General features: G+C 40.1%; 4 protein-coding genes and 1 long non-coding RNA gene across 5 annotated transcripts; 3 read left to right on the top strand and 2 right to left on the bottom strand.

Annotated features, from left to right (window-relative positions):
- The first annotated feature begins 152,348 nt into the window (after positions 1-152,348).
- Positions 152,349-156,416, top strand: RPL34 (ribosomal protein L34). The gene is made up of 5 exons (XM_051616886.1): positions 152,349-152,423; positions 153,205-153,278; positions 153,374-153,473; positions 154,603-154,706; positions 156,290-156,416. The coding sequence occupies exons 2-5, from the start codon at positions 153,214-153,216 to the stop codon at positions 156,372-156,374; spliced, it is 354 nt and encodes a 117-aa protein (XP_051472846.1). The 5' UTR covers positions 152,349-152,423; positions 153,205-153,213; the 3' UTR covers positions 156,375-156,416.
- Positions 156,417-158,922: 2,506 nt separating this feature from the next.
- OSTC (oligosaccharyltransferase complex non-catalytic subunit) lies at positions 158,923-162,699 on the top strand. The gene is made up of 4 exons (XM_051616885.1): positions 158,923-159,205; positions 159,444-159,537; positions 161,107-161,304; positions 162,034-162,699. Exons 1-4 carry the CDS (start codon positions 159,067-159,069, stop codon positions 162,050-162,052), a joined length of 450 nt encoding a protein of 149 aa, XP_051472845.1. The 5' UTR covers positions 158,923-159,066; the 3' UTR covers positions 162,053-162,699.
- A 7,199-nt stretch (positions 162,700-169,898) lies between these two features.
- On the top strand, positions 169,899-205,202 carry LOC127383653 (uncharacterized). The gene is made up of 4 exons (XR_007889251.1): positions 169,899-170,106; positions 190,884-191,032; positions 193,694-202,174; positions 204,106-205,202. It is a non-coding gene; the product is annotated as an uncharacterized LOC127383653 (long non-coding RNA).
- On the bottom strand, positions 195,704-210,091 carry ETNPPL (ethanolamine-phosphate phospho-lyase). Its single transcript, XM_051616872.1, has 13 exons — positions 209,917-210,091; positions 207,980-208,098; positions 207,671-207,830; positions 206,721-206,795; positions 204,997-205,090; positions 203,890-204,006; positions 202,073-202,155; positions 201,330-201,555; positions 200,329-200,483; positions 199,391-199,480; positions 199,051-199,181; positions 198,125-198,192; positions 195,704-197,292 (listed from the first exon to the last, which is right to left on the bottom strand). The coding sequence occupies exons 1-13, from the start codon at positions 209,970-209,972 to the stop codon at positions 197,161-197,163; spliced, it is 1,506 nt and encodes a 501-aa protein (XP_051472832.1). The 5' UTR covers positions 209,973-210,091; the 3' UTR covers positions 195,704-197,160.
- A 5,811-nt stretch (positions 210,092-215,902) lies between these two features.
- Positions 215,903-538,689, bottom strand: COL25A1 (collagen type XXV alpha 1 chain). The gene is made up of 37 exons (XM_051616887.1): positions 538,330-538,689; positions 537,684-537,753; positions 376,307-376,351; positions 369,834-369,841; positions 343,669-343,686; positions 324,052-324,078; positions 323,860-323,886; positions 311,374-311,445; positions 310,400-310,507; positions 306,499-306,534; positions 295,874-295,900; positions 293,099-293,143; positions 282,144-282,197; positions 280,564-280,590; positions 278,156-278,200; positions 273,468-273,500; positions 273,268-273,303; positions 269,285-269,329; positions 255,805-255,867; positions 254,995-255,063; positions 254,054-254,098; positions 252,088-252,132; positions 251,465-251,542; positions 248,524-248,547; positions 247,026-247,070; positions 245,386-245,430; positions 245,016-245,096; positions 244,224-244,286; positions 242,442-242,492; positions 242,061-242,087; positions 237,042-237,095; positions 231,862-231,915; positions 230,655-230,681; positions 229,868-229,921; positions 224,741-224,818; positions 222,345-222,383; positions 215,903-221,617 (listed from the first exon to the last, which is right to left on the bottom strand). Exons 1-37 carry the CDS (start codon positions 538,687-538,689, stop codon positions 221,615-221,617), a joined length of 2,028 nt encoding a protein of 675 aa, XP_051472847.1. The 3' UTR covers positions 215,903-221,614.
- Positions 538,690-576,716: the final 38,027 nt, after the last annotated feature.

Below are 576,716 nucleotides of genomic sequence, written 5' to 3'. Positions count from 1 at the left end.
CAGTTAAAAAGTAATTAAAAAAAAAATAAAATAAGCCAAACTACAAATGATAAGTTAAAGGTAAGCAAAATAAGCTATCCTGACTAGAGTGTTCTGTTTTTCTTTTTTTCCTTGGAAAACTAAAGCAATTGAAAATTCTTTCTGTCATTTAGATGCACAGCAAAAGTAAGTTTGAAATATCAACATTTCCCCTGGAATGAGAACACTGCCAGCTCTGGCATGTTCCCTTTGGTGATCAAAGCCCTTGGGATGGATGGAGATGACATAAAGAAAACCTGGTTTGTTCGTTTAAATGCAGTAGGTGGGGAGAATGAGAGAGCAGAGTGTTGTAGGGAGTAGGACTCAAACAGAAAATGAGCAGTAAAGATCTGTTCATAAACGCCTGTTACTAGCAGTGAGCATTAACACAGTAGCAGCACTTAAAGGCTTCTGTTATTTATTGTTATTCCAATAGCATACAAAGAGACCGTTCAGATAGACACCAGAAAATAAGCACAAGAAGACGCAGACCTTGTCTCTAAAGCAATAAAGCTTTTGTTTTACAAAGGGACGACCCACGGTTTATTGCAAAAACATCTTCTTCTTGATTGTCCTATTCTAATATTTCAACACACCCTAATGAAAACACAGCATGGCACTCCAATGCCATGCTATACCATGTTGTCATGTATTTTATGGCAGTTTGTGCTTTCCAGCATGTTTCTGCAGCCTCTTCCCTTGGTTTATTGTCACCTCTGGCCAGCCAGCTGCTCTGAGGGAGGGTGCCACAAAGGTGACTGACAGGGTTCAGGTGACAGCCTTTGCAAACGCATACACATCAGCCTAAACAACTGCTCAGCCTGGAGAGTGGCCACAGTCCTACACCCTGAGTGGTACACATTTTACAGAAAGAAAAGCTAGGAAATAATTTGGAAATATTGTAGAAAATGGTTTAAATGGTCTTTTCATCTCTTTGGGTTGGAAAGGCAGAAGAAAATTATGACTAATATATTTTTAAGAATTAGAAAAAAATTACCTAACCCCACATACCTGGAATATCAGAACATTGCCATTTAAGGCTGTTATTTCAAAAGAGCTTATGGAAGTGTGGCACCCCGAACTGCTCCTATCCCCCCTGAAATGCATATTAATTTGCTATCACCTTCCACATGAGGGATCAAAACTCTTCAGCTGTCACTGGCTTTCCCTGGGAGTTTGGTGACTGTTAAAAAAATCCCAGCTCAAACGTCCTAGCTGTCACTCTCCTTTCAGGGGGAATTGAGTGCCTATTGTGAAAATTCCAGGCTGAATAGTCTGATAACTCCTGGCTTTCGGGGTGAGAAGCAAGCACTGTGCATCCTACCCGAAAGCCAGTGGGAATCTCTCTTTTCAAGTGCAGAGGGCTTTGACATTTTCCCTTGGTTACATCCCCCAAGCTGGATGAAGTAAGACCTATCTGAAGCTTGTGATGGCTTTCTAGGGGAAACTACGTCTGGGCAAGAGAAAGCAGTATTTGATCTGGCTGTAGCGATCCATTTCGATTCAGTAGTTACTGTTCCAAAGGTGCCCAAAAAATTGGCACTGGCAAAAAGTAGGTCTCCTGAGCTGGACTAAGGGGTGAAGATAGCTGGGGCAGTCACAAACATGTATGGCGATATATTCCCAGCCCATTTTGGTACCACTGTCACACAGATGCCTTTCTCTTTATGAGACAAAAAGCCCTGCTGTGTGTTATTTTGTCCAAAATGACCACAACGAGGCCTGTATGAGTCAGCAGAGAGCACCCCCGCCCGCGGGCAGTGGGCAACAGTTGTCACTTGCAGAAATCCAGTGATGAGACTTACCGTGTGTTGGGGTATGCTTGCAGGGGTGTAGGTGGTGGTGCACACCCTGCCCCCTGCGCGCGTGCCTGCAGATGGGATGGACAGCAGCAACGGGAGGGACTGCTTGTGGAAGAAACAAATCATCTTTACTCTAACAGCTCCAGATCTGTGTTTTATTTAAAAGAAATAATACTGCTGTATCAAATAAACAAACCAGCCCTGCTTGCCAGTGCTCTCAGAGCGATGGTAATTACATAGATTTTTGGTTGGTCCTGTCATATTTACTCCACTAAGTTGATTAACCTATGTAATGAGCACAGGACTGTGACCAAGACTGACCCCACATCAAAGGCTGGTATTGCTGCTGTGTGCTGACCTGAATTTTAATTGTTCACTAGGTTTTGTAATTAAACCACAAATGTGCTAAAGAAGAGATTAGGCATTTTAGCTGGCAGTGTATGTATTTTCCCAGGTGTGCCAATTGTGTACCCTATAAAACGTCTGATGCCTGCCTCAATATGCAAGTGTCTAATGAAATGACACTTCACAGATACCTGGTCTCTTTTTTTTTTTTTTTCTTTCTATCTTAAAATGGGGAACAAATGTAATTTATATGCTAAAACTTTTCTATGTACTTTACTGTGCATCACCAAAGCTCTTGCATAAAGGTATATAAATAAATAACCAATGAATACATTAGGACTTCAAGTGCCTGTGAAGTTCCCACAGGCTTACACACTCAGTCCTCAGAGTCCAAAAAAGCTACTGCAGACAGATGTATTTCCCTTCTTCAGGATCATCAGTGTACATCTGTTGCTTCAGCCAGTGGCTATGCCAGACTCGAGAGAAAACACGTTGCTCCTTAAATGAAGACAACCATCAGAAATAATGAGAACATTTGGAAAGCTACACATGCCTCAGTTTTGTTTGAAAGACACTTCACTTTTGGAAGCTCTCACAACATAAAAGAGAGGAACTGAGCTGCCTTGTTCCACACGACCCCTCCTCTCTTATTTTGCTGGAGAAAAACATGTGTTTTTCCAGCATCTGCTGCCTTGTACCTCACACGAGCAGTCCAGTGTCTCATTGGCACAGATCCCTGCTTTGCTTTTGACCATGCAGAGGAGACAGAACTAGAATGAAGTGGGTTAATCCAGAGTTGGGTGGGTTGTGCTTGAAGGGAACTGGGAAGGAGAGCCATCTTTCATTCAGAACATGTTGTTTGAAACATATGGGAAGAATTAAGAGCTACATTTTCATCTTGATGAGCTGGGACTTGGGAGCATATCTTATGAGATTTATGCAAGACCGTGAATTTAGTCTGAAACTATTCTTCTTTGGTGTGCTTGTACTTCTTCCATCTTCGTGTGATTTAGTCCTCTTGTGATCTACCAGTGATGGGTGTTGTCAGGACTCAAAAATGTTTGGTGACTCTTTGAGTTTGATTGTGAGCAGGGAGAGTGGCTGCAGGAAGAGCAAAGCCCAGATTTCTTTCCTACAGGAAGACTGTTTTGCATAAAGAATAATGAGGGCAAGACGAGAAAATGTGTCAAGTTTGGGGATTATCAATGTCTGAGATACAGGCTATTTGTCTCACACCTTTGATAGCCAGAGTTCTAACATGGGCAATTTGTCTGCTGATACTTTGGGGAAAAAAAAATTTGTATGTGGTTCTTAATTTACTGGGATGGTGAGACAGTCCTAGACTTCTTTTTTTAATTAAAGAAAAAACCAAACCAGAACATCCTGCAGACTAAAGAACACCCACCTGGCACTGAACAGCGTCCTGTAGACACTGGTCTTAATGTAATATTCATAACATACTCTCCAGGGACAATCTCTGCTTCATTTTTCTTCCCTGTGTGCTGCTCAGGAATCCCAAAGGCATCTCTGGAAAGATTTTCCTTTCAGCAGGGAAATTGTTTATTCAGCCATGTAGTTGAGTTCACCAACTGGATGCTTTTTTAACTTTGCTGTGTGTTTCTGTATGCTTTCATCCACTCTGAGAGTCTCAACAGAGCATTGCTTGGGTTTGAACTTCTCTGCCTGTTTGCCAGTTCAGGTCACTCTCAGGCACAAGACTTTGCAACATATTTTGCCTGGTCTTGCTAGGAGGGTAATTTCTGCATGCTGGTGTTTGTAAGAGCTCTGATTTATGTCATACTGGCATCAGTGCACTGACATTTCTTTTACCATTAGTAGAAAAATATTTGCAATAGTTATTCATCCATTTAAGCATGTGACCAGCCTTGAAAAAACAGTGAGAACTCTTAAATGCTGACTTCTGGACGTTATGAAGGATGATACCTTCATGATCAGACCAGAACAGGCACAGGAGCCTTGCTGCCTTGCTCAGGAGCACCCTCCCCTTCACAGAACATGCTGCACCTGAAGCCTGCCGGGTCTGGCCTTCTCGGACATACTTGCAAGGACTGAGCATTAAGTCAAATGCCTGTTAGCTAAAGAAAATAATGTAGCCCTGCTGAAAATACTGATGTGGTGTATTGTGTAAGAGTGCCTGCATGCACTTAAAAGAGAAAAGACCTCCAACTTTTCCTCCTCTGTCTTAAGCTTGCAATGACAAAAGCCCATGCAGTGCATAATGATGCCTCCAAACAAAATTATATAAATGTGCTAAAAAACAGTATCTGCTTTCCAGAAATCTCAAGCTCTATGAAATAGGTTTTGACTCATAAATTGAGACAATAGGACTCAAATAATTTTAAATGGGGTAACCCAAGATTGAAATCCTGATAAGGAAGTCATAAACAATTACTGAAGTATCATTTTAAGGTAAATATCTTAATTTAAAATAAGTCTGCATACTTATTTGAAAGATGTAATTTCAAGAGAGAATAACCAGTTTGAAATTAATTTAATTTATTAACAATTAAAAATTATAACACAAGTGGAGGGAGGTTGGAGGTGAAATATTGAGTTTCCTTTGATAGGTAGAGTAATTATGAAGTATGCTTTTGAAGTTCAAGAAGAGAGCCTTAGGACACAACATTTTTTAAAGTAAAAATTGGCTTGCACTCTGTTCAAGTGATTTATTTTGCACTAAGAAATGGGTGTGAGACATGATGTGATTTAAAATGTCATCCCTTGATGGAACTGCTTGAGGGTGACATCAATTTTTTCTTTTTTTCTTTTTTTTTTTCTCTCCTTTTATTTAGATATTTGGCTGCCTGATTTCTAAAGTTTTCTATCTTAGGAAATCTACTGAAATTGTGTAGAATCTTTTTAAAAAAACAAATCACCAACATCCCCACCTCCCCTCAAATGAAACTTTCCCCTAAAGTCCAGGAAGCTAAAAGCTAGGCTCTGGAGGGAGCCACTGGGAAGGAATACATTTTTCAGCTGCATATATGTATGTCATCTGTGTTGTTTACCTGGTGGCCAACTTTGAGGACTTTGTATGTGCCACCAAACAAATACATGTAACACATGTTGTAGGAACATTGCTTGTCTTCAAAACCAGGTTGTCCCACACATCCCTGGACAAGAAGGACTGCTTCCTCTCTGTCCTCTCTATGTGCCTTTTTGCAGGAATGCTTCTAAAAGCTGGGGCTGGACTTGCCACCGCTTAGTTTTTCTTACAAGCAACACATTATGCGATACATGTGGTAGCTAGTCAAAAGGATGACTTTGGTGACATGGCTCTGGGGATGCCTCATAGCAGGGGGCCTTCAGGAAAGCTGGGGAGGGACTTTTTACTAGGGCATGTAGTGAAAGGACAAGGGGCAATGGATTAAAACTGGAAGAGTGAAGATTTAGGTTAGACATTAGGAGGAAATTCTTCACTATGAGAGTGATGAGGCATTGGAACAGGTTGCCCAGGGAAGTTGTGGAAGCCCCCTCCCTGAAGTGTTCAAGGGCAGGTTGAACAGGGCACTGAGCAACCTGCTCTAGTGGGAGGTGTCCCTGCCCATGTGGGGGGGTTTGATCTACATGATTTTTAAGGTCCCTTCCAACCCTAGCCATTCTAGGAGTCTATGATTCTATGTTTGCTTGTACTGGGCTTTACTGGCAGGAGGAGGGGAAGCTGGCTGTTGTGGTGATGGGCCCTGAGGACAGAGGTAGTGCTACAGACAAAAATACATCCTTGCTTACCTCTGCAGTTCTACCTCTTGTAAAGCTTTTGCTTAACCTCTGTGGCATTTTTTATATGCCTGGTGATTTTTATCATAGATCACACAACTTCTGCTCAAAGCCCTTGCTATTGGAGGTAAGGGATTTATGTGAGAATCTCATAGATTTAACATAATGGTGAATCTCATGATGTTTTGCCTACTGCTAGCTGAATAGATCTTGTGGGTCCTGGATGGCAGATGCATCTGGACATGCAGTAGCTCTGTTAAGCAGCTGTAGGGGAGATCCACTTGTGCTTGCTACCTGCAGAAATTCCAGTCAAATTTTATTTTTTTTTTGAAAGAAGAATGCAGGGGTTTGCCCTTTGAGTTTCACACAGAACTGGAAAGCCCTGAGATGTGGCTTCTCTCTCTGAGCTCCACCAGCTCTGCAGGGCTGAGCAACTGAAAAAAAGGGGAATGTATTTCATCACTAGCATGAATAAATTACAATTGAATACAAGCAGGGCACAGATCTGCCAAGTAAGAGAAGCCACATTTTTCCTTGTCACTTTTCAAATAAAATTGCCATCTAATCTAAAATACAGCAGTCTTGCTGAAAGTCTGTGAATTCTCTTTATACAAGGAGCTGTAGCAAAGTTTGTAGCCAGACTTGTTAAAAAAACACAGACGTTAAAAATAGCGGTGCAGTCAGGGAGAAGGATCCAGCTCTAAATGGGTGGCCCAGTTTGCTCTCAAATACAAGTATTGTAAACAAAAATCAACCCTTTTCAGGCTGCTGATGATAGCTTTTTCTCTTGCCATGGGGAAATGTTGGCCCTTCCCTATCATCTGACAACTCTCAACTATTTTTGTGGCCTTTGTGCATGAAAGGTCTGCATCAACAAAGTACCAGAATAATTTTTGATGGTGAGCAGCACATCATTGAGAAGGTGTTTCTAATGGAGGAGAAGGAGTAGCTTTTTGCAAAAGATTGGGAAGGTTTCGCCAGTATCTTTGCATGGAACTTGCTACAGTTTTATTCTGGGTCTTCTGCAGGACTTGCTGTTGCTCTGGTGAGTAGACCGAATTGCTGCAGCAATGGGAGATGGACTTGCTCCTGGTCACATTCTGACAGCCATGAGGCCTGCAGGAATTACACAGCCCTGTGTTTTGGATGGAGCAATTCTGGAAGATTCATCCCAGCTGTGTCTCACACCAGGTGGCAAAACAAACTATAAAGGGCTGAGGGGCTGAGATTGTGGGTTGGGATATTGCATGGTGGAGAAAGTTGAGGCTTTAAAGGAAGAAGGGGTAAGCTGTATCTAAGCTATTATAATTCTGTTATTATGAGTTGTGGATTTTTTTTTTTTTTCTGAAATGTGTGATTGAAGAACTGAGGCAAGCTCTCAGTGTTTTCTGACTTGTGCTGATTGTCAGCCTTGCTAGAACCTGTGCTGTTTTACTCTGCAGGCCTTGTGTATGTCAGGGAGATCTAGTCACCTATGAAGCAGGAGCATAATTTTGATTGGTCTCATGTAAGTTTCTTCTGAGATAACTTTTTATCTTGTTTTTAAACTCTAAGCCTTTTGGGATTGGGTTTTTCCCTTTTGTGGACCTTGGTACTAGGCAGAGATGTTATTGGAGGCAGACTGTAAAAAGTGTTTTAAAATGGCTGGATGTGAGAACTAAAGAATGAAAAAGCATTCCTTTATTCTTGTTCTTTAAAATGTCATCAGTCCACAGAAAGCTGTAGATATGTCTTCTGTTGGTAACTCCTATTTTATGTGTTCTTATGAGAGCAACAATATCTACTGCTTTCCTTAAGCCTAGGTTCCTAATGGTTCACACACTTCTGATACAGTGTGAGGGATAAAACCAAAATATGTACTTGTTGCCCAAGATGTATTTGATAGTATTGTAGCCTGTGTTGTCCCACTGCTGAATCAGCTCCTACAAGAGGCTTGGAAAGCTGTTGCAAAGCTGGGTAGCACACAGCTAAACCATAAAATCTTAAACAGATGTAAAGCAATGTACAAATGACACCTACTAACTAGAAATTGCTACAGATAAAAGAGATTTGGCAGCTGAATCACAAAATATTATTCAGAGTAAATACTTACACCAACTTAATAGCCTAGAAACAGTTCCACCACTTGAACTGTCTTCAGAAATATCAACTTATTTGAAAGAGTGGGTTGCTGTTAAAATAGTAATGAATACAGTCTTGTCAAATCCAGTCTTGTCCTTTCTCATTTGTATCCTTCAGGTTTTCTGTGGTGGGGTTTCTTGGTGTCTTCTTTTTTGGTGTGATTTGATAAAGCACTATGCAATTTTTAGTCTGAAACTCACACTTAAATACCTCTGGGTTCAGAATAGCAATTCAACCTGTTCTTAAAGCTTGCTGCCTGTGGCTGGTGTCCACCACTGCCAGCAGCAAGACCCAGCACAGGCAACGATGTGCTTGCTGTCTCTTGGCTAGTAAGATGCTGAAGTAAGGAGGCAGTAACCCTGCTGTTGTGTTTCTTGCATGTAAATAAGCAATTTGGTGCAAGTCCTAATGGTTTGCATTGTGATGGAGAGATCAGATAGCTGCTGCTGCTGTCCAGCAGGCAATTTTAGCAAGTTGTGGCTGGTGACCTGGTCCTTGCAAGGGACAGGCTGCCAGCACTGGAGGAAGCAGAGGTGTGTCATGAGCCAGGGGGTTTCCTTGTGTCATTCTCTTGCTCAGTACCTAATAACATGAGCACCTATGTAAGTGCTGTTTCTCAGCTTCCTCCATTTTGGTTGTGGGTTGTGCTTGAGCCACCAACACCAGCCCTGGGAAAGGTGATGGATGGCACAGGATGTTTGGGTCCTCTATGCTGGTGTTGCTGTTGCCTTTCTTTGTTTATGGGTCCCCTGCTCTGGTGGGGCACAGGTGGCAGGGCTGGGCAGCCATACCATCTGGGTGGTCATTTCCCTGGTGTTGGAGTCATTGCCCTGTTTTGCCAGCTGTGATGATTTAAAAGAACTCCCTCATCACTGATAAGTATGCAAGCTGGTGATACTATTGTGTATGGCTGAGGGTTAGCAGTATGAGAGCTTTAAATACTGGTACTGTACCTGATGCTGGAACAATTTCAGCTACTTTAGCAAAAATTATCCAGGAAAGATTTCCTAGTCCTTCCCAGAGGAGAGTGAGCCTATTAAAATGAATGACTAAGAACCTGCCATGTTGCTGGCATAAGCCATTTGCATATTTAGCTAATGAAAATCTTCTTGTTTTAATTTTGGTTTCTGCTGCCTTGCAAGCTCAGTGCCTTGCTCTGCAGTTCAGGAACTGCTGGGCATGCACTGCAAGGGAGCTCCTTGCTTCTGGCTGAGCTAAAATAATTCTCTAGAAATGAGAGTAGTGATGCAAAATATGGCAAGTTTGTGATCATCACTCTGCTCCCTTAATCACTGTCTGTGTGATACTTGGCTTAGCCTTCCTACACCTCAACTCTTGTTCCCTGTTGAAAAATAGATGTGAGACACAGCGGTTGTGTGAGTCTACTAAAAATTGCCTTTTGTTAGTACAGTGGTGTTATGGTCTAAGGTATACTTGCAAGTAAATATAATATAGCTTCTGTATATTAATATCCAGAAAGTTTGGCAGTGGGTTTCGCTAAAGCTCTTCCTATGATTCTGAAGAAAAAGTAGAAAGAATGTAAGTCCTTAGATAAAAGTAACAGACACTATAATTGCAACAAAATTAACTACATTCTGCTTATCCTGGGTCTCCTTCAGTGGTTATAGAGAGGTCACCTGCTGAGATTTATGCTGCCTAGCCTGGGCTGCTTCTGCTATGGGTGCTGGCTGAATGCTGTGTGGAGTTCAGTGTATGATTTCCAAAGCACTGCTCCTTTACATACAGCAGATATTCCTTGGTCACTATTATTGCTTCATGAATAGTGGTTCAGGTTCTCTGTATCAATATAGAAGACTATTATGCAGTAACTTTTGAATTTCATGCTCATAAACACTGTGAAAGTCTACCAGCACTTACAGCTTCATGAGAAAATTGTATATTTCTTCTGTTAAGTGTAGCCAGTGCTCAGAATCTCTAAGGACCAGGTTTGTACTTCTGAAATAATAGCCAGGTTTAAAACAACAAACTCCTTAGGCTGAAAACCTCATTAATTGGTTGACAATTGGTTGAACATGAGCCAGCAGTGTGCCCAGGTGACCTGGAAGGCCAAAGGCATCCTGGCTTACATCAGGAATAGTGTGGCCAGCAAGACTAGGGATATGATTCTCCCCCTGTACACAGCACTGGGGAGGCCTCACCTCGAGTTCTGTGTGCAGTTCTGGGCCCCTCACTTCAAGAAGGATATTGAGGTGCTGGAGCAGGTCCAGAGGAGAGCAAGAAGGCTGGTGAAGGGACTAGAGGGAAAATCTTATAGGGGTAGGCTGAGGGAGCTGGGGTTGCTTAGCCTGGAGAAGAGGAGACCCAGGGAGGACTTATCACTCTCTATAACTGCCTGAAGGGAGGCTGTAGTCAGGTGGGGGCTGGGCTCTTTTTCCAGGCAACTAGCAACAAAACAAGAAGGCATGGCCTCAAGCTGCTCCAGGTTTAGGTTGGATATTAGGAAGTACTTCCTCACAGAAAGGGTGATTAGACGTTGGAATGGACTTCCCAGGGAAGTGGTGGAGGCACTGTCCCTGGATGTGTTCAGGCAAAAGCTGGATGTGGCACTTAGTGCCATAGTCTAGCTGATGTGGTGGTGTTGGTCATAGCCTGGACTTGATGATCTTAAAGGTCTTTTCCAGCCTTGGTGGTTCTGTGAATACTACTTGACCTAATTTTTTTACTGAAGAGCACTGTCAAATCTTAAAGACGAAAAAAGCCCATGGTATACCAGTCACAAGTAGGATGACTCCATGAATATGTGTAGCCCAGCTGCTGAGCTGTTGGTGCAGCTTCTCTCAAGGAGAGCTCCAAAGCCACATGGTGTCTCTGGGTTCTGGATTCTGTACTGGGACCTCTGTATTAAAACTGGTACAGAGTGACAGCTCCCTATTGGATATACATCTGAAGAGCCACAAGAGTGCGAGTCATTCCAGCAAGGCTGTGGAATAAATTAAACTCAGTAAATTGGCTCCAGATAAGTCTATTTTGGACTAAGGAACATGAAGAACTTGTGTGGTGTATTAAAACCTCCTATTTCTTTTCCAAACCCTGTCTCTTTACAGGAAGCTGCCATCACAGTTATAGAAATATGGAGCTAGAGGCTGGCAAGTTTTGAATGGCAAAATAATACTGGATCACATTTTGCACTGAGAGCTATTAGCCTCCTGGGCATATTATTTAACAGCTGGGAGACATGTAGTGGGATCTAAAAGCTATGTTATATTTCATTTAGCTGTAGAAAACTGTCTTTAAATAAGTGGCAGCATGCATTTTGATTTTTTATTATATGTGGCCCAAGATTGTGGAAGAGGTAGACATGGTCTAGTTGTTTAAACCTCAAAATATGTTTTAAATATTTCATTTCCATGCATCCAAAGTAAAGATTAGTTATTCAAAACATTTATATTTGCAAAAAAACCAACAACCCCAGTATGACAAAATAAATACTTATAAATAATTTAAAGCATATTTGGAGGCTTTTAATGTTGCAAAATAGTCTCTAACAGTGTTAAAACATCAATAAATATGATTTAATAATTTGTTGTATATTTAATACATAAGGATGCTATTGAGTAGAAAGAAAAAGATTTAATTAAAAGTTTGGCAAAGGGGGGATGACTTCACAAAGCCAGCTTCTAAATTTACACCTCTTTTGTGAAAGGCATGCACAATTACATGAGAAGAAATGGTGCTTGTTAAGAATCCCTAATTAGTGCTCCAGTGCAGGTGCAAACCAGTGCTTCATAATCTGATAAAGCTGTGTCAGGCAGCTTCAGAGTGGACACTGGGAAGCAATTCTTTACAGAGAGGGTGGTCAGACACTGGAACAGGCTTCCTTGAGAGGCGGTCAATGCCCCAAGCCTATCAGTGTGTAAAAGACATTTGGACAATTCTTAGTAGTAGGCTTTAATATTTGGTTGGCCCTGAAGTGGTCAGGCAGTTGGGCTAGGTGGTTGTTGTAGATCCCTTCCAGCTGGACTATTCCATATCAAGTGAGAAATGTTTGCTGAAGCTTTCCAGGCTATTAAGACCAAGAAGTGCAAAGTGTATTTTAAAATGGGTGGACGAAACTAAAGGACAATTTCTCTGCCTGCAGAGGTTTTGGCTGGTTACTATACATGCCAATAACATTCTGCATCTCTGCAGAAAGTGAAGGGATGTGATTTTAAGAACATGTTGGGCTGTGATAGAGAGAAGCCCCACTAAGCTCAGTCATCCATTGGAATAAGGACTGGACCACCTACTAGGAGAAGAAATAAAGGCAGTACTTCTCCAGCACTACCCTTCTTGGGAGCTGGGCAGCTGGCTGCAGTCCCTGTGCCCACTTCTGTTCTCTACCCCTGGCAGCAGTGCATGCCAGGGTCCCACTGCCAAGGAGTTCGAGTTCCAGGCCTGCGTCTTACCTACTGATGCAAACAAAAGGTGAGGTATAATTCTTGCTCTGTACCAAAAGGGGCAGGTTGGTTGCCCTTGCTTGGGCAGAGTTTCTGCAGACTTCACCTGATGCTTCCTTGGAATAAGGAGAGCAGAGAATGCACCAAAAAAAATGTAGACAGTAAACATTTGGTGTCACTTTAGTCTCACTTGTAATATAATTAAGCTGCCTGCCTGTGAAATGTTCCTTTCCTGTAGTAAAATAGCTGTTATTCAACATCCACTTCAGATACTGAAGTTCCCTTCTGAAGTGAGATCAGTCCATGCAAAAGTAAATATAAATGGACATAATAGCTTTGCAGTCTGTAGATTTTTGACCTGTTTTTGACTGTATGCCTGTTACATACTGTCATAATGCAATTGCCTTCCTTGGAAATAGTTGCTGATTGCAGTAATTTGAAGGCTTGTCTACATACAGTATGTTTAATAACTGAATTAGGGTGTGAATGTAAATAATGTTAGCTTTACTTCAAGTCTCCATGTGGATACTCTTGCTCAGAGTGCCTTCATAGAGTTTGGGCTAATCCACATGCAAAGTTAATTAGCATCTTAATCTCTTCTGTGCTAACTTTTTTGTGGTTGGCAGGCTAAATCAATATTGCTCCCAATACCTGTAAGCTCACAAATCACCTGTCTCTTTCATTCATTCCTATTATGAAGCATTGTGATTATATATTCAGTGTTTCTGAATTATTCTCAGCCTGGAATTCCCCAGCTAGAAGTTAAATGCTTCATCTTGTGCTCTGTGTTATGATGAAGGTACCCACACACATGTGAAACTCTTAGGTCTCAACAGTGAAGTTTAGGTGAGCATCTATCTTTCATTCTATCAAATGCTATTTTGCATGCTTTTATGAAAAGGGTAATGCAACACAGAATGCTGTACATGGGTTCTTCCAGCTCTGAATTAGTCTCTTTTATCTGTCTCTGACCACAACAGATGTTGGCAGCCTTTCTAGTCCATATCCTTAAGTCAGACTAAGAATATCAGTTCCGCTTAGAGAAGCTGTAAGGGAAAAAATTAACCCTTTTGGGAGGCTTTTTCCTATTTTATTTTCTTTTTAAAAAAGAGCTCTTAGCTTAATTTAAAGGAAAAAAAAGTCAGCAAATGTCCAAAGCAACATACGTCTTTGGGGTGTCCTCATTTTGAATTTCATAGAAGCACTCCTTGTTCTTTGCTTTTTTTTTGTGAACTTCTCTCTTTCTGTGGACACAGAGGTTAAAAAGATCACTGTGAATGTTTCTAATATACAGTTAGCAAAGGAATTTGCATGGAATGGCAGCAGTGCTGTAAAATGCTTGAGTATAATCTTAAGCATAAGCGGTACTGGCCATCTCTGTAGAAAAGTAGCCCCTCCTGCCCATCTCCAACCATCAGTTTATTCTGTTGCACTGATTATGGTATGGAACATTATTTCAAAGGCTTGAAGAGAAGCAGCCTATGTTTCCCTATAGGCAGAATTAACAAAAGCTTAATATACTTAGATTCTCTTCAGAATGACCTTGGGCTGTTTGCTTTAATCTCAAAGCTCAAACAAAAGTAAGCAAAACAAAGCTGTGAATCTATAATTAGAAATAACTACAAATGTGCTGATATTTTATTCCTGTGTTTTACTTTAAAAAGCTTATCTGAAAGTCATAATAAAAGAAAACATTTTCATGCTCTAATAATTGGAGAAGTGTCCATTATATCTCCACAAAATCCTTGCTGCCTGTTCACTGCTGTGCTCTCTCTGAGATGACCAGCTATTGGAAGGACCCTGGCAATGGCAGAACTGAGCCAGCACTCTTCTTACCTTTCTCCTGCTGCCTATAACAGAGCTCTGCACAGCCTGATGAGTAGCTAGTTACATGTCTTCAGGGGAGAGGTCTGCAAGGATCTCATTTTACTGACTGACACGGACTGCAGAAGCACACACAGCTTGCTCATATCCTTTGTGGAGCTGGAAGTGGAGCCACCTTTTTTCTCTTTTCCTTTTTTTTTTCTTTCACCACACAGAGACGCCGTCACATGTGTTCAGAGGCTGATGAGCTGAAAAGATCTGGAAGCCACATGTGACCAGCAGAGTGAGCATCAGCCTAGCAGAGGGTTTCAGTGGGAGATGACTTTTGGGAAAGTTCCCACAGAAATACCATTGTAGTGTTTCTGTCCTTGCAGGGCCTGATTTCATTTATTTTGAGGCTACTTTACATGTCACTGGCACTGCAAAAATATCATAAAGCTTATATACAATCACATCAGAGCTCTCTGGCATTGCCAGGAGGGTGCCAAAGTGCTGCTTGTGTCAGGTAGATCTGGCTGACCGTGTTTATTTGTCCAGTAGCTTCTGCTGAGTCACAGCACCTGCCTCCCAGCCAGGAAAGGGAAGGGCTTGTTTTCATTAGGGGACATCAATGCTATTAGGTGGCTGCAGAGCATTGAGGCACAGAGTTGTACTGAGGAGGGGTCACAGAAGGTTTTCTGGAAGGCCACATGTTAGTATAATGAGCAACACAGTCAGAAAGATATCTTCAATAATATAACACAACAGTATATCCTTAAGGCTTAATCTCTCCAGGGGAGAAAGTGGGGGCTGATCTTTTCTTTCCCATGAGAACAGAAGTAAAAGACTTCAGGAAGCAGGAGTGGCTGCACAAGCAGTCAAGACTCCAGCCAGTTTGCTCATGGAAGTGTGGGCATCACCTTCTCTGAGGGCAGGCCCAGTTCCAGGCATAACATCAACATGTAAGGGACAGACAGTGCAATGGCTGACTGTGGTGAATGAGGGCTTTGGAGTCTACCTAGGAGACTTTTTTTTTTGGTGGGAATTGATCTTTCATGCTCCATGTGTGATTTAAACAGTAACCTATTCTACAATTACTATGAGATGATGTTAACTTATTTTAGAGTACACCAGGCCAGTTGGTGAATATTGTCTAATAATTAATAGTCGGAGGGTTTCTTTGTTGCTTCTGCTAATGTGACCTTCCTCTTTGCAGGATTATTGGTCTTTTAAGTGGGATCCAACAACTTTCCTCAAAAGAGTGGAAAACTAGATTCAGACAAGAAATGCATTGAAAATATATTTAACCTAAATTTGCCAGTGTTACAGAACGTGAAGGGATAACAGTGTTTCTCTCCTTCAAATTAACATGCACATGATTAATTGTATTATTTATTCATAGCTAAATAATGTATAAAGCTCTGTCTTTATTAATCTCCATAGCAATTCAGCAGTGAATTATTTTTAGATGTTACACATGGTCTCTGCTTAGTCTTAATTTCTTTATTTCATCAATGTGTACTTTTGCATATATATATATATATAAATTCTACTGTACTGGAATTCTAATGATTATTCCTTTTATGCTTGATAAAGGTCTAGTACTCATTAAACAATATGGAAAAATAATTTGAAGATGGGCTAAATGGCACAAATAAGAGCAACACCAATGACTTCCCATAGTGGAATGGTTTTCCTAAAAACTCCTAAAAGCATCCCGAACTGCTTCCTCCTTCCTAAGAATATGAAAGCCCCATTTTCCCCAGGTTTATATTGCAGTGTGGGACAGTTATACAAAATATAACTTGAATGAAGATGGATTAAATCCCAGAAGCATTGGAGAGACAGCCTGTGATACTTAAAACTTGCCTAAGAATAACACTTAAGTATAGGAAAGGTGTGAAGGAATTAATTGGGTACTCAGAAGGTACTCTTGTCTCTGTAAATGCACTTTTCTCAGTTGCCCAGTCTAATGTAAGCCTGAAGTTGACACATTTATCCAAAATTACTTTTATATTATCTTTGTGCCAATCAGCACCAGTCCATTTTTGTGGAGCAGGCTATTGTCAGATAACCAGGACACCACTGGTGCTCTACTCCACTGGTTGTGAGCAAGTGTGTGAATATTCAGAGGTCTGTGAATCTGAAAAAAGGAAAGCTTGGCCCATCATCCAGGAGGCAAAGATTTAGACTTGAAAAGTGCCCATCCAGCTCATGTCAATGTCCTTGAGCACTGGCATAGTGTTGGAAGAATACAGCACTCAAGCTGCTGGGTGCTTGGTTGTCTTCCCACGGGTTCATTTTGGAAATTAAGGGCTCTGTTAATACTGGTGTATGTTTACATGAGTTGTCAGGTTATGTCACAATCACAGATCATATTGCTTCTGCTAAGAAGGCTGTGGGTAAAATACACAAGCTCAGACTTTCTCTAGGTTTGTTCTGCTCTCTGGATTTTTTAAAACAAGTTTCCATGTGGAATAGTCCCAAGGTTAAACTCTGTTACTAACCTCCTGTGACAACTAAACAGTGTCATGAAATAGCTACTGAGACTTTGAAGGAAAAAAACTCTGCATTTGTTCAGCCAGAGCAGGGTTTTTTGTTTTGGTCTTTTAATTGTTTGTTATCATGATTCTCAGTGGTGTGGGGCTACAAAATAGTGTTTCAATCTGTTTGCTAGCTTTGAGCTATGCAGAGCTCTCTTAGGATCATAGAACAGTTAAGGTTGGAAGGGCCCTTAAAGATCATCTGGTTCCAACCTCCCTGCCATGAGCAGGGACACCTCACACAAGACCAGGCTGCACAAAGCCTCATCCAACCTGGCCTTAAACACCTCCAGGGAGGGGGGCATCAACAACCTCCCCAGGCAACATATTCCAGCACCTTACTACCCTCATGGTGAAGAACTTATTCCTGATGTCTAACCTAAATCTCCCCTCTTTAAGTTTAAAACCATTACCCCTTGCCCTACCCTCTCTGGTGAAAAGCCCCTCCCCAGCTTTCCTGTAGGCCCCTTCAGGTATTGGAAGGCTGCTATAAGGTCTCCCTGGAGCCTCCTCCAGCCCTCTGTTCATCTTCATGGCCCTTCTCTGGACTCTCTCCAACAGCTCCATGTCTTTCCTGTGCTGAGGGCACCAGAACTGTAGGCAATGTTTCAGGTGGGGTCTCACCAGAGTAGAGGGGCAGAATCCCCTCCCTGGCCCTGCTGGCCACACTTCTTTTGATGCAGCCCAGGACACAACTGGCTCTCTGGGCTCCAGTGCACACTGATGGCTCATGTTGAGCTTCTCATCTACTGCCATCCCTGCATAATATTCCTTTCTTACCTGCAGATTTTATTCTGGGATATGTCTAATATAACAATTCATTTTACCTCCAATGCCTGCTGTTGCAGAAAAATGTAGTCTTTTCTGTTATTTGGTTCTCAGTGAATGTTTAAGGATAAGCTCTAGAGCATCCCTGAGACTGTCCATCTAAGAGCTTTGGCTGCATTTGGCCTCTTGAATCTTCAGACTGTAATTCCTCTCTGCCATGGTCATCATCTTTCATTTCAAGTCTTGAATGTCATCTCCATCTCGTTGAAAAATAGGGTTGGAAGAGAATAGCAACTCCCCTTTCCTATTTCATTGCCATCTGACATTTTAGCTACAGATGGTGGCCAACTAATGATGAACATCCTGTTCCCTTCTGCTGCAGGAAGTCCACAAAAGAGAAATAAGAGCACAGATGCAAGGGGAGCCTGCTGGGCTCCTGATCAGGGCTGCCTGCCTTCCTACTCTTGAAGCTGCAAGAAGCAGCACTGTGCTGAGTTCCCATAAACTTGGAGTGGTGCAGAAGCTGCTGTGTAACTTCTGATGCTTCTTGGGTACTTGCAATGGGAATGCATGTGACTTTTTTTTAACTAAGTGCTGCAGTTTTCTGAGGTTGGCCATTTTAGTCCATGGTTTGAAATTTTATATGGCTTTGTTTGGAAACCATATCTCTGCTCAGATATGGCTTTTCTACTGAGCTAGTATTAATAAAAATGGAACAGGTCTTCAGAACAACAACATTCTTCAGCTTGGAGAAGAAAGTCCTGCAGATTTCTACTCCTAGTATTCCTCTGTCTTGCCTGGGTGAATGGAGGAAAGAAATAAGGAGGCTCTAAACTGTTACTGACCAGCTTTTGCCTGAGAAGATACTACTTTAGGAGTATCAGCTATAGAGAAAGCATGAGCTATTTGGTCTCTTGTGACAGGAAAACTCTGAACTCTCCAAATAAATTCACAGTTTAACCCACTCCTGTACTTCTTTAAAGGATACTGAGCAGAACTTGAAGCTGTCTGGACTGGATGTGCTGAACTGCCTTCACCTACCCTTTGCTCTACTTCTGGCAACTTGGAAGCTTGTGTCTGTGCAGTTTCAGGAATACTGATTCTCAGAAGTGACAGAGCCTTAATAATAGTCTTCAAAAAAGAACTTGGGTAGACAGGTAAAAAATTGTAGCCTGAGTATTTTTTCTCCTACCTGCAACAATACTAGAAATGCCTGCTGCAAAAAAAAAACACCTTAAAAACTAGGGATAAACTGAAATTATATTTAGGAAGCTGTATGTTGCAAGCATGTAGATCTAAACCCAGGGTATTTCTACTATTAGCAATAGATATTCTGGCTACCCAAGAACTCCTTAAGGCTAGAAAGGAGCAAGATGATGGATGTTAAAGTAGTGTCATTTTTAGGCCTTTTTCACAATAAGTGGCTCTTTCTTGCCATTTGGGAGCTACAAGGCAGGATTAATGGTAACTAATGCATTGTAGGCTGAGACAACAAGTAGTTTCAGTAAGCAATTTTTAAAGTCTCTCCAACATTATCTGATATGGTAAATACATAGGATTACATGATTGCATGACCTGATTTGTTGGCATGAATATGGGTTACTATCTTTACCTTAAAGTAGCACATTCTTTAAAATAACAAAAAAGTCTTCCAATGTCTATCCTCAAGCATTCAGTATGTACTGTGTTTCACAATATTTGCTATATATTGTGCTTTACATGTGCTTTCTCTCTGGTGAAGTTTATGAACAGTTAGACATTTTACAAGTATCTGGCTGTATATACATTACTGTTGGTGATCCTTCCATTATATTAATTTTACTCAAGGTCACAGGGGAAGCATTGTTTCAATGCCTTGGGAAAAAGTTGTAAAACTTATAATAGAGTTGCTTTATAAAACAACAGCTGCAAATACTTTTTCTCCAACTGCCTTTTTGTCTCCTGCTTTTGACACTTTCTGCAGAAAATTAGTGATGTTTGAAAATGAAAACATTGTAATCCTATAATATACCTGAGCTCAGAAGTTACATTTAGCAATCTTGATTGAAGTTAAGACCCTTCTTTTCCCTACAAAAATATGAAAGTAGAGGAAAAATGATGGAAATAAATATTCTAGGCAAAATTTGCAAATAATCAAGATCATTGTGGAAAGAATGCCACAGAAAATGTGGCCTTTAGAAATGCACAGAAATTTAGAAAATACAGCTATTAAAACAAACAAGAAGTGGACTAATTATAGTTGTGGGGCAGCTATTCTGTGAGAATTGCAAAAATGAGGATAATGGTCCACACTCAGGGGAGAGAAGTGGAGACAGGATGCTCAGTTGGCAAGTCAGGCGAATAATGATACTTCAGCATGTCTAATTGTCTAATACTGCAGTGTGTATAAACTAGGGCAAGTTGTGTATTATACAAATTAAAATCAACCCAAGGCTGTCCTCTTTTTTGTATGAGCTCTGTTCTACTGCAGGAGAGTTGGCTTTGATGGGAATTGTTTTCTGCATTGCTCGCTGCTTGGCTCCAGCAGTATGGAAGCAGAGGTGTCATTCAGACAGTTTGGAAAGATGCAGTTGCATCAGCTCTCTTACTGTGAAAGACTTTCTACAACTTCATCTTTGGATCGTCTCCAACAGTGCCTCTGCCTTGCCTTCAGAGATTTAAGTTGGCAAGTGCTCAGTGTTGCTCTAAGTTGTGTCTTTGGATGCAAACTGATGGTTTTCCTTGTGACCTTCCAAGCTGGTGTGTGGAGTGCTGTGCACAGGATGTGCTAAGGGGAGCAGGAGCAGTCTTGAAGCAGGGAGACTTTGCATCATCTGGCTTCAGGCATTGGAAGTGCTTTGATTAGGAGCTTCATCTCCCTGTAGTAAATGCAGAGATAGGCTCCTCAGCAGAGAGACTCTGGAGTATCTAGGCTTGAAGCCCTACCTCTTTCAGAATTTTTTTGCTGAGTTTTGGAATTGCAGCATCTGTAACATGCCTCCTAAAGATATTAAGACCTGAAAAACACTTTTTTTGTGAAACTACATGGACAGACAGGCCCTAACACTTTGCAGAGGGGAAGAGAGAAATAATGGAAGGTTACAAAGTGGAAAAAATTGCAAATAGCAGAGGAAAGGTAGCTTGGGAATTTGTTTTCCCCGTACTACAATGTGCTGCATTCTGAACTCAGCAAGTTATATTGCAAAAATGGAAGATGGTCAGCTCTTCTTGTCAGTTGCCTCCATGAATATTTATCTCTATTAAATGTTGTCTGCTTTTTCCTTCCCACATCCCTTGAATCTATCTTTTAATCTTAATTCAGTTCCAGGGTTTTGGTAATGTTTAACTATCTTGTTGAAGCTCTTAATTTAATCCATATGTCGTCTTTGAGTGGTAGTTAAAGCTGACTAATAAGAAAGAAGTTAAACTGAACTATTTTTTCTGTAGTGGGAAGGGCTTGAGGCTTTTGTCCCATCATATGTATTCCTAGACTGGGTTATCTGGAGTCCAGCTCTGTTCCAAGCTTTTCCTTGCACAGGCTCACGTGGGATGCTGTGAGCCTCCTGCATCTCAGGGACTGAAACCATTTTGGCTCTAGTCTTAGCAAACATTTTTTGGCTCTAGTCTTAGCAAACATTGTTTGATTTTTGGCCAATGTAACTGAAATCTGTGCAGAAATTAATGTATGTTAATATGATAGTGTCAAAGGAAAGGAGTCAGTAGAGAATCCACGTGTGGGATACAAATAACAGAAGCAAGCAGGTGTCTCTTCTTGGTAGCAGCATGTGTGGTGTGTTTTGTCATCCTCACATAAAAAAAAGAAAAAAAGACCCCAAACTCTACCTTGAAGAGAAGAATTTTTCAAATGTTTCTACAGGGCTTAAGTTCCTATGCTTGGACGGACTAAGATTAAACTCCTGGTTTTGCTCCCCCTGCAAGAGAGCAAGTTTTTTTTTTTTCATCTTTGTAGTGTCAGGCTCTTTCTAGTTCTGTTTGGGACTAGGGGAATGAATGGGAAAATGCCGAAACTTGTGAGAGGGCCTGAACCTGAGAGGTTGCCTGGTTCAGGCTTAGAGCTCCCCAGATGAGAGTTATTAAGCTAGCAAATTGGAGAGTGTTTATCAGAAGTAACCAGACTTTGAAATGCTCAAAGTTATCCTGTCAGGAGCTGAAGGTCACAAGTCAGATGCTCTGTCAGGTTTCCTTGCAACATGCTTTCAAAGGTGAGAACCAGCACTTTACAAACTGCCAGCATGAACATCTTTCATATAATGCGGGCTAATATCTGCATATGTAGTTGTATGCATATATTTCTAATTACCAAAACTCCTTCCACAGTTGTAGCATAAAAAGCAAACCACAAAACCAAATCTTCAAACACCCCAATATAACGCTATAGATCTCAGCACTGAGACTGCAATGGACTTTGGAGAGTTTGAAAACCTTATCTGGATTTATATTTTGTCTGTAACACACATGGCTATTACAGCCACAAGTTCAGTACACCCATGCCTTTTAGTAGTTATGGAAGAAATACCCAGAGACAGATTTGTATAATTAAAATCCTGATTACTGAGGGGATCTGCATGTGATGAGGCAAGAAATGGTGGCTAATATCTGATGTTATCTGACAAAAAAGAGAGCCCTGAAGCTTGAATTTGTTTAATGCTCATTTGGCTTCCCATGTATGAATGATAACGATCATCTTTTGACAAGTACTGCTGATGATAGTGAATGAGAGCAGGAGTGTTACTTGTTTTGGTTTGCATCACTCAGCATGACATTTAAAAGCAGAGAAAGGAATTTGTTTCAAAACTTTCAAGGAGAATTTTTGGAGTCAAGCTTCTTGAGCTTCAGCTTCCCTCTTCTGTAGCATTAGGTACTTACAGGAGCTGACCAGCTGTGGGCCCAGCATCATCACCTGCTTGTAGGCATCTCCTCCAGTGCTGCTGAAGGACATCTCTGTAGCTGGTGCTTGTTTGGGTATGTGCCTACAAAAAAGGCTGTACAATGCGTTTGATTTCTGGAACAACGGACACTGGATTTGATGACCTAAAAATCCCTCTGACACCTAGATATGGTTGTATCTTGTCAGCCTTTCCCATTATTTGGAAACTTTATAAAGAAAAATACCAAAATTACTTTATTCCCTCTGAAATTTCAGTGCTTATGAAAATCACATCCATAGAGACCACTAGTTAGATACTAACAAAGAATTCTTGCCTTTAATTAAATTGTAAGTATTTCTTGGTAGTGATTACAGTTAGAATTTTTTCCACTAAGTACAATACCACTGGTTCACACTGGAGCTTTTTGAAATGTATCTCTACCTAGAAGGACAAAGAGTGTGCTCTGATCAGTGAACTTTTGATTTGCAGATACTCTATTTAACAGAGATTAGCGTTTCTATGATTTTAAAGATTCAGCTGTCATACTTAATTTACTTCTAAACCTCACCTTTCTTTTTATCCTGAGGGCATTATAGAAGGAGTTTCTTGTTAAATTTATCTTGGAGTTATCCAAACTGAGGAAAGAATACCCACAGTTGCCATGAGAGGTGTGGAAAACATGGAGATAATTCAAGCCTTATTGAGGGGGAAGGGGCAAGAAAAAGAATGAAGATAAACAGTTCTACCATGTATGTCAAGAGGGCATCCCAACTTGAGGAGGATATTGTGTAGGCTGAAACTAGGATCCCAGTGCCTGTGGGGTGGGTATGATGTGCAAGAGCTCCCTTGTGAGCAGTCCCCTAGTCCTGCTTATCTACTCTCTGTGCAAATCCCCTCCTGTCCTAGCACAAAAGGGGACCTGCTCGTGGTCTTTGATCAAGATGACAGCATTGCTTACCCGAGGAGCACATGTGGTGCCATATAATGGAGCATGTGCATCCTTATAAGGTTGCTTGGTAAGAGTTGCATCACAATCCTTTCAGTCTCTGGCTAGGGAATGATTGAGGTGGGATCCAGTAAATACCTCTGAGTAGTACACACCTAGCCACATGTTGAGGAAGGTGTCCTGATGCAGACCTCACGTAACCATCAGAGGCAGTCTGTCTCAACAAAATTTCCACCTCAAATATAGGCCAGGCACTAAATTCAGTACTGATGCTAATAGAACCTTAACATTTTGGTTTATTCCGTCCTCAAAAAACCCCTGTGTTGTGAATTTGTAAATGCAAGATAAAAAATCATTTTGCTTTAATAATTTTGCAAGAAACAGATTGCGAACAGCGTAATTACCTATTCTGCTTAGGTTTTCATAGATGGGACTGTTCCTAATTCACTGAACTCATATTTCTGTCTAGCTCACAAAGAGAAGAAGTGAAAAATCTTTTTCCTAGCAGGACAGTCGGGATTACAAGCAAATATCCCACAACTCCCCAGTGGGAACACTGTCCTGCAGACAAACAGCGCCCTAAACATGTCAGGTCTGAAACCATCTGTTTCTTGCTTGAAAATGCCTCACCATGGGCTGAAGGGCAGAAGCTAGAGGTTACTTGCTTCAATTAGGGCTCATGGAATGAGGCACACTAGCCAGACAACTTCTGCTCTAACGCTCTACCACATAAAAAGGAAAACAAGAAGATTTAAACATCTACTTAATAAGTCCAGCAATATGAGAAACTTGTAGCCGTAGCCAGCTTTAGACAATTCAAGGTTACCTGCTACAAGGTGCCATGAAACCTAAATAGCTGGAGCAAAATTTCCCTGATAGGGAAGGAGTGGGGGTTGTCTTCCTTCAGCTAAAAGACTTAGTTCTTATGGAAGTGTTAACTTCTCTAGTGTCCTGTGAAGTACTGATCCAGTGGGTATGGTGTCTTGGAGGGCTGATCCCCAGTATTAATTCCTGTAATATTTTTTTTCCCCAGTACCTGAAATGGCCAAGTAACTTTAAAGAGCTCTGGGTGGCAGTTGCTACAATTGTTTCAAATTTGGTGTTTGTGTTTTCCTCGTGATATTTTCCCACTTCCTAAATGCTCCTTTAAAGTGTTTCTCATAGGTTCTCTAGTTGTCTACAGGTCATAATGCCCTAAACTAGTTAAAATAAATGCTATCCTAGCCTGCAGTATTACCATATGTAACCTTGCCTGTAAAGTAAATTAACAGAAATAGACTACTACTTCCCACTTATTGAAAGCTTCTGCATCTTGTTAGACAATTTCAGAAAGGCATCTATCATGTTAATAATTTTAGTTATTCATATCAACTTTCTCAATTTTTGCTTCACTTCATTCAAATACTTGCAGAAATCTTTCTTCTAACCTTCCTCCAGCTTGTATCAACTTATTTTTCCTTTTATCCTTTTTCATTTTTTTATAGATTTTTTTTTTCCCCCTTGCAAACCTTAACTGGCTCTGCCTCCTCATTTAGTTTCTTCCTCCTCCTCCATTTCCAATACAGATTAGTCTTTGTCCTTGGAGATTTGAGTGGTCCCATGTGAGCACTCATCAGTTGCTACTGCTGCTTTGCTGACATGAGCGTTGCAGTGTGCAGAATGGGAGAGTCAGCAATGCTTGGACCTTGATTATGAGAAGACCCTCCCCCCTCCCACTTAAAACCTCCCTTGCATACACTGGAGGGGTGGGGAAGCACATGGTAGAGTTGATGTATTAATACATGTACAATAGCACCAATTGCCTGAAGGAGTAAGACAAAAAACAACAAAAACCAAACCAAAACCCTGAACACCTAACTTGAGAACAAAATTAATTTTAAAATGTAGGTCATATGCTAATACAGCTCCCAGCATAACCTGTGTAGCACCACCAAGCACAACACAGGAGCGGATTGTGCCTTCTTTTTGCTTGCTTGCTGTATTTGCTGCTTTATGACTGTATACAGCTAAATTAGCTGTCAGACACTGGCCACATTTAAGAGATTCCTTCATCTGAAAGTCAATAACAGTGTTTTATATTATTCTGTGGTAGGGACTGTCAATACTGTGCCTTCATTGCTGGTGACCAAAGGAGAGGAAAGGAAGGATTTCTCCCATGATCATGTCACCCAGAGGGCAGGATGTGTTATGGGGTATGTTTGCTGTCCTGGCTATCTTGTGCTTTACAGGCCTTGTGCCCAGATGTTCTGGCCAGGGGGATGGAGAGTTTAGACCTACCAGCAGAAGCAGGTTGTCCTTTGTGGCCACCTCTATATGCGGGTGGACTTATGCATGAATTACTTGATTTACACACACAGAGTAGGCCCAGGGCTTCCTAGTAAAGCTGGCTGTCCCTTTGCCTGCATACCCTTCACAGTTTGTCTATGTATGAAGTTCCTGACTGTTGGATGACTGTTGAGCTCTGCTGGGATGGTTTTTCTACTGCTATTGAAGTTGTATCTTTGCCACATGGTTCAGACCAATGCAAAGTTCAGGACATTTAAATGGAGGCTGTGACAGATTTAGAGCTGCACAGTAAGAACTTATGAATACCATATGCTGACTGGGGTTATTGGGCTGTTTACTGCATGGAGATATAGTTTAATTTAATACAGGGGGATGGAGAGAAATAGGCAAGAGAAAAAGATGCCAGATAAGCTTCTTGTAAAAAAAAAAAAGTTGAGTAAAAAGGGTAATGCCAAAACAAGAAAGAGGCAGAGTTTATCAAGAACAAACAAGGAAGCAAATGCTGAAGTGGAAATTAAAAAAAGTGTCTTAAAGATGATGGTTGGCTGTTTGAACCCCTAGAGCACCCACCTGCTAGAAGGCTGAATATGGGTGTCTGAGCTTACCTGTGCTAGTATCTAATGGAAGAAAATCAATCCACAGTGCTTTTTGTAGTTGCTTCAGAACTTTAAAACTTCCCTCTTCAAAAAGCTACTGATTAAAAAAAAAAAAAAACAAAAACCCTGCCCAACCAAAAAACCCTCACAGATTGTTTTAAGAAGACTATCTGGCTGATCACTGTCTAGTTGCAATTTGACTTTCATGGAAGAACTGGGAACTGGACCTGGTAAATGAAAGCAAAGGCTTTATCAACTTCTTCCACCCAGTACAGCAAGCGTATCAGAATAATGCAGGTTGCCCATACTTGTGGCACTGGGCTGCAAGCTGCTCGGTGACCTGATATCCCAGGAACTGTGGAGATGTGGCTCCTGCTGTGTGTGTAAGAGCTGGATTTCTTGGCAGACCTGTATGGCCCACCTTGACCTCTGTTTGGAGCTGGAGGTGTTTGTTACTATCACTAGCATGTTACAGCTGGCAAAGTGGTAGGGGCTTGGAGCAACCTGGTCTAGTGGGAGGGGTGTCCCTGCCCATGCAGGGGGGTTGGAACTAGGTGATCTTTAAGATCCCTTCTTACCCAAACCATTACATGAAAGGAGCATTCTAGAAGGCACAACTGAGTTAATGTAAGCATTGCTGAACGCAGCAGAATCAAGAAATGCTGCCCTGAGATGACATAAGCAGGCCCCTTGGGGAAAGAGCAGAAAATTGGTGGAGGTGTTATACACAGTTATAACACAGGTTACCATTAGAGGAAGGAGTAATTAAATTTTGTGATTCAAGTGCCAAGGGCAGACAACCATTTTGTTGGGCTGCTTCTAGTAAAGAGGGGTATGTGGCTCCTGGCAGAAAGCATGTGAGGGGAGCATGAGAATTCCAGCATTTCCTTTTTGCTACTGCCAAAAGCAATTGCTGCACTTATTTATTTGTGAAGGCTGGCTGGCTGGATAAGGTGGTAGCATGATGTGTTCAGAAATGGCTTAGATGTTGTGCACCTGAATGGTCAATCTACTGAAGAAGCAGCTGTCCACTTAAGTGTCTACTTAATTATATAGTGCCAGTTTGTCCTATGTTTTAACAGTTGTGCCAGCATTAATTATCTGATTTTTTTTTTGTTCATAAGACATTGGTCTAGGCAGGTATGTGGTATGTAAGATAGCAGTGAGGAAAAATGTAAATACCCATTACTAGTTAAATTATAAGTGGGCATCATGATTTTGAAAATACTGTAGCTTGTCCCTGTCTAGTAGACTTGCAGTAAAGGTATGCCTGCTGTGGAGAAGGGCTGGAACCCTTGTTCTCCTGATTAATTGGGAAGAGACACTGTCACCTTGCCAATGGACTGTCCAGTGGAGAGGTGCAATGCTCACATTGGTTGCCATGGAGAGGATGGCAACTGGCTGTAGCACAGCATGCTTTGGTCTGCTAGTCCTCAGCTGATTGGGTGGTTGCCACATCTGCTGTGGTACAGCCCTCTGACCAAGACATTTCATGTCTCCGCTAAACTTCCATACCCTCAACTCTTGCATGAAATGACACATTTTCCATCCCCTTTAGCTGCTTTTGTCTTTCCCCTCTGCTTTTATCTTTTGTTTGGTTTTGGGTTTGTTTTTCTTTTTTCAAAGTAGGCAAAGCAACAATTTTTTCTTGTCTACCAGCATCACAAGAACCCACAACCGAAACATTCAGCCAGTGTTACTGATTCCCACACACCTATGTTTTTCTATACATCTTTGCTCTCTTTCTTAGAGGCACAGCTTCCCATGTCCTCTGAAGAGAAAGCATGCAGAACAAGGAGGTCTTTCCTTGGCTGACTTTTTGAATTTGACTCCTGCCTCTAGCTCAGCTGAGCTAGAGGCTTTGGTAGTTCCCTCAATCCAGCTTTGCCCTGCTCATGTCTTTTAAAGGGCCTGCTCGCTTACAGCACTCTGGTGACATGGGGAAGTGCTATTGCCTTTCTTTGTTTGACTAAATATAGCCCAAATGAGGTTTAATTACTTACTCCAAGGATAGCAGCATGGACAGCAAATAACTGAGTCTGATCTGTCATAAGTAAAAAGCGACTTGCCTTTTTCCCTGAGTAACCCAAGACAAAATTTGGGCAAGATAATTTTAAAAAGCATTAAATAAGATGCTACATGAGGCTATCATGTCATACCTTTGTGTATAATTCTGCGAGTTGTTTTTTTTCAGACTTCTTAGTTTAAATGTGCATTGTCAGTTTTGCTCATCCATTTCTTACATCTGCGGGTGTTCACTTTTGTCTGCTCAAATCGGGTATTTAAATGTCAAAACCCCTGATATGATCATGTTTTGGTTCATCTTCTCCATGTTGAGGTAACTGCAGGGGCCTCCGATTATTAAGTAATGGGAATTAACAAGACAAAAGCAAACAGTTGTTCAAAGGGGTTGTACTTGGAAACCATAATTAGAGGGCATGAAGCCATTAAAGAGTAAAAGCCTGCCTGCCTGGGGCTGGCAGGAAAAACTGGCCTTTACAGCTACAAGCCCAGCCAGTTTCTCTAATCTCTGCAGTTTTGTTTTTACAGAGACACAGTAGGAGTAGTCCATTTTTTTTCATAGGCAAGACTTGGACACTTTTTTCCCCCATACCCAATTGAAATACTTTATGCAAATCTACTTTTGTGTCTTAGAAATATATCCATGTGCCACTTTGCTTCTTTCTGATACCTACTCTGGCTGAGATTTGTGAAAGTGCTCATTTAAAAAAAACCCTTGCATTTCATTGTTAAAATTCATGCACATAGATAAAGCATAATATGCCTAACCCATAAAAGTTTTTAATTGCATATGAGCAGCACTGCACCTCAGAGGGCTGGTGACTTCTCAATTTTAAAACACATTCTGCATAACACTCTTCAGAATGAATGTTGCAGGCCTCTTTGTTGCTTTCAAAGAGTGTGACCAGAGAAAGAAGGAAAAAAACCATAATTCTGTAGGTTTAAAAAACCCACCCTAAAATAGTATCCCTAATGAAATGAAGAGAAACTGTTCTGGTGGTGGTATAACACAAATCATAGTGTCACTTTTTTGATGAAAGTGACGCTTTTGGTGAAAAGGATGTCTGTTGGGTCTGGCTGGGATAGAGTTAATTTTCTTTGTAGTAGAAAATGGTGCTATGTTTTGGATCTGTGACCAAGACAGTGTTGATGACACACAGATGTTTTGGGCACTGTTGAGCAACGCTTACACAATATCAAAGCCCTTTCTCCTTGTACTACCCCACTAGTTGAGTAGGCTGTAGATGCACAAGATGTTGTGAGGAGATACAGCCAGGACAGCTGATCCCAACTGACTAGAGGGGTATCCCCACATTATGTGACAACATGCTCAGTAATAAAAGCTAGGGGAGAGGAGGAGGAAGGGGGGACATTAAGTTATCATGTTAATCTTCTAAAATAACTGTTAGGTGTGATGGAGCCCTTCTTTCCTGGAGATGGCTGAACACCTGCCTGCTGACAGGAAATGGCGAGTGAATCTCTTATTTTGCTTGTGTGCGCAGCCTTTGCTTTACCTGTAAACTATCTTTATCTTAACCCATGGTTTTCACACTTACCTTTCTGATTTTCTTCCCCCATCCAACTTGAGGAGGTATGGGGAGAAGTGAGTGGCTGTGTGAGATTCAGCTGCCTAACAGGGCTAATGCACATTAGGGTGGAAGAGTAGGTGTCGAGTACTTGGCAGCCTGACTGGTCTGAGACTATGAAGTCAAATTTCACCCATGGCTTCATGTTTTGCAAGACTGCTTCTTTAAGACAGCTGGAGAAAGTGCAGAAGGTGAGGTGGGAGCATGAGGGAATGGAAGATAGTTTTGGATAAGAGACTGCTGAGTACAGTTTCTAGAGGAATACTCTGGAGCCAAAGGAGCTTGTGTTTGAGTCATTAGGATGCTCTTCAAAGAGGTCAGTATAAGTGTCCTTACAGTCCTCCCCTTGCCAAAGGAAAAGAAGCTAATCCAAGGTATTGCAAAAAGGTGTCCTTTCTTCCTGTGATGTCAGTAATCCACAGGGCTTTTGGATGGCAGTCATTTGCTGAGAGCTGAGTGTATGGTGAGCTCTTGGTCATCTTATCAATTCTTTACACCTTGTGTTTTCTCCTGCTGCCTTGTGCCAAGATTTACATGCAGAATCTCCAAAGGCTATGCCACTGCTCTAGTGATTTTATTTAAATAAAATGCATTCAGAATTTCTGAGGGTCAGAAATCACTCCTATTGAAGGTTCTTGTGGGATTAAGATTGGACCCTTTGTTAGGGCCTGACCAAAGAAGCTGTTAGCCTGGTCCAAGAAATCTAATGTCTGCTACAGTATCAAGTCTAAGTGCTTGTACTGGATAAGGAGGGCTGCCTGGAGAGTGTTAAGTTACTAACTATGCTAAGTGGTTGCAGTCCTGGGATGACTATTTCTAAAATGCATAGCAGAATGAATTATAGCACATGATTGAAAAGACTGAATTAGGTAAACCTCCTTTGATGGCAAAATGACTTCAAATACATGCCTTTTTCTTACTCCTCTTCACAACTAGTGTGTAGGCTATGATCTCCACTCACCCTGCAGGGTCACTTCACCACCTTGCTGCTTGCCATGTGTTGTTAAGTTTCCTTTCAGGTGCCCTTGCACTATTGTGCATTAGAGATTCACGAGCAAAATCCAACAAGTGCTGCTCAAGATCTTCAAATGACAGGCAGATAGCTATTAGCAGTAATCCTCTGATTTTCCAAAGAGCTGTTTGACAAGGGTGTGTGCAGGACAGGAAGCACTTGACAGGATTCAGATCACACTCAAATCCCTCCATTACAAACAAAGGAAATGGAGGCCTTCCATCATCATCTCCAGCACTGGTGCAGACTGCCTGTCCTGGGAGGCAATCTCTTCACTGGGATATGTGATGGGGGACAGTCTCCAGCATCTGCCTAAAAGGCCACCCTGGAGTTTGGAGAGCAATAGACACTGAAAATCATGGTCAGGTCACAAGTCTGCAGCCAACAGCCCCTGATACAGCACCAAGATGAGTACTGCATGAAGCTGTATGGGTTCTGTGGTCCCCTGCACCCCCACCTCCCCTTTTCTCTTGTCTGTCTCTGATGGATGGCCAAGAGGTAGCACTCCTGCCAGTGTTAAAAGAAGAGTGATCCCTACTCGGTCATCAGAGCACCTTCATGTCCTGCAGGGTTACCTAAAGCCATTGGCAGCCTCAGGAAAAGGGGAAGGGGTTTCTTAGCTTGAGAGACTCTGCACCTTTTGATTTGAGGCAGCATGGGTTAATGTTATTTCTAGAGGACTAAGAACAGGTGACCCTGCCGAGGTAATGTAAGTGGGACTGACAGTGGGGAGATGCCTGGGAAGTAAAGCTTTAATGTCTGGAAAGCAGGTAGCTAACTGGCATGTCCATGTCTGACCATCAAAATATCTCCCTTCTGATGCTGTCTGACTGGTGTGTTGCACCTCATGGCTGTAGGAAGGATTAATTACTGCTTAAAATACAGTGCTTCAAAACTGACATGTCAAGTAAGAGTTTGCTCTGTTCTGGCTTTTGTATGTAATAAACTTCACAATGCTTCTTAAAAATAAACTACAAGCTATGTATCTTCTTTAAAAATTGTTTAATCTGTACCTTTAATAGACATAAAAGGGAAGAAGTTGGCCTAGTAGGTTGGTTGTGGTGAAGATGCACTTTGTGTTGCATATGTATAACTCAGTGTACGGGAGGAATGACAATTTGAAGGAGTCTGATCGTGGTTCAGCTGATGTCATTGAAGCTGCAGATTATAAACCAAATCAGGATTTGTCTTGCTGCAGCCTTCTTTGAATCCAAACTTCCTTGATCCATAGTTGTAGCTGATTTATAGTTAGTTAGTGACTCCATAATTCCAACCTTTTCTGCCAAAACCCATCAGCCTTCCCCATGAAGATCTAAGCTTTTATTTGGGAAGGAAATAATTTAGTTAATTTGCTGAATAAGTATGTGGTAGAGTTTTGTGGGTAAGCCTAAGGGAGAAGATTAAAATCACAAGACACATTTGAACATCAGCTGGTTGTATGAAATACAAGACAATGAAAGTCAAGACAATGACAACAGCAATTTAATAGTTTGTTTAAAAATCTTTAGCATTTTGCTACAAAAATGTGTAGTGGTCTAAGATTTGACATGCTTGTGTGTATGATGGGGTACTATGGTTTGGCTTACACCAAGCCCTGGAACTAAACATAAATGGCAACTGGAAGAGCATTGCTTGCTCTTGGATGGTCTTCCCTTGTTTGTTATCTAATGATCAGTTTAGCTATTGCCACGTGAACTCTTAATGTTGCAAATACTTTTTCTCAAGAAAATCTGCACTCAACATTGACATTAAAGGATCCTTTTTAAATGCTGGCAATAACCATGTAATAAATCCTTGCTTTCCAAAAAGTTGATTACTGTCAACTTCTGAATGCTCTGCTGGCATTGTCTATCCCCTAACACTTAGAACTGTTGACCATAACCTGATATTTCAGACATGAAAATTTGCCTATGAAAGCTTCACCAGACCACATATCTGATTTGAGTAGCTAGCAGGTTTCACCATCCCTTGAAGAAAATCCCAGTCTGAGAACAATGCAGGAAAAGACATGAGGGTTCAGGGTCTCCAAGGAGGAGTGTTATGTGACCCCACCCTATTTCTTATACTGCACAGTTTGATTTAAAACCAAACAAATCTATAAAATATTTTCTGGATAGAAATGGCTAGTTCAGTTAGTGTTACTTTATGTAAATCTAGGTGTTTCTGATCATGAAGTGACCAGCAGCATAGAAACAAGGCTGAAGCTAGAAGAATGGACAGGCAGGTCCCAGGTATGTGAATCATAGAATGCCTCAGGTTGAGAGAAACCTTAAAGGTCATGTAAGGTCTTCCCAGAACTTTCTCCAGGCTGAACAACCCCAACTCTCTCAGCCTGTCTTCAGAGGAGAGGTGCTCCAGACCTCTGATCATATTCCTGGCCCTTCTCTGAACTTTCTCCATGAGCTCCATGTCCTTCTGGTGTTGGGGTCTCCAGAACTGGACACAGAGCTCTGGGTGGAGTGTCATGAGAGTGGAGTAGAGGGGGCGAATCGCCTCCCTTGACCTTCTGGTCACATTTCTTTTGATGCAGCCCAGGACACAGTTGGCTTTCTGGGCTACAAGTGCACATTGCCAGCTTGTGTTGAACTTCTCATCAGCTATCACCCCCTAGGTCCTTCTCCTCCAGGATGTTCTCAATCAATTTTCCACTCAACCTGTATTTGTGCTTGGGAATGCCCTGACCCAGGTGCAGGACCTAGCACTAGGCCTGGTTGGTTGAACATCCTGTGGTTTGTAGGGGTCCACCTCTTAAGCCTGTCAAGATCTCTCAGAATGGCCTCCCTTCCCTCTAGTGTGTTGACCTCACCACACACTTTGGTGTTGTCAGCAGACTTGCTGAGGGTGCACTCAATTCCACTGTCCACCCTGCTGACAAAGATGTTAAACAGTGCTAGTCTTAATACTGACCCTTGAAGAATGCCACTTGTGACTGGTCTCCACTTGGACATCAAGCCATTGACTGCAATGCCAGTTCCTTATCCAGTGAGTGATCCGTCAAGCCCATGCCACTTAAAGACAAGGTGGTTGTGTGGGAAGGGTGTTGAAAGCTTTGCATGGGTCCAGGTAGATAATGCTGGTTACTCTTCCTTTGTTCAGCAATGCTCTGACCCCATTCTAGAAGGCTACTGGATTTTTTCAGGCATGATTTGCCCCTAGTGAAGCAATGCTGGTTGCTAGTAATCATCTGCTAATTTTTCCATCTGCCTTAACAGAGCCTTCAGGAGGATCTGTTCCATCGTCTTGCTGGGTACAGAGGTTCACACTTAGCATTTCCCTGCCTTCTGGGCTTGCTTTGCCAATAGCTATATGGTTTTGTCACTGGACACCACTGACTCAGCTTTGTCTTGTTTGTATTCATAGAGTCTTCTGTGAAATATCCCAATCCAGCCTCACAGATGCTACAAAAAAAAACAAAGGCAAATTGTTCTGGTGGTCTAGGAAAAGTAACTCTTCTGAAGGAGAGAAATGAACTTTCCTGTATTTGTAAAATTAAAAAGGTAAAGAAAAGGGGGCTTTGAATAGCTTCAAGGATGGTCTTTTGTATTTGGCCTGTCTGTTTACAGGTGATTCTGTACCAAACTGGAAGCATTCTTGAGGTTATCCTGGCAGTGTAGGATTTGGATTAGTGACCTTTAGGCCTGTTAAAACATGAATAGAAGTTGAGACCAAAACTTTTGTTGGAATTGCTAGTAATAACAGTGCCTCCATATCTGTGGAGTCTGTTTAAAGGAATATGATGAAAGGAAAAAAGCTAAACATGCAGTTGCTGCCCCTTAGTGCTTTTGGATATCGCAAGTTCAGCACAAAAATCACAAACAGACAAAATAAAAAAACTGAAAGGCCTGGTTCTGGAGTGTTTCATTTAGGGATCTCAAAACTATGTTTCCTTGTATGTGGTATTGCAAACTCTGTGTTCAAAGCAATGTAAGCTCTTAGATTAGTTCATAGGTAATGTGGCCACCTTTCTGTTGCCTTCCTGAAAACTTTAGAATAAAGGAAGGGTGAAACCTTTTTTAAGCAGAGGAGGACTTTTACAGAATCCTGTAAGAAAAGGCAGTAAGACTTTAAACACAGGACTTGAGATAAAATAAGTTTGCAGTGCCAAGTTATATTTTCTGCCTCATCTTTGACCACAGGGTAGGTTCATTTCACCTGCCTGGGATGGGGAAGCTGAAACAAGATGCAGTGATGTTGTTCCTCCCAGGATCACAGTATGAGGACAAACCCCTTTGTTCCCCACTCTGACCCCATTGCATTGGCCACTGAACTAATGGAGTCTACTGGGTTTAGCTTCATGGTGCTTACAGTTCACTGCTATGAATCTCTTTGGGGTTTTTATCTTGGTTCTTACAGTGCTTGTTGTGGTTTAAACTATCAAGATTCAGAGTGCCTGTGAGTGGCATTTTGCAACTGGAAGGTGTTTTCCATTTCCATTTTGTTCATAGCCCTTGAATTAAGTCACCATGGAAAAATGCCAAATAATACACCCTTTTTTGGCAAATAAATGTAAAAAACTTGATGCCTCAAGCATATTACATGCTTTTCAGGAAATTCCCAGACTCTTACAACAAAGAGACAGCCAGGCACTGTATCAGCTCTTCAGAGCAGATCAAAATTGCAGTTACTTGCAGGAGTTGTGGAACTGAATGCCAGAGCTCCCCTCTTTCAGCACTGCTCACATGCACTCCTTTCAATCTGAGATATATTCTGTGGCCACTAATTGTCTTTAAGGGGCATTATTGTATGAACCAGATATCCATAGCAATTTCAAAATGCTGAGAAGAAAAATAAAGTGCATCTCTGTAAGTTACCTCAAGCTGGAGAGCCCAAGTGTAACACATTACTGAGGCACTATTGCATATTTCTTTAGCAATAAAAGCACTTTTTATATTGGAATACTTTTGTGTTTGGAGTGAATAGGTAACTTCCATCTCACAGCAAGGAATTTAGGAGCTGGGCGCTCCCTATTATACAAAGACTGCTTGAATTGTTTCTATAAGCATGTGCAGGTAAACCTAACTGCATTTTGATGAAAAGTGTTTTATGTGGGATCAGGCTGTGTGAAGCAGAACTGCCCTAGACAAAAGGCTGAGCCTAGAAGATGCATGATTATATAAATTGCTTAGGCTCTAGCAGAAGGATGTAAATTACATTTCATTGCATCAGCCTTCAGTGCTTGTCTGGCATGCCAGTGAAAAGTCGTGGGGTAACTGGGTTTCCATCCTGATGTGCTGCAGCATACAGTCAGGACTGAACAGTGTGCACATGTACAACATCCCGAGGAAAAATGAGGATGTTTTGGCCTTGCATGTCTCTGTTCTCTTCCCCTCATTTACCTCATATTACAGTCTGAAGGGTGGGATTCTCCCCAGGGAGACATAAGGCCTTTTGTGGTGTACCAGGACAGGCATCTCTTACATAGGCTTCAAACCAAGTTAAACTCCACATCTGAACAGCTATGATTTTTTGGGAAAAAAAAAATTGAGCCAAATCTGGACTTTGCAATTTGAGGCCCTAGGACAGCTTAGAGCAAAAGTTGAACGTGTACTGTGACTCATGCTTTGGGTGTGGGTTGCTGACTCTTTTACTGTGACTGAAAAGAGGAAAAAAAAAGCTAGGGGCAGAACTCCTAACCTCATCCTTATATTTTATTCACAGATAAAGTCCTGATCAGAAGCTCAGTGGAGCTGATTACAGTAGGATCAGTGGACTTTGGTTCATGTCACAATTGCAGGCAACCATTGCATGCTGACCTGCAGTAGCAAGGCACATCCCTGAATGCCACCTTTGTTTCATGCCAGGGAGACTTTTTGGGAAACAGAAGTTATTGCATGCATGACACAAATCCATTTGAAAACTAACTCCAGTAACTTATTTTATTGCTTCAGTGCCCTCTGGATTTCCTAGAGCAAGTTTTTCTTCCCTTATGAATAAAAGAGGTGCCTGGATGCCCCAGACTGTATTTTTTCCCACAGTCAAAGGTTTAATTCAAGATGGAATGATCTTCTGTTTATCTTCCTGCTTATCCATACCTTACTTTATGTGACTGGAAACTGGGGTATTGTATGGTGATGTGGGAGTGCAAGTTCCTTCTTCCTTAGAATTTCAACTTTTATTGTGTATTTGGATTGTATATTCCTTTTTTCAGGCTGCATTTTCCCTGCCACAGCTTTTTGAAGACACTGGTAAAATTTGGATGCTTGGCACTTCTTGTAATGTGTAACTTTGTCAGATAAATGTGAGCCTCCTCTAGAGTCTAATGATGTAAAAGAAGGCAACTGTGAAAGGGATGCCAAGTTCAGTGCATAAACAGCAGTAGTTTTGATGGCAGAGTCTGTGGTGGCAACCCTTTGTGGGAGTCCTATGTGTGTCCTTAGAACCCCCCAATCTGAGAGTACAAAATTATCTTTAACAGAGCCTTTTTTTCAATAAGCTGAGAACTGAGTTACTGATATATACTTATGTGTACTGATATATACTTATGTGATGAGGAATGTAAATTTATACCTTGAAGACTTAATTGGGCAATGTAGAAAAAATGCTCAGGAAGGCTCTGAAAAACTTTCCTTTTCCCTCACCTTTTACTCTTACTTATTTGATAGTCTGTGGAGCACCACCTTTCAGTTATCCATCAAGGAATGCCTAAAAGTTTGAGACTTCTTCTAGGACTTGAAGTCTGGAAAGCATTTTATGACTCCAAAGTCAGATTCTGCTGTTACTCAGTATTCCTGTAGGAGCCATAGGTGATTTATGTGGCCTCTGTCCTAAAGACATTGCAATCTAAATTGAACTCTACAAGACAAGATGCTGAGGAAGATAACACCAAGCAAGGAAATGGAGGAGGAATCTGCTGGACAAGTTTATGGACTGTTTGGAAAGCACTATTATGCAGCATGTCAAAAACTTTTTGCAATTTAGTGATTAGCCTGTTATTATGTTTATTATTATTTTATATTATTAACATATTATTATGTTATTATGTTTATTATTATTTGCATTTTAGTGATTAGCAGTGATTAGCCTGTTATTATGTGGAACAGTGTTGTGGGTTATGGAACTGTAGGAAATAGTCTTAAGGAAGGGGCTGCATGAAGCCTGTGGGAGCAGAGCCATAATAATCAGCCTGTGTGCTATTGAAATAGATATCCTATTTGACTAGAAAGCCTGAAATTTTTTTTTAGTTGCACTGAAATGGAGCAATGCACTGCTCAGAAGCATTTGAATCTAAGATGAACATGTGAAGTACCCAAAAAACAAGAGTTTTCTCTTCTAGTTGCTTTTGAATTTAACCATAAGCTAAATAAGAAAAGACTCTGCCTCCTCCTGTTCCATAAACATCAGCTTATACTCAAAATAAGCTTTTCTCTAGGTTAAAAAAAAAGAATTACAATTTTTATTTTTTACTATTATTTATTTTGTTTACTCTTTCTGCTCTGGGTTTCTGAAAATGTTCTGAATCTTGAAAGACTTTTCCCCCCCCCCCCCCCCCCCGGACCCTTTGGTCCTTTGCTTCTTTTTACCACATTCCCTACTGCAGCTCAGACTTTCTGTAGCAATTACAAGCTTTTGTTCTCCCATGCTTTTGGACTGATGTCCTTGAGAGCTCCAAGCCCACTAAATGGTATTTCTTGAGCAAACTGCTAGTTTGTTCCTTGCTCAGAATACCAAGAATTATCAGCGCTGTGCTGACAAGTTACAAGACAAGATCAGTCTTTTAAATGAAGATAGAGTTCAATTTAATGTTGTCTTGTGTCTATCTGAAAAAAAAATTATGTATACATTTCTATTTTATTAAGCATGTATTGCCACGTACTTCATGCTTGTGAAGCAGTAGTTTTCAACCAGGGAAATATCACTGGATATAATTTTAAAAATAACCTTTTTAATTTGAAAAAGATGATGCATTTAGAAATACATGAAAATAATTAGCTTTAAAAAAATGTCTCTCCAGCCTGATATCAACAATGTCCTGTCCAAATTACACCTATAAAGAGACTCAAAGAGACTTCCTAAAGCAGCAATAAGAGCATAATGCTCCACAGGTTAAATGAGAAGTTAGGATGGTTTATCTACCTTGCTCTCATCTGCCCAAAGCTTTGATTTTAACAGGAAATGCTGCTGGAGGAAGGAATATCTTACCTAATAGTAATGTAAAAATTCAAAATGTGAGAATGTTCCTATTATATTTTGATGACAAAAGCAGAGTTTATGGTTGACTTCCAATGGAAACTTTCGTTTACCCCAAAGTAAGTACCAGCATAAGAGTCTGAAATAATTTTCTGGTTCAAGCAAGTTGGCTTTCCATTATTTATTGGATGATATTACTATTCTTTTTCATGGTTAAATCCAGTTTGGGCTTCTGGGCTGAGTGTGCCAGTTTTGGCTAATCTGACACATTCATTTTACTGCATCGTAAAATATAGAAAAGTATGCCCCTGGCCAGTAGTGCTGGACTCCATCAGAGATCCTGCAAAGCCAGGATGGCTTTCCTAGGGAATGCAGCCCAGGGTAGGGAAAGGGGAAGGAGGATGGAGAGAGGGGGAAAAGTGGCCTCAAAGCAACTTCATGCCTGCTACTACTGCAGCTTTTGTGGGAACCATGATGTTTTGTGTCCTGGTGAGATAGCCCAGAGTAGTCTTGAAGAGTGTGAGCTGTGTCCCTGATTCTGCCCCTCTGACCTCAGGTATGCTTTTGTGCTGAGGCTTTGTGGGAACTTGCACAAGAGGCCACTGGCTGTACTGTGCAGTGCTCACCCAAGGGAATCGGCAGTCGCAGACACAATCACAGAATGGTTTGGGTTGGAAGGGACCTTAAAGATCATCTAGTTCCAACCTCCTTGCCACAGACAGGGATACCTTCCACTAGACCAGGTTGCTCAGTGCCCCATCCAACCTGACCTTGAACATTTCTAGGGATGGGCCTTCCACATCTTCCTTGGCAACCTGTTCCAGTGTCTCACCATGTTTAAAGGGAAGAATTTCCTCCTAATGTCTAACCTAAATCACCTCTCTTCCAGTTTTAGTCCATTATCCCTTCTCCTCTCACTACACACTCTTGTAAAAAGTCCCTCCCCAGCTTTCCTGTAGGCTCCTTCAGGTATTGGAAGGCTGCTATGAGGTCCCCCTGGAGCCTTCTCTTTTCCAGGCTGAAGAAGGCTGGCCACAGGCAGGCTCTGGGACAAGCCCAGCTAAACACAGCACCCTATTTTCCGAGCTGTCTCTGAGCTCTCTGCTGAGGTGATACAGCAGATGTTGCTCAAACATGGTGATTGTTTGCCCTACTTATGGGAATAATTCAGTCATTTAGAGCTAGATTGGGAAAATTTAGAGAAAGGAGCTACATCATGTCACCTGATGTAGGTTTTTTTTTTGTGGAAACTGTGCTGTTTGCTAGGGGCATAAGCCAGTAAGCCATGCTGCATCTCTCCCTAGGTATGTGGATGGTGGAGTGAACATGTCTCATTCTCATACCAAACCCTAGGTTTTTGGAATGTGTAGTAAAATGCCCAGGGCCATTGAAATGCCATGGATTGCCTCTGTGCCTCTGTCTGTGAGGCTGGTGAGCTCTGTGGTGAGCTGCAGGCCAGAGCACCAACATCCCATGACAGCATAGCTGCATCCTCACCTGGGTTTTCTTTTGAGGTGTTGGAGGGGCTGTGTGCACCACAGTCTCATCAGCATCCACAGGAGAATGTGAATCTGCAGCTGGGAAGTCCTCTCAGGATCCCTAGCATTGTCAGACCCCCTGAGACCAGAGTCTGACTGACTTCATTATATCATCCTCTGCAGAGCCTTGTAGATGTAGGAAGGAACCACGCACTGATCCTGCAGCATGAAATATGAGCACAGCTGGGGGTTTTTCCTCTTCCTACTGCTTCTGCTTGGAGTCAAAGCAACATTGTCCTAACTCATAATTTATGGCTGTTCTTTATAGCAATAAAAAAAAATTGGAAAGCAGCTTTCTGGCACCACTTATTGAAGTTCTCTTTCTCTTAACACAGTCAAATGATTCATAATTAAAAAGAGTAGTGTACTTTACTTGCTCTGTTCTACAGAGTTCTGTTCTACAGAAACTCATTAAGGACCATGCATCCAAGTGTACTGTTTTATGTAAACAAGACCTCTGAGAGAGATATAGATGTCCGATAAAGATGAAAAGGAAAACAGACTAACACCAGGCCACATTAATAATGGCCATGTCATGTTCTTAGAAAACAAAAGTCATCCACTGTGCAATTATTGCACATTTCACAGCAGGATAGGGGCAAGGTAAAGAACAGATATGTATATGGAAAGGTCAGCTATAGATTTTAGATCTGAATGATTTAGTTGCAGCTACACTTGAAACTGCATGGTTTTCATTCTGCAATGAAATGGGACAGTCTGTTATGTTCCCAAGTGCTTAAGACTGATATTTTATGTGTATTATTTACTGAGACCTTCAGGGTGCAGTTTTATTTCACACTGAACTCATCTAACCTTCAACAAATGAAGCAGACAGGATTTGTCTTTTTATGTCGAGGTAGGGATTATTGATGTGTTTAGCTGTGGCCTCTGCTGTTAATAAAGTATTTTAACTAAATTGATAGTTCAAGTTTAAAACTTTTCCTCTGGCTGTGTGCCCTGATGGTGCTGTGTGGATGGTTTGAGCTCTCTGAAGTAGTTTAGATTTTCTCTCTGAGAGGTAGAGGCTTTGACCTCCTCAGCTTTGCAACCCTGATGTGTTCTCTGTGGTTTTTGGAGGGAGCAGCCCTCATGAGCTGAAATAAAATCTTGTTCTCCTCCCTTCAGTTTTGTGTTTTGTTTTTTTTTTTACACATACTCTGATTCTTGGTTTTGGAATTCAGAAACCAGAAAATGTTTGTAAGAAAAAAATGCAGGTAGGTATTGCTAGGGGAGGCTTTCAATCCAGTTTTATGGAATGGAGAGAATGAGGCTTTCCCTGTGTATTAACTCCCTTGGTTTGCTTAAGTCAAATCCCCAAGCTCCACAACTTGTGGAAGATCATCAAACTTGCATAACTTGAAGTAGCCAGGTCTAAAGACCTTAAACACCTGTATCCTATATGGTTAGGCATATACAGTTTCATATATACTAATAATTAGATAATATCTGTACATGCATATATACACATGCACATAGTAAAACACTGCACTTTTTTCTAGTAAAAAGTAGAGTTTGAGGCTTGTCTGGGAAGATATGTGACTTCCACAATATGACTTGCTCTATTCCAAATTAAGCAGGATTTAACTTAAAATATGTTACTAACAGCAGTTTGCATTACCCACATAAACTGATGTGAAGGTCAGACACTTCCACCAGTCTAGATAAACATGCCAGCAGTATACTAGCTTGAATTTTAACAGTGATGGTTTAAAAGGCACAGTTTACATAAATATTTGTACTAGGGAACTTATATGAACTGAACCATATTAACTTTTTCCATAGATAATCATACAGACTCAGTGAATCATAGGCTGTGGGCACTTATGCTATGCCTTTCACTAACAACAGTTCTCCTGGGTATCATAATAGGCTTGGTTACCACCAACACTGAAAAAAAAGTTTCAGCCTCTTTGAATCTCTCTTTAAGACTAAACTTGCAGAGATGTTTTCTGAATAAGCTGTTAGTTTCTTCTCTGTTCTGTTTACCACAGAGTTAGTGGCTGTGGCTGATGCTGTGTATTCACGATCAAGAGTTTCCAGAACTCAGTCTTTATGTACGCAATCCCAACTTGTACTCTTCAAAATAATAAGGAAACCTCATTAGACCATCTGGGCTGTTAAAATAAAGGCACATAGAATATAACCATAACTGGTAGATTAACCAGGGCCTTTCAGTGCCCTTCCAGGGTAAAGGACCTGTTCTTCTAGGTCACTTGGGGAATTTAATTGAGCTTGCTTGCTTCAAATTTTTCTTAAGCTCTTTTTCTGTCCATTCAGTTTTTGACAGTCTCTGTAGAAGTGACTGTGGTGCTTCATGAAAATATTTTCTGCTGTAAGTACTAATCTCTTTTTCTGCACCTCTGTGGTCAGAGGCTAATGGTTACAGCAGTGACAAAAGATTATCATTAAAACTTAAACAGTGTCTGCTTATCCCCTGGACCCAAGCGGGTTCAAATTCCCAAAAGACACTCTTTCAAGGAGTCCTCTGTTTTCAGTCTGGATCTCAGAATAGCTATTTAAGAATTGCCCAGTAAACAACTTTTGGTTAGGAATCATAGCAGAAGGCTTACCTGCAGCCCATGTATTTTATGCTGTTGAAGATGCATAAGCAGTGCATTCTCAGCTGCTATACAAATGTTTCGTAAAAACCCAGTAGCTCTCCACTGCTGCCTCTGAAGGACACTCAAGGAGAGAGTGAGCTGTTGCTGGAGTGTTAACTTGAGTGGGTTGAGCAGAGATAAGATAAAATTTGCTTAGTAGAAAAGGACTGTGCTGGTGCTAAGTGATTAGTGGAAGGTTCTGCTTTAAACAAAATGCGTCCCTCAGTTTGTGCTTGCACAGTTTACATGTAAAACTATATTTTCTAGCTGCTGGCCTTCAAAGCAAGCAAGATGTTGAACAATGTTCCTCCTTTCGCTCCCAAGAAGTCTGACTCAAGGAGATGCGCATCAGGTAAGCACACTGAACCAGGACAAGCCACTTTCTTCTCCCAGTGATCCCCATGCCAAATTTCTCAAGTGGCTGAGAGCTATTAGGATTGTACCTAGGAGAGCCAAGGAAGGGGAAGCAGTGGGTGCAGTTCACCAGCAGGAGATGATTGTGGCCTCTTGCTGCCAAAGCAGGAAAGGAGGGGATGAAAAGTATATGCTGAAGAAACTTAGCAATGCTGGCCTGTGCCTTCCCTGCTAATTCACTTTCTTTTACAGCTGCAATTTTTGACTGGCATGGGAGTTACATGATTGCTGAGCTTTGTTCCTGGCCATATGATTCATCCTCAGTCTGAGAGTGCACTTGAGCTGCTTGCAAACTCTGGATATTCAAAAGGCAGTGCTTGACAATCCTTGCACTAACCTGTATCTGTGCTTAGGAGACTCATAATGCAGGAGCCATCTCAATGGAGACAAATTAAGCCAATGATCAGTGTACTTGAAAATCTTCCTTAGTCCCTGATGTATTTGCTTTTCACTGCTCTAAAATGTGGCTGACACAGAGATGTTTCTAATGTCTTCTTCCCTTTCCCCCCCCATTTTTATTCTTCTCTCTTCTTCTGTTTCTGTCTTCATGCTGCCTAATTGTCAATGGTATACAGCTTTTTGGCCTAAGCTTGATGAATTGGATCATGAGGATTTGGTTTGTTTATTGAATATCTATGACCTAAATATTTTTAGGGGGAATCTACAGATAAATTATCCACAACAAAATTATTGGAGATAATGGGTTGCCGTTATTTCAATGCAAGGGTATTATGGAATGTAATTGTAAAATTATAAATTTCCCCTGCTGAATTTTTGCAGACATAGTCAAGTGGGTTCCTGGAAAGATTGAGAGTTGAAGTACACAACTCCTGTTCAAATTGAAACCGAAAACAAAAAAAAAAGTTTATTGGTGTTTTGTTTCTTAATTATTTGCAAAGATTAAGGCAGCTTGAAGTGACCAAAATGCCAATATTTTCTAATAGAAGAGTTGAAGCAGGCCATGTATCTTTCGTAAGTATCTCCAGAGGATTTACTTCAATCACAAATCAAATGTAACTGAAAGAAATGCTGCTTGCCCATAAGATCCAACCACAATGGAGTTAACAATGAATTGATTTTATGCTAAACTGTGTTACATCCCAAACCGGCAGCAGAATTCATAAACCACTTCTACAATGGGAAACATTAATGCAGCTGCCTGAATAGGATTTTCCTCTCTCTGTGGATGGAGCAGGGTGTACCTTTCAAAATACAGGGACTCTACTTTCACCAAACAAATTGCCATTTTTTTTGCAAGTTTGAATGCCAGAAAAATCACTTAGGGAAGAAAGGCCAACAGGTCATGCAGTGGCAGCAGAAGGGCCTTCTGTAAATACTGAAAGGCACTTGGTACAAATTCCGTATCAGAAGAAATGCACTGGTGGTAGCTCTTATGGTAGCCCTTGTCCTCTTTCCCAGCCCCTCTCTGCTCCCCAGTGCACTAAAATCCAAAGTCTGCTGCAGGTTTGACAGCTGTGTTGCTGCTAATCTTGCAGATTTTAAAATAAAAATGGGAAAGTAGAGGATAATTGGTCAATTGGTAGCCAGGAGATGGTACTTGCTTGAGAGACATGCAGATGATGCTTTTCTCTACTGGTGCAAAAACCCCAACAAATGTTCTGAAAGAACAAGCATCACCTAGGGTGAGAATGTATGTGCGGGTGTGTGTGTGATGTGCCTGGTAGGGCTTTCTACCCCCTCTTGCAAAGCACAGGCCTTAATGAGTTCCAGGGGGACAGTGGCTTGTCAATCACAATATACTTTTCAAGTAGTAGTCATCTCTGCCCCATCACAGAACCACAAGGCATGAAATAATTAGAAAGCCCAGAGTAACTGCTCTGTTTTACAAGAGCAAAATCCTTGTGTGGATCATTTACATAAACTTGTCACTTCCCATTATGGTTCTAATGCAAGCTGGGTAATAATCATGGGACCAGGAGAGGGGAGGTCAAGGTATGATGCTCCTCCATGTTTGAAGCACAAGGTACGCATGTGCCCAGCTTTCCATCCCCCACTGAATTAATGTAAAGTATCTTTTATTTTCCATTAAATAAGAACTATTCATGCTGCTATGGTAGCAGACCATGTGCAGCCTCCTCTTCTTAAGAGAGAAAAAAGGCTTTTGCGTCAAGCCATTGTTAGGGGAGAATTCACTTTGAGGAGCATTTCAAAGCTGATCCGATTGGGGAAGGAATAATGTTAAATATTTGGTATGAAATATTTATAAGATGCACAGATGAACATTTGACAAAGTAGCCTGGAAAATACTCTCATCTTTGACAATTTTAGCTCTTTCTCTCTGAGGGAGAGGGTGGAGAGAAGGTGTGTGCTGGTGAGAATTGTGTGTGTGTATGTATAAATATATCTGAACACAGGCATACACACATGCAGGGGCAGACACACTTGCATACAAACGCCTGAATGGGTTGATGGGATTTAAGGCAATCTGCATCTGAATGCTGCTCTCCAAAGATGGAAGCAATCAGGGCTTGCTGAAGTCTGTTTTAATCATCATGAAGGGGAGAGCTCAGCACTAACGCCTGTCACCAGGGGCATCCACAGAGCAATGGAGGTGATAGCTGCTGCTGCTGCTGTTTTCCAGCAACCATTTTGTTGGTGTTCTTCACAACTGTCGTAGGGTACCACTTGCATTTCTGCCACAAGAAAACAAGCCTCTCTGCTTTTTGCATGGATTAACCTTCCCACATGCATCCCTGCATGGCTGTTTCATTTTATTTTTAAAAGTGCGTACAACTAGAGATGAGCAAAGAGCAGTTTTGCTTATATTTTTTTTTAACCTTTTAATCTCCTTTGGGTAAAACAAAACAAATATTTCATTTTTTCCACAGGTATGAGAGAGGTTTCAGAAAAATGGGTTATCAACTCATTCTCAGTCCTTATGATGAGATAAAGAGAGAATGTAATGGCTCACTCTTTATGGCAGCCACAGTGAAATGCATGGAATAGCATATATTAAATAACCAGGATAAAGGAAACCATGTGATCTGCTTTCCTTGTAAGGGGATCTAATAGCTGTCTCTTAGAAACCTTGTTTCCTTTTCCTCCTTTTATTTTTTTTTTTTTTGGGGGGGGTGGGATTTGCCATGTCTCTCATTTGCCTGCCCCACTTATACCAGCTGCAGGCTGTTGTTCTCTGGTGTAAATGCCTGTCTGGTTTAGGTTGTAAACATGTTGAAGCAAGACCTTTGGTTGTCTATAAAGATTCTTTTTACACATGCAGTGCTATACACATTAATTAATAGCAATGGTGTTGATGAGCTAAAAGGCAATATGTTTCTCTTCCTGTGGGCTGAGGATTCACTCTCCCTTTAAAAATTGCTAGGTGAAATGCCCCAGGCAGGCTCCATGTATTGCACAACATGTTTTTATGTGAGCCGGCAGCTCAATAGAAAGGCAGCATAGTTTGCCCTCATCTGCCAGCTTTTGTCATTGAGTGGAAGTGTGAGGCCTGGTGAGAGGTAGGATATGAACTGTGTCCAGACTCAGTTCCTTATCTCCGAGATCACCAAGAGGGAGAGCATTGTTGATGGATTTAAATCAGCTTTTTCTCCCCTTGTGCACAACAAAAGTCTAAATCCCTTTTTAGGCCAGATTGCTCCATTTCGCTGCATGGGCTAGGCAGATTGGAAACGTGTTTGTCACTCAGCTTTTCTCCCAACCTAATCAGTAGACACTGGGGTGGTGGGATTTCAGTGCTCAGTGTATCACCCTTTAATCTATGGAGCTGGCCTTTAAAAGCTGCTGATGCTGTTGCTCCTATGTGTGAGCTGCTGCTGTCTTTCATTTCTGAAGACAGATATAAAAATAATGTTAACCACGAGTGTAAGCAGAGGGTTTAGCAGGGATTTGAATCTAAAATGTGATACTTAACACTGGCCAACTTGATTTGGTCCAGCAGAGCTGAACTCCTTATTCTGTTATAATAAAGTGTGTTGTATATGGAGAGGATTGCAGTGGGATTTACTGCCTCTGTGTTCTAGTTCTGCTGCTGAATGGGCCTAAATGGTGAGTAACCATAGGACACAGGGAGCTATGGTTGGGAGAACGTGGCTCGGCAGACCTGTCTGCAGGTTTCAAAGGTCTCTCTGGCAACACCACAAGCTTACCACTGTCTTTGCATTTGCTGAAGTCCATAGCATGCCAACTTCATCTGTGCCTGATACAGCTGTCCTACAGGGACACATCACAGCAAGCAGGTGTGAAGAAGCAGGTTAGCTTTTGTGAGTCTGCAGAGCTCAGCAGGATGATACGAGGGAGAGTTATGCGATAGGTGTGATGAAGGATGTTAAAAGCTTTAAAAGAATGTGGGCTCTTCAGGGCAAAAGCTGCAGCTCTGTTTACACAAACAAGTCTGTATCTACATGGTACATACACATGTCTCTGTTGTGCTAAGCACAGCCTGAACCAGTTATTGACTGAGGACTCTAGAAAACTACAAGGTTATTCCTTCCAGCTAAGATGTATTTCATTGACACAGTAACATTTCCAATTTTTCTGCCACCAAAATATGCTGTGAATAAACTACCTCACATCCCCTTGAACCACATCTGTATTGTTCTGTGGTAGTGAAAGGTACTGGCAACATGCAGAATTGCATCTACCAGCCCCGTATGTTATCCTGTATGGCCCACGAGAAGCTGAGGAATGGAAGGAATGTGGGACTGGGCACTTGGGAGGCAAGAGTGATTAAGAAGTTCAGTCCAAATATTCAAACTTAACACTTTGCTGGGAGGAGGAAGCTGGCTGTTTTTTCAGGAAACCACTGAGTTCCTTGACAGATGGAGAGGAAGGCTTGCTGTCTCTCCTACCAATCTGGCATTTCAGAGTCTCACCAGCCTGCCCCTGGTGGTGTCAGGTTCCTGCCTGGAGCTCCCAGTTTCCTGAAAGGAAAGCAAATTTTTTTCATTTTTCTCCTCTTTTCATCATTTGAAATACAAAAGAATTTTGAATCAAAGTTCCATTTTTCAGCAAGCTTGAGTTCATTTTTTTTTTTTTAGTGGGTGTAAACTGTGGCAAATTGTTTTGTTTGAGCACTGAGTAACTCCTTTCAGTTTTGGCTAGCCAAGATCAGCAAGAGAAATACCAGTCTTCTCAGACACGCTCTTTTATTTTTGGGAAAGGACACACTTTTTTTTTTTTTCCCAAGACTTTCCAGTTTCTTTCTATTCCTAGAAGAGCTGGAGGGCTATAAAAGCAAATTTTCCTTTGTTTTTGTCCTGGTACTGATTGTCCCAGCTTCTATTCCTGCCTGGATTAACAACTGAGAATGTTTTCAGCAACTTTCAGAATCCAAGTCCAAAACTTCTAGTGAGTATGACATTGTCAATACCTACAGCAAGAGCCTTTAGCCTGGTTAGGAATAAATAATGATCTTTTTGAAGATGTTCCAGTTGGTGAATCTAGAAGTGGAGACTGAGGATTTCACTGTCTGGCTGAATTAGTCAGTAGCAGAAAATAATTGAGATAGATCTTAGGTAGGATATCTGTGCAGCAGGAGCAGATGGGAGGCCATGATGAAGATGCTCAAAATAAGAGACAAAATGGGAAGGGGTAACCTGTGTCTCTCAAAAATAGAAAATATTTTTTTCCAACATGACAGTTGAAAACCTGAACACAGTATAAATAGTGGTGCAAGTCCAACTGGCTGGTGGGACAGAGGTTTAACCCAATTCCTGGTGAACTGTGTGCAAGCACTCCATATGAGGACTGCAAGATGCTGAGCACCTGACTCCAGCAGGGGGAAGGAGGGAAAATGGGTGGTCTTCTAGCTGATCTCCCTCTTTTAAAGCAAACTGCACATACACACATGTATAAACATTTTTCTATATAGCCGATTTAATTAAACAAAATTCCTTACAAGCTGAGACTGCACAAGACAAGATTCAATCAAGAACTCCTGCTTTTTTCAATTCCCATGTTCAAACAGAAGTCCCTAGGAAAGGAGGACTTGATATTCCACACAGAAAAGTGTTGGGTTTTCAAGCAGGTTGTTTACAGAAGGTTTTAGTTAAATCATCTCACTGATTAACAGAGATTTGGGCTATGCCTGTGTGAATCACTGATGTTACAGGTTAAGTTGATAACTAAATGGGAAAAACCAGAAAACTAATTCAGCTCAGTTTAACTGAAAGTTTTAACACAAGTTTAACTTCAGATGAGTAATTTTTTTTCCTACTAGAATGGATTTTTCTTATTCAGGACAAAATACATTTTGGTTTATAGCACTTCTAAGGAGAGGAAATGGCAAAGTAGGTGCAGTCCCTTTCATCCAAGAACTCAGTGAGTAGGGCCCTTATTCTGTATGTGGGAGGCCAGGATTACATTCCTTCCTCACTGTGAGGACATCTGAATTGATACCACTCAGATATTAGGTCTTTATTTAGGAGAAGGAGAGAGACGTTCTTAACTCCTCTTGTTCTGCTTTTTGGAGGCCATGGAGAGAATAATTTTGTGGCTTAATGCACTCACCAAGGAGAATGAGTTCTATGCTCCAAGCTGTGTTACACTGGCTTTCTAACTTAGGAGTGAGAACAGCTTCTGGAGCAGGGGCTGCAGTCCTTTTCTGTTTCCCCCATGACTCGTCTAACCATTTTGTGCTGAAATTACTTTGCACACTGAGCCCTGATGAGCCATTTATTCTATGTAAAATATAACAGGGTGAGTAGGAGACCCTGAGACAGCCTGACCCCAGGCAGACAGCCTGGAAGGTAGGTTAACACCTGGCAGACACTGGCTCATACTTTGTCCAGGCTAAGGCAGAGATGGGACTCAGCTCTGCCACAGCCCAGCCTAGCAGCTCTCCTGCTACTGAGGAAGACTTATAAATCTAGCAACAACTTTCTTTTCTCTCTCTCTCTCACGTTTTTTCTTTTTTTTTTTTTTTTTTTCTTTTTTTCTCAGACAGAGTTCAAAATTTTGGCCTGATGTTAAAAATAGCTACAGAAAGATAAGAAACCACAGCTAGCAAAAAAACCTTTTGCCTGGTCCTTTTCTTGACCTCCTAGTCACAACTACAACTTGAAAAAGAGTAACTGATGGCAACCTGGATTACTCGGTTACTTGTGTGCTTGAGAAAGGAAAACTGAACTTTAGTGACACCCTTTTGTTGGATCAGATTAGTATACTAAAAAACATTGTGACTATAAAATGAATGTAGAAGATAAAAGGTAAATGAACTTTCCAACAATAGGAGCACTTTTTACTTTATTTCACTTGTTTCTGTAGTTGAATCCTGGGGCAGAGCTACAAGAAGCAGTGCAGGCAGCATGATATTTGCAATAGAACATTGTTAATCAAAGAAAAATATCTCAAACATAGTACTAATATATAGGGACAGTTTCCTTCCATCTAGAGACTGAAAGGAAGGAGGGACAAAACACCTAAATTGTAGTAAGTGCAATCCTCTGTAGTCAAAAGGCTTACCTAGATGAAAAAGACCTCACTACTTTAAACTGTGTTTTATTTATTTTCTTGCCTTCTTACTCTCCTTGAATGCAAACCACTGAAAATCAGGTGAATTTTATAACTTTTTCCCTTCTTTTGTGTGGTAAGACTTCCTCTGCTTTCACATGAATGCTTATCCTGCTTTCTTCTCAAGAATAGGTCCCTTCCAGAGTCACTGCCATCTAAAGATTCCCTAGCTGAGATTGATGCCAAAATAAACTGCTCGAGGTCCCACCTCCCAAGACTCTCAGGAATCCCAGCAGAGACTGATGAGTTAGATTTGGCACCCATTTTGTATTTTAAATATATTATTTTTCCCCTCTGGGTCATGGATATTTAGACAGATGTGTTTAGAGATTTGCAAAAATTAAGGGAATGACAAGGTTAGCTTTATGTTATCAAAGTGACCAAAAAAGTGACTAAGTTATCAGGCCCCAGCTGTTCTAGGCTGTGATGGAGTTTTTGTTCTTTCTGTTAGTAAGAGATTCTGTTCAGCAGAGGTGTTAAAACCCTTATGGCCTGAATTCTTGCCAGTGTCATTCCTCTATAATAATACTTGGTACATTTGTGTTGCCCGAGATGCTAAAGCATTTGCTCAGGCCTTGGGAGAGACTGAACTGGGCATCTGATGCCACTCATGGTGGCTGCACCTTCATCTCTGCACTTCTGCTGGAAGCCAAGCTCTTTTCCTGAGCAGAGGTGTGACTGGCTTCTGTGGCTGCCAGAGAAGGAAAGCCTTTTAATTGAAGTGTTACACCTGAATGACTGTTAACTGTGCAGGAGGAAAAAAAAAAAAAAAGAGAGAAAAAAAATATCTCATGGGCCCAACGAATAACGAATGAGTCTCACTACTGAGAAGCAGCAAGCAAAGCATGTCACCTTCTCTTGTTTGCTTTGGCAGAGCTGGAGTGCTCATAAGAGACGAAGCTGCTACAACTTGCCTCCCCTGCTCCCAGAGCTGTGCAGCCTCTGCTGCCAAAAGCACTCTTCTTCCACAGTGGCAGGTAAGTCTCTGCCAAAAAACAAAATGCAAACCTCCTAACAAGCAGCTGAGGGTGGGGATTCCAGATAGAGACAAATCTATGTCCCTCAGGAGATCTGGAGCAAACCGATCAGTATAAGAAGTATTTCACTGCTAATTAAGTCCTGATCCTTTGGCTTCACTTAAAACAGTTTGAGAGTATATGAAGTTTGAGAGCAGGTGCTGACTAGCTTGAAAGCACTGGTCCATCAAATCAGGTAAGGTTTTTATATTCAGAAACTCCCCTAAAAGGGAGACTGTAACTCACTAAGTGATAGATATATCCAGGCGCTTTCAAGTATAATGCATTACTGACAGAGTTATAATGCTTCTGACTTTTATTGCCCCAAACACTTGCAAAAATCCCCTGTGCTCTGAAAAATCTTCCTCTGTCTCATGTTCTGTCCTCTTAATTTGTGTGTATGGAATGAATGCCGAAGGAGGCATAGCCAGGTGCAGTTCAGAAATCCCAGGAGTAGTTTTTTCTGCTCTTCCCATCTTGGTTTGGAATCCAAATCCAAACAGAAAAGTATGATTTTATAGGAGATGCCACTTCGATTTCATTGTCCTCAAAACTTTCAAAGGTTAAGAGCAGAGGACGGTCAGATGCAAAGTACATCCTCTTCCCAGGTGCCAGAATGTTAGTGTTCACTTTGCATGAGTAGCTCTTAGGTTTTCCCGACTGACCAGAATGAAAAAGGCCCAGAAATGTGCAAGTGAAAAATAAATTAGCTGTGTATGCAGTGGGGAACTGAGATGGAGAGGTCATTAAAAACTGGGTATGTTTTTTTTGTATCTGAAAAGCTTATTTCTTAATGATCTCTGAGACAGAGAAAACAACAAAGCAGGTTAGAATAAATAACAAGCTGCACCCTGCCTCCCTACTGATATGGTTGCCTGAGGACAGACTGCAGAGTGGTACATACTTACAACAGCTTGCAGTATGCCCAGCTCCAGTTGATCCCAATCATAAGTTCCCTTAAAATCATGGGAGAAAGTGATATTTTTCTCATAATTTTATAACTGAAATTTAGGTCTCTAACACTCACTTAAAAAAAACCCAAACCAACATTCCACTGTCATAGTACTGCATTTATAGGGCCAAAATGATTCTGTACCTACCTCACTGGTTGAATGAGAGGGATATTTAAAACACAAATACATTTTCAGAAACATTGGTCAGTCTTTTACTATTCCTTGTTGCGTTGTCAGTGTTCTGGAAGTGACTGAGAACTCTTCAAATTTTTTTTGCATGCCTTCAAATTTCTGCTGCTCATACTGAGAATCAGAACCTGCTAGTGTACTGGTGGTCGATAATGGTAGGTCGATTTTCTTCATTGTAGTAATGTTTTAAGTAATGTTTAAGTAAGGACTTCCCTCAAGTGTTGTGGTGGTATAGCTGCCAGCTTCTTCCAGCCTGGTGGAATTTGGCAGGCAGCTGACAGTTAAAAAATGTATTTGGAAAGAGGAAAGGAGCAGCACAAGGATGTTTTCTTCCTAGATATCATGCCTTGTCATGAGAAATCTCTGCATGGCTTTCTCTGTCCCTCCCATTGCTGTGTAGTGCCCTTCTGTGGCTCAAGGTGTGTGGTTCTCTCAACTCCTTATGAGGTTTTTCACACTACGGGCTCTTGACCAGTTAACACTAGGCTAATGGACCAGCTGCTGCCTAAATTAATAGCATTGTATACATGTAACTGGAGGCAAAATTTCACCCTGCAAGAGATAACTAAGCTTAGCCCAACGTGCCTTGTATTGTGCAGCAGATCCATGTTCTTTAAGCTCCACTAGTAATGTGTCATTCACCCAAAACATTTGCACTGATTTTGTAATCAGAGGATTCTTAGTGCCTGTGCTGCAATCATAGCTCCTTATGACTTGAGTGAAGTAGTCTTCCTAACTGGACAAACTTAGTAAAAGGATTTCATTTTCTATTGACAGATTTGCTGTCAACCATCCACTAATGAGTTATGAAAGCTATATTATACCTGCTGAAGAGTATTTCACTGAGTTTAAACACCATAAGTAAAAAGAGTTGCCCAGTGTGTTGCATGGTTGAAAAGTGGTAGAAGTGTAGTGTGACAGAAATTATTATATAGGGGTGCATACCCTGAGTATCCCTTTTTACATCACACAAAAAACATGGCATCAGTGCAGGTTCATTGTTATCTAGTATCTCAGATACAAAACTGTGTGGTTTTCTGAAGAAATTTGGCCTATGTAGTTTGCAAGGTCCTGTGGAAGGCTCTTGAGAACCTCTTCCATGTGGACCACAACAGTGCAGGCCCAGTGTCGCTGAGAGGATTAACCTGTTGTTTTCAGCAGGGGAAGAAAAAAAGTAAACTAAGCAGAACATCCATCAATACTATGCCATCAGTTCTGGTGCTTATACCTTCCATTTGCCCTTGATTTGAAACACTGGTTGATTGTTAATGGATGTGAGCCCAGAAACAGAAGTTGAGAAAGAAATAAAAACATAGAATTGTGGCTCTCCAGTTAAAATGTGTTTGTGATGTCAGTTCTCCAGATCCAGCAGTGAGGATGAAGGATGTTTAACATTTGTCTCTATGGGTTTAGTTTTGGGGTGGAAGGACTTGAGCGTAAGACTGCAGTGGAGAAATGTGCACTTTCTGACCTGGCTCCTTTGAGGTAGGGCCCAATTATTTCTAGCTGCAGAGCTTCATTGCCTCCTTTCTTGAGGCCCTTTTTGCCAGGTGAAGCTAGTATGAAAGGTCACAGAGCAAGAGAGAGGCTTGATGCTGCCTTGTAGAAACCTAAAATGCATGTGTTAGGAGATCAAAACTTCATGTGCAACAACTGAAACAGGGAAAGTCACCTGGCAAGCTCCATGAAGGCATCTTCTGAACGTGGTCAGCCAGCCCAGTGTGTCCCTTCAACACTGCCACCGTACAGCCAGTACCCTATGGCACATTGCACTATTTTTTTTTTCTGGTTGCCACAGTCCCTGTTGGGATCTCATTTAAGTTAGTGAGGCTGTTTTACTGAGAAAGGGGTGAGAATAGGGCATTAAGTTTGCTTAATCTTTTCCTCCATTCCTTCGTTCGGCGGAGCTTGGTTGAATAGGTGAATTGGTGCCACTGGCTCTGTTGCTTTCTGAAGTGGTTAGTGCATGAGTCAAAGTTTTATCATGTTTAAAATTAACCCATTGAGCCTAGACTGCAGTCACACCAAGAGGCTCAGCCAGTGCCCTGTCAGATATTGGTAGCAGAAAAAGCATGCGGCCTTTGTGCTCACACGTCCCTCAGTTAAAAAACCATTCTCACTTGAATTCACTGAATTGTCTTCTACACTGTGTTCTCCTGCATGAGTCTGGAAAGAAATTATGCATCCAAATTAGTGTTAGAGGCCACTGTGTCTTTTCCAGCCAGTACTACCTGAGTCTTTTGACACTAATCAGGATGTGGGTAATTTCCTGTGAAGGTGGAAGAATTGTGAGATACTCTTCAGGTACCAAGAAATAGTATTTAAACCACTATTGTTCTTATTCCACCAAACTTTTAGAACATTGCTTGAAGCTGGTGTGCTGGAGGAAGCCAGCTAAAATCAGCTAAATGGTCCCTCATCTTAACTGCAGTCACTTCCTTGAAAGAGAAGAAAAATCCATATGTTAATGTACTGCTGTCAGTTTTTGGAGGAGCCAAAGAAGGCCAGTAGCAACGTTAAAGCAGTCAGCACTCTCCTCACCTCTGTCTTCCGGCCCCTCTCTGGGTTGGATATGCAGCACCTCCAAGATATGGCAAATGTCCAGTTGCATGTCCCCACGTCTGAGCTTGGAGCTACCAGCTGGCAGTGGAAGCTGCCCTGTGCCCTCCGGGTGGTTACAACCAGTGGCTTTGAAGTTCTGCCCTGCAGCTATCTCCTGTTGCACACAGCTTGTGATACATGAGTCTGTGTCCTGCAGCTGTTGCCATTTAAGCCAGCAGGCATTTGAAGCAATGCTGGCCACCCTGGGGAAAGGGGCAAGAGTTGAACAAAGTGTTCATCTTCAATTAAACTATTGGGATGCCAGTGCAGAGTCTGATTCCCTGCCTCTTTCTTCGTCTAAAACTAGTCTCACATCTGAGATTTTTAATAGGAAAGAGCAGAAGCAGTTAAGGTCTGCTAGTTAGTATAGGTTTGAACCAGAGGGGAAAATCAGTAATGCTGTTAACTGGTTTGTAAGTGGGACAAGCTGACTTTTAGGTAGTGAGTTCAGTACTCTCCAGCTCCCCTACAGACTGCTGTCTTCAGTTTGAAATTTTGCTGCTGAATATGTTAGAGGAAGCCAACAAGATAATACCCAGGCAGCTAACCCAGCAGAAGGGTTTTAAAATATTTCCTTGCAGTGAGCCAAAATCAGCTTCAGTTTAAGTGCAATTCCCACTAAACCCAGTTCTGAAACTGCTGCTGAAGGCTGGTTGAAATCAGTGTTCCAGATCTTCACCTTGCATTGCACTCTCTGGGTTGTCTTCACCAAAAAAGACTTCACTGTGCAAAACACAAGTGAGAGGAAAGTATTAACCACGTGGTTGCTGCACCCATTTAGTCCTTGGCTGAATTTGCTCAAGTATATATTTTTTTTGGTCTTTCTTGTGTATCTAGTATGCCTGCCTGTTTTGAGCCACAACAAAAGCAGTAACAACAGACTTTGACACCTGTGTTTCCTCCAGCTGTGAGTCTCATCTTTTTTCTGCAAACCACTTTATCTGCTTCAGAATGTGGGACCAGTTCTCAGAATTACAAATGCTGCTCTGCAACAAATGGTCTCTTCGTTTGCTTTATCTGTACTAGTGTGTGCTTCTTGGTCTTCAACTGTTTCTATGAACCTTACATGCTGCAGGGTATGCCCTTGACTTATGGAGTGAGTTTGATACAAATTGCATAACAAAACAATTTACAGTGCAGGCTCACATGTTTAAATCCATGGTTATGTTCTTAAGGATCTGACTTCTTTCTCTCCCTTACCAGCTGTCCTCCCTTAGTGCCTAGTGTTGATAACAGCCCTGCTGAGAAAGCAAATGGCAGAAAACAAATTGCTTCTTAAAAAAAAAAGAAAAAAAAAAAAAAAAGAAAAAAAAAGGGGGGGTGGTGGGACTGAAGAAAGAAAAAGGAAAAGAGGGTCAGAAAAAGTTACTCTAAAATGCAAACTGCTGTTAAACCTAAGTAACTAGACTGGCAATCTCTGATAAGTCTAGAATAATTGCCACCAAAATGAGTGGAAAATGTCATTGTCATTCACAGCAGAAGAGCAGCAGAGGAATTTATGGTATGAAAGTTGTCTGTCTTCTAGGGCATCTGTATGCACCATGTGCTAGGCCACTTGGCAGGCCAGGAGATTACATAAAAAAAAAAACAGTCTTGGAAAGCCTGCCGTTTGTTTAATATATCAGAAATGCTATTCTTCCATATCAGAGCAGTAGCTCTGTATTAGAATTTTTAATACATGATAGGGAATATACCGAGAATAAATGGAAGCTGCCCTGCTCCCATTTAATGAACCTTCAAAAGAACACTGGGATAGAATAAAAAAAATATAGTGGACTGTAGCATGAGATTAACTTAAGGCCCATGCTTTACTCTGAAACAAGTCATTAATGTTTACAAGAAAATTAGACAACCCAAATAAAATCACATCATACAGACTTTATCTGCTATATTACAGCAGGAAAAAAATAGTACAGGTAGAAGAAAAATCATTTCAATGCTCCAGAGGAAGCAACCAACAATCCAGGAATGTGGGATGTAGTTAAAACCTCTTGGACAGCTTTGAAAATCTTACCCTTAGTTTCTAACACTCAACCAAATTTAGGTCAGCCTGATCCACCTACTTCCTGCCAATGGGTTTGAGTGAGGCATTCTGTCTGTGTAGACACATTTCCCAACTTACATAACTAATTACATTCATTTATTTTAGTTTAGTTAAAACAGGAATAATTTTACATCGCAAATTAGTTGTCACTATTTTTGGGGTTTTATTTTGTGTTCACATTTCAGTCAGCTGGAAAGGTCAAATAGACTTGTTCATTTCCCATTTTGATTGTAGTTGTTTTTCAGGCCACTTCCTGTTCAAGTTCTTATGCACACTACATTTATCTTTTTATTTATACTCTATGTTTTCAACAATATAATTTAAGCCATGTCTAATCCTGCAAGTTTCTTTTGTGCCATCTGTGGACTGCTAGACTTTCCTGTCTCTTTCATAATTATCTGGAGCTTTTAGCATGCATTGGAAGCTTCAAATGTGCAAAAGGGTTCACTATTCTGCTTGGGATTTTTTCATTTGGCAATTGTCTAATTTTTTGTCGGATAAAAAGTTGTTATTTTATAGCCCAAAATCCAACTTAAAAATATGAACAGATAGCAGGTGATTGAATTTGAAGAACTGCTGCATCATTGTTTTGGGTATTAATAGGTAGCCTGGGACTAGTTTAAGCCAGTCCTTAAAAGTCTTTGTTCTAGCAAATTAAAAAAGGGTGATTCTGCTTTGAATAACTCCTCAGTCTACTCTAAGCCTTTCCTTTCCATATTTTGACCAAAAAGAGCCCAAACTTTGTAAGTATACTTAGTTTACCCTGGCATATTTGTGCATAGATAATAAAAAACTCATTCCTAACCTTGCTGCATCTTCTTACTTTGCCATATAAAGTGCAGAACACCTACCAGACCCAAAAATATATTGGTAAAGGCCTGATGGTCTTTATGTGACAATGTATTAAATGGTTCTTCCCACAACTAACAATATGAATTAACTCATCAAAAGACATCAAGAGGAAATTATTTGCATGTTGGATGTGTGGGCAATCTTGTACTTTTAGAAAAAAAAAAAAAGAGTATTAGTTCATGTATTTTAACAAACATGACAAATTTATTATCCCATTAAACCCAGTCTCAGCCTACACAATTTCATGTACTCTGTGATAGTGCTGCATATGCTTTTAAAAGCTATTCATAAGCAGCTTACTTCCTTTTACTTTAGTTATTTCACATTATGAAAAATTCTGCTGTCTTCATATAGAATCTCAAGTAACATGATCAGGAAAATATTTTGAGTTTGTTTTTTTGAACCGTTTGAATGAAAGTGTTATTTTTCTTTCCATAGACCTCTGCACCAGAATAATAAATATACACACAAAAATTCTTCCTGCTTTATATGTGATTAAAGCAATTCTTACAGAAGTGCATGAGCTTTCATCTTGTTTGAATTTTGTAGGATTTTTCTGTAAGGACAAGATGTCTGTAAAATATTAGGTTACCAAGAAGGGGAATTTTCTGCTTGAACTGTTTTCTGTCAGAGCTAGTTCAGATACATTGGGCAATGAAACTATCTATTGTAAATTACTGTTTTTGCATATGTTTGTCTCTGACTTCTCAGCTGGTCCTGCCCATCTCTAATGGGCAGTGGCATTGAGAGCTGTGCACTTGCCTCTGGGTCTATCATGAGGCTTGGCTGGAGCTGGACCTTCTGAGAATTGGCACAGCACACTTTCACACGCTGCAAAAATAATTTCTTGTGCTAATCCCTCGTGGCATTTACATATTACACAAGACCCTCTTTATGGAAGAAAAAACTAACATTTTCCCATGACCATCGTTAATGTACTGTAAATCTGTGAATTGTTGGATCCGTGAGCCACATCTCAGGACACTTTGTCTTCCAGAAAAAAGACTTGATATAGCAGTATGCTGTGTATCTGAGAGGAAAACTTGGGTGTGGTTGAAACATTAGTTTTGGCTAGAGAGGTCTGAGTTAAAATTTATGCTCATCTACTGACTGCTGTGTGACTAGTTGTTTAGGGCATTATATAAACACAAACCCAAAATAGGTCCTCTTGTGATAGACACAAAATTCAAGAGTTTAAGAGCATCTGTCCTGGGTCAGCCTAAGGGTCTGTTGAGCCCTCTATCCAAGGAGATGCACAGGGAAGACTAAAAATAAGGAAAGAAATATACTTCCTCCAAGTGCTCTTCCAGTTCCAAACATTTTATAAACCTGATATGTCGGTATGTTGTGGTATGTTTGTTTGTTTGTTTGTTTTATATTTAATAATACAGAGTCTCTGAAGATCTGATTTCTTTCTGATCCCAAGGTAGAAGTGGGATCCCAAGTGATTCCTCACTTGTGCTCATCCTTGTTACCCTTGTCTGAGCTGTTAAACCTTCTTTTTTATTATTATTTTTTTGCAATGAGGGGATAGCACAGTATGAGCACATAAAGTGTGAGCAAACCACAAATATATAGATGACATACATAATGACATAATGACAGTCTTTGCTAGTAACTGTGGCAAGACCTGATAGTCTGTTTTCTTGGGTGTTTTGTTTTTCTGCTGTTCCTGAGTGCTGAACTGATGTTTAGGGAAGGCAGTCCACGGTATTTTCAACCCAAGCAGAAAAGCCCTAGACCCGGTGTGGGCAATAGGATAGAGCAGAACTCATTGCAACCTAATGTAGCAAATTAATGCCTGTTCTCTAATATATGAATTGGTTATTTAGCAGATAAATTTTCTTAAATCTCTATTGAATGCATGTAGTTTAATAAAAGTATTTTTGTGGGTGGATTTGACTAGGAAAGGTTGTGTGCATGGAAGGAATGGTTAAGAGGAGGAGCAAGAACACAGTGGTGAAGCAGGTAGAAATGGAACTGATGTAGACTAATGGAATGAGCAAAACTCATAAGGATTAGAATATGTCCCTAGTCAGCAGCTATTAGAGAAAGTCCTGTCACAGCTTGAGAAAAATCTTCTGAACATCCTATGCCTTGACTACTTATGCCATTGCTCCTACAGGATGAAGGAACTTCTTTTTGTGTTTGTTTTCCCAGTTTATATTCAGAAACACTTGGTAGGGTTGAGAGATGGAGCTCAACTTCTCATATCAGGACTGGGGAGCAGTGGGGAGCAGAGGTGCCTGCAGAGTCTGGTTTTGCCTGTCTTCCATGTGTTTTTATACAGCCATCTCTGCCTTGGTTGGTTCTGAAGCTGGTTTTTTTTGGGTTTTTTTGTGGTTTTTTTTTTCTGAGACTGCAAAAGGCATCCCCTCTCTGTTGCATGAATCTTGCTTATTTACAAAAATTATGCAAGGTTCTCCTCTGCTCAAGGAGGGTAGAAGTAGTAAGAAGAGTTCCTGTGTCCTTTAACAGTATGTGTTCCAGGGGATATTTTTCTATTTTTTTCTTTCTTTCTCAGAACCAAATGACCAACAGTTTTGGCTGCCCATTCAGGAGTGGAGCCACTCTGAAATCCTGTCCTCTTTTTACCTCTGCATAAGCAGGATGAGTAACAGTGTGGATTTTCTCCATGGGATTGTAGATGCATAAATTACTAGGTGTTTAAATATTTTGATAACAGGTTACCAGATTAGCATAAAAACTAGTGAGATTATTGTATTTTTGTTTCTTTTTTTTTTTTTCTTAAGCTCTCGTTTTTTATCTTTGTCCCTACTCATGCACCAGGATTTGTGTGCCTATAGGCTTCTTAAACCTAATGTGGTGATCAGTGGAAATGAACCCCTATCAGATGAATGCTTCTCATCTACTGTGGTGACAAGTTTCTGAGCTTAGCTCAAACCAGCTTTGCTTAAGACACAGATGAGGAAAATTCCACAGCATAATCCACATTCATGGCTCTGATGGAAAGGCTATAAATTTCCAGGAGAGGAACGTTAACAGACTAAAGAAGGGCTAATTAATGATGCATGTGTTTGTCCATGTCCTCAGTCACTGTTAAAATGCTTATGGTACATCTATGCACAGATGCTCAGAGTTACTGTGGAAGTAATGCAGGCTTCCACAGCAATGTTCCTGGGCTCCCTGTTCATGGCAATCCTCTTCTTTAGGAACCTTGTGCAGAAAACCACCAAGACAGCTAGATGCTGACTTTGACTGATCCTTCTGAGCTGTTTTTGATCAAACACAATCTTAAGCCCACAGCCAGGAGTCTTTTTCAAAAACCAGAGGTCTCTCTTAGAAGTAAAGGTCCCCTGAGCTAAACTAGAAATCTGTCTTCTAGTAGAAAAAGCCAAAAACTCAGGCAATTTTACCTCTTCCTTGAAATCTTATCCTTAGAGCAGGAGTGATTGCAGCTAAGGAACACAACCTTGCAGAGTACTCAACTGAAAGTGTGTAAAAATACATGCCTGTATGTTTTTTTTTCTCCTCCTTCTTCAGTTTAACAATAACCCAGCATATGACTCCCTTAGTTGGCAGACTGCTTGCAAAAAGTCTGCCATTTCTGTTGCTGACATATCTCTTGCTTTTTACTCCTCCAGACTGTGGAGTGTATTTAATTACATTTTGAAACTTCAGTATGAAGTTTAGGAAAAAATAAAGTTCATGGGGAGAAAAAGGAATCCTTTTAAAGTCAGCTTCATTGGCTATCAGGCTATTAAAATGAGGGTCACTTTGCCCAGACTAAAATAACTGGATCTCCCTAATTGCATTTTATTTGAATTATTTCTTTTTTCAAACGTGTTATGCTTGTTAGTGATTTAATATGACTGGAAGCACAAATTAATTATACCTGGTAGCTAATTGTAGGAAAGTTGTGGCTATCAATGTTTATGCTGGGCTTTTTGGTATCTACCTTTAGTTGACATGGTTGGATCAGTTCCCTCCCAGTCATGAATGAACATTTGCTGCTGAAGTGTTCCCATGCTAATTGGATTAATTTTAGCATATTCATGGAAGAAGGACATCACTGCCTACCCTCAATCTTAAGCCAGCTGAATAAGCCAAGGCTAGGTTGTTTTTTCCCCTGCTTAAGTAGTGAATGAACTAGACAGACAGAAAATTCAGCACAAGTTTGCTTATCCCAAATGGTTTGGGGGCATCCAGGGTATTTGAAGAGATGGAGGTAAAGGCAATCAAATAATTGACTGGGAAAGTGACTCTTCCTGGGGCCCTAACCTTTAAGAATTTCAGTTAAGCATTTCTCAGCTAAATGGGATGGTAATTGGATAAACAGGATGGTAAATGTTTGGGTTTGGATATGGACAGAACTCAGCACATGCCTGTATGTTTTTCTCTTTATGTTTATAGCATCCCATGCAGCTTTCGTGTCCTCTTTGACACCCCTCAACTGCATTACATCCCATGGTGCAAATTCACCCCAGCTTTGGCATCCTGGACTCTCCTTTCTCCCCATTTTATTAACTACCACATCAGGTGTGGTGCAATTAAATGTTCCCATGGGGATGTAAGGGGCTGTGTTTCCCTGTTACCAGCATTTTGTGTCATGCTCAGCCCCTGCACACTGACTCTGGGAACATGGGCAGCTGATGTGGTGTGATGCTGACTCCCTTGTAGGCAAGAGGTAGTTTTTCTCCTGGTAGTGCTACATCCTGAGAGTGCCCTCCGAGTCATATCCTTTTCAGGGGATTGCTTTTCTTTTCCCAGTTCTCCTAACAATACGGGTGGGTCATCCCTTACTGGAAACTACTCAGTTGAGAAATCCTCCTCTCTGCATTTGTCATCTGAACTGAATTGTGGAACAAGCCTTGCAGTAGGAAGCCCTTTAGTCAGAGATGTGACTCTCTTGGCTTTTTTTGACAGACGAATTGGCTGCAGGAATGCTTTTCCTTTGGAGACAGCAAGTTGCTGAGGGCTCATGCATAGTTTTTGTGCTGCAATCTGGTATCATGAGGAAGCTGGAGACCAAGGCACAGGGTTCAGGCAGTGCTGTAGCACAAGAGCAGTGGCTCCATAAACTCTGTACTGCAGAGACTCTTGTTGCTCCCACAGCAGGATGTTTGGCTGGGAAAGCCTCATCATGCAGCAATATTTGGATGCTCAGCACTCAGACAAGGCAGTGTTGGGATTAGAAAACCTCATCCCAGAAACTAGCTGTGAAAATACCAGGATTTTGTGTTATCACTCAGGCCTACCTTTTCAATGGTGAAGGCAGTTGGATGAAAGTTGTATTTTCTTGCTTCCTGATGTCTTTGAGGATACAAGACCTTTAGGCCAGTGGAAGAAAAGAAGGAAACGGATCCAGTTTTTGGTTCTGTGTCTCTTAGAGTTATCTTTGACACCGTAAGATAAATACTAACAGCCACAAAAGTTCATCTGTCCTCCTCCCACTGTGGTGGATGTTGCCAGAAGTCCTAGAGGATACAAAGATACATTCTGAATGATTTTGTAAAGCTCAGCAATGAAACAGTTGCCAAATCATAGCTTCCAGCCTCCTCAAATCCCAGCACAGCAAATCTGACATCTTTCTGTTTACATGTGCGTATGCACATGGTTGATGCCTGTGCAGCTTCTCCAGTGTGTCCAAAGGCACCGTGCATTCACTCCAGGAGATTCGAGTGCCTTCTGTGATTTGTGTCCCTCTGAGCTCCTGGGATGCATCAGATGCTTGTGTGATATGGAGTAGATTTTTACATGGTTGGTGGCCATTTGTCTGAGGTTTCCAGATGTTCCAGATGCTAATTGTCTGGACATCTGGTGGAATATTGCCCAAAGCAGTTGACTGAAAAGTCTTTTACATGATTAATTAATGTAGTGTGTGTAAAATTTTTCCTGTGCAAAGAGTACCCAGAAAGAAAAGTTATTAGCAAAGGCAACTGAATTAGAACTTCAGTTCTAATTTGTGCATCTTGCAGACCTTCATTTGCACTTTTCTTATATCAATGCTACTGTTTTATCAACATGCAGTAATAAGTATTCAGCAAGTGTGTGTACTTGTATTTACATTATATGTTTTGTGACGTTTTCAAGGGGTTTTTTTTGTATTTCAAACTTAGCCGCTTCCTTGACACCAGAGCACTTCTTGTACTTTTGGAGACATTTAAACTTTGTGTTGTGAAGTTTGGGCCCACCCATTTATGTCAGGTTGAACATACTGAGAAAAACTGTCACACCCAAACATCAGAGATGAGTTTATAGACTTTTTCCAAGGCTGCTTTTTCTAGGAGAAATCTTTAGATCAGATGCTAAGGGTATGACGTTCTATCTGTGTGCTGTTTACAAAGGATGATTTGAAGCTTTTTTGTAGTTATCTGCCTAGTGAAGTGTTCTGCAACTTTGCATTTGGAAGCATGTGGTAACTGGAATAGTTACTCTGTCCATCTCATTTCTGCTTTACACCAGTTAAGATATTTAGGAACAATGCGAAGGAGCACCAGAGATTCTCACTGATTACCTTTGCAGCAGACACAGGACTCGAAGAACTAAGGAGGCCAGTGACAGACACAGACACACAGAATCACACAGAATCTGCATGAATTGATAAGCTAAGGAAAGTTTAATTTTTTGAATGTTTATATGATCAAGGTGGGATGGAACATGAGGAGACAAACATTAAGGCTATGATGACAGAATAGGAGACTGTGCCTGAGAAACAGTGAGTGCAGAACACAATGGAAAATGTTTAGATAGCAGAAAGCAGTTTCCCAGTGTAGCACCGTCCCTTTAACTTAATAACATCCTTTTAAGATGTTAACCATTGTTGGAGATACGAGAAAGGAAACTTAAATACAAAGACAGAATGTCACAGCAGATATAAGTTGGAATTCTCTGCAGTAAGGACAGAGTGTCACATTCTGTCATTAGGAATCCAAAGAAACCAATGATAAGTCAGAGTCAACTCGGGGAAGAGACATGATTGCTCAAGGAGAAAAAAATTGTGTAGAGTGTGCAGGAAATCTGAAACTCACTTGCTCTAGGTTACCTAAAGGTAAGTAGTAAGAATAACATTGGTCAGAGTCTGCCAGGACCTAAAGTAGTACAATGTTCGGAAATAGACTCTTCTGTCTGGGAAACGATTGAGTTGTCAGAAATTGAAGCAAATCACATTTTAACTAGGGAAAAGGTGTGCGTTTCTAACAGAAAGGGTAATTAAGCATTGGAATATGTATTCTTCATTGGGAAACATCTAAAACCGATGCATTCTTAAATTTATTTATTTATTTTTAAAAGCTGGCACCAGTCCCTTGGAAGCAAAACTGAAGTGAGCATTGTTGCATGAGAAATGGGACCCATTCCAATTTTACAGGAATGCTTATTCAGCTGAGCTACTTTAGTTTGATCAGCATTGTATAAAATAAGAAGATTTTGTTGTAGCAGCTTCTTTACGTTTTCTACTGTCTTAAAAAGGAATCTGTAATTATTTAATGAATTAATGTTGTTTGGTACCTGTGAGTATTTTGTGCTGTGAAGCTTTGATATCTGGAACTATGATAGGGTTTCAATGAGAACCCTACTATGAAGTTTGGTTCAGGTGTGTCCTCTGTGTGTTGTGACCAGTGTTGCCCACTAGTTCTTCAGCCAGGAGGAAAGATTATTGCTGGTGTAATTTGTTGGAAGATTGTTACGCGATTCTGATGTGTAGAAAAGAGAAAAAATTTCACTGAAAAATCCTACCCTACATTATTCTGAAGTACTTTGTATTCCAAAGTAGCTGTATTTATGGCAGATGTTTAGTAAGGGGTCATTCATAGTTTTGTTTTGGGAGGTCAAGAAAGGGTAATCTAGACACAGGACCTACTAACAACCAGGTTTAAAATTTGTTGGGTTTTTTTTGTTTGTTTTGGTTTTTGTTGTTGCTGGGGTTTTTTTTGTGCAGTTAACATGGTTTTCATGATAGAGCTACCAAAATAAATAAATGGAAAATTTAGAACTGTCTAATAAAAGCTCAAAATTTCATCTTATGAAGAAACTTCTCAAAAATCTCCCTTTAAAAGTTACTACCTGTACATTGTTTTAATGTGCATTTTAAACCATAGCTTTGCCTTATGCTCAGTCATGACTAATTCTTCACAGTCTGCATATAGGAACAGAAATCATACATTGTCTTTTAGGTGGCTGTAAAAAGGCATTGGAAAGGAGCTGTGAACATAAGGAAGAACCATGTTTTCTGTGCTTTAATCTGTTACACTTTCAGAGTTTATAAGCAAACAAATGCTTTTTCTTGTGTGATGGCCTTGAAAATTCAGTCTGGATCAGAAAATGAAACAGCTTTTTCTCTTTTGACCTTGCCTTATTCTCCTGTTGCTCCTTTGTCCAAATGGGAGAGGAAGAGGTAATAAAGTTGGTTTTCTTCCTGTTTTCTTCTAATGTAATTAGAAGTTCTTCTAACTGAAATTGTCAGTTATCGGTATTTTTTGCCTTGTGAACCGTTACTATTTACAGTTTGCTTTCATCTTCCCTTTTCTAGGACTGTATTTTCCAGCACTGTAAAGGCAACATGCAGTGGGACACGCTCTGGTCTCTGCTCCTGAGGGCTATGGGGTGACTGTCCACAGTGGGAACCTTGTTGTCACCCTGGGAACATTTGTCAAGGTTACTTCTGTGACCACCAGGGTTAGCAAGGTGTTGCTGTCCTAGACTGAAGAAGAGAGCACCTCATAACTAAGGGACTTTAGGGAGGATGGGTTGAAAGAAGACATCAGATATCACAACATTCGTAACAAAACGGTTGCAGGTGGAACATGTTGTTTACTCTCACCCCAGCAACTGGCTGAAGCTGGTAAGGACTGTGATTTCTGTTGGGGGAAAAAAGGCTGTTTAGCCTTGCTCAGGTTGAGGTAAAACTGGTACTTTTTTCTGCTCACCATCTTTAGCCTGTGTATATGGGTGTCGATGTTCTTTGCAGACATTCTTGCTCCCCCATTTTGGCGTGTTGCTGAGTGTGCTTTGCTCCCCAGTGACAATGCAAGTGCTCCTGGGGCTGGTTGTGCTTCAGCCATCATCACAAGGAGGGAATGGCTTCATTCCATCAACAAAAGAGAGGTAATAGCATGCCTCTGACTTCAGCTCCATGGTGCTGTTCAAATGAATGCGTGCTTTTGCATTGATATACCTGCCCATCAGATAGGATCCACCAGGTCTGGACTTGACCTATTGTTCTACCAACAATATAGTCAATTCAGTAGCTAATGCAAGCATAGGATGAAAGCTGAAAATAAACACCTCTGCCAGATCCAGTACATGTTTTAGTGCTCTGCCAGCTACCAAGGGACCATACTTGAGAGTCAGGAGTTTTGGGAGTTGCCACAATATTACTTGGTACCAAAGGTCAGGTATTTTAATCTTTCATGATAATAAAACTACACTTGCCATGATAAGAACAAAGGGAGAGAATTTTGCCCCAGTAAATGAGCTTAAAAATGGTAGAGTTCAACTCACTGGTGGCACCTGAATGCACAGCAAGAGATTAAATTAAAATTTTAGTATATACTGTTGAATCCACATGAATGAAGACAAAAACAAAAGCAGGCAAAAATAAAATAACTATCAGATGGAAAGTACTTAAGGCTAGATTTACATGATGTTTCAAAGCATGAATTGTAAGATGTGTTTAAAATATGACTGTTCCTTTATTCTCAGCATGTGGGTTAGACTTTGAATATGGAACAAGAATTTAGCCTTCTTCAGAAGCTGCATTCTTAACAAATTATTCTTGAAATGAAGCTGTTTAATGAAACTGCTTTTTAGCTGTATAAAACTATGCATTATTAATAGATGGCCATATATAATACAGTATAACACTCTTCAAGGTAACAAAAGTTCTGCTAGCTCATTCCTGTGTGGTTTTGAACTTTACCACTTTATAACGGGCTAGAAATGGTCTTTGCTGGAGATGAGAGCCAAGTAGAGAGCCCAGCTCTGCTGGCCCAGCCTCAGCTCTGGAAAGTTGGGGGTGTTTTGCAGACAGCAGGTGGGCGAGCGAGGCGTACACTGCAGGGCAGATTGCACAGCTGGAAGGTGTGGAATTCCCCTCCAAAGGATCGGCATGGCTTTGAAAATGCATTCAGCACTGAAATAAAAGAGATTTTCGATATGGGGGGGATGGGGTTTGATTAATTTCAAATTAACTCTTTTTGTGTGTGTTTTGCCTTCATCTCCTTCTCTTTTTCCTGTTTCTCACCTCCTTTTTCCCAAGAAATGGTTTTCAAGAGAGAATACAGGGAATGTTTTCATCTTTAAAGTGTGGTACTGGAGTTCCAATAAACTCTTGACTGCAGCCTCCTTCCCTGTAAATGTAGAGCATGCTGAAAGCTGGTGTTTCTGGAATGTTAGATTCTGGAAGCACCATGTTTTCTCAGTATCTGTTAGGAAATGTATCAATTAATTATTTTATTCTCAGAGTGCTTGCAATAGATTTCTATGACTAATTAGTTTTCATTGTATATTTTTGTGGATGGAGACAACAGAGTGCACAAATTAGGAAGAATGGCTGCATGGTATTTAATGCTCCACTGCTCTAGAGAGACTTGCAGGTTTGCAACACCTTGCAGGATTTGTCACAATATAAATGCTATGTAGTGATATGATTTAATAATTCATTGGCTGAATGAATTAATATACTGAGATTTTAGTGCCAGTTTTCTTTTCTTACTTTTTTGAACCAAATTATCATTATCAACACTTCAAATGTCAGTTAAGACCTCAGCAGGTGCCCTCTCCAATTTTTTGGAAAATGCCATAGCTTTCTACCCATCAGAAACTGCAGTAGATGCTAGCTAGTGATGATAGGCCATGTGGAAACTGCCAAGTGCTGCCAAGCACTTTCAGAAGTTCTTCTTTTATTTTGCAACACCGGACCTTTCTCTGCTCCTACTCATCAGTGTGAATAGTTTCATGCCAGGGAAAGTCAGCCAAAAAAAATATTTCTCTTTTGCATCTGATAAAAATTTTATTGCTGTATCAAGCTCCAAATAAAACTCCTACTCCACAAGCAATTCCTGAAAAACAGAAATTACTTTGGGTTCGAATAATACCCCCAAACTATTACAACTGCCAACTGAAAAAGGAACAGATAATTAGGAGATAACAACAGACAGCACAAAGCCAACAGAGGAAAAACTGGAACACAGCTAGACAGCAACACTGGCCATCTAATCCATTAACAGCCTCCTATAATTATGTTTTGCTTTTGCATTAGATTGGTATAAGCACAAAAAGACATTACTGAAGTTTTAATCTCCAACAAAAGAAATCTCCTCCTGACTAACAGCACGCAGCACACACAAGAAATGTGACTTCAATTAGCACTACCGTAAATTTTAATTTAGCACTTGGTAGGAGCATTCAGCAAAGTATGTAAGAAATAGGGGCTGATGTTCCATTAAAGACATTCCATACAATTATCCCATTGATCCCTTGATTCATATTTGTTGGGTGAATTTGTGGGGAAGGATTTAGGGATTTAAAGCTCATACAAAATACCAGAAGACTCCCCCCTGCCCCTAAGTCATCTGCACGTTTTTCTTCAGCTGTGCTTTGCCTGTTATTGAGGTGTCACTGTCACCTTCGAGGTGCCTGGGGACTCAGCTGCCCTTTGTCTGTGTAGGTTGGGATGTGATGGCCAGCAGTGGTGCAGGTTCCCAGGTGAATAAGACCATGTCCAGCCAAGCACACTGTCCACTGCAAGTGGAAAGCACCTACAACCAGCCCAGCATCCTCTTTGCAGGTGCTGCTGTTTACTGCCTATGAGGTCAGGTTTTTGTCCCATGGACACCTTTTTGAGCATGATGGGGATGACCCCAGGTACACCAGAGCATGCTCATTGCATTTTACACATTAGCTTGAAAACCTAACAACAGCCCAATGAGTTAATAGCCTTAAGAGTTAGCAATGGGCTGTGTCTTTCAGGACTACCCTGTGCCAGGACTTCTCGTTGGTACCACACAGAGAGGACTCACCAAGTCTCCAGTATCTGTGCACTTGGCTCTTCTTTTTCACAGGATTACCTTGTGTGAGTGGCATACTGGTTTAGTTCTACCTGCAGCTGTGATTTGGGTTTTGCACATTAGAGCACTAAGAACTTTGTTGTTGTTTAAAATTATTCCCTGTTGGCAGCACTTATTTGTCTTTAAACTGCAGATGCCCACGTTTATGCAATTTACATTGCTTAAAATGTCCCTATTATTTGTTTTTAAAAAATTCTAGCAGGTTTGACGGAGTATATCCTGTGATTTATGGTACAGCCCTGTGCTATGCCATTTTAGTGAGAATCTTGAAACAGGCCCTGTGTTTTTTTTTTCCCTTTTGCTGTTTGTTCTGCTCTTTAATTACATTCATATCAGCTACTTTGAAGTTAATGAGACTGTTGGGATATGTAAAAGAGAATCTTGTATTGATTCCAGTCCTAATACCTTATCTTTGCATCTTTCTCTTCCTGCATGTAATGTGTTCTGACTGAGTCACAGCTGCTGAAATGTTGTGATGGGTACAGTAGCTTTGGCCTGACCTAGGGCTTTATTGTACAATCCAAAAGAGGAAACAGATAAACACAAAATGCCATTTTGCCTTCTCATTTGCTCATTAATCCTGTAACGAGTATAATTGGTTAAAGTTACTGGGTTCCATACACATCCTAGGTTGTTTATTTTTTTTCCTACTTCTTTATAAACAACCCATCTCCTGGCTTCTTGTCTTCCTCCCTTGCTCAGAAAAAAAGAAAAAGCTACATAGAACATGGCAGCTGATAATTAGAGGTTGGGATATATATCAGCCTATGCTAAGATTCAAGGCCAAGTTAGGACTTGAGTTTAGGTAAGCTGCAAGCAAAGTTTAATTGTTCTTGTGCCCATTGGCTAGAGCCAGGTTCTTGGATAATGTCAGAACATGATAGAAGACAGTCTGCTGATGTGAATGGTACAAGCCTTCCAGCACCAACTGCTTACATGACTGCTTTTGTACCTGGAAAAGAACTGTGTAATTGTAGCTAAGCCATCAGATTTCATCTGGCTTTTTTTCAGCCTAACTGGGTAAATAATCACTTTGTGGTTTTGGAGCTGTTTCCAGACTTGAACCCTCCACATAAGTTCGGGTTCCCCTGTTCCACTGCCAGGTGGAAATCCCTGCAGAAATGTTATTGAGTAACTTTTACTTTATTCCAACTGCTTTTTATTGGTTTTGTTTGGCAACCCAGAAATGCCAGGGATCAGGAGCTCAGCAGGCATCCATTCCACTCCACAACCCTATCAACCAACAGAAGCTAGGGAAAATTAGCCATATATTTTTAAATGGAAGTCTTAGTATGCTGCCTTTCAATTTTATGTGGCTTCTACCCATGCATACTCATTTTAAAAGACTTCCCTATTACATTAATCTCCCATTTACAATTAAAACCGTGATTTGCACTTGTGACACCAGACTATTAGGAGCTATGTGAAAAGCCCATTTGGGCAGCAAAGCATCCTAGTGTTCAGCTTGGTTTTAGTTTCCTTGGCTTTACCAAATTCACCCTGTGGTAGTCAGGTTCCTTTCTTGAATCTTCCAGTGGCATTTTCAGCTTTACTTCTTTGTCTCTTCTGCACTGAAAATTTGCACTTTGTCATAGTTCAAGAGGGTACCTCAAAATTACTTGCAGATGAGGACAACCTACTTAACAGTGAATGGTAAGAGGGACAGTGTGTTAATAATTGGGTTAAAAATTAAGTGCAAAAATCACCTGCTCTCAACATGAACATGTAGTTTGACTTTGATTACATCTACAAGAACAATTGCAGGAGTTAGTCTATTGCCTTGCGATGTGGGAGATGTGCTTTAAGTTCTCTGTTTGTAGCCTGGTCAGCTCCAGGAGTGATGCTACCAGTTAATTGCATTAAAATTTTGTCTTGCATGAGGATGTTGCCCCCACCCACCCAGGGTGCCTGAGCTGCTGGGCTACAGCTTCAAGGAAGAAGTTACTGACTTGCAGCTGAGTCTGGTTATGGGGGTATTATTATATATATATACACATTCACCAAACGTATTTGGCTGATACAATGCTCCAATGATTTCCTTTACTGCAGATTTCTGTGAAATCATTGTAATTGCTAAAACTCTGTAGCTTCCTATAAAAAAAAAAATCTGCTCTTCATAGTCCTATTCATCCATTTATTTATTTTTTATTTAAAATAAGATTATGCCTACTGCAGCTCCATCTGTAAGAAGTGTCTTGATATATCCTTTTAAAAAGAGATTATCTAATCTATTTATCTTTTCCTAAATTCAAGCCTTTCCTACACCATTTTGCAGTAAAAATGTATTTTAACACAGAAGTGAAATCCGTAAGTACAAAACATTGTTTTATTCTGTAAAATTACATTGTCAAGCAATGACAGAATAAAATTTCCCCAGATAGAAATGCAGCAAAGGCCAGATTTATTTTTATTCTAAAATATGGATTTTACGTATCATTAATCATATTTTTGTTATGTAGTGGCAGGAAGCTAGCCTCAAAGTCTAAAATAAAGTATACTTCATTGTTACAGGGAAATCCACTCATCACCTGAACTGCTTAGAATTTTGATTCCCATACAATGAATATGAGGCACTTCAGGCAAGAAAAATTATGACATAATTGGCAGAAGTCCCATCTCCAGATGGAGGAACTTCTAAGACTGACACATTAGCCTCACATAATTTATGTTATGAGAGAAATAAAATAAGTGAACCCTCCTCTGATTACTCCACCCAGAAGCAAGGTTTAAGCAGGCATGTTATTTGAATTAAACCCAAATTATTCTCTGAAGTCTTCAGCGAATTCAGAAATCCGCGTTCTGGAAGATACACAAAGGGCAATTTCTGCAGTTAAGCCTAAGCTGTAGGACCTAAGAGCCCTTTGCAGTCATTATGGATTTGCTTCTGCTCCTCCAACTATATCTTAAAGATTTACATGGCTCATGCTCTTCTAATATCTGAATGCCTACCAGTCCCTATTTATACTTACAACACTTCTGTATAGTAGAAGGCAATTATTTCTCAGATGGAGAATGGTAGGGCAGAATAATGAACTAACTTGTTTGTGAGAGGGAACAGAACCTGTATCTCCAGTACTAGAGCCTACTCTCTCCTTTAGGCAGCAGCTCTTCTGGCTTATGCAGAGCTTGAGCTGTGTAAGACCAGCCTGCCAGTGTGTGGGGATGCAGACCACTGTGAACCAAGCCAGCTGGATGTGTCTGTGCAAAATTATATGCTTACCAATGCTGGAGATGGCAGGCAGGATGAATGTTTAGACTAACTAGGAATTGTGACAATGGTTTCATGAAATGTTCCGTTCACATATGCCATCTCTTGGGAATCACTTGAAAAATGTCAATGCTCAATTTTAATCCCATCTCTGATTCTCCTTGGTCACAGAGAATACAAACTGAAGATGAAGAAGCATGAATATGAAGCCACTAAGGGTTGGGAAGCATCTTTTGATAAGTGTGGGTTTTCTAATCTTCTGTCTTCTGTAAAGGCTGCATTTGGTTTTGTCAAGGCACAGTCATTGGAGAACACTGTGTTATATATTTTCCACTAGTACTCCATATTGCTGAACTTGGATGCCAGTGTTCCTTATGCTTAGGTAGTAGGGCAAATTTCCATGGCAATCATGAAATAAGGGCTTAGCTAATTTTGAAAGAGTTAAGTTAATAGCTTGCCTTGGTATCCATGCAGATATAAAAAGAGGTTGCTCTTTCAGTACATGTTGCTCCCTACAGCAGACACTAATATTGGGTGGAAGGCCAGAAGTTGTCCCCCAAAGTCTATTTGCCTGCTGCCAACATGGCAGTCTTGCTGTTGAGTACAGTCATTAGACTTAAAAAGAAATTTCCTTGTTCCTGCTCACTGGTCTCTGAAGTATCAAGAGTTTAAATCTATTTATGAACGTCCAAACTAAAGGTGTGACATGCTTTGTTTGAAAAGTGGCAGGAAGCTGGCATTCTGCCTTTCTCTCTATTCCCAGCTTTTATGTGGTAAAGAGACTTATGGGCTTTTCAGTTGCTGTGTTTTTTTAATTATTATTCTGTTTTGTGTTTTTTTGGTTTGGGGTTTTTTTTTTATTATTTAATTTGTGCTCTTACCTGAAGTGTGGCACTTTGGATTGGAGGGTGGGAGGGGTTAATGAGATGTCTTTGGTATGTCCTGCTCTGGTAGCCTTCACATCAGCTGTAAATTATGTGCTTGTCTGCAGCCTTCCTAGCATGATTCACATGTCACTGCAGCACAAGAGCACTGGTACTCACCCAACCCCTGTTCCTGTATCCTCTCTCTGACATTGACTGTCATGCAAATCTCAGAAGCTATTTCAGATTCTGAGGATGTTTTTTTCACACTATCAGCCAGTCCCATAAGTGGAATGAGGAATAGAAAGTAGAGCCAAGGTCTTCTGAGTCTGAGCCTGATATGAGAAAGAGGAAAGGAGGAGAAGAATGGACACAATTAGAGGGGTGCTCCTCTGACTAATAAGGGTTTTAACAACTACTTTGGGAACCATCTGTGATTTTAACAGCCAGTTCCACTCTTCTGTACTGAACTGCCTCCAGAAAGCTTTGGTAAACTCCTTTACAGAGACATTTATGGGATAACTAGACAGCAGATTATTTTTGCTAACCCCACGATTTAGAAGTTGGTTTATGCCCTAAAAATTGGAAGTCTTGTACTCCCTCCAACAGTCTGTTTACTCTAATAATGATATTTAATTTTTACCTCTTGCTGTTGTGATTCTTCTCAGCCACACAGCTCTCTGGTCTCTTTTTGAAAAAGGTGCTTAGCTCTTGGTCTCTTGGAGAATACAGTTGGAACATTCTGTTTCTTTAGGGATCCAGTTGATGCAGAATTTTCTAAAAACAGAGTTTATTTCACTTTAACTAATGATTGGTTATCACCAAAGCTGCTCAAATCTTCTCTCATCTTTCTACTTATTTCAGTAATTTTATTTTCATAACATAACTCAGAAAGAAGGGCTTTGAAAGGTATGAGCTAATGATCTGGCGAGTCAAGTCTTCTGAAAGTTTGGTCTCTGTTGTCATATAGTGCTAGTCTGGAAGATACAGTAACACCTAGGGGTCCTATTGTCCAATGCTGTTGTTATTCCAACAAGTGCTTTCTGAAAGGTCCTCTGATGTTAGGAAAGGACAACTTTGAAGTCGGTTCTTTAAATTTAATTCCATGTTTATAGAATTAAACTGTGGTCTGAAATAGGCAATATAATTATCTATTAAATTCTGATGTTCAACTACCTGTAAAAGTTAATCCTGTATTCAATTAGAAAATATGTTTCTACCTGGTAATAATGATGAGAAGTGTGAGCTAGCCAGAAATGTATGAAGCACACACTAGGTTGATGGTGCAAGACTGAGGTCAGAGTTTCAGGAGTTATTCACATACACTGTGAACCTACTCGCTGCTGATCTGAACAGGATGTAAGTGAAGCAGGTTGCAAGTCTTGACTCCATAATGTGAAGAGAAGGGCACAAGGCCCTTGCAAGGTCCTATACACCTCAGTCCAGTGCTGGGTAATGACTCATGAAATGTAACAAGACTGGGTGATTTATCCCAAGGTCTTTGCTGTAACCCAGCGAGGTAGCCCTCATTCAGTAGGTTTGATACCACGGCAAGTTGGTCTTTTAAAAGAGGAAACATGCCAGCCTTGGTCAGAGAATGCATGTGTGTCCTGCTGGTGGTTTTCTGCAGCTTCTATAAGGTGGAGTGTGTTATTGCGGGTTGCTCTTTTATCCAACGTTAATTGGGTCAGCTCTGTGCAATCCCCCAAAGATACTGTGACTCATGTTTGTGTTCTCACTGTAGCTCAGTTTAAAATAGGTTGGAGTCCGATTCTCCTAACTGTTAGCCTCTCTGGACACGTTAAAGCCTGAATGGGATCAAGTACCCAGTACAAGTATGACTCCTGTCTACAGGAACCCTCATACTGACTGCTTGAATGGAAGATCCTTAGGTTTCTCATATCTACATTCCTGCAGTGCCTTTTGTTTTCTCCTCTCTACTCTTTTTTTTTTTTTTTTTTTCCCATTTCATTTCTTGTAACTCTAAAGCTGGTAATGCACACACTGAAAACTACCAAGAGACCTCTTGTGTGCCTCATTAAGACAACGCTTAAAACTTCTTTGAGGTTAGTTGAAAGTCTGATCAACATGGCCCCTCAGAAAACAGCAGGATTTTTTTTAAAATCATTTTGCGTTCATGCTTAGGCACCTAGGCTGTTTTTTAATTCTTATGTCTGTCTGTCATTTGGTATTTTACTTTGCTTAAAATTGATGAAAAGCAGTTTTATGTATGGCAAAATGTATAGAATTCTTATGTACAGTAAAAACTAAATTTATGGGTAGTAGAGAGAGACTTAGAGTACAAGGAATATGGAGATTCAGTGCTGTATGTGAACTAGTTTGTTGGGTTTTGGAGGACAAAGCTGCTACCTGCTCCTTTCAGAAAGGAGTCACACCTGTTTCATTCAAAAGTTCAAAATGAGTGATGCATCATCTGTACTTCCCTGCAAGTGAAAGACCTACGAGAAAGAAAATCTACATACAGTGTTCTTGGCACTTCTATAACACATTATTTCTTCAGAAGTTCTGTACAAACATTGATTCTTTAATCTTATTGCTTTGCCAGGGTCACTTGACCCTTTGCTTTCAGTTCTAGAGCTGCTGCTCTTATTGAATTGAACTGCCAAACACTCAAGACTTAAAACACCCCATGGAAATAACATCCAGTGAACCATCAACCTGTTGGAGGAAGATACAGATTGTGTAATATTTAGGGGGTAATTAGAACCACACAAAACTGTATGTAATTGCTCTAACAACTAAGAGGAGATAAAAAGACAATGGAATGAAAAATTGTTTTCTGTTTGCTCTCTGGGATTATACTATTGATGGTCATTTATTTTCAGGAGGCTGATTTTGTTAGAAAATCTATTCAAAGGGCACAGCTGGCAACAGCTGTCTGCAGTACGAAGTATCTGTTTTAGTGCCTTTAATCCTGTGGTGTCTTAAGTTAAAACCATTACACATTCAAAGTGTATTTTTTGCATTCAGGCTATAAAGAGTAGTTAGCATCTCAGCAGAATGGCTGTTATTTATGCTATTATGTTATTTATGTTATGTTATGTTATTGTTGTCCTCCTCCATGCTGGACAGACTGTATTGTGCCAGATGTGCCCTGAATGAGAGCAAAAAGCTCAAAAAGCACTTAGTTGTCAAGCCACTACTGCTTTGTTTGCAGTGCCTCGATAATAATCTCAAGGCAGTTGTATCAGCTCCTTCCACAAAGACATGTGGTGTTAGATCAAAATCTGCTGTCAGATTGCTGCAGTTTCCCCAAGGAGTTTTAAATGTGAATGTTCGTACTCTAAAAACACGGGCTATGCTGAAGATCCTTGATCTGTCTCAACCAAGTACAAACTCATCAGGGCAGAGGGAATGATAATGGCTCCTTCACACATTGCCTGTGCTGACAAGAAAGAGGAAGGTTCTGTGGTGCTGGCCTCTGTGGTTGGGGCTAATTTGACAATTAGTGACTTTTTACCAGCCTTGCCAGCACTCTGGGCTGAGCTCTCCCTCTTCCTGGGGTTAGAAGGAGGCACTCTCTGATCTCAGAGCAACCCTCAGGAAATGGCTTAGTGAAGGCAAAGAGGCCTCAATGAATTTCCATCTTAGAGAAGACTCTGAAATCAATACCCTGGCCCAAATGAATAGAGCTATTCACTTTGCTGAGGAGTGGGTGGGGAGAGGCTGGGATCTGAAAGACCTGCCAGATTTTGCAAAGGTCCTTTGGTGTGTGTCTAACAGCCTTGGTCACCCTCTTCCATGGCAGGGAGGTACTAGTGAGGCATCCTCCCTGACTCGTAGCTGCTCTCTTGCTGCCTCTCTAATTATAAATTGATACCTGCTTTTTCTTTATAATCTCATCTGAAGCTGACTTTGCCTTCATCACTGACATTCTGCTGACCTTTTAGCCTCTTGTCTCCTTTCCCTCGCCCCCTCACTTGACTTACAAGACCAGAGCAGCACTCCCACTCACTGAAAGAGCCTTGCTCCTGTTTTCCCAAAACACTGGTCCTTCTCTGATCCGTTTGAGCACCGCTTTCTCTCTCACCTCTCAATTTCTTTCAACAAAGCATATTTACCCTCTGCCCCTTGCCTCACCCTGCCCTCTTGAGACCTCCAATCCATTAATGTCTATCACTTTTTTGTCACTCTCAGCATCCTCTCCCTGCTGTCTGCTCTCTTAAGTGACCTCAGCTATTGCTTCCCTCCACTTCAGTCTTGCCTTGATCCTCAGCTCTTTCTTCACTGCCTCCTCAGAAAATGCACCCCGTGAACCCACTCAGCCCAGCTTCACAGCAACAGCCATCACCACATTGTGCTTGTCATTTCCCAATTTGTTTTGCTTCCTCCTCCCTATGCATACCCTGGCCACCACTTAAATTCAGGAAACACTTTCCTTGAACTGTGTCTCCTTCAGATCCTGTTCTGAAATCTCCTTGTGTTTTGATATGAGCAACATATAAGATAGAAAGCATATGCTGTTCTTCTAAACGTCTTTGTACATTTTATTCTTCCTTGCCCTTTTTTATCTGTCAATTATTTGGCGTGTTCCCTCATATTTGAGTAAAATATTCTTGTTGTAACACAAAAAAGTAAGAGTGCATGGATCCATCCAGACATGAGAGCTGAACCCTTTACATGTTTTCTTGCTGTCTGAACAGGAAGAAGATGCTATACTTTTTCTCCTTCTAGGAAACAGTCTCCTCAGTTTGCTGATCTGTATATTGATCTGACCATGTACAGCGACTGCTGGTGGGGATCCCACCCTGATTTTCCTCTAAATTCACTCCAAGCTGCAATTTCCATAAATACCTTCTGTGCTCAGCACAGTTTTGCTCAAGAATGTGTTTCAAAGGCTCTGTGTAGTCTTATCCACATTAGCAAGTGAATTAATACTGCCAGCAGCTGATGATTTCTGAAGAGGGAGGACACAGCAGGGCATCGCTGTCTATAATGTCTCCAATTGGTTATCATTTTAGTACCCTTGTTACCAAATTTGCTAACAGTATTTAGCAATGACTCTGGGAAACAAATGCAGTTTTCTCTGCTTGTAATAGGTTTATTCAGAAGTGCATCAGCAAGCTAGAAAGGGTTAATAAGGGCTTGTCTACCTCCAAAAACGGTGGCGGCAGCCCATGTGGGATGGGGCAGAGGGTAGAAGGCAGGAGGGTGTTTTGCTCCAGTCCCTCTGAGATGCAGCTCTGCAAGAGGACAACCTGCTCAGGGCAGGTGCAGGGGCTGTGGTGTGGGAGGCCACCTCTTGTCCTCACCATAGCTAGCTTCAAACACTCTCTGGTAATCAGTGCAGGGAAGCTGTGGGTGCTCCATCCCTGGAAGTGTGCAAGGCCAGATCAGATGGAGCTTTGAGCAACCTGTTCTAGTGGGAGGTGTCCTTGCCTATGATTGGAACTAGATGATCTTCAAAAGTCCTTTACAACTCAAAACATTCCATTATTACTTGCTCCCTCTTCTGGGTTTTATACCACTTCCATTTTATTTACTATTAAACAAATGTGTGTAGGATTTATATCTGTTTTTAGATTTATTCAGAACCTTGAGTTTTTTGATAGCTATTTCCCAGAGACCTGTCATTAACTTTCAACCTGGAGTCGGTTCATCACTTAATTATTTTTTCCCTTCTAAAAAAAATCCTGTCCAAAAAACTGCTTAGAGCAATAAGACCGGAAGAACATTCCTCCATTTAGCTGAGCTTTGGTTACAGTATTTGCTAGGAACATTAAGCTGAGTTGGCATGGAAAAAAAAATAATATTAAATTAAATTATACTTTTTATGCAATTATAAATTTGAAAAAAATTCTCTTTTTCTACTGTTGAGGCTGGAAAAGTGAACAGCTAGAAATAATGCTGATTACAAGCACTGTAGAATAAGCTGAAAAGCTCCAGGAGGAGGTCTTGATTAAAGAGAGCATTAAGCTCCAAGGAAAATGGAGACTGGGAAAAATCTTTCAAAACTTGAGAATGTTTGCCTTTATAGAAGGGAAAGAAGATGGACGATGCTTGAACTATGCCTGAAATAAAAGTGCCTTTACCCTTCTGATTAATTTTTTAAATTTTTCCTGAAATACTGTGATTGTGCTTAAGCATATATTTGCTTTTGAAACCTGACTAGTTTTAGGAGTTTCCCTGTCTTAATTACAGGAGATTTGTGCTAAGTTTCTCGTATCATACTCCTGTAGTATATAAAAAAAGAAAGCTGGAGCAAATGTTTCTAACTTCTCCACCCAGGAATTGAGGAATCTCTCAAACTAGTAAAACATTTCAAACAAAGCAAGAGAAACTAGTTTCAAAATTAGGAGACTTAAATATTTCCCTTTCCAAAGCCACTCCTTCTGAAGATGCTGGTCCACCTTTTCCCTTGTTGAGGCTTCATTATAGTTGTGGCTTTGGCAGTTCTATCATTGCACCCACTTTTCTTCTTGATGCACAATATCTTGAAGAGCTGGAAATAACTGAGAGTACAGAAGACCACAGGAAGGTCAAGCCTTCCTACCCAAATCTCGGTACTATCTGCTTCTCCATTTGATGCCTGGTATAAAGCAAGCTTTTTGAACAGCCTGGCCTTCCTTGTACTTGACTGTGTGGTCCCATTGGAGTCCCACCAGGGACTGCAGGCTTGAACCTCCTTTTTCCTACATGGGCTGCACCTGTCTGTACCTCAGGCAGCATTTTGCTCTTCTGCTCTATGCTTTAGGTGGTTTGCCATACACGTTTGTATCACTAAAGAAATGCAGCAACTGTCAGTAAAGATGTGATATCTCATTGCTGGTAGCCCTTGCTTCTTCTTGCTTGTGTGATTAAAGGGTTTCCCCTCCCTGTCCTCCCTGTAGACTTTCTCTGCTACTGCTGCTTTCAGCTGTGAGGGCCTCCTGTAGGATGTGTCCCAGCCCAGAGTGTAGCAGTTTCTTTTTGAGTGAGTCCAGCTTCCTCACTGCCCTGAAAGCAGAGCATCTCCCCATCCCTCCTGCCTGCCAAGCAAGAGCACCAGCCAAAATGTGCACTGGAGCAAAGAGGAAACCCCTGTGCATTGACCAGAAGAAGCACAGGCTGTAAGTCTCCACCCTCTGAATTAGTATTCTTACCAAAAAATCAAAACACAAAATAACCCAAAAGACCCTGGAACCTCCTTCAAGTTCTGCTTTCTGTGTATTAGGTAGGCATATTTGGAGAGAGGAAAAAAAACACACCAAAAAAATTATCTTTGGGTGTCAGTGAGTGGCAGCTTAACTGAAATATTCTTAGTACTCCAGACAATGAAGATAGTGCTTACACTTTGATCAGCACCTTTTAATCTATCCTATGATAAATTAAAAATATTTGTCTTCTTCATCTCCAGCTACTGGAGTTGGATGCAGTCTGGTGCCCAGATGACATAAGTCTGGTGTCCTGTCAACTTTGAGGAAGTTTGGCTCCAAGACTACTTTGCTGTAACAGTCAAGAGAGTCGAAGAACAATACAGACTTTGGATGCATTTCATTTTGATGTCTGGAGATCCAACAAACTAGTCATGACTGCTAATGTGACCAGTTTGTAGGGAAATTGTCCCATATGCTGACTGTATATCTGACATCCAAATCTACTCAGTGGCATCAAAGGGTTATCTGGAAGGAAACAAGAAAGGAAGTAAATCTGAAAACAGCTCTGAAACTTGTACAAAACATCTGAAAGGGTTTGGCCCTCTTGTGAACTGCTGACAGTTTTGTCACCGCAGTCTGTATGAAAGCCGTCATAAACAGTGAAGGAAAGTGAATAACTAAGGCCAAAGTAGAAAACAGTTTGCCTAGATCTAATGAACTGAAAATGGAAAAAAATAATTGCCGCAAGGACATCTGCACAATTTGCATTGACCGTACCAAGGACAGAACAGAATGGCACATAATGAAGGAAGAAAGAGCAACTTCATAGGCAGATTATCTGTCTTCCCTTAAGAGAAATATTAGTGACATCAGTGCATCTACACTTGAGTGACATTGTTTCCCAATAATAAGATAGGAGTAGTTTCACAGGATCTTTGTCATGAGTGTGTTGTAAAGACTGAATGGAGAATAGCAAAGCCTTACTTAGCCATCCTGGAAGGCATATATTAGCTTGATTGGAGAGTACAAAGGAATTAAGGTCTGGGAAAAATATGCTAATTGTGTGTGGCTGAATTACAAGAAAAACTATGTACATTTGTCCATTGCACAACAAATTATGAGAGAAAGCAGCAACCTGAATATTCTTCAGAAACTTTTTTTAGTTTTGAGGAGAGGACAGGGACTATCTAGGGTCCTCAGACATTAGTTGCTCTTGTTGTTGTTGTAGACTATCTCTGTTAACTTCTTCTGGTCCATAAATGGCTGCGTAGCATAGGTTTACTTACACTCACTCAAAATGATGTCAAATTGATCTGATTTCCTCCTAAGAAGTGATAATATGCCTTAAGATGATGTTAAGAGTGAAATGGGGTGTGCCCTCAGGCTGTTTTAAATACCCCGGCTCATCGGGGGGGAAGTCGCAGAAGCATCCTGGCAGCTGGCAGTCGCCGTGATGGCATCGCCTCCCAGCATCGGGCAAAACTGTTCTCAGGGAATGATTCCCTGGCCAATGGAAGAATATGTATAAAGACCATGTATAAAAATGAGTCCCGTTCTGCTTGATGGCTTCTGTTACTAACAGCAGGCAGTTAGGCAATGGAGTAGAGAGAGTAGAAGCAGCAAGCCAGAGAGGGAGAGTGAGCACTTCAGAGGCAAGCTTTGGGGTCCCAAATGATCTTGACCAGTCAATGAATTCTGCAAACATCATGATCATAGAATCACAGAGTCATTTGGTTTGGAAAGGACCTTAATGATCAACTGATTTCAACTCCCCTGCATGGGCAGGGTTGCTCAGGTCCCACTAGACCAGGTTGCTCCAAGCACCACCTAACCTGTCCTTGAACACTTCCATGGATAGGGCAGCCACAACTTCCCTGGGCAACTTGTTCCAGTGTCTCACCACCCTCACAGGAAATAATTTCTTCCAAATGTCTAACCTAAATCTACCCTCTTCCAGTTTTAATCCATTATCCCTTGTCCTCTCACTACAAGCCATCTGGATGGCTGAGTTCAGAAGGTGTTAGGTCCCTAACCCTGTGGTTACTAGTGCATATTGTAGCTGCTTTGGGCTGTATTCTCAGAATAACTTAGGAACTCAATTTCAGCTGAAACTGGTGGGAGTTTGACTCCTAAATACTTTTCAAGAATCTGGATTTCAGCACCTCGTCTGCAAAACGCAGATGATGATACTTCCCTCCCTCACAAGTGTGCTGTTAGCATAAATACGTTAGAGATTGTAAAGAACTGAGATGCTCCAATAATGAGGATCATATAAATACTTTAGATAAAGCTATTACTCTTTCCTCCTCATACCTCTCTACATTTCAAATGAGACTAAAATTAATCCAATATAGCTTTCTCATCCCTACAGTATTTTTATTCAGGCATTTACATGCTTTGCATGGCTGGTTTTGGCACTTTTCTCCTTTAGGGCATGGCACGGAGTAGCACTGTCTGAGAATTGTGGATAAAATGAGACAGGAAAGCTGAACATGTGGATGCCAAGGTTTCCTCTCAACAATAAGCACTGGAAAAGTCCCAGAACTTTCTCATCTTACATTTCACAGTCTGTTTTTTTTTATGACTTCATAGAATATCTTGAGTTGGAAGGGACCCATAAGGATCATTGGGTCCAATTCCCAACTTGTGATAAATAATCCAATTGCAGGATTCCCCTTCCCAAATTACTTCCAATTAAATCGCTAATAGCTACCATTTGGGAGTATGCATATACTCTTGTAAGCATTGTTGCCTAAATCCTTGTTAGTAGGAAGCCTCATCTTAGGCTGCAAGAAATACAGACATATAACAGAAACATGCAGGTGCATCTCCTTCAATTATACAGGGAAAGGTTCAAACAGTTCCATGTGTGGCTCTTCAGGAGGGTTTGAATCAGCAGAGAACACTCAGTTATCTAGTGAGAAGATCTAGTGAAGGGAACTAAATGGCTGGGCAGAAAGTCTGTCTTAAATATTTCCAGAATGAGACCAGATAGATAAATATTCAATAAATGAATGAAAGAATCTGTTCAAAGCCAAGAGAAAATGCAATGAGAAGAGAAGCCCAAATCCATCTCTTCGTTCAAGATCAGAAGAGTAGGAAGCTGGACTTGAACATTTTGAAGTACATTTTGAATTATAGTACAGTTCAAATTTTTATCCCAATGTCAGTTCCTCAACTGCTGTAGGATGGGTGATGGACCTTGCTATAAAACAGCAGTGTCAGTTTTTGGTAGGGGACTTGCATAGTAGCATGACAAAATTATTTTACTACTTACGTGTCTTCTGTTCACAACAGTTAACATCAGAAGCAAGGTGACCAATGGTGACCGATGGTAGTGCTACCAGAGTCCTGTCCTCTGTGGCCCTTTGGCACTTTCTGTTCCACTCAAGGGAAAAAGGTCAGACTGAAGGAGAGAAGAATTTTGTGCACCGATTTTGGCAGCAGGAGAGCAAGTGGAATGGCTGGACGTACTTGAATCTGGAGCCAGAGGGAGCAAAAAGGAAGTAGTGTCTGTTTGCTGCATGACTGAAGTGGTATTGCCTGCAATACTGGAGCAGGAAACGAGGTGTGTGTTGGACAGAAAAGTAGATATTTGTGGTGTTTTGGTTTCCAAGAGGGATAAGAATTGAGACTTTATAAAACTGGAGAAAGCATTGGGGTGCTTTGATGTGGAAGTGGTTCTGGTCTGTAGTGGAACTGGTGTGTTTTGTAGTTTCCAAAATCAGCTTTAGTAAATATATATTTTGGGGTGGCCTGTGGAGAAAAGCATCTTCAGGAATTTAATGTTGAAGGAGAGAGAAGACTGTGAGTACTCTAGAAATGAACCTGGGTTGCTAGAGCAGTTTCTGTGCCTGTGACTGGGCTCACTGTTAATACAGCAGCAGGCAGACACCCAAGCAGAGTGTTCATGGGCTTTATCTTAATACCCTACCACACTCTGATCCTGTTCCTCTGAAGTCTCTTTGAGTCCAGCAGAAGCAGATCCAGCCACAAGTGAGCAAGCAGCAGACCACCTGACAGAAGAAGCTACCCAAAGATTGTAGGTCTTGCCCATGCTGGCAGGATATATGGATAGCAAAGCATTGCCCACGTGCTGCTTGAAGTTGTTTGCAACCAGATGTGCTCTAGTACTGTTTGTCTGCATAAGGCAGCTGAGGCTGCAGCCTTCTGGGAAAGCGTTCTAATTCATTGTTGCTATAAATCCAAGACGCTTACTGTGATCTCAGGCTGTATCCCATTCATTGCCCTTACTGCACAAGAAATCCAAGCAGAACTTTGCAAGAAACACCTGCATGGCTTTTTCCAGCGGGTGCCAGTGTTTTAACAGAGTATGCAATGGCCATGAACAGTTAAAGATCAGGGACATACAGGCTGAGACGGATTGCAAATTCTTTGTTACTTTAAATGGGTTTAAAAAGCAAAAATACAATCTTTCAACAGATGGTCCCATTGATCATTAGTGTCAGACATGCTCAGAGTACTACAAACCAATGTACTAGGCTGTATTTATTTTTTAATAAGTCTGTGCAAGGAACAGAGATAAGAGAGCTAGGAAAAAAAGTTGGAAGCATTGCAGAGGCTGGCATATATTTTCTGAAGGAAGCTTAGGGAACTTCCCTCATATAAGATTCCACAGAACTCCTCATTTGATAAATGTTTCTTCCTTAAATGCAATTTTTTTATCACCTCTGGTTTTGAGGCTGGGACACATCTGAAGGCTGTGCCTGAGTGTTTGTGAATGCTTTTTATGCTTTCCTACTATATGATTGTGAAATGTCTGAGTGTGCTTTGATTTGCATTATTTCTTTTCTGTCTTTCTTCTCATCCTAATTTTCATCTCAATCTTATCCTGAAAAATTAAATAATTTTATTTTTTTTAGCAGCAAAGCAGCTGCCTATTTGGAGCAAAAGATTACTTTTTTAGCTGTGTCCTCTTTGCAGCATCCCCCAGACCAGACTCCCTGACAGGTCCCCCTGTGCTGGCACTGGAGCCTGCCTGGGTGCAGAGGGACACTGGGATTAATGGCAGTGCCAGGGAAAGGAGGCTGTGGCCAGGGCCCCCTTGGCACCGCTGCAGCACTGCAGGCTGTGCCACATGCAGAGCACCTGTGTCAGGAGGCACAAGGCAACCAGCAAAGAGCCCGCAGAGCAAAGGCACAGGTTCCTGCTGCTAAATACTGTGTCCTTATGCTCTGTGTGCCTCTTCAGGAACCTGGCAGCTCAGGCTTAGTGTTCAGCTTGTCTTTTGTCCTGCCACTGTAGTAGGACAATTTCTGCCAGGGTCTGTAGCCTCCCCTGCCACACCAGGACCCAACACTCAACCCCAGATGAAGTGAGGGCTTGCTCTCCCACCCCGTGGGGAGCAGGGAGCTACCTGGGGGGGCTGTGTGCCCCTCCATGTTGTGAGGGAGTTAGCAGAGCTGAAGGAGCTGCACAGGGCAAACCCATTCTGCGGCTTCTGAGGGTCTGCATTGGCAAGCACAAGCTGTCCTCCAACCCTCATCCAGTTGTGGCTATGCTGGACAGGCCACAGGTCCTCCTGAATTGCCTGAGTCATTCCCCACCTGCTGTCATGTTGTGTTTGGTCGTAGTCCCTGTGTCTTACAGGGGAGTCAGGGCTAGCTGTTCTTGTGCTCTCTTACCCTGAAACATATGGTTTGGTGAAAACCAACAGAGTGGCTGAAGCTGACTGAAAGTGCCCTGTGGCCTTGAAGCATGGGTGCAGGTGAGGACACTTAAGAAGGGGACTTGTTTGTTGGGTCTGTGCTTGGGGAATATTTAATAGACAGTAATAGGCTGTTCTTTAGTCTGTAAGGCTGGAGAGTGTGTGTCCCTCATTGATGCAAACCCTGACTCTGACAAGCTGGGTGGTCTTAGTGGAGACTTTTAACCTCTCAACACTTCTGCTTCCCCTGTGTATAAAATAGAGATAGTAATAATTAACTGTTTCACAGAGGTACTGTGTTGTCATGTCTGTAGAGTGCTTTGTGCTTTGAAGGGGTAAAGTACTTAGCGCTACTGAAGCTTTTCAAATGCAGCTGTATTTCATTGTGTGCATAAGAGAGACTGATATATTGGTTTAAAAACATATTTGAAACTCTTAATAATTAGGAAGTCAGGCAATGGCAATTAATGCTTTCAGACATGGTGTTACTGCTCTTCTCCAAACTATAGCTCATTTAAAATGCTAACCCTATAATTTATTAGCAATATTTAATACCTCAGTGACCAAAAAACTTAGTGTTTTATTACCACTGATTAGCATACTTTTGATGTTCTGCCCAGTGTTACACAATCCAAAACAAATTACTCTCAGGAAGCTGGATATTATATAAATACAGAAAAGCAATAAATAATGCATTGGAGAAACATTTTTCTGTAGGTTCTTACATGCCACAATCTCTTCAAACGACTTAGACTTCTTAGGCAATTTCTCAGTCCTACAGGAGCATTTGCACCAAAGAACACACTTCACACCATGCTGGCTACTGCCCTTGCTGCTAGTTTGCTGTTTTTTCCTGGCATCCTGTCAGCTTCTGGTAGGACATGCTACTCATGCCTTACCAGAGGAAACCTGGAGTTGCTTGGTCAGAGTGTCTTCAGTTATGATAGTCTTCTTAATAAGCTACAGATGTTGAAGAAACAGAAAGACTTTTGTTTGTATTTTAGAATGCTTTTTCCTCTCCTCTCAATCTGGCATGAAGAAAAAGAAGAAAATCTTTACAGATGCATTTATTTTTGGTTCTCTTGGGTAGGAGTAGGTGTTGAGGAGAGGGAGAGCTGATTTACTTAGGAATTATGACCTGTTCAGAATCAGATTTTTTCAGATTTGATGGTGTATCTGTGATGGGTAGCTGTTGAAAACCACAGTCTGTCTGGTTAGATTTTCACTGACTATGCCCAGAACTTCTCTGCAAATATTGATGGTTTCAGACATCCAGCTAGGACTAAAAAAATCTAAAAGAGGTATCGTAGAGCTGGTTTATACCTGTTCAGTCCCACAGTTGTCATTTTTCTGACAGATTTTGTGGTCAATATTAGATGTTCCCATTGTGGACTTTCATGGAATGGTTGTGTCCCAGGGAGGATTAATGTGCAACTTGAGACTATGTATTAATAAGGAAGATAGAAACCTAATCCCTCTCTATGTGTACCAGTGATGAGACTGTAGCCCCTGATAGAGCAGACAAGCAGCAGTCACCTTCCTGTGAAATTCCCACAACCTGCTCAGACTAAGAGGACATGTTCTTGCTGGGGTCTTTGTTCCACCTCTCCTAAGATCAGAGTTCAGGTCAATAGTGTCTGCCTTCATCAGTGCTGAGAGCTAGAAGGTGCAACTTGTAGAAAATGTAGATTTTGCTTTTGTTTGAAGTTGTCTTTTTATTGAGGGAATGAAGGTCTGTGGCAGTATGGATTTGTTCTGAGGAGCCTTTGCTATGGACCAGGTGGATACTGCCCAGACACAAAAAAAAATGTTTTGTGATCCTGAGGAATTTACCATTTGAGTTTGTTGTGTAAAAGTGGGAAACAAGGAAGATGACATAGTAAAAGGATGAACTGAGTTTCTAGCTACTGTAATCCAGCCCTGACTCAAGCATGGTGACCTGCTAAATGGCTCCTTTCACACTTTTGCTCAGCCATATCGTATTTGGAAAAAGCATCAACCTCAAAAACGTACTGACTACACACCCTCCCTTTTTCTTAACACTTACTCTTGCACCTAAGGTATTCTATTAAGAGGAGGTTTAGTCATTAGCCAAATTGAGTTAAAAATGGATGTTTTGTTTCAGTGGATGACTTATAATTGGGTTAGGTCAAACAAAACTGTACATTTTTCTTCTTTTGGTATCAAAATGATAAAAACCATGCTAGTGTCAACCAGGACAATTTATTTCAGCTGCAAACAAAAGGATTTGTTTCAGTTTTGGGCTATTTATCTTTCTTTCCTAGTCTTGCATAGCTCACCTTTAAATGAAAATGGCATTGCACAATGACAATTTTTAATTATTTTTTTTTAATGTTGAAAAAACAACTGTTGGCATGATTGAAATGAAAGTGTGAAACTTGTCAAGTTTAGATCCCTGACTTTTGAACAAAACACAATTTTTTAATTATTTACTAACAGAAAGGTTGCCTACCTGTTCCTAAGCCATCTGATAAACTATTTCCAACACCAAACCAATGCCTGACCCAGCACCTAAGCAACTCCCTCTTCAAGGAGCTTTCTGGCAGATTAATGCATGAGATCAGAAAACAGTTTTGGAATCCTGGTACAGACTACTTACTTACTTACATCTTAAGGTTTTCACTTCTTCCTTCATATTGTAGCAATATAAAACAGAGTTTTGTTTTGTCACCAGAGAAAAGGGTTACATTTCTGTCTTGCTGTGTGTGAACTAGAGACCAGATGCTGCTAACCCAGTCTTGCAGTCTTCATACATAAAACCTAACACTCACACGAATGTAGGTAATTTCAACCTACCTTTTCCAGCCCTGAAGTTGACAAAATCTAGGAGTTTTTGTTGCAGCCAGTGCTAAGGTAGAGGACATTCAGTTCTTCCTCAAACTCTCCCCTACCCTATCAGAGAGATTTTTCTCTGTAACACTCTTTTTGTGAACATCTGTTAATTTCTCTTAGAAATATCAAGAATAAGGTTGTGAAAACACCAATTAAAAATTCACAAAGAATTGCTAGTGACTTGTTTAGCATTCGTTAAGGCAGATGAGAGATTTGGGCACCAAAAGATAAAAGGACTTTGACACTGTGATTTATATGTTAAGAAGCCTCCCACCTCCCCCATTCTCTTTAATTTTTTTTTTAACTCCCCTTAGTCCTACTGCCCTGCAGCATTGCTTTTTGAGAGAGGCTAAAGCAACTTTGTATTTTCTCATGAGTGCATGTCAGTACCTGTTTGTCATTTCTACATCTGGCTTAAGTGCAGTCAGGTGATGCATAACTTTGTGCACAGCTTTTTTTTTTTTTCCATCCTAGTCTACTAACCTGGAAAGCCATGTGAGTAGCCCTGAAATAGCAAATAATGCAATATTAGACAAGATGGTGAGAGGAAATAAGATTGTCCTTTCATAACAGTTTGGTGATGAATTACAATCCCTGCTGCTGTTATCTGTATTTATACCCATCCATGTAGACTAAGCACACCGACAGGTTATACTGGAGTGGCTTGTTCTTCCATCCTTCTGCCACCTTTGTGTCTTTTTCACTCCTGGTACCTTAGACTAGGGTGCTCAAATTGCAGTCTTTGGGCCATGAGAATTCCCTCAGGCAAGTATTCCAGAAAAGTGTCAGCTGCCCATACTGTGTAGCTCTAGGCTTTTTTAATCATCTGATGACATTGGCTACTGTCAAAGTCAGGCCACTAGTCAGGTGTGGTAGGGCTGTTTGTATGCGCCTAAGTAGAAGATGCAGATAGAGTAACTTCCTAACGTGTCTTTCTAAAACTCAGTGCAGTACCAGGAATGGTGTCTGGCTTCTGATCTGGAGGTGCCTGCTCCAGATGCTCCAAGGCCCCGTGGCGGGTGCAGTTTTTACTCTGAGACTGACTTGGCTTCATCAAGGGCAAATTGCGCCTAACAAATTTGGTGGCTTTTTACAATGGGGTCACAGCATCCGACAAGGGGGGAGCAACTGATGTCATCTACCTGGACTTCTGCAAAGCATTTGTCACTGTCCCACATGACATCCTGGTCTCTAAATTGGAGACACGTGGATTTGATGGATGGACCACTTGGTGGTTAAGGAACTGGCTGGCTGGTCACATTCAAAGAGTAGTGGTGAATGGCTCAAGGTCCAAATGGAGACCAATGATGAGTGGAGTTCCTCAGGGATTGGCACTGGGACTGGTGCTGTGAAACATCTTTGTTGGCAACACAGGCAGTGGAACTGAGTGCACCCTCAGCAAGTTTGCTGACAACACCAAGCTCTGCGGTGTGCCTGACACACTTGAGGGAAGGGAGGCCATCCAGAGGGACCTGGACAGACTTGTGAGGACAAGGGGTAATAGTTTTAACTGGAAAGAGGGTAGATTTAGGTTAGACATAAAGAAAAAAATCTTCAGTATGAGAGTGGTAAGACACTGGAACAGGTTGCCCAGTGAGGCTCTGGATGCCCCCTGCCTGGAATTGTTCAAGGCCAGACTGGATGGGGCTCTGAGCAACCTGGTTTAGTGGGAGGTGTCCCTGCACATGCAGGGGCATTTGAACTTGATGATGTTTAAGGTCCCTTCCTACCAAACCATTCTATGTTTCTATGATAATTCTATGAATGTATAGGTTTTCCTTGGTAGTCTGCTTCCTCATGATGCTACTGCCCCAAGGACGTGTCAAGAGGGCCCCAATCCTGGCCTTAGCTTGGGGCAAAGCTTCCTTGCCTGTGAGAGACAAAACAAAGTCAGATGTTTTCCTGTTTCAGTTATTCAAGGTAAAAGTTGTATGTGGGCTGCCTTTTATGCATAAGAGCAAAAAGGCTGCTGTTTGTTTTTTGCACCTATCTATAGGGATCTTACTAATGGTTTACTTGCCCTCCTCCACCCAAATGAGTCATGTGGGAAGTCGCTTGGGAGAGTCAGGAGCAAACCAGGTGCTGACGTTATCTGTTCTGGATATCTCTTATATACAAATATAAACAGAACGAGGTTCTCCTTGAGTGATGCTGGTGAGCAAATTAGCTTTGAACTGTCAGCCCATTTGTGAGAGAAACATGACTGTTCCTTCCAAATATGCCTTGGCAGTATTGTTAAGGATGCATTTTATGAGTGAATCTTATGCCATAGCCTATATATAACACAGACTTGGCTTTCCAGAAGCCTCTTCTTACAGGCAATGGGCTGCAGGCTATCATCTCCCAGGTGCATTGCTTAATGCTAATCTTACAAAATGCAATGTTCACACATGCTTGACACATCCCTGTGTGCAAAAAAAAAAAAAATACCCCTGAATCCAAACAAATACCTGTAAACAGTGGCAAAAAAGAAAAAGAAAAAAAAAAAAGAAGTTAATTTGTCATCTGCAGCCTCAGTGCAATTACAGAGTACAAGTCAGACAGAGTGAAAATAATCCTGAAGTCCCAACCACCAGGGAATCTTGAGCTCAAGCCAAGTCTCCTTCCTGTGGCCGCCTTCATTGTCTGTGTTCGAGTATAAGACTGAGCATTGTTAAAAGACCTTCTGAGAGACAAATGTTGTTTTTTTTTCAAAACCTGCCGTAGTCTTGCAAAATGTCATACTTCAGGAAGCTTGAGCTGCTACCCGGAATTACCATCCTTCACTGCATTTTTTAAGGAAGACGTTTTGATACCATTTTGTAGATAAGCAACCGTTCCATCTCATTTGGTTTACAGTGCCACACAGACTGCTCACATCTGCCCAGTATTTTGCAGCCTTTTTAGGCAGTATTTTAAACCAGATCTTGCAACATGCAATGCAGGAAGTCAGAGTACCATCATTCTAGTTTTGCTGTAACTGGTAATACTTTTAACAAGGGGCTTCCTCAAATGAGGTTTCCAGACGTAGTCTGGGATAAACCTTGTGGGCAGGGCATCTATATCCCCATGGAGAAGGAGGGGCTTGGGCAATGTACTGGTTTGTTTTCCCATTCAAATAGAAATGCTGCTTCATCACCCATTTAAAGAAAGAAACTGCACCACCCAGTGTATAACCTTTGCTGAAAATATTCCTGCTCTGCTTTCAGAAGATGATGGAGTATGTTGATACCAGAGTGCTTGGCTTGGCTGAATCAATATGGCAACATAACAGATGTCAAGAAATGAGAGGCGGCTTCTTTCATTGAGTATGAACACCTCTTTTGCAAAAGGATACTGAAGTAGCCTTTTTGTGATTTCCTGGGCTAAATCTCCTCTGACATAGTTGACTAAGCAACTTCAGAGAGGGGATGAGTATCAGCGGCGTAAAGGAGGTTCCCCACTGAGTTTTGGGCAAATTATGCCAGTATATTCCATGTCTCATGTAGTAATTCTCATGGAGCTCAGTTCTTCACAGCAGTGTGTTTTCAACACAGGGAACCATTTTCAGCCTATTTTATAACACTTTTCCACAAGCACAGTATCTTCAAGTACCTACTTCACTCAGAAAGGTACAAAATGGATATGAGGGTTACTGAGTCAAAATGGTTGCATTATCCCTATTCATTAGTGAGGTGAGCCATTGTTAAAACCTGCAGCTTTCCAAGCTCAATTAAGTTGTAATGCTGTAAAACAAAAGTTTGCAATGGGGCAAACTTATTCAGCTCAGATCCAGACAAAACTGACAGTGGGTAGTCAGCAGCCTGCCCATATTTAATTACACTATCCTCTGCCTGCAGTGTCCCACAGGCCTCTGGGGGCAATCCAGGGCCATATTTATCTTGTTTATATTTGCTTGTAATTTTTCATGTCTGGTTGAAGTTTAGGGAAATCATTATGTTTAAAATGCCACAGCTTTGGAAAATTCATGTTTTAGACTCTGTGCCAAGGCTTTTAGGAGTTGCACTTTGGTGAAGCAACCATGGAAGACAATGTGGAATAGGTTCCTGTCATTTACACCAAGGCAGATGCAGCAGGTTTTGTTCCCTTAATCATCAGGTCTTGTTTTTATGTGGCCTCAATGGATCTACACCTTGAAGCGCAAATGATGTGAGAAAAGGATCACTTTAGATGTATGTAGGCTCAAGGGAAAGGTGGATGGCTTATGAATCCTACAGGTGTAATAGACCAATGGGGACAATTCCCACCAGAGAAAAGGTGTTACCACTGGCCCCAGCTATCTGTCCTTCTTGGTCTTCATCTGCTCCTGAATCACCCACCCCAAGAACTGTTAAAATTAAGAGCACTGATGAGGGATTTCTGGTGATCACCACATTCAGATCATGTTGGCTCCTTTGTGATGAAAACTGCAGGATTTTGGTAATGGATTCCTGCACTGCTGAGTTACCTGTGTGGACAGGATTGAACCAAGAGCTGGGGGTGGTAACATGGACAGATACTGCAGGCTAACTTGTCAGTGAGACCTGTAATAAGGAAGGAAAGGGAAAGAATTATTGTTTTGAGTTGTAAGTCAGCCATAGTCATCTGGAGTCTGTCTCCCAATGAGTATTTATTGGTCCTTCATGGTCGACTCAGCAGAGAAATTCAAGACTAGACTTACGTATATGCTGGAGTCTTTTTTTCTCTGAACATGGGATCTCCAAAGGTAAAGCAACAGTGTCTCTCAGTAAGTAGCCATTTTTAATCTCTGATTAATGATACCATTGAAACTTGAAAGAAATCATGTGTGGTTAAGTATTGCTCCGATGTGCAAGGTGCATTATCATCCATTATTCTGAACATACAATTTTAAAAATGAAAGTTGGGGAAATGTTGATTTTTACTTTCCTTCCTAGACATTTTGAAGCTACATTTTCTGGTATGGGTTCAATAGATGTATCTGTGAAAATGTCTTCCTTCTGCATGTTCAAACCCAGTTACAGAGTGCATGAACTTGCATGCAGAATCACCCAAATCATGTACTCCGGTGTGCTGCTCTGTGGTTGTCACCTGTGCTCTGTGTCTGCAAAAACTGCAGAATACTTGAAAGATGTGTCTTCTTGTAGTGCCCATACTAGTCTTGCTCTATTTCTGTCCTTTCATAGGTTAAATTGTCAAAAGGTCTAAATAAACTAGGTAAAGGCAATTCCTGGCAGATTGTTATGTATCTGGATAACTAAAGCTGTGGTAGAAGGAAAAGAGCTTCTGAAAAAAGTTTGCCAAAATGAAGGCTTCTAAGTTTTCAACTGGAATTTGCCTCCAAACAGGTCTTGAAAATGAAGATCTATAATGATTCTGAAATAATGTTTCCAAAACTGCACATAATTTTTTTTACTAATAGCCTGAGGGAGAGAAATTCAAGAATCCTTTTCCGGGTTTCTCAGATTACCTGAATTTCACCATACATAATAGGGAAATTATTTTGTATTAAATATAAAAGGTGATTTTCAACAATTAGGACTTGTTATAGCTTTATTATGCTATAACTTTAATTTTTTTTTTTGCTTGTGTATGAGTAAGAATTCCATACCTCTTATTCTTAGACGAAGAACTTTGATGTTGCTAGTAATGTGTATTCTAGTGCCATAGCCCCTCATGATGTGTGCCAGGATCAGGGCATTATTTGTTGGTGCAAAAGAAACACTTATAAAAATCTGGTCTCAGCTTTACTTGATGCCTGCCCACTACTTTGTGTTCATCTTTCTTTGTTATGGCACTGTCCCTTGTGTAGAGAATCAGCTTGGGCTGAATTACATGTCAGTCTTCTGGGCAGGCTTCAGGAGGACTCAGTGCTCAGTTGTAAGCGGGCTGTCATTGACTTCAAAGTGAGCCTGTGGTCAGCCAGAACTAAGTTTATTTAGAGTTAAGCGTGATGGGGTGTCCCACTAACAGTTGTACAGAGTATTTGTTTAACAAATTAATTAATTAATTGATATTAATTATTCCCTCCTCTTTGAAAAAAAAATAAACATAAAACCCAGAACAGACTGTTGGGATGTGCATGTCCTTTCTCTGGAAGAACTGCACCTGCAAACCTTGAAAAGGCTATAGGTCTGCTGGTGCTTTCAAACTCTGCCCAGGTACTGCACCACCAATACTACATACAGAGAGACAGGACATGTGCTGGCAAAATGGGAGGGCGGCAATAAAACAAAAGTGCCAAGAGTAAACTCACCTCCTTGAAAAGGTGAAAAGTGGATATAAACCATATTGCACAAATTAATCTTCCATAGGCCAGGTTGGATAGGACTTGGAGCAACCTGGTCTAGTGGAAGGTGTTCCTGCCCATGGCAGGGGTCTTGGAACTAGATGATCCCTTTCAAACCAAACCATTCTGTGACTCTATGGTTCTATGACTACTTTTTGCTTCTGAATGGAATATTTCCAGCTGCCCTTCAGTCCATTTGTTTATCTTTTGTGATCTTACACTGTTTGTGTTCATCAGCTGATAAAGCTTTCCAGATTTCAAAACAAACTTCTTAGAACCTCACTGCAGAGGAAGCTGACTGTCTAGAAAGGATTTGGGATCTTATTTTAGTTATCCAAAGGTCAGCAGGCAGAGAACAATTTCTACAGCTTTGAAGTAATGTTTGCACATGCTCTTTTGTCCTTAGGGATACACATACATCTTTGGTGCAGAAATACTCCAGCTGAGTTGATATGAGCTAACTGGAGGCAGGACAGTATACAGTAGAGTTATACCACATCTGGCTCTGTTGGTCGTATTTTATCATAATTATGTCTACTAGGCCTGAGCTAGTGAGGCTCAAGATCTGATGAGAGGAGAGTGTCTGGCTGTGGCTCCTGTGTATCAGAGCTGAAGTGCATGGAGGAGTGCACACACAGTCAATCAGGTTTAGCTGAATCTACAAAGTAAGCCTTGAGTTCGGGCATGCACTTAGGTCCTGAAACAGCTGGTGTGCTCCAGCAACTGCTCTGTGGCAACAACACCTGTATCCAAAAGCTGCTGAAGGGGTGTGTTACTCTGAGGGGGATGTAGAAAATCTAGAAAGCCTGGAGAAATAACTAAGTTCTCAAAGTCTTTCTTGACAAGATTTCCAGGATCAAAAAAATTAATGTATCCAGCAGAACAGTATATTTCATCCTAGCTTCTTGGGCTATGCTGCATCTGCACCTCCATTTAGATGGTGGGAGTCAGGTTTGACTGGAGCATAAGCCTAGAGATCAGGGTGAACTATTTAGTACCTCTGCATGTCATTGCTTTTCTGTGCTGGTCAGGTATCTGCAGTAATCCCTGTCACTTGAGAAGCTGAGTGCTAAGTCAGAGAGACACTTTTGAAACTCTACCTGAAGCTCACAGCTGTTACACTGATTAAAATATTATGGGCTGGATTTTGTTCTTCCTCTTAGTGTGCTCTGTTTTCCCTCCTTTAATCTGCTATAGATTTGCAGCAAGGGTCTGTTTTTATGCCCAGTTCTCCAGCTGGGATGAATAAAACAAACAGAGGTCAACTGACTAATTCAAGCCCAAACAGTGCACCAGCCCTTCAGCTAGGGCTTTAGAATGAGCTTAATGATTTTTAACTCCTTGCTGTAGGCTGGCTGTCAGGTCCAGCAAGCTGCTGGGGACAACAACTGGCCCCTTGCTTGGTGTTGAAACCATCATAGTCCAAATTACTGTAAGCCCCAGGAAAAGTCTTCGTGCTGGCGTGTGGATGTGCATAGCTCACAATTCTGCGTATACCTATTCTATAAATCTATCTATACAGGCATCAGCATTTAGGAGGAATGCTGCCTGCCATTAGTCATCAAAAAAGCCTGTATATGTGGTGAATGTATGACTGATCCTTGAAACTGAGGTGGGTAACTGCAGGAGGTTGTGACACATTCAGAAAGAAAATAGATACTACCTGATAAGCTGTTCTTTGAACCTGCAAAGGCCTGTGATAGGAGCAAGGAGGTAGAAATAAAGCTGAGAGGGCATGGTAGTCAGCTGAATTAAGCAGATGTTGTTTGAATTAGAGCTAGGAAAAAAATTCCCTGAACATCACCTAGCCTCTATCCCTTCTGGAGAAGCCCAGCGCTTTAGATTTTTCCATACTCTTCTATATATGGTTATCTGGAGGGGATGGAGATGGACAAAAGCATCTTTCCCTTGCAGTCCTACTTGTTCCTTACATGGGGAGGGCTGCCTTCTCCTCTCAGTTTGCTCAGCCCTCCAAGGGGGATGAGAAGCAGCTAGAAGGCTGTCTTCTCCCAGTCTGACCAGCTGCAAGGGGAGACAGACAATCCTTTACCAGGATTAATAGCTGTGAGGCCTTGGAAGGGAAAATGCCGCAGCAAGAGGGCCTTCTTCATGACACCCACCAGAGGGTTGTGTCTAAGTGGCACAACCTTGTCCGTAGCAACTTGTCTGCTTTAGTTTTATGTCACTCAACAATAGAGTTTCCACTGTTTCCCTTGCGAGACTCAAAAGAAAGCAGGTCTTACAGACCAGATAACCCTTCCTTATTCATGTGGAATAATCCCACTAAGAAGTCATTCATGGGTAAAGCAAAGAGAAGCTGTCCCTAAAACAGCTTTCTGCATGTGTTTGAGCCAGTGGATTCCTGCATGTACACTGTTGTGTTTGTGGAGAAGAACACACAGGCTTGGAGCTGCCTGGGCTATGTGAATGTAACTTCTGAGCAATATGAGCAAAACATCACGACAAACAGGCCCTCCTGTGTCTTTCTGGGTTCTGCTTGAATGAAGAAGTACAGAAACAGGTCATGGCATGAATTCTGTTTCCACAAACAAGGAACAGCACCCCCCACATACAACATAACAAACTAGTAGGTGTTCAGACTGCATGAAACCGTGAAGCCCTCTGTGCATGTTTTTAGGTGGTATAATTATGTCTGAAGGAAACAAATATAACTCCTCTGTGGTCTCTGCTCTTTCCTCTTAGGAGTGGTGAGGTCTGTGACTCATTATGAACCCCAAGCAAGAAAGAATTATTGCACAGTTGAGTAAAGACTTTGCTGAGCTTGGACTCTCAGGTTGTGAATGCAATAATAGTCCCAGGCTCTGGAAGGCATTTCAGAACTGGAAGACAGGTGTCTTGTCAACCAGTTGACACAGCAGCTCCAACTTGTCCTTTGGCTATCTGCACTTGCAATGCGTCAAGTGCTGTGGCCTTGATAACAGAAAAAGCTGCCTTTGGCAGAGCTCTGTAGCTTTGAGCAAATACGCTCTCATAATGCAAAAGAATGCCAGGTAGATGATGTCAGAGATTAATCCAAAACCTGTTCCTGCTTGTATTGCAATCCTTTGGATAGATTGGGGTTGCAACGAGTGAGGCATGGTTTGATAACTTGTCCAGTGGGACAGTGTCAGAGGCCTGTGTGCAATAGTTAGATGAGGAGTGACATGCAGAACAATGAGGAACCCCGCAAGCCTCTTCAGCCAGTCTTCCTTAATAAGAGCTTGAAAGGATTAAATCTTTGGCTGGTTGCACCTTACATTCAACCAAACCATGTGCTTGGAGACAGCACAGCATGATAGTGACAGCTCAAATTAGTGCGCTTTTGGTGAAGCTCTTAAAATTGCCAGAATTGAAAGGAGATCCTAGGGTCAGATGTGGCAGTACCCAAAAGTCTGTTAAGTTTCATATTTGAGAAAGAGCAGAGACAAACAGTTGTACTAGCTGTTTGTGAGGAGTGCAAAATCACGTCAAGCCTTGTCTAGATAAAGTTCAAAAGTTTTTTTTTATTTCCTAGATATTGATCAGTATGGAATTTCGATATGGGTTTTTTGGTGCATTTTGAAAACAAATACTATTGGAGTTTTGGGTTATGTCAAGGGTATTGTCAAATGATTAACTCCTTTAGGACTTTCTCAGCTGGTATCAGTTCTGGGCATCAGATATAACATCAGGGTAGAACTTTGATGCCCGCATTTTCTTGAACATGATGTATTAAGATAGCAAAAGTGTTGGCCACTCTGCTTGAGAATGACAGGGTTGTGTCCCCATGCACAAAAGGCTCTTTACTGGGTGTCTGTGAAGTAAATTGTACTTTGGAAGGAGATACAAAAATTTCCTTCCGTCTCCCCCTCATCTTGCCATCTCCAGTGGAGGGAATTTCTCAGCATGCTGCTGAAATCTCATTGTTCGGCTTTATGATGCAGTGTGATAGGCAACACAGGTGACAATGGCCTTGTTAGCTTGCTGATTTTGTTGTGAAGCTGAAATCTGTGTCCAGTGACTATTGATGTAGTAGGCAAGGGATGTGCCTTCAGCAATACTGCAATTTCACTGTATTTCTGCATGCTAGGCAAAGTGGGAATGATGAGCAATGTTATGATGACAAATGTCTTAGTCCCACACAACTACAAAGGGAATAGTCTGTTTCTGATTGGGGCTGTCTATCTAGTTGGCTTCAAGATGATATAAAAGTCATGCATAAGAATCCCATAATACAGCTTGAAATCCTCAGCCTGTCCCAGAGTTGTCATCTGAAATTGCAGGAGGGCACGTTCATTTATATCCAGCAGTGACAGATCTTTTATTGCAAGTGCTTGCTGGTTGAAGACTCAGTTCACCTCTCAGTGGCTCCAGAAGTCTTTCTGCTTGTCCCTATTCCTCAGCAGGATCCAAACCTGATGAACAGAAATTTGATGGCATATTTATGGAAAGATTGCACAGACTTGAAGTGGCAAGTAAACATAACTTTTTAATTGTCAGTACCATGAGTTACAGCAGTGAATGAATGGCTGTCCTGCATTCCCTTAGCAGTTACTGGATCAAGATAGAGAGGAAGGAACAGGATACAATATTTTTTTTTCTTTGGTGTAAACAAGAAGCAGGGCATCCCTGACAGATAGACATTGATGCCACACAAAACTTAGGTGCTCTTATAATGCATAAAAACCATATATGTTCACCTGAGGGCAATCTGGAAAGACTCTGCACCAGAAAATTGATTATGGCCTCTTTGAAACTAGAGCAATTCAAGTGTGAGCCTGCTTGAAACGCCTGTTGGAAACTTCTTTCTGTCTAGAAACATGTAGAGATAATTTGTCACATTGATCTTTGCCATCAAGAGCCATAGGCTAGAGAGGGATATTTTAACCTCTCACCTTCCAAAGGCAAACTCAAGGGCAAGGAGGGAGCCACCAGGTTCAGCATTTTCCATGAATGAAAGAGGAACATACTGTGGGCTTCTGTTACCTTACTTCCACCACAAAACTGGGTTGGAGCAAAAGCAGAAAAATCTCTGCATATAAATGTGGTTTGGTTCCTGCCTGGCACAGGACAACAATCCAGCAAACATATGGCCACCAATCTATTTATCTTCAAGCAGTGCGAGAAGATCCATTAAACAGAAGGAAAAGCTACTGTGAAAACACAGGTGGTGTGCAACCACCACATCTGGGCATGCATTTCATGGGGAAAAGCACAGGAGGGACTTAACTCACTGAGTCTCTAGACTGCCTAACCATCTCTGTGTACTGATAAATTGGTGTACAGGAAAAGTGTGGGGGATGATGCCAACAGAGAAATAGGAACAGAAAAAGCACATGCTTTATTTATGCAGAAAGAGTAGGCTCTCAAAGCTACAAAACAGGCTAATTGTTTAATTTAATGGGAAATTGTGGGAGAAAATGCTTATCGAGGTAAATTGCCAATGGGAGAACAAATTTAGAATTTTTTTACTAAACTGCCTTGCAAATTTGGCTGATGCTGCAATACAGCTTTGGAACCTGATTTGAAGATACCCGTTTTTCTTGACCTGAAAGAAGTTACCAGACAATACCTAAAGTGCCTGAAGAAAAGCCTTATGGAAGCTTGTGTGCATTCATTTTGGGCAGTGTGGTTTTATTTCTTTTTACAACAGGATGCGACAGCCGGTTCAGGTCTGCACCTGAGAGCTGTCAGGTGCTCTCCCTCCAGATACCCACAGAGTAATTTCTTCAGCTTTTCTGCCTGATGTATTTCCCAAATGGTAGACAACTGTGATTAGGTGGGGTAGAAGTTTCTGCCTCCCACACTCCTGTGAGATTTTTGTATTAAAGGAAGATGTGGCAGGAATGTTCCCAGTAGCTCACTGTAATGATTTTTATCCAGTGTCTAATGGTATTTGTTTATTCCAAGCAGTATTACTTTCATCTGCTTGAAGGGTGTAACAAAACTGCTTACAATTATTGCGGGATCATCTACCCTGATTAGCTCTTGGCAGGTAGGGCTGCCCATTGTCACCCTCTGCCTCAACCATCCCCCCCATAAACAGTACAACACTTAATCATTAAAGCCACAAGACATATCTCACATTACTTATATAAGACGGTACTTTCCATTTTCGTTTACCTCAGGCAAATTAAACAGGCCCCCTTGAAACAGTGACAAGAAGAGTTATAGGAGTTTAGCACCAGACACCAATTACAATTTGAGAACTAAATGCCATAATTAACAAGACATATACTTTAATCTAAAACAACTGAAGTATGTGGCTGGATAAAGAAAAAAGGTAAGGGTAAGCTCTGTAATTATAATAAATCGGTGTGCTGAGGAAGTGTGTACCTTTGAGGTATATTCTTTTATGCTGCAATTAACTTTCAAGTGTTTTGCTGAATATCACCCCCTTCCACACACACATACCAAAACTTCCCTGAACCCTCATTTTCCCCAGCCCTCTGAATAAGTATTTATTTCCACTTTTTCTCCTATCTGTGGATGATAGGTGTGCCAATAGCTCTGCATGGCAGGTATGTCCCAAGCTATGGGCTTCTCAAATATTCCATGATGGCCCATTTCTGCCTTCAGGAATGGCAGTGGGAGCAGTATTTGTGCACACTGTTCAGCACAGAGCTGGGGCAGTGCTGAGTGCTTGCGCCAAAGAAATACAATTTCTCACTAATACATAAGCCATGTATTTGTATACTTGGCTTTACACTACTATATGATAAACAAAAATAATGCTCCTTCTATTTTTCCTTCAATATATTTAAAGGACAGCCAAATGCATCCTTTCAAGAGCCTTATTTATACAAAACTCTGCTTTTTTCATATTTCTGCCATCTGCAGTAGATTTTTAGGATGTATTAATAATAAACTATCTTGAATTTCTCCATGCTCTTGCTGGCAAATATAAGAGAGAATTCCTTTGCTTTTTAAGACAGAACAGTATTTAGAAAGTTAGGTGCCAGAACTAGGCAAGTGAAAAGGAAAGGAGAAGAGGTTGTTAAGAGTGGAGCTTTGTGAGTATAAGATGAATGTGTCAAGGTTAAAGTTTCCTCTTATCCCAGAGTAAGGAAGGAAAGCTACAGCTAATAAAGTCCATCCATGCAGTTTTATTCACTTGTGTGCACTTTACTGAAGGAATAGGTACAGTCAGGAGACCAATTACAAGTAACTTGTCTGATTCCTTTAATCCTTACATTTCCATATCTGATAAAAAAAATAATAATATTTTTCTATTGCATCTAAGGACAGATAAACCCCTAAATTTGTGTGCAATGCATTGTTTTCTGTTATTGACATGCAACCTCCTCTTTTATTCTGAATATTTTCAGTTCCTCTGGCTATCAGTTTCTTGCGACTACACAGGGGTCTGCACTTGTGTTTGTTCAGCATTGTTTTTTGATGGTTTTACATGTTTGGGGAAAATCAGGACCATAGAGCTCAATTCTATTAGAGAGCCCCTGCTTTAGATTTGAATTTGGCAATCCTCACTGAAACCAGTGCCTGAAAACTGGAAGGACAAACACACACACAGCAGCAGACAGACCGGTCCCTTAGTATTTCTGGTTATGCAAATATGCTTCTGTTTTCAAAATACCGTAGTGTTTTCTAAAATTTTGGAAATTAGTTGTGGTACAGCTGCATCCACAGTTTCAGCTACAGACAATCTGAAACAGCATGAAAGACTTGGAGGGTTTAGAGTAAAAGCAGGGGAGAATGCTACATTGCTGACGATCCACCTTTGAGTGATCATCTGTCTGGGAGTGATGCAGGACAAACCGAGTGGGGTCCCTCTGCTCACCCACGGCCATTTCAGCTATTACTGGTCATAGAGAAATGCAATGAATGGTCCAGAAGCTCAAAGTAATTTATTCAGCACTTTGATGAAGGGCAGAGAAGTTTAAAAACAGAATAACCACAATTTAAGGGAGTTTGAGTGCCAAAGTCTGCAAAAGTTTTAGTGTATGTGTTAGTCTTTGGACATAGATAGAGACTTGGTGAAGAAGTTCCTGTCTTGATGGTAAAAAGATGGAGCAGTTAATTGATCCTCTCATTCATCAAAGTTATATAACCTCTGCTACGAAGACAGGCCAAAAGAGTTGGGGCTGTTCAGCCTGGAGAAGAGAAGGCTCCTGGGAGACCTTATAGCAGCCTTCCAGTACCTGAAGGGAGCCTACAGGAAAGCTGATGAGGGGCTTTTCACAAGAGCTTGTAGTGAGAGGACAAAGGATAACAGCTTAAAATTGGAAGAGGTCAGATTTAGGTTAGACATCAGGAATAAATTCTTCACCATGAGGGTAGTAAGGTGCTGGAATATGTTGCCTGGGGAGGTTGTGCAAGCCCCATCCCTGGAGGTATTTAAGGCCAGGTTGGATGTGGCTTTGTGCAGCCTGGTCTAGTGTGAGGTGCCCCTGCTTATAGCAGGGAGGTTGGAACCTGATGGTCTTTAAGGTCCCTTCCAACCTTAATGGTTCTGGCTAAGGATGTATAATATCACTCTCCATTTTAGAAATTTGCTCTTTTTCTGCCTTTCGTTGGTCTTTTGAATGGTCTCTTCATTTATGTTTAATTCTATCCAAACCTAATTATTAGCCTATATTATCTTCTCAGTAGTGCAGCATGAGTGAACATGACAGTTACTTCTGGCATTCAGTGTGGTAGAACATGTATTTTATTCTCTTAGTCATTACGCTCCAGATGCAAGAAATGCCCCACATCAATGAATTGAGCTTCAGCATAAGTCTGCTGTGCAGGTGCTAACTCTGCAAGCTCTTTCTGCTCCTTATCACTCAGTCCCTCCCTGTTGTTCTTTCACTCTGAGGCTGCGTGTCTAATGCTGAGAGCGATGAGAATAAAGTGGGTGACTGTGAGACAGCAAACCCTGAAGTCTGACTGTTGTGCTGCTGGTGATAAGATGTAAGCCAAGATTGTGTAACTCATCCAGCAAAGAAGTCTAGCTGCGAGTGAGATACTCTGAGCAAAGCTCACAGGGTTTGATTCTGTCCCCAGATAGGGAGAGCCTGAGCCACGAGGAGTACCTTATCAGATCAACCACCTGATTTTACAAGATTTGCAAAAAGATGTGCCCTTAAGCTAAGGCAGATGCTGAGCACTGGGTATGCATTGCACTTTCATTCAGCGATGGTGTAATTTCTTAATACTTTACACTGTCACCTGGAAACTGTGCCTCATGTTGGAAGGACTCATGGTAGTGCCACACCAGCCTGTGTATCTGACTGGACTCTGTTGAGAATTACCTAAATGTTGTAAATTAGTGAGAAAAAGCCAGAGGGGTCTTTTTGGATGGCCAAGAAGAAGTCCAAGGTGCGAGAAGATTTGTAGCCACCTTGCAGTCATGCAGTGGCTAGCTGTCTGCTCTGGGCTGATGTATGTAGCACAACTTGCTTTACATGGCCAGGAGCAGAGAATAAATGATTATTTAAGTGACGTGTGTATGGAGATGAGAAGCAATAAATGCCATTTAAAGCTCTTGCACTGTGATTTGCTCAAATGTCTGAAAAATCACTCTCTCCTGATATTTACTTGCTTTTTTTGCCATTTCTATTTGCATTATCGTATTATCCCAAAAGTACCATGAGTTTGGTCCACTGGTTGAATCAGGTTTGCAGGAATTGTCAGCACTACTGATCTTACTCATTTGTATGAGATCATTGAACGTCTTTGTTAAGTATCTATCCTCTTTACTGTTCCTTTTTGATTTTCAGACTTCTGTGACAAAAATAAACCATTCCCTGACTTGGTATTACTAGGATAGGAGAATGTTACTGAAGCCTGTTGACTGGTCACTCTTTGTATGCTTATGTTTCTAGTGTGTGTTTTGCATTTAGAGAGAAAAGTTTGTAGAGGAAAAAAAAAAAAAAAAAAAGCACATGGCTGAATTTGTAGCCTGCTCTGTTACTTGTGGGAATACATCTGGTATGACTGTGGCTGAAAGTTTCAAAATCATGTAGTGGATCTGTCACTTTTGGAAGATATGTGCCTACATATGTGTGACTGGCTTGAAGTTCACATACCACATCTTGAAGCATTTGCAAAAGGCAGCAGAGCTGGAGCTCCTGGTCACTCCTGTCCTTCTACGTCATCTCTTGACAAAGGTGCCTAGGAACCCAAGCCACTGTTGAAAGTGGATTGAGCATCTAAAGCCAGTTAGATGTCTTCACTCCCTGTTGAGTAACCAGGCAACAAAGTTTGAGTGGTCCAGATCTGGACCTGAGGCAATAATTCTCTGCAAATGTTTCTTTGTTACTGTATCTTTGCTGCTTCTGCCCTTGCTCTTAAGCACCTGAGTTGCTTCTCTATGCTGGACAACATCAGGATGATTTCCTAGTCCACTGGATCCATTGTGGGGGATCTTATGAAAGGGCACTGGCATGCTCATGCAATTTTTGTCTCCCTTGCAGAGGTTGTGATTCTAGAGCAGCCAGCTTTAAAGTGTCTACAGGTTACAGTTTTTTGAATAAGATTTAGTTGTATAAATCATTATATGCACTTGAAAATGTTGGCTTTTGCTCTTGTCAGAATTCCCAGGATATTTTTAAATTTAGCATGATTTCTTTCCTTGGCATGCATAGAATACTTGCCTATATCTCTTCATTTATCTGTATTTATACATATGCTACAAATAAAGGCAGATTTTTGAGGGCAAACACAGTAAAATATTGCCTGAGGATTTAAGCTGAGATTGTCATATGTTGCTTGCAGGCTCTGGACAATATTGCTTGAACAAAGGAACTCTTTTAATCCAAAAAGGTTTGTTTACTGTAATGACTCTCAAACCAAATCAATATTTGTTTTATTAACCTGTTGGGTGGATTCAGTTAAAAGTCTTACTGTAGTTTGTTTGAAGTGGTTTGTACTTGGAAGCTCTGTGAGAGGTAAACAATGCTGAGAGTCACAGCAACAGTGGCCTATTGTATTGAGCTATTCCCTTTTGTACAGAGACTGTTGACCACTTGTGTTGTTTTTTAGGATATCAGCATATGCTTCTTTCCTGACATAACCTCCAGCATTCAAAAATCCCAAAGTTTAGTAAATATTTATCAAGAGATACTTTTAAAATGTATTTCTCACAAGTGTGTGCTGGCTCTGCTGCACAGTTTTCTTCCCTATTAATATCATGGTGCTAATGCATGAGGAGGTGAACAGAATCATTGTTAATGAACATCAAGAGCAGTGCAGCTGCACCTGATTACATTAAATCACATGATGACGTACCATTTTTGACATATACAGCTTCTCTTTATTGTAAATTAATCACCCTAAGAATCTATTTTCATTAGTTAGAACATTAGTGTTTTGCCTCTTTATGTTTTGCATCATTTAGAGTCATCATGGGCTGAGCTGTTTATTTACATAATTAGCTCCATATGCCTTCACTATGTTCAACATCTGGTTGCAACTATGCAGGACTTCTCTCCCTTTAAGAAGCTGTGCTGGCTGTGAAAGCAAGCCTGGGAGATCTCCTCTGGGCATCTTCATGAGCCTATAATCTTCACCACCTTGAGAGGCAATGTGGCAGCCACTTTGGACTTAAAACATGCCTTTCCTCTTTCATCGGGATAAAAAAAGAAGAGAGCCATGCCTGCAGTTGCTGGCGGTTGCCGTGCTCACCAATGCAAGGTTGCACAGAGAGGACCAAGCCATTCTGCAAAACCCCGGTATTGTCTTAGTTGCAAGGGAGCAGCCTTCTCAAAAGCTGAGTGTGGCCTCAATTCGTAATGATTTGGAGGCATCTGTAGTCCTGCCAGACTTTCATGCTCAAAAATCCAGAGCTACCCTCCAACATAATGTGAGGTTGATGGCAAGATCATGCGATTGAAAAAAAAATATCCGTTCTGGATTCTTTTATTCACCCTTTGATGTTCAAGCCCTTGGTGGTTCCCCTTTCCAAGCTTTTGTCTGGCAATTAGAACACTAGAAACTTTGCTTTAAATGAAAGCTGAGAATAATCTGAAATTACATGATCCCCAGGACCTATAGCTTTGACCTTCCCCTATAGCCCAGATTTGAATATTGCAGCATTTGAAATCCCAGTTTGTGGTCACTTTTTGGTTGTCTCCATCAGTGCTGCTGTGGGTGTGCCTCATAAAGCAGCCACCCCACTCCTCTGATCCTCCATCTGCTCCTCAGCTGATCATCAAGTGGATGAAGCCTACGTGCTCTGAGCCGGGGCAAGGAAGCACCAAGCACAGGAATAAAGCAGCAGTGGGTTTGTAGCTCAGCAGGAAGGAAAATTGCAGACCTATATGTGGAAAACGTGTGAAAGGGAAATATTAAAAAGGGGGCAGGCCTTCAAAATAGTGAAGGGTGCTTAAAGACTCGTTAGTCAGGGGACAGAAAATTCCCCTTGTAGCTGTTGCTTCCCTCTGATTTTATATTCTGCTTCATGAAAATAATAGCTGTAAGCACCCCAGTTCTGCAAGACATATTGGTGGTTAGAAAGGGAACTCAGGACAGCCAGGAGAGCTGTGCCAGTCATCCTGTCAGCAGCAGAGCACTGCTGTCTTATTTACCAATTTTATTCCCCAAACCCTCAGGGATTAGGGAAGAATTACTGCCCCTTTCCAAAGGATACCAACACCCAGACAGATTGAAGACCTTGCTCAAGGTTGCACACAGAGTCTCTACTTAGCCTGGCAAATGAATTTAAGCCTCCTGAGTCCTAACCCAGAGCCCTTTCCACTAGAGCAATGGTAACTAATCTGAGACCATGGACAGTACATGGTGAAAGAGGGCTCTCAGCAGGACTGGCCCGCAGAGGCAGCAGCACATGGCCAGGGTGGTGGGTGCTGGCCCAGGCTGGCCAGAGCGGGCTCCCAGCTGCAGGGTGAGGTGAGCTAGTGCTGGGGTGGTTCTCTTTGCTCTCCTCACCCCCCACCCTCCTGAGGGTGGTAAAGTGGTGGAAATTGCAGAGAGCCACCATGTTCGGCCTTTAGATTTTGCCCAGGGTTTCCCATCCACTGCCCTGTTGAATGGTCTCAGCCAGGCACTCGGGACACAGCTAATACCTGAGCCATGTTCTCACTTGACATTGCAATGAAAGGGAAGCATGATACCCACCAAAAGAAAACTTAGGAGTGTGGCCAGAAAGCAGCTGGGGATAAGTTTAGGTACAGTCTTTATGTCTTGTAGCTCTGCCCTGAAAAGAGTTTAATATGCAGTTAGTAAATAGTAAGTTTACTTACTGTCTCTGACTACAGTGAAATTACAAGGTGTACATTTCTTCTTCTCCTCCTCCTCCAACATGTGCCTCATCCCTCAGTTTCCAACCTGATCTTCTTTTGCTCCCCAGGATTAGTTCCCCTGCACCCTTGCAGTGATGTTGCAGGCTTGGCTGATGCCCTGCTACAAACGTCCACAAAAAAGCATCCTGCTCATGGGCGTTATGTTTCACACTGTGCAAGAGAGCCCACTCTAACAGCTTTAAGCAATTTGTAATTGCCCTCAGGCTCTGCCCCTTCCAGTGTTTGCCACCCCAGTGACTACAATAAGGCATACCAAGCATGATCTATGGTACTCACTGGCCAGAAGACATTGTCCTGGGCAAAGTATTACTGTTGGTCATGGGCCATCCCACATCTACTCACAGAGAGAACACTACAGTGGACTGTGGCATTAAATCCTCTCTTTGCAATTATACTGAATGCCGTTCATTTTGGGCAATGCACAAGAATGGTTTTTGTTATTCATTACCAAGTCCTCTGAGGATTTGCCTTTTTTTTCTCTTTCTTCTGGTGATTGTTCTAAACCCCTTGAATCTTTAATTAGAATGAAAAATTGCTTTATTGCTCAAGAGTCTCAACAATATAGCAGTTTGGATGAAATGCTCACAGCCCAGACACAGCTCAGCATGCTCCCTTCTACACTCTTCTCACCCCACCACTCCCCCATGTGCTACACATACGTGACCACTTTTCTTGCCCCCCATAAATAAACTCAGTGTCAAGGCTTCCACAAAGCCATGCAACCCCCACTGCATCTCCAGCTACCTTCTCCATCTCCAGTTTGCTCCTGTTTCTTTGCAATTGCTCCCTGTGTTCTCTCTTCTTAGCCCTCCTCTCTCTAATGCCTCCCACACTGGTGTCCTGACACTGAGGTCCTGACCCTGTGACTGCCACTGTGGCAAAACAGCACAGAACTTATTCTCGCTGCCTGGGTTTTCTCCTCCTGGCTGGAGCAATAAGAAGAGCATCCCTTGAATGTTGTCGTGGACTTTCAGAAACAAACCATTTTCTCATAGACTTGAGCTTAGTGTTTTGAGCCTCCACATAAATTAGTCATTTAACAAAATAGTAAGCTTTACTTAAAGCATATTTTTTTTCCTTTTTGACAAAATTTATTTCAGTAGCTCTATCATTTCAACATCCTGCCATTAGAAGAGTTCTAAAGCAGATGCTAGTCCCTGAGTCCATAGGTTGTTTAGCTCTTCTCCCATGGCACACAAGGATTGCTCATTTACTTTATTTTTTTTTTTTTTTTTTTTTTTAAGGAACAGAAAATCGTTGAAACAAAGATTACTTTATTCCTGATCTCCTCTTTCTCAATATTTTTGTCCAGGGCTTAAATGGGAATGATATTCAAAAAAAGGAGAACAAAAAAAGAAGTGTGATTGAGTACAAGCTCCTGTTTAAACAGGGCACGTTTCAGGCTGCCAAGAGGGCTTTTACAGAACTAAGTATAAACATCTTAACTGAATAGGAAAATTGACTTAATACCTTGACATAGCCTTTTTAATTATTTATTTTTACAAGGGACTATTCATGTGTGTGCATGATTTCTTAGCCTTAAGTAAGTGACAGGCTTTTTTGCATCTATATAAACGTTCAGGTTAGTGTGCTCAGGGCATTGATTTTACAGGTGATAACGAATCACCCACTTGTTGCAAAAGGGCAAGTAGGATGCCTGGTTCTTAATTTATTTATTATTTTTTTAACGTATAATCCATGTGTTTCAAAAGCTGCTTTGTTGTTGAAGAGATGGCCAGAAAAAAAAAGGGCTCAGCAGCTCCTATTTCCCGCAAGGCGGCCTTTACCGCCTCGGCATCCAGCAGACAGATGAGTCTGCTTGTGGTGTTTACCCACTTTGGCTCGTGTTTGCCTAATATAAATGAAAGGGATTGTGTTACCATCGGGCCGGCATTCCGGAGGAAACCCTTGCAGTGCCGCAGCCGGGGGGGTGAGGGGTGCCGGCTGCCGCCCCGGCCGGGGCCTCTGCCTCCCTCCTGCCCCTCCTAGAGGGACCCGCCGCGGGCTGCGGAGTTCGGGGTGTCGGGGGCACCGGTGGTCTTGCAAAAAAGCGTGGGCTCGTCCACTGTAGTTTTTCCAGCGCTGGTATCCGCTCTGCTTTGCCCAGGGAGATGGAGAGAGAAGGGCCGGCGAGCGCTGCCTCCCGGCTCTTGCTGCTGTTCTGCAGGAGCCGGGGAAAGCGCTGAGCTTATTTTTGCTTTGGCTTTCCCCATCTGCGTAACACGTGCCGTGGTTGAGGAAGGTTAATAGGAGGCATAAATAATCCCTAAGCAAAGGCAAAAGGCCAAGAAATCCTGAGTTCAGATCTTCCGATAAAGTTCTGCTACTTGACGTCTGAATGGCTCTGGGCTCCGGCGCGGCTTCACTGCCCGGCCCGGTGTGCGCCCTGCCCGCAGCCAGGGTGTTTGTTTAGGGATAAAAAGTAACACTTGGCAGGTGAGAAGGGGTGATGCGGGAAACGGATTGGGGAAGGACGGTCCTGTGCCAGAGCAGGTAGATTACTTAAAGATGGGAGGGAGCAGCTCGCTTGGCTTGTGACAGGACAGGACTAGGAACACGCTCAGGGCTATGACTCCAGAAATAAAGGTGCTTCAAAGCAGAAACTGTTTCAAAACTGAAGAGGGATTTCCCTCTGCATTAACTGAAGGGGAATAATGCCTGAAATAATTTGTAGAATATAACCTGGCTGACAGATCTAAGCTGGAGTTGCTTTGGCTTTTCTTGTTCTGGGCAAGAGGCAGAACTGCCCTGTAGCCTCTTTGGGGATGTTTGATATGGGCCATGTGCCCAGCATCCCATAATAGGAGTGCACAAATTTGTCATGCTGATGTTCCAGCAGAAAGCTGCTGATTTCAAAGAAAACCCATATTCGCTGTGTATTTGCATAAGGCAGAGCTCAGAGACCTTCTGGTGAGCAAAAGTAGAAAGGTCTTTCCCCTAAACACAAGCAGCACTCGCTAGTCAACTGGTGTGTTGAATTTTAGTCATAGCTCAAAGAGGCTTTCCCAGTGAACCAAGTCAGCCTGTTAATATTGTGGAGTTGCCTTCTAATAGACTAGTTATAACTGCATCCTGGGTTAAATATATTCCAAGGCCTTTAGGAGATGATTAAAAACTTGTAGAAAACCACCACCTTAAACTGCAATTCTGCCACTTTTCTGTCCTAAGAAGGGAACAACAATTCAGAATTTTTTTTCTAAGTCTCATAAAATTTGAGGTTTTGGTGTGTATTGTTAGAAACAAGGGTGTAAGTTTAACTACTGAACAGATACAGTTGTGAACAAGTCAAACTTCCCCACAGATATGCCTTAGCTCTCACCTACCCTCTGAGGCAGGCTCCATGCTGGGTCCCTGCTGTGTTGGCAGTTATCCTGCCTGGTAGCATCAGCTGCCACCTGAGATGCACACCTATCCAAATTCAGCTTTTAGAGGTCACCAAGCAGACTTGAGAAATGAATGTTGTTTGGTCTTCGTTTCACTGCTGGATTATGTCTCAAATAGCTCTCAGATTTGTGCCTTGATCTAACAGGGCACCCCAGCAGGCAACACCTTCCTCAGCACAGTCTTGTGTTAGAGAGTCAGGCAAATAAACTGGTTGTAATTTCTGGAGGCAGCAAACTCGCTGACGTCACTAAGTTTCTCATATGTTTGGGGACCTTGCCTGATTCTGTCCCACAGACATTATCTGTTCCCTGATCTCTTATTTCTTTGTAAATTCAGTAGTAGTTTGGGAGTTGTAAATTGTCAGAATTTCTACCAAATCACATCTACCCTGGATTAGTGATCTGTGTTTTTGCAAATCTTGCTGAGGGTGAAATTTGAATCTGAGCAGCAGCCAAACAGGGCATCTGTGAAGAAATTTACATACTGTTATATTTCTGTAGTTCTACACTCTATGTAAATAATATTTGCCTCCTGGCATCTTCCACACAGAACTGATTTCCTCCCTGTGGTTTCTTGCCAGAATCTTGGCCATTTCAATAATTGAGACTCACACTGAGACCTCAGAAATGTTAATACCCAAAAGCACTAAAATCACAGAACACTGCATGATTATGACTATTCTAAAAACAGTATTAAGAATCAAATGCGACATATCTAGAGAAACATCATATTTTCTTGCCCCAGCTCTGCACTCCTTCATCACACAACATATGAAAACTGGAACAACACCTGCTTAGCTAATTTGTACTCTGGATGAAGGTGGAGCTCCTTGGCCAGTACAACTGTTCCAGCTCCATTTTGCCCAGAATCAAAATAAGGGGATCAGGGGATGCATCAGAGTGGTGAGAAGGTAGGTTCATCACCAGATTCACCAGTCTATATGTGATGCTAAATATGTCATAACCCACAGCCAGCTAGTATAGTGCTCCTCTAGCTTAGTTCAGGAAATAGCAGCAACCTGAGAGTCAGAAATTTATAACCAGCTCCCTGAGGGTCTCTTTAATCTTGATCCAGGAGGGAATGCGTCTCCAGTCTTTATCAGCAGGATCTTCCCAGGCAAGGTCTGATTCTTGTCTCTGTGAGTGCCATATCAATGAAATCATATGTACATCTAGGCAGCTAAATAGAACAGGGCCAGGGAGCAAGCTGGACAACAGATTGCCTTTGCTGCCTAATTATTAGCACACTCCTGACACGAGCCAAGCAAAAGTGTACATGGGGACTATTCCCAACTGTAACTATGGGAAACACAGTGCCATTTGACTCCTTCCTGCTTCTGTGGTTTGCTTCTCTCCCCCCATCCACAACAGTGTCCTCCCAGGCTTTGCACCCTCAGGAGGCCCTCTTATGCCTACCTACCCCAGGGCATGCAACATATAACCTCAGCAGCATCTTGCTATGAAATCTGGTAAGCTGCAACACATTATTGCACACACTTTGAACTTAAATAAACACGTGAAAAAATAGTAATTGTGTATTAGACTGCAGGGCATCTGTGGAGCCTATGAAAGACTCTGGCAAGTGCTAAACCATGTGGTTAGGCCATAAAAGGTCCCTGGCTCTGTTTTATTAGCTTTATAGGCAAAGGTGCTGGCATTAAAAATTGTGTTACTATGTTTAGCATGCTCCAGACAATGTAAAAACTCAAAGAACCGTGTCATCCACAAAAAAATAAAATAAAAATTAAAAAAAAATCAACCCATCACCATGTCCAAAAACAGAGAGAAGGGTTGGACAGTATCAGTGTCTCTCTTTTTTTGCACAATATTTCATATTCTCTCCTGTATTAGCTACCCTGGTAGATGTCCTTCTGTTTTCAGAGGAAAAGATATTTTATTCCTTAAATGCATAAATCACAATATTATCTCTCTATCTTGATGAACTATGTTTTCTAATGAACACATGCATGTCCATATTAATTGACGCTCATTGAAGGGGAATTTAGTCCTCATATTTTGAAGCTGAACTGAAAGGCATTAATAATTCATTTTCATTATCAATTTAGTTTTGCAGGAAAAAAATTTAGAGATAGGAGCTGCTTTGCTTTCTTCATGTCTTTTTGGAAAAGACACTATTTATGTGTGATATGCAATGAGATAAAGGGAGTGAGTGTTTAGAGAATGAAGATATATCGGGTACCTAGACAGACTTGAATGGCTTTGAATTATAGCACTACAAACCCAAATCAAATCCACTGACTTTTAGTGAAGCTGCTTCGGTTTTACAGGGCTCATTTTTTCTGGGCTGTTAGAGGACAGACCAGAGGGTGATGAGAAAACCCAACACATTGTGTCATATCTCAGCCGCATCTGTCTGAAAGGGAAGATATATGTGCTTAAAAGCTTATTTCTAAAACTTAGCTGGTTTTGGTCAGCACAGCAATACGGAGGTGTCTGATGGACCCATTGTGCCCATTTGTTTGTGTGTTTGTTCTCTGCCAGCTGCAGCAGGAGCTCATGCATCAGGCAGAGGTTCATGTCCCTCAGTTGTGCACGCCACGCTCCTGCCTGCCTGTTGATGGGGACGGCAGCTGGGGTGAGGTGCTGCCCTAGCAGGGAGCTTAGAGAGACCCTTCACCTGTGCAGCCTGAACAGGTGAGGCACCGAGCAGAGCGAAGGCATAACAAGAAAAGCAGGGGATGTGAGATGGAGCCACACCTCCAGTTCTATCCATGGGGTCTGTGTCCACATCCCACCAAACATGAGTGAGATAGGGAGATCCCACCCTGGCAGGTGTGTTAAGATGGGCAGCATGTTATATTGCCACAGGGTCAGTCAGGAGGATACTTGGGCTGGATCTACTTAATTTTCAAAGTGTTTAAAAGGGGCTGATGGTAGAAAGATTTTTATGGTGGCCTCCTTCCATCCCATTCAAGATTAACCTGGCCTGTTGAGCTCTGGGGGGTAGCAGATGCTGCTCTTTGTGTGACTTCCCAGAGTGCGGGAGTCTTGCTGGGGTTCTCTGGATGGGGGGTGAGAAGTGTGTTGTCTTGCTGTAATATGATCTTCTTCTTCTTCCAGTGGTTCTTTGTGCTAGATTCACATAAAGCAGTGAACAACTGGCCCTCATTATTTTTATAAATCCCCCTGCATGATCAGATCATACTACCAGAATCATTTCAGTCTTCTATTAACTGGTTTATTTCTTCAAAAGGGATTTAATTTTTCTGTGGTTCCACTGTATTTTCTATGTATCTTCTGGAGATAAAATAAATCAATTCTGTGAACAAGTTGCTTCTTTCAAGAGCTCTTCCCTTGTTTAAGTGGGCTCCAGTGTATTGAGAGCTGAGATGGATGCTGCTATGTTAACATTTCAAAACATATTCCTTGGATGTTTCTCTACATTACCTAGGTTTAGGGAATCGCCATAGAGGTATATTTGCTGCCAGATGAGTCAGAATTCTTTAAACATGTCTGTCTGGATCAGAAGGTTTTACTTCAAATTATGAAAGCTGTGCAAGCCTTCATCTTTGAACAGCCCCTGCCCCTGCAGTTCCCTTTCTAGTTCATTCTTGAAGCACTTTATCCTTTCAGGTCTTCTCCTGCTCCAGTGCCTTTGAGAGGGTGTTTTCTTTGCTTCCTCCAACTGGAATTGAAGGCAGTGAGTCTTTCCATGAAAGACTTGGTGCAGACCTTTAAAATCAGTGGAAACCTGTTCTTCCATTGGCTTTGCTAGATGTGTTATTGCCCATGCCCCACCTACCACCCTTCAAGGGAATTAGTTTCAGGGTTTTTCCCTTCTGAATCCCCAGTAAATTTGTAATGACTGGATGTCACCTCTCTGCCTGTGCTTTTGGCCTGCCCAATTTCTTTATAACCTTGTTCTTCAGAACTGGAGTCTCCTTATCCAAGGAATTGAAAACAGTAGATTGAAAGAGTGATTTGGGGAAAGATTCCCTTTGTTAGGTGTTGCATCCATGGTTACCTCAAAAATATACCAACTAAATCACAGGCATGAGTAGAAGAAAGAAATATTAATAGAAGAGTGATTATATGTGCTGAGAAGTCTCTCTCTTCCTCCTGAGGGCTGTAAACTGAAACTCATTTGAAATTCTTCAGTAGCTTGTCGACAGCAGAAATAAGCCCTCAGACCCAACACCGACAGAGCCCCACACTGTTGTGGGCTTGCAATTGCAGCAGCTCTCCTTTGTCTGAGGTGGGCTTTCCTCTGTCTACAGGAGCATAACATCTCCCTGAGCATGGAGGTGTTTAGTGCATAATTGTTACCTAGTTTCTTTTTATTTTTTCCACATCCTCTGAACTCTTACGCTGTCAGAAAAGATACCATCAGTTACCCCTTTACACCCACCCACATTGGTTTGTTTCTGTAGCAAGTAGTATAATTGATAATGTCTGTAGAGATGCACATACAGGTATGAAGACCAAAAGAGTAAACAGATGTCAAGCATAATTATGATGTACATGTGTGCATGTCTTCATTTGTACAGAAAAAAAACAGCTTGGAAAATATTTCAGTTGTGGTCTTAATCCAACTTTACTTCACCAGCCTCAGGTTTTCGCTGAGCCACTTATCTCTCATTCTACATCACCTCAAAACAGGGATTTCCCATGTTGCTTTTTACAATGCTAGCAGTGCTAGTCAAATGGAAATAGGTGCTGCTGATGCAGCCATATGGAACAGCATGACCTGGGATTGCTTGTGTTTGGCTGCAGGCAACCTTGGTTTACCTTTATGAGAAAGTCTAGAGGAAAGCAAAATCGTTAAGAGTATTAGTCTGCAAGTACAGCAAGGTGAGCTCTGCAGTACTGAAGGCACACAAGAGTAGAAATTCAGCTGATGTTACTACTCCCAAAGTTGTTCATTAAGGCTTTGTTACATTAACATCTTTTCCGAAATATAGAGTGTTTCAAATTGCAGGCAGGACAGTATGAGCAGCAGGAGTGGTACCTAATTAGACCAGGTGGATGCTCAACTCTATTTCATTAGTATAGATTTTGCCACAATATTTCATCTGGTTAAATTCCACACAATAGAAGGCTAAATGTAGTTTTTAATTTTCATTCTCAGCAAACTGATGGGGTACGGTTTGATAGGAATCTGTCTCAGAGACTGTCCTGGGCACATGCACCTTGTCTATCTCCAACAGTTTGTGCTGTCAGTGACATGTTTCTTTCCTGACATAATCATTATGTCAAAATTGGTATAAACCAGGTTCTTACCTCTTCTTTGGGTCACATTGGTCTGTACTTGGAGGGGAACTCTTACTGCTCATGTAGAGTCATCCAGACTAGCACAGAACAGCTCAGAAATTAGTGTCAAACTGTTATGTTACTAATATGCAGAGCCAGAAGGACTGATATATCTGTGGATGTGTGATAATTTTTGATTGTGCTTTCTGTTGAAAAGGTGTTTCACATCTAAGAAGGTTATTTGCTCTCGCAAAACCTCACTTCTAGAAAAAAGTTTTGTATCACCAAAAATATAATAAAATTTAAAGGAACTGAGTGACAAAATTGTCACGCTCAAGAAATCTAGGAAGAAGCCACAACAACATTATCACCCTGTGATTATTCCCATTTGCAGCAAAGTCAACTAAATAGTTAATTGTCCAGCAAATAGTTAATAGTCCACCAAATGTCTTCCTTCCTTGGGAGCAAAGCACTCACTGTGCCACCTTTTGCAGCTTCCTCAAATGTGATCTCACCCCACTGTATGAGTTCAAAGTGCTAATAAGGAGAGAGGCAGATGAGGCATTCATCTTTTACCATATCCCAAGGGGTCTGGAGCATTTGGCCATGTAACACTTGCAGCCTATATGATTTTGGGGGTTGGGATGCCCTCATTGTTTGGGAATGGGGCTGCCCCATTTGTTCTTCCTCACCAGGATGTGAGTGACTGGCAGCTTGTACAGGTTTTGGCATCTTTTTGGAACTGCAGGCTTCCTCCAGCACAGCTTTCCATGAAGATGTGGAATGCCACAGCCTGAGGTGTTTGCCACCACAGTGGTCCCTCTGTTGATGTCCTTCAGAAATGGCTTCCTGCATGCAGAGCATTATCCATATTCTCCTGGAACCTGGAAGCTTGGAGAAAAGCAAGCACAGAAAATTTAGTAACTGCCTCCTGAGATACACACAAATTTACCACTTTCATAGATTTATGGTCAAAAATCAATGTTAACTGGTACTTATATTACTTTTAATTTACTATATTCACCCTGTGTAATTACTTTTGCTTGCTGCTGCTGCTAAATAGTCTTTTATATTGCTTTTTATTTGGCACAGGAAAAACACACAAACTCCTGAGCTAAAAACATTGAAACATTCTGAGAAGAAACAGACTAATGGAGGACCTCACTTCCACCTAGAAATGTTGTGTCACCAAAATTACTGTAAAATTTAAGGGAATCAGCTTTTCAGTTTGCTTACGCTCTTCACATTAGAAACCCAAGAGGTATTTATGCTACAAAAGTTCAGGCACCTACCTGAGCTGCTTAACTGAGGAAATGTGGCTCCCTCTGTAGTCAGTGAAGAGAGAATCATCTCCAGATAGGAGTTCCAGCCCAAGAGATCAAAATTGGCTTATTATTTTTCCAGAAAGAATTAGTCATCCTGCACCATAAATACACGCTGAAGGTTTTTCAATTTGCTAATGCTTTCATGCATCTTCCACTTACTTATTTTCTCACTCATTGAAGAAAATCTTTACAAAAACATTCAGGAATCAGAGAAGCTTGCACACAGGATTTTTCATGTGTTCTAAGTTCCAGGTCATGTATAAAGCTTCCTCTTTAGAGAATTTGGATTAATTACTCAAACTTACAGAAGAGTCAACACTGGTGTCTGAAACTGAGCCTTCTATCTAGCTTCACAGTCAATTAATGCAAAGACCCCACAAAGTCGGCTCATCCGTGCTATTATATATTATATATATATGGGATTTCTGGCAACGGTTTCACACACTGTTCTTTAGCTTTTTCCACATCTTCTGCTGATTTGGCATATACATATCAGCCTTTACAATACACACAGAAGAAAATTTGAATATTGATGAGGTTTTCTTCTGCTTTAAATGCAAAGGGCTTTGTGCCACATGGAAGCCTGCTTTCCCTCTCTCTTTCTAACATGTTACTTTACACAGAAGTTAAATGACTTTTTCTTTTCCCTAAGTGATGAATGTGACCAAAAGGTTTGAGACCCTATAAATCAAGCAAGGATGCTTTTAAGTTGTCATCTACCTTTTGCAGTGTGAGTTAGGAAAAAAAATATTATCTTCCATGACAATGTGGATACAGCTGGTAGGACTGGAAATGTAATGAAAAAGTGTAGCACCTGTCTACCTTGCTCTGGGGCCAAGCACAAGTCTTCTGAGTTTGCTCTTACGTGAGCAGGGCGTGGGAATTCCTCATCCACTGAATAATCAGCATTGCTCTCAGAAGGTTCTTCTTTCTTCCTCTGAGATACACACACACACAGGAACAAATTGGTCTTATAAGCTACTAGGATCTATTTTGAGGTTAGAAGATATTTTCACTATTTTAACAAGAAATGGAAGCAAAAATTCCTAACATGTCTTTGGAAAATGTCAGGGTTTTTAAAACTAGTAAAAGTAAGGGGGTTTTTTTCTCCCTCTGGAAATTGTTTCTAGTTTTTATAGATATATAAAAAATATATATATAAAGCAGAATTTTTCATAAGATCTGTCTCTATCCAGAGATTTGTTTGTTTGTTTGTTATTTTCTTTACTTGTCAGTCTGATTTGGTTTCTGGTTGTTCATTTCAACAAATCACAAAAGTGCATACAATGAGCCCTGCCATTCTTCTCATTTTGTCTGTAATATAACTGACTTAAGTATGGCTATTTGATAGTGTGGTTAAATTGAGTGGAGATGACATATCCTTCTTTCAACAGATGTCAACTTCGCAGCTTAACTCTATTGTGTTTTACTAAATAAAATCAGCATTGCTGATTCATAATTTTTAGCCAAGTCCAAACAAATCTCCCATTTATCCTATCTGAAATTGGGATTTTAAGATCATTATTCATTAATAGGAATGCTTAACGTTAATACAATGTTTTACTGTTTCACTATTATCAGTACTTTGGAAGGTTTTTTTTGAATAGAGTTTATAATTTAAGAACCAAGTTGCCCATCTTCCAACATACTTTAAACTTTGTTTTATAAATGACTACAAACTTATTGAGAATTAAAAAAAAGGGCATCAGGAGCTAATACCATAGATGAGAAGGATAAAAGCAGAAACCCAGCAGCAAATACTCTGCCTGTTTGAGCCAGAGATTTGAAACTTTCCCCAGCTTGTGGGTAATATCACATTTCCCCCTCCCCTGTCCCCACCCTCCTGCTGAGATCAAAAGACAATATTCCTGCCTCTTTGTAAGCACTGTGCCATCTGCACGGCTCCATTTGTAGAAGCAAAGTCCGACTCATCCTCTGTTTCCTCACTTAGATGTATGATACAGTCTGTACTGCCAGAGATCTGATGTGGTAGGAGCAGTTTTCTTGTGTGTGAACCCAACAAATTGAAACCTGCCCTCTGTGCTCAGTCCTGGTTGAAACAGCTTCCCACAAAGTCAAGCATCAAGATCACAATCAGAGTTTGGAGGCAAAATATGAGCAATGAATGCTTATTTTTTTAAAATGCCACAACTCTAGTGGACTAAAATGCTGTATATTCAGTATTTGTGGCCTGACATAGTTGTCTGCTTTTGTATTACTCTGAGGAAAGGTAAGATATGTAGGAAGCAACAAGAAATATTCTTCAGATGGTGGCCTCTCCATCACCATCCAAATACTGTTGAAAACCCAGCTGGCTGGGGTCTAGCTGTCCCTGGTGGCCTGGCCACCACCGCTTGTTCTAGTGCAGCATGACAAAGAAAAGCTTCCCGTGGGTATTTCCAGCTCCATCAGTAGTGCTGAGAGGACAGAGGATGCCCCTCTCAAACTGTTAGGGGCCAAATCAGCTGGAGGAAAGAATTTTTAAAAGGAAGTAAAAATGGTCATTGACAACTGGGTAGAAAAATTTTCTGAGGTGGCCAAAAGCCAAAACTGCACTTTTGGAAAAGAAGATTCTACTGGCAAAATAGGCAAAATAAGATGTGAGAGACGAGTTTAAAAACCCCAAGAAAGTTCATAGCAATCTGTAAAGTTTAGAAGCTAGAAATTTAGGAAATACAGGGGAAAAGGGATTCTTTCTAGAATAAACATGTCTGGCTGGGACAACACAGGAATGTGTCTTAGGGATCAAATTAATGTTAATATATTAAAACAATTTCTAATAACACATTAAAAAATGGTAGAAAATATTTTACGTATGTGTTGGGAGTATCCAGACAAAATTTCACTTGGGTGTTGGGAAGATCCAGGTGATGTCACCAGCTGTGAATGAAACACTTTTCACTCCAACAGTAGCTCAGGAGAAATTAGTGTTAGGTAGGGAGTCCGAATGTGGACATTTTCAGTCTGCAGGTCTTGTCACTCTGCTATGTTGGTGAATGCAGGGCATCTCTCCATGCTTTCTAATGCTGTGGGTCAGCATTTGTTTATGCGTGATCCCTTCCTGTTGTCATTTGGACTTTTGGAGGACTTCCCATGACATTGCAGGCTCTCAGGTCAGATATTCTCTTTACCTCAGGGGTTACTTGTCTTCTAATTGCCTTGATAAATCAATTACATTTCTAACTTCAAGTTCTAAATTTTGCCCTTTACTACTTCCAAGACGAAAGGTGAAAACCTTGAGACCTCTCTAAGCCACATTTCTTCCTGTGACCTCCGTATCACGCTACAGGTTTTGTATCTCTTTGAATTACAGGGAATATATATCCACCTCTCGGAAAGTATCCTGAAAGTATGGACGTCAATAAAAACAAGACATCCAGGTCACAGTGGAACAATCCTGTCTGAGACCATGCAGTAGATCTCCAAGGGTATGAAGCTGGCTGTGGGACAATGAGGTACGTTCACTATCACTGCATAGCAGAAATGGAGCAGTCTGTTGTTCTTTGCAAAGACTGAGGAGCAAGACCACAAATTGTCAGGAGGTGACTCTAGCCAGCAACAGCTCCAGGCAGGTCTGGAGGTGGGCTGTGAGGAGCTGTAGTCCCCTTCCACTGTGCCCAGCCATGCTCTGCTCTGACTCAGCTCTCCTGAACCAGGCCCTAAGCTCTACTAGTTCTCACTGCTCTTCCCAGAAGAAGAGGTGTGAATGGTGAGAGGATAAGTGCACCTACACTTCAGATGAGCTGTTTGTACATCCTAGTCCTATATAGCCATGCATGAGGACCACTATGTAACTGCAGATAGATGTACTTTCCATGCACCCCTATTGCAGAGATGCATCTTCCACCGTCCACCACTCCAAGAAGACAAAGTCTTGGGTGCAACTTGCTACCTTTCCCCAAGCCTGGCTGAGACAAATCCCTCCCTCTGAACCCTGCCAGAGCAGAGAAAGCATCACTACTGTATATATATGTGCAGTGACTGACCCATATACTCCCCAGAGTTCTTTATGCAGTCATGCCCTGATGCACACTGGGCCTGTGTTTGGTTTATGCAATCAACAAATTAAAAAGAGGAAGTTCGTCAGTAGGGTTGTACAAATTGTCCCTTGACTCAGCAGGGACAAAAATAAGCTGCATCCATTTGAAGAGACTGTACAAACTGTCAGTATTTTCCCACCCCTGTTCATAAAGCTCTTGCAAGTGTAGCATATTCAGGTGTCAGGAAAAACTGCCATAAGGTCTTTACAACACAGACAAGAGAAAAACTGATCTAAGGCATGGTGGTTTGGTTTAGTTCTCTGCTTCACATGCCTGGCTGCAGCCAGAGATACCAGAGCCACTGAGAAGAAACCAGTTTCTTCATAAGAAGCGGGACCTGCTACTGCTGCACAGCCCTTCATGTAAAACTCAGAGTGCCTCTTTCCAATCAGATGAAGATGCCTGCTTGTGCAACGAAAATCTCAAAGTGGCCTCACCTTTACAGGCTGCTATTTTGTTTTGCGGATGGATGGATGGATGGATGGCAAAGGGAATGAGATTAACAAGCAGTCACCAAAAACCTGCTCCTATGTCCTGCACATGAAACTTCTCCTGGTTTACCAGTACAGAGCTGGAGATGTTAATGTAGCAATGCAGTAAGATAATTTATTAAAGAGCACAGTCCCTGCCTGCAGAGCTGTGGCCAGAAGCAGCGTGCTCTGCTGCGGAAGCCTCCTGAGAAGCACACTCAGGTCTAAATCCTGCAGGACCCAGAACTGGCTCCTTCCCAAGTCTCTCTTTTGAAGCAGAGCTACTGTGCAGGACATCACCACCTGTGGAGAGGACCACTGTGGCCCACACCCAGTACTTGGTCATGAGCCACCACACATTCACACACTGTAGGATTTGGGTTTTTTAAATGGCATTTTAAAAGTGTGTCAACAGGGCTTCTGAGCCTCTAGGATGCATTGAGTTATATTTTCAGCTAATTCAAATGGAAAACTTGAATGTTTTTTGCTCTTAAAGGAAACTCCTGTGTAATCCAACATCTGGCTTTTTAAGAGATTACCCCTCTGTGGATGACTCTTTCTTGGGTTTTGATGCTTTACATTCATGTAGCTCCACCAACATCAGCAGAGTCCTCTCTCTTCGCCCAGGGGAAGGAAGAACAGGACCCAGCCTGTTCTTCCCAAGAAGCAGAGCAGGAAGCTGGTATACTAAAGCTCTGGCTCTGTATATTTCCTGAGCCAGCTGGAAACAAAATCATACACACAAGTTATTTAGCTGGAGGTGAGCTATGAAGCTGAAAAAAAAGAAACAAAAAAGTTGTGGAGGGAAGGAAATAAGATAGCAGGTGGTGGCTTTTGTAACAGCAGATCTATATTTTAGGATTTGTTTAGGTGTGTATTACAATCAGAAAACAAATGTCTCTGCTCTTGGCTGGTCTAGTTGCTCTGGTAGAGAGCGTTTGATAGCTTTGGCTCAGTGAATGGATTGCTTGGCTTTGGGGCAGGGTATAGGCAAAGCAGATGTAGGTCTGTCCCCATATACCCTGCAAGCCTACCCCACATCATTCTGATGTGACTAGAGAAGGGCATTTTTGGGAGCACAAGCCACATGGCTGTCTGCAAGCCTTGCTGCTTGCTGTGTATGCATGTGAATCCTTCAGATGAGTAACAGCTGAAAGGGTTTGGTTCTCTTCCCGTTAAAGAACTGCAAAAAATGTATTGATTTCAGCACAGGAGGATTGGACTCTTAGCCTCCAAGAGGATATTTAATATATTCCGTTACTAGCATCTTAATGGGATACAGCTACACTGTGCTGCACACGGAGCTGCGTATGATACAGCTCCCTCGGGCTGCTTGACAATATGCTCTCCACTTCAGAGACTAGTACATAAATACAATTCACATGCTCTGTCTTTAGTCATGCCACAGTTTCGTCAACCACATCACATTTTTCTGCCTCGGGCCGCGGTGTGTGCTGTTAACACGTCTCTGGACTCAGGTCAGTGAACAGAGGGTCAGCATTGCATTGCCTCTGTTTTCATGGGACTTCCCTGTCTTTTTTTGTCATGCAGTTAACTTACCTCATTCCATCCCTCTTTTTGTTGTTGTTGTTGTTGTTGTTTTTTTCCCTACGACAGGACATATAATGTTACTCCACCCTTTAGCTCAAGTAGGCACCAGAAGGAGAAGGAGTACACAGTGTCAAGGCCTTACCTCTAGTACTGTATTCTGCTAAACCATGCTGATTTCCAGCTGCTAAAGGTTTAGCCCATGACAATTAGTCTCCTTGGCTTGATATTTTTACCCTGAACTGAAGTGTAACAGAGCACAATCCAGAAGGCCAAAATCCTTCTCTCTTAGAAGACTCTAAAGCTATATTTAATGTAAATACAATGTAATTTGTGCAACTCATTCTACTTTATTTTTGAGTAGATGTAAAAAATGCTGAAATTTAGGGAAAACCAATACCTCTCTAGCATATGGCTGTTCTGAATAAGAAAGATCTACTCCCTCAAATTGCCAGCAAATCTACTCATCTTTCTCATTATTTTTTTCCAGAAGAGTTTAAACCTATGTTTCCTTGGAACTGATAAACATACATTGAAGTCTCAACTGACCTTTGAACTCTTAAAAATTAACAGGGAAAAAAGCTTTGGCCATGTTTTCAGAAATATTTTCCCTAGCCATAGAGCTGGTCTACATATTTTCAATATTTCATATGAAATGTCATAGAAAATGGAGGTGGGGGAACAACCATCAGTACCTTTTTTTGTATTTAGCTAACACCCAACACACTGTAGTCAGAGAGGCTGGGTGGTGTATCAGGTTGGGGGATCTTCGCTGCTCCACATCTCTATGGGCAATTTTTCTCCCAGGATGCCAGCATTACCCTGAGATTTCCTTCCCTCTCTGGCCTGATTTCACTGTAGCCTAATGTATACAGCAATGGAAGAGATGAAAGCTGACCAAGGGCACACAGAAGGCAGTACAGCTGTAACTGCAAATCCCTTTTCCTCAGTTCTTGTTGACTGACCCCACCCCTTAGAAAAGCTTTTGTCTAAGAAAAGCAAAATCAACATAAGACTATGTAGATGCATGGCTTGCTTTGTCTCCAGCAGCAGCAATAGCTGGATGAACAGAAAGACTGCTCGGCTTCCTGTATTTTCTGGATTCAAAATGGAGAGTACTTTTCAATAACAGTTACTTCTTTCCTCTCAGAAGCACTCCATCATAAAGCAAGAGTAGCTAAATAGAAATCACAATTACGTCTCTTTCTAGTCTCTTTTGTAAGAATGTAGTGGCACTTACTTCTAACACCTGAGCATTCATTGCCATCATTGTGAATCTTTTAAATCAAAGGAGAATGAGAATTGTTAATGGCAAAAGGGAGAAAGGGCTTATCTCTGAAAAGTTGCTTTCTCCACATCAAATCAAAATGTGAGAGGCAAATTGGTCTTCAAAACATGCAGCTGAAAGGAGCTTAGAAGTAGGCATACACTGACAGCCAGATTCTGGCCTCCAAATACAGTTTTTTATGTATTATACAGATTAAGATGGTCATCATATCCCTCTCTATTTAGTACTCCATTGTGTTTCTTCCTGGGGTGGGGGGTTAGATGAACTTCATTTGTCTGTGAGACTCATAAAAGATGTTGATACTGAAGTAGGTACTGGCGCTACTGCTAGGTCTTCATGCTGCTCCTTTAGGTACATGTGATTCACAGGGAGGGAAAGAGTGGCCAACAGAGCTTCAAGTGACCACTCCTAGCCCCATCCTTCTCTGCAGCTGCTAGCCTGGTTTGGATAGCTGCATGGGGGGAACTGTACATGCTGGGACAGCCATCCCTTTTACCTGTGGGCTGCTGTACTGCCTTGGGTAGCTGCATCCTCAGCTTCTCTACCACCACATGGCTCATTCTGGCCAGGCGACTGTATGTTTTAAATCTTAATTTCCTTCATCAGTGCCATGCCTAATGAAGGCTTTTAGACCCCTCTCCTGCTGTGTGTCTCATCCCTGGTGCAAAGTCAGACGATGTCCTCATGTGAATACTGGACAGCACAGTAGTTTTAGTTTATAAGCAACAGAATAACTTTATTACAGCCCATGCTGTCCTGATGTCTCTTTCTGCACAGACTGCTCAGCATAAAGTGTAAGCCTCTCTTTCTGCTCCAGGCACTGTGTGATCTGATTATAGCCATGCAGTACCACGTCCCACTCCCAGGGGATTGCTGATGGTCCCACAGTTGTTACTTCAGTCCCTGAAAGCTTTGGTTTTCAAATGGCACACATAGACTTGCGAGAAACAAAGGGAGAAAATGCCACAGAATACTGTGGAGTAAACAAGATCTGGTTTGCAGAGGCTGGCCAGGGACAGCTCGGCAGAGGCATTTCCTAAAGTCACAAATGTTCTTCGCTGCCTCTGTGCTTGCTTCCTGAAAGACTGAAGTTTTTCCATGGACTCCAGATGTAAGACAATAGGTCAGTATAATTAAATACCTAAAGCAAAAGCATATCAAAACTACTAAGTTGTATAGTTAACACCAAGAGTTAGGCTTCATCTGTCAAAAGTGTCATTTGGATACAAATCCACAGAAAAGTCTCCTCTGCCAGGCAGGTCAGGTTTTAGGTTCTTAATTATTGAGGTCCTCGTGTAGATCAGGCATCATGTGTGAGAAAGATAAGAGGTCACTTTGCTTTTGGTACAATATGATTGCACTGTCATTTTAATGATCAGATGTTGCTTGTGGAAAGATTGCATTCTCAGTCTTGTCCCAGTAATACAATATTCATAAAACTCAGCAAAAAAAAAAGTACCCCGATATACCATAAAAACCACATAGGATGTGGCATTTTGTGTAAAACAGCAGGATGGGGTAAGAAAAACCTCAGTACTAATTCTGAAAAGGGGGCACTTGCTTCCTCAAGATGCCCTGCTGAATCAGTGGACATTTTTTTGCATGAACAGCTGCTCACTGGTGTGAGCACGGGCTGCAGGATTTGGTCAGTTAGTATCAACGGAGCTTTGATAAAAATAAGGCCCAGATAGAATCTTTAATATATCCCATGGGCACCCTTTCTCATTATTTTATCTATGTGTGATTGAAAGGAAACTCATATAGAAACAAAGAGACTGACGTGCCACATCATGACATTAGTACAGTGCTACATTTTGTGGCCCATGTTCAATGCAGCCCTCGAGTGATCTGTTCCAATAATGCAGATAACAGCTAGTAGGATGATTCACCCATCAAGCAATAACGAGCAGCCATTGCATCACCTTCTGTTGTTTATTGTACCCTGAGGCTTTTCAGAATACAGTTGCCTTGATAAAAAGATAAAAGAAAAGAACATAAAACTTGGGTGAAAGAAAAATCTTATTAAAATGAATCTACTTCTCATCTCCTCTCTCTCTGTTCCCTTTAAAGTTATTTTTAATAGGGCCAGACTCTTTGATAGTGGGCAAGTGCTTGTATGAGAACCATTACTGGTGGAGCAACACCTCTGAATGGCTGATTTAGTCAATGAATAGATAAGGTATGAAGAATGTACGACAGGTAAGAGGAAAGTCCATCCCAGGAGTGAGAGACAGGTACATTATGGGCCAAATTCTGAAAACTTTCTTCCATCTACTTGGAATTTCCAGAGGTCAGTAAGAACTCTGCCAGCATAAGAGAGCTGAGTAAAACCTGAGTGATCCCCTAGGCTTTGAAGCTATAATGTTTATGTCTCATGCTCCTCACAGAGTTCATAATGAGCATTAATTAAATACACCTCAGGGCTCCCTATGCAAGAGCAAAATACTCTTACTCCCATTAAAAAGCAAGGAAACATATCCATGTACAGCAGAGCTTGGAAGTTCCTCTAGCTCTGGATCCTATTTCAAAGGACCTTGAGTTCCCAACTGGACATCCAGGGAGATGTGCATCAGATTTAGCTGTGATGTTGATCCTGTGGCTCGATTTTCAGGAGTGCTAACCTCCTCCAGCTCCCTGTATCTTCAGGCAGAGATGTCAGTGCTTAGAGATCCACATGCCAAGATTCTGTTTAGCTTTAAGAGCGTCAGGCAGAACAGTAATCTGTTTAGTAGACAGTCAGTTCAAGAAGATGTTGAAGATAGAGTGTGTACTTCATCTGTGTGGGGTAGGCACTAAGTGCTAACTTAGTAGTAAATATACCTGAATGATTAACCTCGGAGATCACCAACAGAAAGCCCTCCGTAGTAACCAAAGAAATAATTCAACAAATTCAGTCAAGTAATTAAATACGTTGTTCTGAGTGCAAAATGAGGTGTCAGATTTTACTGTGGGATGCAGTGTTAAACCTTCACAGCTTTCTAGTGTGAGTGGTGAAAGACTCTTACAGAATGCCCCACTGGATGTGGCATCACACGCCAGAGCATACAAAGAAGCAATGATGTATTTTATTATCTGTGAGCCTTGTGCTGAAATACTTACAGAAACAAAACTCCTCCAACACCATCATAGGACCATCTGCCTAGATAAGTTCTTCTGATCAAATGATACTTGAATTGCCTATCAGCTGTTTCAGAACCAGTACCCACAAGAACCTTGATAATGGTGAAAATTCAGAAGGTGGGGAGTTTCTACTGAACAGTAACAAGTTATCATGGTTCATACTCTCTTTTGCTGCTGCTGAACAGACTCTGCATGTGACAAGAATCTGCTTGTGAGCAGGCAGGAGGACTTAGGCTCTTTGTATGTCACGCAATGGCACTAGCAGTGCTCTGTGTGGAAGCTCGATGTTGCAGTTTAGGACAACAACCAGCACTGATCTCAGTGTCACGTGAAGAAGGGAGAGAGTAATGTTGAGCTCTTTTAAAGAACAAAATGGAAAAAGCACCACACATTTTTTTCCTAGAACAGGCTACCCATGAGCTGTCAGTCCTGCAATAGCAGGCAAGTGTTTACACACAGATCCCTGACACCATAAGCCTTGGAGACTATCCTACAAATAACCTAAAGCAAATCACTGCCACTTTGTGTGCAGGCTCCCTTCATCCTACGGTGTAGCTCCAGCAGCATGAGTGCACACAGTCATAAGAATTTCATGCTGATACTCATTCATTTATTTCTATCCCTCCTAAAAACTTACAGAGCTAAATCAATCTCCTCCTTTCCCTAGATTAAATCCAATTTACAGTACTCCTGCTTTGCTGAAATACTTATGGTTTCTCCAAGTTTTCTGTGGTACACTTGAAAGCAAAGTTTGGTTTACAATTAGCGAGATTTTCAATGTAGTGTTATTTTTTTAATCCAGATTATGACATAAAAATCTCACATTTTCTTATTGTCAGCTATCCAAAGTAAGGGAAAATTTATAAACTTTTGCCCCATGTCTAAGACAAGACTTTCTTTATGGCAAAGTGACCGGCAGGAGGAAATTAGCCAGACAGTCTGAGTGACGACCTGGGGGGGTGATGGAAGCCCCTCTGGGACAATGCTTTTTCCTGTTTCTGGAAGTCCCTCCTATTTCCACATTGGCTTCTGCATCCGGTACTGTACCAGGATTCTCTTTCACATCAAAGCATCTCTCCCCAGGCTACACATGTAGGGGCACAGCCTTAGTTTCTATGGGAAATAGTTTTATCCCAAAGGAAAGGGAAAGAAATGTTTGGTTTGAATATTATTAATACTCCCCCTTATGTTTAAGGCGCTCTGTTGTTGCACTTTCTCTGGTCCTTTGGGACATCAACATGCTCTTTACCACACTCAAGCTTATTTTCTTAGTTGAGGTGTTTAAAAGGGGCTGTGGTGGAATTTTGCTCCCATCCACATTGGTTAAACAAACATCAGGCTGAAAGCTTGCTACATTAATTGCACCAAATTCCTCTTTGCTAGCCTCACCCTTAGGATGAGCTGGTCCCAGTTCTACCATGCAAAAGAACTCCATGACGGAGACAACGTGGAGATTCTGCCTCTCTCCTAAAGTCATTAGAAGCACCCAAGAAGCCAATGTATGGATAATTAAGATGCAGCTGATCTTAGTGGAGGAGGGAATACACAAACTTGTCTGGCAGTTGAAGTCGAGGAGGTTTCCTCAATAAAGAGCTCTAATCAGAGATGAGCTGCTGACTCTGTATTTTGCAGAGTATTTTGTGCAACCTCAAGCAGACCACAAAAGGAAAGAAATCTCTGGAAATTACACTGGTCTTGAGTTGAGTGCTCCTCTTGAGTAAACAACCTACCAGCTAAAGTTGCAAGCTTCATGATCGCAGTTATCCCAGCTTAAGGATATTGAGGTGATGAGGTTTGTACCTGACACGGATTAATAAAACTGATGAACTTTTGAGTGCATAAACCCTTTTTCAACCTTAGTGGGAAGACAACAGAGTGTTTCATATTTGTCTGTGAGTGTGGGACCAGTCAAAGCTACACAAGTGCTTGCTGGTAGCCATGACTGATGCCAGGGAGGAAACACCCACTTACTTCCGTGGTGGTCAATTAAACCAAGCCTGGGCACTCTAACCACACAGACTTCTTATCCCAAATACATCCAAAACTTATGTAATTTGGTCGGTCAAATACTCACTTTTTGAAGTCTCCTGAATTTGTTTGTTATTCCACTGTTGCTGCCCTGAGTTCTTCCCCAATTTTCCTCAGTTGGCATTTAATCTCTTTGGGTAGGTTACCCATGTCTTCAGGGTCACTGGGTGTCTTTCTACACCAGGCTCTTTGATTCTGCCTCTATTCGGGGGCTGGTTAGTCTTTTAATTATTTGAAATGTTTTGAATGCTGACTTTAATTGCATCGCCTCTTAAAAGGCACTTCTGCAAGGGTTGCTAACTGCAAGGCACCTGACTGCTGGAGTAGCCATACTACTAGGTGGATAGGGTATGAAGGAAAATAGGTGTGTGTTTTAGAAAGGTAACAACCACTGAAGTGTAAAATTGACCTACCACCCTCAAGAATGCTAGGCTGTTGTTGTTTGGTTTATTTTATATCCATTTAGTGGTACTAACAGAAGCTAAAATCCTTACTGCTACCAGGGAGAAATGCTGAATCTGGAAATAGATCTGTAACATCTCAGTTAGAAGTGTGGCATTTTCCTTGGGGACAGATTGTCAGCCATGGCCAAGCAGAGCCAAGCAGGGCCAAGCAGAATTGAGGATGTAGATGAATTTGAGACTGTCCAGAAGAAAGCAACAGGAATGATAAAAGGTTTATAAAACATAAGTGATGAGGAAACCCTGCAGAAACTGAGTTTGTTTAGTCTAGAGGAAAAAGACTATGGGGGAAAACATATGAGTTTTCCAATATGTAAACAATTGCTTTAAGGAGGACAGCCATCATTTGTTCTTCATGGCCACTGTGATAAGGACAAAAATAAATCAACATATTTTGCAGCAAAGAAATTTTAAGCTATACTTTGGGAATTAGGTTTTCTCTGGATGTTGAGCCCCTGCACTGGCAGATTTGAGAACAGGTTAGACCAACACCTTACAGGGAAGGGGTGACTAACCTGATCTTGGCCTACGGGAAGCTGTGGGACAGAGATTCTTTCCAGGCCTTATGTCTTTATAAATTTACGAAGGAGGACTTTGAAAGGAAATGGTTTTGGCTGGGTAAACATGTAGTTGCATTTTCTAACTGGTCACTGCAGTCACCTTGATGCCACTTCAACATAAACTGTTTTCTTTCTGGCATCTGTATACTGATATGATCATTTTGGGAACAGTATTTTAAAGACACACAGCTCTGTTTAGCAGATGCTCTCATTCCTCCTCTTTTTTCAGCCTCTTAACTTTCCTCCATGAGGCAGAAAATTCTTCTTTGGGAAATATTTGTTGGTCTCCCTCTTTCAGGATTTGGAGGAGCCTTTTTCAGCCTCTCCCACTGGTTTGAAGGAAATCCTCAATCAGCAATTGCAACCAATTCCTGCCTTTCCAACAGGGAAAACAGCTGATGGTGCCATAGCGTGGGATAACACGGTTGCATATTTTAGGAATCATCACCCCTTAGGCCAATTGCTCTGGGCCCTCACTGCCACCTTGAGGAAGTTTTCAATGCACGTTTGTCTGATGCGGCTGTATCGGGCTCCTCATCGACGGATTCGTGGTTCCTTTTGCAAGAGCAGTAGGAGAGTGGGATTTGCTGTGCCTGTGTAACAGCAGGGTTACATTTCAGCTGGGAAGAGGTGCTTTCTGGCCCAGCCAGGTGATAGCCCAAGGACAAAGTGGAAGAGGAGCTGAAAATCCGGAATTTAAAAACCACCAGAAAATTGCAAGGCTGATAGGTTTAGGCAGCAGAGGAGGTTAAACAGGGAACCTTCAGAAAATGTCCTCTTGTGTTTTTACCTTAGAAGCATTTTCCAGGGAAAGGTAATTAATTTATAATTAATTGCTAATGTATGTATTGTTATCAGTATTAATTTCAGTTGACAAGGTAATATACAAAGTTAGTAAGTGTGAGGCATTGTGTGTAAAGCACCTCCAGGTTCATTGCTGTGCCAAATAGGTTGATCAAGAGCCAATGTTGCAACATGTAGCATCAGGGGACCCATTACAGCCTGTCTTCCAGAGAGGACAAGAGTCCTGGAGGCAGAACTGCCATCAGCATAGGAGGCAGAACCAGGCAGCCTTGAGCAGGCTGTGGGGAAGACAGTGTACTTCTGAGATTAAATCCTATCTGTGTCTTAATAGAGACAACTCCTCTCCACAGTATCTTTCAGCATCCTGTTAATTAACTAAAAAAAAAAAAAAAAAAAAAGGATTAGGATAAATTTTTACAAATAAATAAATTAAAGAGAAAGTAACTTCTGCCAAAAAATGAACTTTCATGTTCAGCTTCTGCTTGAAACTAACTTCCCAGGAGCCAACTTTCTCAAGGAATAGCATCTTATCAGATTAAGGACAGAATGAACAAGAAAGATAAGTACTTTGTTATGAAAGCCATCTCCTTTTATCAAGACCTTCTCCCACAGCTTTTAATGCTCACTGAGTTACCTCTGATCTCTTGGCATCTCTATATTTTCCCACCTGTCTGTCAGCCTCCTCTGAGGGTATTTTCCTTCTTGAAGCTAAACTTTGCAACACAACTAAAAGAAAGCAAACAGAAATGGCTTCAATCACTCTCATTGCTTAAAAATTCATAATAATTTCTATAGCCAAAGGCAGAAAAGCTAATTATTTACTGTCTCAACCAGTCTTACCACCTCCTGGGAAAACATGCTATTGAGCTGGCTGTGCTGATGCATCTGCAGAAAGTAGCTCTCATCACTGGGACCCAAGTGTACTAGCATCACCAGTGGGAGTTTTTCAGCTTTGAACAGAGCTGCTGCAGCAGGTTAGCTATAAGGCAGACAAGCTCAGCCACTGGGGAAGGGGAAGACAGCAATGTCTTGCTTCTCTCCCTAGTGAACCTTCTGGTCGTCTTGATATTGGCATTTACAGAAGAGTGAGCTATGCAGGGAAAGATTGTAATTTGGTTTTGGGCTTTTTTTTTAAGTGTGGCTCATGTAAGCCGGGTACATAGGATACTATGGAAAAAGAGGACCAGAAGAATTCTGGCAGATGCAGGCGAATACCCCGTCCAAAAAGCCTTCCCCGAGTGGTAGCTCTGCCTTTCTGTGTATTTGCTTGTTTGCTTTTCATGGAAAAGTGCCCAGTTGTGGTGATTGCTGTGAGAGATTTAGAGGATTAGGACTCACTCTCACTCTACCCCACCTTATGTTGCTGTCAGATCCCATGGGAAGCTCTTCTATATCGACATCCTGTTCCTCATCTTTTCGAAGCAACTCTTTCCCTCTCCTTCTTATCCGTCTTCCAAGGGTCTTTCATAATCTGCCTCTAAATTGAGTTGAGATCCAACATTTTTTACTTCTGCATAACATGTTCTGGACCAAAAAGACCTTCCCCTTGAAACCTCTAATTCTTTGAACACTCCCATCCAAATTCATAACAGATTCTTCCTCCCAGTCCTTCTCTTTGAGCAGATTCTTGCTTTTTGTTGTTAACTGGAGTAGATTTGCTGCATTTCTCAGTCAATACTGAGGAACAGCAACTGTGAATATACAGCCTACACTGAGGTAGCAGTGTGGGCTACCTCAGGTGCTGTCTGCTGTTCTGCATGAGAAGGAGAAGAGGCAGAAGACTACAATAAGTAAGAACTTACCTGATCTCCAGCAAGCTTTAAGTACTATAGCTGATTTAAAAGGCCTGGGCCTTTCCTGATGTGAGTGGTGAGGATCTAACCAAAGATGGCACAGCCAGTGATGACAGATCAGGCGTGACACGGTGATAGTACAGAGAGGGTAATGTGACCATCAGTCAGCACTGGAGCTTTGTGTAGCAGAACTAGGAGAAGCATCAGCTCTGAGGCAGCAGCGATGGGAAGTGCCTTGGCAAGGCAGGGAATGAAGCTGTGGGAGCAAATTGGGAGATGGGGAAGAGGACACTGAGATGCCAAACATATCTATGTCCAGTCTCAATGCCTTGCTATCCCTGCCCTGAGCACAGCAGTCACCCTGCCAAGGCCAAATGCTACTACTGCCAAGGCTCCCACCTGCTTCCAAGGGGCAGTACCATCTCCTCCCAGTGCCCCACTGGGGTAGTTGGCTCTCAGAGCTGGGGCTGAAGCCAGCAGAGTTCACCAGCTGTAAGCCAAACCTCTAGGAAGTTGAAGACTGCTACTATTTCTGGCAAAATAATTATACTGATACATGCATGAGGAAGTTTCTACCTTTTAATTTGTTTTCACTGACAGAATTTAGTGCTTCTTTCCCAGGGCAGCTACGAGCTAATATTCTGCCATCACAAAGCAATGCCACAATTTTTCCCTTGTGAAGACACAGGACTAGTGACTTTCCCTCTCCAGGAGAACCCTATCTTCCCTTCTTCCCATGCTTTCTCTCACCCACCCACCCAGCACAATTTGATGGTGTGTTGATTGAGTAAATGGTACAGAAGGATGCTAACATCTGGGTGTTGGCAGTTTATCTCCCAGATGGCCAACACTCTTGCTTCCTTCTTTTTCAAGATAAAAGGGTCAATTTTAAAGCCAGTTAAAAGAATATTAGAGAACACAACAAAGTGAATAGATCAACAGCTACATCTTCATCCTCTACTGCCCTCTATTGAGGATGGATCCATCTGCAGAAGAAAATGTAAATGCAGTTTTTCACAACATAATACAATTCAGTTTAGAATTTTAACCTCACAAAATAATAACCTTTTTTTAGCCTGTATGTTCAGTTCAGAACACATTTTCAGGTGCAAAGCTTGTCAGTGTGCTTTTTGATATATTTACTGTATGCATTATTTGCATGTTCCATACATGAAGGCAAAATAGTCATGGATTAACCATCCAATTCCCTGCATATGCTTAGGGAGAAGCTGTTATATTAATAACCAAACTAATAACTGCCCTGTTATGATAAACCAAAATAGCCCATCTGAGACATGCCAGGTGGAAGCTGCCCTGTAAGTTCCACATACAATGTGTCCCACATACAATATGGCAAAGGTGCTTTACTTTCACCTCAAATGAGAGGTGAAATCAGCTCAAATGTCAGTGGATGAAAGAGCAATTAGCAATTATACTAGTCATGCTTGGAAACTATAAGAACAGCACATTTGTCTAATAAAAAAAGAACTCAGAAGAAAATCTGCCTCTTGACTTCAAAAACACTCTCTGGCAATGTGATCCCTTGGCAGTATCATTCCTTCTTTGGCAATATTTGTGGAAAAATGTAGAGGAACGGAACGAGTTATAGCAAGGCTAAGAGGAAAAAAAATAGAAAAGACTATAATGTCCTGTATTTTTTCTACCACTTATCATCTGAAGATCTCTGAAGGCTTTGCAAGTAATTGTTTACAAAGTTGTTATGTGCAGGTAATTATCTCAAAGATCACAATGGACAAGCAAAGATTGAATTGCTTTTGTTTTACAGAGAGGGAAATTAAAAAAAAAAAAAAAAGTCTGAAATGTTGCAATCTGAGGTGCCTAAAACTAGGATTCTCCAGTCTTCTCTTGTCCTTTCTAAATAAAAATTCTGGTATTCAGAGGTGTGTAGCACTTTCAGCTACATAAGGGACAGCAGGGGATTCACACTGGTAAGCTCCATGAACTAACATTTTCTGAACTGAAAGTGCCCCACCGTAACATCTTCTCAATTGTGGAGTTTAATGTTGAAAAATTATGTGTTCTGGATTATGCTGTGTGGATTTAAGTATGAATTTTCAAGAAAATGCCACCTACTCTGGATGCTGATTCTAAATAAGAGTGAAAGAAAGAGCCCTTTTCTTGGCTTTCCTCATGTCCACACTATTTTGCTAGGTGCCCACTGATGTTTCTAAGTGATGTCCTGCCCCTGACAGCTAAACTGTGTCATGCTACCCCCTGCAAAATTTACTTTCCCCTGCCTTGTCTAAAAAATTGTATAATTTTTACTGAAGTTGGATTTTCCTGACAATCTTCTGCGTCCTGGTTCTACGAAATGTCAGGTTTACATTCCAGCAACATTAGTCCTTCAGTGCAAATCTGAGCTCCCTGAACAGGGAGCTGAGATCTTAAAAAACAGGGCACTCTGCTACTAGAGCTTTCATGGCATTGCATAAAAGCAATAATCTGTCCCTTGCTAAGCAAGGATTCTCTCCCACAGACCATCAATGTGGTTTCCAGCTGCATATTAATTGGAAACTGCTTGGAGTAAAAAAGTATGTAGATGTTTCAAATTGCAGCTGTTCCCATGCACTGGCAAGGTGCAGAGAGTTCTTTTCCCACAGTCCAGCCCTCCAAGGAGAAACCTCAAGCTGATTGCAGATCTCAAGCATTGAAATTCTGTGGCATCAGGGTAGTATCAGCTGGACCGAGGTGGAGCCACATACCTCTCCTCACTAGAAGGAGCAGTGTGCCTGTCTTCTCTTCAGCAAAGGACTGCCTGCTGGGTGCTCTCCTGGTTTTTAGTCTCCAGTGAAGAATCTCCTTCTCTCTGCCAGCTGCAGTTGAAAGAACATGTATTCTGTATTGTTTCTGCCAGATAAACGTCTTTAATGTCCCCAAAACTGATGCTGATGACATCCATCAGGTATGTGAGTCAAAGAACACCTAGAAGAAATCCAGAAACACAGATGAGCACAGAAATTAAATTGAAAAGCTGCAAAGGCTGTGCACAAAGACTGCTTCAGGGCCTTACAGATTCTCTCTAGAAACTGAGAGTTTGCCCATACAGAAAATTACAAGGACCCTGGAGAAATGATGGCTAGTAGATGGGCTTTGCATTGCTCTTACTGGGAATGGTCCAACAGCAGCTTATACTTGGTAAGTTTATCACAACAGCTTTCTCCCTACGCAAGGGCTAGCAGCTTGGGTAACATTCACCCTCAAGGACCACTCACAGAGCAAATCTAGGAAGATTTTACTCATAAAAAACCCACTCTGGCATCTCCTCACTTAGGAGATAGTAGGTACAAGCAATGAGAGAAAGGGCCTGGATGGATTGTATGCTAAGTGGAAAGCTGTTTGGCAGACTTGCTATCTGTGCTGATCTCCCTTGCAAACTCATCCTTGGAATCTCTTAAGAAAAAAATAACATTTATAAAACACCAGAGCAAGTTTATCTGTTGCATAAGCAAGCCTCATTCCATGCATATCATTATAACAGTGGATCCAGTTGATGATCTACAGCAGTTTAGTAATCAGAAAAATTTTTACACCGCTCTGAGATAAAAGCTCTCTCTGGTCTGAAATTAAAGGAATTGACTGACAGTATCTCTACAATAAATAAATAATATAAAAGGACAAAGAGTCATATGGGATAGTTATTATTACTATTAAAATAGTCAGCAGATTAATTTTAATTCAATGTAAATGCAGGTTTTGTGGAAGGGAAAGTACATAGCTAAATGCTATGTAGCAGTTTTCCATTGCTACAGGGACTTCACTGCAATATAGTTAAAGCCCCAACCTATATTTCAGCAGGGCTGAAAGCCTGTTAGTGCTCTGAAATGATGAAAGCAAATGAAATTGAATAGCAAACAAAAAAAAGTTCAGACTTGATCAGTGATGATGAGGGAACTCCAACTGGGTTCTCTTGGGAGCAATGATCAAGAATTAAAGTCTTGATTTTTTTTAAGCTAACAAATGAAGCTTTTTTATTCTACTTAAATGGGATAAGAAAAGCCCTATTAAAGAGAGCTAACAGTAGTACTAATCTGCAAGCCACATCCCTGTTGGCCCCAGTAGGAAACAAAAAAAAAAAAAAAAAGGCTTCTAAAAATGTTTAACAAAAGCCACACAAAATGAGGGGAGCAAGAGATAACTCCAAGATGTGCAACTTTGTCTCTGTGAAGGAAGAAAAGTCTGTTTTTTGAACTACAGGAAGAGGCAGGAGTGTGGGGTGCAGCTCTCATGCCTCATGCTCCAGCCTCCAGAGTTTATGGTCTGCAGAGGGGCTCTTGCCAGGTATATCAAGGTGGCCTGCGCTTGGGCTTTTGCACTTCTTTTTTCTATTTGACTAAGGACTTGATCCCCCAGGCACCTGCCTTACCAGGATTACTTGCATTTTTGGCATGATGATCTCAGCAGGTGGCTCTGGGGGGGCAGTGTGCCCATTCCTGGGCAAGCCCCAACACTGGCCCTCTCTGCTGTCACACTGGCAGCCTTTAATGTCTGCTCATCTCATCTCCATATAAGTATTGTTTAGGCACTGAATTTGGCCAGTTGTGAGATTACTGCACCATCTGTAATCTATGCTTTCCTGATTCACTGGCTGGCTGACTTGCTGGCTAAGGGGATCTTTCAGCAGTCCTGCTGTATCTCCTCCCATGTGCATGTGCTCTTGGTGGCACCATTCAGCATCACTGCCTTGGCTCTAGCTGGCAGGGAGAGCAATAGCTGTGAAGATGTGTCAACACCACTGGATGCCAACATGTGGAGGCAACCTGAATGCATGCCCAGGGCTCCTCAGGGATTAAGATGTGGCTGCTAAACCTCAGGGCTGTTTCTGCATCACTGTGATGACCTGTGCTGGCTGGAATAGTGACAAAGTAATGCCTTAAGGACATCTTCACAGAGCTGATGGACTAATCCCTCAGCAAGGGAGGACAGAAAGTATGACTGAGATGAGGCGGCAGAAGATCCCTTGGAATATGTATAACAAAGTTAGGTAGGAATCACTGATACGAGAATTGAGGATAAAATATTCTCATTAGTCCAAGATGTAGAGAAGATGGGGTGGGGTGTGTGCAGGGAAGAAGGATAAAACTTGGCCCTGTTGTAAAACTACACAAAACAATAGTTGCACTGAAGGAGTTGCACCATTACCCTTTTTTTCTTGCGGAGCAAGCCTGCCCGTGACTGGGTAACCAAAATACAATTTCCTCCTCATCTCAGTTCAGTGTTTAAATGCTAGTCATCAGGAAGAGCTCTTCATATGCAGATTAGAACTCTGAGTCCATTTAGTCTCAAGAAGAGAAGGCTCAAGAGGAACCTTATAAGTCTGTACAAATACTGAGCAGAGGAAGTAAAGAACACAGAGCCAGAAATACAGGAAATTCAAATTTAAAATAAGATAAAAACTATTTACTATGAAGCTGATCAAACACTGGAACAAGTTGCTCAAAGAGGTTGTGAAGTTGCCATTCCTGAAGATACTCAAAACCCAGCTCAACACAGTCCTGGGCAAGTTGCTACATCTGACCCTGCTTTTGAGCAGAGGAGTTGGACTGGATGAGCTCCAGAGGTCCCTTCCAGCCATTTATCTCTTTTCATCCAAACTCTTTTCATCCAGACTCAGACTGCAAACTCTTGAGGAGATCAATACAGATATTAAACTACCTCCACCAAAGACATGGGAGATATCCCATGAAGATGCATGCTCTTACATAAAAGTCACAAATTCTCCAAGTCCTACATTTTAAGGTAAACATTTGTCCCTAAAAATACAAGCAACAAAGGGCTTCAAGAGTTGCTGTTAATGATTGCATCAAACAGAGCAGTGATGAATTTAAGGCCAAAACTGGGCCCTTTAAGGGACTCTCAGAACTTTTAGCTGCTACACACAAAACCCATTACTACAGAATTCTGACACTGAATAATCAAGTAATTAATTCAGGTTATACTGGGTCAGAGTTTTAACAGTGATTGCAATGACAGCATGATGAGGTCCTTTGAGTTGGGCTATATTTTTCAAAGAACCAAACCTGATTCCTAACACTAGGAAGTATGCTCAAATTGCATGGCTGTATATTTTAAATAGAAATTCCTTTTAATAACCTGGATTTAATGCATTTTACAATGTATTTATTATCTCACACTGTGATATTTTGTAACTTAGATTTTCAGCTAACGAGTAGCTCATCTAATGAAAATAATGATTTTTTTATGCTGTACTACATGGAAACTTAAAGTATTTCAATTAAACAAACCACCTCATTAGTGTGCCTTGATAATATAGTTGAGTTTTCTTTGATATGGTCAGAAATATCTAGCATGCTTTTGGGATGCAATCAAACTCTCCAATAAACTTGTTGCTAAAGAGAGCTGCCTAGCACCATGTATTTCTTGAGCAGTCAAATGACCTAGTTTAGAAGTGTTTGAAGCCATTTTAAACTCTGGAAGGAGAGCAAATTAACCTTGTTTGACAAGTAGTTTTCAATTTGTGTTCCAGCACTCTTCCACACTCTCCCATCTCCAGTGCAGTAGCATGGCCTTATTTCATCCTTCCTGTTACATATTATTTATAGTTAATGCTAAGCTTTGAGAAGCACCTTTCACCTGCTGTACAGACCCTGGGAGGAGACACTATCATTGCACTCAAAATGTGTCTCAAGTCACAGGGCTGCTTATCTGAGGTCTGCTTCACTCTCCATACTCTATAAAGAACAAAAAGAAAATCATGGCCATTGTTGCCTTTCACTTTGATTTCTTCAGCCTGTTCCCTTGGATGGCATGTTCAAATGAATATTGTAAAAACAGCAGAGAAATCTGCAACAGAAACCCAGCTTTTGGTTGAGCCAAGACCAAAGAGAGCTATGTCTTTGCTTCAGAAGATTTCTGTGACTGTAGCTAATTCTTGTTGGGATGTGGGGTCAGACCTTTGGCTATTATAAATCAACATAGCTCTGTTCAGGGAGCTGGTTTTTATCAGATGAAGATCTGGATTCACATTCCCATCGTTTCTCTGAGAATGAGCATTTCTGGGTAACGTTCTTTCTATCAGGCTAGGGTACATTAAAGCTACAGTGAGGTGCTGTCTGTTAGGCTCTCCCCTTGGAAAATTTGGTTCAAATCTAACTCACATCATAGGCAAAGTGAGCTTCAGGAAATCTCTCTGATTATTGAAAACTGTCAGCTGCATTGGACCATATGTTAAACACAAGATAGCTTCGCCTTCTAGATATATTCACAATGAAGTAAAAGCAGACTCAAAGGCGTTTGCTAAGTGCAGCTTAGTCCCTGTGCTAGCTTACCTAGGGTAACCTTTCCTTTCACTCTAGTCCCTAGTCAATTCTTTAAAATGGGATCTTATTGTGCTTTTAAAACAGTGTTAAAACCACATTAGACAACAAACAAAGAAGCTGCTCACACAACAAACTTAACCAGTGAACTGTAATGCATTTGGGAAGCTACATGATATCTCCCATCTGCATTTCTGTCTTCCTCAGCAGCAAAACTAGAGTGGACCGTGTTGCTTTTGTTTCTGATCAAGTTAATTTTTGATGCCTTCTGCTCTCAGCTCAAAGATAAAATACTTGACTTCAGCCTGTTGCAAGGAAATATTTACACCAAAAATGCAAGCTCCCATCCACCTACGCCTGCCTGTTACAAACCCCTACCTTCTAAGCTTAATGTAAGTTGGCAGTGTCCCTTTAATCAAAATTTAATGCATTTCTTCAACCTCCTCAAAGCACTTAAAATCTAGAGACTTTAGAAGGGAGAGAATCATTAGCACTGCCATCCTTTGCTTCCCGATGAGTGGGAAGTTTGACCATGGGGTGTTATACAAATGTGGGTATTGTGCTGCTTTTCACAGAGCCCTGTTTTGGGATTCATGTCGCTCTCCACAGTGCTATTTCAGGATCAGTCTATCAGGCTTTTGCTCTTTTGCTGCTCACAAGGAGGAGGGTGCAGAGCAATCTAAAAATCTGCTCAAGAACAAGATGCAGCCAAGACTTTTCTTCAGAAGTTCAGAGGAGATCCCTTCCTGCAGCTGCCAGCTCTGTATACACAGGTACTAAAATTCACACCTGAGTATGTCAGAAATACTGCATTCAGCTGTCTCAGCTGTCACAGGCATATCTGCTGAGAGGAATCAGGCAATTTATCTGGGATGTTCAGAAAAGCTTGGTTCCCTTCAGTCATTCACATTCCTGGACCTGAGAGAATCCTGGCTAGCAGCTTGGCAGCTGAGCACTCAGAAAGCTGGCTGTGAGCCCCTCAGAAAATTTGGCCTTGAATCTGCAAATATGCAACTCAGAAACCCCCATAAGGTGCAGCCAGCCTGATCCCAAGCATAAGCCAAGTTCATCACAGCTTCATGAAAAAATAACACCTTCTGGGGTTTTTGCAATGCACAGCAAAGTACAGAGTTGCAGAAATGTTTTGTAGGCAGCTTTCTATGCAATAACCTGCTACTCTGCAGGCACAGCTACCTAACATTGACCCAAGTGGGTTTTTTTTCAGTACAGTCTTGTTGCTATCAAGCAGTGTGATACGTTTTACATTTTAATATGCTCCACTGTTTTCCTCTCGAAGCACTTTTTCTTCCAAATTCCCTTCAACCACGGCAATCTTGTGTTATATGGCATTATTTCTTTGTAGTAAAACTTCATAAATACAAATGTATAAGGTACATCTAGGCCTTACTATTTTTTTTTTCTGTTAAACTCTGGTAAAAGTGTATTTGGAAAAAAAAAGACATTTTAATGTGTCCCTGATTTTTAATGTACAGTTTATGTTGTGTCTAGGGAGGACTATCCAAAGCCTCATATGCATGCATGTACTCCCTCTCTCTCTCCCTCTGCTCCTCTCCCTTTTGCATTTAAAGTGTCTGTAATGTGCTGGACTTCTACCTTTAGAGAATTTGGTTCAAATCTCAGTTATCATTGTAAGCCAAATTAAATTTCACAAAATCATTCTACTTATTAAAAGTATTTGCCTAATCTTTAGTATGTTATCGCATGGTCATTACCAGTATGTTACAGCTACAGCTTTTAAAATACATTCATGGCAGGGCAATCCAAAGGAATTGTTACCTTCCTGTCCTCTTGCAGAAGGAAGGCATTCATGGAGAAGCAGGCTAGGGAGGTAGAGGGAGAGGGCAGAAGACAGCTCTTTTCATAGACTTAGCACTGAGACATGGGCACACTTAACTGAAGGGGGAAGGGGAGATGCTTTCTTCTGTCTTCATATGATGAAAATAAAAACTGATCAGGGTGGATTTTTGTTGTCCTCTGGGCATTAAAATCTTAAATGCAAAATGCATGACTTATTATATCTAGCCAACTCTTAGGGGTAAATAGGCAGTATGGGGAATTAGTTGTTGTTAATTGGACTTCTGAGCTGAATTCCCAGGTTGCTGTGCTGCAAGCACACCCCTTTTGTTTTAATATTGAAATAGGGAGAAGCCAGCTCTGTTATGGATTCAATCCAGTATAGAAAAAAAGAGCATGCTAAATCATGATCATCCAAATACTCAGTTGCATTTGTTGAATGTAAATATTTTAGGGTTATTTTCTCCTTAGAAAGAGAAGGTATAGAAGAAGCTCTAGAAGGTATTTGCTTTTCCATTGACCATTTTGAAACTGTAAGACAAATCTTCCAGTAGCATAAATTTCCTAATTATTCTGTAACTTCTGAAGATACAGCTTGCTGTTTCTCAAGCCATCGTGTAAATATATCAAACATTTTGTATGAAATCTGGGGCACTCAATCCTTCCGCTGGTGAACTGAACTCTTCAGAATTGCCTGGCAGTGAGTGAAGTTTCAGCAATAAGATTGTATTACAAACAAAAAGTGCGATCTTGATAATTTTATTTTGGTTGTTCTATCAACATCACGTGCACCACCTCTTCTTTAGAAAGTTTTAATAACAATCACCAAATAAAATCAAAGATCTCTCACGGTTTCAAGAGACCTTGAAAAAAATAGGTTTTGCTTCAGGCTTTTGTTCTAGGAGCCAGTCCAGCCTGCACATGCTGAAAAAGTGGTAGAGTAGCAATCCCTGGAGCAGAGGCCACAGGTCACACATCTCCTTTAACACCCTGCTGCAGCTGGTCCTTCTTGCACAGCCAGTTGCCACTGGTACTATCCAAAAGGTAACAGAAAAACCCAGGCTAGCCTTGCATGTTGCCATCAGCAAAACATCACAAAGAAATATTCCTAGTGCTCCTGAAGTACTCAGAAAATAACCTAGGGAGAGGTTTAAATTAATTATAAAGCCCTTAGAGAGTCTAAGCAGCAAAATCTTCCTGTACCTCTTCCTGTATCTTTAAATCATGAACATAAATATAATTTTTTTTAAGTTACACTGATGCATGATTGACCTTTCATTATTCTTTACCTCTCCCCTCACCCCAATATGGTCAGTATTTGCAATGGTAGGTAGCCCTTCCTATTTTAAAAAACAAAGCAACAGCACAATGTCCAAAACACCAGATCCCTTTGACACTTAACCTCTCACTCAATAGTTTGGTCTCAGTGAATCCTAAGTTTTATTGCCACTTGGACTGGACATGTCATCCAGCCTATATCTTTCTCACCTGTTCACAGAATCCATGTCAATTTATGGCAGATATTTTTGAGCCATATCTTGTGATGAGCAGCTATTCGTGGTATTTGGTGTTTACTATTCTTCCAAAACTTCTGCAAATAAAGAATTGCACTCTAATTCTCTTCACAGAATTACCGACATTTTATTAAGTAGTAACATTAATTACTCTTATTTTAAAACTAGGAAAGCTGAACTTCCACCAGTTAGGACTGGCACTTCAGAAACTAGCTTTTCAAGGTGTTTGGGAGGTCATGCTGAGCCACCCAAAGACACTACATTACAGACACCCCAAATCATGGTGGCCAACATCAGTGCCACACAGCTGATTGCACTGCCCTTAAAGAAGTGATTTACCCAAGTCTGCCACAGACAGCCGTGTCTGCAAGAGTGCTCTTCCCCTTTGGTCCTGGGCACAGGACACCAGGAGGCACATCCTCCTCCTCCAGCAGGAGAAATGAGGCCGAACCGCCTGCCTGCCTGTTGAGGGAAGGAGCAGCGAGGTGACGATCCTGAGTGGCTCCAGAGTCATCTCCAGTGTGAGACTTCTGGAGGTGCGAGGTGCCTACAGCATTATGCATGCTGCTGGGAAAAGACCGCCTCCCTGCCCTTGATGCCTGGTTGGCCAGAGGCTTGGACGTGAGCAGCAGACAGGATTTACCTTGCATTGGACACCGAGGATGAAACACTCTTCAGAACCTGAAGGGCTGCGCGAAGCGCCACGCTGTAGATGGGTGGACCAACATCACTCTGCTGCAGGGCCAGGGATGCCTGCTGCATCCCAGGGGCCGGGTGACAAGCAGCCGTGAGCTGCCACCATGCAGAATTCACATCTGAGCTGCGTGATCTGCCCACGGCTCAGCACCCTGCTCCGTCTTAAACACTCCCCGCAGCGGCAGCGGGAGCACGCACAAAGCCTGGCTAATTAGGCGTTGTACAGGAAGGACAGACTCCATCCCAAGTGAGATGGAGGATTGCATGTCTCCTCCAGATGGTGGGGGTATTATCTCTCTTTTTTCTTTTTTTTTTTTTTTTTTCCCCTCAGGCAGGAGAAAGTAAGCAGGTGTGAGTATGGGGCCTACCTGTGTTGGTTTTAATCAGCAACTTTAGGCAAACTCAGTGTTCTCATCAGAAAAGGGGAAAAATAAACAGCTGAGCACTGTGATTCATTTACACTTCAAATATACTTTGAGTTGGTTATTCCTCAATTAATCAAATAGCTGGTGTATCCCTAAAGTAGTATAAAGTGACACGCTGTGTGAAATCAATTTTCCCTTCCAAAATCATTAAATTCAGTAGCCTGTGACTACATCCCTGCTAATTCTAGTACCAGTCCTTTCATCCTCCATTAACTTTGGCACGCCTAACAGGCTGTCAAAAATAATTTCCCAGAACGTAAATAATTCAGAAATTAAAAATTAATAAATAATAACAGAGAGCTACTGGGAGATAGACTGGGTCAATTAGTCAGCTCTGCATTCTGTTTCTTCACAGCAGGGGGGGCAGCCACATTCGTTACTAGAATCTTTCCTCCGATTCCTAGGTCTGATTTACAGCTCTTCATTACTGGATCCAGTCAGACACAATTACCTCCATCACTATCTCAGTTCCTAACTTCAAAGAAACACACATTTTCTTGTCTGCTTTTTTTCTCCTTGCAGCAGCCTCAGCTTGACGTCCCTGGAATTTCTTCCACGCAGACTAATTAATAAGACTTTGACTTATCATATTCACTTCTCTTCTTTGATGTCCTACCTTAGTCAATCATCCTATTTAATTAGAATTTCAATGATAACTTTACTTATCTCATGGCTAGATGTAAATTAAAATAACGGGATTTTAATTCTCTTTCTTATGGGGTTATGACATTTCTGACAGAAAAAGTTTCAACCCAAATATGATGTTATGTACTTCCTATGCTAGGAGTGCATTCCACTAAATTGTTTTTCCCTTTGCTACAAAATAATTTTGCTTGTTTAACAAGCTCCACTGAAAGGGAAATGAACTACAGTTTCTTGTAACATAATTTGCATAGGTCCATGTTGTGGAACATTACATTGATATAAATTAATATAATCAGATTGTGACACATGCTACATAGTTGAGGAAAGAGAATTGGATTTTTAAGAAAAAACATAGCTCTGGAGAGACAGTGGACCACAGGACCTCTTCTTCTTTCCACCCTTTCTGGCAGTTGCTAGTACTTTTCCAAGGTTTCTCACTTCCTTCCCTCATTTACAGACCTAATCCTGCTGGTTGTATCCAAGTAGCACCTAGGGTGGATTCTGATTTTGGTGAGACATTTCTAAAACACAGATCCATCTGCTGTCCAAAGAAATGGTATTGTGGCTGCAGCTTAAAAGGAGCAGAATATCCCTCAGCTGTCACTTTTTTTTCCTCTCTGCAATACCCAGTACATGCTGGCACACAGGCCCTCTGTCCTTCCCATGTCTGTTAGAATTTGCTGTTCAAGGTCAGTAAACAACAAGAGAATATGAGTGAAAAGAATCTCTCGGTTTTTAATTGAAGCTTATGTATGATGCAGGACAGCACTAGGAAGATTCATGAAGAGATGCTGATGGTGCAGCAGAGTCCTTGTGGGGCCTGGAAGATCCCTGGAAGTGGGGCAAGTGGGCAAGAAAGCAAAGGGGGATGCTTTCCAATGGTCTTACTCCTTTGGACACTCTCGCTCTCACTCTGGTGGAACTTCCCATGTGACCAAGAAAATGGCTGTGCACAGAGATAAGGACTTACAGGAAAAAAAAAAAAAAAAAAAAAGAGAGGCAAGGAGGGGACTAGGTGGAAAAGAAGGCAAGGATGGTCAGTATTTCAAAAACTGGTCTCAAACTGTGCACAAAGCATTCTTCTGGTGCAGTAAACAGCATACAGTGACAACTTGCTGGCCAGTGCAAAATGCACCACATTACTAATCTGCCACCAGAGATTATTATCTTCCTGGTCATCTTTGGTGGAAAAGAGGTTTCCATTTTTATACTGCCAATAAGCAAATACACCCTGGAGGCCAACCTCCAGTTTTCTTAAAGGAAAAAGCCCATGACCTCAGGCCCTATGCTTCCACTGACATCCTAGTCAGAGTAAAAAGGGCATTTATAGGACACCATTCTCACTTTTCCAAGTCGATGGGTTGTGGATTCAATAATCCATCCTCTTTGTTGTATTCCAAGACAGAAGAAAGTGCAGAAAGAGTTAATGAGATATGTTGGACATGGAAGATAACTGCTCCCGAAAGTGACAGTTCAGCCCTGTGAAGAGGCAGGAGTAGCAGAAAACATGAGAGAATCATTTGACTAGCACTAATCTGTACAAAATGGGCTTAGCAAGCTCCTGCTTCAAATCTTATCTCCACATTAGATAGCATTAAACCAGTTGTCATAAAACTAACATTTTTAGATGCTCTGGTGAACTGTTTGCCTGACAGCCCTGTTCCTCTCACAAAAAAAAAAAAAAAAAAAAGAGCTGAAAAAGTTTGAAAAACTAGGCCAGTGCACTGGCAGAAGCAAACCACTGGAATGTAATTGACAGCTGCTAAAATTTACACCAGTTGAGTTTAGAGCCCAAATCAGGTAATTTAAAGAAACATACTGATACTGGTATTCACAAATATAATAGTAACCTGTTGCACTGACAACATCTCAACTAAACTATTCCATCATAATTTAATAGTGTTGTCCTTTAACAATTGGATTCTGTTATACTTTTATACTTAGGCATGATTATTTAATCTAATTTAATTGGCTTTCTTATTCCCCTCAGGGTTCTGGGCCTAGAAAGTTCATTTTAAACACTCTAATTGCTCTGAAATTTACTTGTCGTCTGAAATACGCTCCTATTTTAAATATACCCTAAAATCTAGATCATACTTATTTTCGCTTCTTTCATGAATTAGAAAAATTCTGGTGCCCATAATTTGCACTTTAAAAGAGTCAATAATTAACCAAAATAATAATTATAGGTTGAAAACAGGGAGGATGCAGTACAATGAACTGCAAGTTACAAACCCATAAACAAGGCCAGGAGCACACATCAAAGCTTTCTGAGCACCCTCCACTCTCCAAAAGCAAAGCTCAAGCCGCTAATGATGGCAGCAGCATCCTACATATTTAATGTGTGGGTCCCTGGTTATCGCTGCGGAACATCGCCCAGGCCAGCAGGGAGCAGGAGCACTTTGGGGCTTACAGAGGGGCCCAGTCCTGTGCTCCATGCGGAGCGATTTCCCAGCAATGCAACAGGAAGACCTGGCCTGTACCAGCCCATGTCAGTTGCGGCAGCGGCCACAACGCCTTCACACTGTGAGAGTCGTGGATCGGTTTGGGTTGGAAGGGATGATGGACTCAGGCTGGCAGAGTGAGACCACCACTGGCAGCAGGGGCTGGGGAGCCGAAGGGACAGAACCATGTGCTTTCGAATCTCTTGCTCTTCAGTGTGGCAGTGCCGTGTGGCAGGGCGGGAGCGGGACACGTTAGGGAGGCCACAAGTCGATAGCAGGGGGACTCCCTGTCACCAACCAGCTGCCAATTCCAGAGCAGAAGGGTCAGCTCTGCTTGTCAATGTGATCCTCAGCTTGGCAGGGACCTGCAGACATCTGGGAGAAGTGTAATCCAGTGGGGCTCCTTACAGCAAGCATTCCTTCTCTCCTTCCTACAAAAGCTGTGCTTAATACAATTGCAAGGGGATGATGGGGAAGCTTTGGTGTGTTTATTTTTTAATAACCATAAATTTGGCAGATCTGACATCATTTGAATGCTGCTTCTGGCTGCTGAGAAGCCATCTTATGCTCCCTTAGCTCTTGATGTTTCCTTTCTCTTCTTTTCTCAGGGATCTACCAGAGACTACTACACATGAAAATCAGAAAACAGGACCCAGCTGAAAAAGCTTGTAAGATGCCAGCTGCTGAACGTGTGGAGGGTGTGCTGAGGGAAAGATCAACTCGCTTGGGGTCTGGTGGACCTTGGACCTGACCTGCAGAGAATGCTTCATGCCCTCGTATCTCCGCCCGAACGCCTGCCCTGGAGCACGTGAGGCAGCGAGTGTGTGCCTTGGTAGACAGGCGGGAGGATTTGGTTTCCGAGGCTCCCGGTGCAGGAGGTGTTGGGCAAGTGTCCTGTGCTGCTCTCTGCAGAGCCCAGCCTTCAGGCTGGGGGCCACGCTTCGGTGCTCGGGGCATCTTTGAACAACCGAACACTGCAACAAGAGGGGGTGCACCCTCCCCAGGCTGAGGCTGGCAGGAGGGGGGGCAGTGTCGCCAAGGGGGACCAGCCTTTGCACCCTCCCCAGGCTGAGGCTGGCAGGATGGGGGGCAGTGTCGCCAAGGGGGACCAGCCTTTTCCCGCCTAGGTTTTGTGTGCGACTGCTCTGCTTCCAGGTGTGTTTTCCGCTGGGTTGGGATTGAAAAGCGTGTTTGAGTGATTTGTCAATCACAGCTTAGAGCAGCAGGCTGAGAACTGCGCCTGCAGCGACTCAACTACCACAATGCAGAGCAGAACGTTCTTTCTGAGGAAAGAAGCTGGTGTTCTAGGAAAAAGGCTTTCCAGTGAAACATACAAAAATGCTTAAGTGTGTGTGGGACAGCATGTGCGCAGAACCCCTGGGAGCAGTGAAGCAGCTGCGGCGGGGAGGATCTTGTCGCGCGGATTTACCGCGTCCCGCCCGCGGCTCCGGCACCTCCTTCCCCCGCCCCGCCGCGCGGCCGCTCCCCTCCTGCCGCTGGGCGGTGCCCACTGCCGTACAACATGGCGCCACACCTGCGTCGCCGCCGCCGTACAACATGGTGGCGCCCCAGCATCACGCTTGCCCAGAGACGAGTGACAGCGCGCAGGCGCGGCTATTCCTTCCGGGTTCCACAGCGCCAGTATTTCAACGTTGACCCAGGCGTTAACGCTTTCTCTTCCGGGATCGGCGGCGCAGGTATGGCGGCGGGTGGCTGCGGGCCGCCGGCGCCCATCCGCGCCCATCCGCGTCCATCCGCGCCCTGGCGGGGGGTGCGGGCGGCCAGCGGGCCGGGGGGATGTGGGGAGGGCACGGCGGCGCCGCTGCTTGCGCTCGGACCGGCGGCGGGGCAGAGCTGCGCCGTGGGGAAGCTGGGCCTCCCGAGGCCTCGGGCCGGCACCCCGGGCCGCGGCGCTGGGCCTTGCCCCGGGCAGCGCCTGAGGAGTGCAGCCCCGCCGGCTGGCGGGGTCCCGGGGGCCTCCTTGGGGCGTAGCTCCCTGCGCCGCTGTGGGTTCCGCTGCGCTCCGCGCGTCCTGCTGGGCCCGGAGAGGCCTCTGGTCGCGGCCCGTGGTGTGGCTGATGCAGTTGGTTGCCGGATGAGATAGGTAGCGTTTGTTTCAGCCCAGTTCTCAGCGAAAACGCAGCTGGGAAAGCTCTGAGCAGTTTTCCAGGGCATCGTGACATCGTACAGGCAAGACCAGGAATTTGAACGGCGTACAAGTTAGTTTGGATGAATCTTCGTTGCAAATCGCATTCCAGCCGCTGTAACGTGTTGGGGGTCGTTTGTTTGTTCGTTTGTTTGTTTCAATGTGTTGGCTGTAACTGCTGAGGAAGTGCTGCAGTTTTGTCAGTTGCAATACGGAATCAGCAGCTGATGATTGGGATCTGGCCCAGTCAGTGCCGGTGATGCTGTACTAGGTGAACTGCTGTGGGGACACTGAGCCCTAATCTAGTGCTGCTTGGCTTTTCACTGATTTAGGTGTACAAAATGGTTCAGCGCCTGACCTACCGCCGCAGGTTGTCCTACAACACAGCTTCCAACAAGACCAGACTGTAAGTAAGATCGTTTCTAAGAAAGCTTATTTTTAAGGAAGCCAGGTTGAAGTTTTGATTGTTGCATTAAATGAGTATTTTTCTGGCTTAATTAGGTCCCGAACACCCGGGAACAGGATTGTTTACCTTTACACCAAGAAAGTGGGAAAGGCACCGAAGTCGGCATGTGGTATATGCCCAGGAAGACTTCGTGGTGTAAGTATTAATCTCCCTGGCATAAGTTTTTGTTGTTTTTTTTTTTCAGTACAAAGAGCTTTTTTAAGTAGTATAATATGCCTGTTTATTGATGGATTCTTGTTGGAAAAAATTTTTAAATTAAAATATTCTCGGGGCTGTTCAGCCTGGAGAAGAGGAGGCTCCAAAGAGACCTCATAGCACCTTCCAGTACCTGAAAGGGGCCTACAGGAAAGTTGGGGAGGGGCTTTTCATCAGAGAAGATAGTGATAAGACAAGGGCTAATCGTTTTAAACTGAAAGAGGGGAGATTTAGCTTAGACTTTAGGAAGAAATTCTTCACTATAAGGGTGGTGAGGAACTGGAATGAGTTGCCCAGGGAGGTTGTTGATGCCCCGTCCCTGGCGGTTTTTAAGGCCAGGTTGGATGAGGTTTTGTGCAACGTGGTGTAGTGGTAGGGTTCCCTGCTCCTGGCAGGGGGGTTGGAATTTGATGATCTTAAGGTCCCTTCCAACCTTAATGTTTCTATGATCCCATTTGTAACATTTAACTGGTAAAACAAGCTTTGAAAACTTAACAGGCAGGTGCTTTTTTAATGCTTGTGGTTTTCATTGCTGTTTTATCTGAATCCTCTTGTTCTGTAAGATGTAACTGCCTGTAATTTTTAGAGCCAGACTGAGGTGACTCTTCAGCAGGTGTAGAAGTAAATGGGACCCAGTAGGTAGGCTTTAAAAGGAAAAACTTGAGCCAAGTTCAATTTTTGGCTGTATAAAAAAGCAGTTAATGTTTTCAACATGACATTTTTCTCTGAAGTGTTTTCTTGGTGTAACACCACTGTTCTTAACAGCGATGGGAATGCTTGATTAGTGTCAGATCTTTGGGCAGTTATTTGGAAAAACAGTATTTTTCTTAGATTTTTGGTTTTTTAACCAATCTTTTGGTGAGCCTCTGGGGTAGAATGGAAGGATCAGCTTAGGAATGCTGAAGATGGCACGTACAAGAAGCTGCAACTTAAGTCACTTGTTTGCATCTTGGAATAGTCAATTTCAGGGTGTTCCTGGTTTTTTAAACTGTCCAAGTGAATGTCCTTGAGATGCTTGTTACCTAAAGTTACTGTTGCATGATGCACTTCTCCTTCTTGCATTTGGCAGGTCCGTGCTGTGCGTCCTAAAGTTCTTATGAGGCTGTCAAAAACAAAGAAGCACGTTAGCAGAGCCTATGGGGGTTCCATGTGTGCCAAGTGTGTCCGTGACAGGTAAGCTTACAGAAAGTTTATTCTCAAGGTACTTTCTACAACGTTTTTACGTCTAGCTGTGTTTTCATAATGAGGACCAAAATTTGGAAGACTCTTGCCTGACATTAGGGTGGTAAACTGGAGGGGATGAGCATGGGGCACATAAGCAGCGATCCTTACGACTTTGTCCCCTGGATTTGAGCTACTTACTGCCTATGAAGCACTTGTTCTTCATTATTTTGCATTGCACTGTTGCTTTGGTGCTAAACAGTCTGCTCATTCTGGATTTTTATAGTTTATATTAAAAGAATTTTCTCCTCTGTTATCCTGTCTTGTCTAATGCAAAGGTATTAGTGTAAGATCAGTTGAGCTTTTGGTTTCTTTTTTGGTGTTTTGGGGTTAAAGGTATTAATTCTTGCATAATAAGCATATTTATTGTGGTTAAGCTTTAAGTTGGCCTTTGATGGGTCTTACTGAATTTGGTTTTATTGAGTAACAACTCCACATTAGACTTCCTTGGCAAGTTTGAGGGGAAAAAAATGTATGTTACAAAGAGTATATTATCCTATGAATGGCAATCAAAGCAGATCTCTGGATTTAGCAATCTAATGCCAGTTTTTTTCATCTGTAGTGCAAATTGTGCCAGTGGTTTTTGGGGTTGTTTTTTTTTGCTTGTGTGAGTTAAATCACATGAGGTGTAACTGGAGACAGGTTGCAGATCTGTAGCATAACTTTTCTCTGTTAAAACCCAGTTTTTTTCTGAGTGTTTTCCCAAGCACTTTGTGAGCTTGGTAGGTTGTTTTTAATACGTGAGTATGCCTTACTCTTACTGAAACAAAAAACAGTCACCTCCTTCTATGTAATTGGCAGGCTTTCTGTTGCATCTATTCATCTTTGTTGGGTTTTGTGTGCTGTGACAGTAGCCTTGTATTGCAGATGCCTATGAAGTGGCTTTTTAATGTTTCAGGGGAGAAGAGTGGGTGGTATATTTTTGCTTTTAACTTGAAATCATCAAATGGGCTGTTGATGTATGAGTACTATCACATGGGTCCATCTGCATGGTGGCCCTACATGTCTTCCAGAAGTATTTGTCTTTAGGCATGACTTGACCTGCCAGGGTTTTCTCTGTTGAAGTGCAAAGAAGCTTTAGTCTTGAGAGCTGCACTTGTTTGGATAACTGGGCTCATGTGAAGTTTTCTGTACTTCTGAGGAAGAGAACTGACTGCAGCTGGCCACATCAGTTCTGACTTTAGGAACAGCTAAGTTGGCTTGCCAGTGAGAGGTTTTGCTGTTTGCCTTTGAAGTTGGTGAAGGTGGTACCTTTTCCTGTGCTCAGCCATCAGGCATTACCTTGCTTGCCTGACAGCCACTCATGCTAAATTCACAGGCAGGTTTGGCCTTCTTCCCCAATCCTCTACATTCATAGAGTGCCACCCTCCCTGTCTTCTGATGCTGACATCATCAGTCATTTCTCTTTTTACCTACTTGTGGAACTAACACCACATGTGTAATGAACATGGGAGACAGCAAAACTAATTGTAACCAGTTTTGTGTTTTCACTTAAGTGGATACATGTCCTAAAGTTGTTGTTTTTTCCTTTCCAGAATCAAACGAGCTTTTCTTATTGAGGAGCAGAAGATTGTTGTGAAAGTGCTGAAGGCACAGGCACAGAGCCAGAAGTCAAAGTGAATTTATTTGTAGTTTCATCCTAATAAATGAAAGCTCCACTTCTCTTGTGTCCTGTCATTCCATGTGGTAGTCCAAGCTGGCAGGAGCTGCGTCTCACAGCTCATATAATGCGGAATTAGGTTTTGGTGCAACAAACCCTCTAAGTCAGGATGCCGATCTCTGGGCTGCCTGCAGACAGGGGAGTCAAGGAGGCGGAAGAGGTCTGGTTAAACAACTCCAAGGTCTGTCTCACAATCCTGTCGGAGGGACTGAAGTAACTTTGAGCAACGTGAGGGTTTTTTTCATGGCAACAGCTGTGTGTAAAGCCATCAGAGGACATCGCTCAGAAGAAAGCTAGGAATCTGGAAGAAGAAAAGCAAACCGCTACATGTTGATCTCCTGGAAGGAAGCTGCATTGGCTGTATGTGTTTGTTGGTTACAGATAGGATACAAGCAGAGCTCCAGGGCACAGGCAGAACAGACCTTTAATGGCTCCCAGAATTAGGCTCTTGTGCAGTAGTTTAGGCCTCTGGTATTGAAACTTGAGCCAGAGTTCTGTTGCCTCATCACTGAGGAGGTACTGGTAATGTTCAAAGCAACCGTAAAAGGTGGAAATGGGATTGTTTTGCTGCTTTACTTAAGTCTGTAGCATAGAGGATGGCAAATGGATCTCTAAGGCTGCCCAGGATAATTCTTGCACTACCTGTAGGGGCAGGGCATTCCTCATACCCAGCTCTGAATTTGGAACTACTACTGATGAGAAGTGGGTGTCTGTACTAATAACTTTTTTTAAAAAAGTAGTGAGCTCTACCACCAGAATAAGGAAGGAGGAGAAATAATTCCTGAGCATGCAGATTTACTGGGAGCAGTGAGAGAGCTGTTTGAAGATGTTTCTAAGATCTCTTGAGACTGCTCAGGCTGTGGGTCTGAAACTTGTGCAAATTCCTCCTGATTGAATCCTCTCCCTGCCTGCCCCCGAACCTCATCAGGGCTGTGGGGTCAGCCAAGAAGACAGATGGCAGAAGACTGAGTTGACAAGCAGACTTCTGGTGGCAGTGGAGCTGGTGCGCTGGGGGTCAGCTGCTTGCAAACTGACTGCTGTGGTGGTTGCGCCTTCAGGGTTTGGTGACCAGAGATGGCTGTGATCTGGGATACCTAACACCACACAGGGTGAAAGGAGCTGTTCCTTGCCAAGAAGTTCACCACAGCGTCCCAAGTCATTAGAGTGAAAATACTCTCAAAAAGTGGAAGTATTGCAGCTAACTCTGGCAGCATTAAGTATGAAATGTTTCTTTCTCCTCAGGCTGGGTTATGCTAAAACTTGTTCCAAAGGCTGTGGCTAATTAAAGGATGTTCTAAGAGTAATGCTAGTACCCTGACATTTTTAGGTGCTGTTGGTTCACAAGGTCAAAATTTTATTAGTTGTCTTACTGTGCTAGTACAAACTTCAGTACTTTGGCATGCTGGAAAAATGGTTTTAAAGCAGAAGGGGGAAGTAGGGCAGGCATGTCTGACCCGCCCCAAAAGTGCTCTTGGTTTACACTCAAAGCTGTGAGATCAGTTTTTCTTGGGTCTTTTGAAAAGGAGGCAAGATGGAAGGGGAATACTTCTGGAATAATTAGGAGAAACGTCGTAAACATCTGTTGATGGGCAAGTCACACTGAGAGGGAGACTTCCAAAAAGCAGAGCTAGGACTGAAAAGGGTGAATTTATAATGACAGGGTTGCCCTTAAAGGCAGCTGAGGCATGAGTCGGGAGAAGGGGTACCACTTGGGTGGGCAGAAGTAAAAGGAATCGGGCAAAGTATTAGTGAAGTGATAGTAAGGCCCTTAATATTTTTTTTTCCAGCGATGCTGGAAGCAGGCAGCTGCACCGAGGGCGGGGGACAGCACCCTCCGGGCTGCCCCTGAGGGGAGGGCACGTTCCCCGGAGTGAGCACTTCTAACGCCCTCACACCACCCGCTGGCAGGGGCCGGAATTCAGGTGCTGCCCCTCTCCCGTGCTAGATCGTGCCTGCTGAAAGACGTCAGCCTTCCTGGGGACGGGTGTTGCCTCTCACTGCTGTTCTGTGTTTCCTTCGCTTGCTGGTTCGTTTGCTTTCCGGGCCCGTGGCTGGCCGAGCGGGAGACCGAGCCTCGGGCAGGGACCGCTGGGGAGGGCGGGCACGGCTGGGAGGGCGGGCACGGCGGGAGGGCAGGGCCCTGCCCCTTGCGGAGCGGGAGGCCCCGGACGAGCCTCCGCGCGGGGCCCGGGGAGGGGCGCGTGCCCGCAGGGCCGGGCGGCACCGGAAGCCCCGCCCCCGGCCACGTGGCTGCCCGGCCCCGCCCCCAGCGCGCGCTGTCACCCGGCACCGACACGTCAGGGCTGCTGGGTCCTGGCCGATGTGTAAGACCCCGGGGAAGTGGAGGGCTGCAGCTCCAGGTGTCTGTGTGCAGAAAAAAAAAAAAAAAAAGCTTTTGCTTTATTTTTTTGTCATTTCTGTCTGGTCTTCAGTTTTTCGGGTGGTTTCGTTCAAATGGGCTTTTAAAAAGTGGCTTATTTGCCCCTGTCAGGACGCGGCAGCCGATTTCCGTTTCCGCCTTCGTGTCCGGCGGCAAAGGGCGGCAGCGGCGGGGCCAGCCGGGCAGGGAGCCGGGCCGCGGCGTGTGCGCCGCACCGCACCGGGCCGCACCGCACCGGGCCGCACCGCACCGGGCCGCACCGCACCGCCGCCATGGAGACGCTGTTCCGCCTGCCCTTTGCCGTGCTCGAGTGCCCCAACATCAAGCTGAAGCGGCCGAGCTGGGTGCACATGCCCTCGGCCATGACGGTGTATGCGCTGGTGGTGGTCTCGTACTTCCTCATCACCGGAGGTGAGGCTGGGGCGGGCGGCGGGAGCGGGAGGCCCCGCTGGCGCTGTAGCCCGTCCCCTGTGGGGCGCGCTGCTGGCCCCTGCCCGGTCACGGAGCCACTGCCGCTGCTGGCCCCTTGTCCGGCTCCAGGTCGCTCGTCAGGCGCGGCCCGCGGCCAGCTCGGAGCGTCCCGGCGTCGCTGAAGTACTCGCCGTTTGCTGCTGTGAGCCACGGGCGATGCTTGCTCTTCTCCCCGCAGGGATTATCTACGACGTGATTGTGGAACCTCCCAGCGTGGGGTCGATGACAGACGAACACGGGCATCAGAGGCCGGTGGCCTTCCTGGCGTACAGGTAGGAGCAGGGCTCTGCCCCCGCCAGCCAGGAGCTGCAAGCGAGTAAACCCGTCCTACCGAGCCGTGTGTCTGTTTGATTGAGCTCTCTGTGCAAGGCAGGCTCTGTTCTGTAGTTGTCCTTGGTTTGCAGATAAAAAACCCACACATTAACATCACTGGAAGTGGGAAAACTCAGCCCTTCCAAAGCTTTTAACAATGAACAGCCTGGTGAGAAAAAAATGTAGATCTGGCAGTACTGATCTCTCTTCCAAGCCCATGCTGCTAAAGTTGAGTTCTACAGTGGGTGTGGATACCTTTGGTCATTTTGTAGCAGCATACATAATGCTTGTCAGACTTTCAGCTCTGGCGTTTTAGACTTAATGCAATTGCAATTCTTGTGTCTGAGGATGGGGAAAATAGTTATAAGCATGTAACAAGTGTCTTCTTTGAGCCTTTTGCTTCTATTATTGAAAATAAGCTAGAGATTGCTTAGTTGCCAATTGGTCTACATAGTGTTAAATCTACATTTGTTACTTTGGGGGGCGTGTTTTGGGGTGTTTTTTTGTTTTGTTTTTCTTTTGGCGTGAAAACAAATAATGTTCTTTGTTAAATACCAAAAATGTTCCTTGAATCTGTGTGGTCTGTGGCATTCTTCATGTACAGATTTTGCCTTGGACTAGGTGTAATCCATGTCTTGGACTGGCTGGAACTGCTGCAGTGTAGATGAGTTGGACTGCTGGAGGGAGTTGTTAGCATTTTAGTGTAATTCAGTGAAAACGAGACAGTAACGATAATCTTCATTTCTGTATTAGCATCCATGTTAGCTTCATCCATGCCATGTCTATGAATTGCTAGTGTTGCTAATTAACAAGGATAGGAGAAAGGTTCAGTGACTGTGGGAAGCAGGAGACGCATGATCCAGGTGCAATATTCTGTCGAAGCCTTGGCTTCTCCCCTCTCAGCACAAGCTTTGTAAGCAGGAAATCGAGCAGCGTGGACTGACAGGGAGCCCTTTCAGGCTGGATCCCCCCTGTGTGTTGGCTCAGGGAGCTGACAGCAAAACACACAGCCAGCAAGAGCTGCTCTGGTGTGTGCTCACCCAGTACATGTGCTTCGTGTGCTGATACAGTAGTGCTTTGAGTGGGTTTTATACTGAAATGAGGATTTAGGCACTGCTGCCTAAACCTTAGGGTGGAAATAGGACTTGGAAAACTTAGTGGCCTTGGGGGATCACGGTTCTGTGCCTCATGTCACCTATGAAAGCAGGTGCTACTTTGGATATTTCTGCAAACTTGCTTAGTAGCTGTTAGTATACACTGCTACATGTAAAACCAGTAGTACACTGTACTGGTCACCTTGCAGACTGTCAGTTCCAGAGATAAGTTACATGTTCAAGCCTTGATGCAATTGCACACCATCAGTTTCCATACCTATTTTTTTGTTAGAAAGTCAGGCATCAAAGTCCATCATCCTGTGTATTTGTATAGGTAAAGCAGGCTGAGTAGATAGAGTTTGAAATGTAAGTAGTTTCTTTAGAACAAATATTTTTCTGACCCTCTCCCCCCCTCTTTTTTTTTTTCCCCTTTAGAGTAAATGGGCAATACATAATGGAAGGGCTCGCATCCAGCTTCCTCTTCACAATGGGCGGCCTTGGATTCATAATTCTGGATCGATCCAATGCACCAAATATCCCCAAGCTGAATAGGTTTCTTTTGCTCTTTATTGGTTTTGTCAGTGTGCTTTTGAGCTTCTTCATGGCCAGAGTTTTCATGAGGATGAAATTACCGTAAGTGATTTAATTACTTTTTCAGCTTTTCTTTTATGGCTCGTGTGTGCTTGTTAAATGTAAGAGTAACAGAAAGTACAATGAACTATGCTAAAGATCTGCAGCTTGGCCATAAGGTATTGACTTAACATTCCTCCTTTCTTAAGTGTTTTTTTAACCTCTGCAGATTAATGTAGAATTTTGTTCCGTAAGACAGAAGTGGTGGGTTCCCTGGCAGCAGGTATCTGGACAGGGACCTGGTCTATATTTTCTTCCTTTGTCGATGCTGTATATTTACTTGTTTCATTGAGTACATGTGTCTTAACAGTTCTTTTTCTTAAACCCATTAAAGAAAGGGGATTCAGAAAAATGGAAGAGACAAAGAGACTAGAGTTTTGTTGAGTGCCAGAAAATGTTTGGTTATACTGAGTATCTTCTTAACACTGGTAGTTCATATAAAGGGTACAAATAAAGAACCATTTATAGCGTGTAACCTGGGCTTCAAAAATTCCAATTACCAAAGCTGGATTGAGAAAAGGGTTATCCATTTTCAGTGTTCACTAAAGATCAGCTGAGGAAGGAATGTGTAGTTAGGCTGGCCAGTTTCTACCTTGGACAGGATTAATTGTTTTAAATAGCCTTGACCAGCAGAGTTTGTGGAAGTCTGAACTTTTTAAGACCATTCTTGATTTTTGAGGAGCGCTGCCTGTGTCTGCTAACTTTTTTCCTAACCTATATTTTTTTTTGCAGGGGTTACTTGATGGGTTAGTACCTCTTGTGATGTATGAAAGCCCGAGCCGAATTTAGTTCTCTTCACAAAGCATTTAAGAAGAAGCAGCAAGAAATGAATTCCATAGTCACCGTCAACAGGAAGGAGACCTGGCCATGAAAAACAGCTAGGGAAAGAGTGCTTTCTCTGCAGACAAACTCTAACTACCAATGGCTGATTTGTGGCTTTGAAGCAATGTTTTCTCATTTCTGTTTTAGAGCTTTCAAAAAGAACAAGTTACCTAGCTGTGGGGTTTTTTTATATCCCAACCTAGTATGAAATAGAGAACCTCTCTGTAGCTCTACCTGAAATGAGTGTTAGCCATTGGCTTGACATATTTTGTTGCAGGTCTGTCTCCTCTTCCCTGTGTGGGACAGTTACATGCGTGAATCACAGAAGAAACACCTGAAACATTTATTTCAAAGTTATAATTAGAAAATCATTAACTTTGGGTGCTTTCCAGTCAAAAATACTATGTGTCTGAAATTATTTCAAAGGCACCTTTTGCCTTGATATTAATGGCCCTTTGTGAGCAAATCCAGACATGCACTGAGACAGGCAAACTGTGTGAACGTGCATTTCTTTTGGAAAAAGTGTATGAAAGGAGCCAAATAAAACTTATTTTCTATAAAATTATTTTAATTTGATGCAGTTTGTGAAGCTTTTTTCTTGTGTACATGGCCTGTTCTACATCCAGGCTTGAGATGCCATACCATAGTATGACCATATAATTTCAATTTTATTTGTCATTATTTTTTTACATATATAAAAGACAAGAAACCTCACGTTTTCCATGAACTTGCACTGTGTTCAAATGGCATAATGTTCTCAGTAGCCAAGAAGACTGACTTTGGAAGCTGCTGGTATTTTGTGTGAGAGCTGAGGCTCCAACTTATTTTGTCTTCACTTTGAAAGTTACCATCACATTTCTTTGAGGTAACGTGTTGCATTCTGGGAGAAGGAAAGATCCCTTTAAACCTCCATAAATAATCTTTTTTGCAAGCCATATCTGTTTGCAAGCCAGCACTTGTGTCTGTTGATGGCGAGACTTCAGCCAGCCACCTGCAGAATGCCTCGTCTGCCTTTTCATCCTGGCTGGGTGGTCCAGAACAGACTCCCAACAGGATTCCTGCCTCGTTGTCCTTTCCCCTCATCCGCACCCGTAAGAACTCGACCCTCCCATCGCTATCATCGAGCTCTGCACAACGGGAGCGCTCCCCGGCAGGCCAGCGGTGCCCGCTGCCAGGACGGCGGAGGCCGGGGGTGGGACGGGATTCCACCTCCCCCAGGTTCCGAAAGCAACCCCCCCCCGCCCCGGTGGTTCCAGCCGCGGTCCATCAGAACGCGGCCGCGCACTGGGAGCCGTGCAGCGGGCGGCTGATAGCACGGGAGGGCGCTCCGTGTCCCGGTGTGCGGAAAGAAACCTGCGAGCCCGCGGCTTGTCTTGGGAATCCTGTGTAGGAGAAAAGAGCCTCGGCGTGCAAAGAGGCTGGGGGCTACGTCCCATCGCGACCCGGCCACAGGTGGGGACGGCACCAGGACCTGGCAGCGAGGGGACAGAGAGGTCCCCGAGGCACGGGGGATGCCTCTGGGATAGATGAGCCCCAGCCCCACAGCAGGAGGAGAAGGGAGTCAGTCTCGTCCCCCCGGGCCAAGGAGGAGTCTCTGGGGCCGCCGGAGGCGTCTTGGGAAGGGGGCAGTCTGGGGTTTGGAGGGTGACATTTGGGCGCCCTACGTCACCCAGCCTTGCCCCCACAGTGTCGAGGGGGATGGTGTTGGGACAGGGTGGGAGCAAAGAGCCCCCTGAGCACGGCCATCTTTGCCTCCCCCCCCTGGCAGGGCAGCCCTAGGGTGCGAGGGGTCCCCTTCACCCCTTTCCTCACTGCACCCACTTCCCTCCCTCCCTGCAGGATGGTGGACAGTTGACCCCTCAGCCAGCCCAAGGAGGAAGCCTGGTGGGAGAACAGAGCTTCCCTGACTCCCAGCTCTGGGCCAGGGCCATCCGAGAAGTGCAAGGTCCAGCCACCAAAGAGGGGTGAGTGTGTGGGCAGCATGGGCAGGGACTGCCCACCCTGCCCTGCCCTGTCCCAGGCTCACATCCACCAGCCAGGCTGGATCAGGGCTCCCAGAGCACAGCAGCCATGGACCCAGCCCCGCCTCAGCATCCCTGGACAGGAACCCTCCCTGCCCCTGGTTCCAGTGCATCCCTCACTTGGGCATGCTGGGGCCCCCTGCCCGTGCTGCCCTCCAGCAGTGGGAGGACAGCAGTGTCCCAGCCTTGAGCCAGGGCAGGTGACATCCCCAGGAACTGGGCAGAGGGCTCAGGTTTTCCCCCATGTCTCCCCCCTAGCCCTGCCTGAGCTCCCTCAGAGAGATCTGTGCTGCTCCCCCTTGGCTGCACCTGGGGAAGAAGATATCCTGGATGTCACCGAAGCCTTCCTCAGGGACAGAACAGAGGTACCTATGGCCCCTTCTGCAAGGCTGTGCCTCAGTCTCCCAGCTGGTCTTTCTGCCCCTTTCCCCTGCTTGGAAGGTGCTCGGGGCTGTGCTGGTCCCACCCAGGTGTCTCTCACCCTCGATGCTCTCTGTCCATCTGTCTCCTCTCTATCTGTCCTCTGTCTGGCAGCAAGAGGTGCAGAAGCTGAAGTTTCTGGACTCCCTCTACACCATGTGCTGCACCATCAGCAAGTACTCCAGTGTGTGGGACTCGCTTTACATCTGCAAGGAGGAGGTACTGGAGATCATTGGGGTGAGGGGATGACCAGGCTGAGGCAAGGGCAGCAGCACAGCCCTGGGGGCAGGAGAGGGCTTGGCCAGGCAAGTGGGGTGCCAATGAACACCTGTCCATCCTTGGAGATGCTCCAAAGACACCTGGGTGGCCTAGCCTGAGCCATGACTTGGACTCAATGAAGTTTGCAGGCTCTTCGGCCTGCCTGTGGCTCCGTGATGGGCACAGCCCTTCCTGCCTTGGGACCTCTGCTTGGACTTCTGCTGGAGCTTGGGACCTCTGGGTGCTGAGTGGGAAGGGGGTGCCAGGATGGGGGCACCTGGGCTCTGCCAGCCCTACAAGCTCTTGCTGGGTGAGGGAGAGTGCCCCATCCTGACCCATCCCACCCCACTGTGCTCCCCAGGGGCTGCTGAAAGATAAGCCCACTGACCACCTGGACACCACAGTGTCAAGCTGGAAAGGACTTTGACACTTCCTAGTTCATCCTTCTCTCTCAAGCCAGGATCATAATCTGTTGGCTTTGACATACTTGTATAACCTGCTGTTGGAAATTTTTTTCTTTTTTGTTTGTCCCATCACTATGCAGAGTAGTCCATACCTTTGCTTCAATACTGTTCCTTCAGAAGACTTAATGTCTTCCTTTACAATACTTGATACTTTACCTGCTGTGACGAGCCATGGTTAAATGGTCAGGATGGAACATGCACACGGCTCTTTCCTTATTGGAAAGCTTTAACTTTCGGGACCAAGGGGTCGCATGTGGCGTTCACCTCTCGCAGAAGAACAACCACTGCGGGGCTGTGTCTTAGGGTGAAAACTTGGGAGAACCACCCCTCGCCATGCCCACAAATCTAGATTGACATGGATTTTTAAGGTTCTTGAAATAAATGGTTTATTTTGGGGAATTTCGACAGTTTTAGGGGACAAAGGTTTAGGAAGAGCAAATCAGTAATGAAGGAAAATATCAGTAACCGGGAACACCCTTAACAGCAATATTTAAACACACCCATATTTACTATGTGAAAGTGGAGGAGGAAAAGGGGAGGGGAACAAGAACTTTTCCCCTTAAGGGAACCTGTGTGCATGTTTGGTGGGAATGGGATAACTTTTAAGGAGAGATCAAAACCACACCACCTTACAATTATCTCAAGATGGTCTGATGTTACCAGCTGGTACAGGCAACTTCTGCCCCAGGCATGAACGTAGGTTTTACGTGCCGGGAAAAGTGGTTGCACTGCAATTGGTTGCAGGAACTGGCGCTTTCTTCCACTGTGCAGTGTCGCTCAGTGATGACAGGCAGGAGCGGGCAGGATCGCAGCCGCAATCCAGGGAAGGGTACAGCAAGATCTCTCATGCACCATGTCCGTGGTCTCCTGCAGCAGGTAAAATCTTTGGCGAGCTCTCCCACCACAGCGACTTCGGCGAATCTTCCTCAGCAAAACTCCTCACGAATCGGCAGCCAAAACTTCCAGCAAACTCCATCAACCCAGCCCAAAACTCCAGCACGAGGGGCCCACAGACACTGTATTTCATAGTCTGAAGTCCTGCCTTCTTGCTAGTGTTCTGCTGTCTTTCCCTTATTTGCATGAGCACCTGTCCTGTCAGAGGACTGTATCCAGCAGGAGGGCTCAGGGGGGTTGCTCGGCAGGAGCAACTTGTAACATCGTTGCCTTCCCCCCACACACCTTTGGGGCTGTCAGTCAAAAGACTGGTTTGTCCTTGGTGTCCTTGTGACAGCAAGGCAGGCATTTTAAGTTCGTTCAGGCCGCTGTTCCAAAAGGCATAGTTAAGTTCCTTTGTGGGGGGAGAGGCGTCGATCCCCACCCCTGCTTTTCAAATTTTTCTGTAAAGTTCAGAGCGTCATTCTAGCTTCTTACTTTGGAGGGCAACATCAAACAACACTTCCCTTGTATGTACAGGTGGAACCGATTAATGCATGTGGAGCATGACCTAAAGACATCTCTTTTCTGGGGCAAATCATGATGCCTATGGTGGCTAGTGAGTGTTCTAGGACTAAGAAAGAGCCTGGACACAACATGGACCCCATGGTTCATGTTCAGAACTATGGGTTGAGACTAAAATACTTAACACTTCTTAGACACTCATACTAGGAAGTATTAATGTGGAATTTAGGCACCTCTTTTTGTAACACACTAGTTGTACATGATCTTTGTCAGATTTGTATTAAGTCTAAGTACTACAAAATACAGATTATTTGGCTTGGAATCTTGTTACAAGCATGACAAGTGGAGGCAAGTTACTTGGTACATCTGCTGCCTGATCTGTTCCTGTGAACACTGCTGTTGTACCTTTCCACATATTGTTGAGATTTGGCCTATCCTCAGGACCTTTCTGCACCACCTGCCTTCTAAGGTATAAAGCTGTCATAAGGAGCCTGGACCTCAACAGCCAATTCTGTTATGAATCAACTGGTGAACAACAAAGTATTCGCAGTAAAAGCAGTGGACAAAGACAGTTCTAGATCTGTGGTGGACATGCTAGATGCGTCGGTTTCTCCAGTAATAAATATGTCAAGACATCTCCTAGGGAAAGGCTGTGCAGCTGAGCAATCAAGGATGGCCTTAGCAGCAGCTGGCAGGATGGATACTAAGCAAGCAAACGGTGAGTATGAGCACGTCCTGCTGAGCTGATGCAGCAGTTCCCACGCCATTGGTGGTTTTGTTTCTTTATGCCTGTTGGCAACACAATGTCCTGAAGTCATCTACTGTCAGACACAGAACTGGGCAGATAGAACAGCAACGCAGCATCCTTGAACCTCAAAACTTTCTTAGGGTTTCAAGAGTTTACACGATTCACTTAAAAGTGATCAAGGAGATGTTTGCTTGTGAAATGCTGTCTGTAAAGGAAGTTCTACAAGATAAAAATAACTTTCCAAGCAAGTCTGTTAACAAAAAAGGTAATTAAATGAATGCTAACTTTTAGATTGAACAAGAATTTTCAGTATTCCAGCCTTCAACCATGATCTCGCTGGTTAACCATAGTTAATACCAATAAGAAACATGCATAGTTTTTATTATGTTGTCAGGTTTTTACAGTTAAACACATGCTGCCCTGCAGGTGGCATTACAGACAAAACGAGAAAAAGAAAAATCATTGGCTTTGTCTTAAATGAAAGCTATTTGAAAATTTGGTAGTAGAGAGTTACACATTTGCTAGGACTGAAACTTTTCCTGTGTTTTCTTTCCAGTGCCCTTTTTCTTTCCTGAGGTATTTTTTGTTTGGTTGTTTGGGGGGGGGTTGTGTTTTGTGGGTTTTTTGTTTGTTGTGTTTTTTTTTTTACTTTAGCTACTTTTACATGCTAATAGTTTATGAGCAGCAAATTAAGGAGGAATTATCCTGGTTTATATTTTTCAAAGTGAAGAAATGCAGTTGTCTCTAAAATTCAAAAAGATGATCTGTAACAGCTAGTTATTATCCGCATGTGTTTGGAAGGAAGTGGTGCACTGAATTGTCTTACTATTTCTGTTAGAAACCTCCCTTGGGCACTGGAAATTGAATGGATTTGCTATAGGTGAAATCCTGTCTGTCTCTGTAACATTAGTTAGTGCGGTTGCATTTCTATACAGACCCACTTCTGGTTTGTGGGTGCCTGGGTGTTGTTTTGTTGTTGCTCTGTGTGACCTCGGGCAGTGACACTGGCTGTGACAACTGATCTTTCAGCCTCGTTAGCCTAACAAGCTGTCCAGGCTCAGCAAACCATTAATTCAAGTCAGATGTATTCTTAACAATGAGGGAACTTAACCTATTGCCTTAGTCTTCCAGAAGAGTGGATACTCTGCTGATATATTAGCTTAAAATTTAAACAACAAAAAAAGTAATGTTGACTCATATATATTAAGTGTTGGCTGTATGTGGATTGTAGGCAGACCACAATAGTATACCTAAGTGTTTGACAGAAGTTTTAAACTTCCATTGATTAAAAAAAATAAATTATTATTTAGTATTTGTTTGTTTATGGCTCTTCAGGATAGTAGAGGAAAAATGATTTTTTAATTTTTAATGTTGTTGTATTTTGAGAGGGAAAACAAAGAAGCTAGAAATACAGTGTGCAGATATCCTTAAAACAGTATTGTAGTAAGAATCTTCTCTGCATAATTTGAGTAGAATTCTGAAAGCAAGACTTACATCTTCATGAAATACAGCAATCAAAAACTAGTCCCTTGTTCTGTGGGCTTGCTTCTTGTCAACTGGCCTTTCGTATATATGAAAAATATCTATCTATGAAAAATATAGAACATAGATATGAAAAATTCACTGCACCAAATTATTAATGCATTCTCAGTATTCCTCTAAAATTTAGTTGATCCCTAACTGTAATTTCCAGCTAATGCAGCACCAAATCATTGCTCCAAGAGCACAGGAGACACTGGGCTTATTGCAATTGCAGGGTCAGCGATTTTGTCTGCTGGAAATACTAAGTTTGGGCTTTGTGCAAATGAAAGCATCTCGAGATTAAACCTGTGAAAGTAAAATAATTTTGTTTGACTTAACGTTTTGTTACACTTAAATTGCCTTAAATATTTTTCCTGCCTCTTAGCTTTTGTTGCCTCAGATCCAGACAGCAAACCTTGAAGACGGCCAACAGAGCGCACCAAGTGTTCCCACTCATCTCTTCACAAAACGGAGGCTCAGACGAAGCCCCTTACACCACCAGAAAGTGATGTTGTCTACATGACTCACTAGTATGAGAAAGTTCATGGTCACCTTAATCAGAAAGATGCGGTCACTGTATTTTGAGCGGTATTACCCTGTACAACTCGATCAAGCCTTGTTTAATCTGAAAAACCGATAACACGAACAATCGGGCCGTCCCGGAGAGCTGCAAACCGGGGAGTTCCTTTCCGTCTAGAACTTCAAGAGAAGAGAGAATCGCGCTGGGCGTTTCTTCTAAGGCCCTGGCACGGCCAGGGAAGCCAGCAGGACGGAGCCCACGAGCCGCTCTCCGCACGGCAGCTGCGGGGTGGCCCCCGCCGCCCTCCGGCCCCGCTCCCGCCCGGCCCCGCCGCCCCCCGGCCCCCCCGCCCCCCGGCCCCGCCGCCCCGCGCCAGCGGCGGGAGTGGGAGGCAGGGCCCCTGGCTGACAGACAGGGTCGCCAGCCAATAGGACACAAGCATCCGGGGGAGCCTGGGCACGACGACCAATGGGTGACTGCGGCTTGGCCCCGGCCAGGCTATAAAAGGAGGCCCTCGGCGGCGTGTCCTGCGTCTTCCTTCAGCAGCTCTTCGGGGTGTGGTGGCAGCCTTTCCCTTGGGGCTGGCACCCTGGAGGACTTCGCGGGCGGTGCACCCTCACCTCTCCTTTGTGGGTGAGTACCTTTTCTGGCTGTGTCGTTGAGTGAGCCCTGGTGTCTGTCGAGGGTGCTGGGGAGTTCTGACTGAGTGGCCGCCCTGTTCGCTGGGTGGGGGCCTCTGCCCCGCCTGCGGACTCGTGGCTCGCCTTGCTGTGTCGGGGTGTTCGGCTGCCCCGTCGCGGAGGGGCCCCCGCCTGTCAGCTGCCCCTGCCTGTCTCGTGGGCGCCTCGGCGACCCCGAAAGGCTTCAAGGTGGCGGGGAGCGCTGCTGGGTGGCGATGAGGCGCGGGCGTCCCGGGGGGAGCCCGGCGTGTTCCTGAGGGACGGGCCGCCGGGCGACCAGTCGGTTACGTCCCGAGTGGCTTCTTGGGCGGGGGGCGCGAGGCCCGAGGAGCCGGAGCAGCCGGTTCCCGTCCGGGTAGAAGGGCTGTCGGGGCTCGCGGGAGGGTTCGGAGTCCGCCTGAGAATCCTGGCGGGCGGAGAGGCGGGGTCTCGGCGGCCCGGCAGGCCCAGCCCCGGGGGCGCGGGGCGCGCTGCCATGGTTACCGCGCTGCCATGGTTACCGCGCCGCGCGCTGCCCCGGTAGCCGCGCCGGGCCCCGGCGGCAGGAGCCGCCCCGTGAGCGGCCGCCGGGGCGGGGCGGGGCGGGGCGTCCCCGAGCGCTGTTGGCGCCAGCAGGGGCCGCGCCGGCTCGGGGTTCGCAGCTTGGCGCTCTCTCCGGCGGCTCCAGGCACGGCGGGCGGGGGCGGGCCGGGCTTGCACCGGTGTCCCCGCCTTCCCGAGCAGCCAGCAGCGGTGTGCCCGCCACAGGTTTAATCTCTCGCCCCTCTATTGCCACATCATTGCCCGTTTGTAAGCTTAGACCCAGAAAACCGAAGACCGGTGATGCATCTTCTGGGCTTTTGTTTTAGAGCAGGCATTGCCCTCGCCCCGGTCCGCCTCAGCCCTCCCGCCGCTGCTTCAGAAAGCCTGCTCAGCAGCTGAATGGAGGTTTTTTGAAGGACTTGCATATTTCAGGATTAGCATACTGAGTGCTTTTTAAGTCCTTCAAGCTGTTCGGGAAGGTTAAGGGACAAGTAAGTTGATGATTATGTTTGCTTGTGTATGTTCTGCTGATTGAAAAAGAACTTCTGTGTCTGATTTCAGGGTAAGGCAAGGATCAGGAGCAAGTTCTGGTAGCCAGAGATGAGCGAGCATCCTAAGTGGCATCTACACAAACAGAGCAGTGAGTTGCAGGAGTCCATCCATGATGGCAAAGCAGCGGACAGCATGTCTCCTGGGCAACAGGCATGCCCTGAGGTTGAGAAGCCATTTACACTATCACTGAAAAGCTTTACATTCAAGTTATTGCAGATGTTAAACGTTGTCAGAAAGGAAATGGGGGAGGGAGGAGGAAAGAACAGGCATGTCTGAAGTTGAAAATCCTTCTCCTCCTCCAAACCCCATTGATAACCCCTTTGGGGGTTTTTGTTTCCAGCTGATAGAAAATCTCTAGCACTTAATCTGAAATGGTGAAGCTCATTATCAAGTATGCCTACACCAGGACAGTACAGGTCATGGCTGACAACACTGAAAATTGGCTGAAGAGCAGCAGACAAGTTCAGCATCAAGGGCATGGTTGAGCTGTGTGGCAAGTTACAATCCCAGCTATGCTTGGAAAGTTGTATCGACATCTGGAGATTCACAGATAATTACTGTTGTGCCAAGCTGCAGTAAGTAGCCTCTGTGTTGACCCTTCATCCCACCAAGGAGATGACTGGAGTTTCAAGACCTCATGTCAGCGACCTATGTGGATACCCCTTGAGCAGCAGTCAGATGTATAAACAGCAGGAAGGGAATATATTCACTTATTCTAAAATAAAAGCAGTTTAATTTTTGTTGTAGAACCCAGGCTGGTCTCCCTCTGCCAGAGCTAGGCAAGGGTGCTGCTGCCTGCTCAAACCCAGCACTGGAATATCTCACATGAGGGTGCAGACTGACAGGAGGACACAGCATCAAGAGCAGCTCTGGCTGCAGACCATGGCTTTCTCCAGCTCAGGCACATGTGGGCCTGGAGAAAAAGAGGGTCAGGGGAGACCTAACTGCTGTCTACAACTGCCTGAAGAGAGGTTGTAGTGTGGTGGGGATTTGTCTCTTCTCCCAAATAACAATCAGTAGGACACAAGGAAATGGCTTCAGGTTGTGCCAGGGGAGGTTTAGATTAGATACTAGCGAATGCTTCTTCACTGATAGGGTTATCAAGCACTAACAGCCCATCCAGGGAAGGCTGCCTGCATCCCCAGCATGGGTTTCTGAAAGAATGCAGGCACCGCTGGCACAGACACATTTTTGAGAGGAAGGGGGTAACGACTCAGGGGGTTTAGTAGGGTTTGGGAGGGTCTGGAGGGCCCCTGGCAAGGGGGCTGTGGAGGTCCTAGGGGTCCCAGGGGGAGCTGGAGGGCATCGGCATGTTATTTAAAAATAATGCTCCAATAACATTTAACAAGCTTTGGGTTTGATGTACCAGTTGGGGAAGTTACTGTTCCACCATACCACATAAGAATGACTCTACTATATTATTGTCTTTCAGCAGCTGCCATCCTACATTTCTTTACTGTCATTCTAGACTTCTGAGTTCCAGGGCACTGCTGCTGGTTTTGGTTGCCCTCTTTCTAACTGCTGTGGTATTTCTGTCTTCAAAGGGTATTATTATTTATCGGTCTTCTCAGCTCATCCACTTCCATATTCCTCCTCCTCTGGTACCTGCATCAAAACCTATCACTTAGCCCCACCAGCTACTTGGTGATCTATCAGCCTTGCTCCGCTGGGTTTTTATACCTCTGTTGCTTCTACTCTGACTGCACGTCCTTTAATTTTCCCTGCTGACCACTGTCTGACCTATGTCACCCTGCACTGACTCCACACTTCATTAGCTCTTGACATACATGGCAAAGCTCAACTTCCTGGCTTCTCTCACCCTTTCAGCCTCTCACATCCTCTAGTTGTTCCTTTGACTATTGCAGTTTTCTCTTAGCTGTCTCATATCTTCATCTTTGCTGTTCTACACTCCACACCATCTGTTGTGCTGCTGCCTGCTTGACTCATCCTGAATACAATAAAAATCCTTCTGCATCCCCAAACATTACAATAGGAAGCTAACAAAGGCACTCCTGTATCCAAAATCTACATCAACAGCAGTCAAGCCAAGATCTTTATGGAATTCGGGTACATAATTTTTGTTTAAATCAATAGAAGTTAACTGCCAAATACATTGAAGAATCCTGCCAAAATTTCATTGGAACTCTAAGAAAAGGAGGCAGTTGTTTCCTGGAGCTGGATTTAAAAACACCTCTGCAGGGATAACCTGAAAGTTCTGAAGTTTCTTAGTGAGCAAGTAGTTTTGTTGTGTTGTGGTTTTTTTTCTGCACATGCAATTACTGAGTGTTTTATGAGCATAGGCAACATATGGTCTGTACCCAATGGAACAAACTAAGAAAAATCTGTCAAAAATACTGAGATTCATATACACAGTAGACAAGGCAATAAATATGAAAGCTCATAAAACTAGGGAAGTGGAATGTTCCATCAGACCTTTTTTAAAAGGCACGTAATGCTTAAAGCCACTGCTACTTAACAAAATTATTAAAAAAACTAGATTCAAATAGTCATTTGGTTTCATAGCTTAAGCAGGAAAAATTTTAGATGTATGAAGTTTTTCCCTTCTAATGTTTTAAAAGGCAGTAGAAATACACAGTATTTTCTTGTTTCATCTACTAGCTGGATGAACCCAGGCTATACTCCAGTGAAAACATTGGAGACAGACTGGTGCAAAGAGGGAAATCAGGCCTGTAGTGTTTTTGGCTGTGTCCATGAGTTGTGTTTAGCTGCAGCTTGTTTACTAAACTGACTAAACAAGCCTTTTTACCTACTTTTGATGGTCAGCTTAAAATACTGCTTCTGGACAGCTACATTTGAAAAACAGATGTCTTTTGCTAAACATTGTAAATAGTATCTGGAGTGGACTAATGAAATTATTTCTACCATTGATAGTTCCAGCATCGTTATTAGCTGCTATTCTTAACCTTTTCTTTTTCAGCCTTGACACCTTTTAATTTTACATTATCTTTAGTCGTGTTAAATCCTTGACTCACCACTGGGTGGCAGTCCTTGCAATGCTATTCACTCTGGAAAGTGGGTTTAAATGTAATGTACTGAAAATACATACTCTGTAGATTAACATGTACATTAAGTGATGGTGGTAGGTATATTTGGATCAGTTTTTCTTCTTGCTTAAGTATAATTATGTGAATGAGTTTCTGTAGATTTCTTTCACTTAAATTCATTTTCCAGTTGAAACTTCAAGGCTTGAAAACATACAAGAGGATAACAACTTGAACTTCTATGGCACACTCCAGCCAAAACTTTCAAAGCACTTTAATACAGACTAGGTCAATTAAGAAATCTGTGTGTGTTTGTGTGTGTGTGTGTATGTGTATATATATATATATATATATGTAAGTATATACTGACTATAGAGATAGCTCTTAAAAGGGAAAAAAATCTGGAGTCTTAAAAAGTTGTGTGAATTACTCAGAATTACAGTGTATACAATGTATAGAGGTAAAAAAAACCACCTTAGTCTTATTGAACATCCACTGTATGTCTGATGATGGTAAAGGAATTAAATGGCTAATTAGCTAATTGATTAATGACTATTTAAATGGCTAAAATACAGTAGTGTGGAGATAACAACTACTTACTATTGAAATTATGACTGCTGTCCATAAACTAGAATTACAAGTCAGAACATAGATTTCAGAGGTGGAGAAAAACATGTGGACTGCACCAGGATTCCTTAGTGTATGGTTATAAACTAGCGTGAGTTTACTACCACAAGGTTTTAGAAAAATTTGCACCAAAACCTGGAGCTCTCCCTGCTGGCATCTGTCTTGAGTATAATGTGAAAAAGTGTTGGTGCACCCCCATGAAATGCTGCAAACTGTAAGCTGCATTTACCTAAGTTAGTAGGGATTTCACCCTTGTGTATTTTAAGGCAACTGGAGTCTCTTGTTTTGCTTGGATAGAAATAGAATTGACAGCTTATTACAAATTAGGCTTGTAGATGTCTCTTGAACAGTGAAAGGGAGATAAATGAAAATAGGAAGAATGCGTGCATCAGTGCCTGTAGAAAGGACCCCTTTAAATACCCTTTACAGATGCCTGCATCTGAGCGTTTCAAAGCATTAACGTCTGTCACACAGATGGCTGGTTTTATGCCCCTTTTACAGATGGGGTGTTGAGACAGTACAGTGACAAGCTTAAAGTTATGTAGCAGCTTAATAGCAGAGCTAGGAATAAAATTTAGATCTAATTGTCAGGTCTGCACCCTGCCAACAGCATTAGAAACTATCAGTTCAGCAGCAGGCATTCACTAGTTTTTACCTTTTTAAAAAAAATTATTATTCTAGATATTTTCAGAGTAGGAATAACTTTTTAAATGCTTTTGTCAAAGGACAATTTCTATAGAAAACAAACGTTGCAGCAGCATTTTATTGTAAGTTTAAGCACAATACTTCCCTTGCTTGCTAGTTTATTGGCAAGCTCTGGCTCTTCCATTTCCTGAAATGTAGACACTTTCACTACAAGATCATTCCTGGTGTCTCCTTCACCCTGCTTTATATCTCATCTATTATTGAAGTGGCTACTCCTGGCTCTCTTTGTGCTAAAGTGTTTGTCCATTGTGCTAAACTTTTTTCCCTTGACAAATTTTTAAAGGAGCCTTGCCACTCCTGTTAGCCCTTTTGCTTGTGACCCATAAACTTATGCTGAAATACAACATTATTCTTTTCCAAGCACACACTCCTTTAAAACTGCCTCTGGTGCCTTCAAAGTGAGAGGATCAGAGTTCAGCCCTGGTGTTGAGACCAGCCCAACAGTGCCTTTCCTTATCCTTTCTGCTGCCCATCTGTTTGCAGCCATCTGCTGCGTCTCACCCAAGTGTAATTTCTAAGCTCCTTGGGGCAACGGCAGCCTCTGTCCCTGCCACACCTTGTCCACGTACAGGACTCCGTGGCGCTTCAGTTACACTCACAGTAGGTTTTGCGTTAATTAAATTTTATCATGAGAAACCCTACCACCAAATTCCTGACCAACCGTACTGTTTCTCTCTGTCAGATTGAAGTTTCAGATTACTTCCTTTCTAAAGCTCTCTTTGCAACTCTTCCACAGTTTTCCACGTCTGGCTTTTTGTTCCTTTCCCTCCACCCTCCTTCCCAGCTTTCTGCTCACAGGGAAGTGCTGGTGCCCTCATTAGTGTGGCCCAGTTCTTTGCGTTTCCGAGGCCTTTATTCAAACCCCTGGCCAGTGACTTTCTCCTTGTTTATTTTGAGCTTTCCTCTGCCTGGGAGCATGCCCTGACACACCCTCCGCTCCTGCCCAATCGTTTCCCATGCTGACGCAATCTGTTTTTTTGCTCCGCTGCCTGTCCTGAGGTAACCTCTCTCACTGTTCTCACACGGTCACATCCTCCAGTTGGAGCTGCGTGCTTGTCGTTGATGAGTTTTTGTCTCATCAGAAATGGTGAGGACAAGGAAAAATGGCAGGAATTTAATTATTTAGTACTTAACTGCAGGGGAGGCAGGGTGTTCGGTTATTGCTGGTGCTTCTTCCACTTCCTAGGCTGAGAAAAATACCCCTAAAGAGAAAATATCCAACAGGGTAAGGAAGACCTGTTGTTCATTAAGGATTAATTTGGAGTACAGTCTAAAGCTTTGTTCCTGACTGAGGTACAAGCTTCCTTATGTTGTGAACACACATGAGTCCAGGCTTTTGGGTTGGCTTGCTGTACAGACACCCATGGCGCAGCTGTGACTGGTATCCAGAAATTGCGCATTTGCCCAAGTTTTGGAGATTAAGGTTTTCCTTTTGTATAGAGAGTGTTTATAGACTTCCCCAGTACACACAGTGGAACCATATTTGTGCTTTGAAATCTAGGTGGTGATCTATGAGTTGCTGTGTTACCTTAATAAATTGACAAGAAATTATATCTGTGTGAAAAGTCTTCTGTATTCTCTTGTGTTCATTTATGAAATTGAATTGCACATAGATCAAGTCTTAGTGGATGAAAGGAGGTTGCTGTAACTCATGCCTGCTTAGCCATAATGTAACATGGTTAGAAAACATTTTATTAAAGGCATTTTGTAACTAAGACTCCCCTGTCCTGTACGTGCTTATCTGTCTCATAGTGGGGGCTTGAAAGGGACTTACAGGGAGATTTGTACTATGTGTGCACTGAGGAAACATCCATTGATCATAAGGAGCACACTGTGGGTTCACATACAAGCTTTAAGGCAGCTTGATGCTAATTGTCCTCCACATAACCTGTGACATTATGGCTTTTGATTCACATTTCAGATCTGTATTTTCTTTTTAATTACACAGTGTACTTTCTGGAGCTACCGTCTATTAAAAAATATAGCATTTAGATTAAAAATATATGGTCATTGCTTGCTCTGTGGTAATACTTGGAGGAGAAACTTGCATTGGGTTTCATTGTGTTGGCTCTGCAAACCCACACAGATGGCATTGCTGGGCTAGAATTGCTCACAGTATGTTAGTAGGGAGGGAAGAGGAAACTGGTGATGGGAGTTCCTCCCCCAGAGAGAGGAGAGAGCTGTCCTCTCCACCCTGAATTCTCAGGTGGACTTGTATACATGGCAGAATTGAAACACTTTGGTCACTGCCAGAAGGTTGTTTCTGATACGTTTCTGAGCGTGGTGGGGGGGTACTTTAATCTACCTTCTAAGAAACGATCCCACACTCAGGGCTCATTTATAAACCTCTCCACATTGGGGGGGGGGGGGGAAGTCGCGAAAATATCCTGACAGCCGGTAGCTCTTGGTACCGGCCCGCGACAGAGTCACACCATACACTTCACATATTTTCTTACAACCTTGAGAAGTACCTGCCAAGTTTAATTCTTCCCTGTTTCTGCAGTTTGGGAGGATGACTTCTTTGCTTATTTTCTTCTGGAGCCTCATTGCTCCACATTTTACTTAGATAGATTGCCCTCTTGGGACCTGAGGAAAAGTTCCCTGGTGGGAATTGCTTCTGGGTGGACTACTTATGTCTATGAAAACTGGATGTTTTGTACCCCGTGAGCACAGATGTGTTGTAAAGCCAGACAGTCTGAGAAATATAATTGCACTGCACTTATTTGATGACTATGAGTACACATGGTTGTGATTATGCTTATTAATGCAGTATTTTTTTTTTTGCTGATGAAAGACAGGAAGTGTACTATCTTGGTCCAAGATCTTTCATATGATTACAATTCACCCTTAGTAAAACCCAAGAGTGACCACTAGGATAGCAGAGGATGTGGGTTACTTTGAATAGCCTCTATGCCACATAGCCGTTTGTCTATATGGCTGTGGATGTTGTAGGTGCAAAGGGTTAATCTAGACCTAAATGGATTATACATCTGCAGGAAGGCAGGCATTACTTAACCTAATTACTGAAGTATTTAGTCAGCCAGTTCAGGCACTAAACCACATTTTTCTCCCAAGTTCAAAAGAGGACATCAAGTATAGGACAGAAGCAGAACTATGGCTTCATGAGAAAAAGTCTGCTGACTGGCTGAACCAGTCTTATCTGCTGTAACTAACAGAGAAGACAGGAGACTGATAAAACCCCAGGAGAAGGGCAGGAGATGACAAAGATACTTACCTTCTTCGCTGGTGAAGGAGGGTTAGCAATAACTGGAGGTGCTGTTTGAAGAGAAGTGCACCCTGTGCTGTGGAAGATGCAAAAAACTCTGAGGAGGGGACTCCCTTAAGTCAACAGAGATGGAGTCTTGCAGTTGTGTTTTAGATGCATGAGGTAGCAATGCTAGGTATGTCTCACATGGTGCAGAGCTACCAGGTGGATGCTGACATGCATTAGGCTGTCCACACACCACAAGACAGGGCCATGCAGAGATGCTGGATGGAGTGCTGGAAGCAGCAGAGGTGCATTAGCTTGGTGCCATAGTGATACAGAAATTTGGGATTTGCTAAGGCGCTAACGTCCACCGTACTGTCCTGCTTCAAGGCCTAAAAATAAGTAACTTGGTAATATCTAGATCTTCACTGTGCTGTGTGGACATAGCCTGTGTCTTTCTTTTCATTTGTGAGTAAAGTGGTTGAGTTGGAGCATGTCCTTTTGACAAAATGGGTGTGGGAAAATGGGAAGGTGGAGTTCCGGCGAAGGTGTGTATGGACTGTGGAGGAGTCTTGAGGACCCTGACAGATGGAAAGAAAGAACAGCATTGCTGGAGTCTGGATGATGTTTTCAGGCCAGATGTAGTGTCCCTCTATGAAATGTTCTCCCAGCCAGAGAAGTAGGAGGCAGAATTGAGGTCCAATACCAAAATATGCTGACTGGTCACAGAATGACCTCTGTCAGTGTTCTCATTATTTTCCTCTATTTTTTAATGAGCTTCATTTTGTTGTTACCTCCTTGTCCTGTTTTAAGCTTTGCAAGAGAAGTTAGATTCTTATGCAAATTCCCATTGATACCAATGAAAGCCAGCAGTGTGTGTCCGGGAGATCTTGACCAAATGTGAGTTTTCCCTGCAATGTCATTCAGCTCGGGGTTTACCCAAGAAACTTGCTCTTTCCTTCTAGTATAAAAATATGAGGTACATTCAGTTGCTGGCAGCATGACAGCAGTAAGCCTTTAAAAGAAGGATAGGGACTTTGCAGATGAGCTCAGGAAGCTCTTGCTGCTCATAAGGGATTAAGTGGCAGTGATTTTGAAAGAAGCTGATGGGAGCTCCGGCAGAGCAGGTGGGGTGAAGAAATGTGAAGTTAGACGCGGAGAGAGAAATGGGAGGGAGGAAAAGCAGTCGTATGCTGGGATTTGTAGGTGGTGACAAGAAAACTATATTTGCAGTGACAGTAGATAGTGAACTAGTGGGACATCTGTCATCCTTATTTTCAGCTCTATGGAAAATACTGTTAGGGCTTCAAAGTCATATTGCCTTTTGAAAATGAAATGATCAAATAGCATGTTTCAGGGGGGATCACTGTCTGCCTTAATCCCATGCATGCTCTTTGCCTTTTGCCCTTGGTTTGTTAATTCACTCAGCTGTTTTGTGCACACTTATCAGACATGTAAGAGCCAGGCCAGCATTTCTCATCCTTATCAAGGATGATACTTTGAGCTCTAAAGAAGTCACATACGTGGGTAAAAGGCTTGCAATTTGTACTATTTATTAGCTACTGTTTTCCAAAGCATGCAAATCAGTGGAGCTTTATAACCCTGTTGTAAGTAGAAAAAACCAGACTTCTAACTAAGAGACAGCACCTGCAATGAAATACATATTATGAAACCATGAGCATGTTCTGTTATCACAGGACACTGTTGGGAAATGCATTAACTGTTAATGACCAGTTAACTGGCAGGTCAGGCAGACAAGCCAAGGAGTGAATCTATAGGTCTGTTATGTCTTATAGCAACTCTATGGCTGCTCAGGTGGGAAGCTAACATAAATCAACAAGGTTTTGTTATGTGCTTCCCCTGCTGCCATCTACTTTCTAATGATTTGGGAAAGAGCGTATTTTGGTCTCTGCAGATACTGGAATGGTCAGCAGTTACTCTCATGAATACTTAATCAAAGCAAACAAGTCTTCTCAGTTAATATGTATATGCTCCCTGTCTTGGCATCCACATTAAAAAAAAAAAATAAGTGCTGTGAAATCTGACTGTGACACACAGGGAAAATAGCAGTTGGTTGTATTTCAAGTATCTACTGACGGGCTATGGCTTGATGGCAGAGGACCCTAATTCCTCAGAGAGAGGCTGAATGAAAAACAAGGCTAATGCTTAGAAGTAAAGCGCTTAGGAAAAGTATTATCAACACATTAAAATACCTGCAAGTCAAAATATGTCTGTTTTGCTTCTTAGCAAATTATGCGTAAAAGTTTTCAAAATTTGTGTTGCCTTGAGTATAATTGGATGTGTTTTGGAGGTGGAGGGAAAGCAAGGTGTAGAGATGTGTGCTAGAAGGAATGCAAGTCTTCTCCACTGAGCTTTCCAGAACTGTGAAAATCTGGGGTAATGTAAGAGACCACAGTCTGAAAAAGTGAAAAGATAGAAGGATTTCTAGGCATACCCGATAAAACTCTACTTTTGGCAAATGGTAAAAGTAAAGTTTGAGCCAATCTAACAGCGTGCTGCTTTTTTTAGTTAAACTCTGCATTTTTCTGAACCCTCAGCAAGTTTATTCGAGCCAAAACAGCAGAAGACTAAACTGTGAAAAAAGATTAATTTTCTGCTGACTAGACTTCCTGACCTGGTTCTTCATAGCATCAGATGGGTGCTTGTGCTGGCTAAGGGAAGGGTGGGAAGATGCAGCCAGGGGTCAGAGGAGGTGGAACTCTCCTTTTGAGCAGCAGCTAACCATTCACTAAGGCACAGTTTTACAGGGTGTCAAAGCCAAAATTAACTCAAACACTATGCAGAAAGGAGATTCAAAATAATGCTTTTGTAGCTAGAGGACAGGAACTTCCTTGATCTTTTTCTGAGGATTGTGTTCACTTCTATGAGTTTTTGCACATGAAAAGGAACATAGAAGTTTAATATTCCAGATTGAGATAATCAACCAACAATTGAAATAAAAATAAAACCCACCATCTTTTGGAAGTGAAATGAGGGGGAAACCAAAACATGAATTCACTTGCACATTAGAAATCAGGAGAAAGGGTGCAAATCTGTTATTTTGCTTTTAGGTAGGCTGAAAGATTTCAAAGAAAAAATCCCCAGAGCCCAGAAATTGTCAACCTTCCACCAAGTGTTTTTATTTTCTGAATTGAGCCACCAAACACTGGCAGTCAGTTCTTCATTTCCAGTTTGAACTTGCCGTTGGCATGTAGGTAAAACTTCAAGGGGTTTAGTTGAAGGCACTCTAGGTGGGCGTGACAAACTATTCAAATATCTTCCCATTTGTCATGTGATTCCTTTCTGGATATCTTTTGGGGGTGAGGCATGTGTGTGGGGGGCGTGATGTAGGGGGGCACAGTGGGTAAGGAATTGCATTTACTTGTTAACTGGATGTGGTGACTTCCACAAGTGGATTGATTCATCTGTCTTTACTAGACAAAATACCCAAGAAGTTCACTAAGTATTTTGCCTGAATAAGGACTGGAGAAAGGGGCCCAGAATGTGATTTCAGTCCCTGGGTCACCTGTGGATCAGTCACCCAAAGGCTTAAATGCAAAGTCCCTTCATGGCCCCACATGTATCCAGGGCAGTTTCAGAAACATCTAATGCTATCCCAGCCTCATGGGGACCCAACTTTTAATTGCTGCTATTTAAGCTGAGGTAATTCATGGTCCTTTCCTGTCTCTGCTGAGAAGTTCACCAGGCATGTCATGAAAGGTTATCAGTGTAACCCAACCGGCAGCCATCGTGGGATAAAACCAGTCAATTTCAAGTAGAAGGACAAAAGGTCAGAGCACTGCAAACCCAATACTGCCACCAGCATCTTGGGTTACGGTCCAGGGGAAGGAGGGGGATGAAGCATAGGCTAGTAAACACTCAGTCAGCTCTCAAAAATAGAAAGTGACATGGATCCTAAAGGGAGAAATATGAAGCTACAGTATAGTACATATTCACCTGCCATTATCACTTACATATGCTAAGAGGGAGGGCAGCTGGCTCCCAACTCCTCTCCAAAGCAGAGATATATTTTTACATAAAGTTAATGCATTAAATTTAAATTACTTTGGCAGCAGGAGAGACTCTGGAACCTGCATGAACATTTTGGAAATGCTTCACTTTGGGTAACAGTATTTCATAGTCTCTTGGGTTGAATCAGTGTTGTTCCAGCTGTTCACACTCAGGTAAAACTGAGCAGGAAAATTATAAAGTTCTCTTTTTGAAACAGACTTAATCAATTTGAACATCCTTTTGGTTAAACTACTGCACATTTCCTTTTTATTTGGTGCACTTCAGAAAGCAGCTCTTTGAAAGACTGTCTTCAATCTACATTCTTTGCTTAGGAAGCCTCTAAGTGGAACATGGTTCATTATGAGTGCAATATCCTTGGTACCATCTTTGATTCATTGGTATCTCCTGTACTGCATTATCTGCATAATTCAATATAAGACAACACCTTATGGTACTGCTGACTGATAAAAGCATAGGGGAAAGATTCTAGCTGTGAGATTTACACTGCTATTGCAAATTGTCTTGGAAATAAATCATGCAGGCATAGATTGTAATGCAGCAGTTGTAAGGATAGAAAGTTTCATTTTACTTTTGACAAGAAAGTAGCAGATGCCAAAGTAGGGACATGGACCAAAAGACTCTATCAACTGTTAATCTGTATAAACCAGAGTCCTATTAATCTCTTCTGAGTCAGCACAGTGTGCTGGATTAGCTGGAGTGCCAGGTCCTGCTTTGCCTCTCAGTGCATGTCAACATTGGCCAAGCCATAAAAAAACATGTTCTGTTTCACAAATACCACCAAGGCTTTCAAAACGTTTGAAATCTCTAATCAGACATGACTCTGTTGAAACCTCTGCTTGCAGAGTGAAAAGGTCAGTCTCTCTATGTAAGTTTTTCTCTCTTATGTACACTGGACTTGCAAAATCTGGTAAAAAACATTGAAACTGATAGTTCAAACAAATGTGTTTAGTTTGACAAAGCAATTTCTGAAGCAAAATCAATTAGTTAAACAGCCCCAGTGTAGTTCTAGCCTAGTAATTCAGAATAAGGCAGTTAGAGGGATGGGTCTCTCACTCAATGACTCCTGCATAGAATAGGATGTTTGTAGTCACTCCATCTCACCACATCTCAATCTCACGTGGCCCTGGAGCTGGCTGCATGGTTTTGGAACTGTTTTGATCAGAAACTTTATTGGCATTTTGTTCCTGTGTAAGGGCTGTTCATACATTTCTGCCCTGTATTGTGTGGAACTGTTTATTTCTTTTCAGCCAAGCTATGGACTTTTGCTCTTTTGATAAGTACATTCCTAGTGCCTGGAAATAGTGTGGTGTCTTGCTGCTACCAATATGTTCCTGTGTATCTGGGAAAATTCCTGGGTATGTTTATAGGACACCTGCTATGAATCTGAATAAAGAGTGAATGAAGCTTTCCTGTCTTAAAACCAGGCTGGTTTAGATAACCTAAACCAAATCACAGTAATTCTCTTTTAAGTGCTTTTATGTTTGATTATCTCCTTGTAAAGTATATCCAATGTAATGCAGAGTAAACAGTACTGAATTTGGCTTCCAGGGGACATGCAGACATACTATGCAAGTGATATAATCTAGTAAACCATGATACTTGTATGTGTATGCCATGCCAGCCTCTAGAAACACAATTATCTCTTCTTATTTTAGCATCCATGACCAAAGCACTGATCATGCTTCATCAGTGTAGTAAAGATTGCTTGCTATTTACCAATATTCTTTTTTATATTTTATTAACAGTCAATTGTCATAGGAACCATAAGCCTGGACCAGGCTTTCATTGTTCCTGCTGCTATAACACTAAACACCAAAATGACAGTCCCCCAGAAACTTTCAGTGAAAGTAAATACAGCAATTCACTAGTGACACGCAGCCTCTTTATATTATACTGACAAACCCAAAGGAAATTCACAAGAGCAAAGGACCAGAAAAGACAGGATTACCTGGATTGATTTATTAATGCATTCAGGCTTTCATCATGCCTGCAATGTCTAGCTGATCCGGAATATTTATTTGAAAGAGCTGGAAAATAAAGGGAGTTGGGCTGGACACACAACTGAGAAAGGAACTGGAGTCAGCCTTGGTCACAGTACATACAGCTTTGAGTAGGTAGAAGACGTCGGTATAGTTTGGAAACTGGGATTGGAAAGTTAAGCTGGATGTCAGTAAAAAGTAATTCTGTACCTCAGAACCCACCGTATAACAAAGGCTACATTCAAATATTTGTTTTAAAAAAGGAAAGGGAAAGAGGGAGAGATCAGTCTGGGGTAAGCGTGACAAAATGGGCATTTTAAGTAGCAAGATGAGCAGTCAATACAAAACATGTCCTGATAGAAAGCCACATATTGCAATTTATTTATGTATTTATAGCTCTGCTCCACAATAATTTCAACCTTTTCCACACTGCTTAGTAATTTCCTCAGTCACTGGAGACCCTTTAAATAGTGTATTGAGCATTTTTGCCTTTTTGTATTCTTATTGACTAAACTACCTGGTAGTGTTAATAGTAACTAACTACAAACAAATGATTACTCATAGTTGATGTCATATGTCCTACCAGGTCACTCAAGGTTCAGTAAGAAATTAAACTTTAAACAAAAAAAACCCTGCAATAGCTAAATGCAGCAAACCAACTACATGATAGTTTATGGGGATGCTGTTGCTCTCAAAGACTAAGTCATGCTCTCAGCACTTCTGAAGGGTATATCTACTGGCCACCCCTACCTCTGCCCTCTCATTAGTCTGAATCATACACGAGCTGGGAAAAAAGACAGCTTTTGTGATCACAGATTTTGTGAAATTCATGCAAGTGAATGAGAGGGATCAAAAGCTTGTTGCCCTGAAGTGCACAGGCAAGTCACTGAACCCTTGCAGTCCCAAGACAGTTCAAGAAAATCTGAATTTGGGAGGGGAAAAGCAAAGAGCAATGTCAGTAATCTTAGATGGTTCGTTTCAGATTTTACTAGCTGTGTAAATATGTGCTAAAAAAAAAAAGATTTCTGCATTAATTTTGGAAATTCAAATGATACGTAGTTTTTCTTGCACATCCTTCTAGGTTTGTTTTCCCTATGCTTGGGAGCTTTGCAGTACAAAAACACAGAAGTCATGCACTTCCCCAGAGCTTCAAAAATCCTCTCCATCTTCCAGTCTGACATCATTCCTATCACGCAGCCAATGCACAGTCACTAATTCTATAAGCCTACTAGGATGTTATATCACCTCCTATGAAAGCCTTCAATGAAGGTGACTCAACTAACACAGTAAGCAGGTCATCTCATTGCATAATTTGCTTTATAGTAAAATTAGATATGGGCTCAACCAACCAATTTTTCATTGATATACATTTTTCTGAGACTCAGTTTCACTTAAGGAATTCAAAAAATATTGTTTCTGACCTAACTTGTAAATTTCCATGTTAAGTTAGACAGACGATTGCAGATGGATTTAAGGCTTGTGTTTTAAATCTTAGAAGAAGAAATGAAAGTAGTAAAAGATATAAGAGGCCAAAGAACCTAATCCTTTTGTACTAAAATATAAAAAGTTCTAACCATTTGTCATCTACTGTCATGACCTGGAATAGCTCACATTGGTGCATTCAACCTAACTTACTGAAAATGGTGTCTTTCCTGCACTACTTCCATAACCATATACAGAAAAGTCTGGAAAAAAGCTGTAGGCAACATCATGCAACACATTGTGAGAACAATCTAATAGCATAGACAGCTGAGCTGTTATACCCAAAAAATGTTTGCAGGCACTGCTAGCCATAGATGGAGCCTAAAGTTATCTGACCTTATTTTCAGAGCTGTGTTGTATCTGCATTGTTTGTGACAGAGAATGTGGTAATTTATCTTGAAAAAATTTCTTCTCCCTAACAGCTTCCCATAAATGAAACAACCTTCCAGGAGGGATATGTTTGGGAAACGCTATAGCAAAGAGCAGAGGCTCCTAAACCCACATCCCCTTCCCTGGAACTAAAGGCAGGGAAGGATGTACGCCATGGGCACTGTCAGGCCTGTTGGCCCCATAGCTACCTGCAAGGCTGTCTTGTTTTGGTGGGAACTGTTGCTTTGGTGGAACAATTTTGGGGTTTTTTTTTAGAGCAGAGACAGTTGGGTTTTTACAGAACTAGGCACAGAGAGCCCCTGTCAGTCTGACATCTTCTCTGGACTGAGGGCTTTATAGGGAGGGAGGCATCTGTCCTATTGGCTTTTTTGTCTCCTTGAGCACATCTATGAAGAGCTTTCAGCAGCAAGAAGATACAAGTTTGCCTGACAAGCCACATGCTTCAGAGCAGTGGAGTGCTATAAAGCAGGGTGATGCCAGGTGAATAGGGTGCCTGCAAACAGAGAGTAATATTTGGTTACATTGAACAGTGCTAGGAGGTGGTTAATGCTGTGTGATGCAGAAGACAACTGACTCTACAGCAGCCTCTACGTGGATTTGGTAGGAGGTGTGTTGGGTTTAAGAAGTGAAGCTTAGCCTGATAAGGGTATTTTTCCTTTGCCAAGCTTATAGTAGGTCTGTGCAACAGCAGTTCCAAGTTTAACAGGTGAAGCAATGCATGTTGGATAAGTTCTTCACCCAGAAATTTATTTTAAACTTTACAGTTTGACATGTGTTCCTTGAAAGTGTATTTCACCAGAAATTGTTACTTTGGCCATGTCCATGAAGCAAGATGATTTTTTCTGAAAGATGTTTTCTGAAGTGGCTTCACTGAAAGCCACTGAACATACCCTTAAAGTAAAAGAAATAAATATACCAATACGTTACTGATTCTTTAGAAAAAGCTGCTGATTATTTTAGGCCTTAAATAGTAATTTTTGATCATTGGTTTTGGTCATGGTTGGCAAAGAATTAAACAAGTAGATTTTACAGAATGGCCATGCATGATACAAATGAATACTTACAAACCAGCTAACTTGACAGTGAAGCCTTCCCCAGCCAAGGAATATGGTACCTTTTGAGGATTTGCTATAATTTTATTTTTCCTTATTTTACTCATGATGAATTTTGAGAGGGGATTGGTTTGAACTACAGTATAGCCTGATGTCTGTACAGCATTTAACATGGGGTTTCTTGTAGTTTAAACAATCTGCTCAAACTCTGTTTTCAGCCCACTGGGTTTATAACCTTCATAAAGGAAGCATAAAGAGAACAGTCAAAGACAATCCTACGTGTCCCAGTTTGCCCAGACTGTAGCCATCACTAGCTTCATTACTACGGATTCATCCTTCAGTGTACATTAGGGCTGAGACCTGAAGCAGCAGCAGAATGAAGTTTCCTGTGCATTTTGCATCAGTTTTCAAATCAATGTTGAGTTTGTCATTGACGTATCAATGGCATGCACACCTTCCTAGTCAAAGGATGAATTCTGGCACCAATTCCTCTAGTTAATCCTTTTAGAAGTGCTTAAACATCAATGCTAGTATTTGGCTCTGCATGCATGATTTCTGGGCAACTACTCAAAACTTACTAAGCAATAATCTTTTTGTTTAATCATTCACTGCAAACATGTTACATAAAATGAACTGATAACAGAGTCATGAGACCTTTTTTCCACTAGTATTGTACAAATGATGAGACTTCGACATGTTTTTGAAAGCTAGGCAGTGCAGAATTAAATCTGCTGCTGCGAGAAACAAGAACTTTTTCAAATCAGTGGAATTAGATCCCAAGTGACTAGTGTATTTCTTCCATTGTGAAATAGATCACCTTTTTGGAAAACCCAGGTTTTCCAAACTGAAGGATTATATTGTTTGTTTCAGTAACGGGTAGGGCAAGGCAGATGTGATGCACCATTAGAAGATACATAGGCTTTTATGGGGCCAGGCTAAGAGGATGCACTTGCATGCTGCCAAAAAACTTCAACCAGTTCAAGAACACCATAATTCCATACCCAATGGGAGAGTCTCCTGGGTCTGAGATGAGGCAATGCTGCTGCTATAAGGCCCTCAGCAAGTACGTACTAGGTGCTGGATTGTAGTACCCTCTAGACAGGCACTGGCAGGAGAGCCATAGGGAAATGCATTGGCACTGCTATGTGTTCTGCTGACTGGCAAGAGATCTCTCCTGACTGTCCTTGTGTTGTGCACTTAGAAGGTGCTTCAAGTTGTGTGATTCTTCTTTTATTTCCTATTTCCCTCTTGCTTAAGACAACCTAGTGCCCATGGAATGGAATGTATCATCATTTTCTCCCTGCATGCTCATGCTGTTTGTGCTTATGGTTCATTTGCCACAAACCTTCCTGCTTGAGCAGCCTGTTGCAAGCTGTGTTCAGTGGGAGCCAAAAACAATGTTTGCTTTGCAGGGAGACATTATGAATGAAGCAGTATTAATTTAGAGAAGGCAAAAAAATACAGCAAACGAAAATGCAGGTATGACTGGCTGACCACTCTGCAAAAATGAATGCTGTATTTGGGCAAGCTTTTGCGTTGTTTATTGTGTAAGTATAAAGCAGTTAATTCAATAGAAACCAGTCTGGAAAAACAGGAAAGAAAGAATAGACTGTCTTGATGTAATTCATCATTCAGCAAGCACAGGAGGATTGTTACCGGACATATCAGAGCTGCCACCTTTGACTTTCAGCCCTCCAGCTATAGACCTAGGAGCCTGCCTTGAAACAAGGCAGGAGAGCAGTCTGAAAATGGACCTAGGGTTATTGACTCCAACCATTAACCTAACTCTTCCAAGTCTGGTGCTAAACCATGTCCCTAAGCACTACATCTACACATCTTTTAAATATCTTCAGAAATGGTGATTCACCCACCTCCCTGGTAAGTACCTCAACTAGTTCCTCATCCTTGATAACTATGTTTTCCCCTGCATCCAATAAAGGATAGAGATTCTCCTTATTCCTCCTTTTCTTGGTAACAGATTTGCAGAAGGATAGGGGAAGATAGTTGTTCCTCATTCTTTTCAGGTGCTTTTTGGGCGGAGTGTGAGAGGGAAAGTGAGCACAGAGGTAATTTCTATCTAGGGAAGTTTGAAGATAGTAGGTGTGTTGGTCAATGTTCCCTTAGACACAGTAGTTTTGCTTCTAAATGCTGAAAAAGAGATGTTTTGGTTTTTTTTCAGAAAGCTAGGTAATCCATGTGAACCACTGGCCTCAAGCACCTGCGCAGCAGAACTGTGAGTGCCTGAACTCCATGCAACACGTAACATCGGTGCTGCTGGAGAGACTTCAGGCCGCGTGCTGAGCAGCTTCACCTCAGGAAAGCTCAAGGCCACGAAGGCTGACACCTAAGATACTGCACTGCCATGTTTTGGGAGGGTAGCCAGCCCTGTTGTGGGGATGGCACATAAAATTCCCAAGTGCTGTGTAGCTTTTGACAATTTTCCTGTCCATACAGTTAAATAGACCTGGCTATTTTTTGTTTACAGGTATTCTGGAGGTCTTTAACATTTTGAGGGTCTCCTGGGCATTTTTGGTTGCAAGTTTTTCCACAAGAGCTCATTTCTAACAGTAGTAAATTTATAGGGAAATGAGGTTAATCCACAGAACATGTTTTGGTGCAAAGAGTTACTCGATTTGAAGAATTAGCATGCAATGAGGACCTGGACTTGTGAGACTTTTTGTTTGTTTTGTGAATGTAGTCTGCTTTGTCAACCACTCTTTTAAAGCTCTGTGTTTTTCAGGATTTGTAGTTAGATGGTATTTTCTTTTATTTCTATCAGTGGTCTATGAATATCTTACTGTCTTTTCTTTTTCCTTGCTGCCTGTGGAAATATCTTTGCCCATGGCAGCAGTATGCTGAGGTATTCTTAATGGGTTCACCTGCAATAACTAGTCTCTACCTAAGACCTGCCCCTCCTTTGAAAAATTTATTTTGTTCATCTCAAAAATAAGTCAAACAGTGATTCCCTCTGTTTCGTATTACATTTATTGAAATACAGCAATTGCCTCACAGATTAATCGCTTTGGGATGTGTCTGTACACACGTTTCTACCTTTTTTTGCATATATAAAAAGATACATATAGATACGTATGTACACCCTACCCTGTATGCATAATGTACATACACACATTATTCCTCAAAAAAAAGCCTTTGTAAACAGCTGCTATTTGTTGTTCTAGACTGTTCTTCAGGAATGTGGAACAGCAAGTTTATACAGAAGACAGTGTTGTCAATAGCTGGCAAACCTTGGAGGGACAAGGAGGAAGATGTTTGGCAACATTATGAACACTGGAAGACAAAATACAGTGAACAGAAAATTTATCTGGAGGTGGGTACCAAGCAGTACCTGAAGGTTTATGCTGCTTTGGCTTTGGCTGGAGGGGGAAATCTTTGCAATATGAAGTGTTCTCTTAGCACACTTTCCAGTGTGCCTCATCCCCCTGCTCTCGAAACCAAACTGGAGAAAGATTTGTAGTTTAGGTTAGGTGTAGTAAGAAGAGGACTCTTGTGGGGATGCAGGGAATAAGTAAGTACAGGCAGGAAGGAAAGGTCTTCTGAACTTCAAATGAAGCCATGACTGTTTGTGGGCAAATATTTTCATACAGTGCTCAGAGGTAACTCTGCAACCTCTCTTGTGAGTTGGGAAGTAGCTTAACATACTTTAGACAAAATAGTGAAGATGCAGTCCTTACTGGTAGATGTTTATTATACTTGCATATCTGTGTCAGAAAAAAAACTTTCTTACATCAAATCTAGCTTACGCTGGAGCTCACTCTTTTTTTCAGTGGAGTTTTGCCACCTGTAACACTGCCCACATTTAGCTGTGAGTTAAGAAAGCAGCATTAAATGCCATGCATAAGTTGGAAGGGAATCTGGTCCTGTCTCACAGAGGCTTGTAGGTCTGATCTGTACTATAATGCTGTACTTCAATGGTGAATGCACAAAATATAGTCTGTTCTTATAGTCTGATTTATTATCTGTATGATCTCTGTCTTGCCTAATAGAGAGCAGAATAAAGCTAAATTAATTGAGAGCCAATTTTAAGTACTGTGAACAGAAATCTTTGTTCTGAAGAGCAAGCCACTGGAGCATGTAAGCAGGGCATTTTCCAGATGAACACCTTTCCTGACTTATTTTGTGACTAGAAAGAAGAAACATAGGAATGGAGACCAAAAGCTTTCTTTTTGCTTAAAATAAGTGCCCTGATAAAAGCTGAAAGTTTATTTCCAGATCTTTAGGCTTCTGGGGAGATGCTAGCCAGGCTGCTTGTTTCCCCATTGTTCTCTGGTTGCGTCTTTGCCTTGCTTCATGATAGTTCATATAAACAACTCTCTGACTTCATCCTGCACATCTTGGGGCTTTATTTCTTGATGAAACCACATGCAAGTAGGGAATAAAATAAGGTATCTGCAAATAAGTAAATTGAGCTAACTGTACTTTGTAACTTGCAGTCTTATATAATCAGGATTGTGCCTGATAAGGTGAATAACCTTTACAAACCATAACAAAGGTTATTACATCTGCATTTATACGTGGAAGTAAATACAGACATAAAGATGTTAAGTCACTTGCTGAGCCATGTAATGAATCAGTAGCTAAGCTGAAGCCAGGAATCCTTTTCCCGGCTTTCATGCAACCACAAGACTTTCTGCCTTGTTGATCATTAAAGACTTTTAGCAACCTTCAGTGAGCTGTGCCAAAACATATTTATTCATGTTCTTCCCCTTCCTTTAATTTATTTTTTTACTCCATATTGTTGCAAATGTATGTTATTGTGCTGTTGGAGCAGTGTTTACCCTAGCATGCATGAATGGCTGCGAGCAGGGGCAAGAGAGACTGGAAGTTGTTCTGCTGAGTGCAAATTTGCCTAGGTCTGTGACTCTCAGTGAAGGTGAGTGCTTTAAACTTTTTGTGCTTTGTATCTAGGGTCTTAATTTAGGCCCAAATAGCAACATGAAGAGTTGTCCTGTGTAAACTTCTCTCTTATGGCCTTTATAAGATAGCCTGCATCTCTGGAAGTAGAAGCCTACAGAGATGACCTGACACGACACAGTCCAGTCACACCACAAGGCAGTGGGAAATGCAAAAACATGACTTGCCTTTTCTAATTCTGAACCACAGGCACCAACAAAATCAAATGTTACAGGTGGAAAAATACAAATGTGTATGGGTATCAGAGACAGGAAAATCCCTTCACGGTCATTTGGCTTTGTCTTCCCTTGCATAATCCTTCTGCTAGAGCTTGGTTAGCAGCAGCACAGGCCAAGGCCAGGTTGAAAAGGGACCCTGCTAGAACACTTGCTCAAGGCACCACTGAGTAACCTGGAAAATTAAACTAACCTTTCTGCTGCTAGGATCTAATTTGTTCTGCTTGCAAGCATTAGTCACTTGTGGTTTTTTGCTAAATTATTTTATTAAATGGAGAAAAAACCAACAAGGTAGATCAAACATGCTTCTATACAATATGCTTATATGCATATACACAGTACATCACTGTACAATATACCAAATACTCTTTCATTTACATCCTGGCTCCTTACTTTGCCTTCTCTAGTATACTACTGAATGCAGCTTCTTCAACACGTTCTGGTTTTTCACCTCTTAGCTTGGAATACCTGCAGCACTGGGAACTTACTATCCAAGAGATACCTGCACAAATTCTTCTATCCCATTTTGCAAGACATATTCAAACAGCCTTCTCCACTTAGAAATTTTCTTATGAGTGTTTTTGACTTCTTTTTCTAGGCTCTACTGTTTGCATGTTGGTGCTGAAAGCTGTACTTTAATATGAAGGTGTTCCAGGCCCAGTCAGGCATTTGACACAGACTTTAATCATATTAGAAATGAAATTTTGTCTCTGTTTTATGATTATTTTTTTTTCCCAGAAATGCCTTGCACATTGCAATGAAACATGTAAAATAAGTGTTTCAGGCTTATCTTTTTTATCCTCTTCATTAATCTCCTTTTTTTTTTTTTTTTTTTTTACCAGATATCATCAGACCTGGCTTCTTCTGTGTGTGTGTTAGTTTGCAGACACCAAGCTTAACACCTGTGAAGATTATAAATGTAGTATCTGATAAGACTCTGTTGTATGTCTAAGAAACCATGCATCTAAAAAGCAACAGATAAACTATAATACCGCTGCTTAATTCTTCTACTCAGTATATTCCTATTGCAGTGTGTAATGAAGCTGAGGTTTTTCTCCACAGCTGTGAACATGCAGCATGCTCTGTTTCTCTGGCAGTTCAGCGGTGTAGTATTGACATGGCAACTTTTGATTCTGACTCTCCTCCCCAGAACTGTACTGTCTACAGCACAGCTTTCTGACTCCACACAGGTTTAATCCTGCTTGCTTTTATATAGGGGAATTAACTGGTGGTGGGTTCAGGCTCTCACAGTGTCACACTTCCATCATTATTTGCAGCAAGAACCAGCCTTTTTCCTTTCTTGTAACCAGTCTGTTAGCTTAAAAGTCCTAAGCGTGCAATATGGAAGTGATTGAAACAGTGGTTAAACTATGAGAATGCTAAAAAATTACCTTGATTCAGCTTTCAGCGGGATAATTAGTTAGAGTAAGGATAAAAGTGACCAACTCCAGTGTGTGATGCCCACTTGGGATACAGTTCTGCATTTCCCATACCCCACTGTCTCTTCCTTCTCCTGCACGTCTTGTGCACGCTCAGGCCTCCATGGGCCTGCTTCTTAGCCTTGCAGAAAACTGATGGGGAAAAAAACGCATGGTCTTATTTTTTTCTGCCAGGTTGGTGAGTTGAGCTGGCTCTCTGAGGTGTCTGACAAATCTAAGGTCTAGAGCAAACGTTTAACCATATATGGCTTAAAAACAGGAATTGCACAGCCAGGACAGGTAGAAAGAATAAAAAGGAAAACAGAATTGGAAAGGGCAAAAAAGCCTTCCCTGTTCAATGGAGGGAATACATTGATCATGTCAGCTGACTAGAAGTGCTCTCTCTGTGTTATTTCTCCTTACATCCTTTTGTTAGCCTTTTCCAATTAGTAAGCCCTTTGCAGCAGGGCTTGTGCATAATATTGCAGATGGACTGAGATACTGCAAGAACAGCAATGATGATACAGTAAGAGTTATATTAAGTCCAGCTCAGCTTCTGGTAACTGTTGGCTTGATTCTTTTATTTAAGTGATAGAGGGTTTTTCCCCAGTGTGTATCACAGAAGTGATAGCATCCCTTGGTTAAAGAAAACGTCTCAATTGTTCTAGGTAATTTGCACCTTGCATAATGAGCAGAACTAATAGGCAGAAAGTTTCCTGACTTGTGAAGCGGAAACTGGGTGAAAAACACTAGTAGAATGCAGCAATGGTTGTTCCATGCATTTCAAGCATGTGCAGAAGCAACACACAGGCAGGATGTAGGGACGTAGGTACAGGCCCTTGTGTTTATAAAGTCATAAACTTCACTCTGCCCGGTTTAGGCTAGTTATTTTTTTTTTTTCTTTTAGCTCTTTGACATACTTTCGAAAATGAAATATTAATGACCTGCCACAACACTCAGTGCCATAGTATAGACTGGTGGGCTGTGTGCATTTGAGCTTAACCCTTCCAATAAATCACAAAAGCATTTTCTTGCCAGAAGTGCATGCTACTGCTGCTGCATGTGGCAGGTGAGGCATAATATAAGAAGCCCCACTAAATACAGGGAGCAACCTAAGCTGTGCCGTTGGACACATACCAAATTAGGTTGACCTAGGTCTCTGTGTAGTTTCCTGTTGGAAAAGACCTGTGGCATCTCTGCCAGTGCAGGGTTAGCAGGGGCTGCCTTGTGGCATCTGAGATAACATCTAGCTTGGAGGGTAAGGGCTGCTAACAGCTGAAGGCCATGCAGGGCTTTGGGGAAATGCAGCCCAGACAATTCTGCTTCAGCATGGAGACAACCCCTAGCACTAACTGTAGTTACTTCCCTCATTAAATAGCTGCTACTGAAGAATCAAATTAAAACAAAAAAAACTCTTTGTGGAGGACATCATAATTACATATAAGAGATTTATTTTTAGGGAAGAATTATTCAAGGATCATGAAACAGAAAATAAGCCAGCTTGAGGATGGTGGAAGACATTACACTGGAAACATCAGTATTAATACAGTGATTGTGGAAAACAAGAAATTATATAAGGTGCTCAGTTTTCAGTCATATCAGTAGGGTCATTAGCAGCAATTACAAAACAACAGAACTTAGGGTATTAAAACTGAAGAGAAAATATATTTTGTCTTTTTTTTTTTCCTGAAGTACAAACTATTTGTAAAGCCCTCAGGGTCTTCCATACCATGGAGTTATGCATATATTAAAAAAGAGAAGCAGGCTTGTGTGCTCTTGTTGCAATTTAACAATGACAAGGAGGAAAGTCTGTCTGAAGTATCTGCAGATAGGCAGTGGCTGCAAAGTGGTTGCATGCATGTTTTCTGCAGTGGTCCTCTCATTTTAGTGATCAAATGTTAGCATAACCATTTATGTGCCAGGATCCTGTGCAACTGGTATGCAACTCTTCATCACCACTGACAAAAAGTAAAACAGCTCTGCTATAACAGGATTAGGCAGTAATTCCCACGACTGTCAAAGCAACTGGAATCCATGGGAATGCAAACTGGGCTGCCCCTGGGAACCTCGTTTTGAGAGACCCACAGGTTGAATTATATCAATCAGTGTGTCTGAAGTTATATATACTCTTCTTGCCTATTTTTTGGACTAGAGAGGGTTCAATATATAAACTTTTGGGAAAAAATAATAAAATTTTACTTTATATAAATAGTTATCTATAAAAGTTACTTTATCCATAGCAAATTAGGATCCAGATTAATTTTCTCTTACCATCAAGTGAGAATACCCTGTATAAACATTGTGTCTCTACACACACAGTGGTAGACTCCTGGTAGAGCGTCGTTGACATTAACAAAGCTACACCAATTTACATCACCTGGGAATATGGTCCATAGGACCTAAGTTACACTGGAAGATAATGATTTCTCTCTCAAGCATTGTTTTGTGAACTCAGCCATTAAAACATGGGAATGAATTAACATCTCAATATTACATATTGAAATTTAAAATATTCTAAAATAGCACATTAAGCATATAATTTTAAAATTATTATGATTGGCATTTGCTTGTATGGTGGTTAAGCAATTCAGATTCTGTGCAATACAAGCAAATCCACAGATTTCACTGAGTTTGTATACCTATGTCAAGCCTACCATCAGCACCAAGGTATTTGTGTATCATTTGTCCACATCTAGATTTCAAGCCACATGGTGCACTTCTCATGTTTCTGAAAAGGTATTTGAAACTTCTACTGAAGCTAACAGGAATTCAGCCAGTTTATGGAAGGTAGGACTAGGCTTCAAATAGATCCTAGGACTTGGACTGTTGCACTCTTCATCTCAAAAGCAAGCTGGACACAAATTCAGACTGAATGAGGAAGATTTTGCTGTTCATGTTCTTATTCTTTTACTTGGCATGGAGCGTTTTTTAGAATAAAGCCCATTTTCTTGTCTGCAGGCAGATCCATTCATATGGCCGATGCTTTCATTTGTACCTTCTGGTTGAGACCCCTCTTCAGTTGTCTGCAACAGAAATGAAGTGTCAGTGAAAGCACATGTGTCTTTCAACAGGCAGCCATTCCACTTGGATTCCCATTAGGTTAGGTAGCTCTGCCTGACTCTCCTCTCTTAGTGGCACAACTTCTTAGCTTTGAAAGAAATTCTACCATAGGTGCACAAATGTCTAAGAGAAGGTGTGCATCCCAAATCTAGTATAATCTAGATAGCAAATAATCCTGCCTTAATTACTACATCCCTAGACAGCTGAGCTATTGCCTTCCCATAATTTGCAGCATGACTGAAAAACTCACCAAGGAACACGTTTTTAAGGGTGTTAGGAATAATACATGATTTATCAAAAGCTGTGGCTGCAACCTAAGTAGTCCTAATTTGGATGCATGCCATCCATTCATACTGAAAGAGCTATGGTGGAAATGAAATTCTCGGAACTATCCAAAAACTTGGATACTTTCCAGGCTGAAGGCTTGCTCAGAAAGCCAAATATCCACCAGTAGCACACAGCAACACCTAGAACTAGTAAAATGGTTGATTGCTGAGATAAAATGTTTTTTCTGCCCGAAGTCGCATTGCTGTTTGCACACAAGGTAGACAAGGTGAGGGGCTTGTCTATAAGACACTTTTCATTGGTCTGTATTACTCACCTCTGTCTAGATTTGCCCCAGTAACACAGTCCCCTCAGGATTTCTAGTGGTGTATTATGGTCTGAGCTCAGTTTCAAGGCACAGAACCACTCACACCACCAAAAATGAAGGCATGCTCTACCAAAGTAATTTATATTTACTTTGCCAAGCAAGTATCTGAATAAGAAAAATTAAAAAAAACCAACCAAACATACTTTTCTTTTACACTGTACATTTGTAGATGCATTATTTTCTGTCTTCATTCCAGTTGCCTCTTCCATTTCTAAAAAAGTAATAAAAAATTAAAAAGAACCAGATGTAAGTAAGCAGTCAATTTAACAGCTGGCTGAAATAAAAAATACCTAATCAGCTGTTCCTCTGAGCATTCATGACTGAAAAATGATTAATTCCTCCTAAAACATTTTTCTGAGCAAACATGATGAATGTATCAGGATTGTGTAGCCTGGGGGTATTTAGAGAAAATAATGAAATGAGCAGTAGCAGGGAGGTTCAGATAGATCTTTCAGAGCTGAATTCTGCCTTTGTCCAGCAGGTTTGTGCTAGTCTAAGTCCAGTTGTTATAATCTTAGGAGATGGGAGCATTCAATGTAGAATGGGCTTGGAGAGTCCTTATGGTAATAGTACCCGACTTTTTTTATCCCTGGATTGGTCCCCAGGCAGAAGATAAATAGAGCCTGAAAACCTTTAGGCTAAATTTCAGTCAGACAATCATGTTCCAGTATGCCAGTTAAAAAAAGAAAAAAAAAAAACAAAAACACAAAGGTAGAGCATATTATGGAAAAATTCACCAGTATTTCAGCAGTCTGTTTTAGGCCTGTGCTGAATAAATGTGCTCATTCCTTAACATCCAGCATATGTGACCAAAAATGAGTAGTAACACAGTCTGTGAGAGAAAAGATAAAGAGCAGTATTTTGCCTGCGTTCTGGATGAAGTACATATGGGGCTTTTTACTTATTTATGATAATTCTCATTAAGAACAAGTTTGGACAAGTGGTAAGAAATGTAATTGATTACATTCTCTTGCATGTAGTGGCCTAGATGATGGTAGCTGGTGTTTCTAATGGGTCATCTGGAACTGAACGAAAAAGAGTGTCCCTTTGAGTACTAAAGCATACGTACCTGTGAGAAGTGCATCAATTGTCTCCACTGCATGTTTTGCATCTTCCATTGTGAAACACATTGGTGGTTTAAATTTTAGTATATTTCTATGGGGTCCATCTGCACTAAGAAGGATGTGATGCTCTTTCAGCCTGTAGAAAGAGGAAACATCTGTATTAGACACAGATATAAAACTGTATTTGTTAGTGTCAGACCCTACAGGCTGAATTAGAATTTGAAACTTCTTTTTCTAGTACTATGTTATTGAGAGCTTCACAAATTTAAACTGAAAGTAATGACTAACTGCTGGGAAATATCAGGAGAGTCTGATAACTGCACATAAGTTTCAAAAAACATTTACTTGTAAATAAGGTGAAGGGCTTCAGCTGTGGCTGGTGTTCGCGTTTGTTGGTCTTTCACCAGATCCACTCCAACAAACAAGCCAACACCCCTGGAGTAGAGAAAAAAATAGACAAATGAAATCCAATGTCAGTAACCCAAACCTTCTGCTGTAAATGCAAGAACCATTTCTAACAACTGCAATTCCCTTCCCTGGGGTGCAAGCAGGAAAGGAGCAGAAAAAAAGAGGAGCCTTAGCTCTTCAGTCATCTTTTTGCACTGGTGACTTCAGACAATCAAGTGAGATAACAGATATTTCTGGATAAATAAGTGTAGCTGGCTCATTAAGGCTATGTGGCCACTTAAATAATGAATAAATTGTAAAATTATTTAATTGTAACATAAATAATTTAGTAAATTTTATTATTTATAAATTTAATAATTTTAAAATAGAAAAATAATTTTATTTCTTTTTTATCATGCAAACCTCAAGCCAAGGAGCTGTGGAAGACAATTAACTGAAAACAAGAACTAAAAAAACCCCACAGCCCAAAAGCACCCCACAAAACCTAAAGGTGGTCATAATGGTAGTAACATGAGATGAGGAAAACCCACACTAACATTGCCAAATGAAAGGGACCAGAGACTGGAATAAGGTCACCATCACCCCAACAGTGTGCTGACAACTGGGCTATTGCACGGTGATGGCTCTTCTTCCTACGCTTGCCCAGAGCTTTTCTAGTGGCTAAGCTTATACCTAACTATGCAGATGGATGGCTAACTTTTTAAAAAAATATATAGCCTTATGTGGCCTTACATGATCAGTTTTGGGTAGCCAATTTTAAAAAACAGCCTAGCATAATCATGAGATAATGTTTCTTTGTTCCCCTCACCCCAAACTTGTTGATTTTTCTAGAACAGTTATTTTTCTTCTCTGAAACACTGCTGTATGGCACCCACCTGATGTCTCCTACTAAGGGATGTTTCTCCTTTTGCTGAGCTAGCAACTCCAGGAGATAATTTCCTACACGTGTAGCATTTCCTTGGAGATCTTCTTTTTCTATTATATCCAGCACAGCCAAACCAATAGCACAAGACACTGGATTACCTCCAAACTGATAGTAAAGACAAAGAGGAAAAAAAAAAACCAAACATCAGAAACATTCATCTGTGTCTATCCATGTAGTTTTTCACTTGCCCTCTCTGGCTTGGCATGTCATGAGGAAAGCTTGAAGAGGTGTGGCTTTTGTGCCATGCAGGCTGTGGCGCACCATCCTCCACACTTAGCACAGTGTAAGAGGCTCAAGGGAGGGGCTCCCCCTTCATCTGCTTCAGGTTCCAATAATTTGAAGATTTCACAGCTGAAGTGTTCAAGATGCTCTCACTGGTTGCTGATTGCATGCACAGGCAAAATGATCCTGTGAAGAGCAGTGACAGATCTGGTATGTCTTGAACTGGAGGGTTTAAGCTCCATTGAAAGTGTGTGTGTGTGTGTGTGTGTGGGGAGGATTCATGGTAGCTGGGAAGATGACTCAGTCACAGTAGTAGAAAGAGGACTCATTAAACAAGAATGCAGCTCCTCTGCAGCTCCAATGCTTCCTGCTAAAGGGTCACTGTTTTGTTTTGCCCCGACAGCACACAGAGCCTATCCTAGAGAATGAAGTTGTGCATGGTGAACATTTCAAAGGGGAGAGCGAGAAGTAAGAAAGAATGTATCTGTATGGATGTGAGCTGAAATGAATGACTTGTCAGAGAGCTAGTGCTTGTCCATATTAAGATACACCAATTGGTACAAAGCATATTTCAAAGTCTCTCTCCTTGCTTCTAGATCAGACTGTGGTTGACTCGAGCTTTTAGTAATGTGATACAGTGAAGGATGCAGATGTTAGCTGAACCACCTGAAGAGATTCTAAACGCTAAATGCAGAAGAAAAAAAGGCAAACCTTCACCTATGAACTTACTGTATTGAAATATTCCAGTCCAGAGGCACCAAAACTTTCAGCAATTTCTCTTGTTGTGACCACACAAGACATAGGGTGGCCATTGCCAATGGGCTTTCCCATGGTGACAATGTCAGGCACAAAGTCTTCACCTTGTAGCTGGAATGCCCAAAAATGTTTCCCAACTCTGCCAAAGCCAACCTGGACCTCATCAGCTATGAACACTCCACCCGCCGCATGCACATACCTGAAAACAAATAGAATAGCTTGAATAACTACTGCTGCAGTACACGTTTTGGGTAGGCAATCTAGGACAAGGGAGTTTTGGTTACAGAAAGTCTCCAGTATGAGACCAGATTAGGGAAGAAGAAAGAATGTGTGTGCTGAAACACAGCTATAGCTATTTTAATTGATTTTTTTTTAGTTTGTTAAATATTAAGGAAAAAAAAGGTGTTTTGATGCAAAATAGGGGTACTGTAATGGTACCACAGGTTTATACGTGTGACGGTTCAGCTTCACCTTCTGTCAAATTTCTGGCCTGAGGATTAAAGACAGAAAAGGAAAGACAATTATCCAGCTAAACACAATTAGTCAGCTGATGTTCCATAAAAGATGGAAGCAGAATCATACTCTTCAAAAAGTAGACCCACAGATAGCCAAGAACAAGAGAGGGTGACAGCTGAATTGATTGGAGAAGCCCATCATGAAAAACCTGTTTCTTTGGTTAATTTTCCAGTTATGCCCTTTTGAAATGAGGTACATACTCTGCCACTTTCTGGAAAAAGCCCACAGGTGGAATTACTTGGCCTCCACAGCTCTGCATGGATTCGGCTATGAAGGCAGCAATCTACAAAAAACAAACTCAGGTGAGCGCTGTGTTCATCTACTTGGCCTTTGCACAAACATCTAACAGTCTAGAAACAGTTTAAATGTGTGTCTTAATTTAATCACACAATGGGTTGGACAACTGAGAGCTCTTGAGAACTGCTGTTGCTAAAGAATTTATTAATGTTGTAATCTGGGATGCCCAAATCTGCAGTAGCCAGGGCCACCTTTGCAATCTGATGAGAATACAAGGAACTCCATTAAACTCCGGTCCTGTAGCTCATGAAGTGGAAGACACTGGTGTCAGTGGATGTTGGATCAGGCTTCTGGGAGCTCTGTAAATTTATTTACAAATTTCACTTTACAGGAGACACACAAGAGTGTCTGACATCATTATCCCCAAGAGGTTAACGAAACTTGCTTAATGCCAGGGTAATCGGTATACGTGGTGATCAGCTTTTTTACTTAGTCCTCAACACCAGGCAGAGATGGGCAGAAGCTGAGCTGTAAGATGAGCTGAGGCTACGGTTTGGGCACCCCTGCCTAATGCAATTAACTACACAAGAAAAATGTCAGCACGAGGCACTTGACAAAAGAGGGGAAAAATTCTACAGGTGAAATAATTCCAGTTGCTAGGAATGAAAAAGAAAGTTATTTCAAGTCAGGAAGGGTAAGAGCAGCGGATCAGATACACTGGAACATCAAAACGTGTTTCTTGTCAACAGCAGAAATCTACGCAGCAGAGATACGATATTACCCCAAAGTCTCAGCATAAGTCTGCTATTTAAGGGATTGCATCCCCACACCACTTGTGAACCCCTCCCTGAGCATCAAGAGGTCTCTCTGGGCTGGTGCAGTCTTCCTGGAAACAAGGCCGAGCAGTAAGGTGTAAAGAACCATACACTATATTTGAAGAGGCATGCTACGGCCAAAGAGTACGAAGCTTCCCATAGCATGTGAGGCTTAGCCTTTAGCACAACTTGTTCTGCCACAGGTCTATGTCACCAAAACCTAAGAAATATGCAAAAGAAAGGAAACAAGGGAAGAAAAAAACAAAACTATCCGTTAGTAGAGAATAAAAAAGGTTGATGAAGAAACTACAAGAAGAGTGATGTAAGTCCATTAGACTAGAAGGGAACATGTTCCAAACTCCACTCAAGTCTTCTGTGACTTCAGTGGGCTTTGAATCAAGCCCCACATGTCTTAAATACGTCTCAAAATGTAATGCCATCATACAAAACATTAACAAACATTTTAGGTAAACTTGTTCAGAAATTGTCTCTTTTTATCAAGGTCATAGAGTATATGAAAGGTTCAGTTTTTGAGATGACTCCAAAGTTAGCTTAAGCTCCTAGACTCAGAAATGCCATATCAAGATTTTATCTAGTATATTTTCTCTACCTCCTGGAGACTTTATACATATCCTTGCTAGAATTTGTGATGTAGTTTCTCAGCTAACCTCAGAGTTGCCCTAAAATATTTACAATCTTTTTAATGCATAAAATAGGAAGTGAAACTGCTTTGGTTGTATTTGCTTATTTACAACTGCGTTATTGATCCTTTCCTTGATGCCTAGAAAAATTATAAGAGCATCAGGTAGAAAAATTGTGCATTTTGAACACAGAACCCACCACAGAAAAATGAAGGGCAGGGGGAAGCAAAGGAAACTGAGTAAAGAAACATGTCCTTAGTCACCTGTTTCATGCCCCCAAGCCACACTTAAAACCTCAGCATTTCTAGAGCACAAAACACATACCTTGCGTCCATTCCTATGTGCTTCTTCAATAATCTTTTTCACCTCTTCGGCATAAGCACTTGCTGGATCTGGGTGGTCTTCCCTATATTTCCCTCTGTAGATATCTGGAGAAGGAGCCTGAAATGAGCAATAATTTATTTAATTTTTAAAAGCTTACCCGTCTATGAAACATTTACTTTCTTTTCTGTTACTCTGTGTTCTTGTCTTTCCACACAGATAGATAATAGAAGTTATTACAGCCTGAATTTCTGCATGGAATTGCAAAAACGCTTACAGGCACTTAAACTCAATCCAGTCCTGTGATGTGTCCAACACTAGTGGATCCAATTGCTGAAAGAGCCATCATCTACCTCACCACCTTTCAAGACCCTCCTGCCTCTTCCCCAAGACACAATACTAAGTCCTAATCCATCATCTTATTTCAGATACTTGCAGAAAGATCCATTTCTGCAACTGGAGAATGGGGTTTTCCAGTCTGTCCCTTCCCTTCCAGCATCCTAATAATGGTATGCATCTGTATGACCTTCAAGTTTCTACAAAGAATGTTTGGAGAATTTGAGGAAATAAGGGAAAGGATTAAAAGGTGGATACTTCTTTGGCAGTGTGAACAACGCAAAGAGGTCTAGATAGGAAAGACCTGCTTGCTGTATGTCTCTGGGCTGGGAATGATTTCTGTATTTGTAAGCTATCTAAGTTCAGGCTGAAATATCAAATAGTACCCCACGCAGCTGGACACCCACAAGCTCTGTACCCAGATCTGCGTGAATTTGTGGGCTCTGCCTTTCCACTTTTTGGAAGTAAACCCAAAAGTCCTGCTTATCTTCAGCCAAATGAACACACAGATATTGGCGATTTATTCAAACTGTAACTATACAGTGCAGTGACTCACGAAGCTTGAAACAGTATGAAGGAAATCAGCCTCACAGCTGAATACCCTCTCAGAAATCCAAAAGCAAACAATTTTGCTCTATTTAATTCAGTGACAAACAGCCAAGTGTATGTACTCTAGCATCAGCAAAACAGAAGTATATTTACACCAGAAGATGGTAATTCAATATGCTGTGTAACACACATAGAAATGACAAAAAGCAAAAAAACCACACTTACCACATGCACATACTCCTTCTTGCTGTCCTTTCCCAGCTGATTAAATTTATAGGGACTGATGTCAATCAGAGATGTAACATGGCCATGGTAAGCACTGCATGAGTGTTAAATATCGAAGTCACTTTTAACCGAATGTATTGAAGAGCTAAATTTACAACTGTGCCCATAAATAAACCAGAATAAGCAACTGTATCTGCAACACAGTAGCACTGTTTGTGAAGGGATCTTGTTTTAATTTACTCAGTCTTTCTATCGAAGGCAGTATGAAATTGCTGTTGACTTTCATTCACCAGTAAGACTTGAACTAGGGGGATTTTTCTCTTGCATAAAATCAAGTGCCAACATGGGGACAGACCAAGATGATGTCCCCTGGATCGCACAGACCCTAAGGTGACTGCCTAAGCAGCCTTACGTAGCAGGTGAAGGGTGGCTCCAGCTCCCTCATTTCCAACCTGTGAGCCCCACTCTGGCCAACCCGAGATTTGCAAGCTGGACCCCCAACACCATTGCCAAGATCCTCAAGAGTGTGTACTGCATTGGAAGGTGGGGATCCTATGCAGCCGCAGCACACTGCTACCTGCTCTGAAGGCCCTACAGTCTGGACTGTTTGACTCAAGCCACTCTCAGAAGGATGAGTATTGTTTGAAAACAAAAGCTTTATATTGCAGAGTGTGCCAAAGCTGCTTACTGCTGAAGCCAAATTGATTTAGAAATGAGGAAACTGAACCTTTTGAACCTAAAGCGTGTAGCAGCTTCATTCAAGGAATAAGCATTTTCGTTCAGCCATAAACTTGAAGCGAAGGGAACCTCAAGCCAAGTCAAAGACGTCACAATCTCATAGTAGCACATAGATAAGAAAGACAGATTTTTTTTTAACTCCATTGTATTCTTTACACCTTTCTAATAGCCAGTCAACAAAATCTGCCAATGGACACAAAGAAAGGATGGAAAGCCCACTCTGATTGAGATGGTAGCCAATCTCAGCCACACGAGTCAAGGAGGGCTAACAGGGATCTGAGCACAGCTGAGTCAAAAGTTTTGTGCTGTTCAGATCAAGAAACATGCTCTTGCAGTTGCTCTAGCTGGATTTTCTAATCACAACCTGGGAAGAAGATCCAGCCCTAGTGCAGTGTAACTAACCCTACAGCTGCATCTGGGATAGGGAAACACAGAGATGTGGTCGTCCATCTTCCCCAAGGCTGACGGCCCTCTCAGTGCCTCCTGATTTTGGACCTGCTTGGTTTTGTGTGCATATTTGTATATACCGGAGGAGAGATGAATCAGTGCAGCACTGTTGCAGAGCTACAGGATCCTTCTTCTTGACCATTGAGTATTTATTTGTACAAAAAGAAATGTGTCCAGCAGAGCGTGACAAACAGAAAACCCTTTTCCAGAGCAGCCCAGTGGCCAGACCACTCATTGATTTTTCAAACCAACATTCAAGTCTCTGGTTTGAATAGTTCTGGGAGGGTGTGTGGGAAATGCCCTGTAACAGGCAATTGACCTTCTAGGGTCACTAAAAAAACTTATTTTTCAGAGATCCTCAAAACTTGTGTTTATCAAAATGCAGAAGAGGGATTTCCTAACATGTTCTAGTACAAAAGCAACAAAGCTTTTCTTTCAGCAGGCAGTGGAGTACAAACAGCAGGGGGTTGCTGCAAAGCCTTCTGAAGTAATGGCAGGAGTTGCTGGCTGCATTCACATAAACTATTCTATGTACTTACTTTTCAAGGGTGATCACATCTTGGTGCCCGTGGTACTGCCGAGCCAGTCGTAAAGCAAGATCATTTGCTTCAGACCTGCATAATAACAGATACAGCCCAAAATAATGAGGAAGCACTTCCAATTAAAATGGTCTTCTGACAGAGAAGAGGCACAGGACTAATGGATATAATAAATCAGCACAGAAAGCTCTGTTACAATACAGATTACAATGCTAAGGTTGAGACTGTAAATGCCATGTAAGGGGGCAAAGAAAAAAAACAGCTCTTCGTATAAACAGCAAACAAAGAGATGCTTTCTTTTCCTCCCCCGGTTTGCTGGTAGACATTTACCGCCTCTTGGTACAAATGGGACCATTTTGCAGCTGAGAGCACAACGCAGACACAAACCCTTGAAAAACAACAGTTCTCCCGCCCAGTCTCCCACCCTCCATGATGGCTCCATCCTCCCCAGTGTTTGTACCATCAGGCAGCAGAGGAAGCTGACCTGCTCCCTGGATGAAGACTCAAACTTGCAGCCTGACTTGTAGCAGCCACACTGCTCCCAAGTCCCTGCAGTTTTTCTGTTCTGGCAATGTAAGTGGTCACAGACTAGAAGGACCACCTAATGAGGACTAGTTGTTTCCGAAGGCATATGGCAATGTATAGATAGCATTCACCAATCTGTACATAATGTTCACCAATCTGCAGTCTAATTTGCTTTTCTTGCTCCCCCCTCCCCCCCATTTTTGCACGGGATTCAGCAGACCAGTTTCATCTTTTGGCTGTCTTGCATTGAGCCATCACACTAAACATGACAGCTGCAGATAAGAAGGATTCTATGATCAGTACTAGAAATACTATTGTTGCTTATTACTGAGACCTACTTGATAAGATTTAGAGCAAGCTGTTCTGAGTGTCCATCTCAAAGAGGAGCAAAATAGTCATAATGGAAAACAAATATTCAGACATACCCAGAGTTAACAAAATAGCAAACAGAGAGTTTCTCGGGCAGGGTGGCAGTAAGACGCTGTGCGTACTGAACAAGGTTGTCATGCAGGAACCGGGAATTAGTGTTGAGAAGTTCCATCTGTTTTGTTGCAGCCTTTATCACATATGGATGACTGTGGCCAACTACAGAACAGAATAATTAATTACTAGGAAGCAGTCAGTTATTGAACCACACAAGAGAAGCACTGTGAATGTCATCACTTGGAAGAAGCCTGTTCTGATCCCTGTTAGAAATGAAGGAATAGAAGCAGTCTTAACAGCTGAATCCTTACCATGTGCAACGTTGTTGATACAGTCCAAGTATTTTTCTCCTTTCTCATCGAACATATATTGGCCCTGAGCACGCACTATCTTCAGAGGGTCCTTGGCAAAGAAAACTTTGCAGGAAGGCCTAAAAAAATTAATTATAAAAGAACACCATTTTAGGCTTCCCAGTTGTTCCTCCTCCTTTGAGTGTTGAGAGAGCTGATTTTTCGCAGTTCCAGAGGCAACTACCTCCCTCTGCAAAGAGCTTGTGAGTGTGGTTCAGATGGTGGTCAAGTGGGGCTCTTGCAGAAATTAAAAACAGCCCCTGTGCACCTCCCTAGGCACAGCAGGAACAGAAGTAGGCCTTTAATAAGGGCGTTTTCAAAGCCTGACTGTCTGCAAGTGGTCTCACAGGAACACAGTGACTGCAAGTCATTCCAGGTCCTTATATGTCCTGCTGCGTTTCTAGGTTGTAGCTCTGTTTGTTTACATGCCTTACGAACATGTATGGCCAATTAACTTGCTGGGAATAAAACTAAGTTGCTAAGCATTCTTTTATACTATAGCCAAAAATTCATTACGCAATGGATGACTGTACCGTATAGAGGTCATATTCAAGAACAAAACATTAATGCCTTGCAGGCTTTATTTTCAGAGGTGCTGAGCAGGTCCTAAAAATCTCAGTATCTCATCCTGACTGATTTGGATAAAATCTTTAAAAGTGGCTTTTTTAGAAGCACTGGCTTCCAGAATAACTCAGGCTCCTTGTAAAGTTATCCAAAGTACTCTCTACTCCTTCCCCCTCTTTCCCCCCCTTGGAGAACATGTCAGCTATGTAATTATGTTGAATGATATTACTGAGCACAAGGAAAGTTTGCTGAACTTTTAATTATGTTTATATGGCCTCAGATAAACACAGTCTTTTCCAGATAACTCAGATAGTGCTGCTAATGCAACCCTATTGTCAGCTATATATTATGAGCTTGTAAAGCCCAAATGTGACTCCTAGAAAATGAAGTTGTTTACCCTCTTCTAGTTTCTAGCCCTGATGCACAAATCTTTTTTTACATCTTTGGCTGTTCCTCTGGTACACTTTATAAACAGTGCACATCATTATCCTTGGCCATGTCTTGACTACAGGTTTTTCTTCTGTTAGGTATCGGTACTTCATGTGATTTTTTTTTTTTTTTCCACCCAGCACAGACCAATCTTATAATCCCTGCACAGGCATGAGTCCCTTAACATTGAGCTGGCCCCTACAGATAAGTTTGTGCACACAGTTTATGAAGCCATGACTTTTTTGAATTTTTAGTTTTCTATACTTTGCACACATTTAGGATGCAGTCAGCAAACAGCCAATGCTGGTTTTAACAACCTGGACTTATTTTTCACTTGGCACCACATACTGAAGAAGGAGACAATCGTGTAATATTGCAATACAGTGGGGTCAGGTGCACACAGCCAGGACTATTGCTCAGGTCACAACTGCAGGCAGCCGTCCTGAATTTCCCCCAGTTTGACACGGCTTATGAAATCTCTTCAGCTACATTTAACAAACATGCCAAGTTTTTAAGGACTGCGGCTGATTCACAAAAAAAACCCCAATCCCGCACAGCAGGATTTGAGGATGGGTACCACACTCCGGTGGCCGCCTTGCTCTTTATCAGTTTGAAAAGCGCAGGAGCGCTGGATGTGCCGCGCTCTAGCGAAGTGGCCCGAAGGTCTGGGAAGCTGAAGGGCTGACGGGTCGTGTCCTATCCCCTCAGCCCCCTGCCGTGGGGACCTTCTGCCGCCCGGGGCCGTGCTCGCTGCCCCCCGGGGCTTGCGGCGGGGCCGGGGGATACTGCCCAGCCCTGACCCCCGCTACTCCCCCCAGGGCAGAGCTGAGCGGCTCCGGCCAGATGCTCTCACCGCCGGAGACCCTCTCCATCCCGCGCCCCGCTCCCGGCTCCGCCGCCCCTACCCGATGTGCTTTCTCCGCAGGGCGAGGGTCTCCGCCTTGCTGTAGCGCTCCTCCATCTTGCTGGCAAAGCACGGGTCGGGTCGGGTCGGGTCAGGTCAGGTCAGGTGAGGTCGGCACGGCACGACTCGGTACAGCACAACTCGGTACAGCACGACTCAGCCGGCCGGGCTCTGCCCGCCTCTTATGCCGGCGCTGGTCCCCGCCAAACCCCTCCTCCCTCCTTCCCTCCCTCCTTCCTACCTCCCTCCTTCCCAGGCGGGACGGCCCCGCCGCCCGCCCCGGAGTTTTCTTTTAGGCGACTGGTGTTCACTGCTCGGCGAAGGCTCAGCCGGGGTGCCTCGGCTCTTTTCAGTATTTTTAAGGGTGCAAAACTTGGAGAGCAGCCGGCTGGCAGGAGGAGGACGGCGGGAGAGCGGGCGGCCGTCAGGCTCCGAGAGGCCAGTGTGCCGTGCCGGGTGCTCGCTTCGCGGTCAAAGCATTTCTGCTGCAGACACCCTTGGGGAGGGGTGGGGTCGGGGGTGGGTTACCAAGGGATTGATTTAGTCAAAATTAGGGTCATAATTCAAGGATCTTCACAGATCCTTATTTCCTAGAACCTGTTTGTAAGTGTAGGCTGAGATACATACTTGTATACATCCATCAAAACCAGTACTAATATTTCTGGTAAAGCAAGGACAAACTGTAAGAGCTATGGTTTTCTACATTTCCATAAACCTAGGTAGAAAATGGTTCCAGCCCTGGTGCTTGGATGAGTTTGGTACGCCCTTTTTCAGCCTAGGCAGGACCTAAGTATAACTGGCCCTAGGATTTCTTTCTAATTAAATACAGTGCCAATATAAAAGTGATTTGCTTGAATGTAGTATTCCTTCATGGTTACCCTTGGTAACCATCTCACTGGACATCAAAACCCGTAAGAAGAGGAGGAGATGATTTCCTGAGGGAGAAGGGCAGAATTCACCTCAAGAGGCATCGCTTTTCAAAACTGCGATGCAGCTGGTGGAGCACCTCAGCTTTACCCTTTCCCTGCTACAGATGCACCCACTCCTTGTCTGGAGGCTGCTCCTTGAGCTGCATGGGCAGACAGCAGCAAAAGCAGCACCCATGTCCCTGCTTTCCCATATGTAGCTCTTCTGTGCCACCTGCAGTGCTATGCTTGGAAGATTTTTCAGACATCATATGTAAAGCCACACAATTTCCTGTGCTGCTGCTACTTGTCTTTTCTAGATCAGTATCCAGTAAGTCATCCCAAAATTTGCAGATGGAAGAAATACACTTCCTGATTTTTGTAAATTTTTTTTTTAATCTCTGCCAGTAAGTCACCTTTTTGTGTCCCTAGTCAATAATTTATTTTCCTACAGGTGTTTTCTTGAGCTTTTTCAGTGTTAATTTTGAAGCTGCACAGTTTTCACATTCCTGCATTCCAACTCCTTTGGAAGCCTTGCCTTACCAGCTAACAAAACAGCTGTGTAGCAGAAGTGGCAAAAAGCACCAGCAGCTACACCTCCATATCCCAGAAAAGACAGCAGCTGCCAGTCTTCAGTGTGTCTTCAGTGTCTGGTCCAGGCAGAAGGCATGGACTGAAAAGATAGGATGGAGTTGTCAAAGCTGTCAGCTAAGGCCAGTACTGCACAGGCAGCAGTGGGTCTTAACAAGACAACAGGCATTTAGATCTGCTAACATCCAAACTGAGCCTGTCAGGAATGCTATCTGCAATGCTCTTCCATTTTCCCTGAATCTCTGAAAGCTGGGGAATGGCATTTAGCACAAAGTTAGTTCAAATTGTACACATTACATACTGGACCTAATTGCAATCCCTTCGTAACAGTAATGTAAAGAAAGGCTGGAGAGCAGACAGTAAATCATGAATCATGACTGGCTGCACATGAATCTTTGAGTCCAAAGGCAAATGCCTTTGGAGTGATGATTTTCCTGGTCCATCTGGTGCCTGCTCTCTGTCCATCTGAGAACAGCCTTCTCTGTCCTCCAAAGCTACTGGGCATGCCAGTGCTGGAACCTTTCAGCTGTTTATGCTGACCTGCCTGGTCTTGCTTATCCAGAAGTCCTGGACCACAGACAGATTTAAGGGCTATGCAAGTTACTGTGCTTCTACTCCTTTACAAATTTGCATTTATAAGAAGAAGAAAGCTCATTTACAGCTAGATTAACAATTGCTAACTTGATCAGGAAAGCTCAGAGTAGCAGGTGAAGTAGCTTGTTGGAATGGGGCGGTTGTTTCTCTGTTCCTTCACAGCCATGGAAAGACACTTAAGAATAAAATATCCCTCCCTCTTGGCTTACAGTTCTTGCACACTTTCTTGATTCTGTCAGCAGGAACAAGCCTGCCAAGTCTCATGTGTATAGCACAGGAGGTCTCTTCCCAACGGGTTGCCCGGCCCCTCCCTGCACCCTGATTAGCAGAGACCCTACCTGAGACACAGGGCTTTCTAGCAACTTGCCACTTGTCTTTTTTAGTCCTCTCTAATTCCTACTTGCCGTCATAACACTGTGGAGTATAACACTGGCAGCTATTTTCCCATGATACAGAGAATTATTAAAATAATTTGTTTTGGTTTTGTTTGTTTTTATTTCTATTTTTGTTTGGTTTTGTTTGTTTTGGTTTTTTTTGTTTATTTTGGTTGTGGGGTTTAGGTTGTTTTTTGGGTTTTTTTTAAAATATTGTTAGTTCATTTTAAAACACACTTCTTTCTCCATCCTTCTCCATTTGCTTTCTGAACATCTTAATTGATTTTTTTTTTCCCCCACACTTATTTCAGGTCTTTGTCCTGGCAGCGAACCAGCAAGCAGCAGCCTGGCTGCCTATATGAATGATGAAAAGGAGTAAATACTTCTAAGAGCTATTAAAAATATCCAAGTAAGCTGTATTTAAATTTGTAAGGAGTTTTTATACCTCTGAAAAACAATGCATTGCTAGTGCATCCTGAGAAGCAAACCTATTATACAGATGGCCAGTGGAAAATGACTGGCAAAAAAGATCTTTTCAGTACAGAAAGATAAAGATGGACAAACTGCACCCACCTGCCCCTCCACAGTGAGAGCCAGCTGCTGGGTATTTAATCTGGAAGGGGAATGGACTTGCCCAAGAGTTGATGGGACGATCAGGCCTCTGAGTCATTTTAGCACAGGGTGTGTTAATTGGGTACAGACAGTTCAAGGGGAAGGCAGAAAAGAGCAAGATTATGTTACTAACTGAGCTCCATGGCAGCATTGCTTTCACAGAGCCATTTGCATGCTAGTTGAGTCCTGAATAAATTTTACAGAGCATGGTTTCCATGCAGAATGCACCAGATCCAGATTTTAAAATGGCAGACTTATTCTATACTCATCCTTCTGACACAAGCTAATTGATATGCTAGTGAGAATCGATATTTTTTATATTTTTCCCATATTTTTTATCAGTTCTATAGCAACCAGAATCAATTACCTCACAACAGTCTTAATATGCCAAAGAGAACAGAGTTCCTAAAAACTTGCAAGAAGTTGCCAGGTACTTGTTTGCTCCAGGAAGGAGCAGCCAGATAAAGGAGATGCCAGTGAAAGCACGTGGCTGCTCACTGTAGGTGTGGACACTTGGAAAACTCATTACAGCTCTAATCTGCACATAGAAAAATAATCAGGGTATTTATTAGTTTTTGAACATTCTGTCTTGGCATAAGTACATGAGAAACCTGTTATTTATGTGATAGGAGCTGTGTTCACCTTTGATCTCTGAGTACAACTATACTAGGAGACTGTGATCTCTCTGAGGAGTCGTGAACACTACAGGTCATGTATGTATATTTGTACGCATGCATATATATAACACATCTATGCATATACTTCTATATACGTGCATGTAGACATATATATACATACACATGTGGAACATCCAAGCTCTAAGTTTTGAGCAAGAATCCAAAACCCGCTTTATTTTCCTCCTGTGGCCAGGAGAAGGGGGAGGAGAATGCCCCGTGAGTACTCCCTCTGGAAACTAGCAGAAGCCAAGAGAAGACTAGTTAGTAACCCTGGGAAGACAGAAAGACACTGCTTGCAGGAACATGACCTAAATGTTTTGGCATTCCCTTGTTTGTTTTCTTCTAATATTTTTTTGTGTGCAGTTACTACTTGCTGGAACATGAATACTTTGTCAGCTCTATGTTTTGTTTTGTTTTGTTTTTAAACATTTCTTTGGGTGGGCTTATTATAATTGAACCACTAGGTGAAGCTGTATGAGATGAGGACATAAAAGGCCTCTTTGCTGGGTTGTTTTGTTTTGTTTTTTCCACTTGTGTAGACTCCTTGTTACAAATGGGTAAGGATTAGAAGGTTTAGCAGGCCCACAAAGCAGAGTTGGATGTGAGTAAAGGCCTTTAAGTATTTAATTAAAAGCTCAAAGAAAATAATAATAATAATAAAAAACGAGAGGGAAAAGTGGCAGGCATTTCACATGCAGCCCTCCGTGTGCTTTGGCATATCATAAAATTAGAAAGAAGGCATTGGGATAGTAGGGAACACCAGAGGAAAGTCACGTGCCAGAGTGCAGTAGGATGGGAAGGCTGTAGGACATTGCTTTGACTTTAGAGGGAGTGTGTACTGAACAGTAAGAGGGAGACAGCAAAAGCACTGGATGGGAAGCCCATGGACAGTTAGCACTAGGAGCAGCCAGAGCACACTGGTTGTTACCGTACTGGTCAAGACAATACCAAAAATACGTCCATGGCAGGCAAAATGCTCATGGTGCCTCAGCTAACAGCAGAGCAGCTGTGGCACTGAGTGGAAAACAGGAGGGAATTGTCCGGCAGGAAAGCTGCAGCAGCATCTAGGATTGCCTTCACTCCTCTATGAAGGGAGATGAAAGGAGAAAGCTGGAGGGAAGAAAAAGCCAAGCGGGATGACAGGAAAAGCGAGGGCTTTGCCTGGCTCAGCCTTGTCTGGCCAGGGCTTATTGCCCCCCAGGCTCTGCCTGCAGTGTGGCAGAGCCCCCTCTGCACCCAATGTTGTCTCACCAGGTGCTTCCTCGGGGATGCTGGGCACATTAAGCTGTAAGTACCTCCTCTGAGAAAGGGAGCAAAGCTATTTTTAGTCCCCTCAAGAGTATAAAACAGAGCTAGATAAGATTAATGGGCATTTATGAAGATTATCATGAGCTAAGAGTAGAGGTCAAACACCCATGGTGCTTGTTCTCTTTTAGCCCAGTGTCTACATTTTTGAGGTGAAGGAAGGGGAAACAATGTGGAGTGTTTTGTTTGTCTGAAATATTTTGGGATTTAGAAAACCCAAACATTTAAATAATGCTTTGAAGATATTACAGCTGGTGCCCAGTGTTTTATTTTTTTAAAAAAGCCCTTTGTCCAAGGAGACTCCTGCAAAAACGTGCTTGAAAATATACCAGTTTGCAATAAATATATGCTCCATCTTTTTTGAAAAAACTGGATTTGTGGTAAAACAGACATTCACATTTTCTACCTTGCACTGTTGCTCATAACACTGTGCCCATGAACAGAATGATTTCTCAGGAGTTCAGATTTATTTTTTTCCTTCAGTATTATAGAAAGGGGAAACTGGTGATTTTCAGCTTTGTTTCCTTGGATCCTAGGATCCCTGTGGGCTTACCTAAGCAATAGTTTTAACTTCTTTTTAACACACAGGTCCTTGCAGATTCTCCAGAGCAAGGAAAGGCTCCCTTCCGCTCCCTTCCCTTCCCTTCCCTTCCCTTCCCTTCCCTTCCCTTCCCTTCCCTTCCCTTCCTTTCCCATTTTTTTGTTTGTTTGTTTTTAATTGCACACTGTAGGGAAAGATAACATGTTGCAAAGGCCCTAATTTTTCTGTGAATGTGAAAACACCAACACAACCTGCATGAGATTTCAAACTCTAGATTGGTACAACACAGAAAATGCTTTTCCCAATTGAGACAGACTAGAACAACTTTTTGCACCAACATTAAGAACTTTATATCTATGCAAAATCAGCACCAATGGTTGGATTAATATTTTAATAATTACACACTTTGTACATTATGAAAATAAATCATAAATAGTGTAAAAATAATTCTGAAGATCAACTTCTCACAAGCAAGAAACAAAACCTGAAGTACAAAACTGAAGGAAAACAAAACAGTATTCAAATGAAAACCAAGGAGAAATTTTAATAATAAAAACAAAAGCATGCTGTTTGATTGAGTTCAATTAAGTCAGGACCAGAGGCCACAAGAAAGTGGTAATTAATAACAAATTAAAATGGGTGATTAAAACCTTGCAATTCTTTACTCATCAAAAGAGGTCTCATGAAATATTTACAGTGCTGACACACAAAATATTTCTAGTGTTGATAATATGATACTGACCCATGTGATTTTCCCCCCAAGCAATGTAATCCTTGCCAAATTACTTTGTATTTGGATTTTATTTGTATTTTTATCTCCTCTACTGCATTTATGAGACCATTTGCAATACAAAAATAACAGCACATATAGATGAACTTAAAAAAGTAAAAAATGCAAATAAAAATATATTTTTTCCAAAGGAAAAAGTCAGATACATACATCTTAGTAACATTTTTAAAGTAGTGTGATATTTGCCCAAACATGTACAATAATATAAGAATATCCACATATATGTTAACAATATGTAAAACATTCTTCCACCAACCCAACTCTTCATAATACTTAAGAGAAGTGTGCAAGTACCAATGGTATCTGGGAAATTAATACAATTTCTTTTTAAATAGAAATAAGTAAAACACTAACGGTCCCAGGTTAAGTTAAGGCCCCCTGTTTTCCAAAGAAAATTCAATTTTCAAGCAGCATTGATAATCGGATGCATTTAAAAACAAAACGAAACAAAAACAACACTCCAAATCCTTTTTTAAAATACAAACTCCACTTGTTTTGTGGAGTATCTTTTTAAAATTCTGTCAGAAATGATGGTGGCAGGCACTTGTAGCATTTAATGAATCCAACCACCATGTGAAATACTTCAATAACAGAGGATGCAAGAAAACCTTCATTTGTACATTACAGCAACATTCAGATCCGTAAGAGCAAGTCGCAGAAAGGAAAAAAATAATAACAACCACCAGGTGCTAGTTTTAACTCTGGTCACTGAAATAAAATACTTTTTTTGCAATGACTAAAAATTAGACTTTCTTTTCACCACTGTCTTTGCAGATACTAGTATTTTGTGTGATTCTTTAGTAAGCCAATTTAGGTGTCTCATTAGATAAAATGCAGAGATGTAAAAATGTAATTCAAGATGGTCAAGCAGCAGAGATCAGGACATTTGAAAGGAAAGGTCAGCTTCTGCATACCTTGAACATCTTAATCACATTCAATAGACTCAGAGTATCTCTGCAGCTTTTCCTCACTGGAGTGGTCCTGGTTTAGGCTAGGATCTAAAGGTTCCCACCACCGAAGGTGGTATTTGCCGTGTTACTAAGCGCAATAGCTGTATCCTTCCTCTTCATGTCTCAAAGTGCTTGGCAATGGAAGGATGCATCACTCTCCCCATTTCATTTCTATGGAAGGGGAGGCACAGCCAAGTGAAGAGCTCTGCATGGTTGAGCCCAGGTTTACAATTCCAGTTCTGTGCAAGTCAGCAGAACAGCTCCCCCTAAACTTCAGTGGGGATCCACGATCTGAAAAACATCTCCTGATGTGTCCCCTGGCCTTACACAGCTCCACCTTCCCACAAGGACCAAAGGCCTGATTGTCTCATTTGATCATTCTGAATGCATTCATAATACTGCCACGGTAGACTTAACAAAATTTACAAATAGCTAGACGAAGAGTGTCATTCTGCCTTGCTACACTATTAGAACATGACATCAAAGTCAGCAATAAATAAAAATACCAATAAAAAACCATTGTATCATTGTTCAATTAATTAAAGTTTCATGCTTTACCTCAGGAAAAAACAAAATGGTGTCCAAAGCATCCTGAAAGTAAGGTTCCCCATAGCTAATCTATGAATATGAAGACAAGGATCATGTATGTCAGACATATTCCATACAGTGCTGAAAAGACTTGCTGCTTCTGTAGCAGGACTTTTGCACAATGTGGTTGTAATACACTGGAGTAACAGATGATTACAAAACTTGGTATGAAACAAATACTGAAAGCTCTCAAAGAAACAAGAATTAATAATACCCGAAAAAGTCAGGGATCTAGAAGCTGTGTAGACCAATACCACTACACATGTCTACAACTGAAAAGACTGGTAGAGGAACTACTGTTCCTGCCACAAACTAAACAAAACAAATAATATCTATTTGGAGGAATGCTACTAAAATATAAAACAGCACACAGGGGGTTCAAACTGGTTTGCCATCAAAAGAGAAAAGATATACTAGCACCAAAAATAGTTGCTTTTTAAACAAAATAAAGATGTTGCAAGTCTTCATGGGGTGCTTTTCTAGATGAAATATTAAACCTAACTTTTTTTTTCTTATACTGAATATGCAACCTTTCTAAATACTGTTGGGTTTCATTTAAAGCCAATCTTTGAGATGCAAATATATTACACAAATATTAATGTAAAATCTAAGTATCTAGTTTAGCAAGTTAAATAGTTTATATGCTGGTCACCCATGGTCATTTAAATAAAATGAACCTTTTAGATTATTGAACAATACAGAGCTGTAAAAAAAGTTAAATTAGATTATTTGGGAAAAAATGGGATTCCTACCTGGTGGAAGTTAAAGAAAAATATTACAAGATAGAAAATAAAGTGAATAAGGGTGCTGAAGTGTTTCTTCAGCAGGGTTTTAGTGTCAGGAAGTTAAACAAGAATTAAATTTGGACTAACACTTAACAGTAATGTCTGTAATTATTTCCTGAATGAAGAAACCATGAACCAAGGTTCTGCTAGCTTTATTGAGGCATGTAGAAATGGACGTTGTGAGGACATTTTAAAAATATATACAATTTAAAAAAACATCAAAGTGACAGCATACATTTAACAGCTCTTTATCTTGTTGCTGTTTCTTAAAATGAGTTGTGTTTGTGGACACTCTCAATATGGGATTGCTAAAATATTTAGCCAAATAATAAATATCCTATTTGATTTTTCACTTGTTTGCTCTGAGGGATATTAGAGCATATTTTATCTTACTGTGTGACTGCCACTATTTGGTATTTTATTAAAATGTTTAACTTCTAGTCTTCACAGCTCTAATATACCTAGCCAAATTCTGCCCAGACAGGACACAGGTATAAGAGACTCTCTCATGTTAACAGGGCAGCTTGGTCCTCAGCCTGTTGTTTTTTTGAGATAGTGCTTCTTAAACATGCAGAGTAAAACTGGCAATTCAAAAGGCTTTAATGCTTCTCCTCTTGTCCTCTTTCTGGAAAATCCCTCACTCATATTACTGCTGTAGCACTCCAGTTACTAATACTTTTTATTAAGTCTGTGCCACGTGAAGGCTTTTATTACTGTAGTTGTGAATATTCAGATGGGTCGATACTTGCATTACTGAAAATGTAAGCAAAGAAAAATGTTTTTCCTTGTATGTCTGAGTGTCTGCTTCTTTCTGGTGAAAATATGGAATTGAGCAGTAAATGTATATACTTTTTCAGTGTCAGAATTTTTTTTATTAGTAAGTTTTTATTACTAGTTGGAGACCACTAAATTAATCTCTAATTTTTAAAATTTGTGTAAACTTTTCTGCTATGAAAAGCTGTTTTTTTCTTTGACATATCAAAATGACAATAAAGATTTAGCAAAGTGAAAGGTCGCATTATAGAGGCATCTCCATTGATCTGAGGTTGTGAAGCAATGTGAAAAAGTGCAACCACAGCCAGTCCCCACTTTCACATGATTTAGAAATCAATGAGCAAGGAAAAACGTGCATTCCAAGATGGGCACATAGATGGAGACAGGCTGTCTTCCTCAACTTTTAGTTTTGGTCTACATATGAAAGACATGTCTCAGAAAAGTAATTGAAACAGTTTGTGATGATCCTGCAATACACTAGGAACAGAAGTCATATGCACATAATTTTCATCTGCCAAATATGGCACAATTTCTCATAAACTAGTCTCTCTGACTACTAACTACAGTGCACCATATGAAGACTCAAAACTGGAAAAAATACTTTGTGGCAAAATCTACAAATGTGCATAAATGAAATCTTCCTAGCAATAAAAAAGTGGAGAAGCAAAACTTTGCCAATGTTTCTCTAGAAACTCAGTCATCTGAACGGAAATAGAGAAATACTGACACTTCTAACAGGTTTGTGCGATAACAAGCGTGCAGTGTTAATCACACAGACTTGTTTTCTCCCCTATGTTTTTTGAGTAATAATGTCCACTAAGGTCACTACAACAGTAGAAAAAGAACAAGACAAATAAACCAGCCTGTGATACACAAAAATAAACTCTTTTCTTTTTTAGACTTACAGGCTTCAAAGACTCTGAAATAAAAATGGTTAATACTGAAACAAGATGAACACGTGGCTTTTGAAGTATTTTCTTCAATGCCATCATCACAAATGTTGAACAGGTTACTGAAATGCATCCTTTATGGCAATAGTTACGGGAAAAGGAAACAAAATTAACCATAGCTTCCAAAATTCTGCAGGGAAGTTCAGCTAGTTTTATGTAATTTAAACTGAATCACCTGGAAACCACACCATGGTACATACATCTGGTCAGTTCTGTTCTCCTCCTCCTCTGGAGGATGTTCCAATTCATCCTTGCCTCAAGAATGCTTTTTCCTCCAGCAGTCCCAAAATACAATATGCAGAGCACATACTCTGTCCATCCTTGAGTAAGGTTGAGAAGCTTCTAGTCTCAGGTGGTGTCTGCCATCAAATGATCCCTGCAGCACCTCTGTAACCTTTCCAAACAACCCACAGAGAAGTCTGGTTTCTTCTTCAAACTTCTTTCCTTCTTGATTAGGGACTTGACAGGGCCCATCGTGAATGTCTTCACGATTGTGAGCAGTGCAAGGCAAACTGATGCTGATTAACAGGCAGGACCCTCTTTGATCAAAGGGGCCAGGTGACCTGCAGGACTGGAAGCCATCCACCTGCAGCTGGAACTCTATTCCCCAAAAATTCAAGGCCTCCTTCTATTCTTCTCTGGTTTATCTCTTTTTAGCAATAAGCCATGGTGTGACCCCCTTGAGATGACAAAAGGAAACGACTCAGAAGCTGGAATCAAAGGTCACTGTGAGCAGCCATTTAGCATGTGACGTGATCACACAACAAGCATGTTTGGCACACAAACTCATGCTTTTAGTCCATACAAGCAGATATGGTGGCATGAATCAGTGAAGTGCTTAAGATGGACATGGAAGCCAAGTCAGTAAACTCCAACGGCAGCTGGCACAGTACATTTCATAGCATTTTGCTCATATTTGGTCACAATTTCTTGTAAACTAGTCCATGGCACTCATTGTCCATGCATGTCCACAAGCCAAAATATAAGAATTTACAGAAATAATCAGATTTCTATCACTGATTGTTTTATCGAGATTCCTCTCTCACTAGAGAAAGAATCTTTGCAGGTTTACTCTGCAGTTGTATACCATCTAACTGCAGATGTAAGTGAAAAAAAGATGTACACATGGACTACTGCAAACAAGTAGAAGCAGCTACATGTAAACATATCTCAGACTCATAAAATCAAATGTTCAGTTTTCAACTATAAATACAAAAAGTGGAGCACTATGTACACAACTTCATGCTTGTAAGGTTAGATTCATCACTGCAGAGACAAAAAAAAAAAAAAGATACAGATTAATCAAATTAGTAAACTGGTATTTCAGATTTCTATTCCAAATACATAGATTCATCGGAGTTGCAAATACAGATAGTTATTTCCTCAGCATCAGCTGTTCTTCAGAGTTAAATGCATCCAAAATGTCACACATGCTTTATGTTTCCTAATATATTAGAAGCCAGTATCCCTCCACCCACATTATTTTGAAAACTGTGTTTTTAAATCTCATACTACCTCAGTTAAATCTTAACTAAAATGACATTGCCAGTTAACATTAGCACACAGCATAACAACCAGGAGAATGTATTGAAGAACAGAAAGCTAAGGCAAAGAGAAGGGCACGATGCACTGTTCATCTAGGCATCCCAGAAAAATAGTATCACAGTAGATAAAAATGCCACATCCATGAGTTTTTATAAGGAATGGGATGCAGTGATCGCATGCAGAAACCAAAGGATGCATGACTTTTCATATAAAAGAAAAAAGTCTTGGACTTTTCAGAAATCTAATGCCAAGTGTTTCTACAGTACTGCCTCAATGGGTTATTATTTCTACATGTATTAGAAGCTCATCACACCAACTGCTGTCATGGAGAGGTCTTGTTTTGTGTTGCTGCATAAATCTGTCCAAGAGGATCTGAAGTAAACCCTGATACTGTTCTGTGTGCCAAGGACATACTGTCCCTGGAAAAAAAAAGCTCTGTCCATCCTACCTTTTGCCAACAGCCAGGCATTGGTAATCCGTCGGGACCCTGTTTCAAGGGAAAGAAAACAAACAAACAAAAAATAATAAAAAGAAATAGTTAAATTTGAGAGGATAGATAGTCCATAAATATCTGTTAGCACAGATGAAACAGCTCTGACTTTTTATATAATAAGTAGCTACCAATTCCTAACTTATTTCCTCTCTTGTTCTCAAGGTGAAGAAAAAGCCAAAGAAGAGAAGGTTTATACTGTAAATACATACGTGCACCTCTCTGCCATAAAGATTTGTTTTCCCCTAGATCATTACAACATCTTCATCAGTTTCTTACGGCTGTTAGAACTCAGGCTGCACATGATTTTAAATATAATCTGTTATTCATAACAATCTGTAGCTGAATGTACAAGATCAATGAGCAGAAAAATATTATCACTTTTATCTGGAGTATATTTTGGTTTATGGGCTCCTAGTACAAAGTTAACCCAACGATAAGATAGCAAGACTCAAATCTTGAGTAGGATCTTTCCTGTTCACTTTCATTCTTAGCTTTTGAAAGAAGCAGCAAAAACTTTAGGCCTGAACATACCTCAGGTGACAGTGGAAGAAACTGTTGTGGGATCAGGGCAACACGGCAGCACTGGCCATTTCATCATTTGGATAATGCAACTATTTACTTTGTTCTTACGTTAGTGAGAGTCACTCAACTTCTTTCACCACCCTATGTTCACATATCTCCATGCATCAGATCAGATTAGATCAGAGCAAGATCAGAGCTAACTTTTGCCTACAGTCTTACTGATTTTTGTGGAACTAATTCCAATTTACATGGTTATACAGGGCTTATCCAGAGAGTTACATGCTCAGAATTAGGAGCACGTGTCATGTCACCAGACTATAGGTGAGAAGAAAAAAACATCAGGCCTTGACATTTTTTAGAATATAGAATAACAATAGTTACTATGTGAAAACAGTGATTAATGAAAATTTTTGCATGTGCTTATATGTAATCTGATAGGAATTACTTGCTGCCTAAAGCAAGAAACAGTGCTGTTTGCTTAGCAGCTTATTCCAGTAATCACCTATCAAAAGAGTATTTTCCATCCATCAATGATTGTCAGTGAATCTCCAGATATAAATGATAATACAGAGCCAAAGAAACATTTTTAAATTACAAAAGCATGCTTGATTATCCCCAACAAAATATGATATATGGTTACCATTACTCAAAAGCAAACAAAATGGACTATGGAATAATCTTAATGGGCTATGTATTTAAGATTAAAATCCACTGACTTCAAATTAGAAATGCTATAGTTGAAATAAAATCTATTTAATTTAAGATTCATCTTAGAGAACCATGCTTAACCACCAAACAATATCAGAGCATGCAGATCAATTTTTACAGTGAACAATTATAAAGAAAATTTTCCTTGCATCTTCAGGAAATGTGTATGTTTTGGGTTTTTTTGTTTGTTTGGTTTGTTTTTTTTTAATGGAAAAGGAATTTAAACTTACTGTGCCTTTAAATAAAAATCACTGTTGCCAGATTGGTACAAGGGAGAGGGTCAACAAGGAGCATTTTAGTACAGGTGGGAACTTGAATTCATGCTAACATAGGGTGGGGAGTGTTGTGTGTATTCCAGGAAGGTAAGTTCCAAGGGTAAGACCATTAAATTGAAGACGTTAAATAACAAAGACAGTGAGGGTTTGGGCTGCAGACTGTTATCTTCTTACAAACCTCAGGTAAGCTCTTCATTTCCAGATCTGTTTGAATACTATTTGATGAGCAGACCAGACACCAAAAATATTACTTGTGAAAGGTCTGGAAGATTGGGCTCCAGCTTGGCTTACTGGAAACCTATGACTTTATTTTTAGAAATAATATTTACAAGATTCTGTATGTGACTCACATTTTGGCCAAATCCTGAAAACATGCACCCAAGACTGTATGGATTTGAAAAAAAAAAATAATCCTAGATGGAGAGTAGCCGTGGGACAGGCTAGGGTGAAAAACTGAGCCAGTGCAGACAGAAGTCATCAGACTTGATTAGAAGTGGACACTGCCGGACTTCTACAAAGACGCGTTCAGGGTGAGTAAGGCAATAGGGTTTTTTTGTGAGGAAAATAAACAAACGATTCTCAGGGAAAATGGAGGAAGGAAACAAACTTTTAAACTGCCATGTGATGTGGGAGCAAACTGCTTAGAGTTAGGTGTGAGGTGTCAGCAAAAATATGTGTCGTCTCATTGCGGTTATGATCACTGAAGCAGCTGGTTCGTTCATGCACATGCACGTGTTATGTGAGTAATGTAAAGTCAGCTCAGAAAAACATTACTTTACATTGAGAATGGCTGACTACAAACAAAGGAACCGCATGCAGGGTTGGTAGGAAAGAGAAATACTGTACCAATTGGCAAGGGGCATCCAGCCCATCCAGGCCAGGCTGGCCTGGCTCCCCTTTTTCCCCCTTAATTCCACGGAATCCCTGTTTGTAAAGATTAACTTGCAATGTTACTGTCAAGGAAATGCCTTTGGTATTGACTTATCTGGAGCGAACAAATAACAAGAGAGAGGCAAGAGGAGCAAGCTGACCACTGTGGTATGGTTTCAACCTACAGGACACTGACTTTGGCACATCCCAAATTTAGTTCCTTTCCTACATGTTTGACAGAAAATAATGAAAAAAGCCTACCAACAAAACACACAAATTTAACAGAATCATAGAATGGTTCAGGTTGGAAGGGACCTTTAAAGGTCGGACTCCCCAAATCCCCCGCAGTGAGCAGCCTGAAGGTCTTCAGTATGGTGCTTTAAGCCAAATTAGGAGGGTGAAAAACAAAGTCTGCTCCAGAATTTACCAGAACTTGAGATATGGCTGCATTAACAAAGGGCAACAGGTGACACAGTAGCTGGTGCTTGTTCCTCTCTCCTTGTTTCTTATTCCATCACTCTACAGCAGGACAACTGATTGTCCAGTACACAAGTGAGACGTACCAATGGGCAAGGTGCATCTAATCCAGGAGCACCCTGTTCTCCTTTCTCCCCTTTAGGCCCCTTTTTGCCTTTCTTTCCCTTTTCCCCCTGTGGATACAATGGTTTGGATAAAACAAGTTTCATTCTTTTGGGAAAAAAAATAGAGAAAGATTGGTTTAAAAGTTTGGATTTTTCTTTTTAAGCCAATGGAGAGCTGAAAGGACACTTACCACTGTGTTCTGGTTTGGATGGTGCGATGTGGAAAAATAAATTATATGATCACTATCAAGAACTGCAATCAGTAGGTATTAGTTTGTGTTGGTATTTCGTATCAGTATTATGAATGTTTTGAATCCTAGAACAGGGCTTGAAATCATTGATGTCTTGAGACAGAGGCAAATCTGCAAATCCCCCCAGTCCACAGTCCGAAGTAACAGGTCTTCTGTTTGCTCTAAGTGGTAGTATGGAAGAGCACATGCACACTAAGCTGAATTTGTCAACTTCCCTAGGGCGTTTGTCACTAGTCAGGTGTAACTGCAACAGCAGAATACCTCAGGATAGTTTCTCTAAAAAAGACCTATGGCACGAATGCTTCACAGGGACAGCTAGTCTCTGGGAAATTCTATCAGGTCCCATGGTGTCACGTCAAGAGTGAACTTGGCCTGCTGCTGAACTGACCCTTTGCCTTCTGGAAGGGTTTGGGACAAATCTTGTACTCAGACTTGTCCACAGAAAACAACAGATGTCACTGATAGTGCACTCCTGTCACTCAAAATACAACACGACCATTTCAAACCCTGTTACAGGAATCAAAACATCCAAACTGCTTGATGGAAAGGTACTAGAAAATTTCAATGATATAATAATGTCTTGGTATCATAAACTAATCACAAGTGACAATTAGATTCTTTGTTTCTCTATTCCAACATTTACTGCAGGCAATGCTTCATCTGCTTAACTTACCAAAATTCAGTCCTTTGATTTCACACTGAGTTTTCTTTTTAAATGAAAAACTTCTAATGTTTTAATTCCTCATAGAATTGACTCCCCTCCACAAAGCTACCTGCAAAGATGACCTCACCTTCAAGCAGTATAAGATGTTTGGAGAGTTCATTTTATAATTGATTTCACACCAGTTGATCACAATGGTAAATGAGTTTCAGGTTTGCTCTCAATTTCACAAAAATCAAAAAAGGTTCCATTAAAAAAAAAAATGAAACAAATTGGACTAGGATTGTAAAAAAAGGGATAGGAAGGATGAGCACATCAGGAATATCACAAGAGAAATGGGAAAAATAGTCATAGGAAAATTAGTATGACATTGGAGAACCAGCAAGCGAGGTTGTGGCTATTGGGAGGATTTAATTTGTGAGGAAAAGGGTAAAAAAGACAGAGGAATTGTAAGGAATGAAGGTAGAAGGAGAAGGAAGGAATGCCCCTTTGGAAAGACAGATGGATTTTGGTGAAGCATAGTAAATAGATATTTAAGCTGTTCCACACCAGCACATAAAACCTTAATCCATTAACAAGAAAAAAAACTATTTTTACACAATTAAAGAACAATTAGCTATATCATATTTAAAAAAAAAAGGAAGGAAAGCACATTATTAATTTAATATCATCGCATACTTGACACATTCAAATTAAAAAATCTTCTCCATGAGCAAAACATACTGCATTCAAGACACCATAGCAGCAAAGTTTCTTGTCTATCTTTTCTGTGTGCCAAAAAGTTGCAGGATAGTATTTAGGAAAACAGCAACCCAAATATTACCCTTCTTTACCAAATTACAAGACTGCAATAGAAAAAAAACCCCACGAGTCAGGAACTTCAAGTTGGCTCAGGTTGCATCTTAAAACTACAAATACAACAGCATAGCATAGAAGGCAAACACCTTCAGGGTCAAATCCCATGTTACTTGTGCTTGATACAACACCAATATATTTGCTGTGAGTGTGTGCAACCACAGAGTGCAGACAGACTCCAAAAGTTATTCTGAAAACGAAGAAGTTTGGCTTCTGACTCTTTTTTATATCTTTAGCAATTGTATTTCTCTAACTTGTCATGTTACAAGTTAGCAGATTTAAACTTCCTGCGCAGCAAACCTAGGTCTTATTCAAACTACTGCCATCTGTGTAGAGAATAGTCTGGGTTTCCCGAGTACTTAACTACTTTTTCCATGGACTGAGTTGTTCTCTTTTAATCTTCACCTCCTTACCCTGAACTATAGAGATCCACAGGAGATACACAGAATCTACATCTGATGAAAATTAAAATAAATAAATAAATTCCTTCCTGTCCTTCCTCAGTGCCTAGAGAAATACAAATTTGTGGCATTTCTGTAACACCATTATGGCTGCAACAAGCTCCAGTCCTCAGATTTTCACCAGGAGAAGAGGATGATGCCTTTCCAGCCACTGTTGTGACGCATCACATCACACTCCTCTGTCAATATTTATAACAAGAGACACAACTGCACATTTGGGATCAGGGACTTCTTCCCCACTTTCCCCACAACAGAGTCTCTACTTTTTGTTAAAGGTGATTCCTTTTCAAAAGGATTTTTTTTTTTTCTATTAATGTAACTTGAAAATACAAAATTAATTGTACAAACCTTTTTTATGCTGGGTGCTCCTGGACTATAATTATATATGAGTTATTACAGCTAGAACACTTAAAAAAAAATTTTTACAGCCAAGTTAAGCAGACATTATAATGCAAACACTGACTTGTTTTCACTGTAGCAGAACATGCTAAAAAAAAAAAAATCAGTCTAGGACTCATCTCAAACTGAAGAAGAAAAGAGTTATTGCCTGCCTATCATAGCATGTCTGTGAAGAAACAACAAACTTGCTAATGTCAACTTCTGTGATGTCAGTCTAACAGCCAATACTCTAAGGAATATTTAAAAATCAAGATATCATGGGCTGGGCCCTCAACTTGTAAACAGGCTTATCTCTATTGAAATGAGTGCTGTTACACAAGTTTCCTCATAGATAATTAGTAATTTACATAAGGAAAAAGATCTGAACTGAGAAATAATGAAATCTTCTGTTCTCTAGTTTAACCTCCCATCGTGAGCAAGATGACTCCTGACCCTAGATCAGGTGAAACCAGACCAAGTCCAGCCCTGGTCCCTCCATGGGCAGAGATTCAGCCATGTCTCTGGGTAAACTGTCCTTGTGCCGTGCTGCCCTCTTAGTGAACAAGGTTTTCCTAATAGCCACTCAACCTCCTAGGAGCAGCATGTGATGTGGTTTGGTGTCTTGTCATTTGCCATTCCCCACAAGAGTTTTGCTATATCATCTTTGTATCTCCCCTTCATGTAGTTTGGCCACCTCTGTTAGACTAAGTCAGTCCTCCTCCTTCAACATCTATCGGTTGCATGTGCCCCAGGTCCCTGCCAGCATGGTAGACTTCTTCCCCTCCAATTCCTCATGTTTTTCTTGAACTGGGGGGCTCAAAATACCATCTGCAGTATTAAGGAACCTCACAAGGATTGATTAGAGAGGGGTAATAATTAATTTTAAATTTCTGTACACAACCCCACTAATATATCCCAGTTTGAGAATATACTATTAAGCTCATTCTCTTTGGCACTTACTGTAATTCCCACTTAGCACAGACTGGCCATTTTGCCAGTCTTCTATCAGAGCCAGTAGTTATCAGTTACACCTTTCTACTGGTAACTGCTCTCAAAAAGAAAAGCTGTTTGCTTGTGACAGACAGACCCATAGTCTTCACCAGCAAGCAAGAAGAGCTCACCATTCATTGTGATTACTCTGACAGGTCAGACACTGCCCTTAAAATATTAATAGAGTACCTGCTTATGCAACAATTGTTCCGCAAAACCAGTACCTTACCAGTGATTTCTGAGCTCAAAAAAAGCAATGTAACAAGGGACTGAAGGGAAGGGTACGTGTCATAGTACCTTTACCAATGCATTTAGTCCTGAATTCATGTTTACTAAACATATTTCCAAGCCACTGTGTCTGGATGGTGAAAATGAGGTTAGGCTGTCTCTGTCAACTTCACTGTCTACTTGGTTTATCAGAATGGTAGCATATATGATTTAATTTCAAGCCACTACTTAATTGTAAATAAGACATTGCCAAAAATTAAAATGTAAACAGTTCCTGTCCTTACCCATTTGGTGTGGGACAGGTAGTGTGTAAAGGCATGGTACACTAGGATCAAGAGTTATACTGCATATACTGCCAAGGAACAGAGTTGCAGTCTTCAGCATAAAATTACCGCCACAATGACACATTTCAGTGATGTCTGCACTAAAAATTTTGGACTGACAAGGATTTCTGACAAGCATAGGATGAACTGGAGAAAATGAGCCTAAAAACAAGCTGTGTTTTGGGACCTGTTTATGTTCCTAGTTCTGTGCATAAGTTTTCCTGGCTTCTCATGTTTTTGCTTGCTTAGCATGTGACCTGCCTTTTGGCACACAGTAAAAACTGAGATGAGTTTTAATGGGACAATTTATAGCATAAAGACAGCAGAGCTGACTAAGCTGAGGAATCAAGCAACAGTTAGTAACACTATGGTCACCTTTTCTCCCTTTTCTCCTATATCACCCTTTTCTCCTCGAGGACCAGGGAAGCCCTATAAAAACAAAATGGACAAAGATAGGTCGACTTTTATTCACATGCAGGTTAAGTTTTCAAATACTCTTGAAAAACCAGAAAGAAAAAAAAGAAAGATTTCAATACATGCTTTGTATGTATCTGCATATTATGTGTGCAAACGTGCATGCACACAAGAGCATGTGAGAGAAGTAAGTCACAGTGTTTGATTGAGTCATTTGCCAGCAACAGAAAGAAATCATAGCACTCAAAACGGCAATAGTCCATGCTATGTAGCACATGAACAATTTGGAAAAGACTCCTACAAGTTAGGGATTTTGGTGTAGGACTAGAGGAAAGGGCTTTTAGTTTTAGCATGCCAAAGAAAGAGCCTGTATTTCAAAATGTATCACTTTCAGGTTATGGAATTTAATTTGATGAATTTACTTAGCCAAATATTAGTGACTTCTTGTTCTTCTACAACTGAGCCACAATTCTATTTTCTAACCAAACACAGTTCTTCAGCCTATTGACTTCCAAAGGACCAACTACTTGCATTACTAAGCACTGTACCTGGTGGGGCCTGCCAATAAGGGCTGTACTTTGCATAATCTTTGTCCTCTTTATCACAGAGAAAGAGCAAATGCAGCACTTAGCAAGTCTCTGTAAGTACTCCATGCAAACTAAATGGAAATGAAGGTGTGACACTCAGTAAGCTGTTTCTTTTAAGGTGCTTACCTACCAAGAGTGTATTGGTCATACATATTACTTACATCAAGGCCAGGCTCGCCATCTTTGCCCTGCCAAAGAACCATATAAACTACATTAGTGTCCCTAAGTTGTGATGCCAATGGCCACCTTGATGTCCAGCTGCTGTGCTCCCTCCATGCAGGGGCAGCCCATGTTGCTGAGGCTGCACACTCAGCATTGCTGTTAGTGAAGGACATTTCTGTCAGTGTTTAACATTTCCAGCAACTGATAACTTGACTGTAAAATTCTGCTAGACTGTAAAATTTTGTTTGCATGCAGATTCCAGGAGCAAGCTAAAAATACAGAAAAGCCTATCATTTTTCATTTTTGGTTCACAGGAAATGGAAACAGAAATTGGATGTTTATTTTTTTAACTTGCAAAACTGACCCTCAGATAAATGTGCGCTGCAAGATAATTTAACACTCCACACAGCCTGCAAACTGTTCCCAGCCATTGACTCCCGATCCAATTAAACCACGAGTCTGTATTCCATCTTAAATTGATTCATCAAACAGATTAGACTGAAGCGGGTACAGAAACATTGCAAGTCTCTTGCAGAGGCTGGTTGTGCCAGGCCGAGCACATCTACATGGCTTTCCTTGTGTCAAAGTACGGAACACATGTTTGTATGTACATACCCGACCTCAGTCACAAGCAAAGTAAACTTAGTAAGTAAACTGATTATATTTGAGCTATCCTCATTAGGCCAAAGGAAATTCTCACTCATATTTTAGAAGCAGATAATATAATTTAAATGGTTGTATTTAAGGCATACCATCTCCACTTATCAATAATGAACTTCTCAAATCGCTTCTGAGCACACAGCATGGAAATGAAAACAAAACTGGTCTCTGAAGTGTCAAACAAAGCAAAACCATAATGGTCAAGTAGCCTTGCAACTTGGAAATCCAAGCAGCTTATTGACATTAAGAAAATCACAGCTTTCCATGGTTCATCCTGAACTCGCATGCCCCCCAGGCAGCTGATGGCCACAGGCGGCAGAAACAGGAGCACTAACATTATAGATTTCCCCTCTCTTACTGGTTCATGTCAGGTGTTTCGTTGCTTTTGCATGACTGTCTGTCTGTCTGTCTGTCTATCTATCTATCTATCTAATCTTTGCCTTTACCTAGTCATTGTATTGCTAGGTGAAAAGCAGTCATGAAGCACACAAAGTTTAATCAAGGAGTGATGAAAAGCACAAGGTGTACAAACCACATGCAACTTACAGGCAAGCCATATGGTCCTCTGGGTCCAGGGTCACCTACAGTTCCCTTTTCACCCTAAGAAAAGATTACAGATCAAGCAAACAAAAACACTGTCTGTCTTAGAAATGATCTCTACTAAGTGCTTTAGGCTAAAGTTTATGCATTCCAAATCATTTGAGTGAAAAATATCCGAGCTCATTTATTTCTATCAAACAGTAAAAAGGGCAAAGAGAAGGTGTTTGTTACTTTCTAGGCAAAATTACTTTTCAGGCACATGATAGTATTTTTTTTTCTTTTTCTTTTCTTTTTCTTTTTTTTAAAATCCATTAGTAACTGAAAATAGTTTTCAAACTGAAATTGCACTGATTTCAATTTCAAGCCAGTAGCAGCTGCAACATTGCACTCAGTACAAATCCGATGTTGCAATGAAAACTGAGGATATACAGCATCAAGCTGCAGCACAGCAGCTGAGATATGATACAGTGACAAACAGTAATGTGTCTATCAAAACTTGTGTTTAAGCAGGCAACACTATTAACAGTGACACTGAGAAGATTATCCCATGCACTGTACTGTGTTGCTAACTGCTCTGTTGGATTCTAGATTAGTGATGTAAATACCCTGGTTTAATAAATCAAAATTATATTGATATGCAAGACAAACAAGTTCAGAGATGACTCCAGAAGTTTGAAATCATTGTGCACTAAAATCCACAGAAAAATTACCACTTTCAAGTGGAATGCTACCAAAATAATCCTGCAAGCTTAATATAGAGCAAACTTTTCCAAAAGAATGAAATTTCAGGATGAAAAATTTCAGGCTGACAGTAGGAACCATCTTTACTCTCCAATTGTTCTTTATCAAGCTTGATATGGAGTTATGCTTCCAGAGTCAGCCAATGTCAGCCCATTAGCTGGGCAAGAACAGCCCTCTGTGAGCTTGTTAGGGAGGCAGGCTGGTACCGGCGTGTGGGCAGCAGTCTTGTTTCAAACTTCTGAATAAAACCCAGAAAAAGAGCCATACTCTCTTGAAAGGACTAAACTGCTCAATAAAAGATAAGATAAAAATAAATGTCCTGGCTTCCTCTAGTTTTCAAAGCTCCTACTCTGGATTTGTTACATAGGGTTACTTGGATCCCTTCTTCATCTCCTTTCCTTAACGTAACCTCATGCTAAAAGAGGGTAAGATTTGGACTAGATACATGGAAGAAATCTTTTACGATGGGGGTGGTGAACAGGTTGCCCAGCGAGGTGGCAGATGCCTCATCCCTGGAAACATTCAAGGTCAGGCTGGATGGGGGTCTGAACAATCTCATCTAGTTGAAGATGTCCCTGCTCATTACAGGGAGATTCAACTAGATAACCTTTAAAGGTCCCTTCCAAACCAAATTTCTGCAGCTCTCTGATTCTGTAATGCAAGTCTTCATGCAAGACTCCTGGCATACAGAAGTGCTGTATTTCATCCTAGCAACTGCTGCACTGAAGCTCTTGGGATAATTCCATGTACAAGATCCTCTAAAAATCTGAGTTATTTACTACTCATTATTAATTCATTACTCTATTATTAAAAGCACAATACAGAAATGTAGATGGTGTGCTTAACTAACAGTGGAGATCATCAGTAATAGATGATTTTAAAAACATTAAATCCCTTGCAGCTTTAAAACTTTCTGCTCAGAACAAACTAATGTACTGACTTACGTATATAACACCTACAAAACTGTTTGATCAATACTTGAAATATGTCAAGATTAGTTAAATGTATTATTTTAAAATCTCCAACAGAAAAGACAACTGTACAAAATCCCCTCAAGACGAGCCAGTAATGTTGCTAAACATATCGTAGATATAAAGATACTGAATGTATCAGTCTAGGAAATAACCTCATCTATTATGTAAGAATATACTTAAAGAAATATCTCTCAGTTCTTTTCTGCCTCCAATACAAAGCACATGCTGAAATGTGTCTGGAATATCAGATGAGGTCCTGAATGTTTATAGATCATAAAAGATGTATAGACTGCCATGGACACACTGCCCTCAGCGATCATGCTTAAAGCATTTCCTTCAGACATTTACAAACTTCAGGAAGGTTTGTGGTACCTTTTTGTAAGACAATTCACCAGTGCCCAAAGATCAGAAACCACAGCCTTTGTTTTTGCCTCATATTTCACTTCAGTCTCCTGAATAATGGGTAAATATGAGCTACCATTTGCATTAATAAAGCTGCATAATTGGTGTCTCCATTAAAACTGATGTGGAGATACTATAACACTGTCATGCTGACAAACATTTTAACCAAATTCAATAGAATGCATTTTCCCTCCCAGTACAGAACATGTGTAGTGATGATGATGATTCAGTGTTGCAGACACTACACAACACATCTGAAAAGCAAAAGCAAGCTCGAAACCAGGTCTTTGCCATCAAGGCAAGAGTTTCAGGAAATCAGCATTTCATTACTTTTGTCTTTCATCATCTTTTACATGGACAAGAAGTTGGATACATGTTATGCCTGTCATTACCCCTCAGGTTTACATGTCCTCCTTCACCAGCTGTAGTTTAAATGTCTATCTGTTTACCCATGTTCTCTATTTTCTCTCAGGAAAATATGTGAGATCAATAGGTACACAGCCAGATTCAGAAGCCTATTATGATCAACTTGTCCATTTAATGAAAATGGTCTCTGTAGAAGCTGTCTAAGAACCTAGATAAATGGTATTTGCAATAGTTGAAGAATTTATTAAGGACTGTAAGACACCAGCCTAATAAAACTATATCAATCCACTCTATTAATTACCATTTCTGTTTCTACTAAAAGAAGTGTACAAAACCACAGTGTTGTAATGTTCACCAGTATCATACTTCTGGAATTGTTAAATCCTGTGTTAGCTTTTAATGATCAATAAGTAGTTTAAAGTTTAGAGAGAAAATGACACAGTTAAGTTCACACGCTGAGTTAATAGTGCATTTGTTCTAAAATTCACATTTTCCTATTTTCTAGTGACATGCACTATTTTCCCAGTATAACCTCTTACCATCTAAGTAAGTTTTGTATAAAGACTGCCTGGTGTTTTCTGTTTTAATTAAATAGTTCAATTGGAAACAAACCAGCCAGCCCTCATTTGCACAGCAGTCTGTTCTACTGAAGAAAAGTTATTCAGCATGACCTCAAATGCAGCCTGTGCAACAATGAATTCATGACTTCTATAGAAGAAATCACTAGGCTTTAGTTTGATTATATTTGCTTTCCTTAACTTTTAAGAAGACAAATATATAGTGACCAGCATTTTACATGTATTCTTTTAAAGTGAGATTGTTTTACCAAATTTTAAATAATGTGGATTCAAGAACATGTTTATGTTTCATGTTAGGAATCCCTGGTGCCCTTCTAGGTTAATATTGGCTCGATGTTTTTCTTATCAGTGTGGGCAAAATGTGATCCTGTCCAGTGATAGTGAGCAGTGGCACTATGCACCATGTTTAATTAAAAGGCAAAATCTGAAATCTGCAGGCAAAACCTTTTTCCTCCTGCTTTCACATAAACAAATTCAACAGTTGCAAATGCAAGTTGTAAAACTACATTTAAAACACATGATTTGTTACTTAGATAATGAGACATATATCAAAGCCAAACACCTGTTAGATAGCTATACTACAAACAACTTCTCCCAAACAATATTGAATAATTAAATGAACAATTACAGCAATAATCTTGCCAGTTGATTGCTTGAAAAAAACACACCCTCCCATCTTTCTTGTAAACTTCCATTAATTTAGAAACACAGAAAATGGTGGGTGTGCAGGAATTTCTTGCACACCATAGTTTCTATATTTTTGCAAATCTGTCCCTCTGTGTTCATGCAACTATTGAACCAATTTACACCAGAGAAGTTCCTGTCCCCTTTGTCACTACTACTTGTCAAAAGCCATGGTAGGGAATATTCTAGATGCAGCTGTACAACTTATTATGACCTTGAGTACTTTCATAAGAAAAAACAATTATAGCTATCTTTCATACCTTGGATGAATAGTTTATATTATAGCAAATTGCTTTTGAAAGAAATTTCAACAGGTAGTATACACACATATCCTTCAAAATAAAATCTCACAATGCAAGAATAAAATGTACAGTATTTATATATGCTTCTACGTGTCTATTTCGTCTAAATTATTTCCTGAAGTTCGGAAGACGATATTCAACTATCTTTTTATAGAGATTATAAGAAAACCAGTTCTGTCCTAGTTGAAAAAAAAGTATGTAATACCCTAGGGAAAAAAAGAAAAACACTCAAGTCCTTCAGACAGTTAACCAGCCTGAGTGGTAACCGCAGTCTACTGTTCCTGTTTTGGACTACGCTGCATGTCTTGTATTAATTTCTCAGCACAGAGCTCTGTAAAAATGAATCATCAAGCCACGCATACCTTTCTCAGATGTACTGCTGTTAAAGCTAGCTGGGCCTGTGCCATATGGCAGCGTCCTTAATGCAGCAAGTCTGAAGTCATTTTAGCACAGCTATTTTGTTAAAGGGAGAAATTCAAAGAGACAAAATTCTGTGCTGACAACTCCTTGGTGGTTTTAGTTAGCATGAAGTATCATCTTTTGTTTTGTTTTACAAGTTGGTGGTTGCATTATTAAAGATGACAGGCTCACAGGTAAATATTAAGGTCTCTATCCTATTTCCACAGGAGAAAATTTATGGTCAATATTTAAAATTAGATAGGGGAAATCCTACCTTCTAAGCATAAAAAAATGGAAGACAAGACGTTTGGGATTTTTTTCAAGATAAAAACATTTAAATGCAAAGAAGTGAGTTTGTTTGGTTTGTTGTTTTTTTTTCCATTGCATAAGTATATAATCAGATCACACTACCCCAGTTTGTTCTCTTGATCCATTTAAACCAAATAATGCAATCAACCAAAATAATGTCCTGTGCAGCACCATGAACTTGAAAGTGCTGTAAGTTTCTTCCTGATTAGTCATTACAAAATACCAGCTCCTCTTAAGTAAATGAGTTACAAGATCAATTCTTAAACTTCATGTGTGTAACTAGAACAGATTTACAGTTCTGGGCTGATCCTTAAACAGATGAGATTCTGTTCTGTTACGTAACACTTAGGCACACTATATAAGTAGCCATATGACATTTTGCCATTGCAGCAGCTGCCTTTTAAAGAGAAACACATGGAACTTAGACTTACTCTTTCTCCTTTAGGACCTGCAGGGCCATGGGGACCAACTGGGCCATCTACACCCTAGGAAAGGAAATCAAGAGGGTAAGAGAGAGGTCCTGTTCTTACAAGTCTGTAGTTTTAATAGTCAAGAACTAACATGGAATCAGTCTTCACCAGCTGAAAATGCAGACTTAATTGCAATAGGACTTCACCAAGCAAATCCACTTGGCTTTCCAAACTCACCTATAAGCTCTCATATTATGAGGTAACCCATCTTTCTTCTAGTTGAACTTTATTCACAGAAATAATCAGATTTACAAAGATTTTCAATTTGTTGAAAGAATAAGAGTGAATAAGAGCGAAAGAAAACAAACAAAAACCAGAAAAACAACTTTGATAATTTTTTGAATTGAAATGTCAACCTGTAAAGTGGACATACCTACTGCAGTGATCAATGGTAGTCTTACAGAAGCCTTCAGATACATAACTCCACTCATCTTTCACTTTATCAATTTCTTTATCATAAAACCCAAATAATTTAACATTTCTCTTCAATTCAAGAATGCCTGGAGCAGAACCCCAGCATGTCTGCATCCATTCAACTGATTCCATATTAGCATTAAACAAGGCTGGTTTCCTATGTAAACCGAATCCCTAACCTTCCTCAGGAAAACCAGGGCAGCTATCCAACCAAAAACCAAACTGCCTTTTTAAGATTCAGAGCTCCTTCTGCAGAGAATTATTCTCCTTCCCCCACATATTGCCCTAAGAGCCTGCTCAAAGCCCCATCCTATACAGCACAGAAAATGCCTGTGGCATTTGGTCTTCCTTCCTCCATGCCATGTGTAAGCATGGCCAGTGGAGCTGCTGGAGAGGACATGGACTTGGTAATGAAGAGTGACACAGAAAGACGAGGGACTCACCCGGGGTCCTGGCTTTCCGTCTAAGCCAGATGCTCCCTGTGTGGTTAGGTGGAAGCATGGATGATGGGTGCAACACGAATGACAAGAACGTGAGATTAGTAAGTGGTGCTGATGAATAAACATAATTCAAACATACAGTACAAGTTGTGACAGGGTTCTGGACTGGGTATCACATTACTACAGCTTGTTAGTTAAAAATTCACATAAAACATCAAGAGCCTGATTCTGTTCTCACATTAGAGTAGCATCACTGACCCACCCCTGCCTTAACATCACAGTATCACAGTGTATCAGACCAGAAAAATGTCAAACTACAGGAGTGCTACAAACACCAGATGTTAGGGTGTTTTTGAGCCTTAACACGCAAATATTTACTTTGTAATTTACTTGCGTGCTCTCTAATTTGTAAATAATGACAATACTGAATAATATACTACACAAAGAAACATGCATGTTAACCACGATAGGAAATGATAGTTCAAGAATACTGTATTATGCAGCCAACAAAATCTGTATCCTGACTACAATGGCCTCATTCAATCTACAAGAGCCCAGGCTACAATCACATTTCCTGTTTTCCCAGTATCCTCCCAGTTCAGAGCACAGTCAAGGGCTGGAACTGGGCAGCACCCGGCACTTCGGGCTATTTGCTTCAGCATCATCGGGGACGGGAGGACCTCTGGTGGATTTTGTGCGAATAACAGAGCAGCAAAAGGTCTGCTCGACTCCCCGAGAACTGCTGGCAGTTTGAGCTACGGAGACCAAAACTCTTTGGGACATAGGGAATACTCGAAGAAACACTCCAAACAAAACAAAAACAAAACAAAACAAAACAAAACATCCCTCCTCAACGGTGAAAATTTGCCATTTTTAGAAAGTCAAGTCAAATCTCTATAAAATTGAAATCTAGTGGCAAATATTGATCTGGGTTAGAAAAAAATTTCTGGCAGAACAAAAACTTTTTTATTTCCTTTAATCATTTTCTGGGGGCTGGTTCAGACCTCCAAAGCTCCCTCTCTATAAAGCTGTAAGTGGCAACTTGAATTTTTTTAAAAAAATATTATTTTTTAATAAATTAAAGTTTTCAGTGTAGCTGACCTGTACAGAGGCCTCCACACAATTATTGAAAATATTTATCAGAGGGTTTTGAGTTCCTTTGGGGCAACTAAGTATTTCCCCTCCATTTTACTGTTAACAATGTAATCACATGAAGCAATCCTCACAAAGAAAATAAGGGGGAGGAGGGAAAGAACTTTTTGTGAGGAAAAAATAAAACTACTTAAGAGTGCTTTCAAACACACAAAGTAAGCACACAAAGTATTTTCTCAACCTAAATTTTAAGAACCATAATGTTTTTCTCCAGGAACATTTATTTTAAGGTACTCCGTTTCTTTGTAAGCCAAAATTTATGCCAAGCAACTCAGAATGAAAACTTTCTAAAGAACAAGGCAAAAATAACAATCCACCATCCCTAATGATGAGGAAAAAAACCGCAAAACATTCCCTAAACCAATTTTTAACTTTCCTCAGTTAGACCTCTTCTCTTTAACTGTAGAAGTGCAAATAGAAGAAGAATAACTGAAAAGACGAGGGAAAAGGGAAGATTCCTTTTTAACACAAACACCATATAACACTTAATATGACTAATGTAATGGGGGTGATGGCATCCCTGTGACATGGAACACTTTCCACTGACACATAAAAAAATCTGACAGGACTGGTTGTTACAGGACATTACTTTGGATGACAGCACAGATTTGGGGTAACACGAAACAAGACTGATGCTGTGTTCTAACATGGTATGTTCAGTGTATGCTGTTGAGTAAACCAGAGTTGATCATCAGGAGCAGAAAGAGAAGTTTGTGATTTGCACTGAGATTGAATAGTTGGGTTTGTTGTTGTTTTTTTTACTTACTGGAAGACCAAGGGGCCCTCTGTCACCCTTTTGACCTGGTTCACCCTTCAATCCTTTAAGACCTTTTAACCCTGGTTCACCCTAAATGTAAAAGTACAAATGCTAGATTTTTGGTGCTATAACGGGTGCTTAAGCTGGGATAAAAGAAGCCTGTCTCAGAAATGGCTGCAAGTTCCAGTTTGACACAGTATCAACCTTCTCAGCCTGCTGGCAATTTACATGTACAATTTACATAACACAGTATGGGGTAAAAGCACTTGGGAGGTGACAGCTGGAGTTTTAAAATCTGTGTGAAAAAAGTTACAGAAAACTTATGAGTAGCAGATTCTTTTGAATCGTTTCCTAATAATTATCACTACAGTTAGATGGTTTGAATTAAATGTGAGTTTCAGGGGTTTTTAGAACTTCCTCAAATCCCATGAACCACTCATTACAGATAATTCAAACTGAAAGAAAACTTACAGAAAAATAAAACTCAAAACTGCAGGTTTCTACAGTGGGATCTCCTGAAAAGCACATTTTTTTTAAGGCAGCAGTATTTTTTCTTATGGCAAAATGGAATTTGCAGCACAATCTTACATAAAGATATTTTAAACCTTTAAGCATACGTAATTAAACATAAACACATTAAAAGAAGCAATATAGGTTATACAATGCCAACCCATTTGGGAGGTCCTGGTTTCTGTGTTCATAAAGAGAAGTTTAAACAATGTAAGAAAAAGCACTTGCCTTGTGATTGCTAAATTATGGATAGGCTGTTACATTATACGTCACCAAGAAGACAATGTTGCGCTTGGAGCTGCCAATAAATCATTCTTGCATCATGAAAAACTACCTCAGGTGAGGGTTGCCCAAAAGTCAAAAAGACTACTGACCACGCCTGCCTCTTAGGAAACAGAAATATGGGGGTATTTCATTCAGGCTGCTCCTTATGGCCTTGTTCCTAGGTTTCCCTCTGATGTATTATATGTTACCTTATACCATAGTCATATTTAACAAAAATTAATCCGAATAGTATCTAGTCTGCTGCTTTAAGTATATCAAGACATCATTTGCCTGCTTTGCACCCTGCCCAGGTAGCTATTTTTTTGTTCTTCAATTTGACTTCACGTAACTTTCGGAGCAGTAGCACTGAAAATGCTAAGTTTTGGAAACAGACTTGATAAATCTGACAGAAGCCCAAGTCTCAGGCCAAAAGCCTGAAGAAGGCAGAGCTGATGCTAGGATGGAAGAGACTTGACTTCAAAAAATTATTTATGACTCAAGCTTCTTGCACCAAGGTAAAACAATCAATCTCATAAAGATTCAAACCTGTGATTTTGTGTCTCAGGCATTGAAAAAAACAAAACAAAACGAAAAATTAAACAAAAAAACCCCTCCTTCTCTTAACTTGTTTTTTGAGAAAGGTGCATGTGATTAGGGAGCTACAGTGATTAAAATGATTGTGCCTGATGACACCACTGGCCCTAATGAATGCTGTGATAGTGTCACACTGAATTTTAGCCTGCTGGTCATTACTGAATTAAAGCACAAATTAAAATATTCCAACTCTGCCAAAATCCCCTTTCCTCCTCTGAGCTGTTTTCATGGGCTTAGAGAGTTCCTACAGTGGATCTTCATGTACTATACTGTGGAAAACGTTCAAATAATATTACAGACCTGCCTGACCAGGGATTCCAGGTTGGAAAACATGACAATACATATATGAGCTTATGATGGGGAATTTGCATGATGTGTGTAGGAACTGGTCAGCAAAGCACACGGCACCTAAGAAGGTGGAAAGGCCGTTCATATTGGAAGAAGCAGGAGATGCAAGAGAGCATAAATGAAGAAGAGTTTATTTGACTCAATTTCTGGACCATATAAAACACTTCTCTGATCAAAAGTAATTCCAATTGCCAGTGCTATTGTGAGTAACTTGCCCATGAATAGGAAACAAAATAATTTAGTGCCACATGACAAACAGTAATATAAAAAATGAGTTCAGAACAATGCTCAGGAGAAATACTACTCAGAACCAATCACAGACAATTCTAAAAGCTTTTAAGCTATCTGTTAAAATTAAAATCTGCTTTAAGGTTTAAGAATATCAGAAACATTTATTAAATGAGACATAAGACAAAACACAGCTGCATGCATTAAAAAAAAAAAAGCACAATACTTTGCAGACATCAAGAACATGACTATTCAAGACAGCCACTAATTTACCTTTGGGCCAGGCAGTCCATGAGGTCCCTGAAAATAAAGATGCCATTCTTCAGTATGAAAATATGCCATAAATTTTTAAGTGTTTGTTGCTTTATAGGGGTGCAAACTGCACCTGTATTTTTGGCCTCACAAATGAAACGCAGCTGCCAATAAAGCAACTGTAAACACCTGAGTGAGAGAATGGACGAGATCACTAGAGTATTAACACTAACATAGGCAGGTGCAATTTGTTTCTCTATGAATTTTAAGACATGCAGAAAAGGTCCTAAACTAGTTCCCTCTGTAATGATCACACACTCTCATACCTCTTCTCTTAAGAAGGCATTAAAATGAGGTCAGGGCTTAAGCCCTTTCTAGCCCCACTCTTGCTCCCAAGCTTACCATAGGGCCTGGAGGACCATGTGGCCCTGGTGGTCCAGGTGGTCCTATCATCTACAGATAAAAAACATTGTCATTAAATCATGCAGAGTAAAGAACTCACTCACAAATACCAAAAGTCAGACTGATCCTTCTTCTGTTGGAAAGCACTGACAAACAGCAATGCAAGAGTGCACACTGACAGCATATCTAGAGGGGGTTTTAGGAATGAGAATTATTTTGATTTGAAAGACAGAGTACCTGAAGTGTAGATTAGCCTGTGTTTTATGGCAGCGTGTCTGTCCCTGATTCTTACTCCTAGGGCCTAAGATACACTTTTAGATGCTATGGGGAAAAAAAAAAATATCTATCTAAAACAAACATTACTGAGCAGGGATGTTAGAACCTTCAGTATTTTATGGCATGTGCTCCTTAGTTATCTCTGTACTACAGAACCTACAGAAACAGAAGATGATGTGTGATTTTATTCCTCCCCAATACTAAATTCAAGGTGGGGTTTGGCATATTTTCCAAACTGCTCTCTGTCTCTACTTTTATTTAATTTAGCCCACCGATACCAATAATTCCTTAAAGTCATTAAAATATGTAATCAGGTTGCTCAGCATACAGTGCATGCATATTCTATGCTGGTTTTCTGTGTTCCTAACAAATCCATGGAAGATAATTTTATGATGATCTTTACAGTTTAATATCACCTCTCTTCCTGGGTTTAATCCCAAAGGGCTGTTATTTTATCCTGCAAGGTGGCAGCAGGGATGCTAAATCAGGTCTCCAGACTTGTGCCCAACCCCTCTTTTGCAGTAGCTGTTGGTGATGGCAATAGTGGCAAGAAAGAGCTTTGAAATGTACAGAGAGATTCCTGTATCTGTGAAATCTCCCCAAATCTGAAAGCCTTGTTTCAAGTGAAAACAAGCAGAACAAGATGAGTTAATGAATTAATTTGTAACAAATTAAATTTCATTTTAGATAAAGAGACTTGGAGATGCAGCATGCTTAGCATGTTCTGTGATGGCAGAGGGTAACCTCTTGGACTCTGCAGAGCTATGGCTCCAAATAACCAGGGCATGTCACCACTGACAAAGCAGTGGTAGTAGTTCACTTCTGCTCTGGGGTTTCCCAACTTACTGTGCCTTTACAATGTTAATCACCCAAATCATAAAGATACTGTGTGGGGAGGGTTTTCGTCTGGTTTGGGGTGGTGTTTTCGTAGTTGCTATTTATTTATTTATTGACTAACTTGCTTATTTTTGTTTTAAATGTCTTTAATGCCTTTACAATGCTTTGAAAAATCAGAAGAATGTCTGGTCCCATAAAACTAGTCTCTATCCTGGGTCACATGTCACTATTCCTGACATTACTGAAGTCAGTGTAGTTTGGTTCTCACTGGGCTTTCTGAGATCCTCAGAGTACCAGGTGGAGACAGTGAGTTTGGTTTGTTGCCTTTTTTCATTGGTTTTATCTCTCTATTTTATCTTGCAACGCATTTATATTTGGATTCATTATAGAACCAGAAAGCTTTCATTGGGGTAAGCAGGTCTGTTGTTCCTAGTGACAGAATAGGATTATATCTTGAATTTCTTGAACAGTATTTAGACCAAAGGTACATCCATTGTCAAAAGGGCAAGTAATTATTCAAAGAAGAGAAATATTTTGAAAAGTCAAGTGTCAGAACCATCCAGGATGTCAGAAAAGATCAGTTGTGAATATGAAGTATTGTTCAGAATCAAAAGCTGGAGGACCCTTGCTGGACTACTGTGTTCACTGCAGCACCACACTGAGACTTACTGAAGGACCTTGGGCACCAGGCAAACCAACTTCTCCCTTTTCGCCTTTCATACCATTGGCTCCCTACAAAATTATTACAAAACAACATTTATAAACGACAATCAACCTAGAAAAGATAACATTTATTTGCAAATAGTTATAAATTTTTAAAATTATAACACAGCACACATATAACAATTACTTTTTAAAAAAGTGTTGGTGTTACTTTATTAATAACTGTTAACAAATGTAAAGGTGTGCATTTATATTGTCAGCTATCAATTGTGGCATTATATTTATGACAAGTCCTTAAGTTGGCACTTATATAATTATATATTGCACTATGGATACATATTTTGAATTGTTTCTGTTTTACTGAGCAATTTCATTTCTACATATACATGTAGATAGGAATGGGATTAATAGATCCTGTAAATACTAATGCATTTCCTCTCCCTCCTCAATCTAAGTCATCTGAAATTTCTGACAAGTGTTTAAAACATAGCTCCTTTCTCCTACAAGCTAAGTTTGCCCAGGTTGTGCTGTACATTGCAAGAGAGGTACAAATCTGATCAGCATGCCAGCTACATCTCTTCCCAAAGCAAAATTGTGTTTGACCATAAGTGGAATGAAAAGCTCTAACAATCTTACACCTCCTCCTAGATTAGCTGCAGAACAATCTCACAATTTTCCTCCCCAGTGCTTTCTGTCCCACTTGCAATTTATCAGCACTGTTGGAAATTCTTAATAGTGGGAGAGAGAGAAAAAAACTACAAGTATTTTAGATAAAATTAATTCGTTTTTCATACTCACTGGCAGGCCAGGCAGTCCAATTCCTCCCTTTTCTCCAGGCATTCCAGGATCACCTGTATCTCCTTTTGAGCCTTTAGGACCCTAAAAAATTTACTTATTCAGTGAGTTATGTGTAAAAAACATTATTCTTCCTAATAAGCAGAATTAAGTTACTCTGTGGATTGACCTTTGTTATTGATACATAGAAACACAGGCATTATTAGACTGCAGAGTATGCAGCAACACAATAATAATCTTTATTAATTACTATAATCATGTTATTAATTAGAATATGAAATCTAAGCTACAACCTGGGATCACAGAAATAATCTCCTTAAATAACCTATGGTTGCTCCCATGGTCCAAACTACAGTATTTACATATAATGTACCTGCTCCCCATCAGCTCCTGGAGTTCCTGGGGATCCTGGTTCACCCTGCAAAAGACAAGATGTAACTGGGTTATCCCAATTGTCCCAAGTATTAGAAAAAAGAGGCAGTGATAAACGAACTAAACTGATTAGTAATGTCTGAGACTAGTAAGTTGCCATAATTAACAACAAAACCAGAGAATATTAAGAACAGCATATACACAATACAACATGTTGAATAAAAAGCACTGCTGATTAGGCCAGTACACAAATTTTGGGTTATATAAAGGCCAGACAAACACACAAGAAGAAAATTAAAGAAGAAGAAACCCCAGAAACTGAGTGGAAGACCCCAGTCCCATGGAAGCTTTGCTAGTTACTGTAATAAATACGGAATTATGGCTCTCAATATATAGAGAGTAGAGAGACTTCATGTTTTCTTTCCCTGGATAATACAAACTTCCCAGTGAAAGTGTTCACATTCACAACATTGTCCTGTGCATCAGGTTCTGGATAGCATTCTCCAAGGGAACAAGTTACATTGATGGGTAGAGACTGTGATATTGGAAATAAACTCCTGTAAGGTTCAATTCTGCTTTATGTCATTTATTTGGAATGGGAATGCTCACCCATATGAAAAAACATAATGTCCATTCTCCACCTCCTCTGTGTTTTAGAACATGCTCCAGGCTGCAGAAATACTGGGTAGATCCTAATGCAGAAAGACATTTCTGCACACTTAACCATGTATTCCACTAGCAATTTTCAAGCAGAAGACTGAACCTGGTTTCTCACAATTTCTCAAAACAATTAACATGTATAATGTGATGTATTTCCACATAATACCTTAAATGAACCCTAAGATTGAAATATCTGGTATTGTCACTGAAGAAACAAGTCTTTACTCTTGGAAAAGCTTAGAGTCACTGGCAGAAGGTAAAATAAATAAAGTATTTAAGAAACAGAAGGGTTATTTCAAATAATTTAAAACCAATGTAAGGAGGGTCCACTAAATGCTACACTTTTTTTTTTTTTAGAAGTTTTTAAAGCACATTTATTTTTTAAATTTTATAGAGTGGTGCAGCATATGGTATTCATTGTCTCTGTGTGGGCTGCTCACTAGCAGTTCTGGTACTAGGTGTAGCACCAGCCAGGTGGAATCAGTAGGCTTGGGTTTGCAGCCTGGCTCCTGCCCACGTGAGTGTTTTAAAGTTTCCTGACATCCGAAAATACTGTGCTCAGCTGGGTGGGCACAGCTGTAACACAAACCTGCTTTCATGGGCATTCGTACTCTGGCCAGTCTCCCACAGTTTTGTCCCCACCCAGGCAGAGGTGAGGCAGAGGAGCCACTCTGGTTGTGCAGGAACTTTGCAAAGCCCTAGGGAACAGCTGCAGTGCAGTTCCATGTGGAAGATGCTGCCGCCCTGTTTCAGGACTCGCTAGTTTTGCTGGTTCTCAGATGAGCATCTGTATGTGGCAACTAAACCAAGCACCTCATCTGGGAAGCCAGATTTTAAAAGGCTGGGACACAAAGTTTGAAACGTGTCATATTTGGTAAAATTACAGTTAAATATGAACATGCACAAGTGTATGCACATCAGTTAAACAAGCAGAAAATACCTCCACCCTTAAAACACAATGGGTAAAATAAGGACAATCACCTTTGGCCCTTGCAGCCCTTGGGGTCCTGGTGGTCCTGGTGGCCCCTAAACAGAAACATACAAAGCTCTCAGCTTTTGAATACATTCCTGCAGGACTTGCCATGTAAACACAGGCTGACTGTTAATATAGCTACCATAACAAAATGGGTTAGATTTTAACACAAGGGGAACCAAGACGAGTTATGCACAAGTTTTTAATCTGTGACAACTATTGAGAAACAAAAGGGTGCCACAAAAAACAGTGTTAAAAAAACAGTGCATTTCATATTTTTAAATGAAGTCCTGCAGCTCCCATTGATGAAATGGCAAAACTCATCTTAATGGCGGAGAGACCAAAGCTCACCTCAGCCACATTTGTCAGCCCTCATATTCTGATTCAAAACAATCCAAGCTCAGGAGCAATCTTCAACTGATTGCAAAGAGGATTCTGCTAAAAGGTGCTAAGTGCATTTGGGGACACCCAATGATTTGTGAAGTTGCCATGGAATAAGTTGTAGCCATTTCTTTAATTTCTAACTCAGGTTGTGGACACAGTGTCACATATAAGATATTGGTCTGGATGCTGCACAGTGTGGATGCTTAAAAATAACAAAACAAAAAACCCTTCTAATATTACAGAGAGACTGTTTGTACAGATGGGAAAACAGGACTAACAACAATCTTGCAGAGAAGAACTTGAAAAAAAAAAAAAAGGAAGAAAGTAACTTGCTTGCACCAAGTCTACATCTTTAAGGGAAGGTTGACCCTCCAACACTACGAGCATCTCCTAGCCGGTGTCAGTATTCCCAAGAATTGTGTCTGGCCTGATGTGGCTAAACCTCCCATAGAAATGGTATGGAGTAAGAGCAGCAGCGAATTCAGTTGTCTGCACATTCTGGGTAGAGGTGCTGGAAAATTTATTTCTGAGTTTTGACAATATTGGGCAAGAGAATTCCTCAACTTTGGCTTTTGTACTTAGCTTTACTTATTTATAGTTAATTGGACAGACCTTTCTCTCAGAAAATAATTTGCATCTGGTCTGAAAACTCACAAATGAAATTTCTTCACAAGCCAATTGGAAGGAATTGAATGTCTGCCCTGAAAATAAGGCTGATATTAGAAAATTGCTTGGTACTCAAATCCTGCTTCATTTTTTCTCTTCGCTCCCATGTAGACACACACACATGGGAACATACACCAAAAAGTCCAATGCAGCTATTTGCCTGGACTGTGATATGTACCCACAGAAATTCTGAGTTCTGTATTTTCCTGGTCTCTTACTTAAGTGAACTGAAATTTTGCCATTAATTCAGCAGGAGCAGAACTGGTTCCACTGCTGAATGGCTTTCAACAATGGATTCTCTGGTATGAGGATGCAGAGCAAATAAATAAATACATGTGATGATGACCAGGACTGACATCCAATGAAGACATGGCCCTGAACTGGCAGAATTATGAACATGCAACAACAAAAAGGAGAAGTTCTACAACACACAGTAAGTTATGCAATATGAATTACCGTGACAGTCAGGGTGGCGATCCTCTGTTGGCAAAATACATTAACAAGAAATATCATTATCAGAATTTAACTAGGATATAAATTATTCTGCTTGCTACAATTACCATCTTCACAAAACCTATGCTGCACTGAAAACACATCATGCCTGCAAAAAATAAACCATGTTATTTTTAACTCTCGGTGTTTCACTAGCTGCTTGGCTTCTGTGGGTATCAGGGTTTTACACAGATGAAGACTGCAGGTTCTCATACAGTTTAAGAGATCAAAGAAATTATAATTAAATAGCAAAATAATAGCTAAAGTATAAACCCCCTTTTTTTATTCATTTTAAGAAAACATGATCAGTCGGCATGCTAAATAGAATAAACAGCTTGCTGTATGTTTTGCAATCTCTGCAGGTTTTGCACCAATGTTTAATTAACAATTCCTAGAGTGGCGATAAAAAAAACTTAAGTTCTAAATACAAAACTGCTGGTCCACAAACCCAGCTATATATACTACAATTCTGATATAAGTGTTTGGGAAGTCAGAAGACATTTTCATCATAGAAGGAGGCAAAATATCTTGACCCGCCAAAGAAGAATCTAAAAGCAAGTGAAAAAGTGTTTAAAAGGCTTGTCGATGTTTTTAAACAGAGCAAAAACCCCAAATACTGCTCCTTGCACATGCTTTGCTATTGACTGTGAAGAACCCACTAGCCTACATGGAACAAGAAACATCCAGCTTTTCTAATTGTTTTCCTATATGCAGACAAATATTTACAAATCTTCTGATTTAAGCTTTAAAAGAATCTTCATTTGCCAGAGCAATACATACTGTTACCAAGAATCTGGAACCTGCTCAGCACAAAGTACTTGAAAAATGTTTTTTAACACGTCTTTAATATATTGATGTCCTTTGCATTTTAACATATTAATGGAAATACATCAAGAACTGTAAAAATACTGAAAAATTTAGTTTGTCTAGATATGAAAACATAAAATAACCATTGCAAATTATGTTTGCATGTTCACGCTAATGGGTTCCTTTTCAGCAGCATATTCACATTCTAATATCAGATCCTGGAGTTCCTACAAAGGTTAAACTTTTGCAACTAGTGCCTTTTGACTTAGGAAATTCTACAGAATAGGTCTGAACAGTAGTTCTGATAGAGACATGAATTTCATATCTGATCTTCCAAGTGAAAGCCACACACACACAGGAGGGGCCTTGCTTGAACTATGATGATAATCTTAAGATTGCAATTTTCAGTGCTGATGGACTGAGATGTCTTATTCTCCACTGACACATGAGATTGAGTAGGAGGCACTAGGCAAAGTAACTAAGTTTTTCTGAAGCTTCTAGGCTGCTTGATGATTTATTACTAAATTGTAAAAAAGCAGACAGGCAGCCCAGATCTTGCAGACTCTTGTCAGCTTCTTAAATCAGCAGGCCCAAATTCTGTGCAAGTTCACAGCTCAGTGCTGAGCATTGAAAGTCCTCATTTGCTTCTACAGGAGAGCTGCAAATCTCAAAGCCCTCAAGAATTTGGCACCAGGAGACTCAGGAATGGGTGCTTGCCATCTGAAAGGACTGAGCTGGATTTGGCAAGGATATTTTCAACTGATCCTATATAATCTTACTTACACCATCCTTGCACAGCCATTCCCATTAATATCAATTATTTGTTGCCCTGGATCAGGAGGTGATGACACTTGAAATTATTTACAATGGGATAAGGGCCTCCTAATCTGTCTCAATCACTGCAATAGGCTTTAGTCCCTTTTTAAGACTCCTTTATGTGCTGCTGCTTTTCTGAAAAAGCTTGAAAGTAACACTGGTGCCAGAGTTAAGATACAAAGGCAGAATACAGGAGATACAGGGGTTAAAGCCCTTGGTAAATCGATGTCTGGTAATATATTATACATTAATTTCAGGCTACTTCAGGCATCTAACTCAGAGAGTGATTTAAAAGACTGCAAGTTGCGTGTTTGAATTCCCTTAAAAGTAAACCAAATGAGACAGATACAATGCAGAGCCTCACAGCATGCCTATGTAGACTTCCCCAGAGATATCACTCACAATGAAAGACTGGACTTAGCCTTGACAACATGTCTGGCCAGACATATATCCACTCCCACTGAATAAAGGCAAGAAAAAAAGTTCAGCAGCTTCAGCGAGAAAATTGTCAGATGCATAATGAGGGAAATTCAGTCTTCAGTTGCACATAAGCAAACTATTCACTTTGGTGGAGTCATACTGCCCAGAATTTGCATCTGAGTATATTGCAATGTAAATACCTTGACTGCAATGACATATGTCACCTTGGTACTTAGCTTCTATGCAAACACTCATTCACTCTTTTTGTAACCTCGCTTCAATTCTCCACACTTTTCTGCACACCAGTCAAAGTAAGTTTTCTGGAAATTAATAAGTGGGAAGACTGATGCGTGGTCTATTTAATGTACTCAAGTTGCTGATTGAATCCACAGCTTGCTAATGGAACCATGTGACGTGGCTTCCAAATCTCAAATATTCCTCTCTTTGCATTTTATAGGAAGAGGAGGAGGAAACGGTGGAAAAAAAGAAATGTCAACACTATACTACATGAACTGAAAAGCAGACACTTCTGTTGAAGCTACGTATGTGGTTTATTACATGAATTCAGTACTAAGCACCAGAGTCAGCAATGAATCAGGTTTATCCTCGTTAGATGATATCAATGCTCTCCAGGGGAACCAAAACTAATTCACTCAGCTAAACTGTATCAGGGAAACAGTTTGTTTAACACCAAACAGCAAACCTGGTTTCCAAATATAGAAAGAGATTTCTGATTAATAAGCTCAGCAAGTCTTTGAACACAAAATGTTTTCAATGCCTACACAAAAGAGAAATACAATGACGTCAAACTGCTTTTTCCCAGACCAGACTAAGCCATTCCAGCCTCATTATGTTCGCATACCTGCAGAGCTTCATGGATATTGCCATTATAATTGATTATCTCTGTTGCACCTTGATCGCCCTTCTGTCCAGGTGGTCCCTGTAATATATTTTCCATAAAAATTTTGACACTACTCCAGACTACTCCAGACACTTAACTATGGACACATGCTTTGACTTGATTATGCTGTGTTGGAATCTTCTTGTACTTACAACATGTTATGATAAAACCACAAAAGTTAACATCAAACTAAAGTTTGTTTCTAAAGGATAGCCATTTTTTAAAAAGGATAAATATAAACATGTGAGTTGATACACAGTGACTTGTGCTGCAGCGGGAAAGCAAATATATGAAACTGCTGTCGTTAGACTTTTAAGCAGTTCCTATACTGTAGTTCTGTATTGGCTGTGAACAATGTCAGAAAATTGAACATGTAACATCCTTCCCAGGAGTTGTGACCAGGAGGTTGCTTCAAAGAGTAGGGAGGGCTCTTATTGGTGTTAAAGGCCAGTTGGCAAGACACCTTCCTTCAGAGTCAAGTGCCCAATTTACCTGTTTACCTGGAGCTGCTGCTACAATTTTAATTCATAGTGTGGACTGAATCTAAGAGCACAAAACAGAGCTGAAACAAGAAGTAGACTTACCCGTGGACCTGCAGATCCTGTGTCACCTGTGTCACCTGTGTCACCCTATGTAAAAACAGTATTTGAAAACATATATGCCACTTGCTAATATATCAAGCAGTTCTTCCCTTTAAAATATATTTACCTTAAATAAATATTTTTTAAAGGCCTCTCATTATAAACAGAATGTGGAGCTAAAATTCCCTCAAAATCTGTATAATAGTACAGTTGATGGATGCATTTGTTTCTGTGTGAGTTGTTATGCAGTGTTGTATTGGGTTGGAATAAGAAATCCCAAAGAACTAATAGAAGACAAATTACCAACTAAGTATTTAGAAAACCTTCCCTATTCTTACTGGCACTATTACCAAAAGTTTTAAAAGAAAGTCAGAGATATGAATTCACTCTGTCTGAAAACATCCAACATCTTCTTCAAAGGTATTTCAAAGTGTATAAACTTCTTTGTGTGATCATGACTCCACTTTCTCAACTTCCCTGCTCTAACTAGTTGCCTCCCCTACAGACACAACATTACTGTCAGCATTAGAGTTCCTCTATTCCCTTACAGTGACAGGGTTAAGATCTTTACCATCTTTCACACAGCTTTTTCTTCCTGGCTATTAGTTAAATGTTTCAAGCGATGGAGGGAATTTCAAACATGTATGCATCCTTAACCCAACATCTTGTGACTGTGATTCATCTCATTTCACAGCACTTTCACAGCAAGATTTTATATTTTTGTATTACTCAAAATCAATTTGGGTAAGAAGAGCAACTTTTGCTCCTGTTGAAATCTATAAAACTTTGGTACAAGTCAGGGAAGAGAGATTAATTCACCAGTGATAATAGCAAACACAGAAAACTTTCATGGGGCTAATGAAGGAATATGGACAGCAGGCTGGTGGCAGCAGCTAGCAACTTGCTCAAAAATGAGGTTCTCAACCACCAGATGGTTGAAGACTTTTAGTCAGATATGCAGATAAAATTAAATTATTTTTTTTTTAAATTGAAAAAAAGGGAAATAATAATCTTTATCTTTTTGGTGCATTTAGAAGGTACCCAAGTACTGTATGCAAATGAGAGGCTGATTTACTCTTCTACTCTCATTCTGATGCTTAATCCTTTCCTCAGCTCCTTCACTTTCCAGTGTTTCTTTTTGTTGAGAATTAATTAAGTTGTGGCACTTACTTAATAATATCCTTAAGCACTGTGAATGGGCTGCTCTTCAAGGACCTCACATGTACAGCAAACAGTACCCTACCAGCCTACATTGTCTCATCACCGTTCTGACAGTTGACTCAATAACCACCTAAACAAATCTATTTTCATTTTGCTCTGGCTCCATAATATAACATGAAGGAGTTCAGTAAGCACAGTATTTGCACAGTGGATGAAATAATAGAAAATATGATAAGTGGGTGAAATAATAGAAAAGCATATAATTTATCTCTCCCTACATCTATGTGAACCAATTTTATCTATATAGAGATGGATGGATAGATAGGTAGATACAACCAAAGCAGCTTTTTAAAGCAGTAATGTAACCTACAAGTCTTGCCTTTGTATGGCCATCATATCTCAGCCCGCAGTCCATGGAATTCTCCTGATTTCTAACTCACCAAAGTGTGCATACACAAACTTGTGAAAACCAATTCAATCTCCACAGGCATAGTCAGGTGTTGGTTCCTGGCATGTGGGAGAACTAACCCACAACAGTTACACAGAGAGAAACCAAGTTGCATGAGGAAGAGCAGAGTAAAATAGATGTTATAACAGAAAAAGAACTAGAATCACAGTGTTTAAATTGCCCAGGATTAAACTCTAAAAGCTAAAACTGAATATCAGGTTTCACTTCTAAAGAACACTGCACACGGTTACAGGTTCTTTTAAGGAGGTAAGTGAAGTTTCTGTGAAATATTACAAATAATTGATCCTAAAAAATAATTGTATTAATTACTCCACTAAAGACAGTTTCTTTATTACTAACCTTTGACCCTTTTGGACCTCTAGATCCAGGTTCACCTGTTTTCCCCTGTTTGAAGGAAGATAGACAGGAGAAAAATTATAGAGAAATGAGAGTGCAGAGAAAAAGAAATCAGTAATGACTGACTACAGTATGGAACAGCAGAATCACTTCATTTTGTATGACCAAGACAATGAAATCTGTAAAGGCAGTGAATTTACTAGCACCCAGAGTAACATATTCTGTAACATCAGCAGGCAAAGGCCACAGGTTCCATCCTTCCAAAAGAAAAGTAATATTGTTATTAGTAAAGAGTAGACATCATTAACACTGGTTTGCAGGAATGACCTATGTCTTTCCATAGCTCCTGAGAAATTATAGCTAAGCAATAGAGAAGTTAGTTAAATATCCTAAAATAATGAGATTAACATAAAGTGCTTCCACAACTTTTTTTTCCCCAACACTTCAGGTGAATACAAACTAACTGGCCAAGAAGAACAGAATCTGCCCTATCGTTTTCAAGTTGTAAAAGGAAAGGAAAACTTGATGGTATTGACACAGTAGAAAATATTAAGACAATGCTAAAATGTGGTTAGGATGATCTCTTTCTTACAGAGTTAGAAAACAGCATGGAAATGGATTTTCTCTGCATTTAATAGCTACACTGGTCAAAGAGTTCAAACTTCAACGCTGAATGTTAAGGACCTGGAGGTCAGCTGGAATGAATTAGGCCAACTCCATGATCGTGTATACAGGTAGTTCCTTTACTTTATAGAACAAATAAGAGTCCGTGAACAGCCGTGAACACAAAAATGCCATTGTCTTCTGGACAGAGCTGGAGTTTTTCAACAGCATTTTCATTTGAAAGCCCACTCGCCAAGTTTTTGTTCTATTTTTCAGCAGGAAAAGATGTGGTCATAGGTATAAAAACAAATAAATAATTTCCAAAGTAAAATTAGACTGACCTTTGGTCCAGGAACTCCAGGTTCACCTCGCTCACCCTTCCCAACAGGGCCTGCTTCTCCTCTGTCACCCTATTGCAACAGATACTCATAGATCACAAAATATTGGGCAAGCTTCAACACACCACCAACTCAGCACAACCAAAGAAACCAAACCATCAGAAGAAAACATTTTCAAGGCCATCTATGCCTTGCAATGGGTTGGGGGACCCTCCTCTGAGTAAATACCATCTTCTCAAAGGCAAATGAAGAGGGCTTTACAATGGAAATGGGATTTGCAAGGTATTTTTTTCCCTATTCTGAAAGGACTGGAATAAAAACTCCCAAGCTGTGAAACTGTTTGTAGGATTCATACTATTCTAACTTTGACATATAATGGCTAAAAAAGTCCCATAGGAAGAGAGAAAAACCCCCATGTATCATGGAGTTGTATTTTCAGAGTCTGGTTTGTAGTATCAAAGTTTTAATACCTGCACAAAATCTCAAGCTTTTTTTCTAAAGAAAAACATTTATGACAATACAGTTTTGTCATATACATTCATGTATATTCTGCCTCTTGAACAAATAATTTTTGGGATACTAACATGAACAAAGGCAATGAATGAACTTAAGTTATGAATGGATACAACATCTGCCTTCACATTGTTTGAGGCATTAGTACAAAGGCGTATATATCTAGCACTGGTCCATGAGCTATGATTTTGTACATTTTCCTCCATTAGTACAGTCTCAGTCTCTGCCATCTGCTGAGGAAGTTTAATCTGACATTGGCTCTAAAGGCTTCACACCAGAGTGTTGGCCAATTACCCTTACCTTCGTTCCTGGCAGCCCTGGCAACCCAGGTTCTCCTTGTGGACCAATGAAACCTGGTTCACCCTTTATAAAAATACAATTGGAGAGGAAAGTTAGATTATTTATTTAGCAGCATGTAACTACAGCAACACAAGTTTCTTTTGGACAGGATTTACCTTGTATTGCTTACAGCTTTCCAGCTGTGATGCAAGCTACACAGACACACTTTTCATTATGGGTAACTTTCATTAGTGCAAGTTCTTGTAGCAAGCCATCACACAGGGCATGAAATGCAAATGAAGCAGAAGGTGCCAAACCTAGTCTTTATGAGGTTAAGGACTGTTAATATGAAACCTGGACTACAAAATAATATACCAAATTAATATCAAAGCAAGTCTGAAGGCAAGAGGGATGTTTTGAACAATTCCTAAATTTAAAAGGCAACAGTTCATTTCAGTCAAGTGTTATAAGGTAGATTTCTACTGCTGCATGTGAAAGGATGGGCAGACAAGGATGAGGGTATGAAAAAGCAATGACAAATGGAGAGGCCAGATGGTACGGTTACAATGTGCTTCAAGGGAGGTACTTGGCTGCATCATCCCCCAAAAGAAGATCAAAACCAATCTTTCAAATCAGAGACTTCCAGCACCATGGTACTGTTCCTCCTCATTCTGACAGTAAAATACTTCAGTTCTCTGCACCAAGACAACTTTTCTGGCTGTGAACAGCTGGGAAAGAGCCACAGCTCTCCTCATTCCCTTTCTGTTCCACCCATTTCTTGCCCATTCATTTGTACAAACATAACAGACAAAGAGCAGAAGTCAAGCTGAGTTTCAGCAGAAGCAACATTAGGCAGAGGAGTAAGGACATATTTTATTACCTATCTCCATGCATGAAGGGGGATAATAGAAGATTAATAAACCATATGTTTTCCTTCACAAACATGTCATAATCCTCTACTGATATAATTTCTGACACCATATAGAGACAGTGAGCATAAGCATTTGGATAATATTTCTCTTGACCTGTTTGCCTCCATAGAAATACAGGTATGCTGCATGGGGCAAGTAAATTAGGAAGCATTCTTGCACATTCATCTGCACTTGTATCAACAATCCATCACTAACTGTTCAAAGCAAAGAAGGTCTCTAGCACATCTATAATCAGAGTAATCTTCCCTGTGGCTGTATCAAGGGCCATAGCAATCTTTCAGTGACCTCAACTCAGATGGCAAAAAATACAACTAAATAATGAGTTTTCTCACATGAAGTTCCAGTTGGCCTTGCTTCAAAATATGATAACAAAGGAATACTAAGACAAAAATGTCACAGAGAAACATGTTTGGTTTTTTTTTCTGTCATAAGAAAATAACCCTACAGTTTATGTAAGTCTTTGTATCAGTGCTCACCAGCAAAAGTATATTAAAGTTGTAATTGCAGTTGGAAGCACTTCACTGTCAGTAAATGAAGAACCATGCAGCTTCAATAATTTGTTTTAGAACAAAAAGGTATTCAACAGCCTCAAATTGTTTCAATACTGACATTACCAGGGCTAATTTCTTGGCCAGCTAATTATGACTTCGAGGCAAAAGAAACATGCAGTGACTACAGAATTCAGTCTTTTCAGTCATAAGGCTTCAAACTGTCATTCAGAGGTTGATGCACAGCTTTTGAGTCAAATTCTTGCACTTCGCTCAGGCCTCTACCAGTTGCACACCACAGGAAAACTCCTGGCCAAAGTCCAAAAAGAAGTCTTACCTTCCCTCAGAGTCTCTAAAGAGACAAGAAAAAGGTGCTTTGCAGTAGCTAGTGGAATTGATACTGGAAGAAACTGGTGGTTTAATTAGCATAAATAGAATACAGATCTTACAGGACCCAGAGCTTTACAACATTATCAAATGTGAAGTGGAAGAAGTGGTGCGTCAGCAGAGACCAGGAACTGACTGGGTGAGTAGCAGCTCTGCTGACCAAGATGTGGTGGTTATGGTGGATGCCAAGTTGAACATAGAATCATAGAATCATAGAATCATAGGGGTTGGAAGGGACCTCGAAAGATCATCTAGTCCGACCCCCCCGCCAGAGCAGGGTCACCCAGAGCACATCACACAGGAAGGCGTCCAGGCGGGTTTTGAATGTCTCCAGAGAAGGAGACTCCACAACCTCTCTGGGCAGCCTGTTCCAGTGCTCTGTCACTCTCATAGTAAAAAAATTTTTTCTGATATTGACCTTAAACCTCCTATGCTCCAATTTGTATCCATTACTCCTTGTCCTATCACTGGTCATCACTGAAAAAAGCTTAACTCCATCTTCTTGACACTCACCCTTTACGTATTTGTAAACATTGATGAGGTCCCCCCTCAGTCTCCTTTTCTCCAAACTAAAGAGACCCAGCTCCCTCAGCGTTTCCTCATAAGGGAGATGTTCCACTCCCTTAATCATCTCTGTGGCTCTGCGCTGGACTCTTTCCAGCACTTCCCTGTCCTTCTTGAACTGAGGGGCCCAGAACTGGACACAATACTCCAGATGCGGCCTCACCAATGCAGAATAAAGAGGTAGGAGAACCTCTCTTGACTTACTAACCACACCCTTTCTAATGCACCCCAGGATGCCATTGGCCTTCTTAGCCACAAGGGCACATTGCTGGCTCATGGTCATCCTCCTGTCTACCAGGACCCCCAGGTCCCTTTCACCTACACTGCTCTCCAGCAGGTCAGCCCCCAACCTGTACTGGTGCATGGCGTTTTTCTTCCCCAAATGCAAAACTCTACACTTGCCCTTGTTGAACTTCATCAGGTTTTTCGCCGCCCAAGTCTCCAGCCTGTCTAAGTCCCTCTGAATGGCAGCACAGCCTTCTGGTGTGTCAGCCACTCCTCCCAGCTTGGTGTCATCAGCAAACTTGCTGAGGGTACATTCTGTACCCTCATCCAGGTCATTGATGAAGATGTTGAACAACACCGGTCCCAGTACTGACCCCTGAGGGACTCCACTAGTCACAGGCCTCCAACTAGATTCTGCCCCATTGACTACAACTCTCTGACTTCTTCCTTTCAACATGATCCAACAGTGCATACTTATCATGCATGAAATCAACTGCAGTAGTTAAGACCTGGCTATATTAAACAAAAAAATAAAAACATGCAGCGCTCCCTCTATCTCATGCTAGTGAGGCCCAGTAAGTTAAAAGACAGATCTGTTTTGCCATCTGAACTAAACTTCTACATAAAAAGATAACATGTTTGGATGATTTGAAATTAAGCCATGTCCTCCCTAATATTTCAAATCTCTTGAGTAGAACCACAGCATATGGCATTAACTAACATGCTCACTGAGTATACTCCTGCACTAATCAAAGTTAGTGGAGGTAATGCATGTATCCAATCTGGCATTTCTGTCTTGGTTACTCAGAAAAGAAACTTTTGCCTGAGAAGTGATGCCCATTACTTGTACCTGCTGTATCCTGCAACTGTATTCTGCAAATATTGCTGGCTTCTTGCTTTACGTTATCCTTTATGCCACTCAAGGAGCAAAAAAGAAATGAGAATCTATCAAAATTAACACTACCAATGACATGTGAAATGTAAACAAGAAGTTTCCTCTCAGTAAGGCGTGCTGATGACCCTGTTAGGCAAAGGCAAGAGAGAGACCCTTCTGATTAGTCCATCAAACAAACACAATGCCAGAGCCATGGAGGAATGCTGTTAGGAAATCAAGGAAAAGGGCACATAGCTGCAGGAAAGCAATAGTAAGGTCTTGCTTGGGACTGCACTTTGATTTGACAACATTGTAGCTCTTGGATTCACTGAAGCATTTTGTGATCTGAAGTCTCTTGTTTCAATGATCTCAGAATTTGTTCCAAACTACAGTGAAATGCTGGGAGGAACACAAGGAATCAGAGTAGCCAAGATTTATAATACTTTTCTAAGCATCTCACTACAATTCCTTACAATAAAAACATTTTACCTGGTAAGAATCTACCACAAGCTTCTTTGCCTGCTAAAGCAGGGGCAGGGAACACAAAAAACAGAAAGAAACGTAAACCAGGTAGGTTTTGAAAGAAAAGTAAGGACTCCCCATTTGAAATGCTGTTTTGCAGCTGTATAGAAAGGCATCAGCAAAGAAGGGCTCTCTGTGCTTTTTAGTTTAACTCTTTAGTAATGAGACCTTAGTAATGAGACTTAACCTAGTAATGAGACTTAACTTAGTAAGGAGACTACCTAGTAATGAGACTTAACTCATAGTAATGAGACCACTGCTTAGAAACCACCACATTGCACAGGACATCAAGAAGAGGAATTCCAGCATTCAAACTTCATCTGCTGTTAAGGCCTGGAGCAATCTGTATCAATCTTACAACACAGGCAACTTGATATTAAAAAAAAAAAAAGTAAAATCAACAAGATTGTGAAATGCTCTGTTTTACAGGAGTGATTTGTTATCTTTTTGAGAAGCCATTTTTTATGGCTTGATATGTTAATATTTTAAGAGACTAAGAGACTGTCTCTATGTGCATTCATTTTCACTCTCAAATGCTTGTGAATGGTAGAAATACTAGTGGGTCAGACAGCAAATGATATACTACTTTTCAGAAACACTATTAATGTTAATTTTCACCTCTTACCATAAAATGTCTGAATCAGAAAAGGGCCCTGTAATGGCATGCTGTACAGCTAGCATAATGTGAGCTGCATTAAAATTTAATAAAGGAAAAGCCACCTTGTCATTTACTTCACAGGACAGTCAGATTTTTATGAGGATTATTATCTAGACATATTCATAGCTGGTTTCCATGATGATCAAAGCTTTTATGGGCTGGGGCACAGGCTAGCTTTGATATTAGAAGTTAACCCTAAGACACTCTGTTTCACTGCTGCTGCCTTCTTTTAAATTTTATAGAACCTTTAATTGGCTAAAAGGTGAACCTTCACTTAAAGAATGTGCAACAGTTGAAATCTCATTAGCGATGCTAATTTTTGTTTTAAACACCTCTAAATTGGCAAATGTTTATTAATACTGTAGTTCTAATACCGTATTCAGAATTAGCCTTCAATGTGCAGCTGAGACACACAGCAACACAATTATTTGAAACTTTATTCTCACAGGCAGGCCTAGTCCAATTCCAATGCCTGAAATACACAGCTCTGTGCTGACACAAGCAATCAACATGGAACAGCAGTTGCTGCATACACTGTCTTCCCACAAAAGGCTCTTCCTTCTATAATTATTCTTCTAATGAATATAACACACATTTTCCCACCCAGATCAATGTTTGCCTGAAAAGAAAACCTGCACTGCAAAACAGCACACAAACTATCAACTTTTCTGTAACAATGAAAAAAATTTGCTTCCATTTCTTAATGACAGACAGCTATTCTGGTCTGGTAAATAAAAATATTTTAAATAATTAATAAAATGTCATATTTTATTGTTGCTAAAACCATAAAACACAAGAGGCAGTAGAGTAGCAGCCACCTTCCTTTTACAGTAGATTATTGCATCATTTTCTCTATGCTGTAGAAATGAGACTAAATGACCCTTTAGACCCTGAATTTGCAAGGAATGATGTCATTTCAATCCTTACCTAGAGCTATGTACTAGAACTAGCCAGAGAAGTTTAAATGTCAAACTCCTTCCTTTATTACACAGTTCATTGGTCCTGAAATACTCTGTGCAGTGTCTGCCCCACTGCTGGGACCACAGCAGTTCTGTGCCCCAGGGGCTGACTCGCAGGCCTGCCATGGATCCAGGACATAAGGCACCTTTCCTTGGAATTCACTTGCAAGTCTGAACATACCAAGGCCAGGACTTCCATGTGCACACTCCTGGGTTGGCAAACCATGCCAAAGCATCCAGAACTTAAGTAGAGGACTCCGGTAATGTGTGTCCACCCCACAGTTTCCATACATGGAAAACTGAGCTGTGTGGGCTGGAAGGGAACCCTGACATGCTCCAACATACAACTTGGGGGTAGGCTTGGAGCTTCCAAACTCCTGCCTGTATGTCTAGAGGTTCTCTAAGAATCTCTTCATCTGGCATGGCACAGCCTGCAAACTCGTCAAGTCGCAGACCCTGGGAGAGCCCACAGTGTCCTTTCTGACAAGCACTGACACAGAAGGGTCCTCATTTTAATCACATCAAGAGATCAACGTATGCTTGTCTTAAATGCTACCCCGACTCACAGGCGTATTTAAAACAAAAAAAAAAAATGATGGCCTTTCCTAGCCTAACACTACTGAACCATGCAAGGTAGAGATATGTAGAACAATAGCTAGCAAAAAAAAACAAAACCCAAGGCATTCTGGAGAACAGATATGAAACTATAATAAATTGGATTTGGTTCACTGGTGCCTGTGTTGATTTTCCAGAAATTGCCACCTGCTGCCCTCAGGCTTTGTTTCCAAGATTGTTTTCTAACCAAAACAGTGCAACTTTTCCATGCTGGAGAGGAGTAAGGGCCAAATTCTTGGGAGTCTACAACAGAGAAGTAAGTCCAGGGCAATTGATGAAGCCGTGCTTGCTCGTGCCCTGCCTATGTCTGAAGCACTCAGGTCCACTGACATGATTTCTCAAACTCAGCCAGCCTTCGGCTACAGAAGCCAGAGAGAACGCCTTAACACTTTTCTTGCTAACAAGGGCACTGAAGGGACTTTATATATAGCCTGATGTCCATGGGAATTTTGCTCTTGGGAGGACTACAGTATTCAGCTCATAAGAAGGAAATGAGCAAGGTAAAAGGAAACCTGATAAAAAAACTTCACCCCATTTTATAAAGCCTGTGTCAAGGCTTTTCATTCCCATTCAGAATTGGCTCCAGAAATGGCCAGTTAAAACAGGTTGTCTGGCTCACTCATCGCATTTGAAACAATATCTTTACTCCTTAATCAGTCCCTAAACTTAGAATAAACAATTCTGGTTTAGAATTGCTGAAATGCATGTTTAGCCTTTATGATTCATTTAGAGTTAGAGAAGTAAAACCTTACAACCTGGCTAAAACCCTGAAGCTTCACAACAAGCTCTGCTTTGTACGACATTTATTTCTTTTTAGTGAGCATAAATTTCTCATTGCTTTTAAGTTCTGCCTGCTTAGAAGTTATGGTGCTTTGGAAGGGTGCTAAAAGAACCAGTAATAAATCTGATTAATTCTGCATGCATTAGTCATATCAAGGACTTCTTACTTAAAGACTAAATATAATTCATATCAGCATTTTTGAGGATTAGAATAAAAACACTTGTTGTAATAAGCGCCCCATTTTTAATTCTTTGTAATGACTGAAATGCTAAACTATGAAGAATCTGGCCCCAAATTGTACCCTTTGGAAAACAGTCAGATGACAAACCTAAGGAATTTTTGCTGCGACTCTGAGAGGTAAAGAACTTCATTGCATGCATTAATTTCTGACCATCTAAAATTGTGTGTCTGAGGCATAGAAATGCTTTCAGACTACTGATGTCAAGTCTTCTTTGTGGATGACTAAATACTTGATTTATAATTATGGCACAAGATTGGACTCTCAGATTATTCACGTGTTTTCAAAATTTTTTATTTGGACTGATTTTTCTTTTTTTTTTTTTTACAAAGCAAAATTAAACTATGCTTTAAAATTGTGATAGATCCTGAGAAATAGATCCTTTTAAGTTCAGTCTTCCAACTAGTAATAACTTTAGAGAAAACAACATCCTCTGTTTCAGTTACTGTTTAAGCCTTTTCCAGGGAAGAGAATGAGAGATTTCATGATTTGGAGGGGATAGTTTCTGATGGATTAATAAGAAATGCATATATCTCAAAGAACGCCCCAGTAAACACTCCTGATGTGCATACCATCCAATGTTAATGATTATTTCATTTTCTGGCCTTGATTCTCAAAATTAGTTCTGGGAAATTACATGTCTGCCCTATGCAAGTGATTACTGCCATAACATATGGAAAACAGACAGCTAGGTTAGGTATGTAACTGCATACATACAGATACATGTCTGTATATATATTCTTCCACTCTGGAAACCGAATACTGAAAACTAGTTGCACAGTTGTCTAATTTTTTTATTTTATATTTTACCTAGATTTTATTATTTTTTGGATCAATTCCCATTTTCACTCAGAACATATATCCTTATATTCTACTTTTCAGCATTTGACCTGTGCTACACTGCACGTTTTCCTCTACTCAGGCAGACTACCCACTCTGAAGAACACTGTGTGTGAGTGCTCAAAGGTTGGAAATCAGTTCATGCTTGAATATTTCAAAATATGTACCAGCCAAGGCAAGTGCATATCAGAGAGAAACCTACATTTCTATGAAGCGGGAGGTTTAGGTTGGATATTAGAAAGAATTTCTTTGCTGAAGGAGTGGTTGGACAGTGGAACAAGCTGCCCAGGGAGGTGGTGGAGTCACCATCCCTGAAGTATTTAAAAGAAATATAGATATAGTGCTTAGTGACATGATATAAGCACTGAAGGGGTAGATTAAGTTATGGTAGGGGGATTCATGTTATGGTTGGACTTGATCTTCAAGGTCCTTTCCAACCAGGATGATTCTATGATTCCTACCATTTTCAATTGCTGCAAGTACCACATTCAGCATATCTTTGTATCCAGGATTCAGAGATGCCTGTCAGAAGATCAGCTGGTTCCTTCCAGCTCCTGAGTTCAGGCTAGAAAGAGTTATGAATATAGTGACCTATAGGATAAAGAACTGAAGCCTGAGCAAGGTTATCTGAGTCCTGGAAAAAATGGAAAAAGAGAGATATGGGCCCTGCAGGTTTCCTGGTAACAGTCACTAACAAGGAAGAAAAATAATAAGAATGGAACTATGGAAAAGGAAAAATGCATTAGGAAAATGTGCTCAGCCTTCCTAGGAGCTCCTGGGGAAAAAGCAAAGTTTAAAGAACTTTCCTATACACAACAAACAACCTTAGTGATACTCACAAGCTTTGTTTCAGCATTTGTTTTTAAAACAGAAGGAGAAATGTCAGAAATGCTAAAAAAGCGCCAGATCCTGCATAAAGTGCTGCTACCAAGAAGTAGCTTGTGTTCTCTGAAGGCTTCCCATTGCAGTGATGAAGCTGAAGACTGTACTGCCCAAATGGCAGAAAATGCAACAGAATGGATTTGAGAGCTGTCTGACATGACAATTAATCAGGGTACACATCATTTCCATTAAAGTGAGTGCTGCTTTGTATGTATCATCCCATGAAAGTTATGAGATATATTAAGTTAATGTTTCATAGAAAGTATTCTGTGTCTGCCTGGTGTCAGTTGGGGGATATCAGAGCGATGAGTTAATATTCTGTGTTTAGATCTCTTACTCGCTTTCTGAGTGACATGGTAGAACACATTCAGGGGCTCATTAAGTTTCCAGTCATTCCTAAACAGCAACAGGTGCTTGAGAAACGTTTCTCCAGCATGTCGCAGATAGCTTCATCACTGCTTTGGAAATAACTGACTGCACTTGTGTTTCCTCCATGGCACCAACTGACAATGAGGAGAGAATGAAAAAGAACAGGAAGAACTCCCAAAACATCCGCATGTGCATAGTGAAGGGGTCTAGAAAGTAGGCAATGAAAGACCCTGCTGCATACTCTGAATTTGGAGATGATACTTGCATTTCCTTCCAATGTTGCAGTTCCTTCAGTCTCCAGTATCACATTTAACCAAGCTCTAACAGGTTCCCAGGAACATTGATTAATTAATTGAAATGACATTATAAGAAGCTGAAACTTTGCCAGTGACTAGTATTTATTAATCCTTTAAGTAGTTTGGCTACATGTTCAAGTAGACTGCACTGGATGCCTTGGGAAGCTTCTTCAACCATGAGAAGACAAGATGTAGCTAGAAATACACGGTCCACTGCCTGGCATGACATTTATGTTTTCACAGGCTGGTTTAGCATTTGTAAAGATTGCTATCATTGTGCACAGTTACCTAAAACATTTAATAATACAGGCTACCACTGTGGAGAGACTCATTCACAAAAAAACAAATTTGTAGTTCAACTAACAGATTTTAAGAAAATGAGACTTCAGTTCCTTACACAATAGCTGAAGGATAAATATTTAAGACCAGAACTACATCCAAGAGTTTCCTATGCATAGAATATCCCTGTATCTTAATCTTCTTTTCTTTACACAGAAGTATTAAAAGATACTAAAGGAAATTCTTTCAAAATTAGGCAACATGGAGTAATCTCTTGCCTCTTTCTTCTCATCTGTCTCAAAGACGCCTGTATGTATCAGAACATCAGAATCCAACAATTCCAAAGCGGTTTAGAACATAAAAGCTTTGGAAACATGATCCTCAGATAACTAGTTTGTTAATCTTAAATCACTTCTGTGATTTGAGTTACTGTATATCAAATGGATGTGAACTTTTGCTATTTATTTATCTAATTTCCAGAATATATATTGTCTCCATTCCTTGACTACTTGGCCAGTTGAACACAGGTTTCAGCTATAACCATTCATCCACAGGAATGAATCCATTTCAGATGCACTTGTCACCTAGGGCTAACCTTTCAAACCTGCTTGGGAAATGTGCTTTACTGGTAATTTGGGGCAAAAGACAGAAAACAAATAGAATGTGTTAATTTCTACGACATCCTAGGAAGACAACATTTTTGAGAATGCTCTGTAATTCCAATTATGAAAGACTGAGGAAAAATAAAAAAGTGTGGTGAGAACCCCAAAGCTTCTTAGTTGCAAGAGACCTCAACAAAAAAATTTGTAGAAGACTCTTGAGTGTGTATGTGCATGGCTGCATAATGTAACAGAAACTGAAGAGAACAGTACTGCGGAAGATATTAATAGTATTAAAATAATACCATCAATACAAGAATATTTAGTTTTTCCTACTGGGAGAAAGATTAAAGGGACACTGTCCTGTATTGAACCCCATCACTTTCTTCTACCTGCCACTGCTAGCCTTATGCTTGCGTTGCCAGATGTCCATCTCACCAAGTTTGGGAATAGCCTGCAAAATCCCTGCTGGCAGCTACTGTGCTGGCATGCAAATACATGAGAAGCCTGTAATCCCTTTAAGTGTTGGGAAAACCTTTCCTTATGGAAATGTCTTACATGTTGTAAGAAGTTCCTAGGTGTTCTCATGACAGTGTGTGAGGTTTCTACTGCATTTGTTGCATTATGCCTCCACTGCATATCACTATTAAGACAGAATAGCAAAGACGTATCTCAGAAATGTTTTAAAGTCCTGCTGGGAACAGACCCCAGAAACCCTCAAAAATGTAACAAACAACAAGGAAAAATTGGGGGGGGGGAAGAAAAAAAAAAGAAAAAGAAAAAAATGTCACTACTTCAAGCAAGATTCCTTTCAAGTTTGTGCAGCAACACCAAGATAGCACCAACAGACTGCAAGTGCAGACAACTGGATTTCCTCCATGCTCAAGTTTCTCATCCAGGCACTGTTATTTCAAAGTAGCTTTCAACCAACATCAGCACACTGGAAGTTTGTTTCTCCATAAGATGTCAATGAGGTTCGTGGAAACTTACGAGATTATTTTACCATGGCAATACATAAATCTTTACTAAAACAGAGAGTGACAAAAGGGGCTAAACTATTGCTTTTTCTTTGCTGATGAACACCTATATTCTTAACTCCAGCCACTCTCTCGTTTCTGGTACCACATCTCATGCCACAGACATAGTCTCTGCAACAGAGAAATCTAGGATTTTTTTCTTTTTTCCTACAAACTCCTTAATTAAACAGTTTACAAATGCCTTGAATCAAACAGCACCCATTCTGTAAACCTGCTATGACCAGACCTGCTCTGCTCTTGTCTACACATGTCCTGCTGGCTTCCTTGTCACCATCTAGCCTCTTCAATGCAGAATTGTACTAGATGGAATTTCTTCACTGATTCATCACTAGTCTCCCTCCGGCCTTGATTTCTAATAGAAGCTAGCAGTCACCTAAAGGAGAAACATTTGACAAAATTGTTCCACTGTATTCTACAGGCAATTGTACTGTTTTCCCACTGTATCCACTAAATTGTAAAACAAATTTTCACTGGGTAAAACTCCCACACTTCATCCATTTTTCATATCACATCTTGCCTTTCAGATGAATCTGAAAACTGCCCTTCTGAGCCATTCTTACCACCAACAAAATAGGCTTAACAACAATAATTTTCCCAGAGCAGAATCTTGGATTTAAGCTTTTTTATTTACTTGCTGATAGTATGCATGGACATGCACAGTTTGTATAAACATGGACTCTCCAAAGATCGTTTGTAACTCCAACTGGTTTTGGCAAGTGGCCCTAGAATGTTGGCACTGACCTCCAACTGAGTTACCTCTTTGCTCACTATTAAACAGAATAGGGATTGCTTTCAAAGGTCCTTAAAAAAATACAGTTCCATCACACAAAGGGCTCAGCTCTTACATGATCTTCGCTAGTCAATATCAGGTTTATTCTTGCAGAAAATGAACAACCTCCCTGGGAACTATATTTTCAGGTATTAAAACACAAACTTTACTATGTACATTCAATTCCTCCCATAATTCACTAGAAACACAGAAGGGACATTTTGCTTCAATGTTGCAGCAGTTCCCGGGTCCTTTGAGAAAACCACTGCCAATGTTACATTCCAATGAGATAAATCTCAAATCCTTCCAAAATGGACAAGAGCTTGGCCTCTGGCTCATTCCACTTGTTATTGGAGAAATGATATAAACTATATCCTGATGTATGCACAGGCCCATGCTGGAATGAAGAAAAAAAAAAATCTCAAAGAGATTTTGTTTTCTGAAAGAGCAGTCCTTACCACGAAGAAGAAACAACCACAGTAATCTGCACTCCCTCAGAATAAGTGAATCCACTCACTGTGTGCAGCATTACACTGTTACAGCTCAAACTGCGCAAGTGTCTGCAACTCCCAGTGCAGCCACTTAGGCTAGAACTAAATCAACCACACGTCTTTTGTATCAGCTTACCTAAAGATCCCAGACAAACTGGAAGCCAGGGACTAAACCAGGTATTAGGTCAGGGGCTGTAGCTAATACTGAATAGACTCTTGTTAAAACATTTTGACTTGTCAGTGGAAATCAACGCTGTGTAATGGAGCACAGAGTACTTCTGTTGACAGAGCCAGTTCTCCACAGCCTGTACATAACTAATGCAGTTCTCTGGCTGGAGGCTTGGTAAATTTGGTAGACTGTTGCTACTGGAAAGCACCCATCAAAGTGGAAATGAAGTAAAACTTTCATGACAAGCTTCTTCCATTAATTAAAAATGTAAGAAACTACTATATTAGGTTATTTTTAAAGCACTAGAATGCAATGTTCTACTTCACATTTTAATGTAAGATACACCGCTTACTCATGGATACTAAATCAGTTTTCCAAATGAAACCCCTCTGTGACAATCCCCAGTTCAATACCAGAGACTCAGAAGAAGATACAGCACAAGCACAGTAAGTCCATTTGAGCCACATTCTTGCAGTTACCACCTTTGTGGTGTCCCCCCAGTAAAACAGAGACTACAGTTTATTTACCTTTATCCCAGGGAGTCCAGGAAGCCCAGGAAGACCTGGTTCACCCTATACAGGAAAATTACATAATATTACAGACATTATTCAGTTATGTTCACTATCCCGTTAACACTCCTGTATATTCTGTAGCAAAATAAAAGAGCATAGATGACTGCTAGTCAGTTCAAACAGGACTCATATTTTCAAAATGAGTGACTTAAATGCACAATTAGTAAGAGTCATGTTAAAAACTTAAGTATCTTCTGGGAACCTTGGATATGAAGATGACAATGATGTTGAAAATCCATGTCAGAAAAGCCAAAAATGAATTCACTTTGGCCTTCATCAAAAGTGAAGGAAAGAAGCAGCATTGGTTCATTTTACATACTGCCATTTCAGTTTCATACTTATGACAGATGTTCAAATCTCTTATATTTTCAACTCTGAGCTAGGTATTGTGCTGTGTAACTGTCTGGTCTAGTTACCAAGCAATTCAGAAAAGCTTGGTTTAAATCGTGTAATTCAAGCAGGACTGCCTAATTACAAGTGAGCCATCATTTTTATAGAGCTATCCATAGCAACATTTCAAATTGAAATTTTTCTGTGAATTTACATAGTGTCATGAAGGGTAGTAGGAATGTAATCTATTGCTTTGCTCAGAAACACCTTTCTCATTTGAAATTGCAATGAAAAGACCTATTGTACTGCATTTGCATGGGTAATTTTGTAACAGGAATTGAAAACTGAATGTATTAATTTTGAAATGAAGTTGATATTAGTCTAAGACAAGGATGACAACATTTGCACAAATGGTCATTTTGAGATATCAGCTAAATGGAAAGATGTTGTCTAGGGAAATAAAGATGATGGAAAAAAAAAAAAAAGAGTAGTAACATGTGAAGAAAACATTCTTTTAAAGGCTGGATATTTTATTTTAATACAGAGATGGATTCTGACCAGTACCTTGTATCTGAATATTCCCTAAACTTTCTGGAAGCTCAGGTCTGAACTCTGAAGCCAACTTTTACTTTCACACTGAGTTGAACTATATACCAGATTTTGTACACTCCTGAGCTCTACAGTAATCCTGTTTTTAGCTCTGTGGCTTGGGCTGGCTCATGCAGCTTGTGCTATTAAAACATTTTATATGCATGTGTATATGCACACAGACATCTTCAGACAGTCACATATACGTGTTTATACATACACAAACATAAACACGTATACATAATACAGATGTTCATCAAACTACAGTACCCCAAGACTGTCTTTGAGGCATTAATATTAAATAGACTAGAAGCAATAAGAACAAAATTACATTGTGCCACAAACTGAAAAACACAACAGAGGGTTTGGAAATCACTTTACCAAATTCAGTGATTTTTAAATGTTATAGAAGGATCTGATAACAGCTTCTGTGTCCATTTCACTTTCTCCAAAATTTAACTGTTCACGTTGCCTAAAAGCACAGGAAAGATTCCAGTTTCAAAATATTAACTATAGAATTAGATGAAAGAATAGACGCTAAGATACTATTTTCAGTAGTCACTATTATTTCTTGATATGTTGCTTAACACTTTTGAAAGCAGAAAATGGGTTGTCACTCTTGCAACAGAATAATCCTTTAGAAGGCCTTCACTGCACTCATGCCTGACAAAATGCTCCAAAACCCTACTCTCTTGTCTTTAGATTACTTGAGTAGCCATAAATACCACACTACAACTGTGATCTTTTCTCATCTAATTGTGGAAGAACTACATTTTTCTTCTAAGCACAGTTTTGAATAATTATAACTGATAATCGATTAGTATGGCTGCAGTAGGTCACTGTTTAGTCTTGGGACAGAGCTAACCCACGTAGACCCACACATAACAAGCAGAAAGGATCCAGCAAAACCAGTTCAGAATCACAGTAATCTGAAACAATTAAAATGCCTCTCAAAGATACATTAAATGTGAAGCACAGTGAAATCACCAATACTTCACTAGAATATGTATTGTAGATTAATGCATAATAATTTCTTTTCTAGACCTTTCCTGATACTGAGTATGATCTATAGGAAGAATGATTTTTTAAGAAACCAAGGCTTGATACTGACTCCATTTCATCATGCTCAGGTTGGCAGGGCAGGTTGTTCTATCACCTCTATAATACATATGGTCCACAACAGCCTTGTCAGGCCTTTGAAATACTGTCACATTTCATTTCATGTAAATACTATTCAGGTGGGCAACTCAGTATTTATCTGTTGTTAGAAGATGGATAAAGAATAACTGGAAGAAGAGGAAGAAGTAAAATATAAGGAAGGAGGAAAGATACAGGAAGGAAATAGGAATGGGACACAGCAGGGGCAAAAGAACTGAGATTATGTACAAGGCAGAGACACGTCTCCAGTTGAAAAAAGGGTTTCCCACCACCTGTGGTGGAGTGAATTAGTCCCTGCTAAGCAGAGGGCAGAACAGCAGACATGGGGTACCTGGCTGAAGGAGGCACTCTGAATTGTGGGAGCTGCTGGTTTGGGATGGGGACACAGTTGTGGCATACTGGAAGCTTGTGAGGTGAAGTAGAAAGAACACATTAAGTGCCCTTTGGTGTGAACAACAAGCTGAGACTATGGAGGGTCTGAATGGTGTATCTTTCACTTACCTATGTTACCTAAATTAAATCAAACCTGATGCCTGGGGATGGAGATCCAGGAGCCTGCTGATAAATCACTGCTAGTTTTGTGTCCATGACAGTCAGTTAATGAGAGTAGGAATCCTGACAGGTTCTTAAGTGTATTTTGTAGTTTATTACCCAAGCAAAGCATACACTGCAGAATGCACACACTGAATGAATCTGTGGATTAAATGGCTTTAAGCTGCTTTGATTACCTTTCCTAATTAAATCTGCATTTTATTAAAGAACTGCATTTGCAACCATACGAGTCTTTGTTTATTCTGTTATAATCAATGACAGTTGTAATTTCTCAGAAAAATCCTTCTTATTTTATTTTGTACTTATATGCATTTTGGAGTTCCGCTTAGTTACCAGATGTTCTTGAGTATTAAAAAATGGTTGTACTGCCAATCACCAGATAGAATTTTAGCTCTTGGCTGGCTGGCTGGAATACCTGATAGCTCAATTGACAGCTAGACTCTGCTCCACTCTGGCAGCAATGGGTAATTTTCAGTATTATAAGAGGCAAGAATGGTGCTGAAGGCTCCTGAGGGAATCCAAGTACAGCAAAACAAAAATATGGTTGCCCCATCATCTCTTCTTTTTGTTCTTTCACCAGCTCTCCTAGCAGGACCTGCCTCCTACCCTCATGAAAGGCAGCTGATGGCACAGCATTCACTGTGTTTGATTTACTGCGGATTCAAGGAGGAAGTGCCCCAACTTCAGAGGGCATCGTGCAGAACAGAGTCATTACATTTCCTGCTGGACCTTTACTTGGATAAGCAGCCTCAGCTACGCAGCACCCAGGGGAATTTCTTCCCCTGGAAGGAAGAACAGAGCGGCAGCAGAAGAACATTACCTGGTCTATGTCCTTCCAAACATACCATGTGCCTCTGACAGTTTGATTCCCCTGAAAGATCTCTGTGAATGGGATTCTAGTCAACACTGATTTTCTTCCTAATGAGATGTAATAATTCACCATAGTCTGAAGGTTAATATTTAGTCAAACATGCAAGGTTTACTTGTGATCACTTAAGGAGCAGAGCCGTTCTTTGTTAGTCTCATCAGCTGCAATTGGGCAAGCTTTCAATGCCAGAAGTCTGCTATGGCTAGAAGAGGAGGTGGGTTGTTAGAATATTGCTTTTCATGCTAGTTAGTATCATCATTCCTGTGCTTTTAAAAACTACAATATGGTCATACACCAAACGCGCTCAAGCCTTTGGCTGTTAAATTGCATTGCCTTGGGATCATCCTAGCAGGGATAAGTCCCACTGGTAACATCTGTGTAACATTGTTTACCACAAATCCAACAGAGAGGAAAAGGAAAACCAAACACTTCCAGCTAATACCTTTTGTCCAGGCCGTCCAGATTCACCAGGTTCACCCTAAAATAAAAGAGATGAAAGAAATGAGATTCCAGAAAATGAATTAAAAATAGAGCTGGGAAAAACTATAACGTTAAGGGTACCCAAAATGTCAATGGCACTACAAATTAACACAGATCAACTACCTCTCTTTCCCCTGTAAAACTGCTTTAAAACTAAATTACCTTAATTCCTGCAGCAGAAGAACCAGGGTCACCCTGATGCAAAATCCAAAAGAAATAATCACACTTATTACATACACAGTCTTTCAGGAAACACGCATAACAAAATATGCAAGAGTATAGCAAGACTATATAGCAAAATAACCATATAGCATGATTACCTGTTCTCTGTGCTGCTACATAGGAATTTACTCAAAGAATTAAATCAGTGTGATGCAGAAAAGGAACAGTATTGTTTTCAAGAACACGCAGAAGATTAAGTTTCACTCATCCAAACAGCATAATAGTTAATCTCAAATTTCACAACTAATAATGTAGAAGTAATAATTGCAGACTTTGTATAAATGTGCTTCATCAAGCCAGAAGATGGAATGTTTTTGACATGGCTAAATAGCTGATATGCATTAAAAACAATTTACTGCCATTTATAAATAATATGGGTAATCTTTTTGACCTAATTCTACAGATGGCAAGTGCCAGGTCTCAACTGACAAAGCTTTTAGTGCTAATGAAGGTTAGCCTTGGAAAAAACCCCCAGTGACCTATGCATTTATCCCCATTACCACAGGTCATAGCTTTATTTCTACAGCTCTTCAGCATATTTAAGCTGATAGTTTAATGCAGTTGTGTTACACATCACATGATGAGAGTGCTGCAGTAATTTATGTATTCAGGAAAGGTCTCTGTTCTGAAGAGGCATCTAGCACTCAAAAAGATGATCGTGTTCTGTTGTGTTGACTGGATTTGTTAGGAAGTTAGGAAGGGCAAAGGGTCAGTGAGTGACATGGCCAAGGAAGCCAATAGCCCCAGTTTTGTACAACTGTCACAGGATCAATAAAATTCTTGTACAGTCACTTTATTGCCTTTTTTTTTTTTTTTTCTTAAATGCCACACCAAACAAAAATGGAAAAACCTAAACTAAGGAAAAGTTTGCTAGTCACACTACAGGCTGTTGAAGATGGCTATAGTGCTTATATTTCTATTACTATTCATTATTCAGAATAAATTGTGATTGTTCGTGGAAAGCAACACAGTGGCAACTTCCAGCTCCCCAACAGCCTGCTAGTGATTTACACAGGTTATCAGAGGAGCCAGTACTGCAGCCCATGCTAAAGATGCTTAAGTACACTATAAACATTTAATGTCCTCTGCATTAAAATACAAACAGGGGATACCCGTTCCTGATGGTTTGATGAAGCCAGAGGAAGTGTTCTGTGAATGTTATAGTTTTAAAGTTAGTTTGGGTATGGGGTCTTTTTGGTACTAGTCTCCTAAAAATAAATGGTACCACATAACATGCTCTTTGAAGAAAAGGGGTAGATTTCCTGTACAGAGTTACTGCAGCTCACTCTTGTGTGAAAAAAACCAAACAAACAACAAAACAACAAAATAAACAAAAAATCAGTTTTATGAAGGATTGATTCATGTCTGGAAACCTGAGCTGCCTCATTTTGACAGACATGCATGAGTGATACTGCTGATACCCCTTACAAGTATGTACAACTGCACAGCCTCAAGGACTTTTTATAGCTATAAAGTGGCAAAGCAACTGGTAAGAGACATTCACCAGTTAAACATTTTAAAAGGTAATGATGGATATGGAGAAGATATGACACATTTACAATCCACTTTCTTGAAATAATTAAAATTAATAGGGGATTTTAAAAAAAAAGTGGTACAGCATGTTCTCAGTTCTCTGATGAGTCAGACAGTTTAGAAATGAAGAAACTTTAGCAGGGGAACATGCACATAGAATGAAGAAGCTTGGTAGCTTTTAGGGACCAAGGCTACAGTAGAAGAGTAGAAGAACTCAGTTTGGCATTGACACTGTCTTCATAGTAGGATGATTCAGCAAAGATGGTTTCTTTCTTAAGTCACAGGTCAAAAAGTAGGCCCCCAAGTCTGTATTTCTGAGAGCCACCAGGTACAGCAGTTCAGAAAACAAAGCTACATTAACTGCACAAATAGCAACCCATTATTGAACTAAGTCTAAGGCTATTGTTACCTACTGCTCTCTCACCATATAGATGTAAATTTAGTATTCATTTCACAGAAACATTATTTAAGCTTTTAAAGATTTTTTTATGATTTGTGAACTGTGAATTAAACTTTGAGTGCTCATCTGGTAGTGAAGTTCCATAACACATCACATGCCTCAAGCTTCCAGAGCTACCCAAATACAAGACACAAGTTATGTAGTAGGGAAAAACTATAACAGAAAATAGGTATAAGTATAATACATCCATCAGGCTGGCTGTGCAATTTGCTAGAACCTGATTTCATCTGCTTCTTTTAAGACAACAAACAGTTTTTTATGTTAATCTCCTGGCCCATAGAAAGCACCCAGTGGAAAATATAGAAGGAATGCTACTTTGAAACCCTTCATTGTAGCAGGGTTTATAGTTAAGGTAAGTTTAACTGCCTCCTCTAGATGACAATGACATCGGTAAGGGAACTGCAGAAACATTACAGAAAAAATATAAATAAGAAATACAGAAAAAAAGTCAAGGCTACTTTGTAAACATGTTAATAAAATGTGGCTGAATTAGTAATTCTAATTTCCTCTAACACTTACATGAGAAGGGATTGATGAGCAAACTCATGCTGACTTTATACAAAATGATCATAGAGCAAAAACTTTCCCTTCTACTGAAGAGCAGAAAGAATACAATCCTTGTTAAGTAGTACAAAAGTAATGTAGTAACACCAAGTTTGATGCTTACTCTTAATTTATCTGTCAAAAGGTTTCCTACAAAGTGCTGTTTGCAGAGCTATCTACCAGAAATGTTAAGCTGCAGCTCTCCTAGAAGATCTGGATCTTTTTTTCTGAGTGGCAGGGAAAATGGAGGAAAAATAATGAAAGTCAACAAAGTCACAATTCTGCTCACTCTGTTCTAAAAATTTGCGCAGTGGACTCTAGCCTGTTACAGTTAATGCAATGTACTCCACACCAACAGCATATTTTTTCATGTCACCACCCCACCTCTGAAACTTACATGAAACCTGGAAGAGATGGAAGACTCCTTTATTACAAAGATCAATGAGTTTATCACTTTTTTTTTCAGATACAGCAATGTAAGTGTCCTGATGACTTATACTTTCCACAAACTGAATCAAACTAGATCGAAAAACTGTTCAAAGTTCACATAGCAATATTTAAAACATTTTAAGTGGAAAGAAAGTATTTACCCTTGAAAAGAGGGAGAGAACTTTGTATTTCCTTAAACAAGCTGGGGAACGTGCAAACTATGGACTGCAGAGCAGTGTAGGTATTCTAGTGCATGTTAGCTGGCATCAATTGATAATAACTGATTAAGAAGAAAAGCAACAAGTGAAGCTGCATTAGCCAGAGAGATTATTAACTCCGCATTTACTTGTTCCAGGGCTATCTATCTATCTGACTATCTAACTGAACAACAATGTCATACTTGCTAAGAGTTTATATTCTTGAATCATATAAAACTGGATCAAGATGCTGTTACGGGCATACGTTGTCTAAGTAACTAAATAAGGTTTTTCAGACTTTAATCTGGGTTAATAAGCATGACTGCAAATGAAGTATTATTTAAATAAACTCTGGGAATCAAGTAACTTGAATATTCTTAAATCTAATTTAATCTATCTCTATTTTTAATTGCTGATTTTAGAATATGCCCCATAAAATGCTTGTGTTCTTGAAAGCATAGCTTTACCGTATCCAAATGGATAGGACCTGAGAGATTTACATGTATTCCTTACCAGCTTGACAAATCTGTCATAAATTTCTCCTTCCATTAAACTGATGTGATTGTGTTATGCAATTACACATATGAGTACAAAAAGAATTTTTTATGCTTTTGCTCAAGTGTAGTCACTGAAATGAATGTTTTAGAAGCATGTGAGTTCCAACGTGATGGCCACAAGAGATCATTATGACAGACTCTTCTTCCTGTGGAACATGGAACACAGGTTTTGCTCTGACTGCTGAAGACTATGACTTGGATAAGCAATGCACATTTCAAAACTCAAGTTCAATTATTGTTTGGGGTTCTTTTGTTTGTTTGGGGTTTTCTTTGCAGTGACACAGCACGAGTCTCACATAAAATAAATCAATCAAAACTAAGTAAAATACATTTTTGACAGTATCTACTTTTTACTAACTTCTGTGACATGCTAGTATTTCACAGCAATGAACTAACAAGGTATTAAGTAAGGTTATTGCTGATGTCACCTGGCAAAAAGCTTTAAAATGTAGTCTATATCTTGAACTCTCCACTTAGAGGTAAGTTACCTATCACCATACTAGATTTGTTTGGTCCCTCTCTTGGAGAGGAACAGAGAAGGGGAAACATGAAAGGATATATCAGAAATAGCTATAACTCAGCAGACGTGGTTCCAGTAGTCTGGCAGACTGTGACCAAAGTTTCTGTATGATGTGAATTTCAGTAGGAGTGCTAATTAGAGACATGCTGATGTATTCTGCACCAAAGCTGCTGCTGTGTAAAGTTAGGAATTTTATCCTTAATTGGATGGAACAGTGATGTTTTTTCTGCTGTTCATAAAAACAAACTCAGTCAAGTCACTCAAAATCTTTCAAAAAAAAACAACAAACACCAGTTTAAAATGCATTTTTTTTCTCATTATCATTATCTGGTTATCCTGTAAGCAGACCTAAAGCACACATCTTTTTTCTCTCTTAGTAAGCAGTGTACCTTTTCTCCTGTGTCACCCTTAGGTCCATTTTCTCCAGCATCACCCTATAATTAAAATACATACTATATTTTAATGATTTTATGTAAGAGCACAGCATGCAGAGAAGAGTCAGCATTCCAAAATTATTAGTAACCTAACGTTGTTAATCAAGTAGTCAATCTTTCTATGACATGGTGAAGAAGCGTGGTTTATATCGATGCTATGTCTTCCATACTCTTCACTATAACTGTAAACCCTTTCAGAAGTGCTCAAAAAGCCCCCACAAACTATCAAATAACTATCTTCCTGTTGATGTAGTCTACAGACTTCCCCAGTTCACTGTGGTTTAGCAATGAATTAATGATTTCATGATGATTCAGCATTTTAAATTACCACTATGTACGACTTTTTCCAACATGGAGGCATTCACCTAAATGCATCTAATCAAATTTGGGTGACAGTTACACAATTACAATAGTTTTTGTCAGGATTCTCAAGTAAATTATGGCATATACTCTCTGAGTCCAAATTCCTTCATGAATGATTCATAAACTAAAAAAAGCTTCACTGAATACCACTCCTCCAAAGACCTACCAAAATGATAGTTATTTCTATATACATTCTGTAAATTGTTGTTAAAAAAAGTTATATTCAGATAACACTTTTTCATAGTTGGGTAGACATTTTTCTACCTTAAAAAAAACTTGGTAAAGAAACATTTCAAAAGATTTTCTATAAAAAACCCTGTTTCCATTTATAGTCATATAATCCAGATTACACCAAAAAGTCTTTGTTATACATGAGACTATAGGCCAAAAAAAATTCCTGTGGGACTTGAAGTTCATGTAAAATGGAAGAAATATTTAAAATGCCAAAAATATTTATAAATGTTAAAGGTAAGTAGGCTAAAAACATTCTAGCAGGCCTTGGTTGGTAGCAGTATTAAAATAACTTTTATTAAGTATCTATCGTATTGCTCTGAAAACCTTAATGTAAAATTCATTCAAAGGACTTATAACAGGGACTATTTTGTATATCACAGTCACTGACACAATGGGAACTAGCTAACAATCTAGCAGCACTTTTAACTAAGGACTTGAAGAAACATGGAAACACAAAACAGTAACTGTTAGGTATGTCATCCCATGTTCATTCAACATGATAAAGCATATTGAGGGCATTTATAATTATGTTTTTTAGGAAAAGACAAAGGATGATTATGAAAAAATCATTATTTTAAGTAACAGAAATTTAGTATATCTTAAAATTTGTAGTTATCCTTTTGTGTCTGAAAATAAAGAAAGGATTACTGAGGTTCTTCAACAAATATGATTTTAAACAAAGTAATGATTTAATGACAAGAGACTCCCAGTTACATATTTCTACGTGTGGGGTATACACTTTCAAGAGTCTCATGAATTATTATTATGATGTGCTTTTCAAAATGTGAAATGAATTGCCTTTGCAAAGCATGCTTCCAGATGCTATTACATGAATTTACAAAGATCTGGAAGTGAAAGTCAATTGGTAGCTGCACATACACAGGCAGACGTTTCTCAAGAGCAAATTGCACCTGAATACAAGCAAATTGCTTTTTAAAACATGTCTCAGTGTACTTGCAGAAGATGAGGTTGTGTACAGTTCCTCTCAAACTAAAGCTTATGTCATTTCTCAAATTGCCCTTGTAGAGATGCAGAAGCTTGACTCTCAGTGTGTACTCTCACACCAGTGCTCCTGCTGGCTACTCTCCCTGGAAGACTAGAATTACACCCAAGTTTTGCAGACGAGCTTTTTCCACCCCCTCATCTTGTCCTGGTGTGACTGCGGACATCAGAGGAGTGACTTCTCGCTAACTTGCTGCAAGTTGGAGCACCATTAGCATACCATTTGTGCTGCTGGTGCCTCTCCAGACAGCCTATGGCCTAAAATCATTGAGGGTAGATTCCTTTGCTCTTCCTTAAACTCCAAGAATGGAGGACTCCACTTCTGGTACACAGATAACTGGTTACCCATACATCATTTAGAGTCTATGTAGCTATCACTCTGTTACCTAATTCCTCTACTCTGCACAGGTGCCAGAGCATCAAAACCAAGTTATGAGAAATGTGTGGATCTCATTCATTCAGACAAACTCATCTTTTTCTGAGACTAATCACAGTTCAGATTAGTTGCACAGCTGCTCAATAACATATAACCACATAACCATATAACACATAACCACAGCTCTCTGTGACTAATTCCACTGCAGTAATCGCAGATCACTAACTTCTATTAGTAGGTATTATCTGACACTAGTAAAGGCTGCACAATGCTGCTCTATTTTTAGGTAGTAACCATATTTATTTATTTTTAAACTTGGCATCAGTTGTAATTCTCCAAGCAGTTCTTAAAAACAGAATCACCACAAAGGAAGTGAAACATGTCTCACCTTTTCTCCTCTTTCTCCAGGGTCACCCTGATGAAAATAATTGGAGCAAAGAAGTAATAAGTTACTAACACAAGCAAAAATCAAAGTTAGTATTACTATAATTTGCAAGTCAACCAGTAATAATTATGTCAGTACTGATGACATTGCCTCAGACAATAAAATCAAAAGCAAATCTTCAATAAACAATAAAATGTGTAAATTTAATAGAACTTAACACACAATGTATCTTAGACATAATTTTAAAAGCTTAATGATTTTCATGTAAAGACTTTTCCCCCCCATTTTGTTCTAGATTAAACAATGACAGGCATATGTCTTTGTAAAGTGGCCTGCCAGGACCCATGTGACACCTACATTTGGTTCTCCTTATTTTGGGAATGAACAAAAGAAAAACCCAAAGTTTGACTATGAGGTGAAAGTCTTATATTCTGTTAATGGCTCAGAAGGCTCCTCGGGAGAGACAAAATGCTTCAAATGTCTTGAACTAATTCATAACTGATTGAGAGCAAAGGGCCTTCAGTGCTCTGTACATTGTCTGTAACAAAAAGATGGCTTATAGCCATTACTTTTCAAAATTATAACTTGCTTGACAAACTGGCTCAAGGGCAAACGCTCTTTTGCACACCAGCATGACCCTGACAACTCATCTCTGCATTTCTGGCTCAGAAATGCATTCTGGCTCAACCTTGCCCCTTCTGATGGCTGGCAGTCGCTAGGCAACTCAAAGAGTACAGCTGTGAATATGAATTAAGCATCAAGTGCCATAATTTGGTTTCTGCAGTATACAAAGTAAGAATAGGTCATGCTCTCAAATGGTTTGTTTTCATTCCTGATGGACAAGCAGCCAGTCAGTAAATATAAAGAGCCTGCCCTGCATGTCTGTCAGCAGCAGTGTGATGCACAGAATCAGCTGAGGAGCACACGTGCACCAAAGACACACGCTCACAGCTGATGGGATTAGAATTTAGTATTACCCGTTCTAAGAGGCCCACAGATCACATAATCTCAGACATGTTAAGCTTTCTTTGAAATGAAGTAATAATATGCTTTATGCTCTATTTTACTTGTTCAATATTAAAATGTTAGAACAAATTATTTAACAATAAAATAAGTGCCAACAGGCATTCTGATGTAGCAAATACAGGCTTGAGACATGCTCCTAGTGAGGCTTGCTGCCAACTTCTATAATAGCAGGATCAGCTTTCAAGACTTAACCCTGACATTTGTCAAACAATTGACCACAGTAGCTCTTGAAAAGAAGCCTGAAACACATTGTAAGAAGCATAAACAAAGCCTTTCTAAAAAGGTCCCCAAATTCCCAAACACTTACAGGCATACTGCATTCACTTGGCAGTGGATTCATATGTGTCAGTGCCACTGACTGGAATCACACATGCACAGCAGAAGAATATGCTGCTTTATGGTGAATTGTGTAAAGCTTCTTACAGCACCAATCACTCAAGGGAGCAGATCATTAAAAGCCAATCAGAATACAAACTGAAGTTGGAAAGCATGACTGCCATCTATGCATGCACTCACATACTGTGTGCTTCTGTTTTTAATCCATTTTCAATACCAACCTTAAGCCCCGCCGCTCCCTTTTCTCCTGCTATGCCAGGCAAACCGGGTTCACCCTAAAGGCAAAGAAAACGAAAGAAGGGGTTAGGAAAGACATGATGAAGAATATTAACAGCATTTCACTGACTGTCTCATATTGGGTAAGTAATGATTAACAAAAGTTAAAAATACTCTGTGGATATGCACTCCACAGTTGGGCACTAAAATGCCGTATTTAATCAGTCAGGGTGGATTAATTCTAATTAACTCCTGTATGGATAAGAAATAATTTTACTGAAAGTGGTGGAAATACACAGATGTCAAACTAAACAGAAAACAGAACACAGAAGTGTAGCTTCTTGTTCTGAAAAGCTGGCCCATTAGCCCTAACACCATAGTCTTCCCAGCAAGGCTGACAACACTTTGCTCTTCCGTTCAATTTAGAAACACTAAAAGAAAGGCTCATCTTAAATGATTTTGATGTTTGTGCTTCTGGTCTCGTATGGAAGGCAGATAATGAAGAAAAATGAGAATGGGCTATTTCAGACATGGAAGAGTTTGGAAGGACAGACAGATTGTTAATTTTTTAACTACACCTTGTCTATTTTTCATCTTCTTATACCACTGACTGAAAAGTAGATTTAAAAGATTTGAAAATTTTCAGCATTACATCAGTGCTTCCGATTTTGCGTTTGTTTAATGGATAGTATATATATCCTTCCACAGTTCAAGGAGTCATAAATAATTTTCACATGTCAGCCAACAAATATGTATTATTTACAAAATTATTTTCTGCCCCCCAAGTTTAAAACAATCAAACATGCAAAACAAACAAACCCAAAACCAAACCAAACCAAGCCTTTAAAGACATTCCCTAGGGAACATTCCCTAGTGTTCCCAGACTTATGGAAAAAAAACAACAGTTTATTTTAGGTAAAATGATAGAGCAATGGTTAGACTTTACTGGAAAACAACCAGGAGTGATGATGGAAAACCTTCTGCAGAAGCACATCTAGTTTCACAAGGAATACCTATCTACTTTGGTAACCCTCATGTACACAACTGTATTGCATATTAAATGATATCCAAAGACAGAATTGAAAAAACCAGCAATTAAGTTCTTTTCTAAGCCCTTTGCTATGTTAATATATTAAAAATCTGTACAAGTCAAACACAATAGCTGGCATAGTAAAGAAATTAGAAAATAATTCATATCAGAAACTCAGTGGACAGTATTAAAACTTAGTAGACATGATAAACCAACACTCTACTCAAAAGTTACAGAGGAGCTAAGATAAAGGCTTGTTTCAAACATAACAAAATGTACCTTCCAGTTCTCTAGAAAAGCATTTCATTAAAAAAGGACTTTTTCTTACTTAAACAGTCGCATTTGAATCATAGATACATATAAATGCTGATTCTCCATGAAAGCAGGTTCCATTCTATTTTTAAATTAGGCAGCAGGACCAACAATTACATCTTAATTTCATCAAAAGTTGGACTATTTCAAAATATACACACAACAAACCTTAGAGGCTCTAGTGAAGCTCTAGTGAGGTATTTTTCAAGCCAGAGAAAAACTGTTAGGTACCATTTAAATCACAGGGAATTAAATAACCCTTTGAGTCAGCCCTTTCTCAAGGCTTCTTTGTACTACGGTAGCTCTAAGGCTGATATAATAGCCCAGGTATTTGAGATATGAGTGGTCAGGATTTGAAGCTGTTGGAGATTAGGTATAAATGTCCTAAAGGATTGACCTAAGAGGCCCTTGAAGAAAACTGCCAGTTGACAAAACGAAACAGAAGGAACCAATGAATTTGCACTTGTTTCTCCTCATCCCCACACCTCAAACAAATATTTTTTTGTCCCCTTCATTTTAAAACAGCTGCTGTCGGCTGACACTTCCAGGGGCTTTAATCTGTAATCAAAGGCTTGAAATCCCAAGCTTGCACTTTCCTCCCAGGTTTACATATTGGTGCTGTGAATGCAGAGGTACTACTGTGACAAAAAGGCAACTGCAAAAATGGGACAAAAGAATTTTCTCATTTTCTCTGGAAAAAGTGAAAATCTCAGGCTGTCACCTAGGCATAGTAAATGCTTATTCATACCAACAGTCTAATTTCTGACCTATATGTGACTTTCCTGTGGTCAACACTACACTTCTAGTACTTTAAGTACTAGTCAGAAGCATTAGCACAGCAGAAACTAGCTCTGGGAAAGGGAAAGACTGAAGGCAAACCTAGAATGACAACACATAAATGACCTTGTGGCTTTATGCTTTTGAAGTGATTATCCTTCTGTTTCTAACGGCCAGAAGAGGGGCTAAAGTAATTCTCAGTCATACCTACAATATTCCTCTCCCTATTTTAGAACACTACTTTCTTGTCCATATAAGGAATCAGGGAGTAATGAGATGAAACAAAAACGTATAGCACATAAGCTACTCTATATCCTGCCCCTGGTGAAAATTCCCAGTGCACAGCAGAACAAGCTTTGTGCCAGGGAGCTTCCCTTTTTCACAGTGCATGTCTTGTAGGTGTGGCAGTCTGGTTTTATGTGCTGGTATTTTAACAATTCCATTAAAGCCTAATATCAAACCCCCAAACAAACCACAAAAAAAACCCACCCCCAAACCCCAAAAAAGAGCAAAGCCTTGAGACCTCCCATCAGTTAAGAAATTCCAGAAGTAGTCATGGAGTAAACCAGCAGCTAACACTTTGAAGGAGAGTAGATTGGTAGCTCTTCTCTTGCTATACACTAAAATATTGTGTTATTTTAGGAATATCAGTCCCAAAAGAAGATTGATTCTTTGCATGAAAGTAATTTAAAACATTTCTGTTAGGAACTAATTACTTACCTTCCATTTAGTTACTTTTAAAAAATATATATTTATTTATTAATCAAAGCATATACTAAAACTGGAGTGCAAAACTCTGTATGAGCACGCTTCGGCCCCACAGATTAGTGTTTTGGAGATGAAAAAAAACAGCTGCCCTTTAAAAGGCCGACGAGCTTTACAAGTGCTGTTCAAGGAGTGATGTGTGCAAGGGAAAGCTAGTCACTCAACAATGCCACCTGATGCAGTAATTTGAATTAGAGTACTTTTCAACTCGGTAAAATAAAAGAAACTATAAAATTAGATCCTTAACCTTACAGTTTTTTTACATTCACCAGGCCATGGATAATGTCTGTCCTGACTCATATTGCAGTCTCTCTCAAATAGCACTGACAGCAAAGGTGTCAGGTTGCAGAAACAATTGTCTTATGCACATCTTCTACCTTTCAAATTGAGACAGCATCATTTTATTTTATTTTTTTTTTCATAGAATGGTTCAGGTTGGAAGGCACCTCTCAAGATCATCTGGTCCAACTCTCCCTGCTCAAGCAGGGTCACCTAGAACTGCATGCCCAGGACCATGTCTAGAAAGTGTTTCAGTATCTCCAAGGATGGAAACCCTAAAGCCTCCCTGGGCAATCTGTGCCAGTGCTCAGTCACCCTCACAGTAAAAAAAACCCCAGTGTTTCCTATTGGGAACCTCCTGTGTTTCCATTTCTGCCCATTGCCTTTGGTCCTGTCACTGGGCACACTGAAAAGTGCTTGGCCCATCCTCTTTGAACCTTCCCTTCAGGTGTTTGACCACACTGATGAGATTCCTTCCCCCTGAGCCTTCTCTTCTCTAGGCTGAACAGTCCCAGCTCTCTCATCCACTCATGATAGGAGAGCATCCCCTTGGAACTCCTCCCTGAAAGGGATGGACCGTGGGGAGGTATGAAATGTTTCAGTACTCAGTTTAAAGGAATTGTCACTAGGCCTTTCTGCCCTTCTCCTGCATTCCTGTTCTCAGCTAGGCCACACAACAGAAGCTGTGTGGTGCAGTAAACATCATGTGGGACAAACATAACATACCATTACAAAAATAAATTCTCCCTTCTGGCATTGAGATGGGCTGTGATTTCCACATACTGTCTCAGCAACGTGGGGCTTAACTGACACCACGATTGACAGAGGAATAGTCTAGTGGGATACCATGCTACCAGCACCATGGTATCTGAATATACTGTCTACCAAAGTTTTACTGTACTTGTAAAAGCAAATACTGCATCAGAAATACTCTTTCAGGAGCCATTAACTTCTGTCTCATATAAAGTTGTATTCTCTTGCCTTTGAGTAACTGGATCAACCTCAACAAAAGGATTCTGTTTTCATGACATGACACACTACACAAATACACTACAAAATCACAGAAAATGCTAGAAAAGCTGCCTTTTCCCAAATTTCATGTAAAAAGTACGTAGCGCTATAAGGTAATTTTATAGCTTCTTGTCTACTATAGAAAAGGACGCTGCCACTAGAAGCTTTTGTAAGCACATTAAGTCCCTAGTTACTCACCATCGGCATCCAAATTTATTCAGATCCAGTTTGCTGAAATCACAAATGGTCTCAGAATGATGGAAATGAAAATTTTCAGTACATTGTTCTTTCACTTATCCCAAGTCAAGCAGCTTTGATGATCACTTACACAGAAGAGTGCTGCAGACTCAGTGAGAATATTTTGCTGTTGTTTATATGCTATAGAGAAATGGCAGGGTCCTCATCAGTGGAATAATGATGGTGAATTTTAAAACAGATAAGCTGCAATGTTGTTTACTGTCAGTAACAGGAAAGCCTTTAACATGTTACAGGAACTAACCTGTGGATAGCAGCTGCCATTGACAGCAATTAAGTTCCACTAACCCCAAATGCCCTGGGGTTACAGGCACTTTGGCTCCTCCAAAGTAGCAGCACTCTAACAAAGTAAGCTACTGTCACTACTGGCATGAATTAGAAAGAAGACTGTTCCATGAGCAAACTGCAATGTCAATCCTTGATTAAACATATTATGTATAAGATCACCATTACCTATTCAAAACCTTCTGATAATTTCCAGAACTGGCTTCAACAAAATGCTCTGAGACTCAAAAATGTTTGGACTTGTCTTCTAATTGATATCCAGTAGCAGGGCAAAAAAACCGCTAACATGCCAAGAATATACCCCATCCAGCCATTCAATTCAGAAGTTTCAGATAATTCAAAGAATAACCAGAACACCTTGGTTTGAGTCCTGACACTCTTAAGCCTATATTAACTTGATAACTGTATTAACATTGATGGACGTTCTCTGTCTTTCCTGTATTCAGGCAAGGAACATCCTTCAGCACCCTCCCCAACAAATAGGCGTAGTAAATTTCCTCAGATACTCTTGTTGAAGGGGCAGTCTTAATGCTTACACTGAAGTGAAGCTGAATTTGATGAGCATTCAAATGTGTAGGGCACTGCTAGGGCTCTGCTGTTAATACAAGAAAAATCTGTCAATAGGAACTCAAAACCTTTTTCAGAAAAGGTCTGAAAATGCATCACCCCACTACAGTCCATATCAAAGGAGTCAAAGCAGTTGAAAGCATGCTTCTTGCTGGCGTGCTCTGTGACCTGGTGGCATATACCTTCATATCAAGAATTAATCAGCTTAAAATAATGTGGATGGAGGCCCTAGCTTTTCCTGCTCATGACAGAAAAACAGCCTAAAGTCTGTTATGATACAGGCTTGTTCTTGCTGAGATGCATAAGTCTGTCTACACCAGCTGGTTGATATCCACCTCACCCTGAGAAGAAAGGCTGTCAGTAATGCCATATTTTTCAGTCACTAGAATGTAATCAATTTTAAGGATAAGGAAATACAAGAGGCCCCCAAACCTAATCCAGTCTAATTTTACTCTAAAATACATACGCGAGGAAAGAAGGGGGAAAAAAAGTGGTTTCTCAGACATTTTATTGTGATTTCCATTTCAAACCAGGGTTGAATTACTTCCTTTCAACTTGCTTTTCACCCTCCTCAAAAGCACCTTAAAATTGTTTATTTAAGGACTGGAAATCTCTCCTGGCCCATTCAGCAGCTGAGATTAAGTGGAAAGACCCTTCAACAAGACTAACTGGCCTGCAAACCTATCTGAGAAGTTGTGAACTACATTGAATGATGTTTCCTTTCTTTAAACTACTTTATTTGAAAAAATGTTAACACACACATTCCTTTCTTCATTTCTCTAAAGAAAGGTGATAATATTACTTTCAAAATGCATCTCCTACATAGTACAGTACACTGTGATGGGGAAATACATGTAAATTACAGTTGCAAGAAGCATGAAGAAAGCAACAAAAAATGTGCACACACAGGTTCTAAGTCTACTGATAAGAAGGGAAATATCCTGACCACACATTCTCTTCTCAACAGACCCTTACCAAAAAAATAACCAAACTAAGTACTATGTGAGAAAAAGCATTCTGTGGAGTACAGAGTGAGGGGTTTATGCACTCCAGACAAACTCCTATGTAAACATAGTGTTAATCGTACAGACTCCAGAAACTGGGTTCCTTCAGGCCAAATACAATCCTTACTTAGGGAAACTCACCTTTTCTCCTCGTGTTGTTGCTGCAGTCACTGGGAGTCCTTATCTAATCAGTACCATTTAACAAATACCAGAATATGTATTCTGAATGTGCACAGTTGAACTTTCCAATAACCCCTCTGTGGTTATTTCAACATGATTAAAGTAGTGGTCTGATACCCATAGATCATTGCAACCTCCTATCTCTGCAGGTATAATCCTTTTTCCTACTATTTGAGTGTCTGAGGACCTCTTGCCAGGGGCCAAGAATCATAGATCCATAGAGGTTGGAAGGAACCTCTGACGAACATCATGTCCAACCTCCCTCCTGCAGCAGGAACACCTAGGGCAGATCACACAGGAACATGTTCAGACGAGTCTTGAAAGTCTCCAAAGAAGGAGACTCCACAACCTCTCTGGGCAGCCTGTTCCAGTGCTCTGCCACCCTCACAGTTAAGAAGTTTTTCCTCATGTTGAGGTGGAACTTCCTGTGTTGCAACTTGGTGCCATTTCCCTTTGTCCTATCACAGCGCACCACTGAAAAGAGATTGGCCGACTCTTGACATCCACCCTTCAGATATTAGCAGACATTAATAAGGTCTCCTCTTCGCCTTCTCTTCTCAAGACTAAACAGCCTCAGGTCTCTTAGTCCTTCCTCGTATGACAGGTGTTCCAGTCCCTTAATCATCCTTGTAGCCCTCGGTTGGACTCTTTCCAGCATATCCCTGTCCCTCTTGAGCTGGGGAGCCCAGAACTGGACACAATACTCCAGATGTGGTCTTACTAGGGCAGAGTAGAGGGGGAGAAGAACCTCCCTTGACCTGCTGGCCACACTGTTCTTAATGCACCCCAGGATACTACTGGCTCTCTTGGCTGCAAGGGCACATTGCTGTCCCATGGATAACTTGGACCATAAGGTCCTTCTACATGGGGATGTGTTCTAGCAGGTCAACCCCTAATTTATATCGATGCATGGTGTTTTTTCTCCCCAGGTGCAGGTCTCCACACTTCCTCTTGTTGAACTTCATTAGGTTCATCTTTGCCCAGCTCTCCAGTCTGTCGAGATCTCAGTGAATGGCTGCACAGCCTTCAGGTGTATTAGCCCATTCTCCCAGCTTTGTACCATCAGCAAATTTGCTGAGGATACACTCTATCCCCTCATCCAGGACACTGATGAAGATGTTGAATAAGACCGGGCCCAGTACTGACCGCTGGGGAACATCACTAATCACAGGTCTCCAACTCTGCACCATTGATCACAACCCTCTGGGCCCAACTGTTTAGCCAGTTCTTGATACATCTCGATCCAGAAAGAAAGGGAAGGTTATCTCCCCAAGCATCCTTCTAGGAAGCAACCTGCTACAGGTAGAGCACAACATTCTGCACAGGAAAGTGAGCACTCAGAAAGACTCCCTTGCTATCTCAGAAGTCTTCTGTCCACCCCAAGGACAACATCCTTTTAGCTGCAGGTATTATTACGCAGCTCCTTTCCACTTACTGCTCTCAACAAGATAAGCAGAGTGTGGCTATAGTTTCCCAAATCTAAGAACAAAGAAGGTAAATGTCCTTGAAAGACTACCTGTAATGTTTCATGGGATTTGGTCTAAAATAAATAAATGTGTAAAGTTTTTGGCAATGATTTTGCTGCTACACTTAATACAAGAAAAATCTACTAGTTAACACTCCTGCAAAAACATGTGGGTCATGTAAAATTACACTTACTCTAATATCTAGAGATTGTCTAAGAGAAGTGGTTCATATGTTAAGGGATTAGAAAATTGTTCTTACTGCACTCAGAATTTATGATCTCATTCCCAGACCTATTGGTCAGACTTGTCAATCGTCTCCCCTAATCTGCTATTTCAATTAAAAAAGAAGGGAAAGGAAAAAAGGAAAATTATAGGTACACATATAAGATTGAGATGACCTAACTCTATTATTCAACTGTTTAAGGAGAGAGAAAAGCTAATTCACTGCTGACATTCATCGGCTGAAAAATATTTCAGGAAAGCATTCAGACACAATTTTAAGCATGTACTTAACATTCACTGCCTTTAAAACCAAGAGAAAATATTAACTTGGAACTTAGTGCACTGCACATGCTGCCATTTGACAGAGCAAGTTCTCTGATTAAAAGGCTACCAAGACAGTAAGGCTTTTGTAGAGCCTTTTAACTACCTAACTTCTAAAAAGGGGATGACTTGCATCACACATTCAAGTAGAGTTCAACTATTCTGCAAATCAAGATGAATCTGTATGAATAAAGGCAGGAGTGCCAGCAGTCAGCTCACAGTACAGCCCAACTCTTAAAATTACCACTCTGGTCTTCATTAATATCTTCTGTGTCACATTGCACTGAGAATCTGTTTTTTTCATAGAAACTGAAAGAACAGATCTTTTGGTAGCAAAATATTAGCATGGGAGTCCTAGGCCACACTATACTTCATAACTTTAGATAAATACTGCTTCCGTTTATTTCTACCACTAGTTCCAAGCTAGCAGAATTTGTTATATATTTATTAAAAGAGAGATCAACATTCAATTTCATATGCATAATATTATATTAAAATAATACATTCTCTGCACAAAAGGACATGCTTGCTAGTCAGTATCAGCCAACATCTGTGAAAACAAACAAAAGAATGTGACTACATTTTATTTTTATCTCTATGGGGTTTGTCCTGGTATTTAGACTTTAGCTTAGTAATTAATTTTTCTTTCTTTTTCTTAAAGGTCAAAAGTAAAATAAATATAATAATAAATATAAAACCCATAAAACCATAAATTAAGAATGCTAGGAGCTCTTTTTAAAGCTCAATTTAAAGTTATAAGCAGCATTTAAAGACATGTTTGCATTTTCCCTTAATGAAAAGCATTGTATATTTCTTTTCTTCCCTGTGAAACATGACTGCAGGTAAGTCTACGTGATCTTGTACCATCTTGCCAATACCAATTAAAAAAATTCTATGTGTCCCAAAAGGAAACTTTAATAAGAAGGTAAGTTTTACACATTTGATATATTTGACTGATTAAATGAACATCTGTATTCTGTGTTCATCTGAATGAAGATTTCTTGCTAGAGTTTGCGTGATAATGCTCTTAAGAGTAAAGCTCTTGGATACAAAATATGAATCATCAGTTCTATTGTATTCAATGTGGTCTGCAACTTCACTATGTCCATCTTCTCTGCATCTTTCTGCATATCCAAAGAAAACCACGCTACAAACCATGTCTTTGGTGGCTTTTCACTCTTACTTTGGTCACAAAAAATACTTGAATTATGTACAGCAGCAGCAGTGGTGTTGGCAACTACTGTCTGTCAGTCACGTTGCAACTGAATGTAGTTATAAAATATGAAGGAAAACACCTCAGTTCTCAATGCAAATTTGTTTTGTAATATTTTCTCGTATTTTCTTGTGTGCTATACATAGCTAATTCTGAATATTTTTTTATTTTGTTGTTCCACAATAGTCCTAATACTCTGAATATTTAAAAAATAGGCTCCTAGCATTATCACTAAAGCGAAATAACTTATTATTAGCTCATTTTTTATAAACACTGTCAAAATACCTGTCTAATACTGCATATGACAATAATAGAAACATTACATCCTTTTCGTTAGGAAAGAGGAATTAAAATTAAATTATTTGAAACATATTAGTGCTTTTATTCCTCGGGCTTTTGGGGAGGGAGGCTGAAGAAGAGACTGTATAATATTGCTGCTTTAACACGATGAACAACATATATCATATATTTTCCTTTCAGCATTCCCTGCAAGTACTTCTGAAGTTCACTAGGAATGTTAGTGCTTGTGAGAACAACAGATGGATAATACTGTTTACAGTCAGGGTGGGATACTGTGTAAATTCCACCACCTAGGTTTGCCGACAAACCTTATCAATGCTGTGAAACAGCCCTGCTGCATTACTGTGACCCCTCCTTATGGAGAGCTGCTCTGAAGCGTGAGTTAACCTGGTGATGGCACTGAAAGATGACACTGACTTGCCTGAGGTAGCATTTCCACCCAATTGTGTTAATATTTCTATTTGATTTATTTCTCTGCATTTTCATCCCCATTTTCAATTTCACATTATTCTCCATCTGTGTTTCCAGTCTCTTTTTATTCCCTATTTATAGGTAGTATTCACAATGTATCGGCACTGTATAAATACCCAATATCAACATAAGTATTTGTATTATGGGACTGAGTTAACAAAAAGTGGGGGGAAAAAAAGAAAAAAAGCAGAAAATCTTAGTTTGTAAGTATTCTGTCTAAAGTTGCACACCACTAATATACACTTCTCTCTGGAACCTGTAAGTCAACATCAAATCTGAACATCAGCTTTTCAGCATAATTAACTACATTTGCTGCCCATTCAAGTAAAACTAGAAAAAATTACTTCAGAGCACAAACCAGACTCTGCAGTCTTTTTCCATGAAGCCAATCTGAAACCACAGCTCTGGATGTAAGGTTGCCTACTGCCCATGTGAACAAGCCGCAAGTAGCTTTAATCAACTACAGAAAAAATGGCAGTGCTGACACAGTCAGAGAACTCACCACTTGTCCGTCTCTCCCTGGAACACCAGGCACTCCGACAGTACCCTGGTGGGAAACAGACACCAGTGTTTAGCACATTAAACAGGTCATGAAACCTTTCACCTCTTAATACAGTACTTATAAATGATGGTGAATGCTTGCTTATTGTAGCTGCAATAAATTTCTCAAAAACTAACTTTTAGCTAAGCTGAGCTCTTTTTTCAGTTGATATTTTATACTAATTAGACATGTTCACATGTTGTACATTTTAATGTACTGTATGTCTTCTTCCAGAAACAAGCTTCAAGCTAATGGTTGCTCCATAGTGTTGTGGATGCTCCATAAGAAATATAAAAATTAAAACACAATTCCATTTTAATGATCTTGATAAATTTTGACACCAATAGTACTCAATCAAACAGAATCTGAACAAAAACATTAATGCTTCGAGAGGGATGCTCCAAGCTCAGTAACTGGTAGCATCAATCTATTTTAAGGCTTTTAAGAGACACTCTGCAACAATTCAGCCCGACAGTGCAAATTACAGATATCCATTTAAATTGCATCAGTATTACTGCAATCAAAATTTAAAAGCAAACACAGGCCAAACACATGGAGGAGACAAAGAAAGAAAGCAAAATATTAGCATTGACTTGTGACATCAGAAGGATCTTTTTACAAAGCTCTCACACTTTCTGTATGGTGGACAAGTTTTTGAACAAACATGTGCGACTGTTGGTATAGATGGTCAGTGAAAACCTGAGGAAAACTCTATGGGCTTACACAGCCTTCTCCTCTTTTTGCATAATAATGGTGTTTCTCAGCAAGGAAACTGAAAGCATTTTTTTTATTTTTCATATATAAATACTTTAACAGGGTATACCAAAATGTGGTAGCTATTTGAAGGGCGGAAACCCTAGAGGAGGCCATTGGACTAGGAAAGGCACAGTCTTTGTCAACAGCGATATGTGCAGTTTCCCAGGACCCTTAAAATAAATAAGCACCCTGTGAATCCCTTAATGCCCTGCTTTCTCTGCATCCCATGGATCAGGGCATGACATTTCCCACTCTATTCATATTGGTTAGAGGTTTCACTAGAAATTATTTAGTCAAAGGACACCAATGCCCAAAGGGAATGCATCCAAACTGGATACACATGTTTGACAATGAATGGACTTGAGAAATGCTGCAAAACAAGAAAAGGAAGCAACCCATGAGAGCCTCCAAAAACCTCCAACATTTGAATAGCCAGGAGGTGCCATCTCATTGCAGGGCAGCAAATCAGTAACAAATAACACACTGGCATCCCACTGCATCTCCATGACCCAGAATGCTCTCCCGTTACTCCCAAAGCTTCCATTTTGGTATTCCTGTTGTCTCTTTTTGCTGGATGCATGGTCACGACCACTAGCCACTGCAAAAGGGAACATTTTCACATCTTTGTATAAGTTTTCCAGAAAAATAGAACACAAAGCTCAGGAGGGCATTAAACCATCAGCCTCAATAAACTATCCTATTCATAACAGCTCCTTCATCTCAGTGACAGTCTTGTATAGCTGCTGGGTTTTCTTACGAGACGCATGATGTTAGAAAATGTAAATAAAGCTGCTTCTACCATGGCAAGTACAAGTTTATCAGATACGCAAAACCTCATCAGCACTTGGGTTTTACTGATGCTGCGCATGTAACATACCCTCCTCCTTCAGTCTCAGGGTATGATTTTATAATGGCAGCTTAGACATCAATACAGCTTTACAATGTTGCATTCCTGCAGTGCCAAACATGAAGGGCAATCCTCTCCTTCAGCCTACAAACTCTGTACAGCTCACAGTTGACAAAATTCCCTTTTATTTATGGAATATATAAGCCTTGGGATTACTTTTTTATACATATCAGTAGGTTTTTCTTTCTTTTGTTCAAAAACCTCTGTTTCAAGAGATGCAAGCAAGCCTTCGCCTTAAGGAATATTACCTCAGAATAAAAAAAATAGAGGTGGCACCCTTCTCTTATATGCTAATAGGCGGTATTACTTTCCTCTTTTTTTTTTTTCCTTTATATAAATTAATCCGGTTTTATTAAATAAATTCTATACAACTTCTTAATCTTTTGAAATCAACTAGAAAATTACTTGCTTTGGTGGTGCATGGGTGAGATGATGGAAAAGTGACACTTTCTACCTGTTATTTCTGATAAATCTAGGACTGCTTGTATGGTGTAATTCCATAAATCCTAAACTCACTTCATCAGACTGAGGTAGTCAGCTTTAATGAGTGTAAATAATGCTGAAAGCATTCCCAGGAAGTCAGGTGTTGGGTTACTGAAGGAACAGGAAGACATCAGCAGACCACCTGAACACCACAAACCAAGCACAATTTATCAGCAACACCTACATCCTTTGTTTCTACTGCTCCATATTTTAGTCATATGGCACTGATCTAGTTGAGTAAGGACATGCATTTAATCAGAAACTCTATCTCCTCACCCTTCACAATGTTTTAACTTTGGTTTCCTAGCAGTACCAGTGCACAAATAAGAAAATTATAGCTACCTTCTCACCTGAAAGTTAAGCAGACAGATTTAAAACAGTCTGCTCTGCATGGCTTGAACTTCCCACAATGGGGAAATGGGAAATCTGATGTCTCACTTTCCATGGCTGCATTTTGCAAAGACAAAATTCAGAGCCTAAACTAAGTGATTCAAAGCAGTGTACAGTAGCTAATTCCATTCATGGTTTCTGCTCACAATTTGGCACCAGGAGGAATAATCACTTTCACAGTATTGTTGTTTATACTATACCTTTTGTCCTGGAGGCCCCTGAGGTCCCTGCAAAGGGAAAACAATTCAATTAACATCAGAACTCTAGCCAATTTAAACTGAAATGACCAATTACAATTGTCTCATAGTGTAAGCATTCTGATACTGGACTAAAACCAGCTGATGTTTTATACATCAGCGAAAAGTAAAACTTCATGCTCAAAATGCACAATGGATCTTTTCTCTTCTCTTTTGGAACTGATCTAACTACTAACTGGAAGACTCAAATTTTCCCCATTTTAATCTTTCCTTTTCTAACCCATCTGTTTCTTCCAATATTGGCAAATCTGACAGCATTAAGATGACTGTGGTTTTTCTTCTTCTGGTACCAGCTAACAGCCAGTTTTGTGTCCACAGTAATATATCTACTCAGCAGCATAAAACCAAGGTTTATACAAACAAGTATTTTTAAAATGCAGAGAAGTATAAGCCTCAAAATCTCCTCACCTTCTAGGTATCAGCAGATATGACTATGTTTTACCCACCATGTGATCTGTGCCATCATTTGCAAGTTAAGAGAAATATCATTAAGAATTAACTCCAGAAATCATTAAGAATGCTCTCAGGAAGTAAAGAATCACTGTTTTGTCCCCATGAGAAGACAGGAGAGATACCTCAGTTTGGGAAATAACTGCTTAATGTCAGACAGGAGTCTCATTGGTGTTAATAGGACCCATTTCTCATTTGGCATCTCTGAAGTATCCAGTTTGTTTATTATGGCCACAGTGGAGAGGGGAGGCAGCAGGGAAACACATCAGCTGACCATGTCCTTCACATTTTGGCAGTGTCTTTTGGTAAGAGGCAGTTCACTGCAGTAACTACATACTCTTTACCCCACATTCCTACTATGGGTGCTGGTGCTATATCAAACAAGGTGAATTCTGAGCCTATGAGGGTACAAAACTGAAGAACCCAAATCCTTCTGTTGTGTTAAAGAATAAAATAATTGATTGATATCTGAACTGCAGTCATTCAGAAATTAATCTGGAACAAAAGGACTGCTGCTTCAACATGAGGGGCCAATTTTATTTTAAAGGTAGTGTGATGTCAGGCAGAATCCTCCTCTGTTGGTAGACACAGGGCTTGTTGGAATACTGCTCTGATCTAACTTCAAACTGCTAACATGGAAAAGCTCCACTGGTTGTAATTCTGGACCCGTATCCACCGATGTGGATGAAAACCCTGCAGTTTTAAACACAGATTCATACATCTAAGGTTGGACATGAAACCTGGCAAAAGATTTGCATAGATCAGTGATGCTTCTTGAAACTTCTGCAAACTAGGGTCTTATTAGCATCTCCTCTTGACTGCAGAGACAGATTTTGTTAATGGAAAGCCACCTTTATGGTTCAGGGCAATAAGTTTGCTCTCTTGTCTTCAAAAGGAAGCAAAAGTAGCCAAGCACTCAGCACTGGTGATGATGAAAGCAGCATGTAGAGCATTCATCTGCTTTTTCAGAATAGAGGAACACAGCCCACTGCATTTAAAAATACCCCTGCTGTTTAATCAGGTCTTCTTTTCATTAAGTGCCTGAATTCTAATCCTAAGATTTGCGAGAGGCTGAGGACACCACTAATACTAAATGCAGTAATTGAAGAACAACCTAGTTCTTAAGCACTGCTTGTGACCAGTCTCCAAGAAAACTAAAGATGGGGAAAAAATATGTAAAATAAATAAGGAGGATATTGGTAGATGAGTGTGGCCTGCTGAATAAAGAACCACGGATATAACAACACACTTCACAAATACGTTTTTTCCCTTTCTTCCAGAGAAGAAAGTAAGTTTCTTCCAGTGAGAAAGATGCAAGTTTGGCTAACATCTTAAAAACTCCAATAAATTAATGCTCACACTAGAGCTTTCCTACATCACTGTTACAAAAATAGGCTGCAAATGCCTACTTCCTGGGAATCAGTTACCTGTTGACCTTTTGCATATTAACCAGTTGCATTTTGGGGCTATTTCAGGTCTTAAGAAAAATCTTTCTGTCAGTATGCCAGACTAAATACAGATCAACTGAAGACTACTTTCAGAGCTCATACCTGTTATTTTTATGTCCAAGGAATGGTTATTGGCTCTTCAGTTTCTGATTACTTACTAAGCTAATATAACCTTGTAAAGGCATCCAGCTGTATCAAAGTACCATTTGGGAGTCCTCAATACAAAGTTGCTATTTAAAGGTAAAATGATCATTCAGTTCTTAATACTATCCCCAAAGTAAACTTAAATGTGCTGCCCTTTTTAACACTTTGTGCCTGGTGCTTGCAGTTGTCAGCCTGTGGGATGGATATAAATGAAGGCACTGCAGATGTCTCCAGGAAAAGATCTTTCCCCAGAATTTCCCCCTGCCAGTTGCCACGGTTTCAGCTCCTCCAGAGGAGTTATTTAATAAGAAAATATTTACATATTAGCATAGTTTTGCTTTTATTGTGCCTTTAAAATGAATCATTCAGAGAACAGAAGCAGAAGATACTTATCAAATATTTTATACAATTAGAAGTATTCAATTCTAGTACTTTCCAGAGCCTGGAAATGGCTCTGGTGTCTCGTGCCCACTGAGCTATCATGCTGCTCGGTAACAAGAACAGTCCTCGACAATACGACTCCCTTCAGCAGTATGCTCAGAAAACCATGAACCAAGAAAACTTACCTGAAGTGATACATCTCACAGTTTGCACAAGACAACAAGTACTTCTTATCCTTGGAATGTTCAGACTGTAAACCACAGCTAAATAGGAACATTTTTGATCCCTACCATTGGGAAAGAAGCTCAAAGCTCCTGGAAACTTAGCAGCTCATCCACTGAGGTTCCCATCCCTCTCCCACATAAGCCTGCCTACAGCCACTTAAAGAGAAAACCTACAATTAAATTACCAACAGAAAACAACTTCAAAAACCTGTCAAACATTCCAGAATTGCTGTAAAGTGCTTCTTTTCAATGAATTACCTACAGTCTCTGAGCAGGGCACAGAATCACACTGGAGAGGTAGAAATAAGCAAGTAAATACAGCCTGGGGGAAAGAGAGGAACATGAAGGGATAAAATAAAAAATCTCCAAGACTTAAGTTAATTTCCAGAGGTATAATTGATAGCTTCTAGAAGAATCTGTATTGTCCATGTGGATTTTTTCCCCTTGATTATTCTACTGAACTGAGGAGAGTGTTGTGTTGCCCACATGATGAACAGAGAGTAAGACTAGCAATCAAAATCTCTGTGTAGGTCTTGAGACAAGAGCAGAGGCAAGAAATATGTGAAGGTTTCCAACCAGCTCCTTAGATTGTTTTGTTTTTTCTTCAACTGTTCTATAACAGCTGCAATAGTATGCATACTGGCCCTGTTGGTGCCCAATGTTAAAAAGTTCCTTTTATAAAGAGCATAAAGGCGTCACAAATCCCAATGAAAGTTCTTTAAAACTGTTTCAATGAAGAAACTGCTTAGCATTTTTAAAAATGATGCTACTTTTCTTTAAATTGCCACACAATAATTGAGAAAATTAAACTGAGATTGTGAGAGATAAAAATCTGAAATAGTTCTCACTGTTCCAGATATCATGAAAACTTCCAAAGAACCCTTTGCCATCATGTGCAATTGAGTAAACTAACTAGGGAGCTATGATGAGCTATTGCAAGGCTTTGCTGAATTAGGCTCTCATTCAAATAGCTCCTAAATAGGAGGATGGAAAAAGAAAGTATGTCGCTCCAAAGAAATTCAACTGCTATCTGTGTTTCTCTGGAAATGGAGGATTATTTGAGAGCCACTTAAGCACTTGGAAAACTGGGTGACCAAGGATAAACAACTGTTTATTGAAGTCTTCTATGCAACTGTGTTTTTAAAAGGTAAAATATCTTCACTATGGATAACACTCTTCAATCACAGTTTTCTGAAATCAACAGACCTTCAGAGTTTTTATCATATCAAGCCTTGGCATCATAGGTATGATCAAAAGAATTTGGACATTTCAATTGGCTCCTGACAAATAACTAGCTGCGATAAATTTTAAAAAGACCTGAAAAGACTGATCTAAATCTAGTTAGAACAAATGCTCTGAGTCCACAATTCTTTCTGACCCCCTCCTAAAGTTACAAATATATTTTCCTTTTAAGCTTGCTCTGGTTCCTTGCAGTTTAGCAAGCTGCAAAACAGGAAACAATTTTGCCTTGTAAAGGTTAAAGTTGCATTTTCAAAGCACAGTGATTCAGAGTGTGATGCATTAGCAACAGACTCTCAAGGTGTTTTTGTATTCAACTATTAGTGGCTCAGATGCTTAACATTTAAATACATGTATGAAAGTTTGAGCATTTTCAGTTTTCAGGTCTAGGGCAGCAGTAACGATTTGTTTTACAAGGTATCAGAGCTTATGAAGAGTAAACACAAACACCAAATGAAAATGCCTAAGAAAAATATAATGAAAAAGTGAATGTTTTGTGTACTGAATAAGTTATACAGTAGAATACGTCACGATGGTGCCAACACACTGGTATACAAATGCTGTCTTACTCCAAAGCTTTGCAAAAACAAACAAACAAAAAGTCCTTTTTTTAAAACATCCAAACTTCCATGCTTCCTATGTAACAAGTTTTAAGACTGTATCTGAGAAAAGATATTTCCCCTTTGGTACCTTTGAGAATCATTAAATACTTGTAATAGAATCATAAAACCATTTAGGCTTGAAAAGACCTTTAAGATCAATGAGGCCTACCATATAACTAAATGGACTAAAATTTAGTTCATCACTAAACTATGTCCCTAAGCACCACATCTACACATCTTTTAAATACCTTCAGATATGGTGACTCAACCAATTCCCTGGGCAGCCTGTTTGAGGGCCTGACAACGCTTTCAGTGAAGAAATTTTTCCAAACATCCAAGCTAAACCTCCCCTTACACAACTTGAGGCTGTTCCTCAGGTTCCATCACTTGTTACTTGGGAGAAGAGACCAAACCCCACCGCACCACAACTTCCTCTCAGGTAGTTGTAGAGAACGATAAGGTCTCACTGCAGCCTCAAAAAATCCCAGTTACCTCAGACACTCCTCATAAGACTTGGTCTCCAGACTCTTCACCAGCTTCATTGCCCTTCTCTGGACTCACTCCAGCACCTCAATGTCCTTCTTGTAGTGAGGGGCCCAGAACTGAACACAGGATTCAAGATGCGGCCTCACTAGTGCTGAGTACAGAGGGATGATCACTTCCTTACTCCCGCAAACCAATTTCTTACCAGTTTAACAGCATAAGGAACTTAAGAAGGAAACCTGAACTAGCAGATGTACACAAAGAGGAAAGCACAGGTTTCATGCAAAGTATTCATCTGCATTTCAGCAGAGCCTGTGTTCTACCCACTGATCTTATTTTCTGTGTGTAATGGACACACAATGTAATTCTGAAAATATCTTCCTGAATGGTTGAGGTGTGTTTCATAAAGACTGTAATTTCTAGAGGACTAGCATTGAAATGTGCAATGCTTTGGTACTGATGAATCACATAGGTAAAAGAACGATCAGCTATCAGAACAGATTAACTATGATGGGAAACCTCATATAACTCCTGATTAAGAAATGACCCCCTCCCACGCTATCTACCTTAATTGATGAAAAGAGCAGCAATAACTATTAATTAGTGCTCAGGCAGAGCTTCTTATCACCCTTCGTTTAGTCATTGTTGTGGCAGCCATTACTGAAGTGCTGAGATTACAAAATGCCAATCCTGAGACTTCCTGCAAGTTGAGGCCAATGCAATTATACTGGAGAAAAATTGCTGTGAGAGGCACAGCCTGAGAATTCCCATTTAATCTGCCAGTTCTTAGTAAACTTTTGCAGCTAAACAGCTTAAGAACAACACCTTATAAAATGCACTATGAACAAGCTACCAGAACGAAACAAAGGTGGCTGTTGCAAAACTCTGGCCAGTGAAAACAAAATCACAACTAATAGTTTTCCCGTAGGAGCTATGAAGATTCACACCAGCTGAGAATCTGGCATTGGCCATTGACTTGAAAGCCTGAATTGAAGCCAGCAGCACTTCCCAGTCAGTTCTGCCTGGTCCCTGTGAGTTCATTTTGTTCATTTTAACCTGAGATGAAAAATTAATATTAATTCATTTTAAATATGTGATATTTTGCAGACTTAGCTGCAAAGTTATGTTTTTCCACTGTCTTTCACAGAAATGGCAATATCCTTTGCAAGAACATCCTCATTCTGAATAACTAGTAAAAGCAGTAACATTAGGTCTTATTTTCTTGAACAAATACCCAGCAAGACTGTATAAACACAGAACTACTAGTTTGGAAAACAATGTATCTTAAAGCAGAGGGATTTTGCATTCGGGTTAATCATTATAGTATAGATTTCTTTTGCAAAGAGACACCTTTACCTGAATTCTCTGGTTATTCTGGACTGTTCTGTTCACGCAAAACATCTGTAAAACTACTTACCTGTCTTTAAAGCCAATGTTGGGGGATAAAACAACACAGAGTTTTTTTCACTGACATTAAGTGGTTGATTCATACATTGAACACGTTTAAATTTACTTCTTTTCCAAAGAGCTGAAAACACTGCAAATTTCGATCTTTCTAATGTTTTTACTATGCAGTCATTTAAAATACTTTCAGCATAAAAACACCAAAAACTGTCCCACACGGAAATCAGAAACAAAACCACCCTATACACACCTCCTGTCCTATTGCAGTCTATGAATCTGAAAACATCTATCAGTGTCATCCTTCCAGACCATCACTGACTCACTTTAAATTCTCACGAATAATCTGCAACCAGAAATCCTAGCTCTTGGTTAGACAAGAATCACAAAATAATTTATTATTAATTCTGAAAATGAGAAGATAAAAAAGAAAACCTCTTGCATGGTATTTAAGTCCTTATCACCAGGAGGAACAGATGAATGGCATGGGAAGAAGGATGAATTGTGAGAGGTAGGACACAATTTTAACTGAAAAGGTTGAAAAGCTAAGGAAACTACTGGCATTCCCCTTGCAGAGCATAAATTTTGCTAGTTCCACATAACATTTCAAAACTTAAGCCCTTTGGTCACCCCACGGCTTAGCCTCCCTCTGAATTCTTTCTGCACAGAGGAATGATACTTTCAATTCTTGTAGAAAGGAGGTCTGCAGGGCTTCCAAGTGCCATGGAAACAAGCAACTAAAAAGTCATTCTTACATTCCCTTCCAACATTAAAGATACCTACAGTCACACCTTTCTAACCTAAACCTAAGCCTCTATCTCACTTAAAAAGAAACTGATCTCTCTTGGCCCAAAGAGAAAACAGATTCTTCCTGCAATGTCTAGCACCAAAATAAGTATTTCAAGTAGCTCTCCTCAACAACTCAACTGCAAGGATGGAAGGGCAATAGAAGAACATTGGCACTCTGCTAACATGGAAAGATTTTCGTCAGGAAATGAGAGACCCCTGTAAGCAACAATTACCTTTCCTAAACTTCTCATTACCCTGCCCCAAACCACACATACATACACTGAAAATGGGATAAGAGAGAAACCATTTCCTGTCTTCAAGGCAAATTTCCCTCGTGCACCTAAGATAAGTTGAGCTCTCAAAGTAGAACTCACCAGAGAACTCAATCATTCTCTGTATATGCTCCAAGCAAACCTCCCCTGAGAGGGAGAAAGGTTATTACTGCCCTCTCTCACAACATCATCTGAAACATTATTTTCATTTTCTTTATTGACACAAGACTTCATTAAAAATGGAGGGGAACGTGGGAGCAGATTCTCAGCTGCAGTAAATTGATATGTCTTCACTAGAGCCACTGGATTTCCTAATTCACTGAAAGAAAAACATGGACATTCCCAGAACTTCAAATGCATTAAAATTATTTCAACTTTTTAGCAGTGAAGGCACACATTGTTTGGGTTGGTCACAAGTTGCTCAATGTATGTAACAGGTTTGTGGTATGTTCTGAAACACAAGTTGGAAAATACTGTTATCTCATTATTCAATATTTTGTGCTCTTCAAGAAATCTATTCCACCTCTTGTAAGAAAAGAAAACAAAACTAAGTAATGTCAAGCTGTGCCATGGTTGGTTTACAGGTGAAACTGAGTTTACCAGTTCTGTCAATAACCTGTACATTCATCTAGAAATAACAAGGCATGTTACCAAATACCAGTGTTAAGAATACTTTTTAAAGAGAAAAGCTTCTATTCCTGTTATTATAATCTAGAGGTCAGGCTTGCAGCTCTTCTTGACTTGAACAGGGCCAAGGGATTTAAAGCTGATGAGAGTGTGATCCTATATGTTACAAACAGCCTTCAGCTTCCACAGCCTTCACTAAATACATCCAAACCTTCAGGACTGCTTCAAAGAATCTGTTGCTCTCCTTGGTTGCACCCTGCCTCCCTCCTGGATGAAGAACCAGAGTACATGTCACAGTACTTGCTTCTTACTGGAAAGGGCCTTTGATAACGTGAGCAAGCAGGAAACCAGAGTACAACTCAATCAGAGTACACCTCTGGGAGACAAAGACTATTACTAGTACTTTATGAGACCCATCAACTTCACAGTTCTGGTTTCATCAGGACAAAAAACCAGGAAGTTAACTTGGACTTCAGATTCTCAGTGTGAAACAAAGGCAAGTCCTTACAAAAGAATTCCTCTAGAATTAGCATAGAAGCTCCTCTCAGCAGAGATCTCAATTTCATTTACTTTGAAAAGAGAGTATGTGGATAATGCAGAAAAGAAAGCTCAGGTAGGCAAAGGCCTGTGTTCTCCACAGGAAATTATACTTATTTTCTCTGACAACACGATTTTATAGCCTACTCCTTGGGAAATCAGCCATTTCTGCAGTAGTGTCTCAATTTTCAACATGGAAAGAGAGAGATATCTAGGCGCAGAAAGCGTGACAGAAGATGTCAGAAGCAGCTACACATCACTTGAATAACTGTAGCTCTTTCCACAGGGAAGAGTCTAGAAATCTGTGCTGGCACAAAGAGTACGTCAGAAGCACCAAGAAGAATAAAAATAAATCAATTACCTCCCTGATACCCAGATGCTTTTACTTGATCTATACACAATCTAACATTTAAGCGATCAGAATGACTTTCAGAGCAGGCATTTGGAGCTGGAAATTCATGTAATCTGGGATCTTTCTCTAACTCAAGCTTGGTGATTTGATTTTTAAAACACCTTTTCTCCCCACTTAAACACACCTGCATTTAGAGAAGTAGATCAGTAGCAGTTCGTAGTAACCATCTTTAATACTGATGGCTACTTCAGAGCAGTGGGAATCTTCTGAACATGGTGATGAACAGGTGATGGACTATGTTTTGCTTTAAAAGCCCTCAGGGATTCTGTGGCCCTGAAGATCTGGTCTTGAATCAGGAAGACGCTGTTGTAGAATCTGAGAGAGTTTTGTCCAGAGGTCAAATAGGAGATTATAAAAAAAACAACCCCAAAACAGACAAAAAACCTCCTTTCCCAGCTATTGCACCTATTATTAACAGGTTCTCAAAAACCAAAAGGACAGAACAAAATAGAACTTGGAAGCATACTGAAAGTCTAAGTGGTACCTTTGGGAGGCTTTGATTTTGGTTTTGTTAAACCATTATCTCCAAATGAAACAGTACAGGACTTCAGCTGACTGATTACAGCAGGTATTTCTAAGTCTCAGAATCTTGGCTTTTCTTCCAACATATTTGATTTTGTCAATTCAAAATGTTTAGCAGTTTTTCAAGGTAAAATATCTTATCTGTTTAAATCTTAATAAATTAAAACAGATACTGATCACATCTACACTGATTGCTGAGCATATAATCTTCATCCTCAGAAGCATTCAGGAATCAAAACCACATGCCACGGGCTCCAATTCTGTCATGTCTCATAAAAACAAGAATGACCATGAGTGTTTAGGGAGATCTGAAGGGAGAAAAAACACTGCATATTTCACAGTTCTGGGAATATGTGACAGGCAGAAACTTCTGATGCCTTACCCTGTGGCTGAAGTTGATTTACATCCAGTGGAGCTTTAATTTGCTTCCAAATGAACAGGGTTAATTAGTTCCTGATGCAACTGAAAACATCTACTCCCATATCTGATTATTTGTAAAAAATGCATTCATTCGGCTGTTACATTCTCACATACACAGAGGAAAAAAACCCAAAACTTCAGAAGAGAATATTCTGAGAGTTTCAGTATGCTGTGCTATGTCTTCACTGTTCCATCAGGCAAAGGGCCAGAGCTATTGCCACAGAGACAGCTGGCATTTCGGCCCTTAAAACAACTAGATGGCTCTTGTGCTACTCAGTGGTCTGAAGGTGGAAACAGATCAACTTCAGAGACAGTGACAAGTGTGAGCCAGGAACTGGTAACACCTGACTTGGTTCCTTTGTGCTTTGCTGTGCCCTTAGCTGTTTTATTTCTCTCTGCTTCTGCAGGCTTAAAGAAGTTGGCCTTATGTGACAGGCGACTGAATGTAAAAAAAGGATGTTGTCCTTCTCACATTTTCTTCACGAATGAGGCTTCAAATAGTCTGTGACAAAGGAAGGTTAGGAAACACACAGAAAGCTTTTGGGGATTTCAAATTTTTAAAAGTGTATATGTCATGTATCTGTTACAGTTTCTTAGAAAGCTGGAAGAGTACTTACTGTCAATCCCTGCTCTCCTGGTTTTCCCGGCTCACCCTTAAAATAAAAACAAGGAGTCAATAATTTCATTAACAAATTTAATTTGGTTTCCTACCTAATAATAAAATATCGTAACAATTCCATTCTTAAACAAGTATGGCAGCTGACTGTGCATTAAATATATTACTTTTTTTTTTTTTTTAACTAGTAGGCCAAATCTCATACATTTTAAGAGTACTATTTCACAATTGTGTAATGGCATAGTTAATTGAGGTAACAATTAAGTATTGGTGTCCTGACTCTGTCCCTCAGTTCCAAACATAATATTCAGTGGTGCTAAAGGACACAGAGAGAGATTATTTCCACATATGTGCTGAATCCCACTGTTTACATACTCCAAAATTACTGCCCTGTGTGATCACCTCAGCCAGCAGGCATAACTCACCATTGCTAAAACTGTAACATCGTGTTCCATAAACCCATGAATATTGGTATTTTGAACCCATGTAATAGTTACTTGGCTATTAAATACCTGGATTTGCTTTCAAAACAGTAACTCATCATTCTTTCAATGTATTGTCTTTTTGTGGGCATAGATCTACATAAAGTCAGAATCTATCTGCTCCCCTTCCTTTCCATACAAACACATACAACTGTCTGTAGGGACAATAAAAATGTCATTGAAAAACCAAAGTTGATATTGTTTCAGTGATATTGTTTATAGATCATTCCCTTTTAAACCCAACAGATAGGGCAGTCCATGTGCTGTTGCACCAGCACAGCTGCAGGATCTTTTTTAGGAGCTTTGTCATTAAAAAAATCTGTCAAAAAACTGATCAGAGTTGTTCTCGGCAACCAAAAAGAATCAGAACTGCTTCTCTGGGTATACGCACATTGCATTCAGAAACATGTAGCACCTGCAAACACACCAAGATACTCAGGAGAAAGAAACCACACAGGCAAAGGTTTCTGAGAGCTAATTACCACAGCTTGTTGGACATTTCAGCTTACTCTGAAGTCCTGTTATGTATGCAGCAAGCACACAGCCTGAAGTAAGCATCAAGATATCCCCAAAAATGTTGGGAAATGTTGGTGAAACAATTTCAAGAGTTTGTATCATATTTTATTGTCTTCTTACCAGCAAAACAACCACATTCTCATTTTACTTCTTTTTGGAAGTGTTTACATTTCAAAGTCTTAATGCTGGTGTCTTTGTGATGCAAAGGGAACACACCTATTCTAGGTATCTGTAGGCAAGTATGTTCTCGTACCAACAGGTTCTTCTCATAGCATCCAAAGATAGGCTTGGCAGAAGGCTGCACAACCCTTTCTAACATTCCTACTCTTGGTGCTCTCTCTGCTGACAATAAGCCCAACAGCATTTCCCTAACTTTTCTACCCCATCAGCTCTGAAGATTTTCTGCCTGAAAAACCAATACATTATCATATCTGGAAGCTTTAAGTATCTGTAACAGGGTGCACACTTCTGGGATGCAAGGTGGTGATGATACAGATGGAGACATGTTGGCACAGATGGAGACATGTGGGCTCACAGGTGGCTCCTCAACCCTGCTGCTCTTTGGAAGAAAAGTAATGATGGCTGCTGGAGTTGCTCCCTGCTTCTTGCTACCTTAGCTGCCTGTACTTCTCAGGATACACAGCAAGTGTATGGACATAAAGGAAATAAAAGGCCCAAAATATCATCTTACAGCCCTGCTGATTGTAAAGCTCCTTGCTTGAGAAGGACAGGCTGGAAGAGAAGGCCCTGCTTTGCCTAGCACTGCAAAAGAGGAAATGACTGCCTGCTAATGGTGGTTGGCCTCCTATAGATGTGTGATGCTGCAACATCCCTTCTCGTAACAGGCTGCAGCTATCGTTTTGTTGTTGAAGTCTTTAGCTCAAAGGTCTATGCAAGTCTTTTAAAAATACAAGGCTGTCACTACCTCTCAGCTAAGTTTTCTCTTTACAGCTCTCCTGCTTGACTGTATATCACATAGCCATAAAAGAAGACAACTTTTGAGGATCAGCAACATTAACCTGTGGGTACAGGACAGTAGCAAGGAGCAGGATTGTAACAACAGTCAGTAATCTGGATGGTTTCTCTCTGAGAGTACTTGTTTGTATCCGAGTCTAACGCAGTATTATGAGCTGATTTTCCATAATGCTATAGGGCTTAAGATAGCCACAGCTTTAAGAAACTATAAAAAGAAACTCTCTCTTGCCATCTAAAGTCAAAAGCACTACAGAACTATTATAAAATTGAATGACCTCATTGCATAAAATGCATTACTTTCCTGTTATGAGAAACATTGATGTTCCCTTTGCTAAGAAGCATTAAACTCTAAGCAACACACGGTCACGTTGCAATCAGCAACATCAGCTGATTCTCCTAGCCTCTTGTATGTGAATTATAAAAGTGGTATCACTGCAGTCAGATATAGATTCTGGTTTCGGTCTCACTCTCACTGCATCAAACCACAAGCAACTCTGCTGACCGCAGTCAATTTTACCACATTAAGCAACACAAGAGAGGCCCAGATGAGGCCCAAAGCCTGATGTACTGCAGGACTAACAAGAATTGAGTAGATGGTCAAAGTAAAGCATCACTGTGAGAGCAAGAGACTTTTAATGTCGTTGGAAAACCTTGAGCTAGAACTTATAAGGCAATGGTGGCAAAACACCAAAACAAAACCCAAATCCATGAAAAATAAAAATGACAAAAGCAACCTGGTATAACACAGGCCTTAATTGCCAAGCCTTGCGGGATTTTCACAGGAAATTATAGCAGAGCCTTACCATTATCATCATATTTGTACAGTTAATACAATTTCAGATGAGGCAAGCTGAATAGGGCCAGACGAGGAGTACAGATATTTTCCTTCTTGATTTCACCTAAAAAGGCCCTGCAGGAAAATTTTATGCCTTCCTGTCCTGGCCCCACATAATGAGCTACACTTATTCTTCAAAACCCCTGTTCCTATTTCCAGTGCTGGTCCTCACCTCGCTAGTTCCCTATGTCCCTATGTATCCTCTCGGCCACAATCTTTACTTATCATGGGGGGTGGGGCAGGGGTGGGGTGGAGGAGGGTGTGTGCAACTGTACATGATGTTTTTTCAGTTTTTAGTGTCTTCCCTGTCTGTAATTCTGTTTCCACACTGATAACACAGTGGCATTCATGATGAAAAGGGAGGTTCTTCTTTCAAGAGAATGAAATTGAAGAAGCCTACAAAACATAAAACCCAAACCATACTTGTATTTTGCTGAAAGCAAATAAAAAAAAAAAACACCTGTGTTTATGCACCTGCTTAAAAAGTGTTTAATTATCCAGTTATGAAGTGCCAAAGGTGGTGAGTATGATCCTGTGCCTAAAACATACAATAAGTGATATACTACATTGTCCTGATCATTCTAATGATAAATGGGGGACAAGCTCAAGAAAATGGTACCACTCTACTTGTGTAAAGACGGCAGAATCTGACACTAAACTTGATCATACTTTGGGCAGCATTTAGCAGTTTGCTACTTTGATTCCGTGATTTTTAATGCCAAATCATTAAGAAGCAAGAAGTCAAGCCTGACCATGCCATGATGTCTCAAATTCAGTTTTGACTTGAATTCTGAATAGAAACGTTTTCTTCTTGTGGAGTGGGGCAGACCCTCCTCATGCAGCTATTAAACATCAGGGAGCAACTGAGAAACTTTAGAATGTGTGGGGAAGCTTTCAGAGGTGGGAGGTGAGGAACCTAGGTGTTACTTCTGGCCCTGCTATGAACTTGCTTGGTGTGTGAGGGACTTCAGGTAAACCATGAAATCTTGTCTGTGGTCCAGCTTCCGTATGTCTTGCCAATCTTACCTCAGAAAACATCTTTGAAACTGCGCTGCCACACACTTGAGAGGAATGGCAGCAACAGACCTACTCACCGGTACACCAGGCATCCCGCGAGGACCATCTTTGCCAGTATCTCCTGGGGGACCTCTAGGTCCTGGTGGCCCTGGAGGCCCAGGGGGTCCAGCCTGTCCCTGGTCCCCCTAATTCAACAACAAAAAAATTGTCAGCAATTTGCTTCAGAGGCATAAATCACACAAAAGGACATTGATTTACCGCAAAGGAGTGCAAGACAGGCCAGAAGAAGTGGCCCTGAGCTGGATACCAGCTTCTTCACTGTTCATGGCAGAGACTGCACTTGGACTTTGTCCAGGGGTTGTATCAGTCCAGTGCAATCAGCCACAGAGCAGAAGGTTCAAATTCTGAACTGCTTGTCCTAGCACAGGACGTAAGTCAAAATTTGGGGTAGCTTTGCAGTATTTTACTTGTCCATTTATTCAGAGCAAGTAACTGTTTTCAATAAGTAGCTGTTTGCTTAATGATTGACATAATAATAACAAAACTGAGATAAAAAAAAAAAAAAAGTTGTGAGAATACATAGTTTGCACAGTGACTTACCAAGCCCATCAATGTTGCATGGATAGATTTAAAAAATGAGCATGGAAAATAACTTCTTTTCCACAAAGTTGTACATAGTTTTTCATCTGTTTTAGGGAGCTGTTTTACAGTGACAATTAGCTAAGTCCCTTAACAATTTGTAACTATAAATTTGTAAAAGCCAAATTTCAAGGTAAAACATATTAGCTTCCCTTTAAAACAAAGACACCAAAGAACAGTGCTCAAGTTATTTCATTATCACTGCAAATCACTGAAAAAAAATGGATGCACCTTAAACATGGATCAGTTAGCAAAGCTACCCATAACCTTTTAATTGTTAATATCATTAACAGTTGCTTCGTTCCAAAACATTTTCAAATCACCTGATATAAGAAAGCATCTGACAAAAAGGTACAGCAAAGAGTAAACTGAATGTAAAGAAGAACCAGATTCCAGTGAGATGAAGCACTACCTTAATGAGGCGGCGTTTAATGAGCTGCTGATCAGCAGAGAGAAACCCATGATTGATTTTAGGGAACACCATCTGATCAGGCAGGTGAGGTCAAAGGTTGAAGATCAGAGATGAGAAAATTGAAGAATAGACATCAGAAGGCCCGAGAAAGAAATAAAGACATATTAATTAGCTTTGTAATAGCTAAAATAATATTAACTGGTGCTTCTGCCTGAAAGAAACTGTGCATTCTCTGTTGAAGAAATTGACCTCCAATGTACAAGACATACCACTTTATGAATTAATCAAATACAATTAATTTACTGTGGAACTTTTTTCTCCCCACATTTTCTGTGACAATTCTTCACCTGTATTAATTTTTTCATTACCTGGGCTCTCAAAATCTGTATTTTTATATGCCGTTCTCTCAGCAAAGCTTCCAGAGACAAAGCACCAGTTCAACTTTCAGTCAGATTTTCCAACCAGCATACTGTGCCACGAAGAATGGTGTTATTTTAATAAGGGCTGGAGTTGCAGCTTGACCAGATTGCTTCAATCCTTCCTGTTTAATTTGCAAATGCGCTTTGAAAAAATCTTTATGTACTGATGAAACCTCTGATATCTAACACAAATAGCAGACTCTGTATGCGACCAGTATAGAGTTCACTGACATTTTCCACACTCCTGTGTTCCTTAGGGAAGTAGAGATACAGAAAAATCTCATCTGAAAATAAAATACTGCCCAAAATCACAAAGAACATGGGTGCTGCCTGGGTAACACTGTAAAAAGTTATAGATTTCATCCAATGCTTTGCATAAGGAACACGTACATAAACGCAAAGGCAGGGAGGCTTGTCCACTATAAGGACTCATTGGTACCCCATGGCAAAACCAGTTTTTCATGGGCACTTGTATGCTGATACAGAGAGACCTGACTGAACAGGTACATCTCAGCCACAAACCTTGACGGTGAGGATCTGATTACTGTGCAGAGCAGCAACTGTGGGGAAGCCTGGCAGCCCCTACGGACACAGCACAACATGGTACCGAAACAACACAACACAAACATCACAGAGACAATTTACTAACAGACAAACTGAACAAACACTATGTTTAGTTTACCTCACATTGCCTACCAACAGGAAACAGCCTCTCTGTCATATGGGAAACAGAAACAGGTTTGCACTACACTGCAGATGCAGGTTGTTACTTTACAACAAGAATATCAAGAGCATTTAGAAGATGCAGTCCCACAGTGGTGACTTTCCTTAAAATTACAGTAAATTCTGATCATCTGACAGTTGTTAGACTATCAGCCAGTGGATGACTAAGCCATTTCCAATTAAAATGTGCTACAGCACTGCAAGAGTGCTACACAGAAAGCTTTGACTTTGAATTGCTCCAGAACTTGATGGCAGTGTCAATGAATTTTGAAATGCTTTGTATAACTAATAATCTGCTTCTCATGTTCTGTTTAACATATGACATTCAGCACATAAACTGATAATACATACACAATTATAAACACTGAACAACAATCTACTGCTAGATCTTGGGTAGTCCAGAATGGCCAAGGTCAACGTTTTCAAGACATACATTTTCTTATCCCAGGCAAAATTTTTCCCCTAAAGTGCTGTATGCTACATATCATTTTTTATATCCTACTCTATCAACATGTGCAGAACTTACACTGTACTAGTGCAGAAAAGTGTGGTAATCATGACCTGCTGTGACAATACAAGGGGTGAATTTTGCTCTCAGCTCAATGCCTTTCTTGTGCTACCTTGTAGGGTGCAAATTAAACCTTCTGATAAAGCTGAAACCTTATAGTTTAACTGTGAACTCCTAAAGAAAGAAATCCCTAAGTCCTTTCCTTTAGCATAGCACACTGAAGCAGAGGCTTCTTCAGTGGTCAGGAGACAGCAGGTTGAGGAACACAGAATAAAACAGTCTGGTAACTCTAAGCTCCCTACATGCATTCACACATACATGGCACCTCTACGGGGTGGAGATGGTGGTACATCCTGTCTGTGAGGCCTGTTGTGTATGGCTGCAGGGGTGCAGCTTGGCCCCTCCAAAAGTGAAGGTGCTCTGGCTGCCAGACAAAATGGCTTCCAAGAGGTTCTGCATGAAGGCCCTATGGGGCAACCTACATTGCCACAGGGCACGAGCCCTTTGCAGCCTGGCTGGCCTGGTGGAAAGTGTCAGCAGGCAACAACAGCAGCCTGCCAGGTCTCCCAGATGGAGCAATTCTTTCAACATGGCAAATGTTTGCTCTATTCATCTCCACATACAATCACATCAGAGATCCTCTGGATCACAAAGACCTCACTGGTCTTTACAAAAAGAAGCAGAGTAACTTTCTGATGCGTGCATGTCCTCCATTAGCAACTTTGTGTTGCAGTTAAGGAGCTTTATTTCTGATACACACCCGTAAGATGAGGAAACTGAGACTGTATGTGGATCCCATAAAGCAAGTGGCAGTTTTGCCAGCATTCCCACATCATTTTGATGAACTGTGGTGTGGCTAACTGCATTGCTTGGTGACCTGAAATCTCCTCTTTAGAAACAAATAAAGAGAAAACAAAACCAAAAAAGGCCAAAACTCCGAACAGTTAAAGAAACTCACTCCTGAGACACCGCTAAGACTGGAACGATACATCATTTAGAAAACATATGTATCAAATTTGCATTTATCTTATTATGGAATATAAGTTAAAGAAGTTATTAGATGGTAATGTGCCAAAATCTTTACATCTGTGACTCATTAGCCCTGCTGTGCACATGGTCCATTCCTCATCTAGATAAAAGTACAATCACCGTGTAATGGAAATGAGTACAAATAAGAAACCTACAAAAGAACTAAGATCTGAGTAGCAAGTAATAAACTGTAAATCTCAGTTATTGAAAAAGGGATAAACAGAAAATCTTTTAACAACTTCATTTTTATTCATCAGCCTTTAGGGTTACAGCATAGTAATTTTCAGTTATCTCTAAGCATAGCATATTTGCAATTGGACATTTTGAAAAGTGGTAACTCAAGACCTACCAGGTTTGATTTATTTCATCTTAAACATGCAGGAGAGATGAGAATTAATTAAGAAAGAAGCTTAATTGGAAAATACATCGGTTTGCCATGGAAGTTGTGTTGGTTGTTTTTTTTTCTTGGAAATGAAACGAAGGAATTTTGAAAAATTTTGTGTAGCTCCACACAAAAACATTTGCATAGAACCCTTCACAATCCAGCCCCAGCAGTTTCAATGCCTCCCAAATTCACACAGATGTGTTCAAGAGTATCTATCTGTACTGCTGTTCTCTGCCTATGTAAACAACACATGTGAAAAGGGGTCAATCCTGTTCTTTCACCAGCAGTTTATTTCAGCTTACTCCCCAGCAGGACAAAGCTTTCTTCCCTTTGCCCAAAGCAGGCATCATCTCAGACATAATCACAGAACCACAGAATTACTGAGGCTGGAAAACACCTCCCAGATCATCAAGTCCCACCTATGACCTAACACCACCACATCGGCTAGACCATGGCACTAAGTGCCACATCCAGTCTTTCCTTACACACCTCCAGGGATTATGACTCCACCACCTCCCTCGGCAGTCCATTCCAATGTCTGATCACCCTTTCCATGAGGAAGTGTTTCCTAATATCCAACTAAATCTCTCCTGGAGTAGCTTCAGGCCATGATGCCCTCTTGTCCTGTCACCAGCTGTCTGGGAGAAGAGCCCAGCCCCCACCTGACTACAGCCTCCCTTCAGGCAGTTGTAGAGAATGGTAAGTCCCCCCTGAGTCTCCTCTTCTCCAGGCTAAGCAACCCCAGCTCCCTCAGCCTACCCCTATACAACTTTCCCTCTAGTTCCTTCACCAACCTTGTTGCCCTGCTCCCTGTTGGACCTGCTCCAGCACCTCAATATCCTTCTTGAAGTGAGGGGCCCAGAACTGCACACAGAACTCAAGGTGAGGCTTCACCACTGCCGAGTACAGGGGAAGAATCACATCCCTAGTCCTGCTGGCCACACGATTCCTGATACAAGCCAGGATGCCTTTGGCCTTCCGGGCCACCTGGGCACACGGCTGGCTCATGTTCAACCGGCTGTCAATTGGTGCCAGCTTGGTCATCTCCCCATATGTAACATGTATTTGGAGAAAGGCAGAAACACTGGAATATTAAATGGATCCCAGCAAAGAAAACTATAATGGGTTGCATAGTTTTTGCATGTGTGGGAGGCTTTAGAAGGCATTGCATCTTCTGGCATCCATGAAAGATAATCTTGGCACACAATGAGCTTCTAAAAAGGCATAAAAAGAGCTATCCTTCCCACAAATGAGTTCTCTTCCTTTCCTGTCACTCTGCTATAAATATAGCTGCAAATATCCCCTAGATCTGTTTTATTTTTTCTCTATCTAAAGCTGTTCTCAACGATGGCTCCAAAGTTACTCAATTTTCTCTTTATTTGGTTTGATTCTTGAACTGCACATAGGAGGGGCTCTTGTTTTACACCCTGGGAGGCCCCCAGAAAATACAAAACACTACAGTGATCAACAGCGACCACTGGCCTACTAAATTCCTCTGCTGACAGCAGCTCAAGCTCACCCTGAAATGCTAGCTGATTGCAATTTCTACATTAGCACATTTCTTGCATGCCTTGCAGCAGTTTTTGCACAAATGCAAAGCAAAACATGATGCTTGGTGGAGGCTAACAGGCATGTGACCACATAACACAGTGTCCTGCTTACCTACCTGGAAAATTAGATAAAGCCTACTTGTCCCCATACAATAGCTACTGAGAAAACTGAAGGATGGCAGAACATCATATCATTCTCATTTTTTACTCAGATGAAATGGTTCTCCTGTTACATCCATAGAAGCCTTCAAAGATGTAACTCAGACTAGCAGTCCTAGATTTTTCACAGTACATTCAGCTTTTTCTGCACAAGATCAATATTATAAGGTCATTATAATGTTGTTGTATGGCAAATATAGTAACATTAATCTATAGCATTACTGGTTTTACACTATGCTGCGTACACTTCATCTTAACTATTGCATTTGCTTAGTGCAGTAAATGTCACAGTCCTCCTTCGGATTTTCCTTCTGACCTGCCAATAAACCCAAGCTGCACAAGATTACATGTTCCTGTGAAGACATGGTAAATGAGACAGGAATTACCACCTGCTGTTCACTTGCACTTCCTAAGGTTACAGCCAGCTGCTGCTATTTCACATCAAATCACACAGGCTTCAGGCCAGAGTGATCCTGACACTCTTTATGGCTGCTTTACCTTCCCCTAACACCACCTGCAGTTCCAATTAATCCCTCAGAGGGAGTGCCAGTCCTGCAGCTAATTATTATACCTGCTCTTGGGGATACAGTGTTCAGTATCGCCCTGTATGGTGCCATGGACTCTCAGCAGGAGCTCCTTTATACAATCCCTTTTATCATAACTGCTGCTTTCTCCATCAGCAAATCTGCTAACTAAAACTGCACCACAAGAAGACAAGGACCCTGGAATTTCTTTTCACTTAGGCAATCATTCAGGAAAGTGTTTTAATTTGAATACATTATGTAACAATTTAGACTTTGTATTAAAATAATAAAAACGTAGTGTCTAAGAACTAGTGCAAATGGATCATTGTAAATGTGTTATTTTCTATAATGGCCTGAATATTTTCACAGTGAACTCTACCTGACACTGCACTCAAAATGAACAAAGCTGGAAAAAGCCAGCACTTGTCTATTTTGGTGCTAGTATTAGATGACTTTTCAGTGAGGCAAATATGTTTTCCACACAAGCTCTGATGAGTGATCACCATCTGACCTACACAAAATATCCTTCCTGAAGGCAGACCTAAGTACTCTCACTAAAGCTGGTGGTAGCATCCAGTTAATTTCAAGATGTGTTTGTCCTGCCCAAAACCAAGCTGTTTCTCACAGAAAAATCTTCTGTTCTGGCTTATTCTTTTCTTCAAATTTTATAACCACTGCAGTTATGCGAATCAGGTGAGTGGTTCAAACCACTTCTATATTTATCAGGACTGGATGAAATATTCTTAAAGAGTTGGTTTTGGTCAAATAGGTCTAACTCAAGCAATCCAGTATTGCAGCACTTCTGTGGGACAGCTGCAGTCTGAGTCTACATGATGTTTTCTCAGTCACAGGACAGGGCTGTAGAAAAAGGAACAGGATGTACAGAGACTTCCTTCCTCACCATTCCTCTGGCATTACTAAAAAGGGGCAACATTCAAACCAACTGGTGGTGAGTGAAGACATGCACTGCCTCACTCTTAGGAATGACAACATCCTTGTCTTGGGAGCAGGTATGTGACACTCTCTTTGGAGTGTCACAGCTGTTCTGCATTCCCCAGCGGAACCTCAGGAGCTGAAGATCAAAGGCATAGCTTGGCCCTAGAGAATCATCCAGAGCCAAAAGGATGCTACTGTGAACTCTGAAAGGAGGCACATCTCAAGTCTGAGTGTCCCAAGGCTTCAGACAAAGTCAGCAGCCAGTGCAATCTGAGTTCTTTCTTAACCTTTCTAGTTACAGAGCTCCAAGTAAACTCCGATTTGTTACCCTAGTTTCAGCTTAATGGAAAACAGGGGAGCCACAACAGCCTAATACTAGTGAAGCAGAACAGATAAGTTAGTCCCAAGAATGGAGTAGGTAAATACCTCTGTTGCCTTTTGGCAGATAAGGAAACCAGGTCTCAGAAGTTAAATTAACTACTCACAGACAAACTGGCAGTTTTCTCAGTGACGTTGCTTTGATGAAATTTATGTTAACAGATGGAATAATGAAAATTTTTTAGCCTGCTGATTCTGGCACACTATGAGTAGAGTTTGAAACAGTGGTTAGATATAGTTTATAACTTGAACTGTAATTTGGTTTACACCCGCCAATTAATAACAGAAGAAACAACTATGTGGGCAGTCACACCGGTACAGTATGAATTTAAAGCACTATGGTATAGTCGTACTATATGTTTGAAGTAACACATAGCAAACAGGAAAATATGCTTTTATACACACTGAAGAGTATCACTTAAGGGAACATCATCTCTATATCACCACCTCTGCTGCAGCTTTTGGCAGCATATTCATATAAACAGAACCAAAGAGCATTTATTCAAAAAAGAAAAAGCTGGGGACAAAACTAATTTATGCTAATGAAAGCTACTCAGTCCTATTAAGGCAGATAAAACAAATAAGCAGTATTTATAGAAGAAATTAAAAGAAACTTTAGTGGTATATAATCATATATCATCAAGGAGATCAAGGACAGTCCTGGAAGAAATTAACAGAATATGTTTAAATTATGTAAAATTATATTTAGTTAACATAATACTCTGATTATAATACTATAAATGTTTGCTTTGACAAGATGTAAAATGAGGATAAAAACTACTATCATGGACTGTTTGGGAAGAAAGCTTCCTATTACCTGACTGATTTACCTACATTTGCTACAGTTAGCAATGTGCCCAAAAATGGAGTCCTGATTTTGGTGAAGGTAAGAACTCAGTTTAATTTTTATACTTACTATCTACTTTGTGAGTCAAATCTGTTCTTTCTCAAAAAAAAAAAAAAAAAAAAATTAAAAAAAAAAAAAAAAGGGTGCCAGCCTTCAAATGACATGTAATACAAACTAAGGTGGCTTTAAAGGATAGTGAAAAGTTACTGGTTTAATCATTACACAGTACCTAGTATTTTCTGATTTATGAATGAGGTATTTATGCTAATGACACGAATATAAGTTCTTCCATTTATTGTCAGTAGGAAAAGGCCCAAAATATTTTTATGCATTCCTTAGAAACATATTAACTAATAATAATTTACACATATTAAAAACAGACTTCTAAAAACTTTTCTAAAGGAAAAAAATAAAAATGCATGGCTTGGATATCTTTCATTTCCTTTTAATATGAGACAGTTAAAAACAGTTGTGTCTATAACGTAAGAAGTGAAGCAATACTTTAGTTTAAAAACATGGCTTATATCTACATATACATATTTTTATTAAGGTTTTTTTTTAAAAAATAGACTGCTTCCAGGACTATTTTTGTCAATATTAGGTACATTTTAATAGTTTTCCAGCACAGAAGCGTAGAACTCGCAAAATTTCTATTGTAAAACAATTATTTCTCTTTAGTGGGCAGCAAATGATAGCAAATGTATTAAAAGTAAACAAGGGGTAAGGGTTAAATAGAAAGGAACACTACATCACTGTCCAAGCCTAATTGTTTTAAAAGTACAAAAGGAGTTTTTTAAATCTTCAAGTCAATAAAGGTAACACAATAAAACAATCTTCTGTGTACCTTTCTTTTCTAGAACTTAATCTCTTCTGCTGCAGATATTTTAGAGATGTTATCAGTTCTCTGCAGACTCAGCTCCTAGGGAAATTTACTTAAACATACCAAAAGGAGAAAATAATTTTACGGGAATACTTAAGTATGGCTCCTGGGTGGTTTCTCATTGTACCTAGATAAAAACCAATTTAACAGTAGCTGCTAGCTGATGATTTCTAGATGTGACAAGCAAGGAATCTCTCATGTATCTGAACTAAAAGATGAAGAGGACAGAAGATATTTATTATGTCATTTACAGAAGGATTAGAACAGACTGATTAAGACACTCTGTACTTGCTGTTCCATTCCCAAACATTCACCTCAGAAGCTCCACTTCCATTAATCAGGGTACAACCTCTGCATGGATAATAAATCCTTTGCAATCCTGCCATTATGAAATCTTCAAGGGCTTTTTTTTAAAAAAACTGGGGTAGAGCTGAGCAACTGAAACCGAGCAGTGGACTGACAAATGCATTTATTCTAATAGTCCACAGACTACAACCCATAATTTTCAATTTTGCTGTGGCTCAGTACAGTAATGCAAATCTCTATGGATATGTCATGAAGCCATGTTCTCAGCAAGAAGAAAAGCATCTAAAACAACATTTACTAACTTACTGCTTCTTACACTGATATTGAGGAAAGCTAGTTCTGCATTTGACCTATACGTTTAGTCTACCAGAACTTCAGAATAACGAGTAGAGATCTGATACAAAAATACATAAAGAGATTAAAAAAACTACATTTCTTCAAATAAGAGCAGGACCTTTGAACACATCCACCACTAACTTATCTGTGGCCTCATGTAACCAAAAGCCATATTAAGTTGTAGTTCAAACTCACACTCAGGGCATGAATTTTGCATCACTCACACCACTGGAATGTTGTTTTGGCTCACATTTTCTATAGGCAGTATGGGCATAAGTAAATTAAATCACATGGCATTATGAACTAGAGCCTTTATGCCATCTCTGTATGATAAAAGAATCTAATACACAGATTACTTTTGAATACTTAAGAAAATACTTAAGATTCTTTATCAAAGACTAAAAAAATCAGATCCATTATTGTACAAATACAAGTGCCTGACTGCTAGGTTATATTTCAGGGTTGGGTTCCTGCTGACCTGAACAGTCTTTACAGCTTATTTTGGTTTCTTTTACTAATGAAAATGCCTGGAAGAAAATATATCAGTTTTTATAAAGAATAAGGGTCATCTTGAAATTTGAGTCATAAAAATGACTTGGAACAATACAAATATTTGCTAAGACAAATGCTAGCTTCAAACCAATATATAAAAATGTACAAACAAATACACTTGAGGCTTCTTCTCTGTAAAAGAGGAATTAACTTTAAAATGTCTATCACTTTTAGGTATTATATCCAGTCTGTCTACAAACTTGTCAAATCCAAATGTTGTCATTCCACAGTCACTTCCAGGCACAATATGTTTTAAAAATAATACTGCATGGTATTGCCTTCAAAACAATTTATTTTTATATAGGCAGTGATGGAAAACTGTGTGCAAAGGCAGCCAACCAGGTTTAAATTGGTTTCATTTCATTTGGTGCATGACTGGCTTACATGTATAATTTCCATTAATTATACTGTAAATCCCCTGCCACAGCAAATTGAGCAGATTCACCCTGAAGACAGTCATCAGGAGAGATAACTGCTGTAACATGAAACATAAAATGGTCAGAGGCTTTGTGGTACTTACTACTTGTGAAATACAAAGGCAAAAAAGGAGACGCTGCAGAACTCATTAAAGCTCACTTCAAAAAAGATACAGGAAAAAACAACAAAATTGGGCAAATTACTACAATATGCACTGACTAAACAATCAGTGAAGGTTCAGCTAGTCCACAAGGTGCTGTTCAACACTTCTTCCTCCCTACTGCTGACCTTATTGAATTCCTCTTATATATTCAGATAGACTCACAGAACCATAGAATGCCAGGTTGGAAGGGACCTCAAGGATCATCTGGTCCAACCTTTATAGGTACTACTATAGGTTATATGAGATGGCTCAGCACCCTGTCAAGCTGAGACTTAAAACTGTCCAATGTGGGGGAAGCTACCACTTTCCTTTTGAAGAGATACAGAATTCAGTCTCAACTGCCAGCTGCTGCTGAAGATATATCTTTCTGATGTCCTTAAACGTTAATTCCTCAGGTTGGATTTTTTTTTACTTTTTACACAGCTTGATTTACCAAAACCATGAAATAACCTTCACCATGACTTGTACGGTTCAATGAGGACTCTACTGCCCTCCAGGACAGGAGGTATGTCTTTGCGAAGTGGGACACACAGTCTCTGTGTAGCAGATATTCCACTGCAGTCCTTGCAGATGCAGTCCATCTACAAGGTAGCACCAAGCAACTTGAAACTTATTGGGTATTGCCGCTATTTCCAGCCCAGAGACTGAAAGCCACACACACTTAATGACTTTCTAAGTCTTAAATCTCTCCAACACTTTGCCAAGGTTCCTGGACCAGTGGAGGTTCTGGCACCTTTTGCTTTCCTACCAAAACTGTCCTCTGCTCTCCCATTTGATGCCACCATGAGAAAAACGAGCACCATAACTCCCTTGTGTTGATATCGCTTTATTTGTTTTCCTGTGTTCAGATCTCTAGGTCTTACCCTGGAAACTTCTCCAACACTCATATTGCCAGATTCTTATCCTCAGCTATGTAACACTCTCTATAACATTGCCCTTCCACATTTACTTGCTCTTGTATCCCTCTCTGATACCTCAGTCAAATTTGCTGTCCTGTTCTGAACCCAACACCAGTGTCTCACTGGAAGGTCACTTTGTGCAAGCACCTACACACAGACCTCTGCCTTAGGCTCCCTGAATGGAGCATCCTCTCCTATGCCATGGGCACTGCAACTCTCCTCCTCTGCCCTCCCTTTTCATGTTCCCCATGAGGCTCCGCAGGACAGAACCAGCCAATACATACAGCCCAGCACGGCTTCAGAGAGACTATATTTGCTTAGAAGCTAAAAGGAAATTTTTATCTTCTTCAGAAGCTTCAGTCTGTGTATTAGTTAGCCTAGATAAAAAAATTTTCCTCTCATTCTTACTCTCGATTTGCTTTGTATTTCTTTAAACAGTTTTCCAGTTTTTCATTTGAGTTTCAACTGAAATAATATTTAAAACTGGTCATTAATAGGCTTCTGTATTTATACTTGTGAACTCGTATCACCAAGACACCTAATTGAACCCTGTAGGTACCACAGCACCAGTAGCACCAACACCAAATTCAGCTCCAAAAGCATGTTGTGACTTAAGATAATCTTACGGACTGCAAAAAGAAATAAAGTAAAATAGTATAAATAAATAAAATTACAAATTCAAAATTTTAACAGTCAACAGAAAAAAACAATCCCTGGAACATGTTACAGAAAAATTTATAAAGGTATAACTGAAGAGAGTCACTATATCATCAGAATAATGTAGCTAAACGTTTTCTAATGAAGCACAGATGTAGAGAAGAATGAACTGGCACAGACAATCTTTCTGAACTTTCACCTCTGTATTCCTCTATTTCTCTGTTAAAATAAACATGACATTTAAAAATTAAAAGAACCTTTATAGTTCCACAACTAAACCATGTTCTGTCTTACTGTCTGGATGTATTTATGAGGTGATAATACTGTTATTATTAAAATATTAATTACATACATGTCAAGAAAAAGAGCTAATACATGCATACCTTATATTTGTTTATAATTCACCCTAAGCTAGATACATTTTATATGAAATCTAGAAGAACATTTACTAGAAACCCACCAACGCTCTGCACTGCGGGAGCCCATGCAAGGCGTGAAAACATTGCTGGGGGAACCGAGAGGTTTGGTTAGGAAAGCCAGCTTTTATACAACAAAGCAAAATCATTGTGAAACCTGCTTCCACCCATAATGGAAACTGTGTATTTTAATGCATTACTTATTACTGTTACTCAAATCTTGCCAGACACTATCTGGTCATGTTCAGTATTACTGTCCTGCAGACACTTACTTCAACATGCAGGGTAAATGCAGCTAATAAGCATAATTAGCTCAGACAGTGTATTTAATTTAGTTTTGCACTAAAGACTAATTGCCTACTGAGCGAAGGGGAAGTGTAACATTTTTTTTAAGATGCTTACCCGAGGGCCCTGATCACCTTGATCTCCCTGCAAAGTGGAAAGATGAGATGATAGGTTTAACACAGCATCTGTGTGCTACCCAGCTCTCTTACATCATCTAGCATTACACTGTGACAATACAAACGGTCTCTTTAGTTCATGCTGGGAGGGCTTTCCATTCACCTTGCAAGTGTCACCCGTACGTCAACTCACCTTCTCGCCTTTCGGACCAGGAGGGCCCTGGAAGAAATAGAAGCAAAGATGAGTTACTGATACTGAAGAAGTCCTGGGACAGGGCAAGAAACAAGGCTGTGCCAACCTGCGATTTCTTCCTAGCAATATATTATTCCCTTGTCATTTTTCACTCCAAATGCCCGGACTATTCCAGAGATGGCTTCTTCATTGTATTAATAGTGGGCATTGCATTGTTACTTCTTCAATAGTTTGTTCCCCCCATGTGTTGAATCAGACCACTTAGACAAGCAAAACTATGCCTGAAATAGCAAAATTTCCATTGATTTCTGTTAAGGACAACAGTTTATCTCCTATAAGATAATAAATGTTTTCTAAGACAGTAAAACTCCTTTGCAAGGGCAGCTAATAAATTCAGAGGCGTATAAATCTGCCATGTATTTTGGCACCCTCCTTAGCTTAGAATGCCAGAGAAAAATGGATTAGGGAATGTAAAAGTGTTTTCATTCCTATCTTTGGCAATGCTGAAGTTGATGTTTACTCTCAAGCATGCTGTTTTAGGCAAAATGAACTCTTTGTAAAACATGATTTTGCAGAAGTAATATTTAGTGTTACCACCAGACAAACAGTAAGGTTACAGAATCACAAAACAGTGAGGACCCTTCCTACTCCATTTTTATTCAGCACTTTCCAGAGAGCTACCAGCAGGTTTCTAATACACTAGTTTTCAGGTTAGCATCTTGTGAATAAAAATACTAGCAGTCTGCAGAGAACTGGCTGCTTACACAATGCAGACTCTACCTCCAGCTTTCTGAAAGATGCACAGGTGTTTCATTACATAAAAGGACCTGAGGTACATAGGAAAGCAGCTGAAAACAGAGAAGGAGCCATCCAAGCTAGCAGGGTTCGCTGCTACAACAGGAAGAGTGAATATGTATGTTTGTGCATGCAGCAGGAGATATGGTTGCCACCAACAACATAATTAGAAAAAAACAACTGCAACCTAGTTGAGCTGAGCACGTTTGAACCACTTCAGAGTTTACACTGGTAAAAATTCATGTGGTTCACATAAATGCAAATGGAAAGAAGATCAGTCTGGTCTGTATTAAAGATGTGATCAACCATGTGCAACTCTTTGAGAATCCTTATTGCAGCCAATCTTCTGCTTATATTTAAGAGGTTCTGATGCATGCCAGAGAAGAGCATCTGCTGCTAAATCTTTCAAGGAGTTAAAGCATATGCCTCTCCTTCCATAGCCTACCATCTCTTTTGTCTGCTGCAGAGGACACAGAAACAAGTCTGCTACCTGACATTCCCACATCTCCTTTAGGAAGGACAGTGCTAGCTGCTAGCTGAGTGGAAATCATCTGCTCAATTAACTATGACCCTTGTCCAGTTTGTGTTGCCCTGCAAGAACTTGTCCTCTTCAAAAACAAATTAAACAAAATTACTTAATTAATGGATACAACCTTGCTGCACCTTTAAGGTCACTCCATCTCTTTTTTATATACTTTATCCCTCATTGCCCCTTTCCATTGCACATATTCACATCTGTACACTGGAAACTACATTCAGTGTTGTCTACTGTTAACTACAGACAATATATACTTACTCAGATGTGACATTACAGTGAGCCACGTTTTCAGGTCCACTTTAAAACACACACACACATGCCATTGAGCTTGCAAATTTGCAAACTCATGCCTACAGTAACACAATAATTGCAGGACAGGAAAACTAAAATCAGTTACTGCCTTTTTCTCAGTGAACACTGAGCACAAGCAAAGGGCTGTACTTACGTATTCTACCTCCTTTAATCACCAAACTGTTGCTGGCTCTGAGTATCTTACTGGCTGTAAACTGCAAGTACCATGACCCCTATCTGCTACAGTGAGAATACTGTTTCTTGGGCCTTAGGTGTGAAATTATAGATAACATGAGACGAGCAAGACTGCAGGCAGATGGCGGGGACTGGATCATGCCGCGATTGTGGGAGTTGTTACTGCCTTCATCCAGATGTTCAACATCGTTCTCAAGCCCAAGGGTAGCCCTGCTTCTGATGGGTTTTGGCTCACTACTTTTCTGAGGCACGCTTGACACAGCTCCTCCAGTTGGTACAAACTATGCCAGCAGAGACTGCATCGAGTCCCTGAGTGAAGCTGGGTCACTGTCATAGAAACTGTTGCTGTGCCCACACCAGAGATGGAGTCAGCAGATCTGCAGGGCTACTAGACACTCCCTACGGGCAATATGCTCAGCTGTCTCCACTCACAGGAGTAGCCCCTGCCTCTCCTTGCATATTTTCCCATTGTCTGAAAACACAATCCATACCCAAAAATGCTTTTTAATGAGACTGAATCTATCTCAATTAAATTGTGTTCTTTTTCCTATGCAGGGTTTTCTAAAAATTACCTGGCCACATCATATTTAGAAATCCAGGGCTTCATTTCACTACTTTCTGTTGGACAAAGCCAGTGATTCTGACTGCTTGGTGCTTGCTCTCCCTAAGTGCCACACATCATGGTTGTTATTAAGTTATCCTTCCAGCATACAATTTTTTCATACAGTGTTCATCAATATCTGACAAATGTATTGTACTAGAAGTTAAAAACAGCTTTTCAAAAGGCCACAAGCACATTTTTGGTGTGAATATTCTCACAAGTCTCTGCATTTGTATTTGCAATGCTTTTGCTTTAAACCAAGAGTCTTGAAAAGCAAATAGTTGGGGGGGGGGAAGAAAAAAAAAAAAAAAAGAAAGAAAAAGGAGGCAGTGGGGAGGAAAAAAGGCAAAGTTCTTTTGGATGCCAGTAAAGACAACCAGTGGGGTTTCATCAAAAGAAAATTAATGCAATTCTTTCATGGCTTGTTCACCCATCTCTGGCTCTTCCCCCATTGTTTCATTTGTTCTCTATTGTTTTTGCAACTTAAAAAAAAAAATTGACATCCCCAGTCTTTGACATCTTCTTTCCATTTGTGCAGAGAAATTCTCCCAAGGTTTTTACTGCAGAATTTATTCATATGTGTACACTGGGTGGAGGGAGGGAGGAAGAAAAATCTGAGGGAAAGTTGGGTTTGCAGGGGCAGGGTGTGATTAGGAGACAGATTTGTTTAAAGGAGGGCAAGGTTTCTTCTGTTTAAGGGTATAGACACAAAGAACAGAGTGAGTAAAATAACACTAGCTTTGTAGGCCACAGCATAGACATCCTGCTTTTTTCCCAGGGAGACTTCTGTGCTTTCGTTTATGAGATGGCAGAGATCAAGCCACTAGCTGCTGCACAAATGTGAAAGCATTTTGTGCAAGTTATATGAAACGTCTGAGGTCAGAGCATTTCTGAAATAACTTTACAGTGTTTTCACTGGAAACAGAGGCTCTTTTCTCAAAGTGTAATTATCTGCTCCAGACTACTATACATTTCCAAGGAGAGTTTATAGCCTGTTTCACATAAGTGAGGCCTTGTAAATCATAAACACATGCAAAATCTGCATTCATAATTAGGCGACAAATACTACTGGTTTTAAAACAAGGTCTTCTAAAGCCAAATGAAAGGCCTCCAGGCACCTGCCAGCCAAGAAAGCTGAAATCGGGGTCAAATCCATACAACAGCCATGCTCAGGATTACTGGCAGGTGACCTTTTTTTTTTTTTTGGCTATCAAAATCTCACTTCCATTCTCTCATGAAATATTTACATTATTATAAATATGTGTACAAGAAATGAAAGGGAAAGAGAACAAAGTACTGGGGAACATGAGACTAATCCTTGTGGTCTCTATTTAGACAACATTCCTCTTATTCCCCTTAGGGATAACTGAATGTGATCACCATTATTTTTATACTTCATTCCCTGAAATATGCTGATTTTGTATTCCCTCCCCCACCCGTTACAGCCATTGCCACCTTTATAATTTTGCAACAATCACATTCAGAGGACCTCTTAAAAAGCCAGTATTTCATTTATATTGGTTTTGCAAACATTAAAAATTACCTGAATTAGCTTACAGATATATTTTCTCTATATTCCTATTGCTACAGATTCGCCTTTAAATGTAATACTGACGGTTCTACCATGACTTCATCAAAAATGCTCCAGGTATTGAGGGGAAAGTAGAAATGAAAATAGTAAGGAATTCTCAGGAAGAGGTTCACAGAAACAGCAATGTTTCTGCGTTCTGTAGAAAGCTCTTAAATCAGGGCAGAGGAAACCAGATTTTTAGGGACTGTTAGAACCCTGACGATGCCACTGCAGAAAGGACTTGACAGTGCTCAGCACAAGCTGGCAACAGCCAACCAAGCAAAATTAGTTGGACTGTGACAGTCCCAGGTCCCAGTGGGATCATTCACATTCAAGGCACCTGAGATTTCAAACTCAGCAGCTCCCTTCAGAAAGAGCTACCACAGAAGGCACCTGTAAAAATCACCTTTGAGACACAGTTGCTGCTTTCCTACATTTCAACAACAACCATGGGCTAAGGCAACCTCACAAATAGAGGTCTGAATGTAGTTTGTAATATTCAGTCTTTGTTTTCTTTTGGCATAAACCAATACACAATGCTTTAATCCCTTCTAGCAGCTACAGCATCCACAAGAACAGTCTAATTGACAGCTTAGGGGAGCAGTGGCCTTATGGAGGCAAGCAGAAAAGCAAACAAATCCAGTGTCATCTAGACAAACCCAAAAAGTAAACCAATTTGTCAAATTAATCTTGTTTTCACAACTAAATGACATGCCATACATTGCCCAAGTTAATTCAGTTTCTGTGGTTATTTTGAGAGTAAAAGGGTGGTTTCAGCACATAACAACTACGAATTCAGTGACAAAAGTCAAATGTCTTTCTTGGAAATTTAGCTGATGACTTTCACAGATTACAAGTTCCTGACTGGAACAACAATCCCCAGTCTAACCTAGAGATGACGCAAAATATTAGGATCAGATATGCTGAATCATAAGAGGCTATGCAGTGTATTAAGAAACACAATACTATTCCAAGGTTTCTACACTCAGTCTTACATCCACTGTGCGAGCCCTGAACTACTGAGCAACGTGGTTTTGGCATGTGCTGAATCTTGGCCATGTTTGCAGCCAGTGTTTACCTACACTGTTTATAACACCAACATCTTACCTTGTATCAATGTTACAATTGCTCACAAGAATTTCTAGTGAATCTGAACAGCTTCTACCACTGAAATTATATTCCCTTATCTTTTACATATTTTATGCTTCTTCTGGGATATGAGTGACTTATGGTGAACACTTTAAAGAAAAAAAAACAAACTCCCCATCCAAAAGACCAATCTTTCCTTTGCTCCCCTTATATTCTGAAGTTTTTTGCTACAATATTCAAAGGCAGAGAAAAGGAAACCTGAGTATTTGACACAGTAACTCTGGCTGACTCAAAAAACAGTATGTAAATTGATGTAACCTGAGAAACATAAAATTGATATATTTAACAATCTAGATAAACAGCTCAGTTAACATTCACATCAACAAGTAAAACACAAGGCAATCCTTCTGTAAATTCCAACAACTGTATTCAGAAGTCAGTGATTTATGCCAATACATAAATCAGACAAGTTAATAAAATTCAGGCAGGAGAATACAATCTACCAAAAATGTGTCAAAAAAGCATTTAGATCCAGATCTCTTTCTGAGACCTGGATGGGGTGTTTTTTTTAAATGTTGCTCACAAAAATCATCCCATTGCATCACAAACTACAAAGGGGTCACTGCTAACTGAGCAGTTTGGTGCCCAGGAAGAAGCATAAGGCTCTGTGTCACCAGCCAGAGGAGGCCCCTGTTCTTTCTCTGACATACTTGCCTTCTTCGATTGATCAACAAGGCTTTCTGCTTCCCCAGCTGTTTCTCCCCTTCTACAGACAAACACAAGGTTTTCTTTCAAAACCTACAAAACTCAACACAAACAGGCCTATGAAGATTCCACAGTATGGAGAGTATGACTAAGTACCTATTGCCTGAGCATAAAAAATACAAAAGGATCAGCTTTACCACTGCCATAAATAAATTTAAGCAGACATCATAATTTGAATCAACTGTTAAGCTTCTTGTGAATTGAGTAGCTGCTGTACATGTCAGTAAGACCAAAGATGAAGTGACAGAAACACTTGACATATTATTAAAGACAAAAAATGGCTTCTGGTAAAGTCTCCCGACTAACAGCTACTGCTCAGTGCATTGTAATACATGTAGTTCCTGCATCCAAGCTCTCACTGCCTTCTCCACTATGCACCTTCCCGTTCCCCTACTTGCTAGATAATCAGAAGTTTACTGATGATACTAGAGTTTTGATGCAATACTGTCAAAAAACACCACAAAAGAAATACCACTCTACTCAATGTGTAAAACAGAAAAAAAAACCCCATACAACCCAAACAAAGCACAGATGAGAAAATCTACTATTGCTATGTCTCTCATTTTGTAAGAAAACATCCAGAGTTTCTGTTTTCAATAATTCCATAGGTGCAAGGCAAATACACACACATAATCTTGGTTATATCAAAAAGACAGAAAACCACAATTTTTTTGGCTGGTGCTCAAAACCACAGGAAGACATTTGAAAACACAAGTGATGTCTGCCTTGCAGAAGTAAAATTCATAAAACAGACTGAACAGTGAGCTTCTAGTATGACTGTCACATTTGCTATTTCCACAGCAGTCTCAGAATTTTTTTTAGTTCAATCCATGATTTTAAAAATATTTTTTAATGACAGTACAATCATTTTTAGTGTTCAATTCCTGGTTCATAAAACATTAAAAAATGAGACATATTTTTGATACAGACTGGTTCAGGCTTCCTACTCTCCTACCAATTCTCCTGCAGATCCTTACAGCATTCCATGACCACCTGAGACACAAGAAAGCACAATATGCTATCTTAGAATCATAAAATGGTTTGAAAGGGACCTTTAAAGGTGAACTAGCCCAACCCCTCTTACAGCAAGCAGGGACATCTTCAACTAGATCAGATTGCTCAGACCCCCATCCAGCTTGACCTTGAATGTTTCCAGGGATGGGGCTTCTACCACCACTGCCAGTGTTTCACCACCCTCATTGTAAACAAATTTAATCCTTACATCTAGTCTAAATCTACCTTATTTTAGTTAAAAACCATTGCCCCTTGCCCTGTTGCAACAAGTGCTGCTAAAAAGTATAGTATGACCAAAATTAACTCCTCATCCTCTGGTATCTCAGGTAGGCTGTTATGCACCCTCACAGAGCCACCCTACTTTCTCCCTTTCCTTTGGTTGTGTTGAGTATATCCTTTCCAATAGGAATATAGATGTGTGTGTGTGACTTCACATGTGTGACCACATCTGACCACGCTGGTGGTAGAATTTAAAAACAAGACAATTTCTACATCAGCATTCACTCATTAGTTGAGTACTTTCATCACAAGTGACAGAAAAATGAATATATAGCATGGTAGCTATGGAATAGGCAAGATTGAGTCTGCTAGCAATAGATACAAACGGTTATTATAAGTCATGGGCTTCTTTATAAGATTCAATAGCTCGTAAGCTTCAATAACAAGAGAATGTGAAGTTGACTAGGGTCTTGTACTTTGATTAATAAATATTCACTGTGGTCAACAGAAATGATTCCAAAGAAATTCAAGGAGCAATGAATTAAACAGCTATTTAAAAGTATGTTTGAGTGACAGGAAGACAAAGAAGAACTGAAGGCTGCTTTCAAATTTTACTATAAAAAGGACTAGAGTACCAAGAGTTTTCAAGGTAGATTGCTTCACCTTTTCCCCAGAAGTACTACATTTATTGTTGTGTCACTACTGAAAAAGGAAAGAAGTTATAGCTCTAATCAGTTTTTCTTGCAACAGGCTTCAAGCCTTTTATTTTGCACTGTATTTTAGAAGGAGTATGAAGGAAAGGAGGAAAAAAAAAAATAGCACTGCTTAACCTCCCAGTTATCCCCATTCATTAGAATAACAATGCATAATACCACTCCAGAGGAGTTTTCTGCACTCACCAGTGAGGACTGTACCAGTAAGCAGCCCATAAGCAAACTGAACAAATATAGAGCTATTTTGTTCAAAAAGCTGAGTATTCTTCTGCCCCCCTGCTCTAAGCAGATGCATTTGGTATTGATGCCTTGAACCTGACCAAAACAGTCTACTCCAAAACCAAGTAAGAACTTGGGAAAACAATAAAAAATATAAAATGAAAAGGGCGGGGGGGGGGGAAGGGAAAAATAAGAAAATAAAAATAAAAAAGAAAAAGACTTAAAAGGAAGACAAATATAGTCTGGAGGAATTTAGGGCTTATAAAACTGCAGGGCTCATGGAAGTACATTCTGGCTTTCTTTCCCAACACAATAGAAACTGGAAAGAAAAAGTTACACCGCTTGCCAATCAAACTCATTAAATCCTTTTTCCAGATTTTTGATATAAGAAATACATCATTAAATATGTTTTATACTTCCTTTGGTACATTTTCATCCATAGGCCAGCTCTCTCATTTATTGCTAGAAGCTTAGTAAGAAAACAGCTCCTCACTGCGAGTTAAAAACTTCCTGTTGTTTTCAGAAACAGCAGTTCACATTCTAATGTTTCAGTAATTTTTTAACCTAAAACTTGAACAGTGGCTTCTGTAATGCAAAGAACTCTGGTGTTTCCCTGATTGCTTACTGGCCCAGTAAACAATTCAGCTGAAATGACAGTGTCCTTTGCTCATCTGGTCCTTTTTGTTTGACTTAAAAGAATCTTTTTTATGAGGATGACAGGCTGAACTTCAAGCATTTTGAAGAAACCAGACAAAGGAAGAAAGCAAGGGGAGGGGAGAGTTTCAGAGCAATGGAGGCTTGCCACTGCCAATCACTGCCTACAAGAGAAGTACCTGAAGTCATTGAAATATGTCTTCCGAGCTTCCTGGCCTTCTGGATCTTTCAACTTCATTGTCTCCATTAATACCATGTAGAAAAATAGCAAGCAAATATCTACCACGCAGATCCTCCTTTAACTGGCAATTTGGTCAAGATTTGTATACTTCATTAACAGATGCTGCATAGGGTACAAAAAACCTGCTGCATAGGGAACAACAAAAAAAACCCCCACCCATAAACACAATACCCTAATTTTTAAAAATACTTAAAAAACTCTCAGTTCATCTAGTTGAAAAGAAAGGACTAGTTTCAAAACAAGGCAGCTGGTGCAATAAAAATAAAGTGATTCAAGGAAAATAACCCAACAACTTTATTGTTGTGACCCATACTAATTTAATTTTGTTTTTGTAGATTATTCTATTTCCCCATCTCTCTCTATGGAAGAAATTAAAGACAACCCAAAATTTGTTATTGAAAGCACTTGGATTATATTTCAAAGAATCTGCTATCATATCAAGGCATACTTACATTAAGCAATAAAGGCTGAACTTGTGTAAATGAGCAAAACTGGATACCTCACATACAAAAACGATGTTGCAGCCAAGATATATTTGCTGTATTTCAACACTAAACTTAATTTCAGCAAATGGATTTTAACACAGACTTTTAAACAGAGGAGGTGAATTCCATTCTTTCATTTACTGTGGTGAATCCAGATTTGTTTCAATAGCAATGCTCTGAGTTTAATTCACTATTTTAAAGACATGTCATCCATACATACTTTTTTTTATTTTCCAAACTGTACTACTCAGTGTAGGATACACTTGAGAATGTAAGGTAGTAGAATGCCAAAAAATTTAAATAAATTAGATACTCTTTTAGTGTTGTCTGGTAATGCTACTATAAAATGCTACTGTAAAAGAAGTGGTGTGTTAAGTTACTTAAATAATGAATGGTTAAAAGAAAATGGCAGTTAATTACTAATATAAACCCACAGCTGTGTAAAATATAGCCCAAGGGACAGAAAGGCCTCTGAGATTGCTGTATAATGTTCACAGATTAAGAGCAATGAAATTACTCCACAACCTAGGATTAATTTGAGGATACGCTAATGCTTGGGAAAAACCTTTTAGTGAAATATCAACATACAATTCTCTGAGGATCTTACCCTTCTTCCTTTCCTATCCTCCCCTTGCACATCCTGTAGTCCCATTAAGGGTTCCTGTGCATGCCAGGCACCATTGGTACCCAAACAAGCCTTTTTACAAGAAGTGCCTGAGAAAAGTAATGATAAAAGCTACACTGCATAAGTCCACTTGAGGCAACCTGTAAGTACTAGGTTCCTGCTAATGTCTCCAAACTATCCTAGCTACAAGTCATCGCTAAAAGAGGCAAAGACACTGTAGCAACTAATAGTCCTGTTAGGCATGTGTCAACCCTTAATCACAGATTAATTTATTTTAATTCAGTAAGTATATGGAAATAAAAGTCCAGGAAAATAGCACATAAAATATGTGTTATAATAAGACAAACAAAGGCTAGCAGAAGAACTAAATCTTTCATTTATCTTCCTCAATTTCTTTATCTACAAGAGGGGAAAACTGCAATGACATATTTCATAGAACTGTTTTGAGAATTATTCAGATTCGTAAAGTTTGAGTTGAAACACTGGTTAAATACAAAGGACTTTTAGTATCAACTACAAACTTTCATATACTTTTATACATAGGCATGTATAAATGTGAGATGACTGTAGATATTTTTGTAACCTTTCAGGTTGGCAACATCTTTCTTTATACAGGAAGCAATTTAAGACAACATAAAGTTTATTAAAAACAAAACAGTTTTCTCCTCAAGACTAATAGTTTGGTCTACAAAATTCAGAACATCTTCAGAGGAAATTACACACATATGTGTATGTACACTTAAATGGATATTCATTCTTTTTGGCAAATGATCACTAACAGACATACTGTGCAATACAACTGGATTGTATTTCTGAAAATACGTGATTCTCTTCCATGTTTCTCAGCAGGTCACAACTCTTGAATGTTACTGACGGATCTAAGCAAAAAGATTATTAGAAACTCGTATGCTATTGCAGGGACAGCCAAAGCTTTTTCCAAATGTAGAACTCTGGATTAAAGCTCACAAACAGAATGGACACTTCCATGTCATGATCATTACTAACATTACTGGCAGTACACACAACACTGCAATGAAAGGAATTGCTGCATTTTCTATTTTTTACTTCTTTCTCTCCTCCAAACTTGACCCGTACTTACAGGAGAGAATAGCATATCATGAGATCTCTTCATGCTAGCATAAATTCAATATGAAGAACCTGAAGTATTTCTGCTAACACCTAAGGTTGCTCAAAATCAAATTTCAATTGAGGAATGTGTCATATTATAATGGAAAATAAAAATTTTGAAGCTTCCATCTGGCTCCCTGACATCCAAATCTCCCAAGTCCAAGTCTTTGCAGGAATTCCAGGCTTCCAGCACAGAAAATCACCAGGGCTCCAGACTGATAATGGGTCACATCAAGGAAACTGATATTTTGCAAATCTTGTGAAAGACTTAGTTATCACAGTATTATCATTAAGTCACCATAAGCTTCGTGAAATAGACATTTTTTGTAACTTCATTAATTTTACTTTTCTTAAAGCTAGCAAAAGTACTGGGATCTGTAACAAATTGAACTGGAATTCAAAGCTGAAATACAGCATGAGGATCAGTAAAAACAATAAGCCAGTAGGAGTTTAATATCGAATTAAAAACATGTGCAGGGGGATAGTAAAATACTATATAATATTCTTGAGCACAGTGCAATACTTTGCTTTGACATAATTCCTAATAAAACACAGAACACACTAGTGTATTTCTGCCATCTGTAGAACAGGATGAAGAAAACACAAAGGTCATTTGATAAAGAAATGATTTAGTAATAGAAGAAATATTTCAGAGTTCTTAATTATATTTGACAACTCTTTGTACATCTCATAATGGAACCGCAGTACGAGGGTTGCAATTGCTTTGTTGCACTCATATGTACTCCGTTAAGCCAAGCAATGCTATACCAAATTAAGGATTACAAGTAATTTTTGTTTCACAGTTCTTCACTTGCTGTTAGAAGATCTAGTATGCCCTGGTGACAGCTGCAGCTTCTAGAGGAATAGATGGAATGAGAATGTGATTGCCAATAACATTTATGTTAGCATATGTAACGAGTGAATCAGACTTTCATGTTTATTTTATTAAATCAAAAACAATTATTTTCAGAAATTAATGAGGCAACTAGAAAGAAAAGTTGGTAACACCCTACAAATACAAAGCTTTCCTTCATGTTTTATCTTAGAGTTTTATACATTAGGTTTGAGGTTTATTTATTTATTTATTTATTTTAAATTTTTATTTTCTTCTCATTATTTTTTTGTTCTAGGACTTGTTTTTCAGAGCAACAGTACCATAAATGGTCACTATGTGAATTATGAAATGAAAGGATCAAGTTCTAAAAATGTGTTCCAATAATCCATCTTCCAAGCTTTCTTAATCTATTGTATACAGCAACTGGAGGAAGATCTTATAGTCTAGTAAAATAAGCTGCCTTTATAATAACAGAACCTAGTTTTCAAGGGCATCCAGAGCTGATATTACTATGCATTAAGAGCCCTTCCCATGGAATTCTGCACAATGAATATTTTTCCATCTGTGGTTTTTTTTTAATTAAAGGCTAAATTTGAATGGGTAATTGTTAAATTAACATATTTTAAAATCTGATCGTTTTCTGAGTCAGGTAAAGAAATCAGAAATAAATTACCAGTTCCAGGAAGTGACATGGAAACATTTGAACATCTTGCTATTCTAGCACAAGATTTCCAGAGATAGTTACTGAAATAATAATCAAAAGCATGCAGATCAGGGTAGAGAACACAGTTGCACAGCTGGGGTAAGAGTCTGGCCTCTGCTTTGGCCATCTGACATTAAATGAACAGAGCTCTAACAAGTCTGATTATCCCCAGCTAAGTTCACTTAGCAGGGGACTGTAGGGAAGTCATTAATCTGCCATTAGAGGCTCCTTCACAAATCCTACCAAAAGGGTGGAAAAAGACTAGTAAAAAAACATGTTGGAAGCAGAGCATAATATCCAATGCTACAATAATTTTCCTTATTGATGGCTGGAATTTAATCCCCTTGGGCTTTTTAAATTATATGTGGTGCTTATTTAGTCTTAGAACAACTGATAGCGCAATATAATTTGCCCTTAAATCTCCAATCCTGTGCTCTCTTCTTCACAAAAGAAAGAATCCTCTTATTTGCACTCATGCCATCTGTTTAGCTGCAGAGGCATTTAACATTCACAGCTAGCACGGTTTAGACATCTACATAAGTCTACCACGGGCAACTGAAGTGTTTTATATTGTAAAAGTGCTGCTTGTTGTCATCAATTCCTTTTCAAAAAATTAACTTCTGCTTTACTACGTACAAAGCTGAGAAAGCAACATACTTTAAAACAATTCAATACATTAACTCCTTCTGGGAAGATATTTTTCTTGCATCTTTTGTATCATAAACATTTATGTACACATCAGACAGTAAACCAGATTTTGAGCATGACTTGTCCTCCTACATTCTCTGATGTGGTTCCAAATGACTGAGCTATATGGTCATAAACCTGATAGAAGACAAGAACTAGATCTTTGCTTCTTATCTGGCAACTAGCATAAAAAGAAAAGCCATTATGATGGCATTTGTTCTTTCAGGTTCACAAGTCAATATGGGTCCAATGTTTCCTAAAGAGATCACAGAATTTCAATAAAGCTAAGGAATTCTATGACAGCTTTAGAGAGAAAGAAAAATGGTAAACAAGTGGTAAAGCTCAGCCAGCTGAATACATATAAGAACTAGTACCAGCTTCTTTACTTAAATAATACCCTCAATTTAAGATTAATTTCTGATCTCAAAATTAATAGCAAAATGTTATTAGCAGAAATGGGATCAAGTGTTTGGTCTTGTTGGTACAGATGCAAATAAGAAACACTTTCAGATACTGTGTTTGGCTGTCTTTCCATGTCTCCCTGGCCATTAGATGAGACTAATTATTTTTTAAAAGATACTACAATCATTTATTTCTACTGCTGTATAAGAACCCAAGCTCTCAGGCTGAGCCCAAGCTTGTTTTTATTTTCACAGGTACAACTACTTAGTTTGGACTTGATGACAGTAGTTGGGAGGAAATGTGTGGCATGAATATGAAAACTTAAAAACTACAAATGTTTCATACTCATTTTGGAAGAATTTATTTGAAAGATAAATAAACCTGTTAGTTATTATCTTTCTGTACTTGTCCTTTATCAAAGCCTAACAAACTATTAGTTCCCATATGAAATTATGTTTCCTCCTTAAATTACAGTACGTGCCTCAACAATATGTCAAGGATCTGTTTTGCTGCCTTCAACACCCACTGACATCAGACGTTCCTAGGGCACGGCTCTTTGCACTGTTTACATGCTAGTGAAGACACTTCAGAAAAAAACCAAAAACAACCAGAACCCAAATCATTAGATGCAAATGGTATTTGGTTCCCTTTAAATGAAAGATCACAGTAATAGGGTGCATCCCCCCGTGAATTCACATCAACTTCTTACACATATTCTGATTTCTGTATAAGTAACCACAGTTTTACATACAAAATTCAGAAGAAACTAAGATGCACGAAGTTTTTTGACGGAATTTCATAACCTACACTGAAATAATGGCCTGATGACATCTGACGAAGTGCAAACACACATATGTAAATATATAAAACAAAGATAACATCACTCCGTATTTGCTTAGAAAACAAAAAAATGAGTGACTGTACCTGTTCCTTGTTAACAAACTAATGTTACAAGTTTGATGGCAAATTTGACCTGCAACTTGTAACTCAAAAGCAGACTAACATTTTCTTATTCAAACTGAGTCAGACAGTCCTTCAGCAGGATGAGAACTTTACAAATGAGATTAGGGTATCTGATGCTACAAGAACAAACATGCCACAAGATCATTCTCTAGCATGTGAATAGCTGATAGGATTCTCTGGGACTCTCTCAGGAGCATTAACTTTACTGCACTGTGTATCTCAAGGGAATGACCTATTTCTCCAGCGTTATGCTGAGTCTGTCCTTCATAAGTGTATTTCTTTTCTCCTTCCCTCATTCTCCACACAAACAGAGACTCTAGGCTTTCCTAAAGGCAAACTGCTGGGAAGAAAGAACATGGAGCTTAAACCTCAATATATGGTGATCAGAACAGAAGAAGCATGTCCAACTATAAAAGGTCTGAGAGGCAGAGACCAACTTGCAGCATTAGTCACCAAGATATATTCTGTACTTCGCCCATAGCTTAAAACCACAAACACCATCATTTGACCTTAACAACCACCCCAGTACTGAGTGGCATATGCTAACTGAGAGGAATATTTAACAAATCCTGGTGTGCTGGTGAAAGGGAAACTCAGCAGGACTTAAAACGCACTTTCTTTACACAATCACTTTCCCCTCCTTCTTGCTGTCAGATACTAATTTATTTTAAGATCAAGGATTCTCCCTACCATCACAGTGTTCTCTAGGAAGTGATAAACAAACCTCTTACATACACTGCTGCCATCCAAACCAACTCAAAAACTATGGTCTGTGTCCTGCTGGCTATTTTTCTCAGGCCTTGACAAAAACCAGAAAATAAGAAGTTAAAATGGTTCCCACCAGCTCTGCTGACAGCACAAGCCAGTAACAGTCTGTCTAATCATGAATTAGAATCTCTGCCATCAGAAATTAAAAATGTTCCAGTCACATCCCCTGAAGCTTGATGGTGAAAAAGACACACACATACATTTGTCACCAGAATTGCTATAGTAACCTTGCATCATGCACGCAGCACTGGAAAACATCAGATTGAAAGAGCATCACTTCCACAGACATTTCACATCCAGGAAAACAAGAATCTCATGAAAACAAGTATCAGTCATTAGTATTTTGTCCATTTTTGATGCAGATTTGAATGGCTGCCAAAGAGAAGGGAGAAGTTTCTGTGGGGCTGCTCTGTCTCAAAGTCCCACCCAAAGAGTGATGGTGCATGCTGACATGAGAAGAAGCATGTTGCCTTAGAGATAGGCCAGGGAGAGGGTATTGCCATGAGGAAAAAAACCACTTGGCTGACTGAGACAAAGTCACATCAAAACCCCACCCTGCCCTACATTTCTAATTGTTGATAGCTTTACTTAAGCAGGATTTCATAAAGGATCTTTTTGTCATCCTTTACCATAATACTAAATACACTGTTTTCTAATATTTAAACAAGCTTGACTTCTAGACAACAAAAAAAGTTAAAAACATTAAGCCTTCTGCTTTAGCCAGATGGTACATTCCTTATGGAATTAACTTTAAAAGCTAACCTCTGTTCTTTGACAGACAGGAACACTTCCATTGTATGAAATAGGAGAAATATGGGCAGAATTTGGTTGTGTAGATTCACTGGGAAAATAAAACTTTCTGGTACAAGTTAATCTAAATACATACTTACATTCTAAACAAGAAAAATCAGGTGTTCTTTGGGGTCACTAAAAGCCGGAATTTAAGTTTTAGCAAAAATATTTAAAAAGTTATTATTTGCTCTTCTACAAAGAAACTCAGTTTACACAGTATTTGAAACAACTTTTTCTTTAAACAGAAAACCAAATCATCAAAAGGTACTTTATTTTTTTATAGGTTCTGCTAGAAATTGTTTAGCTATTGATCATGGTCTCTACCTGTCAGAGACACAACAGAGCCATGCATTTTTTCTGAAAAAAAATACTTGTGGGTTGCAATAAAGCTGCTTTTTACTTAGAACAGGAAAAGAAGAAACAAAATTATCTTTTGTGGTTTATTTATAAAGAAATACAGTAAAAATACAAAGATAAAATGTAGAAGGTGTTACTGATTTGTCATGAATGTGTATTTGTACCCAATAATTATGTACGTGTTGGGTGAATTTAGTGGTGCACTTTTCTGAAAATCCTAACAAAATAGAATGTGTGTTAATAAAACACTAAATATAAAAAAGGATTAGAATTTATCTTTGATCTTAGTGTAGACTTATATAGCTATGACATCAAAAACTTTCTAAGTGCTTCTTTTGTCAGTGTAGAAACTGTGATCTTTGAAGCCAGGAAACGTTTACTTACTAACCAAACTGACCAGTGCTTTTAGTTCTGGATTTCTCATGGACACAGCTAATTATTATTAATTAAGACTGGGGAAATTACTGACAGGCAGAGGTGACAGATATTTCTGCAAAGTTTTTTTAATGAGAAGTTGAGGGAGAGGGTTGACTTATTTTATCTTCATGTGAACAATTTATCTACCTACACTTTTAAAATAACTTTTTTAAGTCTTGAGACTTTCAACCACAGAGTTCAACATTTTTACACTGTCCCATGAAGTTACCTGGATCTGGGTTTCAGTTAAAGAGGAAAGACGTCTAGATGTACAGTCTGTGTGTGGTTGCCTAAGACATGTAGATGTCAACAGAGACTAGAAAGCAGTCCAGCAGAATGGTTATTAGGTTCAGTAGCTGCCTATAATCAGAATCTATAATTAAGAGGCACAAATATGCAATATGTGAGAGGTTCCCTAGTTATTTGAGACAGCTGCCCATGACTGACAGACTCAACAATGGTCCAACACAGACTTCAGCCCTTGAACATACAACAGCCACAGGTGAGGCTGGAGACCCTTAATCATCTCATGTAGCAACAAATGCTTGTATGCAGGGAAAGTAATTGAGCCCTAGGAGTTTACCATGAGCTGAAGAGGTCTCTAGGTGCTCTGAGTATTGACTCAACCTTCAGTGACTATGAGGGGTATTTACACATTCCATTTGTCAACACCTCCACGCAAGCTTCTAGGTTTAGGAATCCTAATCTAGAACTGACTGCTGCTCTGACTGTCTCATACCATTATGACTTCCTTCACAGTGCCCTTGCAAGAATTATCCCTGGATTCAATCAGCCAGTCAAAATGACTGAGCACATATATATCCTCCAGCCACAATATGAGCATCTTTAGCTGAAAAGGGGGACAGGGCAGTATTAAGAACAACGGCAAGCATTGCTCAGAAAAATGGCAATGGCACAGATATGAGCATTTCTGCTAGGAGGAACTAGTGAAGTTAGGATGTAAGAATTCCCATCCTAAGTCTTATCGGTCCTAGTACCATGTACCTGTTTCTGTACAATCATTCAGGGCACAAGAAGTCGACATAACTGGGGAGGCCAGAATTTTTAGAGGGTTTTTCCTATAGTTTGCACCCCACTGCTCTTACAATCGTGACAAGAATGTCTCTGCCTTTCTGTCCTTGAAGCTGCACTGAACACTGTCCTCTCCACTGCGGTTCTTTGCCTTCAGCTACCTCAGGGCACTTCATGTAGCTCCAAAGGCTGAGATGCTGTTTACAATTAAGAGACATTCTCCAAGCAACCAAAATGTGGGAGGTAGGGGACCAAATCCAGAGGGAAAAGACATGGGTGGCAGCACAAGTCAACATCAACTAGAGGGCAGCCTGCAGGCTAAAGTAACAGCCTCAGGTCCTCAACAGAGCTTGTTCAGAGCAAGAATGCCACATGGAATTACAGTCTCTCTCTTCAGTGTCCCCCAGCAACACAGAGGCTGAAGATACCTCTCTGTGTAGGCCATACATCAAGAGCCTACTGTGAAACATAAGTGCTACAGGGAGAGGTCATTTCCAGTATCCTAGGGACTACTTATACAATACATTAAATGTAGCCTGGCACTGCAAGGATGCTAGGCATTCAAACTGAGTGGGGTGAGGACTTGTAACACAAATTGCCTTTCAACAGAAAATTATGATTAGAAACAAAAACATCTGAAGAAAATGCTTGCTTCCTGTAAGGAAAATCTTAACTTAAAAAATTATTAGTCAATAAGGCTGTAAAGCTTTGACTTTCAAGTATGATTTTGAAATACATAAGGCCCTCACAGACATCCTGCATCAGGCAACTCACTTATGCAATGATGGTCCCACAGACCAGGGTTTACTTCCCACAATGCAAAAAGTGGATTTTTTCAACTGATTTCAGTAAGGTTGGCTTTGCTATTGGCTTCTCCACCCCCTATTTCCTTGCTCTTCCACATTTCTACACTGCTCTTTAACTCAAATAATTTTTGCTAAACCTACTGCTTCCTTTCTGCTGGTCAATCGTTGTCTTAGAACCAAAGTTAGATCCCTAGATTGCTACATCTTCAATTACAGCTTACAAGATAAAGTTCTACTATTCTTAAATAAAGCCAAACTAATTCAAAGCAGTGTATAGAATTCATCAAAATAGGTAGCAGTGCAATATTTAAAATAACTGAGGGCTGCCTGGATTATATCAGCATTATTAGCATGTGATTAACAAGCAGTTGAAGTACTGCATTTGCTACACATTTGCTGAGTTATTTTATCTTGCTTTAAAGTTAGGTGGCAAAGTTTCAAGTCATAGGTAGGAGATTTGCTTCATTCAGTATTATGTTGTTAACCCCACCATCTGGTCAAACAGCTGAGGGAACTCAGACAACCATATGGGGGGCCCAGTTTCTCTCTTGGGAAATTTTTGCCTTACTGAATTATGCAATGGTTACCAGTTTCCAGCTTATTACAGTAGGATTAAAAACAAAACAAAACATCAAAATACTTTGTAGATAACCTGAATTTGGTGTGCCCTGTATTTAGCTTAAATTGATGTAGGAAAATAAGATGGCACTTACTTGAGGACCAGGCTGACCCTGAAAAACAAGAAAAAGATAAGGTTATGAAAAGTTTTGACAAGAATTAACTCCTTAAATAGTAGCAAATATTTACAGTATTATTTAATAAGGAAATAACAAAAAACTTATATTAAAGTCAGATTCTGCACTCTTAAGTCTATATTGGATTTGAATATTTTAATTCAAATTGATTAACTTTCTTGCAATTAACCGATTCCAGAAATAAATTACAATCACACATAATTGAACATGCATTTGAGAAACTTAATACTTTAGGTACTCAGAACAATACAATTTGGAAAATACAGAAAGAAATAATGTAATCATTCTCAATGGAAAAAGAATCTACAGATGCTGAGCTGAGTTAGAAGTAGGTATTGGGTATTCTCTAGTATATAATAGTAGGTGTTCTCTAGTATGCTCACTCTTATGTTTCAACAAAGTGGTAATTACTGACTGTTGAGTGAAAAAGTCTAAAAACTGAAGAAACACACTGCTGAGCAAACAACAGTCTTTTTGCCATTGCTGCAAGCACCACAGTTTTAAGCAAGTTTAAACCAATATTTAAACCAGTACATCAGCTGTAGATGAGCCCCTGCCAGTCAGCTCAAGAGGTAGCTGACACATTATTTATTATCACCACATTTGGACCATCCCTGCCAAATAGAGGCACCCCCTGCACAAGGAGGAGGTGTATGTATCTCCTGTTCCTATGAGCCCTTACAAAGCAGCCTTCCTACTGCTAAGGTCTCTAGCCTAGGAAAGCTAGTGGAAGTCATCAATTATTCTAGCCCATACATTCCAGATTATTTGCATAATATAAGCAGAATTATATTACAAAAGAGTGTAGTAGCTGTGACCATGAACTACAAGCACTCAATCAGCTCACACTGTAAGAAAGAGACAAGTATTTCTATATTTCTCCCTATAAAGAGAGAATTTCGTAAACTCCTAGGGCTAGCTTAGCTTGTAGCATTTTATGGCAGTTCAGTAATATTTCAGTTGAATGGAAATTACATCTCTATCACTGAGAGCAACTGATTACAGAGATCTCTCATAAAGTGTCTTTATTTTTAGATATAAAGTAGTGCTACACAGAGTTAAAACTTTTCTGTCTGAACATTAGGAAACACATTTTTGCTTTGAGGGTAACCAAGCACTGGCATAGGTTGCTCAAGGAGATCGTAGAGCCTTCATCCTTGGAGACACTCAAAACGCATTTGGATATGATCCTGGGCAACCTGCTCTAGATGTCTCTGCTTTAGCACACAGGTTAGACCAGATAATCTCCAGAACTTCCTTTCAACTTCAACCATTCCATAATTCTGCAGGATTTTAAAGGGGAGTAGCAAGGAGAAAGCATTTCAACTGGGAACTATTATGCACAAGAAAAGAAGCTAAAGAAAAATGCTTCTTTTAGTAACTAATAAGAAATTTTATCCTAAATCAAAAACCAGAAAAAAAAAATTAATTCACATGCAAGTTTTTAAAGGTGTTTTTTTTTTTAACTGTAAGAAATATTAGAAATAATGTTACAGAAGAACATTTATATGGTAAAACACAAAATTATCATGGCTATCTAATCCTTACACTTGAAGACAACATAAAGCATTCCTTGTTGCAGACGTTGCAGTTTTGTATAAGCTCCTTACAACAACACTGCACCATAGAGGTTTTCAGACAAAAAAATACTGGCTGAGGTTTGACAGTTGTAATATGAAGTAAAATTTTCTGAACTGGTCAGTTCTATGAAGTTACATATCACACTGGGTTAACAAGTGCCATTGGGACCCCCTAGCAGTCAGCCTTTACATCATTGTTCTGATCACAGCAGGTTTTAAGATATTATATGCTATATCTGATCCTAAAATCATCAGGAATTGCTTACTGATGCAGTATTGGGCAGCCTGTACAGTAAATTTCTAGAAATTAACTACACTGAGACCTACGTCTGCAAACTTCTATATCCAAAAATACATAATTCGTTTGTTTCACAAGTCTACCTAAAGTTGCAATATGTTTTGATGAAAATATGTCTCCAAGATATATATATATATATTTAAAAGATTAAGTGGAAGTCTGAAACTGTGGACTTGTTTCAACAAAATGTTGATTTGAAGCTGTAGAAAGCAAATAAACAGAATATATATATATATTTAAACAGTAAGACTTGAAAACTGACTTTTTTGTTCAGTCTAACTTAGACATACAGGCTACTAAGTGTCCACATGGTAGATGCTGTATCTATAAAGCCGAATACAAAAGTACTCACAGCAGGATTTTTTCATCCTGTTGGCTATGAACTCCATGAACATGGAAAGAACTTTGAATTAGTGAAGGTAATTATTTTCTGGTTTGTTTTTCTCAGTTCCTAATCCTTCAATATTTTTGTGTAGTCTTAGATACTAGCTACTACAGTTACAGCGCAATTTTCCCTTCTCACTAATGATTCAGTAAGTGACACTAATGAGATGATGCAGTGAGTACTGTATTATGGAACTCATCAGCTCTGCTTACAAAAGTACAGGTACAAAGAGTCATCACAATACTGACCTTCTGGGTCATTGTCACACAACAACAATTCAAAGTGTGACACAGGAAAAAGGGGCTGTTGACAGTCTGCCTCTCACTTTAGTACGTTGTGAAAGGGTCAGGAATAAAGCTCTGTGAGTTACTTTTGTGTCCATTAAAAACCCTCTAACACTAATACAATCTGGTAGTATAACTCATTGGAGCAAGCTCAATCTCAATTAATATGCTCGTGTTCCCAAAAGGGCTCCAGGATTGCTGAAATCACTCTGCCTTACTGCTGCATAAACTGTTCCAAATGCTTTTTACTTGTGGATTAAAATATTTAAGCTGGAAGTATTTCTCTAATTGATTAATTGGTTGTAGCTACCAGCTGACTTCTATTCTTCACATGCATTTATAGATCAGACCCAACACCAGTAATTGATCATTGTATTTCAGTGTCTCTGCCCATGCAGGGTGGGTGGAAATAGATGATCTTTAAGATCCCTTCCCATCCAAACCATCCTATGATACTATGATGCTATGACTGGAGGTTGTAAACATTGCAGAAAAGCTACTCAACAGTACAAAGACACACCAAGGAGCACATGAAAAAGTCTTTAGAGGACAAACTGAAAGCAGATGCTGCAAGTTAGCAAGTTGAACTTGCAGAGGAAATGGAGCTGGTAGCAAATGAAAGGACAAGGGGGAAATGTAGTCAGGGTATCAAAGAAAAGGGGTGTCATGGAAAAAGAGAAAAAGAGAGGGAGCAAAACCAATAGCAGGAGAAAGAGCAGAAACTGTTTTTTCACAGCTTTTGCATTATTTTATTATTTAAAGAACTCAGAACATAAACTTCCAGGTTTGTACATCCAAATTTATGAATATACAAATGTATACAAATATATTTACCCCTGCATTATATAAAATGTTATTTCAGCTTAATTCAAGTAGCACCTCCCTGAAGAGTATCTCGGATAGCATACAAATGTGTTTAAAATGAGATATGGGGCTGTTCAAATCTAATTAGCCAACAAAATCCAAGCAGAGAAATTAAAACACAAAACCTAAGAATCTGTGGAAAAAGAAAACCAGCAAAAGCCACAGGTATGTGGTCAGAAATATTATCCTGCTGTTTGAAAGGTGTAACCAAACTACCCTTGTGGAGCGTGCTCTGGAGAGAGCACCCAAGTAGGAACATCTTTCTTCCAATCTAATCCAGATGGAAACTTATGATGAAGCAGGAGTAGCATGGCTGACCTCAGTTTCCTTGGATAGACACAAAAGACTGAGGTGGCTTTTCAGCACTCTGTTAAAATCCATGCTACTGAGGTTGAATGCAGTTTGGCCGAAGGAAGCCAACATGTGATTAAGAGGTATTTCAGCATGAGCAATGAAACAGCAAAGAGGGAATATGTCTAAGGCCTAAATTAGACTGGTTTTGAACAAATCACCTACCAGCTTTCCATCCATACCAATCGGACCCTGGGATAATCAAAAGTCAAAACAAAATGGCACAGTTAAAACAGAGGAACACTGAAGATGCGGAAAAATATACAGACTCAGGGAACACTGTGGGCTTTAGAAGATGAATAAATCTATGTCAACAGCTAAATGTAATACCATAAAGATATTTTGAGAAGGAAAACACAGAAAAGAAACAACAAAAGAAGGAGGCCTAAGACATAATTAACAGAAACAACATGGTGGGAAGTAGCCAGGCAATACCTGGTGTTTAACAAGAGACAGGTTCAACATGCAACCAAGGTATGGTTAGTTTGGCAAATTACAGTGGCACAAAATAACCAAACATATGAAATAATGCATCTGGCTTGTGTATTTTTCTTTAAATAAATGAGAAAACAGAATAGCCAATTTACTGAATGCGCTTGTCATTTGGTTTGAAGATGAAAAACACAATCTCATAAGTAATCTGTATTTAAATTAACCTTATAATAATGATAGTTGAAACTTTAGCTTACATGGTTCCCTGAGGTACTAAAGATTTCCAACTACACTTTGGACCAGGACACCTGCCTTTTTTTTTTTTTTTTTTTTTTTTTTTTTACCCTGGGGAAACAGAATTTTCCTTGTTGATACTTTATAAAGCATTTATTTCCTTCAGAGTCCAGAGGTGGACACCAGTGATAAGGATGAAAATTCTAGAAAGGATTTAACGTGGATGTATGCTGTTGTAATTCAGTAACTGTTTCTGTAGCTGCATATTTAGGTGATCACAGGAGAGAGAAGAGGGCTAGAGAAAGCTGGATTAATTTTAAATTTTATTATTAATTGCTATGTCTTTTGACAAGTGAACAGTCAAGTTATCTTCCACTGACAATGAGCAGGCAGAGGAGTTGTTTCTGCCATCAAATTCCTCTTCTAGCCTGAAAGTGTGAGCTCTTAGCTATTCTTCCCATGTGAAAGGGGCACTAATTTACATCCGCTGGAGTGGTTCTCTCTTGAGTGCTGGCACTGCAACCAGACTTTCCCCCTGGAGCTCCAGAGGCTCTCTCTAAAAACTGCCTTCCCTAGGGTATATGGCCTCTTAGGACTGATAGCTCACACTGCTTGATTTGGATCACTGTTGCTGAGAAGAGAGCACATAACCCATCTCCCGTTTTTCTGTTGATCCATTTTATCTTTGATACTTTTGGTCCCCTTTCTGATCACTGCTTTGGCTTGTGAGCAAAACTTGAAGCATAATAGGTTAGGCTAAATCAGGTCTGCAGGGATTTGGCTGACCCAGAAGTGTGTATTCCTACCTTCTGCACTATTACTGATAGGTCCTATAGTTGTATGAACATGCCAGTTCAACCAGCTATCAAGAAAGTAATAAATGCTAGAAAAAGTGACACCATATCAATCCGTAGAGTTTCCTAGCTATCTGTCCTCTCCAAGCCTAGACCAGGGATTCTGCCAAAAACTCCAGACATATTTAGTATGAAAGAGGACATCAGCTGGATGTACATTTTGTGAAACTCAGTATTTTTGGTACATTATTTGCTTTCTAAGAAGCCTGTGCACTAGCCTACTTGTCATATCCAATAACAAGTTACTGTGTCTGGGCAGCCCTACAGGAAAAACACCCCTTAACTCTCCTTCCCTCCAGCTCTTACTGTGGTTTCCTGTTACATCATTAGTAGATGACATGTTGAGAGTAAAGTAGGTCACCAGCATCTTGCTTATCTGCATGACCACTACCTTTTTTATGTGCTAATGTCCTGGGAAAGGATGTGACTGTAAGCATGACCTATAATATCTTTCAAATGCTCTCTCTGAATGGTTTTTCCCTTGTATCCAATAAATAAAGCAACACTTTCCAGTGCATCAAGAGGACAGCTTTTATTATTGTGCTTCCTCAGCATCTCTTTATCCCACACACGCAGCACTTACTAATTTTCTCATAGTCATTTAGCAAATGTTTAAATGTGGTACTGAATGCCCCAAAAATCGAGGCAGGCCTGCAAATTAGTAGCTTTCCCAGATTTTTCTAACTCTGTACTAGAGGATATTTATCTAGCAATGTTTACACACACAGTCTGTTGCAGGTGCAAAAACGAAGGCTGAGCTGAACTCTGGCTATGAATATATTTGCTTCTAGGAAGCAAACTACAGTTATGACCAGTTAAAACACTCAAGAGTAAGGTCATGGTAAATATATAAAGTTCCCCAGAGGGCTGTGTGGACCAACAGCTAAATTTAACCATTTGGTCTACTGCAAGCTTAGCCCCAAAGATTTAATTATTCGTATGAATACAGAAAATAATTATACAAGTATTTGTAGAAGGGAATTTCATTACAAGGTCAAACTGTTGGCTTAGAGGGACCAGCCAACAGCACTTGCAGCTGTAGCGATGCTTGGATTTTGCATATAAACCGTTTTCAGGGAATGTTTCTTTCACAATGATAGGCATTTTAACTACCGTTAAGTTTTTGCCAGCTCTTTATTCAGGCTACATAGCTTCTGCACTTGAATTAAAGGACTATGTGTAGCATCTTGAAGACTCTCAGTAAAAATGAATCAGAAACTCCCAGTAGGCTGAAGAGAAGCACCTGCTCACAACTGAAAATAACAGGTATTCTTCCCCATGATTCCATTTGTATTAGGACTATTTGATCTGAAGTTCAGTAAAGTCTTCCGGGATTTGTTTCATAGCATAAGAGAAAAAAAAAAGAGACATTTGCTTGAGATATACTGCCCTCCAGGAGAAAAAAAAAATATCTCTGAAGATAGTAAGCCACTCGTGTGAAAATTAATATTAGTCTTTCATTATAAAAATAGTAAATGTTTAACAGCAAAACATGGTAATTTCCTTCTTTCCTCAGTTACTTTTTTTCTTGTGTTGGGAAGAGATAGAGAACACTTTTGAACAATGGAAACAATTAGAATTCTCAAAACTGATGCAGACTGGGTGTGAAAAATGAGCTGAAATAGCACATAAGGCTACTTCAGGATGCACAGAGAAAAATCCTATATATGACAATATTTATTGAAATTCATTACACGATTGCACTGGAAGTCTCACAGAATACTCAAGGATATTTTCATTCATTTTGGAAGAAATACTTCAAACTATAATCCATCTTCGACTTAAACTTGATTGCCTCCAGAGCTCCACACTGTGTAGTTCAAACTACTTTCACAGAATCACAGAATGATTGTTCTCTAAATAACTGCTACTATAGATTAGAATGGATTTTTTTACAAGTACCAAATACATTGTCATCTATAACAATCCCTGCAAAACATTTTAGAAAACTAAAGACATTTAAATTGTTAAATTCAGTTAAATTGTTACTTGCAGCTGCCTGAAATCTCTTATGTCAATACATCTACAATAGTAGATTCAGAAGAAATCAGGAATTTAGCTTTGCAGCAGCTGTATGAGCTCTATGCCAGTTACTATCTCTGACTGAGTTTAAAAATACCTATGTGGAAAAAAAGAAAATCTGTTTCAAACAGCAAGTTTGCAGATTGTCCCCACTAAGTTCAGGTAAGGTGAAAGATGACACATTGTCTTTTCAAGTCACCTGGTTTAATTCAAGATTGACAGAAGTAAAACAAACAAACAAACCCAAAACAAAACAAACAAACAAAAACAAACAAAAAAACCCAGAACTGTCAGGTTTCCTCATCATTATACCACTAAAATGACAGATCTCCGTATCTTTCTTAGGGCAATGAGTATGATAAGCGTGTCAGATAGCTACATTTCTCCTGCTGATGAAATATTATTGATTCTTTTTCAATGACTGGAAGCATTTACTGTTAAGAGCAATATGAGCCAACAGTCCAGGTAGAGAAGTCATTTGCTCCAAGACTGAGAGAAAAAAAAATGCACTAAATAAACCTACAACAAGCCTCGTGACCAGCAATCAGGACATTACAAAAAAATATACAACAAATAATCCTGATCATTTGGGCTGCAGAAAACTTTACTGTGAAAAGAATGAGCTACAAGAATACGAGAATGATGACCCTGCTGTATAAAACCCCTTTACCACAAAAAGCAAAATCACTGACAAAGACAAATGAAGCACTATGAGGCTCTTTCAAAAGAGTCCATTTCAAAATTTCCTCAGTTCTTCCCTCAAGCAGTTCCTATTAGCTACTGCCTGAGACATAACACTCAGATAGATGGATCATCACTTAGAGATTGCAAGGTAAGTATAAAGTGTTTTCACAGTAGAGATTTAGAGTTTTAAATGAAGGTTTTTTAAAAACAAAACAAAATTCACAGCACTCTTAGGCTGCTTGATCTTCTTGACCAGAAACTTATGGATCCCGTCTGAACTGCTAGAGCTTTTATCCCATTCAGCCTTCAGAAACAGTATCTTGCTTCTCCTAGACCCTGAAAACACTGATGCAAAATTAATAATTCCAGATTTGAACTACAACCCCTTCTCAGCACACCAGACTTTTTATTTCAATGGTAAAACTACATTAAGTTAAAAAAGGAAGGGGAGGGAAAGGGAGAAGAGAGGAGAGCAGGGAAGAAGGCAAAAAACTCCTACAACATTTCCTTTACCAAGACAACAAGGATCTCAAAGCACATGCTGAAAGTATACAACAGACTTGAAAGCAAGGTCCTGATAAAACCCAGAGAATGAAGAATAGCAGCACCAGATTACACCTCCATCAGCCAGAAAAGCTACACCATGCCCATACTAGGCTCTCACTACTAAGATTTAAATTCATGAACATAATCAGAAGTTATTCCAATTTATATTCTAAACCACCTGTCAAGTGTAGTGCTTTCAGTACAGAGAAATATGCAGCATGCAAATCTAAAGCAATAAGCCAGTTCTAAAAGTGAGCTGCTAAGCAGAACTGGCAGGAATCTTACACACATTTTGCTGGTCTTATTAAAGAAAATGCTTGATTTTTTTCATACATGTAAATGTATTTGAATTTCAAGAAACAAAAGGACATGTGACCTGAAGCTAACAATTTCACAAAGTGGCTCTAGTGTCCATGTTATGCTAAATTAGATGATGGAAATCATCTGTAATGGAAGAAGATGGGAGAAAAGGCACAGTTTTAAAGATTCCAAAATAAACCAGAAAAGGCAGGTAGAGACTCAAAAATGTTTCCTTGGATCAGCATCACTCTAGATTGGAAGACTCCTAGGCAAAAGCTCTACGTGCAGTCTGAATACTCTAGTAGCTCCTTTGCAATTATAAGATGGACTAGTTCTGTCTAGAAGTAGGCAATTTGGGAAAAGAGAAATTGTTCCGCCTCGCTATTCAGAGAGTGGCTGAACTACAAAAACCCATCGCATATGGTAACAATAAGGGAGTACAAAGAGTTCTATGCAAGAAAAATTATAGTTACAGCTTTTCAAAAGCATATTTCACAGCTGAAAAATAATTGCTGAGATACTTCTTATTTTTATAGTTTATGCAGGAAATCTGACAGGCAGTTTCTTGTGGTGCAGATACATTTTGAGTATCTGAGCACTATGACTGCTTTTACTGCTGAAATATATATGTAAAAGTCCATGAGAAAAAACTGGGCAGATCTAAGTTGGAACAAACTCTTCTGGAAGACTGTAGGCAGACATCCTTCTGTTTCTCATGGCCAACACAGCACACATCACAGCTATACATGAAAAATGCAACTGCAAACCCAGAACTACAAAGCATCTTTGTTGTCTTCATCCATCAGGTTAATAGGAAGATTATTTCCAGACAGACACTCTTTTTTTCCCTTGTAGCCTATACATCTCATCAGCATCTGCAACATTTGTATGGTCATATCTGCATGACAAATTACTGCAAAAGGAAACTACTGTTGACCCCAGAAAGAGCAGGAGCAACATAGTAAATCCCCATGCAAGTTATAGTAAAGAATGGAGTCATGTGGACTTCTGTTTTCGTTCATTTCAAACAAGTTGTTTACCACTGATTAACATTGTTTACTGTAGACTAAAACTCCAAGCATGAAATACCTAAGTGATACTCAGATACTTCTTCAGGAAGAAAAATAAAAAGAAAATTACCAAAATGAACCTGCCTAATCTTGGCAAATCATATGTGGCACATCAAGTTGAGAAGCAGCACATTGTAACTACTCGCTCTTAATAAATGAACTGTATTAAAATTGTGACTTTAAAGTTCTGAGCCCCATATGCTTCCCCCATCCATAAAAACAGTCTTGTGAAGGGTTGCAGAACTGTGTGTTTCCATAAAAATGTCATTATGCTACTGAACTCCAGCATAGTTTATCAGAGCTTCAGCAAGGGGAACATACACACTGACCAAAGAGAAATCTACTTTCTACCTAAAAGTTCTTGTTTCTCCTGAAGAAACTGAAACTCCTGTATTCATAAATAGAAAGCAAATGGTTTATTCATCAGTGCCAACATCACTGTATGAATATACTTGATGTGGCTGGTGCAATGTTGATGAGAAAACAATAAACTGTGACAAATGCCACTTCTTAAAAATTAGCTGGCTAGCATTCAGCGGGAGATAGATTGTTGTAACAACTGTGGTGTGATGACTTTGATGAATTGGATTATTGTTCTCCTGGAATAATTCTGAAGAATCTGTCTCCTCATGCCACCGTGGAAGTGAAGCCATTTGCTCACTAGTGTCCTACTAAAGAACATTTTTTCTTGTGATCTGTGTTTTGATGGCTTTAGAGAATATGAAAACAAATCCAGTCCACTTCTTTCAGTCAATCTCTTTTTTTTGTTTCTTTCTACAAATCTTATCTTTTCAGGGTGAATGAGTTCCATTAAAGAAAAATAAAAATACAGGATTTTGGTAAATAATACAGTATCATAGAGAACTAACCTTCAGAGGCCAATATTGATCTTTCCTTGGTGGAACCATCAGCTTTGGAAGAACAGGTATACATAAATCAACTTTTGCCCCATTAGGATAGAAGAATCTGCACATCACGCTCATTTTATCCCCCTACAGAGGCACATATTGTGAACAGGGATCTCAGGGAATTAAGAAAAAGATACAACTACCTTAGAGATACTTCCCTTTATGACTTACAGCAAACGAGATCAATCAGAGTGGATACATACCCATAAAAGACAAGAAGAGGAACAGTTACAAAGGGTTTAAAAGAGAAAACTAAAAGCCAAGGTACTGAAGTGTTTATAAACAAGCATGTAGATAAATAAACCAAGTGTCTTTTGACTATCATTTGGTCAAATGAAGTTTTGTTTTAACAATTCCAGGCTAACAAAAATGCCACTGTTCATTCCTAGTCTATAAATACAGTATTTCCATCTGGGAATGGATATAACAAAATTTTTTTTTAAAAAATAAAAATTATACAGATGCACTGCATTGAAACTGAAGACTCCAAAGCAGGTGCTTCCAGATATGTGCTGCCATATGTGCACAAATACTGGAATAAAAAATCCTGCACACGCAAGCCCATTCAGATACTTCTGTCATGTACCTACTAGATTTATAAGGCACAAATATACATGCAGCTAAAGACACTACTGTTGTCTTAAACACACTATAACCTAAATAATTCATTGAAGTTGATGGTGCTGCATACAACTCTTGTCCCCTTCAAAATTACTTGGAGCAAGTAAATTCTCAAAAAATATAAATCATTATGGAAAAACTACATGAAGTACACTTTAAAATACTACAAAGCAGAATTCAGGGATGCACTACAACCTTTTTCTTTCTTTCCTCCTGATGTGTTTCCCCATACAGTTTTTAATGATGCACCACCTGCTCTATGTCCCAAATTTCACATAAAGAGGGAAGTAGAATCATAGAATCACAGAACTGTTTAGGTTGGAAACGACCTATAAGAGTCCAGCTGTAAATCTAACACTGTCAAGTCCACTAAACCATGTCCCTAAGCACCTCAGCCACTTCCCTGGGCAGCCTGTTCCAGTGCCTGACAACCCTTTCAGTGAAGAAATTTCTCCTAATATCCAAGCGAAACCTCCCAGGCACAACTTAAGGCCATTTCCTCTTGTCCCATCACTTATTACCTGGGAGAAGAGATTGAACCCCCCTAGCTACAAGCTCCTTTCAAGCAGCTGTAGAGTGATAAGGTCTCCCCTCAGCATCCTTTTCTCCAGGCTAAAAAAGCCCACTAGCATGTTGCAATGTAGCGGGATGTAGAAACGAAAGAATTTAAGAAAGGATATTCACATAAAATCTTGCCACGACCATTACCAAACTTGGTTTCTAGAAGGAACATCTATTACAGCCACTATGGAAAAAAAATCATTAGGCAAGTAGTAACAAATATAAATACCGTGAAGTGCTCAGACAGGCATACAACACCTTCATTAGCAAGTCTGTGCTTTTATTAATTACATTCTTGAACTGGGAGCTGAATGCTACCTCATTTACTGCCTTAATGTCCCGTCCCACTGACCTCAGACCTAATGTTCTTTCAAGCAAAACACTAGACACTGCAATTTAAACCCAAAGTGCAACATCTGGAAGTACAGGACAAGGTTGAAAGTAGCAGGTTGATCCATTCACAAGAGCATGGACAACAAGGAAGAGGAGCACGAATTCTTTACTGTTAGCCCAGGTGTAACTTTCCCCTGGAAGGTGACCATGAATAGTATTTAGATAGGAGATAATGTTTGAGATAGGATAAACATTCTGTTGGTGCCACGGTTTTTATAAGAGATTATTGGGAAGACTTAAGAACTTTCTGCTTTTCAGCATTTCCCTGAAGAGCAAACAACAAAGGGGTTAAAGAGGGGGAAAAGCTGATCCTTACATTAAAAAAGAAAAAAAAGTAAAAAAAAAAAGAAGTTAAAAAAAAGAAGTGTTATCCAAAATAAGCAGATGCTTGAAAGAGTGTAAAACATATTGGCTCCCAAAAGATTGGAGTGACCTAGAATCCATATTGCTGGGTAAGGAAAGGAGTAAAAGACAGAGGAGGAAGAAAAGAAACTCAGTCAAGAATGAGTCAATAGAATAAAGCTTTCATGAAAGGAAAAGCCTGGAGCCATATGTTCACCAGTTTGATGAAGTGTCAAAAGGGAATTTTGGTTTGCTCATAAATGGTTTGACAGAGGCTACTGAGAGGATGTTGAAAGAATTGTGTAATTTTAATTCAGAGCCTCAGCAGCAATGCTGCTTCAGAATACTGTAGCTTGTTGGGGTTTATTTGTAGGTGAAAGGATATAGAGGCCCAAATTTCAAGCAACTTTGGTTAATTCTTGTTCTTTTATGGCAAATTCCATGTATGTATTTTTGAAATGCATGTGAAAAAAAGTAGATTTTTTTGGTGTGTGTAGGTTTTGTGTGTTTGTATTTTTTGTTTGGTTTGATTTTGTTTGTTTTGGTTTTGTTTTTTTTACATTGGAGAACAAAAGCTCATCTCTACAAAATCTTTCTGTTGAGCTGGTGTCTGTTTCCACTTCTCAAGCTTTTGGTAAAAGTTACTAAATTTCTCCATACTAATTCATCTGCTTTTTGAAGCTTGCCAATCTAGAAACAAACTTAGACACTTCTCTATTTTGATTCTGAACTCGCCTTCTAAATAGAGCCAGTCTCTCATTGCACAGTCAGAAAGAAGTCTTTCCTTCTTCCATGACAATTGTTGCACAAACAGAAACAAACTGAACCAACAAAACATTTAACCAAGGAAACAAAACTTACCAAAATTGGACCAACCTACAGCATAAAGCACAGGCTACCCACTCCAGCTTAGAAAACCTGCAATTCCAAGTATTTCAATAACTGGAATGGCATTTCTGAGCCATACTCCAGCAAATCATACCCTCCTCTCACTCATTTTCTAATTTCAGTTGAATTGTGCATGTTTAATTGAAGTTCACCAGAACTGAACAGGTGAATCCAAAGACAGCCATAGTTCAGTGAAACAGCTTTTAAAATCCTAAAGCATTTACCAATCTCATTAGTCCATTTAATCCCAAAATGTCTAGACTAATTCTTTTAAATTTTGTGGACCCACAAATCAATACATCAAATAAAATATTTTCATGACTTTTTTCTGGCATAACTTGTTTTCAAGACAATAAAAGGACTTTTGTAGAAGCTGGTGACAGCATGAAGAACAAAAAACTGTTTCTTTGCATTCCCTTCTAGGGAGAAACAATCTGTATGTGATGGCAATACCAGATTACACTTTCTGTACCCTAAGGGCAAAGACCTAAAATGAGATTTCTTATTGTGTGCAGAGTGGATAAAAAAAAAAGTAAGGATAATTGATCCACACAGCTGGAAGTGGAAAAGTTGAGGTAATTTTCTCTTCAGAGGCTGGCTAATCAGTCTGACTACCTGAACAAAAAAAAAGTTTCACTCAGAAGGAGTATCCCTATTAAAAAGAGGAACCTGCATTTGCACTACAAAAAGGACTAGGAATGCAAACACTACGTTATACGTGACAAAGGTTACTGAACTGCTCTGTGTTACTCTTGGTGCTTTTGGAGCCCTTTCTTTCAGCCTTTGCTCTCACCTATGGAAAACGGTCCGTCATTAACATCACCCTCTGAAACCAACTGCAAGTGGCAAACTAAAATCATTCTAACTGCTGGAGGGCAAAACCTCAGTATATATGGATTTTACTGTAAGCCTTAAACTCTACTGTAGTGATATGACTTCTGTTTCACAACAATCTGTATACTGAGAAATAAAGAACTTCCTTAGCACTCAAAATTTGTCTCCAAGATTTTTGTCCATATAGGTCCCAGTTCCACTTTGCTCCCGCATGTTAAGTGGCAATTATTTTGGGGATTGCTTCTCTAAGTAAGTGCTGCTTAGCGTGAACAAAAGTAGCAGAATCTACCCATACCTTTTGCTTGTCTTAGTTGCAATTCATCTGGTAAAATGAGGAACTGTTATAGAAAGAACAGTGTGACATTTTACCATTTCCATTCTTTTCCTGATTTTACTTCATTTGCAAAGAATTCCAGACTTCCAAGCAGGAGCAAACAGCAGATTATTTTTGTAAGAATATCACGTAGCACTAAGAAACTCATGTCTATATTGAAGACAATATTCTTTTCAAGTGATGAGTGCTCATGTGCATGATTGTTTTTCATCATGCTCCCTTTGTGAGGCAAAGAAGCAAAGGGTTAAATTCCTCTCATTTACACTGGGAATAGCTACCACCTACGAAGTAATCCAGAAAGAATTCTTAGCTCAATGGTCCTCTGTTAGATAATCAGTACTGTGCAGATCTCCATATTAGCAAAAATAATAAATGTTAATTGCTTTACCTTAAGTCAAAGAGGGAATTAAAAAGAAAAAAAAACAAACACACACAAAAAAAACCCAAAACAAAAAAAACCCCAACCCTCCCCCCCAAAAACTTTGTGAGGGTGATTTATGATCTGTATCCTACCCAGTCATGGAAAAAACTTTCAATTGACATTCCACACTGCTTGTATAAATCTTTCCTACCAGACAAGTATGTTTGCTTTCAGAAACTGCTTTAACTAATCTTGATTTTGATATGCACACCTTTAGCTGAAAAATGAAAACTAGGGCAGTTGAAACAACCAAGTAGTATTTTCCTTATAATGCAGGAGGCAAGATGCTCATCCCAAAGATGTTCAGGAATGGAGAAAAAGAACTCTTAGGCTTTCTTCTATCAGCTAACTTCTGGCACAAAGAAAGAAGTGCAAAAACATAGAGCCGAGAACCTTATTACCTTGATAAATGCCAGCCAAATAATTTCTGGTGTAATTACTGGATGCTGCTAAGCAGTGTGGGGCCTGCTACAGGGGTATGAAAGAACTTTTTGATTCCCAGTAGAGAAAAAGTTCCTCATTCAGTTTTACAAGAAGAACCAGTTCAGGTGCCTGCCTGCTCCAGATGTTCCCCTTCCCACATTGCCTCTCTCATAAATGGGAACTGAAGGCTGACTGCAGGGGGAAGCAGGCATCCTAACAGCCTTTGAGAAAACACTTCTCTGCACTTTCTGGAAACCACAGAGCCCAACCACTGAGTCTAAGGGTTTAGGAACCAGTTTCTTCAGTGAAATTTTACAACCCTTAAGATAAGCTCGGAGTAACAATTCACTTGAACTTCCACATAGGAATAAATATCGTAAAGTTTTACACATTTTTCTTCTGTATCATCAGTCTGAATGTAAAAATCCAGTGTGAAAGAAAATGACACATCAAGTCTGCAACCCTCCTTCAAGATGAAAGAATCAATGATGTAAGAATTCTTATAGGACAATATGGGATTTCACTCCTCATTTGTGACAGATATAAACAGTAATAATTAAATACAGGATTTTACATTTTCTTTGAATATCAAAACTTCTTGTGAGAAAGTGACAGTTCAGGCAAATTATAATTATTTTTAATTAAAACTGGTTGCTCACTCTGCATCCATATCCAATTGACAAACACAGATTGAGAAATGAGGCCTAGAATTACAAATCTTATCTAAATGTATTTTGGGAAAATATTCAGAATACAAAATTTTGCTTCAAGGCAATTTGTTTCATCAATAAAGCTATTTCTGTTACACTGGAGAGTTACATTTTGCATCACGAGGAAATGGTAAATTTTAAGTGATGTGCACAGAGAAAGGCAAGTATCTATGATCATAGGTAGATGTGAAGCATTATGTCTGCCAATGCATACATGTGAAAATCATAACTATAGCCCTCTGCATGCCACCTGCTTAGCTACCAAGCTGAACTCAGTGGAGTAGCCTAGAGACACCAGAAATTATGTATACTATCAAATAAATGACAAACCAGCTTAATTCCTTTCTCTACCTATATGTGCTTTACCATTAAAAAGGATAATTTTTAAAGCTGCAGAGAAAAATACTAGAAAAAAAGACATTTAATTGTTAAATTACATCTATTGTATCTATCTGCCATAATTCTGTATTTATCTGATGGATATATGGGGTTGTATCATTGTGAACTGATGTCAGCTGTGAATCTAAACTACATTGATTGACACTAGCCCACAGTAGCCTGGCATTACGTGCTTTGTTCTCACACACTGACACCTACAAAATGCCACACAGAGATGGGAGTTCTCTGTCCATGCATCTGAGGTGGAAGTTGCTAGTTTAAAGAAGTGTCTTAAAGGATCCAGCATATGGTAACAATGATCTGCATTACTTAGGATACATCAAGAATATCTGTTATAATTCTGTTTTACTAATGTACTCCTTTTTTACATTCTTCTTTGTATGCTATGCAGAAAATAATTTAGAAAGTTTAATGAGTTTAAAGTAGAACATACTATGCAGGCAGGCATTTATTGCAGCACAAGCAACCATATGAAGTTTCTACTTTAGCTTATATGTGGCAATTTCTTATTATAACTGCAAGTCAGGGAAAAGTAGAAATATTTTTTTCTATTGCTGGCTTTTCCAGATGAGGCAGTTGTTACTTCCCTGTCACAGTCACAGATATGGAATACCTCCAGAGAGTATCAGGAATAAACACTGCCTACTCTTATTTATGCACTCATTGTTACATGAATATAACAGATGACAGGATTCAGCCCATGGTTCATTCAAATGGCAATTGGTTTATAGGAAGCTAAGAAACATGCTCTGATGTGCAGCTTCAATTACCATCTGTGGTACAAAATTAATAGCAACTGTAAGCTTAAGAGGTCTCAAACTTTTCTATTCAAGTCAACTTTTATTATTATTCTCAATCACTGTAAAAAAATCAGCATACAAAGAAATTAAACACATGAATTCTATTACATATTATTTATAGACTCAAAGGTTAAAAAAAAAATCGCATTTATGTGACTGACATTAACTACAAAATTCATAGTTTTTACTCAGACCGCTATGTGAATTTAGAGACCCTCCCACAATTTGTAAGAAAAACTGGATGTTTATTTGCTGAGTATTATTAGCATGCTATCAGCTGCAGTGTTTTTTTAAAAAATTACCACATTCTTACAGCATTCCTCTGCTTCCCATGGCACAGAAATACTACACAGTTAGCCTGCTTAGCAGCACGTGTGTTTTGTGCCAATTTAAACTGAAGTGTGTATTCGGGAACTACAAAACTGTTGTGGATTCTGGTATTGCATTATTGAGAAATTCCAATTCACTGTGCTGTGGCTGTTAGGAAGATTTTTGAGGTGTCTGAAAAAGCAGTTTGTTTCTAGGAACTAGCAATTCAACACAACTTGCCACTATAGGCCTATTAACCAATACTAGAGGATGGCAACAACTGCAAGCAAGAAAGGTGTAACTCGCTTTTTCACAGAGCAGACTTTATCTCTTACCTATCAGAATATTAACTGCCAGAATGCAGTTTTTTACACTGCACTTAAAAACTGCAATTAGGACCGTATCTATGGCTTGACAGCAAGGCAAAATTATACATAAACAAGTGCCCCACTTCTGGTTGACCTTTGAAGAGGGTTTACATCACATAACACAGGTATGGCCTGAAAAAACTTACACTTGTATCAATCAATCAGGGCAACCAATTCTGGTACCTACAGCAACCACTGGTTGCTGGACTTGGCAGATGTATCCATAGAAAATACTGAAAGCAGTCTTTGCCTACAGCTGTGAAAAGCTGGGTTAACTTCCTATGTGAGAGTAGAACTGAATGCCATACAACCAGCTCTTATTCCTGCAGTTGCTGGCCCGACTGTAACAGAGAAGTCAGCCCTCACTATAAGCTTCTGTGACAGGACTGTAGTACGTGTGCACAGAAGGGACAAATTAGTATTATGTTCCATGTGAGCTGAGTTATGCTCTTGGAATACATACTAACAAATCACAGAATCCTAGAGGTTGGAAGGGACCTCAAAAGATGATCTAGTCCAATCCCCCTGCCAGAGCAGGGTCACCCAGAGCACGTCACACAGGAACGTGTCCAGGTGGGTTTTGAATGTCTCCAGTGAAGGAGACTCCACAACATCTCTGGGCAGCCTGTTCCACTGCTCTGTCACTCTCACAGTAAAGAAGTTTTTTTCTGATGTTTACATGGAACCTCCTATGTTCCGGTTTGCACCCTTTGCCCCTGGTCCTATCACTGGACACCACCGAAAAAAGCCTGGCTCCATCCTCCAGACACTTGCCCTGAACATATTTGTAAACATTGATGAGGTCGCCCCTCAGTCTCCTCTTCTCCAAGCTAAAGAGACCCAGCTCCCTCAGCCTTTCCTCATAAGGGAGATGTTCCATTCCCTTCATCATCTTTGTGGCTCTGCGCTGGACTCTTTCAAGCAGTTCCCTGTCCTTCTTGAACTGAGGGGCCCAGAACTGGACACAGTATTCCAGATGTGATTTGGCCTCTTCACTGCATTCACAAGCTGCTGGGGGTTTTTTGGTGGTTTTTCTGTTGTTGCTGGTTTTCTTCCAAGTTCTAGTGTTATTTCTGAAGTTACATTAACATACAAAACCCATGCAACAAATGACTGTGTTCTCAACCTCTAGTGTTTGTGCTCTCTTCATCTTTCATTTAGGAAGATGTGATAGCCTATTCCAATTTTGAACTCAAGCTGGAGGAGTTACAACTCTGAATTTGGTCAGTCTGTTATACAAGCTACTAATGAGGGAAAAAAATAAGCTGTACAAATGTACTCTTTTTATAGTATTCATGGTGCCTTACATAATCACCACTTAATCCTGGTTTTATAAACCCCTCAATAACTGTGTTACTCATTAGCAGTAATTCCAGATTATTCTCTTGACTTTTAATATCTTCCCAGGAACTTAGATTTATCACCATAATTCTTTTTACTGTTATTAGCATTATTTCTTAAGGTACCTATAAAATTAGAATTAACACACAACAATGAAAACTTGGATTAAACAGCCACTGGCTTTTGTGAGATCACAACGTTATGCTTTGGCCTACTGAGCAGAGAGCTTTTTAAGCTTTTATGTGGTAGATACACCTCACTATCCTCACAGATTATCCTATAAAATCCAATAAAGATTAAAGCAATAAGGTTTCTGCAGGAGTTAAACAGGACTCTGGAGAAATAACTTTAAATACTAATAGCCTTTTCATAGAGCTCTACAGGACTGTATAAGTACTTTTAAAGTGCATTGCACTTGCTGTTACTTATTTCCCATTCAAAATAGGAGGAGATGGCTGCAACTGAAAAGGTTGAACCAGCCAGCCGAGTGACAACTTTCAAGAAACAAAGCCAAGTTCTATTCCCACTCAATTTCAAGCAGGAAGAAGGAGTGTTGAATCAGTGCTAAGCGTGTGCTGAAGGCACACGTTTGCCTGTGCACGCAGGAATGACTGCATGCATGCACAGAAATGCCTTCAGATTACAGCTTGCCCATAACAATGCCACCATTAGACCCTGCAATTTCAGTAACATGGCTTCCAATGGACTTCATTGTCTTCAGATGCCACAAAAAATCTCTTCAAGAGAACAGCTGGGCCAGGACAAAGGACTGGGCCTTTAGGCTCTAAAGAAAATTGTATTTTCAAACTGCCCCTGTGGAGCCTTTGAAACATGCTTGAGTCCATCGCTATCACATTCACTCATTTTCTCAATTTACACCTTAGGGCAAGAAATTAAATCTATGACACTTTTGTGCTTTGCACAACATAAAACTTTACCTTGTGTGTTAAGGTCATTAACAGGAATGAGGAACACCAAAGATATTTAATTTCTGCAGAAAGTCATGTCCTAAGAGCCTAAGGGCTGGTTTGTTGTCACTGTGAGTAATTTTTCTTTTAAAACCCCATCTTTACATACAGAGCTCACAGATGGATGACAAGCAAAAAAGTTTTTTAGCAAGCTTTTCACTCCCATCTTCTCTACACACTTGTGTACTCCCCTACACAGGTTAAGCACTACAAGGGAAATGGGAATGTGTACTCTGAAACCTGGTAATGGTTTCAGTATTTCCAAGCAGGTTTCTTGATACTGAAGATCAATTCCTCACCAGCTGACTTTGAACTCCTCATAATAGTAAAAATAGGCATTGAATGATGTTTCATTGGTAGTATTTCTCAGAAAACTCTGCAGTTACAGAAGATGCCCAGAGAGCACTGAAATGGGATGCATAAAAAGAGGTGTTGTAAATCAAGCAAGCAGGGTAGAAGATCAGCTTGGCTGAACAGGGAACTCCTCGTGGAGTTCAGGAGGAAAAAGAAATTGTCAGATCTCTGGAAGTTAGGTCAGGCTTGACAGGAATAGTACAGAATTGTGATTTGTGTACATCACAAATTGTGATTTGTGAACTCTCACGGGGTTCATCCCACTGCACTGAAGGAGCTGGCATATGTTATGGCAGGACCTCTTCTCAATCACCTATCAAAGGTCTTGGGAGTCTGGGGAGATTCCTGGAAGCTCACCAATGTAATTCCAGTCTACAAAAAGGGCATGAGGGAAGACCCAGAAACTACAGACCTCTTAGTCTAACCTCATTTGCAGGAAAAACTATGAGGAAGATTATAATGAGTACCATTCAAAGGGATTTAAAGAATAATGCAATCAGAAGGCACAGGCAACATAGGTTCACAAATGCAAAGTCCTGTTTAACTTGATATACTTCCATGATAAATCCACCCACCTAGTGGAAGGCAGTGGATAGTTTTTCTGGATTTTAGTAAGGGTTTTGGTATTGTCCCTTACAGCATCCTTTGGACAAGTTTTCCAGCTGTGGGATAAGCAGATTCAAGGTGTGCTGAGTGAAAAACTGGCTGAAGGACAGAGCTCAAAGGGTTGTAGTGAATGGAGCTACATCTGGCTGGCCACCAGTCACTAATGGTGTTCCTTAGAGTTCAGTTCTAGGGCCATTTCTGTTAAATAGATTTATCAATTATTTGGATGCAGGATCTGAATGCACCATTAGCAAGATTGCTGATGACACCAAACTGGGAGGTGCTGCTGACTCTCTTAAGGGACAGGAGGCCTTGCAGAGTGATCTAGATAGATTGGAGCACTAGGCTATGACTAATGGGACTCAATTTAATGAATTTAAATGTTGGATTCTTCACCTAGGATAGATTAATGCTGGACACAAGTATAAATGAGGAGAGGAGTGGCTGGAGAGCAGCCCTGCAAAAAGGAATGTGGGGGTGCTGGTCAGCACCAAGCTCAAGAGGAGTCAGCCATGTGCTCTAGCAGCCAAGAGGGCAAGCTGCACCCTGGGGTGCATCACACACAGCAGGGCCAGCCCATCAGGAGAGGGATTATCCTGCTCTATTCAGTGTAGGTGCAGCCTCACCTTGAGCACTGTGTGCAGTTCTGGGCCCCACCATTTAAGGATGTGAGTGTCCTTTAAGGCATCCAGAGGAAGACAACAAAGCTGGAAGACAAAGAGCTGAAAGGAATGTTCTACAAGGAGTAGCTGAGGACTTTAGGTTTATTTAGTTTGGAGAACAGGAGGCTGAGAGGTGACCTTATTACTCTCTACAGCTTCCTGAGGACAGAAAGTGAAGAGGGAGGTGCTGAGGTCTTCTCCCTGGTATACAGTGACAGGGCACATGGGAATAGTTTGAAGCTGCACCAGAAGAGGTTTAGACTAGACATTTGGAAGCATTTCTTCACCAACAGGGTTGTCAAACACTGGAATGGGCTTCCTAGAGAGGTGATCAATGCCCCATGCCTGTCGGTGGTCAGCCCTGAACTGGTTATGGAGTTGGTGATTGTTGGAGATCACTTCAAAGTGAAAATAGTGTCGTCTAAGCGTGACCAGGAGGTCAAGAGAGGTGATTCTCCCCCTCAACTCCACTCTCATGAGACACCACCTGGAGTACTGCATTCAGCTCTGGAGTTAGAAGCACAAGACCAACACGGACCTGTTGGAGCAGGTCCTGAGGAGGGCCAGAAAAATTATCAGAGAGCTGGAGCACCTCTCCTGTGAGGAAGAGTTGAAAGAGTTGGAGAAGAGAAGGCTCCAGGGAGACCCTGTTGTGGCCTTTCAATATATAAAAGGGGCTTATAAGAAAGACAGAGATATATTTTTTATTTCTTAAAACAAGGCCTGTAGCGCCAGGATAAGGAGCAATGATTTTAAACTAAGAGGTTTAAGTCAGACAGAAGGAAAAAATATTTTATGATGAGGGTAGTGAAACACTGGAACAGGTTGCCCAAAGAAGCTGTGGATGCTCCATCCCCAGAAATATTAAAGGCCAGGTTGGATGGTGCTTTGATCTAGTGGACCATGTTCCTGCCAAGGACAGGGAGTTGGACTTAATTATTTACAAAGGTCCTTTTCAACCCAAACCATTCTGAGGTTCTGTGAAATTGTCCTCTATTTGCATGTGTTCAAGGTATGCAACTTATGTTTACCAACAGAAACATTTTTAAAACTCAATGAAAAATTAGGCATCTTTTGTCTGAAATACATAGGCAACTCAGTATGGGAGGGCCCTCCAAGCTGTCCTGTTAAGTGCTGAAAGTAACATCATTATACTTTAACAGTCACTATGTTGTGTATATCTATGGTCTCCGAAATGCATCCACTAACACATTTTGTCACTTGGTTTCTCATACACATGTGACAGTAGGCATGTACTTCTTCCCATCTTCTTCCCAGTGGGAAGTCAGCTTGCCTGACTTCTTGAAAGAAATATATTATTAATAGATTTTAGAAAGATGCATTATTTCATATATTTTTTTCAGCCAATAAATCCTAAATATAGGAATGAAACTGACAGAAAAATTAATTACATCCATTATCAGAAAATTACTCCATGACAGACAATGCAGCCAACTGGTAGGATCTTTGTAATAGTATTTTACTCTGATCAAATGCACTGAATGAAGAAGTCAAGAGAAACAGGACAATTAAAAGAGAAGACTTAGAGATTCCTTATGGTAACTGTACAGCTTTCTAATATGGAAAATGGAGATGTAGTATCTTGGCTAAAGGTTTTGTTTGGGGTTTATTTTTTTTATTTTTGTATCTGTGGTTTTTTTCATTAGAATAAAAAACTAATTTTGTATGCAAGAATGCAAAAACTTCTTAATGGCTTTTGGGTTTGTTTTGTTTATAAAAGAAAGTCTTATATTTTCTAGGTATTTGAGAAACAGAAAAAAAGAAAAAACAAAATACAACAACATTATTTTAGAGTAATATATGTTATCATAAATATATCATGAGTTACCGGGTAGCCATTTCGCCCTGGTAGACCCTGGTTGAATGAGATGAAATGGTACGACACACATTAACAACACAGTCATGACACAGGATATAACAAACATGCAGAGTACATTACTGGCAAACTACAATTTGCATATCTATTGTTTTTTTATATGTGATGGTATTACAAACCAACATACATGAAACAGGTTCTACACAGTGAAGAAATGAGGCTTTGGCAATGGAAATTCTATGTTTTAACTTCAATAAACACTCTAATTAAAAGGCTACTTCTGATGCTCACTGAAATTCCTTTTGTTATGAAGAGAATTATCCCTGTAGCCTGAAGGGCAATATGTAGTTAAAAGAAAAAAGGTGCAGTGCCTAGGCAGTAAAGTATTAGATACATAAGCTACCACCAGAACATAGGTGCCAAAGAAGAAATTTGAGAATGCTATAACAGATCATAAAAAATAAATAAATTGAAAAGCCCAGCCTTTGACTGTTACCACATGTGACACCCAGTAGTGACTTACAAGGAAAATAATCATAGCGCTGCAGTAGTCTTTGAAAATACAACAGATACCTGATCCCATGCAGTGTTCCATGGGATATACAAATATTTGTTATTTTAAATGAAAACAATTACCCACAGGCGAAAACAATAACTGAGTTCACAAGGGTTGACCCTAACCAGACTGTAAGTGTCTATGAAAATAAAAAAGTGAATTAAGGACAGAAATTACATTTTTAAATGCATTGTAGCAATTTAAACCTTTACTGCCTGTCAGCAAGGCGAAGTCTTCTAAGTTTCAACATGAAACTCAGAATTTTATGTCAGATTCTTCTTAAAATTATTGGGAGGTTTCTGTTAATACTGCCACAATCTATACACTTTTTTTTTTTTAATGGAACTGTACTAAATCACCAATAGGGAGCTTAAGTCAAAGACATTCAGAACAAGGCACACAGTGAACTCTTGCCATGTGTCTTGCTACAGGAAAATTGCTTGTATTATGATTTATGGTTATTCTTTGTGTTTCATGGGAAGACTGCAAAAGAAATTGGGGAAGCCAGCATTTCTTTCAAATAAATGTCACCATTATGCATTAAGCCTGGCTTTTCACTGATGGCTTGTTAAATTAATTTGCCACTATGAACTGCTGAGCACATGGTCAAAATCTTTCAAGGATAAGTACTATCAGTGCTCAGTATATACAGTTTACAGTACAATCATTCTGTTACAACAGAAATTCAATATATTAATTCACTATTCTCAAATATGCATGTGGCATAGAACAGAGAGAGAATCTAGTCCTGAAAACACTGTGGAAATCATACATATATATATATATATATATTAAAGTTAGAAGTCTGCAAACACTGTAAAAGAATCACTGTTTTAATGGTCACACTTTTACACCATATAGTGCACACGGATGGCATGACAAATACAAATATTTGAGATATATGTGTTTAGTCCTGTTCTTCAAGTCAGACTTTTGACCTACCCTGGGAATATACAACAAAGCAAACAAAAGCAAACAAAAAAAAAATCAAAAGCCAAACCGACTATAAAACCTCAGAAGAGATATTTTTTTCTTACAACCAGGATTAGCACAAGAATCAATTTACTAAACTGAACAGCATTATTTGATACTCATTTTACGCAAGCACTTACTGGCTTCACTAACAATTACACTGCAATGATCTGGACAGACTGTGTAGCCCCAAAGAACAAGGAGCTGGTACCCCGAGTTTGCAGCAACTGCAGAGGGAGTTACTAAACTGCAAACAGCAGAGTGACCAAGTCTGGACTTAAGATGGCATCCTCTCACATTTTTTACTACAGTAAAATACCTGTTACGAAGTCATAAGCAGAATGAACATAACATACTTACATGGAATTGTGATCCAAACTGCTACCTGGAGTGCTGAATATAAAGCTTTATTGTTTTAGAGAATTTTTCTTAAGGAACTTTCTGATTAAGTTATTCAGCTCCAAGGTAATGAGTGAGTCTACACTGTATAGGAATAAATATCAAAATTCCCTCTGGATGATACATGATCATTTTATCATGGGGATAACTTAACAGGATCTAACAGATTTCTCCCTGATTCTGGAAGAACCATCAATGTATCAGCGTACTTACAGGAGGTCCTGTGGGGTAGGGGAGAGGGAAAGAGGGTAAAAAAAGAGAAAAAAAGAATACGTAAGCTTATGAAGTTATTAAAGAAAGACACACATGTACAAAGCCAAGCACAAAGCCTCAGGACTGTATGCAAACAACACTGCTAACACACTGTACACATTTTCCCATTCGAGTACTTTTTAGCTTTGGGTGTGCTTTGCAACTTGTAAATATGACTAATACCTAAATGCATGCGCTTACCTTACCAGTTCTTCAATTACAGTCATGCAATCTTATAAAAGTTGTTTCTCCATCCATTTCCATGCAATTTCATGCCAGTCCAAAAAAAAAAAAAACCAGCCATGGACTACAATTAATTTTATCAGACTCCACATAAAGCAAGTGTAACCACATCACCAGTTTCAAATAGCCATGCAGTTGGCATTTGATCACAGCTTGGCTGCAAAACTGCAGAAAGTACCCTTGGCATTTAACGTTGGCATCTCATCAAGACATAAAGGCACCAGCATCTTTGCCTATGAGAGGAGGCTTCAGTGGCCACCTCACAGTCCTGAACTTTCTTTTCATCACCTTGCCTTCTCAAGGTACACATATAAAATGCTGCCTGTTAAAATGTCACACTTCATGAACTGATATTTGCACATTTTTTCAATTATTTAGACTCAAAGACTTTTGTCTAGCAGGTCTTGGAAACATTATCAAAGGACTACAAATCAAACCTACTATTTCGGTCTTATTAAGTCGAGCAGCTGCAGCTCCCAAATCAATGGCATTTCATTAAGGTTTTATGCCTCTGTCTAATTTCTGAATAAAGTGCAAAAGGAGTATAAAACAGCAGCAGCTGTACTTTGAGATTGCTTTTAGTATTGACAGCCTTTTGGTTTTAACAATGCGATTTTATTGTCCAGTAACTGAGGTAATTTCTTTATCCTGGTAAACATTCGTAAATAGCATTTTAAGGTGCAGGTCTGCTTTTAAATGAGAAAGATCAGTTTCCTTTATTAATAGTTCAATATGTGTTTATTTGACATGTAAAGTGAATTTACAAGCATTCTGCAAAGTAATTGCAAGGGTCATTTGAATCTTCAACCATAGAATTTCCTTCTATACCATAGCATTTTTCTCAGAAGTAAATACTAATCCAACACTGAAAGGAAACACCAAGGTGATTAATATTAACCTTTGGTAGGGTATGGGATCAATTTTGTGATGCAGGAAAATAAGGAAATAGTTTTAAAGAGTCAGATAAATCATAATTTACAGAGATAAGAAAGGTTACATAAGATTTACAGAGATCAAGTTGATTAGAAGGTTTTCCTAATGGGAAGATTAGATGAGACAGCCAAGGAGATTAGGCATGTTCATTTTCTCCTGCATCATCTCAAGAAAGTTCTCGTTTATGAAAGCCTCAATCCCACAAGGTAATCAACAGTTCCAGTTCCTGTGAACGTCAGCAGGAAGAATTGCTCAGCATCTCACAAGATTGACTCAAATGGAATTTCACTCAGACCAACAGTGAGATTCTCTCAACAGCAATCTCCCTGGTACATGGTAACGAGTCAACAAATTATTTTCTAATTTCCACAAGAAATAGAAAAATAGAAACTTAATTGCTACTCATTTCTAGTAAACAGCAATTTCTCTCATACAGAGAAGCCCACTTAGCACATTATTTCCCTGAGTACTGACATTATTAACATAAGGAATTTCATATTTCCTTTATTTCCTTATAAAATTTTTCACCTCAACCAACAGGGCCTGATGCAGCACTGACTTAGAGTACCTCCAACCACTGACTCACATGGAGTTATTCTAACTTGCTCAAGTGTGAGAAGACACCAAAATGATTAGACAATTATCATTGTGTTACCAATTGTTACAATAGTTAGCAATAGTAACTCATGGGAGGGATGAGGCCTTCTGCAGAGAAGACAGGAGCAACTTTTCATTCACAGACCCTGGTCCTCATGGGGGATTTTCAATCACCCCAACGTCTGCTGGAGCGACAACACAGTAGTTGCATTCCTGGAATGCACTGGAAACAATTTTCTTCTTTGAGTGGTAGAGGAACCAATGAGAAAAGGTGCTATGCGAGTCCTTGTTCTCATCAACATGGACAGGATGGTGGTCAACGTGAAGCTTAAGAGCTCTACAAAGTGATGGAATTCAGCATCCTTAGAGCAACAAGGAAGGATACAAAGTAAGCTCACTATCCTGGACTTCAGGAGAGCAGACTTTGACCTCTTCAGGGATCTGCTTGGTAGGGTATCACAGAATGGTAGGGATTGGAAGGGACCTCTGAAGATCATCTGCTCCCAACCCCCAGGAGACCTGCATGGATGAACAAGAAGACCCTGGACACCCTTAGATGTAAAAAGAAAGTCTACAGAGAGTTGAAGCAAGGACAGGTAGCCTGAGAGGAATACCAAGAAGTTGTCACAGAATCACAGAATCGTTATGGTTAGAAAAGACCTTCAAGATTGAGTCCAACCATAACCTAACTCTAGCAACCATTAACCTAACTCTAGCAAGCCCAGAGCTTAAACCATGCTCCTAAGTTCCACATCTATACCTCTGTTAAACCCCTCCAGGGACAATGATTTAAACACCTCCCTGGGCAGCCTGTTCCAGTGTTTAATGACCCTTCCAATGAAGAAGTTTCTCCTAATATCTAATCTAAACTTCCCTGGTGCAATTTGAGACCATTTCCTCTTGTCCTGTTTGTTGTTACTAGGGAGAAGAGACCAAGAGACCTCCCCCTTGCTACAACCTCCTGTCAGGCAGTTGTAGAGAGTGATAAGGACTACTCTGACCCTCCTCTTCTCCAAACTAAGCAACACCAGTTCCCTCAGCCATTCCCGGTAAGACTTGGTCTCCAGACCCTTCACCAGTTTCATTGCCCTTCTTTGGACTCACTCAAGAACCTCAATGTCCTTCCTGTAATGAGGGGCCAAAAAGCGAATACAGGATTCAAGGTGAGGCCTCAGCAGTGCCAAGTACAGGAGGACAATCACTTCCCTATTCCTGCTGGCCACACTGTTTCTGATACAACTCAGGATGCTGTTGGCCTTCTTGGCCACCTGGGCACACTGCTGGCTCATATTCAGTCAGTTGCCAACCAACACCCCCAGGTCCGTTTCCTCTGGGCAGCTTTCCAGCCACTCTGCTCCAAGCCTTTAACGTTGCATGGGGTTATTGTGATCCAAGTATAGGACCGAGAACTTGACCTATTGAACCTCATACAGCTGGCCGTGGCCCATTGATCCAGCCAGCCCAGATCCTTCCGCAGAGCCTTCCTGCCCTCAGGAAGATCCAACACTGTGTTGTCTGCAAACTTACTGAGAGTACACTCAGTCCCCTCACCCAGATCATTGATAAAGATGTTTAACAGAACTGGCTGCAACACTAAGCCCTGGGCAACACCACTTGTGACAGGCCACCAACTGGAGTTAACTCCATTCACCACAACTCTTTGGGCCCGGCCAACCAGTTTTTTACCCATCAAAGTATACACCTGTCCAAACCATAAGAAGTCAGTTTCTTCAAGACAATGTAATGGGAAACAGTGTTAAAGACTTAATTACAGTCCAGGTAAACAACATCCACAGCCTCTCCTTCATTCACTAAGTAGGTCACCTTCTCATAATAGGAGATCAGGTTAGTCAAGCAGGACCTGTCTTTCATGTACCCATGCTGACTGTGCCTGATCACCTGGTTGTCCTACACGTGCTGCATAATGGCATTCCAGATGATCTGCTCCATAACCTTCCCCAGCACTGAGGTCAGACTGACAGGCCTGTAGTTCCCTAGATCCTCCTTCTGGCCCTTCTTATAGATGAGTGTCACATTTACCAATCTCCAGCCTGCTGGGGCTCCCCCAGTTGGCCAGAACTGCCTGTAAATTATAGGAACTGACTTGGTGAGCACTTCTGCCAGCTCCCTCAATATCTTTGGGTGTGCCCAACCTGGCCCCATAGACTTGTGTATGTCTAAGTGGTGCAAAAGGTCACTAACCATCTCTTATTGGCTTACAGGGGCTCTGAATGTCTTGCCATCCCTGTCATCCAGCTCAGGGGACTGGGTACCAAGAGAACAACTGGTGCTGCTACTAAAGACTGAGGCAAAGAAAGCATTAAGTACTTCAGCCTTCTCCTCATCACTGATCACTATGCTTCCCCCTGCATCCAGTAGAGATTCTCCCTAGTCTTCCTTTTGTTGTTAATATATTTATAGAAGCATTTGTTGTTATCTATGGCAGCTGCAGCCAGATTGATTTCAAGTTGGATTTCTGACATCACATCTTTTTAGTCATCCTGAGTGGTCTGCCACTTTTTTCCAAAGGCCATAAGCTCTCCTTTTCTCCCTGAGTTGCAGCCAGATCTCTTTATTTAGCCAGGTCAGTCTTCTTCCCTGCCAGCACAGGGGACAGCCTGCTTCTGCACCTTTAAGACTTCCTTCCTGAATACTGTCCAGCCTTCCTGGACACCTCTGACCTCCAGGATTGCCTCCCAGGGGACTCTCAACCAGTCTCCAAAACAAATACCTGAGCAGCCAGGGATCAGGTTAGGAAAGCTAAAGCCCAGAAAGAATTAAATCTGGCCAGGGAAATAAAGGGTAACAGGAAAAGCTTCTACAGGTATGACAGTGAAAACAGAAAACTAGGGAAAATGTGGGCCCTCTCCAGAAGGAATTAGGAGACCTGGACAGAAAGGATATGGAGAAGGCTGAGGAACTCAATTACTTTTTTTTTGCCTCAGTCATAACTGGCAAGGGCTCTGGCCACACTACCCAAGTTACAGAAGGCAAAGGCAGGGACTGCGAGAAGGAACATCCACCCACTGTAGACAAGCAGGTTTGAGACCATCTAAAGAACCTGGAAGTGCCCATGTCCATGTGACCTGATTTATCTGCAGCTCATGAGGGAACCGGTGGATGAAGCTGCAAAGCTGCTTGTTGCAAAGCTGCTTTCCATAATATTTTAAAAGTCTGGTGAAGTTCCCATTGACTGGAAAGGGGAAACATAACTCCCATTTTTAAAAAGGGAAAAAAGAAAGACTTGGGGAATTACAGGTCAGTCAGTCTCATCTCGGTGCCTGGCAAGATCAATGAGCAGATCCTCTTGAAGGTTCTGCTAAGGCACATGGAAAATGTGGCAACAAACATAGCTTCACCAAGGGCAAGTTGTGCCTGAAAAATTCGGTAGCTTTTTACAATGGGGTTACAGTGTCAGGGGACAAGGGGAAAGGAACTGAGGTCATCTACCTGGAGTTGTGGAAAGCATTTTACACTGTCCTGCACAACAGCCTGGCCTCTAAATTGGAAAGATGGATTTGATGGATAAGGAATTTGCTGGATGGTTGCACTCAGAGAGTAACGGTCAACAGCTTGATATCCAAACGGAAAATGGTGACAAGTGGAGTTTCTCAAGGGTCAGTACTGGGACTGGTCCTGTTTAAAATCTTTGTCAGTGACACTCTCAGCAAGTTTGTTGACAACACCAAGCTGTGTGGTGTGGTCAACACACTGAAGGGGAGGCTATCCAGATGGAGCTTGACAGGCTTCAGAGGTGGGCCCCTGCAAACCTCATGAAGTTCAATAAGGCCAAGTGCAAGGTTCTGCACATGGGTCAGGTAATCCCATGCACAAATACAGGCTGGGTGGAGAATGGATTGAGAGCAGCCCTGAGAAGAAGGACTTGGGGGTGTTGGTTGACGAGAAGCTCAACATAAGCCAGCTTACAGCCCAGAAAGACAACCATGTCCTAGACTACATCAAAAGAAGCACATGGAGCTCTTGGAATGAGTCCAGAGGAAGGCCACAAAGATGATCAGAGGTCTGGAGCACCTTTCCTGTGAAGACAGGCTGAGAGAGTTGGGGTTGTTCAGCCTGGAGAAGGCTTTGGGGAGACCTTATAGCAAACTTCCAGTCCCTGAAGGGGGCCTCCAGGAAAGCTGGGGAGGAACTTTTTACAACGACATGTAGTGATAGGACCAAGCAGTAATGGCTTTAAAGTGGAAGAGGGGAGATTTAGGTTAGACATTAAGAAGAAATTCTTTAGTGTGACTGAGGTGTGACACTGGAACAGTGAAGTTGAAAGCCTCATCCCTGAAGTGTTCAAGGCCAGGCTGGATAGGCCTTGGAGCAACCTGGTCTAGTGGGAGGTGTCCCTGTCCATGGCAGGGGGGTTGGAACTAGATGATCTTTAAGGTCCCTTCCAACGCAAACCATTCTATGATGCTAGGATTGTATGTCAAGCATTATGAATTGTGACTACAAATTAATGACACCCAAGACTAGAAACTCTCCAGAAGGCCACCAGATACATGCCAAGGGTCACATATTTTTGCCAGAGAAGTTTCAGAACTCTCAGAGCACACAAGCAATAAAAATAAAAAAGAAGGCATGCTGAGTAGACAACCTCACAAAAACACAGACATAAAATAACAATGGATCTTAGGAAACTGAAAACTTACCAGTCTCTCCTCTTCTGCCCCGCTTACCTCTTTTCCCTGGAGGACCTAAAAAGAGGATTGTCTATTGTAAATTTTTTTTTCTTGAAATTATATATAGAACATCATTTGTGTTTGGACATAAGGGCATTAAACAGATGCGTTACACAAGGTCCAAAGACTTTGACTGCACAGGAGTAAAAGATAACCAGAAAAAGATTCAGGAAATTGAAGATAAAATTGACAGCTACATTATCCACTATCAGCTCTCAGAAAAGAAGTTAGGGAGAAACTTTACAGGTCATCCAGTTCATCCTTCTTTCTGAAGGAAAAAGTTAACCATGTCTAAATTGTTAATGCAACTTCCACAGGCATTTTTTTCCCCCAATATTTCACTGTTCTGACAAGTTGGACATTCTTCTTTATGTCCAAATTGCTTCAGTGAACCACATCAATTCTTGTGCTTTCCATCCCAAACCTTTGAGAAGAAATTGTTCCTTTCCTTCCCTCAGACAAGGTCTTTGTATTTCTCAGAATTGCTATATCATTCCTTCTGTCTTAGACCAAACTTGTTACGGGGTATTACATTTAATTTAGTTATGCTTGTATTAACCCAAAGATTAGCATTTGTAAGAGCTGTTTTGGGTTAGTGTGTTGAGGTTTTGGTAGTGGGGGCTGGGGGTGTGGGGTGCACAGGGGTGGCTTCTGTGAGAACCTGCTGAAAGTTCCCCTGGTTCTAATTCTGGTCCTGCCTCTGGCCAAGGCCAAGTCCATCAGCAAGGGTGGATGCTCCTCTTCGATTAACATATTCAAGAAGTGGAAAACAAAGCTGCAGTAAGACCTGCAGAGCAGAGGAGAGGGGGAGGTGAGAGCAATATCAGAGCAGATATAACAAGGTCAGTGAGGAAGGAGAGGAGGAGGTGCCTGAGTAGAGATTTCCTGGCAGCCCATGATGAGATGGCAGTTCTCCCCCTGCAGTCCACGGAGGAGCATGGTGGAGCAGTCCAAGACAGACCTCAGTGGGGCAGATGTGGACCTGCAGCCATGGAGGACCCTGTGCCAGAGGAGGTAGCTGCACCCAAAGCAGCCTGTGCCTCTGCGGGAAGCCCACGCTGGAGCAGTCTGTTCCTAAGGGACTGCAGCTCGGGGGAGGGACTCATGTCAGAGAGGTTCATGAAGAACTCTTTCCCATGGATGGAGTGGGGAAAGGCTGTGAGGAGTCCTCCCCTTGAGGAGGAAGGAGCGGTAGAATCAGTGTGTGATTAACTGATCTTAAACCTCCACTCCCCATCCCCCTGTACTGCAGTGAGGGAGGCAGGAGCAAACAAATTTAGACCTGGGAAGAAGGGAGGGGTGAGGGTACTTAAGATTGGGTTGTTTTTTTTTTTTCTCCCCAAGTTGAATCTGTTTTGCCCATGAGCATAATTGGGGAGTGAAAACCTCCCTGTCCTTGCCTCGATTCACAAGCTCTTATTAGGATTTTCTCCTAACCACAGTGCAGGGTGGGGGGTGAGAGAGCTGGTTGTTAGCAGCTGGGCCTAAACTGTGACAGAGCAAATCCTCTGGAAAAAGCATCCAGCACCCATCTGAAAACAACAGAGATGAAGAAATCATCACCTGGCTTGCCATCCCCCAAATGCTAACAACACTGTACATGACAGACACTAAGGTACTTCGTTTCCAGATTATCTGTTAACTGTAGCACAATGGCTTAGTGCCTGTATGCATTTTGCTAAGGAATCCTTTATTACTTATGATCCTTTATTCACAAATATTTACATACTATAATCAGTGCTTTCTGCCACCTCATTTCTGCATGCCCACCTTCACCATCCTTTCTAAACTGCAGATACCAGTATATTCTTTCCCTCTTCTTGGTGACCTTGACCTTCTCCTTGTAAAGCTAGGAGGAGATGCAGCAGCTGTGGTGGTGACACAGAGTACTGAAATGCTGCTAACTCTGGAAAGAGAGCCACAGGTGGGACTCTCTAAGCTACTGAGGAGATACATGTGCACAGGTGGATTTTCCAAAAGCAGCGATGCATGCAGGAGCACAAGTACCTCTGCTGTGGCCTTAGCTCACTATAATTGAGATACCGCATAGGTGGTTTTGTGCAAATTGTCAAGCAACTGTCTGCTACTTTAAACAGCTACGATGTTTTACAAATGATCTGAACTATTATCCCATAGCTTTTAAATGCATATGAATGCCGTATCTTCCTTTGCGTTATACCTTTGTGGCAATCTGGCTTAAAAGACTAAGATATTGAAAATAAACTTCAGTGATACAGTTTCAATACATATGTGAAAAAGAACTGGTTTGCCAGGGGAATAAAATATTTTAATATCTATATATTAAAAGAAAAAAAAAAAAGAAAAGAGAGGAGCAGCTCTTGCCTTGAAGGCAGAGAGGTTTATTCCTAGCAGAATATTTTAATTACAGTAGTGGCATAATACAAGTTTAAGACCACAATATTATAAAAAGCAAGAATGGCATAAGATATAGTCATTAACAACAGCATACTGAATAAGACAAGAATATTTTGTTATTACATGCTGAAAAATAGACAGTGTCACTTCAGTACAGAGAACTTTGCAACTTCCTTCTGCAAAACTCCAGCCTCTACAAAAGATGTCTAGAAAAACTTCTTACACAGATAGCAACACCACAAGTTTCTATACACACTTGCTTCTACCCAGATAACACTGGAACTGATTAGAGTCCCTGCCCAAGCACACACCTCTGCAGTAGAGCTCAGTGGAGATTTCCCAGGCTATTCCCAAACTCACAACACAGTTGTACAGCAGTTTGGGATGACCACATATATGGATGTGCACAAGGCACTTACAAGTTTCTTCACTAATAATGACCTGCCTTTCAGCATGTAACCATAACAGAATATTAATTTATTAAACTGTAACTGTGCTACAGATGTACACATGCACAAACAGACATGTCTACTACCAAGTTCCCCTCTGAGAAAAAAACTTTGAAACTGAAAAACTTCAGCTACTGACCAGCAAAAGGCATTAAGGACACTAACAGAAAACCCTAAATGTAATTTCAAGCTGCTAATTTTAGGAAGGCATGAATTTTGTCAAGTAAACCATATTACCATTCAGCATTGAACTGCCAGTTTAGTAGTTCCATACAGTGAAAGCAAAGAAAGGGCTTCAGTTCCTTCCTCGTCATCAATTGCTGATACCTTTCTAAGACATTAAACTAAGACTACTAGTTTCAGATGTATCTGTCAATCACCAGAAAAAAATGCTTATTATTATTATATTTCCAAAGTAACCACTGAAATTTGGAAATTTACTCTGAGCTTACACCAGCATTAATGAAATCATACCATTGCACCTCACCTTTGGCTCGTCAAGCCAGCAGCATTTAGGATTCCTGTCACTCAGTAGCCCTTTTCTCCCTCTCATTAAAAGCTTTTTTAATTTCTGCACAGCCCTTTCAAAAAGGTGGCATTTGCAAACCTCTTAGAAACTATGAGATGAAAGATGGATCTTGAAAACTTCTACTAGCTTTTGGAGACCCTTTGAGGAAATAATTTCTAGATATCTATCTATTTAATTTTTACCAATACTAACCAATTCATTTTAAGCACTTAATGGTTTTAGTTCACAGAAATACTAATGGTCATGTTTAAAGTCATCACTAGATGACATACTGCTTCAGAAACGACATGAGCTTTCATGCTTTCCTGAATCTTAACTGCTAATATCATCTGTTGCTGCAACAGTTTCCTGTTATCAAAATCTGGGCATTTTGCTATAAATACTCATTTTTAATCTGTCTATAGTTTTAGAACTTCACATTAATTGAAGGATTTAGTAAAGACTTGTTGCAGCAGCAGGAGTAATTAATAACATTATACTATGCACAATGGCATCTTACAACAACTCCACAGATTTGTGCAGCTTGCACAAGATACACAACATAAGACAGAACTATTCTGAACTTTCTTGCCCATGGTAAAAATCTCTAACAGTAACAGTAGTGGCCAAGTTTGCCAATACATTATTTTCCTGAACTCCCTAGATTTACCTATAGATAGGGAGCAGAAGAAAAATACCAGAAGATAAGCTGATTTTCCTTTTTTACTTAGTTTAGCTTCAAAATATTTAAAAACATTTTATTAATCAAAAAACATTTTTTTAATCTTATTTTTATTAAGCTAAAGTTTAGAAGGCATTTTGTCTTCATTCAAATACATATACATATATATAAAATGCCACTGCTATTCCATATCTACGATGGGAATTTTGAAAGTCTTAGAAACTGGGGGAATATATTACCAAAAACTAAGAGAAAATTACTTATCTGAATTTACCTTCTAGAGCACTAGATGCTAACTGCTCAAAAAGTTTTACTTTTTTACCCTTAAGAAACTGGCAACAAACAAACAAACAAACAAAAACCCCACAAACAAAAACCACCACCATCACCACTCCCCTGACCAACTTCAGCCAGATAAGATATCAAGTGTCAAAGTCTAAAGCTGTTAACTGAAATATAAACAATAAAGTGACAGGTCAATAATAAGGCTGTAACAAACAATTTATCCCGCCCCCTGCCAAATTCCTCCAATTAAACTTCAAAATTCTTTTCAATCTTCAATGGAAGTAGCTGTTGAAATAATTGCCATTGTAGAGACCTTGTAGGAGCAAGAATGTAACCATTAACAGGTTTTCCAAGACATTTAAAAAAATATTAAGCCAAACTTTAGTGACATTCAGCTCCTAGTAACAGGTATTCTAGCCTTTGCAATCAGAAATCCCAGATTATAGTGATCCAAGTCAGAAATAATTAGCACAGCTGGACTTACGGTCAGATCATTGCTGTGGTCCTGGAGAGGTTACCTAAATGTGTCTTATTTCTTTTTAATAATTTAATAACTTGTCCTCTGTGTGCACAACAGAGCCAGAGATCTGAAGCACTATCTACTCTTTTTATACTGCTACATGGGAGACAGTTTTTACAAGAGGAAGGCAAATAACAATTGTATATCTTCCACTATATGCATTGCCATACATCAAAAAAGATCACAAATCAGCCACACACCTTAAGGGATGGGAGCCAGCATGCCACCTTCACACTACAGAGAGACTCAGATATGCACCTAAGCTTTAACAGACAAGAGAGTCTATCTTAATCTGATCGTTAAGAACAACATACATATTAATTTTAGGTCTATGCATATTTTAAAAATCAGATACAATAGCTGGAAAATACACTCTTAAATTTTATTATTGCCTTTTTCCAGTGTTTGGGCTTGAATAACGAATTAAACTATGACATTAATTTATTAAAGACAAAAACTTAAACAGGGTGTATACTGTTCACACATGAGTCAGCAAAAGCAGGAGTTTTTTCACTTTAGTTCTCCCTTCACTTTATAAAAAAGGACATTCCAAATGCAAGAACAGGTTGTTCAAAGGAAAAGAGTAACCTATCAAAAGCCTAAAACAAGAATAATTATTACTTTCTCCAAGATACTTTTTAGCTATAGAATAAATAATTTCCATAGTCATAATGCATATTTATGAGGCACTAGAAAAATTTGGCTCAGGTTTTTAACTGGTATGAATCAGTTCTGTGACTGTTACATTGCTTCATACCAGCTAAGAACTCTGAAAAGAGAGTATGGCTCTGTGACTTAATCTTCTGAAGACTAATACTATGCTTTTAATGACATAGATTCAATGATTAAGTGGCCCAATCTGGGATAAGAAATTATGCCATAATAGCCAGGTTTTTAAAAAAACTCCACATATTAATCTTCAGAAACAAGAGGAGAACTAGCATATTGTTACACTAGCATCACCTAAACTCTATTAGTTATTGATGTATTTACAGCAAACAAATTCTACTTTTCAAAGCAGCAGACTAAAATAACAACAACAACAACAAAAAGATAAAACATTTGGTGGATGAGATCCAGTGTCCCTCTATCAGAACCTGCCAGGCATGTAAAAATGCTCTGCCATTTGGTCATCAGCTGATCTAGAAAGTAAAATTTGTCCTAATTTTGGAAAGAAGTACAGTGGCATTCTCAAGTCAAAGGAAAAGGATTTACCCATCTTGGGTTATACCAAACTCTAACAGGTACTCTCTATCTCTGTAAGCAAGAACTCCTACACAGAACTAACGCACCAAAGGATAACAGAAGAACCCTGCTCCTTGTTTTACTGACGCGCAGGAAATGCTCACATGTTGCTTTACATACACACATAGCTACCATTAAAGGTAATGAGTATCCCACGTGTGCATGAAGAGAAGAATATTTCCCTGGCCATTTCTAAGGATATCCAGTTCACATGTAGTTTACAGCAACATAAGATTTCGTCTGTCAAGTCAGAAAATGGAATTGGCCCAACTACATTCTCAGAGAAAATCTGAGCAACTTTGCTGAAGTTAGTAGAATTGCTTCAGTATTATTAGACATAAAACTGCCAACCTTGCAAAATTATGTGATTAAAATATTTAGAAGTTAGCTGAACCAAACCAGCCGAGCCAACCAGACCATCCTTTCTGATTCAGCTGTAACACTGGCAAAACTGCTGTCATTTGCTTTTCAAGCTCCATCACTCTGTCAACGGATTCAATGCTCTCCTGCCCCTTTCCAGAGTCCAACCCAGCTGCCACTGCTTAATCCCATTCCACTTTTCTCCCTGTCAAACAAGCTCAGAAAGAACCTGCAGTACCACGCTGAACCAATCCTGTGCAGCTGCCAGGGAGAGGTCTGCATCCCCAGCAACCCACACCTTGCTGTCCTACAGCCGCAGCAGCACCAGCGGCGCAGGAGCAGAGCGGCAGCTGCTGTGCCCGACACCTCTTCCCGTGACGTGTGCTCTCCACCAGCAGCGCAGTGACTCCAGTCAATGCTGTGTGACCAACTGCCCCATCCTACCAGTCTTCTCCAATGGAATGGTCACTGACTTCAGCAGACTGAACTGAGACATCCCAGCGGGCTGAGCTCTCACCCAGTGGATGTCTGGGCAATGTGAGATACTACTGAAAAATCTATGGTCCTTCTTCATAGCACTGCCATCAAATCCAGCCCAAGTAGAGAAGAACGGGAAGATTTCTATTTTCAAAGCTGTGCACATTATTACAAACACTGCATGGATTGCTTCCAGACTACTTGATCAGTCTTTTTGCTCTTCCCTCTTTTCCCAGATTTTTCAGCTCACATAACACTTGGACTCTTCTGTCCTCCCACTCTGCATAATCGTCCCACCTGGCATGCCAGTCTTTTGCTTTGTACCTTGCTCTGTCTGGGACAGTCTGCCTGAATTTCCTACTTCATAAGATGATCTACCTCATTTCAAACCTCAGCTGGATAAATAACATTCATTGTTTCACACACAGTACATCATTTTTTTTGGCTTACCATGAAACATAATTGCATTGCAGGGCTTGGATCTATGTCAGAGTCTACAACGCAACGTGGCTGAGGAAATGCCAAAATCAGACTATTTGATCCACAGCAAAGAAATCTGACCTCCCTAAGTCAGGGACCACTTCTTGTGCATGCTTAATGCTTCTTGTACCACTTCTGTGCATGATAAATGCCATATTACTAGAGGCATCTAGCCTAACATCATTTCACTAGTACCAGACACTGCTGAGTGAGCTCAAAAAAATCCTATGATCATCACTTTTAAGATAGCCAGAACTGAACATCCACATATATATTATCTCTTATTCTTCTCTGGCAGTTAAACACACTCAAAGCATGAAAGGTAACATCCCTTCCAAAAATTCTAACATAATTCAGTATTATCATTCTGAATTAATCCTTGATCAATGTCTGCTCCTTTTTTCCCTTAATCTTGTAAAATTGTTGGCCTAAGAAACCATGTGTGACGATAAGCCTCACTGTGTAAAACACTTCAACAAGCATTTGTTTCTTTTTGTCAATGATAAGCTGTCTCGTAAACTCACTGTCTCCTACACAGTTATGAGACTAAGAAACTAACGTTCCTTACTCAGGTTTTTGATACCCCTGTGTTAAATAGCACACACATTTTCAAGATTTCTCTTGCTTGTCTCCTTTGCAAGGTGAACATACCCTACTTTTTCAGTCTCTCCATCTGAATTTTCTCCATAGTTATTATTACCTTTTCCTAAGCCTTCTCTGATTCTGTAGCAAGTCTTTTAGCACAATGAGGCTAAAGCATCTTACGTTTTGTCCACAGCCCTGAGCCTTTCCTTCAACATGGCTCCTTTAGGAGAAGCACTAATGCAGACCCAGCAGAGCTGCACTATACCAGGACTCACCACTTGGTGACAAATAGCCTGATACAATCTTTCCTGCAGAACCTTCCAAGAACCATCTCTCAGCCTGCAGGTTCTCAAGCACTTTCCCAAGAGCAGGTCCTCCTTTTAAGCACTGTCTGTACTCATACCTTATTTCCATAATTTCTCGAAAGACAGTTCACTTTAAATCTGGAAAACTCACTCTGCTTCATCTTTCCCCCATACACTGGCTCAAAATGAAAACAAAGGCAAAAAATTATTAAGCAAGAGTTAACGTCTTCAACTGTAAGACAAGCAAAATGTACATAACATTAAATTATAGAATCTTAGTGGTTGGAAGGGACCTCAAAAGATCATCTAGCCCAGTAGTTCTTAGCTACAGGTAACTATTGGACACCCTTTCTTGTTTTCCATCTAACCGAGAAGTCCTAAAATACTTTCCTTCTGTAACAGCTCCAGTAGAGGGTTTTGAGCATTCCCTAAACACTGCATAACTTCCACTTCTCTCTCACTCCACCTACACTCCTCACAGATACAGTTTTCTGACATGACTTTATTTCACCTGTTTGGTCCTCTTCAAACCCAGATACTGGGAATGTTTGAAGTTTGGTTTTCCCTGCCCAGCCCACAGGTAGTTCAGTGGTTGAAATTGCCCAAGAGGTTTGTGAATGCTGTTGGTGCTGCTCTCTAAGGCAAGATACTCGAATGCTGAGAAGTATTTCTCTTAGTTGCTTTGCTGGCTACCAGCTCCCAGACCAATCTGGGCTCTTAAAACACTATATAAAACATCAGGTACACTTATCTTCTCTTAATATAAGACATATAAGGTGGGTTATCTACTTTCTACAGATACCACATGTGACCTTTTTAACACAGGTAATAGTTGTGACAGCAAGTTGTTCAGTCTACAAAGCCTCCTCCCAACAGTTTGCATTTTTCCTCTGTGTTGTTGTTTTTTCATTATTGTTGTTTTAATGTTCTAGATGAGCTACCAGTGTTCCAGAAAAAATGGCACCACTAGTTTACCTAAGAGACCCTGTAGCATTTTTTGCATTATTTTTCATCCTTATGTATGCTAACACTTTGACCGTGTCCTGGGCTACAGCTGTAGTTTTAGGAGTGCCTTCCCTGACCTATTCATACATATATCACAAACCTTTACCAAATGACAGGAGTCTTGTGGTGCGTTACAGTCCCGACGTTGAATAATATTGACATTTTCTCTCCTTCTTTTCTGTTCAATAGGAGGAGGATTGGGATAGTAAACACTGCTGCTTACATTACTTCATTTTAGGAAGACCTAACAATGCAGAACAAACAGGCTCTTGCACTTTGCATTTTTCACAGATTACCAAAGTGTTGTGGCAAAATGTGTAACTGATATTTAAAATACTGTCAGAGGTGAGGATTCCCATTTATAAAGCAACCAACTCAATTATTCACCTCAGATCACAGCTTTTGTGTCAAGCTACAAGATGGAATTACAATCTGCCTTGCTAAAGCAGTCTGAAATAGATCCCAGTAGCCCAGGCTGGAACAGTTCACTGGTTTTTCCAGAGTAAATTTTAGTGGTGAGGCCACTAAACTATTTTAATGAACATGTAACACTCCAACCACACATGGTCATCTTTGCAAACACAGAAATAGCTGCTATCACCTGGCTGACAAATATTGCTGAGGGACAGCTGAAGTATGCAGGGATAGCTATGTTATACTATCAAGGCATGAAAGTCTTCCCATAATTTGAATTTGCCATTCCATTGTATTATTATCATGCCATATCAAGAGTTGGCACTATGATGCAAAATGCCTATGTCATAATGAGAAAAATTATTTAATCTTCATTTAATGTTTTCAGACACTAAAGTAGATTAAATAAGGTATTAGAATTAAATTCTTCTTTGGTCTCAACAGAATTTAAATTACTTTAGAAACAAATTTAGACACTTTTTGAGGACATGCATCCATACTGGATGGTTAAGTAACTACACGATACATCTGCAGTTGTATAAAAGCAAAAGCTTCAGAATTAAAAGTCCTTAAAACCTAATCTTGCATCCACCTTTAGGAAGTCACATTATATCTAAGCGTTAAAGTTCTGTCATTAGCAAAACAGCCAACAACAGCAACATAACAGTGGAAAGCACATCGACTTTCTCAAATGCAGTGGCCTGGACATGCTAACTCTCAAGCAGAGAGGCTGTCATGAGTCAATCTTTCTCTAGTATCTATACAATAATGAACAGTGCACGACTGAAGCATTTCAGGTAGTGTGGTGGAAAAACAGGTACTTGTCTGAATCAAGGCACTGTCCCAGCCCAGTAAACGGCAGATTCTCTTCTATCCACTAAGCACTATTCAGACATCCTTCTTGGCTGTAGCTTTCGTGCCAAGTTAACACCAAATCTGAGCAATTTTTCACTTCAGCACATGCATGTGCATGAGACACTTCAGTTATTTTCTCAGAAGGTTCATTCTGACCTGAAGAAACTCATAGAATCATAGAATCATAGAATCTTAGGGGTTGGAAGGGACCTCGAAAGATCATCTAGTCCAACCCCCCCTGCTAGAGCAGGGTCACCTAGAGCACATCACACAAGAACGCATCCAGGTGGGTTTTGAATGTCTCCAGTGAAGGAGACTCCACAACCTCCCTGGGCAGCCTGTTCCACTGCTCTGTCACTCTCACAGTAAAAAATTTTTTTCGTATATTCACCTTGAACCTCCTATGCTCCAATTTCCACCCATTACCCCTTGTCCTATCACTCGTCATCACTGAGAAAAGCCTAACTCCATCTCCCTGACACTCACCCCTTACATATTTGTAAACATTAATGAGGTCACCCCTCAGTCTCCTTTTCTCCAAGCTAAAGAGACCCAGCTCCCTCAGCCTCTCCTCATAAGGGAGATGTTCTACTCCCTTAATCATCTTTGTAGCTCTGCGCTGGACTCTCTCAAGCACTTCCCTGTCCTTCTTGAACTGAGGGGCCCAGAACTGGACACAATACTCCAGATGCGGCCTCACCAATGCAGAATAAAGAGGTAGGAGAACCTCTCTTGACCTACTAACCACACCCTTTCTAATGCACCCCAGGATGCCGTTGGCCTTCTTGGCCACAAGGGCACATTGCTGGCTCATGGTCATCCTCCTGTCTACCAGGATTCCCAGGTCCCTTTCTCCTACACTGCTCTCCAGCAGGTCAGCCCCCAACCTGTACTGGTGCATGGTGTTCTTCTTCCCCAAATGCAGAACTCTACACTTGCCCTTGTTGAACTTCATCAGGTTTCTCCCCGCCCAAGTCTCCAGCCTGTCTAAGTCCCTCTGAATGGCAGCACAGCCTTCTGGTGTGTCAGCCACTCCTCCCAGCTTAGTATCATCAGCAAACTTGCTGAGGGTACATTCTATACCCTCATCCAGGTCGTTGATGAAGATGTTGAACAACACCGGTCCCAGTACCGACCCCTGAGGGACTCCACTGGTCACACACCTCCAACCAGATTCTGCCCCATTGACTACAACTCTCTGACTCCTTCCTTTCAACCAATTCTTGATCCATCTCATTACCTGATCACCAAACCCATACCTGATCAACTTATCTACAAGGATGCTGTGGGAGACGGTGTCAAATGCTTTACTGAAATCAAGATAGACCACATCCACCGCTCTACCATCATCTATCCACCTAGTAATTTCCTCATAGAAGGCTATGAGGTTAGTCAAACATGACTTACCCTTGGAAAAACCATGTTGACTGCTCTTGATGACCCCCATCTCCTTGATATGTCTAGAGATAGTGCCAAGGACAAGTTGTTCCATCACCTTTCCAGGGATGGAGGTGAGGCTGACCGGTCTATAGTTACCCGGGTCCTCCTTCTTGCCCTTCTTGTAGACTGGTGTGACATTTGCTATCCTCCAGTCCTCAGGCACCTCTCCTGTTACCCATGACTTACCAAAGATGATGGAGAGTGGCCTAGCAATGACCTCCGCCAGCTCCCTCAGCACCCTTGGGTGCATTCCATCCGGACCCATCGATTTATGGATGTCCAGATTACTCAACTGATCCCTAACCCAATCCTCATCTACCATGGCAAACTCCTCCTCTATCTTGACTTCTTCTGGGGCTATATGAATCTGGGGCTCATGGGGAAATCCTGCAGGAGTAAAGACAGAGGCAAAGAAGGCATTCAGCACCTCTGCCTTCTTTATATCCTCTGTCACCAGGGCTCCCACCTCATTCATGACCTCAAAGCTTCCTCAAGCAGTCAAAGGTGACAAAATCTTCTCTCCAGAGGAAGAGAGACAGCTCTCCCATGCCACAGTGGGATAAACACAGGCTCTAGATGTATGGACCACATCAGAACTGAAACCCCCACAGCATGTCAGAATCAAAGTGACCTCTTCTATTTCTTCCCAAGTCCTACATCAATATATTCCTTCTGGTATAAATTCCCACTGAGTTCCCTAATATTCTCTTCCCTTTGCATTTAATAAATCTGATTTATTTTTTTTTCTGTTTTACTTTTTAAATGCATCCTTTCTCCTTGCTGGCCATATAGCTCTCAGCTGCCAGGCCCAGTATGACAGCAACTATGTGCAATAACTGGAAAGAAAGTTCTACTCAAGCACCCATGTGCCAATTAAACACCCCATCAGTACTCTTGGGAGATGTAACACAGGCTGCTGGTTTTGCTTTGGAGCAGCTGGGAGAGCTCATCTCAGTGCAAACATGTGCTGTGTTAACCATATGAAAACGACAATTTTTTCAAGGCTTATAACTTGGTGAAGTTATAACCCTCTGCCCCAACATGACAATAGCACAAGGTAATATAAACCTGATAAAAATACCAGCCAAGGTTAAATGTCAGTCTTTCACTCCAAATTACTGCTCCGTGAAAGTAATTAACATCTGTGAGACTAACAAAAACAGGAAAAGCCAGAATATACTTCCTGCCATTTTCATTCTTAAACACCTGGCCCTGTTTAAAAGAAACACCAACAGACTGCAGTTAATTTTTGGCAAAAACATAAGCCACTGAAAACTGAGTCTCACAAAGGCAAGGTAGAGACAATGCTCACAACGACATGTCAGCTATTCACAACTCCTACCACGGTCATGTTATTTTCACTGGCAGTAATGAAAGCAGAAGTACCTAAGGATCAGTCATTCAGATTACTCCAAATACTCAGTATAGGTTGGGAGTTCTGCTACAATTTTCAATGAGTATGGATTTGGATTAATACAAGTGCCTTTGAAAATATGACTTACAATGCTTTCAAATAGATCTTTCACTTTAAACACCACAAAACACTCTGAAGACAAAGTATGACTATCCTATCTGAATTTTTACACTGTTCTCTTGCAGCATCTACAGAACTAGTTATTTCTTGAAAAGAGTACCACCTTTTAAAATAGATTTAACCCAACTGTTTTAATCCAACAATACCAGCAATCTTGCCTTAGATATTATTGAGAGGGTATAAAATTTATCATTTTATGTACCATGAATATGAAATGGAGGTAGCTACTGTGTGACCAAAGAGCAAGAAATTTTTTAATCTGCATACAAAATAATCCTGTAAAAGCAAGTGGCTTACCAAATGTATCTGGTTACAAGCTGTAGCTGAACCACAAACACGTTTAAGTGACTACAACCTTTTTCAGTTATGGTGCCTTTTATAAATCTGTGATCTATCTTAAGCTATTTATAAGCTACTCAACTTTTCCACATTTTCTGTTTTTCCTTCTCAGATCAAGAGCAAGCCTAAAATCCAAAGTATTGACACAAACAAGTACATTCTCCATCATGTAATTTGTCACATCAGTTTCTAACAATTTTGTTCTGCAAAATCACTGAATAGCCTTTCTAGATTTTTAAAGATGTGAAACAACATCAATGCCATACTCAGTTAAAATTGTACAACACAAATGAAACAAATGTTTAATATCCCAGACTATCTCCACTTACACTGTGGAGTCCAGGTGTCTCCTCTTACTACATATTTGATCCACATGCTTAACTTTTAAGCCATGATTGACAAGACTTTCGTGATTATGATGACAGATTAAAGTGTTCATTGAATCGAGAGGGTTTTTGTTTCAGTTGTGACAGTAGTGTACTGGGAGACAATGAAATACAATACCACAGGATTAAAGGCAGCACATAACTAGTCAGGCACTGGTACTGCAATCATCTTGGCCTAACCCACACATGCTGATAACCCATTTAAACATATAAACCTTCCCTGAGCAGAGCATATTCCTTTCAAAGTCTTACTCATGTGCCTCCTCTCATTTCTAACACAATAAATATATCATCTGACGAGGAGCTTAGTGACAGCTGCATAAGTTAGTTCTAATTACAAAAAATAATAAGTGGCTTTAAAAGGTTCAATAAGTCTCCATTGCATAACAGCAGCAAAGCAGCACAATTATTGCTTACAAGCAAAAGTAAATAAATAAAAAGAGTGCCAGGACTGCCTTACTTCCAAATGCCAAACACATCCGCTTCTTCTGGATGATCTATAAAAGCATTCCCTCTATTGACAGACCTTTCACATACAAAAAGGGAAGACAACAAACTTAACACAAATGCTTCAAACTATTTTGTATAAATTAGCATGAGAGGTACACCACTGCAAAAGACCAAAAATAATAAAAAGGAAGTAACTTGTTCACTTTGGTTTACATCTTACAGCTGCCTGTGAACGTTTGCAGTGATACTGGCTCTGGTTCCTAAGGAGATACATATTCAACCTGACAGACTGCAGTAAAATATTTTTACTATCCTGGGCTACATCCTGCTCCTTTGTCTCGATTATTTCAAAGAGCATATTTGCCCAAAAAAAAGGTCTTCAAAGAAAGTACAATCTCCCATGAGATACAACACTGTGTCTTTGATCCACTGGACATTACTTCAGGTAGAGATGCAAGAGCACTGGATAATAACAATAAATAAATGTAAAAAAAAATACTTCAGCAGATGCCAAAACCACCAGGACAACTGATGTAAGTTTTACTAGGTTGGGCTCAGAGTAAGATTAAATAATTAATGCATGGAAGTTTATTATACTACTATGCTGACTTGCTTCACTATTTGTTTCCAATTATTTTTAAGGTGTCAAAAATTGTCTAACATAAATGTAGAGCTTAGTACATGTCCCACACACAGAGAGCTTGCAGAAAGCATCACAAGAGAATGGATGCACTCAGCTGCTTCTCTGTGACCAGCTGTATCTTTGGTAGCTTGGACATCATCCAATGCTGTAACTTTGTCAGCCAACTGTAACCCCACGTTGAACTTAAAGAACTTAATCCACTCTATTATTGCCTTCTCACAGGTGGAACCTGTGCCCTTTTCTTTTACCAAGGTCTTTCACATGACATAATAGAGACTCCAAAAATCTAATGACTCTTCATAGTAATTTACACAGATCATCTTTTAACTGTACAAAGTAAATGGACTAGCAGTACAATTAAGTAAAAAAAAAAACAACAAAAAACATCTGTAGCAAACACATGGAGTTGATCTATTGTTTTAGACTGCCAGACACATAAATATACATTCAGAGTCAAGTACACACACAAAAAAGCTTTCTACTTTAAGGCATCTCCAGAGGGCCTTAGGAGCTTTTACTGAGGCAAATCTTCCCCTGAAGTTATGGGGCTTTTACTTGGGCAAGTGCTAAATTTAAAAAAAGTATCTTGAGATTGGGTTCAGACTCAGAAAAAAAAATATCTATGGATATTCTTCATATTACAAAGCTAGCTGTTCTCTAACATACAATAGTTTACACATCCTGCTGTGTAAATAAGAATTGAAGATCCTTATACACCAAAATTATACACTGCTTACTTAAAACCTGCTATTGTTTATGGTTGGAGATCAGCTGCAGATTTTACTCACAGTATTGTCATAGAGTGAAATACAGATGTTAACACTGTTTTTTACTTACCTACTACTTGCACAAAGCCAAAGCTAAATAGGCTGGTACTTATGTTAATCAAGTTAATAAAATTAATAGATACTAGCATATTTTTCTAATTGTGTCCATGCATGAGTGGGTATGTGTGTAAGCCAGTTACAAAAGAAATACACCTTGCTGTCAACAGGGCAAACTGCTTTGACCTTCCATCTGCAAAACACAATTGTAGCCTTCCACAATCAGTAATGTTTGGAGTGAAATGTCAATAGTGCAGAACAAACTTGGAAACAGCAAGCTCTTGGCTTTTTACCCTACAAGTAGAGCTGCAAAGAGCCTGGCATGTTCTGTGTGGAGAGCTATTGAAAATCTGGGTCTAAGCATCACAAGATAACCTTCAGGGAGCTGACCATAATGGAAGGTTGTTCCTTTGTGCAGATGTTTGAGCAAGAGTTACATTCTTCATCTGCCCAGATGCAGCATATTCGAGTTGTCACAATTGGAATAAACTACTTTTTACAACCACCTTTCTTAGTGAAACTGGACAATATGACTTAACATTGCCTCAAAAGAATGGGATGTTGAAAAGCTTTGTATACACCTAAAATGCTGTCCAGAGTTTATAAATTTATATGGAGCTGTACTTAAATATCCTGAAAACAGAATTTACAGAAGTTAAACATTAGCACTTCACTATGACTAAGTGTTACATTTTACTAGAGGCAGGGAAAAGCTGTATTCACAATGTAACGGGAAGTTATATTCATAACCCCCATCAAGGTTAAACATTAATGAAATAGTATTCTTTTAAAGTTTAATCTAAACTTCAAGGACCATCTGAGTGAGGAAGTAAGACATCCTCCTAGCCCCTTACAGTTGTAATACTGTCCTAGCAATGGCCACAGGCCTGCTGAAAGTGCCGAGTGTTGTTGTGAAAAAAACGTGTGCGGAGATCTCAGCTTTACTGAGATCACAAAACCAGGAATATGAACTCCTATGTTCCTGAACAAAATACTAACTTGGCAACCAATGTTTGGAACAAGTTATAGTTTGCATATAAACCTACTTGGCAAAGCCAGACAGCAGGGTATTGGAATAACTTCTCTTGGATAAAGGCATAGACTAATTCCTCGATGTCAGCCATGAACAAGCTTGCTAGGGCCTGGCAGTATTTCTCAGATATTAATACAGGGGCACAAGAATCCGCCGAACATCAAAGCCCAAACATCACTTTGGAATTAAGACTACAATATCAAGCTTAACTAAAGGGATAGTGAATGCAATTGGTGAAAGCCCATTCAAACTGAAAAGATGCTGCAAAAGCACCTGCTTACTGTGGCCATAAACCGAGCAATGCTAGAGTGCACATCCATGCACACATAGAAGCACGCTCAGAGAAGGGAGCAAACTTTAGCAACCTAGGAGAAGCAGCCCCTTTCTATGGCCCACACAGTCCCAAAACTAAAAGTCTACTAGGCACAGGTAACAGATCAGAGAGTGAATATTAACCATGGTATTGCAAAGTTTAGCCATTTCACTTTTACACAGCAAGAATTTGAGAGAAGGACTTTTATTTTTATTATTTGCAACTCTTTACTTATGTACTTACACAACCTGCTGATGAGAGCAGCACCTTTAAGTTAACACTTAAAGGTAACCAGGAAAAAAACAACACATTTCATTATGAGTGAATATAAGTATCTAGTCTCTGCCAGAGACCCCAAATAAGTCTAATTGGATTAGATGACAGCCTGATTCAGATAATGAAAACCAAACAATAACAAATGTATGAATAATTTAAAATTAGGGCAACATTCATATATTAAATAAAGGCAGACCTTCAATTATCAATCTATCTTTTTGAAAGATTGTATTAATTCCCGTTCATAAAGAATATCCACTCAGAGACTGGTGTGATGTCAGACATGTACCATTACAATTCCTTTATAGCAGAATCAGACACAAATGAAGAACACCTCAAGAATTAAAAGGTATGTCAAAATCAATAGTATTGAAAGCAGTACTAGAATGAAGCACTTTTGGATAAAGATAGATGAGAAGACAAAAATCTGCAACTGGGTCAACCAGAGGCTCAACAGGAATTCAATAGAGGTGGCCCATTCAGTTTTATACTCTTGAAGGAGAGTAGAAGGGAGGACAGGGAGAAGCCTTCTGCCTTTTGGGTCTTGATTACCTGCAGAAATGTCATCACTGCCTGAAAAAGTCCAGATTTCAGCTGCTTCCTTTTCATGATCTTTAATGTCATTATTCTTCACATGTTTGTTAGATTTCCCTCTTCTCATTACCACAACAGTCAAAGAAAAATATTGTTCCTTCACTTTTGGAACAATCAGTAAATGCAACTAGTACACTATGATCCAACCCTGATTTTGATTATGCAAGCTTTCACAAAGATGCTATTGTTTTCCTTATTCTAAGGCATAACAAATTATAAGTAACATTTCCTCTAAAAATCAAATCCAACAAAGAAAAAAGACAGAAAACAAAGGTGTTGCTGGCTGGCTAAGGCAGTCTCTGAACAAAATTTATTTCCAGTTCATAAGCCTGATAACTCTCCTTGGCCTTTCCTAAAACCTGTCTAAAATAACCTACAGATAAGGCATGTTCTCCATTGAGCCTCAGCTCCCTGTTTGGAAATATGGGTAAGGTAATGAACACATGGGGTTGGTTAAGACCTTTTATGCAACATCGACTCCCTTTCAGTCTATTCAATTAAGGCTTTTTAAAGTGATATTCACAAAGTTCATACCCCTCTTCTCTCCTCCTCTCGAGTCACAAACTCCAGTACCACTTTACTAATATTACACGTTTAGTATGCAGGCAATTACAACTTCCTCTCTAAAGCACTGGATATCTACAAAGGAAAATGCCTAACTGAAAACCAGTTAGTAGCACTATTACTATCAGTGTTACTGTCCATCTTAAATAACACTAAGTTAATGTTCCAGGGTACAATAATATAACTCTCACCATTCAACACACAAAAAAAATAATGGAAGGTAAAATATATCTACCCTGGATATACAAAGAAATACTATCACAATCCATTCATAGTAAGTAGTTGCCTTATTTGTCAGACTGTCACACATAGCAAAGACTTCTGAATTACTCTGAAGAATTTTACTGTTGATGTTATGACTAGAGTAAGCAATTTATGTCTTCTTCATGAGCTTAATCAGGAACTGTGCAGCCAAAAGTTTTTATGGTACAATATGCAAGTATATACAATCTATGTACATATTTGAGGAAGAAGAGCTCACAGTGGTAAAGCTATTTGCCACCAGATTATGACTTCTGCTTGAAGAAGCAGTTTGAATACGGAAAACAGTTTGCTAGCACTAGTAAAACTGCAGGTGCTTGCTATCATGGAGCTTTTGGAAATCTTTATGTATCTGTGATCTCTGGTTACTACGGATTTTTCACAGCAGGACCAGCAGGGGACTAATGAAATTATCTTCCAGTCTTCTAAATTGCACAAACTATTCTAACATTTTTGTTCAATCCTGCCCTGTAGTTCCCTCAGACAGTGAATCTATCACACGGAAAAGAGAGAAGTACTTAATTCCCAACAGTACTGAAGTCATTTGCTCAGCATGCAGTGTAAAATCTTGATCACTGAGTTTTTCATACATCTTAGCTGCAAACTTTAGCCATGATTGTGAAAGCACCTTTGCCCCACTAAGCAATTTTGCACCATATGGACAGAACAGTAGAAAATACTAGACTGGAGTTCAAAGTGCTCATCCATTACAGTAAAGTTAGGAATATTTTTCTGTATACTGATATTTCATGTATCTAAACAAAACCCTCAAAGATAACAAGAAAGCACTCAGTACAAGATCACCGTTTTTCTTTTTGCAAAATGACAATCTGTTTAAGGACATTTTTTAATTATTTCAAGGTCAAGACTGACTTCTCCAAATTCACTACTGCTAATAAGAGGAATCACTTACCAAGCATTTTAAGATCTTTAAAAGTTCACACATAAACATCATGTACTCTAAAGCAATAATTTGTATCAGCCCACATGTTTTCACATCAGTGACTTAACGTTATCACTACAGGAGGCCTCAATATCTTAATACAAAGCTATCTTCTTCAGGAGTTCACGTCAGTTCTGCAATAGCCACATACAGACTTGCAGACTGGGATTTTATTCCTGTCTAAACCAATGAACTCGAAAGACATATGCAGCTGGACACAATGCTATGTCACCTTCTCATTGTTTAAGGTGATAAATTTCATATCTGGGCACATTACTTGCTGGAGTCAATGGTATTTTTTTCTTGGAAGCAAGCTGCAGAGAACTGTGCCAATTTCAAAGCACTGTAATGTGTTTCTACAGTCCTTTTCATAGGTATCATATAGCAGTTTCTGTTGTGTACTCTGCCAGCACTTTATTCTGAGCAAGCGCTCAGCAAACTTGGAAACTATTACACTGCAATGTATTTGAGAAAATCAAGATTTGAACAGCCAACTCTTGAGAAAACAGTAGTATGCAAGTAGACTGCACATTAAGTTCAACAGACAGCTCAATAGGATCCCACCCCATTTATTAGATCAAGGATCACATGTTTTATTTTCAAGGGCAAAGAAGCTTTAAACTTTGAAACAACAGATGAAATTCATTCTCAGCAAGAGTTTCCAGTTGTATTCACAACTGAAGAGAAGCTTTTTTGGCTTTCAAATATCTTCTTGTTACTCAGCCATCACAGAATGCAGTGTGTTTCAAGGTGTTTTCCCAAGGCTTATTCTTGTTAATTTGACACTAACAAGACACAATACCTTTGGTATCACAAATAAAATTTAAGTGCCCGTTTACATATATGAATTTGCAGTCTTTCAATAAAGGTCTGTAACATTCTGTACAACAGAACAGAAGACTGTGAATATGAACTGTATGGTTGGAATGTACAGCATCTTGCCTGGTTCACAAAATGGGAAAAACAACCTACACTGTTATCTAGAAATCAGTGCTGAATAAAAAGTAAAAGTGAAACCACTGTGTCTCTCACCCACCATAAACAAGTTCAGTGCTTAAATATGATTAACTATGGGACACTTCATAAATATTAAGACCGTGCCAGATGTACATTATACATTAGCTACTGTACATCCAGATTAGGATAGAAACACCAGTTCTTGTGGAAAAAAAAAAATAGGTACAGTCATATTAAAAAATTAAACCCAAATTACTTTTTGTAAGTATATTTTTAGAAATAAAAATACCAATATCCACAAATACAACTAAATACAAACATCTTTGAAACAGTGAGTCTAAAGGTAAGCACATAAGGAGCTGCCAGTATTTTGAAATGCCACAAAGGGTTAAATTCTGACTATAGACTCTGCTCTCAGACTGTTAGGCACTAAAATCACCTGAAAGAGGTTCATAATGAGACAGGAGGCTGCTTCCTCTGCCTTTGCAAAGGCCTACAGTGGAGCACCAATTAGCCCTAAAAATTTTTAAGCAGACTACCTTCATGACACCTTCATTGTGGACCATCCGTGAAATGAGCTGTTAGCACACCCTGGGCCAGAATACCCTGGAAGATGACGTTTCCAGATTGATAATTCATTTGTGCTATGTGATTCTGGGCAGGTCATGAAACCTCTCTGGCCCTCAATGTTTCTCTGAATCAAACAGGTAAAAGCCCCCAAACTCCGGATGATGCTGATAAATATGATGTATGCAAAGCAGCTTAAGATCACTGAACAACATGCTGTAAAAGCGCAAACTCTTACTAGTTCTTCAGCATCTGCTGCTCCATGCTTAGGAATCCAGTTTTAGTAAAGCAGATTGTACAGAAAAATCATAATATCTTCACAAACCTTTTCAGGAGCTAGTTAAAAGTCCCACCAGAATTTCTCAGGCACCTATAGGGCATTATCTGAGAGCCAGAAACAGATTCAATAACAGGTCCTGTGGCCCAGTATGACGCGTTGTCTTGGGCAGCAGGGGCTGAGGCAAGAAAAGGGTTATCAGACAGTGAGTAATGGAACACCTGCTGTCACCTATAGTCAGCTTTGAATCCATGCTATACAGTTTCATCACTGACAGCATCACAGTGTGATAATGCTGCAGGCCAAACATGGACCTGTCTGTCAGCCTCCCAGTGTTCGGACAAAATGTCCTGAGAAGCTGATGTAGTAGCGACATTCAAGAAATGCAGGAATCATGGCTGGATCCCAGCCACTCAGCAATGGCATTAGTGATTCATGCTGTGGGTATTATTCTGAAATTCTATGAACCCTTTTGTAGTATGAGAGTCACATACATGGAGTCAACATGGCCCCTCAGGACTACTCAAAACCTTCCGTACTTCAACAGCTTTGAAGCACTGAAAAGAATTTGAACCGTATCTCTAAATTGAAGCCTGAGGGCAGACAAAAGTGCTGCGAAGCATCCAGACACGCTGTCTCACTAACACCAGCCTGATCCACTGCCACGTGCTGACCCAGTGCACTATTCCAGATCCACCACCCAAGCTATCGTTTGGACAGGTGCTGGACAGGACTCCAGACTTAAATGGAAACAACATATGTACTGCTCCTTTGTCACACACAGGATGTGTGGTTAAGACCTAGAGGCCCTCTTCTCTACTTTGCCTCTTCAGCATCTCAAAGGAAGTTAAGAGGAAACATGCCTAGAAACAAGGATTACAGGAGCTGGGTCCCAGAGAGACCTTGACAGGCTGGAGAGGTGGGCTCATGTCAACCTCATGAGCCAAGTCCAAGGTCCTCCACCTGGGTCAGCACAACCACAGGCATAAATACAGGCTGGGGGGAGAATGACTGAAGAGCAGTCCTGAGGGGAAGGACATGGGGATGGTAGTTGATGAGAAGCTCAACATGAGCCACCAGTGTGTGCTCACAGCCCAGAGTGCAACTGCATCCTGGGCTGCATCAAAAGAAGTGTGGCCAGCAGGGCCAGGGAGGGGATTCTGCCCCTCTGCTCTGGTGAGACCCAACCTGAAGTACTGTGTACAGTTCTAGTGCTCTCAGCACAGGAAAAATATGGACCTGTTGGAGAGGGTCCAGAGAAGGGCTACCAAGATGGTCAAAGGCCTGGAGCACCTCTGCTATGAAGACAGGCTAAGAAAATTGGGGCTGTTCAGCCTAGAGAAGAGAAGGCTCCTAAGAGACCTTATAGCAGCCTTCCAGTACTTGAAAAGGGTCTATGGGAAAGCTGGGGAGGGGCTTTTCATCAGAGAAGATAGTGATAGGACAAGGGGTAATGGTTTTAAACTGAAAGAGGGGAGATTTAGGTTGGACATTAGGAAGAAATTCTTCACTATAAGGGTGGTGAGGAACTGGAATGGGTCGCCAAGGCGGATTGTTGATGCCCCATCCCTGGAGGTTTTTAAGGCCAGGGTGGATGAGGTTTGTGCAACCTGGTCTAGCTGGTTCCCTGCTCCTGGCAGGGGGGTTGGAATTGGATGATCTTTGAGGTCCCTTCCAACCTTAATGTTTCTATGATTCTATGAAATAGAGTTGAATTCTGTCTCTTCCCTTACTATACCACTTTACAGAAGATAAAAAATTCTAGTTGTAACTCTGAGAATTTCCCTCTTAACTTGAATCAGCATTTCTGGCTCTTTCTGATGCCATCTTTATTCCAGGAAAGCTTCCACCAATTCTAGATACATGTTTTCTTGCACATGATCTGTAGAATTTCTGGTTCCTACTCCAGTGGTACATGCTGCAAAAAGGTCAAATGACTCTACACCTGTCTCCTAAATCATCTTATGTCTAAAAATACCTGAGAATCAGTAGGAATATGTACAAATGCTTCTTTATCATTGAATCATATAATTCCATATTTATAGTGGAATTATGTGTTTATATTGGATTAGGAAAAGGATATGTATATTGTGGTGTTGAGATCATTTTTATATCCTTAGAACTAAAGAAGTCTGTGCCTATCAGCAAGAAGTTCCCTGAGACATTGACTTTATAAGCTGGCAGTACAGTAGTACTCTGCACTGAAAGATGATATTTTGCTTTCTATAAAGGATTTCAGACAAGTGGCACTGAATCTATAGCTACTGCTCTTCTCCCATGTTTGGTCGGTTCTTCAGCCAATTCAGAGTTGCTGCCTACCTAAAAAGGACAAATTTGTAATTACTTTAAACCCATCCAAATGTGTCCAAGTCACTGAAAAACACAAAACCAGCTCTCAGTGCTAGTCTCAAAGTAAAGAATATCTTTATATGCACCCTTCCACCTTGCCAGAAGTCAGTCACTAGGGTAGTACTACATTTCAGGCAAAGACATATGAGAAGAAAAATAGTTGTACAAAATGTCTCTTAAAATCCAATCTGTAATCACTCAGTTACTTGAGCTCTGTGGCTCCCTTCCATGTGAGGACAGAGAGGTTGGTGTGGAGGGGCAGTGCAGAGCATTCCATTTATTAACATACTCATAACCACAGGCCTCCTGAATCACCAAATACGTGGCCACAAACAACACCTTACAGTGGGGTTGCCATTAGCTTGTCTGGTTAACATTTTGCCCAGAATTCTCATTTTCATAATACACAACACCAGGAGTAACCTACTCAAGGAATTGCCTAGATAAATCAGACTTGACTAAATCTGTCCAGCTCAAACTAGCTAAAATAATCCAACATGTGCTGGATAACAAAGACAGCACTTCTTATAACATATACTTGCAGGAGGTCAAAGAGTCATAGAAACCCCAGCAGCAACCACTAATGAGCCTCCAGGAAGGTGGAAGTCAGAGATTAGCCTGGGGCTATATGACTATGCCAATGTTCTAATGTAGAGAGCAATAAATAGTTAAACAATAGCTCCAAGGCAGGCAGAGAGGCCAGGGGGAGTAATGTGATACATGGATGGTGGATACCTTGTAGAAGCTGCTGCCTGATGAGAACAACTACTACACGTAGTAGCCGAGCTGTCATCCACACACCTTCTATGTTGCCTGGTTTAGTGATTATCCCATTCCCCACCACTGGATGGGTCTGAACTATAGTACTGAGCTCTGATTTGAGTGTCATAGGTGCATGTGTGTAGAACAGGAATGGCTATTGACTCCCAGTATGTCTTGACAAATAAATACATTTTAGATTATATGGCAACATAGTGTATGGTTCTCTTCAAGTGGCCACCTCACGCATCTCCCATGACTACTTCTAAGCGTTCGTAGCAACTCAGTGCACTACTACCTATAGTAATATGAAGACTCATTAGTGCTTAAAAAAAGTTCTTAGAAGAACTAGGAGACCACAAGTAAAAACATGAAGGAAAAAAAATAATAATTAAATGAGCCCAAAAAGGAACTAAGCAGATGAATTTGCAAAGTAATACACAAATACCACATTCTCTTTTGCAAAGGTTAATAATGAAAAAAAATCTTAAAAGAAAATGCAAAGCCCTGTGCCTCACATCTGAAAACATGCCAGGTGTTTGCCTTACAAGCAAAAATTACCTTTAAATGACAGAAATAACTTTTAGAGAAAGTCAGAATGTCTTTAAACTAAGTGATTTCTCTTGAACAAGGAAGTCTTTTTACATTTATATAAAGCAAGCATTCTAGACTGAGAAGGAAAGAGACATAGGAGTGCTGTCAAGTTTTTTCCAATGCTTAGCCATTTGATTATGCCTTTGATAATTTATTCATGAATGTTTAATCTGGGGCTTTAATCTTCAAACAGCTTCCTAACAAACAGATTTGCTTTATTTCCCTTCCATTTTCTGCTCCCACATAATTACTTTTCAGCTTTGCAAGTGATTTTCTGTATCGATTAGCCCAGCAAGGAACACGTCCATCATCCAAACTTAACTATGCTTATAACAAATGAGTAAAAGCTAGTGGTGGGAAAAAAACACTCATGTTGTTTACTTAAGACTAAATTAAAAGGTACATTTCTGGCATATGAGGTGACCACTAAAATACAGGCCTTTCAAGTACTAAAATTTAAACGAACACTTTCCTTCATCTCTAGTTTGCTACAAGTGTTACTGTAATGGTAATTTATTCATAAGTGTTACAAAGAAATACTTTTCTTGTCACTTTCACTTCAAATACTAACACTTCACTTTGAGTGTCCAGAAGAATATGCTAGATTGAAATTACATTTGAAAGTTTATTTTCTCAACCAACACCATCTGAGCTTACAAAAATAATGTCACTCTAATGAGTGAAGTAATTATTTAGGGTTGCGTACGAGGTACTGAGTGATGAAGGCAAAAGGACACAGGCAGGCAGTGAACAGGATGTCCTGAGCTCATGAAAGCCAATGGCAACGTCTCTTGAAGAATAATTGATAAGGATAAACAACTACATTAGCAAAAAAACCCAAACAAAAACAAAACAAAAAAAAACCACCAACAACAACAAAAAACCACAAAAAACCCCAAACCTCCTATAACTGCACTGACCAGTGTGTAGACCCATTTCCTCATTTTTAGGTACTGTGAAAAGGAAAAAAAAATTAAAAAAAAATCCAGTCGATTGCAGCATATGTTTAGAAGAGGCTTGGAAAGACATGAAGAGCTTTCAAAAGCAGCTAAGGTGGCTTCTGAGGTCAATAAATAATTTCAGGGTCAACCATGTAACTTTCACAGCTTAAGTACAATGTGTAATTATATAACCTTTTGTAACAAATGGCAATTCTTGAGCTGAAACAGTCATTTAACTGACTTCTTTCTTTAGGAATTGATGCAGTTGAATTAGATCCAATCTGAAACCAGGTGACACTTTTTGACACTTACCTTGAATAATCTGCTGCTGGGCTTGCATGTGCAAGTGGAGCAAAAGATTTCTCCAAGGACAACACTCTGCTGTTGAATATCTTAGATCAGAAATAAGCCCCAAACCTGAACACTTGCTAACAGAATCATTGAAAGCTAATGAACCCCCAGTGGTACTGAAAGCCATGGTATTTATTTAGGAGCCCAAAAGAGACCAAAGAATCTACTGTCTTGGACTATTACTTGGTGAAACAGACCTTTCACCTAGATGTCAGCAGTATATAAAGAGGACATTTAAGTATCAGTTACATCCCTGCACTTCAAAAACACCTCGTTTGTCAGGCTCTGTAAAAATCAGGAGTCAAATGTGAAGAAGAGATCAGGCACACATTTGGAGTATTATAGCAATTTGGCAAACTAGTTGATAAGGTGGTTTATTCTAGAATAAAAACACAAAAAGCAAACCTACCAGACCTAGAGATATTTTTTTTTAACATGGAATGAAGTACAATATTTCACAAAAAACAATTTTTTTTTCCTTTTATGATGCAAATCTTCCTGAGTTCTAAGGAATATTTTATTTTTATTTTCTTTTAGAGATAAGACAATTCAGCTATCCAAATTGCCTTCAGAGACTTTTACGTTACAAATAACATTCCATTCTGGAATTTTCCGATAGTCTGGACCTCAATTTTTTCCTGTCCCAGACAAAAACCAAAGGTGATAAACTCTTTATCCTAATGGTATCTATATATTTTGATTTTCCCCTGAAAGTAGGGGGTTCAAAGAATTTGCTGGAATGAAAAGATTTAATGACTACATGCAATAAGATTAATTATATACCAATACAGTTCAACACAAACACCTATGGAAGGGTGAACTTTGCTATATAGGAGAACTAGCTAAATTGTTAGGGTGGTAAACTGTCACTGCATCACTGAGTATTGCACTCAGTTTTGGTCCCCACTCTACAAAAAGGATGCGGACAGGCTGGAGAGGGTCCAGAGAAGGGCCACAAGGATGATCAGAGGACTGGAGGACCTGCCATATAAGGAGAGGCTGAGAAAACTGGCTTTGTTCAGCCTTGAGAAAAGAAGGCTTCGGGGAGACCTTAGTACAGTGTTCCAGTACTTAACAGGTGGCCACCAAGAAGATGGAGACTCCCTATTTACAAGGAGTCACATGGAAAAGACAAGGGGTTATGGGCACAATGGGAATGTCCTGGGGACATTCCAATAGGACACAAGAGGTATATTTTTCACCATGAGGACAATCAAACATTGAAATAGTCTCCTAAGGGAAGTAGTAGATTCTCCCACATTGGACAGTTTTAAGTCTCATCTTGACAGGGTGCTGACCCATCTCATATAACCTATAGTAGTACCTAGAAAGGCTGGACCAGATAATCCTTGAGGTCCCTTCCAACCTGGCATTCCATGGTTCTGTGATCATATATCATCAGAGCTCATTGTTTTTTTCACTACTTTAAAAACCTATTTCGAGGTCATGCAATCACTTGACTAATTATTTCTTTTACTATATCAGCACAGGAAACCTTTTTAGAGACACAGATGGTGCATCTCCTAGAAACTAACTACATGAAATATAAAATATGGAAAAAGTAGAAACCTGCTTAATGAAGAACAGCAAAGCCACAAGATACTGAGGAACTAGTGCAAAACAGTCTTCACATGAAGCACAAGAAAATATCCCATAGTGGATTTATGATAAAAATCTGCCCATTCACACAGGTGATATATTCTCAACAACTCCTGCCACATTATTCACTGGCTGTGTCACAGCTGAAGCAGGGTCTACAGACCCCAGGTGGAACTTAGATTCATACAGTTGTTGTTGTCAATCTCTGTCTGCACCTAATGACATCCACTATTATACACGCAGCATGGACAGAGGCAAAAGAGTGCAAACCTGAACGTGTAGGGACCTCATAAAGTGCCTAATTTTCTCCTTTATTGCTTTGGGACAATTAAACAACACTTGTTCCATCACCTTTGCAGCCTCCTCACTTCAAAAGGTTTCTCTTTCAACACTTGGCTACAGCTGACAGCCAGTTCCCAAAAGGAGGGAAGCTCTTCAAAAAGTTTCCATGGTCAGCAAGGGCTTCACCACACAAAGGTTTCCTGGTGATACAGGCTATGCCCTCCTGAGAAATAAATTTCCACACTCTTTTCACATTTTTCTATTTACTACAAACATTTATTTAGAACTAACAAAATTCCCCCATCTGATTAGGAAAAAAAAAAAACCACACCAAAAAAACAAACGTTAAAAAAAAGCTGACAAACTGCAGTACTTTACACTTGCCCTTGTTGAATTTCATTAAGTTTCACCAGTACAGAGTGGGCAAAACTCCTGAAATGTCATTATTGGGAAAAAGATGGCAATCCAAGTTGTGCAAAGTGATGGCTCAGTCTGTGTTTGGATGGGCTTATCCTTCATGAAGATTATATATGATCATTCCTTTTTATGAAAATAAAATTATTTCCACTAAAGTCTGCAAACAAACTTACTGTCAATCAAAAGCTTTTAATGAGCGTGGAGAGAGAGCAGATTGCACTCTTACACAGAATGTCCTGTGAGGGCTAAAAAAGTCTGTGAAGTTATTCTTTGAGTGTGTTTCCATGTGGAAATAACCTGGCACCTGTCCCACAAAACAGATACCTTGCACTCTCACAGTAGAGCTATTTTGGGAACCATGATGAGTTCGAGAAGCTTTACAATAACAGAAGAAATTTCTCCAGAGACACTACTTTATACTGCATTTAACAGGAACCAATTCTGGTCTCTGTTAACATCCTTTCTCTCTCCTATTCCTCTGTAAGGAATTATTTACTTACACTGATACAGCAGCAAAGGCCAAACTAAAGAAAAACAAAACAAAATTGGGAAGAAAGCAAAGCGCTCTAAGCTCTAAGCAATGAAATGCCCTCTGTTTTCCAGGTCAGTTTTTTGTCCAAGGAAAACAGACCTTCCTAGCTGTTCTGTGACAACATTCACTTGTAGCCATGCACATGTTTTTAACTTGGAGATTTTTAAGACTTATTTCTCCATGAAACCCAGTTTAACATCAACACTGTACATGACAGATTCTCCAAGGTGCCAATTATAATGCTAGAAATTCACCATTTCTTGGAAGCAACATCACAGAGAAACACTCAGTAATTAAAAATAACCATTAAAAAATCCCCACATTTTAATACTCAATTCTTAGATTCTCTGTAAAAGGCTTGTTAACCAATAACTAAAAAGGCATTTCAGTAAAAAGGCTGAGGAATATATATACATTTTATGTTTTGAAATACCTGTATTTAACACTACTCTGATAGAACAAAGCTGCATGGTCAAAAAGTCTGGTAGAACCTAAATTTTATCCCCTTTCATCCTACCACATAAGTTACAACACATTATAGATGAACTAAAAAAAATATTTTTTTGCATCTGTTCATCATCTGCTTACCTTTTAAATACTTTGTGAGATACAAATATCCTTCAGTCAAGGACAAGAGAAGAAAAGGTAAGCTATTTCTTCACCTTAAGAAACCTCATTAATGTGGCTGGAAGCAAGTACTCATCTCTCCAAGTAGTTTTAGGAGAAAAAACTCAGGGTAGCTCTGCAGGCTGCATGTCCCACTGTTTTCTAATCCTTTTGCTATTACTTGACTCCATTTTCTAGAAAACTGTGCCCTTCATTTATTTTGTGTCAACACTGTGATTGCTATTACTTTTCTCCTCTTTTATCAACTGCAGGCTTCTAGTTATCTGCTAGCATAGCTGAAATTGGGTACCGAGCTGAAAACATTATTAGATTGCATTGCTGGAAGAAAAGAAGGCACAACTGCATGTTTAGAGTCAAAGCACTGTAGCTATAGAAAGGAAAAATTTTCAGAACAAATTACAGCTCTGTGTAGAAGCAGTCTGCAGTATTCAATACCATCCTGCAATAAACGATAGATGTTTGTGACATTAGACATCACTGAGTCATATTAAAAGCTTTTCTGGATTTGCAAGCAATTATCCAAAGGTTATAAAGAGTCCAGCTTCAAGTCCCCTTTTATTCACAGCAGGATTCATGTGTCATGTTCTCAGATTTTATTACCTTACCTGTCAAGAAGTAAAGAAACAGCTATTTCAACCAAACCGTTCAGTTAACAGGCTCGAGTATGTTCAGCAACTCTTCACTCAACGCATGAAAACTGTAGCTTGCGATACAGAGAGGCACCCTGGAAGTTACACTCACAACTTTTCCTGAATAGTTCATTGTAGTTACTGCAGGTTCAGATAGTTAACAAGCTAACACAGCTATCCTCCCCTTATAGGAATATATTTATTGTAGTAATATAAATATAAATCAATCAGATTGTGTAAATTACAAACAATACCATAACTCATTTAAAGATGTTTAGAAAAAAGAGGTCCCTATTGAGATAATGGCAACTTAGAATAATAGAACCATTCAGGTTGGAAAACAGCTTTAAGATCCACAAGCCCAACCATAAATCTAACACTGCCAAGTCCACTACTAAATCATTTTCCTAAGCACCATCATCTCCACATCTTTTAAATACCTCCAGGGATGGTCACTCCACCATTTCCTTGGGCAGCATCTTCCAGTGCCTGGAAGTTCCAGTCCCCTTTCAGTGAAGAAATTTTTCCTAATATCCAATCTAAACCTGCCCTGGAACAACTTGAGGCCATTTCCTCTTGTCCCATTACGTTACCTGGGAGAAGAGACCGACCCTTACCTTGCTACAACCTTCTTTCAGGTAGCTGTAGAGAATGCTAAGGTCTCCACTCAGCCTCCTTTTCTCCAGACTAACTTCCCTCACCCATTCCTCATGAGTTGGTCCCTAGACCCTTCATCACCTTCATTGCCCTTGTCTAGACTCTCCCCCGCACCTCAGTCCCACCAGCCACTCTCACCACAACTCTCTGGGCCCAGACATCCAAACAGATTTTTACGTAGTGAACCATACACCAGTCCAAGCCATGAGCAGCCAGTTTCTCCAGAATGATGTGGGAAACTGTCAAAGGCTTTATTAAAGACCAGGTAAAAAACATCCACAGCCTTTCCCTCATCCACTAAGAAGATCACCTGAGGCTGGACTATTTATGTTCAGAGTTTGACATTTCCATGATCTTTACATGATACACTAATAGCATTTGATTGCCTGGATTTAAAATTATTTTATCAGTATATTTTTACAATTTTCCTTATACAGGTATGGAAATCCTTTTTAATTTCTTACTACTTACAGGAGAATTTATCTTAATCCATATTTGTACCTACTGCATGATGTAAAGGTTCACAGTTTGGTTAGCAGGTTGTCAGAGTTCAATTAAATAATTTACATCACACAGCATTAATGCGTGGGCTTTGGCAACACATCTCATGCCATCTGTTTGAAAAGTTTTGAGAGCTCAGAGCTTAGTCAGACAGAAATATTAAATCTTACTTGGAATGCATAAGAAAAAGCAAGCTTTGAAGTTTTAACTCACTTCCCCAAAAATTAAATAATTTAGTAGATCATCTATATGGTGAGGTGAACAAACTAGACAAAACCAAAAACTAACCTAAAATTGTAGAGAGACCTTTTACAATTTAAATCCTTTGAGGGAAGGGATAAGAAATAAATGCTACTCAGCTTTGTTTATTGGCCATATGCAGAGAAGCAGGCAAAATGGTAAAACATCTAGTAATATTTTAATTCTAGGTTCTGCAGATTTTGTCTGTTCATGACTTGGAGAGACATTCAGAAGCAATTTTATTTTAGGTAAAGGCTCATGAGAAGATCCAGTTTGCATCAAGTATACAAAATTAACAAAGCTACTCTCTAGAAAGAAAAATCATTTAAGTATTACTTTCTTTCAGGTTAGCAATACTAAAATCCAGTAACCTAGGTAAGATCAGACCACATGAAACAGAGTTTTTTAAGAATGACAAAGCACTGAGCAGACCCAGGTGGAAATGTGGGACTTGGCACGGTTCACACAGCTAAAGCCTGAGAAAGGGCATCCAGCACTCTAATGGTGGATGATTCTTGTCTGAAGGGAGGCAAAGTATTGCCTAAGCAGAGTAAATCAACTCATACCCAATGAAAGATCAACATCTAGAAGGAAAACATTAAAAAAATTGTGTCAGACTTTGATGACAAAAAAAGTTTAGAATGGCTGATGGGTAAAAATGATGGACATAGGGGTTGTTGTGTGATAAGAGTCCAAGGTAAAACAAGGACTACGCTTTTCTCAGATGGTTTGTTTTCTGAGGACAAGCAGTTACTTTCCAGATCTAACAACTTCAATCAGAAATTACCTCATTTTCCTTCAAACAAAATGTAGGAAAAGTAACTTATTGATGAGTTGTGGCGTCACCTCCCTTCTAGGTGTTCTTAAGCTTTACAGAAGATATTAATTACTGTTCATATTATTGACAGTTCTGCACAGGAATTCACCACAATGGCAGCAATATTTCACAGCACTGAGCTATTTCTGATCACAGGGCTGCAGCTGGCATGTGAAATTCCTATATTGATATTCTGTTATCTTGATGAGAAATGCCATTCTTAGAGCAGTAAGTGAAGTTCAATTGATACAATGAGGAAACAACTTCTGCAGAGGGACAGACGGTCTATCAATTTTCCAAAGCTCTCCTCTGTGCAGCCCTACTACGTCACTCTATACAGAGCATATGCCATGTCCTTCATTGGTTCAGACAGTAATTTACAGGCCTTCATCAAAATCACGTGCTTCCTGAAAATCTTCCTGGATTTACAGGGCACTGCTTTTATTGAACCACATACACTGCGGCTACATTGCTTAAAGCTCACACTTGCTTTGCAAGACACAAGCAATCAGGTATGTCTGTCCGTTCACAAAAAAAGAGCTGAAGTGGCATGTGATGGTTTAACATAGCAGAAGACCACAAGAAGTATAAGGGGCATGCAGATGCCCACAATTTCAAGAGACCTAGCTGCTGAAATGCATTAGCTTTTGCCAGTGCTGTTGTCTCAAAATACATTGTCCAAGCCAATGTATCCAAAGGTAGTAACATAGAAGACATGAATAACCACCTGTTGTACTTCAAGCTAGGGGAACGCTTTCTAATGTGCAAGAAAGTATTCTTGAATCCAATTTAATTACCTTGGGCATGCCAGAAGAGGTATCCTTTTCCATTTATCTTTCTTTCAGAATCATAATTAAGCATTTTTTAGTACCAGATTAGCTTTGATCCCAAATTTACACCAGCCATCATTGCCATTACTTGAAAGCACTCCTGTCACTTCCACTTCTTTGTTTAACCAACTTGGAACACCAGCTAATCTCACTCAGATCACTTCACCTGTTTGTAAGATATTTAATATGTACAGGATGGAAGGGAGAGACAAAGATGAAGTGACATGATGCACCAAGCTGCTGATGCTAACAGGTTTTTTTTCATGGAAATCACTGGCACAGGAGCAAGGCAGATTAAGGAACAATGTGCCGCCCCCGATATTGTGTCTATGGGGCATTATGTAACAGCTGCTCTGCTGACAACACTTTCTCACTCTGGGGGAAGGTAGGTAGACATTAGAAAGCAGTTTTGCTTTTAGCTCAGAGGATCTTATCCCTCGTTGGGAAAGGTAAATCTAACAGGAAAAAAAAAAAGGATTGCCAACTTATCGGATACACAAGTTTGAGCTCATTCTAAAACTTTAGTGTTAGCATGAGGAGTCCAAATCCAATATTTTGATGCCTAGAGAGACAGACGTGTATGTACATATGATTTGCTGCTGTATATATACCCATTAAATCATAAAATTATACAACAGTTTAGGTTGGAATGGACCTTAAAAATCACCTAGCTCCAACCCTCCTGCAGGGAAAGGGACACCTCCCACTAGAACAGGTTACTCAAAGCCCCATTCAATCTGGCCTTGAACACTTCCAGGGAGGGATCTTCCACAACTTCCCTGGGAAATTTGTTCCAATGTCACACCACCCTCACACTAAGGAATTTCTCCCCAATAGTTACCCCTTTTCTTATTGCTACAATCCCTTGTAAAAAGTCTCTCCCCCGCTTTCCTGTAGGGACTGGAAGGCCACTATAAGGGCCTTCTCTTCTCCAGGCTGAACAACCCCAACTGTCTTCAGAGGAGAGGTGCTCCAGACCGCTGATTATCTTTGTGACCCTCCTTTGGACTCAGTCCAGCAGCTCCATGTCCTTCCTGTGTTGGGGATCCCAGAACTAGACACATTACTCCAGGTGGGGTGTCACGATATTGGAGTGGAGGGGAAGAATCACCTCCCTCGACCTGCTGGCCACACTTGTTTTGACACAGCACAGGACACAGATGGCTTTCTGAGTTTCAAGCACACATTGTTGGCTCTTGTTTAGCTTTTTATCAACCACTAATTGAACAAGACAGAGCTTTTCATGCAAAGTTATTGCACTGCAATAATTTTTTTTAGGTGGTCATGCTAGTCTTCAGTAAAGAAAATACTCTAGCCATATTTCAATACCATGGTCATGTTGTATGTATACTGAAAGGAATTCAGGAAGCTCCATATGAAACTGGCAAACATATGAAGTACAGGAGGAGTGGTTTGGCAAGCAAAACCAGTGCTCAAACAATTACATTAATCCCTGTGCAGCAGAACTATTTTTTCCCTCCATTCAAAATAAGCCATGCTTTATTCACCAACTTAACAGTGGCTTTAAAAAAACACTTACGAAGAAAACACTTGATTCACTTGGCTTGCACACCACAGGGTAGTCAGAATCATGTCAGAAAAGGCATATTCTTTACTGATCCAAGAAAAGGGACTGGGAATAGAGCCACCCAGCTTATATTACAGAAGAAGAAAAAATAAAAATAAATAAAATTGATTAATTGATTAAGGGGGATGTTCCTTGCTCAAGTGCCTACCAGAATAGGAACTAACCAGAATAGCATCTCAGAAGGCCTTTGCACTTCTGCAGCAACACTAATAACTAGGCACAATCACAATCTTTACCTTCTCTAAAGACCAAGCCTGTGTATGGCTGGTATTTTTTACTTAAACTATTACAAAGATAAGAAGGAGGACGAGGAAAGTTTTTCCCCTGGAGGGTTGCTAACTCGTCTTTAACTCTGGGAGAAGCAGAAATGCTAATGGAGACCTGCACCTTCCCTTGCCTACCTGTTTTTAGGTGTGATGCTCTCCTGGATACACAGCACCATAGCACAGTCAAGTCTAGACCTCTGCCCCCCTGAAGGCCTGTATTTTACATTTTCAGCCTTCACAAAATACTTTAATTTTCTTGCATGTGCACATTAGTCTTGTGATTAATAAGCAGCATACAGTGTAGGTTTAGATGAACACCCAGATGCAGACCCTTCAAAAACCATATCACTAGTCAGGTGCAAGCTTCCATGTCAGAGACAAGAGTCAGAGACTGTTCAGATACGTGCTGTGGAAAAATCTGACCCATTCCATAGGTTCCAATCCACCAACATGTGAAATAAAACAACTTAAATAAAACTGTGAATAAAGCAGATACTGAAAAATCTTAATTGCTTCTAGAAATCTCATTAGAAGAGAACACAAATTTCTAGAATTTGCCAACTCTAACCTCATTTGCTATGTCACAGGATAAAAGCCTGCAGTGATAATCTGCTGTTGTTCATCCACAGAAATGTATGAATCTGTACAGCACTGTCATTGAGATTCACAAGGTCTTCACATTTTGGAGACACTACAGATGACCAGTGCCCTCTCCTTTCTGCTGAGCAGAGCCGTGCAGCACTCCCAGCTGCCAGGGACCACTGTGCCTGTGCTGGCCTCAGCAGCTGCCTCAGGGGAGGGAAAGAGCTGGAATCTGGCCCTTCCTTACCAGATCATGTGCCTCTCAGCATCTCCAGAGATGATGCCACCACAGGCTGGATGAACAATCTCAGCAGGCTACAGGCAGGCTATAAGCACCCACAGTAAATGAGTTATTTCATCAGGAGGTTGGGAGTGCTCTATCCATGATGAAAAGGTAATAACAATACATTCTATTCTGGCATGAACAACATCCAAACAATTAACAAAACTTTCCTGAACTTCTCTTCCGAGCAGCAATGTAACTAGTGTCTCCTCCTAGAGATATTTTTTTGGTTCAAATCTTTTGTCAGCAAATACTAAAGACTATTCCAAATTCTCCTATCATTATGTGAGACTACATCTTTCATTGCTGCCTTACCACTAACAGAAGATACATTGAACACATTCTGATATGTAACTTACATTCTCCCTCTAGTTACATTTAGATGCTTCAGCTTACAAAACTGTGAGATGCTGGCTGTTTTCCACTGCCACCAAGCTCTATTTCCAGATCTCACACAGTCACCTTTGAATTGTAGGAAGTTATTTCTATCTCTCATTATTGATATAAAACAGGTGGAAGTGGAATTCCAGATTTTGAATTGTGTAAGTGAGGAATAATTTAAAATAATAAAGCTCAAGGGCCAGATTACATGCAAGAAAAGCAACTGTGGGAAGCCATTGGAGGGCACAAGACAGAAAGAAGGAACAGACAGAAGAGGCCACATGCAGTAGTCCACAAGAACAAAATTTTCTTCACTCTATTTCAAAACAATTACACAGTGAGATCTTTTAGTACATGCTTAGGCACAAAGAAAAAAATCCTGATTTTACAATGCATACCAAGTGTATTTATTTGTACTGAGGCTTTTATTTCACACTTTTGATTATGAAAGCACAGCCAGCCAAGTAACTGATCACCCACTACAGAACAACTTAGTTTGTGAGCAAGGGCTCTGACATCCTATACTGCAATTCAAGAGAAGCTTCTGGTAGAAAACAAAATAAAATGGGAGACATATGAAAAATAATGAACTGTTTAGATTTTAATTATGCTTGTGCTACTTCAAAACAGCCTTGTTTTTCCACAATTTTTCTCTGAGAACTACAGGACAAAATATTTAAATTTCATCTGCTCTACATTAACACTTGACATGAAGAAGCTTTTTCTCTAAGGTACTACTACAGCAATTCTTTGTTCCTGCAGTGAGCAGTGGACTGTTAGGACCTAAATTCAAACTAAGTCTCCTACAATTTTAATGAAAATTAAGGCAGGAAACACAGCACCACAAAAATATGGGCCTTAAGCAGGAAAAGAGAATGTTTCATTTTGTCCTACTTATACCACATCACATTTATAAGAATGTACAATTAAGACATAAGTCTTGGAAGATCTCTCTCTCAGTGGAATACTTTTATAGAACAATTTTAATAATATTCAACAGATTAGGGACAGACCAAAATAGCTTTATCCACAAAGATGTCAAAGAAAGATACAGAATATGTAAACTGGTAACCTTAGAAATGGACCAAAATATCAGAGTCCAGAAGTACAGCTTTTTAAAATGTTTCCCTACTGTCTCCTTGAGTAATAAGTTAATCACCATATTTAGCATTCTTGTTAGCCATCCACACAGCATAATCTTCCCCATACCACTAAGACTAAAGTGGAGAGGTACACTATTTGTGAAAGGGCAATTCCTTTCAGTCACCTAAGAGTAATAATCTTAGCATCAAAAAACGTGGCAGTTTTGAAACTCATATTTCAACTGGAAATCAGCCTAATATCACAGCTTGTGATATCCCAACAGACCTTGAAAACATCAGCTAGTAGTGAAACTCTCTCCACTCTATTGTCCATAGCAATACAGTTGTTACCAAACCAACAACACTGCAATATCCATATTTTAATTTCATTCCCCTAGAACCAGGGAGGAGATGGATATTTCAGTACACAAATATTCAAGAAAGAAGTGAAAACACAGGAACATAAGGAATGAAAGGCCATCTGGCCCTGAATACCTCCTTATTTTAGGATGGTGTTAATGCAGACATTCTGTTTTCTCACAATATTCCTCAATACTGGCTTTCTCTCGAAAGAAATCTAGGTAAATTACATGAAACCTATCCCTTTTATACTATTAAAATACATATTATTTCCTTCAACAATTAGACACTTCACAAGCACCAATAATACAATCTCAGAAGCTCAAGTCACATTTATGTTGAAGAAGAGTATAAACAGGCCACGTCCTGGCTCTTTTAATAAAGTTTGCCAGAAATGTAGTTTTACATGACTTATTTATATGCCAGCACAAGGAAGTTAATCCAAAATAATTCACTTAACATTCATAGCATTAAACACTTCATCAATAAATATGAGTTCAGTCTTGAATTTATCCCAGTACCTTGGGATTCAGAAGAATTATGGAAGCTGTACATTCATGTCTTGCCAACTCTACCTGTAAAGTGTTCAAAAAAGGGACAATGTGCTTTTCCAGTCAGAGAAATGCTGGAGCTGGATCCACAAAGGAAATCCACAGTATCTCAAAGTGCCATCCTTCCACTGCATTTTCTGATCTAAGCTAATTGGCTACCTTATTTTCACTGAAACCTCAGAAGAAATCTAGATAATACAGATAGCAGAAAACAACAGAACCCTATACTGGAACTTGGCTTCCAAATTTGTGACACTGTAGAATGTTGCCCTTCCATGGTGGAGCCATCAACACACATAGATTCATTAAGAAAAAGGGCTACTCTCTGCGAACACCAGAGGAGTGTCTGGCCACTCAGATGGAACATAAATTCCTTTTATTTGCAGCACATCCATCCACACTGGAGCTCTTTTGACTACAGAGAAACGGAAATCCTAAATTAAACCAGAACTTGACTTCTTTCTTTTGCACACATACTTCAGAGCAGAAATAGAAGGAACTCACAGTATTACTTAACCACTGTAACACTGTCTCCTAGTGTAGTTAACTCCATGGCAGAATTTAACTTTGCACTTAAGTGTCACAGGTTAAATTACACTGGAACAAATGAAGAGGACTTGGACTAAAAAAATTACTTCATCTTAAGCCTTTGAAAAAAAAAAAAAAAAAAAAGGAAAAAACCAATCAATTGGATATTTCTCCTTAAAGGAATACTGCATCACCAGTCATTTTGGTGAGGTAGAAGGCACTAAATGTTCCTGTAGCCAATGACTGAGAAACAATTTCCCTTCTGTTTGCCACAATATATGACATTTCCTTTAAACACATCCCATTAAATATTATTCTAAAAATCCTTCAGTTACTGAAAGCCTTTCTAAGGACCTCAGAGCACTGGAATTTCAAACCCCACAGGAGAATCTGGTTAGAAAGACAGATGTGGTCATATTCATGAAAGCTTGTTTTCTATATTCTTAACGAGCTCCAGACATGGTAGAAGTTGTATTGTGCAAGAAAGGTATTGTAACATATGCTTTGCTTGCTGTCTGTAGTGTGTGTTACATTCCAAGGATTAAGTATCTGTTTGGGAACCAAACACAAACCTTATGCTTTATCAATAGCTAGGAGTCCCAAGATTACTGAATATACTTCACAATTAATCAAATTCTTGTAGACTGAAGAAATTATGTAGTTTAGATACCAAAAATTCTGTTCTACAGGCTTTTGACTACATTAACGCTTAAAAAAACCCACAAAACACAACAGAATCAATACCAATAAAAGTCTACCTCAAAAGTAAGAAAAGCTAGGAATTAATTCCTGACACACTCTTCACGTGAAACACAGTGTGGATTTGTGTGGCAAGGCTTTGGTAGCAGGGGAGCTACAGGGGTTGCTTCTGTGAGAAGCTGCTTCCCCTGTGTCCAACAGAGCTAATGCCAGCCAGCTCCAAAATGGACCTGCCACTGGCCAAGGCTGAGCCCGTCAATGACAGCGGTAGTCTCTCTGTGGTAACATATTTAAGAAGGGGGGAAAGAACATTGTGCAACAGCAACTGCTGCAGAGAGAGGAGACTGAAAATGGTGAAGACCACAGTGAGGCAGGCTGTCCATCTACAGCTCACAGTGAAGGAGATGTCCACCTGCAGCCTGTGGAGGAGCCCACACTGGAGCAGGTGGATGCCCAAAGGAGGCTGTGACCCCAGGGGAAGCCCATTCTGGATCAGGTTCCTGGTAGAACCTGTGGCCCCATGCAGAGAAGAGCGCATGATGGTGCAGGTTTGCTGGCAGAACTTGTGACCCGAGGGGGCAATCCCCATTGGAGCAGTCTGTTCCTGAAGGACTGCACCCCTGTGGAAGGGACCTACACTGGACCAGTTTGTGAAGAACTGCAGCTCATGGGAAGGACTTGCACTGGAAAAATTCATGGAGGACTGTCTCATGTGAGAGGGACCCCATGCTGGTGCAGGGGAAGACTGTGTTCTATCCCTGAGGAGAAAGGACAACATGTAATGAACTGACCCCCACTCGCCATCCCTGGGGATCGAGGTAGAGAACACAAGAGTAAAGTTAAGCCCAAGAAGCAGGGAGGGACAGGGGTAAGGCATTTTAATATTAGGTTTTTATTTCTCATTATCCTACTCTGACTTGATTTGTAATAAATTAATTTTCCCAAGTTGAGTCTGTTTCGCCTGTGATGGTAATTGCCAAGTGATCTCTCCCCATCCTTATCTCGAATCACAAGCCTTTCATTACCTCTCCCCTGTCCAGACAAGGAGGGGGGGTGATAGAGTGGTTTTGGTGCACATCTGGCATCCAGCCAGGGTCAACTCGCCACATACACAAAAAAAAGCTTCTCTTTCTGATGCTCAAACTCTGCTAGTGAAAAGCTTAACAAAGAAAAAAAGAAAAAAAGAAGCAAACCCTTCTGTCAAGTAGTTTTCCTAAAAAACCACTTTGTTAGCACATAGCATAAATAATACTTAATTTTTCATTTCTCTCATATTTTGAGGCAATTGTTACCAACTGAATGAACACACAGATAAAACTTGCGGTCAAAAAATGATGTCTGGGACTTATGGATGGTTTTATGGGGAAAGGAATGATTAGCAGGTGAAGTTAAATAGATACTGCCTCATTAAGCTGTCACATTACATTTCATTATTGTCTTTCAGTTTCTAATGAGATGAGAACACTAAATGTTTACTAAATTACAAGAAATAAATAAAAAGAAAATGCTCAGAATGTTTCTGTTAGCCAATGAAAATTTGCCCCTGTGACATGGAGTGAAAAATGTGAAACTGATCTATATGTCTTCCCTTGCCTATTTTTTGTAGAATAAAAATAAAGAATAATCATAATTATCATGCCACACTTGCATGGTACCATCATTGACAGCTTAAGTCAACAAAAAGAAACAGAAAATACTGATTATAAAACAAATTGATTCTCTACTAAATAAATGCAACCATCAAAGAAATACTAACATTTTAAAAAATTACTTGCCAATTGGAAAGGTGTTTTTAGCAATTTTCGCCAATCACAAAAATAGCCACAACTCAGCCTAATTGAAATGCTGGTCAAATCTGTTTCTGCAACATTTTAAGTCAGTACCTCTCAGCACCCACATATTATTTCCAAGGAGAAAGCATGATTAATCCATTGTTACTGTTTCACAAGGCAGTATTTTTAATGAAAAGAGATTTTCAACTTGCTTTCACAATCCTCTTCCTTTCTCATGGCATTTCATTAACCAAGAAGTGACATCTCAGTCACTAAAGCTGCAAGCAAAAGTAGGTTGAAGCAAACATTCAAGTTTTTGCAACTTTTTTGATACTTTATTCCTGGTTTGTTTTCCCGTAGTGTTCCATAAACCATTTATTTCATTTCAAAACCTCATAATGAACTCGGAAGTTTTCTGTTACAGATAGTTTGGTTTGGATGTGGTGGAAATTTTTTTATAGCTTTGATTTATACTCCATTCCACATACAGATTTGAGGGAACAGGTTGTTCCAAATGCAGTGGACAGTTTTGTGCTGTTTTCCAGATGGGTGTCATCTATAAGATTTCAATTTATTTTTATGTTTTCCTGTATATTACAGCTATTATGCACTGAAAGGTTCATGTATCCAGTTAAAGACTAACTGGAACATCAAATTATAGGTCAAAAGACATTAATTTACAAATAAGATTTTAAGGAGGCTAAATTGACACAGATTAAGCAAATGCAGTGAGTATGCTATAAACACAATTTTAAAAGACGTACAGAATAATTCACTGGCAAGAAAAATCTCTCAAACCACGGACACCCTTTATTCCAGTCCTTACTTACATTCATACCTGATCATTGAGGACTGCTTTTCAACACCAACCTTTTGTCAGATGTGCTGCTTCAGTATCTGAAGTTGTAACTGCATGGGGTATGACTGTTAACTACACCTTCAAAAATAATTTAAGGAATAAACTACAGGTTTCCAATTATTTTCCACCAGCCCTGTCACAAGTCAAATTGCAGGAAAGAACCTTTGCACTCATTGCTCTTCACTCCCACCTAAAAGCCCTGACAGGCAGGCATTAACAAAACTTTTTTCCACGTTTCTTGGTCTCAATCTCCCATCACCTTTTACTTCCCTGTACTTTTCCCAAATACAATTCTCTTCAGAGAGAAAGGGTGCTTTAGTGATCATTGTAACTCCTTTTTGCACTGTTTATCCACTGCAAAGTGAATTGCAGTGAACAAGAATCTACAGCTGAGATAATGTCACCCGAATGCTGGAAATAACCAGCCTGCTGCCTCAAAAGCTGGTAGGTGCTTTATGTGAATTATTTGACAGTGTGCAATCTGATTGCAGCAAAGCATAGACTTTCATATACAACCGCCATTGAGTAGCAACGTGCTGACAATGTTTTTCTTTAAACAAGGTGTTAATTTCTCAGAAGTCTTCCAAGGCCAGGATAAAGAGAAGCAAGTTAGGTACAGAGTGGGCTCAACAGCTGTCTGGTGACACTCACTGATCTAAGGACTTAGCCAAAGGACACCATTTCACCAGGTAAACATTTCATAGTGCTGGAGAAAGGAGAAGTCCAGACTACAAAGCTTCTCACTGCAACACAGTAAACTCTGGATAGGGTCTAGACAGCTGGCAAGCAGTGGGCAAAAGAGAGAAGGAAGAAAAATCAGACTTATCTTCAGCAAAGCATGGATTGTACTGCCTCCTTCTCCTACTGTGGACAGCAAAAACTACCAGCACAGGACAGGGGCTGCAAAGGCAAACCTTCCTGCCACCTGCAAAGGTAGCCCCAGGAAGGAGGGCTCCGCTGGCGTTGGCACAGGGGCCCGGCACCCTGCTCCCTGCTGCTGACCCAGGAGGGCTCAGCTCAGTGCCTGGGGTCTGCCTGGAACCTCCCGTGTTACTCTTTCAGCATTCAAGCCACCCTGTTCATCACTATCCCACCTCCTTCACTGAGGGAGTGAAGAGAAGGACTGAGTGTTATAAAAGGGATTTTTTTTCTAGGGGTTGCTGGTTCAGGTTGTTGGGGTTTTTTTGGGGGGGTAACAGCATCACTACTGTCTTGCATCAGTAAAATTATAATCAAGCTATCAAAACAAGTTTACTTGAATCTACAAGTCAGGCCAGTTCAGTCAGTGCAAGAAACAAAACGAAGAATGAAAAATTATGTATGCTCTCAAATCAGCCTTCGTTTCAAGCTTTTAATTTGGTTATTTTTCTGGTTGCTCTATAGCTGCATGTTTAATTTTTTTCTTACTAAAAATGAAAAGGTGGTGAAATACAAACTTATCTATTAAAATTCATAAAGTAAGTATATTAGAATAAAAGATATTTTGAGTTCACGTCAGGTCTCATGAGAAGAAACAGACAGTAATAAAAATTCTTATAACAGAGAATAGTTTAAATAAGAGTTATTCATGATGATTATAAAATCTCCTCTAAGGTATGAGTGCTCATTTTCTCAATTCCATTAAAGGCTATGTGTATACAAAGCTGTAAAGCCCTCATGGGAACAGCTGGGCCAGAAGCATTTTTCTAAAATAAAATATTGGTGGTAAAACCAATTCCTTCATAGCACTATTTGAGGAAGTCCAATAGCTGATGGCCCCACTCAGCTATCAGTATCCACTCTCTTACCTTTCTCACATCCCTGGTCTCAGCTGGTTTTGGTAGCAAACTAATATCAGCATTTAAAAAAAAAATAATTAAAAAATACCTGAAACCAGCTCATTTATCAGCTCACTACAATACTGTAATGAGTTTGTCTATCTCACTAGGTAGCTATATAATTGACCTTGAATCTTATCTTCCTTTAAGAAATTACTCCTGATAGTTTGGAACTGTATAACTGGAAATAAATATTTTTCACTTTTTTATTTCCTATGGAAATGGCCACCAACATAGTAAAAGACATCTGTAAATTACTAAAAATTCCCTCTCCTAAAGTCCTGGAATATACCCATGGTCAAACACTGTTGCAGCGAATTTTTGTCTCTATGGTTAAACATTGTAACTCAATTACTGGGGCTGAAGACATATCGAAAATACCAGATGGCACAGTCCACAACTACCCTTTAGTCAGCTTCTGCATTAAGATAACCACACTCATCTAAAAAGAGGTAAAACTCTGGAGGCTACAGCATTTAGTCAATGCACACATGCCAGGAACTTTGCCTCTAGGTTGATGATTGCATTAAACTACAAAATACCCCATTTCTTTCATTCAAACGATTTTGCAAGTTTACCTATGAATAAAAAACTACTCAGCATGACAGAAGAAATAAATGAGCAGACAAGATGACATCTTAAGTTCTGTATTTTCTTAACACTGGATGAACAGAGTGAAGGAAAGACAATTTTTTTGAAAGGAAATGTAACAGCAGCATTGGACAACTATGAATAATCTCTTTCCTATGATGTGTTTCCCTGAACAGCTAAGGGTGGATAAAAGTTCTCTTAACAGAACAGGAAGACAACTGCTTCTTTAACCCCCTGATGACAGAAGCTAATTGTTCTGTAGCTATAGGGAGAGATTTGCCATGAATGTGCAAAACAGATCTCTCTCCCTTGATGTTTTACAGAGCTACAGCACCATCATTTCAGTGATCACAATTTTCACATTCTCCTTAGCATGCTCCTCGGTGATATGAACATTTTTTTACTTTATAAAAAGTACATAAATATTTAATCGTCCTGTTGGCAAAAAAAAAAAAACACTCAACCTCTAAATATTTTCTATATGTTTTTCAGTTAAATTCTTCAGCCACAGAAAAAACCCAAACTAAACCCCACTTTTAAAAAAAATATATGTTCTGATGTTAAACAAGCTCCACTGGAAACAATCACTATTACATAATGAAGATTTTTAGTTATTTTATGTCTGTTACTGTTTTCCCAAGTCTGTTTCCAACTCACTATTTTTCAAAAGCACATTCAGTGAAATCACTCAACTGAGTGACTTCCTACTCAACACTAGGAATAAAAAAGCCTATAAACGAGTTTTAAATTATTGACTTCTAAAAAACACTTCCAGTTGTAGCAGTTAGACCTCCAACTAGGTTTTCACTGGTACACTTACATAAGCTGTATCATTAACCCCCCCAATCACATCTTACATTTACTTACATTATGTACTTATTATGTCTGTTCTGCATGCATCTGTACAAGCTTTTTCGGTTTGTGTCCTTAATTTTCCTTCAGTAAGCATGTTTCAAGAATGAAGTGAGAGGGAGAATTAGAACAACTTTAGTGTTTGCAAGAATGCAAATTACACCTGAAAGCTGCACTTATCTGAGTGACCAGCAAAACACAGGAACCGGAAAGATAACAAGCCTCTCATGTTTTTCGCTCTGGCTATGGACTTTTTCTTGACATAATCAAAAAAACCCAACCCGTTTATGTCAGCAAACTCCATCACAGACAGTACACACATTTGTGGTACCTCAGGTTACACCTTCCTCAGGAAAAATAAAGTGTTTGTTACAGTGATAATGATGTTTTCATCTTTAAGTAACAAGCTAAGGATATCTTAAAAAGCCTTCAACAGATCTATCATCAGATGCTCTGCAAAATATTTTTCATGAGCATACAAAGGAGTATTTTTGACTGATCTGCTTTGCCTGAAGTTGCGAATCAAAGACAGTAAGTTTGAGCAACAGTTGCCTTCTGGCTCTACTCCTGCATATGGTTTTCCACACAGACTGCAATTCATTCTGATGCACAAAGCTGGAAGAAGAACCTACTTTAGTCCTAGCCCGAGTAATTTCACTGTTCTCTTTTTACAGAGAGACTTCTTGTTCTTTGCTCTTGCATATTTTATTTAGGCACCATGCTATTTTAATTATGGTGATTCATCTGTGATTTAGTAATACATCTCAGTTGATTCAGAAAGGTGAATAATAACAGCCTCTTCTTACAGGTCCAAAAGAAGAAATCTGGCACAAAATTAGGACAGATGAAGCATATGAAAATACAGTATATGAAACTTGTCTTTCCCCTGACACAGAACAGACTTAGATGATTTTTGAGGAGGTGGTCAAGTAGGATAAGAATGCACAAGATGCAGGGAAGATGGGGTAGAAAATGATCATCACTGATAGAGAAGGAAGAGTCTCTAGGTCACCAGTACAATACACCTCAACACCTACAAGATCATCACATGTAGGATAAAAGTCAGCTGAGACTAAATAATAAAGCAATTTACAAGCCTGAAGGGAATAGACCTTTTCCTCACCCTTTTGTAGGCAAAATTAAAGCTCCAACAAGTGTCACTGGATGTGGTGTTAAGGAACAGGGAATATAACTTTCTGCATCTTACAGATGTGATAAGAGAATAGCATCAGGAATCATCACTTAACTTTTTCATTACTAATTTACTTCCTCCACCCTCCCCCTGACAGGGACAGGAAGAAGCTACATGCTCAGGAATCTCGATTCTAAAGAGCACTCTATATTAAACATGAATATGCTTTCCTTGGTATTGTACAGGGTGTATAATCAGAAAGAAAGGAAACTATGACTCACATTTTCCACTCAATTTATACAAAGGCTTCCATTAACATACCAACAACCAAATGCCTGCAGCAAGGAGAGCATAACCTCTTCACCAGTAAATGTAAACTCTACGTCCATACACACACATCAAGAGGGTCTGATTACACTCAATGTAATTAGAAACTCAAATAGTTTGTGATATCTAAACACAAGATACATACATAGTCGTAGGACCACATTCTATCCTTGGAAGAATACACCAGTTGCATGGATTTCCACATTTCATTGAAGCAGGGCAGTAAAACAGATTTTTATAGTGGTTTTCATATTTCAGTAGCATTTGGCTCTAGCACATTGTAATGAAAATAGAATTTATATTACACCTTGCTGTGGAGCCCCAGAGACTGATAAATTTAAATTCAAACACCCTCTTCTATGCCTGCTCTTAAAGGGTTCATCTAACTGCTGACCTTCTGATTAAGAAATTAATTATTATCAACCCATTCCTGTCAATTTATTAATTTATACTTTATCTTTCAAGTAGCAATGATTTCTCAGCATTTCTCAACTGTCACTACATCACAAAAGCACCTCTCTCTCACAAACACTACTGTGTACCTGGGAAGAAGTTTTTCATCATTCTTCCTACTGTATGCCTACAGACAGCAGAGTATGAAAAACTAACTCTCAATTTTTGTGAAGATATGGTGGCATAACACCAAAGAAAATCAGTGGTACTTCACTCTTCAGCTTCACTGTTAGACTGACCTAAGAATAAGCAAAATTACCTTAGAAGAAAATACAGGGGAGAAGAGAAGGGGAAAGGGATTAGGCAAGAACACTACTAGAATTCAAGGTGCCACGTGGTGATTCTGACTTGTCTATCTGTGGCATAAGAAGCAAGTGACCATGATGAGGTCTTACCTGTCCCACATGCCAGCAGGTACAGCCAGTCAGACCACTGTGGCTCCATTTCTCTACATGAATATCCAACACCATTAAGTAGATATGACAGGCAGCCTCAACAACAGGTCCAGTGCCTTTTCTCCCTTTGGTGATAGAAGCCAAACAGTATTTGTGATTTGGAGAAGTGATTACACCCATGGCAGTAGACTAACTCCCTGATTTCTTGGAGAGGGCGTGTAGAAAAGCTTTAAGTAATTTACAGAGAATAAAGTTCTGGAGTAAAACCTATACGATTGTACATTATGTCCTCTGATGTCCCCTGAGTGATGCAAAATATTTTATATCCATGAAGAACACATGAACAAATTTCATACTGAAGCATGCAGACTTTCCCCTGTGCCAACTGCTAATTAAAATCTGAATAACATTTTCCAAATATTCTTATTTGATGTTACTACACTTAATTGGCTCTACAGATCTTACTATTTAAAAATAACAATGAAAACAATATTCAGAAACAGTGTGTTAGCAGTAACATAAAGCTCAAAGGAAAAGAGATGGTTCACTATTTTTAGTCCATATTGCTTAGTACCAAACCTTTAGAGTAAGCATTAACACTTAAACTACTACTACTACTACTTTGGCATTTTGTAGCCCAAGGACATCAGCCCTGGGTTCCACATTAAAAAAAAAAAAAAAAAAATAGTCTCATCCCTTTTATCCACAGTGTAAAAAAAAAATATTATGGTGGGTGCAGCTATCAAAAGGAAAATTTCTTAAGAGAAAAACCTTAATCAACCAATCCTTACCAAAAACTAGTGGAACTAGTGAACTATACTTCTTTCAAAATGCCTATTTTATTCTAGAAAAGACATTTATGTAAGGGATTGCTATTTACCATTTCTATTTGCACAACAGGCCATTTTTCAAGTGTTTCATACATATTTGTTTATCATTGAGCAGAGGAAGAAAATAATTTTCTGTGGAATAAAAGAGGTTTTCAAGATTTAGTGCAAATCCAGAGGTTCAGGTGCTTCATAAAGGGCTCCTATAAAAGTTCACAACTCAAGTGGAGTTTGTGCAGCAAATTGTCAGAACCACAATAAAAGAGTAAGAAAAATCATCATGCAAACCAGTCATACTATTTTCTTCCCTGCTATTGCTCAGACCAAATAGTTCAATTATTACAGTTCAGACTATACTTAGGATAAAATAAGCAAAAGGCATCCTGTTGAGAACAAGAAAGAATGGAAAAAAAACATGGCCACACTTTCTGAGAAGAGCTTAGGAACAGTTGTTGATGGAAATAGTTTTTCTATTCCATGAGGTATATCCAAGGGGTTTGTAAACCCATGTGTTCCCTGCTTACTCCTAGGCAATGAAACAGCTAACCATTAGGGGAAAGACTTTGATGTGTCTGCATGACTCATGAACACACTGATAAAAATCTCTTCCTGTTAACTTTATAATCTATTTAACAGATACCTTATCCTCAGTGGAAGGGAGCACAGTCCTTCAGAATGTAACACTACGATGGAAACCTCTGTCAGAAGAAATGTGGTACAGAGCTGAGGATCAGAAAGGAGTGTTCATACCCAGTACACGTTTGACTGAACATATAACTATGCTGCCATATAAAACTTGATATTCTTAGGGAAAATGTGTTTTTCAGGACTCTAAAAATTATTTTGAAACATGTTTTACTCAGACATATTATTCAAATGCTGTTCACTGATTATATACAATTTCTTTACAATTCACTTAGTTAGCCACATAGAAAAGTCTGGGATTTTTATTTTCCTCTTTCTGCAGCTTCAGCTGTGTGTGAAAGGCAGTACTGCCTCTTTCTCAAATACAACCTAATGTGGGTGGGTGAGGGATAGGGATGAATAGTCTTTGGCCATCTTAGTCTTTCACTCCAAAAGACTAAGCCAGCAAAACTCAAAAGTGCAAGCTGCCAAAACTTCATAAGGCAAGACTCACTTTATCAACCAAAACCCAAATTAAAGCACAAATAAAGCCAAACCAACACCTTCAGCCATTACTTACATCTCTGAACTCCCCAGCAGTTCTGCCCTTGCCAGTACCACTTCGAGGGAACAAGTCTCAAATGGTAGAAGCTGGCATCGTAATAAAGGGGAACAGTCATGCTCTGCTGCTGAGGGAGATTAATGCCTCCAGATGCAAAATACACATATTTTAAAACCTTTCCTTCCCAGCGAAGCAAAATAAAACTTGAAGTTACTGTAAATCCAAAAATGTATACAAAACACATACAAGTGCTCTTTCAAATTACGGTAGGAAATACTACCTTGAGATTAATCTAGCCCTTCTCTATCCACATGCAGCTTGGTCTGGTCCAGAGCATGCTTCTAAAAGCAGCCATCCCCCACTTTCTAAAGCCAGGAGAAAGGTCACAGCCTGGTCCCAGGTGCAGGGATGCACCCCCAGCTCCTCACCATACTGCTCTCAGCTGGTCCTCGCAAACCCCCAGCACCACCTGGCCATCTCAACCTCTTTAACACAGGCTATTCACAGCTCCTGTGGCACCTTGTTTCCCCAGCTGACTCTGAGGGAAGGAAAGTACAGAACCCTATCCTTAAGCACATCAACTTTTTTTAGGGTTAAATGGTGCAAATGAGTAAAATGTTATGCTTTCAGTTAATCAACACAGAAAACAGTTCTGCTTTATGAAAATGTCAATGTTTCACTTGGCCACATCTCACTTGATTCCCTGAGAGAGTTTTCAGTAAAGAGATACTAAGAAAAGGCAATCATCTAATAGTTCAGACACTCAGTTTTTCATACAAGAGAGTTAGTATACTTAAAAATAATAAAAAAATAATAATAAAAGTCATTACTTTTATACAAGTTAAGGTTATGCATAGATCACTGCATCTATATGCCAAATTTGTTGATACTCTCAATGCTCCTATTTCCCTGGCACTATCTATGTAACCAAAACCATAGCCTTTACTCCAGTTGTTCAGTGAAAACTAGGGAAATTCCATTACAACACAAATCTTTCAACAAAGACGATGAGACAAACATTGCTGGCTCTGGTTTTGGCCCTACAAACAGGGAGGCAGAGTCCCACACCTCAATTCTGCATAATGATCAAATTTAAACAGATCGATAAATTTAGCTTTATCTTTTACAGTTTCACATTCCAACAACTTTATGTTGCACACAGTTGTGACCTCATAATGTGAATGTTCTGCAATTGTTCAACTTTCTCCCCCTCTAGCAACTTAAAAGGACACAAATATTTCCCATACATATTCCACTTTTACTCTATGCATATGCTTTGCTTTCATATATCTCCTTTTAAAGCCAGTCCACTGCTTGTTAGTACCACCAAGACTGTAAATCTTCAAATAATAAGGTATGCTGATACACAACATTTAATACACAGCTGACTAAACACCCTAAGTGTTAGCTTCAATATCATTACCACCTCTGCCCACATTGAGAATATCAAATACTGTATAATCACAGGGCTATGACAATAACAGTTGGGACCTACTACTATTACAATGGCTCTGTGAAATCTGGTATGCTACTGGCTGTAAAAAGCAGTGGGTTTTGCAGAAGTACTTCTGTGTGCACGTATTTACACATGTACACGTTTGCATGTGCACATGTGCAGATGAGTGTTTGCCCACTCTGCATCAATATTAAGTCTTCAAATGGATTAACAATCATTGAACATTTTTAAATAGATCTTCAAGAACTCAACATTAGATAAACGCCAAGAGAAACTTCCTACTCTCAAATGAGAGCACAGGCTGGATCTTTGAAAGAGCCTAAGGGTCTAATGTGCATGGCAGAGATACAGGAGCTAGTCCTAAGTGAACCCATAGCAGGTGTACAACTTGATATAGCCTTGGTGGCATGGAGCTCAGCACTTCTCAGCAGAGTGAATTGTCATGCATGGAGCTCTATCTTGGAGCTGCTGAACGGCCTTTACCATTGAATACAAGCAGCTCCTCTAAAACAGCACAAATTCAGTGTGAACAGAATTAGATCAGTGTTAAAGCTTGTGAAAATCCAGTGTCAGGCATCTAGAAGCCTTGTTTGCTTGCTGTTGAACTTCATGCAGAATTGTTACTTATCAACTACTTTCCATTAGGAATGAGAACTTAGCATTTTGGGGTTGAGCCTTGTATTTCAGTTTGCTTTAAATATAACAAAGGCTTTGCTGTCTCCCAAGCCTGATCATTAGCAGGGTTCTTCTAAGACCCTACTTGCTTAGATCACGTACAGAATTCACCTTCTTTCCAGCAGCCTGGTGTTAACTAAGTCACTTTGTTAGTATTACTCAGCAGGGAGAGTACCTCAACTGTTATGACACAGTTTTAGGTCTCAGTTACTGAGTAAAAATGGATTCAATCAACAACTGCATATAGACATTTTTTACCTGAAAAAAATCTGGACCACTGCCAAATGCGAAGTCACATCTTTGAGAACACAGCACGATGGCCCATGTTATTATGGGGGAACCTGATCATAAACAGCTGAGTCTGAAAAGGCCTCCGGGGTTGTGCTCACTGACCAAGCAAAGCGAAGCAGATGCTGCAGCTGAAGCAGCTCTAGCTTATATGTGTAGTGAGGTGACGATTGTACTTCATATAACATTATTTACATCATTACTGAAATTAAGTAGTCAGTACTTGCATCAGTTTTAAAATGTGAATCTGACAATTTGGAAACGGTTCAGAGAACAGCTAAATAGTATTATTCAGGGCTTGGAAGCCTGCCTTAGAGTGAAAAGGTTAAGTACTTAATCTATTTATTTTATCAAAGAGAAGGTTAAGATGTGACCTGATTACGGTTTATAAGCAGCTCCATATCAACAGACTCCTCAGATTAGACAGCCATTTACTCTAGCAGAGAAATGCATGGTTAGATCCAAGAGCTGGGAACAGGTGAAAGTATAAATTTTTAAGTGAGATGAATTAACCATTATGATGACCTACAAAAGGGTTAGACAGATAATTTTTTTTAATTATTTTTTTTGGTAGTACATTTAGACATAACACATTGTCTCAATAGGTGTTTGCAAGATGCAATTATATGTCCTGTTATTGAAAGAAAAGAACCATCCTTACCATCTAAGGACCCACACAGCCTTCACATTATGGTAGCATTTTCACTTCAAGCTGCAAATAAATCAACACAAGCTACTGGGCAATTACATGTCAGTAAGAAGCTGTCAAAGAAAGAAGGCAACTACATAATCTCATCTATATTCTGTTTAAAATCAATTCCACTTTGAAGTGGATAGGCAAACCTGCCCGTATACACACACACGAGTACACACACACAAAAATCTCATAATAATGAAGCTTTTATTTTTTTTTCTTCTACTCTTGAAACATTTTTACAAGAAACTTTGCTTATTATGAAACTCCTTGGCCTCAAGAACAATGTAATAGAGATATAAAACGTGAACAGCAAGTTCCCTAAGATTTAAAGGCCCTAGTACCTTATATTTTCTTTCTCTCAGCAATATCCATTTAACACAATGATCACAAGGTAACACAGAGCAGTGTGACATTTGAGGATGCTGCACATGACAGTTTCTCTGTATGCCTTCATTAGAGTAGCAGCAAGGAAAACTACTTCACTCTTGAACTCTTCTGCATCACTAAGATCTGCTTTGACAAAATAGCTCCATCTTCCATTGAAGTCCCATTCGCTTCTCAGAACAACTGCCATAGAGGATATCAAAAGGCAATAAATACCATAATGCATGAAAAAAATAAAGCCACTGTAATTGCTGGTGCTCTGAGTCTTATGCTAAAAATACACTGAGGAGTCTGAAGACATGCTGTGAACGTGTTCTGAAACGTGAGATCCTGCCTGCCCCTGCCGGGCTCCTTAGAACACAGGCTTTTGTGTTATTTATGCAGGACACTAGGAAATGGTGATGAGATTTTACTGCATAGAACTAATCCTGTTTGGTAAAATACAATCTTTGTATCCCTATACAGCATTCATTATTTACTTTTTTTATTTTTCAATTGCAAAACAATGACACTTCAAGAGAGGTTTAGATTATGACCAAGAAGTTAAAATTGAGCTATTGAGAAGTCAGTGTAAAACCTGAAAGTGAGGAAGAGAATCAGCTGGTGGTCTAAAGAGGCAAAAAATGATGGAATGAAAGTGCTCTGTTTTTAAAGAAACAGTAATTCAATCCAGAGAATAGCTATGACACAATGTACATCTCTTCAAGAGTAAGAAATTTTAAAAGCTAGTAAGAAAGCAAAGAGAACTAACACTTTATTATGTGTTTATGCTTATAGATACCTACAATACAGAACTGAGTTGGGATCTTCAGGACTGAGAACAATCAAAGGACTATCGTATAGTATTTACTACTTAACTAATTATGGTTCATGGGCCAAATACAATGAGCAGGAGGAATTTGGTGTTCATGAAGCACTAAGCAATGTCAGTGGCACAGAGGGCAGCAGAAGCTGATGAGAGCTTACATGGTGAAAACACAGGGAGGCATTCTATATCTATGACATCTTTTTGCCTACACAAGTGGAATGTGTCTGTAACTAAACCTCTCCACAGGCTATACAATGTTGGTTTTGGCTTTTTCTTGGCTCCTGTATCTCCTGGAAGTATAGCTCTGCTTCTGCTTCGTGACCATCTCTGTTGCCACATACCTCTGGAAAATGTGGATAAGCCAGTGACACTATGCTGCTGGTTCTTGCAGTTCTCTCTGCTTTCTCCCCTTTTCCATAGGCACATAATAATCTCCCAAAAAGGTACAGAAGAGGTGGTTCAATGAGATTTTCCTGTTTACAAGGCTAAAATATTCCTTTCTCCTCCTTCCATCTACCAAGCTATCTGACCAAGCCACATAACCTTTTAAGGACTTATGATAGAAGCTCAGGTAATTTTAAAATTTTATTCTAGATGTTGATTCGTTGGAATGTGGTTAGTGTATCTTTCCATATGAAATATACATATCCAGAGTGTAACAACTATGCGTAGAAAGACAGACTAACCTTCAGACACTTCATTACCAAGAAGACTGTTTCCTTAATGTACAGCTTTATTTGGGTGTTATTACTACACCTATAAACTTGATGAAGAGGTATGACTAAAGGAAAGGAAAATTTACTCTCAGTGACATATCAAATCAAAACAAGAAAGACAATCAAATATAATAATAATAATAATAATAATAATAATAATAATAATAATAATAATAATAATAATAATAATAAACAAAATTAAGAAAAGCAAATTAAAAAATAACTATAGAATATAGTTGCATAATAATATAATATTCATAACCAAATAAAAATTAAGTAAAAAAAAACCTCAACATGAAGTAACGAAGTGGACACAATCTTTGCACAAACCTTCCTCAGCAGTTTAAGGGAGATGACTGCATAGCAGAAATAGACTTGTACACTCTACTCCTGCTCATCTTATGGTGGGAACAGTCACCTCCAGAGAAGGCAGAAATTAAGCAGCTCAAAATTATAGTTTTAATTAACAGTCTTCACATATGCCAGAGACCATGGGATCATCATCCCTATGAAAGCATAAATGAGGTAGAAGTTCCATCATAATTTTAAATAAGATTTAACATTGACTTCACAACAATAATTGAAAGTGGTTCTAAAATCCCTTAAAAGCCTGTTATTTTACTTTCAGATGTGCAAGACTTAAAAAACAAACAAACAAAACAAAAAAAGGACTGAGATTTGAGTGGACAGTAAGCACTTCTGAAGCACAATTCCTGCTACAGCAACAACGTTCATAGCACATGTTTGCCCCTTTGACCTCATTCACCCCAAAGAAGGAATTGTTTTACTGTGTTCCCTTTATTACATTATTTCAGTTCCTCTGCTGTTCTCATCTAGCTGTTTACCAGTTGTCACTGCTCAGAATAGGAGCCACAAAATGTGCATGGCTCTGTTATGCTCTTTCCTTTGCACCTTCTCTGCCTGCCAGAAGGTGATGAAGCACATTGCCGTTCAGACAGTAGGATTTTATGGAGGATGACACAGCATCATCAGAGTTGTACTAGAAGTAACCTCTTGGCTTCAAAATTGTAGTGTGCCTCACTCAATAAATTACAAGTGACAGGTCTTTCAATTTACTAAAGGGCCTGTTGTGTGAGACAGTGTGCTGTTGCTTCACTGCCCCTGTGAAATTCAGTTTACCTTTGTGTTTGTATTGTTGCTGCTTCCAGAGTTGCAGTAGGATCACTAGAATTATGATCAACCACCTTCATTTATAACAGTCACAGGAGAAAGATATATATCAAAGTATACTAACTTTTAAATTAATTTCTCAAAGATAGCATCAAGATGACAGGTGATTTGCTTACTGCATTTTGCATTCAGATCTCAAATTTATGCAAAAGATACAAGGAATCTTCTATTGGGATGACAATGACCTACTTCACCTTTGTTTCAGCAGAAACATGAAATAGTCCATCTTCCTCATACACTGATTCCGAACAGGAACAAAGTTACACATGACGTAAGTGACTATATAGCGAATTTAAAATCTCAGATTCCTACCCTTACTTTCAATTTTACTGTGAAGATGTATTACATTTATGTCTTGTTTTGAAAGGAAGTTAAAATTGTAAACAAACAGCACAATAAAAACAATAATATGCATGCTGTGGTTCTAGACTACCAGAGCTAGAGAGTTATTTCATATTACTCATTATTGAATAACTTCCTTTGCATGATCTACCTCTGCACTGAGTGCCAAGTTCCAAACTTGGCATTTTCCTGACAGGCATGCAGTCACAAAAAGATGACGCTTGCAATGGAGATGTGCCATTTCTCTTAAAAGAGTTAAATTCCAATGTTCAAGCATCTTTTTTATGCTTTATTTTTAGTCTGCTGTGATTTTAACTGTCATTGGCCCTTGCTCTTTCTTTCATGTTTACAACAATAAAAAAGTGCACCCAGTACACAACATATTTTCTTCAAAAAAGATACTTGGAATTTTTAAGTTATAAACTTTTTTTTTTTTTATTTTTTTTTAAATAAGCTGAATCTTTTTCTTTTAGCAAAGTCACAAGGAAAACTGAGAACAAAGACGTTTCAATGCGGTTTTTGATTGTATGCTCTATACACCATCCAGCCAAGATGTCTAAGAGAGTTATGCTCATAAAGCATGGTAAAGCATGACTGAGAAACACACACCCATACCCCCATGATGGAGACTCCTTTTCATTGAATCAGAAACTAATGTATCAGTAAATAGAAAAATATTTCAAAATGCTGTATTCACCAGGAAGTTGATCCAATAACACCTCCAATGGAAGAACTAAGTAGTACTTTTGTGCTCTGTCTTTAAACAGTGCCATTCAGGTCAATCATGACTGGGCTTCTCTAGCAGAACCTACTCCATACTCAAGACTGCCCTGCGATTCAGTAGAAAGAACTGCCACACACCATCTATCCAGGTTAAAGTGAGGTCTACTCAAACTCATCTTTACTTTTACCTGCACACATCATAAACTTTATAAGAACGTAACAGGAACCTTTAAGAAAGATAAAGTATCTAAGACATTTTTATCCTCTACTTCCTGGAAGAAAAAAAACCCAACCAAACAATAGCCTATTTGTGAAGGGCCTTACTGCCAGGCTAGGCTGCTGCTGTCCTTTTTTGCTGTGACATTTGATCTATGACAACCCCTGCTTATCTCTGTCTAGCAAGGTCCAAAAGGGGAGGAGAAGATTGCCTGTATTGACCTCCAGATGCTCATAACACTTTGCAACACTCAGTGTGACTGAATCTCATGCTTCAGGGCTTCAGCAGATGTTTGAGAGGTCAGGACCAAATGCTATTCCACTGCTCAATGTGTTCAGGCAGGCGTTCCCACAGACCATCGGGGGTAGCCACAGGTTCAAAGCAGACAGGAGATGAAGAAACCCACTGTTCAAAAACTGCAGCAGGAATCAGCCTTTGAGATACCTGAATGGTATGTGACCAGATCACACGCTCAAGGCACTACCAATCACCAGACCATTCAAATGTGAGAAGACTTCCCCTGTGTTAGATGCACAAGGCCTTTGGCTTCTTTCCTTTTTCCCCTCTCCAGCACAGAGGGGGGCCACTGGGATATATTTTATACAACCTGGACAATACAGAAGGCTCAGACAGTTACCAACACATTTGTCTCTCTTGCTTACTGCTTATGGCATACAGTCTCCCAAGGAATAAAATATTTTCATTATGGTCACAAGATGAGCGTAAGTTACCTAGAGGTCCCTTCCTGGCCATATAGTGAAACTTAGCTGTGAACTACCATACTTTTCAACAGGCTAATTCCAAAGAGTATTTTTGGCTACCATTGCAGAAAATGAAGTACTTTACTCGTATAATCTGCTGATGGTTCCTTTATAAGTACAATGTACACTTACATGTATGTAAATACAGGTCTGTATATACATTGAAATACAGTTGCATGCTCACATGCATTAACATATAAATGTAACTAAATACAATACACAACTACATGAATTGTTTTTCTTGTTTCTGAACCAGCTCAGCCCATAGAAAAAGCATGAAGTAAACTGCCTGTGTGTTTGCTCTCAAACAGCTCTCTGTGCTGGACAGGAGGGTAAGACTATGAATCATCCACTGGTCATCCACTCATACTGAAACAATAAAGAAAGTCTGAGCACAGCATCCAGCATCACTGATAGAGTTCAGGAACTGTGTTCCTATTACATGCCTCTGTTTTAAGAGGTTTAAAAAAAAAATGGCATTAAGTGCACTTGCTTTAGGCCAAATTTGGGGTTGAAAGGAACCAATTCAGAAGAAAACATGCTGAACAAATTAACTTTCTTTCAGTATTCTACTTAACCATTTAATTAATGTGAACTTTGATAAGTGAAAAGTCAGCTAGTTAGGGTTGTTTATCCTGAGCTTGCAACTTAAAGGGAAGGGTCAATTAAAGAACCAAGAGCAAGAAAATATGTGGATGTGTGAAATGGTTCTTAATAGCATTAACTATTTTTTTTTCTTTTTTAAGTGGAGAATTGAAAGCACCTCACTGAACACTTTTTGCCTTTAAAATTCGCATGAAAATTGGTAACTGAGCATTTTTTTCTGATGACGTAAAACCTCTAGATTTTTACCAAGCTTGTGTGCAGCCTGCTCTGCAGAATAAAAAGTCAACAAGATTGCTGACAGATCTTTCAAAGACAGAAAAAAGGAGTGAGCCATTTGCACTATGAAAGCACAGAAGAGGGAGAATGAAAACAGGTCACAGGACACAGTGCCATTGACTGTGGAACCATAAACTGATTTTCTCTGTTTGCACTCTAAATAGCCACAAACTTATTACTAGTAGCATGTTTAAAAAATTAAGAATTCACACTGTATTACTCTCAGAGGACTGAGTTTTTGCATCTTCTATTTTCAGAATTTTTTTCAGTGTATTTCTGAATATACTTAACACCAAACAGTTCACATTTCAGGCCTTGATCTGCAAGATAAAATTCATGAGTTAACAGCACTTTTTACAAATGTATTTCCAGGATCTGATCTGTCTCAATGATTTTGCTTTCAGTCAACAGTAACACTTGTTTAGAAATTGTAAAAGCAATACTGAACAGAATTAATGAAAGTTACACCTAAAATTTATGTACTCACCTTTACAGTTACTGAGATTAATGTTAATGTGAAGTCCTCATATCATCACATACAACACTGAATTATTTATTACTTCTTGAGAAATACATTTTAAGCCATTTTGCTAAATATTACATAACAAGAAAATCCTTTTAGCTCTTGTTTGCAATCTATACTTCACTTAGACATCTTAAGATCACCAAAGCCATCCACAGAGAGGGATTTAAAAATCATTACTTCAGAATACTTGTTTAATAGAAAGTGATGGCTTAAATGCTACAATATGTTCCTTGAATATCTTCACATTAAATGGTAATTGAACAAAAAGCTGCCTGGCCCTCCTCAAGGGCAGGTCCCACAAAGCTCCTCATTATCGTAATTTCCAATTTGGAAGCCAAACGAAATAACAAGAAGTAATTTGCCAATTAGAACTTCCTGCTCTTTTCCCCTTTATTCCTTAAACACCATTCAGGGCCTGAACCAGTCAAACACTTTTAGCTTCAAAACTGCAACTGAAAGAATTTAATTTGTGTTTCTCCCTGGTGAACCTGTCAAGAGGCAGCAGTGATGCATACCACATCCCCACACAATGCTTGCCCTTAAATACACAGAGTTCTCCATGTACTTGCTCTGCCAAGGGTTTCATTTTCTCATTTCCTTCATTTTGCTTCCCTTAAAGTATACAAACACTTTCCCAAACTTAGAGACTTCTCATCAATGATTTTTGACATACGGAAATGTGTCATGGACAAAATTTGTCTTTTGTGTTTGAGAAGCTTTTAGAAAGTGAGAGGCACATAATAATAAAGCCAACACAAAAGAGTGCTTAGAAGAAACAAGGTTCCATTCAGCTAGTGAAAGCCACAGAGTCCAGATCATTCCAGAGAGACTTACAGGTTCAAAAACAAGACCATGAATGAATTCTGCTGTATGCAGTCCTGAAAATTCAAATCCTGAACAAAAATAATGAAATTGGTTTACTTTTCAGAAGTTCATTTCAAATGCATACATGCAAGGCCAAGTACAGGTGTACAGATGACAGGTGCAGTGTAACAGTGATGCTCAGACCTGACTAGGATTTAGATTTCACTAATGTCCTGTCACACGGGGTTTTCAGCATTCCTGCAAGCCTTTCAAATGGGGAGTTTTTTCCTTTGTTGTGTTTTTTTTTGTTTGGTTGGTTGGCTGTTGTTGTTGTTTCTTTTGGTTTGGTTTTGGGGTTGGTTTTTTTTGCTTGTTTGGTTTTGTTTGTTTGTTTGTTTTCTTTTCCTGCCCAACAGGGTCAACAAGCTCCTATGCCTTAAATTTGAAGGAGGCAGAAGGAGATGGATGTAATGGAAAATGCATTAACAAATTTAAACTAGAAACTCTTATCACACATAGTGCTAGCTCAGGTGTCACAGCAGTCTTGTCATGATCACAGGGCAGGGAGGGAAACTAATTAGTCAAGCACCATGCTAAGGTACCTAAGATCCTCTCAGGAGGCAAGCAAGCCTTCTGCTAGCATTGTGCCATGAAGAAAAACTCTAAACCTTGGGAAACATTTAAGAGCCAAAATAACTTCTGAGGTCAAGAAGCGTATTAGGCTGGAGATGTTTCACAACTGAGAAATTAGAAAGTTCCATTTTAATCCATGTCTATTACTATTGCAAAAGCTGGGCAAAATTCAGAAGTATGATAAAGAAAATGTATGTAACATCACACCAACCACTCAATTTATTCAGAGTCGTGATAGACTGCATATCATTGATGACATGTAAAACCCAATTGAGTGTTTTCTAAAAGGAAGAACAACATTGGGGGATTCCACAGATCTGTTTATACACCAGTTCATACTAGCAGATCATAATGAACCACTATAAATTAAATCTATGCTTTTCAATGCACTGAAATTGCATTAAAATGAAAGTGAGCATAAATTAATGGACTGTCTTTAAAGCAATTTGAGACAATTAAAAAAGGTACTTCCTTTGGTATGCAAAAAATATGGCATTGCTATGAAAGTCTGCCATATACTTGCAAATACACATTTTAAGAAGACACAAAAGTGTTTAAAAAGAACCATCAATGTACAGAAAGGATGTATTTTTATATGCTTATGGTAAAATAAATGCTAGATACTATAAAAACAAGCTTTAGAATACTATTTTTTCTCTATACTTATGCCCTTCTAATAAAAATCAGTGTGATTACTTGCTTAAAGGAAGATATTTAGTTGTTTTTTTTTATTTTCAGGTTTTCCATTTACCTTTCAGACCAGCAGCTTGGTCTAAAGACAGTTTGATATTTCCTGGAACAGTCTTCTATATGAGTAGAATGAAAAGAAGGATCTGATAGCACAGAGATTAAACTGTCTTTTGAGGAAACAGGGCTCTAAGCTCAGAACATTGCATTGTCACAATAGACCCCGGGGGGGGGGGATGTGTGTAATTTTGAATTAAAGCAATAAAAAATTAGAAATTTGTAAAGCCCTTGTAGCCCCTAAGGTTCTTCTGCAGTTGCCATATTCATTATATTGACTATTTTAACATTTATTTCTCTTGCTCAAGTCTTTCTAGCTAAACTCTCCCTTTTTAAGAGGAAAAATTTCCAAATCTAAAATCACAAGGTTATGGTGAACTCATACATACTGTGTGAATAACATGGGATAAAATGTTCAGAACAAGTACCTTTTTAGCCTTTCTGAAGCTGTCTGTGCAGCTATTTTGTGGCATAAGTGGAAGACAAGATTAGATGAAGACTGCAAGACAGTGAAAACAAACAAATCTAGTCTAGCTCATGCCATACAGATTGATTAACTGTGTTTAAGAGAGATAGTAACAGGTAGTATTTCTTGCTATAAATGGTGCAGAAAAAATACAGTAGGACACACACATAAGGTGGTATATTTCCTGGTTAAAAAAGTCTACAGTGAATAACAACATAAAATGCAAACCTAAGGGACTCACACAACTCTGAGTACACCGCACTGATTGTGACCTATTGGTATATCTAAGGCAGGTTTAAATCGGTCAGCATGTAGGTACTGATTGCTCAGCCTGAGCAAAAAATCTCTGTGGGAAGCTTCCATCTGATTGTTCTTGAGTCAAAGACTTTACATTTCACTCAGGTATGCACCTGAGCAAAGTACACCCTTCTCATGCAGAAGTACCAGCAGACTGCTATTTCATAAGCTTTTATAGTCCACTCAAATTACAAAAGTCAAGGGGAAGAAGTGAAAGAGAATAAACACACCCATATACTGTTAAACTTAACATCACTAAGCTAGGGTGGATTTAAAGTCAAAGAACGTGCCTTCAAAGCCCTAGCCCTTGATCATTTCACCATTAAGGTCTTATCCAGCATGGGAAACTGCTGTTTTCCAGGTACATGAACTTTATCTGACCAAACAGATTTTCTGGTTTTTACCACTGAGCATAATGCTCTGCCATTCTGCTGCACAGTCCAGCCAAAGCACTCATTAACCCTCACAGAGTATAGCAGGCATGTGGGTAACAAACTACTGCCCAGAAATCATATCTAACATATAAGTCTTTGCTACATATAATGAAATCTGAACTTGAGATACTGTGAGCCACTAGATGAGAGGTCTGTAATAAAGCACTACAACACTTTAAAAAAAACGCATCTCTAATTCTACTTTGTCTGATGTCAAGAAGCAAAACCAGAAAAGGAAGAAAAAGTATAAAAAGCAAAGCATGAGCAAGAGCATTTAACTAGACTAAAAGATAATAAAATAACATTAAATCACATCAATTTAATGACATCTTATATATATATATTTATATACATCTCAGAACATAAGTTGCAATCTCATTTATATATGAATTCTGGTAGCAAAGATGAAGTATAGCCTCTGGTCATCTCAAACTAGAGCCTAAAATGAAAAGCTGTGAAAAACAAAGCTTCATTCATAGACTATCAAGATAATGTAACTATATCCTTCAAGATCAATCTTGCTGTGGATATTTTGAAAATTTATTTAACCCAATGTGGTTCTAAAAATTTTTTAAAATTGCTAAACTTCTTGAATTTCAAAGTCTTTGGCAGTTCTCCTCAACTCAGTTAATCAACTAATACCTCCCAGGGGTTCTTCTGAGACAACTAAAAATCCCATTTTCATAGCATTCAAGGAACTACGACTCAGTATTTATGCTTGGGGTAAGACCCAGGAGTGAATCTATGAAACAGTACTTTGTTTGGCAAAAAGATAAATATAAGTACTTGAAGAAATATATTTGCAACTTTCTAATTTATTTGAACAGCAGGCATCCAAAATAATTTTGTTCAAAAAGGGAATGAGCAGGGGAAATGGAATTAAATGCTAAAAAAAGAAGTAACTTCTGTAAGTCTACACTAAACCTCCAAGGAGTGACCATTGTACTATGCTGAAGACATGAGCAAATATATAAATGCTTATATTAATATTCACTAGAAACAAAATACCATAATACAGGGTATATTACACCCAGAGATCTCAAAGCACAGTTCCATGTGACATGGGCATTACTAACCTGATTTTTCGGGTAGATAAAACAAAGACAACATTGTTTTTTCTGCTTCCTTCCTAAGAAAAGTAATTGACTACGGCTTCATGTTTTGAAAACAAGTGTTTGCCTATTGGCATAGAGAGAACAGCAGAGGGCAAAGTCCCTTGAACCAGATTACTGGATTTGGAAACACCAAAAAGGGAACACAGTAATGGCTGTATTGTAAGACATGTGCTGTCCAACTTCTCAACAGATATCATTAGTCTCACTTTTAAAGTACTTCATTGTCACATAATCGAAAATATTTTGTCATTTCCCTATCAGACAGCTACAGATCAACGAGATAGCACCCAAAGCTGTTCACAGCAACTTAGTGTGATGGACACTTAGTCATCAGCTAGTTCAGTTTTGAATGGAATTTCATCAGGCTGTAAAGTCCTTCTTATCTACAAAAACACAGGGAAGTTTTTAAACAACCAAATGCATTTCAATCTTTGTATGGTTAACCATGACTTAGTCACAAAATGTACAGATATCCAAAGCCCAAATCAGGACTCTTGCTCTCCCTACCCTGCTGTGAGCTTGATGAGAACACTCAAGGCATTATTTTTCTGACTCATGCCTGCAGTTCATTTGGCTAATATAAATACATAGTCATAATCAGGGTCCACAAGAGAGCTGTGAGACCAATTAAGAGCACATTCAAAATGCCATAGCAATGAAGTTATAACATTAAACAAACATTAGAACACCATGCTATCTGATATGGACTGGTTTACACCCCCAAGGGGCAAGGCCATGTATTCATAGAATCATAGAATGGTTTGGGTTGGAAGGGATCTGACTCAAAGTCTGCCCTAAACCACGACTAGTCTGTCCCTCATCCCATGCTTGGGCAAAATGGAGACATCTGAAGAAGAATGTGACCACCAACGCACTGCCTTCTTTTCCTGAAACCTCTCAGAAACTTCTCTTTGGGTGGTCTGTATTGCACTGCTCTTCATTTCTGGGGACACACCAGAAAAACTCATGAGAGGTAATGGGAGGAAACGGGGGTTTCTGCAAAATGGCCTTTCATAACTATTGTGCATTTCTGCCAGCAAAACTGTTTCTGCAGTGTGTTGCATGAGGAAAATTGCTTGCAAACAGGAAGTTTCTGTCACTCTAGTTCAGCCTTTTAGTTTTTACACAGAATATATAGCCAACCATAACATTTTATTGTATCAATTAAAAACATTCTCTGGAAAACTCATAATATGGTGTATAAACACTAAAAATATATAGCAATACAGTTAAACATAGAGTAATATTCACTCTTTGCTGTCCCTTACTGTTTTAAGTGACTTGGTGGTCCAATTCCTCATGAACACCTGTTAGCCTCACAAAAACCACCATCATCATTGGCAGTTTATTGGCAGCCCAAGCAGGGTGGCCAATGACTGGCATGGGGAATGAATTGCCCTCCAAGTTCTAGCAAGTGTTGTTCTGCAATGGGGCTCAGGCAGACTGAAAGGAGCTGCCTACATTAAACCTGTTCTGCTAATGAATGTTCCTATTCAGTAAAAAGCAATTAAAGCAAATATGTAAATACAGCTCTGCTCAAGGAATCACACAAGTCCAAGGTAAATGGCTGTTGGCTTGAGTCAACTTCAGTGTGTGTGTGTGTGTCCAGGTCCTGTCACATCTCTTTTTCTTTCAGTTTCAGTAAAGCCAAAGAGATACTACAGGAACAGATAAAGGGAGACGTCCCACAGGAATTCTAATATAAATATTATCAGTTACAATACTGATGCATCTATGACTCAGGACCAGATTCTGCTGGTGGTTGGTAGTGTATTTGGAGAATAGTCTCAACTAAGTATTAAGTCATATTCAGCCCACACTGTTAAAGCAGTTAGGTTATCCAGCATTTACTTAGGAAATATTCTAGAAGGTAAGCAATTATCTTCCACATATGATGCTTCTCTCCATTTGGCATTTAGAGATAATGGCCCATGCTCTGAAGCATGCTTGTTTTATAATACATAATATGTTCGCCAGAAATCATAATTACCATATATGTAAAACTGACTGCATAAGAATTACTTGTAATTAAGAAATAATTTTAATAATGAACTTGGGAAAATTCATGAGCCTCACTGTTTATTTTGGTAATACCCTAGAGATGATGTTCCACTAGGATAAAAGTTAAATTGGTTGGGACTTCTTGAACTTCACAGACTTCACATTATGCACTTCAGAAGAGACCAAAGAATCCCACTAGGTTCAGTAATACAGGTATTAATAAATGTATCAAAAACATAGGAGAACAGATCAAATACCCTTTTGAAGTAATTGATAACCCAGCAATGTTACCATTAAAATAGTGAAGCAACTAGCTTTAACTCTGTAATTTAGTAAATAATTTAATTCTCAAAGGAAGCATTTCCATCTCCTACTGTACTTCCCAGTATCAGTATTTAAAGTAACACAGTTGTTAGAATAGAAACACTTAATCACAATAAAGAAACTAAATTACGAGTGCTTCAAAGTTCAACCCAAATAAATCTGAGTAATTTGTAACTCCTACTTCACCTGAAACACTATCTTAATGTCCTACCATGTACAAGTGTATTTATCCAGATATTTATCAATGGTTTCTCCTTGTACAGTCTATGAATTCAGAATGATGGTGCCTCGGTATTTATGGTCTATGAGAAATTAAAAGTCACCCAGAAAAATTAAGCACCCATCAAGAATTTTTTTTATGCAGAAATGTTTGCATGTGAAGGACTATTCAACATGCCTCATTAGTGTCTGAAAACTGACACTGCCACAACTGCTAGGGCAAAGTGAGACTCGGCTTGAGACAATCCTTCAGCAGTTTAGTGCTGGCACCCCCCGATGTGATACTTTGCAACATACACATCTGTACTTCTAGGAGCATGTAGCCTGCCCCAGCTACCTGATAACTAGTTCCATCAGTGAAGGGCAGGATGCAACGCTGGCTACCCATTCTCCACTGCAGACTAACACACATGAAGTTAGGGAACCGTCCTGCCTGAAAAAGACAGCACACAGGAGAAACTTCTGAGGCTTGTTGTGTTCTTTCATTTCTACAGTCCTCAATCAGAAACTAATGCACAATGATGACAATTGATAAAAAAACAACAGTTTGCAGTTTTGATGATGCTATCAGAGCCAACAGGCTAGGCAATTCACAATAAAAGGCAGTAAAATTTGTACATTTAAAACTTTTCCTGAAAAGTTCAGTGGCAACAATTCTTACTCAAAAATTGGGAAAAAAAAAAAAGGCAAAAAAATAATCAAAATTTAAACCAGGAAAAGATAAAAGACCCTTGAAGTAATTTCCAATGCTGTTCTAAGACAACTGACCTGTTTGCTTTTTTGTTTTGTTTCAAACTAGTAGCACTGTGGCATTCTAAAGAAAAGGCAAGGCTTCCTGTACAGCATGTCTGACCTCCCCAGCTAACCCTTAGCCTACTGGGAAAAAGCAGCACATTCCAAACTCCCATGTATAACTTATTTTAACTGTAATAAATTACTTTCAGTGCTGTAAAACAACAGGTCATAATCCAGTAAAATATAAGAACTCCAGAAAGTTAGAACTCTAGAAAGTTTATTCAGGCTTAGGTATTAAACATTCTACCACCCCACCGAATTTGCTTACCATCAGAGCTGGTTTCAAGAGCTGTAATTTAAAAGGGAGGTGCCCTTGCTGCAGAGAAAAGCAAAGAAGAATTTGGTAGCAAAACGTGATCCCGCATGAACAATATGCTAAGAACTAACCATATATCTAAGCAAAGTGTTCCACTGACCCTGTATACTCTTCTGGACTCAACTATTTCATGCTGTTATTCTGGTTTTATTAACATATATTCAAACACATGCTGAAGTACAAAAAGACTGCATATATACATTCTAGATTTAACTTCTAGTCTTAGCTCTCCCTTTCCATACTTGGAGTAACTCCACCAGTTTTCCATTAAGTGATCCCAGAACTGCATAATAATTAGAGTGCTACTTCTGGATCTGTTGAACTAATATACATGGGTTTGATGTTTTACAGCATACTATTTGTTTTGTTCACAAAATGCATTCATAAGAGCATGAAGCAATTCTGCTTAGAATGTTAGTATAATAGTACTACAGGTAAAACAGGAAAAATGTGCAAATATTCCTCTTCCAAATGAAAGCATTTACAAATTTCAGGGAACTATCCACTTCCCTTCCATTCCCGGTGTCTCTCACACACATTCATCCATGCTCTCCCTCCTGAATTTTGTTTAAAAACTAAACATAGTTTATATAGTCTTACCAAATGGAAAAAAACCAAACAAACAAAAACCCAACCAAACAAAACAAACCAAAAAACCCAACCACAAACAAAAAACAAACCAAACAAAAAAAAACACCAAACAAACAAAATCAAACATTCCATTGTGAAGTAAACACAAAAATGTCTAGCACATGCACTTTCAGAGTAAGAAATTGTACAGGAGTTACATTTAAAAAGATGCTTTTAAACCACCTGCTTGAAGGGGCAGAACTGAGCTGATCCTAGTGTGGAAGTTCTAATTTGACCCTTCTGAAAAAAATGCAATTAGAAATGCATAAAAGGAAGCATTTAGACATTGCTGGCTGACCTAGTGTGTAGGTGTCAAGTGAAACAAAAAGATAAAGAAACTTTCTACAAGGGTTTGTGTGTTCCAGATAAAAGCAAAGATCTTTAAAGACCCAGCTTTTGAAGTGGGCTTCGCAGGACTGAAACATGGGCAAGAATAAAACTTATCTTCATTTCCGCTGACTCTTCACCTCCCACCCCATTCCTTCCACCCCCTTTCCTCCAAGGGAACACCAAAAACTTTAGGCAATACAAACATGACTTATCTCTCCCTAGAACTACCTGACAGGGGGTAGTAGGGAGGTGGGGGTTGGTCTCTTCTCGCAAGTTGTAAGTGAAGTGACACAATAAGAGGAAATGGCATTGAGTTGTGCCAGGGGAAGTTTAGGTTGGATATTAGGAAAAAAATATTCACCAAAAGGGTTGTCAGGCACTGGAACAGGCAGCCCAGGGAAGCGGTTGAATCACCAGCTGTGGAAGTATTTAAAAGACATGGAGATGTGGTGCTTAGGGACACAGTTTAGTGGTGGACTTGGCAGTGTGTTAGGTTAACGGTTGGACTTGATCTTAAAGGTCTTTCCCAGCCAAAAGAATTCTGTGATTCTATGACCTGTAAGTATTTAAAGAGCAATCAAATGAGGAACACACAGTAATGTATCTTCATGCACCTGTGATCCACCCCCAGGCATCTTGAAGTTGTACTTTATCACTTTCATATTCTAATGTGAAGTATCACAGCTTCACATATAGCTTTAGACATATACGATGGTTCAACAAGTTTCTGGAACAGCATCTTTGCCAGCAATGCCACACCAATAACCAAATCATACAGATGCATTTAGTTGACCTACAGAAGACAAGACAGACACAGTATCCATAGAACTGTAGACTCCATATTGTAAAAAAGTAAAAGAAAAAAGTCTATAAAATGTTAGTTATACACCCTTTTATCTGACTTTTTACAAACACAGAAAAGCTGTTGCAATGAGAGAAGTTTAATATGACTTTATCACAATATCATATGGACACAGCTCTTGAAGCAAGAACTAATACACATTACACTGCTCACACAGTGAGAAGCATATTTAAGAAGTTATTATAATAATTTATAGTGCTAATTTTTAAAAAATATTTTCAGCTCACCTTTTAAAATTATTTCCCATAATATTATTACTAGTAACATGACTACTAAATGAAAGCATGGCACAGATTAAATATTTCAAAAACCAACACAGATTACTTGATGCAGTTCAGCAACCTAAAAACATCTTCATGACCTTCCAATCAAATCTCCACTTCAAGCACTCATTTCTGTTTGCCACAGGGATTTAAGCACAGCTTTGTTTACAAAATCCTCTTTGTTAAAGGCTAACACTGATACATCTAACATAAAAACTTCCAAGCTTTTCAGATATGAGCAAGACCAAGAACTCTGTGGAAACTATATAGTCACACACCCTGAAAATTTTAGCAGCTAGGCCACCAATATCACAAAATAAATTTAATTTCAATGGCCTCCTAGGCAGAGTGGGAATCAGTGACCCACGCATGTTCACCCTGATCTCAGTTAATCCTTAAACACATGGATCTATATACAATGTATTAAAAGCCAAATTCATCAGATGCTAAGAGTTGTGATGACAACCATTCTCTGTTCTAATCCTCTGCACTCATTTTTCATCCTTATAGTATTTGATATGTGGTAGTGTGTATAAAACAATTGCACAAGCAAATATGAGACATTGTTTTCACTCAGGAAAAGAAAAAAACATGTAATTTCCCTAGTATTTTCTTTACCTTTAAAATAACATGAAATTATACAGTTCAACAAGGAATCTTACAGTATTAAATATCCTCTACCCAATTATCTCAGTGATCTTTACAGAAGACAAAAGTTTACCTTAAAAAAATTACAAAATCCACAATTTAAACACATATAAACATATATAAAATACTAAAATTATGGATTACTGCAATAAGACATAACAGTTGTATAGGACATACTTGTTTCCAGTGAGTATACATTAAATATGTTCTACAGTAGAATTATAGCAATGTAATTCACTAATGATCCCAACTAAGAAACGTCTATGTTACTAAGATAGCTTGAGGTAAGGAACTAAGTGTATATCAGATGTCGAATACACAGCTTTTACAGAAAAGGTGCAGATGTGCCCAGTACTATTTGTTTGAGTCTTTTTCACAGAATCAGAGAATATTAGGGGTTGGAAGGGACCTCCAAAGATCATCATGTCCAACCCCTCTGCCAGAGCAGGACAAAAAAAAAAGCAAACTAGGGCACATCAGTCAGAAAGGCATCCAGACAGGTCTTGAAAGTCTCCAATTGAATTTTTCAGGCATGGATACTGAATCTAACACATAAGAGACAAGTAAGAGTAAACACCCCTTCCTACCTTTACATAAGTTTAAAGGACTATTGGAGGTCAGGGAGTTTAATAGCACATATATATATTCAATGTTACTCTCTTTTTAACCATTACGGAACTGTCCGTTCCTTCTCGGTATCTATTGAGCAGAGAACCAGTGGAAATACGAAGTTATTTCTTAGCTTGCTGTTTATTATTCTACTATGTTAACACAGGAATCTTTTGTGATAATTCTTGGTATGCTAGATTTGATGCAGAAAGGGAGCCTCTTTTGTCTGAATAAAAGGCATTGCTAACTCTGGTAAGTACACTGAGACATTCTATCAAAAAGCATCTTCAGAAATACATCAGGAGGGACAAACAAAACATATAGGTTATTTTAAAGGATCTTAGATTTAGGTAGGTAACTCCATGCATCATTAGTAATTATTTAGGAATACTTTAAGCAAACAACAAAGCCCTGCCCATATCTCCTCTTGTCTTTACAAGAAAAACATGTTAATTGCCAATAAAACATATAAAATGGCTCCTTTAAGCCATATTTGCCTTGTTAGGTGAACAAATTATTTAAGTGTTCTCACACACTGCATCAAAAAGCCTAGGTCTGAAAATAAACCTATATTACAATCTTGAGCATCCATTGAAATTCTTATTAACTCTGATAATGAATCTTTTGGATTGCATTTTTTCATTTTGCAACCTTCCTTGATAGCTCTAATAGTAAATAATTTCCCATAGGAGCAGCACACACTGCAGTAGTATTCGAAGAAGTAAACCTGTCAAATCCCAGCTAAATCGTGAATCTGTAATCCTCATTCTTTTCATAGGTGTTGAGCAGCGTCTTTTTCTCCAGAAGCTGCTATACTGGAATGTCAACAATCTGAGAGATTTTATTCCAAAGTTCACAGCTCTTCACTATGGAAGCTGAAACAGCCTTCAAATATCATACCTACGGCTAGCACAAGGTGAACATCTGGACATAATTTGCTTTTTTTATGGAGGAAAGGAACAGTTTGATCAGTCAGTGAAAATATGCCACAATAGATCATACATTCCACACTCTTACCTGAAACACCAGTATTTCTCTAGCTTTATATTCTTGAACATCATCCGTAATTCCAGATGTGACCATCTATCACAATCATACCTATTCCACTTAAAGGGCTGCTATTATATGCACCTAGTTATGAAATTATTATTCTACTCCTGTGACACTCAAATTAGTCAACTAATACAAGAGGTTAAAGAATATATTATCATTGACTTCTGCTGACTGAAAAGGTGCAGAACCTAGTGCCTTTGCTGGGAAAGAGTAGCCCTAGATTGCTGATGAAAAAAAGTCCAACGGACATAACAATGACCAATCCTACTCACTGTACTGCAATCACTAGACAAGGTCTCCTACACCATGTGAAAGGAAATTTGTTATCTAGAATTTATCACCACCCTATGATGTATCATAAGGGTTAACATGAGTGTCTGTCTTTTAGTCTGTGTGTCTCGGTTCTCCTGCTGAGCTGTTCTGGTTCTTGTCTTTGGGCACTCAGGACATTCCACACAGCAGGAAGAAAATATCTGCTGTCAGGGGTGTAACTTCAGCATCCTCCTTCTTGACCAGCTGCATGATCAGCAGGGGGAGAATACAGCACTGAACATTGCTCCACTACACAGGCTTGAAGTGCTCACTTACCTTCACATTAGGCATTCCTGCCCCTTAATAGAGTGCTTTAAACAGATAGGAAGAAACATCATGTTTCAGGTGTCTGAACCAGTGGGGATGACTGACTTCTCTGACTGTATTCATGTACCCTCACACTGCTCTTTTTCCTGCATCTGTTTTGCTTTTATTATACTCAAATCAAGCCCAGTCCTTTCCTCCTCTCTGAAACTCCAAACTTGATATCAAGTAGGCGTTTGCATTTTACTGCATTTCAAAGTGGTGGTGTTTCTCATGCCACTTCCCTGGTCTTAGAGTTGAAAGCAACACTAGGGAGATCTAAGCATTTACTCCTCTTCCTTTTTCTTATGGCTACCAAGGCACCAAAAGAAGCAGCTGCAAGGGAAAAACGGGAAAAGCAGCTGTGGGGTACACATTAGACCATCAGCAACTCACTAAGCAAAATTTGAGAGCAGATAAAATAAAGAATAAGCATTAGAACTGATTACTTGTTATTAAAATCTAACAATCTAATGCTATTAAAGTCAGATGTTACTATAGGTTACCTCCTCTACAATGTGATTTTAAGGGTGTAAGAGTCATATAAGATCTTCTAGAGAGCAGACAAAAATGTAAGCAAAATTAATGTCACTGGGGGACTTTCACCCAAACAATGCAAATTTAAATGAACAGTTCAGATTTAGATTAAAATTATCAGCCTAAAACAGACAAGTAACTATTTCTGCCATATAAATTTGATGAGTAGTTGTCAGAGCTTGGTTTATCTTCCATTTTCACTTACTGTGGAAATCAGAAATTAACAGGGTTTTTTCAGGCTGATGGGTAGATAATGTAATGAATATAAATGTCATAGTTTCTTCTTTAGAAAAAAGGCACAGCAGTGCAGCCTGTATTAAGTGCCTCTGACATCACCAGCAAAAAACTCTATTCAGTTTAGAGGAAGTAACATCAGGCTCACTGCAAATTAATTCCTTTTACAGAGGTGTAAGCAGACCTTAAACACATCAAGGAATGAAGGACCCTTGGAGTTATCACAGGAATGAAAATGTGGCAGAAGTAGAAGTACATATATGTGATCACGTTCTTCCTTCGTATTTACTGATACGAATCAAGAAAGTTAGCAGAGCCTCTCCATCTAAATGAGACGACAAAGAAATCATCTGCCAGAATACAAAACAAAACAAAAAAATTCTTTACATATTTGAAGAAATCCTAAAGATTTCAAGTTAGTTGGTTTGTTTTAATCCAGGGGCTTAAAGTACTCCTTAAGCCACTTTTCAAAACAAAAGTGTCCCTGCTTCTTCCTAAAAGTTGCAGAGAATGTAATATATCTCCTCTTGAGTGAAAACAAAAATAGAACACACACTCATATATTCTGCATGGACCAGAACCATTAACAAAGGTGACACTTTAAACTGTGTGCAATTATCTCTCTACTCATTAAACTCCTATGTTCAGCCAACAGAACATCATGCATTAGCAAGAGGCTTTTTACTGCGATGTTTGTAACACGGTGTTCATCCACATTATCAACAAATCTACGAAACGCAAGCTTTACTACTCCAGCTGCCTTTTACATGCACAGCATGAGCAGTCATTGACACAGGAAAGTATTGAGCTGGCACCAGGCACACAACCACACAGCCAACACTGACATACACCGAGTTTAAATAGTGCCATATCATTCCCAACACTGTAGCACCAGTATCAAAGGCCTGGACATAATTGAAATGCCATAGTCTATGTCTCTAAAGCTTTTGAATACCTCTATATAAAATTACAGTTATGTTGACAAGCCACCTGTTGGGTAGAAGAAAAACTGTGTAACATTGTGCCCTTGTGAGGCCACCTTTTACTGCATGTCTTCATGACATTTTTCCTTTTCCCCAGCACAGCAGCCCTGGTGTGTGAATCACCATGGCTGTGTGTTGGGGACAGGGCAGAGCCAGACAGTGCCTGCTGGGACCCTGCAGTGGTCCTGGCTCCAGAGGCACAGTGCCTGGCTCACTTGGGCACCTCGCCTGAGAACAGACAGGTCCTGTCATCCCTTCCAGCAGTGTCCTGTGCTCTCCCACAAGCACCAAACCTCACATTTGTTGCAACAAGACAAAATGACAGGGGCAGAAAGAAAAGAGGTTCCTTACTGTAACGGGAGCTCTATGGGAAAAGAAGCTTCCCAAAAAAATTCACAGGTCATATATCACATTATTGAGTTGGGGGGGGGGAGGGAGTGATGTGGCTAAGACAAAACTATTTCATGATCCATCTCTATTACTAAGGATTTTCATTTTTAATTTATTCAGATTCTCATCTTTCAGAGACTCTCTCACCTATAGGCAGGGTGTATATATGTTGAAAACACCAGTATTTAATGTACTTGCTTTTCAGCATGCTCAAATTCCACTACAGTATTGCTGTCATGGAAGACTGTGATTGTGAAAAGTGACCTGGGAGACAGTATCAGATGTGAAAAACAACACAGAATACAAGACAATTTCAAGGAACTTCTTTGATTTTTCTTAATTAATTGCTTTTTAAAGTTTTAATAGCAATGTTGTAGAGCATAAAAATCCAGCTGTTGGTAACAGGTGCCTTTCTGATTTTTAGAAACTTAGATTAGGCCATCTTCTTACTGTTCCCTTTTTACAAAAGGGATTTAGAGTTTCTGACACAGCCATCTTGGCCACCATATTAAGCGTTCTAACTCCCCTTATTTGCAGCTTAAGAAGAGAATACAAGAATTACAAACCTTATCATTTTGCCATAAATAAACTTCAGTGCCAACTTGGAGTAATCCTTTTTTAAGTGCTGCAGGGCAGTTCAATTCTACAGCAACCTTGATTTTTGCTGCAATACAAAGACTGCCAGCTAAGCTAACAATTGTAGTAGTAGCTTTTTTGCAACATGGACACCTGTTCACTACAAACTGAAGACAGGCTACTCATTTCACATAAACCACCAGCTGTTAAATGGTACCAGGATTCAGTGACTACTGACCTGGGATAGATTTGAACTGGTGACCCAGGAGTGGAAGACTGTATATCCAATTACAAAATCGCATTTTAAAAACTTAACTTGCACTTTTTAATTGCATTATAATCCCAAAGATCTTCATTCTAACAAATGGCCCTGATTTCCAAGCAATGCAGGACTACCTAGGAATTCTTTTATTTTTAAATTGTGGATTTAATTGCACACACATTTTATGTCGTAAGAGTGTGGTGGTAAATAGCTATTATCCTGACTTCCTAGCTGTCTCTACTGTACATGTAATAAGAATATACAAGTCTCAAAAAGTCTGTGCCTAGACCAGAATGGGGTTTACAGTTTCTTTGCAGCATATGATTTATACCACAGAAGAAGATATTTAAGCATCGTTGAGGTACATTCGGCAGGTCAAAGCAGTTGGAGGACATGGGATCTGATAGTAAGTATCAGCAGATGGTTACCACTAAACACCAAACATGCAGAACCAAAAAAAGACTACTACTTTTAAGAGCTAGGAGCAAGTTGACCTGGAGAGCAGAGAAACAGCTTGAGAGACAAAAGAGAGACTGAAAGAGATGGCAACATTTAACAAGCGGTTGTCTTGTTCTCACTGTCTGCAGTAAAAGAAACATGGCAGCTGCACCAGGTAGGATGCCTCCCACCACTGAAGGAGGAGGGAGAAGAGGAAAACCAGAAGAGAACAGGGAGTGAAGGATGCAGCTTTCCACCAGTCATGAAGACCTAAATATCAAGGGTATCTTTATTTATTTATGACTGAAGTGGTACAGAGGCACAGCACAGATCACTGTACTAAGCTGATGAGATTTTAAACTAGCTTGGCCATCTTTTATTCAGCCTAGATATAACCTAAGCCTTATGCTAAATGTTCTGGTTGCACTCTGACTTAGGTAGTTCCACTGCCTGAACAAAGGTAAAGACTTAAAGTTTGACTTTGAGTCTGTAAGAATGTAGAAATTAAAACACTTTTGTAAACACAGAACCTACTCAGGAGTAAGAGAACAACAGAGAGAATATCAGACTGTAGAATTACAGATTAACTGAATTTGCAAGTCAAATGTTTCTGAAAAGATGCAAGTTTTACAAGTGGGAAACTTCTGAAGAGACAGGAGATTAAATTAAAACAGAAGCTGACTGACAGTGAATGTGGTCAGGGAGGCTGGAGAACAACCTACAAGAAAAACAGCAGAAGCAGCAGACCATTGGGAGGGCAAGCTAGACAACTAAAGACCACAAAATAAAGCCCAAATGAAAAACAAAACAACAAAAAAACAACAAACACAAACCACAGATCTTTTGCATGCAGTGAGCAACCCATGTACCCTGGTGTCTGAGGAATAAGCCAAATTCACTTGTTATAAAAATTGATGTCATGTGCTACATAATTCAAACTATATTATGTGGAGAGAAAAAGACAGTAGTCATTAAATTTGGATATTTTGGGAACGTAAAAGTACTACCAGGACCATCTCCTGACTTTTAATGAAAAACACCAAAATAGTGGCAACTAAGATACAAGTAGATTTGGAATTTTGGAGGCACACACCTGCAAAAAGAAGTTATAGGGTTGCTCAAAGGGAAAGTCTTCAGCTAGCCATTAAACATAAAGAAACAAATTATCCTGTGATAAAACTGAAGGCTCATCCCCCTTGTTTCTTTAAACATTCTTTATATTCACAGTGTCCCATGAATGCTAACAACTGCCCTAAATCACTAGGTTCATACTTGGGTTGAAAAGAATCCCAGTATTGATATGTATTCTGTCCCATTTGAGCATAACTCCAAAGCCTGCTCTGTGTCTCGAGTCACCTTGTTGCTTCTTCAGGATAATCCCCAACTCTTCCAGAATTTATTTCCTCCGTAGCAGGAGAAACTTGTATTCATTGTGCAAAACCATTAGCTTTTCTGCAAAGCACCTATTAGAAATTGCTAGATATTGGATGGCAGCCTGGGTCTAACCTTTCTGCATAAAACTTGCATCACAAGATTATGCACAAATCACTTTCACACACTCATAACACTGTCTTTCTCACTTGTGCTGGCTTCACTGGAGTAAAAATAGGACTAATTTGTTCTTGTCAGAGCCACAAACAGATGTGAAGTGAAAGCCAGTCAGGTCAGCTGGTAAACTCACTGAATTATATGAGTATCTTTAAATGCTCATATCAGAAAACAGTAGATTATAATTCAAAAGCAAGCTTGCAAGGCTATTAAAGGATGAAAACACGTCGACTGATTCAAAAGCACACAAACACATAGAGACACACAAATAGACATACACATATACATCTTGGCAAATCGATTTTTATGCTTCAAAGCACCCAATATCACACATTGTCTGCAGCTTGTTTTCCTGCAAATGTATTTCCACCTTGCAGAGTCTGGTAAACGGATATAGAAAAAAAAAAAGGCTTTATAAGTCTCTCAAGGTAATGAAAGAAAGCTTAATCCTCCTTTCTGATAGGAAAATTCACATTTGAAATGACAACATGCATCATGCTGAGGCAATTTACAAGTGACATGATACTGTATCAGCTCCCCAATGAGTTTAATACGTCAAACTGTAGTTCAGTCTTAACTATCTACCAGCTGCTGTACAGGGAATAAAAGGACAAGCCAGACCGAAACCGCACACAGCAGTGGAGATGCAGGATCAGTAACAGCAGCATATGGTGCCCCAGCCCTGAGAGCATTCAGCCAGCTCCCACGTCAGGTCCTGAGCGAGTCACGTCTGGGACTGGCCACGGGACACAGAGACTGGCAGCCACTGGCAGAATTTGTGCTGTCCACCCACACACTGGCAATGATTCTACTTACACGTTAAACAGCTCCCTCCTTCTCTACACAGTCACCACAGCACACTTCACACAATGCAGGAAGATAGCTTTACAAAACATTTCTAACTCAGCTGTTTCAAGCTCCTATGTGACTTTGCTCAAGATTTCACCCTACAAACTATGAATATTTGTTGGAAAGCTACATTCCTAGAGCACGATGATAAGCACATATATGATACAGGGAATTAGAGATCACCTAATCAACCTTGAGAAGATGACTCAAAATCTTGAGCTGCTTTGTTCTCCCACCATATGTTTCTATCAGTCAGGAGCTTAAACAAAACTGACATGAAGTTATGCATCCCAAATACAAGGTTATAAACAAATGGTATTTAGATTTTTTCTTTAAAATCATGCTTATATTATTTCCTCTTTGCATATTCAGCAATACTATATTACTCAAATCCTCGTTTAATGTCTATTACTGAAATAAAACACTGCTATTAAGATAATAGGATTCATAGATCACATTTGATTGTATAGATGGTATGCAAAGATGTGTAAAACCAAGTATTGTTAATGGGGTGATTCAGAAAAGATTTTAAATTATTATACTTAAATTTTCAAGGAATCAGAGTTCCAAAACAAAAAACAAACAACAACAAACAAACCAACCTATGTGAATTCTAAATTGTTATGAGAATTTTATCTCTGTACCATTTTTATACCAAAGACAAAGCAACTGCCAAGCCATACATCATTTAGAAAACTCTAGGTTCATTTAGATGAGAGTGAAACTCATTTGGCCTTCATTGTTGTTTCAGCTTTTAACCACACCTCTATGTTCCTTTAAGACTGAACCTTGTCCATGGGTACAAGCTTGCCACATTTCCTATAATTAGGAGAAGAGTGGCTGTTTGTTAACCCAATGTCAACTTACACACTGAGCCAGCAGTGAAGGAAGAGGAGACATGAGACCTTTCTGTTGACCTGAATGACTAGGTGATGACCTCTGTGGTCCAGACCCTAAAGGAAAAGGAACTCTTTAAAATGATCATTGTGATTAATGGTTTTCCCAGGCTAGGCCAAATGAGTAATTGTTCAAACAAAATACCCCCAGGCCCCAAATAGTTAGCTTTATTACCTGCAGATATCAGATATCTTTTCAACTTCTAACTGTCTTTGCTGCAACTGGGAGTTACATGGAATTTTGTTTTTATTTTTACTGTAAGAATGCAAATTAACCTTCTCAGAATAAAACTGTACATAATTACAATACATTCCACCTGAAAAGGGAAGATGTCTTTCATAACTCCCTGTTGCATTGAACTTTGGGTCCCAGCTAGTGAGCTTTGCTTGTAGCATCCCAGCATCACTTGCAAAAACTTGGATTCCAAGGAAGATGATTAAATTGTTAGAAAATTAAGCATGCTTTTTCAAGTTCTTCTTGAGTGACACAGTTGTCTTTCATTGTTTTGAGCTCATTAGCCACCTGCTTTGTCAGCCCAAAAACATTTGCCATGCCAAAAATCAAACAATTCAACATTATGAATTACCAACCTCTATTCTGACACAACATGGATGAACTTTATATATATTGTTGTTCACAAGAAAACCACACAAGGGCGCTGTCAGTAACTTCTTGACAGGGCATTGCTAATGTTTACCATTAAGTGAAATGTTGCTGGCAAGACCACTCTATTCCCCTTCATAACCTCTCTCATCTGCAAAGGGATGGCAAACCTAAGAGATAAAGCCCTGAATATCCCAGCAAAGCACTGACTTTTCCCAGCCACTGAAAGTTAACATATAATCGACAGGTAACACTGCAATGAACTGCAGAACTCATGTCATGTGTGTCAGTGAACAGGATGCTCAGTTCCAAGGTCTGAAATCACTGGGCATCAAATTTGCATGGACGAGTCTGTACTTCACATCTGCTGTATTTCAGTGCAACTGACACCGGTATCAGGCCTGATAAATTTTTGTTCAAAATTACTTCTTAAGCATTTTTTTCAGTATAGAGGGTGAACAGAGCACCTCCTGGCCTTAAGGGAGTTCTAGGTCACAGAATGATTGCCCACTGTAAGGTTTCATGGCCTAGGACGAGGTCTGGGCTTCTGCCATTTACAGAACACTCTAACTGTTGTCAGAAAGCATATCCTTTAACAAGAGTCCCAAAGCCAACCCAGTGACCATATGCAAGTGTCTCCAAAATACCTTTGCACTGTTAGCAGCTCATGAGACAGTATATATCCCTGAAGAAGCCAACAAAAACAAACAAACAAAAAAGGTCAAAATCTGTCAGAATTCCAGAAGTAATAGGCAGACAATCTCTGAAACTGCTGAAGAAATTACTATAATTGAGCATTTGCTGTTCTCTTACCTAACACTCACAAATAATTATTGTATTTTACTTCTTTCTTCTTTTTTTTTTTTTCTTCTTTTTTTTTTAAATCAGAGAAGCCACCAGTAATACCATTCTGCTTATCTCCATGGAGATAACAGCTTGGAATATTCAATTCCACAACTGATGATTAGTTTAAAAAAGGCTACCTGGAAAGTTTAATGGACAATCCATACACTGCAAGTAAGAACACAGAATCATGAAATACTGCATTGAGTCCAAGAGTTCAGTATTTAATTTCCTATGAGGTCAGAGATTAAGTTCTCCCAGAAAAACGCTAAGCAGTCTACAAAAGCAAAGGTTAACTGACCACTCAGACCCGGTTGGGACAAAGGATGACAATGACATATACTATATAAAGTGCTTTATTAATCTGATTTTTTAGGGTTGTTTTTTTAATCTTGGGTCTTCTAAATAACAGCAGTAAATAACAAAATAAGTCCTTCTATGTATTTCTTTGCTTTGGAAAGGAAAATGACAATTAGAAATCTGAACCCTTGAAATGTTAATGAAATTGCAGTGTCTTAATGCAAAATTACTCAAACTGAACATGAACATATAAAAGTGCAAATGCTTACCCGCTCTTACATGCAGGTAAAAATAGCCATTCCTTTCTTTTTAGAAAGACTTATTCATAATATTATTTTTTTTTCCCCCTAAAAATCAGCCTTTTATCTCTGGACTATCTTGAGGAAATCTTTGCTTAAAAGGTTCCCTTTCAGGATTGTCGCAATTATCAACTGCTCTCTCTTCTTTGTCTTATCAAACTTTATAAAAGTTTAAACTCCTGACATTTTCTGCAGCTGTAATTCTAAACTTGTCTGTATGAATTGGCTCACATACTGGATTAAAGTTGCTCTATAAAAACTGGCTTCAGACTGAAAAAGAATGTCAGAACCAGTTTCAACTGCTATGCGTCATTACTCAGTACTATTCTTTTAGCTACCTCATTTCTTATTTTTTGTGCATTGATTTCCTACTCCCTGTTCCAGTGCTGAAAGCTTCTAAGATTCTCTTCTCCACAAAAAGACCACAGCAGGACTAAGAGGTAGTAGAAAACACATCTCACTTTGCTTTCCTAACCACTATAAACTAGTCTTCATTTTTCTTAAAATGCAACTCTTAATGGTATCTGCAACCATCTAAGCTGGCATCTGGCTGAAAGCACCCTCGCACCCTTTTCATATATTTTTTTTAGAGTAATAGAAATAATATCTCAATTGGAGTTCTTAGATATTTCTGTCCTCCCAAGAGTGTTCTCAGTCATATCCATCCAAATTCTTACAGCTCTGTAAGCTCTTAAAACCTTTAAGAAAGAAACAATTTTTTAATTCCACTAGTGGAACTCACTATCGTTCTCTGTATCTCTTCCAATAACTGAGAACCCATTTTTAATTTTCTATGTAATTACTTTGAACTCACTTCCATCAGACAGCTTGAATAATGCTGAATGTGTTAGGCCTGCAGCATTCTCACAATCTGGAGCCAACACAATATTCAGTTTGGTGTTCAAATGGTCATTTGACATATTCCTTTTGTTTAAAAAAGGGTATTACCTTATATTTTCTTGCTAAGTAACTTCCAGAAAAAACGAGATCATTTTTATTGTTACAGCAATCTGCATCCTACATCTTCCTTCCACAGACGTACATGAGCAATCCAAAACCCTAATCAGAAAATAAACCTCTTCAAAGTAACAATAAAGCCTAGGTAATGCTAGCCTAGGAGACTAGGCTCAGTCATACCTCTTGAAAGGTTTCAATCCATCTATTAGAGATTTGCTTTAAATACCTCCTGGGCATAAGACCAGGATTCATTTGAGAAAATACGTTGGTAACACTGTAGTAGCCTTCAGTAGACAGATACTGTTGACAGCATTCCATGTCAATTCAAGCTGTTATTAAAGAGCTGAAGTTAGATTTAAGTTCTTTTACTACTACCATTACATATATATTTTGTCTGTGAAAAGAACAAGCTAGTAGAGAAAAGCCTTTCTCTTCCTTCCTGTCTCCTGTTTCTCCCCCTCCAAAGCCCTAGAGATTCAGCATGTTCCTTAATTGGTTTCAGCCTGCTATATCTATCTTTTCAAATCACAGCGCAGCAACCAGGAGTTAAATTCAAATATACGTGCAACAGCGCTGAAATACAGGATCTGACAGCACTAGATTATTTACTCTCTTTTAATCCTGTTCTGACTGCGGGAGGTTACAGGGGTTGGGGGGGGGGAAACTTCTGCAAAATAACACAAAAAATGTCATTTTGTTAAAAAAAGCAAAGTCTAACAGAAAGAACACAACAGGGTTGAAGCTTATATTGAGAGCTCTCTAGGACAACTACCATCTTCCAGTGCCATGTTCATGCCATGGCCAACAGAGCACTGCTAGCCTATGGCTAGAGTTTCTAGACACTTCTACAGTACAAAAAAAAAAATATAGATAGATAAAAAAATGGTGACTTTTCAACATTTTGAGAGAGCTTCTGTGTCTGAATACTCAATGAATATCTAAAGCATATCCCTGAATACAGAGCCTCCTCAGCACAAATGTAAGAGTTATTAAATTTGGCCATAATTCCTTAATAAAACATAATACAGAAAAGTACATATGCACAAATTGATGAAGAAGGGAGGGAGGAAAAGAGAATCAAAGAGACTGAAATTGTTTTTTGGGAATGACTATTGGCATAATTTTAAAATATGCTTCATTTATATTAAGTTCCAAGCTGTGCTAAAGGGTTTCAGTAGCATATATTTTATTCCCTGTTGGTAACAAATGTGTTTCACTTGGCACCACCGCTATATCAATTGCCACAGCCTTCATCCATCCATCACTGGCTAATTTTTAAAACCTGAAAGATTTTCTTTTAAATACAGCTGTAACTCATTAGTTTCTTTTCACCAATCTAGCTGTAATGCACTTCTTCGGTCCCTGCCCCCCATCCCCTTTCTCACTGAATGAAAGCATCATTTTCAAACCTTGCTTGACTCTAAAATTAGTAAAATTAGAGTGTCACAAGTATGGTTAATGTAACTCTGTTAACCTTTCTGTTTCTGGCTCTCACATTATTAAGTTCTGTTTTACCAATATCTTTGTTCTCTTGCAATTAATTGGGTTGTGTGTACCACAGCAGGGACAGAAGCGGCTGTCTGATCAGAGCAGAAATTAGAGAGGAAGGAGGAGGGGAAATTGGTACAATCACCTTTCCCACCCTGTAATCTCTACTCAAAGTACATCTGACAACAGATTGTACAGATTTATTAGCTCACCACTTGGCCCTTGGAACTACTCCTATGTTGACTGAGGAGTACACACCAGGTACCATCTATAAGGAAGCCCATCTGGGCAGAGGCAAACATGAAAGACTCAATTTACTGAACCTGTTGTACCTCTGTGGGAAAAATCTTTAGTTCTAAATGAATCCTGAAAACAGCAAGCATAAAGTTCCAGCTGTGCACAGATACCCTCCTGGTAGAACACTGCCCCCAGCTACATCCACATTTCATAGATAGAATCCACAGCAACTGTTCTTCAGGATAACAAATAGAGCAATGTTTTCTGTGCCTGACATATCTGCCATCACAGCAGAAGAGGGAGATGGTTACAAATTGTAGCCACTCCACAGACCATAAGCTGTTCAGAATTTGAATCGTATGGAAAGATCAAGATTCTTGAGACCTGAGGAATCTTTACCCCAGAGAAGATAAGCATAGACTTCTTTGTCCTCTTCTTGAATTCATTTAGAAATTATAGCCAAATACAAGAAATAGTCCCATTACAATGTTTACAGTCTCCACAAAACATCCATGAAGTGCTGGGATTTTTTGGTAACATCTATGACATAAACTATAATGCCATGATATCATTTAAAGACTTAACAGACACTCATCTAGAACTGCAACCATGATTCACCCTTTGTGAACTAAACCACAACAATTTACATACAACTAAATAATCTCTGAAGCTCTTGTTAATAAAGATTTTTTTGTATCTTTACAGCCACGTAATTCTTCTCATTCTCTTTTTCTGTGGAGATACATAGCTGTACAGATGTAGTCAGAGAACATGCAGGGCATTACTGTGATAGGGCTCAGGAAAGTTGGCTGAGATCAGACTCTCTAACACTTTAGTTTTTTGACACAAAGAAGCAAGAATGAGTGGTACCAAGTTAACCACCCTGCCTGGGGATGTTCTTACCCAGCAGGTTCCTGGTCTGTAAAGATAATTTATCTACTGTAGTGAGATGAGATCAGGACAAAAATAAACACTGCCTATATCTTCCAAAACCAGACCAGTTACACATTGCCTTTTGCTTGGTATCTACAGGAAAGCAAAAATGAAGTCCATAAAACAGAGGTTTTTCAGAAACATGCTGCCACTTGAGCACTCAATTTTGCACTGAAGACTTGTCTACAAAGTGCAGCTTAAACTGGAGCTGGGTGATCCTCAAAATGACATTAGTATTTCCAAAAGTTTTGCGCACAGCATCTGGAGTGTTAGAAACAGGTTTAAGGAAACACAATAAGAAAGCAAAATACAATGGGGAGTGCCTTCAAATCAGTGTTTTTACTCTTGTTAAGTCACAAAGGAGAGACATTAAGAACACGTAACACTTAAGGTGAAACACTTCTCGAGTTACTAATCCTTCTGTCATTTGTAAAACTGTAATGGCAAGAGTAATACAATGCCCAAACCATTTACTTTGTAAAATATCTAAAATAACAAAAACTCTCTCCATTCTGACACAAAACACTCTTTCCTTCCCACTCTTTTACTTACCCACAAAATGGGTGTACACTAAAAATACCAACAAAAGTACCAATGACAAACATCTTTATTCCCTACTGCCTATTTTCTTCCTGATTTTCAGAAGGTAATTTCCAAGTGAATAATGTAGTATTAAGCAGCTGTTAATCTTCTCTACATCATATATTTGCCAAATAATATTAAATCACCATGTCGAACATCTTGTATTTAGAACATATTCTTTTTACTTCAGAGTAAAACTTCCTCTCAACATCTAAATTGTTCTTACTGCATTTCTTCTCATTTAACAGCTAGCATGAGAAATGGCCCAGTATACATCTATAACATACAATCATAAAACAATTTGGGTTGGAAGGGACCTTAAAGATCATCTAGTTCCAACCACCCTGCATGGGCAGGGACACCTCCCACTAGACCAAGTTGCTCCAAGCCCCAGTGAACCTGGCCTTGAACACTTCCAGGGAGAGGGCATACATTTAGTCAAGAGAAATTTTGCCTTCCTGCTAAGTTGCCTGTTACTGCAAAAGCCACTCTCTAAGAGGGCATTTTGGGAGGAGGTGTGTGGTGGCCTGTTTACATTTTTTCCACTATTTATTAACCATACTATATCAGGACTTCATAATATGTTCACTTCTTGCTATAACTAGCTACTTTTAGTATTTTCTGCATGCCTCTTCCAAAAGTATCTGCCTTCCCAGATTTCCTGCATAATTTCTCTGAACAGCCTGAAGCTCCTATTCTTTAGTATTCTCCCCTTTCATTTTAATTATGTATTTCTTTTAGGGTTCTCCCCATGGCCCCAAGTCATGATGGATGTGCTCATATTGTCTCAGCTTGTTCTCTCAATATTTCAGATCTGCTCCTAAGCAGGAACAGAAACTTAGTCTAGAACACAGAATCACCACTTAATTTAACTTTACATCACCTAGTATTAATTTTGTTCATGTTAATGTGCTAAAGATAAAATGCATATACACAGACATTTATCTAAATCTATAAATACTAAGCATGTAAGAATAAGCAGTAGTTTAACTCCATTCACTGAATAGTGATACAAATTTGATTACCTCATTTAATACCAAGTTAATTTATTTTTTTCTAAAGTAAAAACAAATGTGTCAAATTTTAAAATCAAGAGTAAGCAAAATATATTTCAGAGGACTGAGACAACAGTTCATAATTTTTCAGAGAAAGAACGCAGGGAGAAGGAAATTGAACAGGCATTCTTGCATATACTTCCTGATGTTATTTTCATTATGGAAAAGTAAAATTACATTTACTCCCTTAACAGACAAGGTCAAACAATCTGATAAGATGTAGTTAATGCACCGAGAATGACTGATGTTATTTTATGTAGCAAAATGCAAAAAGCAATCTCTCCTTTATTTTCTCCATATCTCTAATATATGCATGCTTAATATAACAAAAGTGTCTACAAACCAAGGGTCAGAGGAACCTCCTGAATTATGTACTCACATATCTAATAAAGCTTTAGCCATCCATGATGTTTTTGTAATGAAAGCATACCATCTTTGCTAAGTACTTGTAGTTCAACCTCAATACTGATTTTTAGCCTAATCCTTACACTGTACAAGTACTCACAAGCCTGTTTTTTAAATTTCACATTTCTCTGAAAGAAGCAGCACTAAATTATACCAGTAACTATATGTACACTAAGAAAAATGCACCTGTTGTAACATCTTACAGGATTTGATTTAAAAAGCCCTTGAAAACAATCTCAAACATGGCTTTTGATCCCTCAGAAACCAACGAACTGGTCACTCATCATTGTACGTAGGTGTATGCTATCAGGTTTCTGCAAAATCCATATACATAAAAGAAAAAAAAAAAGTAGAATTATGTCCTGAAATACAAACACTACTCAATCCATCAACCAGCTGAACAGTTTTTTTTCTGACTTGACTTAGTGATTCTCCATCTAGAGCTTAGGAGTAGGACAAAAAGTGGGACAATAAAAAAAACCAAGGCAATATGAGATCTTTTCTGAAGGGTATTTTTTGTTCATCTGGCAGCATTAATTTAATCTCATGGCACTGGAGCTGCAATAGGTGATCAGTTGCTTTGTATAAAAATCACTGTGAGGCAGACAGACCACCTAAGTCAGATTTAACCGTGCCATGTAACACACACTTACGGCTCTAAAATATGTGCAGCACGATAATGAGCTGGACTGACTGAACCAGTACTGATGCTTTCCTATTTCGTGTCTTTCACGATAGCAATAGTTTACTACCTTGAAATCCAGCTGTGATCAGAAATACCACATTTTCTGGTGTGGACACCTGATACAAGCTTTCTGCAGCTTTTTTGCTTTGAACTTCTATCTTCCTGTCAAAATCCCAATTTGGTTTGGCAGCTCAGATTTGAGTTACCTCAAACTGCAAAATCACTATTATGGAATGTTACTGTTGGTTGTTTTTTTTTCAACCCAGGGAAACTGCCATTTGAAATACTTTCTAGCAACCACTTGCAGTATCTGAGAAGTGATGACTGTTCTCTATTCTGGGTACACCAAAAGAAGTATCTGAGGTATTACTGATCAGCAGACCTAAATTATTCTTAATGCTGACTTCTTTTAAATTGTAGTATGCATACAGTTGCTCATTGGCCCAAGAAACTAGTCAAAGCCTAGAATATTGTTGGGCTATAACACATGAAAAGAGAAGTATGTGACTATTAAGTTTGTTGTTTGTTTGCAACTATTATGTTTGTTTACAGTATTATAACCAATTAGATGTAAGAAACAGAATTAATGGGTGAGAATTTTATGCCTAGTTCCCATCCTTTTAAAATTGCAAACTCAACTCCTTTAATAGATACACAGCCAAGATGCTGCCTTACTTTAAGTCCTTTCAGATGCTGCCTTACTTTAAGTCCTTTCATTTTGCCTTCCAAGGACTTTTTATCACCTTTGAACCAGTCATCTGGCTCCTACCTATTTAGACCACACCTAAAAAACTTCTTATTTGAGGTAGCTTCCACTCTCTTCTGTGATCCTGATCAGGGTCCTGAAAATATTTCTATAGCTTCTGATACTGCCGTAGAAAAAAGTATTTAATTGCTCCCTGTGTAACTTGAAAGAAAGCTTAAGCATGGACCAAAGATTCATTTGTGGGCAGCTGCCACAACTCTGCAACACAGAAATATTATTTGCTGAAGGAAATACGAAGATGAAATTTCATGCTTGAATTTGCTGATAAAACATGAAACTCTGTCAGAGTCAGCCATCAAATCTACATTAAATCTCAGTGCTATTTGCAGGTGTAGCTTAACCAAATGAAATCTGAAGCAGAAAAAAAAAAAAAAAAGGATCTGGTATTAAAATATTCTGGCTTTTTCCACCATTTCCTTCAAAGCAGACCAAAATACCATGCTAAAGCATAATTCTATCCTATAGTGTTAGATATCTTACACATACACCATTTTCTTGTCATCCTTATACCTCATTTAAGTTGAAAATCCTGGAGGTTTTGGGGACAGCATTTTCTTGGATGAAATCCAGATTTTCCACTCTACCATTAAATCATTGTCAAGACCCTCTTGAATCCAAGACAACCAAAATTTCATCCTGTGTACCAAATGTATGAATATCCCTATGCCTCCTGAAAGCCAGCACCAGAGCAAATGAGCCTTGCTGTTTGTTTCCTAGTTGTGATGCCTCAAATTTTCATGCAAATCAAAGTTAGACTTAGCTACTGAGCTCTTGTTCGCTTGCCAAAAACAAACAAGAAAAAGCTTGCTTAAGATGGATGTTATGAGAATAAAAGTGATTTCTTTAAAATTTAAAGCAATAAAAACACTGAGCACTCTTCTCCTAAAAAAGGTTAAATATGCTCCACAATTCCAGAAAATACTTTTAGGGAGGCATTAGGCACATGGAGCACTGTTGTGCTCATGACTTTTCTCCACTGTAGCACTGCATTCAGTTGATCAGCAGCAGGTGCCTACACCATTAAAGTTTGAACTGTTGTTTTTCAGCAATACAAGGCAGCAAGTTCTCCTTTTTATCCCTTCATATTCAAACGAGTAACAAAACCTTCTTCTAATCATGTTCTCACTCTTCAGCCTAACCCATCAATGTGTAGTTGAGTTCCTTCAGGTCTACTAGAGTGGGCACCATCTGCTGTCAATACTGTCCACATGCTCCCCAGTCGAGACTTGTTTCAGGCCAAGTTTCTCTTCTGAGTTAACAGGAGGCGACACGCCTGGCAGTTCGCAAGTTTTCCCTGCATGACAGATTCAGCCTGGCTGACCAGATCCATGCTAATGAGACTGTGCCAGCTCACAACAAAAACATTTTTGAATAATTTGAAAATTCAGAGCTTGGTGTGCCAGATAATCCAATTCATTGTTTAATTATGGTGCCAGAAGAATCTAAATGCATCTACTACAAACACTGTTGACTGCAAAATCATCATCAGACCTACGTTTATAAATAATGCAAAAGTAAAAAGAAGCACAATTCCACACAGCCAACTTCAACTTAGTCAGCAGTGCCCTTTATTTTTGAAAGAAAGGTAAGCATTCAGAGAAGTAGTACATGCAGCTTCAAAATCAAGAATAAGTTTGAAAATAAAGAATTAAAGGTACTTTAAAGATTATGTCTGGTGTTATCAGTCTTGCTGACGCAGATGAAAACAAATGTTTATGTCTTGAAATTTTTCCAAGCCAATACTTCTTTTTTCCTTTTAGCTTGCTTCTGGAATTGTGTATCACCACCATCATCCACTCAGGAAGGCAGAAGTGAATCAAAGAGGTGCTTCAAAAGAAGCAAATTTTAAAAATATCTAGGACATTTTATGATAGGTCACATCATCCCATGCTATGCCACTACTGCAAAACCTTCAAACTAGTTAAACTAGTCTAACTTGGAAAATTCTGCCATTAACTGCCTTCCTACACAGGAGTATTTTTGACAAGTCCATCCTTAACTGCAGTAGTTCAAGTCTGATAATCCCAAATACTATTGAAAACCCAGTCATGAAATGGCATTTGTTTCAGTTTAAAATGAGGTTTTAACCCAAGAGTGAGACTGGAGTTTGTTTTGGTTTGTTTTTAAATATTTAATATACAGAATTTGTAGCAATTTTTAATTACTACTCAATGCTACTTGCTGAAATACAATCAGTCTGACATATTTCCATGAATTTCCATAACTCAGGCGTAGCAAGCTTTACGATTTTATTAAGATACTTTAATAGCCATGGACAGGCAACTGTTAGGAGGTTCGTAACTACTTCAGCCTTTCCACATGGCACAGCAGATCAGCACAGTGCTAGAAAAGGTAGTGTAATAAAAGTCCAGTTGGAGTAGCAAGAATGGTTTTTGACTTAATATTCTACTAAAAGAAGAAAACATACCCACACTCTTATAATTTGGGTTTGGTTTTGTTTCTTTCTCTCTTCCATTACATGTTATGGTTTGACAACTGGCTGTGTTTTCAGAGCTCTACAAGTTATGAACTGACCTTTGTTCCAGGAATCTGTCTTAATTTTGACAAACCTTGGACTTTTTTTTTTAATATGTTGCAGCACAATTAACTTACTGCTTCCTTTAGAAATTTCTGATTTTGGAATTCCTCCAACCTGGAAAAACATATCCTGCACCAAGTCACAGACTGCTGCCCATGCAACCTGCAGTGACTGGCCCCAGCTGCACCTGACACAACAACTGCCTGGACACCTCCAGCTAGCACTGCTGGTTTCAAAGCCCTGTACGGTTAAACTATGCATGCTGGTCTCATCCTGGTTATACCAGGGTCATTTGAGACCTCTGACATGTTGTCACGATCCCAAGCATTTGCTCATCTCCTTTGGACTTCTGAAACAAAATCCTGATTCAATCTTCCACATAAAACATTCATACTAGAACTTTTTTCCCCTTTTATTATCACCCGCTTATACTCTATTATAAGACTTCAGCTGCAATATATTTAGGTGTCATATCTGCTGAAAACCTAAAAACTGAAAAAAATCAGTTCTAAAGATTACATATATTTATCCTCCTTCCATCTCTTGCATCCCTTTTGCTGAGGTGCAAGTATAGCTGTTGGGATGGCAGTTAGACAACATGTTGCTGTTACTGGTACTTCAAGAATTCAGAATCTTATATTGCATGTTAGGCATGTTAGCCTCTGCTCCATCCACCATCTTTGGAGAGTCTACCAGGAGTTCTGAGCTAATCACAAAGGCTGTAGCCCTCCTTGCCCTTTCCATACTTCTGTGGGGTTGCCCATGCTCTAGATGAAATGCACTTCCTTTCTATGAAAGAAGGGCAAAAAGCGGCTCTATTTCATTTTCTTCACTTTCAATTTGTGTCTGGCTATTTCAGCATGACAGTTCTATTGCAGACAACAGGAAACGCATGAGCTACTGAAAAACAAATTAAAAAAATGATCAGACTTTCTACCTAATTAGTGAGTGCTCATACATTATGCATTTTAGGCTAAATACCAAGCTATTTTTTTGTTGTACTAAGGGACAACAGATGAAGACTGCTGACAACAAGATGCCAAGAAAGGCCAAGGCCACCAGCATCCTTACATTCCTGTAAAACATTAGGCAAGGAACTTGTGGGCCTTTCCCCTGAGGTCTGACTTCTCAGTTCCCAACTTACCAGTGAGGTCAGGTTTTCCTGTCTCTCCATTTGCTTCCTTGCAACCTATTCCCACTTCAGCATTCACCTGCCTAGTGACCTAATCTCTAACAGATATGTAGGAGGCCCTATACAAGACCTCTATTTTCTCAGCTGCCAACCTTGCTGTGCCCACACCATTATGTCATCAGAGGAACAAGAAGTGAGAGAAATGAAGGTTTTGACCCTAATGAACTCTGCACTGACATCTGCACCTTGTGCTGAGTTTGCTGGCTGGGTTCTGCTGCAGGGATGAGACCTTCCTTTAAAATTATGCAGGGTACAGACTATGTATGGAAGAGTTGTTCCTCATGCTATTTTCACCAAGCAGACATTGCTGAAACTGGTTCTTCAGGTGTTCATGGGCTTAGGAAATGAGCTTTGTAAGACGAAAGGTGGCAAAACAATCCAACTGTTTGAAAGGTGACCTGCAGTGATCTCTTCCAGACAGACCATAACCAAAAGGCAGCAAAACTGGAACGATTAAGCATGCCACCTCTGCAGCAGCCAGGATACAATGTCTTCACTGTCCCACCCTTGTCAAACACACCCCAGAAAACACAGGCTGTGGTTTTCTTGGCTTTTGGGGTCCTGTGACCAAGCAAATGGCTCCGTTCCAGATGTTAAGACTTCAAGGAATACTGCTTGTAGGTTCACAGTGAAATGTTGAGGAGATAATGCATTTTATTAAGTTTAGGAATGTCTAGTTTTATTTGGAAATTGGACTAACATGCCCAGATAGCTTGTAGACTTATTTCTTCTCTACTAGTCAGGTGATGCTTCCAAGAGTTGCTCAATAAGACAGCCTATTTTTTTTCTCTTCTTTTTTTTGGCACTGGAATAAAATGGATGTACTGACAATGTAGTCTGAGGACCACATCCCCATTCTAATGAGGTGTTATAGGGCTGAGCAGAAAATAATTCTCCTGCACAGGTCCTGGGTGTCTAGTATATAAGGGTAATACTGGTATTCTTGTAACTAGAACCAGTCGTAAGTACTTAAAGCACAGCCTGAACAGGCTTCAGTGTGATAGCTTTAGGAAAAAACCTAAAGTTACCTGGAAAGCTCAACAGGAACAGTATATAGCAACTTCACGGCCATACTTCATGTAAAATGCAGATTTCACATTCAGTAAAATTTTACTTCCCAAAGCAATGGGAAAAGACAACAGGGATACTTCTTAGTATGATTTCTGAGTAAAGAGACCTCTTTCACCACACACTCAAACTAGGCATATGCTTACAGCGTTATCTCCAAGTACAACAGACAGATTTCTATATTGCCTGGTCCTTTTGAAAGCAAGCATCTGTTGATAATGTTGAGCTGTATGAATAGTGGCCCAACTGCAAAAAGACAGTGCTGGACATAGGCTTTTTCTTTTCATTTTTCTTTAAATCAGAATGAGATGTTGCTCACCCCTAACCCCCAAGCTAACAGGCAAATTTCTGCCTTCCTACAATACTGAATTCTGTATACTCTTGGGAGCAACTACCTTAGGAGCTTAAAGCTGATTATCCAGGTAGGAATAGCGGGAGTGCAGTAGCCTTTAGGGCTGTGAACTTTTGGAAGGGCTGCATTCCATGAGCTCCCCCAGGACACTAAAGCCAGAGTTAGGGTAGGACAGCATGCTATTACAAACCTTAAACAGGCACAACATGTGCTGCTGCTGGAGTGACTTCTCCTCCCGTCTGTTATTCCTACTTCCGTGCTACATGGAGGAGGGAAACTGCAGTCTACTTGTGAACACACAGCAAGAGTGTGTTCCCTTCCCCAGCAAGAGGGCTCCCTTACAAATCCAGTGGGTGTAACTGCCCCTTTTGTGATAAAGTTTGGGTCTCGTTGCAGCTGCAAAAACAGCCAAAAGGTGCCAGAATGCCCACTCATGTGTCAGTGTGGCTAGTGCCCCTAAATCACACTGTACCTGTGCCAAAAGTAAGTCATAACACATTTTATTTGTTTAGCAGCCAGGTAAGCAGATTCACTACAGGAAACATTACAGTACTTTTAGGAAAAAAAGTCTTCCTCCTTCAGAATATTCATCTTGTTCTTATTATCATGTGCCTTTCCAGAATTCCCCATGCCAAAACAGTAATGTTGCAGTCTGAAGAGGCAATACCTAGTCTCTTAAAAACATATCCAGAAGTACAAGAACTTTATAACTCAAAATAATCCAAGGTAAAGCTTACAAGTGTAAAAACCCTAGTAAAAGCAGTGGGATTTACTATGGGCTTATGGTTAAAAGTGTAGCTAAGCACCCATCCAAACTAGGGCAAGCTGCCAAATTAGGTGTCAAAGCAGGTAATCATTCAAGTTTGGTAACACATTTTTTATTAACACCTAGTCACTTAAAGAGAGGCTCCATGTAGAACAAAAAGATGGTATCAAATTCAAGAAAAATTAGATAAATGCTTAAGAAATCAGGCACACTACTGCTATTAAATTTTAAAACTATCTTTTTCTAGATGTATCCTATCCATCTACTGTCCAAAACCTAAACTTCTGATAAATAACTGATTTTTGCTGAACAAACTCAAACTCATTGCTTGAAATAAATTATTTCAAGTTATCTAAACACAAGCCTGATTCCTGCTTTTTCCCATAGTTTAAACGCCTGTAAAAACACAGTGCCATTACACAGGAAAACCACAAGGGGCCATTACTCAAGGTCTGCTCTGATGTTTGCAGCCCTTTTGAACCTATCTTCTCCACATAAATTTCCAGCTATTGTAAATACAGCTCTTCCCACTAGACCTACTAGGCTTAATGATATGGAGAAATGCCACACTTTGCAATCTGGAAAGAACATACTTCATACAGCTTCCAGCTCAAACCCAGAGTGAGCATAGTGGCCAAATCTACGCTTGGTACCAATTGGTGGCATCTCAGATCACCACTGGGGTTTTTCTATGTAATACCAGCTGAGGAGCCGTTAAAAAGTACTAACATCTTTGTATCACAATAGTCTATCCGTAGTAACTGCAGATAAGCCAATATAGCAGCACAGAAAATTAAATCCAGAAGGCACTGCCAGTCTGCAGACCCTGTGCCTCACAGGGGTTTTGTACAGCCCATCTTCAGTACACTTTAGTAAAACATAGGTAGTCAATGGAGAATGCAGGTTGTGCCAACACAGGTGTGTAGGAGAAAGTGACAATGTTGAGGGTAGGTAGAGTCCTTATGGAACACAAGGCCAGCACCACTGTTGCTTGTACGAAGGACCTGTGTCACTGCCCTATCATCTGCTGTTTTAATCAGCCAACCAAACAATTCTGATGCAAATCTATGGTATTTGGCTTATTTAACTATCTACAGGGACAGCAGCCAGAAACACAGAAAACCCAGTTGTCAACTACCTTCCATGTGTTTCGTAGTGGTGTAACAACTTCTGGCAGTGAAAACTGGAGAAGTGTTGTAGGGCTCAGTCTCACCTGCAAGCCAATAGACTTATCAGGCTGAACAGAAGTCACTTTTCAGATTAGTATTCACAAGACCACAGCAGATCTATACCGAAGCTCACTGCAATACCCTGCAATATCCCAGGGATAACACCCTGTGGAAAACTCAGAAGAGAATCCTAGTTATCTGATTTGGGTGATGAACTTCAACAGCTGAGGCTGTGGACCCTGATGTCTCTTCATTCTCTCTCTGTCTCTCTCCCCCAGAGAGATTTTACTTATCACCCACAAGAAACAGAGATAAGTGAAATGAACTTAAGCAGCTGTTCTGAAGAGGTCTAGTACTCACAAGCAGAAAGCTGACTGGAGTTACTCCGGTGCTCAAACTCTTAATCTCTTATTCCTTTATAACCAATATAAAAATACTATCCCAGACACAAATACCTTATTCTAAGTTCCAGCAATTGTAGTGATAGATAGAAGCTAAGAAGCTGATCAAGTGAAAGCTACTCAGCATGTCATTTCCATGGCAACACCACAGCCTTTTCTTATAAAATCAAACTATCTTTCTGAGGTGTTGGGAAATCCTATGCACTCCAGAACAAGGAACTGTATTTCAAAGAAAGTAATGACTTGCAACCATCAGTAAAGGACATGGACTTGCAGACTGGCTTTCACTTGTGACTTCAGTCACGTTTGCACTGAAGTCCATATAGGTAGATGGGAAAATCTGTGCTTTAAGGTACTCTGCTGACTAGACCACAAAATATTCACAGTTGATTAGGAACAAATGTGTCACATGAGAGGCTGACGGACAAACATTTTCACCCTCCTTAAAAGTAAGTACTTATTTTTGCTAAATAAAATACTACTACATAGAAAAGTGACATAGAATTCCCCCATGAACAGTCCTTTGTCCAAAAAAAATTTGGGGACAGTCAATACACACTTCAGTAACTGGACAGCCAGAGCTCCCTTCCCTCTACCAATTTTTTGCCATCTATCTGACCTTAGTCGATCTTTTTAAGACCTTGTCTTACAAAGAATTCCTCACAAATGTCATGACTTACACAATCAAGGCTTAAACAGTAGCACCCTGCACGGGGCAAGGTATAGGTTTGGTTCCACGGTAGCTCGTACAACAGGACCACAGCCCCTTAAAATTGCAGCTGTTCTTAAAATACGCACATTAAGCAATGACTGTCTGAATCTTAAATTTATCTTTTAAGAAGTAATGCCTCAGTATTTCAGGGTGCTTTTATTTTACATTCCTTATGAAAATATCACCTTCACCATGTATCTTAGCCAGATAAGGTAAGGGAACCTTATCTTCACTCTCCACAACCATACTTTTTCAAGAACCAGGCTGAAGTAAAAACAAAGACTCATCTGGCTCATATTTCAGCTCTCAGCTCCTTAAATGGTCACAAACCAATGAGAGCACACAGATGCCCATCCACTTATGCCCATCTTTCCAACCTGCCTGGCAAACTCTGAGGACAATACAGAAATATACCAGAATCCTGGCCTCAGCAGCATCATTGGCCCGGGATTTGCTGCTGCAGTATATAATTCTGTGAAAAACTGCAGGCAGAGTGAAAGGACAGCGAGACACAGCTGCAAACCCAAACAAAACTATTAAGTCCAACATTAGAGCCAGAAGCTTTGTCAGCATACCTTTAATGTAAACAAAACATAGGCTGTGCAGTAGACCCTCAGGAACACAGCTGAACAGCCTTCCTCCTACTACCAGACTTACTCTGCAACATGAAGACAAAGCTCAGGATTCATACTTGAGACCTAACTACAATTTACAGTTTTCCAGATCCTATCATCTTGAACACATCATGACACACAGAAGCCAAGGAAAACAAATGAAATCCATGTTTTACTGGGTCCCACATGCTGTGATATTTCCAAGCCTACTAGCATCCACCAAGAAACATGCAGAAGGTTCAATTCTGAAAACAAATCCAATACCAGGACAGAGCACAGAACAAAATCAACTCAACAAGCTACTCCATATGTTTTTCATTTAACTGTATTCTGCAGAGGAAGTGAATTTGGTGTATAATATACTTGGCTTCTGTCCATATTCTTTTTATTATTAGGCTAGGGGGCAGGGGGCTAGCGTCCATCTTTGCAGCCCTGATTCCTCCTCCTTCTCAGTGTATACTCACACCCCCTGAAAGCAGATGGCACACAAGAGTCACCTATCCAAAGCTAGATGCGGGTACCGCTCTGGCAGTGAAGTACACACAGGGAGATAACTTCATGTGTACTGTAAACAGAACACATGTTGTCCATATACTGTAGAAATATTCACCTGGATCAACAGGACAGGAAGCCAGACACAGAGACCCTAGTATGGATACACAGTAGTAGAGGAAAACTGACAGCAAGTAGAGCCAGGCGGCTTTCCCCTTCCCCTTAATGAGGTTAAAATGGCAACAAAAGATGACTGTACAGCTTGGCTGTCACCCAAAAGTTTACTCTGAAGAAATAAATTTGATTTACCAAAAATTATGTGCTGGATAGATACCATATGTACAGTTAAGTACATATCATCTGGAAGGATACAGACACACCCACATTTACATATTATATAGAACTGATTTAAGTGCCATCTAGGAAAATGCAGGAGATAACTCCAACAAGGTAAGCTGTTCCTTCATTGAGTTACAGGGGACCCCTTTATACAACTGATGTTACTCACTACCCCAGAGCGCTCCACTTGCACACAAGTGGAAGTCGCTGGCTAAACCTTGTTTTGTAAAAACCAGAACTATTAGACAGTTCTCCCATACAAAGCACAGAAACAGGTTAAAGAACAAAGATAGGAACTTACAGGTGAAATTACCTATTCTGTACAGTATATTCCTTCCACTGAACCATATTTCAAAGGATACTCAAAACAACACTATAAACACTAGAGATTAATAAAATTGAAGTTTTTATTTTTAGTACCAAACCAAGGACAGTTTAGGCACAAGTCTGATTACTCTAAATCATTTTTCAAAGCCTACACTTTATAGACAAAGTTTAAAGGCAGATTTTGATAGTCGATTTTATTTCTTGGTCCAGTATGTGAGCTGCTACTCAAAATACCAACACGTTACTAAAATACAGAAACTGCCAGGCTATTTCTGTGTTGTTAGCATGATAAACCACTCATCTAATTCCTTCTATTCACACCCCTGTTGAGCAAATATTCATGTTTTCTGCTACAAATCCAATAGCTGACCATGACTGACATGCAATTAGTGCCTAGCACATGTATATTCATTCTTGACATAAGATTTAAAGATTAAACGTACTAACTGAAGTTCTTAGGGGTCTCAAATTCAATTAAATTATGTCAACACAACTGTGTGTGCATCTGCACAGGCAAGTTACCTGTAGAACTACTTCTAGTTCAGCTAAAAAAATCTTCTGTTGTGCAGGAACAGACCCATGTTTGAGAATGGCAAGCAGCAGTAGATGCATGTAACTTGCTACCTACTGAAAACATGTTTCTGGCCAATATTTCAGGACATAATGTCAAGACAGCTAAATCGGCTAAGGAGACCTAACTCAGTTCTGTGATGAAGTTTTGGGAAAGCAGTATTTCTACCCAAATCACACTGTATCGAAGGTGACCAAAGAGCCACTTTACTTCCATGAACTAACAAGCCTATACGGCTACAAGGCAGACAACTAGCCCTTGGCAAAGGAAACTTCTTGTGTTTCCCATCCCTGGATCTGAGAAACTGTAAAACTCTACCATTAAGCTTCTTCCCTGAATGTTTAAAATCCTGCAGGGAACAGCATATTTATTACTGCTATACCTGTAGCTATTTTTAGTAATATTTAGTTATTATAACCAATACCATTTTGTTTCTATGTGTGATTAATGCAAGAACATTTTGCTACTTGGAATTATACAGGATTCTCAAAAGAATATTCCATATTTTCATATCTTGAGTTATGCTTTCTTCCTGAGTTTGCTTGCAGTTATTTTATTCCAGCTGTGAAGGTATGCACAATCTCCTTGTCACTTACAAACCACCCAGCAGGGGTCTTAAGTAAACAAGCCAGCATAGCTTCCCACACCTCGGAAACAGAATTAGATCCTGGGAAATGGAATTACTCCATCTTTTCCAGTGAACGGTTTACTGTAATAACTAGCCCAAGTTATGGTCTCAGCTACAACAGGACACATTTAGGAACAAAAGAACATGAGAGTCCTCCTCAGTCATCTAGTTCAGTGCTGCACTATTATCATGCAGTATCTGACAAACTCCATTTCAAAATAGCTTGGGATTTTTGACCCAATCACTCTCTAATTAGAAGACTGTTCCAGACCTTTGATTTAATGATGAGGGATTTTTTTTTCTAATTTGCAGCCAGAATTTACTCATGTCCAGTTAAAGACAATCTGGAAGCAACTCAAGCTGCTTCAGATATCTATAATGCTAAATGAAAGTAAAATTCAACCTGAAAATTTAGATTTTAACCAAATAAATGTCAGTCTAGAAAACAAGTGAGAAAAAAATCTGACTTAATTTTAACTCCTCTTCCACAAGAACTGCAATTATGAAGAACCTTCAGTTCTGCAAGGAAACAGGTTTTAAAAACCTCAGACCTACCAGATTACATGTCAGTTTACTGAGAAGAACAGTCCAGCAAAAGAGATTGCTGTGAGATTCTGTATGGTTTGAAGGAAATGCAAGCTAGAATACAGTGTTCAAAGAAGGTTACACCACAGTGAGAACACACAAAATCGCTTTTTTTTCTCCTGCCAGCAGGACTAACCATGTTAATCAGCCTTAGAAATATCCCAAACCAAACCCACTCTTTCAAAAAGGACTTACTTCATTCAATCCTTCACTTACCTGTTATTTTAAAGCAAACCAGACAGGTATCCATCCAGACCTGCTAATGAAAACTTCCAGTAAAGAAAGAAGCAACTTCTATACAGCCTAGATGGGATTTTTAAAAGTGAGAACTATAATATTAGTTATCTAAAGATTAAATTAAGATGGCAACAGAGCTGACACTGTACTTTTGGGTGAGTTGTTTGCTTACTGTAAAAGAATCTGGTCAAACATTTGCAAGGGGCAGTGCATAAGTACACTTTTTGAGCAAGCACATATTTTCAATCCACAAGTCAGAGTGCCGAGAGTCAAAATGTTTTGACAGCAGTAAAGAAGAGTTGTTCATATAACTGCATTACTACATGAAGACTACCGGAGAAGGGTTAAAAAATGAAGATGAGAATGACTTGGTTATTGTTCTCCTGCTCTGCAGATGTTCTCACCCTAGAAACTCAATTATTTCTTTGTCAGTTCTTAAAAAATGTGTTCTAAAGGTTTTTAATCTATACTTATTTAGAGAAACACTTAAAAAGCAAATGCAGAATTTATGCAGGCTGGAATGAACAGACAAGTCCTTTGTTCGGATAGAGGGAGAATTACTAAAGGTCAGAGTGTTTTCAGCATACGCTACAAAAGCTTTCAGTCACCAGAGAGCTGCAATACAAAATGTCCATATAGAAGTTGATGGCTGCAGGGACTCAGTCTAAACTCCACTGTCACACTAAAAGGCAGACCAAGGAGAAGCTACCATTGCCACAGCAAAATTTGTACCCATGCTGCCCCAGCCAAGCAACAAATTTTGTGTTGCTTTTATCAATAGTGAGAGTGCTGAGATACCAGAGAAATTTTTCCAAAAATAAAGTCAAAGCCTTGGGGGAAGGGGGAAAGATTAGAGAATCTTGACCTCTCATGTCATCAGCCTAATCCTTGCTATCATACAAGAATGATACTGAGATGGAAAGAGTGTCAGTATAACCAGTTGGATGCAGGCACACCCAGTAAGAAAGAACACAAAGGCTTTATAAGCAAAGTGTGAGACTTTGCTTGTTAAATTTTCAAGCACACACTTCCAAAAATGTTTCATTAGAACCACGTTAGCAGGTGCAACTATTTCAAGTCATGTATTCTCTACTTACTCTTCTCTTATAGAGGACAGAAGAAAGAACTTTTAAACAAGTTAAAGACTACTTTGAAAGGTTACAGAGTAATGGAAATACTACTGTAACAGCAGCTGTCATCAGTAGAGTCTTCTCCTTCACAGAACACAGCTCAGTTCATATTATCACCTTTATGAAAACTGCTTATCAACACACAAAAAACACCACAGAGCTGCACAGAAGAGAAAATAAAGATTGACCATTTTTAAAAACATTGCTATTTCATCAACATCAGCTTATTAGCTACCATATGCCTCAGGGTTGAACATCCAATGCAAGGCATGAGGAGACCTTATGCCCCTGACTGTAACCAGAAGAGCAGATTAGGCAAACAGAAGAAAAACTTTGCTTTACTGATGGTACTGCACGCAAAACCAGCAGAAAAGGGACTAAGTTCCCCCTAAATAAAATCTTATTTTATTATATACATTGGCAGGCAGCAAGATTGAGAATATCATCAAAACATGAGAGAAGGTAACTCAGTTAAGACTTTTTTTTTTTTAAGACAAAGATAAGAATAGAGGCAAAAGAAACAGTGTTTTTTCTTTTTTCTTTTCCCCTCTCCTGTTTTGAGGGAAACCACTTTTAATAGAGGACCAATGACAGAGGGAGATCACCAGTTATTAGGACAGATGAATATAATTATTTGGTTAAGTGAGAATCAAGCAATGGGATCAGGAGCTTCATTTCAGACAAACACCAAGAAATACACAGGAAGGAAACTGAAGTACATGTCAATTTTTTTTTTTTTTTTTGCTATGACAAGATTTGTACAGATTATTTAAGCAAAAGCCTGTTGGATTTCTCTTGAGTTTTTCTGAAAGCCCAATTTTAGTTACTACACTTCCTAAAAAGGTGAACTGAAAAACCATGCTCCAGAACATTAGAGAGCTTCAGGAAGTGGTGTAGCTGAGCCAGTGTGCTTAGGGAGCTCTAAAGACAGCTTAGCTGCAAATTTTCCTTCCCATGAAGTTACATCAGACCAAGACCCCGTGTCTGCAGGGAATGTCAGATAAACACGTCTGGCTCCTTGACAGACCACCAACATGAAAATTTAGGTGTACCATGAATTGAATATTGTGGCACCAACCACAGTAACCTGGACAGCATACAAAACATCATCAAGAAGTAATGACAACTATGGCTCAGCTCTACCCAAATCCATCTGGGACAATTTAATGGAAACCATTGAGTTATTACAAGATGAACATTTATGGAAGAGAAAGCAGATTATGTCCCATTTATTGGACCCTCTTCTGATCTAACTCCAGTGTGAGGGTGATTTTACTCCAAATATTTCAGTGAAGTAAAATTCACAGCATGGAAACAACACAGTGAGAGGTACTCAGGGAGACCAAACATTTGCCAAAACAGAAGTTAACTTAGGCCACAGGCAAAATAGCAACCTCCTCATTGCTGAGAAAAATAGGTTTTAGGGCATGACCTTAGGTGAAGAGTGCCACCTACCGAAATGCCAATATAACCTACTGAAAACTTTTTCTTTTTTTCTTTTTTTCTTTTTTTTTCCCCTGGAATCCTTCCAGCTGCATAGCAACCAAGCTAACTTTGCAAGACCACGAAATCACATACTAAGTAGATCTGGCTCCAGGCCACGTAAAAGTAGACACTGTACAAAGGCCAGAGCTGAAGAAAGCATTTGACATTGGAAACAAACTGAAACCTAAGAGGTCTTTGTTTGTTTGCTTTGTTTATCAGAGATTATCCTAGACACAGAAGGACTGGGATTTATCTGATAAGGTTTATTATAGAAATGAAGTTGTGCTTGATCACAGAAACTTGAATTTTCACAGAGAAAATATGGGGCTCGGGACTTCTCTGGCTCAGTATGTTCTTTTCACAAACAAATACAATCTCTCAAGGCTCCAAGAAACCTTGTCATAAACTGATCTATTCCAGCTACCTACCTAGTGACTACCTAAGTCCAACTAGTCTATTTTACCTATTCCTATTTCTACTGAAGGAACATGCAGAAACTCATAGTTTCCTGTTTTCCTGACTTATCTAATTTGTAGCCAGTTTACACCTCTTTGTTCCTGTGCAAACATTATCCCTGAGCTTAAATACCTTTTTCTTCCCTGATGACTAACCCTGTTCAATTAATTTATAGGCAGGAAGCATTTTTCTTCATCTTCACTTTGCAAGGCCAAAGAAGCCAGCTTCTCTAGGCTCTCATAAGACAAGCTCTCTTCTCTGCAGTGATTTGCATGCCCCTGCTCCACCATGAATTCAGTTTTCTGGACACAGTTATGCAGTAGTCCAGACAAGGCTTTAGCAATACCCTGCACAATGGCATTACTTTTCTCTCCTGATGTGATCTTTTTTCTTTGTGGAAGGAAGTGCTGTTTCTTTGTGGGTTTTTTTTTTAATGCAAATATGCCACATTGAAGGCTCAAGTCCATCACTGACTGACTAAAACTCAGTTTTTCTCATTGTCTAGGAATTCTACCTGCCAGCCCCCCCGTGTTACAGTGGAAATTATGACTGTTACTCCACAAATTTAACTAGACTGTTTAATTCTATTTCCTTATTCTAGTCCTGAAGATCACTCAATTATTCTATAGTTTTCTAATTGTCTTTGAATTTATGATAATTTCTTTTTTTCCTCCTCATAGGCAGAATTCTGCACTTCTGTGCAGTTTATTTATTAAAATATCCAATAAAATTGTGTTGAAGACAGAATTGTAGAATCCTGTTTACACTATACATCCTTGTAAAATTGTCTCCCTGGGCATTTACCTCCACTTCCAGAACTAACCCTGTCTTCTACAGCTAAATTAATAATACCTCAGGTTCTTACCAAATGCTTAGTAATCCCACTGATTAGAAAAAAGGGAACATAGCCCCTTTTTTTTTTAAAAAGGGGAAAAAGGAAGACCCAAGGAACTACAGGAGAGTCAGTCTCACCTCTGTACCCAGCAAGATCATGGAACAGATCCTCCTGGAAAATCTGTTAAGGCACGTGGAAAATAAGGAGGTGATTGGTGACAGCCAACATGGCTTCACAAAGGGCAAATCAGGCCTGACCAATCTGGTGGCCTTCTACAAGGCTACAGAAATGGTGGATGGTGGCAGAGCAACTGACATCATCTACCTGGATTTGTGCAAAGTATTTGACACTGTCCCTCATGACATCCGGATCTCCAAACTGACAAGACATGACAGATGGACCACTTGGTGGCTAATTAATTGGCCAGATGGGCACACCCAGAAACTTGTGGTCAGTGGTTTAGTGTCCAAGTGGAGACAAGTGATGAGTGGTGTTCTTCAGGGGCCAGAATTGGGACCTGTGCCGTTTAATATCTTTGTTGGAGACATGGACAGTGGGACTGAGTGTATTCTCAGCAAGTTTACTGACGATACCAATCTGTGTGGTGTAGTTGACACCCTAGAGTGAAGGGATGCCATCCAGAGGGACCGTGACAGGCTGGAGAGGTGGGCAAATGCCAACCTTAGAAGTTCAACAAGGCCAAGTGCAAGGTCCTGCACCTGGGTTGGGGCAACCCCAGGCACATATATAGGATGGGGGAAGAATGGCTGGAGAGCAGTCCTGAGGAAAAGGACTTGGGGGTGGCAGTAGATGAGAAGCTCGACATGAGCTGCCAGTGTGCGCTGGAGCCCAGAGAGCCAGTTGTGTCCTGGGCTGCATCAAAAGAAGGGCCAGGGAGGTGATTCTGCTCCTCTGGTCTGGTGAGACTGCACCTGGAGTCCTGTATACAGCTCTGGAGCCCTCAGCACTGGAAAGATATAGACCTGTTGGAAAGGGTCCAGAGGAGGGCCACAAAGATGATCAAGGGCTGGAGCACCTCTGCTGTGAAGACAGGCTGAGGGAGTTGGGGCTGTTCAGTCTGAAGAAGAGAAGGTTCTGTGGAGACCTTATAGCAGCCTTCCAGTACCTGAAGGGGCTACAGGAAAGCTGAGGAGGGGCTTTTCACCAGAGGACAGTGATAAGACAAAGGGTAATGGCTTTAAAGTGAAAGAGATGAGATTTAGGTTAGACATCAGGAAGAAACTCTTCACCATGAGGGTATTAAGGTGCCAAGGGAGGTTTCGTGGAGAGGTTTTGGAAGCTCCCTCCCTGGAGTTGTTTAAGGCCAGGTTGGATGAGGCTTTGTGCAGCCTGGTCTAGTCTGAGGTATCCCTTCTCATAGCAGGGAGGTTGGAACCTGGTGATATTTAAGGTCCCTTCCAACCTTTAACCATTCTATGATTTTATGTACTACCAGGAAAACTGTTTATCATCTTGATCTGTCAAGTGGAAGAAAAAAATTTATATTAAAATTATATTTAAAAAAATAAATTGTTTTGTAGTCCTACCCAGATACCAATTTACAACTACCTTACAAAAAAAAACCCAACAAGCAATCCCATATACGTGCATTATTAATAATGTAAAGAAAAAATCAAATGGTAAAAGAGGAACTTTTGATTAAGTCCATAAACTACTGTGTGTTTTATCCTTAGTCTGATATCTAACACCAAAGCAACTCTGGCTAACATCCTGTTTACCCTCACACTGAGTTAAGTGAAAGACTTCATTATTTATGGGTGAAGTGCCAAGTGTTTTAGTATGCCTTGTGCTCATTTCGGAAGCTGCCCAACATTTCTAATTGAAATTAGAAATGAGCATGCCAGCTGCCCCTGTACCTCATTCTGTGTATATATGATATGGCCAAGTCAAAGCAGCCCACATCAGATAATCAATTAGCTGGAGGGGGGGAGACTTAAAAATCTTGGCACAGCCCTAAAGTATGGTTATAGAGATGTAAATAGTATCAGTGCCCGCATGAATAGCAAAAGGGACATTCAAGGTCTTAATATTAAACAGTCACCACTCCCTTTCTCACACATGCTCACGTTTGAGCTCTACCACAGCACCTGTAAAAAGCTTCTAAGGCTCTATCAACCAAAACCAGTGTCTTCCTCTCAGTTTCCCAACTGGACTGTATATCCCTCCATTCCTTCCCATTTTAACATAAAATTACAATATGCCTCCTTTCAAAGTCTGAGATGTTTCCAATTAATACATCTTAAAAAATAACTTCTGAATTCTGAGTCCATCCTTCACAGGGACAGAAAATGTGAAGGAGAAATGAGCTCAAATTTATGTCCTTAATTTAAGAAAAAAGGCAGCCTTTTACAATGAGGGAAACACTATAATTACAAGCCAAATTGTAACTTTTTGGGTATTCTAATTGGAGTTGTAGCACCACTATTCTTGTGTCCCTTTCTATGGCTAGTCACAATTAAACACTACAATTACTGCTTCTGACTGCTGAAGAGTTAGTAAAAAAATCCAGAAAAATTTCAAAGGAGATGAAAACTGGATGAGCAGCATGCTGACATAACTTAGGTGAAGGTATGCACAGAACCATTTATTTAGGAATTCATGTAAATTCAGTTCTGTATGCACAGACTGTGCAGTAGTCTCATGCTTAGGACATGCTGGGCTTTTCTAGCTAATTAAGGCCTTACGAAGTGTATCATGGGGTAAGTTCCTATGTTCAGTATGTTCTAGTGGAGGCCTGCTGATTTGATGTTACTATTCTCCCTATGAAGCTCATGCTGAAAACAGGGACCTGATCACCAAATACTATCTCCACGTTTCCTTAATCTGAGAACTAGACTTGGAATCATATAGCTTTCAGCAATTAAGGGAAGTGATCAAGGGCCATTCAACCAACCAGAATCCTACCTACCCTTCTCATTCCACAGTTGATATAGTTTGAAAACCATTAATGAAGGAAAGAGCAGACATTTCCATTTATCACTGTGTATTCCATTTTTGCAATACCCTGCAACCCTATGAGGGGCTAGCCAAAAAGCTTCATGAAGATCGAGATTCTCACTGTCTGCCTCCATCCTAAATTTGGAATTGCCTGTGCTGTGCAGCTCAAGTAAACAGAATACTACTTGTAACTGTTTAAAACTACATCCCTGAGCATTTTCCTCCAACACATTCAACACATTCACCAGGTGGGAACTCACAATATATATGCTGATGTCCATGCACCATCACATCTACTGGTGAGTCTAAGTTGTACTCATCAGAATTTCCATTTTAAAAATAATATACACATCCCAAATACTGAGGTCCATAATACCTTTGTAATGTTGGTATACTGCTTCTACAACAGCATTTTATGTGAACTGGTAATGGCTATGAACATGAGCTAATCTTGAGAAGACAGTTTCTATGCCCATCTACACCTTGTATTTTTCAGTCACAGATGAAAAGACTCTTGACTGTCTGTAACGATTATGAGGTAAGAAATGGACCAAGTTTAGTAATTTGGGGCACAGCCAGCAAGGCAACACAAGAGTAGCAATGTACAGCACATACATTCACAGCAAGAGAGTCACATTTTTAAAGGAACAACTTCTCTCTTGCTGGACAGGGCTTAGTGTTACCACAGAATCTCAATCCTGACTGATGGGTTTAAATGCAAAACCATAAATTCTCTGCACTAATGAAAGCAGAAGATGTAAAAGCAGAAGATGTTTCTTGAAATTTATTATTCTATTACTAATTAGGAGGATAAAAACTGAATGTATTAACTTCGTTATTGTTATTAAAACAGTCCTAAATAAGTCACCTAATTTGATTAAATATTCTAATATATTCTTCTGCTTCTCCCTAGATTCTGCCCTCATCCCCTGCAGAGTGTGACAAGTACAGCTAGCTGAAAGACATAACTAAGTATGATGGGACTACGAGTAAAATACTGCTGAAATGCTTTAATCACCCCTTGGGATTTGGTAAGCTCCACAGTTTTGTTGGCAACTTGGCCCTTCAGATTTGCTACAGGAATGCCAAACTGATAGGTCATCTGTTTTTGTCCTCAGAGCACTTAGATTTACTGTGAGAAATCACTGAAAACATTTTCCAAGTTCCCATATGCAAAGCCCGTTGTAATAAAAGACATTTCCCTAAACACAGTTTGTCTTTAACACCAAGCACAATTTCAAACCAGCATTAAAATCCTCATTTCTAGAAAAGCAAGAGGATTCTGAAAGACAGACACCCACTGAATGTTTTTTCCTGTCTCCTTAAGACTATACTTTCTGACAGGGGTTCCATTATACCCAGAAACCTTATACATTAATTACTATCACAGTTATGAATTACTTCAGTTAGAAAAAAATATTATAGGGCTCTAAAAATGCACTAAAGCTACAAAATCTGACCCATGCCATAAAGAGATGGAAACAAAACAGATTGCTAAGCAATAACTATCAGTATCAATTCAGTTCTAAATATATTAATGCCATTACAACATTTAGAGCAGATAGCTAATCTGTTTTCCAGATAGCAATACAAATCCACCTCTGCAAGACTCTATTTTGTGCTCCCTAGGCATGGAGTTAATCATTACTATCACAACGATGCAGTATTAGCTTGAGCATGAAAATCACATTCTGTTTATAATGATGATGGAAGTTAAATGACAGGCTACATCATGAGAAAGCACAGCAAAGCTGATCAGAGCCCTGACTGGCTACAGTACTACAGTTCACAGGATTCTTGCCTTATATAAATAAAGGTGGTCTGTGGCCACATCAGTACTCTTCAGGCTCACAGACAAGACTGCTCACAAACTATGGGTTTTCCCCAGGCTGACAATTCTGTGCAGCAGAACTTCTTCTGTGTCTGTTTCAAAAACAGCCATTGTGAGTGCAGTGACACCCAGGCTGGGAAGCACAGAGGAAGTGGCTAGACCAACAGGAAGGGTAGGCTCACATTTTTTCTTTCAACAGCCTTTTCAGAACATTTTTCACTTCAAAGGCTGCAATCCAGCCTACAAAAAATAGCAGGGAGCACACAGACAGAAAATTACCTGGCCATTATTTGAGGAAACAGGGTACTTCTTGGGGGAGGGGGGCGGGGGGGGGGGCGGGCGGTGTGGAGGAAAGCAGCCAGTTACCTTCTTTGCCTTCCAAGGAAAGAGCAGGTAAAAGCCTCCTAAGTCATTCTGGAATCCCAAAGGAGGCTGTGCTGGAAGGGAGTATCTGAGATCTCTCTCTATACGCTGGCTGTCAACATATACACTAAGAATATCATAGATCAAGCTTTCAGCCATGCTTTAAACATCAGACAGTTTTTCATCCTGTAGATCATAACACCATAAACAAGCATCAAATGCATTGAATGCTTTGCTCACTGTGGTAAACAAGCTCGGTAATGTCAGCTCTTCAGCTTCCACTCATTTCTCACCTATTTCTACACAGATGTTTTGTGCAGCAGGCAAAAGGGTGCTTCATAGACCTCACAGAAAATGAAAGACCTTCTTGCCTATTGGACTTCTAAAGTATTTCAGTATCTAGGAATGCAAATATATGTCTCCAAAATCACAAACAGGAGGAATTGAGTGCCTAGGCATTATTTTTTAATCCCAAGAAATTTCTATGCATACCTTTAAGTACTCAAATACCTTTGGGAATTTGGCCTCTGGAGCACTCAAGTCAATAGAAATCTTTGTGTCTACAGAAGAAAAAAAATGCATCAAACACATAAAGCACAGTGTTGTCTGGGAGATATTATAGGATGATGTCAGCTATGTGAACTGTGGTTTCTTTATTTGGCTCATTACATTTTGTCTTAACCATTAACTGATTTGCTCTTCAGTAGACCCTTGTTTGAACCTTAAGGCTCCTTGAGATTGAACAGACCTCCAGATCACTCTAGGTACTTGTATTAGCAGTTTAACTCACACTGAAGAGACATTCAGAAATGCCCATACAGAAGACATCTATTAAAAACAAAAGCAGTTCAGTAGAGACAAACAGATTGTCTACAAAGGCCATTCATGAAGGACGCATTGGCTTTTTTGGCTGCAGAATGAAGGGGGGTTGAAAGTTGACCACAGAATTTTAATTATGTTAAACAAGACTCAGCTAATTCTGCCAGTGCATCAAATTTGAGTTTAATAGCCCTCAATCAGGTATACAAAGTGCTGAGCATGGAAAAAGGAGCTGTATTGTATAGACTTAAACTGAAATACATTGCTCAATTGAATGAAACCTTTTCCCAAGAAAAGACGACAAGACAGGCCATGAAGTTCTCTCCAATTTATTTCTAAATCCATATAATAAAAACAAAACTATTTACCAAGCTGTTATTTCAAATACATGGTTTACATTTCAGAAAATGAGGTCTAAATCAACATTTAATTTGAGCAGATGGAACCAATTTTCCCTTTTGTAGGGCAAGCACACAGCATTCTTTAACCCAGAGTTGTTTCAGCACTTTATTGGCCTGACTACATCGGGTTTCAGTATGTCCAGCTATAACAAGGCATCATCATGACCTGCAGAACAGTGAAGTCCAGCAAGCTACACATAATAAAATGGCATCTTCAAGTTAAAATTACACACAATTCAGTTCCTTGTGGAATAAGCTTCCCCAGCTAATACAGCAAGTAACTACACATTTCCAAATATTTTTTTTCAGCTGTAGGTCAGCTGAAATGCCAAACTGTTTATGCAGTCCATTACTGCCAGGCAAGATATGCATGTACCCATCAAGACACGATGTTAACACACCATCTCATTTGGGTACCCTAGCATACCTGGATTAAATGAAGTGGCCCATTCCTAAATTCAGGCACCATTCTAAAGACAAAAAACCTAAACTTTAAATTCAATGTACAGCCTACTTAAGGGCAGACCTGTGCTTCAGAGAATTGCACGTGGGTCAGCTTTAATAGGACATCTGACTATCAACTAAAATGTGACAGAGAAGTAGAGGTACGTCATGTAAGTATGTCATATAGCTGTTCTTCAACACTGAGTGTTTACATTAGGCTATTATGAAAAGAACCACTAGTACACGTTTAAGCCATACACCAACTTTGCAATGTTGAGAACGAAGTGGGTTCCCAGAACTTCCTATGCCTAACAACACCTGTTCACCTACTCCTACTCAAGATCTCCCACATTTATCTTCTGAATGTGGGACACTAGAAGCCTAAATCTGTTACCAAACCAAAGTTGAACATTTCTGAAAACATGATTCAAAAATGTACTGAAAAAAATACTCAGGAGATACAGATCATTTCAAGAGTTTAAGTAGTTGGAATTATTTCTCTTTTTAATTGAAAAGAAAAAAAAGTTTATAGCTATTACAAAAGCAAATAGCAATTAATAGCTTACTGGGATTAACAATTCCACTTACTCCTTTGTGCACAGTTAACCGAAATTAATTCCTCTACTTCACATTCATATTTATGTGAATGGTGCTCATCCTTTGACCTCCTGCCTAACCCTGCAGTAGAAATGCATTTATGCAGCACAATTCACACGTTGTTAGGTTTTATTCCAGAAAGCAAATCCTTATTCAGGCTGTAATCGGGGCATCAGTGGGATTTCTGTCCCAGGACTATGTTTCTGTGTCTGTTATGATGGCTCATTGTCTATTCTATTAACTTTTTCAAGAAATCTGACTGAACTGGCTGACAAAAAACACAGTAATTCGAATAAATTCAGATACTGAAATCTGGAAGAAAGCATTATGATTACTCATCTAATTGGACCTCTTGAATTTCACCAACTGATGTTTTCAACAGCCCCTTAATTTCTACCAGAGATACAAGATATTTTTTTAGAAAGTAATTTGATCTTCACTGAAGTACTTCAAGTGCTGGAAAATCCTCTGAATCAAAAGGTAAGTTCCAGTGGTTAATTACTGTTATTTTTGATCTTTCATTCAACAGGAGAAAACCCAATGATTTTGAAACATTTAGAAATTAAGACAAGCCAAATTTCTCAACATGTGGTGTCATTGCTAAGGAAGAATAGAATCAAAGTGATAGAACATCTCAAACTGGGTTTTCCTTCTTAAAACAAAAATCAACTAACCAAGATTTTTAAATCCATTAAGCTGTAGAAGAGAGTGGAAAGAAAGATACATAATTTTGCTGAATTACATTCTGATGATAGTAACCAGCAGAATCTTTTATGCACTGTGTAGTTTTCCCATTTAACACCTAACATATCTACATTAAAAATTAGTAATTTGAGAGCCATGCAACTCCTCAACAGTAAGTGTTGATGTACAGGAACAAGAGAAACATTTGTTGACTTAACTGTTTTCTGGCTTTTGGTGATTGCTAACTTTTATTTCATGAAAAAAAAAAATCCTATCTCACTTTCCATTGTGGTCTAAGACTACAAAGATAAGATTTTTCAAAACTTTTTGGGTATACCTAAGGACAGACTAGTGTTTGATTTACGAAAAAATACTACTAATTTTTAAGTTAACTAGGGAGTAATTACCTAGTAGTGTCACTTGGAAAAACCTAGAAGTACAGAAGAGGTTGGGTATTTTTAGGTTCCTATGTGCCACCCCTCCCCCAAATATACAAAAATAAATACTATTGCAATACAACAGCTGTATCCATTAAGAAATTTTTATTATAAAAAATCATTTTTTGCCTATTAGGACATCTAATTTTTATTCTCTAGTTCTGTGTTTCTGTTCCTTGCAAATGGCATTATTAAAAAAAAATAATTTAAAAAATCCTTCTTGTTGTACAACCCTGTAAGGTATTTTTTCTGAAAACAGAATTTGAATATTGAGTTTGCTCACAGAAAGAGAAAAACAACTAAATATTATAGTTTACACTCTAAGCCCCTAGTCCAGAGAGAGATCAGTTGATATGCTCAGAGTTGGAACCATTCTAATCATTCAAACTTTCTGCTTAAACACAGGTTCACATAATTTCCATTATTAAGTCCAAATCTGAAGTTTACAAATCCAACACTTCTCTAATTCACCACAGATTCATGGGTGCAACTCCTGTCAAGACACTTAGCTCCAGATATACAAAATTATTCAGATATGCAACTCTTATGTAGAGGATTGACTACATCTGAAGTCTCAAACAGGTACCTAGGTAGCTTCTCTGCATGAGATAGAAATAGGACTCCTGTCCTATTCTTCAGTGACAACCACTTTTATAAATAAAATAGAGGCATAAATAGGAATGATGCTTTCTGTTTTCTTCAATAGTTCATATCACCAAGCCAACCCCTAGCAAAGACACCTACACAGCTAAACTAGGCCGTAACTTTTAACCTGTGTCTTTATACTGAAAATCTTACATCATCTGTGTCAATACATGGGAGGGCAGAAACTGAAAGTTTGATCCTTTGCACTTTAGGAACTCCATCTACAAACTGCATTAACATTTCTTAGCCATTTCTGTAATGTTCTTCAAAGACTAGACAGAAAGCACCACATAAAGTGTAAATTAATTTGTTAAAAGCAGCTTTTCAAATTTGACTGTGAAACTTTTTCAGTGGTATAGAAGTCTCATCTAAAATTTTGGCATAAATTTAAATGTACCATGCAATTCTGAAGTTACATGACTAGTTTTAAGCCATTACCAGAATTTTTTTATTAGACCAAAGCTGGATGTTTGGGGATAGTCACCCTAGGGCAGTAACACAAAATGATATTTTCTCAGAAAAGTGTCCCAGTGACACTGCAGCTCAGGCATTTTGTGAAGTAAGGGTTTATGACTAACAAATATAAACTTTTCTTTCGTAAGACTTCTTTATTTCTGCATCATTTTTGAGACAGGGGACCAGCACTACCTACGCATCAAAGAATTATGTTATCACACCATTAGGTTCTTTGCTCTGCTCTTTTCCCACACAGTTCCTCAACACTATGACATCAATGTGGAAGGTGATAAACACATGGGTTTTTTTCAGCATGGAAAGTAATGGCCTACTAATTAAATGTTCATTCCTACCCTCTGTGAAAAGAGAACCAGTGGGCAAAACACTGTCCCTGTATAAGAAAATGAGGAAAAAATAAAAATAAAATTGGTATCTTTACTTGAGCATCCTGGAACGCCTTGTGGTAACACACAATATGGAAATTTTCTTTTTTCGTTCTTTTTTTAATGCATGGCATATTGTTAGCCAGATTTAGAAAGAGCCAGTACGGAAAGTCACCCCATACTTCACAAAACAAGTACAACAAAGGCTATATTAATATTTACCTTGCCTAACAACTACTCTTATGGAGCTTCAAACAACCCAAAAATTAGACTGATTCCTTATCAAGACAGCTTTCCCAAAAAGGAAACAAACAAACAAACAACCATATTTATCCTCTTCAAACAATGCATGTATCTTTTATTATTACTGTTTACCCATTGAGCACTTTCCAAATAACGTATCTGATATTCAGATCTGCCAAAAGCAATGACTTAGAGAGTAAAATGATTCAGTTCCTCTAAGAAGGTTGGGCCACAGGTGTTTTTTTCCTGAACCTGGATCTTAACTGACATCATCAATATTAAGCTATGAAGATCTACTATCCTGGGAGCTTGGGATTCTCCTTCTTCAACCATTGGACTAAATGTGCTGCTAGAAGGACAGTAATCAAATCTTATTGATATCTAAGCCCAGTAAAATTTACAGCAGCTCCTTTTTTATACATATGAAATAGTCCAGTGTCAAACTAAGCTTTATTAGTCTATAGGAATACTACCACACAGATAATGGGAACTGGACTGGAGGACAGCATTTTTCTGCACCTATGGCTGCTGTTTGCACAGATCAGTAGAATGAAGCTGATCTAACCTTTACCTGGCATTAGTGCATTATTATGCTGCAATGTCAATGCACTTGCCATAATGTTGCTTTAACATTAGGGAGTGTTAGTTCACTGCAAAAGCTTATTCCCACACTGTAATTCACTTTTAAAGGGTTTTGTTTGAGCTAATACCACCAAAATAAGACATGACATTAAAAATTAAATCGACAAAAGATTAATGTATAATATTCAGTTGTTTTTAATGTACAATAAAATTAGTCAGATGCCTTTTCATGTCTTTCATTATCAGCATCAAGGACAACCCACTAAAGACACTGCTAGCTAGTTTCTTATTACCTAACTTTTGTTCCTCAAACATCAAAAACACCTCAGCAGCACAAGTGCCAATAGTGCAATTTTCAGCTCTAAAAGAGTAGGTAATCACAATCTGAAGCATCCCAAGTTAGAAGTCTACAGCTGATCATGTTGCCAGTATCTTGAGCTGGTTTTTGTTACATGCAAACCTCATTTTAAAATCCAAGTTATAAGCAAAAAAAATTAATTAAAAAGGTCAGATTTGTTTAACATATTGGAATGAAACTGACAATTTTAACTGGGAGAAAAAAATAAGTTTTACTATGTCTGATTCTTGTATTAGAAGATGTATAGCTGGCATATTATTTATTGTGAACCAAGGTGGAAGGCATGTGATTAAAGAGACATTCAAAAAATGCTAGATTGACAAAGTGTCCTGGTTTGAGCCAGGATGAAGCCAATTTTCCTTTTTCTGATTTTTTTTTTTTCTTCAGTGAGCTTTCTTTTAACTAGCAACACTGTGTTCTTCTAAAGCTGCTAAGACAGTGAAATGTTTTTCTAACTGCTGGGTCTTCAAGGTCGCACCTTCACTCTGCCGGCTCAGACACTACGGGGAGATCTGTGACCCCCCATAGGAGGCTGAGTTAGACAGACAGCAAAACTGGCCAGAGATATTCCATTCCATATATCTGTGTAAGCTCAGAGGAAGGTCAGAGATCACAGAAGACAACTTCCTTCCTGCTTCTTCTTCCCTCTCTCCTGTCCATGGTCGGCGCCCGGAGAGGACTCCGTCCATCCAGCACCATTGACCCTTAGGCTTGAGCTCTCCTGACCATCATCACTCTCCGCTTTCTCCAGCAGCAGCTCCGGGATTTCTCGGAACTGTTCCAGCTCAGGGGAGTGTGGTGGGAGTTGCTGGGGGTGTGGGGAGGCAAGAGGCTCTTGCACATACCTGAACGTATCTGTATATAATTGTATATATTTTCTTATATCATTAGTGTTTAATTAAAGCTGTGTAGTTTAGTTTTCAATGCAGCCAAGTCTCTCTGTTTTTCTCTCTCTCCTTCCCTACCTGGGTGGGAGGGGGAGGGGATGGAGAGTGTTGTTGTCGGACCTGAATCAAACAGTGACACAAAGTCAGAGCTGGGGGAATCACATAATGAAAACACCATATGGGAGTGTCTTTTAATTGCTCACATTAAGAATGGGTTTAGGTGCAAGAATTAATAGCCACAAAATACGAAATATCATAACATATTATATTTGGTAGGGTGTTTGGTTATCTTGTTAGGTAATGGCTACTAAAAGGCAAGCCTTAAAACTTGTGCTCCACACTGAAGAACACACACTTTAACTCAGCCACTTACTCTACTGCTGGTTAGACTAAAAATAACTTTGATGTCTTGGTTTCAGCATGCATTAATTTAAAAAAACAAACACCAGAAAAAAAAATAAAGAGAAAAAAGTATTAACCAGACAGAGCCAAAGAAGCAGCTGGCACCAACACTATGTGAAAAGAATGTTCCCCAAAAGTTCAAGCATCTACATTACTATCCATCATAGTCCCCCTTCTATAAAGAAGTGCTAATTGCAGTCTGAAGTGAGAAAGAGGAAGCAACAGACTTTGGGTTTAGGCTTCTAGCTTAATTTAACTAATTACATGACAACTAATAACTCAAGAGTATCTCCCCTCTCACAATACAGCTGTGGCACATGTTGATAACCTATTTTAAAACTAGCTGAACTGATAATAAAAGAAAGCACAGCCATAAGGCAAAATCTTCCCAAGGTACAAAGAAATCACCTACCATTGTTCCATGCTTTACTATTATCTCCCAGGTAGGCATGGTATTTCACACAACTGCAACCACTGTTTCAAAGTACAGTGCAGATCCATCGTTCACTACACCAGTGTGAGAGAGCAGGACTGAGCCTATGTGCTACATAAACCCAAATTGCAACACTGAGCTCGTTTAGGAGATACAGGATCACATACACAGTATCTACCAGAATCTGAATTAGCCTTGTGCTTAGAAAGCATAGAGTATTCTTGCTACGAAACCAGCCTTCTGGCTGTTCTGCCAAAGCAGAATAAGGCTTTGCCCCTCCTTTTTGTGCCTTGTGAACCTTTCTGTCTTACCTCAACACCAGGATTTTGTAGCAAGACCTCCTTCCAGATCTTCTGGCTGCAAAATGATGCATGTGTCTCTATATGGAAGAGTGTGCCACTTTGCATAGCTGCTGCACAGGCACCCACATCAAGCTGAGCTTACAGAAGTACTCTGCACCTTTTAAGATGTGACACAGAGCAGTAGTGGCACCACAGAGTGGTTATGCCTCTGGGACATCATTGTCTCCAGAGCTTCCTCTGTGCACTGCCCTCTCAACCCAGGCACACTGCAAAAAGCACATTCCAGCCTACAGCCAGAGTTTAAAGTCTAAATAAAAAGTCAAAGTATTTCACTTGACACAAGTTAGTAAAGCTATCAACTCAGTATTTTTCAGTCATCTGAAAACTACTACTCTACTCTCCATTTAAATTCTGGAACAGTTTACATTTCAAAATAAAGGGTGTCATTGTAGAATAATACGTTAAAAATTGCCTGTAACTGCCTTGAATGTGCACTCAAAATGGGATTAGTCTCTTCAAATAACTCAAACTTTTGGCATGGCACCCGCTTTTCATCTTGTCAGAGTGCTACTTGATGCCTATACATAACCAGCTACATTTTTTGTTGTCAACAAAAAACGGTTGAGTGCAATACTTGAATAAATTACATCAGAGACATCTAAAACCAATTTTCTTTCAAAAAGAGAGCTGTAGTCCCCTGATTGCCAAAACCCGAGGCTGGCAGGACACTTTCAACTGAGATTTAAAACTCCCAGTACAGCTGTAACTTCCCAGATGTTTTTAAAAGCCTGCCAACAGCCGTATCTGCCCACTGGACCTGTACATTTCACAAATTCAAAAAGTTGAAGGATATTAAGAAGTTGCACACATCCTATGAAAATCTGCACCAAAGGAATCAGCTGATAACAAAACTTGAATATGGAAAGCCTCTAGAGATTGTTAGACCTAAACTATAAACATTTTCTTGACAACAGAAAGATTGTTCAAAGTAAGTTTTGCTCATGAGAGCTAGTTTATTGTCAAGTAGAAGTTCCCCTTGCCAGCATCTGCAAATCAAAATTTGTTATAAGAACTAGAAGTGATGCACTGAAGGAACTGGTGCCCTTACCCACAGTACTGAGGCTATGGAAACACATCCAGCAGGTGTAAATCAGCACTTTGACTTCAGTGACATGACTCCAATTTGTTCTAAGTGATAACCTGACTCATGACATTTAATATCCTTCCTGTTTAATTTCCTCAGCCCCAGGAAAGAATTAAAAACACTTAAGTTTGTTTCTATCATTCTAATTCAACTATCAGACAGCAATGAAGTGAATGAATGCTAAGACTGTTGCATGCCATTATAGTTAAGCATTTTCACTACACAGAAAAATAACTTGACATTGTTTCAGATCTCTTTAAATTGAGGTCCAGATAAAGGAAACTACATAAAGAGCTACCACACAACCTACCCTTGTCATTCTGGAAAACACATCTGCCTTAACAAACTTGAATCAGTATGATCTAAACCAGTCATGAGAAGTGAACAATTTACATTGTGTTCTGTTTTACTTGCAACTCCTATCACAGTCCTGGCAGTATGATAACCATACCTCTGTTTCTGGAATTTGAAACCAGATAGCTGCACATAAAGATATTTTAAATGTGATATATTTCTTTTAGAGAATAAGAACTCAGGTTTGCTAGAGGTGACTTCAGATGAACATCACTACAACATAAAAACTGGAGGGACATAGTGTCATAAATCATTTCTGAATTAAGGCTGAACAGTAGACCAAATAACTTCTGACAGTACATTAACAAAATAAGTTGTTGAAATTTTTTTCTTGGGTACTTTATTTTAAGCTTTCAGGTAATCCTTTGATTATAGTAGTCCATTATCTTGGAAAAGAAAATGTATCATCTTAACAATGTAAAAGTGAAAAAAAAAAACTTTCCTTACAGGAAAGAGCTATGTAGTTTGAGATGCTACAATTCCCTCAGACCTCACAAACAGCTCCTCTGAGTTATTGCTTCTTTAGAGTACCCAGAGAGCTACAAGTGCTAACAATAATGATTCACGGTGATGATTCATACTAAAGCCGTTCTGCAGCATGGGCCTGCAGGGTAACTGTGCAGGTAGTAAGGTTGCCATTTGTCAGGCAGCAATCTAGGCACAATTTAAACTCTGCACAGCTATAAATTCAAAAACTTTTACTTTTTTTTAAGCTCCAAGGTTATTTTCTTTCATTTTTTGTTTTTATTTTTTTGTCGCACAGCAAATATCACAGCTGACTTACAGCATGAGCACAGCAAGACAGCTGCCTGTAGGAACAGCCTGACAAGGCAGCACTTTGCCTCCTCTGCCTGTGTTTGAGGGGACAAAGGCTGGTTCTCATTCCCTATCTACCGACAGGCAACTAGGAAGAAGGCAAGAACTGCAAGGGGGCAAAAACCGCTGCAGAAGCCATCTTTACTCTCCTCCCAGCAACCCCAGAAAAAGAAAAACCTCTCTCTGGCCATGGCACTTAACTGGCTCCCTGCCTAAGATCTTCTCTTTGTACCTGATGCCCTCCTGTTACTGCGAAAGGAGAATTCAGCTATGGCTTTAGCCCCTTCTCTTCCCATTCATTTTCCTCCCCAGCAGCCCAAGACGCAAGCGGTATGGATGGCGCTTTCTGTGAGGTGGAGAGGGTAGAGGCAGGCCAGTGACTACGGGCAGAGCAGAGAACCTGTGGCTCTGTGGCTGGAAGGGTGCAAAGGAGAGCCATACCTCAGTGAAGGTGAGAGGAGAGGTAGATACACTGTGCAAGGCCCCCACGCTCACCTGGAATTCCAGAAAACCTGCTCCCATATTCTTTCCCACTCAGAAATGCCTCTGCCTTTTCCAGGCCATCCCATCCTCCACAAATTCATTCAGCTCCTTCAGCCAGCCACTCCACCTGACCCACAGTCCCATCTGCACTACCAGATGATGATCCACACCCTTACCACTGAGAAGCCTTCAATTAGTTCTGGTATATGTGAGCTTGTCTGTCCCCTTTGAGCTCCTAGATAGACTTCATTAAAATAGAGTAGTTCCTAATTCACAGCACAGAAAAAAGCTAGCTTATTCAAGGGAATACATATATACATTTTGCAAAGCATTCCAGAACATATTGATTCACTAATGTAATGATCATTGCTATTACAGCTGCCACAATGGCTATACATACTGAATAAATTCAGTTTTAGTTAAACATCAGGAAAAATATTTACCTTCATTCTCTGAAAACAGACTCAAGTCAGTTGCTCCCACTTGTCTCTCCTGACCTTTCTCTTACACTCCATTAACCACAATATAAAGCAAATGTCCTTTCTACCAGTCCCAAGGAGGATTACCCCACTGTAACAGCTTACCTGCTGCTTCTGGCATAAGAAAGAACTTGCAAGAGCAGAAGGAAAAGGATTTGATGGATGATCTTCATGGAGCATTGCTCTTGGCCAAAGCTAGCCCTTTCAAATTAGTACAAATCAAAACAGGTCCACTAAACGGTAATAAAAGGTTCCTAGTGAACAAGACAGAGTTTATTCCACTGGACAGATTAGTGCAAGTATTTACCTGCATGGATCAAAAATACTTTGACATGGCATTTCTCATTAAACATTGGTTATATCAATATCTGATATTTGGAGCTACATCTGGTGGGCAACCAGTCACCAGCAGTACTCCTCAGGAGCTCAATCCTAGGACCAGTCGTGTTCAATGTATTTATCAAAGATCTGGATGCAGGATCTGAATTAATCATAATGAAGTTTGCTAACAATGCCAAACCTGGAGGTGCTGTTGGCTCTCCTGAGGGACAGGAGGCCTTGCAGAGTGATCTAGATAGATTGGAGCACTGGGCTATGTCTAGTGGGATGAAATTTAAGAAAACAATTCTACACCTAGGATAGATTAATGCTGGACACAAGTATAAATGAGGAGAGGAGTGGCTGGAGAGCAGCCCTGCAAAAAGGAACCTGGGGGTGCTGGTCAGCACCAGGCTCAAGAGGAGTCAGCCATGTGCTCTAGCAGCCAAGAGGGCAAGCTGCACCCTGGGGTGCATCACACACAGCAGGGCCAGCCCATCAGGAGAGGGATTATCCTGCTCTATTCAGTGTAGGTGCAGCCTCACCTTGAGCACTGTGTGCAGTTCTGGGCTCCACCATTTAAGAAGGATGTGAGTGTCCTTTAAGGCATCCAGAGGAAGACAACAAAGCTGGTGGACAAAGCTGGAAGACACTAAAGAGCTGAAAGGAATGTCCTACAAGGAGTAGTTGAGGACTTTAGGTTTATTTAGTTTGGAGAACAGGAGGCTGAGAGGTGACCTCATTGCTCTCTACAGCTTCCTGAGGAGGGGAAGAGGGGGGTGCTGAGCTCTTCTCCCTGGTATCCAGTGATAGGGCACATGGGAATAGTTTAAAGCTGCACCAGAAGAGGTTTAGACTGGACATGAAGAAGCATTTCTTTACCAAGAGTGTGGTCAGACATGGAAATAGGATTCCTAGAGAGGTGGTCAATGCCTCAAGCCTGGCAGCGTTTAAGAGGCATTTGAACAACGATCTTAACGTACTTTAATGTTTGGTTGGCCCTGAAGTCATCAGGCAACTGCACTAAATGATCTTTGTAGGTCCATTCCAACTGAAGCTGTCCATAAAATACTTTGATCTTGAATAGACTCACTGCTGTATCTAATTATTTATTGAGTGAATTGAACACCGTTTTCTCACTTCATATCAAGAATGAAGTGCACAAGCACAAACATACGTAATATATCAGAATACTTTTCCAAAGTAGTTTCTGTTAATTCCAGATCGCAAAGTGTAGTAATAAATCTTAAATTATTAGTAGAACTGATGCCTGCACCATCATTAAAACTTAAAAGCAGCACAATAAGGTTTAAAGAAAACAATTCAACTGTATCTCCAGGAAATACATGAGTACACCTGAGTTGTAAGGAACCTGCATTTTGTGATAGATTTCTATGCTACAATTGCATTTTTTTCTTAAATATTTACATTTTCAGTTTAATTAATATTTACATTTACAGTTCAATTCAGTTTTCTGACCAGATAAGATGTATTAGGTAAAAATACATTCAGTATAACGGATGAGAAAAGCTGCAATAACACTGTACTGCCATGTCCAGTAAGACTGTAAAACAAAAGGCCCTTCCAATAATAATTCTCCATACATGTCTCAGTTTCTGTATACCTTAGCTACAGCAGAGAAACTGATTTATTAAATTTAATTGAGCTACCTTCCAGAGCACGCATCATACAAGCATTTGCAGGGATGGGTCAAATGGAATTAATTGCAACCAAATTTATTGCACAAAGTGTTTCACAGTCAAATAAAATAAGGGGGGGGGGGGGGGGGGGGGCGTGTTGTGTGTGAAGATCACCTTGAGTTACATCCTGTGGCAAACTGAGAAAGACTTTTCTCAATTACTTGTGAGGAAAAAGTAGTTCCTGCAGCTTAATTTTTCCCCCCAATCATCTCTTTTAGAGCTGTTCTGACAAACTTTATTAAACTTGTCAGCATCACATTCCTTTTTGTATGGATAGACTGCTCCTGAAAAAGGTCAACAGAAAAAGCACAAGCAGGCTTTCAACATCAAGAATGTACGCCTTCTCTTTTGACTCCTCCCCTAAAAAAGAACCTTCTGAAAAACTCATGCCCCTGTAAAAGATTACGTTGCTGGTAAAAGAATCCAGAGCTTCATCTTCCCACACTCAACTATTCTGACTTCTGTCTTGCATCTGTTTAGGCAGGTTCTGGAAGGTAGGACCTTTTTGTTCCTACATATATATAAATATATATGCTATAGATGCCAATGACAACCCAGTTCTCTAAAAACTTTGGATGCCAAATTCTAGGCATCTAAGCATACATCAAAAGATACATTTTCACTTTGAAGTCAACAAGAATGCTTTGAGACCAACTGCTGACATAAATGTCCAAACAGAGTAGCGCACCTCTTCTTAACTACTCAAGGTGAATAGTTTATCTGCATCCTCACTGGTGTCACAGAGCCTGCACACCCCACTACTGGCAGAAAGGAATTTTCCACCTAGGAATCTGGCCAGGCCCTGCCAGAAGAGCAAAGCTATTCTGCTCCTACTGAAAGACAGGGGGAATTCAGTCTTCTGCCTTGTGACAGTTACAGGATTTTTTTTCTGCTGCTTCACCTTTCTCCTCCTGTAGAATTCTCCCAAAAATTGCAACATCTGTATCTGCCCCCATTCATAGGGGAGGTGATGGCATACTGCAGTTCCTGAGAAAAACAGCTCATTATAATGCAACCTCTGCTCCTAGCTGTGCCACAGACATCCAGGGAGTAAGCTTGGATTCTCATTGATCTGGCAGAGGAAAACAGGCACTGGACTACATATAAAAGGCTTTGAAAGTCCATAAATTAATTTCAGATGAAGGCAGAAGAACAGAAATATGCATGATCTTCACGGTGCTATAAGGAACAAGGCATTACATCATGAATGTGTCTGGTTACATGATGTAATGAGGAGGTCAGCCTCTACCTTTTTTTTTCCTATCAAAGAAAGATTCCTATTTTCTATATGGCTCTAGGGACATGCACATACGTGCTGTATGCATTCATAAAACCCATACCTCTGCACATCAGTTCTTGTAAACTTGTACCTACCCATTGAACTGATACATGCAAACACCCAGGTACACCTGCAAATTTTGGGGCAACACTAATCAAAATATAAGTTTAGATTTCATATTAGGGGTACATGAGCTAAATAGCCAGTGATTTAAGAGGCAAAAATTCAGCTGATTTAAATCAGTATAGCACCATGGAAGTTGGATCTATCTCAATTTCTCTCAGCGGAAGATCTGACCCTAGCATACAATCCATAAAAAAGGGAATAATCTTTAAGTTGCACTTACATGGTCATGTACACAGACACAACCTTGAGAAACACAACTGCAAACTCAGCATCTTATTAGTATTTACTTTAAAAACAAAATAAATTCTCCATCACTAAACTAACATGAAACAGAGTAAGACTATTATCCTTCATATCCACAGGATTTAAAATGCTTCCTGTTCCACTTACCAGGGCTCAAGTTTCTGTGTGAAGCTATCAGCTATAGCAGCATAAATAAACTAACCTAAATAAAGAAAATTAGCTCTCAACAGTACAGTGCTTTCAGCATTAGACACATTATGTGCTACACAAGAGAATTTGTGTGAGAAATTTAGATAAGAGGCTGTTCAATTCAATTCCCCTCCTGACAGGATGGCAGTAGTGCTGGACCTGATCTTATGAAGCTGTGACAATTTCATACAGCTGCTCTTTTTCTCCATTTGCAATCAAGACAAGGACATTCGGTTCAAGCGGGTAGAATTTTCTTCAGTAAGCATGTCGTTTCAGCCAACTTGAAAGGATTAATGAATTCAGGTCTAATTCACTGATTTCATCTGGGGAAAAACAAACTAAGAACTAGTGTCATGAAACCTCCCTCAGAGGCTGGAATTGTTCCCTTCTTTTAAATAGCTCAGTCAGAGCACTGTGGATTCATGCGAAATCTCCACCTAGCACATCCAAGGCAACTACCATGAAGCTCAAGCTACCAAATGAAAGGATATATCTTCTCAGCAGCTTAAATATCCTTTTTTAGTCACTTGGCCATAGAGTGTCCAAAATGAAGTATTCTGTCTCTAGTCAGACAAACTATGTCATGTCAAATGACACATCACTTTTACCTTGCCATCCTGGAACATACGAAAATGAAACATTACCTTTGGTTCAATTTGAACAAATTTCATTTTGTAATTTTATAGCTTTTGAAGTGCAGGTGTTGAAAACACCTACAGCCTTTTGTACTGTCCTGTACACTCTATTTAGTACTGCTTAGGATTAAATATAAATTTCAATTCAATAAGGGAATATGCACATATATGCAATATTCTCCCCAAATACAGTAAAGTCAAATTGCCTTTTCATCTTTTCTAATACTATACGAAGTAAAAAAATAGTGACTGCAAAATAACATAATTATTTCATTCTATTGAGCATGCTGCTTTGCAGAGAATGGATGTTTCCTTAAAAACAAGCAGGTACAAATGCTGCTGTCACCTTGGTGTGCTCCCCAGCCTTCGGTCCTCTTTGAGCTCCCAGATGGTCTTAATTAAAATAGAGTGGTTACTAATTTACAGCATAGGAGACATTTTGAAACTGTTGTTGAAATAGTGTTAGTAAAACCCCAATAACCCAGATCTCACCCCCAGACAGGTACATCAATAACTTTAATTTAGCTACTTAAGTTCCTGTTATGCTCCTAAGTCTAATTTACTGTAACAATTATACTTTGCTTCCATGGTACCTTAACCCCGCAAAAATAAGTAAGAAATTTCACATAAAAAGTGTCCTCATGTAAAGAAGCATTTATTCCTTTGCCTTCTTGCAACCCCCTCCTTCAGGCTGTTTCAGCTCTGCAAACAGAGACTAACACATACAGACAACAAACTTTCTGTCTGGAGCGTTACTCAGTCTTGTGTTTTCTCCCCAGCACATCACATTTTGTAAAAGCGACGTCACTGCTCCAAAGCACTTAAGTGGGATACCATACATCTTTGCAACACATTTCTCATACATCCCATCAGTCTGCTTCTCTTGCAAACAAACAGCCAAAGAAGAGAGCCATGTGTACAGCTCAGCAACTCAAAGCGTTATCAGTCAATAACCCCTCTAGGACTGAATGCAGATTTTCAGCCTCATTTCTTTCTAGGTTTTAACACGTAGTGCTTTACTTTTGCAGAAAGACAGGCACATCTTCATGAATAGCTTAGAACCAAAACTAAAAATAACAGGAAATATTTTATAAAATGATGTATGAATTGGAAATGGATTATCACCCAGTCCCACCAGTTTTCATTTATGTCACTGGTTTTTATTTACACCATGTGGGATATTTCTCCCTTTTACCAAAATACACATATTTACCTAGAAAAACACCAGAACAATATTATTAACAGGCTACATAAACATAAACAAAATATACTGTACAGTAGTAAGGAGAAATTGGCCATTTACCATAAAGTTTGGCAAAGCTCAATATAGGCGATTCTGCCTCTTTACTCTGCCCCAGTGAGACCCCACCAGAGCATCCCGCTCTGGAGTCCTCAGCACAGGAGAGACAGGGACCTATCAGGTCCAAAGGAGGGCCACAAAAATGACCAGAGGATTAGAACACCCTTCCTACAAAGACAGGCTGAGAGAGTTGGGGTTGTTCAACCTGGAGAAGAGATGGCTCTGGGGAGACCTCAGAGTGGCCTTTCAGTACTCAAAGGGCGCCTTAGAAGAAAGATGGGAACAGACTTTTTAGCATGGCCTATAGGGGTGATAGTTTAAAACTAAACCAGGATGGATTCTGACTAGATATAAGGAAGAAATATTTTACTATGAGAGTGGTGAAACACTAAAACAAGTTTCCCAGAGAGGTAGTAGTAAGCCCCATCCCCAAAAACATTCAAGGTCAGGTCAGACGGGGCCCTGAGGAATCTGATCTTCTAGCTGAAGATGGCCTCGCTCACTGCAGTGGGGTTAGACTACATGACCTTCAGAGGTCCCTTCCAACCCAAACTATTCTATGATTCTTTATCTTTTCTTGAATGCAGAATTTTCTCCAAGAAACTACTGTTTGCTCTTTGCAGAATTCATTCTAAAACACTGGCCGAGAACATACATTGCCCCTACTTTCCTTGTAAACTTTATGAAACAAAAATTTTAGTTTTCAAGTTAAACTGATTAGCACTAGCAGTTCAGCCACATCTCAACCTCCACATAAGCACCTCTCTTTGAGAGAATTACATCAAGCAAAACTGTGCTTCAGAAGAGTAAATTCCCTCAACTGTGCCCTGTTCCAGTGACAAAATTGTAAACCTGGGTTCCTTTAATGCAATGTCGTTTAACCGGTGGTTCACATTCTCATTTTGGCATCTCAGTAAGATACCAAATTTGTCAAAGTGAGTGACCACAAGCTGTTCCCAAAGGCTTCTCACAATTAAGGATTGCATATTGAAAATTGAGTGTAAAACTATCATTAACATATGGCTCTTTTGTATATTAATCTTTTTTCCTTTTCTCTGCTGTTTACTTTCTTCCTCTTCACACAGTCTCTTCTATTTGTCACCCTCTTTGACACTCTCCTACTTTCTTCCCATATTTCTCCTTCTAGACTTCCTCTATTTTCCCATTCCCAAGTGCCTATCAGTGTGTCTCTTACTGTATTTGCTCAGTCCCCAGCAGCCTTCCCTTAACACCTTTTTGTTTGAGGTATCTTTACATGAGAACAAGGCAACATTATGCCCCCAAAGGATCACTCATCTTTTCACGTTTCAGTGTCCTATTTTCCACACCATTTTCTGTTTAAAGCCTTTTCTTGGAACACAGTTCTTTAGCAAATGGATTATGTCTTCTTTTGGGTTTACACATCTAATACAATACAATCCAGGCCCTGACTGCTGTTTTTGAGTGATTTGCAATGCATTATCATAATTCCTGAAGCTACTAGTGGAGGTTTCCCCAGTGCCTTTAGGCACAGATTGCTCCAATTAACATTATAGTGACATACACAAACATGAAGTCCAGCTTTGCATAAATCCCCAGGGAAATCCTCATGCACTTGCTGAAGATGGCCACAGGTTTGCTCATCAATGCCAGGAAGAATATTAAGTGGCTTCAAGAGGCACAAGGATGTAGCTCCCTTTCAAAAACGTTTTCCATAACACACTAAAGAGAAAGACATGGCAGATGTTTGGGTACGTGTACCAAAAGGAACCAGCTTGACTGCTTTAATAAACTATCCTAAATACCAAGGGTCAAACAGCTGGTTTGCTTGTATCCTTGGAAAGAAGAGAAGAAAAACTACATCAAAAAGGACTTGAAGGGAAAATACCATGTTTGCACACAGATCTGTATGTTGTCATTCTCTAATAAACACTGTTCTCCTGACTTGTTTCTCTGCTGTGTTAATTCTACCTTAGCCAAAAAAAGGAAGGTGAATCAGCCAGTCAGAAACTCAACTCTGCCTTATCAGTATTTTACTTCAGCATCACTAAAAAAAAGTACATGAAGTTATATGCCTCTGTAGCAGCTGTTTCTACAACTCTACTACATAAAAATGGGTGTGCAAGCAGAAGATTAGAAAGCAAAAGGTGAAGGGAGAAAAGCTGAAGAGAAGGGAAAGCAAGGTGAGAGACTGCTATGAGAACACATACATTTATAGCTAAGAAAAATCTAATTACTTCCTGCTACAGAAGTCAGGAACAGACTACACAAGCACATTAAGCATACAGTAAATTTATGGCACTTTCAGAGCATGGAAATAAACACACATACAAATTGCAAACATTCCCCAATACTGTGATAGTTCTTCAGCTTCTTCATCCCAACAACACTCTTGAGACCCCAGCAACAAACTGCTTCCCCACATGAATTTTCATGGAAAGCACTACTTAGTTTTCAGTTAACCTTATGTCAGTATTTAAGTTTTTTTCTGATATTCTGGTAAGCAATTACCCCTACTACAAACTTAAAACTAAACAACCAAAGTGAACAGTTTCTCATTTACTCTACCAAAAACTCACTGGGATTTTGGATGCTTTCACTTACTGAAAGTGGGTGTGTGACCTCAAAGATTAACAAGTCTGATAATTCAGCGTCATTTAGATAGCCTGGAGAATGATTGTCCTGCTTAATTATTTTCTCCCCAATTCTTCCCATGAAAAAAAGTTACAGTTCAGTGCTCTTAACTGGTGTCAGAACAAATACGATTCGGTGGTGTGTAGATTTCTCTGATCACTGCACTTCTAACTGATGCAAATTAATTTATTAATAATGGAATCGATAAGATATTTGAGCTTTTGCAATCACCAAATATATACAGCCCATATATTAGCCACTGATTTTTCATGGAAAAAACATCATGATCTTCTAGCAAAGGAATTTAGTGCAAACCTTGATGCCTCACTACACCATGAACTTTATATTTATTTTCTCCTTTCTTAAAAGCAGACAACTTTCCTGCTTGAGAATGTGAACAGTGGCACCTGAAATTCAGACACCCACAACCCCAAAGATCCAAAGAATGACTTTGTTTTGCTGGTGATTTAAGAGACTGTCTTTAAGTATCCTTTGATGACTTGAAAACTTTCATTCCTTCATGGTTTAGACTGCTCTTTTCCTTTCAAGAGTCAAAGCCTCTGTTTTTCTCTCTAGTAGATTTTTCTATAAGGGCAAGGAACTTGCTGGGAAAATTCTTTTTCATGAAAAGGTTATGCAACAAACTACAGAAGTAACCCTTCTTTCCAAACTCCCACAAATCTTACAGAAAGAAAACAAGAGACAGTTAAGAAAATGCACTTAAAATGTTAAACATTAAGGACATGATAATTAATCTATTAGGTGTCTTTCTTGTAGATAGATATTCTTTTCATTATCAAGGTTGAAATTTTACATTTACGAAGTCGCAGTGAAGGACCTGACCAAAGCAACCTCATACCCTTTAACCACATTCCTAAAGTGATTTCCCAAAAAGCGTTATGCAACACAACTCCACTGGTTTCATAAGAGCATTCTCATTGGCCTTGGTAGGTCACAAACTGGTTGCAGCTTGATCAGCAGTTACTCTGCCTCCCACTTGGGCCAAACACCAGAACAATAATTAATCTCTGCCAGTTTAGTACCACAGCAGCAGCAGGAGGGTCCTACCTACTCAGCTGCCTCCTTTGCAAACATGTGTTGGGCCACAGCCTCCTCCTGAATCACAAAGCACCACATTTCATGTGCCCTCTACTCAGATGAGGTATTTTCATACACACGTTCAGAGACAAAATTCATACACTGCAAAATCTCAAAATCATCATGCTTCAAAAATGTACTGAAGTGACTGCTTGGCAATACCCAAAGCACTCAAACCTAACATCCAACCCATGATATTAAGAGATTTATTTTATGGCCTTTATTTTTGTCTCCTATCCTCTGCACCTCCACAGCGCCTCTTAAAACATGGAACTCCATGTCTCCTCTCCAGGGAGAATGCTGACAATCAATTTACTTTCTAAAATAGTTTTGAGACTCCAATCACTTTTGAAGTGTAAAACCAACAAGTATAAAGGAAATTCCCTGGAGCCACATTAGTTAACACAGTGAAATTCATGCTTAACACACAGGATGCTAATGAAGACAAACTATGCTTATTTTACTGTATGCTACATCATTAAAAAAGTATTAAAACTATGCACTGTTTCTGAAGACAGTTTTAAGAGCTCACAAACCACCTGAGATGCTTAGAATAATAATCGGTGTTTGAAGTGATGAAAGCATTACCTCCTAACGTCCCCTCTTCTTGTCAAAATAAAGGTAGGAAACATCTCACTCAAGCTGATCTGAAAGGTACCCCATATCCAGCTCCTTCATTTGCTAGAAGAAAGTATATTGAAAGTCTGTATGACCCTTGAAACATCTCAGAACACATATTTCAAGAAATAAAAATCCCATTTACAGGCAAATAATTTTCTAAGCAAGCAACTCATACACTTTTGTATCCTTTATTACAATTTTTTTATAGCATCACATGGGTTTTTGCAATATTCCCTTTAAATCCAACATAAAGAACTGTGTAAACTAAGCCAGCCTCATCTACCTAAATGATGATAGACAGAGTCCTGGATTCTGCCATTTCAGAAGCTACCTCCTTTTTTTCTTTCTCCGTATTTAACTTGAAAGCTGTCTTACAGTTGAATTCAAAGGTAAGCTTTTGCCCTTGAAAAAGTCAGCTAATCATTACAAACACTTTCAGTTTCTATTCTAGCATTTTAAAACTATTAACATGCAGTGCAGTTACACAAATCAAAAATACAGCTTTTCCACCTTCCCCAATTAATGATATAAAATGTTAATCCACAACATAAAACACACATGCGGTAGCTAACTCAACTATACAATTATAGGTTTACAGGAATAAACAAGCTGAGGAGTTCATACAAGATACTTTGTATAAACATCTACATTCATATAAAAAATCTACACCTATTATTAAAACTTAACCCAAAACCCAAGTAGATCTGTCTTCAAAGACTAGGAAAGAAAGTACATGGTTCTCAGGGACCACAGCATTTAAAAAGTCATTTTTTTCCCCAGCTCTAAACACTTGATGGGAAGCTACAGCTGCTTCTACAATCAAGTTTAGCTTTTCTTTGGTGAAATGTGAATCTGAATTTGCTTAATGTCGAGCCTGACTGGTGTGCGAACTGATGGGTTTGTCTTGTTTTGCAAGCAGGCCCAAGTTAATCTAAATATTTAAACTACTCATCCGCAGTGTTGCTGAAGTCTGTATATTTGACTTAATTTTAGTCTCTGGTAAATTAACAGACTAATGGTGTCAACACACATGGCAGTACTCTAGAATGACAGATGTAGAAATTACAGCAGAAATGGCTGCACCTTTCTGTGCACCAGGGACAATTAGCAGTTACCTGAAATCAGATAAAAATTAAGCTAATCATCACCGTATTAATTCAGCTAGAACTGTGACATCAGGGGGTTATTGTCAGCTTACTTCAGTACAAAGAAGCAATATCTGTCCTTCAAAATTAAGTTCTATCTGATCTGATACAACAGCCTGAACAGTTTGCTCTGCCAGTATGACCAACACATTATGCTTTGAGTCTGCTACTCTGAAGCCAAGCTCCAGTCAGTAAGGACCCCTCTGATTTTGAGGCTGCTCACAAAGGAGGGATGTTCCTTTTTCTTGATGGCAGATTGATTGTTGGGTGGTGTATGATGCTCTTCTTTTTTGGAGAGCAGAGGGATTGCCTTGTTTTTAGCTTGAGGACCTAGTTTTCACTTTGAATGCAATGCAATAAGCTTGTATTATGTTCTCAAAAAATAACATGAACATTTAAACAGGTTAGGTGGTTGTATTCAGCGTCTGATGTAAGGACATTAGGGCATCCTTCTCATTGCTTGGAAGTTTAAATTAATTAATGACAAGCCAAAAGATTCATCTAATCCTAAAGACTTCCCTACTGTTCTTAAGGACATCTCCAACAAAAATCCAAGATCAGAGTCTTTGCATGCAAACAGAGAGCACACCCAGAGAACTCCAGTTTCACAAAGAGAACTGGGAGTGGATGCAAGGAGAATAATTGTCATCAGCTTTTTCTGATTTCATAATTCAGGAATCCTTTCAGGTGCATTTCCAGCTACAATACAACAACAGTCCACCTCTTCTTTTTACATATGAAGCAAGTTGCTTTAATGGGCAAATTGTCTACTAGTATTCATATGGTCCATATCGGGGATACAGAATTACCTGTTTTTTACTCTGTGTTCCTGGAAGGGATCTACTGAAATAACTGCATTTTCATTAAATACCATATGCACTTCCTTAAACTTCCTTTGTGAAATTACAGCAATTGTCTATGAGATGGAAATACAGAAGTTTTTCATTATACTTTTTCCCTTCTCCCACCCCATATTGTGTTTACACATCTGGAACCAGTAGAAAAGCTATAGTATTAGTATGGGCAATAAGATTCACAGCAAATCCACTTACACTGCAGACATGCTGTTCCAAAAAATTACTGCCAGTAACAGACTTTTTTTTCCCCCTCCAAAGTTCATGTAACTTCTGAGGAACAACAGAACTATTCTTCGCTAACAGGCAATACAGAAATACACATGCATGGACAGAAAGGTGTAACATCTGTTGATCACTGGGCATTTCTGAAAAATCAGGTCACTAAGTGACCTTATCGTCTCTCAGAAAAATAGCCGTGAGACTTGAAAAAACAATATATGCCTGTTAATTCCATGCATCTGAATAATTAGTGCCATTAATATTCTAAGAGGTACAAACTAGTGCATTAGATAGTGGTGACACCTGGTGCAGAACATCTGCTTATGGATACGTTTTATAATCTGTGAGATTTATATGGAATTGAAGCTGGTATTACAAGTTTTCCTTTTTATCTTTACAAGTAGCACTATTATCTATAAGAAAATCTCAAATTTAGCAACCCTATCAGACAAACATGGGGACTTGTCTTTAACACGTCCTGCTTTTAACAAGATTATGTGGTTCCAGAACTGTCCTACAGAGAGCACAGCTGGTTCAATGCAGCACTACTTCAAGTGCATCCTTCTGCTTTAAGATAGCTCTATTAGCTATGGGAGGGTTTTTTTGCTTACAATTGGGTACCTTTCTAAAGGTACTCCTACAGTACCTTTCATCTGTTTCTTGAAGGTGAAAGAAAAAGGCAAACAGTTTCTGGCAATACATTTAGCTGCTTTAAAGCAAACCCGTAAGTTGTGGAGGAACATACTCAAACACATCTGGTTATGCTGAGACATTTTAAAACGTACAAGAAACCCGCAGTGGCCCTAGCACTGGAATTGCCATTACACCTAGAAAAAAAAAGTGCAAGTTCAGAACAAACAAAATCTCAAAACTTCTTAGTGTCATGACTGATTTGAAATGCCTTTCACTGTGAAGCAGAATGAAGTTGAACATTCACAGATCACAATTCAAGAAGCCTGTGTCACAATCTTTCCTCTTTAGCTTCTCTTTACTTGTTAGACTATTTTTGTAAGTCTCTCTTACACTATCCCTACTGCTAACATCAACTTCTCATCTCACAGGCTGAAAATAACTCTTAGAGACCTTTTCCTTAGGCAGATGGAAATACACTTGTGAAGCAAATTCAAAAAATTCTCCCAATATATCAGAAACTACCACACATTTTAGCTGTAATGAAATGCTAGTAGCGCTTCCTAGAAGGTCTGTTTCAGGGTTTTGACGTTTGTTATGTTTTGGGGGGATTTTTTTGTTTGGTTTTTTAGTATAATATAAAAGTTGTTTTAAATTGTGCCAATTTGTTCAATACTGGGGTAAATTTATTTGCCAGGGTAGAGCCCCAGAGTTTGGATTCAAATTTCAGCTTAAACAAACAAATCTCAGCTGCAACTACCAGATCGTGCTGACAATATACATTTATGCAGATTCTCACAAAACTCACATCAGAAATCAAATCACATTCTTCAACAAAGAAGGTTTGTTAAACTCAGATTTAGATAGAGATTATGGAATTCAAACTGTCAGACTGTTTCCTAGCCACAAAAAAAACCCCAACATTCTGACATGCATCTCCACAGGAGGTCTTACAGCAACTTCATCTTTCTACAAAAAGTGCTTTTCGGAGGCTTTAAATACTATTTGCAATAAATGTAGGATCTGAGACCTGCAGGGGGTTGATAACACTATAATAGTTTTCTCAAATCCTCTTATTCCACCCACTCTGAGAACTCTACAGCCCAAATTTAGACATGCACTGCAGTTCCACTGGAAAACTCAACCACATTTGCTCACACCCCCTTTCAAAAAAACTAGCCCCAAATCCAAATCTTTCTTCTGCAATTGCTCTAAAGAATCAGGCCTTGAAATACTAGTTTGAAGTCATGTACCTCTGCACTGCTGTGTCTCAGTCTCTGAAGGACATTCTGCCTTCAAATAATAAACGTCTTACTGGTTTAGAGCAAATCATGTTGTCTGTGTTGCATAAAGAACGTGTGACTGTACAGCAAACAAACAGATTATTTATTATGGTCTTGAACAGCAACTGGACTTCATCATAATTTCAAACAAATCTGATCATTTGTAAAATAATTTTTTAAGAAATATGATTAAAGTTTCATGTTCATGCATCATGCTCAGATGGTGACATTTCTGACATTTTCAATTTGAGCAATGTCAGTAAGATGGAGAGGTCTGAGATTTATTCATTTCAGCAGAGCCCTGTTACGTGCCAGTACCTATTCTAAATAAGCAGAATTGTTAAGGTCTAACCATGTCCTATCTGTGCAACTTTTTTTTTTTTGTCTTCACAGACCACTGACCAATTCTAATATTTTGTAAGTGAATGAGTCCAAAGTAGAGTATAGACCAAATGCTCTTGGCTTGATGCTTCTATCATTAAGTCTGGTACAACTGGGCTGTGCTATAGGCACAGTATCACTGCCAATAGAAAAGCAATTTTCAATAATGTGTGAGACTACTGAGCATAATTATGAGTGTATTCTTCATATATTTGAGGAAAAAAATAGGTACATGCCTCTTACTGTACTACATCTTGGCCCTAGTTTAAGACAGCATTTAGGACTTGTGCTTAGATTGACTTCAATGCCTAAGTGACCTCTTCAATGAAGTCAGCTAGAAGCAGGTTCCAGAATAGCTTCAGAAATACAACCTCTCTTAGTATTTAAATTTCAGGTCTCCTACTTGCATGAAAATAATTGGTCATATAGCACTTCAGAAGAATTGGGGACTACACAGAAAGTAGTAACTTTATTATATCCGGTTAAAATTAATGAGTCTTATGAAAACATGAAACTTGGAAAAACCAAAGCCAGGAAATGAGAAAGTAAAGCATCCATCCGTTACAGGCAGACAATGCTAAAGAACAAGGTTCAATTCAAAGGATGCTGAAATATTTGTATCAGCTCAAGCTAGGCTGGCTGACAGAGCCACTGTTTTTTTTATTTGGTCCTTACTGTTTCTACCTCAATGCATTTTCTCTAGGTAGCTTCCAAATTTTCCAGGTCATTAGTATAACCAAGATAGAGAAGTCCATACTGAAGTAATTTCAGAGTCCAGTGACAACATCTAGCATCTGCCTTGCTCTCTCTCATTTCTCAACTCAATACTCGTTTACTCTGATAACTCAGTGTTGTGTTCAACGTAAAACCAGATACCCTGATGTTTCCATCTCAAGACTACTCTCGATGTCTCTCAACTCAGGAGCAATGAATAAATTCCTGGTCACTCAGGAACATAGTTTGCACATTATCTTGGATTCAAGCCAGATGTGGGGGCCTGTATGGAATTCCATGCCTAAATCTCTTCTCCATCTCTCTGTTGGCACTCATTTCTCTAATGGATCAATGCTTACCTTAAAGTTCTTCAACATTCCAAATAATGTAATTGGCCCTGATGCCTAGATGACCGATAGCAGTGTCTGACAACTTTTTTGTTTTATTCTAGTTTTCAAAGCAATACCTTTCAAACTAGCTCTCCCCACCTGTCCTTCCCATTTCACAGGACATGTTCAAAGATCCACAAAGCTTATTATCCTTCTTAAAGTTCCATTTAAAAAGGCAAACCCTCTGCTTTCCTGCTACAAGACAAGGTAATCAAATAAAACAACTTCATAGCACTTACAGTGCTAATTTGATCAAATGATTGTCTGCTATACTAACTGATACTGCCACACTGCTTACATATTCTCCCAGCAAGCCTGTATTGAACTTACCTTTCCTGCTACCTCACACTTAAATTGTAAACCGTGAGGACTAGAGACTGACTCTCCCTTCCCACACCTCCCCATTTTGTTTATACAATACTTGGGGCAACAAAATCCTGGTCCCAGTAGAGTTCCTAAGCCCTATGGTAATACTGAAAGGAATAAATCCTTTATACATAAGACTATGCCTATATGTCACTTGTTGACAACTATTATAAACTGTTGTACCTAAGAAATATCAACTTAAGAACTTCCTAGTAATGTAAACTGAATTTGGAACGATAACACAATTCAATACTGCATGGAAGCACACTCTCTCTCTGCTAAGACCATATTCCCACCTCTGCAAGTAGTTAGGACTGTTCTACCAAAATTCCTCCTCTTTAGCAGCTTATTGCCAATTATACTTACCAGGATTAGAAAATTATGTAGTGTCATAATGATTCCTCACAAATGAAGCAAGTCTTTAACTTTGTAATGGAGATTTTGCACGGGATAGATTTTTTTGGTGGGGCTTTTTTGACACAACATACACCAAAATGAGCAAACTTTCCAGTCAATATCTGCCAATTGCTACATGATGTTACTATAACATTTTTAAGATTTTTTTAACAATGTGGAATTGCCCAAGCCTTGAGAAATTATAAACCTGCTATCTAAAGTAACCAAGATTTCATAACCCAAAAATATACTGATGAGACATGAAAGGCTCCTTGGCAGTGCACAGGTATGATGTGGGAAACCACTTTTAAGCGATGAAGCAGCTGCTGCATTCTTTAAAATTCACTAAATACCATCAACATTCTGCTCTGTGTAAAAACAAAACAAAACACAACAATAAAAAAAACAACACACCAAAACTGCTGACAGTTACAAAACCCTCTCAGACTGATTTAACGAAAATCTTAAATCTACCATTTAAATACTGTTACAACATAATTGAAACACTTCTTATTTTAGACTCACATTTCTAAGATCATATAAAATAACAAATGCTGTTGTAAGATACACTATTGTATCACTCATTTTAAAAGTTATATTGTTTAAATCTTAAGGAAAAACTATAATGGACTGGTTACAAGAAACAGCCCTCTGACATATTCTCACAATTTTTATGCATCTTTGCACTTTCATAAAAGAAAAACAGCCATCCCCCCATTTGAATGAATCTAGATCACAAAGACATTTCCTCTCTCCCCCTTTCTCACTAATAAATCCCCCAAAGACTACAGACAAGTATTCCATCACCACAGGGGTGCAAAGGCCAAAAAGCAAACTTAATGAGACCAAAATGAGGCCTTCTTTTGCAGAAATGTTAATCGTACTCTTCAGAGAAACAGAGAGGTAAAGAGAAACCCATAAAATCTGTGAGTGTACAAAATCACTTGTAATAAAAATGTTTACAGCATTTCTTTTGTCCAAGGTTATCATGAAGGGTTTTAATTCAGAAGAACTAGTGGGAATACAGTTCCTCTTATTAAAATATATTAATTAGTGTGATATATACAGTTGTGTCCTTTGAAAAGCAAACCAAACCCATGAGAGGAACAGCAGGGTCCTGGCAAGGACCCACCCACCATCTTGGATTTACTCTTCTGGGGATGGAGTCCCAGAAGCTGCCTCTGAAGCCTTGTTTCTTTTCATGTTTAAAACCTTCATTTGCAGGCATAAATAACAATGGCATAATCATTAGCAGCAACAAAGCTCAAACTTCAAGAACTTGCTGTCATTCTGATAATGACTCTCAAAATAAAAAGGCTAATCTACAAATTGGCATCTAGCTGTCAAACTGCAGATTGTCAATGAAGTCCCTAAACATATTTCCCAGGTCTGAAAAGTGACTGTAGTTAAGAAACTGATCTTAGTTCTTCATTTCTGTGTGCACATAGCAGTGCTTGTTTGGTTTATAGGGATATCCTGATCCCTAGACTTTGCAGGAGCAACTTCTCAAAAATACCATCCCATGTGCTGGCTGATTGACAACTACCAAGTTTTAGCAGTCAGCAACTGCCTCCAAAGAGATTATTTCAGGTGAAAGTAATTTTAAAGCACAATTTTGGGTGCCAGTTTAGATGGCAGGCTATAAGTGCCCACCACAAAAGACATCATTTCTAACACCATTCCAAGAAGCAAATTACTGGAGACTTCATGTTTTGGTGAAAAATTACTGTGTGTTCATAGCTGACAAGGATATTTTAATTTTAATGCTTTCGATTTACACAAATATCTTTGTATACAGGCTATGTTTTTCTGCAGATTTGCTACTGACCAAAAGATATAGCAATAAATGAACTGATGTTTTTTTTTTAAGGAAATAAAAAAAGCAGAAGGGAATCATACTACAACCTATTTAAAAAGAAAACCCACAACACCAAAGATAATTGTTATTTTCATGCACACTATGGCCATAAAGCTTGTATAAGTCAAAACATGCCAGATACTTCACTGGCAAAGACCTCTACAACTTGAGCTTATGAGGGCTATTACAGATGAGAATGATGGGCCATGTAATTCATGAAAAAATTCTGATGATTCCTAAGGAAAAATAGTACCCAGCTTACCCTGCTGTTGACAGGGCTAGGAATAACCCTTTTTTCCCACTTAATTCAATTATACTTTATGTCTTCATACACATACAGTGCAGGCAGTCAATGAAGGTGTTAATTTTACAAGTCAGCTTTTAGAATTCAGCCACACTCTAAAGTCATGTTTGTTTAATCACTGCTGCCACCTCATATATACAGAAACTATGCCAACAGTACTATGGTTTTGACTGCAACCTTTTTTCATAAAAGGCACAGAAAGCACCAAGCTTGATCAAACTGTGACTCAAACCAAACAGAGGCTCCCCTTACTGTGAGGCCCTTAATTTTTCTGAACCTAAGGGGCATTCATCCACCACTCCAGCATTTAGATGTCCATGCCAGCTTCTAAAAGATTTAAGGAAGACTCGGGGAGGAATGAGGAAAAACACATCAGACTCACATTCTGTTCAGTATTGCAGGAGACTTCCCACTAAAGTAAACTAATTAGTGAAGAACAAAACAGATAAAGAAAGTTTGCGTGGAAAGAGGAATAAAGAAATACAGCAAGCAAGCCCATTCCAGGTTCTATACATACATAGAATGATGGATTTTCCAAGTGTTCCCCTAACAGACTTCCTAACAATTTCAGAAGTACTGAGGACTGAGAGAGGTACAACCTATGCTAATGCTTATTAAAGTGCTTTACTGTTTATTATAGAAACAGAAATGCATCTATTGTATCAATTATCACAATTACACTTTACACCATGCCAAAAAAAAGAAAAAACCCTAAAACAATCAACTTCACAGTTTCTCCAAACACTACCGTAATGCACCGAGTCAGCAACAGCACACAAGAACAAGAAACACTATGAAATTTCACTCACTCTCACAACTCGTATAGCACATTTGCTTTTTTTACTTGACAGTCTACCAATCAAGTACTTGCTAGAGCCAGACTTGCTTGACTGGTATGTAAAAATATCACCAAAGATACACACAGCCTCCCTGAAACCAAAGTAAAAACTCTTATTAAAAACCCCCACATACACGCCAAACAGAAAGAAACCAAACACTGGCAGCAGGTCTACAAAAATGTAGTCACTGTGCTAGTAAAACAATCATACATCTAAAAAGCACTCTCAGGGTTTATTTTTCAGGTTTTATCTTGGCAATTTAGAAAATCACTCTTCAACTTTAAAAGTTATTAATTTCTTTAAATAAAATCATCTGACTTCAGTATTTTAGTATTATTATTATATACCCTTCTACACAACAACAGAAAACTGGAAGAGAGAGTATTGCCAATCTCTCACCTCCTCAGGACCTTTGTCTCACACAACTAGCACTACTTAGCCCCATCTTTTGAGCTGTTTCTCCTTTCTGATCCTGGCAGAAAAAACATTACACATTTGTTGTCACCAATGTTAAAGAGGGAATCTATCATTTAAATGGAATTCAAAGGCAAACATGATAACATAAAAATCCTAGGGTTCTAAAATGTAGTACCTGTGACAGGAATTAATGAAGCAGTATCTGCCACAAGCAATGAATTAATATTTAATTTGCAGGGTGTTCAACATTTGAGCAACTGAGAAGCAACACTGGAAGTAATTGCCAAAGATAATCTAGACGACTTGCATAATGTAAGGGCAAAAGTTACTGGTGTCACTCCTGACAGATATTTACAAGTCTGTTCCTAAAAACATCCTGTGCTGGAGATGCTGTAACCATTAGAATCAGTTCCATTGCTTACATTGTCTTCTGCAGAGAGGACAAAAAAATCTAATCAACATAGAGCTTGCTTTTATTTTTATATTTTTTTTCAGTTGAATTTCAGGTCCTTGAAAACTTATTCGTCCCCTCAGTTGTATCTACTCTAATCTAAACCACTCCAGTTCTCAAATTCCCTGTATCTATCTGTTGTAGCTGTGATACAGACTCTCCTCATTTGAACCATGTTTGTATCTAAATACTTCCCAGTACTAGACAAAATTCTGTGATACCTTACCAATTCAGAGAGAAAGAGCTATGTCATAGCAATAGCCTGTTTCAACTTACCTACCTGATGTTTCTAATTTCTCATTAGAGTGTTACAACTTCTGCTTAGCTTGCAAGTAGCTAAAACCCCAGAAATGGCAAGCTGATGCACATCCAAAGTATTTTATATTCAGCCTTACTCAACAGTACCTTGCTTTTTTCAGATTTTCCACTTCAGGATTCCTGTAAACCTTTCAATTGTGAAACATTAGAAGTCTAGTTATGTCATTCAATATACTTGCAGATCCTTCCAGGTTGTTGTTCCAGAAACTAAGAGCAACAGAAATCAACAATGAGAGGAATACTGAAAGACAAAACGCCTTTATATTTCAGTCCTTAAGTGTGTAATTAAAACACTTCTTGCTATCTCACCTACTAAAGCAACAATCAAAGCAGTGCTAGACAGCTAAAAAGACTGTCTAGATGAGTTAAAATACCCAAATCATGGTATAAATTATTCTGGTGAGAACACGGGATATAATGGGGGGGGAAGTTTGATACAAAAATAGGTTAGGCTCCTTCATTTTTGGTATTATACCATGGGCAAAAAACAATCCATTAAAACAAGCAAAATGTAGTGAAAATGCAGTTTTTAAAGTATTATTGACTTAAAGAGAACAAATTTTATCCTAAATTACTTAATTAACTTCTTTAATTAATTGTAAATATCTAAAATATTACCATGAAATAAAAAGTTATTAACTTGTCATCATTTGCTTATGATAATCCATCAGACCTCCAGAAAAAGTATATTAGAAACTTTAACACAATATAAAGTTAAAAGTCTAGGTATTTGGAAGATATTAAGAAATCCAGTGGCACAGTAAAGGATCAAACCCAACCTGCTAAACTTCGATTTACTGAAGCAGAAAAAGGAGAAAGCCAACACTAACAGACATCAGCAATAAATGAGATGTGATCCAGGCTACATTTGTTACATGAATAAGTTCTATTTTTTTTTAATGCTTCAAGACTAATGGAAGGCAGGGAAAAAAAAAATCTGTATTTGCATGTGACAACTGGAGATGTACAAGTTACTCTAAATTCTTAAAGCAAAAAATTAAGGGGGGGGGGAGGAAGGAGGGAGAGGGGAAAAAAAAAAAAAGAGCCAAAAGCATATATGCATGGACAGAAGAACACCAATATATCCGTATAATAGCACATGCAAATAAGTAGCTAAGGGCCTAACACCTCATATATATGTAATATATACCCTATTAACACATCCAGCCAACAGCAATATACATCTGTTTGAGAAACTTGCACCTTCTCTCTAGAAAATGCAGTCCAATCAATATTTTAAAGGGTAAGAAGAAAGTAACTTAGAAGTCTCACCTTATTAACCAAGGCTTTCTTTCCGGCCTATATATCCTTACAACTCAACAGCTATTTCTACATACAAAGAAGAATCTCCCTAGAAATCAAACAACAGAAGTGCAAATAGTGTGTTCTACCTCCTGATTCATTAGAAGCACTACCTCAAAAGCTTTATTATTGACAGCGATTCCTGGTGGGAGGCAGGGAGACTAAATACAGCTTTTTGTTTTTCACTTACTAGCATGAGTTGCAATGATGCCAAATAGAAGGAAAAAAACCTCTCATCTACAAACAAAACTTACGTATAGAAGACCTTTTTCAAAGTCACTTTTTCACATATCTTAACTATAATTGGCTTAAACAAATAGACTTTATAATTCAAAGTCAAGGTCAGTTTAACAAGTGTAGCAGTGGTAGAGTACCACACGTCCATCACGAAGAACACATTGAGCTATTTAAAATGTTTAATGTTGTAGTGTAAGGGGTTTACAGTAAGTTCAATGCACTGTAAATCCAACCCATTAACAACTCAGATCTTGTATACTATGCAAAACAGATTAATAACCTTTGAAAATAAAGTCTTTCAGTATGAGTAGCACTCCATCACCAACCATTAAATACGTAAAACCTTAACACTGGATATGTCAGCTAAATACTTCCCTGTTGTTTATGTCCAAACAACAAAAAAAGAAATCTCACACATTAATAAAGACCAATATTTTTCCGTAACTGTGGTATATGTCAAGAATCTTGTGAAGTACTTCAACATATGAAGTACCGCAACTTTTCCTGTCATTGAAGTCAAATGAAAATATTCCCATCAATCAAGTAATATGAGATCAAGTCTATCAAGAACATACTAAGTATGACATATGAGGATAAGACTCCCGGCTTCCATCTCATTATTTAATAACTGTTTTTAGCTGACAGCTAAATAAGAAATCCATTCCTTTCCCCTGTAGTTAAACCAAGATAGCAAGATTTTTAAACTCTAAAAAGGCCAAAGTACTAAGATCCTTTTTTGTACACAACTGAAAAAAATTAACTGAATGGTAAAACGCAGCATATTTAATTAATGCAAATGAACACGAGCCGCCTGCTGATGATCAATACATCAGTAGCTATATTTTGCAGCATGTTTAGGAAAATTAATTTGTTTTGTACTTTCTTTGCTAATCAAAGAGCATGTAATTAACTCTCTATATTTGTAAAAAATGTCATTTTATTCAGTTCAATCACTGACAGAGTAATTATACTAATTGTATTTTACCAAAGCGCAAACAACAGGGATTTGTAACTACTGGTTCCAGCCTTTCTTTTAATTGCATTTCAGAGACAAAATGAAGGCTAGTTTTATAGGAGATACATATATATATAATAACATCCTTTGCAAAGGTGTTGTTTTACTAAGAACCCTACTTCACAAAAATGAAGCTTTCTTCTCTCAACAAAGCAGCTGAAAGGAAAGTAGCCACAAGTTAAGTTCCCTCGCTGTGTCTACGGAAAATGCACGCACTCCCACCACGAAGCAACCATGCAATCAAGTTGGTGTGAATGCAAGCACCGATTTCAAATTCGGTGTGATCTCAAGGGGAGAAAACCATCTGTCCATTTGCCATGAAAAGGACCCCTCTCCTCACAGATCACTATAGATTCCTCCCAGACTTTAAACCAGGGGCTGGCTGCCACAGAAAGTCCACTTCAAGCCACTTCTACTCAGCAGCTTCATAGGATTTAGACAGGTGACCAATCATAGCCTACTAAATAGATTAGTGGGTCTAAAGATGATGCAGTAGAGATGTGAGCAACCCTCTTGGCCATCTCCAGCAAGAAAGTTTAAAGAGCACTGAAGGCACTCAAAAAGAGAATGCCTGGACATTTGAAAGATGGACAACAATTTGAGATGTCTGTCTTCATTTGAAAACAAGTGTTCTTTAGAATCAGCAGGAATTGTCCGACAGTCAGAAATATGTTGGCTGTTAATCCCTATCCAAGTGCTATTATTGGTAACAGAATAAGTTGAACAATTGCAATTCATCTCAAAGTATGATTAATGGCAACAATAATATTGTGCCCTACCAATTTTTTCTGTTAAGTCCCACACTTTAAAAGACAAACATATACATGATAGGAATATGTTGTTACTAGGCTACTAAGCCAAACATACAAACAACATGCCTCAGGGAAAAAAGAAATCTGGGACCATAACTGAAGCCCAGTTCTTGCAAAATATCAGTCCATAGGAGGGATCAGAGTTCAGCCCTAGCTGTTGTCCTTCCTGCTCCACACAAAGCAGGAAATCGAAGAGAGATAAAGGACTCCAGCAACATTATCAAGTAAGGAGGGTTGATAACATCTTTTGGAATAAATCAAGTCTATCCCTGTGCCTTCAGAACTTCAACAACAACTTCCACCATTGGTCTTGACACTGATATTTTTCAATAGAGATAAACTTGCAGAGTGTAATAGCTCCTACAGGCTTTGGGAAACACTGGTACAGCACAGAGGAAGCCAGCATCTGCACTATTTTCATACTTTTGTTTGTGTACTGTTAGTACCAGACCAGAATGCTTAGGGAATAACTTACTGCTTGTTCACATTAGGCTCCATCTTCCTATAATATTCTTCCTTGTCAGTGCAACACAGCAGGATAACACCCTCTGTCAAGAGGGCAACATTCAGGCTATGCATTCTCCCTGCTCACCATTTTTCAGGAGAAGCTGAGGATGCACAATGACTGCTTGCCCAGATATGTCATCTAGGAAACAGCCTGAAAGTAAGGAGACATCCCAGTTTGTGCCATGTTTCAAGTTCCAAACCAATGTGTCCCTTAAGCCATTAAGTCTGGACATCTTAGATGAATACACAACATCTACCAAATGAGCTGTAGAAGAAGACATTCCACAGGCACGTCACATTTTTGTCCTCGCAACATGACTGCATTTACTAAGCTTTGAGAAGCCCTCTCAGTAGTTTACATTTCTACACATCCTGCTGTCATCCACTGCTCAGACTGCGTGAGCAACAAGCCTAGAATACCAAAGTCCACCCAGAGCTAACCTTTCCCAGATGCTGCAGAAAAAAGCTGTATGGAAAAGGTTAAAATACTGTTCTACTGTTTTTCCTCTTAAGACTGCGTCAATCCTTAATTCTTCTTAATTAAACTGTCTTGGGAGACCATGATCAGACCCGGCACCTTGTTCCTACTGTGGTGTATTCCTCCCCACTTAGTCTTTGATGAGTGGATTTTCTTCTGAGTATGGACATTTCTTTTAACTGAGGTGTTTTCCCCTCTGCTAGCATGCTCCTGAGGCAAGTTGAAGATAACTTCTTGGTGCAGGTACTAAGGCAGCTGACCAGGAAAAGGCCTCATCTAGATTTTTTGTTTGTAAACAGAGGGGGACTTGTAGACAAAGTAGAAATCAGTGGCTGCCTTTTTCACAGCAACCAGAAAGTGGCTGAGTTTCAAATCATTGGTAATAAGAGAACAACTGCCAGAAAAACTTCAGTCCTGGATATGGGTAGTATATATTGGGCTGCTGAATGGGCTAGTCAGAAAGGACTCCTGGGATTCTGCTTTTGAAGGTATTTGGATACATGGATACTGGTCACTTTTTAAGAGTCATCTCTTAAAAGTGAAAGAGCAGGCAATTCCAAAGTGTCAGAAGCCAAGCAAGCAAAGCAGAAGATCAGCCTGGCTGAGCAGTGGTCACCTTCTAAAAGGAAGGTGTATGGACAGTGTAAGCAAGGGTCGGTGACACAGGAGGACTACAGAGATGCTGTTCACCTCTGTAGGGAGAAAATTTGTACAGCCAAGACTCAATTAGTGTTCAAGCTTACCTGCACAGTGAAGGACAAGGAAAAGGGCTTTTGTAAAATAATTTCACAACAAAAGTAGGATCAGAGATAACATTGGTCCATTACTTGATGAGGTCAGTCACCCTACAAACAGGGATGTAGACAAAGCAGAGACATTTAACGCCTTGTTTGCCTCCATCTTCAAAACCAATGATGAGCCCTGGGACTGGAAGACCATGTTGGAAAATCATGACTGGGGGGACGATAAACTCCCAGCCAACCACAAACTTGTTCAAGACTTCCTGCTCCAGCTGGATGCATGTAAATCTATGGGACCCCATAGGATTTGTCCCAGTGTACTTGAAAGACCTGGTTGATACTGTCACGAGACACCTCTCCATTATTTTTTCAACAGCCTTGGGAGTCTGGAGAGGTCCCAGCTGATTGGAAGCTAACAAATGTTGTTACAATTTTCAAGAACTGTAAGAAGGAAGACTGTTGTAATTACAGGCCTTTCAGTCTCACTCCAGTGCCTGGTAAAATTACAGAGAAGGTTACTCCGGGAGTTACTGAAAAACACCTGAGAGACAGTTATAGCACAGGCTGACGAGTGGAAAATCCTGCTAAACCAACTTAATTTCCTTCTATTACAAGATCACCCATCTAATTGACCAAGGGAAGCCAGCAGAAGTGGTGGGTTTGGATTTTAGAAGCTTTTGATACTCTCTCTCACAGTACCCTTCCAGACACATGTCCAGAACACAGCTCAGCAAGTCCATAATATGTTGAGTGAGCAACTGGCTGACAAGTTGGGCTCAAAGAGTTGCAGTAAATGAGGTGACATCAGTTAGCAGCTAGTCACCAGTGGGGTTCCCCAGGGCTCAATTTTAGGGCCAGTGCTCTTTAATGTTTTAACAAATTATCTGGTTGCATATTAAGTAACTTTGCCAATGATACTAAACTAATAGGAGCTGTGGACCCCCTTGAGGATAGAGATGCCTTACAGAGAAATATCTGGATAGTCTAGAGAGCTGGGCAATTACCAACCATGTGAAGTTTAGCACAAACAGGTGCTGGATTCTACACCTGGCATGGGGTAATCCTGGTTGGCAATCCAAGATGGGGGATAAGAGGCTGAAGAGCAGCCCAGTGGGAAGATGGCAAGTTGAATATGAGACAACAGCATACCCTGGCAGCCAGAAGAGCCAATGGCATTCTGGGGTGCATCAAGCACAGCATTGCTAGCCAGCTGACGGAGATGATTGTCCCCCTCTGTGCTGCACTGATGCTGCCCCACCTTGAGTACTGTGTGCAGTTTTGGGAACCACAATACAAGAAAGATATCAAGCTATTACAGTGTGCCCAGAGGAATGCAACCAGGATGGAGAAGCATCTTGAGGGCAAGATCTACCAGGAGCTGCTGACATCACTTAGTTTGTTCAACTTGGAGAAGGCTGAAGGGTGACTTTACTGCAATCTGCAACTTCACCAAGGTAGGCAGTGAAGGCAGAGGCGCTGATCACTCCCTAGTGGCCAGAGACAAGACACGAGGAAATGGAATAAAGCTGTGTCAGGGAAAGTTCAGACCGGACATCAGGGAAAGGTTCTTCACTGAGAGGGTGGTCACTCACTCTAAGAGGCTCCCTGGGAAAGTGGTCACAGCATCAAGTCAGTCAGAGTTCAGTGAGCGTCTGAATAATGTTCTTAATTGTATGGTTTAGGTTTTTGGGGTAGTCTTGCAAGGAGTAGAGATTTGTATTCAATGATCCTTATGGGTCCCTTCCAACTTGAGACATTCTGCAATTCTATGATTATTCCAAATTTACATAGCCCAAACAAGGATCTTAAACTTTTTCATACCACCACAAGCAAAGAAACTTATAAAATGCTGTGGTATTAAACATGTTAATTAATGCTTCCCTAAAGAAAAGAAGGCAACATTTGAGTTAAGCAAATAGTGACTTTTCAAGCATAGTGTCAGGAAATAGAGAATGGGTGATCTAGTTCAGAGTTCAAAGAACAGTCTGAGGTGAACAGAAGGGCACAAGTGTGAAAACCTATCTGTAAGACTTCTAGTAGCTTTATCTAATCACTTGTTGTCAACGATCTCCAGAACAATACTTACCAGGTCTGTGAACTATGAATTGAGATGTGAGAACATGTAACTTTCCCATAAACACATTTAATAAATTCTACTGTTCAGAGTCTCCCCAAGTGCAGTCAAAACTCTTGCAGAATACTTTCAAAACCAATTCCACATTCCCAGAAGTAGATATAGACATAATGTTCTTGCTTAATGTTTGGAGATCAGAAATTGTGGTAGCAGAAGAAGCTACCTCCATCCCTGCATAAGTGATCTGAGCTGGCATTGCCCACCAAATTAGGAAGAATCTTCAGGATTGGGTTTTTAAAACAACATTTTTCAAAAAAGCTGTCAAAAGATTACTTCAGTTAAATACTGATGTTTTTGTAACTACTTTCACAGGTGATGATTCAGCAACTTAAGGAAAAAAGAAAAACACTATACAATATCCCATTGTATTATCCTCAAAAAATGAACATGCAACTGCCAGCCATGATACTTTAACAGATTCCATCTGATTACATCCTGTACTGCTGAACAAAACGGGGCACAGAGGTGATTACCAAAATTAAAAAGGAGAGGAATGCATTGCAGAGAAAGAAACTTCTGCTCCTCAAAACAGTAACTTTATTCAAAATTATTAATACTTTGTGCTTGTAAGTCTTTGGCATGCTTTGGTTAATGTATTTACATCAATTCTATTTTACAGATGGAATAACTCAAATATGTAGATATTCTGCCCCACCTTTACTGTCCTGTGAAGGAATACCATCACAATGCAGCACTCTTACTTGGTTGTCCCTGCTGTAATCCATTAAGAACAATGTTTCCACTAAGGTGCATTCCTTAAACTTGCTATGAGAGCACTTTTTCCACTGAGTTTCCAGAATGTTCCAGTTATAATACACATTTTAAACAGATTAATTTCTCCTTATTATCCTAAAAGGAACTGGAATCGTTTGGAATATATCAAAAGACCACTTTGCAGCAGCAAATCAATTTTGAGAAAAAAGAAAGTGAGGATTTCAATCTTGCTGCACTTCTCTCTCATTGCTGGTGGTTCAACTTTCCCTGCTCGTGCTTCTTCTTAACTGGCCACTCTTAACAGCTTATCTGGCGCCTTTTAATTGAATGTGCTAAAAGAAAGCCCTCCTATCACACACATTAGGATGTGGCTCAGCCTGGAATTCAAATGAAGTATGCAAAGCTGTCCTAAATTGAAATCCACAACTGCCAGACTTAAATACTAATGTCTCTTCACTAACATTAGTCTCCTTATACTAAAGAAATACAGCACACTTAGATGTTTGCTGCACTGGAAAAACACTTCATCTTCACATACAGAAACATTTCCAGCCTTCTACAAACATGGCTGTCATCATTAGACACCAACTTCTAAGTAACTATTGACAATGGCTGTCTAAGCACTGGTTCATTTTAAAGTGATGCCATGGCACTGTGGCTTTCAGCCTCTCTGGTTCGTCAGTATTCTGTGTGCGTACTCCCACTTGGGAACCACAAGGAACCACTTGGGAAACAAACACAAGATGATTCTTACTGAACTGTGAATTCTTCATGAACACACATAGATAGCTACAGCAAACCCTACACCCCTTGTCTGTGATGCCATTGCATTTTTAAGTGCCAACTAAAGCCATTCTCCCAGTTGTATATTACTAACTGCCACAAAAAAAAACAAAACTGGCATCCACCAGAACAGAGGACACAAAGAAAAGCAGAGTTCAAGCTCAGTACTGCCATCACAACCAGCTTAACAACAACCTCACTTTGGTCCACACTTGAGTATGTCTGCAAGGAGCACATCTCCTGGTACAAGGACCAAATTACGAGTCAGGAAGTATTTTTACTGAAGTTTGAGGTGAAGGGTGTGGAGTCAATAATTTATTAATCACCTTTATATAAAGCCTAAGTGACAGTTCTCAACATTCACCATCCTTCAACTGGTAGTAACCAGCAGTACAGCAGTAAAGATGCAAACATTAAAGGAACACTTGATAAAAACCAGCAGAAGAGTTGACAGCACAGAGATTCCCCAGCCAACACTACACAGTATTTTTCATAGTGATGCCATAGGGCATTATCTAGATGTAAACTCTGCATTAGTATTATCTTCTCCGGTCACACAGACTATGGAATTTATCCCTTTAATCCCTTGCAGCCACACTGCTATGCTCAGGTATCAAGGCTTCCCCTAAAAACATCAAGAGAACTAGAATAGGAGCTTACTCAGAGGATATGGGCACAGGATGGGAGGAAGAGGAGGGGTGCCTTCAAGCAGCTGGTTCTCATGTTCTTAAGAGATTATTAGAGGCGCCAGCTAAAGGAAATACCTCCACAACTTAAGATGTCTATGCTTTGACTTTCAGCACTGCAGTCCTCCACAAAAACCTATCATCCAGCTGAAGCACTGATATATATAAGAAACCTTACATCATTTCCTAGCAACACAACTAGTACTATCAGCACAAGTCCATAGCTAGCTAGGCCCTTGCTCTTACAAACTGTATGTGATCTTAATCACAGAAACATCTTTTCAGAGAGTTTATTTAGTGTCCTTCAAATTACAGGGTGCTCTTCTGCTTTCAAATAGGCACACACTAATCTGTCAGTGCAATGGCATCCAAACCTCTGATAAAAGATTTTGATCCCAAATTTCTGGTGCATTTTGCTGGTTTCAAAACTCCTTCTGTGTTCCACATGCCCCGCCCCACCCTTCATCCCCAATTTTAGAAAAGATCTTTTAAATACCATTTTTTCAAAGCAATCCTAAGCACAATATCCTAAGGATGCTTTTATACTTATGGAAGGAACCTCATTCATAAGCTAAAACGTTTAACATACTTCTGGTATGATTTTCTTCTCTGCTATTATATTCAGAAAAGAGATACTGAAAATACTCAAGTGGAAAGTAAAATAAATTGATTTCTTAAGACAGCATAAACTGCAAATGGAAGAAGAGCAAAGGCCTTAAAATTACTATCTTATATATTCTTCCTCCCATGGTATTTACAGCTCTTATTCTACAGCCCCTTACTCCTAAGAATACAAGAAGTCTTCAAAAGGTTAGGAAGAGACAAGTTCATGAGCTATTTGGTTCTGTTTCTATTTTAAGAAAGAAGAGAAAATGAAACACTTCCTTTCCCCAAATCTTTGCTAATCAGAGGAAGCACCTCCCAGGTACCAGCAGACTGCAGCAGTCCCAGGAAATGGGATAAGCCAGCTGTTTCAGTCAGTGGAAAGCACTGGATTAGCCACCTGGTTCATACAGGTTTTCCCTGCCGTAGTGAGCTACATTCTACACAATGTCACTGTGACTCAGCTGACAGCCTGTGTGTCCAAGTTATGGCAGAGTATCAAAGACTACCAAAAACATCATCCTGCTATGTTATCCAGAGGATCAAAGAGAAAGATCATTTGACACCCTTCTGCTCAATACTTCTTCAGCTGAACTTGTAGAAGAGCCACAAAAGGGTAGATGAAGCTACTCTGTGGGACTCATGTCCATCATTAGTCCCAGTACAGACTTCTTTTCAACTTCAAGAATCTGTCACTCTCTATTGTGAGCCCAAACAAGATATATAAGCAACAATAAACATCTATGAAAAAAAATCTGTAAGTCATATACCTAAAAAACTCAAATTGAAATTCCATAGCACTTACGTACATGCCCAGCACACATTATAGTAAGATTAGTTTCATGTACAACCAAAACTAAGATGATAATTCTAATGTTTAACACAGACTAAACTGAAAGTACTGTTTCTAACAGACCTCCATCTATTTCCTCAGGTATTCAACTATACTCATTCTAAAAACAAAACAAAAAATCCAAAACAAAAAACAACCCATACTTTCTCTACATTTGACAACTTCCTGCTCAATTTTCAGGATGGTATAGAACCATCTGTTGTCCCTTACAAGTTACATTGCTTCTTGTTTGAGCTTCTTCAAGCAGAAGTCTCTGAAATCATTGTATTAATTTTCAGAACATTCTAAAAATAACATCCCAGTTTTATCAACTCTGTTATTATACTCTTTCTTCATTCCATTGATTGTTTCATTGCCTCAAAAAGGGTTGCCATAATATTTTTTATAATTACAAGAACATATATTTCTAGTAAAGATTTACATGTATAACAACTTCCTCTTTCTTCAAAAAAGCTTGCCCAGCATCATGTTTCACAGCTTTCCAAGCACAAAAATAGAGTTCTCCCCAAACACACATGCAATATTTACAGCTGCATGTAAATGCCTGCTCTTGTAAACATACATCTGCATACATAAACTAGAATCCATTTTAATACAAAACCTTCCCCTCCTAAAAAAAAAAAGAGATATAGAGAAGGAGCAGGAATTTTAAGTGAATAAACATTATTATAAGAAATTATAAGACAAGACTGTCTTCCAACATATTTTAAAAGCTCTTTTAAGGAGAGCACAATGATCAAGTTTTCTTCATGAACACAGAGGATGTTTACTTCACAAGGGTTTTACTTCACAAATAAGGAAATTCTAGCTTGCCTGCTAAAAAGTAGGCAACCTATGGAAATATTTAAATAGTAGATTATTTTAGCTTAGGCACATCTATGCATTAGCAGTTTCTTGCACTACATATTTACCTATTTAGAGAGCAGCACATTTTTAACTGATGAGACCATTTACATGAGGTTGCTGAACTTAATCACAAAATTAAGGCAGATCCAACATCTTGAGTCATGACTGACTAGACACTGCAGTTGCGAGCCACATGGAAGGAAATAGCTGAAAATGATGGCCTAGATACCTTTGCTTCAGAGCCCAGAAGCATGAATAGGATGATCTTCTAGGGTATCAACTCAACCTATATTTCTAAAGTTGTTTGAGCCTACATAGAGAAAAAATAGCTGTATTTACATGAAAGGTACATACAAATCTTGCACTTTCAAATTTGGCACTCAGTTCTGAAAATTTGTCGTGACATTTGTTTTTATTAAGCTCTCACAAACAGCTGCTTCTGCTTAACTTAACCTCAGGAAAAGACTCAAGCATATGAATGTAAGCAGGCACTGCTCTACTGCAAGTCTAACCAGTGGAAACATGACAGTCCACAAGCTTCCAAAAAGCCAGCATACAGCAGCACCATATTCACTGGCGTGTGTATTATCTAACTGCAAGCTGAAGCTTTCAGCATATAGAGTAAAAAAAGCGTGTATTCCAGCCTTCATTATTCTGTGCCCTCTTACATCTTCTTAATAGTTCTAAGGCAGCAGTCAGATTTCCTTTTTGTGGCTGACTTAAGACATTAACTGAAACCACGCAGGGGAAACGTGCTTTGTGTAGCTGAGCCTTTCTGAAGAGGCTGTAGTTAGCAACATGACTCAAACTCTGTCTGCATCAAGGATGGATTGTTCCACAGAGTTGACAATGTGAACATACTCATTATAGGGTTCTGTCTGGTAACCTAAGTGGCCCTATAAAGACAGCTTCTGTCAGTTATGCTGTTTTCAAAGCTAGCTGATTTTTACTGTGCTAAGTATACAACAACAAAAAATAGACAAGGTAAGCTGCAGCCAGTAAATTTAGAAGGGAGTGAGAAGGACGAGCACTGTAATGCAGGTGCAGCAGTGCTGCTCTTCTGGCAATCCGTTCCCACAAACCTACTAACCTTTAAGGAAAGGGGCAGGGGGGGTGTATTGCTGAAGAAAACACAGTTATCCAAGCTTTAAAGACTTTTGTAAGGAAATAGATGCATCTACTTAACAATTTTAAAAAGAAAAATAAAATCACCACCACACAGAACTGAAAGCATTGCTCCAGAGGCGGGATTCACAGTTACTTCTTACACTGCAGGCCTCACTGCACTTGAACTGATTGGACACTTCAGCAGTTCGAGATGGACAGCTGCCACGTAGAAGGAAACCTAAGAACCTATATAAGATCATATATGGTACGTTCTTAATCTCATATGAGAAGAGTTAATGCAGATAATCACATCTTCCCTTTCACATGGCTTGTCTGCCAAAACTGTGCAAATTCAATAAATTTTAAACTTTTTTAAGAACACTTTTGCAGTCAAATCAAGCTTCATTACACCATCACTGACATCAATAATACTGCAAAAGAGAGAAATCTGGTGCAGTCTGCTGTCAATCAGTTTGAGCCACATTATGTTTCATTCATCATGTCACACACCCTGCCACCTTACCCAGAGGGAAGGGAATTAAAAGGTCACATCTTAGCCAATAAAATATATTTCGCTATTCTGTGAGGAGAAAATACTACCTCTAATCAGTCATCCAAACAAGACAACAGACTACCCAGAAGGTTGCATGCTGCTGCACATCAATAAACATCTTTATCTAGGAATTGAAATGCAAAATATTAAATCGGCGAAGGTATGAAAGGGAACTCAAAGCCCTGTCAGAAAAATTACAAAATTAGAGCTGAGTACTGCATTCAGAAAATAGATGATACAGAAATAAGTAGTGCTGGGAGCTAGGTTCAGATAGCACACTGGAATTTTAAGTAACAGAGAAAAACATTTTGGTTACTTTCTATATCCATCCATGTTTTCCTTTGGGCCTCTCTACTTAATACTTAAGTAATACTTAATACCTAAGTCTTACTCTCAGTGGTAAACATTGAAGTCAACTCTTACCTCTTTACAGAACTGCTTAACTGTAATAATATTTTTTTAAAAAAAAACAAACAAACTAATACCTTGCTGATAGCAGTTTCAGGATTCTTGTAATCACCAAAATTAATTTTTCCTCCATTCTTTCAGTCTCACTAATTTAAATGCTCCAGAAAATAGTCCTTACAGAACACACTGAAATAAGAAACAGTGCCTAAACTGTACTTCCACAGCATGTCAAAACAAATATTAGTTGCTTAAGAAGACAAAACCAGTACTTGGATGCTAGAAAGACACATGGATTTTTGCAATCCGTGCTGTTACCAAAATACATATAGCAGACTCATCATCTGGCTGGGAAGCTGTAACTGTACAACAGTTTTCATACTAAAATTACTATATCCAGAGTAAGACCAACTGGTGTTCTCTATCCCCCCCAAAAAAACCCTTGGTTTATGGCATTTCATCTCCTGAATGAACAGGTACACATACACACAACTACACTGAAACAAGCTTGATGACCTGTTGCAGCAAACTGCATAGTGAAATAGAAGGTACTTCAAATGTCAAACTATAAAGCTCTTTAAGGCTGGAAGAGAGAATCAAGATAACACGATTACAAAAACAGCATACAATAGTTGGCTAAAAAAGAAGAATGACGACAGTGTCAATGCCTGGAAAGGGTTTGAAGCCACAGGTATCTGAGCAAGGGGATGAAAAATGCAGGTTTCTTGATGGGGAGAAAAAAAAGACACTGCCTGTGACACAAACGAAAAACAAAAGTAAATTTGTTTGGTCAACTTTGCCAGGTACCCATCAGTGAAGTTTAGCTAATGTGCTGGGGAGAAAAAGAAGGGGAAAAAAAACTCAAAAAAAAAAATCAACAAAAACAAAACATGGAAACAAAAAAAATAAACATACTCACCAAACCTTGCAAACCCCTTCATTTTATGTGCAAGCTACAATGAACATACATACACAGGGTGTGTCAGCAGTTTGAGATTAAAAAAATCTCTTATGTTACACAACCTATCCTGCATCAATGCAGAATTTCAGAAATGCATGGCATATATGCATTCCCACTTAAATAATAATGTTTGCTTTGTTTTTAAGGACTTAATTCATTATAAATGTCTACCTTAAAAAAAAAAACAACAAAAAAAAAAGAACTGCTTCCCAAAGACGGCCAAAAGAGACATATAGAACCATATATAATCACCTGCTAGCCCTCCTGCTGACCAAGTCTGAACTTTCTGTATCAACAGACTTGACTCCTACTCCTGCCCACATCATCAGATGCCAGGAGTGGGCTCCAGGGACCACTTACAGAATGAGATATCACGGCACACGACAGCAAGTGTCAGAACTTGACCCTTACAATATATAACGAATCAATTCACTAAAACACACAAGCATAAGTTAATTTTTGTTGAAGTCTACGGGGTCCTAGCTAAACATGCAAATGCTTTCTGGAAGAGGAAAGTTTGAGGGATCTATGAAAACCTATTAATTTCTTATAACTCTACTGAATTGGGAGCATGCCTGTGCTTTCTGCACAGAAGAGAAGGCTCTGGGGAGACCTTATAGCAGCCTTCCAGTACTTGAAAGGGGCCTACTGGAAAGCTGGGGGGGGGCTTTTCACCAGAGAAGATCGTAATAGGACAAGGGGCAATGGTTTTAAACTGAGACAAGGGAGATTGAGGTTAGGTATTAGGAAGAAATTCTTCACTACAAGGGTGATGAGGAAATAGAATGGGTTGCACCGGGAGGTTGTTGATGCCTCATCCCTGAAGGTTTTTAAGGCCAGGTTGGATGAGGTTTTGTGCAACCTGGTCTAGTGGTAGGGTTCCCTGCTCATGGCAGGGGGGTTGGAACTTGATGATCTTTAAGGTCCCTTCCAACCTTAATGATTCACGATTCCATGTTACTCTTTCCACAACAGTATAATTCTTGGCACTTGGTAAGAAGTATCCAGCACCGTGCTTGACTGTTCCCTATAAAATCTGAGTATGCTCCCATAGCCATTTAAAGCAAGATTCAAGCATATTAAATAATTACCTATACACCTGCTTTTTTTTTGTTCATCTGTTACACTGGAGAAACATTAAACAAATAATAAATCTGGCAAAGGAAAATTAATTTATTATGCTTAAAATTATTTTAACCACTCAGTCTGCCCCCCAGTCCTATGTGCAGAAAGCTAAATGCCAGCAGTGACTGCAGCACTAGTTGCATGTACGGGATTTAAATTGGCACTCTTGCTAGAGCTGAGGTAATTTAAGTGGAATGTCAGCATGCATTTACGTTTCAAATTTTATTACTCTGCTTTCAGAAGAAAAAGAATGGCTGCTACTGTCATTTTAATAATATTTACAAAAGCTTTGGTATCTGATTTTAGTCCTACAGAATTAAAATCAAAACTCTAATATCTCCTCATGTTGTGATTGTAAGAACATAGGAAATAATAATTAGAAAAACTACACGTAGTGAAAACAAAGTTTTGAAAGAGAAATGTGACCACTCTTAACTCTAGGCAAAGGTTTTGTTAAAAGGAGCTACACATGGACAGCTCTGCAAGCTCTGAGCGGTTGTGAATCTGGCTGCCTTTGGCATCCAAGCTGTTTAAACCCAGTTTCCTTTAGAAGTGCAAGTTCCCACCATGGAGAGCCACAAGGGGATGAACATCTCAAGCAAACGAGATCTACACCAGTTGTATAGCTTTAATCCTAAATCAGAGGCCACATTCTCACCCTCCTGTATAAAGACTGAAATTTCCTCTCTTATTTTGGTAGAGAACAATGTAATGTACTTCAAAATAAATCTTTATTTCCCTTTCAAGAGCAGGATGATGGAAACTGCCTTAGTGGCCATTTGGCAGCAACCTTTTCTCACAGCATAAGGATGTGTCAAAAATCACCTCTTTACCATGAAGGCTTTCTAAAGTCATCTCCAGTAGTCACACTTTATCATTACATAAAGCCAGGGAAAAAAGCAGAAGCTGAGCAGAGCAAAGCAGCAAAAGGGAACCATGGGGGAGAAGGAAAGAGGCAATTTACGCTTCACAAATAGCAGGCAACAGAAAAACCACTGAGTTTCCAAGATACCTTTCCTATTAAACCAAATGCCTTTCTGAACACCGAGGTCCAAATTCACAATAGCAGCATTAAGGATGATGATGAAAATGTGAGCCCATCCTGCACAGTCAAAGAGCAATTCTAACAAACAATTTATTTGCTCTATTCCCCCCCTGCTGTTAGGAAGACATAGTACCCGGGCAGTGGTACTCACTCAGCCCTTGTTCTCTCAGACAAGGCTCCCAAGATGATGCCATTTTGAGGAAGGCACCTGTCCACTGGCAAGAAGCATGAGAGCATTAACTCTTTTTAAGCTGTCCAAAATGTGGCTATCACATGGCAACATCTTTCAGTCACTACAAAACTTGCTTCCAAACTGAAATAGCCACCCAGAGGTGAAAAGCTCCATATCACATTTCTAATCCCCATACCAGCTAGTTCTCTGCAAATATATATTTATTTTATAATTATTCATATAAGTTTTCCTGATCTTACGAATCTTCGTCCCTTGGAAATGTTTCCCAGATCACTTTTTTTTGGCTTTCATCCAGCAGGGATTTTTACAATTTATATGAGAAATATCCTGGTTTTCATTGTCTATTTGATAAAACATACTTCTTAAGAAAAAAGGTCAGATAAAAATTGGTGTAATGTGGAGCTCTAGTGGTAAGGGGGAAGTAAAGCAGCACATAACACCAACTGAAAAAGTAGACACTGACCTCCAGTATGAAAACAGTAAACAAAAGCAAAAACACTGTAACAGATTAATTTAAACAAGGGAAAGGGAGAGAGCTTGGCATCACATTGAACAATGTCTCAGGCTCACAGAATACATCTCTGCATACAATGTGATGAGCAACCCTAATTTTTAGTGCACTAACTTTAATCTTATCATTTATTGCAGGCAAGCAATAGAAAAAATAAGATCAGCACTGTATGCTCAAGCTAGCTTTAAAGGTAAAAATTATACATAGCACACCAGGAAACCAATGTTGACCATTAGGGAGCTGTGTAATTCTATGCACCCTTTTAAAACAGTCCTAGTCACATATACTGTCCTTTAATTCTAGCCACGGTAACTCCTATACTAGCCAGTAAATACTCTCAGTTGTATCATCAGCAAAAATACCATGCCAACCATTTTAGTCAGTTTTAACACAGAGATACAGTAGTCCTTTCAGAATTATGGGTTTGACTCAAATTACAACCTAAACTGAAAGAACTTCTTCCTTACAAACACAGTACTATCACACATCCTACTGGAAAATATCATCAGCTTGAGGCTTGTTGATAGTCAATATTCTATCTGTAAAAGAGGTGGTTTTTCGTATAGAGTGGCAGGATATGTAAAGCATCCTGTGCATCTAGTGCACTTCATCATATGGAGGATGCTGGAATTCCTACACTACCCTGTGAAACACTGGCATTCTTTTCTTAATTTCTGAGATGCAATTGGAACTTGGGTTTGTATTAGCAGAAGTTTATAAAGCTAAACCAATACTGACAGTTATCAAACTGTCAAAAAGCAGCACAAAAACCACAGGAAACAACCAAACCCAGTATTAGGAGGCAACAAACATCAAGCAACATCTCTGGTTGCATAAACACACACAGTTTTGAACCCTCAGTGTGAAACCTGCAGTCCCTTCCCAGGGGAACTGCTTTCATCCAAGACTACACAAAAATGAGACTGAAAAGCCCCTGTATATATCACTGCTAACTTGTAATCGACTCTCCACCCATTTCAATCCATTATATAAATTGTTGGATATTTTTGCTAGGAACTGTTGTTCTACTTCCCAAGCTGAGTGCACAATGCCTTGATTCAGTACTATCCCATTTAAGACAGAATATATTTCTTCTTGCTAGGGTAGATCATTAACTTCTTCAGAAGTGTTATTGTTCGGCATCACCCAGCCTAACTAGGGTTTTTAAGTAGTATTATTCCAATCCAGCACCACAGTGGAAGGAGATTATTCGGGGCTTTACACCTTTCCCACCCAAGGAACTGACTGAAGAGGCACCACCTGGATCTGACTCGTGTGTGTCTGAAAAACACGGGATACCAAACCCCCCAGAGTTACAAGCCTCAGAGAGGAGATTTCCAAGACATGTCTGTTACCTGGTGGGCAGTTGCACTCTGGAGGCGCTTCTCTCGCTACTCGTATTTTTGCCAAGTGCTCGTACGATTTCTGTGGGCGAGAGAAGCACCGTCAGGGCACCCGGCGACCTCGCTCCGCCACCCCCAGGGCTCCCGAGCCGCGCGGCCGCAGGCTGGGATTCACCGCTATCCCACCGGCTACGCAGCCAGCGATGGCTTCTTCGCTTGGACTCGACCCAAGCTGTCTCACTGACTTCTCCACCCCCACAACAACAACAAACAAGCCCGACGCCGCCGGCTCTCTCCCACCTCCGCCCCCAGTACCCCCCCGCACCGCCCCAACTCAGGTTTGCTTTTTATTTTACACGCGCGGCCGAGAAGCGCAGGGACGGAGGCCGGGCACGGCGGCAACTTGCGGACGAGGAGGGCGCCGGTGTCGCGCGGGCGGGGGTCCCCTGCAGACGCCCAACCTGCCCCCCACACCAGCCGGGGCTGCCCCCAGCCCGCTTCCCCCCAGGCCCTGCCGCTCCCCGGGGGTGCTGGCCCCCTCTCCCCGCTTCTCCCCCCATCCCGCTTTCGCGGAGCCGCTCCGGGCTCCCCCTCGCCCCCCGTCGCCCCGCACGCATCACCCCCCCATCCCGAGAGAGGCCGCCCCTGTCCCGCGCACCTGGGCGAGGAGTCGCTCCACTTTCTCCTGCATCATCGCGTTCAGCTGCTCCAAGGAGTAGCCGGGCAGCGGCGGGAGCGGGGCGGCGGCAGAGAAGTCCCCCCGGGCGCCCTCGATGGCCGCCACCCTGGCCTGGAGGTCGCTGGTCCGCACCCCCAGGTAGACGCAGGAGGCGGCCGCCAGCGCCGAGAGGAGGGCGGGCAGCGCCGAGCCGCACCACCCGGCCGGCCGCGGGCAGCGCTCCCCGCCGCAGCCGGGCTTCCAGCTGCCATCCCGTCCTGCGGCCCCTCGGCTCTTCCCCAGCGTGCTCTTACACCCTTCAGCTGCGGCAGCTTTGATTTCCTTTCCTCCGCCCCCCATGGAGGCAATTTGTTTACAAACAGCGGCAACAAAAACAATAGCAATAAAGTACTAGAAAATAAATATTATTTAAAAAAAAAAAAAGGCAAAAATAACAATATTTTTCTAGAAAAATGCGGCAAGTAGAAGAAGAGCCCTGGAGGGGCTCACGCACTTTCAAGGCGGAGCAGCAGCCCGCACCGCACGGCGGCGGGCAAAGGGGAGGGTGCGAGGAGCCACAAGCCGGCAGCAGGACTGGGTGCGGGGCGAGCACCCGCGGCTCCCACCGCCCTTCGGAGGCAGCAGCGTGCTCTGCTAGCGGTTCGCCACTTGTCAGAGAGGTTTTCAGGCGCGGGGCGGGAAGCGCTCCCCCCCCTCCGCCCCTCGCTCTCCTCCCCAACGCCGGACTTGTTGCTCCCCCTCCACCTGCCTGCGGCGCCCACCAGCCCAGCCCCAGTCCCCCAGCAGACGCGAAAGCCCCCGCGCTGCCCCGCTGTCAACCCGCGCCGCACCGCTGAGCCGCCCCGGCCCGCCCCCACCCCCGCCCTCATTAGCATAATTTATTCACCTGGGCGGAGGAGCTCTCTTTGACTAACAAATGCGGGGGGGGCGGTTTGGGGGGCGCCGCAGCCCGGAGGTACCGGGGAAGGGGATGCGAGAGGTGTCCTGCCTCTGCGGGGTCAGTTTTGGAGCACCGCGCCAATTTACGGTGGGTCCTGAGCGGGCTGTCATGCCCACGGTGCGGGCACAGAACGCGGGGAGCGCTCTGTCATCCCGTGCTTTTTTTAGAGCACGGAGGAGAAACGTGTCTCATAACTCAGCGACCGGCGCCCCGGGGAGCGCGCACGTGCAGCGCAAGGGCTCGCTTCCAAAGGAGCAGCGAGCACTAACTCCCTATTGCACGGAGTCTGGTTCATTTAAGCTGATTTTTCTTCCTCTTTGTTTATTTACCAAGTTGCTTCTTCACTGTGATGTGAGCACCAACCAACCCCGTTTCATCGCTTCTGGTTCCTATGACGGGAAAAGAAGCATCAATATCCAAAGAGCTGCACGCAGGGCCTGGTGAAGAGCTTGTCCATTTCTCTTCCTCTCCCCTCTGCCTCCCATCTTTGGAATGCTGCGTTTACCTGGTGTAATTTGGTTCTCTCATCTTTGCCTTGGCACAGTGCACCTCCTGTGTAGCACTCGCTGTGGCACTTTTTGTGTCCAGCAAACTCCCCAAACCAGAGAAGCTTCTCAAAGCAGGACCAGGCTCTGAAGAAACACATAGATCACACTGGTTGGCATTTACTGACATGAATACCAACTAGTTACAAGATATAGACACATGGGATGAAGAAGAGACTTCTCCAACCAAGGCACTTTTCAGATAAGACTGAGTGTGCTGGTTTGTGCTACGAATCAAGTTTCCTTATTGAGTCATATTTGTGTGGTTTTATTACCTATTGTCTCCCAAGTATTCAAGCAATCAGAACTGTTATGAAAACATGGATCCAAAAAGCTTTGTGACTTTCAGTATAAGCACTTAGACTTTGAATAAAGTGTACCAGAAGTTCAGAGCTAGTTGTTTAGTCTTCTTAATCTGCCTTTCTCCTTTCTAAAAAAATAAGGTTTCATGGACTCTAGCCAGGGAGAAGAAATCAGGATGACATAGCCCCAGGTGATAGTTTTTTTCACAATAAAGAGTTAATAGTTGCAACGGACAGCGTGCAAACAAATTCTTCCAAATGGCACATACCTTATGATCAGGAGTTGCGAGTAACAACTGCTCTTTTCAAAACAAGGATTGCTCATAGACTATCTGTTGGCAATAAGAAGACAAAATGGTATTTGGCATGAATAATCTGACAGAAGAAAACAAATAATACCCACATGCTCTTATTTGGTGCACAGCATGGGCTCCCTGAGCATCGTATGAGCAGAACCCAGGCTGCCTCAGAGCGGCTGGTGGGCCAGAGAGGCGCTGGGAGCCATTGGCTCCAGCTCCAGCGCTTAACGTTACCCCCTGCTGTTAGTAACCAGTGCCATTACTCACCCCGATGGTGGTGACATCCAGCAAAGCAAAGCTGCAAACCCTCAGGATATGATGATCCTCTTCGGGTTACGCAGGGGGGTTGCTGAGGCGCCGCTGTGGGCAGGACAGCTGCCCAAAACCCGCTGCTGCCTGTGCCATTCTCCAGTGGGTGCTGTCTCGTCTAGACTAGGGTGAAATTTGCTCCTGAGATCAACTCTTCTTATTTCAGTGCAGATATGGACTTTCTCTGGCTGCTTCAGTGCCCCATATGGGGCACGGACAGCCACGTACCCATATATCAATGTAACCTCGCTCAATGTTTTGCTTGGCTGAAAGATGCAGTCTGTCTGTCCAAGCATCTTTCTGTCCCAGCATCACACTGTCCGTTTGTTTTGGACAAGGCATATTCCACATCAGAAATTAAGCCTGAGACAAAAAGTCCCTTGTTGCATTACATTCACATGTACTTACCATCGTAAAAATCACCAAATGAGCAGGACTATCATGTTTTTGTCAGGCATGACACAAAGCTGCTTTCCAACTGGATAGCAAATCTCATGCTTGATGCTTCCTATTCTGAAGATGTGTAATGAAAGACTTCTAGTTTTCTGTCTGGGACAAATAGAAAAACTCTGCCATACTAGAATGAAAACCCAAACCAGGCAAGAGCAAATGTAAAATATCCAATAAATTGTTTTGGTTTGTTTTGGTTTTTAGATGTGTAGTTATACTCATATATACCTGGGAAGAATATTATTCCTGCCTGGTCTCACTCTGAAAAGACATGAGGCTCATTCATTCCTTGTGCATATGTCTGTTCACACATATCCTCAAAGGGAAACACAATGAAGAAAAGTGAGAGGAGAAAGATCACTGTCAAGCCTTCCTCCTTGCTCCAGCTTAAAGTTAGAATTTTCTTTTTGCCAAAGCTTGGTTCTGGGAAAGATGTAATCTAAAAGTTTGTTAAAATGCTTAGAAATTATTTGATAATTACAGAATTTGAGAACAAATTATTTCCGATAGCTTCTTTTTCTGAAGTGTTTTTACACAGAAATAGATACTAGAGAATCTTTGAAGATGCAAATTGGCAGTAATCTCTTCTTACAGAAAAAACATTGTGATCTTCCTGGTGGAGGCATATTTATCCACCTCACAGCAAGGCGGGTTCAGAATACACTAGACTGGACTTCAGAATCTGAGCAGCAAGTTAAATTAAACACAGTCTGATTAAATCTAGCACAGAAGTTGTTCATGTAGGTGAAGAACGCAACACAGCTGGTTTACCTGGTAGGAAATTATCATCTGGTCACGTCTGCTGGAATGCAGACGTTAAGCAGTTAAGCACTTGTACCCTCCTGTGTTCAGTTACTCGATACCATCAAGTGGACAACTGGTGGCTTTGCAGTACACTTACCCCACCCAAACACAATAAACTGGAGAAAAAACATGTCAGAGTCAGCCTTGCTGCTTTTGCTGTCTTCCCAGAAGTGGGAGGCAGAGCGAATCCAGGACATGCATATGTTCAGTGCCAGTGAGCCTGCTTCTTATTTTGCAGCCAGGATGATGCCAGAGTCAAGAAGGCATCTACTGAGGATCATAGCTTAGATTGAAACCAGATTGCTGTAGCACTTCTGAGAATGCTCTCCATGCAATGAAAAAGCTGATTTTCTTTTTTTTTTCTCTCTCTCTCTTAAAAAAAAGCCATTACTTTTTACATTTTTTATTGGTGAAGATTTATAGGTTTTGAATTAGAGTAACTTGGTCTAAGGAGTCAAACTCCTACTCCAGGAGTAAAACAGATGGCTGTTCACATGGGCAAACAGTAATTTAATTGCTTGCAGGCAGGGACTGTATCTCAGACATTGCTGGTCACACTTAGCGTGATATATCATGCAAGTTCGGGTTACAAAACACTTAAAAATGCTTTAAAAGCTTGTTTTGTATCTGGTAGCTAGAATAATGCAGCTTGAAATAAGAACTGAAACCCAGATATATTGAGCTGGCCGTTAACATGTGCAGGTGGAGAGTAAGCAATGGCAGACCTGAAGCACTCCAACTCAAACAGCAGCAAAAAAGGAGAAGAATTTTAAATAAGGTCTGCTGAAGTGCTCGTGCATGCAGATGCAAGGCAGCCACTCTTCCCACCAGAAGGAGAGTGCTCTCACTTTGAAGATTTGAATCTCTAAATGCCATGTTTTAGCAGATCTCGTGCATGACCAGGCCAAAGGTATTGACACAAGATGCTACTGTTTGCATTTCATGGGTCTGTGTTTGAAGATGTGGATGGTGTTTGCAGATAACAGTTTTCCACCAGACAGGACTAAAGTCTGGAGTTCTTTCCTTATTTTTATGTCTACAGCTTGTTGTATTCTGGCTGACCAATCCACAATCCACAACTAGATTTCTTTACCAGATACAACATAAACTTTTGATTAGAATTATGCAAAACAGATTAGTGAAAATTAAGCACTCATCTGCTGAAGCAACAAACCGCTTCCAGTTTGTAAAATATTTTGCTTACATGGTCAAGAAAGGGAGAAGGCAGAGAATAAATGCAAGTAGAAATCAGAGTCTGAGACTGTGTTGGAACTGAGGTGACACACAAAAGGAAAAAAACTTGAATTATTAATAACAGTCATGTATGCTCCAAGACAGAGTTTAAACTTTCTATTCCAAATGTTCCTGCTTTCAAATTGAGCTTATATATTATTCATTATACATGGTCTTGAATTGTATCCGCATTCTACTGCTTCCTCCATTCTTCTCACTTCTGCTCAGTACAGCCCTTGAATTAGAGTGCATCTTGCACCCTAAATGAGATTTTACTCAACTTTTTTATACTTCTATGGGTAAAATGCTGGCTAGAACCAGAATCCAGCCCTTCTGCGACTTGCCTCACTTTTCAGCTCTCTGGCAGGTTAGGTTGCATAGTATTTCTCATTGTGTTGCTCGTATAATATGCCAAGATAGCACAGAAGCACCAAAAAACCCAACTTAATTCACTGTTTGGAGCAAAAAAAGTTGGAAAAACCTTTCACTTTCAAATATCCAAACTGATTGACTTCTGTCACTTTAAATTTAATATAAGCAAATTAAAGTACAGTATGCCAAATGCAGTACATTAATATACTTAGCAGATGGATAACACTAGCTTGTGATTTAATACTTAGATATACTCCTTTCACATTTACTGTACAAACACTTCATATATTTGAATCTTTAAGTCAGACATCTTCAGACTGGAGGCAATTGAGTCACATGAGCATAGGATTTAGTTTATTAGTTCCATAACCTTATTGGTATTTTGGCAAACTTGATAATAATAAAAAAAAATTTAAAAATCCTTGCATCTGGATTTTAATATATTTCACAGTATTTTCTTATTCAGCTTGTTGAAACCAGCTCTCCTAGACCTACAAACTGACTGATTCAAGGCAACATTCAGACTCTGTATGTTATTCTTTACTAACTAAAATTCACGAGCATTTTTCATGTGCATGTATTAACAAACACTTCATAACAGATAAAACAACTATCTGACATTTGTCACAGCTTCAAATACTGTTTTAAAATGCAATAGACCCTTGAGAAGCCCTCACAAGAATTTTACTGGATGGAGAAGCATAATCAGAAATGGGACAAGGAGACCAAGCTTGAGAACCTCAGACTGAAAAAAAAATACATCCCTGCCCTGGCTCCAGGCCAATTAATATCTCTGGGTTCCCTGGTTTGTTTGTTTGTGTATGAATGAACACCACAGGAATTCATGGGTAGAGGCAAAAGGCTTGAGAGGACAAGGTTCATCCAAAGAGCTTCTGAGCCTGCAAAGTCCTGTATTAACATGAAACTTCTCTCACGTCAGTAGTTTGATCCAAATCAATAGGATTAGTCATGAAAGTAAACTTTCACGTGTGCTGGAGTATTTGGAGACCATAAAAATGCCAAGATGAGAGTCAAGATCTAGGATCCAGCACAAAAAACCTAATTTTACAGGAAAGAAATTTTCTACATCTTGTTTTTTCCAAATTTCTGATTGTTTTTTTCCTATCTTTTCCATATGAGGTCACTACTATATAATTCCACATGCAGAAGCAGTTACTTTTAAGAACTTATTTCATTTCTCAGAGACATTGTTACAGTAAAGGATATAATCCTGAGAGATCACCGTTGGAAATCACCTCTGAAAATGGCAACAGTCATTTTGAGAATATTTTTATTCCCCAACACAAAGAAAAAGCTTACCAGAAATGCAAATGTGAAAAGCACAGGACATTGGCAACCATAAAAACATAGATTCATTATAATGCAGATAAACTGACATTTATATAAGCACCATCAATTATTTACATCCTTAAAACAGGCTGAACGTCTTGAAAACTTCAGATACTGTGGGTAAAAGATGGAAAAGATTACCGTGGGACAAACAATTAGAAATCAGAAAAGTCAGCAGACGGAAGGAAGATTATTTTATTATCAAATTTAAAGGAAGGAGCCAGGAAGCAAGCAGAAGAAAAATCACAGTATGGATTTTAAGAGAGTGAGGGAGGTAGTTGCAGCAGGAATTCTTCCCTTGGTTCAGTGGATGGTGTCCTCCAAGTAGGTTAAGAACAGATCAAGTCTGGTGACTAATACTTTTCCCCCAATTTGGAATAAGTGTATTCCAAGTAATTTATCTGCAATAAAATATCTTTTTACAATCACTGCATATTTGAGTATCAGTGCTTCATTTTAAACTGGCTTCCACGACTCTGCTGAGGGCCATGTCTTCTCTCTGTTTAACCAAATTGCTATGATAATATCAAGTGAAAATCCTTATCAGGATGTCCAGCACCCTCAGTTATCTCCAGCTTTCCTTCTTGGTGCTATTGGTGATAAGGCAGTGGTGGGCTCTGACGATTTGTCATTTCCAATGGTTGTTTAATGTCTTATTACTTTAGCAAGGTCTCAGCACAGATGTCTACATGCTCACTAATACCTCCCCAGTCAATCTGATCACAAGTAATAAATGCTGCATCATTCAGCAAATTGTGAAAAAGTCAGTAGTCAAAGCATGAGTGCTCTGTCATAACTCTCAAAGCTGTTGTATCTTAAAAGGAAAATCTAAATCTGAGAACTAATTTAATTTCAGATTTGCTTTTCTATGCTATAGAATCCAATTAATTGTTGATATAAATTAAATGTTGGACTTTTTTTTTTTTAATAAAGGATGATTGATTTCAGGCAAAACCAGAATTCAGCCACTGCTCAAAATAGATTCAGGATAAAATATAAAAATTTGAACAGATCAGACTTGGATTCAATGGAATTCCCAATGTTATTACTTCTTGTGTTTGTTTTCCTAATTTGACTACCTCTCTCAATGTTGGTCCCATCCCCAGTTATTCAAGTACAGTTTAAAAATGCTATGCCATTAACAGCTGAAGATTTTAATCCCCTTTTGAAGGACATGAACAAAGTTTTCTGGGAAATTGTTGCTTGTTCACACAGATTCTCCAAAGAAAAATGTTTCTTTCTTGATCATGCTCATTTCAAGTGTGTATAGCAATTCCTCTACTGGGAAGATACAAATGCCCAGTTACATCACACTGCAGGCAAGAAAAAAAATATAAAGAAAACAAACAAACAAATAAAACTAACCACAAAACCCCAAACAACTGACCAAACAAAGAAGAAACAGAAAAAATCCCCACAAAACTCAACTGTAAAGGGCTTATCTGCATCTATAGTTTGTCTAGATCAGAACAAAGTGAATTTTAAGCTGCCTGTAAGTACATGGCAAAACCTATCCAACAGGGTTGCTATCAGGTGCAAAAGAAGTGTGTACTATGGATTTATCTTATTTTTCAGGTGTTTTGAGAAAGTCCTTTGGTTTTCTGAGACCTTTTATCCCTGACAAACTGCCAGCTGTCAGATCACCACCTTTCATTGTCTTTGCAATGGACTTGGATCTGCTTTGTGTGCTGCCAAGCAGGAGCACATGATGATGGCCTGCAGGCTTCTCTCAGCTTCTGGCTCTGTGTGTCTCTAGGCTTCTCTTTCTCTCTCGGCAGAGGGAAAGGAGGAAAAAAAAAATTTCTTGAAGGCTGCACAGCTGTAAAAGCTTTGAAAAGGTGGTTTATAGGGCACAGGATGGTCAATGATTGCGTCTGATTCCAAAAATGCAAAAATCAGTGTTAAAGGTCTCTTTCATGTGTCTCTCCACCTGTGAACAGCACTGTGAACTCTTCTGTGTGAAATTCTCAGGGAAGGGTAACAGGGTAAGATACCTGCGCTATCTAGGCAAAAATTAAGTTGCTATAATGAAAATTAAGGAACTAAGGTGTTACTGAGCACAGCCTCTGGAGAGTCACAGAGCCAAAAATGTAAACTGGCAGTCAGAAAAGCATCTGAAACTCTATCATGAACATTTAGGACATTTTCTTTGCAAGGAGTAGCAAAATAAAGGAAGCCAGTCAGGAGGTATTGCCAGCTGAAGAATCCATAGATCTCCTGTAGATTTCACAAGTATTCACATGAATAAGCATAATAAAATAGCCCGGCTGCTTGGGATTACAGGTCCCAGCCTTGTGTCTGCATCATCTCAACTCCGTCAGGCCTCCAGCTGCCAGAGATTTTACTGCATCTTTCAGGGGCACAGATTCTTCAAATTACTGTCATAGATTTCTTGTAGCTGTCATATTCTGTACACTACTTGTATTATTTTTATGCCAAAGGTAAAGTCAAGCTGGTTTGTCTTCCCTATTTGCCGTGCCTATAAGGAAATTTAAGTCTTTGATGATAATGCTGGCTATGGGAGTCTAACGCAGAGACCACTGACTTAAGGGAGAAAGGGACCACTAGGTAATCTCTTAATTTACCATCCTTAGTCCTGGATCTCTTATGCAGGGCTTCTATTTTCCACAGTGCTACTATGCTTCTTCCCAGAAAATTGCCCTGCTGCATTACAGGTGTTTGCTTAGAAATCAACACAAGCTTTCCTGTTCCTTTATCTTTCCAAGATTACACTGTCAAAACCAGTCATCTGAAGGTTACATGTGTATTAAATACTCTTTCTGTCTCAGTCTCTCAGGGAGCTGGGAGAGACACTGTATTTATAGGTGAACAGGAATATATTGGCAACCAGTTGCACAGCAAGTGTCAGTAATAGTGGGAGCTGATAGAGCAGGAAACTGGGCCAGAAGGGTAAACCTGTGTTAAAATTGCAGAAAGCAGGGATGTTTGGAGGGAAATATGGGGAAAGGGAATTCATTATGGGCTTTTATAGTTGAGGGTGATGCTCCTAAAGGTTACTTCTTGATGGAGCAGAAGTAGGACCAAGAGAAGAGAACAGACAGGCTTTGATGGTGGGGGATAATAGCACTATGGATGAAAAAGCAAAAGGGCAGAAAAGATCCATCAAAGTGACACAAAGCACTTCATATTTATATATACAGGGACTGGAGGGAGATAGAGGAACGTTCAAGCCTGTGTGTTGCCAGCTAGCTGGGGTACAGGCTGAAGCCATCTTATCTGGGCTTGACAGATATCAAGATGAAGAAGGCAGCCTCTTGCATGTGGAGAGGCTGCCCTGTGCTCAGCATTAAGAATGTCTTGTAGCAAGAAAGTGTGTAAGAGACTTAAGGAAGACTACTTTCCAGCTGAGAGTGTTGTTCTGAGTTAGTTAAAGCCTCTAAAAACATGTCTTCCTGATGTTTCTGGTTAAGGACACCTCGGGCCTAAAATTAAAACAGTCCATGTGTTAGAGGGGCAGAACCAGGCCCCAGTGAGCTTTGGAAGCAGCATTCTCTTGGTGGAGCAGGAAAGGGAATGTGTGTGATCACTGCAGCTGAAGTATTTTCTGCTTGATGTGGAAGGCCAAGTGGGTGAGCAGAGATACCGAGTTTGCCCTCCTGGATGGAAAAAAAGAGAGGAAAAAAGGTCTGACCAGGAATCTTCTCCCAGGGTAGATACTCACACATCAGTTTTCTGACACATACCTACACAACATCAGCACTCCAGTGGCTTTTTGCCAGATTATATTTAGATAAACTATCCTCCTGAAACAGCAGGATGATTTGTGTATAATTCTCCACTATTATTGAATTAGAACTTTTACCCATTTAGGAAATCTTGTGCTCTTAATTTTCTGTTTCATCTTGCCCTGGAGGATAATTTGGTTCTACTGTATCATTCTGTACTTTTCTGTCCTCTGTGATTTTAAATGCTTGAGTCTTATTTAATATAAAAGCTCTTTGATATCAGCTGGAAAACAGCTGAGGATTAAGCTTGCCCCTCAGTACTCTGCCTGCTGCTGTCATGTGTAAATCCTACATAGGAATTGCTCCCTTCCCCAGAAATCAGCTGTAGCCTGCATGAAGCATAGCAGATGCTTCACAAAACAGATCTGAAAGCAAGTCAAGATCCCGTTTTCAAGGCAGCATCAGAGCAGCTCCCCTCAGGAAGCCAGCAAATAGGCATCTATAACTCATTCATCTAAAAAATGCCTCCTGGAATCTTGAAGGGGTGCAGGCAAGCGCCTGTCATCTTTCTGCCACATGGGAAGAGACAGTACCAGCAGCACTCTTGGAAATGGTGTTGCCAGGTTGGTGTGCTGTGCAGCTCAGGATGCAGCTTATCCAACCACCCACAGGTGTCTGGGAAATGCTGATCCCAGCTTAACCAAAGAAATCCAACAGCATTACAGTCCTAGGTGTTGTGGCTGCAAGATGGTAGTATTGGTCACCAAAAGGGTAATAAAATTTGGCAATAAGGTGAGAATCTAGTTATTTTGGGCACCTCAATACAAGAAAGATATCGAGGTGCTGGAGCATGTCCAAAGAAGGGCAACAAAGCTGGTGAAGGGCCTTGAGAACAAGTTTTACAAGGAGCAGCTGAGGGAACTGGGGCTATTTAGTCTGATGAAAAGGAGGCTGAGGGGAGAAGGGGTAGGTGCTGGTCTCTTCTCACAAGTAACTGGTGATAGAACAAGAGTGAATGGCCTCAAGCTGCACCAGGGATCATTTAGACTGGACATCAGGAAGAACTTTTTTGCTGAAAGGGTTGTCAGACATTGGAACATGCTGTCCAGGGAGGTGGTTGAGTCACTATCCCTGGATGTGTTTAGAAGTCATCTAGATGTGGCGCTTGGGAATATGGCTTAGTGCTGGACTTGGTAGAGTAGGGTTAATGGTTGGGCTAGATGATCTTGAAGGTCTTTTCCAACCTAAGTGATTCTGTGATTCTCTGAATCTGTGATTTTATGGCAATGTTCAAATATTTTGCTGCCAAGGTTTCATCAGCTATACTATATGTTTTAGTTATCTGAGTCTCCATTAAAATGTCTGCTCTGGAACTAATTTTTAGGTGGTTTACCCACAGGAATACCAGCCCATATGCTTAAAATAATATGGGGGAGGGAGGAAGGGATGTAGATAGATAGATAGATAGATAGATAGATAGATAGATAGATAGATAGATAGATAGATGCAGAGAGGGAATAGAAATTTTTTTTGCAAGTGATAGCATGCCTGTGTATGATTATAATATGTAAAAAATACTCCAAAGACTTCTCCTCAATCTGTGTTTATAGAAAAAGTCCCATACACTTTTAAAAGAGTGAAAAGTTCTGCAACAAATACCGTAAATCAGCTGTAAAACTTTGTGAGCTGCAGCCCTGATGTAAAGCTTCCCAGATTGATGTGAGAACCTGAGGGTCTTTGCAGCCTATTGGTTAGGTAGCTGCGCTGCATGCTAATCACTCCTCAGCACTCACCACAACCAAACTCCTGCTCTGCTTCTTAGGGGAGTTTCATGTTGCCTTAGTAATTTAATCTGGATGCTGGTTTAGCTGGGTTTGGGGTTTTCTTTCACTAAATGCTGATGTGAAAAGATATATTGACAAAGAAACACAGATAAGACTTGGGCAGGTTTATTGCTGTAGCCCTCCCATTGCTGTCAATCATACCCTTGTGAACCAGGGCAGGCTGGAGCAATCAGCTTTTCAGAGCCATCTGCCAGAACGCCACTTCTTCCAGATTCGAGGCTAATATGTATTGATTTATTGCAGTCAGGAGATGGGACCCATCAAATTTAACCACCCTTTGTGTTTATGTCCCACCTTTGCTGCTTATTCCTATGACTTCTGTGATCGCTCCCAGGCCTGTCTCATCTTCCCCTTAGTTAAGAGACAGCATCCTCCTTTCCAGCAGTTTGTCCCCTTTCTGACTGCAGCTGCACTGCCATGTCACCCTACCTCTGTAGGTTTCTGTCGAGCTCTGCTGCCAAACACTCACTGGAGACTGACCTACTACAGCTTCCTACATGTTTGCAGCAGAATTATAGCTGTGTAGAAATGTTTGCAATGCTTTCTCTAGACTTATTTTGTTTGTGGCTATATGAAAAATCATGCAAGGGAGTGTATTTCATCATAGGATTTATCAGATGGCTTAGTGAAAAGGGGAAGAAGCATTCTTTATAGTAAATGTGCTGCCAAAAAATCTGTGTATCAGTTCTCTGCTGGCTGGAGTGAGCAGTAGCTCTTTATTATGGGTTACATATCTAATGCTGTTACTACAGGTCAGTGAGATCTGCTAGTGACAAGGAAGCCTATGACTTCCTTGGGTTTAATGTATGGCTCTTAAATCAACTCTCTCTTTATTTTCCATGTTTTGTTGGTCTTATTTTGTTTTCCCAGTGGCTCACTCTGTGCATTTGTACTTGGCATTTTTTTGGAACTTAATCAACTTGTTTTGCTTACCTCTTGCACTGCTTTGAATTTTGTGGGATCCTTTTAAAGCCCACAAGGTCATTGTTCTTTCTCGTGAGCTGTGTATTCAACTCCCATTAATATTAAATAGGATTTGACGGAATACACTGAGGAAGAATAAGCCTCTTAAACATGTCTTTTGCCATACCTATTTTATTTCTTGGCGTTTCTCACCTCTTGAAGCTATTTTTCTTATTTCCCTGTCTATCTGACAGGGAAATTTCCCTGTCTATCCCTGCCCTTCTAACAAGGCTCCTTCCCTGTGGAAGTCTCTCAAGAAAGCCAGGCACACAACTCTTTGCACTGTTTTCTTTTTCACTTCCATTTAAGAGGCACAGTTTGCTTCCTCTCTAAAACCATTTCCATTCAGAGACCAAAACTGCTTCTCTTCTGTTTTGCCCTGAGAGGGAGTATGTACTTGTCTGAAGCCATGCCATTTTCATCATACTAACAGAAAGATTCGTTTATTTTTTAGCCTTCTTTGAGCTCTTTAAAAATACAAAACTTGGTTTATTTGCAGTATCTTTAAGTATTTCACAAGTTATGATTCTAGCACTGCCTGAGTAGTGCTGTGGGTTGTAGGGCTGGGCAGTCCTGTTGAAGTAGGTGGCTTAATGTGGGTCCATTTTGGAAAGGAAGCACTTTCACATGAGGTTGTCTCTGTCCATAGGCAGTGCCACTGACTTGGGACAATCATTGTTGTGGACAGAGCTAGGAGTTAATACACAGTTTCATGTGTTATTTCCTTCCTGAAATGGTGGCCTGAAATAGAAAGTGCCATCTCTACACATTTTCAAAAGAGAAAACAGCATTTCTGTACTCATATGAACCATTTACCTTCAGCCTCTGATTCAATTGGTTTTCCATCATCCAACAATGAACTGCTAAATGAGCTGAAAATCTGTTCTGAGCTAAAAATGTCTTTCCTCTAGTACTAATTGCTAAAAAAACGAAACAGAATACCAAGACAGAGCAGGATAGAAAGTCACTTGCATGCAATCTAGCTTTAAAAAAATGCAAGGTAGCTCTTAAAAGGTGTGCATAATAAAGGGGCTGTGTGAGCCATTCACAAGGACTCCAGTAATAGCTCCTGTGTTAAGGGGAAAGCTACCACATTACTGTTTGCTTTATACTTCCCTCACTCCTTCCTCCCCGTTCCGCCCCGCCCCCAACCCAGCTCCTCTTATCAGTGGTCTTGTGAGCACCACAAAGGAAGAGCTTTGGGTTGTGTTGGCTTTGAAACCGCCCCAGCTGTTTGCTGCAGGGCTGCCTCTGGCTGATTGCCTTGTAGCAGGTGTCTCCTCAGTGAAGTGGGCAGGACAGCACCCACGGACCTCAGCTGCTCACACACGCAGCACAGCAGGCTACAGAAAACTGATGGTGCAAGTAGCTTTTTGAACCACCACCAGCATGCCAACACCCTGTCTTATTCTTGACCTCTGCTATTCATGCTGAAGTCCAAGATACCCCTAGTCATCAATGCCACGCTCTTCCTCTTTAGGCTTCATTCAGGTCTTTCTTTCTGGTCCCCAGTGTTTTCTTCAGCTGCTGAGCATGGCTGTGCAGCCAGTGATCTGGGAATGTCTCAGAATGAAATACATTCCTCAGGTCCTTCTCCACAAGGCAGCGCCATGAGGGGCAGCTCCAGGACAAGGGAAGCTGCCTGTGGCAGGGTGGCTGGCAGGGACCACTCCTCTGCAGCCCAAGGATTACCATTTAAACAGAGAGAAGAAAGACAGCAAGGTAAGTTGTTGCCCTTCACATCTCTGAAGAGTTTGTAAATGCAAATACTAAAGGCTCAGACCATAAGTGAACTTGAAAAGAAATTGGCTTTATGTACTTGGAAGATTCACAGCTGGTCTCATGATTTTTTTATTGTGACCTGACAGATTCACGCTTTTTGAGTCCTTCTTGTTGATGGAACAGATTATTTGCCTTTTGGTTCATTCTCACTGCTCCTGACACCTTAATCACAAGTACTAATGCAAGCAGATTCCTCTTGCATGTGAGGAGGCAGAGGGCTTGGATCTGTCTGAACGTTATGAAGCGCCATGTCACAGCTGACCTGTCGGCAGGTGTGAGGAGCTCAATGTGGGGACAAGACTCACCCCGGGCCCAGCAGGCACAGAGCCCCTCGCAGCAGCACTAAGGGGGGACCACATGGACCATGAATCTTGTGCATCTGCACAGGCAGCAGCACGCCCGGGAGAGCAGGAGGAAACAAGATGACTCCTTTGTATTTACTGTGCTAGAGTAGGGAGGAATTATCTACTGCATCCAGGAGAGCCTGTAGTCAGCGCACTATGAAATAAAATGGTGTAATTGTCAACAATAGGACAGAGCATTTCTGTACTACACAGTGCTTCACGAGCACACACAGAGCTTCACTAAGATGCTGTCAGTATGTACAGTGGCACTGGGAGCACAGCATGTGGAGGGAACGTGGACAAATTGAGGTTTTTCTGTATTACCAGATCACCAACAGAGGCAGAAAGGGAGAAAGGCACCTTGGGGCAATGCCCCAGCCTACAGCAACAACAAGAGGTGCTTAGCAGCTGCTGCCACATCAGACTGGGCATATGTTAATGCTCTAGCTCAGACCAGGAGCATGCTTTTCAACTGAATTTCCTGATTGCCTGCCATCACCATGTTCATGTTGGCAGCCTGGGTGCATGAGGCTCGATGCCTCATTCCTGGAACAAAACAGGGTTATGTGGTTGGAGACAAAGCCTGTGAATCCTGTGCAGTGTCTGTGCTGGGCCAGAAGCACCCAGAGTTCTGCTCTGCAGCTTTGCTCCTCTTCTCTACACTACCTTCCAGGAGGGCAGAGCCTCTGTGCATCTCTTGGTAAGCTGAAGATGGGACAACATGTTTATGCGAGTGGAAAATGACAATGCAGGGATCGTGACAAGCAACAGGTATTACACAGGTTGGAGGTCCCAGGAACTAAGGAAGTTCTTAATGGCTCCATGTGCTGTAGTATACTTCATGTAGTGAAAACATTATGTTATTTTTAGGTCCAGTTTTCACACGTGAGGTGTGAACACAGGCTTCAATTTTTTTTGTTTTGTTTTGTTTTAAAAGGTGTGACTCTTCCTCCACAAGCTGTTCTAAATATGTGCCTCCATGTTTAATGTGCCAAAATAAATGTTCTGCTACATTCTGATTCTGGCTTGGAATTTGCTTCTGAGTTTTAAGTCAGTATGTGCACAATGACAAATTTTGTATCAGTGTTCAACACCATCTGATACATGATACTTCATGGCTATTTCACTTTGGTCATCTTTCTTCTTCCACTAATTAAGTTATTGGCTCATTCATTGCTAACAAAAATACCAGGAAAGGAAAGCCTGAGAATGAAAAATTCATTTAGTTCTCTAATATGAACCTAGACCCATGTCCCAAGTGTTAATTTTTAGGGAAAAGCCTACATTTCAGTTAGGTTTCAAAATAAGTTTGTTTATTTTTCTGATCATGCTTGTAAAAGTCAAGCAAGCGCTACTTTATTTAAAGCCACAGCTGCTCAGGTAGCTCTTAAAAGAACAGCTTGCAGGATTCTAGTATTGTTTAATTTGAATACAAACCCTAGTCTAAGGTTTCATACCACAACTAGACTTAACGTAAGTGAGATTCTGATCTGAAGCCAAGCTCCACATCTGACCCAGCTCCAAATATGTCAGAATCCCAAAATACATTTTAAGTATACCACATGACAGAGTCCCAGAACATCAAGTTATATGATAAATATATCTAAATAGCAATGCTTTCATAAATAAATGAGTTATTGTGCCATTGAGTCCTTCTGTCACAGCGTTGAGGGTGCAGGGCCAGGTCCCTGTCTGTTTGCATAGAATAGTTTGGCATCATGCTTACGGACTTAGAGTGCCCCAAAGACACGTGTGAAGAGCAGAACATTAATTGCAGAGATCAGAAAATGAGCCAAACTTCTCAAATGCTACAACCAGACAGCCCAGCACATAATGGCACGGCTACAGCACAGGAGGAGTCCACGTTGAGCACTGCTGATCCTCAGGCCAGCTGCAAGGCACCCATTTGTCTGAGAGATGTGACACCATGGGCTCTAGTGCCTGGCTCTTTGGTGCTCTCAGCAGGTGGTTACCAAGCAACATTGCAGCTTCAGACCACGTTGCCCTCCCTGCCACTGGATGGATGCATCAGTCACAGCTGCTGCTATTGGGAGAGAATATGATTTTGGGGGAGGTGGAAGGAAGCTGGCTGTAAACGAAAGAGATTTATTTACCCCACACCCTCTAGATTGCTGCAGATCAGCTGGCTGGTACTTAAGAGATAGTCTTTGAGGAAAATTCAGGGATCTGAATTCATTCATTTAACAACAAATGAGATTACTGTGAAAAAGGAAAGATCCCAGATGCTTGTCCTCCACACAAAAGAGCAAATGCTCTTGCATGATTTTTCAGACTAGGTAATTGTAGCACCTGCCTTTGCTGAGTTGTATAATGATGCAACTCACCCTTACAGTGACCTTCAAAGGGGGAAAAGAAAAAAAATAAATAAAAAGGAAATAGCTTGTATGCAGAAATACCTGCAACACATTTTGTAAGAGAAGACTGAGGAATGCTTGCCTGCTGGCTGTGCTGTGTGTGAAGGGGTAGGGGCTGAGTTCTCCCTGACTTCTCACACCATTCCTCTTTTATAGCCCAAGAAGATGACCAGTTTCTGCTTCTTCTTAGCTGTTTTTCCTATGGCTTGATTTGTAGCCTGAATAGTTAGGATAGGAATTCAGTGCAGCACTCCATCCTGCTCACTGCTATAGTACTGCAAAGAGCACAAGAGCAGGAAGAGTGACTGCCCAGGTGAAAGCTGGTGGAAGTGCAGTGCAGGGAGCCCCCGCTACCCTCGCTCTGTCAGAGTAGCCATTATACATACCCAGCCTCCTGATCCCTGCTTTACACTTCTACAGAAAGGCCTAGTTCAGACCAGAAGTGCCAGCTCCTCTCCTTGAGCTATGAAGAAACATTTCTGCAGACCACGAGGGATGCAACACAAGGAGAAATAAAGGCGGAGGCATGTAGGTCCCATGTAGGACAAAGCACAAATTAGCCCTTTGCCTCATATCTAGTTGCTCTTAGCTGCAATGCAGCCTAAAGCTGAATCTTTACTTGCCTTTCAGCTTTCTCAGTTAAGTTAGATATCTGTTCCTCAAAAGAGTTTCCTAAAATAGCACACAAAGGGTTTCTGCATCTAAGACCCTCCACTCAGTGGAATTACCTTGCTCTCAGGCTGCATAAGCTGCATAAGCTTCAGAAGGACCCTTTTAAAATGGTATCCTGCAAAATCTGGTGAAATTTATTCCTGTTAAAATTTATGTTTAAGCAAGCAACGGGGCACAATGAGCTATGTCTGGTTTTCACCCAATTTCAAAATGGGAAATTTTTTCTCTTCACAAAAAGAGACCTGAATTCAGCAAGCCATGTTCTTGCTATGAGGTCTGCTCACCACCCAGAAGTGCTCAGCATTGTTACCTGAGCATCACTCAGGGTGAGTTCCATATTCAGAGTAAACAAGGGTGGATGAGGCTGCGTCTGATGGAGGCCTTACCTGATGAGCAGGAGCGGCAGCCGTGCCTGCATTGCAATGCGGTTGTGCAGTGGGGCAAGGGACACAGCACATTCTTCTCCCTGCCACAGGCATTCTCACAGAGGCAGGGAGGCTCAGGGGCTGCCAGCTGCTCAGCCCTTTGCTGCTGGAAGAATGCAGCTGAATGTGAAAACTTGTCACCAGGCTGAAGCCCTGATACACCTGTCCCTCCTGTCAGTCTCCTGCAGCAAAGTCTCACTGGGACTTAAAAACTCAAGCCATAAAAGTGGGATTTAACTAGCCTTATTCTAGAATGCAATATGTAACATCCATGCTCCATATGTCCCATGATGGGAATGTCCTCTTAAACCATGCTATGTAAACAAGACAACAGCTGTGGAATGGCATGAGCCATCCCACAGTAATTCAGAGAAGAGTTAGGCAAAACTTTAAGAGGAACATTCCGTTTTGTTAACTACCTATGCCCAAAGAAATGGGAACAATGTGTGATAGGGATCAGTGTCATCTTTTTTATTAAGTGGCAGATCTCTGAGAAACCTGTTTGAAGGAGGAAAATGGCATCTCCAGCAATAAGAACAGGGGAAAATATTTCCCTTTTTTGTGTTGTTAACAGTCTTGCATCTAGCCTGGAAAGATAACATATTGGGAAGCTCCGAGTGCTCACCTTTTATAGGTCAGCAGTGTGGGAGCCCTGAAGGAATGTATTCTGGTAAATGTATGGAAACAGCTGGCTGCAGCTGAATCGATTGTTTCCTCCCTGGGGATAAATGTTTGCCTGTCTTTTTTTCCCCCATTTTCTTAAAATCTAAATTAGACTGCAATAATGCAGAGAAATTTCCTGATACTTCCACTGAAGGCATGTATAGTAAATGCAGTAACAAGCACTGCTCAAAGCATCATTTTTCTATTTGTTAGGTGAAATTAGAGGAAAAGGGTTGTGGTTTTCTCCTCCTTTGATGGGCTTTTTTTGCACATGAAGACAAATATATTATTCTCTATTAATCTCTAGTTAAACAAAACACTTTATATAACTATAAATCAAACATCTTGGCTGTTCCCCATCCCCCTTTCCTTTATTAAACTTGGATAGATTGAAACTAAGCATCTTAAAACTGTAGGTCAAGTCGCTTGACCACTCTTAAAAAAAGCAGCACAATGGTTTGATTAATTCGATTTTAACCTGAAAATAATTAGTTCTACCAAACTTTCATTATTAGTTAATAAAACTTCTAGCATTACAATTTTCTTCTGTTCCAGTTACAATATATATGCTGACTTTTGCACAGACACAAAGATTTAATATCCTCCTAGGCAAATATTGACCAAGACAAGAGGTCAATATTAACCTGTCAAATCAATAAATCCAAACATTCACATTGGCTGTAGTTAATTTTCATATACTTACTTAGTTAAAAAAAAAAAACCACACACACACAAAAAAACCACCACACAACCCCCCCCCAAAAAAAAACCCAAACAACCAAAAAAAACCCCAAACAACTACAACAACCACCACAAACAAAACCAAGATTATCAAAGAAGTTACTGTTGGTCAAGCTCAGAAACATACTTGTTTGACACAATTTGCAAAACTAGTAACAAGTGTTCACCTGGAATGCCGGAATTAAAAGTTAAGATTGTAATAAATCTTACCTACTTTGACCTAACCAGAAACTAGGAATTATCATCACATACACATTTTTCACTTGGCTGTTTAAAAGCTGCATTTGACTAAGGCAGCTTGTAATTTTAGCGGCTGACTGCAGGCCTGCAGGGTCAAAAGTGGGAATTAGGTGCACTCTCTTCCAAATACATGCTCTGCTAAATACCCTGACTACAGTCTTTTGCCTTGAGACACTGGTAGCTTTGGGGGATGGGGAGAGGAGGAGAGATTTTGTTAGTCCAATTCCTTCAAAGCTCTGGGTAGGCAGCCAAAATCTGCATTTGTGAAGGTTTCAGCATAGAAATAAGTTCAAGGTATCCATCCTAAAGAGCTTTCCATCTGTGGATATGGAGCAGTAAGACTTCCTAGCAATCGTTCCAACCTCTCCTAAAATCCATTACTTAGGATGGCCTTGTGATAAAAAAGTTAGTATCCTGTCTGAGTTACAGAGAAGTGGGCACGCACCTCATCAAGCTTTCAGAGAGGATTTTGAAAAGAATTTCCCACTTACTGCATTAAGCCCTGTGTTTGAAAGAAGTACAAAGCAGAAGCTAAGAGCAGAGAAGGAACTGTCTTCTCTCTCCTTTGCAAAACACACCCTTGAGTAGAATATTTAAGGTCTCTGGAGCCTTTCTGTTTATTTCTAGAACTCAAGCAGCACCCTGGCTATGGATTATCTGTAAGCTGGAAGCACAAATTGCGATGCAAATGAGTACACCAAGAGTCCTTATTAAAAGAAAGGCAACAAAGACTCTTCAGGAAAAGAGAGGGGTAGCAGGCAAGGAGAAAAGGCTCCCGTGGGTCAGTTGTGGGGTTAGCAGAGGGAATTCAAGGCTTGGAGCTGAACCATCAGCAGCCTCTCTCCATTCTTAACAATGGGGCATTGTTCAGGCATCTCGGTGATGTCCTCTGTTAATAATAGTGTTTTCTCTTTGGGTAGCCTGCCCTAGAAACCCCATGGATTAGACATCAAGTCCCACATAGCAAGGAAAATGAGAGAAAGCATAGAAAAGTGAGGCTTGCTCTTGCATTCCTTCACTGTTGAGGGCAAAGGAATAACACAAAACATGCAGGAAAATATTCTTGATAAGGTGTGTAATCCAGTTGCAAAAAGGGGAGGGGAAATACAACTGTAACACTACCAGTTTGATCTTAGCTTTCAACATCAGGATCATGGTTATATTCTCTGTCTTTCATGCAATGCAGCTGAAGTGGAAGAGGTTTGCAGACTGCCATTTACTTCAGTTGTCAGCTGTAATCACAATCACCATCACTTGTGCTGCAGCTATGTCCCTGTGTAACAGGATAGGGGTCCCACGTTCTGCTAGACCTTGATGAAGTATAAAAGACATCAATCCTGTCCCAGACAGCTTATCCTACCAATAGGCAGCAAGCCTGAGCAACATAAAAGCAAGCGGTGAGGTGGAGGAGGTGCTAAAGGGAAGAAAGTTTACAGCATTTCTGGGTTACAATGGATGGCTTTATACCCAGCCAAATGTGTCCAAACAATTTAGAAGTGTTGAGCTTATTGTAAAATGAGTAATTAAATGATAACAGCTCTGCTCAGGCATGGTTTCTTGTGGTCCCCTGAGCATGCTGCTCTCTGAATAGGTCAGTGGGGTTGGTCAATGAGTTCATGCTTAGATTGTGGTAAGACTTCTCACACAACTAATTCAAGCCAGCTACAAAGAGCTGCAGAGGAAGCAGGGGAAGATAAAGTCAGTTGTGGAGGAAGGAGGAGGCTGGAGGGAGCACCAGCATCAGTTGGAAATATGGCAGTGAGTGTAAGTTGAAATATCAGCCTCCAGCATCTACATTTTCCAGCAGTCACACTTAGTGCTGAGAGCTCAGAGGTCACTGGTACTGCACGTGAGAGCAGCTGCAGGAACTAAAGGTTTGCCCAATGGGTAGTATGAAATGAGTGACTCTCAAAGGCAAAAAGGAAGATGCATCGGTGAGCACATTCAGAAATTAGGCACTTGAGGAAGAGCAGCGGTATGAGACACGCAGGCTAAGTAGGTGGATAGATGGTGGGCTTGTCCGTAGGGGAAATTCAGTACCGACTAAGTTAAGGTGTGAATTTACACAGCCCTAGCTACTCTGCACTACCTTCCTGTGTGGATAGCCTTAACCTGTACTAAGAATGCTTTTGTGAGCACAATGACACATTTACTAGAGGAGTTAATGTAGAGCAGCTAATGCACTGCAAATTCACATCCCAATCACCACCATCCTGCCTGTCCCTGCTGATCACACAGGAGTGCTTTTTCAGCAGGGGGCACTTAAAGCAACGTCAGGAAAGTGTTCCCAAATGCTGATGTTGTATTGGAGCAGGGCTGCCTGTGCAACCTGATAGACAAAAATCATTAACAAGGATTGAACAGGGATGCTTGTGAAACAAATTGGTCTGCATTTCTTTATAAGGTTGGGAGGGTATCCCCAAGGAAGAGCTTTTTTCTGAGGTGTCCCAGAACTATTTTCTATTACTAAATAACTGTTTGAATATATGTATGCTAGTATGCTTTATGTGTCCTGTAGACATATCTGCCTTTCACCAGACAAAAAAAGTTTATTTACCTCTTTGTTAGAAATGGTGAAACTGAAATACAAGTGAAATTATGTACCTGATATCACATCTGGAAAGGCACCCCTAATCTCCTGATACTAAGCCCTGCTCTGAGAGTCTGACTGTTTTAAATCGCAATTTTTTGTTCCTGTGAAGGGAAGAAGGAGCTGAGACTTTGGCCTAGCTATGAATTTGGATCCAGATATTGTAGCTGAGGCACTGCAGTATACGATGAACCTCATAAAAAAACATGCTTGCTGGAATGGATCAAAAATAAAACTTAAATAAAAAAAGAGGCTTCTAACTAATCCCAGTCACTTCTGAAAAAATGTTTGCTTTAATCCTACTGACGTTGCTGAGACCCTTAATCCTGGAATTGTCTCACATACTAGAGTGCATTTGGGGGGAGAAGAATCTGGTTCTATAGAAACAAACATGCTCTTTTTATAAGTGATAGGTTAAGCATGCAAAGTCTATAATTACCATAATGACAAGACTGATGCTCTATGAAGAATACTAATTCATCTGTACTCATTCCATCACGGAGGGCATGTCACTTGTATTATTGAAAGCTGCTGATGTGAATAACACAGAAAGGTTTCTCAACATTTCCTGTTTTGCTGAATAGTATAGTCACATTGTCACAGAACACGGTTATATGATCTGGTAATGAAACACCATAATGCACTTGTGCATGGTAACAGACTTAAGGATATGGAGAGTACATTAGTCCTCAATTATCTGGAATTACCTGGCCCTGGATGGCCTAAATCACAACCTTCTGGATGCTTTCAGGTCTTGCATAAATGCAAAAAGTAGCATTCAGAACTGATAGCACAGGAATGGCTACAGGAATTTAACAGCATCTCCTGTGAAGGCAGACGGAAAAGTGTGCTGCTGTACGTATTTATCAAGAGACATCCTGCCTGCTCTTAACTCTATCTGATTTTACCCTTAAAGTTTTACAAATAAACAAACTTCCCTAAACACTCAGCTATGTTGTGTTACACTGTAGTTACATAAGGAAACAGCAGTGTGCTGCTTTGCAGAGATGAAGTTGTTTTATAAGTGGAACCTCCAATAGGAAACATCTGTCCCTTATTTATGGGCATGGTTTAAGCCACTTCACTGTGGATTCTTTACTCCTTCTTTTCTTTCTCCTAGTGGCCTATTCTGTAGTTTGCCAACTATTTACAGTCTATTATAAATGTACTCCTCTTATTTCCAGGCCTGAAATTAGCCATTATACTACTCGATATGCTGACATTTCTGATGCTTAGCTTCTCACGAGATGTCTGCTGCTTCCTTTCCAGCTCAGAGAAGATGGGTCAGGAGCAGGTGAAATCCTCAGAACTCTGAGGCAGTCAGTTCACTCAGGGAAGGAATGGCTCTGTTACCACATCCCTTCTGCAATGTTATCGTTACATGGTTGAATTGCAGTTTCCATTATAAGCCTCATTTTCCGGGTTTGTAGCTCATCCATAACTGACCATTAAGGCTGTCAGCCCAGCAATGAATATTATTCTAAGACTTTGTTAGAAAATTGGCTTAGCTTGCTTGTTAGGCTTTTTTATTTTTTTTTCCTTTAAAAGCTGAAGTCTAAAAATAGTTTTTAGATATGGGCTGTGGAAATCTCAACAGATCACAATGCCCTCACCAAATATCATGGGTACTTTGATGCACACTCTCAGCAAACAGAGCAGCGCAGACTGCAACATGGAACGTGAATTAAGGCTAATTGAATACCTTTCTGCATCTTGTGTGCCATGCTGCTCCATTCCTGGCCTTCCAACTCTTAGTAGAGAGATTGTCTATACTTAGCTTTCACACACTAACCCCATTCAGTCTGCGTGTTGGACTTGATCCCACAGATTCTTCATTTAGTTTAGTTTTCTCCATTTAGCTCAGTTTCAAAGGCAGAAAAGAACGCTGCTAAAAACTCTGTACACCTCCAAGGAATGTAAAACAAATTCCACGCTTAGATGGTAGTTCACAGCATTATTTACAGTTTTGAGTTCCAGCTTCCTTCTGCTCCCTAACTGTATTTGCTTGCTCACCTACGTCTCCACTGGCCGAAAGTGGAAACTCGGTCTCATGTGAAGGATTTCAAGGAAGAGGTGCCTTCTGTCCCAGTTACAGAGGCTGAAGGAAGAGCAGTGCTCATTCTTTTGTGGAAGAACATCTTCAGCTTCCAGGATGCGTAAAGCCTTGGAAACCTGGGTACAAGAAATGAGAGCCATATTTGGGGGGTCTTTTGCCTTCACTCTGGCTCTGGGGCCCTCTCTTTTTCCTGAAGCTCTCAGACAACATGTCTTCAGATGGCTATCTTGGAATGCTTAATTCACTGCTGAACATCTGTAGTGTGGAAGGGTCAACCCATTCCCTCCTGAGCAAGTCTGAGCTCCTCTGCAGCCGCAGAATTTCTCTTTCAGATAATGTAGTTGCAGCAAGCTGTCTACCACACTGTTGAAAAAGACTTGCATCTCTTCTCTTATTTCATTCTGTTTCATGGTCTGACTGTTGGATTACAAGCCCTTCAGAGCTAAAACCTGCTTTTGGTTTCCTTGAAAATGATGTGAACGTTTGTGATGAAGTCAGGCAAATGGCAACGAGTGTGATAAATTGCCTTTGGAAACCAAAATTCAAGAATTCCACTATTGGATTGTGACCTGTTGCACTACTTCCAAAGCTGATGAAGACAGTAGGAAACCTAGTAAGAATGTAAAACTGATATAATATTCTGATACAACACAAATAGGGAGTTTGTGCAAACATATTCCTCCTCTTCCCATCAGTTTCTAGTTTTCCAGTTTAGTAATACCGAACACAATTTCCAGCACATATAGCAATACCATCCAAAAAGTTTTTTGCCCCTCAAATCCTCTCAGTTCCTTGCTGCCCTGGTAGGAGAGACAGGATAGCAGGCAACACATCAGCTCCACCGATGCCACAGTGCACACACAATATATCAATTCAAAGCACTGCTGATTTTAGTTTATGTTAAAACACTGAGCAGTGCACTGCTGCTGAGGAGCAGGTACACCTCCAGCTCCATCACTTCTGTTACAGGAGCAGTAACCTTAAAAAAGGGGCAAGACAGACAGCTGGGGCAGCTAGGATTTAGAATCAGTGCCAGACCTGACAGGGATCACAAGCCAGAGCCCTCAGTTTTACCTACATTATTCACTCATGCTGTATTAACTTATTCCTATCAGCTTTACTGCTTTCGCTAACATACATGGATATCATATCGCCAATTCTTAGCCACGCTTGCTTCAGACCACAACTGGAGAGAACTCAGAAAAAAACAATGCACTGAGTTTGCCAGTAACTCATCTGACAATGAGATGCCCAGGAACCAGGCCCAATTAGTCCAGGATCCCACAGAGAAAAGTACCACAGCCTCCCCATTCCACATGCATAAGTAAATCACATTTTCTTAAGCAAACTCAAATGTACAGTAGAAAACTGAAGCTTCCCCAAGTCTCTCTTTCACTTGTTCAGTTCCTGAACCCTTAAGTTTTATTTCTTTTTAGAACGCCACTACTAATGTAAAGGAAATTAAATATCAACATTTCTTTCAGCACTTGTTAATCATATGCTTTGTGGCTGGAACTTATGCCATTGGTAAACGCATGTTAAACCTTGAGAAGCTTACAGTGTGGCCCTGGGATTTCAAGAAACTTCAGGGAAATAACCGGTCATTGTCCCTGTATTGTGTTACAGCTACCTACATTGTTACAAACCAGAAAATTAATACTGATTAATGCATTTCTTTGGTTTACTCTCAATGCAAGAATGAGCTAACAAATTGAAACCTACATTAATTTTGATAGGAATTAAATTTATTCCATCCAAATTCATATCTAAACATGGTAAAAATAATATCTTAGAAAATAAGAAAAACACATATATTTCCAGCTTCACCACGAAAACATAGACCTGTCCTAAGTGAGCCCAGTTCTCTGAAGAGAAAAAATGCATAAGTCCTAACAGGTCTATTATTTCAACGTACTTTGCTCTTGCTTAAATTTAAAACTGTGCAGTCAGTAACCCTTCCCTTCCTTTAAGGGGAAATTGTGGTCCTAGAAATAATATGAATAGAAATACCCTGAAGGGAGCAACTGACTATATCAGAAAATTAAGCAATAACCTGCTAATATTGTGTCCTTGAGTCCAACAGCTACCAGTACTCTAAATATTACTTCTTCTCTAGGTGCACATTATTCAGGGGCCCTTTGGCATTTTCAGTCTTTGGAGCAAGGCTCTCCAATAAGCCATAGCCAACTGTGCATTTAAAATACTGCCTCAGCTGTCTTCACACAAGTGTGTTTATTGAGAGTACACTCTGCTGCTTGCACCGCTCTTCATTACGAGCCAATGCAGCTTCCTCTTGTTGTCCCATAAACACTGGAATGATGACTGTGCATTCTGCTCAAACACCAGCTAACAACGTAACAAGTGGCAGACCACCACACACTTACCAAGCCAGCAAAAACCATCACCCAGCAGAATGCCTTCCCTTCTTTTTGCACTGCTGTGTTATGGATGCTTGTGTCTGAGTCACATTACCCAGAATGTTTTCCACTGAGATGTGCACTCCTGCAAAGACTGTTTTCTGCAGGCGGAGCAGCAAGAGTATTTGGAACCTGCAAAATGCAGCACAATATTTGAGCTGAAACAAACAGTGACAAAAATGTGCTTGCTACTCCTAACTAAGGTGTAAATTTGTAGAAAAACAAAGATGCAAATGTTGGAGTAAATTTAAATTTGGTATTTTGTGGATGAAAAAGACACCTAAAGAGATTCTTACTCAATCAGATTCAAAAAGAAATGCAAAAAGCAACTAACAAAAGAAGCTGTACCTGGTTCTGGAAAATTAATTTATTTGAAGGCAACATCTTGTGTGATTTTCTTGTTCAGCTCACCTATCATTACAGCATTAAGTTGCTTTGTTTGGGGTTTTTTACATGCATTACTGTAAAAATATGTAGTACAAATAAAAGTGCTTTCCCACATACATCTACTTTTTAAGCATTTTGTGCTTGAGGTGCAATTTCTGTTGGTACCAAAACTAATTCCTCACATCCTACTAGGGAATTGTTTTCTGGCTCATGGGGTATAATGTAGCACTATACTAGTGCTAAACTCCATGATTATGGGACTTACTGAATATTTCTATATATACCTGCTTGCTCTCTCTAGTTATTACTTCAGTGTCAACACCAATTGCCAGTTGTTTGACTCTCAGCCTTTCCATCACAGGATCTCTTTAACATAGACTTCCCATCCAGCAATGAAGGAAGGCCTCATAAGCCTCCCAACACTTAATACTGATGCTTCTGCATGCTACTCATCATAAAGCAAATAGTCCACCACTCCATTAAACCTGGTGGAAGGTCAAATTTACACTTGCATTTCAGGATACAATCTACTAAACTTAGTGCCATTGAACAAAATGGTAAAACTCTTCATGGCCCCTGGGAAACTAATATTGGTACATTCCCAACACTGACCCACAAGAAGAGTCACAAAACAGAGGAGCTCAAGGCCAGCTGGTTAGTTTTACTGAGGTTTGGTTCCTGGAAAAGAAGCACACATCACCTCCACCGCTGGGAACTGAGGCAGTGAACTGCAGCTGTCCCCTGGGTGACCTGTAGGGTTTGGCAATAAATACAGATTTCTCAGATGTCAGTCTGAGACCTTGCAGTCTGAGGCCTGGGCAAATTGTGCTTAAAATCCTCACCCACGCTGAAGTGCCCCATTTGAGTATCCTTGCTCTAAAGCTTTAGAAACATCTGTACTAAAACCCACCCTGTGGATTTGCTAGGTGAATTCAGTGTTCCTCTGTATTCCATAAAAGAAGCTGAGCAGCTCTCAGCTTTAACACAGAAGTCTAAATATCCAATAAAAGCATCTTTTTCTTTCCACTGCAACTGAGATACACTGCTTTCCCACTCTTCTGTGCAGGGCCAAAATATATGTTATTGATTCATTATTAATAGCTTTGCCTAGCAGAGCTTTGCCTGTTCTGCAGAATAAAGAATCCAAGAAGCAGGGCTCAAAGATGGTAGAAGATATTTACTTTCAAGAAATAGGTTGTAAACAAGCTGTATGGTTTCTGTAACACCTTATTTCCTTATTAAAAACTGAATCCTTCCTCATGAGAGAATTTAGAGGGGACTTTGCTACCATATTTGTGGTGAAGCCACAATAAATCCAACAGGATATTCCACTCAAGGGACAGATACAGGGGGGAATGGTATAAATTGCCAACAAAAGCAGAACTATTTCAGGGTGGTCTACTTAGAACTAACTTCTCTGCTTGTTGATTATGCTGTTGACAGCTAGCCAAGATTTTTTTCAGAAGTACCTAAAGTTAGCTCAAAAGGTCATACTTGGGAACATGGACAAATGGCCCAAAATCACATATGTTATGTGCTCTGGCAGCTCAGCCACCGGTTTAATTATGAAGGGAACGTGCTATTACTCATCTTCCTAAACATTTTTTAAAATCTCAACCTTTAATTTTCAACCAACTGTAATGCAGTCTCTGTCTAATCAACAGTTCTTAATCTATTCTGACAAGAATAGAAGTTAAACTCTGTACATGTGAGACTGTAAAAGGCATAAAAATGAAGAGAGAGATGAAGCAAGTTTCCCCAGAATGGCCAATCCAAGAGTAAAATGCCAACATTCCCGCTTTTTAGATGCTGGTCAGTCAAGATAGAATAGCCTCTTTCAGCCCTTCCTAAAAACCCTCACCCATCCTTCAGGATGTTAGCTTTGCTCTGCAGTATCGTGCTGTTGAAGGACCTCACCAGGGAAGCAAGTGCACAGAATTAGATAGCAAAGGAGAGACCGAGGGATCTGAAGCACAACTGGTGGGATCACAGTGGGGTAGCACTGAAGAAGCTGGCACAGACCCAGCAAGCTGTTTGTGGTAATAGAGGAGAGAATTACTACAAACCCTCATCTTCATTCCTTGAGAGCAGTTGGTAGCTGTTAACTACAGGCAGACTATAAAAGGAGAATGAGAACTGGCCACCTTCAGCCAGAAGAATGAATAAAATGCATTAGGTCTCCTACATATTAATAATCAGAAACCTATACAAATAAGCTATTTCTGCAACAAGGCACAGTGCCAGCAACAACAGTCGGAACTACTAGTCCGCTGTGACAGCAATGAGAAATGGCAGCCACTCAGAAGACATCACCTTAAAATAATAACAGCAAAAAGTGCCCCAAATCTGCATATGGAGTTCACTGTCTGGCTTTTTAGGACCAGAAATACTTTGGCCATAGATAGATTATTCTCTGGGTTTGGTGTCTGAGTAATTGAAAGAATCAGGCAGTGATTTAAGGGGAGTGGATCACTGAAAGTCCATACAGGACATGGCTGTGTTAGCAGAGCTTACTGCTCTTATCTCATCTCGCTTAATTTTAAAAAGACTAATTGTCAACACAGCAGGGTACATGTAGAAAACCAAAAAGGTTCAATTCCAAAGTTCTCCTGTTTGCATTAGCCTGCAGTAACTCATTTGGGTGAGTGGTCAGTAGAAAACTGATAGGAGACAAGGATCTGAACCCCGTCTGGAGAGTCTCAAGGCAATTAAAGGACAGACAAATCGGGCTTCCATTAATGTTAAAAGCATTTGTAAGACCAGATTCCCCCTTTTCCTGTGAAAATGTGTTTAGATACATCTGTGTATTAAAAAGAGAGAAGAAACCCCCTATGAATTCATACACACTAAGCTGAACTTTGTGGCGGGATGCAGTTAAAGTGAACAGTGGAGAATGGGAGAGCCTCTAGCTAGCTACTCTAGTTCCTTCCTTTCTCTTACATTGCATTTCACTCCTTTAATCATACTGCATATTTTCCTTCTGCAAATTAATCGCTAGGGAAAGATGGACTTTTTAGAAAGGCTGAAGTAGTGCTGGCATTCTCTTACCAGGCCATGGAAAAGTGTCCAAACTCAGCTCCAAGAATCTCCTGATTGCTCTGATGAGCACTGAAAACACCACCATTTGCAGATTAAAGGGGTTTCCAGTGCCAGCTGTGAAATTAATTTAATACAAAAAGTTTCATATAACATGAATATGGACCTCTCTGTAAGAGGAGCAGTGTTGGCATTAACCACTATCTTTAGTTTCTTTCTCACCCTCTGTTTAATCAAGATTCCACTCCAGCTGAGTATGTGTCCCATTTTGATACTCCTAGGAGCACTGTTAATCCTCCTTCCAAAGGAAGGCACACATTTAAGGCTAACTTTTTTAAGAATTCACTGTGAAATGCTCACAAGCAGCCAAGAGACTTTTCAGCCCTGACACTTGCAGATCAAATATCCTATGATTTGCTTGGTGAGACTGTTCTGAATGTTGTCCTGTCATTTATGGATCAAGTCTGAACATTTCATCATAACCTCTCATGTGCAAAGCTCCCACCACTTCCTCCTTCAAATCCCTCCTTAAATGCATTTCCTTTGAAAGGCTTCCAGTGTTCCTCTGCTCACCCATAACATCTGCACCCACTTTATGGTAAAGTAATATCAGGGACCTGTGCCTCAAGTAGGCTTTGTGCTGCCTGCTGTAGGGTCTAGCCTTCCATCTGTTTGCAAAGCATATCCTGTATCTTCAGATCATCCCCTTCCTTCCCTCAAAAAATAAGCAGAAACTGGTTCAAGTTTAGGTGGCAGACCCTCTGGCTGGGTCCTGCCGGTGGAACAGCTAAAGAAAAAAGCACAATCTTCCAACCAGTTTCTTAGAGAAAGAAAAGATGGAAGTACTTCTATTGCACACAGGAATGCTTGGAAGCCTTGCAAGTACACTTTTCACAGAGGGAATATTTGCAAGCCTTACGGAACAGAAATAGCAAAAATTGAACTATTTGTCATTATGCTCCCTGTTCAAGAAGACACATTTTCCTGTAAGCGTATGGCTTATCAACATAGGATTTCTGATTAAAAACCACAAGTTTTTCAGCTTACTCAATTAAATTTATCAGCTACTTTATCCTTTCAGCATATATTTACCTCCCTGTCTTCTCCCTGCAAAGTCCCACAGATTTACACTTGGCTTATTGGAAAGACTGACCTGGAATTGTGCCGTAACACCTGTCTACTGCTGACCCTCACAAAAATGTCAAATGTATCATGTGGTACATGTTTCCCCTTCTTCACACCAATTTCCATCTTCCTTGGGACCTCAGAACCCCACTCCCTGCATCACATCACTCCTACCTCTCACACTGTTGGTTTTGCCATGGGGTGGATGCCTTGCTTCCCACTGCTGCAGCTGCCAGAGGGTGGTTGCCATGCTGGCCTTCAGCATTTGCAACAAGTGCAATTTGGTTGCAAAAGTGGCAGCAGCAGTGATGGAAGCTGCATCGAGGCAGTGGCTGAGGAGCATATTTTCCCTAAAAATGTCACGTTAAAGAATATACATTTGCTTTAGGTGGACAATATAGTATAGCTATACAGTGAGGCTATAAATGCAGAGTTGAGTCTGACTGGGAATAGAGCTCCTTATTTATACATACTTCTGGACTTTTAATTCACGTATTTAGATAGCCAAATAAATGGCCTCTTTCCCTGCAAGGCTTAGAATGCATCTACTAAATATGGGAAAAGGGTATCTAAAAATAAATACACAAGTATAAAGATGTTAGCTTTATTCTGTAAAATGGGGGCAAGAGAACTGCAGCAATGTATATGTTCAAAATATTTCTCAAGAGCATCCCTTCACCCAGCCACCTCTCAAAGAGCCCTAAGCAAAACAAAACAAAACAAAAAAAAGCCTTCAGAAAAATTCCCAGAGTTGAGTGAACATGTCAAGAAAGGCAAAGAGAAAAGATTGCTAGCGATAAGTGGGCTCCCTGTGGATGAATAGCCACTTATATTGCCAAAGGACCATACAAATTTGACATTGTTTTACTAATTTTCACATGCTTCATTTTACAGCAACAATCACCATAAGCCAGCAGAAGACAATACAATCTAATGGAAAATGAACAGCGCGAGCACTGACGGCATCCCCAGCAGTGCAGAGGGTGATAAAACTACACAGCATCTGGAGTTTTGTTGCAGCGACAGGCAAATTTAAACACGTAAATGGAGTTTACAGTTAATCCTCATATTTTTGGAAGTTCTTCAACACAGTTCCAGCAAAAGATTTTCCAACACCTTAGCTTCAAACTGGAATCACCATTAAACCTATCGGGTTTCTGCCCAGACATAGAAAATCCCCTTGAATTCCCAGGTGTATTTCTAATTTCTCAGTTTAATTACATTTCTGAATTTCAATTTCATTTTATCCTGGAAGTTTTTTTCCATATATGTTTAAGTCATATTATCAAGCGGGCTAAACCCCTCCACATATAGAAACACAATTTTTTTTGTTACCCAAATCCCAGCAGTCAATATTCTATATTAAATAAGTAAATTCCTGAGTTAATTTATAACAAATTATAAGACAATGCCTTTCTTTAAGTGCTAAGTCCTCCCATATTACTGTAAACGGTTAGTTACTTTTTCACTCAACACAATTCTTGCACATATTTCTGTCTCAAATTTCCCCTCTGAATGCCTACCAAAAAAATGTGCCATGGCTCAGCCTGGTTTGAAGTATTTCTTCCTTTTTGCCTTTCCCAGCACATAGGGTATTCCAGGTACAGCAGCATCTCCTAGTGGCTGCGCTGCCTCTGCTCAGGGGGAAAAGTAGCAAACAAGGGAATTTTTGTTTCCCACCGTTTCACTACATTTCCATGAGCTTGTGCAATAGAAGGAGGCCCAGGTATTGGTACTGATGCTGCACAGCAGTATTTACCTTTGTTGACGTGAGGGCTGCTTCCTGAGTTACTGAAGGATCTGGCAATGGGAGGGTCATAATCCTTCCCACCAGCTGCTGAGAGATGCAGGGTGGGCTTTGCCATATATGTCCTGTCCAAGGGTCTTTTGTGGGAAGATTTTTTTTCAAGGCTCGAATCATGTATCAGGTCTAATTTTAGGCTAATTTATCACAGAATCACACAGAATCACAGAATCTTAAGGGTTGGAAGGGACCTCGAAAGATCATCTAGTCCAACCCCCCCTGCAGGATCACCCAGAGCACATCACACAGAAATGTGTGCAGGCGAGTTTTGAATGTCTCCAGCAAAGGAGACTGCACAGCCTCTCTGGGCAGCCTGTTCCAGTGCTCTGTCACCCTTACAGTAAAGAAGTTTTTTCTGATGTTTACATGGAACCTCCTATGTTCCAGTTTGCACCCATTGCCCCTGTCCTATCACTAGACATCACTGGAAAAAGCCTGGCTCCATCCTCCTGACACTCGCCCTGAACATATTTGTAAACATTGATGAGGTTGCCCTTCAGTCTCCTCCAAGCTAAAGAGGCCCAGCTCCCTCAGCCTTTCCTCATAAGGGAGATGTTCCACTCCCTTCATCATCTTTGTGGCTCTGTGCTGGACTCTTTCAAGCAGTTCCCTGTCCTTCTTGAACCGAGTGGCCCAGAACTGGACACAATATTCCAAATGTGGCCTCACCAAGGCGGAATAGAGGGGGAGGAGAACCTCCCTTGACCTACTAACCACACCCTTTCTAATACACCCCAGGATGCCACTGGCCTGCTTGGCTACAAGGGCACATTGCTGGCTCAAGGTCATCCTCCTGTCCACCAGGACCCGCAGGTCCCTTTCTCCTACACTGCTCTCCAGCAGGTCAGACCCCAACTGGTACTGGTACATGGGGTTGTTCTTCCCCAGAGGCAAGACTCTACACTTGCCCTTGTTGAATTTCGTCAGGTTTCTCCCTTTCCAACTCTCCAACCTGTCTAGGTATCACTGAATGGGAGCACAGCCTTCTGGTGTGTCAGCCACTCCTCTCAGTTCAGTGTCATCAGCAAACTTGCTGAGGGCACACTCTGTTCCCTCATCCAGGTCATTGATGAAAATATTGAACAGCACCGGTCCCCGTACTGACCCCTGAGGGACTCCACTAGTCACAGACCTCCAACTAGATTTTGTCCCATTGACCATAACTTTCTGACTTCTTCCTTTCAACCAGTTCATCAAGAGCACACTTCCTCTGTTTATATACGAGGATGCTGTGGGAGATGGTGTCAAATGCTTTACTGAAATCAAGATAAACCACATCTACCGCCCTACCATCATCTATCCACCTAGTTACTTTCTCATAGAAGGCTATAAGGTTAGTCAAACATGACTTCCCCTTGGTAAAACCATGTTGACTGCTCTTAATGACCCTCTCATCCTTGATATGCCTAGAGATAGTGCCAAGAATAAGTTGTTCCATCACCTTTCCAGGGATGGAGGTGAGTCTGACCGGTCTATAGTTACCCAGGTCCTCCTTCTTGCCATTCTTGTTGACTGGAGAGACATTTGCTATCCTCCAGTCCTTAGGCACCTCTCCTGTTGTCCACAACTTACCAAAGATGATGGAGTGTGGCCTAGCAATGACCTCCACCAGCTCCCTCAGCACCCATGGATGTATTCCATCCGGACTCATCAATTTATGGATGTCCAGATTGCTTAACTGATCCCTAACCCAATCCTCATCTACCAAAGCAAAGTCCTCCTTCATCCTGACTTCTTCTGGGGCTTTAGGGATCCGGGCCTCCTGGGGAGAGTCTGCAGCAGTAAAGACAGAGGCAAAGAAGGTATTCAGCACCTCTGCTTTCTTTATATCTATCCTCTGTCACCAGGGCACCCACCTCATTCAGTAGTGGGCCTATATTGCCTCTAGTGTTAGTTCTATCTGCAATGTATTTGACCTCACTAGCAAGGTTTAGTTCCAAGGAGGCCTTAGCTTTCCTAATTGCCTCCCTACATCCTCTGACAATTGCTCCCAAGTGGCCAGCCCCTGTTTCCATGGTCCATAGATTTTCTTTTCCCACTTGAGTTTGCCCAGCAGTTCCTTGTTTAACCATGTGGGTCTCCTGGCTCCCTTACTTGATTTCCTACCCATTGGGATACTCTGATCCTGAGCTTGGAAGAAGTGGTCCTTGAATGTTGACCAACTATCTTGAGCCCCTTTATCCTTTACCTAATTTATACCAGTGTAATGCTACTGAATTCCTAACTTTTATCAGCTTAAATGAGAAAAAGTGTCTACTTACTTTCTAAGCAGTTCTTAATGAAGAATTTATCCTCTGCTTTATCTAGAAAAAGAAAAGTGCTTGCATGAAGTTATAGAAGTACCGGGAACAGTTTTCAGCAACAACTTACAAAGAACTAGGTGAATGCTTCAGTACTTTCTGTAGAAAATTTAGGGAGATGCATAGGATTTAGGCACACTGAAATGTAGCTGAGAGGGTATAGATACTGCTAACACTGCAGCTGTAATCTGTGGCTAGCAGGCTGAAGCTGGATTCATCCGTGTGCACAAAACCAAGTACAGTTTCAACACTCACAGGATAGGCATAATCCTCTGAGCTGCTGAACACCCACTGCATTCCCTTTAGCCACTGCTGGGCACAGCACAGAAAGCCTGCATTCAAGAGGTGGTCGCTATTCAGGGCAGCTTAAGCACCCACCTATCTCCTCATGAAGTCAAGATTAAATGTCAAGCACATGTTCTGGGACTTTCCTGAATCAAGTGAAGTTCATTATTTGGAAGGGAACTTGTCTACTGACTTCATTCCAAACCCTGGTCATTATATCCATGCTTGCATTACCCCAACCCACAACCATTTGGAGCTTCACTGTTGTTTACCCTGAAGCCTGCAGAAGAACATTAAAACAGACCAAGTATTCAGTCTCCAGTGATAAAAAAAGAAAGGAAAGGAGTAACAGATTTTGTGCAGGAATGTGCTCTCACAGTTTCTTGTCCTCTGCATAGACAAATCAGAGAACTTCTTTTTTGGTTTCAAATGGGTTTTGATCTCTGCTCCACTGTAATCCTTCTAGCAAGGGAAACAACATACAGCAGTAACAAAACCAGCATTATTTTTTATTGAGCACTCTCTGTGTGATTGACATTTATGATTCCCAGAGGGAGACAGAGGACCCGTCTCAAGGATCCCGCAGCCTGGAAAAACAACACAGTTTAGAGTCATCGGCCAATCAGAGCCAAAAGTGAAGTTCAAACAAATGACTATTTACATATAAATGTTGTTTTTTTGCTGGATTAATATAGAAAGGCTTAGCAGATAAACAGTATTTGGGGGGGAAATGGAGACTGTCTGTACTGCAAAATAGAAAAGGCAGAGAAAAAGCTATTTTCAATGCAACCAGAAAGATGAAGTACACTTGAAGGACCAGGGGATCAAATCTCCTAGAGGATTTGATGCTGATGCTCCTTAATAGGTACAATTAAAAAAAAATAAAAAATCCTGAAAACAACTGTGTATCTCTTCAGTCTGAGGTAAGAATTAAAAAGGTGTTAAGAGTTGATGTGACCTTGAGGCCCAGGACTGGGAGCCCCCTCCTCTTTGTCCTTTACACCTTTCTCCCTGCTAAAACACCTGTTAGCCTGTAATGTATTCTCCCAGGTAGAAAAAGCCCATCTAAATCTAAACCTATAGACTTATTTTTTCCTCCTAGCTCAAAGAAATTACTGCAGCACAAAAGGAGCAGGAGTATCTCCTGTGGCTTTATGAAATGGGAGGAAGCTGCTGAAGATGTTGCAGTTTTCTCTGAAACTATTGTGCAACTTGTCAAACTATGCAAGTAAAAGCCTCTATATACTATTAGTAATCACCAGTGATGTTGCTTTGGTTCAGACATTATTTCAAATATGAGACGTCCTACTGATTCTCCTGGTTTTTGATTGCCAGTAATGCTGCCATATTGTACACTTTTTTTTTGCCATGCTACATGCAAATGGAAGGGAAAAAAATAAAATTCTGTAAATACCGCTTTCTTTTTTAAATTCTGAAAACAAATTACCAAATTTTTAAAAGTAACCTTTAATATATATTTTTTTTTAATTTAGCATTATTCCCTACCATTTGTTGAAAATCAGTGGTTTTTCTAATTGAAATCCTTACAAATTAGTTACCTCAGCACACTAAATGTGAATCCTGGAGATAGATTCATGTCCAAAGCTAGCAGAATGCTTTTTGGTTACCACTCTTGCAGCTGGGAAATGTGAATGCCTGCAGCTATTCTCAGGGGACAATTTATTTATGGTTCCCCCTGTGCTTGACCAGCTCTCTTCATTACTTTGCTTACTCAGGGAATAGTAAAATAAAATCTTTGAGTACAGGCTTCTCAGTTGCTCACAGGTCTCCAAGGAGATGGGAAAAGAGGTCTCTCATTTCCCTGCTTTCTCCACCCTGCATGTACATAAAGGTTTTGGTCCTGTGACACAACTCTGGCATATAAAAAGCAAACACTGTGCAACAGCAAACACAAGAGCAACAGAAGTCATCACAGCTATAGGAAGTTAACAGCATGAAATTTTCAACAGGAAGGCTAAGTTTAACCCCAATTGCCCTGTTCAAGTCTAGCCTAGAGCGGGAAAAAA

This window comes from Apus apus, chromosome 4, assembly GCF_020740795.1.
Source record: "Apus apus isolate bApuApu2 chromosome 4, bApuApu2.pri.cur, whole genome shotgun sequence".
NCBI classification, from domain to species: domain Eukaryota; kingdom Metazoa; phylum Chordata; class Aves; order Apodiformes; family Apodidae; genus Apus; species Apus apus.
The sequence above is the reverse complement of the archived record's forward strand: the minus strand, read 5'-3'. Positions and strand labels throughout refer to the sequence as shown.

Excerpts from the sequence above, each read along its gene's own strand:
- RPL34 (XM_051616886.1), top strand. The coding sequence starts at position 153,214 with ATGGTTCAGCGCCTGACCTACCGCCGCAGGTTGTCCTACAACACAGCT. Across the intron at positions 153,474-154,602 it reads GCCCAGGAAGACTTCGTGGT|GTCCGTGCTGTGCGTCCTAA; the intron begins GTAAGTATTAAT and ends TGCATTTGGCAG. Across the intron at positions 154,707-156,289 it reads GCCAAGTGTGTCCGTGACAG|AATCAAACGAGCTTTTCTTA; the intron begins GTAAGCTTACAG and ends TTTCCTTTCCAG.
- OSTC (XM_051616885.1), top strand. The coding sequence starts at position 159,067 with ATGGAGACGCTGTTCCGCCTGCCCTTTGCCGTGCTCGAGTGCCCCAAC. Across the intron at positions 159,206-159,443 it reads GTACTTCCTCATCACCGGAG|GGATTATCTACGACGTGATT; the intron begins GTGAGGCTGGGG and ends TTCTCCCCGCAG. Across the intron at positions 159,538-161,106 it reads GTGGCCTTCCTGGCGTACAG|AGTAAATGGGCAATACATAA; the intron begins GTAGGAGCAGGG and ends TTTCCCCTTTAG.
- ETNPPL (XM_051616872.1), bottom strand. The coding sequence starts at position 209,972 with ATGGAGGAGCGCTACAGCAAGGCGGAGACCCTCGCCCTGCGGAGAAAG. Across the intron at positions 206,796-207,670 it reads TGCTATTTTGTTAACTCTGG|GTCTGAAGCAAATGATCTTG; the intron begins GTATGTCTGAAT and ends GTTATTATGCAG. Across the intron at positions 200,484-201,329 it reads GACTGGAATATTTCAATACA|TTTGGAGGTAATCCAGTGTC; the intron begins GTAAGTTCATAG and ends CTTTACTATCAG.
- COL25A1 (XM_051616887.1), bottom strand. The coding sequence starts at position 538,689 with ATGGGGGGCGGAGGAAAGGAAATCAAAGCTGCCGCAGCTGAAGGGTGT. Across the intron at positions 537,754-538,329 it reads TGGAGCGACTCCTCGCCCAG|AAATCGTACGAGCACTTGGC; the intron begins GTGCGCGGGACA and ends TCTCGCCCACAG. Across the intron at positions 278,201-280,563 it reads CTGGAGAAAGAGGAGAAAAG|GGTGATGCTGGAGAAAATGG; the intron begins GTGAGACATGTT and ends TTTTAATTATAG.